Raw genomic sequence first — 576,716 nt, 5'->3', positions numbered from 1 at the left:
TCTAATATGTCAGAGGAGAGAAAATTTATGTTCCCAAGTCTCCCTCGGTATCTTTTTAGGTATGCCGCCAACCCCCAGCCTCCCTCCTTTTCTTCCTGTAGCAAAATAGAGAACGGATGCACTGTGCACACATCAAGATCTGCCAGTCATACCCCGTTAATATCAGGAACTGAGTTTATTGCTTTCTGTTGCTTTAATCACTGTGAGAGATCCAATCACAGCAATGAAATTCCAAAATGTTATGAAAACAGAACTGCACTGTCACGAGTGTCACGTCCTCCTTGGAGATCTGGAGTTAGAAAATCACTGCGTATTGTGAATCGCAGGTTTTCCATTTAGCCTGTGTGTTTTGTGTTCCACATTAAATGGATTTTGTTTCCTTTAGTGCTGAAGAGGTTAATGACCCTTTCTATACTGGTTTGAAACATGCATCTCCATCTCACAGCTGCTCCTAAATTGGCCATTTCCTCTCTCTATAAAATCTGGCCAGACCTTCTCTACCTCGCCAGTGAACGGGCTCTTCCTGGTTACCTGGAGTTGTGCGGAGTTGGAGATTGTTTGTTGCTTCTGGAGATTGTTGCATGCTGTTTTGGGGTGTATGCTTTCCTCATTATTAGTGTTGAGCGATACCGTCCAATATTTGAAAGTATCGGTATCGGATTGTATCGGCCGATATCCGAAAAATATTGGATATCGCCGATACCGATACCCGATACCAATACAAGTCAATGGGACACAAATATCAGAATGTATCCTTGATGGATCCCGGGGTCTGAAGGAGAGGAAACTCTCCCTCAGGCCCGGGGATCCATATTTATGTGTAAAATAAAGAATAAAAATAAAAAATAGGGATATACTCACCCTCGGACGCGCCCTGGTTCTAACCGCTGCAACTGGCAGCCCCCGTTCCTAAGAATGAGCGGGTGAAGGACCTTCGATGACGTCGCGGCTTGTGATTGCTCATGTGACCGCTCACGCGACCAATCACAAGCTGCGACGTCATCGCAGGTCCTTTACCCGCTCATTCTTAGGAACGGGGGCTGCCGGTTACACCGCTAAGGTCCAGGGTCCGCTGGAGGGGTGAGTATACCCATATTTTTTATTTTTATTCTTTATTTTACACATGAATATTCATCCCGATCCCGATTCCCGATATCGCAAAAATATCGGAACTCAGGATCGGAATTCCGATACCGCAAATATCGGCCGATACCCGATACTTGGAATGCTCAACACTACTCATTATCCTATTCCCATTTGGTTTGTACACTCCTACCCTTTCCTATATACCTCTCTACCTTTGGTAAGTGTTTTGTATGTTAGTTGCTTTTGTTATCCCTGTTTGTCTTACGTGTTTATACACTAGCATTTCTGTCCTAGGCCTCCTAGGGGAGGCGGAGGGGACAGCATAGGGTATAACAGGTGAACAGTAAGGCTGGTGGCCCAAAACCTTCGCACCTCCAGAGGTCCTTTGGGTGAAGGAACAGTTGGGGCCTCAGCCCTAGGTATAGTGCAGGGCCACTTTCCGTAATCACGTACAGTCACAGCATGACAAGCATTTGAGCCATGTATGCCTCTTCTCCCCTTGTTGTTGTTCTGGGAGAGAAGAGAGATACACTATGCCCAAGTGCTGTCCCGTCAGTAAAAGTGAAATATCAGCTCCAGATCAATAAATCCTCACCCTGTGCTCCCTAATCTCTTAGCCCCCCAGATCACCCCCTCTTTCTCCTCACCCTGTGCTCCCTAATCTCCTAATCACCCCCTCTTTCATCCCCTAATCAGATGAAATGTTTTTCTTTTTGTTATTAATTTTTATTGGTCACTATTTTTAATTCCTTTAGTTCACTAATGTCTGATTGCTTGTCTGCTTTTTTTACATTTTTTTTTCAAAAGTTAAAATAATAAAAATTACTAGTGTGTTAGATTAATTTTACATATTTTTTTTTATTGTTATTAGCAGGCATAGAATATTAAATTGGTGTGTAGATTGCTCACTGTGGAGTAATGTACATTCTGCCTTGCTGCGGCTGTTTCAATAGCGAGACAGAATGTGTTTCTGAAAAAAATGTCTTCAGCCAGTAATGACTCCTCTTCCTTCATGGGATCCCACAGCCCTATGGTATCACAGTCAGTCTTCACTGCTGAAACGTCAGAGGCACAGCCATGTTCCACAGTTCCCCCTCCAATGTAGTATCCCAACAATTTAAACTATTTATTCTCACTGCAGATTCCCCAGTTTTAGAAAATCCTGGAATAAAAGGGACTAAAGTTGATGTAATCAATTTTACACCTTTGACTTTTTTTTCAGATTTGTCACTCATAAAAACTTTCATAAAGTAATTAATTGTCCAACAAACAAATTTATATGCCAGAGATTATATTTCCCCAAAAATTCACAGCCTTCCCTGTTATGACCTGGTGGTCAGGACAATAATGGACCTGGTGGTTAAGAGCACACGGAATGACCTGATAGTTACTGATAATAAAGGACGAGCTCTGGGACATGGGAACTCTGCTGACCGCAATCCCTAATCCTATCACACACACTAGAAATAGCCGTGGATTGCTCCTAACGCTCCCTATGCAACTCGGCACAGCCTAAGGAACTAGCTAGCCCTGAAGATAGAAAAATAAAGCCTACCTTGCCTCAGAGAAATTCCCCAAAGGAAAAGGCAGCCCCCCACATATAATGACTGTGAATAAAGATGAAAATACAAACACAGAGATGAAATAGATTTAGCAAAGTGAGGCCCGACTTACTGAACAGACTGAGGATAGGAAAGGTTGCTTTGCGGTCAGCACAAAAACCAACAAAAAGACCACACAGAGGGCGCAAAAAGACCCTCCGCACCGACTCATGGTGCGGAGGCGCTCCCTCTGCGTCCCAGAGCTTCCAGCAAGCAAGACAACAAAAAAAAATAGCAAGCTGGACAGAAAAATAGTAAACCATAGAAAAACAAGCAGGAACTTAGCTTCTGCTGGGAAGACAGGTCACAAGAACGATCCAGGAGTGAACTACACCAATACTGGAACATTGACAGGTGGCATGGAGCAAAGATCTAAGTGGAGTTAAATAGAGCAGCCAGCTAACGAATTTACCTCGTCACCTGTGGAAGGAAATTCAGAAACACCCACCAGAGGAAGTCCATGGACAGAAGCAGCCGAAGTAACATTCATGACCACAGGAGGGAGCCCGACAACAGAATTCACAACAGTACCCCCCCTTGAGGAGGGGTCACCGAACCCTCACCAGTGCCCCCAGGCCGACCAGGATGAGCCAAATGAAAGGCACGAACCAGATCGGCAGCATGAACATCAGAGGCAAAAACCCAGGAATTATCTTCCTGACCATAACCCTTCCACTTGACCAGGTACTGGAGTTTCCGTCTCGAAATACGAGAATCCAAAATCTTCTCCACCACATACTCCAACTCCCCCTCAACCAACACCGGGGCAGGAGGATCAACGGATGGAACCACAGGTGCCACGTATCTCCGCAATAACGACCTATGGAACACATTATGGATGGCAAAAGAAGCAGGAAGGGCCAAACAAAATGACACAGGATTGATAACCTCAGAAATCTTATACGGACCAATGAAACGAGGCTTAAACTTAGGAGAGGAAACCTTCATAGGAACATAACGAGACGACAACCAAACCAAATCCCCAACACGAAGTCGGGGACCCACACAGCGCCGGCGGTTAGCGAAACATTGAGCCTTCTCCTGGGACAATGTCAAATTGTCCACCACATGAGTCCAAATCTGCTGCAACCTATCCACCACAGTATCTACACCAGGACAGTCCGAAGACTCAACCTGCCCTGAAGAGAAACGAGGATGGAAACCAGAATTGCAGAAAAACGGCGAAACCAAAGTAGCCGAGCTGGCCCGATTATTAAGGGCGAACTCAGCCAACGGCAAAAAGGACACCCAATCATCCTGATCAGCAGAAACAAAGCATCTCAGATATGTTTCCAAAGTTTGATTAGTTCGTTCGGTTTGGCCATTTGTCTGAGGATGGAAAGCCCATCAATCCCCATCCTAGCACAAAAGGATCGCCAAAACCTCGAAACAAACTGGGAACCTCTGTCAGAAACGATGTTCTCCGGGATACCATGTAAACGAACCACATGCTGGAAAAATAATGGCACCAAATCAGAGGAGGAAGGCAATTTAGACAAAGGTACCAAATGGACCATCTTAGAAAAGCGATCACAAACCACCCAAATAACCGACATCTTTTGAGAGACGGGGAGATCCGAAATAAAATCCATAGAAATATGCGTCCAGGGCCTCTTCGGGACCGGCAAGGGCAAAAGCAACCCACTGGCATGAGAACAGCAGGGCTTAGCCCGAGCACAAGTCCCACAGGACTGCACAAAAGAACGCACATCCCGTGACAAAGACGGCCACCAAAAGGATCTAGCCACCAAATCTCTGGTACCAAAGATTCCAGGATGCCCAGCCAACACTGAACAATGAATCTCAGAGATAACTCTACTAGCCCATCTATCAGGGACAAACAGTTTCTCCGCTGGGCAACGGTCAGGTCTATCAGCCTGAAATTTTTGCAGCACCCGCCGCAAATCAGGGGAGATGGCAGACAAAATTACCCCCTCTTTGAGAATACCTGCCGGCTCAGGAACACCCGGAGAGTCAGGCACAAAACTCCTTGACAGGGCATCAGCCTTCACATTCTTAGAGCCCGGAAGGTACGAAACCACAAAATCAAAACGGGAGAAAAATGACGACCATCGAGCCTGTCTCGGATTCAACCATTTGGCAGACTCAAGATAAGTCAAATTCTTGTGATCTGTCAAGACCACCACGCGATGCTTGGCTCCTTCAAGCCAATGACGCCACTCCTCGAATGCCCACTTCATGGCCAACAACTCTCGATTACCAACATCATAATTACGCTCAGCAGGCGAAAACTTTCTAGGAAAGAAAGCACATGGCTTCATCACCAAGCCATCAGAACTTCTTTGCGACAAAACAGCCCCTGCTCCAATCTCAGAAGCATCAACCTCAACCTGAAACGGGAGCGAAACATCTGGCTGGCACAACACAGGGGCAGAAGAAAAACGACGCTTCAACTCCTGAAAAGCCTCTACAGCTGCAGAAGAGCACCCTTCTTGGTCAAATCAGTCAACGGTTTAGCAACACTAGAAAAATTAGCGATGAAGCGCCGATAAAAATTAGCAAAGCCCAGGAACTTTTGCAGGCTCTTCACAGATGTCGGCTGAGTCCAATCGTAAATGGCCTGGACTTTAACAGGGTCCATCTCGATAGTAGAAGGGGAAAAAATGAACCCCAAAAATGAAACCTTCTGAACTCCAAAGAGACACTTTGACCCCTTCACAAACAAGGAATTCGCACGAAGGACCTGGAACACCATTCTGACCTGCTTCACATGAGACTCCCAATCATCCGAAAAGACCAAAATATCATCCAAATACACAATCAGGAATTTATCCAGGTACTCTCGGAAGATGTCATGCATAAAGGACTGAAATACTGATGGAGCATTGGAAAGCCCGAATGGCATAACCAGGTACTCAAAATGGCCCTTGGGCGTATTAAATGCTGTTTTCCATTCATCGCCTTGTTTAATACGCACAAGATTATACGCCCCTCGAAGATCTATCTTGGTGAACCAACTAGCCCCTTTAATACGAGCAAACAAATCAGACAGCAACGGCAAAGGATACTGAAATTTGACTGTAATTTTATTAAGAAGGCGGTAATCAATACAAGGTCTCAAAGAACCATCCTTCTTGGCCACAAAAAAGAACCCTGCTCCTAACGGTGATGACGACGGGCGAATATGGCCTTTCTCCAAGGATTCCTTTATATAACTCCGCATAGCGGCGTGTTCCGGCACAGATAAATTAAACAATCGGCCCTTAGGAAACTTACTACCAGGAATCAAATTAATTGCACAATCGCAATCCCTATGAGGAGGTAGGGCACTGGCTTTGGGCTCATCAAATACATCCCGATAATCCGAAAAAAACTCTGGAACTTCAGAAGGAGTGGAAGACGAAATAGACAAAAATGGAACATCACCATGTACCCCCTGGCAAACCCAGCTGGACACAGACATAGATTTCCAGTCCAATACTGGATTATGAACCTGTAGCCATGGCAACCCCAAAACGACCACATCATGCAGATTATGCAACACCAGAAAGCGGATATCCTCCTGATGTGCAGGAGCCATGCACATGGTCAATTGGGTCCAGTACTGAGGCTTATTCTTGGCCAAAGGCGTAGCATCAATTCCTCTCAATGGAATAGGATACTGCAAGGGCTCCAAGAAAAAACCACAGCGCCTAGCATACTCCAAGTCCATCAAATTCAGGGCAGCGCCTGAATCCACAAATACCATAACAGAATAGGATGACAAAGAGCAAATCAGAGTAACGGACAATAGAAATTTAGACTGTACCATACCAATGGTGGCAGACCTAGCGAACCGCTTAGTGCGCTTAGGACAATCGGAGATAGCATGAGTGGAATCACCACAGTAAAAACACAGCCCATTCCGACGTCTGTGTTCTTGCCGTTCAGCTCTGGTCAAAGTCCTATCACATTGCATAGGCTCAGGCCAATGCTCAGATAGTACCGCCAAATGGTGCACAGCTTTACGCTCACGCAAGCGTCGATCGATCTGAATGGCCAAAGACATAGACTCATTCAGACCAGCAGGCATGGGAAATCCCACCATGACATCCTTAAGGGCTTCAGAGAGACCCTTTCTGAAGATTGCTGCCAGGGCACATTCATTCCACTGAGTGAGCACAGACCACTTTCTAAACTTCTGACAATATTTCTCCGCTTCATCCTGACCCTGACACAGAGCCAGCAAGATTTTCTCTGCCTGATCCACTGAATTAGGTTAGTCATAAAGCAATCCAAGCGCCAGGAAAAACGCATCAACATCACGCAATGCCGGATCTCCTGGCGCAAGGGAAAATGCCCAGTCTTGAGGGTCACCACGTAACAAAGAAATAATGATCTTTACTTGTTGAACAGGGTCACCTGAGGAGCGAGGTTTCAAGGCAAGAAACAATTTACAATTATTTTTGAAATTCAAGAACTTAGATCTATCACCAAAAAACAAATCAGGAATTGGAATCCTAGGCTCTGACATCGGATTCTGAACCACAAAATCTTGAATGTTTTGTACCCTTGTAGTGAGATTATCCATCCAAGAGGACAGACCTTGAATGTCCATGTTTACACCTGTGTCCTGAACCACCCAGAGGTAAAGGGGAAAAGAGAGACAAAACACACTGCAAAGAAAAAAAAATGGTCTCAGAACTTCTCTTATCCCTCTATTGAGATGCATTAGTACTTTGGGCCACCTGTACTGTTATGACCGGGTGGTCAGGACAATAATGGACCTGGTGGTTAAGAGCACACGGAATGACCTGATAGTTACTGATAATAAAGGACGAGCTCTGGGACGTGGGAACTCTGCTGACCGCAATCCCTAATCCTATCACACACACTAGAAATAGCCGTGGATTGCGCCTAACGCTCCCTATGCAACTCGGCACAGCCTAAGGAACTAGCTTGCCCTGAAGATAGAAAAATAAAGCCTACCTTGCCTCAGAGAAATTCCCCAATGGAAAAGGCAGCCCCCCACATATAATGACTGTGAATAAAGATGAAAATACAAACACAGAGATGAAATAGATTTAGCAAAGTGAGGCCCGATTTACTGAACAGACTGAGGATAGAAAAGGTTGCTTTGCGGTCAGCACAAAAACCTACAAAAAGTCCACGCAGAGGGCGCAAAAAGACCCTCCGCACCGACTCACGGTGCGGAGGCGCTCCCTCTGCATCCCAGAGCTTCCAGCAAGCAAGACAACAATAAAAAATAGCAAGCTGGACAGAAAAATAGCAAACCATAGAAAAACAAGCAGGAACTTAGCTTCTGCTGGGAAGACAGGTCACAAGAACGATCCAGGAGTGAACTACACCAATACTGGAACATTGACAGGTGGCATGGAGCAAAGATCTAAGTGGAGTTAAATAGAGCAGCCAGCTAACGAATTAACCTCGTCACCTGTGGAAGGAAACTCAGAAACACCCACCAGAGGAAGTCCATGGACAGAACCAGCCGAAGTACCATTCATGACCACAGGAGGGAGCCCGACAACAGAATTCACAACACTTCCCTTCCTGTTCATCGGTCCCAAAAAGTGTCTCTGGAATGCAAAAAAAATTGGGGGAATACTTTTAACATGGGTTAAGTAAAAAAAAAACACTCACCGCTCCTACTGGGCAACAGAATCTGTCCACAATACACCTGTATTTGCAGCTGTCATATCCCGATCCCGTTATGAAGCCTTTCATTTTAATGACAATTCCAAAGACCCCTCCCAAGAAATGACGGCAACTATTATTGCTTTACTAAATTGAGACCCTTCATTTTCGTATTAAAACATTTATTTTTAAATTTGTATACCCCAGAGCAAAATGCAGCAGTTGACAAGTCCCTGATGAGCTTCAAGGGCTGACCTTTTCTTATGTCATACTTTCACAGAAATACATTACATAGTAACATAGTAACATAGTAACATAGTTAGTAAGGCCGAAAAAAGACATTTGTCCATCCAGTTCAGCCTATATTCCATCATAATAAATCCCCAGATCTACGTCCTTCTACAGAACCTAATAATTGTATGAAACAATATTGTTCTGCTCCAGGAAGACATCCAGGCCTCTCTTGAACCCCTCGACTGAGTTCGCCATCACCACCTCCTCAGGCAAGCAATTCCAGATTCTCACTGCCCTAACAGTAAAGAATCCTCTTCTATGTTGGTGGAAAAACCTTCTCTCCTCCAGACGCAAAGAATGCCCCCTTGTGCCCGTCACCTTCCTTGGTATAAACAGAGTAACATAGTAACATAGTTAGTAAGGCCGAAAAAAGACATTTGTCCATCCAGTTCAGCCTATATTCCATCATAATAAATCCCCAGATCTACGTCCTTCTACAGAACCTAATAATTGTATGAAACAATATTGTTCTGCTCCAGGAAGACATCCAGGCCTCTCTTGAACCCCTCGACTGAGTTCGCCATCACCACCTCCTCAGGCAAGCAATTCCAGATTCTCACTGCCCTAACAGTAAAGAATCCTCTTCTATGTTGGTGGAAAAACCTTCTCTCCTCCAGACGCAAAGAATGCCCCCTTGTGCCCGTCACCTTCCTTGGTATAAACAGATCCTCAGCGAGATATTTGTATTGTCCCCATATATACTTATACATGGTTATTAGATCGCCCCTCAGTCGTCTTTTTTCTAGACTAAATAATCCTAATTTCGCTAATCTATCTGGGTATTGTAGTTCTCCCATCCCCTTTATTAATTTTGTTGCCCTCCTTTGTACTCTCTCTAGTTCCATTATATCCTTCCTGAGCACCGGTGCCCAAAACTGGACACAGTACTCCATGTGCGGTCTAACTAGGGATTTGTTCAGAGGCAGTATAATGCTCTCATCATGTGTATCCAGACCTCTTTTAATGCACCCCATGATCCTGTTTGCCTTGGCAGCTGCTGCCTGGCACTGGCTGCTCCAGGTAAGTTTATCATTAACTAGGATCCCCAAGTCCTTCTCCCTGTCAGATTTACCCAGTGGTTTCCCGTTCAGTGTGTAATGGTGATATTGATTCCCTCTTCCCATGTGTATAACCTTACATTTATCATTGTTAAACCTCATCTGCCACCTTTCAGCCCAAGTTTCCAACTTATCCAGATCCATCTGTAGCAGAATACTATCTTCTCTTGTATTAACTGCTTTACATAGTTTTGTATCATCTGCAAATATCGATATTTTACTGTGTAAACCTTCTACCAGATCATTAATGAATATGTTGAAGAGAACAGGTCCCAATACTGACCCCTGCGGTACCCCACTGGTCACAGCGACCCAGTTAGAGACTATACCATTTATAACCACCCTCTGCTTTCTATCACTAAGCCAGTTACTAACCCATTTACACACATTTTCCCCCAGACCAAGCATTCTCATTTTGTGTACCAACCTCTTGTGCGGCACGGTATCAAACGCTTTGGAAAAATCGAGATATACCACGTCCAATGACTCACCGTGGTCCAGTCTATAGCTTACCTCTTCATAAAAACTGATTAGATTGGTTTGACAGGAGCGATTTCTCATAAACCCATGCTGATATGGAGTTAAACAGTTATTCTCATTGAGATAATCCAGAATAACATCCCTCAGAAACCCTTCAAATATTTTACCAACAATAGAGGTTAGACTTACTGGCCTATAATTTCCAGGTTCACTTTTAGAGCCCTTTTTGAATATTGGCACCACATTTGCTATGCGCCAGTCCTGCGGAACAGACCCCGTCGCTATAGAGTCATTAAAAATAAGAAATAATGGTTTATCTATTACATTACTTAGTTCTCTTAGTACTCGTGGGTGTATGCCATCTGGACCCGGAGATTTATCTATTTTAATCTTATTTAGCCGGTTTCGCACCTCTTCTTGGGTTAGATTGGTGACTCTTAATATAGGGTTTTCATTGTTTCTTGGGATTTCACCTAGCATTTCATTTTCCACCGTGAATACCGTGGAGAAGAAGGTGTTTAATATGTTAGCTTTTTCCTCGTCATCTACAACCATTCTTTCCTCACTATTTTTTAAGGGGCCTACATTTTCAGTTTTTATTCTTTTACTATTGATATAGTTGAAGAACAGTTTGGGATTAGTTTTACTCTCCTTAGCAATGTGCTTCTCTGTTTCCTTTTTGGCAGCTTTAATTAGTTTTTTAGATAAAGTATTTTTCTCCCTATAGTTTTTTAGAGCTTCAATGGTGCCATCCTGCTTTAGTAGTGCAAATGCTTTCTTTTTACTGTTAATTGCCTGTCTTACTTCTTTGTTTAGCCACATTGGGTTTTTCCTATTTCTAGTCCTTTTATTCCCACAAGGTATAAACCGCTTACACTGCCTATTTAGGATGTTCTTAAACATTTCCCATTTATTATCTGTATTCTCATTTCTGAGGATATTGTCCCAGTCTACCAGATTAAGGGCATCTCTAAGCTGTTCAAACTTTGCCTTCCTAAAGTTCAATGTTTTTGTGACTCCCTGACAAGTCCCCCTAGTGAAACACAGGTGAAACTGCACAATATTGTGGTCGCTATTTCCTAAATGCCCAACCACCTGCAGATTTGTTATTCTGTCAGGTCTATTAGATAGTATTAGGTCTAAAAGTGCTGCTCCTCTGGTTGGATTCTGCACCAATTGTGAAAGATAATTTTTCTTGGTTATTAGCAGAAACCTGTTGCCTTTATGGGTTTCACAGGTTTCTGTTTCCCAGTTAATATCCGGGTAGTTAAAGTCCCCCATAACCAGGACCTCATTATGGGTTGCAGCTTCATCTATCTGCTTTAGAAGTAGACTTTCCATGCTTTCTGTTATATTTGGGGGTTTGTAACAGACCCCAATGAGAATTTTGTTACCATTTTTCCCTCCATGAATTTCAACCCATATGGACTCGACATCCTCATTCCCTTCGCTAATATCCTCCCTTAAAGTGGACTTTAGACAAGACTTTACATAGAGACAAACCCCTCCTCCTCTCCGATTTTTACGATCCTTTCTAAACAGACTGTAACCCTGTAAGTTAACTGCCCAGTCATAGCTTTCATCTAACCATGTCTCGGTTATTCCCACTATGTCAAAGTTACCTGTAGATATTTCTGCTTCTAGTTCTTCCATCTTGTTTGTCAGGCTTCTGGCGTTTGCGAGCATGCAGTTTAGAGGATTTTGTTTTGTTCCAATCTCCTCACTGTGGATTCTTTTAGAAATGTTCTTACCTCCCTTCTGAGTATGTTTTCCTGGGTCGTCTTACAATCAGTTTTACTTATGCTTTTGTAACATTATTATTATTATTATTTATTTATATAGCACCATTAATTCCATGGTGCTGTACATGAGAAAGGGGTTACGTACAGGGTTATAGATATCATTTATAGTAAACAAGTTTACAGTGACAGTCCTTGCAGACTTACATTCTATCTAACATCATTAAATGTAGTGTCTTGTGATAACTTAACCAATAACGCGATTTGTTGAGATGTTCTCTCATTGCAGTCTGTTTATTTCTCCTTCATCCCCAAATAGGCCTCCCTTGACCCATCCTCTCTGTCTAGCTATCACCCCATATCACATCTCCCCTGTGCCTCAAAATTACTGGAACAACATGTCCATTTTTAACTCTCACCTCTCCTCACGCTCTCTCTTTGACAATCTGAATTCCGACTGCACCTTTCTACTGAAACTGCCCCGTCTAAAGTCACCAGTAACCTACCAATTGCCAAATCCAAGCGACACTACTCTGTACTCCTCCTGGGACCTGTCATCTGCCTTTGACACAGTGGACTATTCCCTCCTACTACAGATTCTCTCATCTCTTGTCATCACAGACTTGGATCTCCTCATACCTAACAGACCGGACCTTCAATGTCTCCCACTCACACACCACCTCCTCATCTCACCCCCTTTCTGTCGGTGCTCCACAAGGTGCAGTTCTAGGACCCCGGCTCTTCACCATATACACCTTTGGCCTGGGACAGCTCATAGAGTGTCACCTTTCAGTGTCACCTCTATGCTGATGCCACACAGATCTATCTCTATGGACCTGATATCACCTCCTTTACTAACCAGAATCTCACAATGTCTGTCTGCTATTTCATTTTTCTTTTCTGCTAGATTTCTAAAACTTAACATCGATTAAACAGAATTTATCATCTTTCCACCGTCTCACTCAACCTCTCCAACAGACCTATCCATCAAGGACAATGGCTGCCAACTTCCCCTGTCCCACAAGCTCGCTGCCTTGGTGTAACCCTTGACTCTGATCACTCCTTCAAACCACACATCCAAGTCCTTTCCACTTCCTGCTGACTTCATCTCAGAAATATCTTGCTCATCCACACATTCCACAACCAAGAATCTGTAAAAACACTAGTGCATCTCCTGCCTCGACCACTGCAACCTCCTGCTTTGTGGCATCTACACTAACACTCTTGCACCCCTGCAATCTAACCTAAACTCCCCTGTCCGACAAATCCACTTAATCCCCCACTATTCCTCAGTCTCTCCTCTCTGTCAATCTCTTCACTGGCTCCCCATTGCCCAGAGATTCTAGTTCAAAACTCTAACCTTGGCATACAACGCAGTCCACAACCTGTCTCCCCCATATATCTGTGACCTAGAGAATTCCACTTTAAAAGGTTGGAGGACTTTTCCTAAAATCTCTAACGAAAGCTTTCACAAGCTAAGAGAATTGAGCGACCTCTTGGTAGAACTCCAAGTTGCCAAGAACAATGGACATCTGCTAGGCCTCATATCCCTAAAAACAGCGGGGGTATTAAATCCATAGTGCAGAAGCTACCTAACAATTTGCAAGACAAATATGTCAAGCGGGGTTCAGATTACAAACAATGACACAAAGTGCTGTTCCCTTCATTCTGCCTCTTCACAGACTTCTTGCGCCAGGTGGCAGTTACCATGACAGTGACCCACTAGGATACCTGTTATGCACCAGGTTCTGCACCTCGTTTTTTGGCTCCTTCACACTTTGGCAGAGATCCCGCCCTGTGTCGTGGGATCATTAACCCGTGCACACTGCACTTCGAACTCCTGGCTTAGCAGTTCATCTCAGACCAAGTCAAAGTGGCCTTCACTTCATCATGTCCCATCTATCTGGTGAGGCCCTAGCATGGCTCTATCCTCTATGGGAGAGAGGGGATACTTTGGTGTTGAACCTACAGTTCTTCTTGGAAACCTTCCGTCGTAAGGTCTTCGAGGAGCCTGGCTACATTTCTTCTGCAGCTTCTTCTCTAGTCTGATTATGCCAAGGTAACCTTTCCTTGGGCCAGTATGTGGTCCGGTTTCGTACATTGTCCTCCGAACACATGTGGAATAATGAGGCTCTGGTGGCAACTTTCTGGGAGGGCCTCTCTGTGTAAATCGAGGATGAACTGGCTGGTCGGGAGATACCCACCTCTCTGGATGACCTGGTGTTCCTGGCAACCCGGATCAATATCAGGTTACAGGAGTGAACCAAAGAGGTGAACCCAAAAGGAGATTGGTGCTCTTGGCTCCCAACTTTCAACGGCCAACCATTAAGCAAGTTCCAGCTGCAACATCTTTCCTTGAACCCATGCAGATTGATTAGGTGAAGCTATTTAAGCATCGCCAGAAGGTTCATCATGCTGAAGGAACAAGCTTCTATTGTGGTAGCTCAGAACACTTTATCTGATCTTGTCCCGAGAGACCGGGAAACGCCAGTGCCTAGGGTCTGTAGGAGAGGTTACTTTGGGAAAGACTTCCTCCTCTCTATCGTTGACCCTGACTGTATTGTTCTCCTGCGGCAAAAGGTCTTTTGTTGAATTGGCCCACCTGGACTCCGGTTCCTTGGGTAATTTCATTCAACAGGTTGTGGTTGAGCAGTATAAAATCCCAATCCTACATCTTCCTGATCTGCTATTTCTTCGGTGGATGGAAAGCCTCTCCCTGAAACTGTCCAGTTCATCATGGAGCCCGTGGAACTTCAGGTGGGAATGCTACATCCCCTCTATGTGCTGTCTGTTCTATATTATCCTCTGCTTCTAGGTCTCCCATGGCTGCAAGACACGAGCCAGTTCTGGACTGGAAGTCTGGAGAAGTACTCTATTGGGGCTCAGGTTGTCACTAGAGTTGCCTTGCATCCATTCATCCTGTCCAGTCTCCTACTTCTCCTGCTAATGTGCCTGACCTGCCTGCGGCATATTGGATGTAGGCGGATATCCTTGACAAAATGAAAGAACCAGAAACACATGGGCTACTTGCGCATTAAACAAGTCTGTAGGAACCTGTTCACACACCACCAAGAAACTTGAAGACACAAAAGAGCACAGTGAGGTCAAAAATACTCTGTTGTAAAAAAAATCACAGTAATAAGCAAGTGCTAGTCAAAAGATGGAAAAAACAAGGTATTTAGTTGATACGTTTTTTTGCAAAAAAATGTATACTAAGCTGCTCCACCAATCGTCAAGGTATAGTAACATAGTAACATAGTAACATAGTTAGTAAGGCCGAAAAAAGACATTTGTCCATCCAGTTCAGCCTATATTCCATCATAATAAATCCCCAGATCTACGTCCTTCTACAGAACCTAATTGTATGATACAATATTGTTCTGCTCCAGGAAGACATCCAGGCCTCTCTTGAACCCCCCGACTGAGTTCGCCATCACCACCTCCTCAGGCAAGCAATTCCAGATTCTCACTGCCCTAACAGTAAAGAATCCTCTTCTATGTTGGTGGAAAAACCTTCTCTCCTCCAGACGCAAAGAATGCCCCCTTGTGCCCGTCACCTTCCTTGGTATAAACAGATCAGATTGGTATACCCATATAGAACAATACTAACTAATAGGGTTGAGCGACTTTTACTTTTTTAAGGTCAAGTCGGGTTTCGCGAAACCCGACTTTCTCAAAAGTAGAGTTGAGTGAAATCGGCTGATTATCGCGAAAAGTCTGGGTCGGGGATCGACCGAAACACGAAACCCAATGCAAGTCAATGGGAAATATGTCATCCGTAAGGCATCCGTACTGCGAGATTTTCTCGCAGGCTTGCAAAACCGACATACGAACATACGATGGATATATATATATATATATATATATATATATATATATTTATATTTACTTCAGCGCAATATTGCAGAAAAGCCGGTAATTCAATTGCCGGCTTTTCATTTCTCCTTCCTAAACCCAACATGATATGAGACATGGTTTACATACAGTAAACCATGTCATATTCCCATTTTTTTTGCATATTACACACTAATAATGTTAGTAGTGTGTATGTGCAAAATTTGGGCGCTGTAGCTATTAAATTTAAGGGTTAAATCTCGGAAAAAATTGGCGTGGGCTCCCGCGCAATTTTCTCCGCCAGAGTGGTAAAGCCAGTGACTGAGGGCAGATATTAATAGCCTAGAGAGGGTCCACGGTTATTGGCCCCCCTGGCTAAAAACATCTGCCCCCAGCCACCCCAGAAAAGGCACATCTGGAAGATGCGCCTATTCTGGCACTTGGCCACTTTCTTCCCACTCCCGTTCATTCAGTGGCCAGTGTCAGGCAGCTGCTACAAAGGCAAATAAAATAATGGGATGCATTAAAAGAGGCATAGATACTCATGAGGAGAACATAATTTTATCTCTATACAAGTCCCTAGTTCGACCACACTTAGAATACTGTGCACAGTTCTGGTCTCCGGTGTATAAGAAAGACATAGCTCAATTGGAGCGAGTTCAGAGAAGAGCGACCAAGGTTATTAGAGGACTGGGGGGTCTGCAATACCAAGATAGGTTATTACACTTAAGGCTATTTAGTTTGGAAAAACGAAGACTAAGGGGTGATCTTATTTTAATGTATAAATATATGAGGGGACAGTACAAAGACCTTTCTGATGATCTTTTTAATCATAGACTTGAAACAAGGACAAGGGGGCATCCTCTGCATTTGGAGGAAAAAAGGTTTAAGCATAATAACAGACGCGGATTCTTTACTGTAAGAGCAGTGAGACTATGGAACTCTCTGCCGTATTATGTTGTAATGAGTGATTCATTACTTAAATTTAAGAGGGGATTGGATATCTTTTTGGAAAAGTATAATGTTACAGGGTATATACACTAGATTCCTTGATAGGGCGTTGATCCAGGGAACTAGTCTGATTGCCGTATGTTGAGTCGGGAAGGAATTTTTTTCCCCAATGTGGAGCTTACTCTTTGCCACATGGGTTTTTTTTGCTTTCCTCTGGATCAACATGTTAGGGCATGTTAGGTTAAGCTATGGGTTGAACTAGATGGACTTATAGTCTTCCTTCAACCTTAATAACTATGTAACTATGTAACTATGTGGACATGCTGGATGGAACAGCTTGGACAAAATGAGGCTGAGACCTTGCTACCTCATAGGCCGTATGACTGCTCAATTGACGTGATTCAGATTTTCCAAGGAGAAGAATGGAAGATGGCCTTTAACACCCCACGATGGCCTTTACACATATTGCGTTATGCCGTTTGGACACTGTGATGCCCCAGCCATCTTCCAAGAAGTGGTAAATGGCATGTTGAGGTACCTACTCTACATGTGTGTTTTAGTATACCTAGATGACATGTTGGTATTCTCTCCCGATCTGCCAACACACACAAGAGGGACATTCGCCAGGTTCTGCTAAGGTTAAGAACTAACCATCTGTATATCAAATATGAAAAATGTATCTTCAAAAAGACTTACCTTCCATTTCGTGGTTACATCGTTTCCGAGACCAGTCTGAAGATGGATCTTGAGAAGGTATCCACCATCCTGAAGCTGCTCTGTCCAGACAGTCTTAATGCGATCCAAGCGGTTTCTCGGGTTTGCGAATTATCACCAATTTATTCCACATTTTTCCTCCCGGACTGCTCCTATTTCTTCTCTAATCCGCAAAGGGGCCAATCCAAAGGAATGGACTACAAAAGCGGAAGACTTCCTTTGTATCCCCCAAGCAAGCATTCTCCTCGGCCCCAGTGCTGCACTGTCCAAACCATAACAAGCCATTTTTCTTGAAGGTGGATGTATCTTTCTCAGTGGCTGGTGCCGTTCTTATTCAGAAGTCTTCATTCAGTCGCATGGGGTCCTTCTCTAAGCTCTTCTATGCAGTTACTCTATTGGCATCTAGAGAGCTGCTCACGATCAAGCTGGCTCTGGAGGAGTGGCGATACTTGGTGGAAGAAGCGTTGCACCCTGTGGTTATATAAACTGACCACAAGAATCTTGCACAGCGGCTTAACCCACGACAAGTCAGGTGTTGTTTTTCAACTTCTTTCTCCATTTTTGACTTGCTGATAAAAACATCAAGGCGTACGCGCTCTCCGGGTCATTCCAGGCCACATCATCGAGCCCTTCAAAATAATCACGGCTGTTCCGCTGAACTTGTCTTGTCTTCCCTTCGGTAAGACCTATGTGGCTAAACCTAATAGGAAGTTCTCTGGAGTCTTTCATTTAAGGTAGCAGGCCATGCCGGACAGAAGAAGACAGCTCTCCTTATCTCTCGACACTATTGGTGGCCGACACTGCACAAAGATACTGCAAATTTCGTCTCTGCCTGTCCCTCGTGTGCCCAAAATAAGACTCTGAAACAGCTTATGACTGGTTGGTTGCTTCTCTTGCCCATGCCATCTGCCTGCCGGCAGCATATGCAGTATCCATGGATTTTATCACGGATCTGCCAGTATCGGCTGCGAGTACTGTCAGTTGATGGTTGTGGATCGCTTCTCCTGCATTCTGGTCTTCCATCTGTGCAAGTAGTAGCAAAATCATTTATTCTACATATTTTTTGACTTCCTGGCCTACCACTTCACATAGTCTCCAATAGAGGTGTTCAGTTTACCTCTCGTTTCTTGAGGGCCACCTGTAAGCTACTTGATATTACTTTGGATTTCTCATCAACCTACCATCCACAGTCCAAACACCAATTGGAACAAGTCAATCAAATCTTAAGTAATTTCCTCTGGCACTTAGTCAATGCTCACCACAGTGACTGGGCTGAACTCCTGCCTTGTGCTGAATTCTCATACAATAACCACGTGAGCGAGTCTTCTGTGAAATCTCTATTTTTGTGGTCTACGGTCAAAACCCCAAAGTCCCGTTTCCTTTGGCTATCACCTCTATTATTCCTGCTGCTGATTTCCTCGTCAGGAACTTTTCAGAAATTGGGGAGAACACCAAGGTATCTTAGTAAGATCCTCAGAGCGGATGAAAAGAGACGCAGACAAGAGACATCTGGATTTGCCTCTGTTTCTTCCAGGAGATAAGGTCTGGCTTTCATTTAAGTATGTCCGTCTCAAGATACATTCTTATAAATTGGGTCCTCGCTTGGGTCCCTTTGAGGTGTTGAAGCAAATGAATCCAGTAGCCTACAAACTCATACTCCCGGCCTGTTTGCGAATCCCCAATTCTTTCCATGTGTCTCTTCTCAAACCAATTCTTTCTTCGAGGTTCCTGGTACGATTCCAACTCCTGTCAGCCCTGGGGACGTTCTCGAGGTAGAGAACATTCTGGCCACCAAGAGGGTAAGAGGAAAAACTTCACAGAGGTCTTGCGAGCAACATCCATGCCCCTTTTCTCCTGGAGATATTTCTGGCAGGCTTGAAAAAGAGGGGGCGCAAGGGGAGGCACAGCAGCATTGGCGTCTCTATCTAAGCCCCTCTCCCCTGCAGAGACTCAAGCGTACTCACCGCCACTGCCCAGTTCTACTCTGTCTACTCCTTTTGGGTTTGTCGCTGCCTGGGGACGTTGCACCGCACACAGATCCCTGGGCACAGTGCTTAGGGCACTTCCCCTTCATTCCCCCAAAAGTGTCCCAAGCAAATAGCTGGAATACACTTACTATTTAAGACACCTCCTCCAACATGGAGGTGCCTATGCAATGTTGTGAGTTTGTTTCCTAATACTCTTGTGGGTTCTCAGGCCCCAGTGCTCGTATCCCTGTATGATGCATCTGCCAGTGCTTATCTCTACGTCTGCCGGTCCCGTTGCACCTGACAGTGCTTATCTCTAGATCAGCCGGTCCAGTTGCACTTGCTACTGTTCATCTCTCCGTAAGCTGGTCCCATCTGTATCGGTGGTAATTGTTTTCTTAGGCTATGTGCACACGTTGCGGATTTACTGCAGATCCGCAGCGTTTTTTTTCCACGCAGAAACGTTGCAGATCCGCAAAGTGATTTACAGTAAAATGGAAATCAATAGGAAAAAAAAAATGCTGTGCTAATGGTGTGGAAAATTCTGCATGGAAAATGCAGCAGATTGAAAGAAGGAGCATGTCACTTCTTTTGTGCGGATCTGCAGCGATTCTGCACTCTTCCATTATAGAAATCCGCAGGGGTAAAAAACGCATGAAATCCGCACAAAATGCACAGCAAATCCACAACAAAAACGCACAAAATCCGCATAAAAAAAAACGCATCAAATCTGCACCTGCGTTTTCTGCCAGGAGATGCGGATTTTGTGCAGGAAATTCTGCACCCCAATCTGCCACGTGTGCACATAGTCTTACTCCGCCTGCCTGCATCTTTTGGACATTCCGTCAGGCCGCCCCAACTACCCGTTCAGCTGCCATCTACCCAAGGTCAGTCCTGAAGTAGCACCTGGACCACCTCCTTTGTCTCTTCTCGGCTCTCGGTATCATATGATGCTGCATATCCATGGTCAGCTTGGGTGAGTCTCTTAGTCATTCCCCTCCAGGTCCTGTGTGGGCTTCACCATCCAAACAATTACACACACAGACAGCACACGGAAGACAAGTGAGAAAAAAATTGTCCCACTTTTCTGGAAAAGAATAGGTCCAATTTTTTTATATGCTAGTGTGAGCGTACCCCAATAAGGAGGCGGTTTCATATTTATACACTATGCGCTTACTGCATGGTACTAGCTGAAACTCCATTACCAGACAATACTTGTAGAATTCTGTAGGTGATTGGTTGTTTTGAGCACCTAGCGGTTCCTACCTTGGCGGACAGGAGCCTATTATGGTGTATCATGTCACTTGACACGACCATCCCTTATATAGGGATTGATGGGGCTAAACATACATTGTACGACTAGTCCCTTTAAAAGATAAACCTGTCATTCTAGCCCTGCTGATGTTCTTTCATCTCTGGAAGGAACTAAAGTTTGCACGTCTGCATAAAACCTGGTGGAATCAAAATACTCAGTATCTCAAAAGATAAATACATTAGAGGGTATAATTTACAAAAAAAGACTTTTATGGGGGTTTTCTGTTGTTCTTAAGCCACACGGCATCTACAAATATGACAATCTATTCCAAACCGAGCCAAATTTGTGTTCCAAAATTCAAATCGTGTTCCGTTTCTTCCGAGCCCTGCGAATTGTTCAAAGAGAACTTTTTGACTACATGTGGGGTATTGCTGCACTCAAAAGAAAGTAGGTAACAAATCGTGAGGTCCACATTCTCATGTTACCTCTTGTAAAAGTGATACATTTGCGGCTAAAACAATATTTTCATGAAAAAAATGACATTTTTCAATATGATGACCTAATGTTATCAGATTCTCTGTAGCACCAATGGGTTAAAAAAAAGCTTATTATAAAATACAGGACAAAAACATGGTCAGGTTCTTTCAGAATAAAAAGTGAATGCTTTCATAAATATTTCTTTGGGACAGGCATCTGTGTTTCTCTTTTTGCCATAAATTATGCGACTGTTCATACAGTAAGATCATGAGAATAGTCTATAGATTTTTCTTTCCTTGATTCAAGTAACATTCATTTGTCTCCATCTAGTGTTCAAATTAACAAAGCGCAGACAGACATGGGAATTTATTTGATCTCAGGGGCAACTATCAATTAATTCTTGCTTTTTGTCTCGTTTTATCCTTGCTTGCTAAATATTCATCCTACTATTTCTGCATTTTTGAAGCCTATTTTATATAAGTTTTTTTTTTCATTTGCACCACGGACAGAATTTAGGATTTTCAGCTGTGTCCACCTATTTCATAATTTGTGATTTTTAAAAAGGTAATACAATTTTGTTGCAAAAGTATTATAGTATCCCTAGAGTAATTTTATCTACGCCAGAAACTTTGGTGCACTTTTTGCAACATTTTGGAAAAAATGAAAAAAAAATTAGGAAAAAATAAAGGCGATTTTTTTTTCAGTTTGCGCAAAACTCATGAACCGCAAGAATTTGATGCTAAAAAAAAATGTATGCAAATACCGCAAGACAAAAAAGAAAAAAATAATATTTTTTTAATTTTTTTTTTAGTTTACTTGACTTCTGGGTATGGGGTGGACCCTTATTTATTAGCACATGACCCAAACTACATAGCATAATAAAATAAAATACACAACATGTTATTTTGGTGTAAAAAAAAAAAGGAAAAAAGGCCATAGCTTTTATTTAAAATCACATGAGTATAGAAAGAGTAAGGTGAAATAATGGGCAAGTATATTCGGAGATTCAGAGATACAAAGAGATCCCCGAGCTGCTTACCATAACGCAATCGGCAGGCAGCAATTCAGGGGCGGCATGCTCTGACCTGCCACAGTAGCAAAGCTCAAGGGCCCCAATGACCCTACAATAGAGCTTCGTTAGCCGCCCCTGGATGACGTTACCATTATCACGTCCTTCAGGCTGGCCACCAAAGCTCAGCCTATTCACCCCTCATTGTGTAACAGTTTCTATTAAAATGGCTCCCCATCCGCAATATCACAGCTGTGACGATAATATACCCATAATATACCCATTTGATTTGATTCAAAGCACCACTCCAGTGTTTTTTTTTTATTGCACCGCTGGAGTGGTGATTTAAATGTAATTCCCCTGCCCCCTTTTCCAGCTTCGCTCTAGTTTGTCTCTAGCGAAAAGTAACTTGTCAGCACGTTCCAGTGTTTCATGGCGTGTGCCGTATGTCACTTTTCAATACATCTCTATGACAGCTACGTTCTGGCTCTCATAGACTTGCATTGAGCTCTTGTGATGGCGCCGCGGGATTGGAGTGGTGTCGGTAAAAAGGTGAAGCCACCGGAAGGTGAGTATAAGAACGGGAGCAGGGGGGCTTCCATTTAAAGCGCCACTCCAGCACTGAAAAGACTGCTTGAGTGGTTCTTTAAATCATCTTCCATTTTGACTTTTTATTTTTATTATTTATCTCATTTTATTTTTTTAAATGAAAGCAAGCTAAAATCTATAAAAAAGCACTAAACCCCCAATTTACAATGAGTCATCCTGAGATTGTTTTTTTGAGACATATTGTACTTTATGATAGTGGTAAAACTTGCTCAATATGACTTGCGCTTATTTGTAAAAAAGAAAAAGGAAATTTGGAGAAAATGTAGCAATTTTAAAAAATTTAATTTTTATGCCCATTAACCAGAGAGTTATGTCACAAAAAATAGTTAATAAATAACGTTTTCCACATGCCTACTTTACATCAGTACAAGTTTTTTTTTGTTAGGAAGTTAAAAGGGTTAGAAGTTAACCAGCAATTTCTCATTTTTTGAACAAAATTATTTTTTTAGGGACCACATTACATTTGAAGGGACTTTGAGGGGTCTATATGACAGAAAATACCCAAAAGTGACACCATTCTAAAATCTGCACTCATCAAGGTGCTGAAAATCACATTCAAGGAGTTTATTAACCCTTCAGGTGCTTCACAGGAATTTTTAGAATGCGGAAGGAAAAAGTGAACATTTAACTTTTTTCAGAAAAATTTCAATTTAGACCCCAATTCTTTTATTTTCACAAGGTTAACAGGAAAAAATGGACCTAAAAATTTTGATGCTCAATTTTTTCTGAGCATACCGATACCCTATTTGTGAGGGAAAACTACTGTTTGGGCGCATAACAGGGCTCAGAAGGGAAAGAGCACTATTTGACTTTTTGCTAAATTTGCTGGGATAATTAGCAGGTGCGATGTTGAATTTGGAGAGCCCCTGGTGTACCTAAAAAGTTGAAATCCCCAAGTGACACCATTTTGGAAACTAGACCCCTCAGGAAACTTATCTAGATGTGTATTGAGCACCTTTGATCCCCCAGGTGCTTCACAGAAAAATTTTGCATTTTCACAAGGGTAACAGGAGAAATTGCACCGTAGAATTTGTTGTGCAATTTCTCCTGAGTACTGTTGTGAATTCTGTTGTCGGGCTCCCTCTTGTGGTCATGAATGGTACTTCGGCTGGTTCTGTCCATGGACTTCCTCTGGTGGGTGTTTCTGAGTTTTCTTCCACAGGTGATGAGGTTAATTCGTTAGCTGGCTGCTCTGTTTAACTCCACTTAGATCTTTGCTCCATGCCACCTGTCAATGTTCCAGTATTGGTCTAGTTCACTCCTGGATCGTTCTTGTGACCTGTCTTCCCAGCAGAAGCTAAGTTCCTGCTTGTATTTCTTTGGTTAGCTATTTTTCTGTCCAGCTTGCTATTTTTATTGTTGTCTTGCTTGCTGGAAGCTCTGGGACGCAGAGGGAGCGCCTCCGCACCGTGAGTCGGTGCGGAGGGTCTTTTTGCGCCCTCTGCGTGGTCTTTTTGTAGGTTTTTGTGCTGACCGCAAAGCAACCTTTCCTATCCTCAGTCTGTTCAGTAAGTCGGGCCTCACTTTGCTAAATCTATTTCATCTCTGTGTTTGTATTTTCATCTTTACTTACAGTCATTATATGTGGGGGGCTGCCTTTTCCTTTGGGGAATTTCTCTGAGGCAAGGTAGGCTTTATTTTTCTATCTTCAGGGCTAGCTAGTTCCTTAGGCTGTGCCGAGTTGCATAGGGAGCGTTAGGAGCAATCCACGGCTATTTCTAGTGTGTGTGATAGGATTAGGGATTGCGGTCAGCAGAGTTCCCACGTCCCAGAGCTCGTCCTTAATTATCAGTAACTATCTGGTCATTCCGTGTGCTCTTAACCACCAGGTCCATTATTGTCCTGACCACCAGGTCATAACAGTACAGGTGGCCCAAAGTACTAATGCATCTCAATAGAGGGATAAGAGAAGTTCTGAGACCATTTTTTTTTCTTTGCAGTGTGTTTTGTCTCTCTTTTCCCCTTTACCTCTGGGTGGTTCAGGACACAGGTGTAAACATGGACATTCAAGGTCTGTCCTCTTGGATGGATAATCTCACTACAAGGGTACAAAACATTCAAGATTTTGTGGTTCAGAATCCGATGTCAGAGCCTAGGATTCCAATTCCTGATTTGTTTTTTGGTGATAGATCTAAGTTCTTGAATTTCAAAAATAATTGTAAATTGTTTCTTGCCTTGAAACCTCGCTCCTTAGGTGACCCTGTTCAACAAGTAAAGATCATTATTTCTTTGTTACGTGGTGACCCTCAAGACTGGGCATTTTCCCTTGCGCCAGGAGATCCGGCATTGCGTGATGTTGATGCGTTTTTCCTGGCGCTTGGATTGCTTTATGACGAACCTAATTCAGTGGATCAGGTAGAGAAAATCTTGCTGGCTCTGTGTCAGGGTCAGGATGAAGCGGAGATATATTGTCAGAAGTTTAGAAAGTGGTCTGTGCTCACTCAGTGGAATGAATGGGCCCTGGCAGCAATCCTCAGAAAGGGTCTCTCTGAAGCCCTTAAGGATGTCATGGTGGGATTTCCCATGCCTGCTGGTCTGAATGAGTCTATGTCTTTGGCCATTCAGATCGATCGACGCTTGCGTGAGCGTAAAGCTGTGCACCATTTGGCGGTACTATCTGAGCATGGGCCTGAGCCTATGCAATGTGATAGGACTTTGACCAGAGCTGAACGGCAAGAACACAGACATCGGAATGGGCTATGTTTTTACTGTGGTGATTCCACTCATGTTATCTCCGATTGTCCTAAGCGCACTAAGCGGTTCGCTAGGTCTGCCACCATTGGTACGGTACAGTCTAAATTTCTACTGTCCGTTACTCTGATTTGCTCTTTGTCATCCTATTCTGTTATGGCATTTGTGGACTCAGGCGCTGCCCTGAATTTGATGGACTTGGAGTATGCTAGGCGCTGTGGTTTTTTCTTGGAGCCCTTGCAGTATCCTATTCCATTGAGAGGAATTGATGCTACGCCTTTGGCCAAGAATAAGCCTCAGTACTGGACCCAATTGACCATGTGCATGGCTCCTGCACATCAGGAGGATATCCGCTTTCTGGTGTTGCATAATCTGCATGATGTGGTCGTTTTGGGGTTGCCATGGCTACAGGTTCATAATCCAGTATTGGACTGGAAATCTATGTCTGTGTCCAGCTGGGGTTGCCAGGGGGTACATGGTGATGTTCCATTTTTGTCTATTTCGTCTTCCACTCCTTCTGAAGTTCCAGAGTTTTTGTCGGATTATCGGGATGTATTTGATGAGCCCAAAGCCAGTGCCCTACCTCCTCATAGGGATTGCGATTGTGCAATTAATTTGATTCCTGGTAGTAAGTTTCCTAAGGGCCGATTGTTCAATTTATCTGTGCCCGAACACGCCGCTATGCATAGTTATATAAAGGAATCCTTGGAGAAAGGCCATATTCGCCCGTCGTCATCACCGTTAGGAGCAGGGTTCTTTTTTGTGGCCAAGAAGGATGGTTCTTTGAGACCTTGTATTGATTACTGCCTTCTTAATAAAATTACAGTCAAATTTCAGTATCCTTTGCCGTTGCTGTCTGATTTGTTTGCTCGTATTAAAGGGGCTAGTTGGTTCACCAAGATAGATCTTCGAGGGGCGTATAATCTTGTGCGTATTAAACAAGGCGATGAATGGAAAACAGCATTTAATATGCCCGAGGGCCATTTTGAGTACCTGGTTATGCCATTCGAGCTTTCCAAAGCTCCATCAGTATTTCAGTCCTTTATGCATGACATCTTCCGAGAGTACCTGGATAAATTCCTGATTGTGTATTTGGATGATATTTTGGTCTTTTCGGATGATTGGGAGTCTCATGTGAAGCAGGTCAGAATGGTGTTCCAGGTCCTTCGTGCGAATTCCTTGTTTGTGAAGGGGTCAAAGTGTCTCTTTGGAGTTCAGAAGGTTTCATTTTTGGGGTTCATTTTTTCCCCTTCTACTATCGAGATGGACCCTGTTAAAGTCCAGGCCATTTACGATTGGACTCAGCCGACATCTGTGAAGAGCCTACAAAAGTTCCTGGGCTTTGCTAATTTTTATCGGCGCTTCATCGCTAATTTTTCTAGTGTTGCTAAACCGTTGACTGATTTGACCAAGAAGGGTGCTCTTCTGCAGCTGTAGAGGCTTTTCAGGAGTTGAAGCGTCGTTTTTCTTCTGCCCCTGTGTTGTGCCAGCCAGATGTTTCGCTCCCGTTTCAGGTTGAGGTTGATGCTTCTGAGATTGGAGCAGGGGCTGTTTTGTCGCAACGAAGTTCTGATGGCTCGGTGATGAAGCCATGTGCTTTCTTTTCTAGAAAGTTTTCGCCTGCTGAGCGTAATTATGATGTTCGTAATCGAGAGTTGTTGGCCATGAAGTGGGCATTCGAGGAGTGGCGTCATTGGCTTGAAGGAGCCAAGCATCGCGTGGTGGTCTTGACAGATCACAAGAATTTGACTTATCTTGAGTCTGCCAAACGGTTGAATCCGAGACAGGCTCGATGGTCGTTATTTTTCTCCTGTTTTGATTTTGTGGTTTCGTACCTTCCGGGCTCTAAGAATGTGAAGGCTGATGCCCTGTCAAGGAGTTTTGTGCCTGACTCTCCGGGTGTTCCTGAGCCAGCGGGTATTCTCAAAGAGGGGCTAATTTTGTCTGCCATCTCCCCTGATTTGCGGCGGGTGCAGCAAAAATTTCAGGCTGATAGACCTGACCGTTGCCCAGCGGAGAAACGGTTTGTCCCTGATAGATGGACTAGTAGAGTTATCTCTGAGATTCATTGTTCAGTGTTGGCTGGGCATCCTGGAATCTTTGGTACCAGAGATTTGGTGGCTAGATCCTTTTAGTGGCCGTCTTTGTCACGGGATGTGCGTTCTTTTGTGCAGTCCTGTGGGACTTGTGCTCGGGCTAAGCCCTGCTGTTCTCGTGCCAGTGGGTTGCTTTTGCCCTTGCCGGTCCCGAAGAGGCCCTGGACGCATATTTCTATGGATTTTATTTCGGATCTCCCCGTCTCTCAAAAGATGTCGGTCATTTGGGTGGTTTATGATCGCTTTTCTAAGATGGTCCATTTGGTACCTTTGTCTAAATTGCCTTCCTCCTCTGATTTGGTGCCATTATTTTTCCAGCATGTGGTTCGTTTACATGGTATCCTGGAGAACATCGTTTCTGACAGAGGTTCCCAGTTTGTTTCGAGGTTTTGGCGATCCTTTTGTGCTAGGATGGGCATTGATTTGTCTTTTTCCTCGGCTTTCCATCCTCAGACAAATGGCCAAACCGAACGAACTAATCAAACTTTGGAAACATATCTGAGATGCTTTGCTTCTGCTGATCAGGATGATCGGGTGTCCTTTTTGCCGTTGGCTGAGTTCGCCCTTAATAATCGGGCCAGCTCGGCTACTTTGGTTTCGCCGTTTTTCTGCAATTCTGGTTTCCATCCTCGTTTCTCTTCAGGGCAGGTTGAGTCTTCAGACTGTCCTGGTGTAGATACTGTAGTGGATAGGTTGCAGCAGATTTGGACTCATGTGGTGGACAATTTGACATTGTCCCAGGAGAAGGCTCAACGTTTCGCTAACCGCCGGCGCTGTGTGGGTCCCCGACTTCGTGTTGGGGATTTGGTTTGGTTGTTGTCTCGTTATGTTCCTATGAAGGTTTCCTCTCCTAAGTTTAAGCCTCGTTTCATTGGTCCGTATAAGATTTCTGAGGTTATCAATCCTGTGTCATTTCGTTTGGCCCTTCCTGCTTTTTTGCCATCCATAATGTGTTCCATAGGTCGTTATTGCGGAGATACGTGGCGCCTGTGGTTCCATCTGTTGATCCTCCTGCCCCGGTGTTGGCTGAGGGGGAGTTGGAGTATGTGGTGGAGAAGATTTTGGATTCTCGTATTTCGAGACGGAAACTCCAGTACCTGGTCAAGTGGAAGGGTTATGGTCAGGAAGATAATTCCTGGGTTTTTGCCTCTGATGTTCATGCTGCCGATCTGGTTCGTGCCTTTCATTTGGCTCATCCTGGTCGGCCTGGGGGCTCTGGTGAGGGTTCGGTGACCCCTCCTCAAGGGGGGGGTACTGTTGTGAATTCTGTTGTCGGGCTCCCTCCTGTGGTCATGAATGGTACTTCGGCTGGTTCTGTCCATGGACTTCCTCTGGTGGGTGTTTCTGAATTTCCTTCCACAGGTGACGAGGTTAATTCGTTAGCTGGCTGCTCTATTTAACTCCACTTAGATCTTTGCTCCATGCCACCTGTCAATGTTCCAGTATTGGTCTAGTTCACTCCTGGATCGTTCTTGTGACCTGTCTTCCCAGCAGAAGCTAAGTTCCTGCTTGTATTTTCTTTGGTTTGCTATTTTTCTGTCCAGCTTGCTATTTTTATTGTTGTCTTGCTTGCTGGAAGCTCTGGGACGCAGAGGGAGCGCCTCCGCACCGTGAGTCGGTGCGGAGGGTCTTTTTGCGCCCTCTGCGTGGTCTTTTTGTAGGTTTTTGTGCTGACCGCAAAGCAACCTTTCCTATCCTCAGTCTGTTCAGTAAGTCTGGCCTCACTTTGCTAAATCTATTTCATCTCTGTTTTTGTATTTTCATCTTTACTCACAGTCATTATATGTGGGGGGCTGCCTTTGCCTTTGGGGAATTTCTCTGAGGCAAGGTAGGCTTTATTTTTCTATCTTCAGGGCTAGCTAGTTCCTTAGGCTGTGCCGAGTTGCATAGGGAGCGTTAGGAGCAATCCACGGCTATTTCTAGTGTGTGTGATAGGATTAGGGATTGCGGTCAGCAGAGTTCCCACGTCCCAGAGCTCGTCCTTAATTATCAGTAACTATCTGGTCATTCCATGTGATCTTAACCACCAGGTCCATTATTGTCCTGACCACCAGGTCATAACAGAGTACACCGATACTCACTATGTATAGGAAAACTAATGATTGGGTGCACAGTAGGGCTTAGAAGAGAAGGAGCGCCATTTGACTTTTTTTTAATGCAAAATTTGCTGACTTGACTTTGACTTTGTCAAAAGTTGGGTCGGGTAAAATCGGCCGATTATTGAGAAAAGTCGGGGGCTGACTGAAACACGAAACCCAGTGCAAGTCAATGGGGAATCAAAGTCGGCAGTGAGTGGAGGACAGGAAAACACCATTTTAACCCCAGAAACATTAAATCTTATTACTTAAGCTTGTCAATCTTAATTTACTTTATAATAATAGTTAGGCATTGAAAACTGGGGGTCATTTGGCTAAAGTTGTGGGGGGGTAGCAGACAGTGGTAGTAGGCGCAAACTGGTCTAAATGGAGGCCAGGGCCCCTGTATATTTTAAATATCATCTATCATTTCATCAAATTTGTATTGGCAGCACCATTGAAGGATTTAACAGCACAGATTACACAGTGGTGGAGCAGGGAGAGGTAAGTATTGCAAGTGGTAGAGCACTGTTCGAGCTGGGGGGAACACTCTCTCGTGGGCGGTGGTACTGGCACAGGGCCCCTCATATTACCACGGTGTGTCTGACATTGGTTGTGCACCACCACCATCAGAGACACTTCATTTTACTATGAGGGACCCTGTGCCAGTGCCGTTGCCCAAGAGTGGGCACACCCACCTGTCCAGGCAAACGGCACTCGCACGGGTGCTTGCGCCAGGTGGTGACCACGGCCCTGTGGGGGGAGTCAGCCCATTTAGGGAGGTATAAAAATGGCCTATGTTGGACATTCAGCAGCTGCAAATGAAGGAATTGGAGAAGTCAGTAAGAGGAGGCCAAAAGTAAGACATTTTTCCAGCAAGCTACGTGTCAGCAGGGGAAGGTGGGGCAAAATAATTTGAAATCCATGATTGGTTCATTTTAATGAAGGTTAGATCATCCGGCTTTAAAGCTGTTTTCCTACTTCCAGATAAAGGAGCCTTCGAGGCCTTGTGTAGCCAGACGATGACGCTGGCTCAACACCTCCAGCCTTAGGTGCTATTGTGCTTTTGCCACTACCACCAGATGCACCACCACCACCATCAGTACCAGCTGGCAACCACCGCCCAAGGGCTCTTCCACCAGACTTCCTCATTTTTTGGTAAATCTAACCAAAATAACAACCATTATATGGTACTGTAAAACAAGGTAGAAGGTGTATATAAACTTGTTGAGAATGTAAATCTCCCTTTTTTGGGGGGGAGACTGAACCAAAACTCAGGCCCAGTGTATAAAACCACCCAATGTAAGTGGCAGAAAGTGGCTGGCTGATATACGACAAACTAACAGCACAGAAGTATATCCACTTTGTGAGAATTTGAGTCTCACTTTTTTGGGGGGAGACTGAACCAAAACTCAGGCCCAGTTTATATAACAACGCAATATAAGTGGCAGAAAGTGGCTGGAAGATATGTGAAAAAATACAAGGACTGTAGTACAATTTCAATCTCCCTACAATTATCTCAGGAAAAGTATGGCAGCAATAAAAAGGACTGCAGCACACAAAAGTGTGGACAAATAAACAAGATAACTGTGCAGAAAGGAGCAACAGGATTTTTGCTTTTAAAAAAGCAGTTGGTTTGCACAGCAGCATGCTAACAGCAGTGCAGCTATCAGGGAGCCTTATAAGGCAGCCTAATAAGCTACAGAGCTGATGCACAAAAATATAGCCTCCACTGTCCCTGCAAACAAATGGTGGTGTTGGACAGTGGAAATCGCTACAGCACAAGCAGTTTCAGGGCTTAATCTTCCCTCCCTAACTATATCCCTTCTTCTGATGAAGCTGCGGCAACCTCTCCCTATGCTACGATCGGCAGAAGTAAGATGGCGGTTGGCGTGCATGCCCCTTTATAGCCCCTGTGACGCCGCAGAAAGCAAGCCAATCACTGTAATGCCCTTCTCTAAGATGGTGGGGACCGAGACCTATGTCATCACGCTGCCTACACTCTGCGTCCTCCTTCATTGGCTGAAAAATGGCGCTGAAAGCGTCAGACGAAACACGACTTTTGCGCGCAGATTGCCGACCTCATGGCCGATCCCACACTAGGGTCGGGTTTCATGAAACCCGACTTTGCCGAAAGTCGGCGATTTTTGAATTTGTCCGATCCGTTTCGCTCAACCCTAGTGGTGAGCACCTTGAACCCCCAGGTGCTTCACAGAAGGTCAAAGACACAGTGGTCAAAAACTACTTTTGAGGCACACTACAAAGCTCAAAAGAGAAGAAGGGCCATATTGGAGTTCAGATTTTGCTGGACTGGTTTGAGGGTGCCATGTCAGATTGGAAGAACCCCTGAGGTGCCAGAACAGCAGAATCCCTATAAGAGACACCATTTTACAAACTACACCTCTCAATGAATTAATCTAGGGGTGCAGTGATCATATTGACACCACAGGTGGGTCACAGAATTTTATACCATTGGCAGTGAAGAAAAAAATAATTACATTTTTACCACACAAATTTTTTTTTGGCCCCAGATTTTACATTTTCACATTGAGAAATTGGTAGAATGACACCAAAATGTGTTCCACAATTTCTGCTGAATGTAGAAATACCCCATATGTGGCTGTACTGTACTGCTTAGGCATACGGCGAGATTTGGGAGGGACAGAGCGCTATTTGCCTCCTGGAGTGCAGATTTTCCTAGAATAGTTTGCGGACTCCATATACAGAGCCTCTAAGTGCTAGAAGAGCAGAATCTCTCTTATGTGACCCCATTTTGGAAATTCTACCCCTTTGGGATTTTATCTACAGGTGTAGTGATGATTTTGACTCCATGGGTGTTTTCCAGAAACAGTCTGCAGTGGATGTTGGTGAGTGAAAATTGCAAACTGCCGTTGTAGAGACCGTTACCTTGCAGTGACCAGTACGTTATAGTGACCAGTACGTTATACCCAGCTCATAATTCTGGTGACTTGCACTCATAAATTAAGTGGGCTCTCATCGCAGCAGAAATACTAAACATGTGGACGCTAAATGTGGTTTAGGCACACTGTGGGGCTCAAGGGGGGAGGGCATTTGGATTTAGAAGTACAGAATTTGCTGAATTTCTTTTGGGGTGATGAGGAACCATTTCACTTTTCCAGAGCCTTTGTGCTACCAGTAATGTATATATTTCCATTGACAGATGACAGACCAGAGAGGGACTTTTTTTGTGGATTGAGTTGAAGCTTTCATTGAGCGCATTTTGCATAACATTTGGGAACCCCACTAATAAGCCATTCACTATAATGAGGTAGCAGATTTACCCCTTTTCAGCAATGTCCTTTTTCTCAGAAGTGCACCAAACTGTGGCAGACCGCGTTTTTATGCATGCCTAAAAAGACGGACACCATTGGATCATGGGCCAGATGGCGTCCACAGTGTCTCCATCTGCTTCGTTATAGCGAATATTCCACCAGGAGTTCACTCTGAATTTTAGAGATTTATATGGAAACCCCGGTATAGGCGCTCACTACAGAGCGCAGGTTAAATGTGAGCCAAGCCTTACTGCGATCTTTGGGAGGCAGAATGAACAAATCAACAGCAGGTGAAGAATTGGTTTTATTTATTTTTTACATTGTTCCTCATATGGTATATATGATTAGGCGATTTTATTCTTCAGGTTGATGCGATTCCAGCGATACAAGATTTATACGGTTTTCTTATGTTTGGCTACTGTCACACACTAAAAGACGCTTTTTTTTGCAAACACTGGCTCTTGCATTGCCATATTTTGAGAGCTAAAATTTTTCCAGATTTCAGCTGACAGATTCTTGTGAAGGCTTGTTTTTTGTGGGACGAGTTGACGTTTTTATTGGTACCATTTTTGGACGCGTTACATTTTTTTATTGCTTTCTATTCCGATTTTTGGGAGTCAGAATGAACGAAAGACAGCAGTTCAGGAATTGTTTTTTTTATATGCCTTTCCACATATGGTCAAATTGATGAGGCAGCTTTATTCTTCGGATCAGCACGATTACAGCGATACCATATGTATGTGTATATATATATACACTGCTCAAAAAAATAAAGGGAACACTTAAAAAACAGTAACTGTATAACACTTAAATAACTGTGCCCGACGTCCACAGATGGGGGTTATGCTCACAGCCCAACACCGTGCAGGATGCTTGGCATTTGCCACAGAACACCAGGATTGGTAAATTCGCCACTAGCACCCTGTGCTCTTCACCGATGAAAGCAGATTTACACTGAGCACATGTGACAGATGTGACAGAGTCTGGAGACGCCGTGGAGAGCGATCTGCTGCCTCCAACATCCTTCAGAATGACCGGTTTGGCAGTGGGTCAGTAATGGTGTGGGGTGGCATTTCTTTGGAGGGCCGCACAGCCCTCCATGTGCTTGCCAGAGGTAGCCTGACTGCCATTAGGTACCGAGATGAGATCCTCAGACCCCTTTGTGAGACCATATGCTGGTGCGGTTGGCCCTGGGTTCCTCCTAATGCAGAACAATGCCAGACCTCATGTGGCTGGAGCATGTCAGCAGTTCCTGCAAGATGAAGGCATTGAAGCTATGGACCGGCCCGCCCGTTCCCCAGACCTGAATCCGATTGAGCACATCTGGGACATCATGTCTCGCTCCATCCACCAACGTCACGTTGCACCACAGACTGTTTAGGAGTTGGCAGATGCTTTAGTCCAGATCTGGGAGGAGATCCCTCAGGAGACCATCCGCCACCTCATCAGGAGCATGCCCAAGTGTTGTACAGTAGGGAGGTCATACAGGCACATGGAGGCCACACACAATACTGAGCATCTTTTCCTTGTCATGGGGCATTTCCACTGAAGTTGGATCAGCCTGTAATTTGATTTTCCTCTTTGATTTTGAGTATCATTCCAAATCCAGACCTCCATGGGATATTCATTTTGATTTACATTGATAAGTGTTATGTTTTATTGTTCTGAACACATTCCACTATGCAATGAATAAAAATTTGCAACTGGAATATTTCATTCAGAGATCTCTAGGATGTGGTATTTTAGTGTTCCCTTTATTTTTTTGAGCATTGTATATATAATGTTTTATGTTTTGTTGCTTTTACACAATAAAAACTATTTTATAGAAAAAATTATTATTCTAGCATTGCTGAGAGCTATAACTTTTCTATCTTTCAGCTGATGGAGCTGTACGGCAGCTTGTTTCTTGCAGGACAAGATGATGTTTTCATCGGTACCATTTCTATTTACATTCATCTTTTTGATTGCGTTTTATTCCAGTTTTTGTTCGGCATTATGATGAGATGATAAATCATTGTTATTTGCGTCGGGTTTTTTCTTTTTTTTTACGGTGTTCACTAAAGGGGTTAACTAGTAGCGCAGTTTTGTAGGTCGAGTCATTCTGGACGCAAAGATAACAAATTTGTACTTTTTTTATTATAAAGATACTTATTTATGGGCACATTATATATATGTATATATATTATTATTTAGCAATTTATATTATTTTTGCAGTATGATCGCTTGTAAAGCATAGCAAAGCAGAAGCTTTTCTACGCTTTACAAACTGTCAGCGCTGCACTGGCAGAGAAACTTGCTATGCCATGCTCTGAGCATGGTGTTATCAAGTTTGTTAGCTCTGGTGATCCGGATGTCGTCATGACGACATCAGGTCACCATGGCTACGATCAAACCCTTGCGATGACATCGCGGGGTGCAGATAGGAGAGCAGAGGGGGCTCCCTCCCTCTTATTGCCTTGCTAAATACTGCGATCGATATTGATCGCAGTATTTAGGGAGTTTAAGTGCGGGCACTGCTCCTGCACTTAGTGCCGGGTGTCAGCTGTCAGTTTCAGCTAACACTCGTCGGCAATCTCATGCACGCAGCCACTGTGCTCGCAAAATCACCTTGATATATTAATACGTCCTAAGTCGGTAAGTACCAGGTTACCTGGACATATGGAGATGTCTATGGTTGTACAGGCGATAATGCCAAAAATGCCAATTAACCATTTTTTTTAATTATATGATAACATGAACACAGGAAGGTTACAGATAAAGGATGCAATGATACATAAAGTTAACCTAAACAGGGCAAACAGTCAAGTAGTGTATGAAATTTACAATTGCACAGTAAAACAAGGAAAAGGAGGTGCATGGACGAGGAATTTTTCTGCCATCTCTTCTTGTAGAAAAAAAGGAAGAGACCGTGAGAGAGGAAGTTATATTTTTTCATAAACTCCTCCCTTCCAACAGAAATAAAAGACAGGCACACAACTGGAGCCCTATTACTAAACGGGGAACACGCAGCCTAAGGCTGGTTTCACATTTGCGTTTTTTGCCGCGGCGTTTTAGAGCAAAAAAAGCATGCTTTTTTTCCCTATACTTAACATTAAAAACGCATGCGTTTTTTTGCATGCGTTTTGCCGCCGCATGCGTCTTTTCTATGCATGCGTTGTGTTGCAGAAATGCAACATGTAGTAATTTCTAGCGGCGTTTTTAAGCACATGAGTTTGCATGTGTTTTTAAACGCATGCGTTTTAATAGAAAAACACAAGAATACACACTGATAAGCCAACCCCAACCCCTAACCCTTACCCTAACCCTAAGGGATCCTAACCCTAACCCTAAGGTTAGGGTTAGGATCCCTTAGGGTTATGGTTAGGGTTAGGGTTAGGATCCCTTAGGGTTAGGGTTAGGATCCCTTAGTGTTAGGGATAGGGTTAGGATCCCTTAGGGTTAGGGTTAGGATCCCTAGGGTTACTAGGGATCCTAACCCTAACCCTAACCCTAGCTATTTCTGTTTAACCCCTTTACCCCCAAGGGTGGTTTGCACGTTAATGACCGGGCCAATTTTTACAATTCTGACCACTGTCCCTTTATGAGGTTATAACTCTGGAACGCTTCAATGGATCCTGGTGATTCTGACATTGTTTTCTCGTGACATATTGTACTTCATGACAATGGTAAAAATTATTTGATAGTACCTGCGTTTATTTGTGAAAAAAACGGAAATTTGGCGAAAATTATGAAAATTTCGCAATTTTCCAACTTTGAATTTTTATGCAATTAAATCACAGAGATATGTCACACAAAATACTTAATAAATAACATTTCCCACATGTCTACTTTACATCAGCACAATTTTGGAAACAAAATTTTTTTTTGTTAGGGAGTTATAAGGGTTAAAAGTTGACCAGCAATTTCTCATTTCTACAACACCATTTTATTTTAGGGACCACATCTCATTTGAAGTCATTTTGAGGGGTCTATATGATAGAAAATACCCAAGTGTGACACCATTCTAAAAACTATACCCCTCAAGGTGCTCAAAACCATATTCAAGAAGTTTATTAACCCTTCTGGTGCTTCACAGGAATTTTTTGAATGTTTAAATAAAAATGAACATTTAACTTTTTTTCACAAAAAATTTAATTCAGCTCCAATTTGTTTTATTTTACCAAGGGTAACAGGAGAAAATGGACCCCAAACATTGTTGTACAATTTGTCCTGAGTATGCCAATACCCCACATGTGGGGGTAAACCACTGTTTGGGCGCATGGCAGAGCTCGGAAGCGAAGGAGTGCCATTTGACTTTCAATGCAAAATTGACTGGAATTGAGATGGGACGCCATGTTTCGTTTGGAGAGCCCCTGATGTGGCTAAACATTGAAACCCCCCACAAGTGACACCATTTTGGAAAGTAGACCCCCTAAGGAACTTATCTAGAGGTGTGGTGAGCACTTTGACCCAACAAGTGCTTCACAGAAGTTTATAATGTAGAACCGTAAAAATAAAAAATCATATTTTTTCACAAAAATTATCTTTTCGCCCCCAATTTTTTATTTTCCCAAGGGTAAGAGAAGAAATTGGACCCCAAAAGTTGTTGTACAATTTGTCCTGAGTACGCTGATAGCCCATATGTGGGGGTAAACCACTGTTTGGGCGGATGGGAGAGCTCGGAAGGGAAGGAGCGCCGTTTGACTTTTCAATGCAAAATTGACAGGAATTGAGATGGGACCTCATGTTGCGTTTGAAGAGCCACTGATGTGCCTAAACATTGAAACCCCCCACAAGTGACACCATTTTGGAAAGTAGACCCCCTAAGGAACTTATCTAGAGGTGTGGTGAGCACTTTGACCCACCAAGTGCTTCACAGAAGTTTATAATGTAGAACCGTAAAAATAAAAAATCATATTTTTTCACAAAAATTATCTTTTTGCCCCCAATTTTTTATTTTTCCAAGGGTAAGAGAAGAAATTGGACCCCAAAAGTTGTTGTACAATTTGTCCTGAGTATGCTGATACCCCATATGTGGGGGTAAACCACTGTTTGGGTGGATGGGAGAGCTCGGAAGGGAAGGAGCGCCGTTTGACTTTTCAAAGCAAAATTGACAGGAATTGAGATGGGACGCCATGTTGCGTTTGAAGAGCCACTGATGTGCCTAAACATTGAAACCCCCCACAAATGACACCATTTTGGAAAGTAGACCCCCTAAGGAACTTATCTAGAGGTGTGGTGAGCACTTTGACCCACCAAGTGCTTCACAGAAGTTTATAATGCAGAGCCGTAAAAATAAAACAAAATTTTTTTCCCACAAAAATTATTTTTTTAGCCCCCAGTTTTGTATTTTCCTGAGGGTAACAGGAGAAATTGGACCCCAAAATTTGTTGCCCAATTTGTCCTGAGTGTGATGATACACCATATGTGGGGGGAACCACTGTTTGGGCACATGGGAGGGCTCAGAAGGGAAGGAGTGCCATTTGAATGCAGACTTAGATGGAATGGTCTGCAGGTGTCACATTGCGTTTGCAGAGCCCCTAATGTACCTAAACAGTAGAAACCCCCCACAAGTGACACCATTTTGGAAAGTAGACCCCCTTAGGAACTTATCTAGATGTGTGCTGAGTGCTTTGACCCACCAAGGGCTTCACAGAAGTTTATAATGGAGAGCCGTAAAAATAAAACAAAAATTTTTTCCCACAAAAATTATTTTTTAGCCCCCAGTTTTGTATTTTCCCGAGGGTAACAGGAGAAATTCGACCTCACAATTTGTTGTCCAATTTGTCCTGAGTGCGCTGATACCCCATATGTGGGGGGGAACCACTGTTTGGGCGCATGGGAGGGCTCGGAAGGGAAGGAGCTCCATTTGGAATGAGGACTTAGATGGAATGGTCTGCAGGTGTCACATTGCATTTGCAGAGCCCCTAATGTACCTAAACAGTAGAAACCTCCCACAAGTGACACCATTTTGGAAACTAGACCCCCTAAGGAACTCATCTAGATGTGTTGTGATAGCTTTGAACCCCCAAGTGTTTCACTACAGTTTGTAACGCAGAGCCGTGAAAATTAAAAAAAAAAATCTTTCCCCCCAAAATTAATTTTTAGCCCCCAGTTTTGTATTTTCCCGAGGGTAAGAGGAGAAATTCGACCCCAAAAGTTGTTGTCCAATTTGTCCTGAGTACGCTGATACCCTGTATGTTGGGGGAAACCACCGTTTGAGCGCATGGCAGAGCTCGGAAGGGAAGGAGCGCCATTTGGAATGCAGACTTAGATGGAATGGTCTGCAGACGTCACATTGCGTTTGCAGAACCCCTAATGTACCTAAACAGTAGAAACCCCCCACAAGTGACCCCATATTGGAAACTAGACCCCCCAGGGAACTAATCTAGATGTGTTGTGAGAACTTTGAACCCCCAAGTGTTTCACTACAGTTTATAACGCAGAGCCGTGAAAATAAAAAATCTTTTTTTTTCCCACTAAAAATATGTTTTAGCCCCGAGTTTTGTATTTTCCCAAGGGTAACAGGAGAAATTGGACCCCAAAAGTTGTTGTCCTATTTGTCCTGAGTACGCTGATACCCCATATGTTGGGGTAAACCCCTGTTTGGGCACACAGGAGAGCTCGGAAGGGAAGAAGCACTGTTTTACTTTTTCAATGCAGAATTGGCTGGAATTGAGATCGGACGCCATGTCGCGTTTGGAGAGCCCCTGATGTGCCTAAACAGTGGAAACCCCCCAATTATAACTGAAACCCTAATCCAAACACATCCCTAACCCTAATCCCAACAGTAACCCTAACCACACCTCTAACCCTGACACACCCCTAACCCTAATCCCAACCCTATTCCCAACCGTAAATGTAATCTAAACCCTAACTGTAACTTTAGACCCAACCAAAACTGTAGCCCTAGCCCTAACCCTAGCCCTAACCCTAATCCTAACCCTAGCCCTAACCCTAACCCTAACCCTAGCCCTAGCCCTAACCCTAGCCCTAACCCTAGCCCTAACCCTAGCCCTAACCCTAACCCTAGCCCTAACCCTAACCCTAACCCTAACCCTAGCCCTAACCCTAGCCCTAACCCTAGCCCTAGCCCTAACCCTAGCCCTAACTCTAACCCTAGCCCTAATGGGAAAATGGAAATAAATACATTTTTTAAATTTTTCCCTAACTAAGGGGGTGATGAAGGGGGGTTTGATTTACTTTTATAGCGGGTTTTTTAGCGGATTTTTATGATTGGCAGCCGTCACACACTGAAAGACGCTTTTTATTGCAAAAAATATTTTTTGCGTTACCACATTTTGAGAGCTATAATTTTTCTATATTTTGGTCCACAGAGTCATGTGAGGTCTTGTTTTTTGCGGGACGAGTTGATGTTTTTATTGGTAACATTTTCGGGCACGTGACATTTTTTGATCGCTTTTTATTCCGATTTTCGTGAGGCAGAATGACCAAAAACCAGCTATTCATGAATTTCTTTTGGGGGAGGCGTTTATACCGTTCCGCGTTTGGTAAAATTGATGAAGCAGTTTTATTCTTCGGGTCAGTACGATTACAGTGATACCTCATTTATATCATTTTTTTATGTTTTGGCGCTTTTATACGATAAAAACTATTTTATAGAAAAAATAATTATTTTTGCATCACTTTATTCTCAGGACTATAACTTTTTTTATTTTTTTGCTGATGATGCTGTATGGCGGCTCGTTTTTTGCGGGACAATATGACGCTTTCAGCAGTACCATGGTTATTTATATCTGTCTTTTTGATCGCGTGTTATTCCACTTTTTGTTCGGCGGTATGATAATAAAGCGTTGTTTTTTGCCTCGTTTTTTTTTTTTTTTTTCTTACGGTGTTTACTGAAGGGGTTAACTAGTGGGCCAGTTTTATAGGTCGGGCCGTTACGGACGCGGCGATACTAAATATGTGTACTTTTATTGGTTTTTTTTTTTTTTTTAGATAAAGAAATGTATTTATGGGAATAATATATATATTTTTTTTCATTATTTTGGAATATTTTTTTTTATTTTTTTTACACATTTGAAATTTTTTTTTTTTACTTTTTTACTTTGTCCCAGGGGGGGACATCACAGATCAGTGATCTGACAGTTTGCACAGCACTCTGTCAGATCACTGATCTGACATGCAGCGCTGCAGCCTTCACAGTGCCTGCTCTGAGCAGGCTCTGTGAAGCCACCTCCCTCCCTGCAGGACCCGGATCCGCGGCCATCTTGGATCCGGGGCTGGAGGGAGCAGGGAGGGAGGTGAGACCCTCGCAGCAACGCGATCACATCGCGTTGCTGCGGGGGGCTCAGGGAAGCCCGCAGGGAGCCCCCTCCCTGCGCGGTGCTTCCCTGTACCGCCGGCACATCGCGATCATCTTTGATCGCGGTGTGCCGGGGGTTAATGTGCCGGGGGCGGTCCGTGACCGCTCCTGGCACATAGTGCCGGATGTCAGCTGCGATAAACAGCTGACACCCGGCCGCGATCGGCGGCGCTCCCCCCGTGAGCGCTGCCGATCGCATATGACGTACTATTGCGTCCTTGGGAAGTAAAGCCCACCCCACATGGACGCAATAGTACGTCTAATGGCAGAAAGGGGTTAAAGTGGGTTTACTTGTTGATTTTGATGATTGGCAGCTGTCCCACACTTCTCATCATGCGTTTTAAAAACGCAAACGCTGGAAAAAACGCATGTAAACGCGTCAAAACGCCACGTTTGTGTTAAAACATGCAAAAACGCATGTGTCTAAAAAAACGCGGCGTTTTAACGCGTTTACATGCATTTTTTCACCACATGCGTTTGCGTTTAAATTGCTGCGTTTTTAAATGCAAATGTGAAACCAGCCTAATATAATCAATATAAAGCTAGATAAAAATTCCAGGAGTTGAGCGTTCACCCCTTACTACAGTCATGTGTCTCCTTCGCTTAGTACTCTAAGGAATTCAATTATTCTGTTCGACATTACGGCCATGGATTTGGGTAGCGATATGTTTTAGACTAATTCATCATTTGTCTCTTTTTCAAATATAGCTACATTTTTGTGCAACAACATAACAAGAAAAAGGGGAACAGCACAGAAATACTTATCTTCGGGTGCAGGGCCCCCAGACAACCAGTCCACCGCTCATCCAAGTTTCATAAAAATTCAAAAAAGGCAGCACTCCATTGTTCCAATATAAAAGCGTGCAGGGTTTAATTTACCCACATGTTCAGGCAACGTTTCAGCTCACAATGAGCCTTTCTCCTGGAGAAAGGCTCATTATGAGCTGAAACGTTGCCTGAACATGTGGGTAAATTAAACCCTGCACGCTTTTATATTGGAACAATGGAGTGCTGCCTCTTTTTTTGAATTTTTACATTTTTGTGCAGTTATATATACTCAAGTAAACTAGTGTAGTACAAAATATGTTGTATTTAATTTTTTTATTGCAAAGTTGATTTCTGCAGTTTAAACAGTAAAAATTTAGAATGAGCAGACAACCCCAATGCCTTTTGTAAGGGGGATAAGTTAGAATAAAAAGCTTATTGAAAAGATTATACAACTTTTTACTCTAAGGTTAAGTTTCCACAGTGAGTTTTTGGTGGGTTTTAGAAAGTGGATGGGATTTATAGAAATCTCCTGCGCTTTTTTTTTTATACAGCGTAAACTAACCTGTGATGCATGTTCGAAATCCGCAACATGTCAATTTCTCTTGAGGGTCCGCTGAGTTATCTCTGCAGATTTTACACATAACATTGCATTAGATGTGGAGAATCCGGTGGTAAGAAATGCACGAAATCCAGTCATGACTGTATCAAATACTAAAGAGTATCAAAAACAAAGCAGCTTTATTTAAAGCATGACGCACCAACAAGACAAAAACCTTTTTAAATGTGAGATTTATGTTGCAGCAAAACAGTCACCTCTCTGAACAGTTTGCGTACAAGATGCGTCAGAACACTATGATTAATAAATACATGAACTCCAATATTGCTGTAAACGTTAAAACCGTAAGGTACTTAGTGTTTTTTGATCAAAGAGTGCAAAAGCCATACAACCACGTCAAGGTGACCATTTAATGGATGGTACCTAACCACTAGGTGTCCTACCTCTCCATGTGCAAAACAGACTTATGTGAATGTGGAGTGAAAAAGAAACCAGATGTAGATCGCAATAAAAACCTTGTGTGGGAAAGATGGTTGGTAAAGTTGCTAAGCTCTGGAGGGGGCCATACCCCTTAATATATAGAATAACAAAAAGAAAGAGTAGGACATGCATGCCATTTAGTATTAATGTACAGGTGCGCAAATGTACTATGTGGCAAAATATTGAAAAATGCTAACTAAATACCTTGTGGTTAACGTTTACAGAAATATTGGAGTTCATGCATTCATTAATCGGAGTGTGCAGATACATCGTGTATGTATACTGTATGTTTGTAAATTGTCCACCATGTATGTGTGCACATGTACATTAATACTAAAAGGTGTGTTGGCCCTATTTTTTCTTTTTTAGGCTAAGTTCACACTAATAAGCATTTTTTTTAATGCAAATGTTCAGCTGCGTTTTACAGTACTAGCAAGGTCTATGAGATATCAGAAATCTCATTCTGCTTGCTTTTTTGTCATCACAATCTTGTGCTTTGCGTGATTTTTTGCACAATCGAGCATGTCATTTTTTCAGTGTTTTTCACCCATTGAAATGAATGGGTGGTTAAAAAACACTCAAAAAAGCTCCAAAAACGCCGCTATCAGGTATTGCTGTGGGTTTTTTTGTGCCGAAACCTGATTCTATAGAATAGGACTTTTTGCTTTTCAACACAAGACTTTATCAGCATGTACAAGAGACAAATCTAGCATGCCAAAACCGCACCAAAAAATGCACAAAAAATGCAAGAAAAACCAAATTTTTTTTCTGCAGCTTCTATCCTGCCAAGAGATCAGTTTTTTCTGCAGAAAAAAGCCTAGTATGAACTTGCCCATATAGTACCTGCCTGAACCGTGTCTCATTAGCTCGGTTTGGTGCTGCCCAAAAAATTATCTCCAACAGACTAAGAAATTGGCAACCCCCTTGGATGCCTTATGACCGTTATTGAACAGAAGGGCAGCTTATCACTCACTGATATATAGTATATATATATATATATATATATATATATATATATATATATATATATATATAGTACAGACCAAAAGTTTGGACACACCTTCTCATTTAAAGATTTTTCTGTATTTTCATGACTATGAAAATTGTACATTCACACTGAAGGCATCAAAACTATGAGTTAACACATGTGGAATTATATACTTAACAAAAAAGTGTGAAACAACTGAAAATATGTCTTATATTCTAGGTTCTTCAAAGTAGCCACCTTTTGCTTTGATGACTGCTTTGCACACTTTTGGCATTCTCTTGATGAGCTTCAAGAGGTAGTCACCGGGAATGGTCTTCCAACAATCTTGAAGGAGTTCCCAGAGATGCTTAGCACTTGTTGGCCCTTTTGCCTTCACTCTGCGGTGCAGCTCACCCCAAACCATCTTGATTGGGTTCAGGTCTGGAGATTGTGGAGGCCAGGTCATCTGGCGTAGCAGCCCATCACTCTCTTTCTTGGTCAATTAGCCCTTACACAGCCTGGAGGTGTGTTTGGGGTCATTGTCCTGTTGAAAAATAAATGATGGTCCAACTAAACGCAAACCGGATAGAATAGCATGTCGCTGCAAGATGCTGTGGTAGCCATGCTGGTTCAGAATGCCTTCAATTTTGAATAAATCCTCAACAGTGTCACCAGCAAAGCACCCCCACACCATCACACCTCCTCCTCCATGCTTCACGGTGGGAAGCAGTGGTTTCCTAGCAGCTATTTTACCATGAAGGCCTGCTGCACAAAGTCTCCTCTTAACAGTTGTTGTAGAGATGTGTATGCTGCTAGAACTCTGTGTGGCATTGACCTGGTCCCTAATCTGAGCTGCTGTTGACCTGCGATTTCTGAGGCTGGTGACTCGGATAAACTTATCCTCAGAAGCAGAGGTGACTCTTGGTCTTCGTTTCCTGGGGTGGTCATCATGTGAGCCAGTTTCTTTTTAGCGCTTGTTGGTTTTTGCCACTGCACTTGGGGACACTTTCAAAGTTTTCCCAATTTTTTGGAGTGACTGACCTTCATTTCTTAAAGTAATGATGGCCACTCGTTTTTCTTTACTTAGCTGTTTTTTTCTTGCCATAATACAAATTCTAACAGTCTATTCTGTAGGACTATCAGCTGTGTATCCACCAGACTTCTGCACAACACAACTGATGGTCCCAACCCCTTTTATAAGGCAAGAAATCCCACTTATTAAACCTGACAGGGCACACCTGTGAATTGAAAACCATTCCCGGTGACTACCTCTTGAAGCTCATCAAGAGAATGCCAAGAGTGTGCAAAGCAGTCATCAAATCAAAAGGTGGCTACTTTGAAGAAACTTGAATATAAGACTTATTTTCAGTTGTTTCTCACTTATTTGTTAAGTATATAATTCCACGTGTGTTACTTCATAGTTTTGATGCCTTCAGTGTGAATGTACAATTTTCATAGTCATGAAAATACAGAAAAATCTTTAAATGAGAAAGTGTGTCCAAACCTTTGGTCTTTACTGTATATATATATAATATGTATATATAATATGTATTTTTGTACAATTTGAGTTTGGGTGTTATTCTCACTTTAACAGATGAAAATAAACAATTGAGATGGAAAATGTAAAATTTCTCAATACGTTACATGTTAATTCTGCACACTAATAGTTGCCCAATAATTCTGTGCACAAAAATATTCTCCTAGAAAAACAAAACGTTACTTTTACTTTCTTAAATATACAGGTTTCACGTTTATTACCTTTTGAATTGTCCGACAGCTCAGTAGTTGTTCAATAATAAAATTTTCCATTAAAAATAGAAATTGCCCAATAATTGTGCACACGGTATGTATTTACCGCATTCTTTTTAGTCTAAGTTATGTCAGAACTAATAGTTGATTATTGAAAGGAAACAAAAAGGAGCGTATCACGCCTGCTTCAAATAAAACCATGGGGGGCTCAAACCGGTGGGTGCTATGTACATATACACAGTAATTAATTGTAATTAAATGTAAGGCATAACAATTCAAAATATATAGAATAGATTGATTTTGAAATTCATACCCCTTGGATACTTGGTGTCAAGTTTTAATATTTAGGCCGGGGTCACATTTGCGTGAGCGATGCGAGAAACTCACGCGAGTCTCTCGTGGATCGCCCCCCCCCCCAAGCGCAGTGGGGTGCTCGGTACCGGGTCCTTCGGTTCACAGGGGGATGTCACGGTGGCTGACCCCGTCCGTGGCCCTGGGACGTCCGTATAAAAGGGTAAGGTCTTTAAGGGGAATGTTTGTGACGCCACCTGTGCTATTTGGTCAGGGTGACCGACGCTGCTTTGAGGGGTCCGCTGGGGTGATGCTATGGCAGCTAGATGGTATACCTTCCCAAAGATGAAGTATGTCCCCTGGGCTTCCCGGTGTATAGATGGTGAAAGATGAATGGCGCAGTGAGGAACGAGGACACAAGGTTGCAGTCTCTTTACCTTTACTGAAGACTTCAGCATCCACAGTCCAGGGCACCAGATCACAGGGCAGGCAGAGTTCGGCCGGTTTGGAGGCAAGTCCAGAGTCCCCTTATCCAGGTGGAAATCAGTAGCCTTCCCTTGGTGGTGTAGTCCCTTACTGCCTATGGCTTCACATAAGGGTCTCACAGATGCGATATTTCGCTCTCTCTGTGCCCTATATAGGACAGGACAAAACCCGTATGACTGGTGTCTTGAGCCTGTTTATAGGGTCTCTTAGATGACCCGGCTCTGTAGATGTCACCGTGCCTCCTGGGTGTAGGTGCAGACAGGTAACCTGCAATTAGCTGTCCTGCCTGTCTCTGAGATAAGCGAAAACAATACTTACAAGGACAGTCAGCATGGCAATATGAGTATATAGATAATAAAGGATATAATTATCAAGCATAGCAGATAGCCAGCTGCATAGTAGGACTACTCAATATGGACTGGTCGCTGAACAATGCACTGAAGAAAACACATGGCAAACAAGCCAAGAAAGACGACCAAAACAGTCCTATGTACGTATAAAAGTGAAAATACTTTATTGATAAATAGTAATAAGGACAAAACAGCCATCAGGTCAAGAGATGGCATGCAATATGGAGCGCCCCCAGACACAGGGCCACGAGTTCTCGGTACCGGGCCTCTCTGGTTCGGTTCTGATGCTGTCACGGTGGCTAGACCCAGTCCGCGACCCTGCTAAGGGGCGTCCAATAAAAGGGGATAGGAGTCTGTCAAGGTTTTGTGACGCCACCTGTGGTGTTCGGTCAGGGTGACCGACGCTGCTGTGGAGTCCGCTGGGGTGATGGAATGGCAGCTAGATGGTATACCTTCCCACAGGTGAAGTATGTCCCCAGGGCTTCCCAGTAAGGTGGATGGTGATGGTGTGAGGTGCAGGCAATAACGAGGACACAAGGTTGCAGTCTCTTTACCTCTTTACTGAAGACTTCAGGATCCTCAATCCAGAGCACGCTTAACAGGGCTATCTGAGACCCGCCGGTCCGATGGGCACGTCCAGAATTCCCTTTGCAGGTGGAAATCGTTGCCTACCAATAGCGCCTGTGTGTTATAGTGCTACCCTGCTGAGCATTCGGAATAGTCCTCACAACTTCTGTTCTCGTTCGTTCGTTCTTTCTAATTTGTTCCAGATGCTTCTAGTTCAACATCCCCCAGGTATGTTATGGCTAGGACGCACCCGTATGACGGGAAGGCCTGGAGTTCTTCCGGGACCCTAGAGACGCCCCTCTCCCACAGTTGCCCCCTATGTCTTCGTAGGTGTTTAGGTCAGACAGCCAACCTATAATTAACTGTCCTGCGGAGTTTGAAGTAAAGCGTAGAGTCAGTTACTCCCTCGGTGTTCCGGCCACCGGTTACGCGCCTCAGTAGGATGTTGCCTCGGTCTCACGGCACGACTCCTTTGTGCTGATCTCGTTTCTCACAGTTCCACAATATCCTTCGCTTCGTGTCTCTTTCTTAGGATACCGCCGCAGGGTGTGCAGGCGCGGTTCCGTAACGTTCTATTCTGGTCGCTAGGTGCCTGCCAGGTTCCCACGCCTGATAGGGACCCCCCTGTGTCTTCTCCCTGCAACACCCCCTGCCACGGGATGTTGCCCAGTCAGCTTCTGACTAACTTCCTATCCAAAGCCTAGTTTTACCAGTGTGAGGAGTGGCCCAATAAATAAAGCCCTCTGCTCCCCCTAGTGGAAGTGTAATGTGTGCTGGTGATACCTGGTCAGTAGAATTCCTTCAGTGCCATCAGATGTACCATCACTCCCCTTAGTGGCAGAGTGTCATACTGCAACAACCAGATCTCTGGGGCGCTGCACAATACATGAAACCAAAATGACAAAGGTAAAAACCAACAGGTGTGCACACATGCTGGAACCACTCAACATAAAATACTAATACAAATAAATCTCCCCGTCAAAGTATGGCGGTGTAGGAGGAAGTGCCTGAAGAGGTATGTATCACAGCTCACAAAGTAGATGGTGCTCTGAAAGTCAGAGCAACATATATCAACAATGAAAATAAATAGCATGCATAATGAAAACTTATGCCTTATTGTGAGCGGCACCAGTGTAGGGGTTCCTGGGATGTGTGCACACACCCCAACGCACGTTTTGGATGTTATCATTCCTCAGGGGGCATAGTGAATAGTGTCCCTGGCTGGTTTAAATAGTAATGGGCGGCGGAAATACACATCCTCCAAAAACCGGAAGTGGCTAGGTTGCCACAATGACCATGATGCCTCTCATAAAACGAAGAAATAATAAACAATCAAAATAAATAAGGCAAATCAATATGCCGCGCTCCCCACACTGGACCACGGACTGAGGGATAAACACGGAAAACCGTGCATCCCACCGAAAGCGGTGCGGTGGGTTGGAACGCCAAAAATGGGGGGCGGAGCTAAGCCGCACATGCACAGATGGGCGTGAAGATAGAAAAACGCCATAATTAAAGCTGGCAATGAACAGAAGCAATGACCGGCGGAAATACACTTCACACGCACCGGAAATAGAGCAGCCACCGCAAGAATAGTGTAATACTGGGCAATAATAAAAAATTTTCGACGAACACTACGGCGCACACCGCGCACTTCACCACAGGCTGGGGGAATGACACGGGGCCCCGTGTATTCCACAGCCGGGTGAGCGACAGGCAGGAGCGCCGAAAGGTGGGGGGGCGGAGAAAAAACCGTGCATGCGCAGATCAGCGCAAAGGCAAAGAAGCACCATGGTCAGTACTGGCAACAGAGGGGGCAAATTTAAAAACAATCACTGTGCAAAAAACACACACAGGAGTGTGATAGAATGCAGAGATATACATTAAGAGAGAGTATTAAACCACAAAACACAACGGCATGAAGTATATAATTAAATATATGAAATACATTAATAAATATAATAGTTGCTATAGAATGGAATATAAGTAGTACATGGAGTTTATACAAATTTAACAAACAGCATGTGCTAATCAGAAAACAATATACCGTATAAATAAATAAATGTCATCGTATCCAATGAGTAGGAATAACAAAATATAAGTAATGTCAATTTACATTAAATAAAGATCAGCACTATCACTGGCATAGATCACACTAAAATTAGGTGTCTATAGATGATCATAGTCCATATTAGTATATAATATATAATAGTGATTAATTATACTGATTGAAGACGAAAAGAACATCATTCCGAACGTCCATATGGATTCTTTATCTTCGAAGTTAATATAAATTCACTCCTATGTTGCAGGAAGATGGAAAGACGGACCAAGCCACATGCCGTACGAACAGGGACACCAGAGCAAATCACATAACGCAGGTAGACATATGAAAAGCAACAACTATATCTAAAATCAATAAAAAGAACAATGATTAAAATCAAATACCTAAGCAAAATGGAATACAGAGATGAAAAAACGCGCAGAAAATGGTGATCACAGAAATGGGGCGAAGCTGAGGCTCTCATTCAGGCCGCGTGGGTGGACAGTATCAAACGTCCAAATCCACCTTGATTCCAATTGTGATAATCGTTGGGAAATCCTTCCACCACGAATACCAGGATCAATAGAGTCAATGCCTTTGACTCGTAGACCACTACTAACACAGTCGTGAAAGATCTTAAAATGTCTCGGTATGGTTTTTAATAATGTTAGATCCTCTTGCTCCTTGGCCGCCTGTATACCTCGCACATGCTCCCTGACCCGAACTTTTCATTGCCATGTTGTTAGTCCGACATAGATCAGGGGGCATGGGCAGACTGCAAAATAAACTACATTTTTAGTAGTACAGGTGATGAACTTTTTGATTATAAAATTCTTCTGACCAGAAGAATCACAGAATACATCACTCCGATCGACACGCAACACAGTGTCCGCATGGAGTGCAGCCATGTCGGACCTTGTAATTATCAAGAAAGGTACATGTAGATGTCACAAAGGATTTTTGCCCATCTAAACATAATCTGAGGTTGGTCAGGTATAAGTTTTGCAATTTTGGCGTCTGCCAAAAGGATAGGCCAAGATTTCCTAAGGGAGGAGCGAATCTGTTCAGACTGTGTATTAAAATTAGTTATGAATCTAACGAGGTTGGAATCTTGCGCTTTGACCCTCTGATCATATAAAAGGCTATTTCTACCCGACCACTTTGCCCTATGATACGCCCTTTTGATGGTACGATTACTGTAGCCACGTTCACAAAATCGTTCTTTTAATTTCTCCGCCTCAAGCTCAAAGACTGCCTGTGTGGAGCAGATGCGGTGGAGGTGGAGGAATTGGCCTACAGGTACCGAGCGTATCATATGTTGAGGATGGGAAGAGGTGGCATGTAGAAGGCTGTTTGTGGCCGTTGGCTTCCTATGAATATTCGTACAAATACTTCCATTTTCCTCTCTTTAAAGCCACATCCAAAAAGTCTATCTCGTACGAGTGATAATTAAAGGTAAGACATATGTTAAGATTATTCTCATTTAATTCGCCTATCCACTCCTGTAGCTCCAAAACAGAGCCCTGCCAGACCAGGAAGACGTCGTCGATGTACCGCGCCCAAGAAAGAACACGGCACACCGACAACGACCACTGGTCTGACTGGAAGAGGTCCCTCTCCTACAGCCCCAGGAACAGGTTAGCATAGGAGGGCGCAAAGGCCACCCCCATGGCTGTCCCCTGGAGCTGTAGGAAGAAGGACCCCTTAAAAACAAAAAAATTATGGGTGAGAGTAAATTCAAGGAGCTGGAGTACAAGGGATCTAAACAAGGAGGAGTAGTCTCTGAAATAAGGCGCAGAGGTCCTTACTCCCTCGGTATTCCGACTACCCGGATTTTGCGCCTCAGAAGGAGACATGTTATGATCCGGTGACCTTGGAGCCGCATGGAACTTTCTCTGGAGTTGGTGTAAACTGTACTGACAGCAAATCCTGAACTTAACACCGCAACTAGAAGTAGCCGTGGGGTGTGCCTAACAAATCCTAGACACCTCGACACAGCCGGAGGACTAAATATCCCTATAGATGGAAATAGGAATTCTACCTTGCCTCAGAGCAGAACCCCAAAGAATAGGCAGCCCCCCACAAATATTGACTGTGAGTAGTAGAGGAAAAGACACACGAAGGCTGGAAACAGGATTTAGCAAAAGAGGCCACTCTAGCTAAAATAGGAAAGGATAGGACAGAATACTAAGCGGTCAGTATTAAAATCCTTCCAAAAATATCCACAGCAGAAAATTCAAAAAACTCCACCATCTAACTAAAGATGTGGAGTGTATATCTGCAACTCCAGAGAATCCAACAAGACTGAGAAAACACTGACACAGTCTAAGCTCGACAAGAGAAAACAAATGAATAGCACAGAATTATTAAGCACACAGCATGTGTGCCACAGAAACAAAAACCAGACACTTATCTTTGCTGAATTGGCAGCAAGGCAAGAGGAACCAGACAAAGATCCAAAACCTCCCAGAACCATGGACAACTGGCAAGGACTAATGAATCCTGCACACCTAAATACCCCAGTCAGAACTGCAATCAGCAGAAACACCTGACCAGGACTGCAACTCAGGGACAACTGCATTACCACCTACAACCACTGGAGGGAACCCAAAAGCAGAATTCACAACAGAGACAGCTTGAGCGGGGCTGGTCCTCTTCTGGTATCCTCTCCTTTGCTTTGACTTCCTTCATGCTCACTGCAATACAATTCTGCCTTTCAATGTCTCTTCCCAGGAGCTGCAGCTCTGAGGGCATGCACAGCTCCTTTTACCTTCCATCCTCCTCAGACTCTGGTCTGGAACTATCTAACTTTCCCTACAGGCTACCAGTTATATATCTACGTATATGGGGAGTGACCTAATAAATAGGGTCAGGAGCTCCCCCTGGTGGCCTGGAGTGTGAAATATGTTGCATGTTTGTGATACCTGGATGCAGTTATCCTTCTTTGCCTCCAAATGTAGCATCACTCTCCCTGAGAGGAAAGCAATACCACTGCAACGACCAGGACCCTGGCCGCACTCGCATCAATACCTGGCACTGCCACCGTTCAGCTGCATGTATTTCTATGCAGCCGCCCGCTCCAGTCCTGAGTGCCGGCGGCAGTGCCGGGTACTGATGCGAGAGACTTGCACGAGTTTCCCTCATTGCACACACAAGTGTGACCCTGGCCTTATAGGGCTTCCCACACCATAAGGCATTTCCGCCAGCTACCTCCCCTAATAGGGTAAGGCAGTTTTTCTATCCCAGAGAATTTAAAGTGCATCATATTGCCTTTATGTGGGGTAACAAAATGCAAACTGCACAAGTGTAGAATCCATTTTTTTTTTTAAATATGTTAACAAGATGTTCAGAAACATGTTATTTAATTTCTAGTGGTACCGCCCATATAAATTAACTCATTAATTCAGCGATTGTCACCTTGAAAATAAGAAAAACATTTAGTTACTTGCAGTCCTCATTGGCCCCAATCTCCTCCATCTCATGTCCTGATTCTGCTCTGAAGCATTACAATGAAACCCTGCAAAGTGCCCTGGATGAAGCTGCTCCTCCTATACATAAAACAACTCGGCACAGACGGCAACAACCGTGGCACACGCTGCAAACACGTTTCCTGCAGCGGTGCTCCAGGTGCGCAGAACGTCTGTGGAGAAAATCTAATCTACCCGAAGATTTCATCCATTATAAGTTCATGCTAAAGACATACAATTCTGCCCTTCACCTCTCCAAACAAACCTACTTCAACACCCTCATCACCTCCCTGTCCAATAACCCTAAACGTCTCTTTGACACGTTCCAGTCCCTACTCAACCCAAGAGCGCAGGCCCCAACCACGGATCTCCGTGCTGACAATCTGGCCAATTACTTCAAAGAAAAAATTGACCATATTCGACAGGAAATCATCTCCCAATCTCTTCATACCATGCACTGTCCTCCCTCCCCCACTGCATCTAGTTCACTCTCTGACTTTGAACCAGTTACAGAAGAAGAAGTAAGCAGGCTCCTTGCATCTTCTCGCCCGACCACTTGCACCAGTGACCCCATTCCGTCACATTTCCTCCAGTCCCTTTCCCCGGCTGTCACCTCTCACCTAACAAAAATATTCAACCTTTCCCTCACTTCCGGTATTTTTCCCTCCTCATTTAAGCATGCCATCATACATCCATTACTTAAAAAACCATCCCTCGACCAAAACTGTGCCGCTAATTATAGACCTGTCTCTAATCTTCCCTTCATCTCTAAACTCCTCGAACGCCTGGTCCACTCCCGTCTTACCCGCTATCTCTCAGATAACTCTCTTCTCGACCCTCTTCAATCTGGTTTCCGCTCTTTACACTCTACTGAAACTGCCCTCACTAAAGTCTCTAATGACCTACTAACAGCTAAATCTAATGGTCACTACTCCATGCTAATTCTCTTGGATCTCTCTGCAGCATTTGATACTGTGGATCATCAGCTCCTCCTCACTATGCTCCGCTCCATCGGCCTCAAGGACACCGTTCTCTCCTGGTTCTCCTCCTATCTCTCTGACCGATCCTTCACTGTATGTTTCGCTGGTTCCTCCTCCTCTCACCTTCCCCTTACTGTTGGGGTTCCTCAAGGATCAGTCCTAGGCCCCCTCCTCTTCTCTTTGTATACTGCCCCTATTGGACAAACAATCAGTAGATTTGGCTTCCAGTACCATCTCTATGCTGACGACACCCAACTATACACTTCTTCTCCTGATCTCACGCCTGCCTTATTAGAAAACACCAGTGATTGTCTTACCGCTGTCTCTAGCATCATGTCCTCCCTCTATCTGAAACTAAACCTGTCAAAAACTGAACTCCTCGTGTTTTCTCCCTCTACTAACCTACCTTTGCCTGACATTGCCATCTCCGTTTGCGGTTCCACCATTACTCCAAAGCAACATGCCCGCTGCCTTGGGGTCATCCTTGATTCTGACCTTTCATTCACCCCCCACATCCGATCACTGGCTCGCTCTTCTTACCTGCATCTCAAAAACATTTCTAGAATTCGCCCTTTTCTTACTTTCGACTCTGCAAAAACTCTTACTGTTTCACTTATTCATTCTCGTCTGGACTATTGTAACTCTCTACTAATCGGCCTCCCTCTTACCAAACTCTCCCCGCTCCAATCTGTCCTGAATGCTGCTGCCAGGATCATATTCCTCACCAACCGTTACACCAATGCCTCTACCTTGTGCCAGTCATTACACTGGTTACCCATCCACTCAAGAATCCAGTACAAAACTACTACCCTCATCCACAAAGCACTCCATGGCTCAGCACCACCCTACATCTCCTCTCTGGTCTCAGTCTACCACCCTACCCGTGCCCTCCGCTCCGCTGATGACCTCAGGTTAGCATCCTCAATAATCAGAACCTCCCACTCCCGTCTCCAAGACTTTACACGTGCTGCGCCGATTCTTTGGAATGCACTACCTAGGATAATACGATTAATCCCCAATCCCCACAGTTTTAAGCGTGCCCTAAAAACTCATTTGTTCAGACTGGCCTACCGCCTCAATGCATTAACCTAACGATCCCTGTGTGGCCTATATTAAAAAAAAAAAAAAAAAAAAAAAAAAAAATTAATTAACTGGTTCATGCAGCTTTACATGAACACCCAAGCCTCACACTATGGCTGGTCCGAATAACTATAGCAATTGTTACCATCCACCTCTCGTGTCTCCCCTTTTCCTCATAGTTTGTAAGCTTACGAGCAGGGCCCTCACTCCTCTTGGTATCTGTTTTGAACTGTATTTCTGTTATGCTGTAATGTCTATTGTATGTACAAGTCCCCTCTATAATTTGTAAAGCGCTGCGGAATATGTTGGCGCTATATAAATAAAAATTATTATTATTATTATTATTATGCACAGCAAAGACGAACATATTGCATCGACTTCCCACACATTAAACCGTTTCACCACCTTGCGATTTTCCATTATTGCTTTTTCATTTTTTGCTCTCTTCTTCTGAAAGTCATAACCTTTTTTTAATTTTCTCATTAATGTAGCAGTACGAGAGCTTGGTTTTTCCGGGGCCAGTTGTATTTTTTGAATTGCACCATTGGTTTTACCATACAGTATATTCGAAAATGGGGGGAAAAAAATCCAAGTGTGCTGAAATTGCAAAAAAAGGGCAATTCCACAATTGTTTTTTTTGTGTTTTTCATTTACCATGTTCTATTAATGCTAAAACTGATGTGCCATTATGATTCTGCAGATCATGACAAGTTTGCAGATACCAAACACGTATAGGTTCTATTTTATTTAAGTGGTGAAAAAAAATTAAAAATTAAAAATAATTTTTTGCGCATCGAGCTGATGATTTATTGATACCATTTTGGGGTAGATAAAATGTTTTGATTGCCCATTATTGCAGTTTCTTGCAATGTTGTGGTGACCAAAAAAATGTAATTCTGGCGTTTTGATTTTTCTTGTTACACCATTTACCAATCGGATTAAGTTACTTTATATATTTATAGATTGGACATTTCTGAAAGCAGCAATACCAAATGTGCATTTTTTAATTATTATTTTATTTTGAATGGGGCAAAAGGGAATGATTTGGACTTTTAGATTTGAAAATATATATACAAATTGTCTCTTCAGAGAGGAAGAGGACTAGAACTCTAGTGCCACCTATTGGAAGTAGCAATCCTAACAGTCAATGTCGACCCTTTAACAAGCCTTGTCACATGACTTAGGATAAAAGCCAAACCAGAATCTCAATTTGCAGACACTGTGCTTCTGTTAGGATTGCTACTTCCAATAGGTGGCACTAGAGTTCTATTCCTCTTCGTCTCTGAAGAGACAATTTGCATATTTCCCAGAGGAACATTGCGGCTTTAAGTCTCCTCACCTCGACATGCTTAACATGTCACTCTCCGCAAGGAGAAACAATAAAATATATACAGTGGGGCAAAAAAGTATTTAGTCAGTCAGCAATAGTGCAAGTTCCACCACTTAAAAAGATGAGAGGCGTCTGTAATTTACATCATAGGTAGACCTCAACTATGGGAGACAAACTGAGAAAAAAAAATCCAGAAAATCACATTGTCTGTTTTTTTAACATTTTATTTGCATATTATGGTGGAAAATAAGTATTTGGTCAGAAACAAAATTTCATCTCAATACTTTGTAATATATCCTTTGTTGGCAATGACAGAGGTCAAACGTTTTCTATAAGTCTTCACAAGGTTGCCACACACTGTTGTTGGTATGTTGGCCCATTCCTCCATGCAGATCTCCTCTAGAGCAGTGATGTTTTTGGCTTTTCGCTTGGCAACACGGACTTTCAACTCCCTCCAAAGGTTTTCTATAGGGTTAGGGCTAGGCCACTCCAGGACCTTGAAATGCTTCTTACGAAGCCACTCCTTCGTTGCCCTGGTGGTGTGCTTTGGATCATTGTCATGTTCAAAGACCCAGCCACATTTCATCTTCAATACCCTTGCTGATGGAAGGAGGTTTGCACTCAAAATCTCACGATACATGGCCCCATTCATTCTTTCATGTACCCGGATCAGTCGTCCTGGCCCCTTTGCAGAGAAACAGCCCCAAATCATGATGTTTCCACCACCATGCTTTACAGTAGGTATGGTGTTTGATGGATGCAACTCAGTATTCTTTTTCCTCCAAACACGACAAGTTGTGTTTCTACCATACAGTTCCAGTTTGGTTTCATCAGACCATAGGACATTCTCCCAAAACTCCTCTGGATCATCCAAATGCTCTCTAGCAAACTTCAGATGGGCCCGGACATGTACTGGCTTAAGCAGTGGGACACGTCTGGCACTGCAGGATCTGAGTCCATGGTGGCGTAGTGTGTTACTTATGGTAGGCCTTGTTACATTGGTCCCAGCTCTCTGCAGTTCATTCACTAGGTCCCCCCGCGTGTTTCTGGGATTTTTGCTCACCGTTCTTGTGATCATTCTGACCCCACGGGGTGGGATTTTGCGTGGAGCCCCAGATCGAGGGAGATTATCAGTGGTCTTGTATGTCTTCCATTTTCTAATTATTGCTCCCACTGTTGATTTCTTCACTCCAAGCTGGTTGGCTATTGCAGATTCAGTCTTCCCAGCCTGGTGCAGGGCAACAATTTTGTTTCTGGTGTCCTTTGACAGCTCTTTGGTCTTCACCATAGTGGAGTTTGGAGTCAGACTGTTTGAGGGTGTGCACAGGTGTCTTTTTATACTGATAACAAGTTTAAACAGGTGCCATTACTACAGGTAATGAGTGGAGGAAAGAGGAGACTCTTAAATAAGAAGTTACAGGTCTGTGAGAGCCAGAAATCTTGATTGTTTGTTTCTGACCAAATACTTATTTTCCACCATAATATGCAAAAAAAATGATAAAAAAACAGACAATGTGATTTTCTGGATTTTTTGTTTTCTCAGTTTGTCTCTTATAGTTGAGGTCTACCTATGATGTAAATTACAGACGCCTCTCATCTTTTTAAGTGGTGGAACTTGCACTATTGCTGACTGACTAAATACTTTTTTGCCCCACTGTATATATATATATATACCTGGCAGGGCTTCAGCCAAAAGTGGGGTGCTACTGTTGAAGTAGTCGGCCCTGGAAGTCCCAAAGTTGCAGTTGTTCTAATACTTGATGAGCCAGTGCAAGGGTGAGACTCTGTCATTTGCACCATCTTGTGTATTTGATGGGATTGTACTATATGTTATTGACTGTTGGTGATCCAATAACGTATTACCGTAGTGCGTTACCCTCACGCTGTGTTGTCTGAGTAGTATTCTGCCCACAGGGAAGAAATACGGGCATTCAGTGGGATGACCCTGGTCCATTCGGTCTTTCTAATTCATTGATGCAATATGGTACTCCCAAAGAATCAGGATTATAACTTCCGTAAAAAAAATATTTTAACTGTTAAATTACGAGAAAATTTTTTCACGTCCTGTATGGTGTGAACAGAGTGTTCCAGAGTTATGGCCTCATAAAGGGACAGTGGTCAGAATTGTAAAAATTGGCCAGGTCATTAACGTGCAAACCACCCTTGGGGGTTAAGGGGTTAAACACCTGTGCCCCTGCAGGGGATTACTAACTAGAAAATCCAGTGCAAAAATATCATTAACCCATACAAAGAAACATGCACATAAAGGATCGAATTTGATCATAAAAAAATGCGGTGTGTTCAGGCACAGATAAATTAAATAAACGACCTTTAGGGAATTTACTACCAGGAATCAAATTGATAGCACAATCACAATCCCTATGCGGAGGTAGGGCATCGGACTTGGGCTCTTCAAATACATCCTGATAATCAGACAAGAACTCTGGGACCTCAGAAGGAGTGGATGACGAAATAGACAAAAATGGAAAATCACCATGTACCCCCTGACAACCCCAGCTGGATACCGACATAGAGTTCCAATCCAATACTGGATTATGGGTTTGTAGCCATGGCAACCCCAACACGACCACATCATGCAGATTATGCAGCACCAGAAAGCGAATAACTTCCTGATGTGCAGGAGCCATGCACATGGTCAGCTGGGCCCAGTACTGAGGTTTATTCTTGGCCAAAGGTGTAGCATCAATTCCTCTCAACGGAATAGGACACCGCAAAGGCTCCAAGAAAAAGCCACAACGCTTAGCATAATCCAAATCCATCAGATTCAGGGCAGCGCCTGAATCCACAAACGCCATGACAGAATACGATGACAAAGAGCTTATCAAGGTAATGGACAGAAGGAATTTGGACTGTACAGTACCAATGACGGCAGACCTATCGAACCGCTTAGTGCGCTTAGGACAATCAGAAATAGCATGAGTGGAATCACCACAGTAGAAACACAGCCCATTCAGACGTCTGTGTTCTTGCCGTTCAACTCTGGTCATAGTCCTATCGCACTGCATAGGCTCAGGTTTAATCTCAGACAATACCGCCAGATGGTGCACAGATTTACGCTCGCGCAAGCGACGACCGATCTGAATGGCCAAAGACATAGACTCATTCAAACCAGCAGTCATAGGAAAACCCACCATGACATCCTTAAGAGCCTCAGAGAGACCCTTTCTGAACAAAGCTGCCAGCGCAGATTCATTCCACAGAGTGAGTACTGACCACTTCCTAAATTTCTGACAATATACTTCTATATCATCCTGACCCTGGCACAAAGCCAGCAAATTTTTCTCAGCCTGATCCACTGAATTAGGCTCATCGTACAGCAATCCGAGCGCCAGGAAAAACGCATCGACACCACTCAATGCAGGGTCTCCTGGCGCAAGAGAAAATGCCCAGTCCTGAGGGTCGCCGCGCAAAAAAGAAATAATAATCAAAACCTGTTGAACTGAATTACCAGAAGAATGAGGTTTCAAGGCCAGAAATAGCTTACAATTATTTTTGAAGCTCAGAAACTTAGTTCTATCACCAAAAAACAAATCAGGAATAGGAATTCTTGGTTCTAGCATAGATTTCTGATCAATTGTATCTTGAATCTTTTGTACATTTATAACGAGATTATCCATTGAAGAGCACAGAGCCTGAATATCCATGTCCACAGCTGTGTCCTGAAGCACCCTAATGTCTAGGGGAAAAAAAAGACTGAACACAGAGCTGAGAAAAAAAAAATGATGTCAGAACTTCTTTTTTCCCTCTATTGAGAATCATTGGTTTGGCTCCTTGTACTGTTGTGTAGGCAATCCAGTAACACAGTGTGCAGTAATCAGGGCACATACAGTGATCTGACAATAACCCAAAAACAATAGAACGAGCTCTGAGACGTGGAATCTCTGTAGACCGCAATACCTGAACCTATCCTAACACAACTAAAGGCGGCTGTGGATTGCGCCTGTCACTACCTATGCAACTCGGCACAGCCTGAGGAGCTGACTAGCCTGAAGATAGAAATACAAGCCTGACTTGCCTCAGAGAAATACCCCAAAGGAAAAGGCAGCCCCCCACATATAATGACTGTTAGCAAGATGAAAAGACAAAACATAGGGATGAAATAGATTCAGCAAAGTGAGGCCCGATATTCTAGACAGAGCGAGTATAGCAAAGAGAACTATGCAGTCTACAAAAAACCCTAAAGCAAAAACCACGCAAAGGGGGCAAAAAGACCCACCGTGCTGAACTAACGGCACGGCGGTACACCCTTTGCGTCCCAGAGCTTCCAGCAAAAACGAATAGACAAGCTGGACAGAAAAAACAGCAACAAAAGCAAAGAAGCACTTATCTAAGCAGAGCAGCAGGCCACAGGAAAGATCCAGGAGCTCAGATCCAACACTGGAACATAGACAAGGAGCAAGGAAGACAGAATCAGGTGGAGTTAAATAACAAGGCAGCCAACGAGCTCACCAGAACACCTGAGGGAGGAAGCCCAGAGGCTGCAGTACCACTTGTGACCACAGGAGTGAATTCAGCCACAGAATTCACAACATCCCAGATCCAATGAGATTCCTTTTGAGCCAGGAGATGGCCAGCATTCCCACCACGAAGATCTACACGAACACAATCAATACCCTTAACTCGAAAGCTAGTGGGGTCACACGAATGATACCGTTTAAAGTGCCTTGGTATACTGTTAAGTATATCAATGTTATCCTCCTCTTTGGCCGCTAGTATATTTCTTATATGTTCCCTTACTCTCACTTTCAAGGCTCGTGTTGTTAAACCAATGCAGATCTTTGTACAGGAGTAAGAGGCATAGTAGACTACCGCTGATGTTGAACAGGTAATAGTGTGTGTGATTTTAAACACCTGACCATCCGTTGAGATAAATTCTTTTGATGTCTCGGTATTGGGGCAAGCCACATATTTCCCACATGGCTTGCATCCCCAAATTGATTGTGGGCTTGATTGTCCAGTACAGAAAGGTGGGAGTGGGGTTTTGGGTGTATAATAGCTCCTCACTAGAATATTCCCCAAATTTGGTGATCGTCTAGCTGTAATTGAGGGTTCGGGGGATAAATATTGTTGAAGTATTGGATCTGCCAGAAGTATGGGCTAATGTTTCTTCACAATTTGACATAACTTATTCCGTTGTGAGTTATACGTAGTCAACAATCTTACCTGATTCTTTTGTTCCTTTATTCCCAGAAGAATATAGTAATTGGTGGTGATCCGTATGTTTTGCCCTATTGTATGCTTTCTTGATATACCTTTTACTGTATCCTCTCTCCAAGAACCGGACCTTCATTTCCATTGCTCTGTTTTCAAAGTCCACCATATTTGAACAGATTCTTCTGATACGTAGAAATTGGCCCATAGGAACAGCATTCACCACATGTGGGGAATGTGAGGACCCGGCATGGAGAACTGAATTCACTGCCGTGTCCTTTCAGAAGGTATCAGAAGCAAGAGACCATCATGGCCCCTCTTGACCAAGACATCCAAAAATTCAGTCTGTTGGTAACTGAAATTATGAGATAAATGTATGTTAAGATAATTTTTGCTGAGATCCTGAAAAAAAGAGTCAAGTTCATTTGGAGTACCCTGCCAGATCAGGAAAATGTTGTCGATGTAGCGGGTCCAAAATATTGCCCGCTCCATCGACACACCCAGATCTGACGAGAACAGGTCCCTCTCCAACAGCCCCAGGAACAGGTTTGCATAAGAGGGCGCACAAGCCACCGCCATGGCTGTCCCCTGGAGCTGTAGGTAGAAGGATCCGTTAAAGAGAAAAAAAATTATGAGTGAGTAAAAATTGCAAACCATTTGAAAAGTCTGTCATGGTCAAGAAATGTGAGACTGCCCTCAAGCCATCACCAATATTAAGTGATACAATTATTATTAATATAATTAATATGGGGAAGCCAGAGCAAAAAAACAAAATGATGTTAGCTCGCTCACTGATTCTTCAACAGTGTGGCAATGGTGTTGGGGAAGGTTCATTTTTTTCTTTTTGCAAATCGAATCTCAAAATGTTCAAATTCACGTGAAATTGCAGATTTCAGGAATTTTACTCAATTTGTTCAGGCGGAATAAAAAAGGAATGGCACCCCACAAAGTTCTAAGAAAAGATGATCTAGTATTGGTAAATAAAGATCTATGATATATTTTATATATATATATAAGTTATCATGACAAGTAGTGGGGATTACTTTAGATAGTTAGAAGTTCGCAGGACTCGTGTTGTGGACATGGACTACTAACGTGATCGCTAAACTGCTCGTCATCAAGTATCTATAAAAGTTAGATTTCCATAGAACTTTTTTGTATGGGACATTTCATTTTCATTCTCATTTTGTTCCCAAACCATATGAAAGGCAAGGAGATCAGACACTTTATCATCATCACTTTCCTAAATATATCACCCACGAGATTCAGATCTCATGTCATTAATGACCGAAGGCTACAGCAAATGCAATGGAGATAAATCTTTAATCTAGACATTGCTGAGCGGCCATTAGGAAATTCAAGGTTCTTTAAAATTAATATGTCAAAGGAAAAGAGTTGTAAAACGTAATTGCATTAATGAAGAGTGTTTTCCATACATGATTGATTACATTAATTGGAAAAATCTATACATAAGTAATGCAGGAGGGATACGCAAATGTCCTAGGAAACCTTGTACTAATGACTTGTCACTGGTCCCAACTAATTGGGTTTCTTTACGGAACCATTGTACTGTAATAAATATCCTTAACAACCCACTGAAGAGGTTTATAGTCATACTTGCCTTCACGCTGTGTGAACAATGCCCAAAAGTGTAGGTCTTTAGGGATGTTAAAAAAGTGAGACAATAGGAAGAGCATTAAAGATATTACTGTTATTAAACCCCTATTAATTAGATGTATAAATATTCATACCTTTCAAGGCCATATTTGTTCCCCTTAATTCTTAGCTAAGGCAGTAACCCCTTCAGAACCCAACCATTTTTTCCCCCCACATTCGTTTTTCCCTTTCCTTCTTCTAAGAGCCTTAACCTTTTAATTTCTCCATCGACGTAGTATGATCGCTTGTTTTTTCTTGCAGGACGAGTTGTAGTTTTGAATTATTCCATTCACTATACCATACATTGAAAACATTGAAAAAAATTCCGAGTGAGGAAAAAATTTTGTTCATTTTTACGGTGTTCACTGCGTGATAAAAATGATCCGGCAAAATGATTCTTCACATCAGGATGATTATGGTGATTCTAGTCTTTTTATCTTTTGTTTTATATTTTAGTGGTTAAAAGAAATTCTGAAGTTTGCATCGCCTTTTTAGGAGATCCGTAACTTTTTTATCTTTTCATCAATTAACTTTTTGCAGCCTTTTTAATTGCAAATTTTTAGCTGCGTTTTACAGTACCTGCAAAGTCTGTGATATTTCAGAAATCTCACATTGGTTTTATTTTCCTGGCTGATTTGGATAACTGCTACATTTTTGAAAACTGCATCATGTCACTTCTTTCAGCGTTTTTGCAGATTTTTTTCACCCAGAGGAAACAATGGCTAAGTGCAAAAACACAGTAAAAATCCAGGTATCAGTTTTTGCTGCGTTTTGGTGCAAAAATCTAAGGAAGGTAAAACTTTTTATTTTTGTTCACTAACCTTTATCAACATGCACAAGAGACAACAAAAATGCAGCTAAAACAGCGAAACCTGTTTTTTGTATGCAGCTTCTTTACTGTTAAGAGAGCAGGTGTTGCTTGTGGAAAAAAACGCAGCAATAACGCAACGTGTGGACATAGATATATTGGTATCATTATCAGGTACATACAATGTTTTAGCAGCTCTGTCTTACCTTTTTTTTTTGAAAGGTGCAATGATAAAAAAGCAATTGTGGCATCTTTGATTTTTTTTAATTTCTTCATACAGCTTATCAATTATATGAGTTAGTTAAAGAGGTCTTTTCACCAATTTTTTCAAATTGGACTGGACACCAGATGTAACAGTGGTTGCAGAATGGAATAAAACATTTTTTTTTTAATTTGTCCTCTCTGTTGCGGAAATATTATCATATCAAATTATCATATTAACATATCAAAGTATCATAAGCAGGCAGCAATATAGCAAAAAAAAAAGAACATTCCCCCACAAAAGCTTAGGTTTCTCAATATGCGAGATATAAAGACACAGCTCTGATTTCCAGATCTAACATCCTGCATGATTAGAAAGCGCAGTTGACTAACACCTCTTGGATAATGTTCCTATTCAGGGAGGTTTAGCACACCTGAGTTTACCTGTATCATATTACAAACCCCTCTATCGGCTCTCCTCATCTTCAAGCAGTGTAAGCTCTGCTGCGGCCCACAGTGTGAGTATATTTGGCCCGGGTCCCTCGCCTGGTATCACACTTTCTGAATGCCGAAAAAAGTTTAAAGCAATAATGGAGGAGGGAATATCAGCTGATGTTTCTTCCACCATCATTCTCCCTCTGCATCTGACATCTCCAAACAGTGGGCCTGAAGACGTCATTACAAAGCATCTGCTGTGCCGAGCAATGCAGAGGATAAGAAGATGTGATGCAGAGACCAAAGTGGCGACAGAATGAAGAGATGTGAGAATGTATTTATTTATTTTTTATGTGGGGCCTTTATACTGTAGGGATCACTATTTGGGGCTGTTATACTGTATGGAGCATTGTAACACTGGTGGGTGTGGACTGCGCCACGGGCTGGGCTTACGCTCGAGGGGTGTGACTAGGCGACTACCTGGTGTTCACTAGAGTCTCTGGTGGTGAGGTTAGGCTTGGCTGAAGGTAGTCGCCAGGTACCACTCAAGGGCAGTCCCTCAGACAGCAGCAGCTGAGGTGTGCAGTACAGAGGGGCAAAGACAAAACGTGGTTAGAAGGTCTGAGGTCAGGGCAGGCAGCACCCGATCAGTAGATATAACCGAGGTCAGGGGTAGAGAGGTAAAGCAGGATGAGAAAACAAGGGAAAGGATGGTACAAAATGTTGCGTCCCCTAGACTTTGGAACCTTGGGCAACTGCCCCTGTACCTTCCCACCCACAGTACACATACACACACCATGCCATTATACTTTTTCTTCAATTTTTTGTTTAAAGGACAGGTATGATTTAAAGTTTGAAACGTACGTTTCGAGGAAGCAAGTGTGCGAAACGTGCGTTGGGGTTTCTCTTCCCACACTCAGGTACAGGATGACTCTCTATATCTCCTCTGCATTACTATGTGAATACAGTGCCCATTATGTTAGGTAGCTTTACTCTATTGTGTCTGCACTTGGCTCAATGTGTGTGCATTATTACACTATATAGCTCTCTCCACTTGGGTTATAACATAGCCAATATATATTTGCACAGTTACTGATGGGTCATACCAATTTTGATTTACTGCACTTTGGCACTATGCATTTTTTATATTTTTATGGGATAATCAGAGTCCTGACCAACTGGGTAGTATTGTACATTGTATTTGTCATATACATAAATTAAGCTTCATGTGTACTGTATTTTTTGGTTACACCTATTATATATTCCTCTAGTGGTCATTATTTTAGTATAATACCCTGTTTCTTGCCTGCGGTACTAGGTTGTTGTCTGTATCTCCCCTAAATTGTGTCATTACATTAACTAATATTTTTATGTTGGTTTTTAACATTTGTGTACAATAAAATTTATATTCTATTTATATTGCTTTTGGGCCTAGTTGTCTTTCGGTTCTTGCATAAAAAAGTGGGTATAGAGGAACCTCAGCAGAGGACCATGGTGTTATTGAAAATATATCACTATACAAAGACCTGCACTGATATTACAGCCATATGGTGACCATATAGGGGTAGATACTGGTCTTGCAGAATATGTAAGAGATTACAGTACAGATATAGAAGGTGACTTATAGCTGACGTTCTTTTCAATGGAGTCTTCACTTTTCATGTCTTTTCCATTTGGTCCAGACCGTCATGACCATTTCTCTAGCCATAACGTATCTGCAGAGATTACAACAAAGACATATTTAACTTTTCACATTTTCAGCCCGGTACCCATCTATTCCCAACCTGCACATACTCTTTATCCTGCTGATACCACAATGCTGAGTAGCTGCTGTTTTATTTTTCCCTGTTACTGGACCTGCTGTGTGGCACAAAATCAGTGCTCCTCCTTAGTGCTTAGCATAATAATGCCCAACACTGTACCATTACAAAGCAAAATGCCCACTTAGTGCCCTTTAGATGGTAAAATTGTCCTTTAGAAAATATTAAAATTAGTTTACAAGGTCACCATGGATAGGCCAGGCTGCGCCCTATAAAGGTAAAATGTGCAATAAAGTTTTTAATAATATTAGAAGGTATTGGTTTATATTTTGACCAAAAACACAAGCTCGCAACCCACGTCAAGGGTCCTCACCGTCTTGCCAATCCTTACACTACAATAAAAAGCACAACAACAAAAATAAACAGAACTTTAACCCCTTAGCGACCGCCGATACGCCTTTTAACGGCGGCCGCTAAGGGTACTTAAACCACAGCGCCGTTAGTTAACGGCGCTGTGGAAAATGTGAATAGCGCCCCCCTGAGGCCGATTTTCTCCGGGGTCTCGGCTGCCGGGGGTAGCCGAGACCCCAGAGAACATGATTCGGGGGGGTTTTAACCCACCCCGCATTTGCGATCGCCGGTAATTAACCGTTTACCGGCGATCGCAAAAAAAAACAAAACGCGATCTCTTTTTAATTTCTCTGTCCTCCGATGTGATCGCACATCGGAGGACAGAGAAAAGGGGTCCCAGGTGGCCCCCCAATACTCACCTAACTCCCCCGATGCTCCTCGTGGCTCCCGGTGGGAGCCGCCATCTAAAAAATGGCGGGCGCAGTGCGCCCACCGGCCGGCCCCGCGAGAATCTTTGGGGTCTCGGCTGCCGGGGGTAGCCGAGACCCCAAAGAGCATGATCGGGGTCGGTTTTACCGACCCCTGTTTTGCGATCGCCGGTAATTAACTGTTTACCGGCGACCGCAAAAAAAAAAAAAAAAAAATGTAAAGTGTAATTCTCTGTCCTCTGATGTGATCGCACATCAGAGGACAGAGAAATAGGGGGATTCGGGGACCCTACAATACTCAACTGTGTCCCTGGATCCTCTTGCTGCTCCTCCTGGCCGCCGGCAGAAGAAAATGGCGGGCGCATGCGCAGTGCGCCCGCCATCTGTCTCCATCTGCCGGCCGGCAGGAGAACAGCAGTTGGGGCTAAAATTAAGGTTGGGGTTAGGGGTAGGGTTAGGGGTAGGGTTAGGGGTAGGGTTAGGGCTAGGGTTAGGGCTAGGGTTGGGGCTAAATTTAGGGTTAGGGTTGGGGCTTAATTTAGGGTTAGGGTTGGGGCTAAATTTAGGGTTAGGCTTCTTTCACACTTACGTCGGTACGGGGCCGTCGCAATGCATCGGCCCGACATACCGACGCACGTTGTGAAAATTGTGCACAACGTGGGCAGCAGCTGTAGTTTTTCAACACATCCGCTGCCCAATCTATGTCCTGGGGAGGAGGGGGCGGAGTTACGGCCACGCATGCGCGGTCAGAAATGGCGGATGCGGCGTACAAAAAAACGTTTCGTTGAACGTTTTTTTGTGCCGACGGTCCGCCAAAACACAACTGATCCAGTGCACGACGGACGCGACGTGTGGCCATCCGTCACGATCCGTCGGCAATACAAGTCTATGGGCAAAAAACGCATCCTGCGGGCACATTTGCAGGATCCGTTTCTTGTCCAAAACGACGGATTGCGACGGATGCCAAACGACGCAAGTGTGAAAGTAGCCTTAGGGCTAGGGTTAGGGTTGGGGCTAAAGTTAGGGCTAGGTGTTAGGACTGGCGGAACGCACCAAGAGAGATGATATAGATGCGTTCGCAGTCCGGGGTCCACCGTGCAGGTGAAACCTGCTGCTAGGAAATGACAGACAATATGGCGGTATTCAAAAGTATACACGCGTGGGTTAAACCTCACCCAGCGTGAAGAAAGCGATCCTGTTGCGTCACAGGACCGCGGTACCGCACATAGAGCGCGAGCAAGTGGTCAGCGAACTAAACCCCAACAGGGATTGTAGTCCGATTAGACCCTTGCTGGCACTACACCGCTACTGGGTGTGAAAGGAAAAATATAATTAAGGCACCGAAGTGCGAACTGTGCCGTGCTGGCAGGCACCACTAAGCACCCAGACGTGGGTCAGGAAGCGCACACTGGCGCATGGCACCGCACTGGCGGTCACAGCAGTAGACGCTGACACGTGTGTGACACGTTGAGTGATAAGTCGGGCGCTAGATAGCAGCCATACTCCATACGCGAACAATCATACAATAGGGTAGGGGTATTTAAAGAACGACTTGCACTCACAACAAACACACGTATTAAATTGTACACTAGCGCATGGCCGTGCGGTCATGCACAGTTTATATAGTTGCAGGACAGGAAGCGGCCACAGATACTTTGCCCTTCCAAGACCTGCCAAGAGGACCAATAGAATGCGCTGCAGAGTCTGAGCACATGACCCTCGATCTCCAACGGGAGATCTTGCCCTGGGCATGCTCAGTGTGCGCAGACAAGGACTTAGTCCCAGAGAAGTCCACTCGCTGCTGACCAGTATAGGCGTTACAGGCAGAAGCTGGAGAAGCAGCAGTAACTCTTCTCACAGAGTCAGACTGAGCGAGACGCTGGGATCGACGTCCCTGCTGAGCAGGCTCCACTGCGGCTGGAGGAGAATGGGAGACCGCAGCAGAGATGGATCGAGATTCCCCCTGTGCAGCAGAGGAAACTCGACTCCTAAACTTCTAATAGTAAATGCATATAATAGGGAAAAGGTATAAATCATAAGGAAAATGCCCTAACATTTAAAATATATACTTTATTATTAAAACCAAGGCCAACTGCCATGTATACAAGAAAACCAACACAAAGAAAAAAAAGAAAAAACCAAAAAAGTGCTCAAAACAACAAAAAAACTAATGGGGGAAAAAAGGCTAGATTGCCCTAGCTACGGCACCTATATACGTTCCTGCCTAGCTGCGGAGGTTGGCACCCTAGGGGGGAGCGTAATGGCGCCCCCGCTCCACGTTGGCTGTCCCTATATGCCCTGATAAACACTGCCACCGCTAGTGAGCACCTCTACCCACAGACTAAAGGATCCTCTAGCACTAGACAGAGGACTACCTATGCTAGGGAAAATCTAGAACCCCAAGGATAAAAACATTGTATGAACACATAGGCGTATGTGAATTAGGGAAACAGATATCACCGCCCTTTAGGGGATCACTTATGTATCAACCTCTATGATCTAGATATTACCTTGATGCGTGTCCCAAACAGTGGGGCAAGGGTCAAAATGTATGCAGACCAGAACAATGCACAACATTGATTAGATACATATATCATAAAGTGCAATGCAGGACAAATCTAGCACATTGATTAGATCCCCTGCAAGAACCAATCTGGTCCTGATATCAAAAAGATCGGCCTACCATCGGATATGACACAGAGTATCTTTGCATCAGGCCTCCTGAGGAGCCCATTTGGGCGAAACGCGTAGAGGCGCGCTATATATTTATGGCGTATAGGGCACCACCGCTGACAGATTGGGAGATGAGTATACCTATGTATCCCATGTATTTTGGCACTTATGAATTGTGATCTTTTTGATATCAGGACCAGATTGGTTCTTGCAGGGGATCTAATCAATGTGCTAGATTTGTCCTGCATTGCACTTTATGATATATGTATCTAATCAATGTTGTGCATTGTTCTGGTCTGCATACATTTTGACCCTTGCCCCACTGTTTGGGACACGCATCAAGGTAATATCTAGATCATAGAGGTTGATACATAAGTGATCCCCTAAAGGGCGGTGATATCTGTTTCCCTAATTCACATACGCCTATGTGTTCATACAATGTTTTTATCCTTGGGGTTCTAGATTTTCCCTAGCATAGGTAGTCCTCTGTCTAGTGCTAGAGGATCCTTTAGTCTGTGGGTAGAGGTGCTCACTAGCGGTGGCAGTGTTTATCAGGGCATATAGGGACAGCCAACGTGGAGCGGGGGCGCCATTACGCTCCCCCCTAGGGTGCCAACCTCCGCAGCTAGGCAGGAACGTATATAGGTGCCGTAGCTAGGGCAATCTAGCCTTTTTTCCCCCATTAGTTTTTTTGTTGTTTTGAGCACTTTTTTGGTTTTTTCTTTTTTTTTTGTGTTGGTTTTCTTGTATACATGGCAGTTGGGCTTGGTTTTAATAATAAAGTATATATTTTAAATGTTAGGGCATTTTCCTTATGATTGAAACTCGACTCCTAACATTACCCCCCCTCCTAGGGCCCCCCCCTCCTTGGGCCTCGCTACGTTCGAAGGCAGCAATGAGCTGTGGGGCCCAAATGTTTTCAGCAGGCTCCCATGACCTGTTCTCTGGACCATAACCCTTCCAATCCACCAGATAGAACTTTTTGCCGCGTACCACCTTACACCCCAAAATAGCGTTCACCTCGTAATCGTCCGTAGATGAACCCGATGTCCCGGCAGATGACTCGGAAAACCGGGACATGTATACGGGTTTCAAGAGGGACCCATGAAAGGTTGCGGTGATACCCAAGCGTGGAGGAAGAGCCAGGCGGTAGACCACAGGATTAACCTGTTCGAGAACCTTGAAGGGACACAAGTAGCGAGGCGCAAACTTAGTGGACTCAACTCGCAGCCTGATGTTACGGGCGGAGAGCCACACCAAGTCGCCAGGAGCAAAGGTCGGAGCGGGGCGCCGATGAACATCGGCGGAGGACCTCATTCTCTCCTTGGAAGCCCGAATGGCATCCTGAGTGCGATCCCAAATGTCCCGTGCCTCCACAGCCCAGTCTGCCACCCTGGAATCGGCGGAAGACACGGGCATGGGCACAGGTACCCGCGGATGCTGACCATAGTTAAGGAGGATGCTGTCCAGTGGAGTCAGCTACAGCATTGTTAAGAGCAAACTCCGCCCACGGTAGCAAAGATGCCCAGTCATCTTGTTTAGCAGAGACAAAATGTCGCAGATATGTGACCAAGGTCTGGTTGGCTCTCTCCACCAACCCATTCGTCTCGGGATGATATGCCGAAGAGAGATTCAACTCGATACTGAGAAGGCGACAAAGCTCTCTCCAGAACCGAGACGCAAACTGGGGACCCCGGTCACTGACAATTTTGTCTGGCATACCGTGAAGACGGAAGATGTGTTTAACAAACAATGCTGCCAAGGCCCGTGCAGAAGGTAGCCGGGGAAGCGGCACCAAATGCACCATTTTAGAAAAATGGTCGGTGATAACCCAAATGACAGTACAGCCACGTGACTTGGGCAAACCCACCACAAAGTCCATCCCGACCATCTCCCAGGGCCTGTCTGCCACCGGCAGAGGGTATAACAACCCAGCTGGCCGTTGACGGAGAGACTTATTTTTGGCACAAGAGACACATGCCCGAACGTAGTCTCCAATGTCACGAACCATATGTGGCCACCAATACGTTCTCGCCAACAACTCAGATGTCCTCTTTGCCCCAAAGTGTCCACCCACTCTGGACGAATGAGCCCACGAGAGAACCTCCGGACGCAAATTGATGGGGACAAAAGTCTTGCCCGGAGGCACAGACTCAAGCGAAACCGGAGCTACGGTTCTCAGACTCTCTGAAGGGACAATGAGCCGAGGCTCGTCCTCCTCCTCCACAGTTGACACCAGGGAGCGAGAGAGAGCGTCAGCACGAATGTTCTTCTCCCCGGCGAGATAATGCAGAGTGAAGTGGAACCGGGAGAAAAACAAGGACCATCTGGCCTGACGAGAATTCAGCCGCTGGGCTGTCTGTAAATAGACCAAATTCTTGTGGTCCGTGAAGACTTGGAATGGGAACCGAGCACCCTCCAAGAGATGTCTCCATTCCGAAAAGGCCAACTTCATTGCCAGCAACTCCCTATCCCCGATGGAGTAATTTCTCTCCGCTGGTGAGAAGGTTTTTGAGAAGAAGAAGCATGGATGCTTCCGACCTTGAGCATCCTTTTGATAGAGGACTGCTCCTGCACCAACGGAAGAGGCATCCACCTCCATTAGGAATGACTTATCCACATTGGGACGATGTAAGATGGGAGCGCTAGCAAAGTGGGACTTAATAGAAGTGAAGGCCTTGGAGACCTCTTCGGACCACGATTTAGGATTCGCTCCCTTCTTGGTGAGGGATACCAAGGGAGCTACCAGAGTTGAGAAGTGGGGGATGAACTGACGATAGTAATTTATGAACCCCATAAAGCGCTGCACCGCTTTCAGAGAATGGGGTTCCTGCCAGTCCATCACTGCCTGTAGTTTGGCAGGATCCATAGCCAATCCCTGGGCCGAGATGATGTAGCCCAGGAAAGGTAAAGACTCCTGCTCAAACATACACTTCTCCAATTTGGCATAGAGGAAGTTTACCCGTAGGAGGTCGAAGACTTTGCAAACATCTCTCCGGTGGGAGTCAATATCTGGAGAGTAGATAAGAATATCATCCAGATAGACTACGACCGAGGTGGAAAGCATATCCCGGAAGATATCATTCACAAAGTCTTGGAAAACGGCTGGGGCATTACAGAGCCCGAAGGGCATCACCAGATATTCATAGTGCCCATCCCTGGTGTTAAAGGCCGTCTTCCATTCGTCCCCCTCACGGATGCGAATCAGGTTGTAAGCACCCCGCAAATCTAATTTAGTAAATACCCTTGCTCCCCGAAGTCTATCGAATAACTCAGATATCAAGGGCAAAGGATACTTATTCTTAACGGTGATGGCGTTAAGACCCCTGTAGTCTATGCATGGGCGCAATTCCCCATTCTTCTTCTGCACGAAGAAGAACCCTGCCCCAGCAGGTGACACTGACTTCCTAATGAATCCTCTTGCCAGATTTTCCTGGATGTACTGTGACATTGCCTCCGTCTCCGGGAGAGATAGCGGATAAACTCGACCCCGGGGAGGCTCAGCACCAGGCAAGAGATCAATAGGACAGTCATAGGGGCGATGAGGCGGAAGGACCTCCGCCGCCTTTTTGGAGAACACGTCTGCATAAGACCAATACTGCTTGGGGAGAGAGGATAGATCTGCGGGTACCTCAGTAGTAGCAACCTGAACGCACTCCCTCTGACACTTACCCCAACAAGATTCACCCCAACCCAGAATTCTGCCTGAGGACCACTCGATATGAGGAGAGTGGTACCGTAGCCAAGGTATTCCCAACAGGACCTCATCAATTCCTTCCGGAATGACGAGCAGAGAAATTCTCCTGATGAGATGGCGACATGGACAGAGTAAAAGGGGTGGTCTGGTGTGTTATCTGTGAGGGCAATGTCGACCCATTCACCACTCGCACCGTTACTGGTTGAGCAAGCATAACCAGGGGTATTGCGTGACGTTGGGCAAAGGCAGAAGACATAAAATTGCCCTCCGCCCCAGAATCCACGCAGAGCTCAACCGAGTGGGAGAATGAGCCAATAGTAATTGTCCCCTTAAAGGACAACTTAGAGGCAAACGTCGCCGTGTCTAGTGTACCTCCACCTACTACCACTAGACGCTGACGTTTCCTCGACCGCTGAGGACATCTGGTGGCTAGATGTCCTGACTGCTGTCAAACATGACAGACCCTGAGTGCACAAGCGGCCCGGGACTTAGATCCTGCTTGTGACACTTCCCTGGCCTCATGTGACTCAGGAACCAGGACCGGAAATTCCAGAGGTTTGGCGAAAGTAGGAGCCAGCCGAAACCTCTGCCTACACTGGGCTCGCTCTAACCTCCGCTCGTTAAAACGGAGGTCAATTCGAGTGGAGACAGTTATTAACTCCTCCAGTGTGGCAGGAATCTCCCTAGTGGCCAGAGCGTCCTTAACGTGGTCAGCCAAGCCCCTCCAAAATATGGGGATAAGAGCTTTATCCGACCAATCCAGCTCAGATGCTAAGGTGCGAAATTGGACGGCAAAATGACTGACCAAGGACTCACCCTGAGTTAATGCCAGCAATTGGAGCGCAGTATCATGGGTGACTTGAGGTCCTAAAAAGACCTGTTTCAGAGCGCTCAGAAACAGCGGAGCACTCTGCACCACATGATCGCCACGCTCCCACAGCGGCGTAGCCCATTCCAACGCCCTGTCCGACAATAGAGACAGAATAAATCCCACCTTAGCCCGCTCTGTGGGAAAACGTGTAGCCAGGAGCTCGAGGTGAATAGAGCACTGACTCACAAATCCCCTACAAAACTTGCTATCACCAGAAAATTTTTCTGGCAGCGGGAGGCGAGATAATGTCGGAACAGGGGTGGCAATGGACATAGTAGCTGCAGCCACGCTGGCAGCCTGTACAGCTACTGCAGTAACATCCACAGCTGAGGTCGCGCTCTCGAGAGCCGCCAACCTACCCTCCAGCTGCTGGATATGCCGCAGAGATTGCTGTTTGTCTGTCATCACTAGCCAGACCCTGGCGCTAGTGTAATGTTAGGACTGGCGGAACGCACCAAGAGAGATGATATAGATGCGTTCGCAGTCCGGGGTCCACCGTGCAGGTGAAACCTGCTGCTAGGAAATGACAGACAATATGGCGGTATTCAAAAGTATACACGCGTGGGTTAAACCTCACCCAGCGTGAAGAAAGCGATCCTGTTGCGTCACAGGACCGCGGTACCGCACATAGAGCGCGAGCAAGTGGTCAGCGAACTAAACCCCAACAGGGATTGTAGTCCGATTAGACCCTTGCTGGCACTACACCGCTACTGGGTGTGAAAGGAAAAATATAATTAAGGCACCGAAGTGCGAACTGTGCCGTGCTGGCAGGCACCACTAAGCACCCAGACGTGGGTCAGGAAGCGCACACTGGCGCGTGGCACCGCACTGGCGGTCACAGCAGTAGACGCTGACACGTGTGTGACACGTTGAGTGATAAGTCGGGCGCTAGATAGCAGCCATACTCCATACGCGAACAATCATACAATAGGGTAGGGGTATTTAAAGAACGACTTGCACTCACAACAAACACACGTATTAAATTGTACACTAGCGCATGGCCGTGCGGTCATGCACAGTTTATATAGTTGCAGGACAGGAAGCGGCCACAGATACTTTGCCCTTCCAAGACCTGCCAAGAGGACCAATAGAATGTGCTGCAGAGTCTGAGCACATGACCCTCGATCTCCAACGGGAGATCTTGCCCTGGGCATGCTCAGTGTGCGCAGACAAGGACTTAGTCCCAGAGAAGTCCACTCGCTGCTGACCAGTATAGGCGTTACAGGCAGAAGCTGGAGAAGCAGCAGTAACTCTTCTCACAGAGTCAGACTGAGCGAGACGCTGGGATCGACGTCCCTGCTGAGCAGGCTCCACTGCGGCTGGAGGAGAATGGGAGACCGCAGCGGAGACGGATCGAGATTCCCCCTGTGCAGCAGAGGAAACTCGACTCCTAACACTAGGGTTGGGGCTAAAGTTAGGGTTAGAGCTGGGATTAGGGTTAGGGTTTGGATTAGGGTTGGCATTAGGGTTAGGTTTGGGATTAGGGTTAAGGTTAGGGTTGTGATTAGGGGTGTATTGGGATTAGGGTTAGGTTTGAGGTTAGTGTTGAGATTAGGATTAGGGGTGTGTTGGATTTAGGGTTTTGATTAGGGTTATGGTTAGGGTTGACATTAGGGTTGTTTTGGGGTAAGGGTTGGGATTATTGTTAGGGTTAGTGATTAGGATTATGGATCAGGTTGGTATTAGGGTTAGGGGTGTGTTGGGGTTAGGGTTGGAGCTAGAATTGGGGAGTTTCCACTGTTTAGGTACATCAGGGGGTCTCCAAACACGACAGCCAATTTTGCGCTCAAAAAGTCAAATGGTGCTCCCTCCCTTCTGAGCTCTGCCGTGCGCCCAAACAGCGGGTTACCCCCACATATGAGGCATCAGCGTACTCGGGATAAATTGGACAACAACTTCTGGGGTCCAATTTCTCTTGTTACCCTTGTGAAAATAAAAACTTGGAGGCTACAATATCTTTTTTGTGAAAAAAAAAAAAAAATTATTTTCACGACTCATCTAGATAAGTTCCTTGGGGGGTCTAGTTTCCAAAATGGGGTCACTTGTGGGGGGTTACTACAGTTTAGGTACATCAGGGGCTCTGCAATTGCAACATAATGCCCACAGACCATTCTATCAAAGTCTGCATTCCAAAAAGGCGCTCCTTACCTTCCGAGCTCTGCCGTGCGCCCAAACAGTGGTTTACCCCCACATATGGCGCATCAGCGTACTCGGGATAAATTGGACAACAACTATTGCAGTCCAATTTCTCCTGTTACCCTTGTGAAAATAAAAACTTGGGGGCTACAATATCTTTTTTGTGGAAAAAAAAAATATTTTTTATTTTCACGACTCTGCATTCTAAACTTCTGTGAAGCACTTGGGCATTCAAAGTTCTCACCACACATCTAGATAAGTTCCTTGGGGGGTCTAGTTTCCAAAATGGGGTCACTTGTGGAGGGTTTCTACTGGTTAGGTACATCAGGGGCTCTGCAAACGCAACATAATACCCGCAGACCATTCTATCAAAGTCTGCATTCTAAAACGGCGCTCCTTCCTTTCGAGCTCTGCAGTGCGCCCAAACAGTGGTTTACCCCCACATATGGGGTACCAGCATACTCAGGACAAATTTGACAACAACTTTTGGGGTCCAATTTCTCTTGTTACCCTTGTGAAAATAAAAACTTGGGGGCTAAAAAATCTTTTTTGTGGAAAAAAAAATATTTTTTATTTTCACGGCTCTGCATTATAAACTTCTGTGAAGCACTTGGGCATTCAAGGTTCTCACCACACATCTAGATAAGTTCCATGGGGGGTCTAGTTTCCAAAATGCGGTCACTTGTGGGGGATTTCTACTGTTTAGGCACATCAGGGGCTCTCCAAACGCGACATGGCGTCCGATCTCAATTCCAGCCAATTCTACATTGAAAAAGTAAAGCGGCACGCTTTCTCTTCCAAGCTCTGCGGTGCGCCCAAACAGTGGTTTACCCCCACATATTGGGTATCGACATACTCAGGAGAAATTGCACAACAACTTTAGTGGTCTAATTTCTCCTGTTACCCTTGTGAAAATAAAAATTTGTGGGCAAAAAGATCATTTTTGTAGAAAAAATGTGATTTTTTTTGTTCACGGCTCTACATTATAAACTTCTGTGAAGCACATGGGGGTTCAAAGTGCTCACCACACATCTAGATATGTTCCTTAAAGGGTCTAGTTTCCAAAATGGGGTCACTTGTGGGGGGTTTCCACTGTTTAGGCACATCAGAGGCTCTCCAAACGCGACATGGCGTCCAATCTCAATTCCAGCCAATTCTACATTGAAAAAGTAAAACGGCGCTCCTTCACTTCCAAGCTCTGCGGTGCGCCCAAACAGTGGTTTACCCCCACATATGGGGTATTGACGTATTCAGGAGAAATTGCATAACAAAATTTATGGTTACATTTCTGTTTTTACACTTGTGAAAATAAAAAAAATGGTTCTGAATTAAGATGTTTGCAAAAAAAAGTTAAATGTTCATTTTTTCCTTCCACATTGTTTCAGTTCCTGTGAAGCACGTAAAGGGTTAATAAACTTCTTGAATGTGATTTTGAGAACCTTGAGGGGTGTAGTTTTTAGAATGGTGTCACACTTGGTTATTTTCTATCATATAGACCCCTCAAAATGACTTCAAATGTGATGTGGTCCCTAAAAAAAAATGGTGTTGTAAAAATGAGAAATTGCTGGTCAACTTTTAACCCTTATAACTCCCTAACAAAAAAAAATTTTGTTTCCAAAATTGTGCTGATGTAAAGTCGACATGTGGGAAATGTTATTTATTAACTATTTTTTGTGACATATCTCTCTGATTTAAGGGCATAAAAATACAAAGTTTGAAAATTGCAAAATTTTAAAAATTTTCGCCATATTTCCGTTTTTTTCATAAATAATCGCAAGTAACATCGAAGAAATGTTACCACTAACATGAAGTACAATATGTCACGAAAAAACAATCTCAGAATCAGCGGGATCCGTTGAAGTGTTCCAGAGTTATAACCTCATAAAGTGACAGTGGTCAGAATTGCAAAAATTGGCCTGGTCATTAAGTACCAAATTGGCTCTGTCACTAAGGGGTTAAAAATTCCCCAAATAATCTAATTAAGGTAATGGTATTTACCAGCCAATGTCACACAGGAAAATGCACAGACATGATGTAGCAGACTCCCTTATTAGACGTAACACAGGTGCAATATACTGATGAAACAACCGCTTCTAATACATGGAGGGGGTGATTGCCTAGTATTAGATTTGCACACAGTAATCCCCACAATGTATGATGGCCCCCACAGTAAGCCCTCAAAGTAATCCCCACACTGTTTGAGAGCCCTTTAGTTGTCCACATAATGTATGAGGACTGCTACAGTAGCTCCTACACTGTATGAGGGCCCTCACATTAGCCAGCACACTTTATAAGGGCCCCCAACAGTAACACCCAAATTGTATAAAGGCTCCCACACATTATGAGAGTTTCCATAGTAACTACCACACATTGTGCATATTCACTTAACCCTGGATCCCGGTGAATCCCCCGGAAGACAGGGGCAAGGTTTGGGTGCACCATCGCGGTGATGTCATCACGCTGGGGCATGCACAGGAGGTCAGAGTTCTGGCTCTCCGACATCACCACATGTAATTTCTGTACATGAGGTTTCACAGTAGCTAAAAAAGTAGATCAAGTGCCAGGACTGTCTCCTATAAAGGATTCAGCCACGGGATTGGTTCAACACCAGTGCAGAGATTGCTCCTGAAAGCAGCAGGCAGGCGTCAGTGCATCTGCACGCTCAGTGAGGTGAAGGCTTTCAGAGAGTGTCAAGAAAGGTAGCAAAGAAGACACTTCTCTACAAAAAAAAATATCAAGGACAGACTGACACTCTGTGTGAAGCACTGGAATTGGACTCTAGAAGAATGGGGTAACGTTATTTTCTCTGGTAAAGCCCCCTTTAGAGTGCTTAGGACAACTAGAAGAAAGGTGAGCGCTACCATGAATCCAGTGTCATGCTAACAGTAGAGCATCCTGCCTAAGAACACTGCCATGAATAAAGAATAGTGTCTAAACATCCTTCAACAGCACCTTCTCCCAACCATCCATGAGCAATTTGGTGATGAACAATGTTTTTTCCAGCATGACAGAGCACCATGTCACAAAGTAAAAGTGATAATAAAGTGGATCAGTCAACAAGACAATGAAATTTTGAGTCCATGACCAAGAAAGTCTCCAGGTCTCCAAACCATTGAGAGCCTGTGGTCAATTGTGAAAGAAGATGGACAAGCAAAAACACAGAACTTGTGACACAATCCAAGCACCGATTAGGTAAAAATGGGTTGTGATCAGTCAGGATTTGGCCCAGAAGCTGATATCCAGCCGTCAGGGCGAATCCCAGAAGTCTAGAAAAATAAGGGACAACGCTGGAAATATTGAGTCTTTGCATAAATGTGATGCATGTGTCAATAAAACTTATGACATTTTCATAATTGTTCTTCAGTAACGGTAGAAACATCTGACTACGAGATCTAAAGGCTCTGAAATACCAAACATAGTGAACAAAAAAATTGTGTCTATCTCAAAACCTTTGGATATGACTGTACAACTTTTATAGCTTTTTCAGGAAGGAGCTGGAGAAAAATGAAATTGGGTTCTAGTATTTCACTATGGCCAAATCCAAGCCTATGAAAAGATTAGAGAGTAAGCATTGGAAAAACATTCACGTTAAAAGTATTCTAGATTTATACACATTTTTAAAAAACTTTTTGCTCAAGAAAAACCCATAATACTATGTTTTTGTGTTTCTACTTGAAAAAAACCTGTAACATTGTTATTTCTCAGTCAACGAAGGTAAATGTGTAAAATCTTGTTATTTTACTGGTGGACCTATGGTTTTAACGTGTTACTATTTTGAGGTACATATTATACTGTAGATTGGGATGGACAAAAAAAATGGCATTGATTTTACTTTTTATAGCATTTACTATGGCAACAAACATAAAAAATAATGTCATAATTCTGAAGAACAGGTTTTTTAAGACTTGATACTAGTTGCCTTGAAATAGTTGTCTGAAACCAGATGTTTTGTAAAAAGTCCAAAATATGCAACAGCATTTACCTCAGCCCCGTAGAATGTATATGCGTTCTTATTTCTCCCAACCACTCTGATTATTGGAACGTTCATTGTTTGTAAACTTTGAGCTTCGCAGAGAGCCGTGCAATCTTGTGATATTTCGAAACCATGTCTTAGAGGAAGCAGAGAATGGATACAGGCAGGAAGCCTCAGATTAAAAGCCGGTAGAAGCTCGGTTCACATGGTCACATTGATGCAGGAAGAAAGTGGTTTCAAGAGCACTTCTACATGACACAGGCTTATAGAGCTGATCCCAATTTGTCATGTAGCTTTTAGATACTTTATTGTGATAATCCAATGAGCGAAGATGAATCAGTAGGTTGCCTGCGTTCCTTGTAAAACTACATCTTACTCATCATGAAATTGTAATGTCGGCGCATACTGTAGCCATAAGTGTCGAAGGGCTAGAAACATAGACTGGAACTCTATGACCTACAGGCTTTAAAGTCACAAGAATGGAGAGGAGTTCAGATACAATGCGTAATGGCCAAATCCAGCAGCAGCCTGTTACAAGTTTGGAAAGGAACCTCTGCTAATACCTTCACCTGCATTCGATGACATTTTGGTCAAGCTGTTAACACGGCTACTGCCAAAAAGAGTGCAATACCTGTCTGTAAGTTGTCAGATGCACAGTTTACAGATCTGTGGTGCTATACATAGAGTCTGCAGTCACATAGAGAGAGGTTTTGGTCCAGGAAACCTCTGTAAGGCCATGTTCACATGAGCGTATGTAAGATCATCCATTTTACATCCAGAATAAAATGACAAATTTGCATCCACATTGTGATCCATATGCAATCCGTATGCCATCAGTGGTTCCATATGCAATCCGTATGCCATCAGTGGTTCCAAATGCAATCCGTATGCCATTAGTGGCTCCATATGCAATCTGTATGCCATCAGTGGTTCCATATGCAATCAGTATGCCATCAGTGGTTCCATATGCAATCTGTATGCCATCAGTGGTTCCATATGCAATCCGTATGCCATCAGTGGTTCCATATGCAATCTGTATGCCATCAGTGGTTCCATATGCAATCCGTATGCCATCAGTGGTTCCATATGCAATCTGTATGCCATCAGTGGTTCCATATGCAATCTGTATGCCATCAGTGGTTCCTTTTTTTATGACCATATGCAATCCGCATGTCCATTTTGTCCATCTGTACGGCATCCATTTTTTACATGCATTTATAAATAAATAATGGTCAAATGTAGTTTTCCATCTTTGTAAATGTAATGGGATATAGAGGTGGATTCTTCTCTGCGCCGCTCATAAACTTAAAGTTATTGTGTTATCTGTTTTATGTCTGCTGACATCAAGCCCAGGGCTTAGCAATGGGAGAGGTGTATATCAAACACCCGCATTACAAACCCCATAGTAAAAAGTAATAAAGACACAAGCAGATAAAAGTCCTTTAATTGAAAAAAAAAAAACACTCCCTGACAATTCCTCTAATTTACCCATTTATTAACCTAAATCCACCACGATCCCCAACTCTGCTGCATATAGGGAATGGAGCTCCATTCAAAAAACACAGCTCCATACAGTAGAGTAGCAATAACTTCCGGGTGTCACGCTGCACTCAGGGAGACCCAGCTGCTGTGCACTGAGGTGATGTCGGTAAGGTTATCTCAGTTCCCAGACGCCTATTGTCACAAGGACAGTGCCACTGTGAACAGAAATAACCTTAATGAGTTCACCGTTCACAGCGTGAGAAATTTCTCACGCTGCGAGCACTGAGTTCAGTAAAATTACCGTAGTTCAATGGCTATAAACTGCGATAACCTTGCTGATGTCAGCGCTCGTCGCAGCAGCCAATTTCACACGCTACAGTCAGTGAATTCCGGACACCGTGGTGAGCGGTTGCATAACTGATGTCACAGCTCAGGACTGTAGCTGGATGATGCAGCATCGGGGAACGTGGTGAAACCTCATCATTATGGATTAACTGCGGACAGGTGAGGATTACTTAGATTTTTTAATTTTCTCTTAATAAATGGGTAAAAGAGGGGATTTGTTGGAGAGTCTTTTGTTCAATTAAATTACTTTTCTCTGTGTGTGTCTTTATTACTTTTGAGTATGGGGTTAGTAATGTGTCTGATCGACATCTCTTCATTACTAACCACTTGGGCTTGATGTCAGCTGACATCAACCACAAAACTATTACCACGCTTGCCAAAGCACCAGAGCAAGTGGGAAGAGATGGGCAAAGCTCCATAATCGGTGCATCTAATGGATGTTCCTTTTCTGGTGCAGCTACAGGTTGCTATTTTTAGGTTGGGGAGGGCCAAATATCCATTGGCCTTCCCAGCCTGAGAATACCAGCCCCCAACTGTCTGCTTTAGCTTAACTGGTTATCAAAAATGTGAGGGACTACAAGCCGTTTTTTTTTTTAATTATTTATCTTATTTATTTATCTTCTATTTTTTATAACAACTAGCCAAGGTAAGCCAGGCCGCTGAGGGCTGCAGCCCACAGCTGTCTATTTTACCAGTCATGAAAAATAGAGGAGACCCCATGTCTTTTAAAAAAAAAAAAATTTTTCCATGGTTCGCCGGCCAATCACAGCCATGCCAATAATTTACATGGGTGTAAGGTTCTCAGTCTCTTTGCCATATCCGCTGTTATTTTCTGTAATCGAAACCTAGTTTTTTCCGTTGGCAATTTTGCTTTCTGTCCTGCTGCAGCTACCTTGCCCTCAGTCAGTATGGAGTTTCTATGTTTCCGCCCTGTTCTCTGCCATTGGCCTTTTATAAGCAGCCTCAGCTGTTCAATCAGTGCTTCTGATTCATGTTTGCAGTCAGCCTGTGACCTGCTCCTGGAAGTCTTGGACATAGTATTTCAGCCATCTCCTACTGTGGATCTTTGGGACAAGTGTGGACACTGGAAGCCGGCTGCTTGCCAATCAACATTTGCAAGGGAAGTAATAGAGAGAGACTCTGACCCTGTTTCTGTGATTTATGCTGAACTTAAAGGCAACAGGTTTCTGCTAATAACCAAGAAAAATTATCTTTCACAATTGGTGCAGAATCCAACCAGAGGAGCAGCACTTTTAGACCTAATACTATCTAATAGACCTGACAGAATAACAAATCTGCAGGTGGTTGGGCATTTAGGAAATAGCGACCACAATATTGTGCAGTTTCACCTGTCTTTCACTAGGGGGACTTGTCAGGGAGTCACAAAAACATTGAACTTTAGGAAGGCAAAGTTTGAACAGCTTAGAGATGCCCTTAATCTGGTAGACTGGGACAATATCCTCAGAAATGAGAATACAGATAATAAATGGGAAATGTTTAAGAACATCCTAAATAGGCAGTGTAAGCGGTTTATACCTTGTGGGAATAAAAGGACTAGAAATAGGAAAAACCCAATGTGGCTAAACAAAGAAGTAAGACAGGCAATTAACAGTAAAAAGAAAGCATTTGCACTACTAAAGCAGGATGGCACCATTGAAGCTCTAAAAAACTATAGGGAGAAAAATACTTTATCTAAAAAACTAATTAAAGCTGCCAAAAAGGAAACAGAGAAGCACATTGCTAAGGAGAGTAAAACTAATCCCAAACTGTTCTTCAACTATATCAATAGTAAAAGAATAAAAACTGAAAATGAAGGCCCCTTAAAAAATAGTGAGGAAAGAATGGTTGTAGATGACGAGGAAAAAGCTAACATATTAAACACCTTCTTCTCCACGGTATTCACGGTGGAAAATGAAATGCTAGGTGAAATCCCAAGAAACAATGAAAACCCTATATTAAGGGTCACCAATCTAACCCAAGAAGAGGTGCGAAACCGGCTAAATAAGATTAAAATAGATAAATCTCCGGGTCCGGATGGCATACACCCACGAGTACTAAGAGAACTAAGTAATGTAATAGATAAACCATTATTTCTTATTTTTAGTGACTCTATAGCGACAGGGTCTGTTCCGCAGGACTGGCGCATAGCAAATGTGGTGCCAATATTCAAAAAGGGCTCTAAAAGTGAACCTGGAAATTATAGGCCAGTAAGTCTAACCTCTATTGTTGGTAAAATATTTGAAGGGTTTCTGAGGGATGTTATTCTGGATTATCTCAATGAGAATAACTGTTTAACTCCATATCAGCATGGGTTTATGAGAAATCGCTCCTGTCAAACCAATCTAATCAGTTTTTATGAAGAGGTAAGCTATAGACTGGACCATGGTGAGTCATTGGACGTGGTATATCTCGATTTTTCCAAAGCGTTTGATACCGTGCCGCACAAGAGGTTGGTACACAAAATGAGAATGCTTGGTCTGGGGGAAAATGTGTGTAAATGGGTTAGTAACTGGCTTAGTGATAGAAAGCAGAGGGTGGTTATAAATGGTATAGTCTCTAACTGGGTCGCTGTGACCAGTGGGGTACCGCAGGGGTCAGTATTGGGACCTGTTCTCTTCAACATATTCATTAATGATCTGGTAGAAGGTTTACACAGTAAAATATCGATATTTGCAGATGATACAAAACTATGTAAAGCAGTTAATACAAGAGAAGATAGTATTCTGCTACAGATGGATCTGGATAAGTTGGAAACTTGGGCTGAAAGGTGGCAGATGAGGTTTAACAATGATAAATGTAAGGTTATACACATGGGAAGAGGGAATCAATATCACCATTACACACTGAACGGGAAACCACTGGGTAAATCTGACAGGGAGAAGGACTTGGGGATCCTAGTTAATGATAAACTTACCTGGAGCAGCCAGTGCCAGGCAGCAGCTGCCAAGGCAAACAGGATCATGGGGTGCATTAAAAGAGGTCTGGATACACATGATGAGAGCATTATACTGCCTCTGTACAAATCCCTAGTTAGACCGCACATGGAGTACTGTGTCCAGTTTTGGGCACCGGTGCTCAGGAAGGATATAATGGAACTAGAGAGAGTACAAAGGAGGGCAACAAAATTAATAAAGGGGATGGGAGAACTACAATACCCAGATAGATTAGCGAAATTAGGATTATTTAGTCTAGAAAAAAGACGACTGAGGGGCGATCTAATAACCATGTATAAGTATATAAGGGGACAATACAAATATCTCGCTGAGGATCTGTTTATACCAAGGAAGGTGACTGGCACAAGGGGGCATTCTTTGCGTCTGGAGGAGAGAAGGTTTTTCCACCAACATAGAAGAGGATTCTTTACTGTTAGGGCAGTGAGAATCTGGAATTGCTTGCCTGAGGAGGTGGTGATGGCGAACTCAGTCGAGGGGTTCAAGAGAGGCCTGGATGTCTTCCTGGAGCAGAACAATATTGTATCATACAATTATTAGGTTCTGTAGAAGGACGTAGATCTGGGGATTTATTATGATGGAATATAGGCTGAACTGGATGGACAAAAGTCTTTTTTCGGCCTTACTAACTATGTTACTATGTTACTATGTTACTTCATGATTGATGTCCTGTGACGATTTATCCTTAGTAAGGGGAGGATACTTAATTCTTTCATGTAAATGACAGGTATAAACACAATTTTAGTTTCATGTATGTTAAAAAGACACAGACAGGAAACCACAGCTGTGAGAAGAAGCCGCATGATGAAGAAATGTCAGTGACTACTCGAGATAAGAGCATTGAAAGCTTATGCACAGAAATGACAGTCACTCATTGTAAGTCTAATAGGAAAAGCTTTGTGAAGCCAATGCTTAATTCTTACTGCTCTAATACTACATTACGGCATGTAGTATGCTCCAGAGCTGCAATCACAATTCTTCATTTGGTATTGGATACAGAAGACAGAGTGGTTATCCAAGACACCCGTAACACACCAGCTGAGCTCCTATCTTGTTATTTGTGGTGTGATGACTGCACTTCTCAGTATGTAACTCATTAGAAGATCATAAATGCAGATTCGGCCGGGCAGTGTGTGTACAGAGTTTTTTTGAGGAGGCTTGTCCCCATGTGACCCTAGGTCACAGGACCCCAACCTTTCTGACCTTGAGAGCCACATTCAGCTCTGAGAGAGGGACGCGCACCACATTCAGCAATGAAAGAGGGTTGTGAGCCACATTCAGCTCTGAGAGAGGGTTACGAGCCACATTCAGTTATAAAAGAGGGTTGCAAGCCACATTCAGCTCAGAGAGAGGGTCGCCAGCCATATTCAGCTCTGAGAGAGGGTCGCGAGCCACATTCAGCTCTGAGTCTGAGAGAGGGACACGAGCAACATTCAGCTCTGAGAGAGGGTCACAAGCCACATTCAGCTATGAAACAGGCTACTGAGCCACATTCAGCAATGAAAGGGTTGCAAGCCACATTCAGCTCTGATAGAGAGACCCGAGCCACATTCAGCGCTGGGAGAGAGACGCAACCACATACAGCAATGAAAGAGGGTTGCGAGCCAAATTCAGCTCTGAGAGAGGGTCACAAGCCACATTCAGCTATGAAAGAGGGTAGCGAGCCACATTCAGCAATGAAAGTGGGTCGCGAGCCAAATTCGGCTCTGAGAGAGGGTCACAAGCCACATTCAGTTATGAAAGAGGGTAGCGAGCCACATTCAACAATGAAAGAGGGTTTCGAGCCATACTCAGCTCCAACAGAGGGTTACGAGCCACATTCAGCTCTGAGAGAGGGTTACGAGCCACATTCAGTTATAAAAGAGGGTTGCGAGCCACATTCAGCTCTGAGAGGGGGTCGCGACCCACATCCTGCTCTGAGAGAGGGTTACAAGCCACATTCAGCTCTGAGAGAGGGTCACAAGCCACATTCAGCTATGAAAGAGGGTAGCGAGCCACATTCAGCAATGAAAGAGAGTAGCGAGCCACATACAGCAATGAAAGAGGGTTGCGAGCCAAATTCAGCTCTGAGAGAAGGTCACAAGCCACATTCAGTTATGAAAGAGGGTATTGAGCCACATTCTGCAATGAAAGAGGGTTGCGAGCCACATTCAGCTCTGAGAGAGGGTTACGAGCCACATTCAGCTCTGAGAGAGGGACGCGAGCCACATTGTTATGAAAGAGGGTTGCGAGCCACATTCAGCTCTGAGAGGGGGTCGCGACCCACATCCAGCTCTGAGAGAGGGTTACAAGCCACATTCATCTCTGAGGGACGCGAGCAACATTCAGCTCTGAGAGAGAGATGCGAGCCACATTCAGCAATGAAAGAGGGTCGCGAGCCACATTGTGGCTCGTAACCCTCTCTGAGCTGATTCAGTTATGAAAGAGGGTCGTGAGCCACATTCAGCTCTGAAAGAGGGTCGCGAGCCACATTCAGCTATGAAAGAGGGTTGCGAGCCTCATCCAGCTCTGAGAGAGGAGCGAGCAACATTCAGCTCCAGCCCCACTCACAGTGACACCCAGAGCCCCCTATTACGTGAAAGCTTTTCCACTAAAATCACACCAAGGCAGTATGCCAAGATCCAGGGTTTTCTATATTATATATATATATCTATATATATATATAGATATATATATATCTATATATATATAATTGTCTAAGGGTTTTTCCATCTTTCTGTCTGTCTGTCCAGGAAATCCCGCGTCTCTGATTGGTCGAGGCCGCCAGGCCTCCACCAATCAGCGACGGGCACAGCGACGATGATGTCATAAAGGACGTAGACATCCCGCGTCTCTGATTCAGCGACGGGCACAGTATCGACGTAGATGTCATAATGGTTGCCATGGCGACGATGATGTCATAAAGGTTGCCTTGACCAATCAGCGACAGGCACAGTCTGCCGCGAATTCTGGAATCATCATTGTCCATATACTACGGCCTGGCGGCCTCGACCAATCAGCAATGGGCACAGCGACGATGATGTCATAAAGGACGTAGAAATCCCACGTTTCTGATTCAGCGACGGGCACAGTATCGACGTAGATGTCATAATAGTTGCCATGGCGACGATGATGTCATAAAGGTTGCCTTGACCAATCAGCGACAGGCACAGTCTGCCGCGAATTCTGGAATCATCATTGTCCATATACTACGGCCTGGCGGCCTCGACCAATCAGCAATGGGCACAGCGACGATGATGTCATAAAGGACGTAGAAATCCCACGTTTCTGATTCAGCGACGGGCACAGTATCGACGTAGATGTCATAATGGTTGCCATGGCGACGATGATGTCATAAAGGTTGCCTTGACCAATCAGCGACAGGCACAGTCTGCCGCGAATTCTGGAATCATCATTGTCCATATACTACGGCCTGGCGGCCTCGACCAATCAGCAATGGGCACAGCGACGATGATGTCATAAAGGACGTAGAAATCCCACGTTTCTGATTCAGCGACGGGCACAGTATCGACGTAGATGTCATAATGGTTGCCATGGCGACGATGATGTCATAAAGGTTGCCTTGACCAATCAGCGACAGGCACAGTCTGCCGCGAATTCTGGAATCATCATTGTCCATATACTACGGCCTGGCGGCCTCGACCAATCAGCAATGGGCACAGCGACGATGATGTCATAAAGGACGTAGAAATCCCACGTTTCTGATTCAGCGAAGGGCACAGTATCGACGTAGATGTCATAATGGTTGCCATGGCGATGATGATGTCATAAAGGTTGCCTCGACCAATCAGCGACGGGCACAGTCTGCCGCGAATTCTGGAATCATCATTGTCCATATACTACGGGGACATGCATATTCTAGAATACCCTATGCGTTAGAATCGGGCCATAATCTAGTCTATATATATAATTGTCTAAGGGTTTTTCCGTCTGTCTGTCTGTTCTGGAAATCCCATGTCCCTGATTGGTCGATGCCGCCAGGCCTTGACCAATCAGCGACGGGCACAGTATCGACGTAGAAATCCTGTGTCTCTGATTGGTCGAGGCCGCCAGGCCTCAACCAATCAGCAACGGGCACAGTGACGATGATGTCATAAAGGACATAGAAATCCCACGTTTCTGATTCAGCGACGGGCACAGTATCGACTTGGATGTCATAATGGTTGCCATGGCGACGATGATGTCATAAAGGTTGCCTCGATCAATCAGTGACGGACACAGTCTGCCGCGAATTCTGGAATCATCATTGTCCATATACTACGGGGACATGCGTATTCTAGAATACCCGATGCATTCGAATCGGGCCACAATCTAGTATATATATACATTCAGAGCTGCTCTTCTATGCAAGGCTACACACAAAACTCACCATCTAGAGATCTGCTCTCAATAGCTGTTTGCTTGGGCTAATGCAACAAGCTGGCAGACAGTCGCCAATCACACATCATGGGCCCGCGAGACACATTTGGCTCTTGAGCTGCAGGTTGGGGACCCCTGTCCTAGATTGACAGGTCTCTATACCCTATAGTGGGAAAAACCTGTTCAAGGGAGTAGGGTGGGAAACAGCTGTCAAACAGCTACCTATTGAGCTAGTCATCCTTGCCCCATCATCCCTGGCAGGCCTTTAAGAGTATTTTTCTCTGAAATTCTGTAGCGTTTTAGCATGAAGTGCACATGTCTGCAGTAATGAAGCAGTCTCTGATTCGTGCCAAAGGTGGTTCAGGCAGAGTGAATCGTCTGACAACTTTAACTCTAAAAGTAATACAACTCTACTATTATTGAGGTGGAAAAATCACAGTAGTTACAGTATCTAATTGCAACTTGTAAAACTTTAAGATCAGTTCACATTTTCCAGATTTGATAAAGGATTTCGGTGCAGATTACACGTCTAATTGAACATAAAATCTATTAACCTTCTACATCCAATGCAGTTGATTGGGGTATTTCACACCTCAATCTTACGCTTTAGTAACAATTTTTTGCCTGCGAGAAGAATAAACAATTAATCATGCTCCTTCTCCTCGCACATCTGTAACAGAAATCTGTCAGCCATAGATTTCATGCAGGATTCGGTGCCATAAATTAGTACATACCTCCTTTTTCTGTACTAAACTTGACTATCTTTCCCGTATTCATCTGCCTTAGATCTTTATTCCTTCACAGGATTTCCCAAATCACCATCTAGTGCCCTTTGATCCCACTTATTTTGCTTTTTTTTATTCCCCCCAACAAAGATTTACTCCAATACAGAATGTCTCCAATTCAATTTTCTCATACAATTAATCATTATTTCTAAGTTCTTGTCTTCTGGAAGGAAGAAATGGATAACTGATTACAAAATGACATTACCATGTTCTGTCTACCTGAAGCGCTAATAATAATAATCTTTATTTTTATATAGCGCTAACATATTCCGCAGCGCTTTACAGTTTGCACACATTATCATCACTGTCCCCGATGGGGCTCACAATCTAGAATCCCTATCAGTATGTCTTTGGAATGTGGGAGGAAACCGGAGTACCCGGAGGAAACCCACGCAAACACGGAGAGAACATACAAACTCTTTGCAGATGTTGTCCTGGGTGGGATTAGAACCCAGGACCCCAGCGCTGCAAGGCTGCTGTGCTATCCACTGCGCCACCATCTTACAAGGCGCTAACATCTATTTCCTCGTTCCATTCTGTTTCACAATAACTTCATAGAAACAATGGGGGAATTCATCACGAGGGCAATTTTTGAAGTCACTTTTGCTTGTTTGTTTCCTTTTGTGCGACTTTGTAAAATGTCACAATTCCTAAAGCTGCCCTAAATCTTTTTTGTATACCTAACCATGCTCAGATTACACACACTTTTTAGTGGTGCAAAATAGCAAAAACTCACACATTTTTGTGCAAAAACTGTGACAAAATTTGCAACTTATTTTTACAATTAAAACAGGAGCAAAACACTCAACAAAAGCTGAAGTCTTTAAGTTTTTCGAGGTGAAGCCCTTCATGAAAACTGTCTTTTACGTGAAGTGGCTCCGCAGCCCTTATTTATTCCCTGTATTTTCCACTATAGTGGTGAGCGGCTTCCTATTGGAAGTCCCCTGAAAAATGAATATGCTATTTCTTTTAACAGCTTCACGGTTTCTGAAGCGATGAAAAAAAGTAACATTTGCACAGTAGTATTGTTTTTACATTGCTGTGCACTACGTTCATTTTTAGTAGTGACTTTGCGGTGCTTTTTCAGGTGGATTCCAGGCAGAATCTCCCTGAAAAAGACATTGTATGCAGATAGCCTAATCGATAAAGGGAATTTGTTAGCGGTGTAAGATTGCTCTTACTGAGTGTATTGGGGACACTCACTTGGCACGGGATTCAAGCACACGGGCACAGTTTTTTCAAACAAAAACAGTCCATTTGGTTTATTAAGGTATCATAAAGCGCATCGTAAGCCAAGTTGCATATCACTGACTAACATGTAGTCCATTCTCTAACATAGTAAGATATGGTTAACTCATTATCTTCACATTAACAGGTTGCAGCAACTAATCATGCTGGTCCTCTTCTGACCAGTTGCCGTGGGTTACCACACAGTTCATATCACAACACAAGCACCAACAGTCTATGGTACCTTACAGGAGCTCCTGCTCCACCTGCTGACTCCTTGTCAGTCCTCTGGGAAAGCTGCCCACGGGGATCACCAACTTGCCTGGGCGGCACACATTAGTTAGTCCAGACTCACCGAAGTTCGGTAGCTTCCCCAATACAGATTATCCAAGTCCACAGTTTTACTGAGCGCTGCTCAGGGATCCGGTCCTACTCCCAGGACCTCCAAACACACCAGCATGTGGCCTGTCCAGATGCTCTTCAGGATGTTAGTCCAACACCCCAGGCCATCAGGTCTGAAGCCCCACCATGTGCTCTTCAGGAAGCCTCCTCCCAGGTCTTCCAACACAGGCTTCAAACAGGAAACTCACAGCGACCTGTGACCCACACCCTGGTCACATCATATACCTCTAACCACTCCCCTGGGTGGGAGTGTGGATGTGTGGCTTGTTTGTCCCGCCCATCTCACATAACTAGCCCTGCCAACCTCCATTATAAACATACAAAATACTTCTGGGACCTATAGTCCCACAACACCACATCGCTTCAGGCTGGCAGCGCAGAGTCTCCTCCTCTGCGACACACATATCGGCCATTCACCACAATGCCGGACTTTGTCACATAATCACATCCATGCATGCAACTGTCATGCACTCTCGCAGCCTCAATACGCCTCCGTGCGTATACTGGGGAGACCATGCAGCGCCCCCTACCTGTTACAGGGGTCATTGCATCACATACCCCCCCCTCTGTTCAAACTTGTGGGGTTGAACATTTGTCTTAACCCAGGGGCCTCGAGACCGGGTACCCACGTCACCTTGGCCCACTAGTTGAGAGGGCCCACTTAGTCAGGTTTGGGCATCACAGTCAATCTGGAGTCGCATTCCCCTTGCACCCATATGGCCTGTCTGGACTGACTCTTTGTCAACACGTCCGCTACCAGGTCTCCCACCTAGGCCACTCAACACTGAGGAGTCACTGCCGCTAACTCTTCCTTCAGGCTGGGTACTTCCACCCCTTTGTTTGTCCACATTTCGGGTCAAAAGTAGCCGCCATCTTCTTCGCCTTTCTGGCAGCTGTTTATCAACTTGCAGTCTGTCAAGTCTCAGCTGCTCTACCTCCCTTAGGTATGCCATGTGATATTTCAGGAGCATGCGGATATTCTCAAGACTCTCTCTGGATCCGACAACATGCAATGGAACCATCCCATCTTCACCCTTGACCTGGACCTCGTCATCAGCCGGTATCCTCAGTCTCTTCACACCGGATTTATCCACCATCTCCTGCATCACTTTCCCAAGTCTCCCAATGACTTTCGTCACCAGAACTTTGGGTACTTGGACTGTATCTTCCACTAAGCCCAGCCGACTTTGAGCTTTCCTTTCACGCTCCAAACGTCGAACGGCTTCATTATTCTTCAAAATGATCCTCTGTTTTGTACGGAGGCAGTGTGGGTGCATATCCCTCAGGACAGCCACCCGCTTCTGTTATGAAAGGCAATTCAGTACTACAATGGACATAGCGGTCAGAGCACATACAGTGATCTGACAATAACCCAAAATCATAGAACGAGCTCTGAGACGTGGGAACTCTGCAGACCGCAATCCCTAATCCTCTCCAAACAACACTAGAGGCAGCCGTGGATTGCGCCTAACTCTGCCTATGCAACTCGGCACAGCCTGAGAAACTAACTGGCCTGAAGATAGAAAATAAGCCTACCTTGCCTCAGAGAAATACCCCAAAGGAAAAGGCAGCCCCCCACATATAATGACTGTGAGTTAAGATGAAAAGACAAACGTAGAGATGAAATAGATTCAGCAAAGTGAGGCCCGACTTTCTTAACAGATCGGGGATAGAAAAGGTAACTTTGCGGTCTACACAAAACCCTAAAGAAAACCACGCAAAGGGGGCAAAAAGACCCTCCGTACCGAACTAACGGCACGGAGGTACACCCTTTGCGTCCCAGAGCTTCCAGCAACAAATAAGACAAGCTGGACAGAAAAAATAGCAAACAAATAGCAAAGAAGAACTTAGCTATGCAGAGCAGCAGGCCACAGGAATGATCCAGGGAAAAGCAAGTCCAACACTGGAACATTGACAGGAAGCCAGGATCAAAGCATTAGGTGGAGTTAAGTAGAGAAGCACCTAACGACCTCACCAGATCACCTGAGGGAGGAAACTCAGAAGCCGCAGTACCACTTCCCTCCACCAACAGAAGCTCACAGAGAGAATCAGCCGAAGTACCACTTGTGACCACAGGAGGGAGCTCTGCCACAGAATTCACAACACGCTTCACTGTGACTTCCTTAGTCAACAGTATGACCAACTGCTGAGTCTCAGGTGCCCAGTGCACACTACACGTCTCTATTGCCTTTCTAAAGGCCTCATGCACACCCTTACTGGCGCACACTTCTTGCATGTCTTCGGGTACTTCTATTATGCTCTTGAAAAGCGGGGTCTCATCTTCTTCACGGACATCTGCCACGATCGGGTGACTGTCTTGTTCCGCTTTTAGCACAAACTCTTTCTCAGACTTTTCTTCTGCTTGAGCCTTCGCCAAGTTGCATTGGCAACTCCTCTGCCAAACAGCGACGCTCCTCCTCTCTCTGGAGAAGCTCCTGCTGATGCTTCTCTTGGGACATTCTGAGCATTCTGACCTTATTCATGGTTTGACATGCTGACAGGTGACGTCTGAGCTCAAAAACCTTCCTCTCCAGCTCGTCCACTCTGTGCACAACCGCTTGTCTCAGAACTCCTTCTTGTTCGACCGACTCTTTAAGCAGCTCTATCTCGCTTCTCCCATCCTCTGGACTGGTGGAGCATCCATCACTTGAGGAGGTATTTACTTCAGGCACCACTTCTTTGGTGGCCTCCTCCACTTCTGCACCCTCAGACTCTGCACTGTCAGCATCAGCCCTCTCTTGGGTCTCAGCAGTGACATCTTTAGGTTTGACCCTTTTCCCTGGGACATTAAAGAACTTCAGATACTCTAAGTCCTCAGTACCAGGGTTTCTGGAGCCTTCCCCACCTTCCGTCAAATCTTCAGAAGATGCAACTGGTTCAGCCCCTTTGCCTTTTTTTTGTCTCCGGCGACGGGAGGAAGTCTTGCCATTTGTACCTGAGTCAGCCTTACTACACTCTTTCCCACTGGCGTCATCATCTGAATGGGAGTCACCACCACAGTCTGTCTCACACCCCACAGCATGGTGAACCCTCAAGTCACTCTTTAACCGGGTGTCAGCTTCACAGGCTTTATTAACCATGTCCCTTAAAGTCATCTTGGGGTACACATCAGGTGACATGTCCGTAAGTTGGGCAGACGCTCCTTCCCCATTGGTCAACCCGTCGCCTGACCCATCAACTTTGGGAGATATGAATGCTTTAAGGTATGCAACCCCACCAGCTGAGAGCCCTCCATTCTCCCGTTGCAAAGAAGCTCCCTTCTCCCACAAGTCTGTGAACAACCTAGAGTCCCGACCAATTATCACTGGGCAGGGTAAGGTTTAAACTATTGCATCATGGATTGCACTGTCCCTGGCCGTCTTGAGGACCACTCTGGCCACTGGATAGTCCTTAGTGGGCCCATGAATGCAGGTTACACTGACTCTCCTATCAGGCACTTCAAAACCCTCGGGTGCAACCCTCACTAGAGTCACGGGGCTCCTAGAATCGACCAGTCCGCACATTTCCATCTCATGCATCCGCAGTGCACCCCCCCGTAAACTTTCACCAGGTGGATAGTTCACACAGCATACCGGACACACATAGCTTAGAGGCCCTGGGCACCAATTTGTCTGCGGTACCTCTTTGGTACGCTCCGCCCCCTTTTGGGAAACCACCATTTCCTGAGATTCCACCTCTTTTTGGGCTACTGCTCTTTGGGTTACCGCCCCTTTTTGGGACTCCGCCCCCTTTTGGGCAACCATCCCTGTTTGGGTCACTGCCCACTTTTATGGACACTGTTATGATCCGGTGACCTTGGAGCCGCATGGAACTTTCTCTGAACTTATCACCGTACCTAGAAGTAGCCGTGGGGGTGTGCCTAACAAATCCTAGACACCTCGACACAGCCGGAGGACTAAATACCCCTATAGATGAAAATAGGAATACTACCTTGCCTCTGAGCAGAACCCCAAAGGATAGGCAGCCTCCCACAAATATTGACTGTGAGTAGTAGAGGAAAAAGACACACACATGCAGGAAACAGGATTTAGCAAAAGAGGCCACTCTAGCTAAAATAGGAAAGGATAGGATAGAATACTAAGCGGTCAGTATTAAAACCCTTCCAAAAATATCCACAGCAGAAAATACAAAAAACTCCACCATCTAACTAAAGATGTGGAGCGTATATCTGCAACTCCAGAGAATCCAGCAAGACAGAGAAAACACTGACTCAATCTAAGCTGGACAAGAGAAAACAAATGAATAGCACAGAATTATTAAGCACACAGCATGTGTGCCACCGACACAAAAACCAGACACTTATCTTTGCGGAAATGGCAGCAAGGCTGGAGGAACCAGACAAAGATCCAAAACCTCCCAGAACCATGGACAACTGGCAAGGACTAATGAATCCTGCACATCTAAATATCCCAGTCAGAACTGCAATCAGCAGAAACACCTAGCCAGGACTGCGACTCAGGGACAACTGCATTCCCACCTACAACCATTGGAGGGAACCCAAAAGCAGAATTCACAACACAACAGGTTATAAGGTCAGATCGCTGATCTTTGCAGAGCACTGTGTCAGATCAGAGATCTGACGTGCACTGCTCCTGGCTTACCAGTGCTTGCTTTGAGCAGGCGCTTAGTAAACCACCTCCCTGCAGGACCCGGATGCACCCCCGTGGCCATTTTGGATCCGGGACCTGCAGAGAGAAGAAGGTAGGTGACCCTCGGAGCAACGCGATCACATCGCGTTGCTCCGAGGGAGTCAGGGGAGCCCCCTCCCTGCGCGATGCTTCCCTATACTGCCAGAACACTGCGATCATGTTTGATCGCAGGGTGCCGGGGGTTAATGTGCCGGGGGCCATCTGTGACCACTCCTGGCACATAGTGCCGGATGTCAGCTGCGATAGTCAAATGGGATTAAGGGTTTAAAGGGCCCGCGTCCCTAAAAACCGCACTTTTTTTTCCCTTCTTCTCCACCTCTTCCTCTCCTTCCCACAGCCAAGGGCCCACCAGAGATTTCCCCGATACCCCGCCAGGTCAGTCCGACTCTGCCAGAAATTATGGACCAGTTTGCATATTTTAAAATACTTGAAGAGGTCATGTTGCCTTACGCTGAAGAGGATATGCCCTTGAAATGGGGATTTCAACAAGACAACGACTCTAAGCACACCAGCAAATGAGCAAAATCTTGGTTCCAGACCAACGAAATTGAGGTTATGGAGTGGCCAGCCCAATCCCCGAACCTTACTCCGATAGAACACTTGTGGGGTGACATTAAAATGCCGTTTCTGAGGCAAAGCCAACAAATGCCAAAACATTGTGGGATTTAGTCAAAACATCCTGGGCAGGAATAACAGTTGACAGTGGCCAGAAGTTTGTTGACTCTATGCAACATAGATGTGAAGCATTTCTAAAAAAAAACTGTAAGTATACAACTAAATATTAGGTTAGTGGTTCACAGGAATGCTAAATCCCCCGAAAATAGTACATATTGTGAATTTGTAAAGACAAAAAGTAGACACTGCTATTTTTTTTAGAATAGCCCAATGTTCATTTTTTATCATTTTAGTTAAAAATGATATACATTTCTCTTCATGTTTTGAATTAGCATCAGTGTGCAATCTTCCCATGCATGGAAATAAAAACTAGCATAAAGATTTTGTGACTAAATCATGTTTTTGAACACACTGCTATTATGTTGAACACTACTGTATATGGTCCAATAAGGCATTCGAGCTTTGGATTCAACATGCATGTCTCATAATTTAAGGATCCTGGATGCTACTATACACAATGATAGGATTTGGCAAACAATAAAACATGGGAAACAGCGTAGTATTCAGCATTCTGCTCATAGGTTCCAGCCTGCAATATAAGTATGGTGCTCAACAAAGTATGAAAGCATAGCATTTTGAAAGCAACTTCACTTATAAAGTCAAGCCTGCAACACACATATGGTATATAAAGCATAGGATACAGTCTGCAATGCAAATTTAGGATCTAGTATGGAATTCATTGGGGTGAGTGGTCGCCCCTGGAACCGGACTGAATCAGAGATATCATCATGGGTAATTAACCCTCGATTTCATTGATGTTTTACTTGTCTCTAAAACAGCGCTGCACTATAATAAAAGCTTTCTGTCATGCATATGGTTCAATTAGCATTCTGCCATTAAGCTTTAGTCACACTAAATGACTTACCAACGATCACGACCAGCGATACGACCTGGCCGTGATCGTTGGTAAGTCGTTGTGTGGTCGCTGGGGAGCTGTCACACAGACAGCTCTCTCCAGCGACCAACGATCAGGGGAACGACTTCGGCATCGTTGAAACTGTCTTCAACGATGCCGAAGTCCCCGGGTAACCAGGGTAAACATCAAGTTACTAAGTGCAGGGCCGCGCTTAGTAACCCGATATTTACCCTGGTTACCATTGTAAAAGTAAAAAAAAAAAACACTACATACTCACATTCTGATGTCTGTCACGTCCCCTGCCGGCGTCCACAGGGTTAAAACTGCTTTCGGCAGGAGCGCAGCATTTCTCTTCATCCAAACAAAGCGAGTTCAGTTAATGCCAAAGACCTCAATTTTTGTCCCATCTGACCACAGCACCTACTCCCAATCACTCACAGGATTTTAAACCTTTATGGTGTAATGTGTTACCAATGGTTTTCTTGGTGACTGTGGTCCCAGCTGCCTTGAGATCATTAACAAGTTTCCCCCGTGTAGTTTTAGGCTGATCTCTCACCTTCCTGATGATGAAGGATACCCCACGAGGTGAGATTTTGCATGGTGCCCCAGATCGATGTCGATTGACAGTCATTTTGTATTTCTTCCACTTTCTTACTATTGCACCAACAGTTGCCTCCTTCTCACTCAACGTCTTACTTATGGTTTTGTAGCCCATTCCAGCTTTGCGCAGGTCTATGATCTTGTCCCTGAAATCCTTATAAAGCTCTTTGGTCTTGCCCATTTTGTAGAGGTTAGCGTCTGACTGATTAATTGAGTCTGTGGACAGGAGTCTTTTATAAAGGCAGCTGTCTTTAATGCAGGTCACGAGTTGATTAGAAGCGTCTAACTGGTCTGTAGGAGCCGGAAGTGTTAATGGTTGGTAGAGGATCAAATACTTTTTTCTCACTGCAAAATGCAAATAAATTTATATATTTAATACAATGTGATTTTTGGGATTTTATTTTTTATATTCTATTTCTCAATGTTAAAATCAACCTACCCTTAAAATTATTGACTGTTCATGTTTTTGCCAGTGGGCAAGCTTACAAAATCAGCAAGGGATCAAATACTTATTTCCACGACTGTAGTATATACAGTACTATTACATGGTATTCAGGCATAGGGTTTAGCAGGTATGGCACGTGTAGAATCCAGCCTGCTACACACATATAGTATATACAGTAGTATCATGTAAAGCAGGTAAACGGATGCAGTAACGCAGAGGCACAGAGCAAGAGTTAACAAGAGTGCGGTTTAATAAACAATAATGAACTCCTCGCAGGGAGATAACAGAAAGGGGAAACAGGTAAAACAGTGTAATAATAGTTCAACGTAACAGTCTTTTTTATCAAATTTAACTTATCGTGACTCCGCTGTCCTTGAGTCGCTTGCAGTCTGATGGAAGATGGAATGTTGGCGGAGGCCGACACTGCGCCTTCAGGCTTCCCCGCCCAACACACAGTCTCGCTTCTGGCGGCAGCGAGTAGTCAACGGTTTTACCCGCTGAGCCTCTAGTCCATTAAACTGCAGAGCCGAAGTGTGAAGCTCTGCACAAGTCTCTACTCAGCGTCTGCTCCCCTGCACTCTCACCGATAAATGAATGCATGCACTACGAGGTTTCACTTGGTGCTCATCCCTCGGAATCCCCGCTGGCACCTGGATACCGCACCACGCTGCTTCACTCGGCACCCGTCTCTCTGTATCCCCTCTGGTACCTGAATACCCGCACCGTGCTGCTTCACTCAGCGCCCGTCTCTCTGTATCCCCGCTGGTACCTGGATACCCGCACCACGCTGCTTCACTCAGTGCCCGTCTCTCTGTATCCCCGCTGGTACCTGGATACCGCACCGTGCTGCTTCACTCGGCACCCGTCTCTCTGTATCCCCTCTGGTACCTGAATACCCGCACCGTGCTGCTTCACTCGGCGCCCGTCTCTCTGTATCCCCGCTGGTACCTGAATACCCGCACCGTGCTGCTTCACTCAGCGCCCGTCTCTCTGTATCCCCTCTGGTACCTGAATACCCGCACCGTGCTGCTTCACTCAGCGCCCGTCTCTCTGTATCCCCTCTGGTACCTGAATACCCGCACCGTGCTGCTTCACTCAGCGCCCGTCTCTCTGTATCCCCTCTGGTACCTGAATACCCGCACCGTGCTGCTTCACTCAGCGCTCGTCTCTCTGTATCCCCGCTGGTACCTGAATACCCGCACCACGCTGCTTCACTCAGTGCCCGTCTCTCTGTATCCCCGCTGGTACCTGGATACCCGCACCACGCTGCTTCACTCGGCGCCCGTCTCTCTGTATCCCCGCTGGTACCTGGATACCCGCACCACGCTGCTTCACTCGGCGCCCGTCTCTCTGTATCCCCTCTGGTACCTGAATACCCGCACCGTGCTGCTTTACTCAGCTCCCGTCTGTCTGTATCCCCGCTGGTACCTGAATACCCGCACCACGCTGCTTCACTCAGCGCCCATCTCTCTGTATCCCCTTTGGTACCTGAATACCCGCACCGTGCTGCTTCACTCAGCGCCCGTCTCTCTGTATCCCCGCTGGTACCTGAATACCCGCACCACGCTGCTTCACTCAGTGCCCGTCTCTCTGTATCCCCGCTGGTACCTGAATACCCGCACCACGCTGCTTCACTCGGCACCCGTCTCTCTGTATCCCCTTTGGTACCTGAATACCCGCACCGTGCTGCTTCACTCAGCGCCCGTCTCTCTGTATCCCCGCTGGTACCTGAATACCCGCACCGTGCTGCTTCACTCAGCGCCCGTCTCTCTGTATCCCCGCTGGTACCTGAATACCCGCACCGTACTGCTTCACTCAGCGCCCGTCTCTCTGTCTCCTCGCTGGTAACTGAATACCCGCACCACGCTGTTATGTTTGTTAATGACAGGTGTTATGAAGGCAATCCAGAAACACAGTGTGCTTAGCGATCAGAGCGCACACAGTGATCTGACAAATACCCAAAAATACAAGAACGAGCTCTGAGACGTGGAAACTCTGTAGACTGCACACCTGATCCTATCCTAAACACAACTAAAAGCGGCTGTGGATTGCGCCTAACAACTACCTAGGCAACTCGGCACAGCCTAAGAAACTAGCTAGCCTGAAGATAGAAAAATAGGCCTGACTTGCCCCCAGAGAAATTCCCCAAAGGAAAAGGCAGCCCCCCACATATAATGACTGTGAGTAAGATGAAAAGACAAAACGTAGGGATGAAATAGATTCAGCAAAGTGGGGCCCGATATTCTAGGACAGAGCGAGGACAGTAAAGCGAACTTTGCAGTCTACAAAAAACCCTAAAGCAAAACCACGCAAAGGGGGCAAAAAAAACCCCACCGTGCCGAACTAACGGCACGGCGGTACACCCTTTGCGTCTCAGAGCTTCCAGCAAAACAAAAGACAAGCTGGACAGAAAAAAAGCAACAAAAAAACAAAAAGCACTTAGCTATACAGAGCAGCAGGTCACAGGAACAATCAGGAGAAGCTCAGATCCAACACTGAAACATTGACAAGGAGCAAGGATAGCAGCATCAGGCGGAGTTAAGTAATGAAGCAGTTAACGAGCTCACCAGAACACCTGAGGGAGGAAGCTCAGAAGCTGCAGTACCACTTGTGACCACAGGAGTGAATTCAGCCACAGAATTCACAACACCACGCTGCTTCACTCAGTGCACGTCTCTCTGTATCCCCGCTGGTAACTGAATACCCGCACCACGCTGCTTCACTCAGTGCCCGTCTCTCTGTATCCCCGCTGGTACCTGAATACCCGCACCGTGCTGCTTCACTCAGTGCCCGTCTCTCTGGATCCCCGCTGGTACCTGAATACCTGCACCGTGCTGCTTCACTCGGCGCCCGTCTCTCTGTATCCCCTCTGGTACCTGAATACCCGCACCGTGCTGCTTTACTCAGCTCCCGTCTGTCTGTATCCCCGCTGGTACCTGAATACCCGCACCACGCTGCTTCACTCAGCGCCCATCTCTCTGTATCTCCGCTGGTACCTGAATACCCGCACCGTACTGCTTCACTCAGCGCCCGTCTCTCTGTATCCTCGCTGGTAACTGAATACCCGCACCACGCTGCTTCACTCAGCGCCCGTCTCTCTGTATCCCCTCTGGTAACTGAATACCCGCACCGTGCTGCTTCACTCAGCGCCCGTCTCTCTGTATCCCCGCTGGTACCTGAATACCCGCACCGTGCTGCTTCACTCAGCGCCCGTCTCTCTGTATCCCCGCTGGTACCTGAATACCCGCACCGTGCTGCTTCACTCAGCGCCCGTCTCTCTGTATCCTCGCTGGTAACTGAATACCCGCACCACGCTGCTTCACTCAGCGCCCGTCTCTCTGTATCCCCTCTGGTAACTGAATACCTGCACCGTGCTGCTTCACTCAGTGCACGTCTCTCTGTATCCCCGCTGGTAACTGAATACCCGCACCACGCTGCTTCACTCAGTGCCCGTCTCTCTGTATCCCCGCTGGTACCTGAATACCCGCACCGTGCTGCTTCACTCAGTGCCCGTCTCTCTGGATCCCCGCTGGTACCTGAATACCTGCACCGTGCTACTTCACTCGGCGCCCGTCTCTCTGTATCCCCTCTGGTACCTGAATACCCGCACCGTGCTGCTTTACTCAGCTCCCGTCTGTCTGTATCCCCGCTGGTACCTGAATACCCGCACCACGCTGCTTCACTCAGCGCCCATCTCTCTGTATCCCCTTTGGTACCTGAATACCCGCACCGTGCTGCTTCACTCAGCGCCCGTCTCTCTGTATCCCCGCTGGTACCTGAATACCCGTACCACGCTGCTTCACTCAGTGCCCGTCTCTCTGTATCCCCGCTGGTACCTGAATACCCGCACCACGCTGCTTCACTCGGCACCCGTCTCTCTGTATCCCCTTTGGTACCTGAATACCCGCACCGTGCTGCTTCACTCAGCGCCCGTCTCTCTGTATCCCCGCTGGTACCTGAATACCCGCACCGTGCTGCTTCACTCAGCGCCCGTCTCTCTGTATCCCCGCTGGTACCTGAATACCCGCACCGTACTGCTTCACTCAGCGCCCGTCTCTCTGTCTCCTCGCTGGTAACTGAATACCCGCACCACGCTGTTATGTTTGTTAATGACAGGTGTTATGAAGGCAATCCAGAAACACAGTGTGCTTAGCGATCAGAGCGCACACAGTGATCTGACAAATACCCAAAAATACAAGAACGAGCTCTGAGACGTGGAAACTCTGTAGACTGCACACCTGATCCTATCCTAAACACAACTAAAAGCGGCTGTGGATTGCGCCTAACAACTACCTAGGCAACTCGGCACAGCCTAAGAAACTAGCTAGCCTGAAGATAGAAAAATAGGCCTGACTTGCCCCCAGAGAAATTCCCCAAAGGAAAAGGCAGCCCCCCACATATAATGACTGTGAGTAAGATGAAAAGACAAAACGTAGGGATGAAATAGATTCAGCAAAGTGGGGCCCGATTTTCTAGGACAGAGCGAGGACAGTAAAGCGAACTTTGCAGTCTACAAAAAACCCTAAAGCAAAACCACGCAAAGGGGGCAAAAAAAACCCCACCGTGCCGAACTAACGGCACGGCGGTACACCCTTTGCGTCTCAGAGCTTCCAGCAAAACAAAAGACAAGCTGGACAGAAAAAAAGCAACAAAAAAACAAAAAGCACTTAGCTATACAGAGCAGCAGGTCACAGGAACAATCAGGAGAAGCTCAGATCCAACACTGAAACATTGACAAGGAGCAAGGATAGCAGCATCAGGCGGAGTTAAGTAATGAAGCAGTTAACGAGCTCACCAGAACACCTGAGGGAGGAAGCTCAGAAGCTGCAGTACCACTTGTGACCACAGGAGTGAATTCAGCCACAGAATTCACAACACCACGCTGCTTCACTCAGTGCACGTCTCTCTGTATCCCCGCTGGTAACTGAATACCCGCACCACGCTGCTTCACTCAGTGCCCGTCTCTCTGTATCCCCGCTGGTACCTGAATACCCGCACCGTGCTGCTTCACTCAGTGCCCGTCTCTCTGGATCCCCGCTGGTACCTGAATACCTGCACCGTGCTGCTTCACTCGGCGCCCGTCTCTCTGTATCCCCTCTGGTACCTGAATACCCGCACCGTGCTGCTTTACTCAGCTCCCGTCTGTCTGTATCCCCGCTGGTACCTGAATACCCGCACCACGCTGCTTCACTCAGCGCCCATCTCTCTGTATCTCCGCTGGTACCTGAATACCCGCACCGTACTGCTTCACTCAGCGCCCGTCTCTCTGTATCCTCGCTGGTAACTGAATACCCGCACCACGCTGCTTCACTCAGCGCCCGTCTCTCTGTATCCCCTCTGGTAACTGAATACCCGCACCGTGCTGCTTCACTCAGCGCCCGTCTCTCTGTATCCCCGCTGGTACCTGAATACCCGCACCGTGCTGCTTCACTCAGCGCCCGTCTCTCTGTATCCCCGCTGGTACCTGAATACCCGCACCGTGCTGCTTCACTCAGCGCCCGTCTCTCTGTATCCTCGCTGGTAACTGAATACCCGCACCACGCTGCTTCACTCAGCGCCCGTCTCTCTGTATCCCCTCTGGTAACTGAATACCTGCACCGTGCTGCTTCACTCAGTGCACGTCTCTCTGTATCCCCGCTGGTAACTGAATACCCGCACCACGCTGCTTCACTCAGTGCCCGTCTCTCTGTATCCCCGCTGGTACCTGAATACCCGCACCGTGCTGCTTCACTCAGTGCCCGTCTCTCTGGATCCCCGCTGGTACCTGAATACCTGCACCGTGCTGCTTCACTCGGCGCCCGTCTCTCTGTATCCCCTCTGGTACCTGAATACCCGCACCGTGCTGCTTTACTCAGCTCCCGTCTGTCTGTATCCCCGCTGGTACCTGAATACCCGCACCACGCTGCTTCACTCAGCGCCCATCTCTCTGTATCCCCTTTGGTACCTGAATACCCGCACCGTGCTGCTTCACTCAGCGCCCGTCTCTCTGTATCCCCGCTGGTACCTGAATACCCGCACCACGCTGCTTCACTCAGTGCCCGTCTCTCTGTATCCCCGCTAGTACCTGAATACCCGCACCACGCTGCTTCACTCGGCACCCGTCTCTCTGTATCCCCTTTGGTACCTGAATACCCGCACCGTGCTGCTTCACTCAGCGCCCGTCTCTCTGTATCCCCGCTGGTACCTGAATACCCGCACCGTGCTGCTTCACTCAGCGCCCGTCTCTCTGTATCCCCGCTGGTACCTGAATACCCGCACCGTACTGCTTCACTCAGCGCCCGTCTCTCTGTCTCCTCGCTGGTAACTGAATACCCGCACCACGCTGTTATGTTTGTTAATGACAGGTGTTATGAAGGCAATCCAGAAACACAGTGTGCTTAGCGATCAGAGCGCACACAGTGATCTGACAAATACCCAAAAATACAAGAACGAGCTCTGAGACGTGGAAACTCTGTAGACTGCACACCTGATCCTATCCTAAACACAACTAAAAGCGGCTGTGGATTGCGCCTAACAACTACCTAGGCAACTCGGCACAGCCTAAGAAACTAGCTAGCCTGAAGATAGAAAAATAGGCCTGACTTGCCCCCAGAGAAATTCCCCAAAGGAAAAGGCAGCCCCCCACATATAATGACTGTGAGTAAGATGAAAAGACAAAACGTAGGGATGAAATAGATTCAGCAAAGTGGGGCCCGATATTCTAGGACAGAGCGAGGACAGTAAAGCGAACTTTGCAGTCTACAAAAAACCCTAAAGCAAAACCACGCAAAGGGGGCAAAAAAAACCCCACCGTGCCGAACTAACGGCACGGCGGTACACCCTTTGCGTCTCAGAGCTTCCAGCAAAACAAAAGACAAGCTGGACAGAAAAAAAGCAACAAAAAAACAAAAAGCACTTAGCTATACAGAGCAGCAGGTCACAGGAACAATCAGGAGAAGCTCAGATCCAACACTGAAACATTGACAAGGAGCAAGGATAGCAGCATCAGGCGGAGTTAAGTAATGAAGCAGTTAACGAGCTCACCAGAACACCTGAGGGAGGAAGCTCAGAAGCTGCAGTACCACTTGTGACCACAGGAGTGAATTCAGCCACAGAATTCACAACACCACGCTGCTTCACTCAGCGCCCGTCTCTCTGTATCCCCGCTGGTACCTGAATACCCGCACCGTGCTGCTTCACTCAGCGCCCGTCTCTCTGTATCCCCGCTGGTACCTGAATACCCGCACCGTGCTGCTTCACTCAGCGCCCGTCTCTCTGTATCCTCGCTGGTAACTGAATACCCGCACCTCGCTGCTTCACTCAGTGCACGTCTCTCTGTATCCCCGCTGGTAACTGAATACCCGCACCACGCTGCTTCACTCAGTGCCCGTCTCTCTGTATCCCCGCTGGTACCTGAATACCCGCACCGTGCTGCTTCACTCAGCGCCCGTCTCTCTGTATCCCCGCTGGTACCTGAATACCCGCACCGTACTGCTTCACTCAGCGCCCGTCTCTCTGTATCCTCGCTGGTAACTGAATACCCGCACCACGCTGCTTCACTCAGCGCCCGTCTCTCTGTATCCCCTCTGGTAACTGAATACCCGCACCGTGCTGCTTCACTCAGCGCCCGTCTCTCTGTATCCCCGCTGGTACCTGAATACCCGCACCGTGCTGCTTCACTCAGCGCCCGTCTCTCTGTATCCCCGCTGGTACCTGAATACCCGCACCGTGCTGCTTCACTCAGCGCCCGTCTCTCTGTATCCTCGCTGGTAACTGAATACCCGCACCACGCTGCTTCACTCAGCGCCCGTCTCTCTGTATCCCCTCTGGTAACTGAATACCTGCACCGTGCTGCTTCACTCAGTGCACGTCTCTCTGTATCCCCGCTGGTAACTGAATACCCGCACCACGCTGCTTCACTCAGTGCCCGTCTCTCTGTATCCCCGCTGGTACCTGAATACCCGCACCGTGCTGCTTCACTCAGTGCCCGTCTCTCTGGATCCCCGCTGGTACCTGAATACCTGCACCATGCTGCTTCACTCGGCACTCGTCTCTCTGTATCCTCTCTGGTACCTGAATACCCGCACCGTACTGCTTCACTCAGCGCCCGTCTCTCTGTATCCCCGCTGGTACCTGAATACCCGCACCACGCTGCTTCACTCAGCGCCCATCTCTCTGTATCCCCGCTGGTACCTGAATACCCGCACCACGCTGCTTCACTCAGCGCCCGTCTCTCTGTATCCCCGCTGGTACCTGGATACTTGCACCACGCTGCTTCACTCGGCACCCCTCTCTCTGTATCCCCGCTGGTACCTTGATACCCACACCATGCTGCTTCACTCGGCACCCGTCTCTCTGTATCCCCGCTGGTACCTGGATACTTGCACCACGCTGCTTCACTCGGCACCCCTCTCTCTGTATCCCCACTGGTACCTGGATACCCGCACCGCCACGCTGCTTCACTCGGCACCCGTCTCTCTGTATCCCCGCTGGTACCTGGATACCCGCACCATGCTGCTTCACTCGGCACTCGTCTCTCTGTATCCCCGCTGGTACCTGAATACCCGCACCGTGCTGCTTCACTCGGCACTCGTCTCTCTGTATCCCCGCTGGTACCTGAATACCCGCACCGTGCTGCTTCACTCAGCGCCCGTCTCTCTGTATCCTCGCTGGTAACTGAATACCCGCACCACGCTGCTTCACTCAGCGCCCGTCTCTCTGTATCCCCTCTGGTAACTGAATACCTGCACCGTGCTGCTTCACTCAGTGCACGTCTCTCTGTATCCCCGCTGGTAACTGAATACCCGCACCACGCTGCTTCACTCAGTGCCCGTCTCTCTGTATCCTCGCTGGTACCTGAATACCCGCACCGTGTTGCTTCACTCAGTGCCCGTCTCTCTGGATCCCCGCTGGTACCTGAATACCTGCACCGTGCTGCTTCACTCGGCACTCGTCTCTCTGTATCCCCGCTGGTACCTGTATACTTGCACCACGCTGCTTCACTCGGCACCCCTCTCTCTGTATCCCCGCTGGTACCTTGATACCCACACCATGCTGCTTCACTCGGCACCCGTCTCTCTGTATCCCCGCTGGTACCTGGATACTTGCACCACGCTGCTTCACTCGGCACCCCTCTCTCTGTATCCCCGCTGGTACCTGGATACCCGCACCGCCACGCTGCTTCACTCGGCACCCGTCTCTCTGTATCCCCGCTGGTACCTGGATACCCACACCATGCTGCTTCACTCGGCACTCGTCTCTCTGTATCCCCGCTGGTACCTGGATACCCACACCATGCTGCTTCACTCGGCACTCGTCTCTCTGTATCCCCGCTGGTACCTGGATACCCACACCATGCTGCTTCACTCGGCACCCGTCTCTCTGTATCCCCGCTGGTACCTGGATACCCACACCGTGCTGCTTCACTCGGCACTCGTCTCTCTGTATCCCCGTTGGTACCTGGATACTTGCACCACGCTGCTTCACTCGGCACCCCTCTCTCTGTATCCCCGCTGGTACCTGGATACCCGCACCGCCACGCTGCTTCACTCGGCACCCGTCTCTCTGTATCCCCGCTGGTACCTGGATACCCGCACCGTGCTGCTTCACTCGGCACCCATCTCTCTGTATCCCCACTGGTACCTGGAAACCTGCACCGTGCTGCTTCACTCAGCGCCCATCTCTCTGTATCCCCTCTGGTACCTGGATACTCGCACCACGCTGCTTCACTCAGCGCCCGTCTCTCTGTATCCTCGCTGGTAACTGAATACCCGCACCGTGCTGTTTCACTCAGCGCCCGTCTCTCTGTATCTCCTCTGGTACCTGAATACCCGCACCACGCTGCTTCACTCGGCACCCCTCTCTCTGTATCCCCGCTGGTACCTGGATACCCGCACCACGTTGCTTCTCTCGGCACCCGTCTCTCTGTATCCCTGCTGGTACCTGGGTACCCGCACCACGCTGCTTCACTTGGCGCCCATCTCTCTGTATCCCCGCTAGTACCTGAATACCAGCACCACGCTGCTTCACTCGGCACCCGTCTCTCTGTATCCCCGCTGGTGCCTGGATACACGCACCACGCTGCTTCACTCGGCGCCCATCTCTCTGTATCCCTGCTGGTACCTGGATACCCGCACCACGCTGCTTCACTCGGCACCCCTCTCTCTGTATCCCCGCTGGTACCTGGATACCCGCACCACGCTGCTTCACTCGGCACCCATCTCTCTGTATCCACGCTGGTACCTGGATACCCGCACCGTACTGCTTCACTTGGCACCCGTCTCTCTGTATCCCCGCTAGTACCTGAATACCCGCACCACGCTGCTTCACTCGGCACCCGTCTCTCTGTATCCCCGCTTGTACCTGAATATCCGCACCGTGCTGCTACACTCGGCACCTGTCTTTCTGTATCCCCGCTGGTACCTGGATACTCGCACCACGCTGCTTCACTCGGCACCCGTCTCTCTGTATCCCCGCTGGTACCTGGATACCCGCACCACGCTGCTTCATTTGGCACCCATCTCTCTGTATCCCCGCTGGTACCTGGATACCCGCACCACGCTGCTTCATTTGGCACCCATCTCTCTGTATCCCCGCTGGTACCTGGATACCCGCACCACGCTGCTTCATTTGGCACCCATCTCTCTGTATCCCCACTGGTACCTGGATACCCGCACCACGCTGCTTCATTTGGCACCCATCTCTCTGTATCCCCACTGGTACCTGGATACCCGCACCACGCTGCTTCATTTGGCACCCATCTCTCTGTATCCCCACTGGTAACTAAATACCAGCACCGTGCTGCTTCACTCGGCACCAGTCTGTCTGTGCACCCACTGGTACCCGGGAGTCCTCATTGAACCTGTCCCGGGTCTCTGCTTCATGCTTCAGTGCCCTCCGCAGTGCGCTGCCGGTCCCTGCTCTCTCTTATCTCCGGCGGGAACCCTCTCTCCTCTCCTCGCTTACCACACCCCCTTCTCTCCAGGTCATGGGATCTGTTCTTCTCCCCTTTTCTTTCCCCCTGCAGCACTGGACGCGGCCTCGGCAGTTCCCGACCCGGAGTCTCACAGGTGCCCACAGCCCGGTCTTCCTCCTTACAATTATATGGTATTCAGGCATAGGGTTTTGTTACTTTCACACATCAGGTTTTTGCCGTCAGGCTCAATCCGGTGAATTTTGAAATAAACGGATCTGGCAAACGTTGCCGCCAGATCTGTTTTTTCTTATAGACTTGTATTAGCGACGGATGGCCTCATGGTTCATCCGTTTTTTGCCGGATCCGTCGAAAATTGTCAGTCCGGCGGCCGGAGAGAATGCACAGGGGAACTTTTTTTCGTCCGTCAAAATATCGGACAGCGACGGATCCGGCGCCAACCGGCTTATGCTCTAATGGATGCCTGTGGCGCTGGATTCCGGTTTTTGAAACAGAGCATTCTCTCTCTCTCCCCAGAAACATAGGATCAAATTTTCCGGATATCAGCTAGTCGCATCAGTTTTTCACTATTTGCAAAGGATCCACTTTTTTTGAAAATGCGCCGAATTGAGGCCATGTTCACACAGTGCGTTTTTTACCGCGGAACCGCGGCGGTTTTGCCGCTGCGGTTCCGCAGCTGTTTTCCATGCAGGGTACAGTACACTGTACCCTATGGAAAACAGGACACACTGTGCACATGGTCCGGAAATTGTAAAAAAAAAGCCGCGCTGAATAGCTCCCGGAAAAAAGAAGGAGCATGTCAATTCTTCTTCCTGAACCGCAGCGGTTCTGCACCCATAGACCTCCATTGTGAGGTCAAAATCGCAGTAAAACCCGCAGATCAAAAATATATCTGCGGGTTTTACTGCGATTTGATGTGCAGAACCGCTGCAGCAGGAAGTGCGGGGGAGCGGGCGGAAGTGCGTGGGCGGAGTGTGGCTGCCCCCCCGTGCTCCGATCCCGCCCCCCCGTGCTCCGATGCCCCCCCCCCGTGCTCCGATGCCCCCCCCCAGTGCTCCGATGCCCCCCCCCCCGTGCCCTAATCTCCCCCCCTTATACTTACCCGGCGTCCCGGTGTCCGTCCGGCCGTCTTCTCCCTGGGCGCCGCCATCTTGCAAAATGGCGGGCGCATGCGCAGTGCGCCCGCCGAATCTGCCGGCCGGCAGATTCGCTCTAAAGTGCATTTTGATCACTGAGATATAACCTATCTCAGTGATCAAAATAAAAAAATAGTAAATGACACCCCCCCCCACTTTGTCACCCCCATTGGTAGGGACAATAAAAAAATTAAGAATTTTTTTTTTTTTTTTCACTAAGGTTAGAATAGGGTTAGGGTTAGGGGTAGGGTTAGGGGTAGGGTTAGGGGTAGGGTTAGGGGTAGGGTTAGGGTTAGGGTTAGGGGTAGGGTTAGGGTTAGGGTTAGGGGTAGGGTTAGGGGTAGGGTTAGGGTTAGGGGTAGGGTTAGGGGTAGGGTTAGGGGTAGGGGTAGGGTTAGGGGTAGGGTTAGGGGTAGGGGTAGGGTTAGGGTTAGGGTTAGGGGTAGGGTTAGGGGTAGGGTTAGGGGTAGGGGTAGGGGTAGGGTTAGGGGTAGGGTTAGGGTATTTTCAGCCATTTTAGCCCTAAAAAGCTTCCTAGGAAACACACAGTAAAAAAAGGATAAAAAAACGCATCAAAAAACGCATCAAAAAACGCATCAAAAACGCATCAAAAAAGGACAAAAAAAGGACCTGCGTTTTCTGCCAAGAGCTGCAGTTTTTTAAAAAAACTGTCCTGAAAAAAAAAGGATGGAAATCCTGAACGTGTGAACATACCCTGAGCCTGACGGCAAAAACCTGATGTGTGAAAGTAGCTTTTAGCAGGTATGGCATGTGTAGGATCCAGCCTGCTACATACATATAGTATATACAGTAGTATTACATGGTATTCAGCCTATAGGTTTCCACCTGCACAATATAAGCACAAATTATTCAGGCACAGGATCCAGTCTGCATCACCAGATTAGTTTCCAGCTGGCAGGATAGAATTTGGGATGCAACACAAGCCCTGGACCAAGCAAGTTACTAGGAGCCCAGGCACACACACACACACACACACACACACACACACACACACACACACACACACACACACACACACACACACACACACAATCCATCCATCCATCCATCCATCCATCCATCCATCCATCCATCCATCCATCCATCCATCCATCCATCCTTCCTTCCATCCATCCATCCATCCATCCATCCATCCATCCATCCATCCCTTCCTTTCCAGTATTGCATTAGGCCACAGTCTACATACAGGATTCAGATGAAGCTGCTGTGACCCAGGACTGAGCTGGCAGGCTGTGTGCACCCTCCATATTCCCACACACCGCTCATCTGTGTGCCTGCCCCACATTGTGGGTGTGCCTCAGTGGGAGGCAGTGTCTGTGCTTCCCAGGGCTCTGTGTGTACGGTGGGGAGCTCAGTGTCTGCAGCCTCTCCCCTCCTCTCTGCCTCTCTCTACCTCTCTCTCTTCCTCTCTCTCTCCTCCAGTGTCTGCTCCTCTCACTCTCTCCCTCTCCCTGTGAGCAGCTGATTATTGTTATTATTCACTCCCTCTCTGTATTGCACTGACAAGCGGGGGAGGATTTCAGCAACTCAGTCTATTGTCGGGAGGGGAAATTGCAATAAAACAGCAGCAGCAGCAGAAGAAGCAGAACCAGCAGCAGCAGCAGCAGCAGACACCTCTTCATCCTTTTCCTCCTCCTCCAGCAACAGCAACATCTCGGAGAAGCTCGGGCTGACACCTGACACACAAAGGCTGCTTTATTTCTCATCATTCTTCTATTATTACACACTGAACTGGGGGAAAATAAAGCTGCTTTCCCAGGGATTTATTTCATGGGGATGTGTTCAAGGCAAGAGAGGATTCAGAAGGATATTGACATTGTCATTCAAAAGTGCAAGGCGGAGAAGGACTGCCTGTTTTCGGGTGAGTTATTGCATGTTAACCCATAGTGCCCCCCATTGCAACCTCCCATGGTAACCCATAGTGCCCCCCATTGCAACCTCCCATGGTAACCCATAGTGCCCCCCATTGCAGCCTCCCATGGTAACCCATAGTGCCCCCCATTGCAACCTCCCATGGTAACCCATAGTGCCCCCCATTGCAGCCTCCCATGGTAACCCATAGTGCCCCCTATTGCAGCCTCCCATGGTAACCCATAGTGCCCCCCATTGCAGCCTCCTATGGTAACCCATAGTGCCCCCCATTGCAACCTCCCATGGTAACCCATAGTGCCCCCCATTGCAGCCTCCCATGGTAACCCATAGTGCCCCCATTGCAACCTCCCATGGTAACCCATAGTGCCCCCCATTGCAGCCTCCTATGGTAACCCATAGTGCCTCCATTGCAACCTCCCATGGTAACCCATAGTGCCCCCATTGCAGCCTCCCATGGTAACCCATAGTGCCCCCCATTGCAGCCTCCCATGGTAACCCATAGTGCCTCCATTGCAGCCTCCCATGGTAACCCATAGTGCCCCCCATTGCAACCTCCCATGGTAACCCATAGTGCCCCCCATTGCAGCCTCCCATGGTAACCCATAGTGCCTCCATTGCAACCTCCCATGGTAACCCATAGTGACCCCCATTGCAACTTCCCATGGTAACCCATAGTGCCTCCATTGCAACCTCCCATGGTAACCCATAGTGCCCCCCATTGCAGCCTCCCATGGTAACCCATAGTGCCCCCCATTGCAGCCTCCCATGGTAACCCATAGTGCCCCCCATTGCAGCCTCCCATGGTTACCCATAGTGCCCCCCATTGCAGCCTCCCATGGTAACCCATAGTGCCCCCCATTGCAGCCTCCCATGGTAACCCATAGTGCCTCCATTGCAACCTCCCATCAACATCAACTGATGTTTTGTGCAAATGGAGCTGCACACATTGCAATTCAATTCAGCCCTATGACCATGCTGATAAAAAAGGAGATGGTGCTTCCAAATTGACCACCCTGCATTCAGATGGCTTTAGTGCTTTTTTGCTTTTCCATTCCATCCATCCATCCATTGCTATTTGGTTGCATCCATTGACAGCTGAAATCTGTTGCCATAGCACCAGTGCACTTGTTGAAATGGGGTTTCCTGCATGTAGGGGGTCTGCAGGCTGCTGGGAATACAAGACTTCATGGCGCTTTTTTTGTTCTATTCCCTCAGATTTCAGATATTCGGACAATACTTTCACCTTTACCTTCCTAGGAGGCTCCAAAAGGTATTGTTTTATTTCATTTCCTTAATGACAAAGCCTCATGTTATGCATTTGCCAGTGTTTCCATGACACCACCTCTTCTCAGGTTGCTGGCAACAGACATGTAAATTGTTATAACCAGTGAAATGTACAGCAGAAGCAGGAGATGAAGCCTGAGAGCAGGGAGGATGTGGAGGAGCAGGGAGGATGTGGAGGAGCAAGGAGGATGTTGAGGAGCAGGGAGGATGAGGAGGAGCAGGGGAGTATGTGGAGGAGCAGGAGGAGGATGTGGAGGAGCAAGGGAGTAGGTGGAGGAGCAGGGGAGTATGTGGAAGAGCAGGAGGATGTGGATCATCAGGGAGGATGTGGAGGAGCAGGGAGGATGTGGAGGAGCAGGGTATGATGTGGAGGAACAGAGGATGTGGAGGAGCAGGGTACAATGTGGAGGAGCAGGAGGATGTGGAAGAACAGGGAGGATGTGGAGGAGCAGGGTACGATGTGGAGGAGCAGGGAGGATGTGGAGGAGCAGGGAGGATGTGGAGGAGCAGGGAGGATGTGGAGGAACAGAGGATGTGGAGGAGCAGGGTACAATGTGGAGGAGCAGGAGGATGTGGAGGAACAGGGAGAATGTGGAGGAGCAGGGTACGATGTGGAGGAGCAGGGAGGATGTGGAGGAGCAGTGAGGATGTGGAGGAGCAGGGTACGATGTGGAGGAGCAGGGTACGATGTGGAGGAGCAGGGAGGATGTGGAGGAGCAAGGAGGATGTGGAGGTGCAGGGAGGATGTGGAGGAGCAGGAGGATGTGCAGGAGCAGGGAGGATGTGGAGGAGCAAGGAAGATGTGGAGGAGCAGGAGGATGTGGAGGAGCAGGGAGGATATGGAGGAGCAGGGTACGATGTGGAGGAGCAGGAGGATGTGGAGGAGCAGGGTACGATGTGGAGGAGCAGGGTACGATGTGGAGGAGTAGGTGGATGTGGAGGAGCAGAGTACGATGTGGAGGAGCAGGGAGGATGTGGAGGAGCAGGGTACGATGTGGAGGAGCAGGGAGGATGTGGAGGAGCAGGGAATGATGTGGAGGAGCAGGAGGATGTGGAGGAGCAGGGGAGTATGTGGAAGAGCAGGAGGATGTGGATCATCAGGGAGGATGTGGAGGAGCAGGGAGGATGTGAAGGAGCAGGGTACGATGTGGAGGAACAGGGAGGATGTGGAGGAGCAGGGTACGATGTGGAGGAACAGGGAGGATGTGGAGGAGCAGGGGGGATATGGAGGAGCAGGGTACGATGTGGAGGAGCAGGGAGGATGTGGAGGAGCAAGGAGGATGTGGAGGTGCAAGGAGGATGTGGAGGAGCAGGAGGATGTGGAGGAGCAGGGAGGATGTGGAGGAGCAAGGAAGATGTGGAGGAGCAGGAGGATGTGGAGGAGCAGGGTACGATGTGGAGGAGCAGGGAGGATGTGGAGGAGCAGGGTACGATGTGGAGGAGCAGGAGGATGTGGAGGAGCAGGGTACGATGTGGAGGAGCAGGGTACGATGTGGAGGAGTAGGTGGATGTGGAGGAGCAGAGTACGATGTGGAGGAGCAGGGAGGATGTGGAGGAGCAGGGTACGATGTGGAGGAGCAGGGAGGATGTGGAGGAGCAGGGAATGATGTGGAGGAGCAGGAGGATGTGGAGGAGCAGGGGAGTATGTGGAAGAGCAGGAGGATGTGGATCATCAGGGAGGATGTGGAGGAGCAGGGAGGATGTGAAGGAGCAGGGTACGATGTGGAGGAACAGGGAGGATGTGGAGGAGCAGGGTACGATGTGGAGGAACAGGGAGGATGTGGAGGAGCAGGGGGGATATGGAGGAGCAGGGTACGATGTGGAGGAGCAGGGAGGATGTGGAGGAGCAAGGAGGATGTGGAGGTGCAAGGAGGATGTGGAGGAGCAGGAGGATGTGGAGGAGCAGGGAGGATGTGGAGGAGCAAGGAAGATGTGGAGGAGCAGGAGGATGTGGAGGAGCAGGGTACGATGTGGAGGAGCAGGGAGGATGTGGAGGAGCAGGGTACGATGTGGAGGAGCAGGAGGATGTGGAGGAGCAGGGTACGATGTGGAGGAGCAGGAGGATGTGGAGGAGCAGGGTACGATGTGGAGGAGCAGGGAGGATGTGGAAGAGCAGGGAGGATGTGGAGGAGCAGAGTACGATGTGGAGGAGCAGGGAACGATGTGGAGGAGCAGGAGGATGTGGAGGAGCAGGGAGGATGTGGAGGAGCAGGGAGGATGTGGAGGAGCAGAGTACGATGTGGAGGAGCAGGGAACGATGTGGAGGAGCAGGAGGATGTGGAGGAGCAGGGTGCAATGTGGAGGAGCAGGGAGGATGTGGAGGTGCAGGGAGGATGTGGAGGAGCAAGGAGGATGTGGAGGAGCAAGGAGGATGTGGAGGAGCAAGGAGAATGTGGAGGAGCAGGAGGATGTGGAGGAGGAAGGAGGAGGTGGAGGAGCAAGGAGGAGGTGGAGGAGCAAGGAGGAGGTGGAGGAGCAGGAGGATGTGGAGGAGCAGGAGGATGTGGAGGAGCAGGGAGGATGCGGAGGAGCAGGAGGATGTGGAGGAGCAGGGAGGATATGGAGGAGCAGGAGGATGTGGAGGAGCAGGGAGGATGTGGAGGAGCAAGGAGGATGTGGAGGAGCAGGAGGATGTGGACAGTGTTGTTACATTTTGAAATAAATATTGTAGAATGAAACATTGTATCAGTTCTGTGACTTCCTGCTGCAGATGATAGTGACTGTAGGTGAGTAAGAGCCTATGTAATCTGCCTAATATCATCCCCATTAGTCCTAATATTTATAGCAATATCCCTGTGTTATTGCATTAACCAATATCTGCCATGTTTGTTAAAGCAAAGCCCACAAGTTGCCACCATAATACATTGAGTCATTCCACAAATGCAATTTCTGCATGACAGGTCATAGAAATCAGTGGTGGATCTGGCTCCGCTGTACAGCCACTACCACTACTATTGATAATGTAGCTAAAACAAGGGCCCAATGTGAGCTGTGCGTCCAGCAGACATTTGGTTGCACAAGTCATTATGTAACCTTTAGATGAGATATATAGAATGCAGAAAGGTATAAGCTGCAATTAGGGGATTCCTACTATATTCTCAATGATGTTTCTTACTTTGTGGGTAGACGGTCTATCTAACATCTTATTGGATTAGTGCTTTTGAGGTCCAGGATAACATTTCTTATTAGGGTCATAATTAGAACTCAAAGGGCCCATCACAAAAGGAGATGGGGAATATAAGGATAATAACGTAGATGATAGAACCAGCATTATAATGGTGTTCTAAAAGTAAATAATAGAAATAAAAATAAAATAGTCCTAGATAGCAGAAAGATACCAACTTGCTATTTACTGCATTATTTTTGGACCTGCGTGCGCCTCCTCCACACCTGGAGCCTTAGCATCTGTTATGGCTGCTACAGTTATATGCTTTCTGTATCCCAGCACAGCTGCCAATTACTCAGGTTTGAGTGGAGGATTGGAAAGTAATGTGTTGTGTGTGAATATATTTATTATGCTTTGCTTATATAGCAGCATCTTATTCTGCAGCGCTGTACAGACATCGTTATCACTGTCCCCATTTGGGCTCACAATATAAATTCCTATCAGTATGTCTTTGGAGTGTGGGATGAAAACGGAGAACCCGGAGGAAACTCGCCGAACACGGGGAGAACATACAAACTCCTTACAGATGTTGTCCTTGGTGGGGTTTGAACCCCAAATAGTTGGCAGCAATGTTGTGATATAGATGTTGCAGCCATAACAGTTTCTAAGCTTCCAGGTGTGGAGGAGACCGACTGAGGTGCAACGTATGGAGCCCGACTGTCTCCATTGCTATGCTGCCCGCTCCTCCGTCAGTCTCTACTTCCTGCTGCAGCGATATCGTCACAATACAGGGACACGTGGCTGCCAATTACTAGCTATAGTGGTCACCTGTAAACAATAATATCAGAGCTTGCGATTTGTCCCTTTTGATGCTGAACAATAGAATTGTAATTTAGCAAATCCTGGCCTATAGTTTCACTAGTGACTTACGGATTGTGCGACTACCTGTTCAGTGCCTACTGCGATGTCGTTGTGATACAGTGTAATGGCATCGGAGTGATTTGTTCAGATGAGGGAGATTTTTGTTCAGACAGTTCAACAATATTTTCATTCATCTGAATTGTGTTTTCCTGAAATCCATACTCTGATTATAATCAATACTGTTCAAAATCATGGAATGGATGTTTAGCAGTGGAAATCTGTGAATACTGTGTATGGGAATTTGCAACTAAGTAGGATTATTATTGCAGTCATCTATGTCCATATCAGTGAAGCTTTCATGTATTCTGTGGTGTATAATGTGCAAAGCAATGCAAAGAGTAAGAGAGAACAGTGAACTCACAAATTTTGGCCAGCATGGGCACATGACCAGGGCTCTGGAGTCGGTAAGTCAAACCTCCGACTCTTCAATTTCCCTGACTTCCGACTCCACAGCACTGCCTCACTACTGATCATGTACATAAAGTGCAGCACTGGCTCACTACTCAGCATGTAAATAAAGTGCAGCACTGCCTCACTACTGAGCATGTACATAAAGTGCAGCACTGCCTCACTACTGAGCAGGTACATAAAGTGCAGCACTGGCTCACTATTGAGCATGCACATAAAGTGCAGCACTGGTCACTGCTGAGCATGTACATAAAGTGCAGCACTGGCTCACTATTGAGCATCCACATAAAGTGCAGCACTGGCTCACTATTGAGCGTCCACATAATGTGCAGCACTGGTCACTGCTGAGCATGTACATAAAGTGCAGCACTGGCTCACTACTGATCATGTACATAAAGTGCAGCACTGCCTCACTATTGAGCATGTACATAAAGTGCAGCACTGGCTCACTACTGATCATGTACATAAAGTGCAGCACTGCCTCACTACTGAGCATGTACATAAAGTGCAGCACTGGCTCACTACTGAGCATGTACATAAAGTGCAGCACTGGCTAACTACTAAGCATGTCCATAAACTGCAGCACTGCCTCACGACTGAGCATGTGCATAAAGTGCAGCACTGGCTTCTGAGCATGTACATAAAGTGCAGCACTGGCTCACTACTGAGCATGTACATAAAGTGCAGCACTGACTCACTACTGAGCATGTACATAAAGTGCAGCACTGGCTCACTACTGAGCATGTACATAAAGTGCAGCACTGGCTCACTACTGAGCATGTACATAAAGTGCAGCACTGGCTCACTACTGAGCATGTACATAAAGTGCAGCACTGGCTCACTACTGAGCATGTACATAAAGTGCAGCACTGCCTCACTACTGAGCATGTACATAAAGTGCAGCACTAGCTTACTTCTGAGCATGTACATAAAGTGCAGCACTGGCTCACTACTGACTATGTACATAAAGTGCAGCACTTGCTCACTACTGACTATGTACATAAAGTGCAGCACTTGCTCACTACTAACCATGTACATAAAGTACAGCACTGCCTCACTACTGAGTTTGTACGTAAAGTGCAGCTCTGGATCACTACTGAGCATGTACATAAAGTGCAGAACTGGTCATTACTGAGCATGTACATAAAGTGCAGCACTGGCTCACTACTGAGCATGTACATAAAGTGCAGTACAGATTCATTTAAACTAAAAGCTGAGATCCTTAGATCAGGAACAGAACAGACATTTCTAGGATATTTCATAACTTTCGCAAATGTTTATGAAAAAATTTACAGGACTGGGTCCATTTTATACAGACTCCACCAAAATGAACACCAACTCCAACTCCACTATTCCAGCTCCACAGCCCTGTGTCACGACTGTGAAGTACAGAACACTGGAGTGGGAGCATTGAGATTACAATAGTGTTCATTTATGTTGTCATTAGAAAGAAATGTAATTTTCTCTTTAAAATGTACACGCACACACACAAACATGCAATATGCAATACGCATACATAGACAAGAAACTCACAAAGCTGCATAGATTCATATTCACACACAATAAATACACACTCAATATACAGAGCATGGCGGTGCCCTAGAGAATTGCTTCTCCTGCTACCACAACATGCCCACGCTCTGCCATTGCTAGGGTGTGGGAGGTATGGAATGGGCAGAAGACAATAGAGTTTATAACAAATCCTTGTATTTTTTTGGATATGGTGATTGTACCTCCTGGTGCTCTCTTCTTCATGGCTGAGATGTGTAACATAGCTGACATACACAGGTTAATAGTGCTGGCTCGTTGGGTGTCATTAGTGTGAAACATTTACAGTTGGACTAAGAGGGGAATATTCACTCATTCCCGTCTGCTACATGTCATCTAAATACAATAGAATAAATATAAAATATTTTATTCCCTATGAATTCTTTACCCCCTAATTGTTTTAGGAGTTCTATTGGGGAAACATTTACCAAGACGTTCAAAGCATTGCTGTCTCGTAACGAGGACGTATATCTCCGATATTTTACAATATGTCTGTAATGTCAAGGGTTGTCTGCTGCTGGAATAAGACATTTATTGTTTGTTAGATGTAAAACTATAAAATAACAACCCTAAACTTCCCAGATCGCTGAGTTTCCGCCTGTGTGATGTGGTCACCAAAATTTCCCTTCTTCTGCATTACGACACAGGCGAAGAGCTTCACCTCCCTCTGTTCGTCCGCACGTGAACGGTGATGTGAGGACAGGGGCGGCTGACTCAGTTTATTAGAGAAATATTACAATTTGTGGTTGATTTTAATAACTAAATGAAAAGATGATATTGGTAACCAACTAACAAATAGCGAGCTTTCCAGACGACTTAGGTCTCTTCATCAGGCGTAGTAAATTTTAGTATTTTTCTACCTACTGCCTAACAAGGTGCAAACATTATATTTCTCCCGGATCAAGCCAAACTTTCTTCTTTGTCTCCAAATCAGGTGAAGGGGCCTGGTAGAAGAATGCGGCACTCACCCAGGTTGCGAAGTGAATATCTTTAATCTGTCTTAAAACCATGTACAGACATTGCATAAAAGACAAGCGGAGACGACGAGGGTGCGGGGAGAGTGAGCTGAACGACGGCCGTTTCGCACAATTAGTGCTTCCACGGGTCCATGTGCGAAACGGCCGTCGTCCAGCTCACTCTCCCCGCACCCTCGTCATCTCCACTTGTCTTTTATGCAAAGTCTGTACATGGATTTAAGACAGATTAAAGATATTCACTTCACAACCTGGGTGAGTGCCGCATTCTTGTACTTTCTTGTGAAAAGTAACACTGTGGTGGGTGCGACCATTATCGCTGGATGCATGGTGCCGTAATATGTTGGTTGCACCCACCACAGCTCTAGACACCATTGTGATGAAGGTCTGGATTCAAGGTCGGAACTTGAATATATTCTTGAATAATTTTCTGGATATATTGGATTGCATGAATAAATATTTTATTTCTTTACGTCTTTGTATTGAGTTCCGAGCTTTTATCTACCGAACCATAGAATCGATCATCAATGTCAGATCAATGGGGGGTCTGAGAGCCTACCCTCCTGTAGAGCTGCCATTACCAAGTACTGCAGATAACGTTCTATTGAAGTAAATGGGAGCTAAGCTGCAGTACACTGTGTGCAGAGCTCGGGGGTCCCAGCGTGCCCTGCCAGCAGCTAATCATGTGGTCGGCAATCAGACCCTCACCAATCTGATGTTGACCTATCGCGTGGACAGGTGATCAGTATCAAAGTCTTGGACATCCCCTTCAATAACACAGTCTGGACTTTACATTAATGAGGTTTAACCACTGGAAAAACCCCTCTGCTGTCAGTACCGAGCCATTCTAGCCTGGGGATGAACGGTGGAGTCACTGGAGGACACAATCAGTAGAGGGCCCCTGTGGAAGGACGGTATAGGGGCCTTTTACAGCCCAATCGCTCATCAATATGCACAATTCCACCTGCTTTGAAGGGGCAGATTGTCCCTTTTAACTCTTGGGTGGTGGCACAGGTTGCATGAATGATGTATCTGCCTTGAGTGGAGTCTTGTATGACAATTTGGCCGCAAGGGACACAGCCTAATAGTGGTCAATAAATGGGGCTGCTGTGCAGTGCCTGCGCTGGTATAGCGCCAAAAATATCCAAAGAGCCATAGTGTTTGATCAAACACCGTGTTCCCTGGCTTCTCTGAACAGGTGAAGTTATGCAGATCGATAAATTATAAGAATATGCTAGAGATCGGCCATCATTACATTATATGTTCCTGGAAAACCCCTGTAAACCACAAACAGGCTGCAGTACCCTCAGAAAACACGACACTATAGTACATTATCTTCTTATACAAGTTGTAGTAAGAAATTATATTAGTTGTTTTTTTGCCATCTTTACAATTACTTTTTGGGATGCATTACATTACTGGGTAATTGCTAAATAAGCGTATGTGTGTGTGTTGTGTTTATGCATGTGTGTGTTGTGTATGTATGTGTGTTGTGTGTGTTTTGTGATTGTGTGTGTGTGTGTTGTACGTGTGTTGTGTATGTGTGTTGCATTTGTGTATGCTGTGTGTTGTATGTGTGTGTTGTGTGTTTTGTGTATGTATATGTGTGTGTTGTATGAATGTTGTGTGTGTTTTGTGTATGTGTGTTGTTTTGTGTGTGTTGTATGTGTGTGGTATGTGTGTTATCTGTGTAGTCTGTGTTGTATAGTGTGTTGTGTGTGCGTTGTGTATGTTTTGTGTATGTATGTGTGTTGTAGGTATGTGTGTTATGTGTGTTGTGTGTGTGTGTTTTGTGATTGTGTGTGTGCTGTATGTGTGTTATGTATGTGTCTTGTATTTGTGTATGCTGTGTGTTGTATAGTGTGTTGCGTGTTGTGCTGTATGTGTGTGTTGTGTGTGTTTTGTGTATGTATGTGTGTTGTAGGTGTGTGTGTTATGTGTGTGTTGTATTTGTGTGGTATGTGTGGTATCTGTGTAGTCTGTGTTGTATAGTGTGTTGTGTGTTGTGCTGTATGTGTGTGTTGTGTATGTTTTGTGTATGTATGTGTGTTGTAGGTGTGTGTGTTATGTGTGTGTTGTGTGTTTGCTGGTTTGGATTGTGAGGGTTTCATGGCACCGCAGACGATATTGTTGCCTTACATTTGTTTTGTAAGTGGTAATAATTTAGCAAGTGAGGCAGCTCTTCCTGATTTGTAGTTATTGCCGTTCATTTTCAGAAGATTACATTTATAGAAACATCTGTGGTGCTTTATATGCAGAAAAGACGGGAAGTATCGGAGTAATCCTGCTTCTGATATATACAGATTTGTCTGCTGTGTTCTATTAGGGAAGGTCAGAGTCTTGTACCATATTGATATCCTCTCATCATTCATCATATATCAAGTTTGGGATTGGGCAAACTGTGGACATCATGGGCAATGGTGCCCCCTTTTAGTTATTATAGATTATACAGCCATAAACCTTTACCTGCACAAATTTTATTATCAATTAATGTAATCATAGATTTAAAGGGAATCTGTCACTAGGTTTTTGATCTCAATCAATGACGAAGGTGTCGAGATCCTGATTCCAGTGATTTGTTACTTACTGGACTGCTTTCTACAGTTTTGATAAAACCACTGTTTTCTCTGCTGCATATATAGCAGTTCTCTGAATGCTGACTTCTGTATAATCTGCCCACACCACTGATTGGCTGCTTACTGAATACACTGTGCATAGGCAGAAAGCTGCCAATCAGTGGTGGGTGTGCGGGTGGACTATCTGGCAGCAGACCAAGAAGACTTCTAATGGTAATCTTTTCTAAAAACTAATGATAATTTTCTAAAAACTACACTACTACGAAGAAATCGAAGAGTTCTTGGGAAAACATCCTTATAAACAGTGAGCACCATCCGATGAACAGCAATGCGATGGGGGAGGGAGCGGAGGAAGGGTGGAGCAGGGAGATACCAGGCAGGATGGCAGCAGTAAACCCTTAAATGGAATCTTTTGCCTGGATTTTGCTACCCTATATGAGAGCAGCTCAGTATAGGGGCAGAGACCCTAATTCCAGTGATATGCAATTTACTAGTGTGCTTGATGTCATTTTGATACCACCACTGATTTATCTGCTGCAAATCTACCAGTTCTCTGAACGCTGAGCTCTGTATAACTGCACCCCCACCCCTGATTGACTGCTTTCTGCCTATCCACAGTGTACACATAAAGCAGCCAATCAGTGGTATACAGAGCTCATGAAAATGGAGGGTTATCTGGCAGCAGGTTTACTAGTCCTCTAGGGATAATCTCCAGCTTGTAAAACAGTGATTTTATCAAAAGTAGACTAAACAGCCTAGTAAGTGACACATATCTGGAATCTCGGCCCCTACATTGTGGTGCTCCAAACGAGGTAGCAAAAAGCTGGTGACAGATTCCCTTATATTTTCTAGGCTGCTCCGGTATGCAGTGTCTGTCTGTGAGACATCAGGCGTGAAGTCTCGGTGAATATTGTTATTAAACTGCATGTCGTTTGTGTAGAGGGGAAGTGAAGGCTTTATTATTCTTGTTTGTTTTCCTCCTTGTTTTCTTTCACTATTAATTTCAGATTTATAAAGCATTTACTGTAAACTGGCTGCCACCGGTTCCTGGAATTCATGACATCATTAGGGAAGCTCGGCTTTGTGACCGGCGTCTCTAGTGGAGGAAAGCACCAGAATATGGGTGTGCACCCATTGACTGGCAAAGTCGTATGTCTGAAGCCATGAAACTATTTCTGCGTGCCGCTGATTGTCGGCTGTACCTTGGCACCTGTGATCAGTGATGGCAGAATTGATATGCCAGGTTTGAGATTTATAGTTAATCAAAGAGGAGAATCAATGGTTAATAGAATAATTATGGTTTAGCTATTAAAGAAGCCCTCCTCTTCCTCCTCCTATTCTTCCTCCTCCTCCTCTTCCTCCTCCTCTTCCTCCTCTTCTTGCTCCTCCTTCTCTTCCTCCTCTTCTTCCTCCTCCTCCTCTTCCTCCTCCTCTCCCTCCTCCTCTTCCTCCTCCTCTTCTCCCTCCTCCTCTTCCTCCTCTTTCTCCTCCTTCCCCCATCAAACTTTTTATCCTCTTAATCTATTGCAATCATCATATTATATAGCACAGTGTACGTACAATTGCTCATTTTGTCCTTCTACCTAGTCAAAGGGAATCTGTCTGGTCATTTTTGGATAGTTTCCTAAAAGTATCCTGAAATATGCCTTGGGCAGCCTTTTCATGATATGTAACTATTCTCTCTGTACGTGGCCCCATGGTGTTCATGTAAGCCCTGGCCAAATTTATTGTTGAGCCCCGGCAAGTCAAGCATATGTAAATTGCAAATGAATATTCATCTCTTCCCCCGCCCATAATCCCGCCAACCCCTCCTTACGGACGTCACTATTTCTGTCAGACTGCCGTATGTCCGAGGATCGCATCGTAATCCTCGGACTGGCCATCAGCTCTCCTGACCTGAGAGTGACAGCTGCATAGAAAGGCATGCTGTCACGCTTATGTCAGGAGAACAGACGGCCAGTGCAAGGTTGGGCAAGGAACTCAGCAGTCTTACTGAAGAAGTGATGTCGGCCGGGAGGGAAGAAGAGTGGTGGGCTGGATTATGGGCGGGGGAAGGAGTGAGTATTCATTTCACATCTACATACATGCCAGCAAGTCTAGCAAACAATGAATATTCAACCATTCCCTCACGCATAATACCTGGCTGAGAATCTGGCGCCCACGCAGTGGAGTGGGTCACCGTGCTCCACTGAATATAGTGCCGATCGGTCTCACGAGAGTTGTGAAGTCTCACGAGACTTCGGCCCTTCTATCGAGGAGCACAGTGACCCACTCCACTGCGCAGGCGCCAGATTCCCAGCCCTGTAGTGTGAATGCATCATAACACACTGCGGGGCGGGATCTGAGGCCTCAGCTACACGCAGGTGTGATATCCTTACATCACCTGATGTAAGTTCCCGGGCAGCGCGCACGGCGCATGCCAGATAACTGATTGCAGCGCGCTGGTGCTGGTGACATCACGAGAAAGAGAGGAGGCGGCGTCCGGAGGCCAGAGGGGGATGATGGACGGCTGCAAGGCGAGTCAGGGGGAGAAAACACCCTCACTCAATAGAGGAATGGTGGGAAATTTATAAAACTCATTATTTCAGCGTTCCTAGGGATAATAAACATAACTTTTACTTTAATAGGCCCTGGAGGGCGGGTGACATGTTCCCTTTAAGCGCTCAGAAGAGAGCGCAGGATAAATGTGTGCCGAGCCTTATTCTGATTTTTATAAGGTGGAAAGAAGAAATAGAGAGCAGTACAAGAATAGTTCTTATTTTTCTTTTTGTGCGGCTCACCGTGTGGTATAAATGATGAGGCGGTTTTATCCTTCGGGTCGGTGCGATTACAGCGATACCAGATTGATATACAGTACAGACCAAAAGTTTGGACACACCTTCTCATTTAAAGATTTTTCTGTATTTTCATGACTATGAAAATTGTAAATTCACACTGAAGGCAGAATGCCAAGAGTGTTCAAAGCAGTCATCAAAGCAAAAGGTGGCTACTTAGAAGAACCTAGAATATAAGACATAATTTCAGTTGTTTCACACTTTTTTGTTAAGTATATAATTCCACATGTGTTCATTAATAGTTCGGATGCCATGAAAATACAGAAAATTCTTTAAATGGGAAGGTGTGTCCAAACTTTAGGTCTGTACTGTAGGTTTTTTAGGTTTTGCTGCTATCACGCAGTAAAAATGTTATTTTCTTTTATAAAAAGTAGTTTTTTTTGTCGCCATATTCTGAGAGCTGTAACTTTTTTATTTTTTGGCAACCAGAGCTGTATGAGGGTTTATTTTTTCAGGACAAGTTGCAGATTTTTTTGGTACCATTTTGAGGTTCTAAATATTTTTGATCGCTTCTTGTGAGATTTTTCAGACACAGAACACAGACACAGAGTAAAAGTGATAAGACCGACTTGTTCGTCTGGTAGGTACAATTACAGCGATACCAGATTTATATTGTTTTCTTTTATGCTTTTTCTCTTTTTAGAGACTAAAAACAATATTTTGCAAAAGTGAGTTTGTCTTTGCATCATCATATTCTGAGAACTGTAACTTTTTTTTATTTTTTTGCCGAATGAGCCATATTAGGGCTGCATTTTTGCAGGACGGTTTGGCGTTTTCATTTATATAATTTTGTTTACATATGCCTTGATGATCACTTTTTATTCACTAAGAGTCAGTATTATGAAAAAGCAACATTGTTGGCATGTTTTTTACGGCATTCGCCAAACGGAATAAATAACGTGCCAGTTTTATAGAGCGGGTCGGTCCGGATGCGGTGATACCAATGATGTGTTCATTTTTTTGTTTACATTTGTTTTATCACAAATTCTGCGTTTTGAGTGGCGAAACGGATTATAGTGATTTGTTTGAACTTTTTTTTTCTTTTTTTTAAAACTTTTTTACATATTTTATTTAACTTTTTTTCACTTTTTTACTTACTCCCACTATGGGACTTGTATAATTTTTACTTTGATCACTTGTCTCTTACAATGCTGTACTCATGTATGCTTGATGAAGAAAGGGTGATTAAGATACTCTTTGTGTTTTGGGGCTCTTTTTATGCCCAAAATAATGTCAATTGCAATAGTGAGTTATGACTGTTACATATTGGTTACATTTGGCATTTTCTAATGTCCATACACACCTTGGCTGCTATCAGTGAGATTATTAATCGCCTGAGGAATGTTCTGCCTCACTGAATGCACTTGGCAGCAATCATCAAAATCCGCTGCTGGCAGCTGCCTTTTCAATTGCTGACCACAGATGTCGCAGAAATCCTCGAAAGGAGACAAGTTCGGAGACACTGAAGGCTATGGTAGCACATTGAGGCCACACATGATTCTCGTAGTAGCATTAACCTGGTGTTGTCATGCTGGAAAAAGTCTCCTCGGATACTTTGGAGAAATGGCCGTATCACTGGTTCTATGACCAAAGCAACGCTGTACGAAGTGTAATTTTATGATAAACCAGCCCATTGCATCATAAACAATGATACGTATTCTACAAGTCAGCCATAATGATTCTATAGCATAAAAGCATATATACGAATAAAAGCACAGTCACAGCACTCTCAATAGCTCGAGAAGTAAGAGGTGTTATTAATACAAGGAGCCCGTTGGGGACTTTAAATTCATTTTGACAAAGATAGTACAAATATTTTTTTTTTTTGTAAAATAACAAGCAACTTGCTGTTGGCCATCTAGTGGTGACATTAATCAGAGAGCTAGTCCAGATCACAATAGTGATATTGGAGAGATAATTAGCGCAGTACCGGATGGAGCTCATGAATAATCAAAGGCAGAAATGATCTCCCCGCTTGTGCTGAGAACATAACTTCTCACCTGTTTCAATAGCTTAGTGCTGGCAAGGAAGTTAAGAATAATTATACCTGGTAGAACAGGCTCAACTTTAGAAAAACGACATATATCATGACAATGGAAAGGCATTTGCAAAAAAAGAAAAATTTCTTGACGTGAAATGCACTTCCTTCTGATTAGCCCAACAGTTGTTTTGTTAAACAGAGTTTTTTGGGTTTTTTTTAAGGCTACTTTCAACTACTACTTTTGTTTTTTTTTTTCAATACGTCGCAATGTGTCGTTTAGGGGAAAAAACGCATCCTGCAAAGTTGTCTGCAGGATGCGTTTTTGCCCCATAGACTAACATTAGCGACGCATTGACACACGTCGCAACCATCGTGCGACGGTTGCGCTGTGTTGTGGCGGTCCGCCGGGAGCAAAAAACATTACATGTAACGTTTTTCGCTGCCGACGGTCCACTTTTTCCGACCGTGCATGCGCGGCCGGAACTCCGCCCCCACCTCCCCGCACCTCACAATGGGGCAGCGGATGCGCTGGAAAAATGCATCCGCTGCCCCCGTTGTGCGGCGCTTTCGCTGCTTGCGTCGGTGCGCCGCAACGCCGCATAGCGACGTGCGGTGCACGACGCAAGTGTGAAAGTAGCCTAAGAGTCCTATCCTGCTCATCTTAATACAGTTATTGCTAAGCTCCACCCCTGCCTAATTCAATTAAAAAGATCATATTAGTAATCCCCTCCACCCTTGAGTAATATTTCTACAGATTTTTTTTATCAGCTCTACCTTGCCCATCTTAATATATTTGCTATCGTTGAACCCCTTTCCTGCTCATCAGAATTCAAATCTTGTTAATAAGCCCCACCCCTGACTAATTAAACCTTAAAGTTCCTATTAATAATCCCCACCGCTCTTCTAATTACAATTCCTAATGATGAGCATTTGCTTATTTTACAGTTTCTGTTGATAAGCCAAATCTTGATTAATTTCACCGTTTCCAGGTATTCAGGATTATATATCTTTTAAATGTCAGGGATGGGTTATATATCATATATATATATATATCAGTTCTATATATAAAATTGATTAGCTTGTTAAGCCTAGGGCAGGTCTTACATTTGGGGGTGTAGGATTGATCTTTTTAGCATTCTTGGAATATTGAGGTGTGTACTGAGCACTGAAGTCCTGCATTATGCAGAATCTTAACCCCACAAGTCCCTTTCCAAATGTTTTATAATGTCTTCTTATACAATATAGACATGCTGTAATAGAGGGAGACTATGCAGAGAGAAACTTCACTTGCTCTAGTCAACTGCATTACATGGTAGTCCATCCCTTTAAAGAAGCACTATGTTAGGGTGATTTCACACATATATAGTTTTTGACCATGTGCTTGTAACTAGAGTTGAGCAAATTTTTCAAAATTCAGTTCTAATTGCGATCGGCAGCGAATATTGTTTTTGCAATATTCACCAAACGCAGCCGAACGTCTTTGGAGTCAATGGGAGTAGAATTTACTTAATATGTTCGGAATCGATCTTCAAACATAAATTCAGCAAGAATAGGCTACCAATATGGTACGAATTCGCACGAACACCGATTCCGAACATATTCGCTCAACTGTACTTGTGACGAAAATGGGGGTTGACAGGAATGTCCGTATTGGAGACTTCCTAATCAAGATGGTGTGGCAAAGGAAATACAGCAGAGCACACATTTTTTTAAGTCTTGAAACTGGGCCAATATCTCTGTCCATGATTTTTTGTTACCTTTTTAGGTATTTATTAATCAGCCAAAGCTGCTACAACATGGGTCTGTCAGTAGTCGACTGGCAGCTGTAAAAATGGCTACAACAGACAGGCTTAGCAAAAGCCACTCCATTTACCAGATTCACCCTTTCAACCATGTACAGAGATGTGGACTTACACAGGGATCCCTGGGTTGGGGCCACGGAGTCAGCTGCTGGCCGATTGTACAGGCTGACAAAAATGGTAAGGTTGCCGGATATCAGAACCAGGAGGGCAGTCAAGGTAACAGGCCAATGTCTGTACCTGGAAAAAGCACAAGAACAGGAGCTGATATCTAGGGGTGTAAAGCGGACAAATAGAACTCTCTATTTGGCTGATAGCAGCGGCAAGCTGGTAATATTACTAGGGTGTGGTGCTGTCCTGTTGACCAGGATAAGAAGCTGATTACTCTATCTGGACAAGCACGCACACCCATACGACCAGACTGGAAAGCACTGCAGGTCCCATTCGAGTCTCAGTGACAGGAAAAAGCTTGTGCTGCCCAGAGTTTCTGGTCCCAATTTCTCTCCTTTCACTCGTGCCGCTAGTAGAATGAATAGCAAGGCCCTTGGTGACAGGAGCAGACATTGCAGGAGCAGGTCCCGTAGGAGATTTGTGGTTCTTTACTTTCTCTTCAATCATCTTTTGCCGGGATTAAGAAAATTTGGGAGCTAATTCTGCATCTGGAAAAGCTTGTCAGCTCAATAACTAGCTGGTGTGACCACCTTAGCCTCTTCCATCATCAAGTACATGTCACTTGAGCTTAACTCATTTGGCAAACAAGTATCACCCCGTCATACGAAAAAACACCCATTAAGAAGAATATCATTGCTCTGGGGGGTTCTTTCCGATCAACCACTCCTAAGCGGAGCTTACTCCATCACACATGACGTCAGGCACACTTGACGACTGTTCATCTTTAACCTTCGCATGGCCTCACTCATAGCGGTTGTCTACAAAGACGAAACAAAACCTTATCAACATATATATATATATATATATATATATATATATATATATATCATGGCCTTTCCTCCCTACAAAGGAGAACATTTTTTCAGCATACAGGAACAAATATTCTAAATGGGTATGGGGACTGCTTCTTCCAACCCTTCCATGCTGTCCGAGTCTAAAACAGACTGAACCTTAATAGTCAAAGGCTTAAATAAATGGCACAATACCTCCTGACGAGACTTGGCCGGTCTTATTGCATTTCCGCTGTATTGCCAACAGCAGGGAAAAGTAGAGGCCACACTGAGTTTTCTTGACATATTTTGGGTTAAAACAGCTGTCAAATAGCTCAGTAGGTAAATGTTTAGAATTTTATGTTCGCAGAGAAGTATGGTTTAGATATGTGTGCTACAAAAAATAAATGTGCTTCCAGTTTTAAGAGCGTGTAGGCCTATGTGACCTATTGGCCTACATATTCAGCATCTCTTGTTTTCGGCAGCTCATTTTCCTTCGCCTTTAACAGCCATTGTATAACCTACTTAGACCAAGAGCGCTGATGAGAGACATGTACCCACCGCACGACGCATCATGCAGACAAGTTATTTTAATAAAAATGATGTTCTGCTCCAAACGCCTCCGCTATGAATTGCCTGCACGGAACACAATCACTGTCACAAACAGGGAAATTCACTTGGTTAATATTCATTGCGGGCTTTTAATTTTTATTTTTTTACCCGTAGTAGTTGTACAATAAAGGCAATTTATGGGAACGTAAAATCGAAATAAAGGGAGAATTTGGAAGACCAAAACCTTTTCTTTCAAATTCTTCATGCCCCCACTCCTAAACTCTTCCATAAAAAAAATAGCCAGTGGGGGCAAATTATATTATCCAAGGAGGTATAAGCAGTGGTGGTATGTCACAAACACGCAGATATACTAGTGGCGCAACCCGTGCAGTCGGGCCCAGGAGATAAGGGGGTCACTTCTACCTCCAAAACTGGTGAAATTGTGCATTTTGAAGATTTATTGGACGGCAAAGGGCCCATATATTGTTCTTGCACAGGGCTCGTCTCTGTCTGTGTCAGTCCCTGTCACAAGATAGGTTACTTTCAAGAGAAATAGTGGATCAGATTACCACTCCTGGGTTTTATCTAGCATAGGAGACAATCAAAATCCTTGTAATTCTAGGTGTGCGGTGCAAAATAACATGGTCGGCTTCCCAGGGACAGGACATGCAGATAAAGCAGAGGTGGTTTCCCACGCAAGGTAAAAAGTACCGGTAAATCCTACTTTATTATATCACAATACTACACAATAGACAAAATAAAAACAAAAACATAATAGAAAAATGAAAAGCCAAAAGAAACCATCGCGTGAGAAAAGCACTCTTACTCAGGGTGAATTGCAAAATACGCTGTGTTAATAAACCCTTGATAAAAACATCACATGGGAAATAAATCTCATGCTGCACTGTGATAACTAAAGCCTAAATCATTTGACAGAACACACATGAAAAACTGAGTATGTACTGTATCTGCAAAAGGTCATTTGATTTGCTAAACTATGTGGTTTTCTTCCAACACTACGTTAAAACGTGAGGGTTTTTCTTCACTCGAAACACATTGGTTTCTTTGTTTTGAATTTTTCTATCATGCGTACTGTGGAATGATAAAGAAGAAGCTATCTTTTATCCTGAGTGATGGACTACCTCTACTTTATAGGCTACGTTCCATTGGAGTATACTTGATTTAATGGCTTGTCTGGGACTGAACAATTAATGGCCTACCTGTAAAATAGGTAATCCATGTGAGATTGGTGGAGGTCCAACCCTTGGCACCATCGGAGCACAGTAGTCCCATACCGTGCAAGTTATATCTGATCATTGGGAGTGCCAGATTTTGGACATTCACATATCTTCTATTCATGATTGATCTTTAGACTAGGTCATCAATTGTTCAGTCCCAGACAAACTTTTTAAAGCGAATGTATCACACTTAAATGGGAGATAAATATCAGTACTTGACAATGGTCTCTAAGAAATGTATTGGGCTGCTGTGCACCAATCCACCGATCTCATAGTGGGGATAGGTCATGAGTTGTTCATTCTCGGACAACCCCTACAAGCTCATTTTTTTGCAAGTGCCATGAAAAACTTAATGTGCACAGGTATCCAAGGCACCAGTCCTTTACACTATTGATTTCTTGAGTAAACAAAAATTTAGGTTACCCCAAGACAATACAACATCCTTGGACCTTGTAGACATGACATCTACTGATATGATACACTATTTTCCAAGAAATCTTGGTAGATCCCGTTTACCCTACTTTTAATGTAGTCTGTAAGGTATCCACTGGTGTTTTTGCACCAGTGGACTTCTCCCCTATACATCCTTGATGATATGATGGATTCACCATGATCCTCTATGATACATGATGATGTATGATCAATTAAGATATTTTTTTTACTCCTTGTTTGTCTTATGCTTAGTCCAACAACTTTCCATATGATATCTGTTTTCCTTTTCCTAAAATTTTCATCACCGCTCGTGTAGTAAAAAGAAAAATATAACTGAGCTGTGATAGAAATCTAATGGCTCTTTTTTAAGCCAATTGGATCAATGATCATTCATTGGGGGTCTGCTAGAAAACTTATAAATACAGATGAACTGAGAAGTAGAAAGAATAAAGAAAACATCTAAACATTAAAGAGAACCTGTCATTATTTTCATGCTGCTCGAATCCTGGAAATATGACTCTGAGCCTGAGTGCACAACCAAATATATTTTACTGTGAAACTTGCGCAATTTCAGAGAAAATCCAACCGCAGTCTATAGGGAGAGACCTGATTGGTCTGGCACGTGTCCCGACCGCCTGCTCCCAGCTCCACTACAGTTAATTGACAATTTCTCTCTATGTACTCCCATAGATCTGTTAACCTCAGTCAGGCAAGGAAAAACCATCCAGGGTCCGCAACGCTGAGTAGAAGTGGTGGCTCAACATACATAGTGCTTACAAGTTTTTTCTGTTAAGCTTGTACACTGTGATTTGAGCCTAATGGGACTGTAACACTGGTGTTTGTGGACCTACTGTGGAGAGGTGTGACTAAGTGATTATCGGGTGTTCGCTAGAGCCTCTGATGGTGAAGATAGGGTGAAGGGTGAAGATAGGGATTGTCACAAGTAGTCATCAGGCACCACTCCAAGGCATTCCTCGGATCTGCAGTGGCTGACCGGAAGGCATGGGTAGGTGGTACAGAGGCACAAGACAAGAGGCGTAGTCAGAGGTTCCAAGGCCAGGGCAGGCAGCACAGGATTAATAAATGTAGCTTGGGTCAGGGGCAGAGAAGTCAGGCAGGATGGGTAATTAACGGGAAGTGGAAACGTGTGCTACAAGGTAGGACTCAACCTTTGGGCGAGGAATGGAGGAAGGAGCTGCCTAATAAAGGCCCTGTTAGCATGGAATAGGATGGTGAACCTCATCTCTGCAGGACACAGCAGGGTTAAATTCCTCCAGAGACCAGACACTCCTCTGAGGAGTTCAGGAGGAAATAAACTCTGCAGAACGGCTTGCTACAAGGAGAAACCGCACGGTGAGTGCGGTGGCACTGAGAAGGCATGCAAATTGCCGAGGTGTCAGGGACCACCGGAGCTCTCACTTACAGTTGTGCTCAAAGGTTTACATAACCCAGCAGAATTTTTGCTTTCTTGGCCTTTTTTCAAAGAATATGAATGATAACACCAAAACTTTTTCTCCACTCATGGTTAGTGGTTGGGTGAAGTCATTTATTGTCAAACTACTGTGTTTTCTCTTTTTAAATCATAATGACAACCCAAAACATCCAAATGACCCTGAGCAAAAAAGTTTACCCCATTTCTTAATACTGTGTATTTCCCCCTTTAACACCAATGACAGCTTGAAGTCTTTTGTGGTTGTTGTGGGTGAGGCTCTATATTTTCTCAGATGGTAAAGCTGCCCACTCTTCTTGGCAAAAAGCCTCCAGTTCCTGAATATTCCTGGGCTGTCTAGCATGAACTGCACGCTTGAGATCTCCCCAGAGTGGCTCAATGATATTGAGGTCAGGAGACTGATATGGCCACTTCAGAACCTTCAGTTTGTTCTGCTCTAGCCAATAACAGGTCGATTTGCCCTTGTGTTTTGGATCCTTTTCATGTTGGAACCTTCAAGTATCATGTGCAGCTTCCAGGCTGATGAATGCAAATTGCCTTCCGTGTTTGCTGATAACATGCTGCATTCATCTTTCCTTCAACTTTGACCAAGTTTCCTATGCCTTGTAGCTCACACATCCCAAAAACATCAGCGATCCACCTCCATGCTTTACAGTAGGAATGGTGTTCCTTTCATCATATGCCTTGTTGACCTCTCTCCAAATGTAACGTTTATGGTTGTGGCCAAAAAGTTCAATTTTGGTCTCATCACTCCAAATAACCTTGTTCCACAAGCTTTGAGGCTTGTCTCTGTTCTGTATTGCGTATTGTAGGCGAGATACTTTGTGGCATTTGTGCAGTAATGGCTTTCTTCTGGCGACTCGACCATGCAGCCCACTTTTCTTCAAGTGCCTCTTTATTGTGCATCTTGAAACATCCACACCGTTAGTTTTCAGAGAGTCCTGTATTTCAGCTGATGTTTTTTTGTGGGTTTTTCTTTGCATCCCGAACAATTTTACTGGCAGTTGTGGATGACATTTTTGTTGGTCTATCTCCCCGTGGCTTTGTTTTTACAGAGCCCCTGATTTTCCATTTGTTAATCACAGTTTGAACGCTGCTGACTGGCATTATCAATTCCTTAGATAGCTTTTTGTGTCCCTTTCCTGTTTTATACAGTTCAACTACCTTTTCCCGCAGATCCATTGACAATTCTTTTGCTTTCCCTATGACTCACAATCCAGAAACGTCAGTGGCTGGATGAAGGATGCAAAAGTATTTCTGGATCCCAGAAACTCACTCAGCTTTTATGCACACACACCGATTACAAGCAAACAGGTCACAGGTGAGGATGTTACCTTTAAGGTACCTTCACACATAACGATATCGTTAACGATATCGTTGCTTTTTGTGACGTAGCAACGATATCGTTAAGGAAATCGTTCTGTGTGACAGCGACCAACGATCAGGCCCCTGCTGGGAGATCGTTGGTCGCTGAGGAAAGTCCAGAACTTTATTTCGTCGCTGGACTCCCTGCAGACATCGCTGGATCTGCGTGTGTGACACCGATCCAGCGATGTCTTCACTGGTAACCAGGGTAAACATCGGGTTACTAAGCGCAGGGCCGCGCTTAGTAACCCGATGTTTACCCTGGTTACCAGCGTAAAAGTAAAAAAAACAAACACTACATACTTACCTACCGCTGTCTGTCCCCGGCGCTCAGCTTCTCTGCACTCCTCCTGCACTGACTGTGAGCGTCGGTCAGCCGGAAAGACGAGCGGTGACGTCACCGCTCTGCTTTCCGGCCGCTGTGCTCACAGCCAGTGCAGGAGGAGTGCAGAGAAGCTGAGCGCCGGGGACAGACAGCGGTAGGTAAGTATGTAGTGTTTGTTTTTTTTACTTTTACGCTGGTAACCAGGGTAAACATCGGGTTACTAAGCGCGGCCCTGCGCTTAGTAACCCGATGTTTACCCTGGTTACCCGGTGACCTCGGGATCGTTGGTTGCTGGAGAGCTGTCTGTGTGACAGCTCTCCAGCGACCAAACAGCGACGCTGCAGCGATCAACATCGTTGTCGGTATCGCTGCAGCGTCGCTGAGTGTGAAGGTACCTTTAGTAGCCATTCGATCCCATTTGTGTCTACTTCTGTGGATGTTATCAGGCCAAAATCACCAGGGTGTGTGAACTTTTGATCAGGGTCATTTGGATGTTTTGGGCTGTCATTATCATTTAAAAGGAGAAAACACAGTGGTTTGACAATAAATGGCTTCACCCAACCACTAGCCATGAGTGGAGAAAAAGTTTTGGTGTTATCATTCATATTCTCTGAAAAAAATGGCCTAGAAAGCAAAAACTCTGCCGGGGTATGTAGACTTTTGAGCACAACTGTATCTCCTAATCTCAGCACGCTTCATCGCAGTGCTTACAAGCTAGACAGCAGCTGTGGTCGGTCTCCTAGGCACCACAATGTAAACAATCAAGAAAGAGTTGCTGCTTCAAGAATGGTTGTAAGTTTTAATAAAATAGTAAATTGCTAAAGTGATTGTTTATAGAAGCACTATTCTACAGCACTCATATGAAGATGGGAATAACCATTTAAATATATATATATATATATATATATATATATACAGTGTGGCAAAAAAGTATTTAGTCAGTCAGCAATAGTGCAAGTTCCACCACTTAAAAAGATGAGAGGCGTCTGTAATTTACATCATAGGTAGACCTCAACTATGGGAGACAAACTGAGAAAAAAAAATCCAGAAAATCACATTGTCTGTTTTTTTAACATTTTATTTGCATATTATGGTGGAAAATAAGTATTTGGTCAGAAACAAAATTTCATCTCAATACTTTGTAATATATCCTTTGTTAGCAATGACAGAGGTCAAACGTTTTCTGTAAGTCTTCACAAGGTTGCCACATACTGTTGTTGGTATGTTGGCCCATTCCTCCATGCAGATCTCCTCAAGAGCAGTGATGTTTTTGGCTTTTTGCTTGGCAACACGGACTTTCAACTCCCTCCAAAGGGAGGGAGATCTGGAGACTGGCTAGGCCACTCCAGGACCTTGAAATGCTTCTTACGAAGCCACTCCTTCGTTGCCTTGGCGGTGTGCTTTGGATCATTGTCATGTTGAAAGACCCAGCCACGTTTCATCTTCAATGCCCTTGCTGATGGAAGGAGGTTTGCACTCAAAATCTCACGATACATGGTCCCATTCATTCTTTCATGTACCCGGATCAGTCGTCCTGGCCCCTTTGCAGAGAAACAGCCCCAAAGCATGATGTTTCCACCACCATGCTTTACAGTAGGTATGGTGTTTGATGGATGCAACTCAGTATTCTTTTTCCTCCAAACACGACAAGTTGTGTTTCTACCAAACAGTTCCAGTTTGGTTTCATCAGACCATATGACATTCTCCCAAAACTCCTCTGGATCATCCAAATGCTCTCTAGCAAACTTCAGACGGGCCCGGACATGTACTGGCTTAAGCAGTGGGACATGTCTGGCACTGCAGGATCTGAGTCCATGGTGGCGTAGTGTGTTACTTATGGTAGGCCTTGTTACATTGGTCCCCGCTCTCTGCAGTTCATTCACTAGGTCCCCCCGCGTGGTTCTGGGATTTTTGCTCACCATTCTTGTGATCATTCTGACCCCACGGGGTGGGATTTTGCGTGGAGCCCCAGATCGAGGGAGATTATCAGTGGTCTTATATGTCTTCCATTTTCTAATTATTGCTCCCACTGTTGATTTCTTCACTCCAAGCTGGTTGGCTATTGCAGATTCAGTCTTCCCAGCCTGGTGCAGGGCTACAATTTTGTTTCTGGTGTCCCTTGACAGCTCTTTGGTCTTCACCATAGTAAAGTTTGGAGTCAGACTGTTTGAGGGTGTGCACAGGTGTCTTTTTATACTGATAACAAGTTTAAACAGGTGCCATTACTACAGGTAATGAGTGGAGAAAAGAGGAGACTCTTAAAGAAGAAGTTACAGGTCTGTGAGAGCCAGAAATCTTGATTGTTTGTTTCTGACCAAATACTTATTTTCCACCATAATATGCAAAAAAAATGATTAAAAAAACAGAATGTGATTTTCTGGATTTTTTTTTCTCAGTTTGTCTCCCATAGTTGAGGTCTACCTATGATGTAAATTACAGACGCCTCTCATCTTTTTAAGTGGTGGAACTTGCACTATTGCTGACTGACTAAATACTTTTTTGCCCCACTGTATATATATATATATATATATATATATATATACTAGCTATTTAACCCGTTCTACGCCCGGGTGGCGAGCATTTATATTGGTATATGGTCTCCATCCTGGTATGTGCTGCTCCATCCTGCGTCCCCATCCTGTCATGCGCTGCTCCATCCTGCGTCCCCATCCTGTCATGTGCTGCTCCATCCTGCGTCCCCATCCTGTCATGCGCTGCTCCATCCTGCGTCCCCATCCTGTCATGCGCTGCTCCATCCTGCGTCCCCATCCTGTCATGCGCTGCTCCCATCCTGCGTCCCCATCCTGTCATGCGCTGCTCCCATCCTGCGTCCCCATCCTGTGATGCGCTGCTCCCATCCTGTGATGCGCTGCTCCCATCCTGCGTCCCCATCCTGTCATGTGCTGCTCCATCCTGCGTCCCCATCCTGTCATGCGCTGCTCCATCCTGCGTCCCCATCCTGTCATGTGCTGCTCCATCCTGCGCCTCCATTCTGTCATGTGCTGCTCCCATCCTGCATCCCCATCCTGTCATGCGCTGCTCCATCCTGCGTCCCCATCCTGTCATGCGCTGCTCCCATCCTGTGTCCCCATCCTGTCATGTGCTGCTCCATCCTGCGCCTCCATTCTGTCATGTGCTGCTCCCATCCTGCGTCCCCATCCTGTCATGCGCTGCTCCATCCTGCGTCCCCATCCTTATGTGCTGCTCCATCCTGCGTCCCCATCCTTATGTGCTGCTCCATCCTGCGTCCCCATCCTTATGTGCTGCTGCATCCTGCGTCCCCATCCTTATGTGCTTCTGCATCCTGCGTCCCCATCCTTATGTGCTGCTGCATCCTGCGTCCCCATCCTTATGTGCTGCTCCATCCTGCGTCCCCATCCTTATGTGCTGCTCCATCCTGCGTCCCCATCCTCATGTGCTGCTCCATCCTGCGTCCCCATCCTTATGTGCTGCTCCATCCTGCGTCCCCATCCTTATGTGCTGCTGCATCCTGCATCCCCATCCTTATGTGCTGCTCCATCCTGCGTCCCCATCCTTATGTGCTGCTACATCCTGCGTCCCCATCCTTATGTGCTGCTCCATCCTGCGTCCCCATCCTTATGTGCTGCTCCATCCTGCGTCCCCATCCTTATGTGCTGCTGCATCCTGCGTCCCCATCCTTATGTGCTGCTCCATCCTGCGTCCCCATCCTTATGTGCTGCTCCATCCTGCGTCCCCATCCTTATGTGCTGCTGCATCCTGCGTCCCCATCCTTATGTGCTGCTGCATCCTGCGTCCCCATCCTTATGTGCTGCTCCATCCTGCGTCCCCATCCTTATGTGCTGCTCCATCCTGCGTCCCCATCCTTATGTGCTGCTCCATCCTGCGTCCCCATCCTTATGTACTGCTCCATCCTGCGTCTCCATCCTTATGTGCTGCTCCATCCTGCGTCTCCATCCTTATGTGCTGCTGCATCCTGCATCCCCATCCTTATGTGCTGCTCCATCCTGCGTCCCCATCCTTATGTGCTGCTGCATCCTGCGTCCCCATCCTTATGTGCTGCTCCATCCTGCGTCCCCATCCTTATGTGCTGCTACATCCTGCTTCCCCATCCTTATGTGCTGCTCCATCCTGCGTCCCCATCCTTATGTGCTGCTCCATCCTGCGTCCCCATCCTTATGTGCTGCTCCATCCTGCGTCCCCATCCTTATGTGCTGCTCCATCCTGCGTCCCCATAGTGCCTCTGACCCGCTCGGCGCCGAGTGCTGGGGGGCCTGAGCAGGCGGGGACACCGGCACGCTGTGGGGGTCAGGTGCCGGTATCGCCGCCAGTTCAGGGTCCCCAGCACTTACTATATTCACCTGTCCTGCGTTCCATCGCTGAGCGCCGCCATCTTCCCGGTCTCCTGGCCGTGACTGTTCAGTCAGAGGGCGGCGCCGGCGCGCATTAATGCGCGTCATCGCGCCCTCTGAACTGAAGGTTACAGGCCGAAGACCGGGAAGATGGCGGCGCTCAGCGATGGAACGCAGGACAGGTGAATATGGCCGATACTTACCCTCCTGGCGGTCCCTGCTTCTCTGTTGGAGATCGCGGTGTGCGTTCAGTGTGAACGCATACCGCGATCTCCTGGGAGCGTCACTCTGTGAGGCCCAGACTGCGCCGGCGCTTGCGCCTGCGCAGTCTATAGAGGCTTCGGACAGAGTGACGCTCCCAGCGTTATATTATAGAGATAGATAGATATATATATATATATATATATATATATATATATATATATATATATATATATATAATAGAAAAAATTGGAACAGCATCCAGAAAATACCTTCAATCGTAGTGCAAAGCTCTTCCAGCCAGTAATCCAAATGGCCCCAAACAATACAAGAAAAAAAGAAAAGCAGCACAAAAAGTAATATAATGTGGACTTTATTGCCTGAACGGCGTGGCCACGTTTCGGATATCAAGCTTGAGAAAGGATTTGATATCCGAAACGTTGCCACGCCGTTCAGGCAATAAAGTCCACATTTTTTTACTTTTTGTGCTGCTTTTCTTTTTTTCTTGTATATATATACATATATATATATATATATATATATATATATATATAAAACATTCATCTCTAAGGTTATGTGGACATGTTGTGTTTTTGCTTCAGAAAAATCTGCTACAAATACAAGTGTTGGCAGGAAAAATGTTACATAAAATATGTGCGTTTTTGTGAGCATTTTTGCTACATCTTTACATGTGTTACCATGAATGTCTTCCAGATTTCCTGAAAACTGATAGACCGTAACTAATATGTCGCTGAATAGACATTTTACCATCATGGTAAAAGAAGAATTTTCAGAATTGTTTTTTTTTTGTACCAAATACTAGATGCCTTAAATTTTCAGACCCTCATTTCTTAATGGAATCCCTGGAATAATCTCCTCCAAGGTGTGACCCTCCAAATATTGGAACGATACAAGTCTTAGCAATGCCCAGAGAGATAGTCTGACAATGACTAGAGAGCCACAATACAGAGATCACTGGTCTGGGCCCAACCCCGGCATTAGATTTTGATTATTCCCATTTTACCAAGTTAAACTTTTCTATTCCTCTTGATGATTTTGGCTTCCGATTAAAAACAATCATTAAATACTGAGAATTTCCGCTACGGCAGAGACTCTGTGTTTTATTGGTTCCCATTCCGGTGGCGGTGACTATAAATAATAGTGAAGTATGTACCCGAATACATTCTTTTGGCTGTTTATGGATGTAATCATTTTAGGATACAGAAGAATTGCTATAGAGACTACTAACATTTACCTTTATCGTCTCAATGAAGGATCCTTCTCCTGGTGAGAGTAGCTGTCCTGTTTTTTTTTTTGTTTTTTTTACAGTGAAACTTTTTATTGTGATCTGTATTGAAATACAATGTAAAAACTAAAGCATAACATAAAAGGGATAAAATATAAGGACCATCGGAAAATTGATGTTTTGTCGAGTTCTGAATTGTCTGTGTTACATGGCCATTTACTTTTCTAAGTGGAAATATTCTTATAGACATTTGTGGGGCTGGGCGCGAAGGGCATGTGCCCACGGCGTTTTCCAAGGCTCCAGACTGGCACATTTGCACTTTCAATAGTATCTTCTTCTTGGTCCTGAGTAGGAGAGCTTTTTTGGGGGTGACGTAAGAACTATTACTTAGAATCTAAGCCAATCAGATAATTCCTATTCTGTTCCAACTATTCTTTCACTACACTAATTTTTAAAGGCAAGTTAAAGCAGAGAGACTGCAGCTGCATCCCCCTCCTCCCCAACTCCTCACTGTCAGGTATTTACTGAACCACACAAACAGATTTTCTGTGGAGACCATGCTTTCAGGCTGCTGATAACTGAGGAAAATTACATAATTGAGATACATTTTAGTTCTTCTTAACTCAGACTATATCATTTTGGTATATAAGGGGAGAGGATAGGTAAAGATTAGGCTAAATTCCCCCCAATCCACATCCCTATTTATACAAAAAAACGGCACTAACATTTGAAGGAGTCCTGTCACTGGATTTTTTTTTTTCATTTTAATTGAGTACATCTTCTAATTTCTGCTGCTAATGACTCTGGAACAGTTTTTCTTTTTCTTCTGTCGACCTCCGTTCCAAAGTATGGTCTCCTAGTAATAGAGATGCAAATTTCCTGTTCAGCCACAAAACGTCTCTGGGGGTGTTTGCTTTGTCTCTTCTGACACTGGCCAATCAAAAGACGGCCATGCCCACAAAGAAGTTCTGTGGTATACGCCCAGTTGGCTAAAGAGAAAGTTTGTATGTTTATTACCAGGGGTCATAACTTTGGAATGAAGGCAGACAGAAGAAAAAGAAAAACTGTTCCCGAGTCAGGGGAGCAGTGCCAAGTGGCTGAGATACATCCAGTGAAAGGTCGACATTAAGTGGATACTTTGAGTCTTGAGGCCAATATTTGTCCCTGTATATTATTGCATGTATATATGTATATGCTATAGTGCCCCCTGTGTGTACAACCCTGGTTTTTCTTGCAACATTTTCATAGGGTTCACCAGCTGTGATATACTGCAGCATTGGCAAGCTCCACTTCATGTGTTGGCAGTGAGGATGATTCAGCACATTGTCACTAGTTGGAGGGGCTTGCTGGAGACAGTGTAAGGGCCTTAAAGGGAATGTCCACTTTATTTTTAAAAAATGTGTAGGGGACATGATTTTGTGGCAATAAGTATTACAGGTTTTCCTCCTGCATTTGTTGTTCTGTCATTTTGGGGTCTTTTCCACAGGACTGACGCATAGCGAATGTGGTACCCATATTCAAAAAGGGCTCTAAAAGTGAACCTGGAAATTATAGGCCAGTAAGTCTAACCTCTATTGTTGGTAAAATATTTGAAGGGTTTCTGAGGGATGTTATTCTGGATTATCTCAATGAGAAAAACTGTTTAACTCCATATCAGCATGGGTTTATGAGGAATCGCTCCTGTCAAACCAATCTAATCAGTTTTTATGAAGAGGTAAGCTATAGGCTGGACCACGGTGAGTCATTGGACGTGGTATATCTCGATTTTTCCAAAGCGTTTGCTACCGTGCCGCACAAGAGGTTGGTACACAAAATGAGAATGCTTGGTCTGGGGGAACATGTGTGTAAATGGGTTAGTAACTGGCTTAGTGATAGAAAGCAGAGGGTGGTTATAAATGGTATAGTCTCTAACTGGGTCGCTGTGACCAGTGGGGTACCGCAGGGGTCAGTATTGGGACCTGTTCTCTTCAACATATTCATTAATGATCTGGTAGAAGGTTTACACAGTAAAATATCGATATTTGCAGATGATACAAAACTATGTAAAGCAGTTAATACAAGATAAGATAGTATTCTGCTACAGATGGATCTGGATAAGTTGGAAACTTGGGCCAAAAGGTGGCAGATGAGGTTTAATAATGATAAATGTAAGGTTATACACATAGGAAGAAGGAATCAATATCACCATTACACACTGAACGGGAAACCACTGGGTAAATCTGACATGGAGAAGGGCTTGGGGATCCTAGTTAATGATAAACTTACCTGGAGCAGCCAGTGCCAGTCAGCGGCTGTCAATGCAAATAGGATCATGGGGTGCAATAAAAGAGGTCTGGATACACATGATGAGAGCATTATACTGCCTCTGTACAAATCCCTGGTTAGACCGCACATGGGAGTACTGTGTACAGTTTTGGGCACCAGTGCTCAGGAAGGATATAATGGAACTAGAGCAAAGTACAAAGGAGGGCAACAAAATTAATAAAGAGGATGGAGGAACTACAATACCCAGAGAGATAGCAATATTAGGATTATTTAGTCTAGAAAAAAGACGACTGAGGGGCGATCTCATAACCATGTATAAGTATATAAGGGGACAATAAAAATATCTCTCCCAGGATCTGTTTATACCAAGGAAGGTGACGGTCACAATGGGGCGTTCTCTGCATCTGGTTGAGAGAAGGTTTTTCCACAAAAATGGAAGAGGATTCTTTACTGTTAGGGCAGTGAGAATCTGGAATTCCTTGCCTGAGGAGGTGGTGATGGCGAACTCAGTCGAGGGGTTCAAGAGAGGCCTCGATGTCTTCCTGGAGCGTAACAATATTGTATATTACAGTTATTAGGTTCTTTAGAAGGACGTAGATCTGGGGATTTATTCTGACAGAATATAGACTGAACTGGAAGGACAAAGGTCCTTTTTTTGCTTACTATTACTATGTTACATTTTTCACAGACTCCACAGTTCTCAGGGCTGTAGAGTCAGTATTCATTTTGGTGGAGTCGGAATAAAATGGACTGACTCCGTCTCCTAAAATATATAGTACATTGGGTACAGTAGTTCAGCACACAGTGTGCTGTACATTTTTTCATAAGAATTTGGGAAATATATGAAATGTCCTATAAATGTCTGTTCTATTACTGATTTATGTGTCTCTGCTTTTAGTCTAGATGAATCTGTGCTGCGCTTTATGTACATGCTCATTAGTGACCAGTGCTGCACTTTATGTACATGCTCAGTAGTGAGCCAGTGCTGGACTTTACGTACATGCTCATTAGTGACCAGTGCTGAAATTTATGTACATGCTCAGTAGTGACCAGTGCTGCACTTTATGTACATTGTTGTGAATTCCGCTCTTGGGCTCCCTGCGGTGGTTGTAAGTGGCACTTTTGTGAGTTCTGCTCTTGGGCTACCTCTTGTGGTTTCTAGTGGTATGGCTGCTCCTTGGAGTGAGCTGTCATCAGCTGCCTCCACTTATCGTCTTTTCTGCTCGGCTATTTAGGCCTGGCTCTTTCTTCAGCCAGTGCCACTTGTAAATGGTTCCTCTTTGGATTCACATCTCTTTGGAGTTCCCTGCTATCCTGACCAGTTCAGCAAAGCTAAGTTTTTGCTTGCTCTTTTCTGTCCATAGATTGTGGACTTATCCATTATGTGCTTTCTATGTTTGTCCAGCTTATCAGTGTGAAATTATTCTGTCTTGCTGGAAGCTCTGGGAGGCAGATTTGCCCTCCACACCTTTAGTCAGGTGTGGAGATTTTTTTGTAAACTCTGCGTGGATTTTTGTAGTGTTTTATACTGACCGCACAGTATTCCATCCTGTCCTATCTATTTAGCTAGACTGGCCTCCTGTGCTCATCCTGGTTTCATTCTGTGTATGTCTTTTCCCTCTCCACTCACAGTCATTATTTGTGGGGGGCTAATCTATCCTTTGGGGATTTTTCTCTGAGGCAAGATAGCTTTCCTGCTTCTTTCTTTAGGGGTAGTTAGCTCTTAGGCTGTGACGAGATGCCTAGGGAGAGTTAGGAGCATTCCATGGCTACTTCTAGTGTTGTGTTGAGCTTAGGGACTGCGGTCAGTACAGTTACCACTTCCTTCAGAGCTCGTTCCATGTTGCTCCTAGACCACCGAATCGTAACAGTACAAGTGGCCAAAAATGAATTAAATGCATCTCAAAAGAAGGAAAAGAAAGTTCTGAACCATTTTTTTTCTGTGCTCTGGTTTGTCTTTTTTTTCCTCTTGATATCTGGGTGGTTCAGGATATATGCTTTGGCATGGATGTTCAGGGTTTTTTTTCTCGTGTGGATCAACTTGCTGCAAGAGTACAGAGTATCCAGGACTATGTTGTCCAGACTCCGGCTTTAGAGCCTAGAATTCCTACTCCTGATTTGTTTTTTGGGGACAGATCCAAGTTTTTGAACTTTAAAAATAACTGCAAATTGTTTTTTGCTTTGAAACCCCGTTCTTCTGGTGATCCCATTCAGCAAGTAAAAATCATCATATCCTTGCTGCGTGGTGACCCTCAAGACTGGGCTTTTCCTCTTGAAACAGGGGATCCGGCATTATTGAATGTAGATGCATTTTTTCAAGTGCTCGGATTATTGTATAACGAACCTAATTGTGTGGATCATGCAGAAAAAACCCTGTTGGCCTTGTGTCAAGGTCAGGAAGCGGCAGAGTTATACTGCCAGAAATTTAGAAAATGGTCTGTGCTCACTAAATGGAATGAAGAGGCTCTAGGTGCTATTTTCAGAAAAGGTCTTTGTGAAACCCTTAAAGATGTTATGGTGGGCTTTCCTACGCCTGTCGGTTTGAGCGAATCTATGTCTCTAGCCATTCAGATTGAACGGCGTCTGCGGGAGCGCAAAGCTGTGCACTATATGGCAGTATCCTCTGAGCAAAGTCCTGAACCTATGCAATGTGATAGGATTTTGACTAGAATAGAACGGCAGGAATTCAGACGTCAGAATGGCCGGTGTTTTTACTGTGGTGATTCGGCTCATGTTATCTCTGATTGCCCTAAGCGTACTAAGAGAGTCCCTAGGTCTGTTACCATCAGGAAGATTGCCGTTTTCTGGTGTTGCATAACCTACATGATGTTGTTGTACTGGGATTTCCATGGTTACAGGAACATAATCCGGTGCTGGATTGGAAAACTATGTCGGTGACTAGTTGGGGTTGTCGAGGAGTACATAGTGACGTTCCTTTGATGTCAATTTCCTTTTCCCCCTCTTCTGAGGTCCCTGAGTTTTTGTCGGATTTCCAGGATGTATTTGATGAGCCCAAGTCCAGTTCTGTCATGATTCCAATGGCAGGGAATCACAAAAGGACAAGCACCAACGAGCTCTAGGGTGATGGAACCTGAGCTGACCGCGACCCTAAACCTGAACACACAAATAACAATAGCCGGGGAACGTGCCTACGTTGATCCTAGACGTCTCGCACCAGCCGAAGATCTAACTTCCCCTATTAGAAGAAACACAGACCTCTCTTGCCTCCAGAGAAATACCCCACAGAAATAGCAGCCCCCCACATATAATGACGGTGAAATGAGAGGAAGGCACATACACAGTATGAAAACAGATTCAGCAAAATGAGGCCCGCTAAAACTAGATAGCAGAGGATACAAAAGTAAACTGCGCGGTCAGCAAAAAACCCTTCAAAAAACCATCCTGCAATTACTTGAACTCATGTTCCAACTCATGGAACATGAGGAGCAATTACAGCCCACTAGAGCAACCAGCAGCAAAGAAACAATTATATGCAAGCTGGACAAGACAAAAATAAAGCAAAACGTGGAACAAGAAAATCAAAAACTTAGCTTGTCCTGAAGATTACTGAAGCCAGAAGCTGAGGTAACAAAACACTCTGATAACCTTGATAGCCGGCGGGGAAATGACAAGAAAGCCCGGTTAAATAGGAAACTCCCAAATCCTAATAGAACAGGTGGACACCAGAGACAGCAGAACACAAATCACCCAGTACCATCAGTAACCACCAGAGGGAGCCCAAAAACAGAGGTCACAACAGTACCCCCCTCTTGAGGAGGGGTCACCGAACCCTCACGAGAACCACCAGGGCGACCAGGATGAGCCCTATGAAAAGCGCGGACCAAATCATCAGCATGAACATCAGAGGCAACCACCCAAGAATTATCCTCCTGACCATAACCCTTCCACTTGACCAAATATTGGAGTTTCCGTCTGGAAACACGAGAATCCAAGATCTTCTCCACAACATAATCCAATTCTCCCTCCACCAGCACCGGAGCAGTGGGCTCAAGCGAAGGAACAACAGGTACCTCATACCTCCGCAACAACGACCGATGGAACACATTATGAATAGCAAACGATGCCGGGAGATCCAAACGAAATGACACAGGGTTAAGAATTTCCAAGATCCTATAAGGACCGATGAACCGAAGCTTGAACTTAGGAGAAGAGACCTTCATAGGACAAAACGAGAAGACAACCACACCAAGTCCCCAACACGAAGTCGAGGACCCACGCGGCGACGGCGATTAGCAAACTGCTGAGCCTTCTCCTGGGACAACTTCAAATTGTCCACCACATGACTCCAAATCCGATGCAACCCATCCACCACCATGTCCACTCCAGGACAATCAGAAGGCTCCACCTGACCAGAGGAAAAACGAGGATGAAACCCCGAATTACAAAAGAAAGGAGAAACCAAGGTAGCAGAACTAGCCCGATTATTAAGGGCAAACTCGGCCAGCGGCAAAAAAGGTAACCCAGTCATCCTGATCAGCAGAAACAAAACACCTCAAATAAGTTTCCAAGGTCTGATTAGTTCGCTCCGTCTGGCCATTCGTCTGAGGATGGAATGCAGACGAAAAGGACAAATCAATGCCCATCTTAGCACAGAGCGTCCGCCAAAATCTAGACACAAACTGGGATCCCCTGTCAGAAACGATGTTCTCCGGAATCCCATGCAAACGAACCACGTTCTGGAAAAACAGAGGGACCAACTCAGAGGAGGAAGGCAACTTAGGCAAGGGTACAAGATGAACCATTTTAGAAAAGCGGTCACACACAACCCAGATGACAGACATTTTTTGAGAGACAGGGAGATCCGAAATAAAGTCCATGGAAATGTGCGTTCAAGGCCTCTTCGGGATAGGCAAAGGTGACAACAATCCACTGGCTCGAGAACAGCAAGGCTTAGCCCGAGCACAAACCTCACAAGACTGCACAAAAGAAAGCACATCCCTCGACAAGGAAGGCCACCAAAAAGACCTGGCCACCAAGTCTCTAGTACCAAATATTCCAGGATGACCTGCCAACGCAGAAGAATGGACCTCGGAGATGACTCTACTGGTCCAACTATCCGGAACAAACAGTCTCTCAGGCGGACAACGATCAGGTTTACCCGCCTGAAACTCCTGCAAAGCACGTCGCAAGTCTGGGAAGACGGCCGACAAAATCACCCCATCCCTAAGGATACCAGTGGGCTCAGAATTTCCAGGGGAGTCAGGCACAAAACTCCTAGAAAGAGCATCCGCCTTCACATTCTTTGAACCTGGCAGGTATGAAACCACAAAATTGAAACGAGAGAAAAACAGTGACCAACGAGCCTGTCTAGGATTCAGACGCCTGGCAGACTCAAGGTAAATCAGATTTTTGTGATCAGTCAAGACCACCACACGATGTCTAGCACCCTCCAGCCAATGACGCCACTCCTCAAATGCCCACTTCATGGCCAAAAGTTCCCGATTACCCACATCATAATTCTGCTCAGCGGGCGAAAATTTTCTAGAAAAGAACGCACATGGCTTCATCACCGAGCAATCGGAGCTTCTCTGTGACAAAACCGCCCCCGCTCCAATCTCGGAAGCATCAACCTCAACTTGGAAAGGAAGCGAAACATCAGGCTGACGCAACACAGGAGCAGAAGAAAACCGGCGTTTAAGTTCCTGAAAGGCCTCCACAGCCGCAGGAGACCAATCAGCAACATCAGCACCCTTCTTAGTCAAATCCGTCAAAGGTTTAACAACACTAGAAAAATTAGTTATAAAACGACGATAGAAATTAGCAAAGCCCAAGAACTTCTGCAGACTCTTAAGAGATGCAAGCTGCGTCCAGTCACAAATAGCCCGAACCTTGACGGGATCCATCTCAATAGTAGAAGGGGAAAAAATATACCCCAAGAAAGAAATCTTCTGGACTCCAAAGAGACACTTTGAGCCCTTTACAAACAAGGAATTAGCCCGCGGGACCTGAAACACCTTCCTGACCTGCTGAACATGAGACTCCCAGTCATCAGAAAAAACCAAAATATCATCCAAATACACAATCATAAATTTATCCAGATATTCACGGAAAATATCGTGCATAAAGGACTGGAAGACTGAAGGAGCATTAGAAAGTCCGAAAGGCATTACCAAATACTCAAAATGGCCCTCAGGCGTATTAAATGCGGTTTTCCACTCATCACCTTGCTTTATTCGTATAAGATTATACGCACCCCGAAGATCAATCTTAGTGAACCATTTAGCCCCCTTAATGCGAGCAAACAAATCAGTCAACAAAGGCAAAGGATACTGATATTTTACGGTAATCTTATTCAAAAGACGATAATCTATACAAGGCCTCAAGGACCCATCTTTTTTGGCCACGAAAAAAAAACCTGCTCCCAAAAGGGACTAAGATGGACGGATATGTCCCTTTTCCAAGGACTCCTTAAAATAATCCCGCATAGCAGTATGCTCTGGCACTGACAGATTGAACAAACGACCTTTAGGAAATTTACTACCAGGAATTAAATCTATAGCACAATCGCAATTCCTGTGAGGAGGAAGCGAACTGAGCTTAGGCTCCTCAAAAACATCCCGATAATCAGACAAAAATACAGGAACCTCAGAAGGAGTAGATGAAGCGATAGAAATCGGAGGTGCATCATCATGAACCCCCTGACATCTCCAGCTTAACACAGACATTGTTTTCCAGTCAAGGACTGGATTATGAGTTTGTAACCATGGCAGACCAAGTACTAGAACATCATGTAAATTATACAATACCAGGAAGCGAATCACCTCCTGATGAACGGGAGTCATACGCATGGTCACTTGTGTCCAGTACTGAGGTTTATTCATAGCTAAAGGTGTAGAGTCAATTCCCTTCAAAGGAATAGGGACTTCCAGAGGCTCAAGACTAAACCCACATCGCTTGGCAAATGACCAATCCATAAGACTCAGGGCAGCGCCTGAATCTACATAGGCATCGACGGAAATGGATGATAATGAGCAAATCAGAGTCACAGACAGAATGAACTTAGACTGTAACGTACTAATGGCAACAGACTTATCAACCTTTTTTGTGCGTTTAGAGCATGCTGATATAACATGAGCTGAATCACCACAATAAAAGCACAACCCATTTTTCCGCCTATAGTTTTGCCGTTCACTTCTAGACTGAACTCTATCACATTGCATTGTCTCAAGTGCCTGTTCAGAAGACACCGCCAAATGGTGCACAGGTTTGCGCTCCCGTAAACGCCGATCAATCTGAATAGCCATAGTCATAGACTCATTCAGACCCGTAGGCGCAGGGAACCCCACCATAACATCTTTAATGGCCTCAGAATGGCCATCTCTGAACTTTGCAGCCAGGGCGCACTCATTCCACTGAGTAAGCACTGACCATTTCCGAAATTTTTGACAATATATTTCTGCTTCATCTTGCCCCTGAGAGAGAGCTAATAAAGTTTTTTCAGCCTGAATCTCCTGGTTAGGTTCCTCATAGAGCAAACCCAATGCCAGAAAAAACACATCCATATTAAGCAACGCAGGATCCCCTGGTGCCAATGCAAATGCCCAATTTTGAGGGTCACCCCGCAGGAAAGATATAATAATCTTAACCTGCTGAGCAGGGTCTCCAGAAGAGCGAGATTTCAAAGAAAGGAACAGCTTGCAATTGTTCCTAAAATTCAGAAAACTAGATCTATCTCCAGCAAAGAACTCTGGAATAGGAATTCTAGGTTCAGACATAGGAGCATGTACAACAAAATCTTGTATATTTTGAACCTTAGCAGCAAGATTATTCAAGCTGGAAGCTAAACTCTGGACGTCCATGATAAACAGCTAAGGTCAGAGCCATTCAAGGATTAAGAGGAGGAAAAAAAAAAAAAAATCAGCCAGGCAGCAATTAAGGCTAGGCAGCAACCTCAGAGGAGAGAAAAAAAAAAAAAAACTTCCTCAGACTACTTTTCCTCCTACTTCAGCCCAAACATTTTGGCCGGCTATACTGTCATGATTCCAATGGCAGGGAATCACAAAAGGACAAGCACCAACGAGCTCTAGGGTGATGGAACCTGAGCTGACCGCGACCCTAAACCTGAACACACAAATAACAATAGCCGGGGAACGTGCCTACGTTGATCCTAGACGTCTTGCACCAGCCGAAGATCTAACTTCCCCTATTAGAAGAAACACAGACCTCTCTTGCCTCCAGAGAAATACCCCACAGAAATAGCAGCCCCCCACATATAATGACGGTGAAATGAGAGGAAGGCACATACACAGTATGAAAACAGATTCAGCAAAATGAGGCCCGCTAAAACTAGATAGCAGAGGATACAAAAGTAAACTGCGCGGTCAGCAAAAAACCCTTCAAAAAACCATCCTGCAATTACTTGAACTCATGTTCCAACTCATGGAACATGAGGAGCAATTACAGCCCACTAGAGCAACCAGCAGCAAAGAAACAATTATATGCAAGCTGGACAAGACAAAAATAAAGCAAAACGTGGAACAAGAAAATCAAAAACTTAGCTTGTCCTGAAGATTACTGAAGCCAGAAGCTGAGGTAACAAAACACTCTGATAACCTTGATAGCCGGCGGGGAAATGACAAGAAAGCCCGGTTAAATAGGAAACTCCCAAATCCTAATAGAACAGGTGGACACCAGAGACAGCAGAACACAAATCACCCAGTACCATCAGTAACCACCAGAGGGAGCCCAAAAACAGAACTCACAACACAGTTCCCTTCCTCCGCACAGGGACTGTGATTGTGCTATTAACTTGATTCCTGGTTGCAAGTTCCCTAAGGGCCGACATTTCAATCTGTCTGTGCCAGAGCATGCCGCCATGCGGAGTTATGTTAAGGAGTCTTTGGAGAAGGGGCATATTCGGCCCTCTTCGTCCACATTGGGAGCGGGTTTCTTTTTTGTTGCTAAGAAGGATGGCTCCTTGAGACCCTGTATTGATTATCGTCTTCTTAATAAGATCACGGTCAAATTCCAATACCCCTTGCCTTTGCTTACTGATTTGTTTGCTCAGATTAAGGGGGCTAGTTGGTTTACTAAGATTGGCCTCCGAGGGGCATATAATCTTGTTCGTATTAAAAAGGGTGACGAATGGAAAACTGCATTTAATACGCCCGAAGGCCATTTTGAATACCTTGTGATGCCATTTGGGCTCTCTAATGCTCCATCTGTGTTCCAGTCTTTCATGCATGATATTTTCCGCAATTATCTTGATAAATTCATGGTCGTATATTTGGATGATATTTTTATTTTTTTTGATGATTGGGAGTCTCATGTGAAGCAGGTCAGGATGGTGTTCCAGATGCTTCGTGATAATGCTTTGTTTGTGAAGGGGTCTAAGTGCCTATTCGGAGTTCAGAAGGTCTCTTTTTGGGATTTTATTTTTTCTACCTCGTCTATAGAAATGGATCCTGTTAAGGTCTGAGCTATTCATGACTGGATCCAACCCACATCTGTGAAGGGTCTTCAAAAATTTTTGGGCTTTGCTAATTTCTATCGCCGTTTCATTGCCAACTTTTCGAGTGTGGTTAAGCCCCTTACTGATTTGACGAAGAAAGGCTCTGATGTGACAAATTGGTCCTCTGAGGCTGTTGAGGCCTTTCAGGAGCTTAAACGCCGATTTACTTCTGCCCCTGTGTTGCGTCAGCCGGATGTTTCTCTTCCTTTTCAGGTTGAGGTCGACGCTTCTGAGATTGGGGCAGGGGCCGTTTTGTCTCAGAGGGAGTCTGATGGTTCTTTGATGAAACCGTGTGCTTTTTTTTCCAGAAAGTTTTCGCCTGCAGAACGCAATTATGATGTCGGCAATCGGGAGTTGTTGGCTATGAAGTGGGCGTTTGAGGAGTGGCGACATTGGCTTGAGGGAGCTAAACCCCATGTTGTGGTCCTGACCGATCATAAGAATCTGATTTACCTCGAGTCGGCCAAGCGGCTGAATCCTAGACAGGCTCGATGGTCCCTGTTTTTCTCCCGTTTTGATTTTGTGGTCTCGTATCTTCCGGGATCTAAGAATGTTAAGGCTGATGCCCTCTCTAGGAGTTTTTCGCCTGATTCTCCTGGAGTCCTTGAGCCGGTTGGCATTCTTAAGGAGGGGGTGATTCTTTCTGCTATCTCCCCTGATTTGCGGCGGGTGCTTCAGGAATTTCAGGCTGATAGGCCTGACCGCTGTCCAGTGGGGAAGCTGTTTGTTCCTGATAGATGGACAAGTAAGGTAATTTCTGAGGTTCATTGTTCAGTGTTGGCTGGTCAACCTGGGATTTTTGGTACCAGAGATTTGGTTGCTAGGTCCTTTTGGTGGCCTTCCTTGTCGCGCTATGTGCGTGCTTTTGTGCAGTCCTGTGGGACTTGCGCCCGGGCCAAGCCTTGCTGTTCCCACGCTAGTGGGTTGCTTTTGCCTTTGCCGATCCCTGAGAGGCCCTGGACGCATATTTCCATGGATTTTATTTAGAATCTTCCTGTTTCCCAGAAGATGTCTGTTATCTGGGTTGTTTGTGACCGGTTCTCTAAAATGGTCCATCTGGTACCTTTGCCTAAGTTGCCTTCCTCCTCAGATCTGGTTCCATTATTTTTTCAGCATGTGGTTCGTTTGCATGGCATTCCGGAGAATATTGTGTCTGACAGAGGTTCTCAGTTTGTCTCTAGATTTTGGCGGGCCTTTTGTGCTAGGATGGGCATTGATTTGTCTTTTTCTTCGGCGTTTCATCCTCAGACTAATGGCCAAACTGAGTGAACTAATCAGACCTTGGAGACCTATTTGAGATGCTTTGTGTCTGCTGATCAGGATGATTGGGTGTCTTTCTTGCCGTTGGCCGAGTTTGCCCTTAATAATCGGGCTAGTTTGGCTACTTTGGTTTCACCTTTCTTTTGTAATTTTGGTTTTCATCCTCGTTTTTCTTCTGGGCAGGTTGAGCCTTCTGATTGTCATGGTATTGATTCTGTGGTGGACAGGCTGCAGCAGATTTGGACTCATGTGGTGGACAATTTGACGTTGTCTCAGGAAAGGGCTCAACGTTTTGCCAACCGCCGTCGGTGTGTTGGTCCCCGGCTTCGTGTGGGGGATTTGGTTTGGTTGTCTTCTCGTCATGTTCCTATGAAGGTTTCTTCTCCTAAGTTTAAGCCTCGGTTTATTGGTCCTTATAAAATTTCTGAAATTATTAATCCGGTGTCTTTTCGTTTGGCTCTTCCAGCCTCTTTTGCCATTCATAATGTTTTCCATAGATCTTTGTTGCGGAGATATGTGGTGCCCGTTGTTTCTTCGGTTGACCCTCCTGCCCCGGTGTTGGTTGAGGGAGAGTTGGAATATGAGGTTGAGAAGATTTTGGATTCTCGTTTTTCGAGGCGGAGGCTTCAGTATCTTGTCAAGTGGAAGGGTTATGGCCAGGAGGATAATTCTTGGGTTGTTGCCTCCGATGTCCATGCCACCGATTTGGTTCGTGCTTTTCACTTGGCTCGTCCTGATCGGCCTGGGGGCTCTGGTGAGGGTTCGGTGACCCCTCCTCAAGGAGGGGGTACTGTTGTGAATTCCGCTCTTGGGCTCCCTCCGGTGGTTGTAAGTGGCACTTTTGTGAGTTCTGCTCTTGGGCTCCCTCTTGTGGTTTCTAGTGGTATGGCTGCTCCTTGGAGTGAGCTGTCATCAGCTGCCTCCACTTATCGTCTCTTCTGCTCGGCTATTTAGGCCTGGCTCTTTCTTCAGCCAGTGCCACTTGTAAATGGTTCCTGGTTGGATTCACATCTCTTTGGAGTTCTCTGTTATCCTGACCAGTTCAGCAAAGCTAAGTTTTTGCTTGCTCTTTTCTGTCCATAGATTGTGGACTTATCCATTCTGTGCTTTCTTTGTTTGTCCAGCTTATCAGTGTGAAATTATTCTGTCTTGCTGGAAGCTCTGGGAGGCAGATTTGCCCTCCACACCTTTAGTCAGGTGTGGAGATTTTTTTGTAAACTCTGCGTGGATTTTTGTAGTGTTTTATACTGACCGCACAGTATTCCATCCTGTCCTATCTATTTAGCTAGACTGGCCTCTTGTGCTCATCCTGGTTTCATTCTGTGTATGTCTTTTCCCTCTCCACTCACAGTCATTATTTGTGGGGGGCTAATCTATCCTTTGGGGATTTTTCTCTGAGGCAAGATAGCTTTCCTGCTTCTTTCTTTAGGGGTAGTTAGCTCTCAGGCTGTGACGAGATGCCTAGGGAGAGTTAGGAGCATTCCACGGCTACTTCTAGTGTTGTGTTGAGCTTAGGGACTGCGGTCAGTACAGTTACCACTTCCTTCAGAGCTCGTTCCATGTTGCTCCTAGACCACCGTATCATAACAGTACATGCTCAGTAGTGAGGCAGTGCTGCACTTTATGCACATGCTCAGTAGTGAGGGACTGCTGCAATTTATGTACATGCTCTGTAGTGAGGCATTGCTACCCTTTATGTACATGCTCAGTAGTGACCAGTGCTGCACTTTATGTACATGCTCAGTAATGACTAGTGCTGCATTTTATGTACATGCTCAGTAGTGAGGCAGGGCTTTATTTTATATACATGCTCAATAGAGAGCCAGTGCTGCACTTTATGTACATGCTCAGTAGTGACTAGTGCTGCACTTTATGTACATGCTCAGTAGTGAGGCAGGGCTTTATTTTATATACATGCTCGGTAGTGAGGCAGTGCTGCACTTTATGTTCATGCTCAGTAGTGAGGCAGTGCTGCACTTTATGTTCATGCTCAGTGCTCAGTAGTGATGCAGTGCTGCGCTTTATGTACATGCTCAGTAGTGACCAGTGCTGCATTTTATGTACATGCTCAGTAGTGACCAGTGCTGCATTTTATGTACATGATCAGTAGTGAGCCAGTGCTGCACTTTATGTACATGCTCATTAGTGACCAGTGCTGCTCTTTATGTACATGATCAGTAGTGAGGCAGCGCTGCACTTTATGTACATGCTCAGTAGTGACCAGTGCTGGATTTTATGTACATGCTCAGTAGTGACCAGTGCTGCATTTTATGTACATGATCAGTAGTGAGGCAGCGCTGCACTTTATGTACATGCTCAGTAGTGACCAGTGCTGCATTTTATGTACATGCTCAGTAGTGACCAGTGCTGCATTTTTTGTACATGCTCAGTAGTGAGGCAGTGCTGCACTTTATGTACATGCTCATTAGTGACCAGTGCTGCTCTTTATGTACATGATCAGTAGTGAGGCAGTGCTGCACTTTATGTACATGCTCAGTAGTGAGGCAGTGCTGCACTTTATGTACGTGCTCAGTAGTGAGGCAGTGCTGCACTTTATGTACATGCTCAGTAGTGAGCCAGTGCTACACTTTATGTACATGCTCAGTAGTGAGGCAGTGCTGTGAAGTCAGAGATGAGAGTCAAGGAAATTGAGTCAGAGTCGGAAGTTTGGCTTACTGACTCCAGAGCCCTGGTTCTCCTGTCTACAAAATGGCAGCTGATAGAGGAACAGGTGAACAGTTCTGTCCAATAGTCTCCTCTAATTGAAAACCACTGCACATGAGAACGCAGTTTTTATTTGTAGGAGGCTGATGGACAGGTCAGGTCACCTGCTCCGCCATAAACTGTCATTTTGAAAACAGTAATGCTGTGCAGTCTGTGAGGTGTGCTGACTACCAGGCAGCATATAACAAAGAAAACGAAAAGCAGGATTTTATCAGGGTTATTTATCGTGCCACAGACATGCAGACCTGTACCTGGACAGTGACTGTAGAACATGCTGATCAGCTTGTCCAAGGGGATCCAGCGTGGTCGCCTCTGCTGGTTGCTAGGAAACCGTCCAATCTCATTTGCTTGCAGAGTGTATTTATTAGAGAGTCCCTAATGAGTATTTACAATAGGAAGCTCCGGTTTTCACTGCTCGACTGCTGCATTTTCCTACCGCAGAGGCTAGAAGGTTGATGTTCAATGTGTGATCATTCTGATTCACACACGGCCATACTGACCGCTCTTTAGGGTCTAATGCATTGTGACAATTAACACTAGGTGACCTTTTACTGGTGTTTTACTGGCTTTTTCTTTTGTTTTGCCATTGATTTACATAGCTACTTTTTATCAACTGTTGGCAGCAGATTAATCTCTGTACTGTCCAGCCATTCCACAGTGTATATGTATATATATATATATATATATATATATATATATATATATATATTTATTTATTCAGGAACAAAGATAACACAGCTTACATCTGGTTCTTTATTTTTATTAATGTATTATTGGAAGTATAACACTGTTGCTGGAGACAGAATCTCATGCACCATTATACTGTAGTAAATAGTATTTTTTGCAATATATTCAATAATAAGCATTATTCCAGCACCACCATTCAACAACTACTTATCCTGTTAGTCCCATAGTGGTTCTGCATTCTTCAAATATGGCTCTTGGAAGTGGCTTTGTCATAACATCATCTATCATCTGGTCACTCTCGCATTAACAGAATCAATTAGACCACGTTCTATCAAATAAAATGAGAATAATGGGGATAGGGGAAAATATGTGTAAGTGGGTTGAGAGCTGGCTCAGGGATAGGAAACAAAGGGTGGTTATTAATGGAGCACACTCGGACTGGGTAGCGGTTAGCAGTGGGGTACCACAGGGGTCAGTATTGGGCCCTCTTCTTTTTAACATATTTATTAATGACCTTGTAGGGGGCATTCAGAGTAGAATTTCAATATTTGCAGATGACACTAAACTCTGCAGGGTAATCAATACAGAGGAGGACAATTTTATATTACAGGATGATTTATGTAAACTAGAAGCTTGGGCTGATAAATGGCAAATGAGCTTTAATGGGGATAAATGTAAGGTCATGCACTTGGGTAGAAGTAATAAAATGTATAATTATGTGCTTAATTCTAAAACTCTGGGCAAAACCGTCAATGAAAAAGACCTGGGTGTATGGGTGGATGACAAACTCACATTTAGTGGCCAGTGTCAGGCAGCTGCTACAAAGGCAAATAAAATAATGGGATGCATTAAAAGAGGCATAGATGCTCATGAGGAGAACATAATTTTACCTCTATACAAGTCACTAGTTCGACCACACTTAGAATACTGTGCACAGTTCTGGTCTCCGGTGTATAAGAAAGACATAGCTGAACTAGAGCGGGTGCAGAGAAGAGCGACCAAGGTTATTAGAGGACTGGGGGGTCTGCAATACCAAGATAGGTTATTACACTTGGGGCTATTTAGTTTGGAAAAACGAAGGCTAAGGGGTGATCTTATTTTAATGTATAAATATATGAGGGGACAGTACAAAGACCTTTCTTATGATCTTATTAATCATAGACCTGAGACAGGGACAAGGGGGCATCCTCTACGTCTGGAGGAAAGAAGGTTTAGGCATAATAACAGACGCGGATTCTTTACTGTAAGAGCAGTGAGACTATGGAACTCTCTGTCGTATGATGTTGTAATGAGTGATTCGTTACTTAAATTTAAGAGGGGACTGGATGCGTTTCTTGAAAAGTATAATGTTACAGGGTATGTATACTAGATTCCTTGATAGACACATCCCACAATGGACAAAAATATGATGGATCTCACACACATACTAGTAGTATAGTGTTAGGGAAAGTACCCGTGCTAGAAATCCTTCAAACAAATCTCGGACACTCCAAAATATATAGAAAACCCAAAAAGAAACACATGGAGTACATGTCCCAAAATGTAAAAATATACGTTTTTATTATAACAATATCTAAAAACATAAGGTCAAAACACTCATAACATATACAGAGCATACAATAGGGGAACTGAGAATAGCACTGAAAATATTAAAAAGACGGAAGACACCAGTACGTCGCTGATACGGCTTTATAATATCAATGCCATAAAGTGCAAAATTTCAGGTAAGAAAACCACCATACCCAAACATCTATTTGTAAAAAACTACACCTCCCCGAGTGGGGTGGCGCTAACCGCAAAGCGGCCTATATCATATTTAAAGGCAATTCAATGGTTCTTACCCATAAGGTCAAATTCCGGTCTACAGGGGTCACCGCCGCAGCCCCAACGCGCGTTTCGCGTTGGCTTCGTCAGGGGGCAGTCAGATTGCTTGATAGGGCGTTGATCCAGGGAACTAGTCTGATTGCTGTATGTGGAGTCGGGAAGGAATTTTTTTCCCCAATGTGGAGCTTACTCTTTGCCACATGGGTTTTTTTTGCCTTCCTCTGGATCAACATGTTAGGGCATGTTAGGTTAGGCTATGGGTTGAACTAGATGGACTTAAAGTCTTCATTCAACCTTAATAACTATGTTACTATGTAAATCACGCAGATGATGATGTTTAACGTCACTTTGTTTGGTTCGCATATTAGTCTTCTCACTGCATACAAGTTTAATGCATGCTTGGTGGTCTTCATAAATCACTGTCAGTTGAGTAGATGACTTATCAAGATCACCTAACAATTGGTTTCACAAAATGACCTCTTGACTTTCATGAGCTGCAGACATATGCTCTGCGTCTATAGATGACAAAGCTACAGATACCTGTTTTCTGCTAGACCAAGAAATTGAACATTCTCCAAGCTTGAACAAATAGCCACTTGTCCATGTATGATCACTTAAAGGGATGATGCCAGCAAAAAAATTTTTTTCCAGCAATTGAAAAAATGTAAAGAATTAATGTTTACATTTTCTTAAAAAAATATTATCATCTACTATATAATTGTCTAAGGGTCACTTTCGTCTGTCTGTCTTTCTATCTGTCTGTCACGGATATTCATTGGTCGCAGCCTCTGTCTGCATGGAAATCCAAGTCGCTGATTGGTCGTGGTAAAAGGCCCACGACCATTGCCACGACCAATCAGCGACGAGTACAGTCCAGCGGCAAAATGGCCGCTCCTTCCTCCCCGCAGTCAGTGCCCGCTCCATACTCCCCTCCAGTCAACCCTCACACAGGGTTAATGGCAGCGTTAATGGACCGCGTTATGCCTCGGTGTAACGCACTCCATTAACGCAGCTATTAACCCTGTGTGACCAACTTTTTACTATTGATGCTGCGTATGCGTATTGTAAAACGATCTAATAATAAAAATAATAATAATAAAAAAAGTTATTACTATGATTATTATAATTTATTGTTATAGCGCCATTTATTCCATGGCGCTTTACATGTGAGGAGTGGTATACATAATAAAAGCAAGTACAATAATCTTAAACAATACAAGTCATAACTGGTACAGGAGGAGAGAGGACCCTGCCCGCGAGGGCTCACAATCTACAAGGGATGGGTGAGAATACAGTAGGCGAAGGTAGAGCTGGTCATGCAGCGGTTTGGGCGATCGGTGGTTACTGCAGGTTGTAGGCTTGTCGGAAGAGGTGGGTCTTCAGGTTCTATTTGAAGGTTTTGATGGTAGGTGAGAGTCTGATATGTTGGGGTAGAGGGTTCCAGAGTAGGGGTGATACGCAAGAGAAATCTTGTATACGATTGTGGGAAGAGGAGATAAGAGGGGAGTAGAGAAGGAGATCTTGTGAGGATCGGAGGTTGCGTGTAGGTAAGTACCGGGAGACGACGTCATAAATGTATGGAGGAAACAGGTTGTGGATGGCTTTGTACGTCATGGTAAGGGTTTTTGTTATGATGCGGTGGTCTAGGAGCAACATGGGACGAGCTCTGAAGGAAGTGGTAACTGTACTGACCGCAGTCCCTAAGCTCAACACAACACTAGAAGTAGCCGTGGAATGCTCCTAACTCTCCCTAGGCATCTCGTCACAGCCTAAGAGCTAACTACCCCTAAGACAGAAGCAGGAAAACTGTCTTGCCTCAGAGAAAATCCCCAAAGGATAGATTAGCCCCCACAAATAATGACTGTGAGTGGAGAGGGAAAAGACATACACAGAATGAAACCAGGATGAGCACAGGAGGCAAGTCTAGCTTGATAGATAGGACAGGATGGAATACTGTGCGGTCAGTATAAAACACTACAAAAATCTACGCAGAGTTTACAAAAAAAATCTCCACACCTGATTAAAGGTGTGGAGGGTAAATCTGCTTCCCAGAGCTTCCAGCAAGACAGAATTAATTCATACTGATAACGCTGGACAAACATAGAAAGCACTGAACGGATAAGTCCACAATCTGTGAACAGAAAAGCGCAAGCAAAAACTTAGCTTTGCAGAACTGGTCAGGATAACAGGGAAATCCAAAGAGATGTGAATCCAACCAGGAACCATTTACAAGTGGCACTGGCTGAAGAAAGAGCCAGACTTAAATAGCCGAGCAGAAGAGACGATAAGTGGAGGCAGCTGATGACAGCTAACTCCAAGGAGCAGCAATACCACTTGAAACCACAAGAGGGAGCCCAAGAGCAGAACTCACAAAAGTGCCACTTACAACCACCGGAGGGAGCCCAAGAGCGGAATTCACAACAGGTTTTGTAGTGAAGTCTCTGGGCAATGGGGAGCCAGTGAAGGGATTGACAGAGGGGAGAGGCCGGGGAATAGCGGGGGGACAGGTGGACTAGTTGGGCAGCAAAGTTTAGAATAGATTGGAGGGGTGCGAGAGTGTTCAAGGGGAGACCACAGAGCAGGAGGTTGCAGTAGTCAAGGCGAGAGATGATGAGGGCATGGACTAGGGTTTTTGCAGATTCTTGGTTGAGGAATGAATGGATTCGTGAAATATTTTTGAGTTGAAGTCAGCAGGAAGTGGAAAGGGCTTGGATATGTGGTTTGAAGGAGAGATCAGTGTCAAGGATTACCCCGAGGCAGCGAGCTTGTGGGACTGGGGAGAGTGGGCAGCCATTTACTGTAATGGATAGGTTCGTTGGGGGGTCGCGTGAGATGGGGGAAAGATGATGAATTCTGTTTTGTCCATGTTAAGTTTGAGAAATACAGCGGAGAAGAAGGATGAAATAGTGGACAGACATTGAGGGATTCTGATTAGTAGGGAGGTGATATCTGGTCCAGAGATGTATATCTGTGTGTCATCAGCATAGAGGTGATACTGAAATCCATGAGATTCTATGAGCTGGCTCAGGCCAAAGGTGTAGATGGAGAAGAGCAGGGGCCCAAGGACTGAACCTTGTGGGACTCTGACAGATAGGGGGCGAGGTGAGGAGGTGGTGTGTGAGTGGGAGACGCTGAATGTCCGGTCTGTTAGGTGTGATGAGATCCAGGATAGGGCCAAGTCTGTGATGCCAAGGGATGAGAAAGTCTGTAATAATAGGGAATGGTCCACTGTGTCAAAGGCAGCCGACAGGTCGAGGAGGAGGAGGACAGAGTAGTGTCGCTTGCTCTTGGCGGTTAAGAGGTCATTGGTGAACTTAGTTAGGGCAGTTTCAGTGGAATGGTGTGACCGGAAGCCAGATTGGTAAACCTATAGGGAGGGCAATCAAAATAAATACTCCGCCATAATATATATATATATAAGAAAACCAATAAAAGATGGACACATGAGCTAAAATGAACAATTTTATTGAAGACAAAAATCTAAAAGGGTATATAAATACAAAAATACAGACAACAATAAAGCAGATGCAATGAAGAAAGAATGGCAACACTAGTGCCACGCACAGACAAAATAGTCAGGTAAGCCATACAAAGGGTACATATGTGTATATGCCTATAAAAGACCAAAATAAGTGAGCTGGTTACTCCACATGCTAACATTGAATAATAGTGCCAATAGCTAGTAGGGCATAGGAGCAGCCACACCAACAATAGAAGGCTCCATGGCGTCACACGTCAATTAGGAGGTTCAAGGTATGAACGTACAAGCAAATAATTTAATACAATCCTAGTACTTGGGATGAAGACTGTGGTGAGGTTTGGGATGAGGTGGGATGGGAGTGGGTCAAGTGCAGAGGTGGTGAGATGAGATCTTGAGAGTAGAGTGGAGAGTTGATCTTCTGTAATGGGGAGAAGTTGGTTTTGGAGGCGGAGGGCTGGGAAGTCGGGAGGAAGGGCTCTGGGGGTTGTTGACCAAAACTGTCTCTGATGCTATCAATCTTCTGCTTGAAAAATGAGGCAAAGTCTTCAGCGGAGATAAGTGGGGAGGGAGGAGGTGCTGGGGGACAGAGGAGAGAATTGAAGGTGTTGAATACCTGTTTAGGGTTGTGTGATAGGGAGGATATGAGAGATGAGAAGTAGGTTTGTTTAGCTGTGGCGAGTGTGGTCTTGAAAGTAGTGAGGGACTGTTTGAATGCGATGAAGTGCTTGTTGGAGTGGGATCTTTTCCATCTGCGCTCAGCAGCCCTGGAAGCTCGCCTCAGTTCTTTGGTCAGGCTGGTGTGCCAGGACTGTCTGTTGATTTTGCGAGCTTTGGTATGTGTAAGTGGGGCAGCAGATTCCAAAGCTATAGCTATTGTGGTGTTATATAGAGCGGCAGCGTCATCCGCATTGTGTATGGAACTTATGTCTGTGAGAGGGAGGAGGGACTCAGAGAATGAATGAAGGTCAAGATGTTTAAGATTTCTGCGAGGGTGTGAAAGTTTGTGGGGTGGGGATTGTAGACATGGAGTGGAGAGAGATGAGAATGTGAGAAGGTTGTGGTCAGAGAGTGGAAGAGGTGAGTTAGAGAGGTTAGATAGTTAGCAGAGGCGGGTGAAGATGAGGTCCAGTGTGTGACCATCTTTGTGAGTAGCTGCAGAAGACCATTGAGTGAGGCCGAAAGAGGAAGTGAGAGATAGAAGTTTAGTGGCAGCTGAGAGGGAAGTGTTAATGGGGATGTTGAAGTCGCCCATGATGATAGTGGGGATGTCCGCAGAAAGGAAATGAAGTAGCCAGGTGGTGAAGTGGTCAAAGAAGGTGCAGTCAGGGAATGGCAGGTGAGGCAGCTGACTAGAAGGGTCTCATTTTTATTGTTACTCTATGGCTACATTTCCCCCCAGCCTACTTCCCAGCATCACCCCGTACTGCGCCTGTCACCTCGCATTCACACATCGCCAGGACAGGATCTGTGGCGTGCTGTCCTCGGCAGTGCAAGCGGCAGGTTCCGGTGCCAAGGATGCTATGTGAGAAGGACCTTCCATGACATCACGGTCATGTAACCGCAACGTCATCACAGGTCCTGCGCTCATACCAACCCTGGGACCGGAAGCTGCTGCGTGCACCGCCAGGACTACAAGGGGACTTCGGAAGGTGAGTATAAGTTTATTTTTTTATTTTAAGTCTTTTTTAACCATGCATATAGTGCCCACATTGCTATATACTACGTGGGCTGTTACATACTGCGTGGGCTGCGTTATATACTACATGGCTGCTATGTACTACGTGGGCAGTGTTATATACTATGTGGGCAATGTTATATACTGTGTGGGCTGCATTATATACTACATGGCTGCTATATACTATGTGGGCAGTGTTATATACTATGTGGGCTGCGTTATATACTACATGGCTGCTATATACTATGTGGGCAGTGTTATATACTATGTGGGCAATGTTATATACTGCGTGGGCTGCATTATATTATTCTCCCCTGACGAAGCCTGGTTCGCCGGGCGATACGCGTGGGGCATCACGTCACCAGGTGGTATTTATATGGGAGGTTTCTCCCGCTTATGCTCTGTGTCTCAGGGATACTATTTTGTACAAGTGACCTATTAGTTTGCTTTTTGGCTCATTGCTGTCTATTGTTTTTTGGACAGTTTTCTGTGCCTGTTACCGCTTGCTTACTTGGTGCCGTGTTTGCGGCCTTGCTAGCCATTTTTGCACTATCCTATTGCCAGTATATTTTTGCGCAACACCCCATGAGCCACTAGGTCTTTCTTGGGTTACCTTATTACACTGAGTCATTACTTATGTTTCCTGTGTGTTCTTGATGGTGTTTCTATGTTTTTAATCATGTTTTTATTGTTCATGTTGTGTGTCTTTGATCTGTTAATAAAATCAGCCTATGCTATCGTTTACATTTATTCATTTGATGGTGTGCATTTTTTTACAGTATTGCTTTCTCTTTTGGCTATTTAGTTTAGTGTCTTATTGCTGTTTTGCACCCTCAGGACTTTTCTATATGATATATAGCAGTGCGCCTAAGTGCTTTTGTTTTTTTGGCTGCATTATATACGACATGGCTGCTATATACCACGTGGGCAGTGTTATATACTGTGTGGGCTGCTTTATATACTACATGGCTGCTATGTACTATGTGGGCAGTGTTATATACTACTAGATTGTGGCCCGATTCTAACGCATCGGGTATTCTAAAATATGCATGTCCCCGTAGTATATGGGCAATGATGATTCCAGAATTCGCGGCAGACTGTGCCCGTCGCTGATAGGTCGAGGCAACCTTTATGACATCATCGTCACCATGGCAATGATTATGACATCTACGTCGATACTGTGCCCGTCGCTGATTGGTCGAGGCGAATTCGCGGCAGAGTGTGCCCGTCGCTGATTGTACGAGGCGACCTTTATGACATCATCGTCGCCATGCTGTGCCCGCGGGATTTCCAGGACAGACAGACAGACAGTAAAACCCTTAGACAATTATATATATAGATGTGGGCAATGTTATATACTGCGTGGGCTGCATTATATACGACATGGCTGCTATATACTATGTGGACAGTGTTATATACTGTGTGGGCTGCGTTATATACTACATAGCTGCTATATACTACTTGGGCAGTGTTATATACTATGTGGGCAGTGTTATATACTGTGTGGGCTGTGTTATATACTACATGACTGCTATATACTACGTGAGCAGTGTTATATACTATGTGGGCAGTGTTATATATTGTGTGGGCTGCGTTTATATACTGCATGGCTACTATATACTACGTGGCCAGTGTTATATACTATGTGGGCAATGTTATATACTGCGTGGGCTGTGTGATATTATGTTTGGGCTGTGTTATATACTGCGTGGCCACTCTTATATACTGTGTGGCCTGTATTAACACATTGGGTATTCAAGAATTTGTCGTGGCCTGTGCTATATACTACTATGTAGTTGCTATATACATACATATTCTAGAATACCCTATGCGTTAGAATCGGGCCACCATCTAGTTTGTTTATAATTTAGTAAAATATGAAAAATAATTTTAAAAGGTTTGGCATTTCCACTTTTAAACTCTAGGGGGAGCAGCTACTGAAATTTGACAAAAACCTAGTGTACAACTAGCTCACATTACTGCACTGCAGTAATTATGGGCGGAGTCTGCTGACGTGTGTGATGTCTCCTCTCCTCCCCTTCTGGGTGTTTGCTAAGTGATAAGAGAGGATGACATTTAGGAACCCAGTGAGCAGCCATTTTGTTGGTGACTGCAGTTATACTGACAAGTAAACAGTCACCGAGGATGGCAGGCAACAAGGATTCTGGAAGATATATGGTGGAGGGAGCAGGGTGACAGCAGCACTCAGGTCTGGGGTAATAGAGGGGGAAGTTAGGTGCAGTCAGGGAATGGCAGGTGAGGCAGCTGACTAGAAGGGTCTCATTTTTATTGTTACTATATGGCTACATTTCCCCCCAGCCTGCTTCCCAGCATCACCCCGTACTGCGCCTGTCACCTCGCATTCACACATCGCCAGGACAGGATCTGTGAAGGGAAATGGGGTCTTTGCAGAGCACTTCCTTTACTGGGATCTTTCTGCATGTTGGGGAGACTTGATAGCTAATGTAACCATCTCCTATTCCCTCTGAATTCAAATGCTGTACATTAGCCAAGATCACATTCTCTGACTTACTTTGGGTAAGGTTAGAGAAGAAGCTTCTGTCAGTCATATGACTAGTTGAAACAGATTATATACAGCATGCATACGTTAATGTAATTGCATTAACAGTAAACGCAGCTGCCATCTGCCATCTTAACTTGGGTCCGCTGCACCTTGGTTAGTGCAATTGTTTGGAGGCCTTGGACAGGTAAGCATCTCTGCCTGTGTACTGGTGCTTTTTTGTGTATTTGCACGTACCTTCTCTTATCGGCAGTATCTTTACCTTGAATTTCCATGATTGGTAGTTCTGGTTAGTCAGATTTGGCACAGTGAACTTCACAGAATTGCTGCTGGCAGCAATATTTGCTTCTTCTTAGTACACTGTTGTTCTCTCTCCTCTGGGCTGTTCTCTGGGTCTTTGGGTTTCTGGACTCATAACCTGTTGGCAGCAGATTAATCTTTGTACTGTCCAGCCGTTCAACAGTGAATATATATTTATTCAGGAACAAAGATAACACAGCTTACAACTGGTATTTCTTATAGCTTAGGATCTTAGCACCTTGTCTGTCAGCTTGCAAAGTAAAGCAAAATGAATGTGCTCCACCTACACACACAGTGAACAGGAACTTCCTCCTTTTTTAACAGTAAATTATTAGCAATGTAACACCATTGCTGGAGACACAAACTCATGCAGTATTAAACAGTAGTTGCGCATTTTTCACCTGACAATATTGCAACAAGTGGCACATTTGATTCTGTTATGCCATGTTTAGTATTTGGTCAGTATTTTACATCAGTGCTTGTAAGTCAAAACCGGGAGTGGAACAATCAGAAGAGAAGTGTAATAGAAACATATGCACCACTTCTGTATTTATCACCCACTCATGGTTTTGGCCTACAAATACTGATGGAAAATTTTGGCCAAATACTGAACTTGGCCTTTGGCTGTATTTTAATAGCTTTTGTGTCCCTATACTCCTCCAATGCTGCAGACGTAAGCAAGAAACTTCAGCACTGAAATAATGATGGAGACAATAAGTGAATATTTTATTTTGATTGGGCAAGAAACGGTCCAACATTTCGACCGACAATGGTCTTTATCAAATACATTTGTACTGTAGAGGAGTCGGGTATGATGTAGATGCTGCTCATACCTGGCTCCTCTACAATACAAAGGCCCTTCATAAAATGCAGTTGTCGGTCGAAACGTTGAATCTTTTTTTGCCGGATCAACATAAAATTGCATCAAGATCTTCTTTCTCCATTATCATTTTGGTGCTGAGGTCATTGACTTATATTAGGTTAGTACTGCGGCCCTCAAGCACATATACTTCAGGAGCAATAGTGCCGGTCTTTCCTCCAGAAATATGCCAACAGTCCAAACTGTCTATGTTCAGAAGTGCACCGCCTTCTGGGCAAACAGAAAGCTGGGAGGCAGGGGAGCCATGCACTCAAAAAGAAAGAGGAGGAAATCACTTTTAAGTATAAAAGTGTATAATTTAGAGCATATTTTAGCTGTAGCACCCTTTAATGTGCTACTGTACTTTAACATTTTTCGAGATTTTGATGAACATGAGTCATGAAAAAATTGTCACAAAGACAAATGATAAAACAAGGTGCTTTGACACCTAAGGCAAAAATTCCACCGTTTTAAATTATGCACACATTATTATGCTGTAATTTTGTGGGCTTATGTAACATAGCACGGTGTTCTTAACCTAAACTTGGCCTTGAAAATTACTTTATTTTCTGCCGCAGAATTTTCTATGTTTATATATATATATATATATATATATATATATACATATATATATATATATATATATATATATATAAATTAGAAAATCATCAAAAAGTTAGTTTATTTCAGTTCTTCAATACAAAAAGTGAAACTCTAATATTATATAGAGTCGTTACACACAGAGTGATCTATTTCAAGTGTTTATTTCTGTTAATGTTGATGATTATGACTTACAGCCAATGAAAACCCAAAAGTCATTATCTCAGTAAGTTAGAATACTTTATAACACCAGCTTGAAAAATGATTTTAAAATCCGAAATGTTGGCCTACTGAAATGTATGTTCAGTAAATGCGCTCAATACTTGGTCGGGGCTCCTTTGGCATCAATTACTGCATCACTGCGGCGTGGCATGGAGGCGATCAGCCTGTGGCACTGCTGAGGTGTTATGGAAGCCCAGGTTGCTTTGATAGCAGCATTCAGCTCATCTGCATTGTTGGGTCTGGTGTCTCTCACGTTCCTCTTGACAATACTCCATAGATTCTCTATGAGGATAAGGTCAGGCGAGTTTCCTGGCCAATCAAGCACAGTGATACTGTTGTTTTTAAACCAGATATTGGTAGCCCTTGCACTCCTGTAATAAACCAAAATAAAAAAAAACAGCAAAATCCCTCACCTATGCGTAATCCATGTCTGGGGAAAAAACAGTTTTCAACCTGGATCGTGCCAAGATGCAACCGTCCAGGCTGAGAGCCACTGGATGAATGAGCTGCTGCAAGAGCAGATTCAGTGACCGGCGGTGACGTCATTGAGGTTACCTCTGGTCATTGAGGCTGCGATCCCAGCTGGGCTGAACTGTGGTAACCTAGGTGAGATCCCCTATAGCACCGTATTAAAAATTTCGACGTTGAGACCCCTATATTCTTGATAATCAGCCTTGATGAATCTGATAGCTGAGGGTTACAGCCCCCAGCTGTGAGTTTTGACTGACTGGTTATCAAAAATACAAGGGAACCCATGCCGATTTTTTTAAAATATTTATTTACAGCGCAAGAGACAGCTAATGAATACACCCATCAGCCGCTCCTGCTCTCGCTGTTATTAGCGGCAGCAGGTGTTGGATGATGGGAGCAGTAGTCCCATCATCTGACACCAGTGACTGGAGGTAAAGTGTATACCTCCAATCACAGTGTTCGGCATTGACGCCAAACTTTACTGTTCGGGTTCACCCATCTCTAGTGATTACACTAAATATTTTGCACAGAATAATGACACTTTCTATATATGTGTGGATCTGTCTCTGCAGAACATCGGGGTAAATCTACTAACAAAATGCATTGTATTGTTTTCAATAGAGAATCGTATTGACGTTTATTCGACGTATAATTTATATAACTCACTTATGGCGGTTCTCAGAAAGTCTCGGCTTTCTGCCCCAGACTCCGTTCGAGCCGTAAATCACTAACAGACCTCTCTTATTGGATCGTTCACACAACCGGATTTTCGATCCAAGTGTTGTGCGTGGAAAGCGGCCCTGCAGATGACTGATTGTTTTCGCTGGCCGAATCTGCGAGTGAAAATACCAGAGGAACGCATTAGTTTCGTCCGTAAATCAAGTCTATGGGTGCAATAAAAAATGGGATGTCATATGGAGCCAAAAGTATCAAATTAAATTTAAATGGAAAAATTACAATTATGTAACATAGGAAATAGTAAATGGTCCTATAAATGATTGATAATATATTGATGTATGAATAAGGCCAGCAGTGATAGTGCCACAGCCTTGCTCATTTTTATCTTTTAGCAAAGATTTTTTTCTTTTAACCCTTTTCTTACATTGGGTATAAAAGTACGCCCATGCCGGACTCCCTGTTTGGTGCAGGCTCCGTCGCTGAGCCTGCACCTTTCTGTTCACATGACAGCTCTTCCATACAGCTGATATGTGCCTGCAATAGCAACAGGTGGAATCACGGTTCACCCGCGGCTGTTAAGTAGTTAAATGCCACAGTCAATCTTACCTGAAGTTCATTGCTAATCCTGCCCATTGGTGGGGTAACGGGTCACTCATGGGTGGGCATGACAACCGGAGGTCGGCAGCAGACCTCTATGGTTGTTAGTGCCAGATTGCTATGAGCGCCACCCTGTGGTCGATGCTCATAGCAAGTGAGCATTTCTGCTACACACAGGCGATCTGGTTATGGCAGCTTCTAGTCTCCCACGGAAACTATTGAAACATGCAAAAAGTAAAAAAAGTTTTTACAAATATTTTAAAAAATTAAATAAAGTTCATATCACCCCCTGTTCGCCCCATTGAAAATAAAACAATTAAAAAAAAAAATCAAATATACACATATTTGGTATCACCACATTCAGAATCGCCTGATCTATCAATATATAAAAAAGAGTTAACCTGATCGCTAAATGGCGTAATGAGAAAAAAATTAAAACCGCCAGAATTACATTTTTTTGATCGTTGCTACATTGCAATAAAATGCGATAATGGGCAATCATAACATTCTATCTACACCAAAATGGTATTAATAAAAACGCCAGCTCGGCGAGCAAAAAAATAAGCCCTCACCCAACCCCATTTCACAAAAAATTTAGACGCTACAGGTCTTGGAAAATGGCGTGATTTCTTTTTTAACAAATTTGGTATTTTTTTTCACTATTTAAATAAAAACGAACCTAGACATGTTTGGTGTCTATGAACTCGTAATGACCTGGAGAATCATAATGGCAGGTCAGTTTTAGCATTTAGTGAACATGATAAAAAAATAAATCAAACAAAAAACAATTGTGGAATTGTACTTTTTTGCAATTTCACTGTACTTGGAATTTTTTCCCTGCTTTCCAGTATATGATATGTTAAAACCAATAGTGTTGTTGAAAAGTACAACTCGTCCTGCAAAAAAACAAGCCCTCACATGGCCATATTGACCTATAAATAAAAAAGTCCTGGCTCTGGGAAGAAGGGGAGTAAAAAAACAGAAATTCAAAAACTGAAATACCCCTGGTCGTTAAGGGGTTAATCCATGTGATTTTCTGGTCACAGTGTTAATTAGATTGGTGCCATCTTCATGGCACCTTAACCCCTTTCTGCCATCTGACAGTACTATCCCGTCGAGGTGACCTGGGACTTAATTCCCAGGGATGGGATAGTAGGTCATGGGTGACCAGCCGCACTCACGGCCGAGTGTCAGCTGATTATTACAGCTGACATCCGGCACTATGTGCCAGGAGTGGTCATGGACCGCTCCCGGCACATTAAACCCCAGAACACTGTGATCAAACATGATCACAGCGTTCCGGCGGCATAGGGAAGCATCGCATAAGGAGGAGGCTCCCTGCGTGCTTCCCTGAGACCCTCGGAACAACGCAATGTGATCGCATTGTTCTGAGAGTCTCCTGTGTCCTCCTCCATGCAGTCCCCAGATCCAAGATGGCTGCGGGGGTCCTTCCGGGTCCTGCAGGGAGGTGGCCTGCTAGCGCCTTCTGAGAGCAGGAACTGGCAAGCCTCCTGCACTGCCTGTCAGATCGCTGATCTGACACAGTGCTTTGCAAAGTGTCAGATCAGCGATCTGACACTATATAATGACGTCCCACCCTGGGACAAGGTAAAAAAGTAAAAAAAAATGTTTAACGTGTAAAAAAAATAATAATTCCTAAATAAAGAAAAAAAATCTATATATTGTTACAATAAATACATTTCTTTATGTAAATAAAAAAAACAATAAAAGCACACATATTTAGTATCATCGCGTCCGTAATGACCCGACCTATAAAACTGTCCCTCTAGTGAACACCGTAAAAAAAAAAAAAAAAAAATCGAGGCAAAAAAACAATACTTTATCATCATATCCCCGAACATAAAGTGCAATATCACGCGATCAAAAAGACGTATATAAATAGACATGAAACTGCTGAAAACGTCATCTTGTCCTGCAAAAAAACGAGCCGCCATACAGCATCATCAGCGAAAAAATAAAAAAGTTACAACCTCAGAATAAAGTGATGCAAAAATTATTTTTTTTTGCTGTAAAATAGTTTTTATTGTATAAAAGCGCCAAAGCATAAAAATATTATATAAATGAGTTATCGCTGTAATCGTACTGACTCAAAGAATAAAACTGCTTTATCATTCTTACCAAACGCGGAACGGTATAAATGCCCCTCCCCCAAAAGAAATTCATGAATTGCTGGTTTTTGTTCATTCTGCCTAACAAAAATCAGAATAAAAAGCAATCAAAAAATGTCATGTGCCCATAAATGGTACCAATACAAAAAAATGTTAACTCGTCCCGCAGAAGACAAGACCTCATATGACTCTGTGAACCAAAATTATAGCTCTCAAAATTTGGTAACACAAAAACTATTTTTTGCAATAAAAAGTGTTTTTTAGTGTGTGACAGCTGCCAAACATAAAACCCCCCCTATAAATAGTAAATCAAACCCCCCTTTATCACCGCCTTAGTTATGGAAAAATAATAAAATTAAAAAAAAGTATTTATTTCTATTTTCCCATTAGGGTTAGAGCTACAGTTAAGGTTTGGGCTAAAATTAGGGTTAGGGTTTGGATTACATTTATGGTTGGGATTAGGTTTGGGATTAGGGTTAGGGGTGTGGTTCGGGTTATGGTTGGGATTAGGGTTAGGGATGTGTTGGAGTTAGGGGTGTGGTTAGGGTTGGGATGAGGGTTAAGGGTGTGTTGGGGTTAGGGGTGTGGTTAGGGTTGGGATTAGGGTTAGGGGCATGTTCAGGTTAGGGGTGAGGTTATGGTTAGGGTTGTGATTAGGGTTAGGGGTGTGTTTGGATTAGGGTTTCAGTTATAATTGGAGGGTTTTCACTGTTTAAGCACATCAGGGGCTCTTCAAATGTGAAATGGCGTCCGATCTCAATTCCAGCCAATTCTGCGTTGAAAAAGTAAAACAGTGCTCCTTTACTTCCGAGCTCTCCCGGGTGCCCAAACAGGGATTTACCCCAACATATGGGGTATCATCGTACTCAGGACAAATTGGACAACAAATTTTGGGGTCCAATTTTTCTTGTTACCCTTAAGAAAATAAAAATTTGGGGGATAAAAAAATCATTTATGTGTGAAAAAAAATATTTTTTATTTTCACGGCTCTGCATTATAAAGTGTAGTGAACACTTGGGGGTTTAAAGTTCTCACGACATATCTAGATAAGTTCCTTAGGGGGTCTAGTTTCCAATATGGGGTCACTTGTGGGGGGTTTCTACTGTTTAGGTACATCAGGGGCTCTGCAAACACAACGTGACGCCTGCAGACCATTCCATTTAAGTTTGCATTCCAATCGGCGCTCCTTCCCTTCCGAGCTCTGACATGCACCGAAACGGTGGTTCTCCCCCACATATAGGGTATCAGCGTACTCAGGAAAAATTGGACAACAACTTTTGTGGTCCATGTTCTCATGTTACCCTTTAAAAAATACAAAACTGGGGTCTAAAAAATAATTTTTATGGAAAAAAAAAGATTTTTTATTTTCACAGATTTGCATTATAAACTGTAGTGAAACACTTGGGGGCTCAAAGTTCTCACAACATATCTAGATAAGTTCCTTCAGGAGTCTACTTTCCAAAATGGTGTCACTTGTGGGGGGTTTCCACTGTTTAGGCACATCAGGGGCTCTCCAAATGCGACTTGGCGTCCTATCTCAATTTCAGTAAATTTTGCATTGAAAAGTCAAACTGCGCTCCTTCCCTTCCCAGCTTTGTTATGCGCCCAAACAGTAGTTTACCCCCACATATGGGGTATCAGCATACTCAGGACAAATTGCACAACAACTTTTGGCGTCCAATTTCTCCTGTTACCCTTGTGAAAATAAAAAATTGGGAGCGAAAATATCATTTTTGTGAAAAAATGATTTTTTATTTTTACGGCTGTATATTATAAACTTCTTGAAAGCACTTGGGGGTTCAAAGTGCTCACCACACATCTAGATAAGTTCCTTAGGGAGTCTACTTTCCAAAATGGTGTCACTTGTGGGGGGGTTTCACTGTTTAAGCAAATCAGGAGCTCTCCAAACGTGACATGGCTTTCTAGCTCAATTCCAGTCAATTTTGCATTGAAAAATCAAACGGCGCTCCTTCCCTTCCGAGCTCTATTATGCGCCACATATGGGGAACCAGCGTACTCAGGACAAATTGCTCAACAACTTTTTAGGTCCAATTTCTTCTGTTACCCTTGGAAAAATAAAACAAATTGGATCTGAAATAAATATTTTGTGAAAAAAGTTATATGTTAATTTTTTTTTTAAATATTCCAAAAATTCCTGTGAAACACCTGAAGGTTTAATAACCTTCTTGAATGTGATTTTGAGCACCCTGAGGGGTGCAGTTTTTACAATGCTGTCACACTTGGGTATTTTCTATCATATAGACCCCTCAAAGTGACTTCAAATGTGATGTGGTCCCTAAAAAAAATGGTGTTGTAAAAATGAGAAATTGCTGGTCAACTTTTAACCCTTATAACTTCCTAACTTACTAAGTATTTTGTGTGACATACAGTACAGACCAAAAGTTTGGACACACCTTCTCATTTAAAGATTTTTCTATATATTCATGACTATGAAAATTGTACGTTCACACTGAAGGCATCAAAACTATGAATTAACACATGTGGAATTATATACTTAATAAAAAAGTGCGAAACAACTGAAATTATGTCTTATATTTTAGGTTCTTCAAAGTAGCCACCTTTTGCTTTGATGACTGCTTTGCACACTCTTGGCATTCTCTTGATGAGCTTCAAGAGGTAGTCACTGGGAATGGTTTTCACTTCACAGGTGTGCCCTGTCAGGTTTAATAAGTGGGATTTCTTGCCTTATAAATGATGTTGGGACCATCAGTTGTGTTGTGCAGAAGTCTGGTGGATACACAGCTGATAGTCCTACTGAATAGACTGTTAGAATTTGTATTATGGCAAGAAAAAAGCAGCTGGTTTCACATTTGCATTTTTTGCCGCTGCGTTTGTAACGCATATAAACGCATGCGTCGTGTTTTCCTATATTTAACATTAAAAATGCATGCATTTTTTTTGTACGCGTTTGGCCGCGTTTGACGACGCATGCGTCGTTTCGATGCTTGCGTCTTGGCGTGGAAATGCAACATGTAGTAATTTCTAGAGGCGTTTTTTTGCCGCAAAAAACACGCATGCGTTCGATTGCGTCAAAAAAACGTATTGCTGTCTATGTAAATGCATGAGTTTTTTAGCACATGCGTTTGGTTGCGTTTTTGAACGCATGTGTTTCAATAGAGAAAAACAAATCTAGACACTGATAAGCCACCCCCCACCATCAAGGTGATAAAGGGATCCAAAGCCTAACCATAACCCTAGCCCTAATCCTAAAGGTACCTTCACACTAAGCGACGCTGCAGCGATACCGACAACGATGTCGATCGCTGCAGCGTCGCTGTTTGGTCGCTGGAGAGCTGTCACACAGACAGTTCTCCAGCGACCAACGATGCCGGTAACCAGGGTAAACATCGGGTTACTAAGCGCAGGGCCGCGCTTAGTAACCCGATGTTTACCCTGGTTACCAGCGTAAAAGTTAAAAAAAACAAACACTATATACTTACCTTCCGCTGTCTGTCCTCGGCGCTGTGCTTCTCTGCACTGACTGTGAGCACAGCGGCCGGAAAGCAGAGCGGTGACGTCACCGCTGTGCTTTCCGGCTGGCCGGCGCTCACAGCCAGTGCAGAGAAGCACAGCGCCGGGGACAGACAGCGGAAGGTAAGTATGTAGTGTTTGTTTTTTTTTAACTTTTATGCTGGTAACCAGGGTAAACATCGGGTTACTAAGCGCAGCCCTGCGCTTAGTAACCCGATGTTTACCCTGGTTACCAGTGAAGACATCGCTGAATTGGCGTCACACACGCCGATTCAGCGATGTCTGCAGGGAGTCCAGCGACAAAATAAAGTGCTGGACTTTCTGCAGCGACCAACGACATCACAGCAGGATCCTGATCGCTGCTGTGTGTCAATCTGAACGATATCGCTAGCCAGGACGCTGCAACGTCACGGATCACTAGCGATATCGTTCAGTGTGACGGTACCTTAACCCTAAGCCACCATCAAGGTGATAAAGGGATCCAAACCCTAACCCTAGCCCTAAACCTAACCCTAAGCCATCATCAAGGTGATAAATGGATCCAAACCCTAACCCTAGCCCTAACCCTATCCCTAAGCCACCATCAAGGTGATAAAGGGATCCAAACCCTAGCCCTAACCCTAGCCCTAACCCTAGCCCTAACCCTAGCCCTAACCCTAATGGCAAAATGGAAATAAATACATTTTTGTTAATATTTTAATTTTTCCCTAACTAAGGAGTTGATGAAGGGGGTTTGATTTCTATTTATAGGGGGTTTTCTAGTGGATTTGTATGATTGGCAGCTGTCACACACTGAAAGACGCTTTTTATTCCAAAAAATATTTTTTGCGTTACCACATTTTGAGAGCTACAATTTTTCCATATTTTGGTCCACGGAGTCATGTGAGGTATTGTTTTTTGCGGGATGAGTTGACATTTTTATTGGTAACATTTTCGGGCACGTGACATTTTTGATTGCTTTTTATTCCGATTTTTGTGAAGCAGAATGACCAAAAACCAGCTATTCATGAATTTCTTTTGGGGGGCCATTTATACCGTTCCGCATTTTGTCATAATACACGCCCTCTGTCCCATTGGCGGTGTCTGGATCTTGATTTTTCTCTTGTGAAATTTCTCATCATGCGTATGAAAAGCGCAAACGCAGGAAAAAACGCATGTAAACGCGTACAAATGCGGCGTTTTTTTAACCGCATGCGACAACGCATGCGTCTAAAAAATGCAGCGTTTGTACGCGTTTACATGCGTTTTTTTACCACTTGCGGATGCGTTTTAAACGCTGCGGATTTAAACGCAAATGTGAAACTAGCCTAAGTAAAGAAAAACGAGTGCTCATCATTATTTTAAGAAATGAAGGTCAGTCAGTCCAAAAAATTGGGCAAACTTTGAAAGTGTCTCCAAGTGCAGTGGCAAAAACCATCAAGGACTACAAAGAAACTGGCACACATAAGGACCGCCCCAGGAAAGGAAGACCAAGAGTCACCTCTGCTTTCGAGGATAAGTTTATCTGAGTCACCAGCCTCAGAAATCACAGATTAACAGCAGCTCAGATTAGAGACCAGGTCAATGCCACACAGAGTTCTAGCAGCAGACACATCTCTACAATAACTGTTAAGAGGAGACTTTGCGCAGCAGGCCTTCATGGTAAAATAGCTGCTAGGAAACCACAGCTAAGGACAGGCAACAAGCAGAAGAGACTTGTTTGGGCTAAAGAACACAAGGAATGGACATTAGACCAGTGGAAATCTGTGCTTTGGTCTGATGAGTCCAAATTTGAGATCTTTAGTTCTGACCACCGTGTCTTTGTGCGACGCAGAAAAGGTGAACAGATGGACTCTACATGCCTGGTTCCCACCGTGAAGCATGGAGGAGGAGGTGTGATGGTGCTTTGCTGGTGACACTGTTGGGGATTTATTCAAAATTGAAGGCATACTGAACCAGCATGGCTACCACAGCATCTTGCAGCGGCATGCTATTCCATCCGGTTTGCGTTTAGTTGGACCATCATTTATTTTTCAACAGGACAATGACCCCAAACACACCTCCACGCTGTGTAAGGGCTATTTGACCAAGAAGGAGAGTGATGGGGTGCTACGCCAGCACAGGCATGACCTGGCCTCCACAGTCACCAGACCTGAACCCAATCGAGATGGTTTGAGGTGAGCTGGACCGCAGAGTGAAGGCAAAAGGGCCAACAAGCGCTAAGCATCTCTAGGAACTCCTTCAAGATTGTTGGAAGACCATTCCCGGTGACTACCTCTTGAAGATCATCAAGAGAATGCCAAGAGTGTGCAAAGCAGTCATTAAAGCAAAAGGTCGCTACTTTGAAGAACCTAAAATATAAGACATACCGTATATACTCGAGTATAAGCCGAGATTTTCAGCCCACTTTTTTGGGCTGAAAGTCCCCCTCTCGGCTTATACTCGAGTCATATACTTACCTGCTCCTGTTGCGGTCCCTGCAGTCCCTGGCTTCCCCGGGGAGCAGGTAAATATATGGGGAGCGCAGCGCTGCGCTATATTTACCTGCTCCTCGCTCCGGTGCGGCTCCGTCTGCAGCGTCCTCTAGCAGTGACGCTCAGGTTAGAGGGCGCGGTGACGTAGTCAGTGCGCGCCCTCTGCTGAGCGTCAGTGCTGGAGACGGAGCCGCACGAGGAGCAGGTAAATATTGAAAGTGCCGGCGTCCTGAGCAAGAGAGGTGAGTATGTGATTTTTTTTTTTTTATTGCAGCACCAGCAGCATTCTATATGGCACAGCTTTATAAGGAGCATCTATGGGGCCATAAAGAACGGTGCAGAGCATTCTATATGGCACAGCTTTATAAGGAGCATCTATGGGGCCATAATCAACGGTGCAGAGCAATAGATATATGGGGCACAGCTTTCTATGGAGCATCTATGGGGCCATAATCAACGGTGCAGAGCAATATTTATATGGCACAGCTTTCTATGGAGAATCTATGGGGCCATAATGAACGGTATAGAGCATTGTATATAGCACAGCTTTATGTGGAGCATCTATGGGGCCATAATGAATGGTGCAGAGCATTCTATATAGCACAGTTGTATATGGAGCATCTATGGAGCAATAATGAACGGTATGGAGCATCTATTTTTATTTTTGAAATTTACCAGTAGCTGCTGCATTTCCTACCCTAGGCTTATACTCGAGTCAATAAGTTTTCCCAGTTTTTTGTGGCAAAATTAGGGGGGTCGGCTTATACTCGGGTCGGCTTATACTCGAGTATATACGGTAATTTCAGTTGTTTCGCACTTTTTTATTAAGTATATAATTCCACATGTGTTAATTCATAGTTTTGATGCCTTCAGTGTGAACATACAATTTTCATAGTCATGAAAATGCAGAAAAATCTTTAAATGAGAAGGTGTGTCCAAACTTTTGATCTGTACTGTATCTCTGTGATTTAAGGGCATGAAAATTCAAAGTTGGAAAATTGCAAAACTTTTCAAAATTTTCGCCAAATTTATGTTTTTTTTTTCACAAATAAATGCAAGTAATGTCAAGGAAATTTTGCCACTAACATGTAGTACAATATGTCACGAGAAAACATTGTCGGAATCACCGGGATCCATGCTCAGCGTTCCAGAGTTATAACCTCATCATGGCACACTGGTCAGAATTGCAAAAATTGGCTCGGTCATTAACATGCAAACCACCCTTGGGGGTTAAGGGGTTAATATTGCCCTAATAGTCCATGGTGAAGTGAACACAGAATATACCAGTGCCCGTCTCATTCTGCAGCAGTCACGCCATACGAGTGATGATCACTCATCCATCTGCTCCATGCATCATAAAAACACAGCAATACATTCACACGGCTGAAGCTTGGTCTAAACGCGCTGCTCTAGGAAGGACAATGGGAAAGAAATACTGCAGCAATGAACCAGGTTTGTGAGCGGTGGCGGTGTCAGGATGCTAAACATCATTGAGCTGCAGAGTTTGGGGGATTTTTATTTTATTTTACTACTGCAAAAATCTAAAAATTTGTAAGAAGAAAATTATGCCTTGCCATGTCTGATGCTAAATGATGGATATACTGTCCACTTCTAGTACCATATGAGGTGATCATATGGCAGCACTTCATATGGGACTATACTATGGTTCCGCAGAACAGAGCCATATACAGTTCATACATTGTAAGCCTATGAGCAGGGCCCTCATGCTTCTTGGTATCTGTTGTTTATGTGATTATTGTTATGCTGTAATGTCTTTATTCCTCCCGCAGCGTTCAGGTTTCAGTCACGAGGGTGGCGCCGGCGCAGGTTCATTTACCGCTCTGAGTATACAGATCGGCCGCTGTAACCGTACCCCCGGCCCTGAATGACAGCCGACGCCAATGTAGACCCAGCGTCAGTCATGACCGGGCGCGCAGTTACAGCCGCTGCTATGTATTCTCAATTCGATGACTGAACCCGCGTCGGTGTCACCCCCCTGACTGAAACCAGAATGCTTTCGGGAGGAAAAAAGTAAATTTTCTCCCCGCAGCGTTTGGCTCCGGGCAGCATAATAACGCTATTAACATGCAGATTAACCATATATCTGCATTTTTTTTTTTCTGGTGACGGGTTCCTTTTAAAATTAAAGGGAACCTGTGTCGTAGCTGTTTTCGCTCTGACCCAGAGTCAGACAGCCAGATCAGGCCAAATTGTGGAATTACGCCCTTAATTGACAAGCGCTTGGAGAAAAAGGGAACCGCACACACATTTTGTGAGCAAGTCACTTGTATCTGATATACTCAAACACAAAGCAATATTTTATGCCATTTACAACAAATGTAACTCACGTAGCCTTCACCGTTACCCAGGGTCATACTTTATTTACCATGTTCCCAGAACATGTTGTGGCTGACTATTGAGAACATAAATGATAAGAAGTATAGTGTCCTTGAAGAGGAGACTACCAGACTACTGCATCATGAGAACAAATTCTAACTATTCTAGCAATTAAAGGCAACAGGCAAATTAAAGGCAAAAGATTAACCCTTCTATATCACCTGTCAGACCCCCCATGCCCTCCAACCCAGCAGTGTTCACCTATGTATGATTAAACTCCTTGCCTAACCTGCCCTGTATAACATCATTCAGGTAAATAAATACTAAAAAAAAACATGGTAACACAAACCCCCAAAAACATCCCAAATAACTCACACATGACAACCAGATTAGTTTGGAATAAAATGGCCGTGGCGTTTATTTTGAGTTACTTTCACATTTTTATTATACTCCATTTAAATAATAAAAACCTTTAAACTTAATAACTGTAAATGATACCACAATGACAAATCCACCCGGAAGACCGGGCGATTTTCCACAAACAAACGTCACAATAGAAATATTTAATAACCATATAACAAGGGAGGGAGGGAGGGGTCTTCAAATTTCTTCAGGTGACTGACAGCAACCGTTGAAACAGCTGCTTTTTATACCAAAATATTCGTCCCGCACTTTTTATAACCACCAATCAGGGAACAGATAAAGTGCGGGAAACACCACCAGCTGGAACCAGAATTAACCTGCTCATGCATAGCACAGCTTACTGTTAATATTAACCCTTCATAAACCACTGAATTCCAAAGTACTTGTTTAACATGCCATATCATAAAAACTCATACTAGTGTTCTGGGTGCTGTGTTATCATGCGACCCCCCTACCCCCCTTTTATTAAGGGTGGGGCGTTCATTCTCCTACTCTCTTCACATATTTCATGTTCATTCCTCAGGCACAGGTAACAGTACACCTGTTTATATGGGATATGTGTTCATTCTCCTATTCTCTATATATATTTCATGTTCATTCCCCACCTATCAGGCTCAGGGAATATAATATACACCTGTTTATATGGGATCTATATTGATTTCCTATTTGTCTACATATAATTCATATAAAGTTCCAAGACGTATAAGAAATCTATAACACCTCTCCATCTCTTTGAACCTATAAGTTATTATGTTCATTCTTTTTATTTATTCCTTTTCTTCATTCTTTTTAGTACATCCCTTTAAAATGCCTCTGTTTCCTATGCTAATGAGGGATTTGACTAGCTGAAGGGGTGTCAGTTTCCCCAGACTAGTCGGCCCTGTTTCCATGTTGTCACGCCTCTGTGGGCATGTTAACATAATTTTGCACAAGTCGGCCTCATTGCCAACTCATAGTAACGTAGTTCGCAAGGCCGAAAAAAGGCATTTGTCCATCCAGTTCACCCTATATTCTGTCAGAATAAATCCCCAGATCTACGTCCTTCTAAAGATCCTAATAACTGTAAAATACAATATTGTTACGCTCCAGGAAGACATCCAGGCCTCTCTTGAACCCCTCGACTGAGTTTGCCCTCACCACCTCCTCAGGCAAGGAATTCCATATTCTCACTGCTCTAACAGCAAAGAATCCTCTTCTATGTTGGTGGAAAAACCTTCTCTCCTCCAGACGCAAAGAATGCCCCCTTGTGACCGTCACCTTCCTTGGTATAAACAGATCCTCAGCGAGATATTTGTATTGTCCCCTTATATACTTATACATGGTTATTAGATTGCTCCTCAGTCATCTTTTTTCTAGACTAAATAATCTTAATTTTGCTAATCTATCTGGGTATTGTAGTTCCCCCATCCCCTCTATTAATTTTGCTGCCCTCCTTTGTTCTCGCTCTAGTTCCATTATATCTTTCCTGAGCACCGGTGCCCAAAACTGGACACAGTACTCCATGTGCGGTCTAACCAGGGTTTTGTACAGAGGCAGTATAATGCTCTCATCATGTGTATCCAGACCTTAATGCACCCCATGATCCTGTTTGCCTTGGCAGCCGCTGCCTGGCACTGGCTGCTCCAGGTAAGTTTATCATTAACTAGGATCCCCAAATCCTTCTCCATGTCAGATTTACCCAGTGGTTTCCCGTTCAGTGTGTAATGGTGATATTGATTCCTTCTTCCCATGTGTATAACCTTACATTTATCATTATTAAACCGCATTGGTGGTCTGGGGTCTGCACCTCTATCGGCAGAATTGCCATCCTCCTGCCTTGATTTATGTGGATGGCGCGTCCTACATCAACTAAAAGGTCTCTGCGAATCCTGCTCCTTGACGTGCTGTAACATGCATGCGCCATTAACACAGTGTGGGGGCTCTTTCCTTAACCCCATTGGCACCCCAAAATCATGATTGTGTGGTCCTGATGTTTGCCATGGCATATACAGCCATATATCGGCCTTAAAGTCTGCCAGCTATGGCGGTCTGTTCAGAATTTGGCAACATATAGGTGGTAAAAATACAATATTTGTTTTCTGCCATGCCACTTTGCATTAATTCCTGAAAAGCACCTGAAGGGTTAATGAACAAACTGATGGCAGTGTTGAATATAGTCAGGGGCGCTGTTTTTAAATTGGTATCACTTTTGGAAGTTTCCCAATATATTGGCCCCTCACAGTCACTTCCAAACTGAATAGGTCCCGAAAAAAATAAGTTTTGTAAAATTCCTTGAAAACATGCAAAAATTACTGCTATAATTTTTAAAGCTTCTAACATTCTAACAAAATAAAAGAATATTTTACAAATGGTGCTGATGTGAAGCCGACATGTGGGAAAGGTTATTTGTTGTTTTTAAGTGGTATGCCTGTCTCGATTATAAGGGATAATCAATAATAATCAAAACAGATCAATCCAAATTTACCATTATGGTAAAAAAATAACTGTTAACTTCTTTAAGACTTAAAAAAATAAGAATCCCGCTATTCCTAGTAGGCAATGGAGTTGTAGTTACACATGCACACAGCTGCTCCATTCACACCCGACTTTGAGACCCCCATTATCATGAACGGTGTGGATACCAGTGATCGGACCCCTGTGATCATACATGTATCCCCTAGGTTGTCGTAGGTGTTAGGGCTCATGGAGACATCCAGGGATCTCTGTACGATCATGGACCCGAATGCACGGACTGGCCATGGGTCCCACGACTGGAGCATGATGGCTTTATATATTTTAATGAGACTCACGCTAGGGTCATGAGACCCGTGGCCAATCCAAGATCCATGGACGTCTGCATGAGCCCTTAAATAGAGTCGAGCAAAAAGATTTGCCAGATCCTGGTTTAGTGACCACGTCGGGATCCCTGTAAACTGCCTGCTAGAACTTGTTCTGAACAGTGGGCCTGGAGGTACATCCTCTTTGCAGAGTGAAGCGTGCCTAACTTCTCTCCTGCCCTACCAATCAGAAGTGATGACAGCCCTGGAATACCAACATGACCACTGGACCAGGGCCCAGCGAACCTCCTAGTACCTGCCAGGATCCGTAGCGGCTCTTCTGACAAGTAGATCTGGTCATGCTACAATGAAGACTTTGCAGCGAGTCTAAGAGGTTCCGGTGATCCAGGCAGGTCGGAGGACGTTCACAGGGCTTTGATCCATCTGCCACTGAATCAGGGTGCTGAAAATGTTTTTTTGCTCAACTAGTTTAAACATATTTAGTTGGAAAGCCCCTTTAAATAAACCTTGCGATGTCCGTTTGTTTCAGAATTCACTTAGTAAGTGCTTACTGAAAGCAAACACTTTGCTAGAACCATCCACGCAGGGATCTGAATGGCACAAAGTAAAATTCATACCTTTAAGTGTGTTACATACTGTGCCGGGACCCGGCCGCTGCAGGATTCCAACCTTTTATCTTCCGCTGTTTCTTAGCTGAAGGTGAGTTATTAGTTGCACTTGAGAAAGTTTACAGTTCTCGAATGTGTTCATCTGCAAACGTGTCCTGATCGGATATAATAAAATTAACGGATGATGAACAGTCCACAGAGCAGGCGTTGAATGGCAAACAGGAATGATGCAGGCCACTGGCAAAACTACCTTTGTAAAAACACACCTCAGGGACATAATTAAGAGCGGGAATTGCTTCAGAAGAAAGCGGCTTTTTGATCTTTCTTCCAGTATGTTGCTCTGCAATTCCCGTTGGAAATCTTCCATCCATATGATTTGTTTCATACCCAAAGCCATTTCTAATTAGTCATTCTTAAAAGGGCACATTAAAAAGGTAATAAAATATTTGTTTTTGCTAATGTGCGAAGAAAAATAAATACAGGAGCAAATGATAATTTATATATAAAAAAACCATACGTACACGCTTTTTAATTGGCTTTCTGCGAAAATTAACATGAAGATTAGGGCCAATTTTTTGTGCTTTAAACTGTCCCAGTAGACAAGGTATTTCAGGTTTATGGGGCTTACTGATGCCTGCTTAGATCTAGGCACATTCAGATAATCGTATTACGGTTACATACAAGTTGTACAGATGAGAGTTGGTGCAAATCAATTCCCAGGACCCATTGGTAATCAGGGGTTGCAGGACAGAAGCCCGGAGAACTGCCTGCAACATGACTTCTCTTCTTTTGATTAGCCAGCCTGGAACGATGCGGTCATGGTGCAACAATGGCATTACGCCAGGCTGGATAATTATACCTGTATTGTGTCCTGGAGGTACTGTATGTCTTCTCCCCCGGTGTCAACCGCTTCCGAGACGTCAATCATCCCCCTGTGTCCTCCGAGTGCCGCCTCCTCTCTTTGTCATGACGCCCCAGATCCCGCCCAACAGTGTGTTATGATGTATTCACACTGCGGGGCTGGGAATCTGGCGCATGCGCAGTGGAGCAGGTCACCGTTCTCCATTGAAGATAGTTCTGATCTCTCGCGAGATTTGTGAAGTTCCGCGAGACTTCAGCACTATCTTCAATGAAGCACGGTGACCCGCTCCACTGCGCAGGAGCCAAATTCCCAGCCCTGCAGTGTGAATACATCATAACACACTGTGGGGCGGGATCTGGGGCCTCCGCTACACGAAGGCGCCGGTGACGTTACAACAAAGAAAGGAGGCGGCACCAGGAGGACACAGGGGGATGATTGACGTCTCGGAGGCCGTTGACACTGAGGGAGAAGACATACCTCCAGGACACAATACAGGTATGGCACGAAATTTATAAAAGCAATTATTTCACCATTCCTAGGGATACTAAACATAAGAGCCACCTTCACAGAATGCAGCCTTAGTGCTGCTGAAGGTGGCTCTTTTACTTAAAAACACCCTGGGGGGTGACAGGTTTCCTTTAATAGAAGGGTGACATTTATCTCATTATAACAAGCAGGTTCACAATGAAAGGTATCGACTCTATACAGTGATATCACAGTCCACCTCCTCTCATTCCTTGCACAATGACCTCTGCACACATCACAGAGCATGCCTAGAAAACTCTTTTATAAAAATCATTGAATCAGAGCCAGTCTGTTGCCGCCTATGCGGCTGCTGTAAAGCATACGTCTCTAAATCCTGTTAACAGCAGCTCAGGCAATATGGCCGCTCCATAACCATATGCCGATGCATGAAAAAATATACTTTTCATCAAGAATGAACTAAGAATGCTAGAAACCAATGCTTTCTGTTATGATCTGGTGGCCTAGGAGCAGCATTAGACGGACTCTGGAGAAGGTGGCCCCTGTACTGACCGCAAACCCTGAACCTAGCAGCGCAACAAGCTTGAGAAAGGTCCACACTTTGGACTGAAACGTCGCACATGGGCCAATAAAATACTCTTATTTTTTCTACTGGAGTGCTGCCTTCATCTTTCTGGACAATAAATATATATATATATATATATATATATATATATATATATATATATATATATACACCTAAACTATGTGTAGACATTTATTTTATCTATACTATTCTAACCTGTCAGTGTGATTTTACTGTACGCCGCATTGAATTACCGGCTTTTCTATAGGACACCGGTGTGTATTTCTCGCAAGGCAGACATGTGGTCCGTGTGTAATCTGTATTTTTCTCGCCCCCATAGGCTTGCATCGGTGTATTTTTGTAGGAATGCGCTGACAAACGCAGCATGCTGCAAATTTCTCAGCTCGTTAAATACGGCCGAGAAATATACGGCTGATGGAAGCTGCCCCATAGAGAAACATTGGTCCGAGTGCAATGCATTGTTTTTGCACCTCTCCCTCATCCGTAATTCTCTCTAGTGTGACCCCGGCCTTATGGAGGAATGGACTGGTTATGTAAAGATATTGCTGAACTTGTCTTTGAAAGAGCTACATGCGCATATAAATAGTTTGGGGGGATGAATGCTTCTGACAGATTCCCTTTATGCTGTAGTCTCAAAAGTGATCTTAAGAGGCATAGCAATGCAATATTTTTTTTACAGCTGTATACTTTACGCTTAGAATGTTTTATCACTTTGGATAATGTTTTCATTTTTGTTTAATATTTCCATAGTTTTCCTTTTTAGAATAGGAGATGTCTTTATACAGAAGGATTTTCTGTTTTTACCATCAGTGTTTTTCACGGATGGATAAATAAATATAGAACAAATCTTCTCCTATACTTTGCAATGCCAGGGGTGTAACTACAACAGGTGCAGGGGTTGCAATCGCACCTGGGCCCTGGAGCCTAGGGGGCACTAAAAGTCCCTTTGGCCCTTTAGAAAAAGACTATTGCTATTAAAGATTTAAAATATTTGGGGGCCCCATTGGAGTTTTCGCATTGGGGCCCATGAGTTTCAAGTTACGTCACTGTGCAATGCTAGACATGGATGGCACATGGGTGGAACACTGATGCAATCCGTGTGATCTGTGTTTTTCACAGACTAATCGATTTGTATTGTCCCATTTCATTCGTGAGACTGTAAAAAAAAACAAAAAAAACAGACATGCCTCCATGAGTTCTGCACGGACACACGGTGCATGAAAAAAATCGAACATGTGAATATCACCATAGATTATAAGGGGAACATGTTCTATCCGTGAAAAAATAGTATACAATACTACGTGTAAGGCCGGGGTCACACTTGCAAGTGCAATGCGATAAACTCGCACGAGTCTCTCACATCAATACCCGGCACTCGGGACCGGTGAGTTCAGCTGCATAGAAATACATGCAGTCGCACGCTCCGGTCCCGAGTGCCAGCGACAGTGCCGGGTATTGATGCGAGAGACTCATGCGAGTTTATCGCATTGCACTTGCAAGTGTGACCCCGGCCTAACACAGGTGTTTGAATAAGACCCTAGTCATTATTCTCTCTGGTTTTGGGAGTCCAGTCCCTCACAGATTAGCAGACTTTTCTGTGTAAGGTCACGTTCACACGTTCAGTATTTGGTCAGTATTTTACCTCAGTATTTGTAAGCCAAAACCAGGAGTAGGAGATAAATGCAGTAGTGGTGACGTATTTCTATTAAACTTTTCCTCTGATTGTTCCTCTCCTGGTTTTGGCTTACACATACTGAGGTAAAATACTGACCAAATACTGAACGTGTGAACGTGGCCTTAGTTGGAGGCAGTGGTTTAGATCAATAACTTACATTTCATCCTTAATCTTTTCCCATAAACCTATATATCAGTCTCTTCTGCTCGTCCTACTGTGTTACATGCTCCCGGCAGATTCGCGTTGAGATAAGGTTCAGCTTTGGTGACCTTTGACTTACACAGCAAACTGAAGAAAGACATAATCAGCAAATCCTTCACATTTATATTATATCCAACATTCATGCTTTATCATCAAGAACAATTCCGGTAGTAGAGGAGAGCAGGGAGGAAATATTCCCATGTGCCATTAGCAGAATGTAGGAAATTGTATGCAATGGAGAGAGCAGATGAGCTGTCAAAATGTGCTGATGGCATCTCAATAATCTCTTTCCTCTTCAATGGACAGATTATAGCAGTTTTCCCAATCTGTGGCACTCCAACTACAAGTCAGAACATTCCCTGACAGTCTGCGGCTCTGGCGCTCTGTAATTGAAGGTTTATGGCCACAGGACTATAGAAAGAGACATCTGCCGTCATCATTTCTGGGCCCGACCAATGTCCAGATTAGTGATGATCATGTATACAATCAGAAAATAAAAACAGACTTAAAAGAATATTTTTAGAGCTGATAAATAAATTCTACATGTCACAGTCTTTTTTTCTTTTTGGAGGTTTGCGATTGTTTTTTTATAAAAATGATATAATAATGTATTTTATTGTTCAACTATATTATGAAAAGAAATCTGAATACACATCTTTAAGACACAGACTCCTACTATATTTGTGGTGATTTTTTTCTTTCCACCTTTTATAGGCTCTTAAAAAAGGCACAAATAAGTTTTCTTTCTTAATAATTTTGAACCTATAATTTTTCTCATAATTTTTCTCATGGTAGTGAGTCCATATAAAATCAAAGCACGCAATAGGGGAATCTGTATTGTGTCGCTTCTGGTGATAGTTAAGAAGTATATTCAATGGGAAAAATAATAAAAGAAGAATTGTAAATTCGGAAGCAAACATATAGATTCATCGTGTTTACAGATCCTTTTTTTCTCTTGGGATAAAAATGGTTTGAGGACATAATTGCAGACTCTGTTTTCTACAGCGTAGTATTCTCCAGATATCCAGATTTCACTGTTAGTTGTGAGGATTGGTAATGAGGACAAACAAAAAGACTATAAAAGTGGTCAACGAGGAATAAAGATTCCGTTTTGTAATAGTAAAATTAAATTAATGGCCATGACCAATTTTACTATTTTGTTATGACTTGAGGTCACCATCTTTTTATAGTCAAGTCTCATGGTTAGTGATAAGGAGCCTGGACAGCGCCTGGACATCAGTGCCCTGATACCGTACAGCTTATGGAGCATCAAGAATTTATTTTCATGTGCCAAATTCAGCCCATTAATATACGACGGATGCGACGTGTGGCCATACGTCGCAATGCGTCGCTAATGCAAGTCTATGGAGAAAAAATGCATCCTACGGGCAACTTTGCAGGATGCGTTTCTTCTCCAAAACAACGCATTGCGACGTTGGCCAAACGACGGAAGTGTGAAAGAGGCCTTAGCTAAATACATTATTAAACACTTATCTTAGACATGATAACATTGGTTTGCTTACTTTGAAAATCCATGTGAGAATGGTTGTGTGTCAAATCATCAAATTAAAATAAATCCAGTCCCATCTCTGGGACCCCGACTAGAAATGAGCAAAGCAAATTTGTGCAAAACTCAAAAAATCATAATAAAACAGAATTTGTGCAAATCCAATTTTTTTTGTAAACTTCAAGGCGAATTTTATTCACCTCAAATTAATTCAAACTGTGGTTCCCAGAGGTGGGACTGATTTTATTTTAGTTTGAGGATTTTACAGCCATTTCGACATAGATATTTAAAGTAAGTACATCACTCTTATCAGGTCTGAGAGATCTATACATCAATAATGTACGCTGTGTTTATTAAGTTTATTACCGTAAGGTCCCAACCAGTTGGTGGCAGATTATTGAGATAGGTGATGGCCATTTAGGCCTAGCGGTAAGAATTTTGCAGCTAAATGGATATTCTAATGCAAATCTATTGCAGTGAAAAAGCTATATGTGCATTTTCCTTTTTGCTTGTGACAGAATTTAGAAAGAGCACGGTCAAATCCAACTGAAGTAGTGAACTTACTGTGGGAATAGACAAGTCTAAGAAATTATACAAAACCTCTTTTTGCAGATTCTTACTGTAGCTGCTGAATCTTCGCTTTTCTACAGCAATTCCCAGTACTCTGCACATAATCCTTCCCCATTGTATACGGTTTATGGCAGCCAGGTGTATGGAGCAATTCATTACTCGCGACATATCTGTACTAAAATAATGCCATACATCTACCTTTGTCACACTACGTGGTTCACCCATGTCTGAGCCACTGGAGAATTGGTTTTATTTTAAGGTTTGAGAAAAATAAAATTAATGTTCACGTTCAGTGTGTGCATAGAGCCAGTATTCAAATGAATAAAATCTGTAAATCTTACTATACAGTAGCGTCATCATATTCCTCAGCGAACTAGAGAAGCAACAGAAAATTAAAAGTAAATAAAACAATTGGACAATGAGAAGAAATTAGAAATGTCTATGTTTGCAAGAGCTATCAATCTGAATCTAGATTAGCACGCTCAATGCTAAAATATGAGGCTAGTCTCCTGGACAAAAGTAGCAGCATATACCAATTGTGTCACAGTAGACTAGAGCGAGAGGCCCAATGGGTCTGTAGTGTGAAGTTTCTCCAAGAGACCAACCCTTTGTGATGACTTAGGAAATATAAAAAAAAGTGCAATGAACCTGTCACCTAGCTAGCTTTAAAGTGCAGAGTGATGCACTACATACAGAGCTCCTGTATATAACGTCACTGGTGATCACTGTATTGCCTGTACACTAACACTACATACAGAACTCCTGTATATAACGTCACTGGTGATCACTGTATTACCTGAACACTGACACAATATACAGAGCTCCTGTGTATAATGTCACTGGTAATCCCTGTAATACCTACACACTAAATACAGAGCTTCTACGTATACCACTGGCGGTCATTGTATTACCTGTATGCTATATACAGAGCTCCTGTATATAACGTCACTGGTGATCACTGTATTACCTGTACACTATACTCTATATACAGAGCTCAGGTGTATGTCACTGGTGATCCCTGTATTACCTATACACTGTATACTATATACAGAGCTCTTGTGTATAATGTTACTGGTGATCACTATATTACCTGTACACTGACACTGTATAATCTTTTATTTTATATTTTTTCTATAGCGCTAACATATTCCGCAGCGCTTTACAGTTTGCACACATTATCATTGCTGTCCCCAATGGGGCTCACAATCTAAATTCCCTATCAGTATGTCTTTGGAATGTGGGAGGAAACCGGAGGACCATGAGGTAATCCACGCAAACACGGGGAGAACATACAACCTCCTTGCAGATGTTGTCCTTGGTGGGATTTGAACCCAAGACTCCAGCGCTGCAAGGCTGCAATGCTAACCACTGAGCCACCGTGCTGCCCATATGTATGCAGTGTGTTATGACGCGGTGGTTTAGGAGCAACATGGAACGAGCTCTGAAGGAAGTGGTAACTGTACTGACCGCAGTCCCTAAGCTCAACACAACACTAGAAGCAGCCGTGGAATGCTCCTAACTCTCCCTATGCATCTCGTCACAACCTAAGAGCTAACTACCCCTAAAGACATAAGCAGGAAAACTATCTTGCCTCAGAGAAAATCCCCAAAGGATAGATTAGCCTCCCACAAATAATGACTGTGAGTGGAGAGGGAAAAGACATACACAGAATGAAACCAGGATGAGCACAGGAGGCCAGTCTAGCTTGATAGATAGGACAGGATGGAATACTGTGCGGTCAGTATAAAACACTACAAAAATCCACGCAGAGTTTACAAAAAATCTCCACACCTGACTAAAGGTGTGGAGGGTAAATCTGCTTCCCAGAGCTTCCAGCAAGACAGAATTAATTCATACTGATAAGCTGGACAAACGTAGAAAGCACTGAACGGATAAGTCCACAATCTGTGAACAGAACAGAGCAAGTAAGAAAGAACTTAGCTTTGCTGAACTGGTCAGGAAAACAGGGAAATCCAAAGAGATGTGAATCCAACCAGAAACCATAAACAAGTGGCACTGGCTGAAGGAACAGCCAGACCTAAATAGCCGAGCAGAAGAGAAGATAAGTGGAGGCAGCTGATGACAGCTAACTCCAAGGAGCAGCCATACCACTTGAAACCACAAGAGGGAGCCCAAGAGCAGAACTCACAAAAGTGCCACTTACAACCACCGGAGGGAGCCCAAGAGCGGAATTCACAACAACAGTGCTCCTGTGTATAATGTCACTGGTGATCACTGTATTACTTGTACACTATACACTATATACAGAGCTCCTGTGTATTTCACCAGTGATCACTGTATTACTTGCACACTAAACACAGAGCTCCTGTGTATGATGTCACTGGTGATCATTGTATTACCTATACACTTTTTACAGAGCTCCTGAGCATAATGTCATGAATAGTAATATTAGTTTTATTAGTATTGTGGGTTTTATTCATGATCAGTATTGTAGTATTATTCGGTCACTATGTGGTAATAATATGTGGTCTGATCATAGTGTGGCGGTATTTCTTCCTTGCATATGGTATTATTGGTCTTAGTGTAGTGGATTGTGCTGCATATGGCTGTCACTTGTTCTCTCTGATATCAATCAGGAGAAGCTACTTTATTTCCATTAAATATTAAATACTTGGAAGATTGACCCCTCCCTGACTTTTGACTATTACACAGTTGCAAGGTGTTCTCCGGTGATAACTAGTAATCAACTATCCAAAGGATAAGATATAACTTATTGATTGGTTTGGGTCCGACTGCTGGGACCCGCACAGATCGGCAGAATGTGAAACTTTTATCTCTATTAGAATGGAGCGTCATGTTCGACTCGACCACTGATCCATTCATTCCCTAAGTGGCTGCCAGGCGCTGTGTTTTGCTTTTTCTGGAAGCCCCAAAGAGCATAATTGGAGCAGTAGTCAGACATCCCTCCTGCCAATAAATTTGAAAATGGAGATAAAAGTTCCCCATTCTTCAGATCGGTGCAGTTTCCAATAGTCGGATTGAACCGATCAATAAGTTATCATCTATCCTGTGAATTCTGTGGATTGTTGATAACTTGTTTTCACCAAAAAACCTCTTTAATGCAAACGACCATAATTGTACATCCCTGTAATGGTGGCGACAGTAGATGTGCAGGAGCCGCCTATGTTTTACAGTCGGTGCTCCACTGTAATGGAGATAACTGCTAAGAGATATTTGCAGATAGCTGTAGTCAAATCCTCCTGTGGGCTCAAGGCACCCAAGTCCGACCCTGGCTATGAACTACTATAATGTGACAAAAGCCTTCTTCAATAAATCCTCCCGTTCATTTTTTTATATTTGTTTTTACTAAAATCTGTGAATACATGTGTGCACTGTAGTGCAGTGTGTTAATATACTCACCTGCCACCGTCTTCTCCTGTATCCAGCGCTACTCCAGTCCTCTTCTGAGTAACGTCACCGCTCTTCAGACTATCTGGCTCAGTCTGTGTGTGAACCAGACCTCTCTTTTACAATGTAAGCCTATGGAGCCTCGTTCTAAACCTCGTTCTGACGCTCCAAAGACTTACATTGAATAAGCTACTTCAGGGTTACACAGGGTGCTTCAGGGTATGACGCAGAGAGTCTGCAGAGTGGTGACGTCACTCAGAAGAGGACCTGAACGGCATCAGATACTAGAGAAGGGGGCAGTAGGTGAGTATCCTTCTATATTATTTCAAAACACTCTTTTTTTTGGTGATTACTTTGTATCTCCGTTCATACTGCATCCACACACACACAAATGATACACCATTTGAAAGGTAAACTTGCCCCCTTCAGAAAGAAAATGCCCAAACAAACCACACATACACGATGTGATAAAAAAAATACACTTTAACCCCTATCTGACCTTGGACGGGATAGTACGTCCAAGGTCAGATCCCCTGCTTCGATGCAGGACTCCGCGGTGAGCCCGCATCAAAGCCGGGACATGTCAGCTGTTTTGAACAGCTGACATGTGCCCGTAATAGGCGCGGGCAGAATCGCGATCTGCCCGCACATATTAACTAGTTAAATGCCGCTGTCAAACGCAGACAGCGGCATTTAACTACTGCTTCCGGCCAGGCGGCCGGAAATGACATCATCGCCGACCCCCGTCACATGATCGGGGGTCGGCGATGCGTCAGGATGGTAACCATAGAGGTCCTAGAGACCTCTATGGTTACTGATCACCGGTGGCTGTGAGCGCCACCCTGTGGTCGGCGCTCACAGCACACCTCCATTTCTGCTACATAACAGCGATCAGCAGATCGCTGCTATGTAGCAGAGGCGATCGTGCTGTGCCTGCTTCTAGCCTCCCATGGAGGCTATTGAAGCATGGCAAAAGTAAAAAAAAAAAGTTGAAAAAAATGTTAAAAAAATAAAAAAAATATAAAAGTTTAAATCACCCCCCTTTCGCCCCAATCAAAATAAATCAATAAAAAAAATATAAAATCTACACATATTTGGTATCGCCGCGCTCAGAATCGCCCGATCTATCAACTAAAAACAAGCATTAACCTGATCGCTAAACGGCGTAGCAGGCAAAAAATTAAAAACGCCAGAATTACGTTTTTTTTGGTCGCCGCAACATTGCATTAAAATGCAATAACGGGCGATCAAAAGAACGTATCTGCACCGAAATGCTATCATTAAAAACATCATCTCGGCACGCAAAAAATAAGCCCTCAACCGACCCCAGATAACGAAAAATGGAGACGCTACGGGTATCGGAAAATGGCGCCATTTTTTTTTTTTTTTTTAGCAAAGTTTGGAATTTTTTTTCACCACTTAGATAAAAAATAACCTAGTCATGTTAGGTGTCTATGAACTCGTACTGACCTGGAAAATTATAATGGCAGGTCAGTTTTAGCATTTAGTGAACTTAGCAAAAAAGCCAAACAAAAAACAAGTGTTGGATTGCACTTTTTTTGCAATTTCACCGCACTTGCAATTTTTTTCCCGTTTTCTAGTACACGACATGCTAAAGCCAATGATGTCGTTCAAAAGTACAACTCGTCCCGCAAAAAATAAGCCCTCACATGGCCAAATTGACGGAAAAATAAAAAAGTTATGGCTCTGGGAAGGAGGGGAGTGAAAAATGAACACGGAAAAACGAAAAATCCCAAGGTCATGAAGGGGTTAAACATTAATTTTCATAAAACTGCAGTAAGGAAAAATGACCTGCAGGTGGCACTACACTACCCCAAAGCATACTACCACAAAACTGAAACAAAGGGGCTTTCCAGCTTGCTGAACTCCTTGTCCAGCCGATTTCAGGCAGGTACATGTTTGCTACATATGTGGAAGTAGAATAATAGTAAAACTTTACCTGTTTAAGACTTCAGCTTTAAAACTGAAGATATAAATGAATGCAGCCCAAAAGGGACTGGAGAGGTTCTGAACCATCAGATTTTCCGTATTATTGGACAATCATTGAAAAGTCTATCTTCCTTCTAAGGTTGCAGCTTATTGGTGACGTGACTGAACTACGTGGCACTGTGACTGATAGAACATGTTCAGTAAATGTGACTGAAATACGTGGCACTGTGACTGACAGAATTTGCTCAGTAAACATGAGTGAACTATGTGGCGACCAATCAGCGATGCGGGATTTCCGTTACAGGCAAACAGACAGAATTAGACGATTATATACAGTAGTAGATTAGCAGCCCTACGAGCGGGGGCACCATTGTGCAGGTGTAGGTGCCAACCTCCACAGCAAGGAAGGGAGAAGACAGTTCCAATATTAGGATATATGTTTAAATTTTCCTAAATCTGCCATAATTGAGTGACAAGTTACTTTGGCCACTATTAATACTTGTGTTTATTTTTTACCTTGGTTTCACTGATGTTATTAACTGTACTAATAAAAGTGATGTCTTAATATAATTATAATTACTTGAAACTAGGGGTAAGCCGGTGATGCACATGGTTTTACATAGTAACATAGTTAGTAAGGCCGAAAAAAGACATTTGTCCATCCAGTTCAGCCTATATTCCATCATAATAAATCCCCAGATCTACGTCCTTCTACAGAACCTAATAATTGTATGATACAATATTGTTCTGCTCCAGGAAGACATCCAGGCCTCTCTTGAACCCCTCGACTGAGTTCGCCATCACCACCTCCTCAGGCAAGCAATTCCAGATTCTCACTGCCCTAACAGTAAAGAATCCTCTTCTATGTTGGTGGAAAAACCTTCTCTCCTCCAGACGCAAAGAATGCCCCCTTGTGCCCGTCACCTTCCTTGGTATAAACAGATCCTCAGCGAGATATTTGTATTGTCCCCTTATATACTTTTACATGGTTATTAGATCGCCCCTCAGTCGTCTTTTTTCTAGACTAAATAATCCTAATTTCGCTAATCTATCTGGGTATTGTAGTTCTCCCATCCCCTTTATTAATTTTGTTGCCCTCCTTTGTACTCTCTCTAGTTCCATTATATCCTTCCTGAGCACCGGTGCCCAAAACTGGACACAGTACTCCATGTGCGGTCTAACTAGGGATTTGTACAGAGGCAGTATAATGCTCTCATCATGTGTATCCAGACCTCTTTTAATGCACCCCATGATCCTGTTTGCCCTGGCAGCTGCTGCCTGGCACTGGCTGCTCCAGGTAAGTTTATCATTAACTAGGATCCCCAAGTCCTTCTCCCTGTCAGATTTACCCAGTGGTTTCCCGTTCAGTGTGTAATGGTGATATTGATTCCCTCTTCCCATGTGTATAACCTTACATTTATCATTGTTAAACCTCATCTGCCACCTTTCAGCCCAAGTTTCCAACTTATCCAGATCCATCTGTAGCAGAATACTATCTTCTCTTGTATTAACTGCTTTACATAGTTTTGTATCATCTGCAAATATCGATATTTTACTGTGTAAACCTTCTACCAGATCATTAATGAATATGTTGAAGAGAACAGGTCCCAATACTGACCCCTGCGGTACCCCACTGGTCACAGCGACCCAGTTAGAGACTATACCATTTATAACCACCCTCTGCTTTCTATCACTAAGCCAGTTACTAACCCATTTACACACATTTTCCCCCAGACCAAGCATTCTCATTTTGTGTACCAACCTCTTGTGCGGCACGGTATCAAACGCTTTGGAAAAATCGAGATATACCACGTCCAATGACTCACCGTGGTCCAGCCTATAGCTTACCTCTTCATAAAAACTGATTAGATTGGTTTGACAGGAGCGATTTCTCATAAACCCATGCTGATATGGAGTTAAACAGTTATTCTCATTGAGATAATCCAGAATAACATCCCTCAGAAACCCTTCAAATATTTTACCAACAATAGAGGTTAGACTTACTGGCCTATAATTTCCAGGTTCACTTTTAGAGCCCTTTTTGAATATTGGCACCACATTTGCTATGCGCCAATCCTGCGGAACAGACCCTGTCGCTATAGAGTCACTAAAAATAAGAAATAATGGTTTATCTATTACATTACTTAGTTCTCTTAGTACTCGTGGGTGTATGCCATCCGGACCCGGAGATTTATCTATTTTAATCTTATTTAGCCGGTTTCGCACCTCTTCTTGGGTTAGATTGGTGACCCTTAATATAGGGTTTTCATTGTTTCTTGGGATTTCACCTAGCATTTCATTTTCCACCGTGAATACCGTGGAGAAGAAGGTGTTTAATATGTTAGCTTTTTCCTCGTCATCTACAACCATTCTTTCCTCACTATTTTTTAAGGGGCCTACATTTTCAGTTTTTATTCTTTTACTATTGATATAGTTGAAGAACAGTTTGGGATTAGTTTTACTCTCCTTAGCAATGTGCTTCTCTGTTTCCTTTTTGGCAGCTTTAATTAGTTTTTTAGATAAAGTATTTTTCTCCCTATAGTTTTTTAGAGCTTCAATGGTGCCATCCTGCTTTAGTAGTGCAAATGCTTTCTTTTTACTGTTAATTGCCTGTCTTACTTCTTTGTTTAGCCACATTGGGTTTTTCCTATTTCTAGTCCTTTTATTCCCACAAGGTATAAACCGCTTACACTGCCTATTTAGGATGTTCTTAAACATTTCCCATTTATTATCTGTATTCTTATTTCTGAGGATATTGTCCTAGTCTACCAGATTAAGGGCATCTCTAAGCTGGTCAAACTTTGCCTTCCTAAAGTTCAATGTTTTTGTGACTCCCTGACAAGTCCCCCTAGTGAAAGACAGGTGAAACTGTACAATATTGTGGTCACTATTTCCTAGATGCCCAACCATCTGCAGATTTGTTATTCTGTCAGGTCTATTCGATAGTATTAGGTCTAAAAGTGCTGCTCCTCTGGTTGGATTCTGCACCAATTGTGAAAGATAATTTTTCTTGGTTATTAGCAGAAACCTGTTGCCTTTATGGGTTTCACAGGTTTCTGTTTCCCAGTTAATATCCGGGTAGTTAAAGTCCCCCATAACCAGGACCTCATTATGGGTTGCAGCTTCATCTATCTGCTTTAGAAGTAGACTTTCCATGCTTTCTGTTATATTTGGGGGTTTGTAACAGACCCCAATGAGAATTTTGTTACCATTTTTCCCTCCATGAATTTCAACCCATATGGACTCGACATCCTCATTCCCTTCGCTAATATCCTCCCTTAAAGTGGACTTTAGACAAGACTTTACATAGAGACAAACCCCTCCTCCTCTCCGATTTTTACGATCCTTTCTAAACAGACTGTAACCCTGTAAGTTAACTGCCCAGTCATAGCTTTCATCTTATGCCATTTAATTGGTAGTCGATGAGAACTAAGGCAGCGATGGCAAAGCTAACCGTATAGATGGAGTTAGTGTGTTAGCGTCTTATTTATGGATGTATTTATGTAATACTAGATGGTGACCCGATTCTAACACATCAGGTATTCTAGAATATGTATGTATGTATGTATATACAGTAGCAGCCACATAGTATGTAGCACAGGCCATGTAGAAAACAGTATATAACACAGCCCATGCAGTATATAACATTGCCGACGCAGTATATAACATTACCCACATAGTATATAACACTGCCCACCTAGTATATAGCAGCCACGTAGTATATAACACTGCCCATGTAGTATATAGCAGCCACACAGTATATAACACTGCCCACATAGTATATAGCACAGCCCACGCAGTATATAGCACAGCCCACGCAGTATATAACACAGGCAACGCAGTATGTAACACTATATAGCAGAGCCACGTAGTATATTGCCCAGCCACGTAGTATATAACACAGCCACGTAGTATGTAGCACAGCCACGTAGTATATAACACAGCCACGTAGTATATAACACAGCCACATAGTATATTGCCCAGCCACGTAGTATATAGCACAGCCCACATAGTATATTGGCTAGCCACGTAGTATATTGCCCAGCCACGTAGTATATTGCACAGACACGTAGTATATTGCCCAGCCATGTACTATATTGCCCAGCCACATAGTATATTGCCCAGCCACATAGTATATTGCCCAACCACGTAGTATATAGCACAGACACGTAGTATATTGCCCAGCCACATAGTATATAGCACAGACACGTAGTATATAGCGCAGACATGTAGTATATAGCACAGACACATAGTATATAGCACAGACACGTAGTATATAGCACAGACACATAGTATATAGCACAGACACATAGTATATTGCCCAGCCACATAGTATATTGCACAGCTACGTAATATATTGCACAGCCACTTAGTATATAGCACAGCCACGTAGTATATAGCACAGAGATGTAGTATATAACACAGCCCATGCAGTATATAACATAGGTCACGTAGTATATATACCACAGCCACGTAGTCTATAGCACAGCCCATATAGTATATAGCACAGAGAAGTAGTATATAACAGCCCACGCAGTATCTAACACAGCCCACTGTTGTGAATTCTGTTATCGAACTCCCTCCTGTGGTCATGAATGGTACTTCGGCGAGTTCTGTCCATAGACTCCCTCTGGTGGCTGTGAGTGGAGCTGCTGCTTCTGAGGTTCCTTCCACAGGTGACGTAGTTTATTCTTTGGCTGGCTGCTCTATTTAACTCCACTTAGATCGTTACTCCATGCCAATGTTCTTGTACTGGTTCAGTTCGCTCTTGGATCTTTCTGGTGACCTGTTTACTCCAGCAGAAGCTAAGTCCCTGCTAGTTAATTATTTGTTCATTGTTTCCTTGTCCAGCTATCTATCATGATTTTGCCTTGCTAGCTGGAAGCTCTGGGATGCAGAGTGGCACCTCCGCACCGTGAGTCGGTGCGGAGGTCTTTTTGCACACTCTGCGTGTTTTTTTCGTAGTTTTTTGTGCTGACCGCAAAGATACCTTTCCTATCCTCTGTCTGTTTAGTAAGTCTGGCCTCCCTTTGCTGAAACCTTTTTCATTTCTGTGTTTGTGACTTTCATCTTAACTCACAGTCAATATATGTGGGGGGCTGCCTTTTCCTTTGGGGAATTTCTCTGAGGCAAGGTAGGCTTTATTTTCTATCTCTAAGGCTAGTTATCTCTTAGGCTGTGAAGAGGCGTCTAGGCAGAGTTAGGTACGCTCCACGGCTATTTCTAGTTGTGTGATAGGATTAGGGGTTGCGGTCAGCAGAGCTCCCACTTCCCAGAGCTTGTCCTGTATGAGTTCCGGGTGCTTCTAACCACCAGGTCCATAACAGCTAACGTAGTATATATCAATGTGGGCACCATATCCCTGTTAAAAAAATAATGAAAATAAAAAATAGTTATATACTCACCCTCCGGCAGCCCCCGGATCCATCCCAGGCGTTTACCGATGCTCCTCGCGACGCTCTGGTCCCAAGAGTGCATTGCGGTCTCACGAGATGATGATGTAGTGGTCTCACGAGACCACTACGTCATCATCTCACAAGACCGCAATGCATGGACCAGTCATTGGAGCGTCGTGAGGAGCGGGAAAGTCCTCGGCTTGATCCGGGGGCCCACGGAAGGTGAGTATATAATGATTTCTTATTTTTTTATTATTTTTAACATTAGATCTTTTTACTATTGATGCTGCATAGGCAGCATCAATAGTAAAAAGTTGGTCACATAGGGTTAATAGCAGCATTAACGGAGTGCATTACCCGCGGCATAACGCGACCCGTTAACGCTGCCATTAACCCTGTGTGAACGCTGACTGGGGGGAGTATGGAGCGGGCACTGACGGCTGGGAAGTAGGAAGGAACTAATTCTCGGCTGGACTGTGCCCTGACGGCCGCGATCAATCAGCGACGCGGGATTGCCGGGACAGACAGAAAGACAGACAGACAGACGGAAGTGACCCTTAGACAATTATATAGTAGATTTGTGGTGAAATATTTGAGGATGGGAGTTTCGTGGAGGTCGAATTTGGAAACGTAAGGATATTGGAGGAAGACTCGAGAGGGAGAGGCAAAAACCAATTCAAAATGAAGGATGAATTGGGAGGAAAAATAGAAAAAAATGAAAATTTATATAACATTTTTAAAAAATTGTTCAAAATATAATTAGTAAATCAGTATCAATCATAATGTCTGTGTCATTTCACTTCTATTAATTTGTAAAGATGATTACTTGGTTTACCAAGGATAGAGATGTTTGGGCCCTCATAACATCTGGGGGCTAAAAATTGCAAAAATAATCACCTTTTTTGAAATTACGGAGAATTGGAGTTTGAGGGTTGAAGGATTTGAAGAAAAAGGGCTTCTAAATGGGGATTTTGGGATGAAAACAAATTAATAGTAAAAATCAAAGTCAGGTGGAGAGCGGGGGGAAAACGCAACCGAGTATGTGAATAGTACATTTTTTTCAGGCGGGTCTGCTCTGAATTCCAGCAAAAAAAAGTGGCCAGAAAACACTCAAAAGAATTAACGCATGCATTTTTATGTTAAAACGACTTGCTATGCATATGTTCAGCCTCTTGGATGTCTCTTAAATGCTTCAGGTTTTTAAAGACGTCAAGCCATTAATTGAAATGATCAGATTTCTATGCTTTGAAGATGCTCTATACAATGCAAGTCCAGGCTCGGAATTTGCCCTGTGTCCTCTTGGGCATTTTGCCAGCATTCGCTTGAAAAACTGCAAGCATTTTTTTCAATGTTGAAATAAGAAAAATCACTGGAAAATGCTATTAAAACCCTGGGAAAAACCCTAAGAAATAAACTTGCCGCAGGTCAAAGACATCAGAGAAGTGCTCAGGAAACGACAAAAAAAAAATGAAAAAAGATTCTTCATGAAATAAATATTGTCTTATTCATGAAAAACTCAGCTGAAAAAATACTCATGGTCACTTACCCTTATAAATCCTAGAAGCCTATAAAAGTGTGAAAAATGTCTTAACTCAGGAGTTGAAAATGTAATTGAATTACAAGTTATACACGCTATTGATGTTGTTTGGGGAAAAAAGCCTGGAGGTGACAAACGACTGAAAGAAAACAGGTTGTGCTTTTGTCGTTAATTGGTTGCTCTAAATCTTCTGGACATATTTTTAGATCAACGATTTTTCAGTAACTGAGATCAAGTGGCATGGTATTATCTCAGAATTATCATGGCAAGTTACTATCTAAACAATCCATGCAATATCTCCAAGCTTCAAAATTTTTGACAAGACTGTAACCAGTTGATGTTTCTCAACATTTTTAACTCTGCATCGGTAATTTGTATGTTCCTTTTCACCAGATAGCATTCTGAGTAGTACAGAAATGGAAAATGGACAACCTTATAACTTTGTCTTCTTGAGCAATTGTGCAAGATCTGTCTTGTAACTAAAGATTCTTTACAGTTATAAAAGAGCTTGCACAGAAAGGATGGACAGTTCTTCAATTACTCCAACAACATTGTTTAAATATTCAGTTGACTCAAGGCATTTATAAAGGCGAGCGCATTTTGCCCACACTCTTTCCATCCTTCTTACAGTACATCTTGAGAAGCCTCTATAAAATGTCTGCATGAGTCAGGGTAGTAACTGTACAACACAGAGTGTTTTGTCCTAAAGCTGCTTGATGCCTATTCATTGTCTAAAATACAACCAACTTTTGTCAACTGAAAAATATTTAGAATTGAGAGTCCTCAGTGGTTGATATCGTTTAATGGCTAACTGAAAAGATGGTAACAAATTGCAAGCTTTCGAGACTACACAGGTCTCTTCATCAGGCATAGACTAATAGAAATTCTGAAGAATCACATATTTATGCACAACACAGCACAGAAATAATGCCATAGATAAGACAGGTGACATGAAGCAGAACTACCATTATAAACAGTTATGTCCATCAATATTGGAGCAGTTCAAAGATAAGGAGTGTGAATGTTTTCTTGTCCTTTGATTGGGGTCTGGTTCTGTTATGATGACCCCACATGGTCTGAGAAGAAAATTCCTTAGTTCCTTAGTTGATGTAAAAAGACATAAATCCGTACGACACATTCATTCCTGCACTGAGTGTGTCAAAGGTCATCATTAGCTTATATTCCCATACTGTTCTGTCTCTTTGAGACTTGAAGTTACCTTTTAATACAAGTAATCTCATGTCCATGATGCTATGATTGGGGAGACAAAAGTGTATTGCCACAGATAGATCCATTCTTTTTTCTCTTATTGTATGGCGATGAGAATTAATTCTTGTTCTAAGCTTTTGCCCTGTCTCCCCACATATAGACCCGCAGTTGGACATTTAGTACATATAATTAAGTACACCACATTAGAAGTGACGCAGCTGAAAGTACCTTGGATCTTGTAGTCCTGATGTGAATTGGGGATCTTTATCTTGTCCGTGGTCATTATAAATGGACAGGTTTTACTTTTTTTTTGAGTGCAAGGAAAGGTTCCTGAAGCTGTTGGAGAAGACAGCGAGCTTCCGACAATGATGCTTTTTAGGTTTGGGGGCTGCCTAAAACACAGTAGTGGGGGGTCTGGAAAAATGGATTGTAATAGGGCATCTTTTTGTAGTAAAGGTTGTAATTTCCGTGCAGCTCCCCTTAGCATCTGCAGATTTGGATTGTAGGTGACTACTAGAGGCACCTGATTATTTTCTTCTATAGCTTTGTAGTGCAGCAGGTGATTCCTTGATATTCTGATGGCTCTTGTAACCTGGTTTTCAATTGTTCTTGGATGGTAGCCCTGATTCAAAAAGGTCTTTCTGAGGCGACCAAGGTGTTCATCCTTATCCATGGGGTTGGAACATATAGGATTGTATCTGATGGCTTGGCTGTAAACAATTGATTTTTTATGTGTTTTGGATTACATTACAAAGCTAAAGAAGAAAATAACCGGTGCCTCTAGTAGTCACCTACAATTCAAATGGAGATGCTAAGGGGAGCTGCACGGAAATTACAACCTTTACTACAAAAAGATGCCGATTACAATCCATTCACTGGCTAAAACAGTGCCAAGATAGATATCTTTCTTTTGTCAACTGAACACTCAAAGAAGTTGCAGTTGTTTTTAGATTTTTTTTTGTTTTTTTGGATGGTTGACTTTACATTGGTTTGTGAAAGTATTTACTCCCCTTGTTTCATGTTTCGCTACCTCACAATCTGGAATTTCATTGTTTTTTTTAGGTGTGCATCAGTTCCTTTAAAAGAACATGCCTACAACTGTGAACTTTTGTTTTTCTTTTTATTGAGAAGCAACCAAAAAATAGGGCAAAGTAACTGAAAACTTCAGTGTGCATAACTATTCACCACCCAAAAGTCAGTACTTTGTAGAGCCTCCTTTTGCGGTAATTAGAGCTGCAAGTTGCTGTGGATAAATCTCTGAGCTTTCCACATCTCGCCACTGAGATTTTGCACATTCCTCAGGGATAAACTGCTCCAGCTCCTTCAAGTTGGATTGTTTCCTCAGGTAAGCAGTAATCTTCAAGCCTGACCACAGATTCTCAATTGGATTAAAGATCTGGGCTTTGACTAGGCCACTCCAAAACATTTACATGTTTGCCCTTAAACCTCTCGAGTGCTGCTTTAGCGGTATGCATTGGGTCATTGTCTTGTTGGAAGGTGAAACTCCATCCCAGTCTCAAATCACTGACAGGCTGAAACAGGTTTTGCTCTAGAATATCCCTGCATTTTGCACTATCCATCTTCCCCTTGGCTTGGACCATTTTCTCTGTCCTTGCTGCCGAAAAACATTCCCACAACATGATGTTGCCACCACCACTTTTCACTGTGGAGATGGTGTTTTTAGGGTGTTGAGCTGTGTTGGTTTGGCGACAGACATACCCAGTCGATGCTTTTCGACTGCACTAGGCAATCTTACTCATGACATGATACTCAAAATGAACCTTACAATTTGTGTGTGTAAGTAAAGGCTTCTTTCTGCCCACTCTTCTATAAAGGCCACCTCTATAGAGTTTACGGCTGATTTTGGTAGTAGGGACAGATACTTTAGTCTTAGCTCGAGAACTCTGCAGCTTCTTCAGGGTTACCTTTGGTCTCTGTGCTGACTCTCTGATTGTTGCCCTCCTTGCCCGGGCTGAGAGTTTTGGTGGGCTGCACTCTCTTTGTAGGTTTGTTGTGGTAGAATGTTCTTTCCATTTGATGATAATGGATCTGATGGTGCTCCAGGGGATCCTCAGAGATTGGGATTTTTTTTATAACTCAATTCTGACTTGTACTTCTCAACAACTTTATCCCTGGCTTGTTTGGAGATCTCTTTGGTCTTTGTTCAAGCATTAGGTTGTTTGGGCACACTCGTTACTTGGTTGAGTGTCGAGGGTGCTTGAGTGCAATGCTCAAGTCCCTTTTCTGCATGTTTCGTGCCTGTTAAAAATGCTGGGATTGCCTGCAACACAGTAATGCAGTAGCCATGTTAGTTACTGCATTAGTGTGATTGGCTGGCAGCATCGCATCATCAAATCTTTCTAAGACTCGGAGACCCATTGCCCAGCCCACATATCTCTAAAACAGAGGATAAAATGAATATTCACTGCTTCCCCGGCCCATCTCTCGGCAGCCAGTGATGATCAGCGAAGCAGTGACTATTCATTAAGCATTTACTTCTGCTTAATTGGCAGATGAGTTATTTGAAATCAAGTAAAAACACACAAGTGCATTATAAAAACACTCCCCGACAATTCCCCTCATGTAGCTATTTATTAGAAAGTAAAGGTCTCGCGCAGGTCTGACTTAGTCCATGACAACACGATCACCACTTCGACATCCGCAGCATATGAAGCCTCGTTCACAGAACAAAGCTTGATATGCTGTAGCAGCTGCTGCCAGTTCTCACCCTGAAGGTAATGCGATTGTTGGCCGCTGTGACATCAGGAAGGTTACCACCCATCACAGATGCTGTGAGACAGTGTGGGAAGCATCGCCTGTGATCGGTGGTAACCTTACCTCACCGCCGGTCACAGAAACTTCTGGCTGTCGCAGAGCGCAGCAAGATCTGGCAGAGTGAGCTGTTGTGACAGACTGGGAAGCTGGGGGCTCTGTATGCTGGAATTTTGGACGAACCTCATTATGGGACATTGATGTGGATTAGGGTGGATCCTTTGGACTATGGGTAAAATAAATTGGTGAAAGAGGGTGTCTGTTTTTTTTTGTTGTTAAAATAAAGGACTTTTCTGTGTGTGTTTATTGATTTTTACTTTCAGGATTAGTAATGGAGGTGTCTGATTACTAACGCCATGGCTTGGTGTCAGCTCCAGCTGCTGACATCAACCCATAATTCTATTACCCCTATTGCCGCTGCACCAGGGCAATCGGAAAGAGCTGGGATGGGGCACCAGAATTGGAGTGTCTAATATGATGTGCCAATTCTGGGGTGGCTGAGGGCTGGTATTTTTAGGCTGGGAAGGGGCCAATAACCATAGTCCATCCCAGCTTGATAATATCAGCCCGCAGCTTTGTTCTTTGGATTACCGGGTTATTAAAAATAGGGGTGGCCCCATGCCAGTTTTTTTATTTAATTATTTATTCATAGAAAGCTGCCAGATATTTGCCGGCTATTTTTTTTATCTCTATCTATCTATTATCTATCTATCCATCCCTATTTGTTAAAGCCTTTTTTTCCTATTAAACGGCATTCATTGCTGCTCAAAAACACAGGTAAAAACACAACAAAACATGGTAAAAATGCAACAAGTGCACACAGCCATTCTTCCCTCTACCCATGAAATGTTGCCCGTGCCATTGATTACAACACAACTCCAAAGCATTATTAATCCACCCCCATGCTTATTGGTTGGAGAGATGTTCTTTTCCTGAAATTCTGTGCCCTTTTTCCTCTATACATACTTTTGATTATTGTGGACAAATACGGTAGTTCTATTTTAACCTCTTCAGTCCACAGGACTTGTTTCCGAAATACATCACGCTGTTTAGATGTTCTTTTGAATACTTCTTACTTTTAATTTTATGGAGGTGTTTTCTTCTGATGACTCTTCCATGATGGCCATATTTGTGTAGGTGTCTCTGAACAGAAGAACAATGTACTACAACTCTAAAGTCTACTAAAGTTCTTTTGCAGTCAAGCTGTTAATGTTCAGTGCTGATGAGTTACATTTACCTTAATCTGACATATTTGCATTTTAGTTCCTGCTTTGATAGTGTATTACTAAGTTTTCCAGATTACTACTATGAGTACTACTTCTTTTCATTATGAATTCTTTTATTATAACTTATTTTTGGTTTTCCAATTATCTACTATATAATTGTCTAAGGGTCACTTCCGTCTGTCTGTCTGTTTTTCTGTCTGTCCCGGAAATCCTGTGTCGCTGATTGTTCGCGGCCGTCAGCGACAGGCACAGTCCGGCCGAGAATTAGTCCCTCCCTACTCCCTAGCCGTCAGTGCCTGCTCCATACTCCCCCCCAGTCAGCGCTCACACAGGGTTAATGGCAGCGTTAACGGACCGCGTTATGCCACAGGTAACGCACTCCATTAACGCTGCTATTAACCCTATGTGACCAACTTTTTACTATTGATTCTGCCTATGCGGCATCAATAGTATAAAGATCTAATGTTAAAAATAATAAAAAATCATTATATACTAACCTTCGGTGGGCCCCCGGATCCAGCCAAGGCCTTTCCCGCTCCCCGCGACGCTCCGATGACCGGTCCATGCATTGCGGTCTCGCGAGATGATGACGTAGCAGTCTCATGACTCATGCACTCTTGGGACCGGAGCGTCGCGAGGAGCATCGGTAAACACCTCGCCTGGATCTGGGGGGCTGACGGAGGGTGAGTATATAACTATTTTTTTATTTTAATTCTTTTTTTAACAGGGATATGGTGCCCACATTGCTATATACTACGTGGGCTGTGTTAGATACTGTGTGGGCTGTATTATATACTACATCTCTGTGCTATATACTATATGGGCTGTGCTATATACTACGTGGATGTGCTATATACTAAGTGGCTGTGCAATATATTACGTGGCTGTGCAATATACTACATGGCTGGGCAATATACTACGTGTCTGTGCTATGTGAACCTTCACGGGCAGGGTCCTCTCTCCTCCTGTACCAGTTATGACTTGTATTGTTTAAGATTATTGTACTTGTTTTTATTATGTATACCCCTCCTTACATGTAAAGCGCCATGGAATAAATGGCGCTATAACAATAAATAATAATAATATACTACGTGTCTGTGCCATATACTATATACTATGTGGCTGGGCAATATACTATGTGGCTGTGCAATATACTACGTGTCTGTGCTACATACTACGTGTCTGTGCTATATACTACGTGTCTGTGCTATATACTACGTGTCTGTGCTATATACTACGTGTCTGTGCTATATACTACATGTCTGTGCTATATACTACATGTCTGTGCAATATACTACGTGGCTGGGCAATATACTACGTGGCTGGGCAATATACTACGTGGCTGGGCAATATAGTATGTGGCTGGGTGATATACTACGTGGCTGGCCAATATACTACGTGGGTTGTGCTATATACTACGTGGCTGGGCAATAAACTATATGGCTGTGTTATATACTACGTGCTGTGTTATATACTAAGTGGCTGTGTTATATACTACGTGGCTGTGTTATATACTATGTGGCTGGGCAATATACTACGTGGGCTGTGCTATATAGTGTTATATACTGTGTGGGCTGTGCTATATACTACGTGGGCTGTGCTATATACTGCGTGGGCAATGTTATATACTGCGTGGGCTGTGTTATATACTGTTTGCTACGTGGCCTGTGCTATATACTATGTGGCTGCTATATACATACATACATACATATTCTAGAATACCCAATGCATTAGAATCGGGCCACCATCTAGTACTGTATATGCACCTAGATCAATGCAAGTCACATAAAAATTACTGATTAAATTCAGTTAAACTAGGTCAAAAACTATGCAATCAACTCATGCAAAAAAGACTGACGTCTGTGCAGTTAATGTAAATTGTCAGTTAACCTGAATCCAAAACAATGAAAATTGCACCAAAAAAATTATTAATGTGTATCAGAGTAAATGAAGTTAATTTGTACACAAAATGGCACAATTTTACACAAAAATGACTGATTTATGTGATTAATATAAATATGTTAACTATTCTTTTCCCATTCTCCTCCAAACTCCTTCCTGCATCTTAATATTTAGTAATATTTAGATTTTTAAAAAATAAAGTAGCAAACAGTGCCAAGTTGTAATCCGAAGATTGCTTGTGTCCCTCCATCAATCTCTGGCTGCGAGTAAACTCATATAAAGCAAGTGACATAAAGCTAAAATGGGTAAACTAGAATTTTGTATGGGGCAGGGCATAGTTTCCGTGCATAGCGCATAATTATATTTTCTTTCTTTCTAGCATTGCCTTTGCGAAAAAGTGGTTCAAGCTCCAAAAACCAAAAATTAGTTGTAAATATTTCTTGGGTGCAATTTGTTTATATTGTGGTTTTAACTGGATGGCAAAAAGGAATCCGCTTTTTTTTTCTCTTGACACTTGGCTGCTCTTGTCCATGGATTTTGTTAAGTTTTATAGCTCAACCCAATGCAAGTCAAGGGGCTGAGCTACAATATCGCACATAGATCATGGACAAGGGTGAAGGTTTTTTTTGGAAAAAAGGAAACAAAAAAGCGAAGTTTTTCATTTATGTTGGACAACTCCTTTTATTCTCTACTTACTGTCCTTTCTATGTACGGTATTCTGCAGGCAGTTTCAGTTCAGTTTGCCTATCATCCATGTTTTGCTTCTGCTTGTCCTATTTATCTTTCTGTTTGATATGCAATCATTAATGTCGGTACAGGAAGATCACTTTGCTGTACAATACATTGCCACTCTGTACTGCACTAGTATTTTACTGTTAAACACCTATCCTGGGTATCCTCGGCTCTGCTTCCTTCCCTAGTCCGTTGCCCTCTGTTGTGCTCCACATTGTATTTTTCAAGTTGCTTGACGTGGATCAATTACATCATCTTTCTAAACCTATTTGAAGTCCATTAACACACGCCTGTGTCTTGGGATTAACTACTGAGGACTGCTAGTCGTATGTTAGGTTTGCTCCACCATTTGTGCTGTTTCGAGCTGCTGTTTAGTTCTCGAGTTTACACTCATCCCTGCTTTGTTCAGCCGCTTTGCTGATGTGGGATTCCTGGAGATCCTTTACAATCCTCGCTGCCCACATTCCTTTTTGCTCTCTGCATCAATGCCTGAGGTCCCTGACTGTGTCCACACAGACCTTGTGCTAAGAGGATCCACCTCACCTAATGAATCGGGACTTTTAGAGATGTTGTCCCTTCTGACGTATTCCTGACATAATGGTATGATATGCCACAAATGTCCAATAAATGCTGGTCACCATCTTGAAAATGGGTCCCTGCACCTGCTGTCAAAAATAGATAGGTGGCCCTGTATTGGCTTCCATGGAAACCCTTGGATCCTGCTCACGAGATAGATCCAGATCTCCTTCCGGGGACCTGTATCCTTCACATATTTATGTGCTTACAATATTCAGCATGAACATCTATCCAAAAAAAAAGCTACAAAAACCTGAATCCATGAAGCTTAACGGTAAAATATTAAAGACTTGAGATAAAAAGCGAGATATAAGAATGTTCTGTGCTACCTGTGCACCGAAAGCCGTTTGGCAGATCCATCGTATAACAGAATTGGACTTTATTAACCATTTAGTTGAATGAAATGAAGACGGATATAGGCGATAATGTCACGTGACCGGTGACCAATTATAATGACTTTTCTGTAATTCCCATGACAAAGCAATGATCTGGGAGCTGAGGGAACGAGGCTCTGAGCGGTGCTTCAGGATGGTGTTTTGCGTGCTTGTTTTCTTCACTTCTCATTAATCATCAGCTGACAGGACCGGCTTTCGTGAGCGTAGGCAAAGCTACAGTGTTTTACTTTTGTACCAGCGCATTTCACAAGTGGGCTCGACTTCCTCCTCGTACAGCTCGGTGTTATTCTGAGAAAACAAGTGTTAATTACTAATTAAAATATTCTGCTGTGGTATTTTTAATTGGCTGTATGCAGATAAGAGTGAGATCACTGCAGTGACACCTATAAGGCTAAATATAAATGTCGGACTGCAAAGGGAAGCCATCATTTTCTTCTTCTCCACCGAGTCTTTAATTATTATTAAAATGCAGTTTCTAAGAGCAAATCTACAGTGCTGTCCCGTTGCTAGGTGGGTGACAATTCATGGTAGCAGCCATATTGAATAGTTGCCAACAGTTCCAAGTTTGCCAGGAGAGTCGTGGATTTTGGTAAACAATCCCAGCTTCCTATACTTCCATAGTTATATAGGATGAAAAAATGACCATGGAGTTATACATTTTCTATCACTAGATTACTTATAACCCAAAATGCCATTTACTGTAAGAAAAGCACCCAGCCGTTATTAAATGCTGATATAGTATCTGCCATTACTACCCAATGTGGTCGGGCATTGCACTGTCTCATTGCTTTAACTGTTGTAATGTGGCGTGGGGCAGTAGCCGTGGGCAAGGTACTCGTCTCTTACACTCCGACACATTACATGAAGGTGGGGGTCCTGGCTCGATGTACTGTGCTGTGGCGGTGCTATGACTTTGCAGGCCTTGTGTAATCGGTGACTTTGATTTGCCAGGCCTAGGTCTTGGACAGCTCAATGAGAGAGACCACCAATCAAAAATAAACTTTTTACTCAACGATAACTGCTAAGCCATTATATACAGGCGATAGCAGGCGCATATCTTCATGAACGTTTCTTTCACAATATAGACCATATTTTGCACACATATTCCTTCCTCTTTATTCTCTTGTCCTCTATCTTCACCTGTTCTCTTCACTTCACCACGCCCTAGCTCAGTACTACAGTCCAGTTGGTAAAAGTCCTATGCTAAACCTGCATTTCTGCATCCTTTTACCCTTAGGGAAGCTACTTTGTCACTATGGCCATTACTTATCTCTTCCCTTCTCTGACACTCTAGAACTCCTGTTCGCCTTACGTGCTATGTCCCTTTTAGGCCCGTTACCTCTGAGTAATAACCCCTAAGCCATACTACTAGGCATCCTGATCCAGGACCAGTCTCAGATCACTCTATTCCTTTAGTCACTTCTCTTGTACTTATCCACACAGGATCTTGCCATCCTCTGACTCCGTTTCTTTTCTTGGTAGGGCCCATGTAATGCCGCACTGGTCGCAGTAGACCTTACGTCTTTCTTTACTCACACTGGGTCCTTTCTAACGTTCTAACAGGAACTGTCTCTTGTCCATGCAGCTTAGCCCTTCCTACTGCTAGTCCCAAACATTAATTCTAGCTGTCCCTGTCAACTACCTGTTGCTGGGCACAGCCTAGTCACCAGCAACACAGATCACTACACATACAAACATCATCAACACATATCCCAATTCATATTACACAATATAACATTACACACATTCTTCAAGGGGCAACATGGACAATTTGTCCGTCTTCTTACATTGTAAACAACCTTGTCCAATTTAGCTGTCGGAATCACCATTCTTCCAATCATAGTCAGTTCTCCCTGGCCTGGTATTTTGCATGGCATATGTCATGCGCCAGTCCTTTTTATTGTCGACACATGAACTGTCATGATCCCAATGGCAGGGGATCACAAAAAGGACAAGCACAGATACAAGCAAGCTCTAGGGCGATGGAACCTGAGCTGACCGCGACCCTGAACCTAACACACAAATAAAAGTAGCCGGGGAACGTGCCTACGATGATCCTAGACGTCTCGCTCCAGCCGAAGATCTAACTTCCCCTATCAGAAGAAACACAGACCTCTCTTGCCTCCAGAGAAATACCCCACAGCAAATAGCAGCCCCCCACATATAATGACGGTGAAATGAGAGGAAAGCACATACGTAGTATGAAAACAGTTTCAGCAAAATGAGGCCCGCTAAAGCTAGATAGCAGAGGATACAAAAGTGAACTGCGCGGTCAGCGAAAAACCCTTCAAAAAACCACCCTGAAATTACTTGAACTCATGTGCCAACTCATGGTACATGAAAAGCAATTTCAGCCCACTAGAGCAACCAGCAGCAGAAAATCACATATCTGCAGGCTGGACTAAAAACCAAATTAAGCAAAACACAAAACAGGAAAATCCAAACTTAGCTTGTCCAGAAGGTTCTAGGAGCAGGGAGCAGAGGTAACAAGACACACTGGATACATTGATAACCGGCGAGGAAATGCCAGCAAAGCCAGGTTAAATAGGAAACTCCCATATGCTGATGGAACAGGTGGAACCCAGAAACCCAGGAAAGACAAGTCACCCAGTACCATCAGTAACCACCAGAGGGAGCCCAAAAACAGAACTCACAACAGTACCCCCCCCTTGAGGAGGGGTCACCGAACCCTCACGAGAACCACCAGGGCGACCAGGATGAGCCCTATGAAAAGCGCGAACCAAATCATCAGCATGAACATCCGAGGCAACCACCCAAGAATTATCCTCCTGACCATAACCCTTCCACTTGACCAAATACTGGAGTTTCCGTCTGGAAACACGAGAATCCAAGATCTTCTCCACAACATACTCCAATTCTCCCTCCACCAGCACTGGAGCAGGAGGCTCAAGAGAAGGAACAACAGGTACCTCATACTTCCGCAACAACGACCGATGAAACACATTATGAATAGCAAACGATGCCGGGAGATCCAAACGAAACGACACAGGGTTAAGAATTTCCAAGATCCTATAGGGACCGATGAACCGAGGCTTGAACTTAGGAGAAGAGACCTTCATAGGAACAAAACGAGGAGACAACCACACCAAGTCACCAACAAGAAGTCGAGGACCCACGCGGCGACGGCGAATAGCAAACTGCTGAGCCTTCTCCTGGGACAACTTCAAATTGTCCACCACATGACTCCAAATCCGATGCAACCTATCCACCACCATGTCCACTCCAGGACAATCAGAAGGTTCCACCTGACCAGAGGAAAAACGAGGATGAAACCCCGAATTACAAAAGAAAGGAGAAACCAAGGTAGCAGAACTAGCCCGATTATTATTATTATTATAAGCGCAAACTCGGCCAGCGGCAAAAAGGTAACCCAGTCATCCTGATCAGCAGAAACAAAACACCTTAAATAAGTTTCCAAGGTCTGATTAGTTCGTTCAGTCTGGCCATTCGTCTGAGGATGGAATGCAGACGAAAAGGACAAATCAATGCCCATCTTAGCACAGAAAGTCCGCCAAAATCTAGACACAAACTGGGATCCCCTGTCAGAAACGATGTTCTCAGGAATCCCATGCAAACGAACCACATTCTGAAAAAACAGAGGGACCAACTCAGAGGAGGAAGGCAACTTAGGCAAGGGTACCAGATGAACCATTTTAGAAAAGCGATCACACACAACCCAGATGACGGACATTTTTTGAGACACAGGGAGATCCGAAATAAAGTCCATGGAAATGTGCGTCCAAGGCCTCTTCGGGATAGGCAAAGGTGACAACAATCCACTGGCCCGAGAACAGCAAGGCTTAGCCCGAGCACAAACCTCACAAGACTGCACAAAAGAACGCACATCCCTCGACAAGGAAGGCCACCAAAAAGACCTGGCCACCAAGTCTCTAGTACCAAATATTCCAGGATGACCTGCCAACGCAGAAGAATGGACCTCGGAGATGACTCTACTGGTCCAATTATCCGGAACAAACAGTCTCTCAGGCGGACAACGATCAGGTTTAGCCACCTGAAACTCCTGCAAAGCACGTCGCAAGTCTGGGGAGACAGCAGACAAAATCACCCCATCCCTAAGGATACCAGAGGGCTCAGAATTTCCAAGGGAGTCAGGCACAAAACTCCTAGAAAGAGCATCCGCCTTCACATTCTTTGAACCTGGCAGGTATGAAACCACAAAATTGAAACGAGAGAAAAACAGTGACCAACGAGCCTGTCTAGGATTCAGACGCCTGGCAGACTCAAGGTAAATCAAATTTTTGTGATCAGTCAAGACCACCACACGATGTCTAGCACCCTCTAGCCAATGACGCCACTCCTCAAATGCCCACTTCATGGCCAAAAGTTCCCGATTACCAACATCATAATTCCGCTCAGCCGGCGAAAACTTTCTAGAAAAAAACGCGCATGGCTTCATCACTGAGCCATCGGAGCTTCTCTGTGACAAAACCGCCCCCGCTCCAATCTCGGAAGCATCAACCTCAACCTGAAAAGGGAGCGAAACATCTGGCTGACGCAACACAGGAGCAGAAGAAAACCGGCGCTTAAGTTCCTGAAAGGCCTCCACAGCCGCAGGAGACCAATTAGCAACATCAGCACCCTTCTTAGTCAAATCCGTCAAAGGCTTAACAACACTAGAAAAATTAGTTATAAAACGACGATAGAAATTAGCAAAGCCCAAGAACTTCTGTAGACTCTTAAGAGATGTAGGCTGCGTCCAGTCACAAATAGCCTGAACCTTGACGGGATCCATCTCAATAGTAGAAGGGGGAAAAATATACCCCAAGAAAGAAATCTTCTGAACTCCAAAGAGACACTTTGAGCCTTTTACAAACAAGGAATTGGCCCGCAGGACCTGAAACACCTTCCTGACCTGCTGAACATGAGACTCCCAGTCATCAGAAAAAACCAAAATATCATCCAAATACACAATCATAAATTTATCCAGATATTCACGGAAAATATCGTGCATAAAGGACTGGAAGACTGAAGGAGCATTAGAAAGTCCAAAAGGCATTACCAAATACTCAAAATGGCCCTCAGGCGTATTAAATGCGGTTTTCCACTCATCACCTTGCTTTATTCGTATAAGATTATACGCACCCCGAAGATCAATCTTAGTGAACCATTTAGCCCCCTTAATGCGAGCAAACAAATCAGTCAACAATGGCAAAGGATACTGATATTTTACGGTAATCTTATTCAAAAGACGATAATCTATACAAGGCCTCAAGGAACTATCTTTCTTGGCCACGAAAAAAAAACCTGCTCCCAAAGGGGACAAAGATGGACGGATATGTCCCTTTTCCAAGGACTCCTTAACATAATCCCGCATAGCAGTATGCTCTGGCACTGACAGATTGAACAAACGACCTTTAGGAAATTTACTGCCCGGAATTAAATTTATAGCACAATCGCAATCCCTGTGAGGAGGAAGCGAACTGAGCTTAGGCTCCTCAAAAACATCCCGATAGTCAGACAAAAACACAGGAATCTCAGAAGGAATAGATGAAGCGATAGAAATCGGAGGTGCATCATCATGAACCCCCTGACAACCCCAGCTTAACACAGACACTGATTTCCAGTCAAAGACTGGATTATGAGTTTGTAACCATGGCAGACCAAGTACTAGAACATCATGCAAATTATACAGTACCAGGAAGCGAATCACCTCCTGATGAACGGGAGTCATACGCATGGTCACTTGTGTCCAGTACTGAGGTTTATTCATAGCCAAAGGTGTAGAGTCAATTCCCTTCAAAGGAATAGGGACTTCCAGAGGCTCCAGACTAAACCCACAGCGATTGGCAAATGACCAATCCATAAGACTCAGGGCAGCGCCTGAATCCACATAGGCATCGACGGAAATGGATGATAATGAACAAATCAGAGTCACAGACAGAATGAACTTAGACTGTAAAGTACTAATGGCAACAGACTTATCAACCTTTTTTGTGCGTTTAGAGCATGCTGATATAACATGAGCTGAATCACCACAATAAAAGCACAACCCTTTTTTCCGCCTATACTTTTGCCGTTCACTTCTGGACTGAATTCTATCACATTGCATTATCTCAGGTGACGGTTCAGACGACACCGCCAAATGATGCACAGGTTTGCGCTCCCGTAAACGCCGATCAATCTGAACAGCCATAGTCATAGACTCATTCAGACCAGCAGGCGCAGGGAACCCCACCATAACATCTTTAATGGCCTCAGAAAGGCCATCTCTAAACTTTGCAGCCAGAGCGCACTCATTCCACTGAGTAAGTACCGACCACCTCCGAAATTTTTGACAATAAATTTCTGCTTCATCTTGCCCCTGAGAGAGGGCCAACAAAGCTTTTTCAGCCTGAATCTCTTGGTTAGGTTCCTCATAGAGCAAACCCAATGCCAGAAAAAACGCATCTGCATTAAGCAACGCAGGGTCCCCTGGTGCCAATGCAAATGCCCAATCCTGAGGGTCACCCCGCAGGAAAGATATAATTATCTTGACTTGCTGAGCAGGGTCTCCAGAGGAGCGAGATTTCAAAGAAAGAAACAACTTGCAATTGTTCCTAAAATTCAGAAAACGAGATCTATCTCCAGAAAAAAACTCTGGGACAGGAATTCTAGGTTCAGACATAGGAGCATGTACAACAAAATCCTGTATATTTTGAACCTTAGTGGCAAGATTATTCAGCCTGGAAGCCAAACTCTGGACGTCCATGATAAACAGCTGAGATCAGAGCCATTCAAAGATTAAGAGGAGGAGGAAGTAGCCAGGCTGCAATAAGGCTAGGCAGCAAACTCTGAGGGGGAAAAAAAAAAAACAAAAAAAAAAAAAAACTTCCTCAGACTACTTATCCTCCTACTTCAGCCAATACAATTAACACTTTGTGGGCCGGTTATACTGTCATGATCCCAATGGCAGGGGATCACAAAAAGGACAAGCACAGATACAAACAAGCTCTAGGGCGATGGAACCTGAGCTGACCGCGACCCTGAACCTAACACACAAATAAAAGTAGCCGGGGAACGTGCCTACGATGATCCTAGACGTCTCGCTCCAGCCGAAGATCTAACTTCCCCTATCAGAAGAAACACAGACCTCTCTTGCCTCCAGAGAAATACCCCACAGCAAATAGCAGCCCCCCACATATAATGACGGTGAAATGAGAGGAAAGCACATACGTAGTATGAAAACAGTTTCAGCAAAGTGAGGCCCGCTAAAGCTAGATAGCAGAGGATACAAAAGTGAACTGCGCGGTCAGCGAAAAACCCTTCAAAAAACCATCCTGAAATTACTTGAACTCATGTGCCAACTCATGGTACATGAAAAGCAATTTCAGCCCACTAGAGCAACCAGCAGCAGAGAATCACATATCTGCAGGCTGGACTAAAAACCAAATTAAGCAAAACACAAAACAGGAAAATCCAAACTTAGCTTGTCCAGAAGGTTCTAGGAGCAGGGAGCAGAGGTAACAAGACACACTGGATACATTGATAACCGGCGAGGAAATGCCAGCAAAGCCAGGTTAAATAGGAAACTCCCATATGCTGATGGAACAGGTGGAACCCAGAAACCCAGGAAAGACAAGTCACCCAGTACCATCAGTAACCACCAGAGGGAGCCCAAAAACAGAACTCACAACAATGAACATGTTTATATAAATGAGATCTTCTCTGAAATATCTTTTTCTAAACTAAACAAGCCCAACATTTCCAACCTCATCATATGGGAGACCTTCCATCCTAGGTAATAATCTAGTTGTCTGCCTTTGAACTAATTTTAACTTGCCAATATTTTTTTTTTAAATGTGGAGCCCAAAACTGGATTCCATATTCTAGATGTGGTCTTACAAGTGATTTATAGAGGGACAACAATACATTGGTATTTTATCTCTTTACACCCTAAAATATTGTTTGCTCTTACCGCAGCTGCTTGACATTAAGTACTGCTGATATACTTGTAACCAGAATATTCAAATGCTTCTGTTCTGTAGTCCCGAGTATACTTCCATTTAATTACTCTACATTAAACTTCATTTGCCATGTGGTTGCCCATGTAGTTCTAATCAGTCCCTGGGGCTGATGTTATTATAGTGTCTCTGGTGGTACCTGTTTGGTTTTGCGGTCTTTATTTATTTTGGTAATCTGTATTAATCTTGACTTAAAAGGGGTTGTCTGGTGAATAGAAGTCATTATCACCTATTCATGAATAGGTCATAACTTATGGTTCCGAAGGGTTCTGACTAGTGATGAGCCAGTGTGCTCTTTACTCAGGTTTCTCCGAGCATGCTCGAGTTGTGTCCGAGTATTTCGGCATGCTCGGAGATTTAGTTTATGTCGACGCAGCTGCATGATTTGTGGCTCCTTGACAGCTTGAATATATGTGGGGATTGCCTAAAAAACAAAGACCACCCGAGCATGCTCGGAGAAACTCGAGTAACGAGCACACTCGCTCTTCACTAGTTCTGACCTCTAGGACCCCCAATGATCACCAGAATGGGTTACTTATATTACAATGGATTAGTAGTGTGCATGCTCCATTCATTATGTATGGACTGAGGTGGAGTGCTGCGCTTGGCTTTTCCAGTAGCCCCATGTCGAGCGAATGGATTGGCGTTTGTGCATGTGTACTGCTCCTCCGTTCTAACAGAAATAAAAGCAGACTGTTCTGGTAATCCGTGGGGGTCCCAGTGATTGGACCCCCGATGATCTATAAATTATCACTCATCCTGTAGATCGGTGATAACTTCCTTTCACCAGATCACCCTGATAGTCACTAGTATCGTATTCGTAACGCACCTATGCAATTTGCAGGACGTAGCGGCTCATTCCCTTTGAGGCAGCCATATTACACACATTGTGTATGAACTATTGGTTGGCACCTCAGCCATTTTCTTAAAGAATGCCATATCTGTATGTCGTGCTCTCTATTTTTTTTTAGGAGATGTTCCGGTTCTGTGTTTATTTTGGAGTCTCTTAGCACCCCCTGCCTTGTTTCCAAATGGTTTGCAACCTTCGACAGGTTGTTTGGAGATCTCAAATATACGGAATCTGGGCTGATGACTTTGGGGTGAGATAAAGGTGGTCATATGAACTAATTGTAATTAAAATGCTTTTGGTTGGGTGCATGTCCTACATAAGGAGCAGTGCATCTCCCCGATATCACTCATCAAAAGTCGGCAAGTTTTCTTATTAAACTTAGACTTCAGCTACAGATGTCTTTTCTGACTTTAATCCACCGCTTTCACTTTCTTGGAAGCTCCTTTTCATTCTAGCATTTTCACATGAGAGAGATTTTAGTAAAATATCATTCATTTTCTTCCACTGAATCTTTCTATAATGCGGTCACTGTGACCATAAAGATGATGTACTTCACACATTTATCCGGCACCTTAAACTGCACAATATTAAGCGTTTCCTTCAGCCCTGAAAACTGATTAAAACGCGACTAACAGTCATCTCGACTTTCATCTGCCTTCAGGCTCAATGTTTGGTGCACAACGGCTTTGTTTTTTGTTTTTCGTGTTTTCTTCTCCTTCTAATATATGTAGCGCTTAAAACCTCAAGAAAAGGCGTTTAGGGGCACTCAGTGAAAACTTTCCAAATTGCACTCTTTAGTAGTCATTTCTGAGATCTGTTTTTCGAGAACGCATACAATATGGCTTTACATAAAGTACCGTAAAAAAGGGGTTTACAACCGCTAGGAATACCTGATGATCAGGATTAGGACATTGAGCGCAGTGGTGGAGATTGACTCCCATGTAAGTTTATGTTCACACGAGCGCATAAAAAAAAGTTCAGAATTTCAGCCACAAAACTCTTGATGAATTTTTTTCTCACTTGTCATCTGCGTGCTGTCTTTATACTATTCATTTTTTTTTACAGTAAAAGTCGTTAAGACAATTTACAGTTTCCTATCTTACAGAACTACAATGTATCCGTAAAAATCTGATGGCTCGAATAGCATATAATTTTTTTTTGCACATCCATAAACTTGAATCTGATTTTCAAAAATACATTTGGTTGGTGAAAATCGCTCATCTCTACTGCCCCATTGAATAACATTGATCTGAGTGTTTGAACAGCAAAAATATGATTGTTTGCCTGAGCCCTAAGACATATCACCTTGCTGTAACAGTGAGCGATCACAGAATAATACAGTATATATCATGGTAGAATACAATGTTCTTTAACCTTTTAGTGATAGATACTATGTACAAAATGGGCAGCTAATAATCGTCTATCATGTAAATTTTTGTCTTAGTGATATCACGTGTTAGGCCGGCGTCACACTTAGCATAGGGAAATACGGTCCATTTTTTACAGGCGTAATACACAGAAAAGTTCCTGAACAGTGATCCGTATTCAACGCGAGGATGCGATTTTTTCTCAGAAAATTATCCATGTGTCATTCGTATGGCGAGATTTTCTCGCCGGCTTGTAAAATGGACATAGAATGGATCCATGGCTCAAATAGTCGTGAAAACATATATACAGTCTGTAACGGGGTCTACTGTGCTGTAGTACCTCTTTCAGCACCCCCCGTGTTTCAGGAGGTCCACTTTGCTTTTGCTGGATTCTGAATGAAGGGCGCTGGCTGGAATTCCTTGATTACATGGGAGCATATAAAAGCTGACTGCTACTCCACGTATTTCCAGTCTAAAAGAACCCACTTTATTCACAGCAAACAGAATATATAACACAGATACACAGGGCAGGCCAATAGAAAAAAACATGCCAGACATACATTACAATAGCCGCAGGGGGCCGGAGCCTGCTGGTATTTACTGTGGGAATTACAAAGGTGGGGGAGGTCAGAAGGAGAATATCTTGTCCCCTGTGCCCAGGGATGCAGTCTGTGGACTGATGCATTTCACATGGAACCTATTATACATAATATATATAGCATAACATATTCTTGGTGCTGGGGTTCTGTAACACAGTCTATATATATATATATATATATATATATGTCAGTGAGACACATACAGTACAGACCAAAAGTTTGGACACACCTTCTCATTTAAAGATTTTTCTGTATTTTCATGACCATGAAAATTGTACATTCACACTGAAGGCATCAGAACTATGAATTAACACATGTGGAATTATATACTTAACAAAAAAGTGGCTACTTTGAAGAACCTAGAATATAAGACATAATTTCAGTTGTTTCACACTTTTTTGTTAAGTATATAATTCCACATGTGTTAATTCATAGTTTTGATGCCTTCAGTGTGAATGTACAATTTGCATAGTCACGAAAATACAGAAAAATCTTTAAATGAGAAGGTGTGTCCAAACTTTTGGTTTGTACTGTATATATATATATATATATCTATAATATTAGGTTGGGAGCGTCACTCTGTCCGAAGCCTTTATAGACTGCGCAAGCGCCGGCGCATTCTGGACCCCACAGAGTGACGCTCCCAGGAGATCGCGGTATGCGTAAACACTGAACGCACACTGCGATCTCCACCGGAGAGTCAGGGACACGCCAGGAGGATAAGTATATTCACCTGTCCCCCGTTCCAGCGCTGCGTGCGGCTCCATCTCCCGGGTCCTCTGCTGTGACGTTCCCAGTTCAGAGGGCGCGATGACGCGCTTAATGCGCGCCGGCGCCGCCCCCTGACTGAACATTCACAGCCAGAGGAGCCGGAAGATGGCGGCGCGCAGCGCTGAAACGGGACAGACAGGTGAATATAGCAAGTGCTGGGGGGCCTGAGCTAGCGGTACTCCGGCACCTGACCCCCACAGCGCGTCGGTGTCCCCGCCTGCTCAGGCCCCCAGCACTCGGCGCCCAGCGACGATAGGTGAGTATGGTATTTTTTTTTTCTATATATGGCAGCAGCATACGGGGCATATATAATGGGGCATATAATACAATGGTGGCGCAGGATGGGAGCAGCACATGACAGAACGGGCGCAGGATGGCAGCAGCACATGACAGAACGGGGGCGCAAGATGGGAGCAGCACATGACAGAATGGGCGCAGGATGGCAGCAGCACATGACAGAACGGGCGCAGGATGGCAGCAGCACATGACAGAACGGGCGCAGGATGGCAGCAGCACATGACAGAACGGGCGCAGGATGGCAGCAGCACATGACAGAACGGGGCGCAGGATGGGAGCAGCACATGACAGAATAGGGCAGCACATGACAGAACGGGGGTGCAGGATGGCAGCAGCACATGACAGAACGGGGGCGCAGGATGGGAGCAGCACATGACAGAACGGGCGCAGGATGGCAGCAGCACATGACAGAACGGGCGCAGGATGGTAGCAGCACATGACAGAATGGGATCAGGATGGGAGCAGCACATGACAGAACAGGGGCGCAGGATGGGAGCAGCACATGACAGAACGGGGGCGCAGGATGGGAGCAGCACATGACAGAAAGGGGGCGCAGGATGGGAGCAGCACATGACAGAACGGGCGCAGGATGGGAGCAGCACATGACAGAACAGGGGTGCAGGATGGGAGCAGCACATGAAAGAAAGGGGGCACAGGATGGGAGCAGCACATGACAGGATGGGAGCAGCAAATGACAGAATGGAGGCGCAGGATGGGTGCAGCACATGTCACAATGGGGGCGCAGGATGGGAGCAGCACATGACAGAATGGGGGCGCAGGATGGGTGCAACACATGACAGAATGGGGGCGCAAGATGGGTGCAGAACATGTCAGAATGGGGGCGCAGGATGGGTGCAGAACATGTCACAATGGGGGCGCAGGATGGGAGCAGCACATGACAGAATGGGGGCGCAGGATGGGTGCAACACATGACAGAATGGGGGTGCAAGATGGGTGCAGAACATGTCAGAATGGAGGCGCAGGATGGGTGAAGAACATGTCAGAATGGGGGCGCAGGATGGAGCAGCACATGACAGGATGGGGGCGCAGGATGGAAGCAGCACATGACAGAATGGGGGCGCAGGATGGGTGCAACACATGAGAGAATGGGGGCGCAAGATGGGTGCAACACATGGCAGGATGGGGGCGCAGGATGGGTGCAACACATGACAGGATGGGGGCGCAGGATGGGTGCAGCACATGACAGGATGGGGACGCAGGATGGAGCAGCACATGTCAGAATGGGGGCGCAGGATGGGTGCAGAACATGTCACAATGGGGGCGCAGGATGGGAGCAGCACATGACAGAATGGGGGCGCAGGATGGGTGCAACACATGACAGAATGGGGGTGCAAGATGGGTGCAGAACATGTCAGAATGGAGGCGCAGGATGGGTGAAGAACATGTCAGAATGGGGGCGCAGGATGGAGCAGCACATGACAGGATGGGGGCGCAGGATGGAAGCAGCACATGACAGAATGGGGGCGCAGGATGGGTGCAACACATGAGAGAATGGGGGCGCAAGATGGGTGCAACACATGACAGGATGGGGGCGCAGGATGGGTGCAACACATGACAGGATGGGGGCGCAGGATGGGTGCAGCACATGACAGGATGGGGACGCAGGATGGAGCAGCACATGTCAGAATGGGGGTGCAGGGTGGGAGCAGCACATGTCAGAATGGGGGCGCAGGATGGGAGTAGCACATGTCAGGATGGGGACGCAGGATGGGTGCAGCACATGTCAGGATGGGGACGCAGGATGGAGCAGCTCATGACAGGATGGGGACGCAGGATGGAGCAGCAAATACCAGGATGGAGACCATATACCAATATAGATGCTAGCCACCCGGGCGTAGAACGGGTTCAATAGCTAGTATATATATATGTATATATATATATACTGTATATATATCTATAATATAACGCTTGGAGCGTCACTCTGTCCGAAGCCTTTATAGACTGCGCAGGCGCGACGCTCCTAGAGTTACATTACAGCCGGAAGGCGCGGACTGCCGGGAGCAGGGGGTCGGGAGCAGGGGACACCGTGCACATATTTGTGCCCTGATTACGCTGTGGCACTTCATGCCACAGCAATTTGTTACTTACACCATTCCTTTCCGTCGGCATTTTCTTCGTCCTCCTGTTGCCGGAATCGGCGCCTGCGCAGTCCGCGCTTTCTGGTGCCATTTTCTTGAACACACACTGCAGTGTGTCTTCAAGAAAATGGCGCCGGAATGCGCGGACTGCGCAGGCGCCGATTCCGGCAGCAGGAGGACGAAGAAAATGCCGGCGGAAAGGAATCAGGTGGCGCAAGTAACAAATTGCTGTGGCATGAAGCTGTGGCACTTCATGCCACAGCTATTTGTTACTTATGTCACCTGATTCCTTTCCGCCACCATTTTCTTGGTCCTGCTCCCGGAATCGGCGCCTGCGCAGTCCGTGCTTTCCGGCCCCATTTTCTTGAACACACACTGCAGTGTGTCTTCAAGAAAATGGCGCCGGAAGCGCGGACTGCGCAGGCGCCGATTCCGGCAGCAGGAGGACCACGAAAATGGCGGCGGAACGGAATCAGGTAGCATGTGCACAGGATCCCGCCCTCATTACGCTGTGGCACTTCATGCCACAGCGATTTCTTACTTTTAGGCCCCCTGACTCCGGGCCATGAATTTCTCCCTGCTCCTGCAATCGGCGCATGCGCAGTCCGCGCTTTCCGGCGCCATTTTGTTGGAAACCTCAGTGTGTCCCGGAGTCAGGGGGCCTAAAAGTAAGAAATCGCTGTGGCATGAAGTGCCACAGCGTAATGAGGGCGGGATCCTGTGCACACACTACCTGATTCCGTTCCGCCGCCATTTTCATGGTCCTCCTGCTGCCGGATCCCGGCAGCAGGAGGACCAAGAAAATGGCGGCGGAACGGAATCAGGTAGCGTGTGCACAGGATCCGCACATGACAGGATGGGGACGCAGGATGGAGCAGCACATGACAGAATGGGGACGCAGGATGGAGCAGCACATGACAGGATGGGGACGCAGGATGGAGCAGCACATGACAGGATGGGGACGCAGGATGGAGCAGCACATGACAGGATGGGGACGTAGGATGGAGCAGCACATGACAGGATGGGGACGCAGGATGGAGCAGCACATGACAGGATGGGGACGCAGGATGGAGCAGCACATGACAGGATGGGGGCCCATGATGGAGCAGCACATGACAGGATGGGGACGCAGGATGGAGCAGCACATGACAGGATGGGGGCGCATGATGGAGCAGCACATGACAGGATGGGGACGCAGGATGGAGCAGCACATGACAGGATGGGGACGCAGGATGGAGCAGCTCATGACAGGATGGGGACGCAGGATGGGAGCAGCACATGACAGGATGGGGACGCAGGATGGGAGCAGCACATGACAGGATGGGGGCGCAGGATGGAGCAGCTCATGACAGGATGGGGACGCAGGATGGGAGCAGCACATGACAGGATGGGGATGCAGGATGGAGCAGCACATGACAGGATGGGGACGCAGGATGGAGCAGCTCATGGCAAGATGGGGATGCAGGATGGAGCAGCACATGAGAGGATGGGGGCACAGGATGGAGCAGCTCATGACAGGATGGGGACGCAGGATGGAGCAGCACATACCAGGATGGAGACCATATACCAATGTAAATGCTCGCCATCCGGGCGTAGAACGGGTTCAATAGCTAGTATATTTATATTTAATACAGAGCAGGATAGCAGAAAAGCCGGTAATTCAATTGGCGGCTTTTGCTATGTCCTTATCAAACCCTACAGCATATGAGACATGGTTTACATACAGTAAACCATTTCATATCCCTTATTTTTTACATATTCCTCACTAATAATGTTCAAAGTGTCTGTGTGCAAAATTTGGGATCTCTAGGTGTTAAAATAAAGGGTTAAATCACAGAAAAAACTGTTGTGGGCTCCCACCGACTTTTCTCCGGCAGAGTGGTAAAGCCAGTGACTGAGGGCAGATATTAATAGCCTGGAGAGGGACCATGGTTATTGGCCCCCCCTGGCTAAAAACATCTGCCCCCAGCCACCCAAGAAAAGGCACATCTATAAGATGCGCCTATTCTGGCACTTAACTTCTCTCTTCCCACTCCCCTGTAGTGGTGGGATATGGGGTAATAAGGGGTTAATGTCACCTTGCTAATGTAAGGTGACATTAAGCCTGGTTAATAATGGAGAGATGTCAATAAGACACCTATCCATTATTAATCCAATGTTAATAAAAGGTTAAAAAACACACAGATTAGGAAAAAAGTATTTTAATGAAATAAATACACATGGTGTTGTGATAGCTTTATTATACGCTCAATCCAAATGATGAACTTTGTCTTGTGAATAAAGTTAAAATGAAAAAAACAACAATATCCCATACCTGTCCGCTGCACAGTCATGTCCCACGATATAAATCCATATGAAGGGGTTAAATAATTTTACAACTAGCAGCCTGCTAATGCAGCCGCCCCTGGCTGTAAAAACTGGGGAATGTAGCTACTTAGACTTGCGGTGCTGTGCCCCCTGCTGGCATAACCTCATATGAACTCTAGCGTGAGAATTTTTCAGAATATTTTATATACTATACTATTTGTACACATTTATTTTAGCTATTCTTTTCTAACCTGTCAGTGTGGTTTTACGGTACACCGCTCTGAATTGCCGGCTTTTCTATAGAACACAGATGCATATGTCTCGCAAGTCATACTGCTGGTCTGTGTGTAATCCGTATTTTTCTCTCCCCCATAGACTTGCATTGGCATTTTTTTTTCTGCGCAATACGCTGACAAGTGCAGCATGCTGCGATTTTCTCAGCCCGTAAAATACGGCCGAGAAATATACGGCAGATAGGAGCTGCCCCATAGAGAATCATTGGTCCGTGTGCAATGCGTTGTTTTTGCGCCTCTCATACTTCCGTATTCCTCTCTAGTGTGACCCCGGCCTTAATATGATGATTGCAATATATTAAGAGGCTAAAATCTTTGGTGGGAGCAGGAGGAAGAGGAGGGCTTCTTTACTACTATCTTGGTAACCGTAAGAATAAGTTTACGGGGCGTTTTTGCTGCATTTTTTAAATGCATTTTTTAGGTTAATTTTCAGCTGCATTTGACAGAACCAGCTATGTCTATCAGATTTCAGAAATCTCATGCACACAGGTTTGTTTTTGTTATCAGTATTTTGTGCTTTACTTGTTTTTTTGGACGTAGAACATGTCACTTCTTTCAGCGTTTTTCACACATTGAATTGAGTGGCAAAAAAACCGCACCAAAACTGCACTGCAAAAACCACAGCAAAACCTGCGTTTTTGGAGCAGCTTCTTTCCTGCCAAGCATTCAGGTTCTGCTGCAGAAAAAAAATGCCCTGTGTGTACTTAGCCATTGGTACGAAGTACAACGAAATGTTATAGAAAATAAGGAGGGGGTGTGAATAAATAATTGTATCTGGGGTTCTCCTAGAATCTTCTGAAACATATCAATGTGCTAAAAGTACACGAGTTCTACGAACGTCAATGCTTAGACATTATATATATAATATAACCTAAAATGATATATGTTACTAAGAAATAAATGAAGATACTAATTTGTGAATCATAAATGGTGAACCTCGTCCTTCTTGGACTCATCAGCGGGGTCGGCACAAGCCCATCAGCTCTTGGTATGACATAGCAGTAATGAGTAGCGGTCGTTTTCTGGTCTGTCTTTGCAAAGTAATAGTAATTTTATTTGTTTCCTCCGTTCCCAATTGTAATGTGCTGCGGAATATGTTGACAGAGTAGAAAGAGCAGATAATCACAGAGACTGCACATTGGCGGCAAGTGCTACGTTCTGTAAAAAATAGGCCTGTCAGATCTTATATGCAAAGGGATCTATCCAGCGTTGTAAAACTCCGGCCCTGCGCGATGGATTCCCACAGATTTTTTTATTTTCTTTTGTTTTTCTTCTTTTTATTTCACCCTGAATATGTTTCCATTGCGCTTCAGCCAAGGGTCTCCTAAGCTGGAAATGTCCTCATCCGATGCATAGATCACCTTCACGGAGCATGGGTTACATCATTTATCTGAATAATGTATTATTACTGATATTAGATCATAGGAGCAAGTTCATTTTTTAATTTGCAGAATTGAATCATAAGCAAAATTACCACCAGAGTCTGTCACCTTATTAGAGTATATAATTCACAGGGTTATAATTGTGGCTTTTTCATATCAGAGACTCATCAAAGCTTTGAGGCCACATTTGGCGTTTTCATTTGGATTAGCCCCGCTGAAATGTGTAGGACCGGGGAAAGGGCTAGGGCGTAACAACACCCCCACTGAATTTAGCGGTGTCGTTTTCACTAAGAGGTGAGAATTAATTAAGTGTGCACCTCTTAATCCATGTACTCTGTCAAGACCGGTCTTCTGGTCTAACGAGGGCTTCCGTGCCACCGGTCTTGGTGGAGCGGTCTCTATGTGCCTGAAATTCGTATGAACTCTTTGTGCTTGGGCAGATTTCCTCTAATTATTTTGGTTTTCTCTCTCCAATATCGTATTGATTAGATGACTTACTATAAAATTGACCCTGGCGTGTGTAATATAGGAAGAGAAGAGTGTGGGGCCCATTGGGGACTAGACACCATCTTTATTTATTCAAGAGGCAGCATAAAGGCTAAATCTTCTCCTTGTAGAAAGCGCCAATTGACGTAAGGAAACTAATAGGCCATGCAATGCTTTAATTATCCAAAATTGTTTTCAATAACAGTATCTCATTACACATGGATTATAACTAGGATATTCTACTGAAGTTCAATCAGTACAGGTCAGGCTGCTGGTCGCCCATCGATCACCAGAATAGAGCAGCAGTGCTAGGAATCAGCTCAATCTCTTTACCTCTTAATGTCTTCTCCAGTCTTTTTTTTAATAAGCTACTTGCATAGCCATTAATAATATGCCAACTATGTAGGGTCACAGTGGTCAAACCATTGTCATATGGACATTGATTAATTATTCTAGTGACAGCCCATCAATGTCTCTAGTGAGATAGTCCCTTCAATATGCAAATAGCCTACTATTGGTGGTAGCAAGCAATCCCCCAAAAAAGTCAATATGACCCACTAAGGGCCTTGCTTGATATTCTAGGCATATGAGAAGGGCCTTAGACTTCTCGATATTGACTTTTAGGATTGCTACTTCCAATATATATCACTAGACTTCCACTTCTATTTCTTCCTCCCTTATTTCTCTCACCATTCCATCATTTTGCCATTTATCTCATGTAGCATATAGTTTTTATAATTAATGGAGCATATTTATCAATACTGCCTAATTCTTAGACCATACAAACTTAGACAATCTTAAAGGGGTTGTCCACTACTAGGATGACCCCTTATCATTCTCCATGTTTGGCCCCTTTAAAATAAAAAAGCTCATACTGACCTCCCGTGCCAGCGCCTTTCCAGTATTCCCGTGGCTCATGTGAGGTTGATATAACCCGTGAGCCCAGCACCCAATCAGCGCTGGTCACGGTCTCTGCCTTCGGACATACAAGTGATCAACAAGAAGTCAGGGCTGACTGGTAATTACTTGTACGTCTGAAGGCAGGGACAGTGACAAACGCTGATTGGGCGCAGGGCTCACGGGTTATAACAACCTCACATGAGCCCCTGGAACCCGAGTGCTGACAGCACTGGAACGGCACCGACATAGGAGGGGAGTTTAAGTTTTTCAGTGTAAGGAGAGAACAAGCAAGAAGAGGCCATCATCACCCTTGCAGGTCACTTGCAGGGATGGACTTTGCTTGCTGAGTTTTCTCCTTACAGTGCGTCCTGACAGTGCCAGTGCACTCTCTTGCTGGATCATCACTTCTGATCAGTGTCAACACGGGAGCGTACTGTCACTGTGAACATTGCACTCTGACAAGAGCCTACTGAGCATATGTCGGAATTGACAACATAGTGAGGAATAGATGTGGACTTTTTAATTAGGGTATATTAGAAAAGAGATTAGAATATGACATTAAATAGACAGACATTTAGTATTAAAATAAATGTTAGTTTTGGACCACCCCTTTATCCTCGAGAAATCACTTACAAATGCCGGCTGATAGGATTATCACTTTTTTTTAAAACTTTATGTCCATTCATACTTGTGGCTCCTAGTGCTGATACTGGAGAATCCTGACAGCACGCCCACTGCGCACTGTAATTCATAAGTCTGCAGACTTGACCCCCCAAGCCTGGACAATCCCTTTAAGGGGATGCATCCATTTTATCAGCATTTTACCATCATTATAGGTGATGAAACTACAGTGGAGCTTAAAAGTTTGTGAACCCTTCATAAGTTTCCATATTTCTACATTGATTTAATCCAGATTTTCTCTGGTATGGCATGTGCAAATCAATGTTTGTCTACAGGTTTTGTGTGAAAGGACAGATCTATTTTTTCCAGACACCACCAATTTTTTCTACTGACTTGCGGCATTGCAGCTCTGCTTCATTAAGGATTAAGCTTCATTTTATTGGGATCCTAAAAATCATTATATAGGTTTCTATGGCTCTTAACTGATTGGGAATGATTGCTAATTTAGCGCCTCTCTGACCCCTGTGGTGCCAAAAAAAAGAGGACTAAAAATACTGTACTGTGATAGGAACCATGAAAAGATCTAATGGAGCGGATGTCTTTTGGCATCATTCTGAGTCCTATAGAATGGGATTCGGGGCCATATTCATTGGCATCTATGGACATTGGGACTTTAAGTAAATTTTCTAAGAAGTGTAAGATAACACAAACAATAAAAATCTATGAAATATCGAGCGAAAAGGAGAATCCAATATTGTAGAAACTTTTCTCAACAAATATTGTTTGTTTCCTAAAGTGCTCCTGGCACAGCAAGTCCCCGGCACAAGATAAAACATAACCCAATTTTCTGCTTGAGGCACAAGGCAATAAACTGACTTGCCAAAGCAGGGGCTGCCCATAAGATACAGGAGGAGACCGTTCGAGCCAGCCACAAATCTATTTGATTGATAGCACTAATAAAGCAAACACATGCAAAGCATACGCCAGATTCTGGCAGATTATCATTCGTGTTAACGCTTGTGCATTCACACACTGGATCTGTCATTTCTATATTTTGGAGTTTTGCATAGCGTACATTGTCTTGTCTGTGTTCTGCAAATGATTCTTTGAAGGAACATGCCAAACAAAAATGATAATACCTTTAAAGTATACTTCTAGTGATCTGCTTAAAGGGAAAATGTCAGCAGGTTTTTGCTATGTAATCTGAGGACAGCGTGAGGTAGGTAGGGGCTGAGACACTGATTTCAGTGATGTGACACTTATTAGGCTGTGTGGTGTAGTTTCAATAAAAAAAAAGTGTTTTATCAGCATTAGATTATCACTGCTGGACTAGATGCCCTTGTGCATCCTGGTCTAACCACGCCCCCAAGTGCTCATTAGCAGCAGAGAGCCTGGTGTGGGCGGAGCTTGCTTTCTGAGCTCTGCATCTTGCTGCATCTAAAAACTCTGATTGCATTACAACAGCAGCACCCAGTCGACTAAGTGATATATCGCTGGAATCAGGGTCTCTTTCTCTACATTATGCTGCTCTCAGATAAGGTGGTAAAAACTGGTGACAAATTCCCTTTAAAACCTGTGTAAATTCAAGTTCTTAATCTACAGTAAAAAGATGAGTGCTCTGTAACATTTGGTATCTACAACACATTAATTTTCACGCTGCATGCTCCATTCACTTTAATATTGAGTAGAGTAGGAGGAAACTTAAATTACTGCAGCCCTTTACTTCCTCCTTGCTGATTTCAACTGCAGAAAAGATGGTTAAGATAACTTGAAAATCTAGTTCACAAAGGGAATTACCGTATTTTTCGGACTATAAGACGCACCGGACCATAAGACGCACCCCAAATTTGGGGTGAAAATTGCAGAAAAAAAGATTTTTTATAAGATGGGGGTCCGTCTTATTGTCCGAATTTACAGTATCTTACCTGAGGGATGGCGGTGGCAGAGCAGGGTCACAGGAGGCAAGGTGTCGGCAGAGGTGGGGTGATGCTGGGATGAGGAGGTGCTGGGATGAGAAGGTGCTGGGATGAGGAGGTGCTGGGATGAGAAGGTGCTGGGATCAGGAGGTGCTGGGATGAGAAGGTGCTGGGATCAGGAGGTGCTGGGATCAGGAGGTGCTGGGATCAGGAGGTGCTGGGATCAGGAGGTCCTGGGATCAGGAGGTGCTGGGATCAGGAGGTGCTGGGATGAGAAGGTGCTGGGATCAGGAGGTGCTGGGATCAGGAGGTGCTGGGATCAGGAGGTGCTGGGATCAGGAGGTGCTGGGATCAGGAGGTGCAGTGAGAGGTATGGCGTGAGAGGGGTCCCTGGCTTACCATGCAGGCTTACTAGTTAAACTAGAAGAAGAGGGGACGGGAAGAAAAACATTAGACTCGAACAAAGACGACCCAGGAAAACATACTCAGAAGGGAGGTAAGAACATTTCTAAAACAATCCACAGTGAGGAGATTGGAACAAAACAAAATCCTCTAAACTGCATGCTCGCAAACGCCAGAAGCCTGACAAACAAGATGGAAGAACTAGAAGCAGAAATATCTACAGGTAACTTTGACATAGTGGGAATAACCGAGACATGGTTAGATGAAAGCTATGACTGGGCAGTTAACTTACAGGGTTACAGTCTGTTTAGAAAGGATCGTAAAAATCGGAGAGGAGGAGGGGTTTGTCTCTATGTAAAGTCTTGTCTAAAGTCCACTTTAAGGGAGGATATTAGCGAAGGGAATGAGGATGTCGAGTCCATATGGGTTGAAATTCATGGAGGGAAAAATGGTAACAAAATTCTCATTGGGGTCTGTTACAAACCCCCAAATATAACAGAAAGCATGGAAAGTCTACTTCTAAAGCAGATAGATGAAGCTGCAACCCATAATGAGGTCCTGGTTATGGGGGACTTTAACTACCCGGATATTAACTGGGAAACAGAAACCTGTGAAACCCATAAAGGCAACAGGTTTCTGCTAATAACCAAGAAAAATTATCTTTCACAATTGGTGCAGAATCCAACCAGAGGAGCAGCACTTTTAGACCTAATACTATCTAATAGACCTGACAGAATAACAAATCTGCAGGTGGTTGGGCATTTAGGAAATAGCGACCACAATATTGTGCAGTTTCACCTGTCTTTCACTAGGGGGACTTGTCAGGGAGTCACAAAAACATTGAACTTTAGGAAGGCAAAGTTTGAACAGCTTAGAGATGCCCTTAATCTGGTAGACTGGGACAATATCCTCAAAAATGAGAATACAGATAATAAATGGGAAATGTTTAAGAACATCCTAAATAGGCAGTGTAAGCGGTTTATACCTTGTGGGAATAAAAGGACTAGAAATAGGAAAAACCCAATGTGGCTAAACAAAGAAGTAAGACAGGCAATTAACAGTAAAAAGAAAGCATTTGCACTACTAAAGCAGGATGGCACCATTGAAGCTCTAAAAAACTATAGGGAGAAAAATACTTTATCTAAAAAACTAATTAAAGCTGCCAAAAAGGAAACAGAGAAGCACATTGCTAAGGAGAGTAAAACTAATCCCAAACTGTTCTTCAACTATATCAATAGTAAAAGAATAAAAACTGAAAATGTAGGCCCCTTAAAAAAATAGTGAGGAAAGAATGGTTGTAGATGACGAGGAAAAAGCTAACATATTAAACACCTTCTTCTCCACGGTATTCACGGTGGAAAATGAAATGCTAGATGAAATCCCAAGAAACAATGAAAACCCTATATTAAGGGTCACCAATCTAACCCAAGAAGAGGTGCGAAACCGGCTAAATAAGATTAAAATAGATAAATCTCCGGGTCCGGATGGCATACACCCACGAGTACTAAGAGAACTAAGTAATGTAATAGATAAACCATTATTTCTTATTTTTAGTGACTCTATAGCGACAGGGTCTGTTCCGCAGGACTGGCGCATAGCAAATGTGGTGCCAATATTCAAAAAGGGCTCTAAAAGTGAACCTGGAAATTATAGGCCAGTAAGTCTAACCTCTATTGTTGGTAAAATATTTGAAGGGTTTCTGAGGGATGTTATTCTGGATTATCTCAATGAGAATAACTGTTTAACTCCATATCAGCATGGGTTTATGAGAAATCGCTCCTGTCAAACCAATCTAATCAGTTTTTATGAAGAGGTAAGCTATAGACTGGACCACGGTGAGTCATTGGACGTGGTATATCTCGATTTTTCCAAAGCGTTTGATACCGTGCCGCACAAGAGGTTGGTACACAAAATGAGAATGCTTGGTCTGGGGGAAAATGTGTGTAAATGGGTTAGTAACTGGCTTAGTGATAGAAAGCAGAGGGTGGTTATAAATGGTATAGTCTCTAACTGGGTCGCTGTGACCAGTGGGGTACCGCAGGGGTCAGTATTGGGACCTGTTCTCTTCAACATATTCATTAATGATCTGGTAGAAGGTTTACACAGTAAAATATCGATATTTGCAGATGATACAAAACTATGTAAAGCAGTTAATACAAGAGAAGATAGTATTCTGCTACAGATGGATCTGGATAAGTTGGAAACTTGGGCTGAAAGGTGGCAGATGAGGTTTAACAATGATAAATGTAAGGTTATACACATGGGAAGAGGGAATCAATATCACCATTACACACTGAACGGGAAACCACTGGGTAAATCTGACAGGGAGAAGGACTTGGGGATCCTAGTTAATGATAAACTTACCTGGAGCAGCCAGTGCCAGGCAGCAGCTGCCAAGGCAAACAGGATCATGGGGTGCATTAAAAGAGGTCTGGATACACATGATGAGAGCATTATACTGCCTCTGTACAAATCCCTAGTTAGACCGCACATGGAGTACTTTGTCCAGTTTTGGGCACCGGTGCTCAGGAAGGATATAATGGAACTAGAGAGAGTACAAAGGAGGGCAACAAAATTAATAAAGGGGATGGGAGAACTACAATACCCAGATAGATTAGCGAAATTAGGATTATTTAGTCTAGAAAAAAGACGACTGAGGGGCGATCTAATAACCATGTATAAGTATATAAGGGGACAATACAAATATCTCGCTGAGGATCTGTTTATACCAAGGAAGGTGACGGGCACAAGGGGGCATTCTTTGCGTCTGGAGGAGAGAAGGTTTTTCCACCAACATAGAAGAGGATTCTTTACTGTTAGGGCAGTGAGAATCTGGAATTGCTTGCCTGAGGAGGTGGTGATGGCGAACTCAGTCGAGGGGTTCAAGAGAGGCCTGGATGTCTTCCTGGAGCAGAACAATATTGTATCATACAATTATTAGGTTCTGTAGAAGGACGTAGATCTGGGTATTTATTATGATGGAATATAGGCTGAACTGGATGGACAAATGTCTTTTTTCGGCCTTACTAACTATGTTACTATGTTACCTTGGTGGCAGAGGTGCGGTGGCAGAGGTCCGGTGGCAGAGGTGCGGTGGCGGGGGTGTGGCGGCAGAGGAGGCGCAGTAAGCGGGGTCCCTTTCCCCGGTATGGTGATGCAGCAGGCCCGGTATGCAGCAGAGCCGGGTGAATCCTCTTGTTATCGGTGGGCGCGGCCATCTTCCTGAGGCCGCGCGTGTGCAGATGAAGCGCTCTGCTCCCAGGGCTTCAGGAAAATGGCCGCGGGAGGCCGCGCGTGCGCAGATGGAGATCGCGGCGGCCATTTTCCTGAAGCCCCGGGAAGCAGAGCGCTCCATCTGCGCACGCGCGGCCTCCGGAAAATGGCCGCCACCACCGATAACAAGAGGATTCACCCGGCTCTGCTGCATACTGGGCCTGCTGCATCACCATACCGGGGAAAAGGACCCCGCTTACTGCTCCTCCTCTGCCGCCACACCCCCGCCACCGCACATCTGCCACCGCACCTCTGCCGCCACGGTAAGACTGCATTGCGACTATTAGACGCACCCCCCATTTCCCCCCCTTTTTTGGGGGGGAAAAAGTGCGTCTTTTAGTCCGAAAAATACGGTATATGCTCCAATTATTTTATTTCATAGCAAGTCTTGTGTTCATTCCACTGGCGGCCACAGACAGAAAAGGGCCCCTGTGCAAGAGCAATACATGGGCCCTTTGCAGCCCAAGATCTCCTAAAAATGCAAAATTGCACCTGCTTTGGAGGTATAAATGGGCCCCCTCACCTCCTGGGCCCTTCTGCGGCTGCGCAGGTTGCACCAATGATACTAATAATCGGCTAACCCTGCCACGGATCCGAGTGAGGATTAGCTCTATTCAGTATGGCTGATCTGTGTCCTGGAAATCCCTCAAGCTTTTTTTTGTCCAGAATCTGAAAAAATAACTTGCGTGCTACTTGTCTTAAATATATTTTGCCAAAAAAAGACCATGAACAGCGTCTCCAAAAATCATATATTTGATCTAAAGCCGCTAGGCAAAACTATATAAAACTGAACATGAGGTTCTCAGTTTAACATTCTGATCAGACAGTATGAAACCCACTGCCACGTCATGGCAAACCTCGAAGTGGGTCCCACCACCCTAGCGGAGCAGACCCGCCACCGACCTAGCGGATCAGACCCGCCACCGACCTAGCGGATCAGACCCGCCACTACCTCCGTCACAGCGGCAATGCACTGGCAGGGCAGACCGCGCCGCTCTACCAGCACAAAACCACAGCAACAATGGCCACCGCACAGCACCAGCACCAAATGAAAGGAGTCCCCATCACCCCCACTGAGCAGAGCCACACCGACTACCGCCATATCAGCAGTACAGCAACAGGGCAGATGGCCTGGTGCCCCACAGCACCAATGCTGCAAGGCAGAGTCCCCATGACTCCAGACCGCGCCGTCCCACCAGTACAAAACCACAGCAACAATGGCCACCACACAGCACCAGCACCAAATGAAAGGAGTCCCCATCGCCCCCACTGAGCAGAGCCGCGCCGACTACCACCATATCAGCAGTACAGCAACAGGTCAGACAACCTGGTGCCCCACAGCACCCATGCTGGAAGGCAGAGTCCCCATGACTCCAGACCGCGGCGTCCCACAAGTACAAAACCACAGAGTCCGCTTGGATCCTGGATCAAAATCAGCAATGTTAGTCTATGGGTCCTTGAAAAAAATCTGAGTGTGGTCCAATTTTCACATCCTGAGAAAAACTGGTGCCACTCTGATCAAAACCTGATCAAAGTCTGATCAGAATAATCAGACCGTTTTTCTCGGATTGGTTAAAAATGGCTATGTGACCCTAGCCTTAGATAAAATTAAGAGCAGCATACAGAACTGCTCTTGGCACTTGGAACTAAGGGGCACATTGAGTTTAAAGGGGTGTCATGTATTTCTTTTGTGTTTCATTTTTAATTTCTGAGACGTAACTTAATAATAATATTGAATGGCTAAAGTTTAATCTAGCACTTCATGATGCAGCCCCCTGAGGAATCTCAAGAGAAACGTGCGTCGGGGCTGCAGTCCCATGAGTAAGACATTACCATTTTTTGTTGCAGAGGATAGCATTTGCAAATCTATATGTAGGTACATACTTATTATCTTCCTGTTTAATTTTTTGCATGGACTAGACATTTTTTAATCCTTATTGATTAGATCAGATTATCTGTATGGATTTAAAGGGAACCTGTCACCCCGTTTTTTGAGATTGAGATATAAATACTGTTAAATAGGGCCTGTGCTGTGCGTTACTATGGTGTATGTAGTGTACCCTGATTCCCCATGTATGCCGAGAAATACATTACCAAAGTCGGCGTTTTCGCCTGTCAATCAGGCTGGTCTGGTCAGGTGGGCGTGTTCACAGCGTTCTTTTCTTCCCCAGGTTTCCGTTGGTGGCGTAGTGGTGTGCGCATGTCCAAGGTCCGGATTCCCTGTGCCCACGTGAAGACACAGCGCGCGATCTGCGCTGTCATTCCTTTCATCGGTGCGGGCGGCCATCTTCCTGGGGCCGCGCGTGCGCAGATGTAGTGCTCTGCTGCACGGGGCTTCAGGAAAATGGCCGCGGGATGCCGCGCGTGCGCAGAAGAGATCGCGGCGGCCATTTTCCCAAAGCCGAGTTTGCATCTCGGCTTTGGGAAAATGGCCGCCGCGATCTCTTCTGCGCACGCGCGGCATCCCGCGGCCATTTTCCTGAAGCCCCGTGCAGCAGAGCACTACATCTGCGCACGCGCGGCCCCAGGAAGATGGCCGCCCGCACCGATGAAAGGAATGACAGCGCAGATCGCGCGCTGTGTCTTCACGTGGGCACAGGGAATCCGGACCTTGGACATGCGCACACCACTACGCCACCAACGGAAACCTGGGGAAGAAAAGAACGCTGTGAACACGCCCACCTGACCAGACCAGCCTGATTGACAGGCGAAAACGCCGACTTTGGTAATGTATTTCTCGGCATACATGGGGAATCAGGGTACACTACATACACTATAGTAACGCACAGCACAGGCCCTATTTAACAGTATTTATATCTCAATCTCAAAAAACGGGGTGACAGGTTCCCTTTAATGCTATGGCACTTTAGTATAGGCTTAGCACTGGCACTTTATTCTATCTCACTATATGCAACTTGAGCTACTCTGCCCTCTGTATTATTTATGTGTGGAATACATGCTATAAATATCCGAGTCTATTGCTATAAAAAGTTAATTTATTTCAGTTCTTCAATACAAAAAGTGAAACTCATATATTATATGGAGTCATTACAAACAGAGTGATCTATTTCAAGTGTTTATTTCTGGTAATGTTGATGATTATAGCTTACAGCCAGTGAAAACCCAAAAGTCATTATCTCAGTAAATTAGAATACTTTATAACATCAACTTGAAAACATGATTTTAACATCCAAAATGTTTGCCTACTGAAATGTATGTTCAGTAAATGCACTCAGTATTTGGTCGGTGCTCCTTTTGCATCAATTACTGCATCAATGCGGAGTCGCATGGAGGCGATCAGCCTGTGGCACTGCTGAGGTGTTATGGAAGCCCAGGTTGCTTTGATAGCAGCCTTCAGCTCGTCTGCATTGTTGGATCTGATGTCTCTCATCTTCCTCTTGACAATAGACTCTCCATGGGGTTAAGGTCAGGTGAGTTTGCTGGCCAATCAATCACAGTAATACTGTTTGTTTTTAAACCAGGTATTGGTACATTTGGCAGTGTGGACAGGTGACAAGTCCTGCTGGAGAATGAAATTTCCATCTCCATCAAGATTGTCAGCAGAGAGAAGTATGAAGTGCTCTAAAATTTCCTGGTAGACGGCTGCGTTGACTTTGGTCATGATAAAACATAATGGACCTACACCAGCAGATGATTTGGTTCCCCAAACCATCACTGATTGTGGAAACTTCACACTAGACCTCAAGCAGCTTGGATTGTGGCCTCTCCACTCTTCCTCCAGACTTTGGGTCCTTGATTTCCAAATGAAATGCAAAATTTACTTTCATCTGAGATCACCTTGTCCACTTGTTGCGTTTCCGTGCAGTCGCCACACACCTCAAATCGCCACTTGCGGACGCATCCGCATACAACGCATGTCCCTGCATACCCAATGTTACAGATAGGTACGCACGATCCATACAGAAGTAGTTGGAGTGGAGGCGGAGCTTCAGGGAGGAAGAAGGGTGGATGCACACAGCCACCCGCAGCCCTCCTGAACGCAAATGTGAAACCAGCCTTAGAGACCTTTTTTAACACTTAGGAGGCCTTTGCAGGTGTATTTTGCTCATTTATTCTAATTTACTGAGATAATGACTTTTGGGTTCTCATTGGCGGTAAGCCATAATCATCAACATTAACAGAAATAAACACTTGAAATACATGACTCTATAATGACTTTATATACTATATGAGTTTCTCTTTTTGTATTGAAGAACTGAAATAAATTCACTTTTTAATTATGTTCTAATTTAGCGAGAAGCACTTGTACATATTGGTGGACTTTGGACTCCATGTTCTTGTAGGACATTCCATGTTGAGAGTGCCCATGTTGATTATTTAAGTAGACCTTTAGGCACGTGGCCCTTTTATACTATTTGAATATGATGTTTTTTGTTCAGGTGATATTGCTTCAATGACGTTAAAACTGCAGCGACGCCTTACGACATAGTATGTAATCTTTGACAATGAGGTTCCATTGTGACTAGTGACGAATTGCGGCACCAATGCAATATTTGCAAAAAAACAAACCTTTTGGATTTTTCGCCACAAGTGACACACAACTTTGCCATTGTAGACTGTGACCTGCAATTTAGTTTTTAAAGTTCTCAACCAAAACCTATCTCTAACATAGTCACATACACGTCTCAAATCATGTTTTTTGGCTCCTTGATTGGTTTGAGTTTTGTAGTTGTGTAGCTCTTACTCTGCTCACTAAGAAATGTATCAGGGAAATCTGCAATTTCAAGCGATAAGAGGGGGCTACTCATCAAATAAACACAATGAATAGCCAATATTTCAAGTTGATATTTATTTTGGACAGGCTCCGGTGCTTATAAATATTTCTTTTTGCCATTTCCTTAGGCTACGTTCACATTAGCGTCGGCGACGCAACGCATGCAAAAACGCAGCTTTTTGTAACGCATGCGTTCATTTTTTCATGATTTTTGGTGCAGAAAAAACTGCATCATGCAGCGTTTTCTGTTGCGCCAAAAAAACGCATGCGTCACAAAATGCAAGACAACGCATGCCCATGCGCCCCCCATGTTAAATATAGGGGCGCATGGCGCATGCGTCGCCACAGCTGCGCCCGTCATAGCCTTGCAAAACGCTAATGTGAACGTAGCCTAACTAATACAGATAGACAGGTGGTCCTTCTTTACGGATAGCAGCACTTAGCTAGAATCGGCTAGCATGGCTTACTTTCAGCATTGCTTACTAAGCATTGAAGTCTATCCCTACTGTAAGGCTCCATCTGTTGTAGCTGCACGGTGAGAGTGGGTTGTCTGGGATTAGATAAAAGGCTTTGTTTTTATTCCCCAATACAGAGCCATTCCTGATGATGGCTTTTTTCTGGAATTGCCATTTTGCTCCAGACATAACATACGTACATGACTGGCAGGCCATTTTTATGCTAATTCAGGATGAAAAGGGTTTATCCAAAATAACAATCTTCCACTAATGTTGATAATGTGATACATAAATTGTGTGTTCATCAGTATAATAAAACAATAATGTCTTGCTTATTTGGATGGCGTAATTGATACATTTTATGAATCCGTTGTAGATTCGTCTGCGCTCAGGACAGCGCACACATACTGCAGTCACGCTGTCCTATTATTGGCATGAACACTGTAAGGTGTTATATACACTCTGTCCTCTACATCGAAAAGTCATGAAATTCTAAAAATCACAAGATCGATGGACGTGTTAATGTTATGGAATTGTAGCATTTTTTTTTTTTTTAATGAAAGCATCTTGATTTATTCAGCATCACGTAAGAACGCTGCTCAAAAAAATCCCTGCAGTTACAGCCTTGGCTGCTATGAATGAGGTAATTAAAGGGGTTGTCCACTACTAGGACGATCCCTTCTTGAACTAAATGTTTGTCCCCGATAAAATAAAAAAACCTCTCGTGCTGGTGCCGTTACAGTGGTGGCAGCACTCGCGGTCCTGGAGGTCTCATGCGGTGTTGTGACACATGGTGCCTGGTGCCCAATCAGCACTGGAGTCACCGTCCACGTCTTGATATGGATTAAACATAAAGAGGAAGTCCGGGATGCGGCTGATCTCTGACTTCCTCTTCTCTTCAATCCGTATGAAGGAGGACACAGTGACGCCAGTGCTGATTGGGTGCTGGGCACCATGTGTCACAACACCGCATGAGACCTCCGGGAACGCGAGTGCTGACACCGCTGGAATGGCACCTTCATGGGAGGGGAGAATATTTTTTTATTTTAATGGGGCCAACTATTTAGTTCTAGAAGGGGTTGTCCTAGTAGTTTAATATATGTCTGAGGAATTTTGTGCTGCACTGAATGCACTTGGTCACAAAAACATTAAAGGGACACTGTCACCTGAATTTGGAGGGAACAATCTTCTGCCATGGAGGCGGGGTTTTTGGGTGTTTGATTCACCCTTTCCTTACCCGCTGGCTGCATGCTGGCTACAATATTTGATTGAAGTTCATTCTCTGTCCTCCGTAGTACATGCCTGCACAAGGCAATCTTGCCTTGCGCAGGCGTGTACTATGGAGGACAGAGAATGAACTTCAATCCAATATTGCAGCCAGCATGCAGCCAGCGGGTAAGGAAAGGGTGAATCAAACACCCAAAAACCCCGCCTCCATGGCAGAAGATTGTTCCCTCCAAATTCAGGTGACAGTGTCCCTTTAAGATCCTCTGCTGGCAGCTTTCATTGCAGTTGTCAACAGATGTGCTCTATGGTAGATAAATCCGGAGATGCTGCAGGCCTTGATAGTCTGTTTAGGCCAAGTAGGCTGCTCACAGTAACACAAGCAACAGATAACTTGGCGGTATCGTCTTAAGAATTGACTCTTGGGACACTTTGTAGTAGATGGCCATGCCACTGGTTCCATCACCAAATCAACTACTCTCCTCCACACTTATTCGTTCCTCACACAACCGCCTCCAAGATTTCTCCCGAATATCCCCCATCCTCTGGAATTCCATGCCTCAACACGTCCGACTATCCACCACCCTCGGCTCCTTCAGACGGAACTTGAAAACCTATCTCTTCAAGAAAGCCTACAGCCTGCAATAACCATTCTGCCGCCTCACCATCGCCAGAGCCGCCGCCTCGCCCCTACCTTCTGTCTCTTCCCCACTATCCCATATAATGTAAGTCCGCAAGGACAGGATCCTCTTCCCTCTGTACCAGTCTGTCACTGTAAACCTGCTTACTGTAATCGATATCTATAACCCTGTATGTAACTCCTTTCTCATGTACAGCACCATGGAATTAATGGTGCTATATAAATTAATAATAATAATAATAATAATAATATAACACCAAGCTGTTAGTAACCAGCAATAAAGCATAGAGGGGTCCAACTATTGGCACCCTGTCACCCCACACTATAATCTTGGTGTGACAATTCTTTGACGTCACAAGTTAGCAATTGCAAAGGAAGCTGTCAGCGGTGAATCTTGATGATTTTCACAAGAGCATTATGCGTGAGAGAACATTCCTCAGACCTCAGACAACCAATAATAACTTCATGGATAGCAGCCAAAGCGCGTAAAGCACATGTACAGTATTTCTGTACACTACGCTCATATGCAATAATGAATAAATCGGGATGTTTGGAAAATTTTTCTTGCACTTTTTCATCATTTACATATCATTACCATGCCTATCCATCCTGTTATTTCCTTAATTCCACAACTTTTCCTTTTTGGTACTAAAATTTGAGCAGTATATATTTTGCAAAAAAAAACAAAAACACGTAACTGTCTAACAGCACAAAACGTAATTTATGAAAATCTACATTTTCTTTAGTGCTTGCTGTTTTGCGCAACTTAGCAAGTTCTTTTCTCAGTGCCCTATAAATGCCACTACAACTGAGAAACATCCTACATAATAGTTGATGACACACATAGAAAAGTATCGGGCCTGGTCTACCACAAGATCAGAAATGATGATTATTTTGAAGTTCACTTATTCCTTTTCATTTCAGGTAAGGTTTGATATGTGTCTAGGAACTATTTATATGGGCAATGTGTATCACTTTGCCAGCACTGTATGTACTTATCTTGGCACTGTAGGATACTAGCTTGTCACTGTGTCATTTTCTGAGCAACATACAGTATGTTCCATTTCTATTACTTTACTATAATTTTTCTATAGCAAATATAAAGGAATTTAGATTGATAGATTAACACATACTGTACATATAGTCGTAATCAACATTATTGACCCCCTTGAGTGTTTATTATAAGAAAGCCAGAATCTTCAGAAATTACTAGATGTGAACCAAGTTTGTATCAAAATATTTTATTTGGTTGTCAAAATACTTTAGACAAGGACGTTAATCTGTCGCCATACATGCAGTGATTAAAAAAAAAATAAATAAGGAAGGAAAATAGGATAAAACATGGACAGGATTATTGTCACACTTCCTATTTACTTGGCTGCACAACATTTGGCAACAATGACAGCCTTCGGGCGCTTCTTGCACCTGTTTACTGCTTGCTTCTTCCACTGCAATTCTCTCAAGCTCTTCATCGTTCCTTTCCCCAATAGCAGATTTCTTCTCTCTCCAAAGATTTGCTATTGGATTGAGATCAATTCATTGCTGATCAGTTTAAATATTCAAGACCTCCAGCCCTGGAAGCAGCCAAGAAGCCTCAAAAAGTGATGGATCCTCCACCATGTTTCACTGTATGTACTGTTCTTTGTAGGCTTCATTTTGTCTATAAATGTAATATTGGCATGCACTGCCAAAGAACTCAAGTATGATTTAATCTGTCCATATAACGATTTTCCAGGAGGATTGTGGATTGTGTGGGATTTTTTTTTTATTTGACCCTTGGACTGGTGGCAATAATGTTTGATCCCTGCCTGTAGGAAAATAATTACCAGCCACCATCTTCAGCTCTTACTGGCACTGCTACAGTCACACTCCACTATCTTGTTATCGCAGCTCTTGAATGACCTGAAGTCAGAGCTGACAGTAACAAACTTTCAATGCAAATTTATGACAGCCTCATTCTGGCTCTCATAGCCGTACATAGAGAAGTGACTTCCGGTCCTCCCAGTAAACACTAGAGTGTTCCGGATAGTCACAACTACGCAGAACAGGACCAGAGTTGCGCCAAGAATAGCAGAAGACAGCAGCTGGCTAATATTCTACCACAGGAAGAGAAAATAGATTAGTGATACTACTCACTAAGTGGCGTGCACCTCTTAATTATTATTATTTATATAGCACCATTAATTCCATGGTGCTGTACATGAGAAATGAGGTTACATACAGAGTTATAGATATCATTTACAGTAAACAAATTTACAATGACAGACTGGTACAGAGGGGAGAGGACCTTGTCCTTACATTCTACGGGATAATGGGGAAGAGACAGAAGGTTGGGGGTGCGGCAACTCTGGTGGTGGTGAGGCGGCAGCTCGGGTTTTGGTGAGGCGGCAGCTCGGGTGTTGGTGAGGCGACAGCTCGGGTGGTTGGTGAGGAGGCAGCTCGGGCGGTTGGTGAGGCGGCGACTCGGGTGGTTGGTAAGATGGCAGAATGGTTATTGCAGGCTGTAGGCTTTCTTGAAGAGATGGGTTTTCAGGTTCTGTCTGAAGGAGCCGAGGGTGGTGGATAGTCGGACGTGTTGAGGCATGGAATTCCAGAGGATGGGGGATATTCGGGAGAAATCTTGGAGGCAGTTGTGTGAGGAACGAATAAGTGTGGAGGAGAGTAGGAGGTCTTGGGAGGATCGGAGATTACGTGAGGGAAGATATTGGGAGATTAGTTCAGAGATATAGGGAGGGGACAGGTTGTGGATGGCTTTGTAGATCAGTGTTAGTTTGAACTGGATTCGTTGGGAAATTGGGAGCCAGTGTAGGGATTTGCAGAGGGGAGAAACAGGGGAGTAGCGAGGAGAGAGGTGGATTAGCCGGGCAGCAGAGTTGAGCACAGACTGGAGTGGTGCAAGAGAGTTAGCAGGGAGGCCACAGAGGAGGGTGTTGCAGTAGTCGAGGCGGGAGATGATGAGGGCATGCACAAGAGTTTTAGTAGATTGTGGGCTGAGGAAGGAACGGATTCTGGCAATATTTTTGAGTTGGAGGCAACAGGAGGTGGCAAGAGTTTGGTCGTGCGGTTTGAAGGACAGGGCAGAGTCGAGAGTTACCCCAAGGCAGCGGATTTCGGGTGTGGGAGAGAGCGTGATGCCATTTACCATAATAGATAGATCAGGTAGGGGGATACATGAGATGGGGTAGAGATGATGAGTTCGGTTTTGTCTATATTGAGTTTTAGGAAGCGAGAGGTGAAGAAGGAGGATATGGCTGACAGACACTCTGGGATTCTGGACAGCAGAGAGGTGACATCTAGGCCAGAGAGGTAGGTCTGAGTGTCGTCCGCATACAGGTGGTACTGGAAGCCATGGGACTTTATGAGTTGTCCTAGGCCAAGGGTATAGATGGAAAAAAGTAGGGGCCCTAGGACAGAGCCTTGAGGGACTCCACCTCCTAATGAATTTGGCGCATCATATTCCTGCATGCCTCTCATTAAGGCTGGTGTAAGAAATGCCAGTCTTAATGAATTGGGGACTGTGGATATATGGGGGGGTCAGCGGGTACCATGCATTCTGCAAAAGCAGCGCGCTGATCTGGCATCAATCGAACATCCCTTCAACAGATATTTGCTACTCATAAATGGCACCCTTACAAAATCCAGTTGCTGCAGCATCTCCACGAGGATGACCCGGATGGCACGCTGAATTTGCAGAATGGGCAAAACAAAATTTGAACAGGACACTCAGTTTACACAGAACATTATGTTCAGTGATGACTTGAGGCAAACTTTTTTAGGTGGGCCATTTATATGGATACACCTAAATAACATAGGAATGGTGACAGTTTTCTTGCATAGGGTGTCTTGCATTGAAATCTGCTGCAATGACCCGGGTACTGCGTTCACCAGACATCAACACAATTTCTATCCGCTCCTCACGTGTTAACCTCTGTGACATGGCAATGGCTGTAAACAAAGAGAAACTTGTAAATAAGTTATGAAAGAATAAAGTTACGTTAAAACCAAACACACCATTGTTTTTCTTGTGAAATTCTCGATAAGTTTGACATGTCACCTGACCCTCATCCCATTGGAAAAAAAAAAAGTTGGATCCAAAACGGACAACTTTAAAATGTCCACCATGGTCACCACCCATCTTGAAAACTTTTTCCACCTCCCATATACTAATGTGCCACAAACAGGAAGTTGATATCACCAACCATTCCCATTTTATTTAGGTATATCCACATACATGGCCCACTCTGTACGTATTTATTTACAGGTATACTTTGTAACATTAACTAATAAAAGTTGAGTTTTCCTTTTCCATATATTTTGGTCCTTGGACTTTTCTTGCTTTATTGGATTTTTAGTTGGAAGCTAAAAATGGTCAAAATCGCCTTTTCAGACAACCTTCATCTTATTTTTAAAGCCAGCTTTAGCCAAATAAATGTAAGAAACAGTCTGAATAATGTTACAAACAGTCGAAGGGTGGGATTCTTGAGTTCTTGAGTTTGATGTCACGCTGAATACCAGTTAGAATGGGTGGAGTACCACGGACAGTCGTCAGTACGAGCCCTATTATATGTTTGTAGATACATGGACAGATCACTTTTCTCTCCTTTAAGTACTATGATAACACCTCATAGTTGTTTAGTTTCTCCCTTTTCCTACAAAAACCTCCAGCTTTAATAGATGTAGTTTTAATAATACATAATAATGTACTTTACCTCCAGAATCCAATGTACCGTATAATGCATTTTACGCGGACCAGACTCGCATTCACTAATGAGGCAGCGCTGTGTAGCATGCAAAATCTTATGGAGACAAATCAAACAAATGTCAGCTGGAATAAGTAGCTCAGATGTTGAGAACATACTCCACAAAGCTTTTGGTATACAGGATTTAGACGAGAAACAGAAGAGCAGTGTCTACATTATGCATATACCATATTGTAATGAGCTTCAGATAAATATTGTAATACTTATCAATATGTATAAACTGAAGTACAAATTTACAACTCATTTGGTGGATATTGTCATCATGAAGACATAGCCTAGGGGTATTTTCCAACATGAAAAAAATTTTAATCTCTGCACAAGTTCTTAAGTCTCTCTTTCTTGTCAAGATACAGACTCTGTGTGTAGTCCAAGGTGATGTATATAGCCTACTGTTTCATAGACCAAAATAGAAGAAAAGCAGTTATGCATTTTATAGAGTTGATGATGAGTTTTGTTTAGTGAAGTCTTGACATTAAGGCCATATTCAGTATTTGGTCAGTATTTTACATCAGTATTTGTAAGCCAAAACCAGGAGTGGGTGAAAAATACAGAAGTGGTGACGAGTTTCTATTATACTTTTCCTCTGATTGTTCCACTCCCGGTTTTGGCTTACAAATACAGTACTGATGTAAAATACTCACCAAATACTGTTTGTGGCCTAAAAGTCCTAGTATGCCCTCTACGGTGTCTATTCTTAAGGAATCTAATGATCATGAAGGATGAACCCATCAGCCAGAAGATACTCTACACCCTTGGTGTCAGCGGTGACTCATTCTGTCCTACAGATGGGTTGGCCTTTTATAAATCCTGCCTACATTGTACAGTCAGAAACAAGTTTTTTTCATGTTGTTTTCCAGCTCTAAAGTATGAACTATCATGAGAGGTTTCAGAGATCCCCCACTGACGTACCCCGACCTTGCTGATTTACTGTCCAGGAGCTGCAGGTGTTAGGCTAATATGGGTGGTCCAAACCATTCTCATTTAGGCTTGTCTTGAGGTTGCTAGACAAGGTGTCAATAGGGTAGTGGCTTCAGTGGCAGTAGATATTTACAAGGAAACTGGTAGCAATTTTTTACACGTGGAAGCAGTGGTATCCCTGTGTAGATGCTTGTCTCAATAGTAATTATTCTTTTTTTGCAGACATCTAATGTGCACGTTATGAGAAATTTAGCTTAGGAGCCATAAGCAAATCAGGTTGGAAGTGCACTAGGAATGTGTCCTAGTGCATTGACATGCCCCCTGTGTTTCTTCAAAATGGCTTCTGTTCTAGACCATGACAGGTCATATCTTAAGGTTCTTTCATACTGCGTTCTGGCACCCAAGTCTGACTGAGTGTCCACCTCCATCAGGACATTTTGCGAGGTCTTCAGACGTTAGCCCCAACGGGTCCTCCGAACAGGTGCCAGAAGGCTGTGTGAAAGCACTCTTATGCCACGGTCACACTATCGAGTGCAAAGCGAGAAACTCGCACGAATCTCTCACATCAATACCCACTCAGTACCGGAGTGTGCAGCTGCATGTACTGTATTTCTATGCAGCTGAATGCTCCGGTCCAGAGTGCCGGTGGCTGTGCCGGGTATTGAGGCAAGAGACTCATGGAAGTTTTTCGCATTGCACTCGCTAGTGTGACCCTAGCCTTACTTGAATCCTATCAAAGCCAGGTTTTCGTTTTTGCTTTCAATTTTTTTTTTCCAAGACTTAAAGATTCCCACAAATTGTAATTTTAAGAAAGTATTTTTCACCCAAGACTACTATTAAACCTGGTCTTTTCAGATACTTTAAGCTTTGCATAGTCTTGCTTCTTATCTACAACAGACCAGTAAATCCGCAACAAATCCAGAGTAAAATTCGTAGGTGTAACATGCCGATTTTGTAAAGAATTTTGCTGATGATTTGACTGTGGATTTCACCCTTGACCAAACAGTGAAAGTAGCAGCAAAATCCAGAACACATCTACTGTAGATGGAGATTTGGGTAAAATCCAAGTTAATTCTTTTTACAGGATGTGTGTGAGATTTTGGTAAATTCCTACATACTTGCATTGTACTGTATTTTGATGTGAACATGACCTAAACCCGGCCCCGGTTTACACAATTCCTAATAAACTAGAGAAACCTGGGCATAAAAACCTGTAGTATCGCTAGTAGGAATTTGTCATTGGTTGACACATGATATATTTGCCTTATCACACACAAAGATCCCAGAGATTAAGTAGAGGATACCAGGGCTTCAGTCTCAGTAATCTCATTAGAGGATGTAAAGGCTCTCGGCCAAAGAAAACTACTCAAGTAGAACCAAGGAGATACAGCAAATGGTAATTCAATGTGAAATATCATCTGTTCTGTCAGGGTAGAGCACATTTTATGTATGTCTTCATTAATAATAATGTTTACTGTAAATTGTCCTGAATTTGTCCCAAACATTCAGGTAATGACTAATATCTAATAACCACATATAATGTAGTGCTTTACCTACTCATCTTTGAAGGCCTGTTCTCACATTTCATCATGACCCTGAATATGTTTGTGGTGCACTTGGTGGTTGGCACAACGTTATGGAGATCCATTGCTGGGTTGTTCACAACAGGGCTGGTTCCAGCTTTGCTGGGCAAAAACGTAAGAGGTGCCCCGACCCCAGTGCAATCTAAACCTGCAGTGAATAAACACATTTTGCGTTGGGTTTTGATTTTATGGTATCAACGCACGGTAAAAAAGACCCATGAACACGATTCTCCAGGTCAGTATGATTACAGAAAAACCAAGCTTGCATAGATTAATAATTTTATTTATTTATTTTTCATTTTAGTGGTGGGAAAAAAAAATCAGAGCTTTGTAAAAAACAAACTAAAAACACACTTGTAGAGTTGAGCGACCTTGACCTTTTTAGAGTCGAGCCGGGTTTCGCAAAACCCGACTATCTCAAAAGTCGGGTCGAGTGAAATCGGCCGATTATGACGTAAAGTCGGGATCGACCGAAACACGAAACCCAATGCAAGTCAATGGGGCAGCATAGTCGGCAGTGAGTGGGGGCCAGGAAAACACCTAGAGTGCCCATTTTAATGTCAAAACCATCCAGTCTTCTTAATGAAGCTTGTCAAGCGTAATTTACCTTATAATAATTGGAAGGCATTTGAAATTGGGGGTCATTTGGCTAAAGTTGTGTGGGGTAGGGCTGGTTCAAGTAATTAGTGGGCCCAGGAAATCTGGACCACGTCACGGCAGTGGAGCAGGGAGAGGTAAGTATTTCAACTTTGCAAGTGCTGTGATCCTGAGCAAGCAGGGGGGGCCCACTTGTTGGCATTGGCACTGGCACAGGGCCCCTCAAAGTACAGCGGTGTGTTTGCACGGCGGGGGCGCCTCCCACCGGCAGCAACACTTTTGCGTACTATGAGAGGCCCTGTGCCAGTGACGTCGCCAACTAGTATTCCTCCCCCCACCTGATGAAGGAACCTGCACTTTCATCTGCACCTTCCTCTTTGTCCCCGTGTAAGGTGGTATGGTATGCGGGAAGAGCAACCTGACTTTCAGCAGGGTCACAATGTTGTTGTGTAGCATGCACGGGGAATGTTGCGTTATGGGTCAATGTACCAGCAGACTCATCTATCGCTGGCTGGGCAATGGGCACGATGAAGTGGAAACACAGATATAGGCCCAAAGAATAAAGTGGGCTAAATGCAGTTCAAAATTGGTAACACAGGAATAACCAGGGGGCATTGCAGTGGAGGACAACTGGAATGAGAGGCTGACACAGAGAGTAGGGCCAAATCAGTAAGTAGTCGAAATGCAGTTCAAAATTGGCAACCGTAGTAAACAGGCGGCACAGCTTTGTTCAGTGGAGGAGAACAGCAAGGAGTGGCAGACACCGATAGTAGGCCCCAACCCAACTAGTAGGCCAAATGCAGTCTAACATTAACAACTACTTAACGAGAGCCTGAAAATGGAATTTCAGGACAGGAAACCAGGAGAACAGCAAGGAGTGGCAGACACCGATAGTAGGCCCCAAACCAACTAGTACGCCAAATGCAGTTGTTCCATTTAACCACAATTTAATGAGAGCCTGAAGATAGAAGCTCAGGAAAGGCAACCTGGGGAACACCTTGGAGTGCAACACACCATCTCTCTCCACCCCATACCCATTTTGTAGGCCTAATGCAGTGTACTTTTCTACAACTACTAAACGAGAGTCGGAAGACCGAAGCAATGGCAAGGAAACCTGGGGAACACCTTGGAGTGTAACACACCATCTCTCTCCACCCCATACCCAATTTGTAGGCCTAATGCAGTGTAGTTTCCAAGAACTACTAAACGAGAGCCGGAAGATCGAAGCTCAGGAAAGGCAACCTGGGGAACACCTTGGAGTGTAACACACCCTCTCTCTACACCCCATACCCAATTTGAAGGCCTAATGCAGTGTAGTTTCCAAGAACTACTAAACGAGAGCCGGAAGATCGAAGCTCAGGAAAGGCAATCTGGGGAACACCTTGGAGTGTAACACACCCTCTCGCTACACCCCATACCCAATTTGAAGGCCTAATGCAGCGTAGTTTCCAACAACTACTAAACGAGAGCCGGAAGATCGAAGCTCAGGAAAGGCAACCTGGGGAACACCTTGGAGTGTAACAAACCCTCTCTCTACACCCCATACCCAATTTGTAGGCCTAATGCAGCGTAGTTTCCGACAACTACTAAACGAGAGCATGAAGATCGAAGCTCAGGAAAGGCAACCTGGGGAACATCTTGGAGTGTAACACACCCTCTCTCTACACCCCATACCAAATTTGAAGGCCTAATGCAGTGTAGTTTCCAAGAACTACTAAACGAGAGCCGGAAGATCGAAGCTCAGGAAAGGCAACCTGGGGAACACCTTGGAGTGGAACACACCATCTCTCTACACCCCATACCCAATTTGAAGGCCTAATGCAGCGTAGTTTCCAACAACTACTAAACGAGAGCCGGAAGATCGAAGCTCAGGAAAGGCAACCTGGGGAACACCTTGGAGTGTAACACAACGTCTCTCTACACCACGGAAGGGCTGATTCTTAGGAAGGAAGGCTGTTGGAAATAAGCATTGCGCGTCCGAGGGTGATTATATTCTTATTAGGTATATACTCACCCTCGGACGCGCCCTGCTTCTTTATTTGGAATGAATGTTTATTTGCAATGTGGTGTTGACTTTCTCTATTATTTTGGTAATTAATGATTTTATTATTTTCATTGTTTTGCATCTTCTCGGCAATAATATAAAGAAGACGCGACAGGACAACACTCGGTGGATGCCATATGTGTGTTTTCAATTTAAAAAACCTTTCAGTTAACTACTTGCAGGAGAAAGTAATTGTAGCTGGTGGCCATTTTTAGTACTGTACCAGATTTTAGTTGTGTGTTTGTTTTTAATGTTAAAATGTCTGCATTTGATATCTCACCAGTATTTTCTTTTTTATAAGCAAAATACTTTTTTTTTTATTTTATGATGTTGGTTCAAGGGGTACACGGGCAGCAGTAGACAGGTCAGTGGAGGCCTAGTGGAAGGAGGGACCGCAGACAGGCTTCGAAGCCCTAACATAATAAATTGGGCTGCCTGTAGGCAATTTAAAATTGGTTCCAGGGGAACACGGGCAGCAGTAGACAGGTCAGTGGAGGCCTAGAGGAAGGAGGGACCGCAGATGCGCCAATGTTTCCCCCATACCAAATTTGTAGGCCTAATGCAGTGTAGTTTCCAACAACTACTAAACGAGAGCCGGAATATCGAAGCTCAGGAAAGGCAACCTGGGGAACACCTTGGAGTGTAACACACCCTTTCTCTACACCCCATACCCAATTTGAAGGCCTAATGCAGTGTAGTTTCCAAGAACTACTAAACGAGAGCCGGAAGATCGAAGCTCAGGAAAGGCAACCTGGGGAACACCTTGGAGTGTAACACACCCTCTCTCTACACGCCATACCCAATTTGAAGGCCTAATGCAGCGTAGTTTCCAACAACTACTAAACGAGAGCCGGAAGATCGAAGCTCAGGAAAGGCAACCTGGGGAACACCTTGGAGTGTAACACAACGTCTCTCTACACCACGGAAGGGCTGATTCTTAGGAAGGAAGGCTGTTGGAAATAAGCATTGCGCGTCCGAGGGTGATTATATTCTTATTAGGTATATACTCACCCTCGGACGCGCCCTGCTTCTTTATTTGGAATGAATGTTTATTTGCAATGTGGTGTTGACTTTCTCTATTATTTTGGTAATTAATGATTTTATTATTTTCATTGTTTTGCATCTTCTCGGCAATAATATAAAGAAGACGCGACAGGACAACACTCGGTGGATGCCATATGTGTGTTTTCAATTTAAAAAACCTTTCAGTTAACTACTTGCAGGAGAAAGTAATTGTAGCTGGTGGCCATTTTTAGTACTGTACCAGATTTTAGTTGTGTGTTTGTTTTTAATGTTAAAATGTCTGCATTTGATATCTCACCAGTATTTTCTTTTTTATAAGCAAAATACTTTTTTTTTTATTTTATGATGTTGGTTCAAGGGGTACACGGGCAGCAGTAGACAGGTCAGTGGAGGCCTAGTGGAAGGAGGGACCGCAGACAGGCTTCGAAGCCCTAACATAATAAATTGGGCTGCCTGTAGGCAATTTAAAATTGGTTCCAGGGGAACACGGGCAGCAGTAGACAGGTCAGTGGAGGCCTAGAGGAAGGAGGGACCGCAGATGCGCCAATGTTTCCCCCATACCAAATTTGTAGGCCTAATGCAGTGTAGTTTCCAACAACTACTAAACGAGAGCCGGAATATCGAAGCTCAGGAAAGGCAACCTGGGGAACACCTTGGAGTGTAACACACCCTCTCTCTACACCCCATACCCAATTTGAAGGCCTAATGCAGTGTAGTTTCCAAGAACTACTAAACGAGAGCCGGAAGATCGAAGCTCAGGAAAGGCAACCTGGGGAACACCTTGGAGTGTAACACACCCTCTCTCTACACCCCATACCCAATTTGAAGGCCTAATGCAGCGTAGTTTCCAACAACTACTAAACGAGAGCCGGAAGATCGAAGCTCAGGAAAGGCAACCTGGGGAACACCTTGGAGTGTAACACAACGTCTCTCTACACCACGGAAGGGCTGATTCTTAGGAAGGAAGGCTGTTGGAAATAAGCATTGCGCGTCCGAGGGTGATTATATTCTTATTAGGTATATACTCACCCTCGGACGCGCCCTGCTTCTTTATTTGGAATGAATGTTTATTTGCAATGTGGTGTTGACTTTCTCTATTATTTTGGTAATTAATGATTTTATTATTTTCATTGTTTTGCATCTTCTCGGCAATAATATAAAGAAGACGCGACAGGACAACACTCGGTGGATGCCATATGTGTGTTTTCAATTTAAAAAACCTTTCAGTTAACTACTTGCAGGAGAAAGTAATTGTAGCTGGTGGCCATTTTTAGTACTGTACCAGATTTTAGTTGTGTGTTTGTTTTTAATGTTAAAATGTCTGCATTTGATATCTCTCCAGTATTTTCTTTTTTGTAAGCAAAATACTTATTTTTATATTTTCTGATGTTGGTTCCAGGGGTACACGGGCAGCAGTGCCCTGGTCAGTGTAGTAGTAGTTGAAAGAATGGACCGCAGACAGGCATCGAAGGCCTAAAATAAAAAAATTGGGCTGGCTGTAGGCAATTTTAAATTGGTTCCAGGGGTACACGGGCAGCAGTGGTGTGGTCAGTGGAGGCCTAGTGGAAGGAGTGACCGCAGACAGGCATCGAAGGCCTAAAATAATAACACATGGCTGTAGGCAATTTTAAATTGGTTCCAGGGGTACACGGGCAGCAGTGGTGTGGTCAGTGGAGGCCTAGTGGAAGGAGTGACCGCAGACAGGCATCGAAGGCCTAAAATAATAACACATGGCTGTAGGCAATTTTAAATTGGTTCCAGGGGTACACGGGCAGCAGTGGTGTGGTCAGTGGAGGCCTAGTGGAAGGAGTGACCGCAGACAGGCATCGAAGGCCTAAAATAATAACACATGGCTGTAGGCAATTTTAAATTGGTTCCAGGGGTACACGGGCAGCAGTGGTGTGGTCAGTGGAGGCCTAGTGGAAGGAGTGACCGCAGACAGGCATCGAAGGCCTAAAATAATAACACATGGCTGTAGGCAATTTTAAATTGGTTCCAGGGGTACACGGGCAGCAGTGGTGTGGTCAGTGGAGGCCTAGTGGAAGGAGTCACCGCAGACAGGCATCGAAGGCCTAAAATAATAACACATGGCTGTAGGCAATTTTAAATTGGTCCAGGGGTACACGGGCAGCAGTGGTGTGGTCAGTGGAGGCCTAGTGGAAGGAGTGACCGCAGACAGGCATCGAAGGCCTAAAATAATAACACATGGCTGTAGGCAATTTTAAATTGGTTCCAGGGGTACACGGGCAGCAGTGCCCTGGTCAGTGTAGTAGTAGTTGAAAGAATGGACCGCAGACAGGCATCGAAGGCCTAAAATAAAAAAATTGGGCTGGCTGTAGGCAATTTTAAATTGGTTCCAGGGGTACACGGGCAGCAGTGGTGTGGTCAGTGGAGGCCTAGTGGAAGGAGTGACCGCAGACAGGCATCGAAGGCCTAAAATAATAACACATGGCTGTAGGCAATTTTAAATTGGTTCCAGGGGTACACGGGCAGCAGTGACCTGGTCAGTGTAGTAGTAGTTGAAAGAATGGACCGCAGACAGGCATCGAAGGCCTAAAATAAAAAAATTGGGCTGGCTGTAGGCAATTTTAAATTGGTTCCAGGGGTACACGGGCAGCAGTGGTGTGGTCAGTGGAGGCCTAGTGGAAGGAGTGACCGCAGACAGGCATCGAAGGCCTAAAATAATAACACATGGCTGTAGGCAATTTTAAATTGGTTCCAGGGGTACACGGGCAGCAGTGCCCTGGTCAGTGTAGTAGTAGTTGAAAGAATGGACCGCAGACAGGCATCGAAGGCCTGAAATAAAAAAATTGGGCTGGCTGTAGGCAATTTTAAATTGGTTCCAGGGGTACACGGGCAGCAGTGGTGTGGTCAGTGGAGGCCTAGTGGAAGGAGTGACCGCAGACAGGCATCGAAGGCCTAAAATAATAACACATGGCTGTAGGCAATTTTAAATTGGTTCCAGGGGTACACGGGCAGCAGTGACCTGGTCAGTGTAGTAGTAGTTGAAAGAATGGACCGCAGACAGGCATCGAAGGCCTAAAATAAAAAAATTGGACTGGCTGTAGGCAATTTTAAATTGGTTCCAGGGGTACACGGGCAGCAGTGGTGTGGTCAGTGGAGGCCTAGTGGAAGGAGTCACCGCAGACAGGCATCGAAGGCCTAAAATAATAACACATGGCTGTAGGCAATTTTAAATTGGTTCCAGGGGTACACGGGCAGCAGTGCCCTGGTCAGTGTAGTAGTAGTTGAAAGAATGGACCGCAGACAGGCATCGAAGGCCTAAAATAAAAAAATTGGGCTGGCTGTAGGCAATTTTAAATTGGTTCCAGGGGTACACGGGCAGCAGTGGTGTGGTCAGTGGAGGCCTAGTGGAAGGAGTGACCGCAGACAGGCATCGAAGGCCTAAAATAATAACACATGGCTGTAGGCAATTTTAAATTGGTTCCAGGGGTACACGGGCAGCAGTGGTGTGGTCAGTGGAGGCCTAGTGGAAGGAGTGACCGCAGACAGGCATCGAAGGCCTAAAATAATCACACATGGCTGTAGGCAATTTTAAATTGGTTCCAGGGGTACACGGGCAGCAGTGACCTGGTCAGTGTAGTAGTAGTTGAAAGAATGGACCGCAGACAGGCATCGAAGGCCTAAAATAAAAAAATTGGGCTGGCTGTAGGCAATTTTAAATTGGTTCCAGGGGTACACGGGCAGCAGTGGTGTGGTCAGTGGAGGCCTAGTGGAAGGAGTGACCGCAGACAGGCATCGAAGGCCTAAAATAATAACACATGGCTGTAGGCAATTTTAAATTGGTTCCAGGGGTACACGGGCAGCAGTGGTGTGGTCAGTGGAGGCCTAGTGGAAGGAGTGACCGCAGACAGGCATCGAAGGCCTAAAATAATAACACATGGCTGTAGGCAATTTTAAATTGGTTCCAGGGGTACACGGGCAGCAGTGCCCTGGTCAGTGTAGTAGTAGTTGAAAGAATGGACCGCAGACAGGCATCGAAGGCCTAAAATAAAAAAATTGGGCTGGCTGTAGGCAATTTTAAATTGGTTCCAGGGGTACACGGGCAGCAGTGGTGTGGTCAGTGGAGGCCTAGTGGAAGGAGTGACCGCAGACAGGCATCGAAGGCCTAAAATAATAACACATGGCTGTAGGCAATTTTAAATTGGTTCCAGGGGTACACGGGCAGCAGTGGTGTGGTCAGTGGAGGCCTAGTGGAAGGAGTGACCGCAGACAGGCATCGAAGGCCTAAAATAATAACACATGGCTGTAGGCAATTTTAAATTGGTTCCAGGGGTACACGGGCAGCAGTGACCTGGTCAGTGTAGTAGTAGTTGAAAGAATGGACCGCAGACAGGCATCGAAGGCCTAACATAACAAAAATGTCAATACAATGGTATTGTCAGTGGCAGGCATTGAAGGATGTCAGCGCATAGACTAAACATTGGTGGAGCTGTGAGATAATTTTGCAAGTGGTAGAGCACTGTTTGAGCTGGGGTGGGGGGAAACTGTCTTGTGGCCGGCGGTACAGGCCCAGGGCCCCTCATATTACAACGGTGTGTCTGACGTTGGGTGCGCACCACCACCGCCAGAGACACTTTATTGTACTAGGAGGGACCCAGTGGCAGTGCCGTCGACCAAAAGCGGGCTCACCCACCTCTTCAGACAAACTACACTCTCACGGGTGCTGTCGCCAAGTGTCGATACCACGGCCCCGTGTGGGGAGTTTGGCCATTTAGTGAGGTGTAAACATGTCGTATGCTGGACAATCAGGTGCTGAAAATTACGAGATTGGAAAAGGCATTCAGAATAGTCCACAGGCAACACCTTTTCATAGGAAAGCTAGGTGTCAGCCGGGCAAGGTGGGGCAAAAGATTTCGAAATCCAGTTGTGGTTCATTTTAATGAAGGTTAGATCATCTACATTTTGGGTAGCCAGACGAGTCCTTTTTTCTGTTAGTATTGAACCTGCAGCACTGAATACTCTTTCTGATAGGACACTAGCTGCCGGGCAAGCAAGCTCCTGCAATGCATATTCTGCCAATTCTGGCCAGGTGTCTAATTTTGATGCCCAGTAATCAAATGGGAATGACGGTTGAGGGAGAACATCGATAAGGGATGAAAAATAGTTTGTAACCATACTGGACAAATGTTGTCTCCTGTCACTTTGAATTGATGCTGCAGTACCTGTCCTGTCTGCGGTCATAGCAAAATCACTCCACAACCTGGTCAGAAAACCCCTCTGGTCAACGCCACTTCTGATTTCTGCCCCTCTAACTCCTCTGGTCTGCTGGCCCCTGCAGCTCGTGTGAGAACGATCACGGGCGCTGTGTGCAGGGAATGCCAGAAGCAAACGGTCAACAAGAGTTGATTGTTTGGTTGCTAATATTAGTTCCAAGTTCTCATGTGGCATTATATTTTGCAATTTGCCTTTATAGCGAGGATCAAGGAGGCAGGCCAACCAGTAATCGTCATCATTCATCATTTTAGTTATGCGTGTGTCCCTTTTGAGGATACGTAAGGCATAATCCGCCATGTGGGCCAAAGTTCCAGTTCTCAAATCTGCGGTTGTGCTTGGTTGAGGGGCAGTTTCAGGCAAATCCATGTCACTTGTGTCCCTCAAAAAACCAGAACCCGGCCTTGCCGCGCCACCAATTTCCAGTGGCCCCGGAAAAGCTTCCTCATTAAAAATATAATCATCCCCATCATCCTCCTCGTCCTCCTCCTCCTCTTCGCCCGCTACCTCATCCTGTACACTGCCCTGGCCAGACAATGGCTGACTGTCATCAAGGCTTTCCTCTTCCTCAGCTGCAGACGCCTGATCCTTTATGTGCGTCAAACTTTGCATCAGCAGACGCATTAGGGGGATGCTCATGCTTATTATGGCGTTGTCTGCACTAACCAGCCGTGTGCATTCCTCAAAACACTGAAGGACTTGACACATGTCTGGAATCTTCGACCACTGCACACCTGACAACTCCATGTCTGCCATCCTACTGCCTGCCCGTGTATGTGTATCCTCCCACAAAAACATAACAGCCCGCCTCTGTTCACACAGTCTCTGAAGCATGTGCAGTGTTGAGTTCCACCTTGTTGCAACGTCTATGATTAGGCGATGCTGGGGAAGGTTCAAAGAACGCTGATAGGTCTGCATACGGCTGGAGTGTACGGGCGAACGGCGGATATGTGAGCAAAGTCCACGCACTTTGAGGAGCAGGTCGGATAACCCCGGATAACTTTTCAGGAAGCACTGCACCACCAGGTTTAAGGTGTGAGCCAGGCAAGGAATGTGTTTCAGTTGGGAAAGGGAGATGGCAGCCATGAAATTCCTTCCGTTATCACTCACTACCTTGCCTGCCTCAAGATCTACAGTGCCCAGCCACGACTGCGTTTCTTTCTGCAAGAACTCGGACAGAACTTCCGCGGTGTGTCTGTTGTCGCCCAAACACTTCATAGCCAATACAGCCTGCTGACGTTTGCCAGTAGCTGCCCCATAATGGGAGACCTGGTGTGCAACAGTGGCAGCTGCGGATGGAGTGGTTGTGCGACTGCGGTCTATGGACGAGCTCTCGCTTCTGCAGGAGGACGAAGAGGAGGAGGAGGGGGTGCGAACGGCTACAGCCAATTGTTTCCTAGACCGTAGGCTAGGCAGAACTGTCCCAAACTTGCTGTCCCCTGTGGACCCTGCATCCACCACATTTAACCAGTGTGCCGTGATGGACACGTAACGTCCCTGGCCATGCCTACTGGTCCATGCATCTGTTGTCAGGTGCACCTTTGTGCTCACAGATTGCCTGAGTGCATGGACGATGCGCTCTTTAACATGCTGGTGGAGGGCTGGGATGGCTTTTCTGGAAAAAAAGTGTCGACTGGGTAGCTCGTAGCGTGGTACAGCGTAGTCCATCAGGGCTTTGAAAGCTTTGCTTTCAACTAACCGGTAGGGCATCATCTCTAACGAGATTAGTCTAGCTATGTGTGCGTTCAAACCCTGTGTACGCGGATGCGAGGCTAAGTACTTCCTTTTTCTAACCATAGTCTCATGTAGGGTGAGCTGGACTGGAGAGCTGGAGATCGTGGAACTAGCGGGGGTGCCGGTGGACATGGCAGACTGAGAGACGGTGGGAGATGGTATTGTTGCCACCGGTGCCCTAGATGCAGTGTTTCCTACTACGAAACTGGTGATTCCCTGACCCTGACAGCTTTGGCCTGGCAAAGAAACCTGCACAGATACTGCAGGTGGTGCGGAAAATGGTGGCCCTACACTGCCGGAAGGGATGTTGCGTTGCTGACTAGCTTCATTGGCCGAGGGTGCTACAACCTTAAGGGACGTTTGGTAGTTAGTCCAGGCTTGCAAATGCATGGTGGTTAAATGTCTATGCATGCAACTTGTATTGAGACTTTTCAGATTCGGTCCTCTGCTTAAGGTAGTTGAACATTTTTGACAGATGACTTTGCGCTGATCAATTGGATGTTGTTTAAAAAAATGCCAGACTGCACTCTTTCTAGCATCGGATACCTTTTCAGGCATTGCAGACTGAGCTTTAACCGGATGGTCACGCTGTCCTCCAACAGGTTTTATCTTTGCCACGCGTTTTGGGCAAGATACGGGCCCGGCAGATGGAACCTGTTCCGATGTTGATGCCTGCTGCGGCCCCTCCTCCTCCGCTTCAGAACTGCTGCCGCCTGCACCCTGTTCCCCCAATGGCTGCCAATCGGGGTCAAGAACTGGGTCATCTATTACCTCTTCTTGTAGCTCGTGTGCAACTTCGTCTGTGTCACCGTGGCGGTCGGTGGTATAGCGTTCGTGATGGGGCAACATAGTCTCATCAGGGTCTGATTCTTGATCAGCACCCTGCGATGGCAATGTTGTGGTCTGAGTCAAAGGACCAGGATAGTAGTCTGGCTGTGCCTGTGCATCAGTGCACTCCATGTCAGATTCAACTTGTAATAGGCATGGACTGTTAACTGCTTCACTTTCTAAGCCAGGGACGGTATGTGTAAAGAGCTCCATGGAGTAACCCGTTGTGTCGCCTGCTGCATTCTTCTCTGTTGTTGTTTTTGCTGAAGAGGACAAGGAAGCGACTTGTCCCTGACCGTGAACATCCACTAACGACGCGCTGCTTTGACATTTACCAGTTTCACGAGAGGAGGCAAAAGAGCTAGAGGCTGAGTCAGCAAGATAAGCCAAAACTTGCTCTTGCTGCTCCGGCTTTAAAAGCGGTTTTCCTACTCCCAGAAAAGGGATCGTTCGAGGCCTTGTGTAGCCAGACGACGAACCTGGCTCCACAGCTCCAGACTTAGGTGCAATATTTTTTTCCCCACGACCAGCTGATGCTCCACCACTACCACTACCCTCATTACCAGCTGACAATGAACGCCCCCGGCCACGACCTCTTCCACCAGACTTCCTCATTGTTTTAAAAACGTTACCAAACGAACGGTATTTGTTGCTGTCACACAACTTACACGGTGAGCTATAACTTCAGTATGATTTAGCTACCCCTTTACAGGTGGGTGAGACCACAACGAAAATCAGCCACAATGTTACACACTCTGTTGTTGTTGGCAACAAATGAGATGGCACACACGCAGGACTGTCACTGAAGCGCAAATGTAAATATTTATCTCCCACTGATTTGTGTTTGTTTTTTTTAAAAGGGAGACTTCAGAAAAAAAAAAAATTAAAAAAAAAATATTTTTTACAGAAGAATTTATAAAACAAATAAAATGAAATGATTGTTTCAGGGAGAATTTAGGAAAAAAAAAAAAAAAAAGGCTTTGTAGGGCCCACTGAGTGAGAGAGGACGCACACAGGAGTCAGGAGTGGCACACAAGCCCAGAGGCCAATATTAATCTCCCACCGATTGATTTAGTTATTTTTTTTGGTAGATTTTGGAACCCAAATCAAGCAAAAAAATTAATAGGCTTTCTATGGCCCACAATTGGGGAGAGAGAGAGAGATGGCACACCCAGGAGTCAAGACTGGCACACAAGCAGAAGGGGCAATATGAATCTCCCACAGATTTTTTTTTTTTTTTTTTTTCCAGGGAGACTTGCGAGAAAAAAAAATACCAAAAAAATGATTTTTTTCAGGAATAATTTAGAAACCAAAGAAAATAAAATGATTGTTTCAGGGAGAATTTAGAAAACAAATAAAACAAAAAATAGGCTTTCTAGGGCCCACTGAGTGACAGATGACGCACACAGGAGTCAGGAGTGGCACACAAGCCCAGAGGCCAATATTAATCTCCCACTGATTGATTTAGTGATTTTTTTCAGGTAGATTTTGGAACCCAAATCAAGCAAAAAAAATAATAGGCTTTCTATGGCCAACAATTGGGGAGAGAGAGAGAGATGGCACACCCAGGAGTCAAGACTGGCACACAAGCAGAAGGGCCAATATGAATCTCCCACAGATTTTTTTTTTTTTTTTTTTTTTTTCAGGGAGACTTGAGAGAAAAAAAAATACAAAAAAAATGATTTTTTTCAGGAATAATTTAGAAACCAAAGAAAATAAAATGATTGTTTCAGGGAGAATTTAGAAAACAAATAAAACAAAAAATAGGCTTTCTAGGGCCCACTGAGTGACAGATGACGCACACAGGAGTCAGGAGTGGCACACAAGCCCAGAGGCCAATATTAATCTCCCACTGATTGATTTAGTGATTTTTTTCAGGTAGATTTTGGAACCCAAATCAAGCAATAAAAATAATAGGCTTTCTATGGCCAACAATTGGGGAGAGAGAGAGAGATGGCACACCCAGGAGTCAAGACTGGCACACAAGCAGAAGGGGCAATATGAATCTCCCACAGATTTATTTTTTTTTTTTTTTTTTCAGGGAGACTTGAGAGAAAAAAAAATACCAAAAAAATGATTTTTTTCAGGAATAATTTAGAAACCAAAGAAAATAAAATGATTGTTTCAGGGAGAATTTAGAAAACAAAACAAAAAATAGGCTTTCTAGGGCCCACTGAGTGACAGATGACGCACACAGGAGTCAGGAGTGGCACACAAGCCCAGAGGCCAATATTAATCTCCCACTGATTGATTTAGTGATTTTTTTTGGTAGATTTTGGAACCCAAATCAAGCAAAAAAATTAATAGGCTTTCTATGGCCCACAATTGGGGAGAGAGAGAGAGATGGCACACCCAGGAGTCAAGACTGGCACACAAGCAGAAGGGGCAATATGAATCTCCCACAGATTTTTTTTTTTTTTTTTTTTTTTTCAGGGAGACTTGAGAGGAAAAAAAATACAAAAAAAATGATTTTTTTCAGGAATAATTTAGAAACCAAAGAAAATAAAATGATTGTTTCAGGGAGAATTTAGAAAACAAATAAAACAAAAATAGGCTTTCTAGGGCCCACTGAGTGACAGATGACGCACACAGGAGTCAGGAGTGGCACACAAGCCCAGAGGCCAATATTAATCTCCCACTGATTGATTTAGTGATTTTTTTCAGGTAGATTTTGGAACCCAAATCAAGCAAAAAAATTAATAGGCTTTCTATGGCCCACTATTTGTGAGAGAGATGGCACGCTCAGGACTGGCACACAAGCCTAGATGCCAATATTAATCTCCCATTTTTTTTTTTTCCAGGGAAAATTTATAAACCCAATAAAAAAAATAATAATAAATAGGCTTTCTATGGCCCACTATCTGAGAGAGAGAGAGGGCACGCTTAGGACTGGCACACAAGCCCAAAGCCCAATATTAATCTCCCACTGATTGATTTAATGATTTTTTCAGGTAGAATTTAGAACCCAAATCAAGCAAAAAAATTAATAGGCTTTCTATGGCCCACTGAGTGAGAGATGGCACACACAGGAGTAAGGAGTGGCACACAAGCCCTGAGGCCAATATTTTTCTCCCACTGATTGATTGATTGATTTTTTCAGGTAGAATTAGGAACCCAAATCAAGCAAAAAAATAAATAGGCTTTCTATGGCCCACTATTTGTGAGAGAGATGGCACGCTCAGGACTGGCACACAAGCCCAGAGGCCAATATTAATCTCCCACTTTTTTTTTTTTTCCAGGGAAAATTTATAAACCCAATAAAATAATAAAAAAATAGGCTTTCTATGGCCCACTGAGTGACAGATGACGCACACAGGAGTCAGGAGTGGCACACAAGCCCAGAGGCCAATTTTAATCTCCCACTGATTGATTTAGTGATTTTTTTTGGTAGATTTTGGAACCCAAATCAAGCAAAAAAATTAATAGACTTTCTATGGCCCACAATTGGGGAGAGAGAGAGAGAGATGGCACACCCAGGAGTCAAGACTGGCACACAAGCAGAAGAGGCAATATGAATCTCCCACAGATTTTTTTTTTTTTTTTTTTTTTTTTTCAGGGAGACTTGAGAGAAAAAAAAATACCAAAAAAATGATTTTTTTTCAGGAATAATTTAGAAACCAAAGAAAATAAAATGATTGTTTCAGGGAGAATTTAGAAAACAAATAAAACAAAAAATAGGCTTTCTAGGGCCCACTGAGTGACAGATGACGCACACAGGAGTCAGGAGTGGCACACAAGCCCAGAGGCCAATATTAATCTCCCACTGATTGATTTAGTGATTTTTTTCAGGTAGATTTTGGAACCCAAATCAAGCAAAAAAATTAATAGGCTTTCTATGGCCAACAATTGGGGAGAGAGAGAGAGATGGCACACCCAGGAGTCAAGACTGGCACACAAGCAGAAGGGCCAATATGAATCTCCCACAGATTTATTTATTTTTTTTTTTTTCAGGGAGACTTGAGAGAAAAAAAAAATACCAAAAAAATGATTTTTTTCAGGAATAATTTAGAAACCAAAGAAAATAAAATGATTGTTTCAGGGAGAATTTAGAAAACAAATAAAACAAAAAATAGGCTTTCTAGGGCCCACTGAGTGACAGATGACGCACACAGGAGTCAGGAGTGGCACACAAGCCCAGAGGCCAATATTAATCTCCCACTGATTGATTTAGTGATTTTTTTTGGTAGATTTTGGAACCCAAATCAAGCAAAAAAATTAATAGGCTTTCTATGGCCCACAATTGGGGAGAGAGAGAGAGATGGCACACCCAGGAGTCAAGACTGGCACACAAGCAGAAGGGGCAATATGAATCTCCCACAGATTTTTTTTTTTTTTTTTTCAGGGAGACTTGAGAGGAAAAAAAATACAAAAAAAATGATTTTTTTCAGGAATAATTTAGAAACCAAAGAAAATAAAATGATTGTTTCAGGGAGAATTTAGAAAACAAATAAAACAAAAAATAGGCTTTCTAGGGCCCACTGAGTGACAGATGACGCACACAGGAGTCAGGAGTGGCACACAAGCCCAGAGGCCAATATTAATCTCCCACTGATTGATTTAGTGATTTTTTTCAGGTAGATTTTGGAACCCAAATCAAGCAAAAAAATTAATAGGCTTTCTATGGCCCACTATTTGTGAGAGAGATGGCACGCTCAGGACTGGCACACAAGCCCAGAGGCCAATATTAATCTCCCATTTTTTTTTTTTCCAGGGAAAATTTATAAACCCAATAAAAAAAATAATAATAAATAGGCTTTCTATGGCCCACTATTTGAGAGAGAGAGATGGCACGCTTAGGACTGGCACACAAGCCCAAAGCCCAATATTAATCTCCCACTGATTGATTTAATGATTTTTTCAGGTAGAATTTAGAACCCAAATCAAGCAAAAAAATTAATAGGCTTTCTATGGCCCACTGAGTGAGAGATGGCACACACAGGAGTAAGGAGTGGCACACAAGCCCTGAGGCCAATATTTTTCTCCCACTGATTGATTGATTGATTTTTTCAGGTAGAATTAGGAACCCAAATCAAGCAAAAAAATAAATAGGCTTTCTATGGCCCACTATTTGTGAGAGAGATGGCACGCTCAGGACTGGCACACAAGCCCAGAGGCCAATATTAATCTCCCACTTTTTTTTTTTTCCAGGGAAAATTTATAAACCCAATAAAATAATAAAAAAATAGGCTTTCTATGGCCCACTATCTGAGAGAGAGAGAGATGGCACGCTTAGGACTGGCACACAAGCCCAAAGGCCAATATTAATCTCCCACTGATTGATTTATTGATTTTTTCAGGTAGAATTTAGAACCCAAATCAAGCAAAAAAATTAACAGGCTTTCTATGGCCCACTGAGTGAGAGATGGCACACACAGGAGTAAGGAGTGGCACACAAGCCCTGAGGCCAATATTTTTCTCCCACTGATTGATGTTGTGATTTTTTCTGGTAGATTTTGGAACCCAAATCAAGCAAAAAAATAAATAGGCTTTCTATGGCCCACTGAGTGAGAGATGACACAGACAGAGATGGCACTCTAGCAGAAATGTCAATCTTAATCTCCCACAAAAAAAAAAAAAAAAAGGAACTGTCCTTCAATTACTATCTCCCTGCAGTAATCTCAGCCAAGTATGGCAGGCAGCAATAAGGAGTGGACTGATGCACAAATTAAATAAAAAGTGTGGACAAACAAACAAGATAGCTGTGCAGAAAGGAAGGAACAAGAGGATTTGTGCTTTGAAAAAAGCAGTTGGTTTGCACAGCGGCGTACACACAGCAATGCAGCTATCAGGGAGCCTTCTAGGGCAGCCCAATGAGCTACAGCGCTGAGGAAAAAAAAAAAAAAAAAGGAGCTTCCACTGTCCCTGCACACCGAAGGTGGTGTTGGGCAGTGGAAATCGCTACAGCACAAGCGGTTTTGTGGTTAATGGACCCTGCCTAACGCTATCCCTGCTTCTGACGAAGCGGCAGCAACCTCTCCCTAAGCTCAGATCAGCAGCAGTAACATGGCGGTCGGCGGGAACTCCCCTTTATAGCCCCTGTGACGCCGTAGACAGCAAGCCAATCACTGCAATACCCTTCTCTAAGATGGTGGGGACCAGGACCTATGTCATCACGCTGCCCACACTCTGCGTTTACCTTCATTGGCTGAGAAATGGCGCTTTTCGCGTCATTGAAACGCGACTTTGGCGCGAAAGTCGCGTACCGCATGGCCGACCACGCACAGGGGTCGGATCGGGTTTCATGAAACTCGACTTCGCCAAAAGTCGGCGACTTTTGAAAATGTTCGACCCGTTTCGCTCAACCCTACACACTTGTCCTGTGTCGCTATTTTTCAATACCTGTAACGTTATTATTTCTTCGTTAATAAAGCCGCTTGATACCAGTTTTGGTACATACGACGTTTAGATCGCTTTTTATAGCATTTTATACGGAGGTGACCAAAAACAGGAATTCTGGTGTTTTGATTTCTTCTCTTTTACCTTACCAGGTAATTACTTTTATTACTTGGTAGACCTTACTATAATGGATGCAGTGATTATAAATATGTATTTAATCTTTCTATTTTTTACAAAGGAAAAATTGGGTGATTCACAGTTTTATAATTTTTTTGTGCGTTTTATTTTTATTCCTCTTAGGAGACTTGAATGTGTGATTGTATGACATATGCTACAGTATTGCAGAGCAATGACAGTCTACTATGAAGCTCAGCCAGTGGCCGAGCTTCAAAGGAGAGCCATGCTTACGTTACAGGGGCCAATAGGAGCTGGGGAGCACATGAATGATTGACAGTGGCATCCAAATGATTACCAGCAGCGGTGTTTCTAAATTTTCCTTACACACTGGGGATTGTCTGCTCTAAATAACCAGCTAGTGAAATAAATAGCATCTACAGTGATTTCCATTGTCTGCTTGGCAATACACCAAATGTGATGGTGATTGTGCCCTCCAAAAGTCAGGAAAATAAAAAATCTGAGAGTCTGTTTACATCTCATTTTTCCATTGTATACGGTGTATGTGCATGCACTCAGCATATGCCAAATAGAGACGGGGTGACCTTTTAGCATATAAAGGGTAATAATGGCATCAGCATTCCTTTTTTTGTGAGAGGACGGGATATTCTGCTATGCTGTCCTAGACAGAGGGACAAGGTAAAAATAAATTGTACCAAGTGGTATACATTATTTACAGTGAATATAATGTGACATGTATAATGGCAAACTCCGCCTACGGCAGTGAATATGTATGTATATATATATATATATATATATATATATATATATATATATATATATATATATATATATATATATATTATGTTCACTGCTGTAGGCAGAGTTTACTGTGGCACATGCCACATTATATTCACTGTAAATAATGTATATACACATATACAATATATATACACACATATATACAGCTCTGGCAAAAATTAAGGGACCACCACATCAAAACCCTGTCATGGGTAGCCCAATCTCCAGACCTGAACCCCATTGAAAACCTCTGGGATGTAATCAAGAGGATGATGGATAGTCACAAGCCATCAAATAAAGAAAAACTGCTTACATTTTTGCGCCAGAAGCAGTGTGATAGACTGGTGGAAAGAATGAAGACACATGAAAGCTGTGATTAAAAATCATGGTTATTCCACATAATATTGATTTCTGAACTCTTCCTGAGTTAGTATTGTTGTCTCTAAATGATTCTGAACTTGTTTTCTTTGCATTATTTGAGGTCTGAAAGCGCTGTTTGTTTGTTTGTTTTTTATTTTGACCATTTCTTCTTTTCAGAAAAAAAAAATACAAAATGTATTGCTTGGGAATTCGGAGACATGTTGTCAGAAGTTTATAGACTAAAAGAACAATTTACATTTTACTCAAAAATATACCTATAAAGAGAAAAATCAGACAAACTGAACATTTTGCAGCGGTCTCTTAATTTTTATCAGTGCTGTATATTACATTTTAAAACAATAGAGCAGATTAACAAAAAGAATTTGTTACAAATGAAAAACAGTCTGAAGACCCCCAAAACTAAACAACAAAAATGTTCAAATGCAATAATGAATCGGGCCCAAAACGCATTTACAAACTGCACAATAAAATGCATATGTGATTCCGGCCTTACAGCTGATGGCTGACTTTCATGACCATATGAATTCTCCATGTAAATGTTTTAATGCAAATTGGTTCCATTTATTGACATAGATGAAACCCAGAATTTTTTTTTATTCCCTTTTTTGATTTCGTAAATATATGAGATGACAATTTATCGTTTTTTGAAAGCAAACTTGGTTATCCTTTCCCGCACACTCCCGGGCTGATCTGGGGACAAGAATTAATAGTTTTTAGTCATTTAGATCCTGTGTTTCTACAATATCTATTATGTGCAGACTTTATGTTGCTGCTGATAAATTAGAATGCGCCAGTGCTTTGTTTCCTGCTGCGAATAGAAAGACTTTCAGTAGCGGGGTAAAATAGAGTTTCCACTTCCCGATATTTTTTTTACAAAGTGAATTGATGTTTTAGATGTATTTGTTGTCGGAACAGATTGATGCCGCTTTAATATATTGAATCGCTGCTCTCTGTGAGATCGAGATTGTAAATGAGAAGTGTAAGTCAGCCTAAATATCTGTTTTACTTCAGTTACTAGAGGCTGGGATACAGCCGAGAATGATAACATAGCGTTGGAGGGAAGATTTGGTGTCGAATATAAGGATATGTTTATAGGGTGAAAACCTACTGTTTACCATACCGCAAGGGTGAAGAAGACCAGGTTCTCACAGTAAAGGGAGGCCATTGGACATGTAGACATATGGTTTGCCAATTATACAGTACATTACGTGAGAAGGGCGAAAGATAACCCCATCCACTGGGATGTATCAGACAGTTTATCAAATATACTCTACCCCAAATATGGAAAAGAGAACCCCAAATTATATAAAGTGCGGGTAGCTCATGCAAAATGTAGACCTATGACTTAATGAATATGTCGCAAGGATGGAAATGGAAACCCAGCTCAGTCTTTCTTCAAACCTATCGATATCACTAAGGGGAATCCCTTAATGGAGACATTAGAGGTAATCTGTATCTTTTTGTTTTTCTTTTTTCTGTGGGGCTAAGAACTTACCTCCCGACTCAGGAGGTGATTCCCTTGCTTCCTTTGACCGCTTTGTCAACAGAGCAGCTGTATCTCATCCAATCTGATCTGTGAACAGGGTATCACTGCCAATGTCATGATGATTGATAGCTGGCTCCCCGCAGCTAGGCAGCTGGGAGCTGGCTGTAAAACAGCATGACTTTGGCAGTGGCGCTTAGTCAATAGAGCTGAAGAGACAGAACTGCTGATGTGATGTCACAGGAAGCAGCAGAATCACTGGCAGAAGTGGTTTGTGACTGCTCTGAGCTGGGAGAGATCATCACAGGACAGAACTAGTTAGTGGAGCGCCCCCAGACACAGGGCCACAGGTTACTCAGTACTGGTCCTTTCTGTCTCAGTTCTGGGGTTGTCACGGTGGCTGGACCCGGTCCGTGACCCTGCTAAGGGGCGTCCAATAAAAGGGGTGATGATAGTTTGTCAAGGTTTTGTGACGCCACCTGTGGTATTCGGTCAGGGTGACCGACGCTGCTTGGGGTCTGCTGGGGTGATGTGATGGCAGCTAGATGGTATACCTTCCCACAGGTGAAGTATGTCCCCAGAGCTTCCCAGTAAGGTGGATGGTGATGGTGTGAGGTGCAGACAATAACGAGGACACAGGGTTGCAGTCTCTTTACCTTTTACTGAAGACTTCAGGATCCACAATCCAGAGCACGGTTAACAGGGCTGTCTGAGACCGGCCGGTCCGAAGGCACATCCAGAGTTCCCTTTGCAGGTGGAAATCGTTGCCTACCACTAGCACCTGTGTGTTGTAGTGCTTCCCTGCTGAGCATTCGGGATAGTCCTCACAACTTCTATTCTCGTTCTTTCTAATTTGTTCCAGTTCTTTCTAGTTCTCCGTCCCCCAGGTGTGTTATGGCTAGGACGCACCCGTTTGACGGGAAGGCTCGGAGTTCTTCCGGGACCCTAGAGATGCCTCTCTCCACGCGTTGCCCCCTATGTCTGCTTAGGTGATGTAAGGTTGACAGCCAACCTATAATTAACTGTCCTGCGGAGTTTGAAGTAAGTCATAGAGTCAGTTACTTCCTCGGTATTCCGGCCACCGGCTATGCGCCTCAGTAGGATGTTGCCGTTCTCCGGGCATGACTCCTACTGGCTCGCCTTTGTGCTTGATCTCGTTTCTCACTTTGCACAATATCCTTCGCTTCGTGTCTCTTTCTTAGGATACCGCCGCGGGTGGTGCAGGCGCGGTTCCGTAACGTTCTGTTCTGGTTGCTAGGTACCTGCCAGGTTCTCACGCCTGACAGGGACCCCCCTGAATCTTCCCCGCAACACCCCCTGCCACGGGATGTTGCCTGGACAAAACCCAGTCAGCTTCTGACTAACTTCCTATCCAACCCCTAGTTTTACCAGTGTGAGGAGTGGCCTAATAAATTAAACCCTTTGCTCCCCCTAGTGGCCGGAGTGTGAAGTGTAATGTGTGCTGGTGATACCTGGTCAGATGAACTCCTTTAGTGTCATCAGACGTACCATCACTCCCCTTAGCGGCAGAGCGACATTACTGCAACGACCAGGTCTCTGGGGCGCTGCATTAGCAACTACCTGCCAGTAAGTTCTTGGCTCCATAGGCGAAAAAAAAAAGTCCCAGATAACCCCTTCATCCATGATTCTATGGGTATGGTGCTGAAATCATCATCATGTAGGCTTAATGAGTGTTCCTTAAAAGAACTAAGGAGTTAAGATCACCAGGCGAGGTGGATCCTTTAAGCCTTAGGTTCGGGTGGGCACACAGACACCAAGCACTGATGCAGCAAGCAGGCAGGCACGTTGTCTGCGAAGACTTGGCAACACATTGGCGACACAAGAAAATTAGAAGCAGCAGAACGAATGAAGTGGAACCCAGCAGGTGTGAATGCAAACACAAAAAGTATTAATGGTGGAGCACACCCAACATAGGACTAGAGGCTCAATCCCAAGACACAGGTACGTGTCTAAATGGGCCTTAAATAGCTCTAAGGAGATGATGTCATTAATTGACTCGGGGCAACTTGCAAAACCCAAAGTGGAGCACAGCAAAGGGCAACAGATGCAGGGGAAGGAAACGGAGCCTTTGATACTTGGGACAGATGTGTAACATAAGGATTGATTTGCACAATTTGTTTGACTCAATGCAGGGACATATTAAAATTGCATTTATAATTGGTATCAAGAAGGACCAAGGCTGTTGTGCCATTGTAGTACAGCCCATTACTTGTTTTTAGTATAAGCAGGATTATGCAGCTGCATTCACACAGCATGTCTCTGCCCTAAATCTAACAGCTAATGTGTAGTGTTGGCCCGATCAGGCTGTCTTTTTATATTTTCATATCCTCTTATAAAACCTCATGTCTTTCAGAAACAACCTTATCCAATTGCAGAGTATTGTGTAAATCTGCCTCATATCCCATGACAAACAACAACAAACAATGCTGCCAGATAATAATCCAGGACTATACAAACACAGAAGAAAGATGTCTCAAAAAATGTTTCAGAGCAGAATTTTATGTCTCTGAAACTATATGTTTCTGCTGTGCCTAGGACTCCACTGCCCTGATCTAGATTCCAGACTCCACTACAATAATCGTCTGGTAGGTCCTGGTCCCATCTCTGGGAATGTACCTATTGGCACAACGAGGGTTCAGTGAGCACCATCTGCTGTCTGGCAATGGCCTCTGTCTTCATAGAGCCACCTGAATAGGTTTATGATGAGTACGGCATATTCTGCAGACCCCCTGACCGTGACAAGACTAGAACGCAAAGTCTAAGTGTCTCATGGTTTTCAACTGTTAGACTCATCAAGAATTTGTGGACTTTACTGCAGGAGAATTCCAAGAAAGGGATTGGGCAAGTAGCACAGATACAATGATAATGTTGCCAGGAACAGACTCCAAAGGTCATTACTAGAATAATAATAAAGAGAGGCAGAAGGAAAACCCAAGAGCAAGGTATCAGAACTAGTAGTCGAATAAGGTAAAAATCAGGTGCATGGTCAGGAACAAGACCAAGATCAGGATAGGGATCATACACAGTAGTCAGTAATTAGAACCAGGGAAGGAATAGACCTCAAACACCAGGCAAATCATGTCACTTCCCCTTTAGATATGCCACCAACCATCAAATCATCTTCAGGCATCTGTTGTCTTTCAATCCAATGCCAGTATACAACCAGAGTATGGACAGTATGATCTGGAGCAGGAGAACAAGAAACATCTATTTTCCTCCTTATAGATAATTTCCCAACCCGGTATTTATAGCATATACTATAAGAGCTAAGAAAGGGAATATCCCTTTAATTTACTCCTGAATCTTTCAATTCTTGGCTGAGGGGACAGGGTTTCCTTCATGTGGTGTCCTGTTGTAGGCAGAGGAATTGGAAGTGCTGCAGCCAGTTGCTCTACAGCCAGAGACAAGACTGCTCTGAGGTTTGAGTGAAAGATCTGGGAAAATGGACGATCAGGGACAGAAAAAAAATTTCCATGAGTTTTGCAAATTATTTATTGGAATATGAGATTGGACATAATCAAAGAGAGGAGGAGAATATTTATTTTTCTGATTTTTCTACATTTATTAGTCCTTTTACAAATAAGAATAGAACAAAAAAATGTTGCCATCTGTGCATTACTTTTCTAAGGGTACGTGCACACGTTGCAGATTTCCTGCGGATCCGCAGCGTTTTTTTGCGGTGCAGAAACGCTGCAGATCCGCAAGTGATTTACAGTACAATGTAAATCAATGAGAAAAAAACCCCTCTGTGCTGATGGTGCAAAAAATTCCATAGGGAAACGCTGCGGATTAAAAGAAGTAGCATGTCACTTCTTTTTTGCAGATCTGCAGTGTTTTTGTACCCATTCCATTATAGAAATCCGCAGGGGTAAAAAAACGCAGTAAATCCGCAAAAATTCTGCAGCAAATCCGCAACAAAAGCGCACAAAATCCGCGACAAATCTGCAGGTGCGTTTTCTGCCAAGAGATGCAGAATCCGCACCAGAAATTCCTAAGCCTAATCCGCAACGTGGGCACATAGCCTAAGAGTTCTCTGCACTTAGGCTCTTTCCAATGGATGTTTGTTTTGAGGATCATGTTCTTGTAAGTTGTGGAAAGAGAGTGGTTACATTAATGTCGGCTATTGTGCTTGGACGGATTCCCAACCACTGGGATCTTGGCTGATGATGATGCCGATAGCAGCAAGTGTGGACATGACATGTTTTATAGTTTCAGCTCGTCCATCTCTGCTTCACAAGTCTTTTTACTTTAGTATGAAAGAGGAAAATGTGTGACGAGAAAATCACTATCAAACCGTTATCTATTGTTTAAGTAGCAAATTCTAAGCAACTTGAGCCTGATTAGTTTTCTGACCAAATGTCCACATAAAAGCAGATTGAAAATCTTCTACTTTGGTCCAATTTGTGGATTTAACACCGGGGCAGTGAAAAAAATGAACAGCACATGCACGGCAAAAGTGTACCGTCTGTCTGCTTTTTATTGACTGGTTGGATAACATTAGAAAACCTACATCCATTTTTTATTTATTTTTATTTTTTTTAACATACCAAAAAATGGAGCACGGATGACACAAGCCCACATACAGATCAAAAATGGATGAAACATAGATACAGCACAGTGATTGAAAATGGTCTGTTTTTCTATGTTGAGGATGACACCGAGTCTGCAAGGACTGAACCTTGTCAGCAAGAGAACCTGTCGTGTGGAAAAACAATATTAACCTGCAGATATGGGGTTAATCTGTAGGGTGAACATGGTTCTGAAACTGTCCAGTGCCCGCAATGAAAGCTTGGCTGCCAAGAGGAAATTTGAATTCCTACAAGCGATCTGTGGCTTTCAGTCGTGGCGCCGCAAGCGGTGCGGTTTCAGTCACCACTCAATAAATAATGAGTGATGGCTTAAACCATGCCCCTTGCATTGACTGACAGCCAGTTCAGCAGTGTATCAGTACAGAGACGACTGTCAGTCAGCGGCGGGGTATGGTTGCAACTGCAGCTCACTATGTACTGAGTGGTGACCTCTATGACTGAAAGCCCGAAGCTGCCAGGAAGAATAAAGTTAATTCACTCCTGGTAGTCATGCTTTCGGTGTGATGGCTGCACAGATTCAGAGCACTATTAATCTGGAGATTAACACCATGTCTGCAGGTAAATAGCATTTTTACAACAGATTTCCTTTAAAGGGTTATCCGCCAATGGACAACCCCCTTTTAAAACAAGCAAAAAAAAAACACATACCCACCTCCCGGATTGGCAGGTTCTAGCGATGTCAACGCTTTGTCTCCAGGCGGTCATGCGATGATAGGTCACGTGAGATCTTCAGTCTATCAAGGGCTGATGATGGGCTGCAGCCTTCACAGTTCTGTCCGATGAATGTGTTCTGCATTGACACAGCACCAACATTGCTGGAATGGCGGCGGTGCAGGAGGGGTATTTGTGTTTCTTTTATTTTATCAGGGAGCTTTAGCTAGTGGATAATCCCTTTTATTGTGAATTTTTACCTTTTGATCACCATGTTATTATTTGGTTCAACACTCTCTGCTGAATTATGAATAGCAGTCAGCAATCCATGTTTACTGATTTCTGATTTTTCTGCCCAGGCTCCAAATCACTTAAAAGCTTTCTATATACTAAGTGTGCACACAAAGATTTGAAGTGCCGCTTAGTGGCTGCTGCAAGTAGCAAGTTGTTTTAAATCATACCTGTTCTTTCAGATAAAAGCTGTAAGTCATCTGTCTCAGCATATCTGCTGCTATAGACTGATTAATCTTGACAACAGGCAGTGGACAGCAAATTAGACAGAAGTGAGACAGTGGTTACCATCTGGTATGTAGGGCACCTTGTTACGGATTTTGTTTCGCGACCCAGAAGCCCTAAATTACAACTTTCTGAACTCTCAATGTGTTTTAGAACTCAGCTCAGTTTTGAATCCTATTTGAACACTTTGTCCCCGATTCATCATTACCTTTGCGCCTGGTTTTTGCACTTTTATTTTTGCACCCAGTACATCATTCTTTTTGTGTCTTTTTTTTAAGTCTTTTTCATACGTACTCACCTGTTTTTATTTGTTTTCCGCTTTTTGGGCAGAGTCTAGCAATTGTGACCTTTTAAAAAGTTCCAAAACTTGGTGCAATTTCCCTGTAGTCCTTTGCTTGATGTATTTTCAAGTACATATTTAGGTGTAATTTTTGAAACTTTCGGGGCGAAAAGATGCAAAAGCTGTTCAAGACAGTAAAAAAAGGACATTTTTGACTTTGCGTCAAATTCATGAATCGTTTGAGCCATTTTAATGAATTTGGCGCCAAAAAACAGTAATTAATACCAAATGACAAAAATGGAAAGTGATTTTAAAAAAATACACAAATGATGAATCGGGGACGTTGATTCTAAGTTTGCCTGTTGAGCTTATATGAGTTTCTTCTCTGTCTTTTCCCACATTGAGCGGCACAAATGATAAAATATCTAATGTCTTGCAAACCTTTTATAAGAATGACTATGCAGCACCATTAGGCTAATGCACCACTCTTCTTCTGTGCCTCTGATGTAATAATTGACTATCAATAGTCCAGTAATTAAATGTCTATGAACAGTTAAATAAAAAGAGAGAAATGACTTTGTACTGCTGCTCATGTTCATCTTTATTAGGAAGAATAAACTTTGTTTCAAAAGGGAAATGAAAGTCCATTAGGAGGGAAAGAAGATTATATTTTTATCCTTTAAGATCGTCTACAGGAATGAACAATAAAGACAATAATGAGGACTTCTTAGCCAATAGTACATAGTCTAAATGCAGTAAAGTTCTTTAAATTAACCTGTCACCTTGAGTATGTAGTCCTATCTGTCAGCGGCATGGTGTAGAGCAGGGGTGTCAAACTGCATTCCTCGAGGGCTGCAAACAGGTCATGTTTTCAGGATTTCCTTGTACTGCACAGGTGATAATTTAATCACCTACACAAATAATGAGTTGGTGATTAAATTATCACCTGTGCAGTACAAGGAAATCCTGAAAACATGACCTGTTTGCAGCCCTCGAGGAATGCAGTTTGACACCCCTGGTGTAGAGCAGGAGGTGCTGAGCAGATTGATATTTCAGTATATCTGTTTTATTCAGGCAAATTACTGCTTACTTAGACTTAGGAGTCCAGTGGGTGGTCCTACTTTGTGATTAAAGGGAATCTGTCAGTAAGATTAACCCTCCTAAGCCGTATATATGGGCATGTAGATCAAAGGAAGCTGAATAAGATGATATCTTTATATCTACAATCAGATGTCTTATTCCAGAGAAATCCATGTTTTTCTTGTATGTAAATTAGCTGTTAAGATCTATGGGCCGGAGATAGATCTTCCTGAGAATCTGTCTCCAGAGATTATTTTAAATGAAAGGGAGCATTACCTGTTGTGAATTCTGTTATCGAACTCCCTCCTGTGGTCATGAATGGTACTTCGGCGAGTTCTGTCCATGGACTCCCTCTGGTGGCTGTGAGTGGAGCTGCTGCTTCTGAGGTTCCTTCCACAGGTGACGTAGTTTATTCTTTGGCTGGCTGCTCTATTTAACTCCACTTAGATCGTTACTCCATGCCAGCTGTCAATGTTCTTGTACTGGTTCAGTTCGCTCTTGGATCTTTCTGGTGACCTGTCTACTCCAGCAGAAGCTAAGTCCCTGCTAGTTAGTTATTTGTTCATTGTTTCCTTGTCCAGCTAGCTTTCATGATTTTGCCTTGCTAGCTGGAAGCTCTGGGATGCAGAGTGGCACCTCCGCACCGTGAGTCGGTGCGGAGGTCTTTTTGCACACTCTGCGTGGTTTTTTTGTAGTTTTTTTGTGCTGACCGCAAAGATACCTTTCCTATCCTCTGCCTGTTTAGTAAGTCTGGCCTCCCTTTGCTGAAACCTGTTTCATTTCTGTGTTTGTGACTTTCATCTTTACTCACAGTCAATATATGTGGGGGGCTGCCTTTTCCTTTGGGGAATTTCTCTGAGGCAAGGTAGGCTTTATTTTCTATCTCTAGGGCTAGTTAGCTCTTAGGCTGTGAAGAGGCGTCTAGGTAGAGTTAGGTACGCTCCACGGCTATTTCTAGTTGTGTGATAGGATTAGGGGTTGCGGTCAGCAGAGCTCCCACTTCCCAGAGCTTGTCCTGTGTGAGTTTAACCATCAGGTCATTCCGGGTGCTCCTAACCACCAGGTCCATAACAGTTACCAGTGTGAGACATGTTGTGATTGACAGTTTGCTCTCCTGATCTACATGTCTCACACTAATAATGCCCCCTTTCATTTAAAATAATCTTTGAAGTCAGATTCTCAGGGAGATCTTTGTCCGGTCCATAGATCTTAACAGCTCATTTACATATAAGTAAAACATGCATTTCTCTGGAATAAGACATCAGATCATCACAGATAACAAGTTATCATGTTATTCAGCTTCCTATTGTCACAACACAGCTGTCTCCTTCCCTGTCCCAAACACCTGGGGGCACCCTAGCTCGCCCTACTCCCCGGAATACTTCTGAAGGTGTAGATGCCTCCACCCTTGCCTTATCTCCTGAGTTAGCCCTTTGTCTGTTCTATTCCCCCACCCAGGGAAGAGGGGCGCTACTGTTCACCATAGTACACCAACCCGACAAACAAGTAAACACAAACAAGGGTTAACAGGAAACCCCAGGCATACAAAATATTCACTCACATATAACAGTGGAATGCATCGGGGCATGGAGGTAGGGAAATAAACCAAAATAATAAAGGATAGGGAATTAACACACAAACAAACCAAGCAATAATTACAGATAACTCCTCCAACTCTCCTCATATGAACTTCTCTCCCTCCGTTAGCCATGCAGCAAATGCTAGCTTTGACAAGGATTTGTAACAGAGTCCAGATTATAAAGGGGAAAAGAATGGCTAACCGAGCTCAGCTGTGAGCACAGGGATTTCCAACATGGACGATTAACCCCTGTTCTGGCAGAAGAAATAAACACATTTAAAATGAAGGAGAAGTGCTTCTCCTTAGTGCCGGAGTAGAAGCAATCAGACACTGCGGTCTTCAGCTTCACACTGTCACGATAACCCGGTGACACGTATGACCTTGCCTATATGACCTGGGTGACACCTATGCTCATATAGACAACTTAGAGTTGATCCCATTAACAGGTTCCCTTTAAAAGCTTTCTCTTCGTGCACAGTTATACAAGGAAGGCTGTCAATCTCTGTTTAGGATCGCATACTTGACTCCTTAATGTAAAATAAGAAATGCAAATTGCCTCTTCTGAGAAAAAGAGGACTTAAACTCTATAGCGCCACCTGTTGGAAGTAGCGATCCTACAAGTCACAATCAACTCTTTAACGAGTCGTGCAATATGACTTAGGATAAAAGCCAAATCAGTATCTCAATTCACAGACACGGTGTTTCGGGCTGTTGGCCCTCGTCAGTGCGAAGCATGAGAACTAATTTGGCTAGGTGAGAGGCTCTGGACTGGGGTCTAAGGGGTATCGTTTCTCCTTATGGAGAGTGACATACCATCTCTGGCTTGTCAAGGTAAGGAGGCGTATTCGCCGTGCAATGCTCCTCTGGGAAATATAATATGCAAATTGCCTCTTCTGAGAAAAAGAAGACTTAAATCCAATTGTCCAATTGTCACGGATCCCTTCTCCGTGGTGTCACTTGTTTGTCATGTGCCTGCTCTCACACGTGACTTGGGGTTGTGCCTGCAAGGGTTAATCTATCTCCCAACTCTCCGTCCAGCATTTAACCTCTATCCTATGCTGTAATAGGAGCATAAATCACACACCGACCCAGGCCACACACCCGCTCATACACGCTGCCACCACTCATCGAATACACGGGCGATGAGTCCCAGAAATAACTAATAAAAATATGTTTATCACTCATAAAGCTCGCACACCTCTAGGCTATGGATTCTTTAGAACATTCAAGGTTCAACTTATTAAAGTTTTATACTTTAATAGCAAAAGGTTCAATGCTTACAATAAGAAAAGGGTATAAAAATATGATAATAAAAAGACATACAACTTATGCAAACAATTTCAAAATAAACAGGATAAACTTACAGAAATCATCTAACTGGTAGTCTGCTTCTGCTCCCTGAGGGGGTAGGGGGGTGAATATAGATTGGATCACACCAGCTTCTCAGGCTGCCCTCACATGTGTTGCAGCTGTGTAAAATAAGAAGAAATTGACTTGAATAAACTAGATATACAGATTTTTTTCTTAAATGACAATCTGCTGAGTTCCTCCTATTCTACAATATTGCTGGGAGATCGGACTGCAAAAGGTTCTCTATTTTGTCATTGAGGAACCTTACATTAATATTATCTGTCCAGAAAACACCTTGTTTGCTGTAGTAAAACTTCACAGTAGAAATGTAGAGATGTAGAGTGCAGTACACATGTCGGAGAAGCCACAATGGAGCCCCTGCCTCAGAAGAGCACGGGATATTAGGGATCTGGGATCTATGTTAAATAATTTGCATTCACCCCAAGAACTTCAATTTACACTCATTAGAGTTTCTATATTATGCAAGCTACAGTATACATTAAGGATGTTACCAATGTATTCAATGAGTGGTATGGCTGTCATAGAGAAGGGTCCTCTGTTTAGTACCACATTTATTACCATAGTTGTTGCTTTGTGGCAAAGTATGGCTCCACATCATATCATATCTATATATATAATTGTCTAAGGGTTTTTCCGTCTGTCTGTCTGTCTTTCTGTCTGTCTGTCTTTCTGTCTGTCTGTCTTTCTGTCTGTCCTGGAAATCCCGGCACTCTGATTGGTCGAGGCCGCAAGGCCTCGACCAATCAGAGACCGGCACAGCATCGACGTAGAAATCCCGCGTCTCTGATTGGTCGAGGCCGGCAGGCCTCGACCAATCAGCAACGGGCACAGCGACGATGATGTCATAAAGGACGTAGACATCTCAAGTTTCTGATTCAGCGACGGGCACAGTATCGACGTAGATGTCATAATGGTTGCCATGGCGACGATGATGTCATAAAGGTTGCCTCGACCAATCAGCGACAGGCACAGTGTGCCGCGAATTCTGGAATCATCATTGTCCATATACTACGGGGACATGCATATTCTAGAATACCCGATGCGTTAGAATCGGGCTACAATCTAGTATTATATAATATTCCATGGAAATACTTTTATGCCCACAAATGACAAAAGTATTCTAGGAGTGATTCCTTTAGGCCGGGGTCACCCTTGCGAGTGTGATGCGAGAAACTCGCATCAATACCCGGAAGGTCCTATGTGCCAGCGGCAGCATCGGGTATTGATGCGAGAGACTCGCATCACACTCCCAAGGGTGACCCTGGCCCTAGAAGAATTGTGTTTGCAGGTTTCCGAGCACAGAGGCTCCTTCTTCTGGCAGCTTTATGAATGAATTACTGAGACAAGAGCACAACATTTAAAGTGAACCTGTCAGCGGGATTGTGTACAGTGTTAGGTTGGCTCCATTATGCTGATTACAATGATACCTTGGTTGATGAAATCCATCTTGTGGTTGTTGTTTAATCCTTATTTTCAGTGTTGATGTAATGATATGCCCGTGCTGTGGGGCGGCCTGTGGGGTCTTCATGTGGTGCTCTGATTAGGTAATCACCATTATGGCTTCTGACAGGTCACTGATCCAGTTTTGCATAATGAATATATGTATTGCCAAAAAAAATCACTGGCAGCAGGTAGGCCCCGGCGGCATGATCGCGTGTGTAATGTGCAGTTAATTCTTTTATTTGATACTATAAATAAATTCATTAAAAAACTGTGTCTGAAAAAAAAAATTGTCTCCACCAAGATGTTGCCGCCAGCGCCTGCGCAGTAGTAGGTATCGGTGATTGCCAATAGCTATTGCTGCGCAGACGCCAGCAGCGCCGTCTTGATGGAGACAATTTTTTTTTCTCTAGCAAGATGGCACTGCTAGAATCACCGATAGCTGCTATTGGTGCTGCAGGTGATTTTGTTTTTTCTCAATATATATATATAATATTAATTATGTAAACTAGGGGGCAGGTCAGTGAGGGATCAGTGACCCGTCATAAAGCCATACTGATGAATACCTAACAGAGCACCATAACCCCCCCCCCCCCCCCCACAGGCCGCCCCGGGGCACAAGCAGATTATTAACTCAATACTGAAAATAAAGTTTAAACAACAACCACAAGATGGATTTCATCAACCAAGGTATCATTACTGCCATAGATAGTACGTCCAATGTCAGTACCCCCGCTTTGATGCGAGCTCCGGCGGTGAGCCTGCATCAAAGCCAGGACATGTCAGCTGTTTTGAACATCTGAGATGTGCCTGCAATAGACGCGGGTGGAATCGCGTTCCTTCCGCGCCTAATAATAATCTTTATTTTTATATAGCGCTAACATATTCTGCAGCGCTTTACAGGTTGCACACATTATCATCGCTGTCCCCTGTTGGGGCTCACAATCTAAATTCCCTATCAGTATGTCTTTGGAATATGGGAGGAGACCGGAGAATCCGGAGGAAACCCACGCAAACATGGAGAGACATGAGGAGGTCAGCGGTGCCTCAGCATGACAACCAGAGGTCTCCTGGAGACCTCTATGGTTGTTGATGCAGGATTACTATGAGCGCCACCCTGTAATTCTGCTACATAGAGGTGATCCGAGCATCGCCTCTAAGTAGCAGAGCCGATCCAGTTGTGCCAGCTTCTAGCCTCCCATGGAGACTATTGAAGCATGGCAAAACTTAAAGATAAATAGATTAGATTTCGCCCCATTCAAAATAAAATAAAATAATAATAATAATAATAAAAAATCAAACATACACATATTTGGTATCGCCGCATTCAGAATCGCCCGATCTATCACATAAAAGAAGGATTAACCTAATTGTTAACAGCGTAGCTGGAAAAAAAATCAAAAAGGCATAATTGCGATTTGTGTTCGCCGCGACATTGCATTAAAATGCAATAACGGGCGATCAAAAGAACATATCTGCACAAAAGTGGTATCATTAAAAACGTCAGCTCGGCGCACAGAAAATAAGCCCTCTCCAACCCGAGATCATGAATAATGGAGACGCTACGGGTATCGGAAAATTGCGCTTTTTTTTTTCTTAGCAAATATTTGAATTTGTTTTCACCGCTTACATAAAAAAGAACCTAGACATGTTTGGTGTCTATGAACTCGTAATGACCTAGATAATCATAATGACAGGTCAGTTTTATCATTTAGTGAACCTAGTAAAAAAGCCAAACAAAAAACAAGTGTGGGATTGCACCTTTTTTGCAATTTCACCGCACTTGGAATCTTTTTCCCGTTTTCTAGTACAATACATGGTAAAACCAATGATGTCGTTCAAAAGTTCAACTCGTCCCACAAAAATTAGCCCTCACATGGCCATATTGACTGAAAAATAAAAAAGTGCTAGCTCTGGGAAAGAGGGGAGCGAAAAACGAAAATGCAAAACCGAAAAAAGCTTCGGGGGTTAAGAGATAAATCGGTATAACGGCCTCAATCTGACACTGTTTGTAGGTTACTGTGCACAATCTTGCTGACAGGTTCCCTTTAAGGGATATTACAAAATGTTGTGACTTTGTCTCAGTAATTTTTTGTAAACCTGCCTGAAGATGGAGCCTCTGTGCTCTGGAAGCTGCAAACATAATTCTTCTGGTCAGGCAGTACAGGCATTAACTCCTAGAATACTTTTGTCATTTGTGGGCATGAATGTATTTACATCGATTTTTCTGGCTTACACGCTACCACAATACAATATTTTATTGTACATCATGACGTTCCATTTAAATTCTTAGAAGTGCCAAATAATGCCACAATTTGCATCCAGTCACTAATTATAATAGCTGATGACTGGTGGGTTCAGCTTTCAAATCTTAACAATGTCAGCAGGTCCTCATTCAACATTTTGTTTCCCCAAATGTTGCAACTCCAACACAAGTTAAATGTTAATACGCCATCCGAAGAAAGAGTCAAAGGGAATCTGTCAGCAAATTTTTGCTTTGCAATCTGAGAACACCATGAGGTAGGGGCCGAGATACTGATTCCAGTCATGTGTCATTTATTAGGCTGCGTGCTGTTGTTTCAACGCTATCAGTGATTTTTAAGCAGGGGATTATCACTCACTGACTAGCTGCCTCGTGCCTCCTGGTCCAAACACAACCCCACCACTGATTGGCAGCTTTCTGTTCACATTGCATATTGACAGTAAGCTGCTAATCGGTGGTATGGGAGGGGTTAGCTTTCTGAGCACACAAACAAGTGATACATCACTGGAATTAGGGTCTCTTTCTTTACATTATGGTTCTCATAGCTCATATTTGACTTCAGCTTTGCAGGTTTGATAACTAAAATAATTTTTAGATCTTAAATTGTGACTGTGTTAAAGGGATACTGTCACCTGAATTTGGAGGGAACAATCTTTAGCTATAGGGGCGGGGTTTTTGGGTGTTTGATTCACCCTTTCCTTACCCGCTGGCTGCATGCTGGCTGCAATATGGGATTGAAGTTCATTCTCTGTCCTCCATAGTACACGCCTGCACAAGGCAAGATTGCCTTGTGCATGCATGTACTACGGAGGACAGAGAATGAACTTCATTCCAATATTGCAGCCAGCATGCAGCCAGCGGGTAAGGAAAGGGTGAATCAAACACCCGAATACCCCGCCCCTATGGCTAAAGATTGTTCCCTGCAAATTCAGGTGACAGAGTCCCTTTAACCCCACAGCGCCTTACACATATCACTGTCTACATTGGGGCGGGGCTCACAATCTAGATGTCCTATCAGTATGTCTCTGTAGTGTGAGAGTAAACCGGAGTACCCGGAGGAAACCCACGCAAACACGGGGAGAACATTCAAACTCCATGCAGATTTTGTCATTGGTGGCATTTGAACCCAGGACACCGGCGCTGCAAAGCTACATGTCTTTTTTGACTGTGCTCATGAAACAAATGTAGTATATTGCCCAGCCACGTAGTATATTGCCCAGTCACGTAGTATATTGCTCAGCCACGTAGTATATTGCCCAGTCACGTAGTATATTGCCCAGCCACGTAGTATATTGCCCAGCCACGTAGTATATTGCCCAACCACGTAGTATATTGCCCAGCGATGTAGTATATTGCCCAGCCACGTAGTATATTGCCCAGTCACGTAGTATATTGCTCAGCCACGTAGTATATTGCCCAGTCACGTAGTATATTGCCCAGCCACGTAGTATATTGCCCAGCCACGTAGTATATTGCCCAACCACGTAGTATATTGCCCAGCGATGTAGTATATTGCCCAGCCACGTAGTATATTGCACAGCCACGTAGTATATTTCCCAGCCACATAGTATATTGCCCAGTCACGTAGTATATTGCACAGCGCACGTAGTATATTTCCCAGTCACATAGTATATTGCCCAGCCACATAGTATATTGCCCAACCACGTATTATATTGCCCAGCCACGTAGTATATTGCCCAGTCACGTAGTATATTGCCCAGCCACGTAGTATATTGCACAGCCACGTAGTATACTTCCCAGCCACATAGTATATTGCCCAGCCACATAGTATATTGCCCAGCTACGTAGTATATTGCCCAGTCACGTAGTATATTGCCCAGCCACGTAGTATATTGCCCAGCCACATAGTATATTGCCCAACCATGTATTATATTGCCCAGCCACGTTGTATATTGCCCAGTCACGTAGTATATTGCACAGTCACGTAGTATATTGCCCAGCTATGTAGTATATTGCCCAGCCACGTAGTATATTGCCCAACCACATAGTATATTGCCCAGCTACATAGTATATTGCCCAGCCACGTAGTATACAGCACAGAGCCACGTAGTATGTTGCCCATCCACGTAGTATATTGCCCAGTCACGTAGTATATTGCCGAGTCACATAGTATATTGCCCAGCCACATAATATATTGCCCAACCACGTAGTATATTGCCCAGCCACGTAGTATATTGCCCAGCCATGTAGTATATTGCCCAACTACGTAGTATATTGCCCAGCTACATAGTATATTGCCCAGCCACGTAGTATACAGCACAGAGCCACGTAGTATGTTGCCCAGCCACTTAGTATATTGCCCAGTCACGTAGTATATTGCCCAGCCACGTAGTATACAGCACAGAGCCACGTAGTATATTACCCAGCCACGTAGTATTTTGCCCAGTCACGTAGTATATTGCCCAGCGACGTAGTATATTGCCCAGCCACGTAGTATACAGCACAGAGCCACGTAGTATATTGCCCAGCCACGTAGTATATTGCCCAGTCACGTAGTATATTGCCCAGCGACCTAGTATATTGCCCAGCCACATAGTATATTGCCCAGCGATGTAGTATATTGCCCAGCCACGTAGTATATTGTCCAGCCACGTAGTATATTGCCCAGCTATGTAGTATATTGCCCAGCCACGTAGTATACAGCACAGAGCCACGTAGTATGTTGCCCAGCCACGTAGTATATTGCCCAGTCACGTAGTATATTGCCCAGCCACGTAGTATACAGCACAGAGCCACGTAGTATGTTACCCAGCCACATAGTATTTTGCCCAGTCACATAGTATATTGAACAGCGATGTAGTATATTGCCCAGCCACGTAGTATACAGCACAGAGCCACGTAGTATATTGCCCAGCCACGTAGTATATTGCCCAGTCACGTAGTATATTGCCCAGCGACCTAGTATATTGCCCAGCCACGTAGTATATTGCCCAGCGACATAGTATATTGCCCAGCCACGTAGTATATTGCCCAGTCATGTAGTATATTGCCCAGTTACATAGTATATTGCCCAACCACGTAGTATATTGCCCAGCCACGTAGTATATTGCCCAGTCACGTAGTATATTGCCCAGCCACGTAGTATATTGCCCAGCTACGTAGTATATTGCCCAGCCACATAGTATATTGTCCAGCCACGTAGTATTTTGCCCAACCACGTAGTATATTGCCCAGCTACATAGTATATTGCCCAGCCACGTAGTATACAGCACAGAGCCACGTAGTATATTGCCCAGCCATGTAGTATATTGCCCAGCCACTTAGTATATTGCCCAACCACGTAGTATATTGCCCAGCTACGTAGTATATTGCCCAGCCACGTAGTATACAGCACAGAGCCATGTAGTATGTTGCCCAGCCACGTAGTATATTGCCCAGCCACGTAGTATACAGCACAGAGCCACGTAGTATATTGCCCAATCACGTAGTATATTGCCCAGCGACGTAGTATATTGCCCAGCCACGTAGTATACAGCACAGAGCCACATAGTATATTGTCCAGCCACGTAGTATATTGCCCAGTCACGTAGTATATTGCCCAGCCACGTAGTATATTGCCCAGCGACATAGTATATTGCCCAGCCACGTAGTATACAGCACAGAGCCACGTAGTATATTGCCCAGCCACGTAGTATATTGCCCAGCGACGTAGTATATTGCCCAGTCACGTAGTATATTGCCCAGCTACGTAGTATATTGACCAGCCACGTAGTATACAGCACAGAGCCACGTAGCATATTGCCCAGCGATGTAGTATACAGCACAGCCAAGTAGTATACTGCCCAGTAACGTAGTATATTGGCCAGTCGCGTAGTATATTGCCCAGACACGTATGTAACAGGTTAAAAATGAGTTAAAATAAAAAATAAACATATAATCAACTTCCGAGGGAGCCGTTGTAGTCCTGTCGCTAGTGTGCGGTGCACGCGGCAGCTTCCGGTCCCAGGGTTGGATGAGGGCAGGACCTGTGATGACGTGGCAGTCACATGACCATGACGTCATGGAAGGTCCTTCTCGCATACGCATCATCAATAGTGAAAAGTTGGTCACACAGGGTTAATAGCTGTGTTAATGGAGTGCGTTACACCGCGGTCCATTAACGCTAGCATTAACCCTGTGTGAGGGCTGACTGGAGGGGAGTATGGAGCGGGCACTGACTGCGGGGAGGAAGGAGCGGCCATTTTTCCGCCAGACTGTGCCGCTCGTTGATTGGTCGTGGCCGTTTTGCCGCGACCAATCAGCGACTTGGATTTCTATGACAGACAGAGGCCACGACCAATGAATATCCGTGTCAGAAAGACAGACAGACAGACAGGCAGACGGAAGTGACCCTTAGACAATTATATAGTAGATATATATATATATATATATATATATATATATATTTATACAGTTGTGCTCAAAAGTTTACATATCCTGGCAGAATCTTTGCTTTCTTGGCCTTTGTTCAGAGAATATGAATAATAAAACCAAAACTTTTTCTCCATTCATGGTTAGTGGTTGAGTGAAGCCATTTATTGGCAAACTACTGTGTTTTCTCTTTTTAAATCATAATGACAACCCAAAACATCCAAATGACCCTGATCAAAAGCTCACATACCCTGGTGATTTTGGCCTGATAACATGCACAGAAGTTAACACAAATGGGTTTGAATGGCTACTAAAGGTAACATCCTCACCTGTGACCTGTTTGCTTGTAATCAGTGTGCGTGCCTAAAAGCTGAGTGAGTTTCTGGGACTCTTGCATCTTTCATCCAGCCGCTGACGTTTCTGGATTGTGAGTCATGGGGAAAGCAAAAGAATTGTCAATGGATCTACGGAAAAAGGTAGTTGAACTGTATAAAAGAGGAAAGGGATACAAAAAGTTATCCAAGGAATTGATAATGCCGTGTCAACTGTGATTGACAAATGGAAAATCAGGGGCTGTGTAAAAACAAAACCACGGTCAGGCAGACCAACAAAAATGTCGTCCACAACTGCCAGGAAAATTGTTCGGGATGCAAAGATAAACCCACAAATAACATTAGCTGAAATACAGGACTCTCTGAAAACTAGCTGTGTGGCTGTTTCATGAAGCATAATAAGGAGGCATTTGCAGAAAAATGAGCTGCATGGTTGAGTCACCAGAAGAAAGCAATTACTGCGCCACAAATTATGATTCCTACGATACGCAAAACACCAGAGGCAAGACTCAAAACTTCTGGAACAAGGTAATTTGGAGCGATGAGACAAAAATTGAACTCTTTGGTCACAAATATAAAGGTTACATTTGGAGAGAGGTCGACAAGGCCTATGATGAAAGGAACACCATTCCTACTGTAAAGCACGGAGGTGGATCTCTGATGTTTTGGGGATGTGTGAGCTACAAAGGCACAGGAAACTTGGTCAAAGTTGAAAGAAAGATGAATGCAGCATGTTATCAGCAAATACTGGAGGCAAATTTGCACTCATCAGTCCGTAAACTGCGCATGAGACGTACCTGGACGTACCAACATGACAATAATTCAAAGCACAAGGCCAAGTCGACCTGTCATTGGCTACAGCAGAACAAACTGAAGGTTCTGGAGTGGTCATCTCAGTCTCCTGACCTCAATATCATTGAGCCACTCTGGGGAGATCTCAAGCGTGTAGTTCATGCTAGACAGCCCAGGAATTTACAGGAACTGGAGGCTTTCTGCCAAAAAGAGTAGGCAGCCTTACCATCTGAGAAAATAAAGAACCTCATGCACAACTACCACAAAATATTTCAAGTTGTCATTGATGTTAGAGGAGGCAACAATGCTATCGGCAATCCAAAATCTGACATGCCCTATCGACATTTTCCCCGGCAATCCTTCAGCTGGTACACCCACACATATTAGTCTGTCAATGTAACACTACCGTCATTACCGAATACAAATTTTACCCGTGAATTGAGGAATTTGAAAATGATCGATTAGTTTTGGAGGAGAAAGAAGCAGATTTATCTGATAAGATGTATAATAAAGTTTCTTATTTTCATGTGTACTATTGGTTTGTGAAATAAAAATTACACTGTAGCGAGGGTATGGACACTATACCATGAAATGCCATGAATGATATCCTCTTTATTGAGCTTTGGTAGTTATAGATTTGTTTCGCGACTCGCGAGTCAAAAAGGAGAACAAACAATATGTAAATATCTTTATACACACACCTTTATAATTTTACATATATACATAGATTGTTTTTTTTCTTGCAATTCTGCTGTCGTCCCTTTTTTTTATCAACTGATAAGCATTGTGTCCTACAGAAGGCGCGAGGTTACAACTTTTCTCCTGTTATGTATTCTATGTCTTCAGAACACATTTTGTATATTGCTTTTTATTACATTTTATTTAATTAAATTTGATCCCCAAAACAGGCGACAAAACCAAGCACAGATCCATTCTGGTCCAAAGTGAATTTTTCGTGCAACCTGTAATGTCTCTTAAATATATGTAATGTACCGTAATATTAAGGACTATACATGAGTGAACGTGCTGGGATAAGGTGTTATCCGAGCATACTGGGTGTGCTTGAAAAGCATGTTCGAGTCCCCGCAGCTGCATGTCTCACATGCAGGGATTGGCTGTTACATAATCCCTCCACGTGTTGGGGCTTTCGAACCGCCGGGATACATGCAGCTGCGGGGACTCGGACATATTTTTCGAAGACTTTTAATGAAAAGGATGAACACAGGACTTATAACCTCAGCTCATGGAATGACGGCTTATACATCAGCTCTAGCAGGGCCGGCTCCAGGTTTTCATGGGCCCTGGGCGAAAGAGTCCCGGTGTGCCCCTTTAACACATACCACAATTCATAATGCACCTATACGGCAGAGAAATATAGGTATAGTGCAATGCCAAAGATTTCACTTACTTCTTACATTACATGAGTGATATCTATTGTGCATTTTACATTAGCTCAGAAACCGGACAGTATAGTCCTCTATACAGAATAATGAGCCCCATATATTGCTCCAAACAGAATAATGAGCCCCATATATTGCCCCATACAGTATAATGGCCCCATATAGTGCTCCATACAGTATAATTGGCACCATATAGTCCTTTATACAGAATAATGAGCCCCATATATTGCTCCAAACAGAATAAGGAGCCCAATATTATGCTTCATACAGAATAATGAGCCTCATATAATGCTCCATACAGTATAATGGGCACCACAGAGTGCTTCATACAGAATGAGCTGCATATATTGCTCCATACAGAATTGACCCCATATAATGCTCCATACAGTATAGTGAGCCACATATAATTCTCCATACAGTATATGATGGGCCCCATCTATTGCTCCATATATAATGGGCCTCATATAATGCCCCATACAGTATATGATCAGCCCCATACAGTATACTGAGTCCCAAATATAGCTCCATACAGAATGGGCCCCATATAATACTCCTTACAGAATGGGTCCCATATAATGCTCCAAAAATAATTGGCCCCATAAGATGCTCCATGTATAATGGGCCCCATATAATGCTCCATATATAATTGGCCATATGAAATGCTCCATATATAATTAGTCCCATAAGATGCTTCATATATTATTGGCCCCATATACTGCTCCATATGTAATTGGCCCCATATACAGCTCCATTTTGAATTGGCCCCTTAAGATGCTCCATATTAAATTTGCCCCATATAATGCTCCCTATAGAATTGCCTTCATAAGATGCTCCCTATATTATTGGCCCCATAAGATACTCCATATAGAATTAGCCCCATATAATGCTCCATATATGGACCCCTTCTGATGGTCCCCATATATTGCTCCAAATATTAAAAAACAAAAATGAAATGCTCACCTCTCGTTGCTTGACGCTGCTCTGCTCTGGACTCCTCACCGTCGGCGTCTTCCTGCTCTCTGTACTGCGACTGCTCAGGCAGAGGGCGCGCACTGGTGACGTCATCGCGCCCTCTGACCTGAACGTCACAGTCAGAGGATGGAAGACGCTGCAGCGCTGGAACCGGGAGAGGTAAGTATCGCAAGTGCCGGGGCCCGGAGCAGGCGGAGGGACCACTCGCGGGGGCCGGCACTATAGCGCGCCAGTGTCCCCGACTGCGAGTGGGCCCCCTGCCTGCTCAGGGCCCCGGCACTTGCCCGGGTGCGCCGGGTGCTGACGCCGGCCCTGAGCTCTAGTTCAATCACATCATTCAATCAATACATAATATCATGAAGAGCCGTCTACCAATAAATCAGATTATCCTTTAATCCCTTAATGTGTTTTTTTAATTTTTTCTTAAGCTCAAACCATTTTTATACCGTATGTAATGTATGTAACAGTCAAGGAAAAAAACTGTAAAAATGATTATGCAATAATAAAACGTATAATATTATCAACAATAATACTTATTTCTCTCTTTTTTTACAGTGTCGCTTATTCTGTGAATGTCTCTGAGGATTACCCAGGTAAAGTCATTGTTTTGTATCCTAAATCCTACCTCCAGAACGCCATTATGTTGTTTGTTTCCAGCACATCAGCGATGTCATAGATCCTGTGCCATGTTTGCTCCATACGGAATACTGGAAATTAAATGCAGGAAGTCACGTAGGGGTTGTCAGAGGGCAAATTCTGACTTCTAGGCCACCGTAGTCAAGTTATATGACCCCTATTAAAAAGAAAATTGTATAATTTTTCATGCCTTAAAGGGAACCAATATTAAAATGCGGTTTGATCGTCAGGTTATAAAGAAGCCAAACATATTATTATAGAGTTCTAGTAAAAAAAATCAGCATAACAAGGCTTCTTTCACACTAGCGTCGGAATCTCCCCGTCGCAATGCGTCGGGGAGAGATTCCGACGCTAGCGTTTAACGCATTGCACAATGGAGGCAGCGGATGCATATCTCCGGCGCATCCGCTGTCCCATTGTAAGGTGTGGGGAGGTGGGGGCGGAGTTCCGGCCGCTCATGCGCGGTCGGAAAAAGCGGTCCGTCAAGAGCAAAAAACGTTACATGTAGGGTTTTTTGCTCCCGACGGTCCGCCAAAGCACGACACATCCGTCGCTCGACGGATGCGACGTGTGGCAATCCGTCGCAAATGCGTTGTCAATACAAGTCTATGGGGAAAAAACGCATCCTGCAAGCACTTTTGCGGGATGCGTTTTTTCTGCAAAACGACGCATTGTGACGGATTGCAGAAGACGCTAGTGTGAAAGTAGCCTGAGTCATTTATTTATATGAACGGGGTTCTCCAGTTTCAAAACCCCCCGTTTTTTTAGGGAAAAAGAAAACCTAGTCTCACCCTTCCCAGGTCCAGCATCAAGTCTCTGCAGCGGCTGCTATTGTCTGCAGTATTAATGTCACATCGATGTCGCTGATGCCAGTTATTGGCTGCAGTGCTGTCAATGTGGAATCAACATTGCAGACAATAACTGACACCAGAATCAGCGGCGGAGACTCAGCTCTGGACCTGGGGATGGTGAGTAAAGAAAGATTGAGAAAGGTTTTTCTGAAACGGGAAAATCTCTTTAGTCTCTGCCTGTGCTGGGATTAGGGGGCAGTGGGTGATACTATTTAGTGATTGACCACGGTCTTTGTATACAATGAATAATGTCAATCACTAATAAGACTACAAGGCCAAGAATGCTGAGATTTACATCAATTTATTGCAAGTTATATATGACAATATACTTACCGTAACTTCCCCTGCCAGACTGATCATAGAGCCCCGGGGCTATAAATTCCAGTAATTAGCTGTAATCTGCATTGAAATCTAACAGTAAGGCTATGTGCAGAAATCGCATAAAATTTCTGCATCTCTTGGCAGGAAAAACGCAGCTGCAAAAATCTGCTTTTTGGGTGCGTTTTTGATTAATAATTTTCTGCTCCAAATCTGCAAGTCAAAAATAAGCAACATGTCCATGACATTTAAGGTTTCTCATTCACTTTGCTGGCATCATCATTGCTTCAGTTTTTTCTACAAAATCTGCAGCCAAAAATGCACCAAATCTGCAACATGTGCGCGGGCCCGAAATGTTCGCTTTTTATTCCCTCTGTAGCACCATATAGGGGATATAAAGAATTATACAGGATCCATTAATATCAGTTTCTGTCCATACAAGGCATAGACATGGAAGGTTCTCCGTAGAACAAGAGACTCCGTAGGCAGCTGCCTTCTGTTCTGCCCGATTTATGGAGTGTGCCAAAAAACTGAGGTTATTGGAATAATTATATGAGAACCTAACTGTTACACAAGTACGGTAGATATTATATTCTATTACTTTCCGGAAATACTGAAAAGTTAAATTGTATAAACCGCTTTTTTATTTCCTATATAAGTGCAGTAAAAGGTAATGTGCCAGGGGATTGCATGATCTGCAGCTTTCAGATACCAAAAAGCTTCTGAGAATTCAGCGTCCCACCGGCTTATCAAGTAGACGCCATTAGAGGAGACGCTGAAACACAGCATACAGCAGGCCGCAGTTTGTTGGCGGGCTCCCCAGGGATTTTGATTTCTTTGCGGTGACTCTTTTCAGTGTGCAGCAAAATGTCATCCGCTAATGAAGCCACTCTAGAGCAATGGCCGCCCTCGCCTCCTGCCCATACCCTGCCTTATTTACTGCTGTGCCCACGTTATACCGCATACGTTACCCTGGATCATTTCTGATCCTTTGTTGACTTTTTGTGTTTGCCCAAATTATCACAATTGTAACATCATCCTATGGAACCAATAATAAAGGGACACACCAGCATTTTTGTTATTGCCCCTTTCTTTACTCATCAGTAATTTGAGCCTTAAAATACAAAATACTTACCCATCACTATCTTCCAGCATTTCTAGCAATGCTCCGGTCCTTCCCTTCGTCATGGAACCACGTTGTGACCAGCTAGCTCACACAATGTCTTCTGTAGATCAGAAGTCACTTTCTCAGTGAGACTACAAGACTCTGACCAAGGCTCTCGTAGACTTCCATTAGGAAAGGAACTAACCGTCTGCTGTGTGTGCTGGAAAGTCACACACTGTACACACATTGCTGATGGCAATGGCAAAAAATGCCAGCGTCAGCCTTTAAAGCAGGGGTGGGGAACCTCCAGCCCGCTAACATTAACCCCCAAGGGCACGGCACTTGTATGATGACGTCATCTGGGGGAGCGAGGTTAGTGCAAAATTCACTCCTGTCCTGGACGAGGAGCTGCTGTGATGCCAGAGACGCCAGAGCGATCTCTGTGCAGGCTGCTCTGCGTCTTCCCAGGGATCTCTGTGCTGGGAGCTCTGTGCCGGTCTGCTGGTGATCTGTGCCCCCCGTGATCTTTGTTCCCCCCCAGTTATGTGCCCTCATGTGATCTCTGTGCCCCCTATGATCTCTGTCCTCTCCAGCTATGTGCCCCTGTGTGACCTCTGTGCCCCCAGCTATGCCCCCCGTGATCTTCATGCCACCCCCCTGTGATCTCTGTGCCTCCCTAAGATGAATGTCCCCCCCAGTGCTGTATATCGCCCCTCCCCCAGTGCTGTATACCCTCCCAGGGCTGTATGTGCCCCCAAGTGATGTGAATATTCCCCAGTGTTGCATTTACCCCAAAAGTGCTCTATATCCCCTGAGTACTGTATATCCTCCCAGTGCTGTATATCCCCCACCTGTGCTGTATATAGTCCCCAGTGCTGTATATAGCCGCCAGTGATGTATATGACCCCACCGGTGATGTATATTCCCCCCAGGGACATATATACCCCCAGTGCTGTCTGTGCTTCCTATTGATGTATTGTATGTATCCCCTTAGTGATGGCTATTCCCCCCAGTCTCCCTGGTGATGAATATGTCACAGCATCTCCTGTGATGTTTATGTCCCCCCAGCCCCTCCTGTAATTTATATGACCCCAGAGTCTCTTGTGATTCATATACAGCAGTCTCAATGTTTCCTATGTTATGTTTGTACAGCAGTCCCAGTGTCTCCTATGTGATGTATATACAGCAGTCCCAGTGTCTCCTGTGTGATGTATATCAGTCACTGTGACTCCTATGTGATGTATATACAGCAGTTTCAATGTTTCATATGTTTTGTATGTACAGCAGTCTCAGCATCTCCTGTGTGATGTATATACAGCTGTCTGAGCATCCTCTTTGTGATATAGATACAGCAGTCTCAGCATCTCCTATGTGATGTATATACAGCAGTCCCAGTGTTTCCTATGATGTATAAACATAAGTCACAGTGTCTCCTATGTGGTGTATATACAGCTGTCTCAGCATCTCCTATGTGATGTATATACAATAGTCCCAGCATCTCCTATGTGATGTATATGATTTACAAAACTTATTATGACAAAAAGTTGGCTGCTCTCCTGGCTGACATAACCCAGGAAAAGCAGCTGTGAGAAGCAACATGATTAGTATCATCTAACATCACAGCTTCACTAAAGAGAAGCAGCTCCAGCTGTCACATTAAGGGTGAGTTACCGTAATTAATTGTTTGACTAAATATACCGGGGTAATTTTCAAGGTGATCATTTTTTTGTGGCCCCTGAATGATGGTAGAAATTTCTAAATTGCCCCAGGCCGGAAACAGGTTCCCCACTCCTGCTTTAACCCCTTAGCGACCGCCGATACGCCTTTTAACGGCGGCCGCTAAGGGTACTTAAACCACAGCGCCGTAACGGCGCTGTGGAAAAAGTAAATAGCGCCCCCCAGAGGCCGATTTTCTCCGGGGTCTCGGCTGCCGGGGGTAGCCGAGACCCCAGAGAACATGATTCGGGGGTTTTTAACCCACCCCGCATTTGCGATCGCCGGTAATTAACCGTTTACCGGCGATCGCAAAAAAAAAAAAACGCGATCTCTTTTTAATTTCTCTGTCCTCCGATGTGATCGCACATCGGAGGACAGAGAAAAGGGGTCCCAGGTGGCCCCCCAATACTCACCTAGCTCCCCCGATGCTCCTCGTGTCTCCCGGTGGGCGCCGCCATCTTCAAAATGGCGGGCGCATGCGCAGTGCGCCCGCCGGCCGGCACCGGGAGAATCTTTGGGGTCTCGGCTGCCGGGGGTAGCCGAGACCCCAAAGAGCATGATCGGGGTCGGTTTTACCGACCCCTGTTTTGCGATCGCCGGTAATTAACTGTTTACCGGCGACCGCAAAAAAAAAAAAAAAAAAAAAGTAAAGTGTAATTCTCTGTCCTCTGATGTGATCGCACATCAGAGGACAGAGAAATAGGGGGATTCGGGGACCCTACAATACTCACCTGTGTCCCTGGATCCTCTTGCTGCTCCTCCTGGCCGCCGGCAGAAGAAAATAGCGGGCGCATGCCCAGTGCGCCCGCCATCTGTCTCCATCTGCCGGCCGGCAGGAGAACAGCAGTTGGGGCTAAAATTAGGGGTAGGGTTAGGGTTAGGGGTAGGGTTAGGGGTAGGGTTAGGTTAGGGTTAGGGGTAGGGGTAGGGTTAGGGTTGGGGTAGGGTTAGGGCTAGGGTTAGGGCTAGGGTTGGGGCTAAATTTAGGGTTAGGTTTGGGGCTACATTTAGGGTTAGGGTTGGGGCTAAATTCAGGGTTAGGGTTCTTTCACACTTACGTCGGTACGGGGCCGTCACAATGCGTCGGCCCGACATACCGACGCACGTTGTGAAAATTGTGCACAACGTGGGCAGCAGCTGTAGTTTTTCAACGCATCCGCTGCCCAATCTATGTCCTGGGGAGGAGGGGGCGGAGTTACGGCCACGCATGCGCGGTCAGAAATGGCGGATGCGACGTACAAAAAAAAGTTTCATTGAACGTTTTTTGTGCCGACGCTCCGCCAAAACACAACTGATCCAGTGCACGACGGACGCGACGTGTGGCCATCCGTCACGATCCGTCGGCAATACAAGTCTATGGGCAAAAAACGCATCCTGCGGGCACATTTGCAGGATCCGTTTCTTGTCCAAAACGACGGATTGCGACGGAATGCCAAACGACGCAAGTGTGAAAGTAGCCTTAGGGCTAGGGTTAGGGTTGGGGCTAAAGTTAGGGCTAGGGTTTGGGCTAAAGTTAGGGTTAGAGCTGGGATTAGGGTTAGGGTTTGGATTAGGGTTGGTATTAGGGTTAGGGTTGGCATTAGGGTTACGCTTGGGATTAGGGTTAGGTTTGGGATTAGGGTTAAGGTTAGGGTTGTGATTAGGGGTGTATTGGGATTAGGGTTAGGTTTGAGGTTAGGGTTGAGATTAGGATTAGGGGTGTGTTGGATTTAGGGTTTTGATTAGGGTTATGGTTAGGGTTGACATTAGGGTTGTTTTGGGGTAAGGGTTGTGATTATGGTTAGGGTTAGTGATTAGGATTATGGATCAGGTTGGGATTAGGGTTAGGGGTGTGTTGGGGTTGGAGCTAGAAATGGGGGTTTCCACTGTTTAGGTACATCAGGGGGTCTCCAAACACGACAGCCAATTTTGCGCTCAAAAAGTCAAATAGTGCTCCCTCCCTTCTGAGCTCTGCCGTGCGCCCAAACAGTGGGTTACCCCCACATATGGGGCATCAGCGTACTCGGGATAAATTGGTCAACAACTTCTGGGGTCGAATTTCTCTTGTTACCCTTGTGAAAATAAAAACTTGGGGGCTACAATATCTTTTTTGTGGAAAAAAAAAATATTTTTTATTTTCACGACTCTGCATTCTAAACTTCTGTGAAGCACTTGGGCATTCAAAGTTCTCACCACACATCTAGATAAGTTCCTTGGGGGGTCTAGTTTCCAAAATGGGGTCACATGTGGGGGGTTACTACAGTTTAGGTATATCAGGGGCTCTGCAATCGCAACATAATGCCCACAGACCATTCTATCAAAGTCTGCATTCCAAAAAGGCGCTCCTTCCCTTCCGAGCTCTGCCGTGCGCCCAAACAGTGGTTTACCCCCACATATGGCGCATCAGCGTACTCGGGATAAATTGGACAACAACTATTGCAGTCCAATTTCTCCTGTTACCCTTGTGAAAATAAAAACTTGGGGGCTACAATATCTTTTTGTGGAAAAAAAAATATTTTTTATTTTCACGACTCTGCATTCTAAACTTCTGTGAAGCACTTGGGCATTCAAAGTTCTCACCACACATCTAGATAAGTTCCTTGGGGGGGTCTAGTTTCCAAAATGGGGTCACTTGTGGGGGGTTACTACAGTTTAGGTATATCAGGGGCTCTGCAATCGCAACATAATACCCACAGACCATTCTATTAAAGTCTGCATTCCAAAAAGGCGCTCCTTCCCTTCCGAGCTCTGCCGTGCGCCCAAACAGTGGTTTACCCCCACATATGGGGTACCAGCATACTCAGGACAAATTGGACAACAACTTTTGGTGTCCAATTTCTCTTGTTACCCTTGTGAAAATAAAAACTTGGGGGCTAAAAAATCTTTTTTGTGGAAAAAAAAAATATTTTTTATTTTCACGGCTCTGCATTATAAACTTCTGTGAAGCACTTGGGCATTCAAGGTTCTCACCACACATCTAGATAAGTTCCATGGGGGGTCTAGTTTCCAAAATGGGGTCACTTGTGGGGGATTTCTACTGTTTAGGCACATCAGGGGCTCTCCAAACGCGACATGGCGTCCGGTCTCAATTCCAGCAAATTCTACATTGAAAAAGTAAAACGGCACTCGTTCTCTTCCAAGCTCTGCGGTGCGCCCTAACAGTGGCTTACCCCCACATATTGGGTATCAGCGTACTCAGGAGAAATTGCACAACAACTTTTGTGGTCTAATTTCTCCTGTTACCCTTGTGAAAATAAAAATTTGTGGGCAAAAAATCATTTTTGTAGAAAAAATGCGATTTTTTTTTTCACGGCTCTACATTATAAACTTCTGTGAAGCACATGGGGGTTCAAAGTGCTCACCACACATCTAGATATGTTCCTTAAGGGGTCTAGTTTCCAAAATGGGGTCACTTGTGGGGGGTTTCCACTGTTTAGGCACATCAGAGGCTCTCCAAACGCGACATGGCGTCCAATCTCAATTCCAGCCAATTCTACATTGAAAAAGTAAAACGGCGCTCCTTCACTTCCAAGCTCTGCGGTGCGCCCAAACAGTGGTTTACCCTCACATATGGGGTATCGACGTATTCAGGAGAAATCGCACAACAACTTTTGTGGTCTAATTTCTCCTGTTACCCTTGTGAAAATAAGAATTTGTGGGCGAAAAGATCATTTTTGTGTAAACAAAAGCGATTTTTTATTTTCACGGCTCTACGTTATAAACTTCTGTGAAGCACATGGGGGTTCAAAGTGCTCACCACACATCTAGATATGTTCCTTAAGGGGTCTAGTTTCCAAAATGGTGTCACTTGTGGGGAGTTTCCACTGTTAAGGCACATCAGGGGCTCTCTAAACGTGACATGGCGTCCGATCTCAATTCCAGCCAATTCTGCATTGAAAATGTCAAACGGCGCTCCTTCACTTCTAAGTTCTGCGGTGCGCCCAAAAAGTGGTTTACCCCCATATATGGGGTATTGGCGTATTCAGGAGAAATTGCATAACAAAATTTATGGTTACATTTCTGTTTTTACACTTGCGAAAATAAAAAAAATGGTTCTGAATTAAGATGTTTGCAAAAAAAAAGTTAAATGTTTATTTTTTCCTTCCACATTGTTTCAGTTCCTGTGAAGCACGTAAAGGGTTAATAAACTTCTTGAATGTGGTTTTGAGAACCTTGAGGGGTGTAGTTTTTAGAATGGTGTCACACTTCATTATTTTCTATCATATAGACCCCTCAAAATGACTTCAAGTGTGATGTGGTCCCTAAAAAAAAATGGTGTTGTAAAAATGAGAAATTGCTGGTCAACTTTTAACCCTTATAACTCCCTAACAAAAAAAAATGTTGTTTCCAAAATTGTGCTGATGTAAAGTAGACATGTGGGAAATGTTATTTATTAACTATTTTTCGTGACATATCTCTCTGATTTAAGGGCATAAAAATACAAAGTTTGAAAATTGCAAAATTTTAAACATTTTCGCCATATTTCCATTTTTTTCATAAATAATCGCAAGTAATATCGAAGAAATGTTACCACTAACATGAAGTACAATATGTCACGAAAAAACAATCTCAGAATCAGCGGGATCCGTTGAAGCGTTCCAGAGTTATAACCTCATAAAGTGACAGTGGTCAGAATTGCAAAAATTGGCCTGGTCATTAAGTACCAAATTGGCTCTGTCACTAAGGGGTTAAAGGGATAAAGAGGTCCAGGGAACAGGGAAAGATATTAGCTGGATGGCTCCTTTCAAGTTCTCGACATGCATCATCGCTTACCTATCTGCAAATAAAGGGAGTCCTGTCAAACATGAAGAAGCCTCCCATTGGACTCTTCCATTCTTAATAACATCTGCGTTCATAAAATATCGATGTTTAAGTCCTAGTACTGCCAGGGTAATTGTCCAAAACCTGATTCGTAATCGTCACTTTTATTTATATTTCATAAATCAAAGGTAGAGATGAAAGTAAGCAACCTTGTAGTTCATCTTATCAGACAAATCTGTTTTTTTCTCCTCCTGGACTTTTCCTTCTCAAAATTCTCATGTAACGGTGCCCAAGGTAGTAGCTGTATTCGAGTGTTGTGTCCGACACCTCAGCACGTTACAGACAATTGTGGGTCCTGGCTGGGTGTTAGTGTTGTGAGGGCCTTGTGCCGATGGCTGGGCAGGACCATGAGTTCCACAGATTAATAAATGAGACTTCCGTTCAAACATGGGGACTGTACTCAACTTGATAAGGGTTATGTACAAGGGATAACGAGTAAACAGTCTTAAGCACTTTTCATTCACAGCAAGAAGCCTTTTCACTGACATTGTTTCCTTCCACTGTAGTCTACTCCAGGGTCGGTAGAGCACACTGTTTTGCCCTACTTCGTCACGGCCTAGTTTGTCTCCATAGTCCTGTTCAGTGAGTTTCTCTACACTCGCTCAGCGGCTCTGCGTCCTATCATTATGATGTCCTGGATCTACCGCTCGGGACCCTCACTAGTCCCACAGTCTCATCCTCTTTAAGTCCATAACTTCTGCGTTTGTAATGCCCAAGGCTTCTCATGGCTATCATCCTATCCAAGGACCACTTTAAGGTTGAAGGCCACTCTGTTTCTTCTATCAGTTTCCAGTCGCACTACCTCATTGTCCATTTGTTTCCTTTGCTGTAATTCATCCAAACGGCAGCACTGCACACTTGTTACTTCCTCAGACTCTAACTCCTATCTGACTAACTTCTAGAAGCAGGTTCCTTTCCCTAGCACTAAGCCCTCCCACTGTAGGCTGGTCCTAACATCAATTCTCCTTCTGACCCTGCAGTCTGTTGCTGGGGAGACATTCCCTTTCATCCACATTCTATGCAAACACTACATTAGAATTTATTATTATTATAGTGCCAATTATTCCATGGCACTTTACATGTGAACTTATGTCCTTAGTCTTAACATATGTCTTTCATGCATCACATCACTATATATTATAATACCTCACATTACCAACATTACCTATAACACTGCTATGCACTATGGATTACATTATACTATCAAAACTTATCACACTCTAAATATATATCACAATATATGTACAGTAAAAGACATGTAACACTTATTCACATAAAACGATTGGAGTCTTCAGGGATAGGAATGCAACAGTCATTGTCCACACTTCTTACAATTCCCGGGTAAAATCTGTCTTCAGTAAGATTTTTATATTACTGAGTGTGACAGTCACTGGCAAAGGACTGGAGGGGAGATATGTTTCACTGAGGCTGCTAGCTTCAGTGATATGAAACCTAGAAGTTTGCTCCAGCACACTAAGTGCAAAGAGGGGTTAATTGGCCATGTTAAGGGTTAGGCTTTTTAGTGAACAGCTGAAGAGTCGGTGGGAGGCTGTTCACCATATCTCCTCCGCAAGGTGGTGTTTAGAAGTTAAATAGACAGCCTTCTGAGTCATTTGGGGTGTCTGGAGCCAGCAGCTCCAGAAAAGTGTTAAACCGTACTGAACCTTGTTGTTATATCCTGAATGGATGGATTCCTGCAGCGACAGAAACAGTACACCTTTTTGCTTTGCTCTCCTGGTTTGCCCAGAGGGCTTTGTTTATTTCTCACTTTGCTCTAGTTTATGCCACATGTATACAATAAACCAGTAGAAGATTTAAAGAGACAGTGTACCTGTGTCTATCTCTTTGTGCAGCAGAGTGAGCCGATCTACCACATGAATTAGAATCATATAAAAAAACAGCTACAACCTCCTATGTAAATGGAAGGAGGAGGAGGGAGAAGTTTTGTCTCTGGCTCCTCCCTGCCCCTCTCTTTTACTATAGAATCTTGTCAGTAGCAGCCACCATCTCCTATCTCAGTAATGGGAAAGTCTGTCTTCACTGAATTCAGATTTTACCAGGGAATTGAGAATTGTGAGAAGGAAAGATCAGTCCTGAAAGAGAAAGAAGCAGATTTGTTTGATTAGATCTACTACAAAGTTGCTTATAGGCTTTTGAACAGTATTAACAATGATAATAATAACCTACAAAGTTGGAATGAATATATTTATAAATATTTCAAACATGGTGCAGGAGGATAAGCAGTTTTCTGTAGAATCCAAATATATATTTCATAACCACAGATGGAAAATTAATTGTAAAAAATTGGCAAGTCCTTGCTAGACTGTACCCTGCCGTGTGAACTCAGCCTCCAAAACTTTTCAGAGCTCACTTTTCGCCATTGTATCTGTACAGTTCCTTGTCAAATCTTGGCTAATGGATATGGTTCCCAGAAATGCCAAACAATAAAATCTTGGTCCGAGAAGGGCCAGAGCTTTAATGAAATGAGTAATGACCCCTTCCATAAAGACTGAGAAGAATTAAAGGGAAGAAGCATTTCTGTTGTCACATCTTCTGATTGGCACTGGGCCCCGATTCAGCTTGTTTAGATGATTTGTTGGTACCATCTAGGGTACTTGTGTAAATGAATTGTTGACAGGCTGCCTTTAAAAGATACTTCAGTGTCTGCAAAAAAATTTGTGTGAGTCACAAATAATTCTTTAACCCCTTTACCCCCTAGGGTGGTTTGCACGTTAATGACCAGGCCAATTTTTACAATTCTGACCACTGTCCCTTTATGAGGTTATAACTCCGAAACGCTTCAACGGATCCTGGTGATTCTGACATTGTTTTCTCGTGACATATTGTACTTCATGATAGTGGTAAAATTTCTTTGATAGTACCTGCGTTTATTTGTGAAAAAAACGGAAATTTGGCGAAAATTTTGAAAATTTCGCAATTTTCAAACTTTGAATTTTTATGCAATTAAATCACAGAGATATGTCATACAAAATACTTAATAAGTAACATTTCCCACATGTCTCCTTTACATCAGCATAATTTTGGAACCAATTTTTTTTTTTGTTAGGGAGTTATAAGGGTTAAAAGTTGACCAGCAATTTCTCATTTTTACAACACCATTTTTTTTTAGGGACCACGTCTCATTTGAAGTCATTTTGAGGGGTCTATATGATAGAAAATGCCCAAGTGTGACACCATTCTAAAAACTGCACCCCTCAAGGTGCTCAAAACCACATTCAAGAAGTTTATTAACCCTTCAGGTGTTTAATAGGAATTTTTGGAATGTTTAAATAAAAATGAACATTTAACTTTTTTACACAAAAAATTTACTTCAGCTCCAATTTGTTTTATTTTACCAAGGGTAACAGGAGAAATTGGACCCAAAAAGTTGTTGTCCAATTTGTCCTGAGTACGCTGATACCCCATATGTGGCAGTAAACCACTGTTTGGGCGCATGGGAGAGCTCGGAAGGGAAGGAGCGCTATTTGACTTTTCAATGCAAAATTGACAGGAATTGAGATGGGACGCCATGTTGCGTTTGGAGAGCCACTGATGTGCCTAAACATTGAAACCCCCCACAAGTGACACCATTTTGGAAAGTAGACCCCCTAAGGAACTTATCTGGATGTGTGGTGAGCACTTTGACCCACCAAGTGCTTCACAGAAGTTTATAATGCAGAACCGTAAAAATAAAAAATCATATTTTTTCACAAAAATTATATTTTTGCCCCCAATTTTTTATTTTTCCAAGGGTAAGAGAAGAAATTGGACCTCAAAAGTTGTTGTCCAATTTGTCCTGAGTACGCTGATACCCCATATGTGGCAGTAAACCACTGTTTGGGCGCATGGGAGAGCTCGGAAAGGAAGGAGCGCAGTTTGACTTTTCAATGCAAAATTGACAGAAATTGAGATGGGACGCCATGTTGCGTTTGGAGAGCCACTGATGTGCCTAAACATTGAAACCCCCCACAAGTGACACCATTTTGGAAAGTAGACCCCCTAAGGAACTTACCTAGAGGTGTGGTGAGCACTTTGACCCACCAAGTGCTTCACAGAAGTTTATAATGCAGAACCGTAAAAATAAAAAATCATATTTTTTCACAAAAATTATATTTTTGCCCCCAATTTTTTATTTTTCCAAGGGTAAGAGAAGAAATTGGACCTCAAAAGATGTTGTCCAATTTGTCCCGAGTACGCTGATACCCCATATGTGGCAGTAAACCACTGTTTGGGCGCATGGGAGAGCTCGGAAGGGAAGGAGCGCCGTTTGACTTTTCAATGCAAAATTGACAGGAATTGAGATGGGACGCCATGTTGCGTTTGGAGAGCCACTGATGTGCCTAAACATTGAAACCCCCCACAAGTGACACCATTTTGGAAAGTAGACCCCCTAAGGAACTTATCTGGATGTGTGGTGAGCACTTTGACCCACCAAGGGCTTCACAGAAGTTTATAATGCAGAGCCATAAAAATAAAACAAAATTTTTTTCCCACAAAAATTATTTTTTAGCCCCCAGTTTTGTATTTTCCCTAGGGTAACAGGAGAAATTGGACCCCAAGAGTTGTTGTCCAATTTGTCCTGAGTACGCTGATACCCCATATGTGGGGGGGAACCACCGTTTGGGCGCATGGGAGGGTTCGGAAGGGAAGGAGCGCCATTTGGAATGCAGACTTAGATGGAATGGTCTGCAGGCGTCACATTGCGTTTGCAGAGCCCCTAATGTACCTAAACAGTAGAAACCCCCCACAAGTGACACCATTTTGGAAAGTAGACCCCCTAAGGAACTCATCTTGATGTGTTGTGAGAGCTTTGAACCCCCAAGTATTTCACTACAGTTTATAACGCAGAGCCATGCAAATAAAAAATATTTTTTTTTCCACAAAAATTATATTTCAGCCCCCAGTTTTGTATTTTTCCAAGGTTAGCAGGAGAAATTGGACCCTAAATGTTGTTGTCCAATTTGTCCTGAGTACGCTGATACCCGATATGTGGGGGGGGGAACCACCGTTTGGGCGCATGGGAGGGCTCGGAAGGGAAGGAGCATCATTTGGAATGCAGACTTAGATGGATTGGTCTGCAGGCGTCACATTGCGTTTGCAGAGCCCCTAATGTACCTAAACAGTAGAAACCCCCCACAAGTGACCCCATATTGGAAACTAGACCCCTCAATGAACTTATCTAGATGTGTTGTGAGAACTTTGAACCCCCAAGTGTTTCACTACAGTTTATAACGCAGAGCCGTGAAAATAAAAAATCTTTTTGTTTTCCCACAAAAATTATTTTTTAGCCCCCAGTTTTGTATTTTCCCAAGGGTAACAGGAGAAATTGGTCCACAAAAGTTGTTGTCCAATTTGTCCTGAGTACGCTGATACCCCATATGTTGGGGTAAACCCCTGTTTGGGCACACAGGAGAGCTCGGAAGGGAAGGAGCACTGTTTTACTTTTTCAACGCAGAATTGGCTGGAATTGAGATCGGACGCCATGTCGTGTTTGGAGAGCCCCTGATGTGCCGAAACAGTGGAAACCTCCCAATTATAACTGAAACCCTAATCTAAACACACCCCTAACCCTAATTCCAACGGTAACCCTAACCACACCTCTAACCCTGACACACCCCTAACCCTAATCCCAACCCTATTCCCAACTGTAAATGTAATCTAAACCCTAACCGTAACTTTAGCCCCAACCCTAACTGTAGCCCCAACCCTAACCCTAACCCTAGCCCTAACCCTAGCCCTAACCCTAGCCCTAACCCTAACCCTAGCCCTAACCCTAGCCCTAACCCTAGCCCTAACCCTAACCCTAGCCCTAACCCTAGCCCTAACCCTAGCCCTAGCCCTAACCCTAGCCCTAACCCTAGCCCTAACCCTAACCCTAGCCCTAGCCCTAACCCTAGCCCTAACCCTAGCCCTAGCCTTAACCCTAGCCCTAACCCTAGCCCTAACCCTAGCCCTAGCCCTAACCCTAGCCCTAACCCTAGCCCTAATGGGAAAATGGAAATAAATACATTTTTTTTTATTTTTCCCTAACTAAGGGGGTGGTGAAGGGGGGTTTGATTTACTTTTATAGCGAGTTTTTTAGCGGATTTTTATGATTGGCAGCCGTCACACACTGAAAGACCCTTTTTATTGCAAAAAATATTTTTTGCAATACCACATTTTGAGAGCTATAATTTTTCCATATTTTGGTCCACAGAGTCATGTGAGGTCTTGTTTTTTGCGGGACGAGTTGACGTTTTTATTGAAAACATTTTTGGGCACGTGACATTTTTTTATCGCTTTTTATTCCGATTTTTGTGAGGAAGAATGACCAAAAGCCAGCTATTCATGAATTTCTATTGGGGGAGGCGTTTATACCGTTCCGCGTTTGGTAAAATTGATAAGTCAGTTTTATTCTTCGGGTCAGTACGATTACAGCGATACCTCATTTATATCATTTTTTTATGGTTTGGTGCTTTTATACGATAAAAACTATTTTACAGAAAAAATAATTATTTTTGCATCGCTTTATTCTCAGGACTATAACTTTTTTATTTTTTTGCTGATGATGCTGTATGGCGGCTCTTTTTTTGCGGGACAATGACGCTTTCAGCGGTACCATAGTTATTTATATCTGTCCTTTTGATCGCGTGTTATTCCACTTTTTGTTCGGCGGTATGATAATAAAGCGTTGTTTTTTGCCTCGTTTTTTTTTTTTTTTTCTTACGGTGTTTACTGAAGGGGTTAACTAGTGGGACAGTTTTATAGGTCGGGTCGTTACGGACGCGGCGATACTAAATATGTGTACTTTTATTGTTTTTTTTTTTTTATTTAGATGAAGAAATGTATTTATGGGAATAATATTTTTTTTTTTTTTCATTATTTTGGAATATTTTTTTTTATTTTTTTTACACATTTGGAAAATTTTTTTTTTACTTTTTTACTTTGTCCCAGGGGGTGACATCACAGATCAGTGATCTGACAGTTTGCACAGCACTCTGTCAGATCACTGATCTGACATGCAGCGCTGCAGCCTTCACAGTGCCTGCTCTAAGCAGGCTCTGTGAAGCCACCTCCCTCCCTGCAGGACCCGGATCCGCGGCCATCTTGGATCCGGGCCTGGAGCAGGGAGGGAGGGAGGTGAGACCCTCGCAGCAACGCGATCACATTGCGTTGCTGCGGGGGGCTCAGGGAAGCCCGCAGGGAGCCCCCTCCCTGCGCGGTGCTTCCCTGCACCGCCGGCACATCGCGATCATCTTTGATCGCGGTGTGCCAGGGGTTAATGTGCCGGGGGCGGTCCGTGACCGCTCCTGGCACATAGTGCCGGATGTCAGCTGCGATAAGCAGCTGACACCCGGCCGCGATCGGCCGCGCTCCCCCCGTGAGCGCGGCCGATCGGCTATGACGTACTATCCCGTCCAGGGTCAGATAAGCCCAGGGCACCTCGACGGGATAGTACGTCTAAGGTCACAGAGGGGTTAATAACATGTGAGCCACAGATACACCGTAACAATGTGCCAGCATATACAGCCACATAATAATGTGCCAGCATATACACCCATATAATAATGTGCCAGCATGTATGTAGGATGTTAGAAGGTGCGTATGATGCAGTGACACACAGGAGGCAGAGCAAGGGTTAACCGGTTCTTTATATATAAAACAGTGATGGTACAAGCAGGGGGGTAAAAGATATGAACTTGAGGATGGGGGAAAGTCAAATGCAGAAGAAAATAACAGGTTAGCTTATCAGTCTCTGTGCACTGGAGGAAGGTGGCTGGAAGATCCCTCGGCAGGGTCGGAGCATAGTAAAGTGAAGAGTTCGAGTGGGGGCATCTTCTGTTCCTTCAGGCTGGACTTCATAGACAGGTCCCTCTGGACTTACTCTTCTCTTCACCCAATATGGGTCTTTCTCCCAATGATTTTCCAGCTTGTCTCGAGGGCGCTTCTCCCGCACTAAGACACGGTCTCCAACTCGAAACTCTGTTGCTCCGGATGGGGTCTTCTCTGCATGTACTAGCTCCTGTAATCTGGTGTGGACCAACCGTTGTAAGGTCTGTAGGCGGTGTCAATGTCTCCAAACCCAGGCGGACACCCCTGTTCGTGGGTAGTCCTCTTCTGGGTCCAATGCAAACTCGGTGATTCCTTTTCCTTCTGGGCCGAACAGAAGAGAGTAAGGTGTGTATCCCGTGATTCGATGTACTTGACTATTATATACCCACACCAGTTCAGAAACATACTCTGGCCACCGGGCCTTCTGATAGTTCTCTAGAGTTCTTAACATCTGAATCAGTGTATGGTTAAATCGTTCACAGGCAGCATTACCTTGAGGATGGTACGGTGTGGTGCGGGACTTGTCAATCCAGTACAGGCGGTGCAATTCATCCATTACTCTTCCCAAGAAACAAGCTACTTGATCGGAGTGAATTCTCTTCGAACACCCATAGGGTTGGATGAAGTTCTTACATATTGCGTACGCAACGGACTCTGCAGTCTGATCCCGGGTCGGAGTCACCATGGCAAATTTTGTAAAGTGATCCACCATTACCAGGCAATGTTCATATGTTCATGGGCTGGGCCGATGGTTAGATATTCTATTGTCAAGAGTTCATTGTAGCCATTGGAAGGTTTTTTTTTAACCAAAGTGTTCTCCTTGCTCGTGTGCAGCGACAGCAATTTCAGACAATGACGTTGTTGGAACGAGGACTTGCCAGGTTACATTCGGCTCAGTCCGCAGTTGTGTTTTCCGATATAGTAAGCCGTTCTTCATCCATAGTTGTTCCCACTGTCGTAGGATCTGCAACACCTCCGGAGACAAAGTACCTCTTTCTGTTGAGCTGGGAAGTCTCTGAGAAGCCTCACATCATCTTAACAAAGCCAGTTAGCCATCTTCCTGTTGAAGCTGAACCGACTCATCTCGAGTTCGTCCCAGTATGCTGTCTTGGACTGAGGAATGTATCTGTCCCTGCGTTGCGTTGCCACCACCGTCCTGGTGGACCTCCGGAATCTAAGGACCTCGTCATCTTCTAGCTCTTCGTCTCTGTCCCGCTCAGGTCTGTACTCTTCCTCCTGGACATCGCATTGGCGTGGGTATTTTCAGCCCCCCTATTGTAGGCAATCTTATAGCAGAATTTCACCATTCTGGCTACCCATTGCTGTTCCAGGGTTCCCAGTCTCACATTCTCCAGGTGCGCAAGCATGTTGTTATCAGTGCGCACCAACATTTCGGAGCCAGACAAATATTCCACGAATCTCTCCCACATAGCCCACACCAACGCCAGCAGCTCCAACTTGAAAGAACTGTAATTGTCCGGATTGCATTCGGAATCAAGAAGGGACCGACTTGCATAAGCGATCACCCTCTCTCTTCTGTCTTGTATCTGTGACAACACAGCCCCAAGTCCCAGCAGACTCCCGTCGGTGTGGAGACTGAACGGTTGCGAGAAATCCGCGTAAGCCAGGATAGGAGCTTCATTGAGAGCCTTTTTGAGATCTTGAAAGGCCCCTTCTTGGAACTTCTTCCAGCAGATCTTCCAGTTCTTGACACCCCGGGTTACCATTTTCAACAGCTCCTGTAAGGGCTTTGCCCATCGAGCGAAATTCTTCACAAACCACCTTTTATAACCGGTCAGTCCCAGGAACGTCCGCACATCCTTCACAGTCTCTGGAGTGGGCCAGTCTTGAATCACGGCATCCTTCTCTCTGGAGGGCTCTACCCCTTTGGCAGAATCGACATGGCCCAAGTATTCAATTTGCTTGCGGAACAAATGACACTTCTGGGGCTTTACTTTTAGTCCGTGTCTCTGAAGGCGGGCCAACACTTGTTCTAGGTGTTGCAGATGTTCCTCGAATGAAGCCGCAAAGACTATAATGTCATCCAGGTAGATGAGCATCAATTCAAAGTTCAAGTCCCCTAGGCACCTCTCCATGAGACGTTGAAAATTTCTTGGAGCGTTGGCTAAGCCGAACGGCATACGATTGAACTCGTACAGACCCATGGGAAGAATGAAGGCAGTCTTTGCTCTATCTTGTTCAGACATGAAAACTTAGCTTTCCCCAGAGCAGACAAGGACTCCTCAATCCGGGGTAACGGGTACGAGTCCCTCACAGTACAGGTGTTGAGTTTTCGGAAATCCACACAAAAACGCAAGGTGCCGTCTTTCTTCAATACTACAATTGGGGCAGCTCACGGACTCTAGCTCTTCCTAAACGCGCCAGCCTGCAACATCTGATTCAGCATGCTCTTCATTTCTTGGTATAATTGTGGGGGAATTTGCCTGTAACACTCTCTTATAGGCGCAGAGCTCCCAGTTGGTATATCGTGCGGAATGGCCGTGGTGCAGCCAAAATCATCCTCGTGGAGGGCAAAAACTTCTTTATACCTTCCCAACAGAGCCTCTACCTGTTGTACCTGGATGTGTGTGAGTTCGGCCAGCTTGGCCCATATTCGTTCAAGTATGCGTCGGCCCTCCTTGATGTAATGAGGTTCTGGCATGGAGATGGAGTTTCCTGACACAGTCCAGAGGTCTCCAGGTTGTACCTCCAGTTGTACTGTTTGGGGGGCATTATTTCCTCAGGTTGGTTCATTATTTTGGCCACCACACTTCTAGAAACAACAGTAATGTCCTGGTCTCCTAAGTTAATGCACCACATCGGAACAGTCCCTTCCCGTACAATGGCTAATGTATGCGCCACTAGGAACCTCGTGGGTAATTGTTCAGAAGAGGATGATTCGATTTGGACCTCAACCCCCTCCAAGGGGGACACAAGCACGAACGGGCAGAGAGAGTACTGTTTGTCCTGGTGGAAGAACAATTTTGGTAGAGGCTGGGACAATTACTTTTCCTAACACCTCCTTCAGCACATTCATTCCCAAGGTGACAGCGGGTCCATAATTCACTTCACTGTGTCAGCACCATGCCTTTCTGTCCCAGGTCTTTCCCACAGACAGACACTTGCATCCATACCTCCCCTGCAACCGGGATGGGTAGCTGGTTGGCCGCCATAAACTTTATCTCAGAGCCACATTTGGGCCGCATGCCGGTAGTAGGTCTCTGGCATCGTTGTCACCTGGAAGCCCGTGTCCACCAGGCATCGCACTGACCGTCCATCTATTTCTGCCCATATCAGGGGGCATGTTGACACTAAACTTGCAGGACTTACACTACTCTTCCTCGCCTGTTCTGGTTCCGGGCAGCGTCCCCCCGGCTCGGAGCCCTCTAGTTTAATGTGCGGTGAGACGTCACTCTTCCTCGGCGAGTGCACTCCGGTGCAATGTGTCCACTCTCTCCGCAGTTGTAACAAGTGATGAGCCTCGGACGGTGAAACATTCTGGAGTAATGGCGGGGCTCCAGGCCTTCCCTGCTCTCTGGGAAATTACTGGTAGCCTCAATTTTCCTCTTTATGTCAGGCAGTTCTACTTTCACACTCAGAAGTTCTCTCCTCAGTTCTTCCACACATTGGGGTTCAGCAATGGCATTTACAGACACCCCCACGCTCTGGACCTTCCCCACCGGAACTGTTACCCCCCTGCTCCTGTTCACGCATACATGCCTCACTCCCTACTTCAGGGAAAGTCATCAGGTGGTTCACCTGTACACATTCTCACTAGGCTTGTTTTGTCAGCACGTCTCTCAAACCAGTCACTAGGAGGTCTCGTAACATTATGTCTGTGGGTCCTACGCCCCTGCCATCTTTTCTAATTATCGCAGTGCGTAAGTCTTGCAATGCATTCATATATTGGGTTACGGTCTCCCCCTCCTTCCGCATTCTACTAAAGAGACATGTTCTCAGTTCCCCTACATCTGTGGGGTCTCTGTGAGTCTCCAACAAGATTTGCAATACCTTGTTAAAGGTATCCTGGTCCTGGGGGGTCCGTAACATTACTGAATCCCTGGCCTCTCCGTCCAGTGCCATATTGGCCACCTCAGCCTCCAGCGCAGGGGTCATGGGGTGCATCCTCATCATTCCTCTAAGGCATTCAGTCCAGCTCCACAACATAGTGTTGCTTCCTGTGAATTTGGGCAAATTGCTCAGCATGGCCCCCAGGGAAAGGCTAGTCCTGGGGCCACCCCCAACTGCTTGGTCTGCCACCTGCATGCTTTTGGACTGCATCCTGCCAACTACGCCAAGTGTAGAATGTTAGCTGGTGCGTAGGATGCAGTGACACACATGAGGCAGAGCAAGGGTTAACAGGTTCTTTGTATATAAAACATATACAAGCAGAGGGGTAAAGGATGTGAACTTGAGGATGGGGGAAAGTCAAATGCAGAAGAAAATAAGAGGATAACTTATCAGTCTCTGTGCGATGTAGGAAGGTGGCCAGAAGAACCCTCGCCAGCGCCGCAGGTGGCGCGAGATGTCTCTGACCCGGTCCCACAGAAGGGCGATGCACTGTCTCCATACGAATCCTCCGGGTCCTCCGGCATGTGATCTCCTGGTCGGGCACACGGTGGGGTAGAGATGAAGGTAGGCGGCACAGTAGAAGAAGCAGAAAGTTTAGTAGATAAGGCCGCAGTAGAAGCACACAGTTCAGCGGACACAGCCACAGCCATGGGCCGGTTCGTAGCAGGCACCGCAAGGATGGGACTAAGTGGTGCCTCCGCGGTGGTCAGCGGAGCCAAGGTATGCACTCTATCCTGGTTACTACCTGGTGCAGATGTCTCTCGGGGCCGAGAGTAGAATGTGTCGGCAACTTGCTAGCCGGGAATACAGGCGCAACTAGTCCGTTGAGAGGGAATCAACCGTATCACTGCTCACAAGCTTGTTCCCCGCCAAGTGTCCCGTCTTCCCGCTCAGACAGCTATTTATGTTGTATATGACAAAACCTGGCACTCAACTTAATGTCTGAAGAGATATTTTATTGATCAGCAACAAAACGTTTCGGTCCCAAACAAAATGGACCTTCATCAGTCACTGAAGATATAAGTCTGTAGTCAGTAGTAAGATGACCCTCCTGGTCTTTCAGTACCGTAGTGTCCAGAAAGCTTACCGAATTGGTATCATGGGTGATGGTAAACCCTATTCCTGGCCAAGCTTCATTTAGGAACGTAAAAAATCTTTCCAGGGATTCCAACGTGCCCCCCCATATGCAAAAAATGTCATCTATATAACGCGTCCAGTATAGGACATGTGTAATAAAAAGATGGTGTCTATAGATAACGGACTCCTCGAAGTGTGCCATATAGGCATTAGCGTAGGGGGGCGCTACGTTGGAACCCATGGCAGTCCCACGTACCTGTAGAAAAAACTGATCCTGGAAGAGAAAGTGGTTATTAACCCCTTCCCGACCTGTGACACAGCGTATGCGTCATGAAAGTCGGTGCCAATCCGACCTGTGACGCATATGCTGTGTCACAGAAAGATCGCATCCCTGCAGATCGGGTGAAAGGGTTAACTCCCATTTCACCCGATCTGCAGGGACAGGGGGAGTGGTAGTTTAGCCCAGGGGGGGTGGCTTCACCCCCTCGTGGCTACGATCGCTCTGATTGGCTGTTGAAAGTGAAACTGCCAATCAGAGCGATTTGTAATATTTCACCTAAAAAAATGGTGAAATATTACAATCCAGCCATGGCCGATGCTGCAATATCATCGGCCATGGCTGGAAATACTAATGTGCCCCCACCCCACCCCACCGATCGCCCCCCCAGCCCCCCGATCTGTGGCCCGCTCCCCTCCGTCCTGTGCTCCGCTCCCCCGTCCTCCTGTCCGCTCCCCCCGTGCTCCAATCACACCCCCCCGTGCTCCAATCAAACCCCCCCGCACTCCGATCCCCCCCCGTGCTCCGATCCACCCCCCCTGCACACCGATCCACCCCCCCTGCACACCGATCCACCCGCCCGCACACCGATCACTCTCCCCCATGCTCCGATCCCTCCCCCCCGTGCTCCGACGCCCCCCCGTGCCCTGATCTCCCCCCCCCTGTGCCCTGATCTCCCCCCTTATACTTACTGATCCTGGCGGGGTCCGTCCGTCTTCTTCCCCGGGCGCCGCCATGTTCCAAAATGGCGGGCGCATGCGCAGTGCGCCCGCCGAATCTGCCGGCCGGCAGATTCGTTCCAATGTGAATTTTGATCACTGTGATATAATCTATCACAGTGGTCAAAATAAAAAAACAGTAAATGACCCCCCCCATTTGTCCCCCATAGATAGGGACAATAATAAAATAAAGAATTTTTTTTTTTTTCACTAAGGTTGGAGTTAGAACTAGGGTTAGGGGTAGGGTTAGGGGTAGGGTTAGGGGTAGGGTTAGGGTTAGGGTTAGGGTTAGGGGTAGGGTTAGGGGTAGGGGTAGGGTTAGGGGTAGGGGTAGGGTTAGGGGTAGGGTTAGGGGTAGGGTTAGGGTTTCGGTATGTGCACACGTATTCTGGTCCTCTGCGGATTTTTCCGCAGCGGATTTGATAAATCCGCAGTGCTAAACCGCTGCGGATTTATGGCAGATTTACCGCGGTTTTTCTGCGCATTTCACTGCGGTTTTACAACTGCGATTTTCTATTGGAGCAGTTGTAAAACCGCTGTGGCATCCGCAGAAAGAAGTGACATGCGGCGGAATGTAAACCGCTGCGTTTCCGTGCAGTTTTTCCGCAGCATGTGTACAGCGATTTTTGTTTCCCATAGGTTTACATTGAACTGTAAACTCATGGGAAACTGCTGCGGATCCGCAGCGTTTTCCGAAGCGTGTGCACATACCTTTAGAATTAGGCTATGTGCACACGGTGCGGATTTGGCTGCGGATCCGCAGCGGATTGGCCGCTGCGGATCCGCAGCAGTGTTCCATCAGGTTTACAGTACCATGTAAACCTATGGAAAACCAAATCCGCTGTGCCCATGGTGCGGAAAATACCGCACGGAAACGCTGCGTTGTATTTTCCGCAGCATGTCAATTCTTTGTGCGGATTCCGCAGCGTTTTACACCTATTCCTCAATAGGAATCCGCAGGTGAAATCCGCAGTAAATCCGCAGGTAAAACGCAGTGCCTTTTACCCGCGGATTTTTCAAAAATGGTGCGGAAAAATCTCACATGAATCCGCAACGTGGGTACATAGCCTTAGGGTTAGGGTTGGGTTGGAATTAGGGTTGTGGTTAGGGTTAGGGGTGTGTTGGGGTTAGGGTTGTGGTTAGGGGTGTGTTGCGGTTAGGGTTGTGGTTAGGGTTACGGCTACAGTTGGGATAAGGGTTAGGGGTGTGTTGGCGTTAGAATTGAGGGGTTTCCACTGTTTAGGCACATCAGGGGGTCTCCAAACGCAACATGGCGCCACCATTGATTCCAGCCAATCTTTTATTCAAAAAGTCAAATGGTGCTCCTTCCCTTCCGAGCCCCGACGTGTGCCCAAACAGTGGTTTACCCCCACATATGGGGTATCAGTGTACTCAGGACAAACTGGGCAACAATTACTGGGGTCCAATTTCTCCTGTTACCCTTGAGAAAATAAAAAATTGCTTGCTAAAACATCATTTTTGAGGAAAGAAAAATGATTTTTTATTTTCACGGCTCTGCGTTGTAAACGTCTGTGAAGCACTTGGGGGTTCAAAGTGCTCACCACATATCTAGATAAGTTCCTTGGGGGGTCTAGTTTCCAAAATGGGGTCACTTGTGGGGGGTTTCTACTGTTTAGGCACACCAGGGGCTCTGCAAACGCAACGTGACGCCCGCAGACCATTCCATCAAAGTCTGCATTTCAAAACGTCACTACTTGACTTCCGAGCCCCGACATGTGCCCAAACAGTGGTTTACCCCCACATATGGGGTATCAGCGTACTCAGGACAAACTGGGCAACAATTACTGGGGTCCAATTTCTCCTGTTACCCTTGAGAAAATAAAAAATTGCTTGCTAAAACATCATTTTTGAGGAAAGAAAAATGATTTTTTATTTTCACGGCTCTGCGTTGTAAACGTCTGTGAAGCACTTGGGGGTTCAAAGTGCTCACCACATATCTAGATAAGTTCCTTGGGGGGTCTAGTTTCCAAAATGGGGTCACTTGTGGGGGGTTTCTACTGTTTAGGCACACCAGGGGCTCTGCAAACGCAACGTGACGCCCGCAGACCATTCCATCAAAGTCTGCATTTCAAAAGTCACTACTTCCCTTCTGAGCCCCGACGTGTGCCCAAACAGTGGTTTACCCCCACATATGGGGTATCAGCGTACTCAGGAGAAACTGGACAACAACTTTTGGGGTCCAATTTCTCCTGTAACCCTTGGGAAAATAAAAAATTCTGGGCTAAAAAATTATTTTTGAGGAAAGAAAACGTATTTATTATTTTCACTGCTCTGTGTTATAAACTTCTGTGAAGCACTTGGGGGTTCAAAGTGCTCACCTCACATCTAGATAAGTTCCTTTCGGGGTCTAGTTTCTAAAATGGGGTCACTTGTGGGGGGTTTCTACTGTTTAGCCACATCAGGGGCTCTGCAAACGCAACGTAACGCCCGCAGAGCATTCCATCAAAGTCTGCATTTCAAAATGTCACTACTTGACTTCCGAGCCCCGACATGTGCCCAAACTGTGGTTTACCCCCACATATGGGGTATCAGCGTACTCAGGAGAAACTGTACAACAACTTTTGGGGTCAAATTTCTCCTGTTACCCTTGGGAAAATAATAAATTGCAGGCTAAAAAATCATTTTAGAGAAAATAAAATTTTTATTTTATTTTCATGGCTCTGCGTTATAAACTTCTGTGAAGCACTTGGAAGTTCAAAGTCCTCACCACACATCTAGATTAGTTCCTTTGGGGGTCTAGTTTCCAAAATGGGGTCATATGTGGGGGATCTCCAATGTTTAGGCACACAGGGGCTCTCCAAACGTGACATGGTGTCCGCTAATGATTGGAGCTAATTTTCCATTTAAAAAGCCAATTGGCGTGCCTTCCCTTCCGAGCCCTGCCGTGCGCCCAAACAGTGGTTTACCCCCACATATGGGGTATCAGCGTACTCAGGACAAACTGGACAACAACATTTGCGGTCCAATTTCTCCTATTACCCTTGGCAAAATAGGAAATTCCAGGCTAAAAATCATTTTTGAGGAAAGAAAAATTATTTTTTATTTTCATGGCTCTGCATTATAAACTTCTGTGAAGCACCTGGGGGTTTAAAGTGCTCAATATGCATCTAGATAAGTTCCTTGGGGGGTCTAGTTTCCAAAATGGGGTCACTTGTGGGGGAGCTCCAATGCATAGGCACACAGGGGCTCTCTAAACGCGACATGGTGTCCGCCAACAATTGGAGCTAATTTTCCATTCAAAAAGTCAAATGGCGCGCCTTCCCTTCCGAGCCCTGCCGTGTGCCCAAACAGTGGTTTACCCCCACATATGAGGTATCGGCGTACTCGGGAGAAATTGCCCAACAAATTTTAGGATTCATTTTATCCTATTGCCCATGTGAAAATGAAAAACTGAGGCGAAAAGAATTTTTTTGTGAAAAAAAAAGTATTTTTTCATTTTTACAGATCAATTTGTGAAGCACCTGAGGGTTTAAAGTGCTCAATATGCATCTAGATAAGTTCCTTGGGGGGTCTAGTTTCCAAAATGGGGTCATTTGTGGGGGAGCTCCAATGTTTAGGCACACGGGGGCTCTCCAAACACGACATGGTGTCCGCTAACGATGGAGATAATTTTTCATTCAAAAAGTCAAATGGCGCTCCTTCCCTTCCGAACCTTACCATGTGCCCAAACAGTGGTTTACCCCCACATGTGAGGTATCGGTGTACTCATGAGAAATTGCCCAACAAATTTTAGGATCCATTTTATCCTGTTGCCCATGTGAAAATGAAAAAAATTGAGGCTAAAAGAATTTTTTTGTGAAAAAAAAGTACTTTTTCATTTTTACGGATCAATTTGTGAAGCCCCCGGGGGTTCAAAGTTCTCACTATGCATCTAGATAAGTTCCTTGGGGCGTCTAGTTTCCAAAATGGGGTCACGTGTGGGGGAGCTCCAATTTTTAGGCACACGGGGGCTCTCCAAACGTGACATGGTGTCCGCTAAAGAGTGGAGCCAATTTTTCATTCAAAAAGTCAAATGGCGCTCCTTCCCTTCCAAGCCCTGCCGTGCGCCCAAACAGTGGATTACCCCCACATATGAGGTATCAGCGTACTCAGGACAAATTGGACAACAACTTTCGTGGTTCAGTTTCTCCTTGTACCATTGGGAAAATAAAAAAAATGTTGCTAAAAGATAATTTTTGTGACTAAAAAGTTAAATGTTAATTTTTTCCTTCCATGTTGCTTCTGCTGCTGTGAAGCACCTGAAGGGTTAAAAAACTTCTTGAATGTGGTTTTGAGCACCTTGAGGGGTGCAATTTTTAGAATGGTGTCACTTTTGGGTATTTTCAGCCATATAGACCCCTCAAACTGACTTCAAATGTGAGGTGGTCCCTAAAAAAAATGGTTTTGTAAATTTCGTTGTAAAAATGAGAAATCGCTGGTCAAATTTTAACTCTTATAACTTCCTAGCAAAAAAAAATTTTGTTTCCAAAATTGTGCTGGTGTAAAGTAGACATGTGGGAAATGTTATTTATTAACTATTTTGTGTCACATAACTCTCTGGTTTAACAGAATAAAAATTCAAAATGTGAAAATTGCGAAATTTTCAAAATTTTCGCCAAATTTCCGTTTTTATCACAAATAAACGCAGAATTTATTGACCTAAATTTACCACTAACATGAAGCCCAATATGTCACGAAAAAACAATCTCAGAACCGCTAGGATCCGTTGAAGCGTTCCTGAGTTATTACCTCATAAAGGGACACTGGTCAGAATTGCAAAAAACGGCCAGGTCATTAAGGTCAAAATAGGCTGGGTCATGAAGGGGTTAAATAGTATCAAAGAGAGAAGGTCTATACACAGGTTTATCTGTTCAGAACCCAGGCCGGCAGATGTAAGTAGATAGTGAACTGAGTTGATGCCCTCTATGTGGGGGATTGAAGTATATAGGTCCTTCACATCCATAGTGACTAAAATAGTCTGTGGAGATATGGTGCCCATATTGTGTATTTTGTTGAGGAATGCCCCAGTATCCAAGAGAAAAGATGGAGTATTCTGAATAAGGGGCGTGAGAATTTTTTCAAGATAGATTGATAAAGGGGATAATATAGATTCGGTAGAGGCCACTATTGGTCTGCCGGGCGGATTTTGCATACTCTTGTGGACCTTGGGCAAAATATAAAAAACCGGTATGACCGGGTTTCTTTTTGTCAGGAAATCAGTGGTTTTGTGGTCAAGGATCCCTAGACTAGAGTATTTATGCAATACTGTCTCTATCTTAGTTTGGATGTCGCTAGTGGGGTCTCTATCCAATTTAATATAAACTGACTCGTCTTGTAATTGTCGCATAACCTCCGATAAGTACATAGACTTATCCATGACAACCAGGGCACCCCCTTTATCTGCCGGTTTGATTATCAGATTGTCATCTTCTCTGAGGGATCTAAGGGCTTGTCTTTCAACAGGAGGTAGGTTAGAAGGGAAGAAAAGTCTCCCTTTCTCTATGTCATCACGTATGCCCACAAACGATTTCTGTATAAAGCCGATAAACGTCTCTACGGCATGTGAGCCTAGTGGTGGACGAAAATGGCTTTTACTCCTCAGTCCTAGCTGAGTAACCGATAATGGATTATTAGGAGTCCCTACGTCAGGAGGGGGAATTGGTGTGGTGGAAAAATATGCTTTGAGTCTCAGGAGGCAGAAAAAGCGCTGTAGGTCCATCTCTAACTGAAAAGTCTGGCATCTATATGAGGGGCAGAAAGAGAGCCCCTTTTGCAATACATTGAGTTCTGCAATGCCTAAGGATCTGGAAGAAATGTTAATTACCAAAGAGCCCCTACCATGGAGCGAGTTACTCGCATCGTGTCCTTGTCGTCGTTTCTGCTGCCGCCCCCGCCTCGTTTTCTTTGAGGGAACCGGCGCCTTTGTCCTAAAAAAGGAGCCTGGCTGGTGGAAGGTGGATCCCGTTCCATATCGGATCCAGACGTTGAGAAATCTGTTGACGATCTTGGATTTCGTGAAGGTGGACGTCTTGTAGATGAGCTGTTGAGCCATCGATAAACTTGATTTTGTTCGTAATCGATGGTATCCCTGGTATACTTGCTCCGTTTACGATTTTCAGTGTCTCTTTTGTGTTGATCCACCCATGTCTGGATCTGGGCTTTAAGCGCGTTGAGCTCTTCGGTTGTTCCGGCTGAGGTTAGTTGTGTTTCAATGTTGCGGATTTCAGCTGCGTTCGCCTCAATCTTCTTGTGTAGAAACTCCACCGTAAGGGTCATCAGGTCAAAAGAACATTTGTTTAGAATTTGTATATACTTAAGCGCAATAATCAGAATTATCATGAAAAAGTGTGGGACGTAAGGCTACCCTCAGACCCCTAGGAATACGCTTGACTCTAAGGTATTCAGACAGGGTGGCGCAGTGGAGCTCAATGCTGACCTGGTGTCGAAGTGCCTTTTCTAGGTCTCGACCACGTGTCTCATGCGGTGGACTTTTAAGAAAATCACATGGAAGAGTAGATTGTGCCAAAATACTGGAGGATTCCTCCGTGTTATACGAGAACGTATCGGATGATGTAGCCATCTATGGCGTGCCACCAAGTAGAGGAAATATAACTAAAGTATATGACTTGGTGCACAGCTTGAGGGTAGGAGGTGCTCAGGTAGGTTCCAACACCATAACCATATATGACAAAACCTGGCACTCAACTTAATGTCTGAAGAGATATTTTATTGATCAGCAACAAAACGTTTCGGTCCCAAACAAAATGGACCTTCATCAGTCACTGAAGATATAAATAATATACAGGATAATGAAAAAACAAAAAACAGGAAGAAAAATAAAGTATATACATAAAAAGACATCTAACAGATGGCAAATTGTAAATAGTATATCGATGCAATCACCTAATGGAACCGTCCAAATAGAGGCACAATACCACTATATTGAATAAGTGGATAGACAGGTTAAGGAAGGTGGTAACATACCGTGCTATTTGGCGTGTGTTATATAAAGGATGTGCTCCTATAAATGGGCAAGTATCTGTAATAGGAAGGAGATAATGAGGGTGACGGATAAGGAGATAAGTAGTGTGGAACCTAATAGTACCTACCCCAGGGGGGTGTAAACAGCGTACCGTCTAGCTGTAATGGCAATGTCCTGTCTGGGTATAGAAACGCTGGAGTTACCAAGAAAATACTAAAACCTGGTACCCTAAGTATGAAGAACAAAGAACGCTAAGTGTGAAAATCTTACCCTGTGGAGGTAGCCATGAAGACGCGGTGTCCACCGCTAGTCCAGACTGTGTACTGGGAGAACGCCGGGGCTAATGTGCGGTCACAGCGGTAAATACACCGCTGACCGGAAGTGGGCGTGTCCAGCGCGCACTCACACACGAGGATTACTACGTCACCACAGCAATGGTGGTGCGTTCCAGAAGGCAAACCCGTGCGTCTCACGCTGCGGGGTGTGTCAGGCCTGTGTGGGAGGAGTGTGTACTCCACTAGTGTGACGTAGCCCATATGGTAATGTGTAGCCAGGGGGCTTCCAGTATGAGTCACACTGGGGGTTGTCCCAGAATAGGGAAGATAAATACATCTGTCTAATGTGACAAGAAAGAAGGCTTTTATACTCTTGGGGAAACCATTAAAGTGTTATATCTGTGTATACTGAGAGCACATGTTGACAATAGCACGGTGAGACATGAGAAAGTTATGGACCAATGTAGGTTAGATGGAAAGGTCTCATGCAGATAAGGTAACACTACGGCTAGTAAGTTGTGATGATTAGGGATACGTGGATACGAGGACCTAGGTCAGAACACATCTATGTCGCAGATTTAGTAGAGCCAAATACGTGAGAGACCGTGACTAGAGGTAAAGAGGCATTCGCTTAAGTTGTAGTCGTGCTGGTGATAAAGGGTGAGCCGTCACTTAGAGAAAGTGCCACATAGGAGGATTTTCGATCCCAGAGTTAATACAGGCGGTTCTAAAATGAGCCAAATAGCACGGTATGTTACCACCTTCTTTAACCTGTCTATCCACATATTCAATATAGTAGTATTGTGCCTCTATTTGGACGGTTCCATTAGGTGATTGCATCGATATACTATTTACAATTTGCCATCTGTTAGATGTCTTTTTATGTATATACTTTATTTTTCTTCCTGTTTTTTGTTTTTTCATTATCCTGTATATTATTTATATCTTCAGTGACTGATGAAGGTCCATTTTGTTTGGGACCGAAACGTTTTGTTGCTGATCAATAAAATATCTCTTCAGACATTAAGTTGAGTGCCAGGTTTTGTCATATATGGTTATGGTGTCATATACTTTAGCTATTTATGTTGGTCCCACCCACATCAGTCAGGTGTCCTGAACTGCTCTGGTCAGAAATCTTTCCCCTGAAGCAATGGTGACAGCCCCGACAGTTCCGGCCTGGACACGCAAGAGAAACCGTTACCTTGGCTCTCCGCCCTACATATACACCCACATAATAATGTGCCAGCATTCACACCCACATAGTGATGTGCCCACACATATACCCTCAGCTGGGTATTAAAAGTAAGGGGGACCTCACAAATTATTTTTCTTTTATTAGCTAAATACATGTACATTAAAATGCACTGCACTAATTATATATCACACTAACATCTTTATTACTATGCATAGGCGTCATCATCGTCACTTACTCTCGCTGCCATCAGTGAGACTAGGATTACTCTGATGAGAGTAATACTGAGCCGATGCCTAACCAGTAGTAACCTTTTCACAGCTGCTGGCTCACACCCTGTCCTCTGTGTGATAGCACGTGAACCGCAGAGCTATTACTGGCGGTAAAGTCAGTAAGGTTATAGCCGATCAGAGCCGATGTTTCCCGCAATGTAACATAGATGACAGCATGGGAACCTCCAGATGTTCAGGCCCCCCACTTACTTGAATGGGTTCCAGGTCTGGGATCAAGTACTCAGGTACTGCTGTGGTAACTTTTTTATAAAGTTTGGCCGAACACAACAGACCCGAACATCCACAGGTCCGCCCATCCCTAGTCACTTATTAGGCTGTGTGCTTTTTAATATAATAGGTGTTTTATCAGCAGGAGATTATCACTGCCCAGACTACAGCTCATGTGACTCCTGGCATGACCACCTCCTCATCAATGATTAGCACCTTACTGCCAATATACAATGTACATTGAAATCTGTCGTGTGAACCTGGGCAGCTTTCTGAGCTCTTCTACATCTACAGCAATGAAACACTGATTGTATCACAACTGTTGCATTTAGTAAACTAAGTGATACATCACTGGAATCAGGAGGTTTTTGCTACCTCATCTGAGAGCAGTGTAATGTAGGGACAGACATCCTGACAGGCTCCCGTTGATAACTTTAAAGGGAACCTGTCACCCCCCCCCCCCAGGTGTTTGTAACTAAAAGAGCCACCTTGTCAGAATGCAGCATTACTGCTGCACAAGGTGGCTCTTTTAGTTATGCTTCCTGCACACGCTGAAATAAACGCTTATAAAATGTGCCCCCTCATACCGTGAAATCGTCCCGAGGGCAGGTCTTTCCTCCCTAATCAGACGCAGCACAGCCATCACGGGCCTGTCATTAACGTCCCTGGCGCCTGTGCTGTAAGTACTTATTCCGGGCATGCGCAGTTGCGCTGCCCTTCGAACTTACAGCGCAGGCACTGGGGACGATAATGCAGCAAGAGGAGGCGGCGCCCGGCGCGCACAGGCCCGGAGTGACGGCTGTGCTGGGTCTGATTAGGGGGGAAAGTCCTGCCCCCGGGATGATTTCACGGTATGAGGGGGCACATTTTAGAAGCGTTTATTTCAGCGTGTGCAGGGAGCATAACTAAAAGAGCCACCTTGTCAGAATGCAGCATTAGTGCTGCACAAGGTGGCTCTTTAAGTTACAAACGCCTGAGGGGGTGACAGGTTCCCTTTAAAATCACAGCATGTTAGTGACAAGTGTATTAATAAAGACATTTGTTTTTATGCAGTGTGTAATGCTAATGCCGGTGCCCCTGCATGGTTCCCCTTCCCCTCCAAGCAGGGACACCGGCATACTCACTGTACCGGCCACGAGGTGTGGTCCCGCTGTGCTCCCTACTTACTGTGTCTGTGCATTCTGCACTTCCCGGTGGTGCGTATAGTGGGTGCACTCCACTGTTCTTAAAGGGGCAGCACGCACATGGTAAAATGTCCCCAGCCAATAGCTGGGAGGCATCTGAGTATAAAAGGCACCTTCCCCATTAGGGAGGTCCCTGAGCAGCCCCTATAGTTTCCTTGTAGTTGCCAGTGTGTGCAACTTTATGTTGCCAAGACGTCCGTGTACTAATATCCTGAAGTTAGAACCCGGACCCCTCTGTGTGTGACCAGTGCTTGAACATGAACCCTTGGTCCTTGTGTGGCCTGTGCTTGAATCTGCTCCCCTGGTCCATGTGTGGCCAGTGCCTGAATCAGTTCCTAAGACCTGTGTGTCTAAACATGCACTTTGTGTATTTGGATGGTTATAACGGTCTCCGAATCCAGCCCTGTTTGTGACTCTGTGTCAGTATCCATCCTGCCCGAGCAGTAGTCTGAACAGAGCCCAGTCCGTGTCTGCGTGCGTGACCCAGCCGCTATTCCGGGGACTACCTAGGAGTGGTACATGGTGGCTACCTGCAGCTCAAGTGTGACTCCACCATCAGGAGCTCCAGTGAACACTTGGTAGACCCTTAGCTATGCCCCTCCTTGGCAAGCCCGGGCCCGTGGCACAGTGGGTCCACAAACCACGTGCTTCACCTGTGTAGGTGTCACAGTGCTGGAGTTTTGAAAGGCTTTTTAAACCATTTCTACTAGGCTCCAACATTTTTCTCCAGCCCATGTCCATAATCTGTATGAGTTGCAAAAAATTTGTCAAAAACACATAATAGATGTAAAACTTAAAACATTTTTTTTTTTTTAGGCAGGTCCATGTTAGATATTTCTGCCCCCATGGGCTTGCTATCTTTGAGCTTACTTAAATCTTGCTATAGATCTGCTTAGATGTTCATATCTTGCACATTACAGTATTGATTGCAAAACATTGAATTACTTTTGTAGTAAAGTAAGGTGAATAAATTATAAAATGCGGCTTCTGTATGGAGTGCCAATAAACGGGAGCAGCTCAATCAATAGATGTCTTCCAGGAACAAATAATACATGGATGGATATCTGGGAAGGTGACTGCCTTAGATTAATGTATCGTTTATGTTGCGATGTTACAGCTATGATACGGTAACATTTGTAAGAACCCAGATGTGATGATCCTGTACATGCACATACAGAGCTTTCTACACATTTATACAGGGCTTAATGTAGACAAATACAGTGATTATTATTATTATTATTAGGGATTAGCAAGAGCTAAAATGTTTGGATGCTCATTAGTCGAACTAAGCAGTTCCTAATATTCGCATGCTCGTTAGTAATGAGTATAATAGAAGTCCATGGGAAATCCAAGCATTTTTCTGGCAGACCCTACAAAGCGGTCTGGGCGGCAGTGAAAATTTTGAAATGGTTGGAAAAGGTGCTGAATTGAGGGAGAACAGTATGGGGAAGACCCCTGGAAGCATCTGACTCCCAAAATGCTGCTGAGAACAATGGTGTCACACTTTTACTCCACTTTAAAGACCATCAATACAACATTCAAGATCAATGAGAAAATGAAGTTTACAGGAAAAAAAGTTAAGACACATTATTTCCTGTATAATGACTTGCATATAAGGCAATATTTAAAAAGGATTTTTTTTAAAACAACTTGAGTAAACCAAATTTGAATCTTGTATTAAACATTGGAAATGTCAGCCTAATTTATAAAGAAAGCAAGAATGCCAAAATTGTGATGGAAGAGGGACTCAGATACACCCTGTATTAGATATAAAGGAGGGCCTCATACCATTTTGTTCAAATTGTCATGTAGTTGTTCTTCTAGACTCATAAAAGCTATGCATTAAGTGCAAAACCTTCCCAAAATTACAAGCAGGGTCATCCATACACCATTGAAGGAACCAACTGCAGTACCTACGTCAAATATTGTGAACAAAGTGTAGTTGTTGTACTCCTACACTCACAAAGGGTCTGCACACACTGCAAAGTCATGAAAAAATTATAAGCAGGGTCATCTATAGACCTTTGAAGTCAACAGCTGGAAGGTCTCATTTAAATATTAAGAAAATGTAGTTGATGTGCTCTTAGATTCATAAAGGCTCTGAACAAAGCGCTAAGTCTTGAAAAAATAAGGAGGGTCATTCAGTCATCCATAGACTGTCAAAGGCAACAACTGTCAGGCCTCATTCAAATATTGAAGATTAAAATCACTTTATGTGCTTGTGTCATCTGGTGGTGTTTAAAAGTTGTCCAAATGTAATGTGAGGGTCATGGGAAAGGCAGCGATGCATAAAGTCATGTGCCATGGTCCCTACAGCCAACACTTCCCTGTTTCCACCATGATGACTACTCTCCATGACCTCCTCAGCCAATCAACGTAGGATAGAAGCTTGTGTGGGTTCCAGCCTCTTTTCCGCTATCAGCTCCTGTTCCTGCTCCTCCTACTCCTCAGCCTTCACGCCCTCATTGTTACCCAATCCACACCGAGCAGTTGAGATGAGGCTGGTCTGAGTAGTATCTCCCTGTCTCATGTCCTCCTCCGTCTCCATCTGATCCGAATGCAAAGCTTCAACTTTAATTGTCAGCAGTGACTGTTTGATAATGTGTGCAAACTGTAAAGCGCTGCGGAATATGTTAGCGCTATATAAAAATAAAGATTATTATTATTATTATTATTATTTAAAGGGAACCTGTCACCCCGTTTTTTGAGATTGAGCTATAAATACTGTTAAATAGGGCCTGCGCTGTGTGTTCCTATAGTGTATGTAGTGTACCCCGATTCCCCTTGTATGCTGAGAAATAACTTACCAAAGTCGCCGTTTTCGCCTGTCAATCAGGCTGGTCAGGTCGGGAGGGCGTGGTGACATCGCTGGTTCTTCCTCAGCTTTACGTTGGTGGCGTAGTGGCGTAGTGGTGAAGACACAGCGCGCGATCTGCGCTGTCATCCCTTTCGTCGGTGGGGGCGGCCATCTTCCTGGGGCCGCGCGTGCGCAGATCGAGTGCTCTGCTGCACGGGGCTTCAGGAAAATGGCCGCGGGATGCCGCGCGTGCGCATTAGAGATCGCGGCGGCCATTTTCCCAAAGCCGAGTTTGCATCTCGGCTTTGGGAAAATGGCCGCCGCGATCTCTAATGCGCACGCGCGGCATCCCGCGGCCATTTTCCTGAAGCCCCGTGCAGCAGAGCACTCGATCTGCGCACGCGCGGCCCCAGGAAGATGGCCGCCCCCACCGACGAAAGGGATGACAGCGCAGATCGCGCGCTGTGTCTTCACCACTACGCCACTACGCCACCAACGTAAAGCTGAGGAAGAACCAGCGATGTCACCACGCCCTCCCGACCTGACCAGCCTGATTGACAGGCGAAAACGGCGACTTTGGTAAGTTATTTCTCAGCATACATGGAGAATCGGGGTACACTACATACACTATAGGAACACACAGCGCAGGCCCTATTTAACAGTATTTATAGCTCAATCTCAAAAAACGGGGTGACAGGTTCCCTTTAAGTATGCACAGAAGCGGGATTATTGTGCTGATGGTGGCGTCATCACCGCTCACCATCTTTGTGGAGTTCTCAGAGTTTTGAATAACTGCACAAATATCAGACATTCATGCCGACTCTTCAGTTTTTATGTGTGGAGGCTGATAAGAATACCAATGGGAGTGTTGGAGTTGGTATTCCACAACTTGCCTCTGCTGCTCACAAACCTGGAGTGTGTAGTTCCAGGGTGTTGTCACATCGCACACCAGTTGGTGAGCTGGCACTTGCATGCACTGCTGCAGTACTGCCAGGGCTTTGCCAGCTTTACCTGACTTGCGGAAATGGCTGCTGATGCAGCGTTCCTTGACCAGAAGCTCTTGCAAATATGGGTAGGTTTTCATAAACTGCTGAGCTACCAAGGTGAGCATATGAGCCAAGCATGGTATGTGTGTGAGCTTGCCAAGCTTCACAGCCGCCAACAGGTTAAGGCCATTAATCACACACAACCATGCTTGGTTGTAGGTTCAGTGGCGAGAGCCACAGATCTGTCTGGTCTGTTATTCATTTCAATAACTGTGCCATGGTGTGTGGTTTGTTTCTTAGACATATTAGCTCCAACAGAGCCTGTTGTCGCTTCACTGAGGCAATGCTGCATAGCCCCAAGCTGATGTTTGCTCTGAGATTGCTCTGAGATCCTGTCCTGGTATGTGGCCCCCCTGTCCTGTTCTGGTATGTGTGGCTCCCCCTGTTGTATGCATGGCTCCCCCGGTGCTGCATTGCTCAGCCCCCCGGTGCCGCATTGCTTTGCTCCCCCGGTCCCACATTGCCCAGCTCTCCCGCTCCTGCATTACTCAGCTCCCCCGGTCCGCATTGCTCAGCTGCCCCGGTCCCGTATTTCTCAGCTACCCAGGTTCCGCATTCCTCAGCTCCCCCGGTCCGCATGTTTCGGCTACTCCGTCCCCCATGGCTCAGTTCCCCCGTGACGTGGTTGTATACATGGCTCACATTGCCCTCCCTCCCCGTCACACTCACCCTCCTCGCACCTGCATCTCCGTTGTCTTGGCGCCTGTGCCTCTCCTCTGCTCAGCAGTCACGTGGCACCGCTCATAAGGGTAATGAATATGCGCTTCACGCCTATGGAAGTGAAGACGGATCCATATTCATTACCTTAATGAGCAGTACCACGTGACCGCTCAGCATAGGAGAGGAGAGCCGCCGGCGCCAAGAATACAGAGATGCAGCGATGGAGGGTAAGTATGATCTCTTCAATTAGCCGGCGGCTGCAGCTGTCACTTTGCCACAGCCACCGGCTCCTGTCACCCACTGCTCCACCGCCCCCCTTCCCCCGCAGGCTTTTTGGACTATGACTCGTGTATAAGCCGAAGGGGGCATTTTCAGCGCAAAAAATTGTGCTGAAAAACTTGGCTTATACACGAGTATATAAGGTAATTTCATGCTATCCCTATGTGTTCTTTCTTGAGTATCGTGTTGGGTATCCTTTAGCATTGCTGCATCTCCTTGGCAGTAATTCCACAAGACTTCTCAGGTTCCCTGTGGTTATAACATGGTACCAGGAGCTGATAACAGCTGCAATCAATGCTTGTTTGCTGCTCGGTCGCTTTCTAAAAACCTCTCGATTTAATCTTGACCACAGATTTTCAATAAGGTTCAGATCAGGACTGTTTCCTAGCCATGAAAGCACAGAAATTTGTTTGCTTTCAAACCTCTTTAGACATTGCCTTGCAGTGGGACATGGTGCTCCATCCTGTTGAAAGTAATTTCGGTCTCTTCCTGGCCAAGGTCATGGTGATGGGATGAGCTTTGGTTCAAGGACATCATGAATATATTTCCCTCAAGGACCTGTATTCTCCCAATTCCATGCCAGGACATACAGCCCCATATCATAACACTCTCAGGATGTTTCATTGTAGCTGTAATACTCTCTGGAACACAGTCTTCCTTTGGCCTTCTCCAAACATAATGCACTCCGTCACTACCAAAAATTGATATTCTCGTTTCATCGCTCCAGATTACTTTCTTCCAATCTTCAGTTCTACAGCTAAGATGTTCTTTGACCCAGGAAATTCTCTTACGTCTCTGATTTAGGAATGGCTTTTTCCTTGGTGCTTGTGCTTTCAAATCGGCATCAAGTAATCGGCGACGTACTGTTCTATCCAACACCGAAATTCCTCCATCGTGTAAGAACTGGTTGAGTTCTTTGGCTGGTGCTCTTCTGTATGCGAGGCTAACCTAACAATTCTTCTGTCTGTTTTTGGAGTTGTTGCTTTTCTTCTTTCTCTTCCACTTTTAGTTTTAATGATCCACCTAACAGTAAAATGTGAACAACAGCTTTTGCATTCCAGTAGCAGTGACTCCATCAAACATCTTCCTAGCAAATTCCCTGAAACTGTATCCCTCCTTTCTCAAAACAATAGCCGTAGCTCTCTTTTTTTGGAGACCAATCAGACCTCTTTGTGGCTGGCATGATTAAAATCTAAAAAAAAACAATAATTTGTAGTAGTTTGTGAGCTCAAAATAGACATTTATAATTACGATATTCAGTTAAAAAAATTAAATTTAAATATTAATAAAATACAAGAAATACAAATTCTCAATAGTTTGTAAAGAAATGAAAGCCTGTAGGACCTATACTTAAAGGATAATATCAGGTTATAATATAAGGTAGTACACGTCTTAATTATGTAGTAGGGGTTGCGGTAGCCCCCCTCATAGAATATAAAGTAGCCCTCATATAGAATATAACGTAGCCCCTCATCGCAAATAATGCAGTTCCCCATAGAATATAATGTAGCCCCCCCCCATAGAATATAATGCAACCAGCCTCAGAGTATAATGCAGCCCCCCCATAGGGTATAATGTAGCCCCCTTAGAGTATAGGGCAACCCCCTCATAAGGTATAATGCAGCCCCCCATAGAATATAATGTACCCCCCTCATAGGGTATAATGCAGCCCCCTTTAAATAATATAACACAGCCCCCCACAGAATAGAATGTAGCCCCCTCAGAGTATAATGCAGCCCCCTCATAAGGTATAATGCAGCCCCTTCATGGAATATAATGCAGCCCTCCACAGAATATAATGTAGCCCCTTCATAGGGTATCATGCTGCCAGCCCCCCATAGGGTGTCATGCTACCCCCTCATAAGGTATCATGCTGCCCACCTTCATAGGGTATCATGCTGCCCCCATAGGGTATTATGCTGCCCCATAGGGTATTATACTGCCCCCCTCATAGGGTATCACGCAGCTCCCCCATAGCATATCATGCAGCTCCCCCATAGAGTATCATGCAGCTCACCCTCCCATAGGGTATCATGCAGCTCACCCCCCACGGGGTATCATGCAGCTCACCCCCCATAGGGCATCATGCAGCTCCCCCTCATAGGGTAACATTCAGCTCACCCTCCCCATAGGGTATCATGCAGCTCACCCCCCTTCCATAGGATATCATGCAGCTCATTCCCCCAATAGGGTATCATAGAGCTCACTCCCCCCATAGGGTATCACTCACCCCATAGGGCATCATGCAGCTCACCCTCCCCATAGGGTATCATGCAGCTCACCCCCCCTTCCATATGGTATCATGCGCTTACCCTTCCCCCATAGGGTATCATGTATCATGCAGCTCAACCCCCCATAGGGCATCATGCAGCTCACCCCCATAGGGTATCATGCAGCTCACCCTCCCCATAGGGTATCATGCAGCCCACCCCCCTTCATCCTTCATAGGGTATCATGCAGCTCACCGTTCCCCCATAGGGCATCATGCAGCTTACCCCCCCCATACAACCAGGACTCACTGATATTAAACAAAACAAACCACAATACTCACCTCTCCTCCTCCTCGCTCCCACGGCGGCGGCTCTGCTCCGATGTCAGGAGCTGCGCTGCCATTGGCCTCGCACACAGCAGGTACGCAATGAAGTGACGTCATCGCGCACCCGTTGTGTGTCAGCGGCGAGGGGAATGATGGGAGAGGGAGCGTCATCTGACGCTCCCTCTTCCATTAGACTGCGGCGCGCAGTGGGGGGGGGCAGCGCTGATGCCGGGTCTCCCTGGCTTATGGCTCCATAGTGGCCGCGTGGGCTGGGGGGCCCCTAGGGGTGTAGGGGCACTGATAGTGGGCAGTGTTAGCTGCAACATGCGGCAAATACTGCCCGCTATTAAAATGAAATCAATTCACTCTTCTCCACGCCCATGGGGTGTGGGGAAGCGTGAATATTCATTTCACTTTAACAGTGGGGAGAGTCTTAGGCTTCCTGCCACCCGCTGCTGCTCCACTGGCATCGGGGGCCCCATAGCAGCTGTGTGGTGTGCCGCTATTAGCGACACCCCACTGGCTGGGGGCCCCTGGAGCAGCGGGGGCCCTGTATGCCAGCAGATGTCAGGGCCTGGGCCCACCAGAGAATCCTCTGGTTCTCCGGTGGCCCAGTATGACCCTGCACATACACAGCTCTGCGGATTACACTTACCTCAGCAGGTATCTTACATCCATGTTTTTCATGAGTAGTTTAGGATCAGGTGTAAAGTTGTCTTCTTATTGCATCCTCCATCTTTCATGTTCCTTACAGGCATGTGACCTATGACAACATGGAAAGCCCTACAGCTGATTAGGATCTCGCATCTTCTGCAGCTCTGTTCTGTTTTATGCTTTTTCAGGATCTGTAGCTTGGGGTGCTCGAAGGCCGCATTCACACCTTCAGTATTTGGTCAGTATTTTACCTCAGTATTTATAAGCCAAAACCAGGAGAGGAACAATCAGAGGAAAAGTATAATAGAAACACGTCACCACTTCTGTATATTTTTCACCCCCTCACGGTTTTGGCTTACAAATACTGAGCTAAAAAACTCATTAAATACTCAACATTTGCCCGTGACCCCAGCTGTTTAGCTTAGCTTCCTCTCCCGCCATAGATCAGTGACGGGCAAGGAGAGAGAGACTTGTAAGGCTGCACAGTTCTCTTAGTGATGGGAAGGACACGTCGTGTAGTGATGCTAGTGCAAAGCAGCCTCTGGACTTTCATTAGGCCTACATCTTCGCCCCCCACTCTGCGGTCCTGTGCCCCTATGGTAGCCACTCTATCTGCTTCAGCTAGACTTTCACCCCTGGTACATACTGTGCTTTGCTGTTGTTATTGCACAGGTGTAATTGAAGCAACTGAAGGGAATTTATTGTGACTCACGACCCTCACTTTAATCATTTCGACGTGAAAGCAATCAGAATTCATCTAAAATGACAGCATTAGCGATGATTTAAAAAAAAAAAGAAATCCCTCTAATCGACCGGTATTGAAGTTCACAATGATGGTACCTAGTAGATGACTTTTTTCTTTATCAGTATTATAGGTGTAAATTAAAAAATGCTAAAGAAGCATCAATTAGTCCACTGTGAAAAAAATAATTCAATTGTAAAATGGCAAAAAAGCTATCCTCCAGTAGGATAAAAAAAACATTCTGATCACTATTAGGGATTACCGGACTCATGTACGTTTGGGTTGTACAAAGTTCAGTTCGGGTACCAGAACCATACCCAAACTTGAACCAGAACCCAATCTCCATTGAAAACAATGGAGACCCGAATAGGAAAATTCTCTCTTCCCCGGAACACCGAACATTAAAACGGACTTCCGGGAGAAGTTCATGTTTGGAGTTTAGTATTGGAGACTAACTTTGAAGTTCCAATTTTTCGGCCTATTATCCCACAGCGAGTCTCTCCCATACACAGCAATGCACATTTGGCCGAGGGCTCCGGTGTTTGCTGTTAGGCTACGTTCAGACTAGCGTTGTGCGCCGCTGCGTCGGCGACGCAACGCACAGCGCACGCAAAGACGCAGCAAAACGCACGCAAAAACGCTGCGTTTTGCGACGCGTGCTTCGTTTTTTGCCGAAAATCGGACGCAAGAAAAATGCAACTTGTTGCGTTTTCTTGGTCCGACGCTTGCGGCAAAAAAGATGCATGCGTCGCAAAACGCAACAAACAAAAACGCATGCGTCCCCCATGTTAAACATAGGGGCGCATGACGCGTGCGTCGCCGCTGCGTCGCCCGACGCTAACCCGATGCACACTAGCACAACGCTAATCTGAACGTAGCCTTAGACAGCCATTACCACTCATGTTTGGCACGCACAGTAGATGCACACGGCTCTGCTGCCTGAACACTCCATATGCATATACAACACTGCTGGATAATACACATAAGGTGGTTTTTAATCAACGTTAAACCCCATAAGCAGCCTTTAAACTTGATTCGGGTTCTGGCCACAGCTCAGGCCCAGTGCATGAACATTCGGCTTGTATTTCTTTATGGAGTTTTGCGTGGTTACTGAACCTCTTGTTATCCTTTTTTTTGTTGATCACAAGAGTGCAGTTGGAGCATCCATTTTTAATACTTTGGTGCTGTGTAGGACTTTTATCCTACTTACATAGGTTGTAAAAAGACCCAGTTCCATCAAGTTCAACCTTTCTCCACCAGTTATACGTTCTCTGTTGCTAGATTATTTATAACCCACAATGCTATTTGTTAGGAGAAATGCATTAAGCCCTTTTTTTTAAATGTTATAGTATCTCCCATGGGTGTGAAATAAGGTGAATATTAATTCCTCTTAAGTAGCGGCACACCTGCCTGCGGGCAGCTGCAGGAGGGCTCCGGCTGTGCACACTAGTAAAGAGCTATGAACACTAACTGCTCTCCGCACACACAGTCCTGGCATGCAGAGCAGTGAGCATTCTGCCAGCTGCCCTTTGGCTTGCAAGCAGCGCATGACGTCCCTGCCATGCCCTATTTACAAGCATAAAGCAGCTGCTAGCATCGGAAAAAGATGCTGCGAGGAAGCGCCGGGAAGGTAAGTGTAATTTTTTTTTGTATGTTTTCTGATGGGTCCATGCATACCAGGATGTGGGTGGGAGCCAATCACATAAGCATAAGGATGGGGCCATGCATAATAGAACTGGGATGGGGGCCAATCATACCAGTCTGCTAATAAAGTGAAATGAATATTCATTGCCCTCCACGCCCATGGGTGTGGAATTCAGTGAATATTAATTTCTCTTTAGCAGCGGGCACAGGAGTTAAGCTGGTTTCAGACTTGCATTCAGCAGGGCTGCGGATGAAAGCCTTCTTCCTCTGTTAAGCCCCGTCCACTGTCGCGCCTCTTCCTTCAGCGCCACCTACGTCTGTATGCGTCCTGCGTACCCTATCTTTAACATTGGGTATGCAGGTCATGCGGATGTATACGGATGCCTCTGCATGCGTTGTTTTGATGCTGTGCTGACCGGCGTCGAACGCAACATGTTGCATTTTGTTGCGGTGGGTGCAGCTTCAAAAAGACACATGCGGAGGCATCCGCATAAATCCGCATGGCCTGCGTACCCATTGTTAAAGATAGGATACACAGGACGCATGGAGATGTAGGCGGATCTGAAGGAAGTGGGTGGGGCTTAACGAAGGAAGAAGGCTGCCGTCCGCAACCATGCCGAACGCTAGTGTGAAACTAGCCTTAGCCACAGCAGCCGGCTCCTGCCTCTGTGACCCGCTGCTCTGCCGCTGCCGCTCCCCCACCACAGCCAGAGTCAGTACATCTGGACTATAAGACACATCCCCCATTTTCCTCCACATTTTTGAGGAAAAAAGTGCGTCTTATAGTCCAAAAAATACGGTACTATTTAAAATGTGGAGCCCAAAACTGTATCCTATATTTTATATGTGGCCTCACAAGTGATTGGCTTCTTCTCTTGGTCTCTAAGTCAGTGGAAACAAATAATTAATATATGATCTTTTGCAATGTGCTGTATCTGTAAAACTATTGTTAATATAAAGTACAAGCCCTACAAAAAGTTTATTTCTTGTACCTTTTATGTGATTTTTCATCTCCTTCTGCACCTCTGTGAATTCAACTTCACAGAACTGAATGCTGGTTTCCTAAAGCTACATTTCCCAGCAGCAGACTACTTCTTCTCAGTGCTTCATGACATAGGGTATACGTGAGTTCCGTGACCTGGAAAAAATTACCCCAACCCCCTTAAACAGATCTCTTAACAATCTAAAGAATAAACTTCTAACGTACTCAAAACAGCAGACGGAGACATATGTTGGATTTAATTGGCCACAGCAGCCATTTTATTAAATAAAAGATAACAGAACTTTTATGACAACCCAGAATAGGAGGGGCGGTCCTCGAAGCCCCAAAGTTATAAAAAACTCAGTATCCCAAAAACTCCACAATGTTCAGCCCAGGATGAGTCTTACCCCCAGCCGTAAAGCACCAGCTCAGGGATAGATAACAACCAATCCTGGTCCACCGAACCCACCCCCATGCCAGGGGTCCATAAATCCACCTCACGCGGAATAACCGTACCGCGCCTTGTTAAATTCTCTCATGGGGTGTCCAGGACCTCTCAAGATCCCCACCCCATTGAACCACGATTTACCATTTCCACCGACTTCGAGGACCTCCACCCCCGCCAACTGCCGTGACAATACCCTGACAGCATTCACATAACAAAATAAATACATTTAGACGCCTCTTAAAACAATACTCCAAAAGCCCACATATGCCGACTTCACCCCCCCATTACCCTAACCAAAAAAGGGAGGGTGGGCGGGAGATTCCTCACTTGTCACGCAGGCACCTAAAATGGATGCCTGCGTGAGGAGCGTGCCCCTTTTTATGTGCCCCCTCCCCACAGTCCCCTAGTTCCACCCCTTATTTTCAAAAAATGCCCCTAAAGCCACCCCTCAAGTTCCCAGTTAACCCCTTACCACCGTATCCCTTCTAACTGCTCCAGCTCCCCAGGTCCCACGTAACCCCGTCATGGCGGCCTCCCTTTACGTGCCGTGGGCCCCCACAGTACGGCCTTTCTTGACATAGGGTATACGTGAGTTCCGTGACCTGGAAAAAATTACCCCAACCCCCTTAAACAGATCTCTTAACAATCTAAAGAATAAACTTCTAACGTACTCAAAACAGCAGACGGAGACATATGTTGGATTTAATTGGCCACAGCAGCCATTTTATTAAATAAAAGATAACAGAACTTTTATGACAACCCAGAATAGGAGGGGCGGTCCTCGAAGCCCCAAAGTTATAAAAAACTCAGTATCCCAAAAACTCCACAATGTTCAGCCCAGGATGAGTCTTACCCCCAGCCGTAAAGCACCAGCTCAGGGATAGATAACAACCAATCCTGGTCCACCGAACCCACCCCCATGCCAGGGGTCCATAAATCCACCTCACGCGGAATAACCGTACCGCGCCTTGTTAAATTCTCTCATGGGGTGTCCAGGACCTCTCAAGATCCCCACCCCATTGAACCACGATTTACCATTTCCACCGACTTCGAGGACCTCCACCCCCGCCACGAACACGATTGGCCTGACACCTTAGCCATTCATGTCCCTCCACACCTTCAAGCTTAATTCAATGCCACTACGGATAGCCAAACACCACATATCATTACCCACCGCGTTCAGGTGCACGCCATCAGCTCTCCAGTAAGCTCCTTGACCCGATTCCAAGTCCACATGTCTCACGGCCAACGCGCCATTCCTCACCATAAACCGAGATATGGCCCTGTTTATTTTAATCCGGGCCCTGTTCACCCCCTCGTGTGATCTAGCACCTCTCCATCTTTTACGGGGAATGATGTCGGACCACACCAACAACACTTTTGGAAACATGACCCAGAACCTCAGGATATCGAATTTGATATCCTTAATCAGCTCCCTACAAGACCGTTTAGCCAAATCATTCCCCCCTAAATGTATCACCACGATCTCCGGCACTCTATCCAGTCTAACAAAACGATGAAATTCAGGTAACCATTCCTTCCACACCATCCCCCTTTTACCGATCCATCGTAAAGTCACTGTCTCTCGAGAAAGACCCAACTGACGACCGTCCGGACGAACCGCAGCACGCAACGCAGCCCATACAACATACGAATGCCCCATGATCCAGACGAGCATCGGATCAGGCCCTGCAACACAGAAAGAAAGGCAACAAACAATTAACTTAACACAGCTTCTAACTCACAATAGGTTTGGGCGAACATACGACTGGAATCTTGAAGATTCCCACCTCCCAATTCTCCGAACCACATCCTCACCAAGGCCCCACCTAGCGGCCTCAGTCGCTGCCCCGATCCTGAAGGAGTGACCACTATATTGTGTTGCAGGTAAGCCCGCTGCCGCCAAACATTTCCTAAAAACAGAAATAAACTGAAAACGGGACAAGAAAGACCCATTTTCGTGCACCAAGAATGGCTCGTCTAACACCCCGCCCTTTGCCATGTACTTCTTCACGGATGCCACCGGGCACACCGGGGATCCTTCAACATTGAACAACACCACTTTGCACCCTTTCCCATACACGTCCGTTTTGGAAGCCTTCATAAACACTACCACCTTATTCCCTTCGACATCCACGTTTTCTCTTAACAAAATACCTTTTTTACTAACGGACGGGCTAACCAACTCACCTAACCGAAATGCCCCAAAGAAGGCCAAAGAAAAGGCTGCACGGAACAGAACCACTTCCCATTCAGAAAAACACACCTCTTGCAACTTCCGCTCAATGGCTGAGAGCACCTCATAAGATACGGGTCGGCGACCGTCCGAAGCCTTCCAGCCTTTCTTCCAACCCCGAACAACTTGCCGAACCAAGAAGGATTTCGTTATATCCTTACCCCCCCTCCATTTAAGGTTGAAGGCTAGCCCCGCCAGAAACTTATTCAAACGTGTCACAGACCAACCTGCCTCCCAATGATGACCTAAGAACAACAACAAACCATACTCCTCCTCCATATCCTGGTCCATACTTGACATCCAGGATTCCCACAAGCTCCAAGCCTGATTATAATGAGACCAAGATGAATCCGCGAGCAATTTGGTAAATAACTCTGTTACGGCCCTCGTGGCAGGTTCCACAACTCCACTGGACAATCCCGGCCCGCGCTCTCCGCCTGTGGTGCCAAATCCCGGAAAAGCTGCCACTGAAATTGAGAAAGAGCAACAACTATTGGATCAGGCGCTGACAAGCTAACTTCAGATACAATCCATAAGTTAAACTTAAGACCCAGGAAAACCAAGTGCTGCAAGACCTTCACTACTGCAGGCGTAGCCGCTGACAACGAGTTTACCGCCGTCACCGTTCCAACATGCTCACAATGAAAAGAAATCTTCAAATTCCTCAATTTGTTACCCCACAGGGCCAACGCAACTACCCTGGGGAACAAATGCAACAGTAGCCGGTTTTTTTTTAACCCCTCCTCCTTCCATTCTTCCGGCCAAGCCGCTGCTGACCAGCTACCATGAAAGAAAAGACCAAAGCCACTCATTTCAACGACATGCACCAAAATGCCCAAGGAGGTAGCATCTGCCACCGGCTGAATCCACAGAGATCTGCCATTGTACTCGTCCAGAAAATCCGCCCACATCTTCAAATCGTCCCGAAACTCTTTCTTTATCCTGATGAAATGCAAAGGGGACTTTACCCCTACTGTTGCCAAGGATAGGCGGCGGCAGAACGCTCGACCCATCGGCATGATCCTACATGCAAAGTTCAGTTTCCTTAACAACGATTGCAAACTGCGCAAATTTATCTTCTTCAAACCAATCGTATTAACCACATCTTGGCGCAACGCGGTAACCTTGTCTGCAGGTAGCCTACATTCCATTGCTACCGTGTCGATTTCAATGCCTAGGAAGCTCAACACTGTCACCGGACCAACTGTTTTATCCTCCGCCAAAGGCACCCCGAAGTTTTTTGTCACACTCTCCATTGTATGCAACAAAATCGAACAATCTGCTGATTCCGCTGGCCCTATAAACAGAAAGTCATCCAGATAGTGCGAACATGAGCGTATCCCAGACACATCTTTCACCACCCATTCTAGGAACGTGCTGAAGGCCTCAAAGTAAGCACATGAAATCGAGCAACCCATGGGAAGACAACGATCAACAAAGAAGCCGCCATCCCAAAAACAACCCAATAAATGCAAACTGTCAGGATGAACTGGCAACAAACGAAAGGCCGCTTCGATGTCGGTCTTAGCCAGCTTAGCCCCCTTTCCACATGCTCTAACCCACTCCATCGCTGAATCGAATGATAAGTACGACACCGAACTCAACTCGGGATCAATACCATCATTAACCGAAGATCCCTTCGGAAATGACAGGTGATGGATTAACCTAAATTTATTAGGTTCTTTCTTAGGGACCACGCCAAGAGGTGACACCCTCAGATTTGCAATCGGAGGGGCGACAAACGGGCCTGCCATTCTTCCCAGAGCAACTTCCTTATTCAACTTCTCCGACACGACCTCCGGGAATTGTAACGCCGATTTCAAATTTTTTCTTTTTAAACTAACATCCTGCTCAACATAAGGGATTTTGAAACCCTCCTTAAAACCGTCGCGCAATGAAACTGCAGCTGACCTATCAGGGTATCTACTTAGAAAGGCCTCCATCACGACCCACTGCACCGGAGTCACCCCTTTTGTCAGCTGAATCTACAACTTTTTGCCTGTTACCCCTGAAACATTTTGAAGCGCTATGCACCCCCCGCAGGTTGAACACTCGTGCCTATATTTACACTTGCTCCCGAATCTGCATATGCCATCATTGAAGGCGAAACACAGTCCCTTCTGCAAAGCCGCCGAGTGTCCTGACTGCCCTGAACTCCCGGCGCCCCCGTGAAAAGGCTGGCTAGTCTGACCTAAACGGGACGGGACCATAACTCTCATCCACAACGCTATGTCCTTGTGATCCCACCTGATACTTGGCCTAAAAGCCTTACGCTGACGAAACTGTTCGTCATAGCGTAACCAACCCTGTCCCCCATAGGTCCTGTAAGCCTCCCCTATGGCATCTAAGTAACAAAATAATGCCGAGCAATTTTCCGGGGCCTTCTCCCCGATTACGCTAGCCATAATAGCGAAAGCTTGCAGCCAATTTGAAAATGATCTGGGAATCAGCCTATATCTCCGTTTCTCCTCATCTTCTTTTTTAGAGTCCTCCCTTCTAGGTCTATCCAAATTAAATCTCTCTAGGGGTAAAAGAGAAAATATTTCTATGTACTCCCCTTTCCAGATTTTTTCCCTAACCTCTTGTTTTAAATGTGCCCCTAACGGGCCCTCGAAGCAGACATAGACCTCCCCCCTAGCCGCATCGTCTAGTTGCGGTACATCCTCCTTTTCCTTATCCTGCAAAGCTCCCTCACCTGGTGCATCAATTCCTGACCCAGGCCCTGGTGCTGTTCCGTCCTTCTCCCTTGATGAGCTCCCCGTGTCTGCCGCAGGACCCGCACTGCTGGATGTACCCGTAACTTCAGACAACTGTCTAGACCCCTCAAACGACCCCGTATTTCCCAACCAAGCAGCTGACGGCAAAGACCCCCTGCTAAGACCGGACCCCCACAAGCCCGCTAGCTCCCCTAAACCTCTAAGGATTAAACCCATACCCCCGCTAGCAACTCCCTAAGTAATGTCACTATTCCTAGCTTCAGGGGAAACTATGCCTGGCAAATTAAAGATAGCTGCCTGGGTGCTGTGAGCCCAGCAGCCGAAGATCCAGCTCCCAGCCGAAGGTGTCCTGCATCCCGACCGGCTTGATCCGCGATGTTGCCCGCCGAACTCCTGGCGGCCGTATCCGTGTCCTGGCGACTCGGTGATGCCGTCGACTGCCCTGGTGCTGCGGAAAGGGAAAAGGCCGAGCCAGCATCCTGCCGCCCAATGGAAGATGTGCGGCTCCTTGCCACGGATACGTCCCCGGCACTGCGTACCGAAGCGACGGAATGTCGCCTGCCGGAATCCGGAAAATTTCCGCCACCACCAGCAGAGGACGCAGATCCAGGAAAGTTCCGGCCATCACCAGCAGAGGGCGCAGATCCAGGAAAATCCCGGCCATCACCAGCAGAGGGCGCAGCTGCAGGAAAATCCCGGCCAACACCAGCAGAGGGCGCAGAACTTGCAATATCCAGGCCACCACCAGCAGAGGGCGCTGCTGCGTTGAAGACTCCAGAGCTGTGCACTGCAGAAGGCCGCACGCTGATGCCAGGGCCAGCCGACTGCCGCCCGCATAATCCTCGGCGCTGAGGGGCCACCGCACCTGACCCCCGTCTCCTCGGCTGTCGCTGCCTCCCACGCTGAGCGGCGCCAGCGGGCATGCTGGCGGCCGCCGTACCGGCTCCTACTCCTGCCGCCCCACGTCGCCCGGACACTGAAGGAGGGGAGGAAGGATCCACCCCCCGTTGTAGGCCCCGCCGCACTGGAGGATTCCTCCCGGCGCCGCGCTGTGAGGTGGAGGGAACAGCGCTGCTTACCGGAGGGTCCGCAGAGGGGCTCCTATTTCGGCGCCGGGCCCTGGGGATGATGTCCGGGCTTAGGCGCGCCGGAGGCCTAGTCCTCCGCGGCCGGCGCCCGTCCTGCGGTGCCTGCGATGGTGCTCCCGATGTCCCCAGGAGAAGGCTGTTAACGGATGCATTCAGCCAATCTGTCCCCTGGGAGCTGGCTGCCGTCCGGAGACGCTGGAGGATCGTTCCAACGTCCATTCTGGTAAGTGTGACAGAGATTCCTCACTTGTCACGCAGGCACCTAAATTGGATGCCTGCGTGAGGAGCGTGCCCCTTTTTATGTGCCCCCTCCCCACAGTCCCCTAGTTCCACCCCTTATTTTCAAAAAATGCCCCTAAAGCCACCCCTCAAGTTCCCAGTTAACCCCTTACCACCGTATCCCTTCTAACTGCTCCAGCTCCCCAGGTCCCACGTAACCCCGTCATGGCGGCCTCCCTTTACGTGCCGTGGGCCCCCAGTACGGCCTTTCTGGACGGTCCCTCCCTTTGATCTCTTTTTTTCTTCCTGATAAAGATGTATTGATCACATCATGGGCAACTTTTATTTATATGGATGAGGTGCTCACTGATAGTTTTGAATGTAGTGACTGTAATCAACAATTTGACCTATATTCCTATATAAACTCCGCATTTCATTTGTAGTTCATGTGGATCTTCAGAGCAAGGTCATATTCTCCTGCATGCAGAGCTGAGCATAAAATAATAATAATTAATAATAATTTTTATTTATATAGCGCCAACATATTCCGTAGCACTTTACAATTAAGCGGATACATGTACAAACAATACATTCAGTACAAATTAAGACAATTTAAACAATGACATTAGGAGTGAGGTCCCTGCTCGCAAGCTTACAATCTACAAGGAAATGGGGGGACACAATAGGTGAAAAGTGATTGTTATTTCAGGTCTGGCAATTATAATAAATAGGGATTTTCATACAAAGCTGCATGATCCGGTCATCAGCCCGTGTGTTTAATTGCAATAGTCAAGTATCAAGTGCAGTTATCAGGTGTATGGAGGGTGTGGCGACAGATGAGTAGTAGGGTGCAGATTCAGAGTAATATTTGGACGGAGGGAACAGGGCAAAGTTGGTTTACTGAGTAGTTAATGTGGTAGGCTTGTTTGAAGAGATGGGTTTTCAAAGCACGCTTGAATAGGTCGGGGCTAGGTATCAGTCTGATCGTCTGGGGAAGTGAATTCCAGAGAGCTGGCGCAGCACGAGAGAAGTCTTGGAGACGGAGGTGCGAGGTTCGGATTATGGGGGATGTTAGTCTTAGGTCATTTGTAGAACGGAGGGCACGTGTAGGGCGATAGACAGAGATGAGAGAGGAGATATAAGGCGGTGCAGAACTGTGGAGAGCTTTGTGGGTGAGAGAGTTTATACTGGACCCTGTAGCGAATGGGTAGCCAGTGTAATGACTGACACAAGATGGAGGCATTGGTGAAGCAGCTGGACAGAAATATGACTCTGGCTGCAGCATTCAAGATGGATTGGAGAAGAAAGTTTGGTAAGAGGGAGACCGATCAGAAGGGAGTTGCAGTAGTCCAGATGGGAGTAATAAGAGCGACAGTAAGAGTTTTAGCAGTTTCAACGGTGAGAAAGGTCGGATTCTGGAGATGTTTTAAAGATGCAGGTGACAAGAGCGAGTGAATGATCGGATATAGGGAGTAAAGGAAAGTTCGGTGTTGAATATGACCCCAAGACAGCGGGCATGCTGCTTGGGTGTTATGGTTGAACCCTCCAGGGTAATTTCGATGTTGGGTAGAGTGAGGTTAATAGAAGGGAGAAACACAAGAAGTTCCGTTTTGGAGAGATTTAGTTTCAGGTAGAGGGAGGACATGATGTTAGAGACAGCAGACAGACATTCTTTGGTATTTTGCATTAGGGTAGGGGTGATGTCGGGGGATGAAGTGTATAATTGGGTGTTATCAGCATAGAGATGATACTGGAACCCAAATCTGCTGATTGTTTGTCCAATAGGGGCCGTGTAAAGAGAGAAGAAGAGGGGGCATAGAAATGAGCCTTGCGGAAGCCCGATAGTAAGGGGACGAGTAGAGGAAGAGGAGCCGGCAAAAGATTCAGTGAAGGAGCGGTCAGAGAGGTAGGAGGAGAACCAGGAGAGGGCTGTGTCCTTGAGGCCTATAGAGTGGAGCATAGTGAGGAGAAGCCGGTGATCCACAGTGTCAAATGCGGCAGAGAGATCCAGGAAAATCAGTAAAGGGCAATGACCTTTGGATATAGCTGTTATTAGATCATTAGAGACTTTAGTGAGGGCAGTTTCAGTGGAGTGTAAAGAGCGGAAACCAGATTGTAAGGGGTCAAGAAGAGAGTTATCCGAGAGATAGCGGATTAGACAGGAGTGGACCAAGCGTTCCAGGAGTTTATAGATGAAGGAAAGGTTGGAGACAGGTCTGTAGTTTGCAGTGCAGTTCTGGTCCAGTGATGGCTTTTTAAGTAAAGGGGTTATGATAGCATGTTTAAATGAGGAGGGAAAGATACCTGAAGAAAGAGAGAGGTTAAATATTTTAGTCAGGTGAGTGGTGACCCCTGGTGAGAGAGACTGCAGGAGATGTGAAGGAATGGGGTCACTGTTGCAGGTTGTAGGCCGAGCAGAAGCGAGGAGCTTGGAAACTTATTCTTCTGAAACAGGCTCAAAGATATCTAGTGAGCTTGAGGTGCGGCAGGGAAAGGGATCCAGGCACTGAGTAGATTGCGCTGAGATATTCTGATGGATGTGGTTGATTTTTTTCTAAGAAATAAGTGGCCAGATCCTCACCGCTGAGGTTGGTGATGGGAGCCTGTACTTTAGGTTTCAGGAGGGAGTTTAAGGTTTCAAAAAGTTGTTTTGGGTTGTTAGATAGTGAGGTGATGTGGTGAAGTAGGATTGTTTGGCCAGATAAAGGGCAGAGTTATAGGTTTTGAGGATGAACTTATAGTGGATGAAGTCTTCTGCTGAGAGAGATTTTCTCCACTGCCGCTCTGCACACCTTGAGCAATGCTAAAGAAAGCGTGTTTGCATAGTGTGCCAGGGCTGCCGTTGTCTGTGTTGGGTCTTTCTGCGTGTAGAAGGTGCTGCTTCATCCAGGGCATTCTTCAGTGTATTATTGATGTGTGACAATGCTAAGTCTGGACAGGAGAGGGAGGAGATGGGGGCTAGAGATGTGTGGAGATTGTCCACAAGCTGCTGGGTAGTAATCGTACATGTATTCCAATAAGTGTGGTAAGTGGGGGTGTCCCGGGTGAGGAGACAATTCTTGACAGAGAAGGAAAGAAGGTTGTGGTCCGAGAGCGGGAGAGGGGAGTTAGTAAAGTCGTGCAGCGAGTCGGGACAGGAGAAAACAAGGTACAGATTATTCCCGTCCTTATGCGTAGGAGAATTAGTAAACTGTGAGAGACCGAATGAAGAAGTTAGAGAAAGAAGATGAGAGGCAGATTGGGAGAGGGGATCATTGATGGGGATGTTAAAGTCTCCCATGATGAGGGTGGGGATGTCACAGGATAGAAAGTGAGTAAGCCAGGTGGCAAAGTGGTCTAGAAACTGGTGTGAGGAGCCTGGAGGGCGATAAACAACCGCCACTCGCAAGGAGATGGGCTTATAGAGTCTGACGGCGTGGACTTCAAAGGAAGGTAATGTAAGTGAGGGAACCGGGGGGATGACCTGGAAAGCACATTGTGATGAAAGGAGCAAACCAACACCTCCACCCTGTCTGTTCTCAGGTCTGGTAATATGTGAAAATTTCTGCCCACCAAACGAGAGTGCAGCAGCGGCGGTGGTGTCTGAATGCTGGATCCAGGTTTCTGTAATAGCCAGAAGGTTAAGGGAATTAGAGAGGAAAAGATCGTGAATGTAAGTTAGTTTGTTACACACAGACCGTGCATTCCAGAGAGCACAGTGGAAAGCGATATGAGAAGGCATGCACTGAATGTTAATAAGATTAGCAGGGTTTCTATATGTAGCTGGAGGAGAGTAATGTATGCTGGTGGAGGGAGGTCCAGGGTTTGGGGAGATGTCACCTGCAACTAGTAGAAGGTGAAAAAACAGAAAGAGCAGGTGATGGGATGATTTGTATGAACGTTTTGAGTGCTGCATGGCGGTAGTGGCTGGTTTGGAGTGGGTAAGAAATGTCAGTAGAGCACCTCAGAGTTATACATGGGAGAGGGGAGAAGGGAGGGGTGGATATAGAGAGAGTGCCCAGAATGTGTTAAAGGGCGGGCGAGTTGTGAGAAAGCAGAAGTAAAAACAAATAAGAAGCAGATTGTTATGATCAATGCATAATGTAGTATGACTGACCAAGAATCATGATTGTTTGAAAAACTTATGCACCTTACCTGTCTCCTGCCCTATCCAACTGCCATTTTCTAATAGCTGAGCTGTGCTACAACTTGGCTGTCAAGGCAATGAAGATACTGTGTGAGTATCTGGGGGATGTTTAATTAGACAGGGGTCATATCTTTTCCTTTCTTTCTAACTATACGGGGTCGTTAAGTGCAAATGCAGATGGTATCTTTGGGATCTTCAGCACAGCTTAGCTGGGCTGTGCTTACAACCCAACAGTCAGATGTTTTATTACACAGGTTCATCGGAATAACGTTGACTGACAGCATCAGAACTACTGGAGTACGAATCCAGTGGCAAAGGAGGATACAGAGAGCCCTAGAGAGTCATCATAGGGGTGGTGATAGTGGCAAATCAGTTCAGGCTTAAAATACTGTGCATTATGATTAATTCTGTTTGTACAGAATGTAGAGATCACATTATGATTTAGTGAATAACCCCTTTAAATATGTACAGCTCTGGCAAAAATTAAGGGAACACCACATCAAAACCCTGTCATGGGCAGCCCAATCTCCAGACCTGAACCCCATTGAAAACCTATGGAATGTAATCAAGAGGATGATGGATAGTCACAAGCCATCAAATAAAGGACTGCTTAAATTTTTGTGCCAGAAGCAGTGTGATAGACTGGTGGAAAGCATGCCAAGATGCATGAAAGCTGTGATAAAAATCATGGTTATGCCACTAAATATTGATTTCTGAACTCTTCCCGAGTTAAAACATTAGTATTGTTGTTTCTAAATGATTATGAACTTGTTTTCTTTGCATTATTTGAGATCTGAAAGCGCAGTTTGTTTTATTATTTTGACCATTTCTCCTTTTCAGAAAAAAATACAAAATGTTGTCAGAACTTTATAAAATAAATGAGCAATTTACATTTTACTGAAAAATATGCATATAATGAGAAAAATCAGACAAACTGAACATTTTGCAGTGGTCTCTTAATTTTTGCCAGAGCTGTATATAAGTAATGCAAATTAGATGTTTGTTTGTTTTCAAATAATCCTTATGTGTGAAAATAATAGTGTAGTTTCCAGGCAGTTTTCAGTAGCTCCAAGGTTAAAACCGAGAAAAAAAATATATGTATGTATGTTTTTATTGTTTACAGGCTTTTTATTTCTTATAACGTAATATTTTATAGATTTTGCTTATTGATGCCTTGCAGATAACACGTATGTATCCAGTTCAGAGAATGATGAAGATGTGTTAGTTACCACAGAACCCATCCCAGTCATTTTCCACAGGATAACAGGTAAGACATGTGGATTTGTCATTTTTAGTGAATCTCTGAATCTTAATTTCTAGATCCATTTTGATCAATGGTAAGTGGTAGGGTTAAAACTGTAATCACTGACGGAGATCACTTCACATTTGGCCAGTAGCACAATGGGTGACACTCATCAAAATTGGTGCAAGAAAACATGCATTTGCCCATAACTGCAAACTACGTAACAACCTTGGCCATAGTCCCGATATATGATGGATGTGGTGCAAAGACCACCTTGTGCCACCGGTGTCATACAGATGGTGCCAAGCAAAGAGGGAGGGAGCTGGTTAAAGCTGCTCCGCGACGAGGTGGGGAGATGGTTAGAGCTTCTCAGCGGAGAGGCATGGAGATGGTTAAAGCATCTCTGCAGCTGTGCAATATATCCAGTAGAGTTGATCAAAACAATTTTAGGACCCTGGTCAGTATTGTGTGGCTATCGCACCAGAGCCCTGCTAACCTCCTCGTACATGCCGGCATCCCTAACACCTGTGTGAATTGTGCCGCAATGATGACGTTGCACCTGACTTATCAGATGAGGAAGGAGGAGGTTCAAAGGACTCGGGTGCGACGTTCAAAAAACTACAGACTTTCCAATGGACTAAGAATAAAACAAAAAAAAAATTACCCGTATATACTCGAGTATAAGCCGACCCGAGTATAAGCCGACCCCCCTAATTTTGCCACCAAAAACTGGGAAAACTTAATGACTCGAGTATAAGCCTAGGGTGGGAAATGCAGCAGCTACCGGTAAATGTCAAAAGTAAAAATAGATACGAATAAAAGTAAAATTAATTGAGACATCAGTAGGTTAAGTGTTTTTGAGTATCCATATTGAATCAGGACCCTCATATAATGCTCCATAAAGTTTATGATGGCCCCATAAGATGCTCCATATTAAGGCCATGTTCACACCATACTTTTTTTCATGCGGAATCGCCGCGATTTTCCCGCTGCGGGTCCGCAGCTGTTTTCCATGCAGGGTACATTACAATGTACCCTATGGAAAACAGGAACTGCTGTGCCCACATTGCGGAAAATCGCGAAAAAAGCCGCGCTGAATAGCCGCGATAAAAAAGAAGTACCATGTAACTTCTTTTTGCGGAACTGCAGCGGTTCTGCACCCATAGACCTCCATTGTGAGGTCAAACCCGCAGTAAAACCCGCAGATGAAAAATATATCTGCGGGTTTTCTGCGGTTTGTGGTGCAGAACCGCTGCAGTGTGGCTGCCCCCCGTGCCCCAATCCCACCCCCCCATGCTCCGATGCCACCCCCCCGTGCTCCGACGCCCCCCCGTGCCCTCATCTCCCCCCCTTATACTTACCCGGCCTCCCGGTGTCCGTCCGGCTGTCTTCTCCCTGGGCGCCGCCATCTTGCAAAATGGCGGGCGCATGCGCAGTGCGCCCGCCGAATCTGCCGGCCGGCAGATTCGTTCCAAAGTGCATTTTAATCACTGAGATATAACCTATCTCAGTGATCAAAAAAAAAAAAATAGTAAATGACCCTCCCCCCCCTTTGTCACCCCCATAGGTAGGGACAATAAAAAAATTAAGAATTTTTTTTTTCCACTAAGGTTAGAATAGGGTTAGGGTTAGGGGTAGGGGTAGGGTTAGGGGTAGGGGTAAGGATAGGGGTAGGGTTAGGGGTAGGGGTAGGGTTAGGGGTAGGGTTAGGGTATTTTCAGCCATTTTAACCCTAAAAAACTTCCTAGAAAACACACAGACTCTGCATAGAAAACTGCATAAAAAAACGCATCAAAAAACGCATCAAAAAACGCACCAAAAAAGCACCAAAAAAAGGACCTGTGTTTTCTGCCAAGAGCTGCGGTTTTTAGTCCTGAAAAAAAAGGAGGGAAATTAGGAACGTGTGAACATAGCCTTAAATATGCCCCATATAATCTTGCATAAAGGTTAATAATGGCCCCATAAGATGCTCCATTGACATATTTGCCCAATATAATGCTGCACAAACGTTAATTATTGCCCCATAAGATGCTCCATAAAGATATTTTCCCCATATAATTCTGCACATACGTTGATTATGGTCCCATAGATGCTCCATACAGACACTTGCCCCATTTGCTGTTGCTGCGATGAAAAAAAATAAATCACATACTCACCTCTCCGTCGCTCAGGCCCCCGGCACTTTCAATATTCACCTGACTTCGTTCCGGCGCCGCTCCATCTTCCAATATTCCTCCTATGGGAGGTGGAGCCACATATTCATTACTGTAATGAGCGGTACCATGTGACCGCTCAGTACAGGAAGAAGCTGCGGCGCCGGGAGAACCAGGGACCTGCAGGGACCGCTCCAGGAGCAGGTGAGTTTATTAGACCGCCCCCGCTCCACCTCCTCTGCCGACCCCAGGGTATGACTCGAGTAAAAAAATGGGCTGAAAATCTCGTCTTATACTCGAGTATATACAGTAAACATCTCCCCTGAATCTCCTAAGCAATATGTGCAAAAACAAACAAACCATGAACAATAGATTTATAGTGATCATTGCACAAAGCAAATATAAACCTAAGTTTGAGCTGATGGCTATAATAATCTTATGACTATAACAGCAATAGACCTAATGTATTTGACCTCCACGTTAGCAGTAGAACTGAACAACTTTGGCAGAAGAACATTATGATATTTTCTGAGCGGTAATGAACCAGATACAACAGTGGCAAGTTGTCCTTTGGTCAATTCTTATTCTTAAGATATATTTTCTTTTTCTTTCCCTCTACATTTTTCTTTTTTTTTATAAAATTTTAAAGGAACGCTTTCAGTAGGAACAACCCTTCGAAGCTGAAGAAAAGAATAACTTGATATCTGCGATCTGATGTCTTACTCCCAGGAAATCCATATTTTTCTTATATGTAAATGAACTTTTAATATCTATTGACCAGACATACAGTGATATATAAAACCAATAGAAACCTTATATCCAAATGTAAAAAAAAAACCCAGGGAAGGAAGAAAAGAACTACAATAAACACCAAAAAGGAATAACCATTCCCAAGATGGGTTAAAATACATTTTTATTAAACAATTTCATAAATACATAATAATAATCATATAAATAATCCAATAGATATAACACAAAAGGGAATCCATTAAAACTGGAACAGGAATAAAAATGGGACACCTGGAAATAGCAAAGCAGTATGCAAACAACACCACAATACTGCTATAAATGATCTGCTTCCAAAGAGGTATAGTGTGTCTATATATATCAAATGTCAATATAGTTATAAATAAGGTGCAAGTGCCATAAGTATAATAGAACAAACAATTAAGACAAGATACCCCAAGATATCCCTTTAGATAGCAGAGACACAAGTGAAGCACAATGTCACATGATTCAGACCAAAGGTCCTATAGATGCTGTCAAAACACAAGTAATACACGACAAAGAGTAAAATAAAGCAATGCATATTTACCTCAAAATATAGGTGTCCAGGTGCCCACCACACCCGACGCACATTTCGCTCTGGGAGCAGTAAATCCGCAAAAAATCCACATAAAAAATGCATCAAATCCGCACCTGCGTTTATTGCCAAGAGATGCAGAATCCACACAAAAAATTCCAGAGGTAAATCCGCAACGTGTGCACATACCCAAAGAGTTCTGCCTCCTACAGACCAGTTAGATGCTCCTAATCAGCTCGTTACCTGCATTAAAGGCAGCTGTCTTACATAGTCACCTTTATAAAATCATTATCATCAGTTAGACAGCCGCGGTTCCCACGCTGTCAAATGACAGCATGAGCCCGCAGCTGTAATCGGAGGTATAAATTTTGCCTCCAGTCACTGGCGTCGGCAAATTGGACTACTGCTCCTATCAGCAGGGCCGTATTTGCAACTAGGCACTTGAGGGCACATGCCTAGGGCGGCAGGATGCGGGGGGCGGCACCTGAGCAAGGCAAGGTGTTTTTTTTTTTTTTTTTTTTTTTTATAGTCCGGGTCCTCCCGCCCACCTCAGTCTTCTGACTGCTGCGGGGGTCTCAGATACAGCGCCGTCACGTGTACTGCAAAGGGATCCGGAAGCGGAAACAAGTCACAGTGCAAGCGCTACCCCCTCCTCGCTGAGGCGCCAAGTTCAGTTCCCGCCTGATAGTCTTGTGTCAACCCGCCCACCCACTTGTCTTCCGGCTACTGTGGGGGTCTCGGATCCCACCAGGGGCAGGCTGGGCCGGGGCGCAGGGTGCAGATGCCCCTGGGATGGTCCCCCAGCTTCTGGCTGCTTGCTGGGTTAAAGGCCGGGTGTAGGCAGCCGCATCCCTGCACTGCAGACATGCCCACACTGTGTGCAGTCAGTGTCTGCTGAACTCACCTGACTGGAAGGAGGAGATCCAGAGCGGCACAGCGCCCCCAATCCAGATCGCAGCTGGCTGGGGCGGTCCGGGGATCTGACAGGTAAGTGGAGAACACTGGGCCAGAGCGAGACCTTGGCTTGAAGTGAGGCGCTCATGCCGGCTGGCGGCACACTGCTGCGGGGTTTGTTGTGAATTCTGTGGCTGAATTCACTCCTGTGGTCACAAGTGGTACTGCAGCTTCTGAGCTTCCTCCCTCAGGTGTTCTGGTGAGCTCGTTAACTGCTTCATTACTTAACTCCGCCTGATGCTGCTATCCTTGCTCCTTGTCAATGTTTCAGTGTTGGATCTGAGCTTCTCCTGATTGTTCCTGTGACCTGCTGCTCTGTATAGCTAAGTGCTTTTTGTTTTTTTTGTTGCTTTTTTTCTGTCCAGCTTGTCTTTTGTTTTGCTGGAAGCTCTGAGACGCAAAGGGTGTACCGCCGTGCCGTTAGTTCGGCACGGTGGGTTTTTTTTTTTGCCCCCTTTGCGTGGTTTTGCTTTAGGGTTTTTTGTAGACTGCAAAGTTCGCTTTACTGTCCTCGCTCTGTCCTAGAATATCGGGCCCCACTTTGCTGAATCTATTTCATCCCTACGTTTTGTCTTTTCATCTTACTCACAGTCATTATATGTGGGGGGCTGCCTTTTCCTTTGGGGAATTTCTCTGGGGCAAGTCAGGCCTATTTTTCTATCTTCAGGCTAGCTAGTTTCTTAGGCTGTGCCGAGTTGCCTAGGTAGTTGTTAGGCGCAATCCACAGCCGCTTTTAGTTGTGTTTAGGATAGGATCAGGTGTGCAGTCTACAGAGTTTCCACGTCTCAGAGCTCGTTCTTGTATTTTTGGGTATTTGTCAGATCACTGTGTGCGCTCTGATCGCTAAGCACACTGTGTTTCTGGATTGCCTTCATAACACCTGTCATTAGCAAACATAACAGTACAAGGAGACTAACTAATGATTCTCAATAGAGGGAAAGAAAAAGTTCTGACATCATTTTTTTTTTTTTTCTGCTCTGTGTTCACTTTTTTTTTTTTCCCCTAGACATTTGGGTGATTCTGGACACAGGTGTGGACATGGATATTCAGGGTCTGTGCTCTTCAATGGATAATCTCGTTATAAATGTACAAAAAATTCAAGATACTATTGATCAGAAATCTATGTTAGAACCAAGAATTCCTATTCCTGATTTGTTTTTTGGAGATAGAACTAAGTTTCTAAGTTTCAAAAATAATTGTAAGCTATTTCTGGCCTTGAAACCTCATTCTTCTGGTAATCCTATTCAACAGGTTTTGATTATTATTTCTTTTTTGCGCGGCGACCCTCAAGACTGGGCATTTTCTCTTGCGCCAGGAGACCCTGCATTGAGTAGTGTCGATGCGTTTTTCCTGGCGCTCGGATTGCTGTACGATGAGCCTAATTCAGTGGATCAGGCTGAGAAAAATTTGCTGGCTTTGTGCCAGGGTCAGGATGATATAGAAGTATATTGTCAGAAATTTAGGAAATGGTCAGTACTCACTCAGTGGAATGAATCTGCGCTGGCAGCTTTGTTCAGAAAGGGTCTCTCTGAGGCTCTTAAGGATGTCATGGTGAGATTTCCTATGCCTGCTGGTTTGAATGAGTCTTTGTCTTTGGCCATTCAGATCGGTCGACGCTTGCGCGAGCGTAAATCTGTGCACCATTTGGCGGTACTGCCTGAGGTTAAACCTGAGCCTATGCAGTGCGATAGGACTATGACTAGAGTTGAACGGCAGGAATACAGACGTCTGAATGGTCTGTGTTTCTACTGTGGTGATTCCACTCATGCTATTTCTGATTGTCCTAAGCGCACTAAGCGGTCCGCTAGGTCTGCCGTCATTGGTACTGTACAGTCCAAATTCCTTCTGTCCATTACCTTGATATGCTCTTTGTCGTCGTTTTCTGTCATGGCGTTTGTGGATTCGGGTGCTGCCCTGAATCTGATGGATTTGGATTATGCTAAACGTTGTGGGTTTTTCTTGGTGTCCTATTCCATTGAGAGGAATTGATGCTACACCTTTGGCCAAGAATAAACCTCAATACTGGGCCCAGCTGACCATGTGCATGGCTCCTGCACATCAGGAAGTTATTCGCTTTCTGGTGTTGCATAATCTGCATGATGTGGTCGTGTTGGGGTTGCCATGGCTACAAACCCATAATCCAGTATTGGATTGGAATTCCATGTCGGTATCCAGCTGGGGTTGTCAGGGGGTACATGGTGATGTTCCATTTTTGTCGATTTCGTCATCCACCCCTTCTGAGGTCCCAGAGTTCTTGTCTGATTATCAGGATGTATTTGAAGAGCCCAAGTCCGATGCTCTACCTCCGCATAGGGATTGTGATTGTGCTATCAATTTGATTCCTGGTAGTAAATTCCCTAAAGGTCGATTATTTAATTTATCCGTGCCCGAACACGCCGCTATGCGCAGTTATGTGAAGGAATCCCTGGAGAAGGGACATATTCGCCCATCGTCATCACCACTGGGAGCAGGGTTCTTCTTTGTAGCCAAGAAGGATGGTTCGCTGAGACCGTGTATTGATTACCGCCTTCTTAATAAGATCACTGTTAAATTTCAGTATCCCTTGCCATTGTTATCTGACTTGTTTGCTCGGATTAAGGGGGCTAGTTGGTTCACTAAGATAGATCTTCGTGGTGCGTATAATCTGGTGAGAATCAGGCAAGGAGATGAATGGAAAACTGCATTCAATACGCCCGAGGGTCATTTTGAGTATCTAGTGATGCCGTTCGGACTTGCCAATGCTCCATCTGTGTTTCAGTCTTTTATGCATGACATCTTCCGTGAGTATCTGGATAAATTCCTGATTGTTTACTTGGATGACATTTTGATCTTCTCAGATGATTGGGAGTCTCATGTGAAGCAGGTCAGAATGGTTTTTCAGGTCCTGCGTGCTAACTCTTTGTTTGTGAAGGGATCAAAGTGTCTCTTCGGTGTGCAGAAAGTTTCATTTTTGGGGTTCATCTTTACCCCTTCTACTATCGAGATGGATCCAGTTAAGGTCCAAGCCATCCAGGATTGGATTCAGCCGACATCTCTGAAAAGTCTGCAAAAGTTCCTGGGCTTTGCTAATTTTTATCGTCGCTTCATCTGTAATTTTTCTAGCATTGCCAAACCATTGACCGATTTGACCAAGAAGGGTGCTGATTTGGTTAATTGGTCTTCTGCTGCTGTGGAAGCTTTTCAGGAGTTGAAGCGTCGTTTTTGTTCTGCCCCTGTGTTGTGTCAGCCAGATGTTTCTCTTCCGTTCCAGGTCGAGGTTGATGCTTCTGAGATTGGAGCAGGGGCGGTTTTGTCACAGAGAGGTTCTGATTGCTCAGTGATGAAACCATGTGCTTTCTTTTCCAGGAAGTTTTCGCCCGCTGAGCGTAATTATGATGTGGGCAATCGAGAGTTGCTGGCCATGAAGTGGGCATTCGAGGAGTGGCGTCATTGGCCTGAAGGAGCTAAGCATCGCGTGGTGGTATTGACTGATCATAAGAACTTGACTTATCTCGAGTCTGCCAAGCGCTTGAATCCTAGACAGGCCCGTTGGTCGTTATTTTTTGCCCGCTTCGACTTTGTGATTTCGTACCTTCCGGGCTCTAAAAATGTGAAGGCGGATGCTCTGTCTAGGAGTTTTGTGCCCGACTCTCCGGGTTTATCTGAGCCAGCGGGTATCCTCAAGGAAGGAGTCATAGTGTCTGCCATCTCCCCTGATTTGCGGCGGGTGCTGCAAAAATTTCAGGCGAATAAACCTGATCGTTGTCCAGCAGAGAAACTGTTCGTCCCTGATAGGTGGACTAATAAACTTATCTCTGAACTTCATTGTTCGGTGTTGGCTGGTCATCCTGGAATCTTTGGTACCAGAGAGTTAGTGGCTAGATCCTTCTGGTGGCCATCTCTGTCACGGGATGTACGTACTTTTGTGCAGTCCTGTGGGATTTGTGCTAGGGCTAAGCCCTGCTGTTCTCGTGCCAGTGGGTTGCTTTTGCCCTTGCCGGTCCCAAAGAGGCCTTGGACACATATTTCGATGGATTTCATTTCTGACCTTCCCGTTTCTCAAAAGATGTCAGTCATTTGGGTGGTCTGTGATCGCTTTTCTAAAATGGTCCATCTGGTGCCCTTGGCTAAATTGCCTTCCTCCTCTGATTTGGTACCTTTGTTCTTTCAGCATGTGGTTCGGTTGCATGGCATTCCTGAGAATATTGTTTCTGACAGAGGTTCCCAGTTTGTTTCAAGGTTTTGGCGAGCCTTTTGTGGTAGGATGGGCATTGACCTATCCTTTTCCTCGGCTTTCCATCCTCAGACTAATGGCCAGACCGAACGAACCAATCAGACCTTGGAAACATATCTGAGATGTTTTGTTTCTGCAGACCAGGATGATTGGGTGTCCTTTTTGCCGTTGGCTGAGTTCGCCCTTAATAATCGGGCCAGCTCGGCTACCTTGGTTTCTCCATTTTTTTGCAATTCTGGGTTCCATCCTCGTTTCTCTTCAGGACAGGTTGAGTCTTCGGACTGTCCTGGTGTGGATTCTGTGGTGGATAGGTTGCAGCAGATCTGGACTCAGGTAGTGGACAATTTGATCTTGTCCCAGGAGAAAGCTCAACTTTTCGCTAATCGCAGACGCCGTGTGGGTCCCCGACTTCGTGTTGGGGATCTGGTTTGGTTATCTTCTCGTCATATTCCTATGAAGGTTTCCTCTCCTAAATTTAAACCTCGTTTTATTGGTCCGTATAGGATTTCTGAGGTTCTCAATCCTGTGTCTTTTCGTTTGACCCTCCCAGACTCCTTTTCCATACATAATGTATTCCATAGGTCGTTGTTGCGGAGATACGTGGCACCTATGGTTCCATCTGTTGAGCCTCCTGCCCCGGTTTTGGTGGAGGGGGAATTGGAGTATATTGTGGAGAAGATTTTGGATTCTCGTGTTTCTAGACGGAAACTCCAGTATCTGGTTAAATGGAAGGGTTATGCTCAGGAAGATAATTCCTGGGTTTTTGCCTCTGATGTTCATGCTTCCGATCTTGTTCGTGCCTTTCATGCGGCTCATCCTGGTCGGCCTGGGGGCTCTGTTGAGGGTTCGGTAACCCCTCCTCAAGGGGGGGGGGTACTGTTGTGAATTCTGTGGCTGAATTCACTCCTGTGGTCACAAGTGGTACTGCAGCTTCTGAGCTTCCTCCCTCAGGTGTTCTGGTGAGCTCGTTAACTGCTTCATTACTTAACTCCGCCTGATGCTGCTATCCTTGCTCCTTGTCAATGTTTCAGTGTTGGATCTGAGCTTCTCCTGATTGTTCCTGTGACCTGCTGCTCTGTATAGCTAAGTGCTTTTTGTTTTTTTTTGTTGCTTTTTTTCTGTCCAGCTTGTCTTTTGTTTTGCTGGAAGCTCTGAGACGCAAAGGGTGTACCGCCGTGCCGTTAGTTCGGCACGGTGGGTTTTTTTTTTTGCCCCCTTTGCGTGGTTTTGCTTTAGGGTTTTTTGTAGACTGCAAAGTTCGCTTTACTGTCCTCGCTCTGTCCTAGAATATCGGGCCCCACTTTGCTGAATCTATTTCATCCCTACGTTTTGTCTTTTCATCTTACTCACAGTCATTATATGTGGGGGGCTGCCTTTTCCTTTGGGGAATTTCTCTGGGGCAAGTCAGGCCTATTTTTCTATCTTCAGGCTAGCTAGTTTCTTAGGCTGTGCCGAGTTGCCTAGGTAGTTGTTAGGCGCAATCCACAGCCGCTTTTAGTTGTGTTTAGGATAGGATCAGGTGTGCAGTCTACAGAGTTTCCACGTCTCAGAGCTCGTTCTTGTATTTTTGGGTATTTGTCAGATCACTGTGTGCGCTCTGATCGCTAAGCACACTGTGTTTCTGGATTGCCTTCATAACACCTGTCATTAGCAAACATAACAGGGGTTATCCTGCTGAGGCCGGGAGGAGCGGCCGCTCTGCTCTACTGCTCACTGGAGACTGCTGGGCGCCGGTGGCACTAACTTGTGCAGTCTATGTACAGTATGTGTGTGCATACTGTGCCCCTCTGTGCAGTTTGTGTGTGTGTGTGTGCATACTGTGCCCCCCTGTGCAGTGTATGTATATGTGCATACTGTGCCCCCCTGTGCAGTGTATGTATGTGAGTGCATACTGTGCCCCCCTGTGCAGTGTATGTATGTGCAGCGCCCCAGAGACCTGGTCATTGCAGTATGACGCTCTGCCACTAAGGGGAGTGATGGTACGTCTGATGGCACTGAAGGAGTTCTCCTGACCAGGTATCACCAGAACACTTTACACTTCACACTCTGGCCACTAGGGGGAGCAAAAGGCTTTATTTATTGGGCCACTCCTCACACTGGTAAAACTTGGGGTCGGGGAGGAAGTTAGTCAGAAGCTGACTGGGTTGGATTTAGGCAACATCCCGTGGCAGGGGGTGTTGCAGGGAGAAGACACAGGGGGGTCCCTGTCAGGCGTGGGAACGTGGCAGGTGCCTAGCGAACAGAACAGAACGTAACGGAACCGCGCCTGCACACCCCGCGGCGGTATCCTAAGAGAGAGACACGAAAGGAAGGATATTGTGGAACAGTGTAAACGAGATCAAGCACAAAGGAGAGCCGGTAGGAGTCGTGCCGTGAGACCGAGGCAACATCCTACTGAGGCGCGTAGCCGGTGACCGGAACACCGCGGGAGTAACTGACTCTAGGCCTTACTTCGAACTCCGCAGGACAGTTAATTATAGGTTGTCTGTCTCACCTAAATACCTACGAAGACATAGGGTGCAACAGTGGGAGAGGGGCGTCTCTAGGGTCCCGGAAGAGCTCCAGGCCTTCCCGTCATACGGGTGCGTCCTAGCCATAACATACCTGGGGGACGTTGAACTAGAAAGATCTGGAACCAAAGAAAGAGAGAGCTGTAGAGAACGAACGAACGAGAACAGCAGTTGTGAGGACTATTCCGAATGCACAGCAGGGTAGGACTACAACACACAGGCGCTAGAGGTGGGCAACGATTTCCATCTGCGAGGGAAACTCTGGAAGTGCCCATCGGACCGGCCGGTCTCAGACAGCCCTGTTAAACGTGCTCTGGATTGCGGATCCTGAAGTCTTCAGTAAAGAGGTAAAGAGACTGCAACCCTGTGTCCTCGTTATTGCCTGCACCTCACACCATCACCCTCCACCTTACTGGGAAGCCCTGGGGACATACTTCACCTGTGGGAAGGTACTCCATCCAGCTGCCATTCCATCACCCCAGCGGACCCCACAGCAGCGTCGGTCACCCTGACCGAACACCACAGGTGGCGTCATGAACCCCTGACAGACTGTACCGCCTTTATTGGACGCCCCTTAGCAGGGTCGCGGACTGTGTCTAGCCACCGTGACAGCCTCAGAACCGAACCAGAGAGGCCCGGTACCGAGAACTCGTGGCCCTGTGTCTGGGGGCGCTCCATATGTGTGTGCATACTGTGCCCCCCTGTGCAGTGTATGTATGTGTGTGCATACTGTTCCCCCCTGTGCAGTGTATGTACAGTATGTGTGTACATACTGTGCCCCCTGTGCAGTGTGTGCATGCTGTGCCCCCTGTGCAGTGTATGTATGTGTGTGCATACTGTGCCCCCTGTGCAGTGTATGTGTGTGTGCATACTGTGCCCCCTGTGCAGTGTGTGCATACTGTGCCCCCTGTGCAGTGTATGTATGTGTGTGCATACTGTGCCCCCCCTGTGCAGTGTATGTATGTGTGTGCATACTGTGCCCCCCTGTGCAGTGTATGTATGTGTGTGCATACTGTGCCCCCCTGTGCAGTGTATGTATGTGTGTGCATACTGTGCCCCCTGTGCAGTGTATGTATGTGTGTGAATACTGTGCCCCCTGTGCAGTGTATATGTGTGTGCATACTGTGCCCCCTGTGCAGTGTATGTGTGTGTGTGTGCATACTGTGCCCCTCTGTGCAGTGTGTGAGTGTGTGTGTGCATACTGTGCCCCCCTGTTCAGTGTGTCTGTGTGCATACTGTGCCCCCTGTGCAGTGTGTGTGTGTGCATACTGTGCCCCCCTGTGCAGTGTGTGTGTGCATACTGTGCCCCCCTGTTCAGTGTGTGTGTGTGCATACTGTGCCCCCTGTGCAGTGTGTGTGTGCATACTGTGCCCCCCTGTGCAGTGTGTGTGTGCATACTGTGCCCCCTGTGCAGTGTGTGTGTGTGTGTGTGTGTGCATACTGTGCCCCCCTGTTCAGTGTGTGTGTGTGTGCATACTGTGCCCCCTGTGCAGTGTGTGTGTGTGTGCATACTGTGCCCCCCTGTGCAGTGTGTGTGTGTGCATACTGTGCCCCCTGTGCAGTGTGTGTGTGTGTGTGCATACTGTGCCCCCCTGTACAGTGTGTGCATACTGTGCCCCCTGTGCAGTGTGTGTGTGCATACTGTGCCCCCCTGTTCAGTGTGTGTGTGTGTGCATACTGTGCCCCCTGTGCAGTGTATGTGTGTGCATACTGTGCCCCCTGTGCAGTGTGTGTGTGCATACTGTGCCCCCCTGTGCAGTGTGTGTGCATACTGTGCCCCCTGTGCAGTGTGTGTGCATACTGTGCCCCCTTGTGCAGTGTGTGTGTGCATACTGTGCCCCCCTGTGCAGTGTGTGTGTGTGTGCATACTGTGCCCCCTGTGCAGTGTGTGTGTGTGTGTGCATACTGTGCCCCCCTGTGCAGTGTGTGTGTGTGTGTGTGTGCATACTGTGCCCCCCTGTGCAGTGTGTGTGTGTGTGTGTGTGCATACTGTGCCCCCTGTGCAGTGTATGTATGTGTGCATACTGTGCCCCCTGTGTAGTGTATGTATGTGTGCATACTGTGCCCCCCTGTGCAGTGTGTGTGTGTGCATACTGTGCCCCCTGTGCAGTGTGTGCATACTGTGCCCCCTGTGCAGTGTGTGTGTGCATACTGTGCCCCCCTGTGCAGTGTGTGTGTGCATACTGTGCCCCCTGTGCAGTGTGTGTGCATACTGTGCCCTCCTGTGCAGTGTGTGTGCATACTGTGCCCCCCTGTGCGGTGTGTGTGTGCATACTGTGCCCCCCTGTGCAGTGTGTGTGTGTGCATACTGTGCCCCCCTGTGCAGTGTGTGTGTGTGCATACTGTGCCCCCCTGTGCAGTGTGTGTGTGTGCATACTGTGCCCCCCTGTGCAGTGTGTGTGTGTGCATACTGTGCCCCCCTGTGCAGTGTGTGTGTGTGCATACTGTGCCCCCTGTGCAGTGTATGTATGTGTGTGCATACTGTGCCCCCTTTGCAGTGTATGTATGTGTGTGCATACTGTGCCCCCTGTGCAGTGTATGTATGTGTGCATACTCTGCCCCCCTGTGCAATGTGTGTGTGTATACTGTGCCCCCTGTGCAGTGTATGTATGTGTGCATACTGTGCCCCCTGTGCAATGTGTGTGTGTGTATACTCTGCCCCCCCTGTGCAGTGTATGTGTGTGTGTGTGTGCATACTGTGCCCCCTGTGCAGTGTATGTATATGTGCATACTGTGCCCCCCTGTGCAGTGTATGTATGTGTGCATACTGTGCCCCCCTGTGCAGTGTATGTATGTGTGCATACTGTGCCCCCTGTGCAGTGTATGTATGTGTGTGCATACTGTGCCCCCTGTGCAGTGTATGTATGTGTGTGCATACTGTGCCCCCCTGTGCAGTGTATGTATGTGTGTATACTGTGCCCCCCTGTGCAGTGTATGTATGTGTGTGTGTGTGTGCATACTGTGCCCCCTGTGCAGTGTATGTATGTGTGTGCATACTGTGCCCCCCTGTGCAGTGTATGTATGTGTGTATACTGTGCCCCCCTGTGCAGTGTATGTATGTGTGTGTGTGCATACTGTGCCCCCTGTGCAGTGTATGTATGTGTGCATACTGTGCCCCCCTGTGCAGTGTGTGTGTGTGCATACTGTGCCCCCTGTGCAGTGTGTGCATACTGTGCCCCCTGTGCAGTGTGTGTGTGCATACTGTGCCCCCCTGTGCAGTGTGTGTGTGCATACTGTGCCCCCTGTGCAGTGTGTGTGCATACTGTGCCCTCCTGTGCAGTGTGTGTGCATACTGTGCCCCCCTGTGCGGTGTGTGTGTGCATACTGTGCCCCCCTGTGCAGTGTGTGTGTGTGCATACTGTGCCCCCCTGTGCAGTGTGTGTGTGTGTGCATACTGTGCCCCCCTGTGCAGTGTGTGTGTGTGTGCATACTGTGCCCCCCTGTGCAGTGTGTGTGTGTGCATACTGTGCCCCCTGTGCAGTGTATGTATGTGTGTGCATACTGTGCCCCCTTTGCAGTGTATGTATGTGTGTGCATACTGTGCCCCCTGTGCAGTGTATGTATGTGTGCATACTCTGCCCCCCTGTGCAATGTGTGTGTGTGTATACTGTGCCCCCTGTGCAGTGTATGTATGTGTGCATACTGTGCCCCCTGTGCAATGTGTGTGTGTGTGTGTATACTCTGCCCCCCCTGTGCAGTGTATGTGTGTGTGTGTATACTCTGCCCCCCCTGTGCAGTGTATGTGTGTGTGTGTGTGTGCATACTGTGCCCCCTGTGCAGTGTATGTATATGTGCATACTGTGCCCCCCTGTGCAGTGTATGTATGTGTGCATACTGTGCCCCCCTGTGCAGTGTATGTATGTGTGCATACTGTGCCCCCTGTGCAGTGTATGTATGTGTGTGCATACTGTGCCCCCTGTGCAGTGTATGTATGTGTGTGCATACTGTGCCCCCCTGTGCAGTGTATGTATGTGTGTGCATACTGTGCCCCCTGTGCAGTGTATGTATGTGTGTGTGTGTGTGCATACTGTGCCCCCTGTGCAGTGTATGTATGTGTGTGCATACTGTGCCCCCCTGTGCAGTGTATGTATGTGTGTATACTGTGCCCCCCTGTGCAGTGTATGTATGTGTGTGTGTGTGCATACTGTGCCCCCTGTGCAGTGTATGTATGTGTGCATACTGTGCCCCCCCCCCCCGTGCAGTGTGTGTGTGCATACACATGTCCCTGCCCTGTAATAGCGTCCCCCCGTCCAGTAATAGCGGTCTCCTGTCCTGTAAACAGGATCACAGGAGGCCGAGTCCCTTACTCCTGAAGTCTGCAGTGGCAGAAGTGGGACAATGCAGCGGGCCCTGAATGGGAGGAGGGGGGGTCCCAGCGGTGCAATGCTGCGGGCCCGCTGTTGGCGGTAAGAGCTAAGTGGAGTGCATTGCTTTCCTGCCGGCCATATTTCTGAATCTGTGGGCCACTGAAGGCAGAGATTGGGATCTTGGTCCAGATGCGATCTCAGTCTGCACCTGCGCCGCCTGTGGCGGCCGTCTTCCTGAATCCCTACATAGGGAAAGCAATGCACTTACGCCATAGCCTGGAGCCCTCATTATCGTAGGAATATGTCAGGTAATTGTTTTTCTAAAGCTGTATAGTGTAGTTTTAGGTCAGGGAGGGATGGTTGGGGATGAGCAAGGAAGGTGCAGGGACAGGTAGTGATGGCTACTTGCGAACATGTGCGGCACTTGAGGTTTTGCACTTGCGGTGAGACAAAAAAAATACTGCTAGCAGTGTTCTTTCCATTGCTGCAAGTACCGCATTTTCCGGATCGCGGCAAAACCGCAAGTGCCGCACATCTCCGCAAGTCCCATAGGGAATGAATGAGGCCGAACGCAGGGTTGCCGTAAGTGATCTGTTATGTGGCAGATGCAGAAAAACTGCTGGATCTTCCGCGAATGGCAAAAATCCCTGATGTGAAAGTAGCCTAAGTCACTGCCGACCGGGTCTGCATTAGTCATACTCACAATGACTCTTTTTTTCACATTTTTTCGCTATAAAAACGCTTTAAAAACGCAAAAAAACAGCATACATCATGCATCTCATCATTTAGAATGAATTCTGCAATTTTTGTGCACATGATGCGTTTTTTTCCGCAAAAAAAAACGCATTGCCGTAAAAAACGCAGCATGTTCATTAATTTTGTGGATTTCCCACTATATAATGCATTGGGAAATGTCCGTAAAAATCCGCAAAAAAAATGCACCAAAAACTCGCAAAATACGCATGTCGATTTCTTGCAGAAAATTTCAGGTTTTTCTCAGGAAATTTCTGCAAGAAGTCCTGAACGTGTGCACATAGCCTAAATACGGCCCTGCCTATCGGCCTACGTCTGTTGCTGCTAATAACAGCGAGAGCAGGAGCAGCTGATATGAGTATTCATCAGCCTGCGCTCTAAATAAATAATTTTAAAAAACAGTTTGGGTTCCCGTGTATTTAACTGACAGCTGGGGGCTGCAGCATTAGCAAGGCTGCTTATCGAGAAGAGAGGGGTCCCCAGGCTGTTTGTTTTAACCCCTTAGCGACCGCCGATACGCCTTTTAACGGCGGCCGCTAAGGGTACTTAAACCACAGCGCCGTTAATTAACGGCGCTGTGGAAAAAGTAAATAGCGCCCCCCAGAGGCCGATTTTCTCCGGGGTCTCGGCTGCCGGGGGTAGCCGAGACCCCAGAGAACATGATTTGGGGGGTTTTTAACCCACCCCGCATTTGCTATCGCCGGTAATTAACCGTTTACCGGCGATCGCAAAAAAAAAAAAAAACGCGATCTCTTTTTAATTTCTCTGTCCTCCAATGTGATCGCACATCGGAGGACAGAGAAAAGGGGTCCCAGGTGGCCCCCCAATACTCACCTAGCTCCCCCGATGCTCCTCGTGGCTCCCGGTGGGCGCCGCCATCTTCAAAATGGCGGGCGCATGCGCAGTGTGCCCGCCGGCCGGCCCCGCGAGAGTCTTTGGGGTCTCGGCTGCCGGGGGTAGCCGAGACCCCAAAGAGCATGATCGGGGTCGGTTTTACCGACCCCTGTTTTGCGATCGCCGGTAATTAACTGTTTACCGGCGACCGCAAAAAAAAAAAAAAAAGTAAAGTGTAATTCTCTGTCCTGTGATGTGATCGCACATCAGAGGACAGAGAAATAGGGGGATTCGGGGACCCTACAATACTCACCTGTGTCCCTGGATCCTCTTGCTGCTCCTCCTGGCCGCCGGCAGAAGAAAATGGCGGGCGCATGCGCAGTGCGCCCGCCATCTGTCTCCATCTGCCGGCCGGCAGGAGAACAGCAGTTGGGGCTAAAATTAGGGTTAGGGTTAGGGTTAGGGGTAGGGTTAGGGGTAGGGTTAGGGGAAGGGTTAGGGGTAGGGTTAGGGTTAGAGGTAGGGTTAGGGGTAGGGTTAGGGGTAGAGGTAGGGTTAGGGGTAGGGGTAGGGGTAGGGTTAGGGTTAGGGCTAGGGTTAGGGCTAGGGTTAGGGCTAGGGTTGGGGCTAAATTTAGGGTTAGGGTTGAGGCTAAATTTAGGGTTAGGGTTGGGGCTAAATTTAGGGTTAGGCTTCTTTCACACTTACGTCGGTACGGGGCCGTCGCAATGCGTCGGCCCGACATACCGACGCACGTTGTGAAAATTGTGCACAACGTGGGCAGCAGCTGTAGTTTTTCAACGCATCCGCTGCCCAATCTATGTCCTGGGGAGGAGGGGGCGGAGTTACGGCCACGCATGCGCGGTCAGAAATGGCGGATGCGACGTACAAAAAAACGTTTCATTGAACTTTTTTTGTGCCGACGGTCCGCCAAAACACAACTGATCCAGTGCACGACGGACGCGACGTGTGGCCATCCGTCACGATCCGTCGGCAATACAAGTCTATGGGCAAAAAACGCATCCTGCGGGCACATTTGCAGGATCCGTTTCTTGTCCAAAATGACGGATTGCGACGGAATGCCAAACGACGCAAGTGTGAAAGTAGCCTTAGGGCTATGGTTAGGGTTGGGGCTAAAGTTAGGGCTAGGGTTGGGGCTAAAGTTAGGGTTAGAGCTGGGATTAGGGTTAGGGTTTGGATTAGGGTTGGTATTAGGGTTAGGGTTGGCATTAGTGTTACGCTTGGGATTAGGGTTAGGTTTGGGATTAGGGTTAAGGTTAGGGTTGTGATTAGGGGTGTATTGGGATTAGGGTTAGGTTTGAGGTTAGGGTTGAGATTAGGATTAGGGGTGTGTTGGATTTAGGGTTTTGATTAGGGTTGACATTAGGGTTGTTTTGGGGTAAGGGTTGTGATTATGGTTAGGGTTAGTGATTAGGATTATGGATCAGGTTGGCATTAGGGTTAGGGGTGTGTTGGGGTTAGGGTTGGAGCTAGAATTGGGGGGTTTCCACTGTTTAGGTACATCAGGGGGTCTCCAAACACAACAGCCAATTTTGCGCTCAAAAAGTCAAATGGTGCTCCCTCCCTTCTGAGCTCTGCCGTGCGCCCAAACAGTGGGTTACCCCCACATATGGGGCATCAGCGTACTCGGGATAAATTGGACAACAACTTCTGGGGTCCAATTTCTCTTGCTACCCTTGTAAAAATAAAAACTTGGGGGCTACAATATCTTTTTTGTGAAAAAAAAAATATTTTTTATTTTCACGACTCTGCATTCTAAACTTCAGTGAAGCACTTGGGCATTCAAAGTTCTCACCACACATCTAGATAAGTTCCTTGGGGGGTTTAGTTTCCAAAATGGGGTCACTTGTGGGGGGTTACTACAGTTTAGGTACATCAGGGGCTCTGCAATCGCAACATAATGCCCACAGACCATTCTATCAAAGTCTGCATTCCAAAAAGGCGCTCCTTCCCTTCCGAGCTCTGCCGTACGCCCAAACAGTGGTTTACCCCCACATATGGGGCATCAGCGTACTCGGGATAAGTTGGACAACAACTTCTGGGGTCCAATTTCTCTTGTTACCCTTGTGAAAATAAAAACTTGGGGGCTACAATATCTTTTTTGTGAAAAAAAAATATTTTTTATTTTCACGACTCTGCATTCTAAACTTCTGTGAAGCACTTGGGCATTCAAAGTTCTCACCACACATCTAGATAAGTTCCTTGGGGGGTCTAGTTTCCAAAATGGGGTCACTTGTGGGGGGTTACTACAGTTTAGGTACATCAGGGGCTCTGCAATCGCAACATAATGCCCACAGACCATTCTATCAAAGTCTGCATTCCAAAAAGGCGCTCCTTCCCTTCCGAGCTCTGCTGTGCGCCCAAACAGTGGTTTACCCCCAAATATGGGGTACCAGCATACTCAGAACAAATTGGACAACAACTTTTGGGGTCCAATTTCTCTTGTTACCCTTGTGAAAATAAAATCTTGGGGGCTAAAAAATCTTTTTTGTGGGAAAAAAAATATTTTTTATTTTCACGGCTCTGCATTATAAACTTCTGTGAAGCACTTGGGCATTCAAGGTTCTCACCACACATCTAGATAAGTTCCATGGGGGGTCTAGTTTCCAAAATGGGGTCACTTGTGGGGGATTTCTACTGTTTAGGCACATCAGGGGCTCTCCAAACGCGACATGGCGTCCGATCTCAATTCCAGCCAATTCTACATTGAAAAAGTAAAACGGCACTCTTTCTCTTCCAAGCTCTGCGGTGCGCCCAAACAGTGGTTTACCCCCACATATTGGGTATCAGCGTACTCAGGAGAAATTGCACAACAACTTTTGTGGTCTAATTTCTCCTGTTACCCTTGTGAAAATAAAAATTTGTGGGCAAAAATATCATTTTTGTAGAAAAAATGCGATTTTTTTTTTCACGGCTCTACATTATAAACTTTTGTGAAGCACATGGGGGTTCAAAGTGCTCACCACACATCTAGATATGTTCCTTAAGGGGTCTAGTTTCCAAAATGGGGTCACTTGTGGGGGGTTTCCGTTGTTTAGGCACATCAGGGGCTCTCCAAACGCGACATGGCGTCCGATCTCAATTCCAGCCAATTCTGCATTGAAAAAGTAAAACGGCGCTCCTTCACTTCCAAGCTCTGCGGTGCGCCCAAACAGTGGTTTACCCCCACATATGGGGTATCGACGTATTCAGGAGAAATCGCACAACAACTTTTGTGGTCTAATTTCTCCTGTTACCCTTGTGAAAATAAGAATTTGTGGGCGAAAAGATCATTTTTGTGTAAACAAAAGTGATTTTTTATTTTCACGGCTCTACGTTATAAACTTCTGTGAAGCACTTGGGGGTTCAAAGTGCTCACCACACATCTAGATAAGTTCCTTAAGGGGTCTAGTTTCTGTTTAGGCACATCAGGGGCTCTCTAAACGCGACATGGCGTCCGATCTCAATTCCAGCCAATTCTGCATTGAAAAAGTCAAACGGCGCTCCTTCACTTCTAAGTTCTGCGGTGCGCCCAAAAAGTGGTTTACCCCCACATATAGGGTATTGGCGTATTCAGGAGAAATTGCATAACAAAATTTATGGTTACATTTCTGTTTTTACACTTGTGAAAATAAAAAAAATGGTTCTGAATTAAGATGTTTGCAAAAAAAAGTTAAATGTTCATTTTTTCCTTCCACATTGTTTCAGTTCCTGTGAAGCACCTGAAGGGTAAATAAACTTCTTGAATGTGGTTTTGAGAACCTTGAGGGGTGCAGTTTTTAGAATGGTGTCACACTTCATTATTTTCTATCATATAGACCCCTCAAAATGACTTCAAATGTGATGTGGTCCCTAAAAAAAATGGTGTTGTAAAAATGAGAAATTGCTGGTCAACTTTTAACCCTTATAACTCCCTAACAAAAAAAAATTTTGTTTCCAAAATTGTGCTGATGTAAAGTAGACATGTGGGAAATGTTATTTATTAACTATTTTTCGTGACATATCTCTCTGATTTAAGGGCATAAAAATACAAAGTTTGAAAATTGCAAAATTTTAAAAATTTTCGCCATATTTCCGTTTTTTTCATAAATAATCGCAAGTAATATCGAAGAAATGTTACCAATAACATGAAGTACAATATGTCACGAAAAAACAATCTCAGAATCAGCGGGATCCGTTGAAGCGTTCTAGAGTTATAACCTCATAAAGTGACAGTGGTCAGAATTGCAAAAATTGGCTCAGTCATTAAGTACCAAATTGGCTCTGTCACTAAGGGGTTAAATTATTTAAAAATAAAATTTTAATAAACAAAATGGGATCCTCCCTTTTTCCTAAAGTGCAGCCAAACGGAAAGCGGAAAACAAGGCCCCGATTCACCATTCCTGCTTCTCCACTTTTCTGGAGTAATTCGCATCTTCACACCTTCAGTATTTGGTCAGTATTTTACCTCAGTATGTGTAAGCCAAAACCAGGAGTGGAACAATCAGAGGAAACGTATAATAGAAACACGTCACCACTTCTGCATTTTCTGATTTTCAGCTCATTCATTTCAATGAGAATTGTAAAAGGGCTTATCCTCAAAACACAAGTTAGGATAGGGGGATAACTTGTGTCCCTTGGAGGTCTAACAGCTAGGTCTCAGGAATCCCCAAAATGGGTCTTTGTAGCCAAGTCTTGAATGTAGTGTAAGTGCACAGGCGGGGTGATCCAATACTGGAACACCCTTATGATTGGATTATCTTCAAAGAACCCAAGGGAGTGCGCAAAGTGGAGAACCCCTTTAATGACCTTTAAGACCGTAAAAAAAAAAAACATGACTGGTGAGGCTGTGACCTAACATTGTGAGGATTTAGGGTAAGGGATAATCTGCTGATCACTGAAGACTTCTAGGACCCCCAGCCATCCTGAGCATAAGGTTCTGCAGCCGCATCTGAAATGGAGTGGAGGTGCGAGATCTTGTACTGTGTTGTATTTATTTTGGGATTGTAGGAGAAATCGGAGTGCTGGACTTGGCAGTGCCATTAACAAGGAGCGTAGCCGACGCCAAACATGTGCACTTCCGCTGTATTCATGATGGGGCTGCAGAGCCTGCAACTGGGTTTCAGAGCCCTGATCTCAGGTTGACTTAGGGTCCCAGTGGTCAGACCCCTAGAAATCAACAAATTATCACCTATCCTGTAAATAACGAATTATAGTACATGTTTGTTTTGTTTTTTGTATTTTTTTTGAGGAAGGGAATAAAGTTTTAAAGGGAGTCTGGCAGCTTGTTTTCGTTGCATAATTTGGTCGCAGAAGAAATTCCTGAAAGTAGATTATATGGTATAATTCAAGTTTTATCTACACAGAATATGAGCTCCATGTATCAGCCTCTTAATGCAGCATAACAGGAAGTCTAAAGGACCTTTTACAAGAGAGATAGTGAAACCAAAGTACAACAAGTATATGCATTACATTCAACTAAGTATATAACAGTAACAACATCACTATCTACTGTCAGAAAAGTGTAAACTCCTCCTGCACACAAATATGTCTGTGTCTGTTGCATATCTGCCAACAGTTTTTGCTATATAATCTGAGAGAAGCAGGATGTAGGGGCTGAGACCCTGATTCCAGCAATATGTAGCAGTGCTCAAATCCTGAGCTCTGTATAACCCCGGCCACAACACTGGTTGGCAGCTTACCTGTGCATAAGAAGAAAATCTAATCCGTTTTGGGGACAGAAGTTGACTAGGAGGCTCGGGACACTCTGTCCTGCAGTGATAATCTCCTGCTGATAAAATACTGATTGTATTGAAATAGCAAAACACAACCTAATTATTGACGCATTGCTGGAATCAGATTCTCCCATACATTATGCTGCTCTCACAATGCAGAGCAAAAACCTGTGGACAGATATCTCCTGAATGACGTTCTTCGTCATCTGTATTATCCTTGAACTATATGGTGTAGGGTACGGGTATGCAGAACTGCCATAATCGTAAATACAAGAAAACCGACAGCAGAATGGCAAGTGCTGAACATGTTTGTGTTACAGAGCGCCAAGTCCGTACTTAATGGTCGGCCGTTTGAAATCTTAGAACTTTAACCCGAGGCTATTGGTTAGAAACGTATTTGGAAGGGTCCATTACTCTGTAATAGCCTCTATGGGCAGCCGACGTCCAGATAAATCCGCGGCTGCTGTCAGGCAGTAAAGGCATACTTCAATTATTGCATGGCACTGAAAAATACAGATCAGTGCCTAATATATCAAGATAAAGATAGTTTGGAGCCGTCCCAAATAAAACCGGTTGGCTGCGACATTTCCATCATAGACCGGCGGGGGAGAATTATCGTTCATTAGAAATACAAGGGTCTTCTTCCTCGTAAAAGCCATCGGAGCAGAATTTGTCTCTCTTGTGACCGAAGTGACTTTGACAACTGCTGCTCCTATCGTTCCACAGAGCATGCTGGGAGTTGTGATTTCACAGCAACTTTCCATGAGCTCGGTATATATAAACATCCAAGAGGAGGTCTCTCACAGCGGACCCTCCTTCCAGGATTTAGAGTGTAGAGTTACCGCAAAGACATCGAAAATGGCATGGGATGGTAATGCCCACTATTGAAGAGAATGCTCTGACTTCTGGGATTTCCAATAGATATGATGATACTCTGCCAAGTGACATTTATGCTATATGTGTCTATGCACGTCCACCCAGTGGTCGAGATGTGAATTATAGCATGTCAAAGATTTTTGCTAGGCTGTGTCCTGCTATTGGGTTGTGTTTGTATTTTGAGAGATTTTAGTGGTTAAAGGGAATTTGTGTTAACTCATCTGAGAGCAGAATAATGTAGGGGCAGATACCCTGATTCCATGGATGTGTCACATACTGGGCTGCTTGTTATAGGTTTGATAAAACGACTGTTTGATCTGATGCAGATTTAGCAGTTCTCTGAATGCTGAGCTCTGTATGACCCCGCCCACAACACTGATTGGCCGCTCTCTTCCTATGCACAGTGTACACAAAAAGCTTCTCCAATCGGTGGTGTGGGCGGGGTTATACACAGCTCATGAATATGGAGGACTACATGGCAGTAGGGTTACCAGTCCTCTACTAATAATCTCCTGCTAATAAAGCAATGATTTTATATCAATACCACAGGAAGTAGCCCAGTAAGTGATACATCTCTAAAATCAGGATCTCTGTCTCTACATCATGCTGCTCTTCAATTAGGTGACATGAACCTGGATTTTAGCCAAATTCTTGGAGTGCAAGGGGTGGAAACATCTGTAGTATTAGTACAATAAGTCATAGTTAACTTTATATTCTTATATATTGGGTAACACGACTAAACACCTGCTGGGACTTTTCATAGTAAAACAGGTCACAAAGCTCTCCCAAGTGCCCCATTTATATATTCCCCATTAACGTGAGCACTCCGTAAACTGTGACTTTAATGTCCGACATTCATCATTCGTGTTGGCTGATCACAGCTAAAAAATGTTATAGTTCTTTACACGGACCACTAATTTTGATGCCACGTAAAATATACAGAAACTAGATTTAAATCCACACATTCGCATAAGCCCGATCATAAACCATCAATCATTTGTTATTGCCATACATTCAGCCATGAAATGTGCACATGCAGCAGCCAAAGTTGTTGATTTGTGTAAGGAATTATACTATCGCACAAAAGATACAAAGCCGCTTCTGTCATAAACGGGAGCAGTAACAAACTCCGAGATTGGAGGCATAGGAGCAAAAACGCACTAATAATTATAGAAAAAGAGACACAGATCCATATTTTAGATTTATATATTTAAAGGAACACTGCAGCAATTTTTTTTTATTGCTCCCCCCTCCATGAGCCATCAATAATGTGTTACAGAGTGTTCATTATAATGTTCCCCATTGCTGTCTTCTACTGTTTCCAGCGCTGCTGCGCTCCTCTCCTGCATCATGTCACCACAGCTCTCACTTGCCGACTCACGCCTCTTCCTTTCCTAAAGCCTTTAAATGTCTTCTTTCTTAGTCGCATAGACTTACATTGAGGAAGTGATTTCTGGTCCAGGCAGAAGACGTTGGGTCGTCCGGCTGGTCAAGGTTGTAGTTCCATGATGCAGTAGATCGGTGTAGCGCTAGAAACGGCAGAAGAAGGTGATGGGTAATTAATCACCTCTTATGCACACATTATTGAGGAGGGAGCAATAAAAACTACTGGAGTCCTCCTTTAAAGTGTAATTATCATTTCAAGATAAGATTAATTATGTGCAGAGCCGCCATCAAGATTTCGAGACCCTACAGTATACCTTCAAACAAAAGGGGGGTCCCTATTACTGATTTTAGAAGTGGTACATATCGCTGGAATCAGGGTCTCAGCCCCTACATCCTGCTTCTCTCAGATTATATAGCAAAAACTGTTGGCAGATATGCAACAGACACAGACATATTTGTGTGCCGGAGGAGTTTAAACTTTTCTGACAGTAGATGGTGATGTTGTTACTGTTATATACATAGTTGAATGTAATGCATATACTTGTACTTTGGTTTCACTTTCTCTCTGGTAAAAGGTCCTTTAGACTTCCTGTTATGCTGTATTAAGAAGCTGATGCATGGATCTCATGTTCTGTGTAGATAAAACTTGAATTATACCATATAATCTACTTTCAGGAATTTCTTCTGCGACCAAATTATGCAACGAAAACAAGCTGCCAGACTCCCTTTAAATCTTTATTCCCTTCCTCAAAAAAAATACAAAAAACAAAACAAACATGTACTATAATTCGTTATCTACAGGATAGGTGATTTTTATGATCCGGTGACCTTGGAGCCGCATGAATAACTTTCATTGGAGTAGGTGGTAACTGTACTGACCGCAAATCCTGATCTGACACCGCAACTAGAAGTAGCCGTGGGGTGTACCTAACAAGCCCTAGACACCTCGTCACAGCCGGAGAACTAAATACCCCTATAGATGGAAATAGGAATACTATCTTGCCTCAGAGCAGAACCCCAAAGGATAGGCAGCCCCCCACGAATATTGACTGTGGGTAGGAGAGGAAAGACACACGTAGGCAGAAAACAGGATTTAGCAAAAGAGGCCACTCTAGCTAAAATAGGAAAGGATAGGACAGAGTTCTGTGCGGTCAGTATTAAAACCCTTCCAAAAATATCCACAGCAGATTATACAAAAAATTCCTCCATCTAACTAAAGACGTGGAACGTATATCTGCCACTCCAGAGAATCCTACACACAGAGCAGAAATACAATCAAAAATCCAGCACACAGCATGTGTGCCATACAAAAAAAAACACACTTATCTTTGCTGAATTGGCAGCTAAGCAGGAGAAACACCTCCCAAGAACCATTGACAACTGGAAAGGACTAATGAATCCTGCAAACCTAAATACCCCAGTCAGAATTGCAATCAGCAGAAACACCTGACCATGACTGCAGCCCTGGGACAACTGCATTACCACCTACAACCACCGGAGGGAGCCCAAAAGCAGAATTCACAACAGGTGATAACTTGTTGATTTCTAGTGGTCTGACCACTGGGACCCTAAGTCAGCCTGAGATTAGGGCTCTGAAAGTGGCAAAATACCAATGGGCTTAAAGCAACAATGATGAAGATCCCTTTATATATTTGTCTTTGTTACCATTTCATGATGGTAATAACCTACGAGCACTTTTGTCTCCTATTAGTATCTACAATTCAGGAGAAATTAGCATAAATTATAGGGTAAAGTAATTGTCATCTTACTCCAGCTTGTATTCAACACCCGCCTTAGGCCATGTTCCCGTGTGTGTTATTTCCTCTGCTTTTTTTTGTCTGAGGGGGATGGGGGGGTCTACACAAAAATTTGCAATAATCTATTCTGATTATTTTATGTTTATTCTTTGCTTCGCTTTCCCCCAATCTTATATGTACTTTTGGTGCAGATTTGAAGCATCTTTTTTTGGTGTTTTTTTTTCTACGTTTTTTTTTTGTGTGTGCAGAAACGCTGGGATTCTGTGCTTAAAAATGCAATTACGCTTTTTTTTTTTTTGTTACATGTATTTTTTTTTCTGCTTTCCTTAGAAGCCTGCCTATCAATTTATGCTGTGAGTTTTCACAGCGGATTTAACCTCTGAAATGCGAAGGCTGAAACTTTCTGTAAATCAACAGCGTTTTTGCGATCCCACGATTTGGTGTAGATTCTTATTCCGCGCGTCTTGCTGATGTGAACTTACCTGTCATTTCCATTGATGTTCGCACCTGCTGGCTTATTTCCACGGAGACTATTGTCCTTCAGGAGGATGGAGCAGGGACAGAAATGTGCTGCTAAACTTTTCATTTTATTTTTTTATATGTTGGAGCCCTTAAAACATGCTATAAGTTTCTGAAAACATTGTGTCGGGGCCCTGATCGCCTGCCCAGTTGTATATTATGGACCCATAGACAATCCACTCAGCCTGTACACTGCTTTGTGCACGATCATGCAGGAGCTCAGCAATTCTGCAGTGTTTTCAGCGAATCAATGAGGACCCTAGATCCCGAACATCTACAATTTAAAGGGATCCAAAAAGAAAAAAAATGTGTTGCAGATTAAATATGATTTGTACTTTTTTTTTATTGGGGCAGGTGGGAAACAGTAGGTAACAGTGGCTTTTATGTGCAGAAGGGAGAAAATGATAATTAAAAATAAATTTAAAAAATGCCTGTGTTGGTCTATGTATGGTGGGAGGAAATATTAGTTGACAAAAGAAAAATAGAAAAAACGTATAAGTTCCTGAAGCTGCTGCCTGTACTATAGTCTGAAAGCAGCTTCAAGAGGTCACCTCAAACTCCTTCACATATTGCATGGAGATCTGAGGGATCCGAACACTTCTGTCTCTATAGTGTAGGTGTTCAGAAGCAGCAGCATGGGGGACATTACACAGCAGTACTAAGCTATGTAACTGTGAATCCAGCTCTGGAGAGATAACAGTAAATTAACCTGTGCCTCTCCCTGCTTTATTGGGCAGGTGTAATCTGATACCTCAGTGAGTTGGCAGTCTTTTTTTTTTGTTTTAAAAAAGATGGATTTTAGCTGTTTTTCAGCGTGACCTCTGGCTTCAGGAGGAGGTAGATGGGAAAAGAGGTTTCTCATAAGTGGAGAAATAAGCATACTTATGTCCTAACATATAAAAGACAGCTCCTTATATTCGCTCATACAATTGGTTTACACGAAGTTTGTTGAAACAACAGTAACCATTTAAAAGTATAATAGGTTGATAAAGACTCCAGCCATTGGGTAATACCCCCAAATCAGAAGCCACTATCATACAATATCGAAATGAAACTGAAAAGAAATGGATACAGGGCAGCGTGGTGGCTCAGTGGTTAGCATTGCAGCGCTGGGGTCCTGGGTTCAAATCCCACCAAGGCCAACAGCTGTTCTCCCAGTGATTGTGTGGGTTTCCTCTGGTTTCCTTCCACGCTCCTAAGACACACTGAAAGGGTTTTAGATTGTGAACCCCAATGGGGACAGTGCCGATAATGTCTGGAAAATGCTGTGGAATTAATGGGCTATATACCTTACTTTTAGACTATAAGACACACACTTATTTTCCTACCTAATTTTGTAGAAAATGAGAGTGCGTCTTATAGTCCGAATGTAGCTTACTTGGGGGGAGCAGCAGCAGAGCAGGGTCACAGGATGCCGGCTTGTCACTGCAGAAGTGGGGCGATGCTGTGGGCCTTGTGATGGGAGGAAGGGGCTGTCCCAGCGGTGCAACGTAGAAGACATTGATCTCATGGCGGGGGGCTTTAGGAAAATGTAGCGCAGAGAACTTAATCTGCGGATGCGCTGCCTTCGGCACCATTTTCCTGAAGCCCGCTACTGTGAAATCAGTGTGCTTTGCACCGCCGGCACAACCCCCTCCTCCCAGCCCAGGGCCCGCCATAGCGTCCCACTCCTGCCACCGCCGGCTACCTGTAGCGGCGACCCTGCCTCCTATGACCCCGCTCCACCGCAGCCAACCCCCTGTAAGCTAAATATATTTGAGATAACCTCCATTTTCACATTAAAAATTCTTTCTTTTCCTATTTTCCTCCTTTAAATTTGGGATGTGTCTTATGGTCCGGTGCGTCTTATAGTCCGAAAAATACGGTAAGTGAGTAAAATAAATGAGTCAGACAGGATTCTAAAATGCAAGCCAGTACGACCATGTGCCCAATATGCCAGATTTAACAGCCAAAGGTAAAATGTCTGACAACCTTTAGGGATTTTAAAATATCGTTAGAGGAATCAAATACTGGAAGGCATGTGAGAAAGAATGGAAACAAGAAGAATCGGAAAATCGAAGTGAAAGCCAGTATTTGAGAATTTGGTGCTGGCATGACAGCCAGGTAAAAATAAAATTAAATGGCCACTAGAATTGATGCTGTAGGAATGAAACTGTATCATTAATCAACTGAGAGGTGAGATTCTATTATGAACCCGGAGGGATCAGGTGTACATCGGGCTGAAAATCATAGAGATTGTACCTGCACCAGTAAAGTGGAGGTTGATTACTGGCTGTAATCTCTCCAGAAAAGAGGAGCTGTCACCAGATAAAAACTTATTAGTTTTTGTTCCCATTTTATTCTTGCTTCTCCCCTGAGAATGACGTTTTTTGTTGTTCTAAAATTCACCATACGGTTCCAGAGATATGGGCCTTTTTATGTGGTGCTTTATTTTCATGGTCTTTACTAAGAAGGCGGGGCTCACAGGGTAATATTGCAAAGCAGCCTAAAGACACGCCTCTAGAGAATCTGGCGGGCCACGCCCTCTTTAGAATGACCATAAAAATCAGTACTAAATAAAAAGGCTCATATCTCTAGAACCTTAAGGTGGATTAAAGAAAAACAAAAAACAACATGCTCAGGGGAGCATCAGGAGTAGAATACAAACCTAAACTGGCCACTCTTGACATGGCGACAGGTCCTCCTTTAAGAGGTCCTTCTATAAGAAATCTGTGTCATGCTGCCCTTCTATTATTGCTAATGAAAATCAATAAGAAATTCATAAAGTGCCTTTAAAATTCCTAAACACAAAGACATAAAACCCCAAATGCTTTATCACTATCCATTCAGTGCTGACGTGTGGGTGTCTCCTTCTTGATATGGGAACTGATGACACCCAGTTGTCAATTGATTCATTAACTTCCAGTTGGACTAACTGTGGAATGGCACAATATATTTCTAGGGGGTATCACATGAGCAGAAAAAGTTTGCAGATACGTTGAATGTTAGAATATGATCCCATTACCAACGTCTGGGGGGGAACATTTTGTGGGTGCAAATACTACATACATTTTTTTTTATATATTTTATATCTGTAGATTATAAATTGACTTTGACCTTTTTGAAAGTGTAAGAGCCAGTGTGATCTAATAACGCCAGTGTCATCAATGATTATAAGAATGGCTCCTGGCCATCCCCTGCCCCGTCACCTGGGTGCTTTGAAGTCCATTTTATTTCCTACAGATGAAGGTCTCACTATCAGTCCGTCCTTAAAACAGCATTAAGTCTGAATTGTCTGCGATCAATCACAATGAAAAACACAGTTGAAGTCATGGTATATATATATATTTTTTTTTTTAACTTGCTCCACTGGGCTGAAGTAATCCGGCAATTTATTACTCTCCGTGTGCTGTCACTATGAAGCACCGAAAAGCGTTCATATTCCTTTCTAATGTCCCCGGCACACCTTGAAATTGATTTCATCGTGGGCCGTTAATACAGGATTTGGATCCCTCTTTTCAAGAGACGGCAAGTCCCAAAACCTACACGAAACGCTGTGTACCTGAAAAGAAATGGGCACCCAGAGCAATGTATTATTATTTTTTTTTTTACTTAAAAGCAGTTATTTTGGCGTAAAAACAACTTTGGTTTCCTTACAAATGATGCCCTGTTTGGCTTTACTTACTTGCGTATTGCAAGTGCAAATGAATGCGACTCGCAAGGCGCTAAGATGGTGAAACGCAAGGAACAAAAATTTGGATTTTTTGTGACTTGCTTTTTCCCGGCTAGGATAACCTCGCAGTTCACCTGTACTATGCTGGGACGTAGTCGAACCTTACAGCAATCTTTGATCCGTGTCCTGTGCACCTACTATTGGGAAATGAGTGTTCTGGACTTCGGGGACCTCAAATGTCTCTGTTGCATTGGACTCAAAAACTCGGTGTGTTTTCGTGAATTGTCAGTGTGTGGGAATCTGCGATCCGGACGTGTCGTCGTTCTGTTCCTCTAGATGCCGGCGTGTAGTCGTGCTCGGATTTTATATTTTAGTGTCCTCGATTGTTTCCTGTGATAAATCGTATCCGGCGATGTGGAGGAACATGGCTGCACCCGTTGTGCTAAATCCCTTCTTATTTTGTCTTGTAGAGCTGAGGAAATCCAATGACATTACCAGCTGCTTGTCCATAAAGTCTAAATTACAGAAAGAAAATGGCGAGGTAACGTACAGGAGCGATCTTCTCTGTAAATTATTGCAGTTTTGTAACAATGTTCTAAGTCTACCTTGTTTACCTTTTGAGTCTTAAAAGGGTTACCCAGGTCACTTTTTTAATCTATGAGCTTAAAAACTAAGAGGCAAGTAGTTGCTTACTATCTCCCTATCCCATCCGACGGCAGCACCGACCTGTCATTGACCCCCTCAAATTCAACTGCTCCACGCCAACAGAGCAGCTCCTTTTCTTCCAGGCTGCTCTCTTGAAGGGAAGTGACTGCCCATGTCATTCTGATTTACCACTGGCTTTCCGCAGTTAGGCAGTGGGGAGCTGGCAGTCAATTAGCATTGTGCTGGCAGTCACGCCTTGTCAACAGAGCAGAGTGGAAGAGAAGCTGCTCTGTCGATATGACATCAGTAGAAGTCGCGGGAATTGCCGACCGGAGCAGTCTGTGACCGCTCCGTGATCGGCACTGGGAAGAACAAGCAGGCGGTTAGAAACTACCTCTCTGTTAGTTCTTAGGACCATTGTAAAAAAACAAGTCTTGGATAAACCTTTAAGTAAGTGGGGAAAAGTAAGAAATTTTGGATTAACTTCTAGTAGAAGTATAAGATGGTAGATGTGCAATATGTTGTGTAAAGAGGTTTTGGAGATCAGCTGAGTCCAATGATGTGTTAGCCTGGGTTTGTGCTGCGTTATTATTATTATTATTATTATTTATTATTATAGCGCCATTTATTCCATGGCGCTTTACATGTGAGGAGGGGTATACATAATAAAACAAGTACAATAATCTTGAACAATACAAGTCACAACTGGTACAGGAGGAGGGAGGACCCTGCCCGCGAGGGCTCACAATCTACAAGGGATGGGTGAGAATACAGTAGGTGAGGGTAGAGCTGGCCGTGCAGCGGTTTGGTCAATCGGTGGTTACTGCAGGTTGTAGGCTTGTCGGAAGAGGTGGGTCTTCAGGTTCTTTTTGAAGGTTTCGATGGTAGGCGAGAGTCTGATATGTTGTGGTAGAGAATTCCAGAGTAGGGGTGATACGCGAGAGAAATCTTGTATGCGATTGTGGGAAGAGGAGATAATAGGGGAGTAGAGAAGGAGATCTTGTGAGGATCGGAGGTTGCGTGTAGGAAAGTACCGGGAGACGAGGTCACAGATGTATGGAGGAGACAGGTTGTGGATGGCTTTGTATGTCATGGTTTGGCTTTTGTACTGGAGTCTCTGGGTGATGGGGAGCCAGTGCAGGGATTGACAGAGGGGAGAGGCCGGGGAATAGCGGGGGGACAGGTGGATTAGTCGGGCAGCAGAGTTTAGAATAGATTGGAGGGGTGCAAGAGTGTTAGAGGGGAGGCCACAGAGCAGGAGGTTACAGTAGTCAAGGTGGGAGATGATGAGGGCATGGACTAGGGTCTTTGCAGATTCTTGGTTTAGGAATGTGCGGATCCGTGAAATATTTTTGAGTTGGAGGCGGCAGGAAGTGGAAAGGGTTTGGATATGTGGTTTAAAGGAGAGATCAGTGTCAAGGATTACCCCAAGACAGCGAGCTTGTGGGACTGGGGAGAGTGGGCAGCCGTTTACTGTAATGGATAGGTTCGTTGGTGAGGTCGTGTGAGATGGGGGAAAGATGATGAATTCTGTTTTGTCCATGTTAAGTTTTAGAAATCTAGTGGAGAAGAAGGATGAAATAGCAGACAGACATTGAGGGATTCTGGTTAGTAGGGAGGTGATATCTGGTCCAGAGATGTAGATCTGTGTGTCGTCAGCATAGAGATGATACTGAAAGCCGTGAGATTCTATGAGCTGTCCCAGGCCAAAGGTGTAAATGGAGAAGAGCAGGGGTCCTAGAACTGAACCTTGCGGGACTCCGACAGATAGGGGGCGAGGTGAGGAGGTGGTGTGTGAATGGGAGACGCTGAATGTACAGTCAGTAAGGTATGATGAGATCCAGGATAGGGCCAATTCTGTGATTCCAAGGGATGAGAGGGTCTGCAGCAGCAGGGAATGGTCCACTGTGTCAAAGGCAGAGGACAGGTCCAGGAGGAGGAGGACAGAGTAGTGTCGCTTGCTCTTGGCGGTTAATAGATCATTGGTGACCTTAGTTAGGGCAGTTTCAGTGGAGTGGTGTGACCAGAAGCCTGATTGAAAGCGGTCGAAGAAGGAGCAGGAAGATAGATGGGAGGACAGTTCAAGATGGACATGTTGTTCCAGTAGTTTTGAGGCAAAGGGGAGAAGTGATATAGGGCGATAGCTAGATACAGAGGATGGGTCAAGAGAGGGCTTTTTGAGGATAGGTGTGATTGAGGTATGTTTAAAGCTTGAGGGGAAAATGCCAGTTGTTAGTGATAGGTTGAAGAGATGGTTAAATAAATAAGGCAGCACACTGCAGCGCTAGAACATACAAACTTGAAATACTTGAAATTTGAACTGCATTACTGCACTAGAAATATGAAAAATGAGAGCGTTTAGCGCATAAAAATGGCCAATTTTATGTGTACCTGGTAGCCACTTTACGGCATCTCTCTTATACCAGGTCCTACGCTTGCCTTACCTCGCTGAGAATAAACGTCTACATCTGAATGGGTACATGTGAAACCTCTTCCTAGACTAAAATTCTCTCTCTCTATGGAGGGGTATTGGACCTGCTGTAATTAAAACACCTGTGGCTAGAAGGCGGAGTGCACGATCAGAAGGCTAGAGAATACGTTTCAAAAACCTGACCTGCACATCCAAACATAGACTAAGTGTGAACAGGTGCTGAACCTAGAGTCGCCAACTCGTACGAGTTGGCGACTCTAGGTTCAGCACCTGTTCACACTTAGTCTATGTTTGGTTGTGCAGGTCAGGTTTTTGAAAAGGTTGAAGAGATGGGTTAGGGTTGGGATGAAGACTGTGGTGAGGTTTGGGATGAAGTGGGATGGGAGTGGGTCAAGTGCACAGGTGGTGAGATGCGATCTTGAGAGTAGAGTGGAGAGTCCGTCTTCTGTAATGGTGGAGTAGTTGGTTTTGGAGGTGGAGGGCTGGGTAGTTGGGAGGAAGGGAAGTTGTTTACTAAAACTGTCTCTGATGTTCTCAATTTTCTGCTTGAAAAATGAGGCAAAGTCTTCAGCTGAGATGAGTGGAGAGGGAGGAGGTGCTGGGGGACGGAGGAGAGAGTTGAAGGTGTTGAATAACTGGGGTTGTGAGACAGGGAGGATATGAGAGATGAGAAGTAGGTTTGTTTTGCTGTGGCGAGCGTGGTTTTGAAAGTAGTGAGGGACTGTTTGAATGCGATGAAGTGCTCGATGGAGTGGGATCTTTTCCATCTGCGCTCAGCAGCTCTGGAAGCTCGCCTCAGTTCTTTGGTCATGCTGGTGTGCCAGGGTTGTCTGTTGATTTTGCGAGCTTTGGTATGTGTGAGAGGGGCAAGAGATTCCAAAGCTGCAGCTATTGTGGTGTTATATAGAGCGGCAGCATCATCCGCATTGTGTAGGGAGCTTATGTCTGTGAGAGGGAGGAGGGATTCAGAGAGTGAGTGAAGATCAAGGTGTTTAAGATTTCTGCGAGAGTTTGTGGGGTGGGGGTTGTAGACAAGGAGTGGAAAGGGAAGAGAATGTAAGTAGGTTGTGGTCAGAAAGAGGAAGAGGTGAGTTTGAGAGGTTAGATAGGGAGCAGAGGCAGGTGAAAATGAGGTCCAGTGTGTGACCATCTTTGTGGGTGGCTGTAGAAGACCATTGAGTGAGGCCAAATGAGGAAGTGAGGGATAGAAGTTTAGTGGCAGCTGAGAGGGAAGTGTCAATGGGGATGTTGAAGTCGCCCATGATGATAGTGGGGATGTCAGCGGCGAAGAAATGGAGTAGCCAGGTGGTGAAGTGGTCAAAGAAGGTGGTGGCTGGCCCTGAGAGGCGGTAAATGACAGCCAGTTGGAGGTTGGAGGGGGAGTAGATGCGCACAGAGTGCACCTCAAAGGAAGGGAAGGTAACAGAGGGTGGCAGTGGGATTGGGGTGATGGAGCAGTTATCTGACAGGAGAAAACCAACTCCTCCGCCATGCTTGCTGCTGGGGCGGGGTGTGTGAGAAAGGTGGAAGCCACCGTAAGAGAGTGCCGCAGGGGAGGCTGTGTCAGAAGGGGTGAGCCAGGTTTCAGTGATGCCGAGGAAGGAGAGTTTGTTATTGATAAAGAGGTCATGGATAAATGACAGTTTATTGCAGACAGAGCGTGTGTTCCATAGTGCTCCAGATAGGGAAATTGGGGGAGTGGGGGCTGGATGAATGGGTATGAGGTTACTGTGGTTGCGAGGACGTGTAGAGGATCGTGGCAGGGGATTAGAAATGAGTGTGGGGATGTGATGAGGAGGGCCAGGATTTGGGGATATGTCGCCAGCAATGAGGAGCAGCAGACTGAGCGTTAGAAGGTGTGAGCTGGATAGGTCATGATGTGGCCGTGTGTGCCTGGCGAGAAAGGATTGTATGTGGAGGAATAGTTCTGTGGAGGAGGTGAGATGACTGGGGAGGATGGAGGGAGAAATGACTAGTTCCTTACTGGGTGGAGGGACTACAGGAGATAGGAAGAAATAAAGTAGTATGGGGGTGAATGTGAAAAGAAACCGAAACATTATAGTGGTTTTCTATTCCTTTACCTTCCAGTCAATTCCAGTCCAATTCTAGTCTAATTCATAGCAATTAAAAAACTGCAATTTAAAAATGCAATTTCTAAGATGGTCAGACACGGCTGTGTCCATCTGGAAAGCTCCTCATCTTTGTTGTACCTACAGGATATTCTCCCGATAGAAGCCAGACCACTGTCCTCTGGGCCTTCGCCAGGATTGTATGTGGATTGGGTTATGTTTTTTCAGCTACAGTCATGGCCAAAAGTATTGACACCCCTGGAACTCTGTCAGATAATACTCAGTTCCTTCCTGAAAATGATTGCAATCACAAATTATTTGGTATTATTATCTTCATTTAATTTGTCTTAATTGAAAAAACACAAAAGAGAATGAAGCAAAAGGCAAAACATTGATCATTTCACACAAAACTCCCAAAATGGGCCAGAAAAAAGTATTGGCACCCTCAGCCTAATAATTGGTTGCACAACCTTTAGCCAAAATAAATGCGACCAACAGCTTCCGGTAACCATCAATGAGTTTCTTACAATGCTCTGCTGGAATTTTAGACCATTCTTCTTTGGCAAACTTCTCCAGGTCCCTGATATTTGAAGGGTGCCTTCTCCAAACTGCCATTTTTAGATCTCTCCACAGGTGTTCTATGGGATTTAGGTCTGGACTCATTGCTGGCCACCTTAGACGTCTCCAGTGCTTTCTCTCAAACCATTTTCTAGTGCTTTTTGAAGTGTGTTTTGGGTCATTGTCCTGCTGGAAGACCCATGACCTCTGAGGGAGACCCAGCTTTCTCACACTGGGCCCTACATTATGCTGCAAAATTTGTTGGTAGTCTTCAGACTTCATAATGCCATGCACAAGGTCAAGCAGTCCAGTGCCAGAGGCAGCAAAGCAACCCCAAAACATCAGGGAACCTCCGCCATGTTTGGCCGTAGGGACCATGTTCTTTTCTTTGAATGCCTCTTTTTTTCTCCTGTAAACTCTATGTTGATGCCTTTGCCCAAATAGCTCTACTTTTGTCTCATCTGACGAGAGAACATTCTTCCAAAACGTTTTAGGCTTTTTCAGGTAAATTTTGGCAAACTCCAGCCTGGCTTTTTTATGTCTCGGGGTAAGAAGTGGGGTCTTCCTGGGTCTCCTACCATACAGTCCCTTTTCATTCAGATGCCGACGGATAGTACTGGTTGACACTGTTGTACCCTTGGACTGCAGGGCAGCTTGAACTTGTTTGGATGTTAGTCGAGGTTCTTTATCCAACATCCGCACAATATTGCGTTGAAATCTCTTTTCAATTTTTCTTTTCCGTCCACATCTAGGGAGGTTAGCCACAGTGCCATGGGCTTTAAACTTCTTGATGACACTGCGCACGGTAGACACAGGAACATTCAGGTTTTTGGAGATGGACTTGTAGCCTTGAGATTGCTCATGCTTCCTCACAATTTGGTTTCTCAAGTCCTCAGACAGTTCTTTGGTCTTCTTTCTTTTCTCCATGCTCAATGTGGTACACACAAGGACACAGGACAGAGGTTGAGTCAACTTTAATCCATGCCAACTGGCTGCAAGTGTGATTTAGTTATTGCCAACACCTGTTAGGGGCCACAGGTAAGTTACAGGTGCTGTTAATTACACAAATTAGAGAAGCATCACATGATTTTTCGAACAGTGTCAATACTTTTGTCCACCCCCTTTTTTATGTTTGGTGTGGAATTATATCCAATTTGGCTTTAGGACAATTCTTTTTGTGTTTTTTCATTTACGACAAATTAAATGAAGATAATAATACCAAAGAATTTGTGATTGCAATCATTTTCAGGAAGAAACTGAGTATTATCTGACAGAATTGCAGGGGTGTCAATACTTTTGGCCATGACTGTATGTGAAATGGTACTGTAAATCCCTTGAGGTATAGCTCGGCTTTACACTGCTTAAAGGGATCCCTCAAATGGCTTGAGACACAAATATAAAATAGTTATGACACTTGGAAGACAGGGAGAAAAAATTGAGAATGCAAAAAAAATGGCTTTGGTGGGAATGGATTAATTAACCCCCTTCCCACATTACGATGTGGGCAGGGGTCTGCAGGTATGGAGGGTGCTCAGGAGCAGTGCATGTGGTAGATCACTGCTGCTCAGATCATTGCTGTTAACCATTTAGATGCTGCTGTCAAGCTGTGACAGGGGCTTATAATTGAAACAGTTGCTGGTGTTCACTCTGATAAAATGCACAGCTACTATCAGCTCCCTTAGACATGATTGCGGAGCACCAATAGGTTACCATGGCAGCCGGGGCACACTGTAGGCATCGTGGCACTCCCGTGAAGCTCAGCCATGGGAGTACCTTGATTTTTCCTGTATACTTTACAGCAATACTGTGGTGTAGCAGGATGCAGTACAAGCAATCAAATGATCACAGGTTCAACTCTGTAAGGGGATTCAAAACTAATATCCAATATTAGAAAAATAATAATAATAAAATTAAGAAAAAAAAATAAACATTTGGCTTTGCCGCGTCCAGAAAAGTTAAATTTATCAAAATCTAAAAATAGTAAATCTATATGGTGATCTGTATAGAAAAAAATTGACTGCAAAATAGCTTCTTCTTTTTTTTGGGAGGGGGGGGGGGGTCATCACACCTCTTATAAAAAAATAAATAAAATAAAAGGTGCAATCGAAATGTACCCCAAATTGGTATCAATAAAAATGTTGTCTCACCACGTGAAAATTAACCCTCACTCAGCTACATCAAGGGATAATTAAAAACTTTATAAGTCTGGGAAAGTGGCGAGACAAAGAAAAATATAATATTTTACCACATTTTTTTCATTGCTTAACTAGAAAAAAAATGATGCAAATTCTAAACCACCGTATTTGTACTAGAGAAGTCACCGGGGACCTGCCTGTGCTACCAGCCTCCGGTACGGCCGGGTTTCCCCCAGCTTTTATACTATGTTAACGCCACAGTCTGTCACAGCTGAACATATAAGGCTGACATAATGCAGCCAGTGTCAGATACATGCTGCCTGTAGGTCGGGCAGAGAATATCAGCTCACAGGTTCCCTTTAAGATGTGAGATCGCTGGCCTAGTATGTATCCTCTGGGGTAGCAGCATTAAGCAGAGGAGGGGACAACGAATAGAGATGGATAATGCAAACTTTTTTGCACATCTCATCACTGAATCACCCTGGCGCATGCACAATGTTAGCAAACCCAATCTGGAAGCGATACAGGACTGATCCTCAGCATGGAAATACAGGATCAGCATTACCAAGCTGTTAAAGGAAATATGTCAGCAGTTTTTGACATGTAATCTGAGAGCAGCATGATGCAGGGGCAGAGAGCCTGATTCCAGCAATGTATCACTTACTGGACTGCTTGTTGCAGTTTTGTTACAACCCATGTTTTCTCTGCTGCAGGTCTCGCAGTGGTTGGAATGCTGAGCCCTGTATAGCCCCGCCCCCTCCACTGATTGGCAGCTTTCTGTGTACACTGCATATTGTAAGCAAGCTGCCAATCAGTGATGGGGGCGGGGCTACACAGATTAGATGGACTGGCTTGCATGTGAGTCCTAGTCCACTAGTGATAATCTGCTGCTGATAAAACACTGATTATACTGCCTAGTTAGTGACTCATCACTGGAATCGGGCTTTTTCTTGCCCTACTGCTTTAAGATTAAATAGCAAAAACCTGCTGACGGATTCCTTTTAATGAATCACATATATATTCGTTTATATGCTTCTTGCATGTATCCACAGAAGTAATGCTCATGCTACTGGTCTACAGGAATTCCTGTAAAGTTATCATTACTATTTATCTATATGAAGGGCTGTGAATGATTAACCCTTCGTCTGCCACGACAGAGCAAATATTCTGTTGGTTTACAAAGCCCTGACTGGTTTCTGTAGTCATCGTTTGTATTCCTGGTCTTTCCCTCCAGAAATAATGGAGTAATAATTTGGACATCACATATCGGTCTAACCGGGAGTTAAGCCATTTGCTTCCTGCATGGGAAGGTCACGACTTCATTCATTTTAATATTTTATTTGAGTGAAATTGAAATCTTCTTGCACAAGGTGAAGGCTGCATAGTAAATGATGCTGTGCGGATGAATGACTACTCTAATTTCTCAGACTGGACCACTCCATCATTGGTTACAGGTCCCATTATGTCACTGATAAAGATTGACTTCAAAAAGAATTTGTTTTATTCGTTTTCTTGGCATTTGACAGATTATAATTGTGTTTTGCATCTTTATATCAGTCAGTTTCCAGAGTCCTTCACATTACCCCAAAGGTGGATTTAAGGTCTTTATATAAGTTTTTATAAAACCTTTACACCGTCACCACCAGGGGGAGCTGAGAAGCCAGTGGCTTACTGTATGCACTGGGCTCATAGGCTCCCCCTAGTGGTGAAAGTCTGATAACTATAAAGAGATATTAGACATAGCACATTTTCCCATTCAGTTTATGATGTTTTTATTCCCTTAAGGACTACTAATTCACCTTCTTAAGGTATCCGTCAAAGGATATTATTCCAGTATTCTAGATTGTGAAGTACGGGAGTCTGTTCCATCATGGAGGAGGTGCTCTAAATCAGGGGTCCCCAACTCCAGTCCTCAAGGCCCACCAACAGGTCATGTTTTCAGGATTTCCTTTGCATTGCACAGGTGATGCAATTATTACCTGGGCAAGACTAAGGAAATCCTGAAAACATGACATGTTGGTGGGCCTTGAGGACTGGAGTTGGGGACCCCTACTCTAAATAACAGCTGAGCTCCTGGTCCAACATTCAAGATCGGAGGAGCCTCTAATCCTGTCCATTTAACCCTTTCATTGTTGCTGACCAGCTGAAGGAGGACTTTTGTCCAGTCACTGGCTTTCCTAGTGGTGGGATCAAGAACTAAAGGATCTGTGTGTAGTTGGTATTGGGAACCTCAGACCGCACCAAGGGAAGATGATTGCTGATATTGACGATCATTTTGTCTGTCTGAGCTCCAGAAAAGCAAATCTCCAGGCTAACTCCACCTTCCAGCCACTGAGTGACAGCTCCCTCCTCACACATTATTGTCGATCAGCGGATGTAGGGTGGGACTAGCCCACCGATCCTGTGTAGGAAGACGCCGCCCTCGGCTTCGGCTAATAAACTTTGATTTTATGAACCCTATGGTGCCAGAGAAAGCGCCAACTCTGCCTCCTGGAACAGAGGAAAACAAATGTCTTTTCTCCTTTTTCCTTCTAGGAATCACGACACAGTAGCGCAGTGGAAGAAGACTCGGAAGGAGATAACGATTCTGAAGAGTTTTACTATGGAGGGCAGGTGAAGCTTTTATGATCTGCACATACGCACCTTACTCGTTCTCTCCCACGGTCAATGGTGTCTCTGTGATGACTTGTCAGACAGAGGCCTTTCCCTGCCACCTGCACAGCCGCAGGGGTGTTCTTGTACGGATGTGTCCATTATTACCTTTCCCGAAATTTTGTTAACCTCTTCATGACGGAGCCCTTTTTCATTTTTGCGTTTCTGTTTTTCGCTCCCCTTCTTCCCAGAGCCCTAACTTTTTTTTATTTTTCCGTCACTATGGCCATGTGAGGGCTTGTTTTTTCTGGGACGAGTTGTACTTTTGAACTCCACCATTGGTTTTACCATATCATGTACTCGAAAATGGGAAAAAAATTCCAAGTGTGGTGAAATTGCAAAAAAAGTGCATTTCCAAAACTGTTTTTTTTTTTTTACCATGTGCACCAAATGCTAAACCTGACCAGCCATTATGATTCTCCAGGACATTACGAGTTCATAGACATCAAACATGTCTAGGTTCTTTTTTTATTTAAGTAGTGAAAACAAAAATCCAAAAGTAGTTAAAAACAAACATTGCGCAATTTTCCAATACTCGTAGCGTCTCCATTTTTCGTGATCTGGGGTCGGGTGAGGGCTTATTTTTTGTGTGCTTAGCTGATGTTTTTAGTGATACCACTTTGGTGTAGATACAATCTTTTGATCGCCCGTTATTGCATTTTAATTTAATGTTCTGGGACCAAAAAAAACGTAATTCTGGGGTTTTGACTTTTTTTTTCGTTACGCCGTTTATCAATCTGATAAAAAAATTTGTTTTGATTGATCGGGCGATTCTGTACCCGACAATATCAAATATGTGTAGGTTTGATTTTTCTTAGTTTTATTTTGAATGGGGCAAAAAGGGGGGTGATTTTAACTTTTATATATTTTTTTAAAGCTTTCTTTTTTTTTTACAATTTGCATGCTTCAGTAGTCTCCATGGGAGACTTGAAGCTGCACTTGTCTGATCGGCTCTAGTACACACAGATGATGATCAGATCGCCTGTGTGTTGCAGAAATGCTCACTTGTTATGAGCGCCGACCACCGGGCAGCGCTCATAGCATTCCGGCTATGACAACCATAGAGGTCTGCTGGAGACCTCTGGTTGTCATGACAACCCATCGGTGACCCACGATTACATGACACGGGTCACCGATAGGCGGGATTCCCGGCACACTTGCAGGAAGCACGAGTTAAATGCTGCTGTCAGAGATTGACAGCGGCATTTAACAGGTTAACAGCTGCAGGTTGATCGTGATTCCATCAGCGGCTATTAAAGGCATATGTCAGCTGTTCAGAACAGCTGACATTTGCCGGGAAAGATGTGGGCTCAGCGCCAGAGCCCACATCAAAGGGGGAGACACGACATGCGCCGTACATGTACGGCGCATATCATGAAGGGGTTTTAAAGGGAACCTGTTACCACTTTGTTGGCTTATACGCCATGCCCATCACCTATAAGATCATAAGAATGAGACTTCTGCTACCCCTTTATATCCTCCGACGTGCCCCTTCATACCTCACAAAAAGTATTTTAGACTTGTCTCACGCTGTATATGAAAATTGCGCAGTCCGGTCCGATGGGTGTCTCCTCATTGTGATCAGTGCCACCCCGATCCCTTCAAATGCCGCTTCTTATAAGTGCATGTAAGTGGATGATGTCTCTCCATCATCCATGTAGTCCTGCGCCAGCTCATTGGAACCACTGGTTGTTCAACAGGGTACAGTGAGGCGCGCCTGCGCAGCTCTCCCATTCCATTGCGGAGGCGCAAGACTTTGGGTACTACGTGGATGACGATGAGAAGTCATGCACTACAAGAGGCGGCGTTTGAAGGGACCGTGGCGGCACTGGTCACAATATGGAGACACCTATTGGAGCAGACTGGACCACACAATTTACATACAGAGCGGGACAAGTATAAAATACTTTTTTTGCGCTATCCAGGGGCATGTCTGAGTATATAAAAGGTTTGCAGGAACCCCATTCTTTGGATCTTAAAGGTGATGGGTAGGGTTTATAAGCCAAAAAACTGGTGATAGGCATCCTTTAAAGGGAACCTGTCACCCCCAAAATCAAAAGTGAGCTAAGCCCACTGGCATCAGGGGCTTGTCTACAGCATTCTGTAATGTTGTAGATAAGCCCCGATGTTTCCTGAAAAATGAGAAAAAGAGGTTAGATTATACTCACCCAGGGGCGGTCCCGTTCCGGTTTTGGTCTGATGGGCATCGCGGTCTGGTCCGGGGTCTCCCATCTTCTTACAATGACGTCGTCTTCTTGTCTTCATGCTGCGGCTCCGGCGCAGACGTACTTTGTCTGCCCTGTTGAGGGCAGAGCAAAGTACTGCATTGCGCAGGTGCTGAGAAAGGTCAGAGAGGCCCAGCACCTGCGCACCTGAGCATGGCGGCTCAGCCTGGTGGCAGTATGACGAGGAGTTCCACAGGCGTCTGGCCCTACATCCCGATCTAGGCTGGGGAGTTAAAGCGACAGACGTGTGGTTGCGACTGATGCTGTCGCAGATGCAGCCCCCCTATTCAGCTATGACTACTAATTTCTCCGCATTGGCAGGTTAAAACTCAGCGGTCGTATGAAAACTCGGGGCCTGCTGGCTATTTAGCGATGGAAACTGCCATTTACACGCACTATGGAAATTCAGGCACGACTGCTCAGCTTGCGGGGGGGGGGGGGGGGACACCCAGTTTCAAGGTGCACTCGGAAGTCATACAGAGCACCTACATGGCAGAACCCCAGTGAGCGGAACCGCGATTGGTCCCTGGCTAGACCTTTACCCCAATAAAAAAAGCGGCAAAGCAACTACAATCTGGCTTTACAGACGGGTTTTTTATCCCTTTCAAGATTACGAGAACGCCAACCCTATCTGATAACCTAAAATCCGCTCGTGAATTCCCCGAAATTCTAAGACAAAAAATACAAATGGAGGTTGAACTAGGTAGAATAGTAGGCCCCTTTCAGCCTGCAAAAATATCAAAATATTGCCATTAGGCATTATTCCAAAAAAGGAACCCGATAAATATCGTCTAATCCATCATCTGTCACACCCAAAGGGCGAATCGGTTAACGACGATATCTCCCCAGAAGAAGCTTCTGTCACATACGCATCTTTCGATAAGGCAGTAGAATTAGTCCGGGCAGCTTGACCTGGTGCTCCGTTTGCTAAATCCGACATTGAATCGTCATTCCGTTTACTACCTGTGCACACTCGCGCATTAAAAGCAGATCTGCTAGTATGGCAGACGTTCCGGCAGTCGTGCAATGGACATACATGTGTCATGGCTAGAGAGACCGCAAGCAAGGACCTAGGGCTGGCAATAGGGTGGAGCAAAAAAGAGGATTTTGCAGCAATCTACAAAAACAATGGTGCAAAAATAATTGGCCGGAGCTATGGGCAACATCAAACTGGGGGCGCGATTCAGTACTAAGGGAAATGTTCTCAATAGTGGCAGTTGTTGAGATAGATTAGTGCCCAGTTTCCCCCTCGCACCACTCCCTTTGGTGATGCACTAATTGGCATGCCCCAGCCGGCCAATGGTTCTTAAAGGGGAAGGTTCCTACGGCCACACCTACAGGGGTTAAATCCAGGTGTCTGGGCCAGTAACTTCCTCTTTTTCCCCAGTGAACACCTGGAAGCTTTTGTCCCACCCTCCCTCCCTTATAGTGGTTAATGGGGGTGAATGGCCATACTAACTGGCGGATAGATGTAAACTATATTATAAGAAGAAAAAAAATGTGTGTATATATAACCATTGTTAACTTTACTAAGTCAGAGCGGAAGAAGCGGAGGAGGGCAAAGGTTCGTAACCGCTCGTTGGGCCAACTCGCCTGTCGATCGTGGACAGGAGCTCGGCGCGTGCCGCCCATTACGAAATGTAGTTGCCTTTCTCTGCTGATGTAATTAATAAACTGTGACTGACCTGTTCAACCCACTTAGGACTGTCCGTGTTTAATTACAGGATTGGAGAGAGGGTAGAAGGCACTGGTTACGACACACAGGTCTCCAAAGTCTGCACGTAAACCTAGTAATCCAAGTATGCGTTTCGATCAATGGTTAACTTAGTCATAGCAATGATCGAGAGCACTAAAGCGTGAAACATGTTAGTGAATCATGGCTTTTATAGCTTGAGGTCGAAAAAAGTTCTATTCAATTGACAAGAGAGTTGGATATTTTTGAAATTCTGGAGAGGAAATAGTGAACTTGTTGCCAGATCATCTCTAATATGCATTCAATGGCATAACTAGAGTTCTATGGGCCCAGGTCTAAAATTTGAATTGGGGCCACGACTAGTAACATAGTAACATAGTAACATAGTAACATAGTAAGGCCGAAAAAAGACATTTGTCCATCCAGTTCAGCCTATATTCCATCATAATAAATCCCCAGATCTACGTCCTTCTACAGAACCTAATAATTGTATGATACAATATTGTTCTGCTCCAGGAAGACATCCAGGCCTCTCTTGAACCCCTCGACTGAGTTCGCCATCACCACCTCCTCAGGCAAGCAATTCCAGATTCTCACTGCCCTAACAGTAAAGAATCCTCTTCTATGTTGGTGGAAAAACCTTCTCTCCTCCAGACGCAAAGAATGCCCCCTTGTGCCCGTCACCTTCCTTGGTATAAACAGATCCTCAGCGAGATATTTGTATTGTCCCCTTATATACTTATACATGGTTATTAGATCGCCCCTCAGTCGTCTTTTTTCTAGACTAAATAATCCTAATTTCGCTAATCTATCTGGGTATTGTAGTTCTCCCATCCCCTTTATTAATTTTGTTGCCCTCCTTTGTACTCTCTCTAGTTCCATTATATCCTTCCTGAGCACCGGTGCCCAAAACTGGACACAGTACTCCATGTGCGGTCTAACTAGGGATTTGTACAGAGGCAGTATAATGCTCTCATCATGTGTATCCAGACCTCTTTTAATGCACCCCATGATTCTGTTTGCCTTGGCAGCTGCTGCCTGGCACTGGCTGCTCCAGGTAAGTTTATCATTAACTAGGATCCCCAAGTCCTTCTCCCTGTCAGATTTACCCAGTGGTTTCCCGTTCAGTGTGTAATGGTGATATTGATTCCCTCTTCCCATGTGTATAACCTTACATTTATCATTGTTAAACCTCATCTGCCACCTTTCAGCCCAAGTTTCCAACTTATCCAGATCCATCTGTAGCAGAATACTATCTTCTCTTGTATTAACTGCTTTACATAGTTTTGTATCATCTGCAAATATCGATATTTTACTGTGTAAACCTTCTACCAGATCATTAATGAATATGTTGAAGAGAACAGGTCCCAATACTGACCCCTGCGGTACCCCACTGGTCACAGCGACCCAGTTAGAGACTATACCATTTATAACCACCCTCTGCTTTCTATCACTAAGCCAGTTACTAACCCATTTACACACATTTTCCCCCAGACCAAGCATTCTCATTTTGTGTACCAACCTCTTGTGCGGCACGGTATCAAACGCTTTGGAAAAATCGAGATATACCACGTCCAATGACTCACCGTGGTCCAGTCTATAGCTTACCTCTTCATAAAAACTGATTAGATTGGTTTGACAGGAGCGATTTCTCATAAACCCATGCTGATATGGAGTTAAACAGTTATTCTCATTGAGATAATCCAGAATAACATCCCTCAGAAACCCTTCAAATATTTTACCAACAATAGAGGTTAGACTTACTGGCCTATAATTTCCAGGTTCACTTTTAGAGCCCTTTTTGAATATTGGCACCACATTTGCTATGCGCCAGTCCTGCGGAACAGACCCTGTCGCTATAGAGTCACTAAAAATAAGAAATAATGGTTTATCTATTACATTACTTAGTTCTCTTAGTACTCGTGGGTGTATGCCATCCGGACCCGGAGATTTATCTATTTTAATCTTATTTAGCCGGTTTCGCACCTCTTCTTGGGTTAGATTGGTGACCCTTAATATAGGGTTTTCATTGTTTCTTGGGATTTCACCTAGCATTTCATTTTCCACCGTGAATACCGTGGAGAAGAAGGTGTTTAATATGTTAGCTTTTTCCTCGTCATCTACAACCATTCTTTCCTCACTATTTTTTAAGGGGCCTACATTTTCAGTTTTTATTCTTTTACTATTGATATAGTTGAAGAACAGTTTGGGATTAGTTTTACTCTCCTTAGCAATGTGCTTCTCTGTTTCCTTTTTGGCAGCTTTAATTAGTTTTTTAGATAAAGTATTTTTCTCCCTATAGTTTTTTAGAGCTTCAATGGTGCCATCCTGCTTTAGTAGTGCAAATGCTTTCTTTTTACTGTTAATTGCCTGTCTTACTTCTTTGTTTAGCCACATTGGGTTTTTCCTATTTCTAGTCCTTTTATTCCCACAAGGTATAAACCGCTTACACTGCCTATTTAGGATGTTCTTAAACATTTCCCATTTATTATCTGTTTTCTCATTTCTGAGGATATTGTCCCAGTCTACCAGATTAAGGGCATCTCTAAGCTGTTCAAACTTTGCCTTCCTAAAGTTCAATCTGACTAGAATATTGGTCAGATCTAAGGACCCCTGTAATAAGGTCATCCCTGCTGGCCCCTATCCCATAATATTGTCCCGCATCCTGGGCACCATCATATAGCAAAGTCCCCCGTCTTGTATTTATAGCTCCCTTCCTGGGCCTAATCCTGTAATGATGTGCTTTGTTATGGCACCTATCTTGTTTGCAATGTCCCCTGTCCTGTAATAACATGGTCCTGTAGTAATGTCTCTTATCCTCTAATACTGTCCACCATACTTGGCCACTTCCTGTAATAATGTCCCCTGTTATGGCTGGCAATCAGGCAACACAGCGTGCAGTAATCAGCGCACATACAGAGATCTGGCAATAACCAAAAACAATAGGACGAGCTCTGAGACGTGGAATCTCTGTAGACTGCAGTACCTGATCTATCCTCACACAACTATAAGCAGCAGTGGATTGCGCCTAACAACTACCTATGCAACTCGGCACTGCCTGAGGAGCTGACTAGCCTGAAGATAGAAATACAAGCCTGACTTACCTCAGAGAAATACCCCAAAGGAATAGGCAGCCCCCCACATATAATGACTGTTAGCAAGATGAAAAGACAAACGTAGGAATGAAATAGATTCAGCAAAGTGAGGCCCGATATTCTAGACAGAGCGAGGATAGCAAAGAGAACTATGCAGTCTACAAAAAACCCTAAAACGAAAACCACGCAAAGGGGCAAAAAGACCCACCGTGCCGAACTAACAGCACGGCGGTGCACCCCTCTGCTTCTCAGAGCTTCCAGCAAAAGACAATAGCAAGCTGGACAGAAAAAAACAGAAAACAAACTAGAAGCACTTTACTAGCAGAGCAGCAGGCCCAAGGAAAGATGCAGTAGCTCAGATCCAACACTGGAACATTGACAAGGAGCAAGGAAGACAGACTCAGGTGGAGCTAAATAGCAAGGCAGCCAACGAGCTCACCAAAACACCTGAGGGAGGAAGCCCAGAGACTGCAATACCACTTGTGACCACAGAAGTGAACTCAGCCACAGAATTCACAACAGTCCCCCATCCTTGGCCACTGACAATGTGCTGTGCTGGCACAGATATATAGATGATATTTTCTTTTTATGGGATGGGACGGTGCAGCAGCTCGGGGAGTTTATGGAGACACTGAATCAGAATTCTTTGAACATACAGTTAGGGCCAGAAATATTTGGACAGTGACACAAGTTTTGTTATTTTAGCTGTTTACAAAAACATGTTCAGAAATACAATTATATATATAATATGGGCTGAAAGTGCACACTCCCAGCTGCAATATGATAGTTTCCACATCCAAATCGGAGAAAGGGTTTAGGAATCATAGCTCTGTAATGCATAGCATCCTCTTTTTCAAGGGACCAAAAGTAATTGGACAATGGACTCTAAGGGCTGCAATTAACTCTGAAGGCGTCTCCCTCGTTAACCTGTAATCAATGAAGTAGTTAAAAGGTCAGGGGTGGATTCCAGGTGTGTGGTTTTGCATTTGGAAGCTGTTGCTGTGAGCAGACAACATGCGGTCAAAGGAACTCTCAATTGAGGTGAAGCAGAACATCCTGAGGCTGAAAAAAAAGAAAAAATCCATCAGAGAGATAGCAGACATGCTTGGAGTAGCAAAATCAACAGTTGGGTACATTCTGAGAAAAAAGGAATTGACTGGTGAGCTTGGGAACTCAAAAAGGCCTGGGCGTCCACGGATGACAACAGTGGTGGATGATCGCCGCATACTTAATTTGGTGAAGAAGAACCCGTTCACAACATCAACTGAAGTCCAGAACACTCTCAGTGAAGTAGGTGTATCTGTCTCTAAGTCAACAGTAAAGAGAAGACTCCATGACAGTAAATACAAAGGGTTCACATCTAGATGCAAACCATTCATCAATACCAAAAATAGACAGGCCAGAGTTAAATTTGCAGAAAAACACCTCAAGAAGCCAGCTCAGTTCTGGAAAAGTATTCTATGGACAGATGAGACAAAGATCAACCTGTACCAGAATGATGGGAAGAAAAAAGTTTGGAGAAGAAAGGGAACGGCACATGATCCAAGGCCCACCACATCCTCTGTAAAACATGGTGGAGGCAACGTGATGGCATGGGCATGCATGGCTTTCAATGGCACTGGGTCACTTGTGTTTATTGATGACATAAGAGCAGACAAGAGTAGCCGGATGAATTCTGAAGTGTACCGGGATATACTTTCAGCCCAGTTTCAGCCAAATGCTGCAAAGTTGATTGGACGGCGCTTCATAGTACAGATGGACAATGACCCCAAGCATACATCCAAAGCTACCCAGAAGTTCATGAGTGCCAAAAAGTGGAACATTCTGCAATTGCCAAGTCAATCTCCAGATCTAAACCCAATTGAGCATGCATTTCACTTGCTCAAATCCAGACTTAAGACGGAAAGACCCACAAACAAGCAAGACCTGAAGGCTGCGGCTGTAAAGGCCTGGCAAAGCATTAAGAAGGAGGAAACCCAGCGTTTGGTGATGTCCATGGGTTCCAGACTTAAGGCAGTGATTGCCTCCAAAGGATTTGCAACAAAATATTGAAAATAAAAATATTTTGTTTGGGTTATGTTTATTTGTCCAATTACTTTTGACCTCCTAAAATGTGGAGTGTTTGTAAAGAAATGTGTACAATTCCTACATTTTCTATCAGATATTTTTGTTCAACCCTTCAAATTAAACGTTACAATCTGCACTTGAATTCTGTTGTAGAGGTTTCATTTCAAATCCAATGTGGTGGCATGCAGAGCCCAACTCGCGAAAATTGTGTCACTGTCCAAATATTTCTGGCCCTAACTGTATTTCTGACCTATAATTATGATGTCAAGAGGGTCAACTTTCTGGATGTCAGTTTTGAATTGGACCCAAATAGGTCCATCCAGACGGATGTATACCATAAACCGACATCTGTGAATTCTTTGATTCATGCGTCCTCAACTCACATCCCTTCTACCATTAGGGCCGTCCCGGTCGGACAGTTGAGGATGAGGCGGATTTGTTCATCTGATGTGAAATTTGAAGCACAGGCCTCCGATCTTAAGTCCAGATTTGCTGCACGCGGCTACTCTAACCGGTGCATCAAACAGAGATATCGCAGAGCACGGGCGACTCTACATGGCGATCTCCTCAAAGGCACCAGAGCTCGAACAGGTACCATCGAAAATGGACCCATTCGGTTCATATCAACATTCAATCACGAATGGGAGGATATGCGGCAGATCCTTTTTAAACATTGGTCAATTTTGAATGCCGAGCCCTCCCTGGGAACATATTTGGGTGATTACCCTCTGATATCTGCAAGAAGGTCTAAAAACTTGAAAGACCTTCTTGTAAGCAGTCATTATGTGCCCACCGTGAAGCGCCCATTCGGCTCTAAAGGCCCGACGACAGGGTCTATACCATGCGGTCACTGTCTTGCCTGCGCAAATGTCCTGCGCTGCTCCACCTTTTGCTCTTCTGATGGTAAAAAAACCTTTGATATAAGACATCGGATTTCCTGTAGTAACACAAACGTGATCTACTATGCTACATGTGGGTGTTCCAAAATTTATGTGGGACTCACATCAAGGGAACTTAGAGTAAGGGTGTGGGAGCATGTGCGGGACATTTGTGCGGCCAAGACAGCGACCGATGTGACCCTCCTCAAAACTATCCCCCGTCACTTTAGACAACATCACAATAGTGAACCGTCATCATTCAAAGTGAGGGGGATAGACGTAATCCATCTCGGTATAAGAGGGGGGGATTATAAGAAAATTCTGGTGCAGGTTGAAGCCAAATGGATCACAATACTGGATACTCTGACCCCTAGGGGTCTGAACGAGTCCCTGTCCTTTTCTTCATTTCTGGGATCCTGATTACTGTATATTTTGCTGTTTTTTGTTCCTGTCATATGCCCATTGACTCCTGCTTAGGGTGTTTTATTTTTATTGTTTTTAATCTCTGTTTTATTTTTTGTGTTAATTTTTTTACATTTATGACCTTGCAGTGGGACTAAAAATCTGTGGCCTTCTTCTTTTCTCACCTGAGTTGGACTTGGGGCACAGCCTTATATCATCTGCGTCACTGAAACAACTGTTCCGGAGAATGTAACAGAGGACGCTAATTGAAACTGGTGGAGAGAGAACCGTCTCTTGACTGACTGAAACTTGAGGGCTGTATAATGTGTAATTTGTGATATACTCGTTCTGCCACTGTGCTATTTATGCTTTTGTACACACCCTCCATGTCATTATTCAGGTTTTCTATCTTAATCCTAACCACCGACATTTCCGGTACAATGTAGCAGTTGCTACACGCACCATTGGTGACGCAGTGGCTGTGCGCATGCGCGCCGAGGCCCGAGATCCCTGCTATGTGACAGCGCGTCTCTATGCCTTGCTCGCACGCCCGGGGATTTCCTCTGCTCCCCGCGCGTGCGCAGTAATGCGTGACGCTCCGTTGCACTTCCAGGACCTGCGGCACACGGTGCGCATGCGCCGTCTTTTAACCACTCAGATTGGCCCACAATGGACATGTGATGCACTCTTTGACCTTAAAAGGTCCTACTCGTATTGGTCATGCACTTCCCTTGAGAAAGCGGTCTATTAAGGACGCGAAACGCGCGTTTCGGGGGCTTTTTTCTATACCTGGCCCAGGACCCCCCAACTTCTGCCCGCGGTAAGTGTCTGCCGGCCCCTTATGCTACTATACTTGTTCTACTTCTGGTTACTGCACATGTAGGGCTTTTTTTCGGCTAAGGCAAACTTACCTGTGCCATATCTTTATGCACATGCACTTGATGACAGGATGGATTGTTAGGCACTGAGGGGCAAAGGCTGTTGGTGGTTCCTGGTAACCCTGGTGTTGTGTCTGCACATGTATCACTTTATTTGCTCTATTTTTGTAAATTTGTGTGAATTATACGCTATGTGAATTTTCAATAAACTTTGGATTTTTACCCTTTAATACGTAGAAAACTCTTGTTCCTCCTTGTAAGCATGTCTTTCTGAGTGAGTATACTTTCCTTGTTGAATGGGCTAACTGTAGCCCTGAATGTTGACAGAACTATGTCAAAGAGGTTTTTGTGGCTACTTGGCCACTTCCTGAAGTAATATCCCTCATCCTGTAATAATGTCCCCGATTCTTGGTCCCTTCCTGTAGTAGTGTCCCATATCCTGTAATAATGTCCCCTATCCTTGGTCACTTCCTGTAGTAATGTCCCCCATCCTTGGCTACGTCCTGCAGTAATGTTCCACATCCTTGACCCCTTCCTGTAGTAGTGTCCCCCATCCTTGGCCACTTCCTGTACTAATGTCATCCTATCCTTTAATAATATCCTAAGTCCTTGGCCCCTTCCTGTAGTAGTGTTCCCTATCCTGTAATAATGTCCCCCATCCAAGGTCCCTTCCTGTAGTAGTGTCCCCATCCTGTAATAATGTTCCCCATCCTTGGTCCCTTCCTGTAGTAGTGTCCCCATCCTGTAATAATGTCCCCTATCCTTGGTCACTTCCTGCAGTAATGTCCCCCATCCTGTAATAATATCCCCAGTCCTTGGCCCCTTCCAGTAGTAGCGTCCCCTCATCCTGTAATAATGGCTACAGACCCATCAATGTCAGCTGCTGGTCTCTATGGTGGTACAGGAAGCTAGTGGATCTCTGAACCATAATACATTTCAGCTGAAAACAGGCCTATTATTGTCAGGCCCGGTCGCACTCTCTGCGACTACAATCACTACACCCCTGCGTGCGCTCATTAGGATTTGTTTCATGTATCTAAAGATACAGAAAAATATCAATAGAAATAGAAAAAAAAAACAGAGACCTACGAGATATGACGCCTAAAACTTCTCTTCCTTATTAAAGTGGATAGGGTACGCCATAATACCCACCACCATCTACATGCGGCCTGCGCGAGCATAAGGCCCTCACTGCACAAGTCCACACACCCAGCCAAGAGCCACACTTTCATGTAGGGCGTAAAAGGAGTGCAGTGCCTCACCCGCAGCTACCGGCCCACTACACTGGCATCAGCCATGAAAAAAATGCGCTTAGTTTTTGTTTTTGTCCACGGATTTTGTAACTGATTTACTTTAAAGTCCACAGCACAAACCCGCATGTGAACATAACTCTAAAGGTAGGGTGCATCGTCCCTGCAGGTGAGGTCATTCCTAAAGCAAAAATCCAAGAGGCCTCCTGGCTCAAAAGTAGGTGTCTATTATCCTCAAGTAGTTGTTTTAACCTTTTCAATGCCACAGAGTAGTGTCTCCTGGGCGGCATTGGATTCTATTCTTACGGTAACTGTACTAGCCAATATATTCCCCCCAAATGTGGTCCGTTCAGCATACACGTGTTGGAACCTAAGTATTGAGTTGACTTTTTTTGTGAAATTGCAGTCGATGTGTACGGTAATTTTATATTGTAGGTCTGCCCATGGATTTAGGTTCCTGCTTTGGCGCTACCTTGGAAGCGTCCCTGTCGCGCACTGTCAGGAATGGATAGGTAGCCGCACGTGCGCCTCCTTGTCCGTTCGTTTCTATTGGAGCGTTGTAAATTGCTGAGGGCACTTACTTGGTCATTTTTGGAACTCGTGTAGGAATGAACTGGTGGAGCCGCGGCCTCCTGTCCCTTCCTGCCATTTTTTAAATTAAGACACAAGGTTATACGGTTCCGTCTACATTATTTTTGTTTGGATTGTTTGGAAATTCCGCATCACCACAGAATCGGTTCCCTTTCTAACGACTAATCTCCCACGCAAATGTGAGGATCCTTCTGCATCTTGCATCAAGGAACATCGAGTTCCCCCATTTGTTTAATGAGGGCAGTAATTAAATCTCGACTTCCGTATGGAACATTTATGGCTCTTGGCTTTGAATTAGAGATGTGAGATGAATTCGCACGTCTCGGAAATACTTGTGTAAACACCTCCAGAACGTTTTAATGTCTTCTATGTGTGACTGAATATTTTATTAGCATACTTTATATTTTATTTATTCTCTATAACCCACCACTATATAACTTAACTGGCTTCTATTAAATTGCGGAGCTCTCCTGTGCAGTAGATTATTCAGTTTTACATGCGATTTTCATTTTTCTTTTTTTTTTTTTCTACAGAGCGCATATTTAATGTATATATTCCTAAACTGACGACTTAAGCTGGGTTCAATGTGTTTTATCATGCAAAGTATTTGTGAAACGGCTTTAATGCATTCTTAACTCACTATAAAATGAAATCCCTTACAGACCCACTTGAAACGTATGCATTATATATAAAGGTGTATAAACTACCTAGGACTGTGTGGGCCTATTAATTATTGAGATGGGGAATTTATTTTACAGAAGAGCAGATCATATTCCATGTACCATGATTATAAAAAGTTTTGCAGGTGCTCTGTTATTCTTACAGTGACTCCGTCACCGGGTTTTTGCCATGTCGTCTGAAAACAGCATGCTGTAGGTGTTAAAACACAGATTTCAGTGATGCCTCTCTTAACAAGCTCAGTGATTTTGTTCATTTGCAAGGTGCTTATCATTCCTGGACACAGCAGCAGTGGCTGGTAGTCTGACTCCGCCCCTTCTGTGATAAGCAGCTCACTGGGTATAGACATTGTTTATGCAGAGCCTGGTGTGGGCGGGGTTAGCTTCTTCAGCTCTGCTGCATTGCTAAATCTAAAAGCTCTGCTTGTGTCAGAACAACTGCTCCCAGTAAAGTAAGGGACACATCTTCGGATTCAGCTTCTCCTTGCCTACATCATTCTGCTCTCATTCTGCTGACAGATTCCCTTTAAATGGCATCTATCACCAGGTTTTTGACACCTAATCTGAGAGCAGAATAAAGCAGACAGAGTCCCTTAATCCAGAATTGCATCATTTACTGCTGCCATGTATTCCTCCATATTTATAAGTTCTTTATAACCCCACCTTCAATCCTGATTGGCTATTTTCTGCCTATGCACAGTGTACACAGAAAGCTGCCAATCAATGGTATGGGTGGGGTTATATAGAGCTTAGCTTTCAGAGAACTGGTAGCATCAGAAAAAAACAGCAATTTTATCAAAACTGCACTAAGAAACCTAGTAAGTGATACATCCCTGGAATCAGGATCTCTGCCCCTATTTCATGCTGCTCTCAGCTGGGGTAAGAAAAACATGGTGACAGATTCCTTCTAACCGTATTTTTAATGAACATACATTATTCGTAGAGATGATTGAAAAGATTCACAGGACCCTTGTCCAGCGGCCACATCAGTAGTCTGTGGCTGTTGACCAGAGACCTGAAAACCTCCTCCATCCAGACCGCGTTGCCGGTGCCTCTTATGATTGGTTGGCTCGGCATGTTCCCATCATTGCGGCTTGACAAATGCATGACGTTGTTTCAGGCCTACAGGGATGCTGGGAAGTCAGAGGATGTTTGTAGGAATCTGGTTGGCAGCCACAGGCTAGAAACATGTTTGACCACAGTCCTGCGAATCTTTTTGATCACCTCTAATGTTTCTTGAATATAGGTAGTGAAATGAAATAAGATTTATTTTCGGGAAATACCATTAACATTTTATCATTTTCAGATATAGAAAATCCCTTAAGTAATAGACCTTCCCTCCAAATTGACCCCAATCTGTCACTCTTTAATGTATAACAGTGCCAGACATTGTGCATTCATAACAGTAGCATCCACAATGCCCCATAACAGTGGCTGTGACAGGGCCTCCATAGTAGTATCATTTACAGAGCTGACAAAACACTGACAGCTTAAAGTGACCCTCAAAAATGTGCCCCTTTTAAAATGTCAGCCCTAGTGGATCTGTCAGCAAGTTTTTGCTATGTAAGAAAGCATCATTATGTAGGGACTGATTCCAGCGATATGTTACTTTCTAGGCTGCTTGCTGTCATTTTGATATCAATTTTCTTTGCTGATTGTCATGATTAAAAATATCCTAATGCTTGGAGTATACAACTCTAAGGCTACTTTCACACTAGCGTCGTGCACTGCATGTCGCTATGCGTCGTTTAGGAGAAAAAACGCATCCTGTAAAATTGCTTGCAGGATGCGTTTTTTCTCCATTGACTAACATTAGTGACGCATTGCGACGCTTTGCCACACGTCGTGCGACGGTTGCGTTGTGTTGTGGCAGACCGTCAGCAGCAAAAAAAGTTACATGTAACGTTTTTTGCTGCGTTGTGTCCGCCATTTCCGACCGCGCATGCGCGGCCGGAACTCCGCCCCCTGCCTCCCAGCAACTCACAATGGGGAAGCGGATGCGCTGGAAAAATGCATCCGCTGCCCCCGTTGTGCGGCGCTTGCACAGTATGCGTCGGTACGTCGGGCCGACGCAGCGCGACGGCCCCATACCGACGCTAGTGTGAAAGTAGCCTAATGCAGATGTACAATATATATTGAAAAAAACATTGAATGACTGAATTCAGTCATTCAGAATTTCATGATCTATAAGTGTTTGGATTGCTGAGCCCCACACTGCTTTTTTTCTCGCACCCATTAACTTACATTGGCGAGTCTCGTCCGAGAATCACAGCAAATCGCAGCATCCTGTGATTTCTTTCTCAGTCCGATTTCGGCTGGGAAAAAACTCGCAAATGAGATGTCACCCACTGAATAACATTGGTCCGAGTGCAATCCGATTTTTTATCAGATTGCACTCGTCCGTTTTTCTCGCAAGTGAGTATGAGTCCAAAAGAGAAAAACCAGACAAACTGAACATTTTGCAGTGGTCTCTTAATTTTTGCCAGAGCTGTATTTGCACATATATAAATAACGTTAAAGAGGTCTTTATAGTAAGGAGAAAAGGCCTTTTCTGTAAGAGACACTTCAAAAACTGTTCCAAGTTGGTGATTACTAAAGAACTGGAACAACATTGCCATTTTATGGATTTATGTATAGAAAGTGTTAATTCCTCACCATTCATTACACCGATGCCTCTACCTTGTGCCAGTCATTACACTGGTTATCCATCCACTCCAGAATCCAGTACAACATTATTACCCTCACCCACAAAGCACTCCATGGCTCAGCACCACCCTACATCTCCTCTCTGGTCTCAGCCTACCACCCTACCCGTGCCCTCCGCTCCGCTAATGATCTGAGGATAACATCCTCAATAATCAGAACCTCCCACTCCCGTCTCCGAGACTTTTCACATGCTGCGCCAATTCTCTGGAATGCACTACCCAGGTTAATATGATTGTCAGTCCTACAATATGCAGTAATGTCCCATGGTAATGCTGCAGCAAGCCCTGCGTATGTGAGGACATGCCGGGACTTGTAATTTTGCAACAACAGGAGAGGTGCAGCTTGTAGACCATTGTCCTAGACATTAGCAGCACTGAAAATGGAAAAGTTATAATGTACAATGTTAAGACATATTTATAGCAACTACATGTTGCTCTTTGAAAACACCAAAAATCACAAGACTACAAAATTCCCCAAACATATCTGGGAATTTCCAGCCAGTTTATTGTCTCTGGATTATACAAGTTCATAAACAAGATTTCCACCCTATGATAAATCTCCGGTATGTAATGCAGTGCTAAGTGTCTATCTCTAAAAAAATGTGTCCGGTATTGCAGCTCAACCTCATTGATGTCTGGTGCAATAACACATATAACCTGTGGACTAGAGAGGCGCTGTTTGGCTAAAATCAGACTCTATAGTGTCATTTCATATAAACGAAGACTTGAGATTATAGATAACATTTGTTTTCTGCTATGTTTTGATCCATAATATGATCAAGTGTTACCGGGGAAGCCTAGAATGTGATCTATGTATCTTGAATTTTTTTTTTAATGTTTTGCATTCTTTTGGATTTTGGGTGTTCTTTTTACTTCAGAAACAAATTTTAGACTTGATTCAAGGTTTTTTTTAAGTCACTGTTCCTTTTTTTATCTTGTAGTAGTCATCAAAATTGCGCACATAGTTCATTAAATTTGCGCAAGTCCAAAATGGTCAAACATGCCATATAGGGGACACATCTAGCATGTGGAAGAAGGTGCTATGATCAGACGAAACTTTTTGGAGCTAAATGCAAAACACTATGTGTGGCAGAAAACTAACACTGCATATTACCCTGAAAATGCCATCCCCACCGTCATACATGGTGGTGGCAGCATCATGCTGTGGAGATGCTTTTCTTCAGCAGGGTCAAGAAAGCTGCTGTGAGTTTTTGGGAAGATGGATGGAGCTACATACAAGGACTATCCTGGAGGAAAACCTGCTAGAGGCTGCAAAAGATCCGAGAAAGGGGCATAGGTTCACCTTCCAGAAGGACAATTACCCTAAACATACTGCCAGAGCTGGAATGATTTAGGTCAAAGCATATTCATGTGTGTGAATGGCCCAGTCACAATCCCATTGACAATCTGTGGTGAGACTTGAATATTGCTGCCTCCATCCAGGCAAAATAGAAGAATTAGCAAAAATGTCAGCCTCTAGATGTGGAAAGCTGGTAGAGAGATACCTCAAAATACTTGCAGCACTCATTTCAAAAGATGGTCCTACAAAGTGTTGACTGTTCTTGCCTGAGCAGAAGCAGGATGAAGACACTACTCATAGAAGGGAAGAAAAGGTACCCATAACTGTGCTAGTGCAGAGCGCAGGTGGGGGATTACCGCACCGCAACTGCACTTCAGAGGGCAATATGAATCGCATAGGAGAGGGGTGTTATTGTAATTAAGTCAGGAGGCAGAGATGTCTTCCAGGCACCGCATGCCCCAGAAACTGGAAGAAATCATTAACATAAAACATCAAAAGTGCATTTCTCAACATCTATAAGGCATACAGGGAAGACGAGTTTAAACTGTATGCCCATAATAATATCTTAAAAGCATCCCAGGGGTGACAGATTCCCTTTAAGGGAATTGACCAAAAAAGGTCTTAAAGGGTTCCAACGAATTTCTCCCACATTTGTGAGGGTTCTCCAAGGAACCTTAGGAGCGCTCTCCAAAAACAATAATCAAACACTGCGTATGACAAATATTATTCCAAGAAATATGTCTATTTTCAGCAGTAGGTCCATTACGTGGTGTATAATGTCCATACAGCATCAAGGGGGAAAACGCCTCCTGCCCTCCTGATCTTACACTAGGAAGTAAAGGACAATCATAAATCCATGGGCAAGAAAACACCAACATAAATTCTTGAACATTTGGAAGATGAAACATAGACAAGAATGGGAACGGACTCCACATAAAACACCACGTAAGCCAAAGATGCATAAATATATTACCATACATAGGGTGGAGATTTTTGTCCCAGGGAAAATGTAGTAGAGTAAATGTGTAATGGAATAATATTAAACCAATATCTGGGGAAATAAGAAATACCTGTAGAAGTATATTTAACAAAGGTAACATTGGATGGAAAGTGGGGGAGAATAAACTGTATAGACACTGTATAGAAAGGATACCTACTGTACGTAAGGTTGGTCCAATAGCATTTACTAGGTAGAGGCTAAAGGCAGAGTTGCTAGAAAATTGAGTGGCATGGATTAATTATGAGGAGCCATGTTTATCAAAGAGTTAGAAAAAAAGTAATAGTGTAAGTGGAAGAAATAATATTCATGACTGTGATGAGGGAGCAGCCGCCATCTTGGATATGGGGCATAATGAGCACTCCTGGCTCCCACCTTTTCCCTACTTGAATGAAGACCCTTTAGTATGGTAATGGGCTGAGACCAGTGTACCAGGCAGATGGCACGTCAAAGCTTGAATGAGGAAGCCATGCCAGCAGGGGGCATGGAGGTGCCTGGGGGCTCAATTAAAGCACACATGTCAGATGGCTACAGGAGGACACGTCTATTGTCTTCCCAGCCGGACCGTCTACAACATGAAATTATGAATTACAGATGCATCGTCCGAGGTACAGGCTCATAAAAAAAATATTGCACATGTGACAGTGCAACTCCCAGATCAGTGAGAGTTCTGGAACCTGAGATATAGAGATCAGCCTCCCACAGCGATCGAATGGGTCCAGGTTTGATCCCTGTACGACCGGCAGAACAAACCACATGCACTGGTACCGCCCGTGTACTGATCCAATCATCCTGAGAGAAGTTATTCCATTTATTAGGTATTGGGAATAGATTCTGCAGGGAAGCTGAAGGGTGGAGATTGTTAGCCCACCCAGGTACAGGGGGGGGGGGACACAGAAGGATTAAGAGCTGAGGACACATGGCGAGTCAGACACAGAAGAAGATGATGATGAAATAAGGAACAGGGCATATGCCAGAGGGGAGCAAGCACATCCTTTTTGGGGGCTGCCCTGCAACTAGAAGTCTTGTACCTGTGGAACGCAGAGCTCCCCGGCCTCCACAAGCGACCTTCAACCTGGTAAATTGACCTCCAGCTTTATACCGCTAAGCCTTGTACTATTATTGTTATATTTTACTCTGACTGTAACTCTTGGTATATTTTTACTGCATATTTTTTGTAATTATCTAGTGCGCCCTTAAGGCAATTAAACCATAAATTAATTTTGGGCTGATCCTTTTATTCTGATTGCGAATCTTAGAATACCCAGCGTGGGTAACAGGGCAGTCTTCCCGGCGGCCGTTTGCTCTAGGTGCAGTTCCCTTATTGACCTGAGAGACAAAGAGCGCATCGGAGAGCTGTTCCTGTGTAGTTACGTCACGGATTGGTGACGTGGGAGGAACCAGTTTTCTTCACAACTTCTATAGGCAATTAATAATGGGAAAGTCTTACAACATAAACTTAACTCACTCTAAGGAGGATCTGTCACCAGATCAAAAGTAGGCAGATTTTGCTCTCAATTTATTCCTATTACTCAGTCGTAAGTAATATTATTTTTGTCCTTCTAAGATCCACCATACAGTTCCAGAGATATGGGCCTTTTTATTTGGTGCTACTTTTATAGTCTTTAGCAAAGGGGCATGTTAACAGTATAATTATGCAGAACAGCCTAAAAACACACCCCTCTGATGTCTGTGAGCCACGTCCCTTTAGTAAAAAAAATGTAAAATATTTGCATTAAATAAAAGGGGCCATATCTCTGAAACCGTATGTCAGATTTTAAAAAAGACAAAAAACGTGTTACTTAGGGGAGCAGCAAGAATAAAATAGGGGTAAAAAACTGACCACTTGTGTCCTTGTGACACATCCTCTTTAAGGCTAGAAGTGGCTTGGACTTTGTCCACTTCCCGATGTGACATGCAAACCAATTTTTTTTTACAAATCTGTGAATTGTTTTTCTTCACCAAAATAAAAAAAAAAATCTCTACAATTTTGATATCGCCATAATCATACTAATCTGGAATTTCATCTTGGGTCATTTTTATCATACAGTGAATAATGTTAAAAACAAACCCCGCAAAACAATGTTGGAACTGGGTTTTTTTTTTTTTGCACCATCTCACTGCATTGTTTTATATTTTTTTTTACTATTTTCGAGGACATTATATGGTAAAATAAAAGATGCAATTCAAAGCTGAAGTGTGTCCTGCAAAAAAAGAAGCTTTCATATGTCGTAACTTGGAAAAAGAGGAGAAAAGAACGTAAACGACGGCGGTAAGGGGCTACGCGCTTGAAGGTTCCTAACATGAATTCTTCTTTTTTTGTGCAGGTGAGTTACGATGGAGAACTTCACAAGCACCCGCAGTTGGAAGCTGACCTTGCAGCAGTGAGAGAAATCTATGGACCCAGCGCTGTATCTCTCAGGTAAACACAATATAGTATGTGGATAGTTGCCACCATTGGTGGACACCACTACACGTTGACAACCGTTGGCTGCCATGATGCTGGAGCTATACTTTTTTTTATTCCAAGAGTTACCTGCTGTTATGGGATAATATGAAACTTATTCATTCATTTTAAGGCATAACTATTTTACTTAAAGGGATTTCCAGTCAAAAATATCCCCAAAAATATCTTTAAAGGGGTTTTACACTTTTAACTGCGAATCATTGACCTCAGCAGCTGGTGCCATCCATACCGGGCTTTGTTATTTTACCCGATTCAAGCATTTGGGGTCTACTGTGTTGAAGGTGGAAAACTCCTTTAACACCTTCATAACATCCTCCAAACATGGACCGCTCAAGTTGGGAGTGAGTATTTGAGGTGGGTTCAAAAGCTGAACACACTGCCAGGAACTGCCTCAAAGGGTTCTTATAGACATATATGATCATCGGTCCCATCTCGGACCACCATGCACAGGCTGGTCATGCTTCCCCTGACCCCGAGAGTTAGCGCCTCATTGAAATATATGAAACTGTCACATTTAGTTCTGGGAAAGCACGGCCAGTTCGTGCATTGCAGTCCGAGATGGGACTGATGATCACAGAAGTCGGAAAGAGCTGTCAATGTGTCACTTGTCAATTAAAGAGCGAGGACTGGGGGTGCCGTTTCACTTAGGATATGTTCCCACGGTCAGTAACCGGCAGCGCTTTGGACGCAGCACATGTCCGCACCATCCAAAGCGCTGCCGGCTTTTGAACGCAGGTGATTCCACCTGTGTTCATTGAACCGTGCAGAATCACCGCGTAAAATACATTGTACAGTGACATTTATCTTCCGGAGACTGAGAGTCTCCGCAAGATAAATAGACATGCTGCAGTCTGGAAAGACGCGCCGCATGTCCGTTTCCGCAGGGAAGCCAGAGGCGTCCGTGCACGCATAGTGCAGATGGAATTTCATGGAATCCCATCCACTATGCTGTAACATCTGGACGCTGCGGGTTGGATGCTGTGGATGTACGCAGCGTCCAAACCACAGCGTTTTCTGACCGTGGGAACATATCCTTACCCTTCAAACCGCTACAATGCAATTACAGGGTGCCGATGGGTTACTATGGCAGCCAGGGTCTGTTGAAGACTCCCAGTGTCTGCTATTCTGGTGCTTTGTTAAAACCTTCCGTGGGGTTGGGCTTCAAAGGAGACCATGATTTTTGCCATATAAAGCAATACTAAATTATTGCTGTATGTTTTATAAGCCATCAGACAAACACAGTTCACATTACCGAGGTGGATTAAGAAATAATGTAAAAAGTAGAAAAAAACACTTAAAATGTATTAATATACAAATTCAAGTTATCACCGTCTTCCACCATTAAAAAAAGATATTCAATTCTATTAAAAATTTATATATTTGGTATCACTAAATGCATAAAAGTCAGATATATAAAAATATAAGATTAATTAGCTTAAAGGATAAACACTGTAAACAGAAAACATTAGAAACTTTAAAAATGAGGGTTTTTTGGGTCCCTTCAGCGCTGTCAAAAACCTGTAATAAAAAGAAAAAAAAATTGCATAAACGTCAGCTCGCCCCTCAAAAAACAAGCTACATTTGCTGAAAAATAAAAAAACGTACAGATTCTGAAATATAGTGATACGAATCCCAAAATGTTTATTACAAATTGCCAATTTTTTTTCACCACTAAAATTGTTAAAAAAAAATAAACTAGTTTGGTATCGCTGTATTTGTACTGACCTGAAAACAAAAAAAATAAGATCCAAAAACTAATTGGATAAAATAACAAATATCGGAATTGCGGGTTTGTTTTTGCATTTTCACCTCACTTGGAATTTTCTTCCTGTTTTCCAGTAGAATGTATACTAAAATTAATGGTGTCTAAAAGTTCAACTTGTCCCGCAAAAAAACAATGTCAATGATGGAAAATTTAAAAAGTTATGGCTCTTGGAAGAAGGGAAGAAAAAAAAACGGAAACACAAAAATGGAAATAGGCTGAGTTGGGAAGGGGCTAACATAGTTTCCTCGTTTTTAAGGTTGAAGGTAGAAATTAGTCCATCGTGTTCCACTTATAAGCTGAGATGTATAATCCATTTTTTGCATACTAATGTAGGGGTCTTGTTGCTCTCTCCTTCAGTTCAGCAGTGTGTGACTTTTGATATAAGGACAACAAGGGTTTTGGCTGCTTACATTAAAGGTACCGTCACACTTAGCGACGCTGCAGCGATACCGACAACGATCCGGATCGCTGCAGCGTCGCTGTTTGGTCGCTGGAGAGCTGTCATACAGACCGCTCTCCAGCGACCAATGATGCCGGTAACCAGGGTAAACATCGGGTAACTAAGCGCAGGGCCGCGCTTAGTAACCCGATGTTTACCCTGGTTACCATCCTAAAAGTAAAAAAAACAAACACTACATACTTACCTACAGCCGTCTGTCCTCCAGCGCTGTGCTCTGCACTCCTCCTGTACTGTCTTTTGAGCACAGCGGCCGGAAAGCAGAGCGGTGACGTCACCGCTCTGCTTTCCGGCTGACCGACGCTCACAGCCAGTACAGGAGGAGTGCAGAGCACAGCGCTGGAGGACAGACGGCTGTAGGTAAGTATGTAGTGTTTGTTTTTTTTACTTTTAGGATGGTAACCAGGGTAAACATCGAGTTACTAAGCGCGGCCCTGCGCTTAGTAACCCAATGTTTACCCTGGTTACCAGTGAAGACATCGCTGAATCAGTGTCACACACGCCGATCCAGCGATGTCCACGGGAGATCCAGCGACGAAATAAAGTTCTGAACTTTCTTCCCCGACCAGCGACAGCACAGCAGGGGCCTGATCGCTGCTGCCTGTCACACTGGACGATATCGCTAGCGAGGACGCTGCAACGTCACGGATCGCTAGCGATATCGTCTAGTGTGACGGTACCTTAAGGGTATGTGCCAGGAACTGTTGCAGGTTGGACGCTGCGTATTTATGCAGCATCAAACCTGCAGCGACCAGATGTTACAGCATAGTGGATGGGATTTCTTGAAATCCCATGTCCAATATGCACCACAGATGACTGCAGATCACCCGTGGAGACGAACATGTGGTGCGTCTTTCCAGACTGCAGCATGTCAATTTCACTTGCGGAGACGCTACTCTCTGCAACAGAAATTTCACCCATAGAATATATTGGACGTGGTGAATCCGTACGGTTCACTGATCACATGCGGATTCACCAACTTCCAAGGTGCTGTTAGTTCCGGATCGTGGGCGCCCGGCCTAAGAACTAAGCAAGTCCACTTACAAAATCTGGTTACACTTCGGTGGTGACAGAGAAGGGGGGAGCAGCTTAGCTACTCAGTCAAATAGACCCCTTGTATCCTTACCTTCTAATTCTTTACATGGGGTGAGCTGTAATACCAGTCACAGACTGGCAAAAGGGGGACACTGTTTCTGGGAGAAAAGATCATCTTTATTGAAAATGCTTCAGTATTCATTTCCTTTTACCCTATTGTTCCTTTGTTGCAATGTATACCATGTAACTTTGTGATTATTGTTGAGCAAAAAAGATTTTGAGTCCCCATTACATCAACATTTTGCCGTGACGCAGCAGGTATGAGGTTGTGCTAGTCCTGTTAATCAGAAGTGGCGCTGATTGGTAGGGGATGCCGGCGGGTGGGAGAAGGTCCCCAGGGTTCTGGTCCGCCAGGCATGGAGCACTTACGTAGGATCCTGTAAATCCTTCTTCACTTCCCTAGTTGTGAAATCTGCTTTTATTATTATACTGCCATCATATAACATCATGTACGTTTCTATTTCAGGGAATATGGAGCAATTGATGATGTGGATATTGATTTACATATAGATGTTAGCTTCCTGGATGTAAGTACGAAGATCTGTAAGAATTTGGGTTTTATGACTGTTATTAGATTTTTATTTATTTATTAATTTTTATTGTAAGAGAAGCAATCAGTAAATAAACTAATAAAAAGTTTACTTCCATATATGCATGATTTCACATCAGCAATATTCACAACGTATCAAACTGGATGAGAAACATGTATGTTCAAAAAGTGACACGTCCCACTATAACAAGACATTGCCCCCGATTCATCAAAGGTTTTACGGTAGAATTCTGGGCATAAAAAGCTTTGAAAACTGGCAAAATTTTAGCTCCGTGCGAGGTTACTCATAAATTTTTTTTTGCAATTTTGATGCTTTCACACCATTTTCGCCCACCTATGACAAAGTTGGTGAGATGGAGCGTGGTGACCCCTTACTTGTCACATTCATGACGAGCGGCGGCGGGTCAAACAGCACAAATTTTGCTCCTTAACTTCCAGTTCCGCGTTTCTCACAGTTTGATTGCTTTTCCCTTTTTATGACGTTTTCCAATCGGATTAATTCATTTGATATTTTTATAGATTGGATTTTTATGGACTCGACAATTCCAAATGCGTTTATTTTTGTCTTTATTACCAGTATGGTAATAAATGAGGTGATTTGAGATTTTTGTTTTCAATTTTTAAAAGCATTATGTCACGCACGCGCCCAGACTGGTTGGCGCGGGCATACGGGGGTGTGGCCCCACCGGACCACAGACCAAACTTCCCTGGAAGGGGCGTAACTAAGTAGCTTCCTAGGTGTTCGCTGGAGCCTCTGATGGTGAGGTCAGACTTGTGCAATAGGAAGCTACCAGGTGCCACTCCAGGGTGATGTCTGGCTGTGGCTGCTGATCCCACTAAGGTCATGTTTTCAGGATTTCCTTTGCATTGCACAGGTGATGCAATTATTACCTGGGCAAGACTAAGGAAATCCTGAAAACATGACATGTTGGTGGGCCTTGAGGACTGGAGTTGGGGACCCCTGCACTAAGGAACGGAGCGGGCACGGCTGGCACTCTGGCTGACAGGCGGGCACGGCTGGGACACAGGCAGGCAGACGGGTACAACAGAGACACTGGCTGGCTCTCTGGTAGGCAGGCGGGTACGGCTGGAACATAGGAAGAACCGGTAGGGACCGGTCTGCAGGCAGGTATGTGAAACAGGTTGGAACCTGTTCAGACAGGAGGACTAAGCAACAAGTAGAGAAAGACCGCAAGAGAGGATGCAGAGCGAAAGCACAAGAGCTAGAACCAAGAACAGAAACGTAGGAGGCTGAGTACGAGTAGAAGGTGGAACTAAGAGAAGAGAAGGAGAAGGCAGAGCCAAGGACGGAGCCGCTGGAGGCGGAGCCAAGAGCGGAGATGCTGGAGGCGGAGCCAAGAGCGGAGACGCTGGAGGCAGAGCCAAGAGCGGAGACGCTGGAGGCGGAGCCAAGAGCGAAGACGCTTGAGGCGGAGCCAAGAGCGGAGACGCTGGAGGCAGAGCCAAGAGCAGAGACGCTGGAGGCGGAGCCAAGAGCGGAGACGCTGGAGGCAGAGCTAAGAGCGGAGACGCTGGAGGCGGAACCAAGAGCACAGACGCTGGAGGTAACGCCAAGAGCGGAGACGCTGGAGGCGGAGCCAAGAGCAGAGACGGAGCCAAGTGCAGAAACACAGGAGGCGGAGCCAGATAGAACCGCAAAGAGCAGAGCCAGATAGAACCGCAAAGAGCGGAGCCACAGAGCAAAGCCAGAGAGTGCGAAGCAAGGACTGAGTGCAGAGCCGCAAGAGTGCGGAGTGTAAGCAGACTGAGAACACAAGGAAAGACAAAGCAGGGAAGGAAGCCACAGACAAGGAGACCGAGAAAAGACAAAGTACAGACAAGGCAATAGAACAAGACACAGGGACAAAGACACAGGGACCAGGATATTCTGCCTCCTGGAGGGCGGACTACAAGAACAAGGCAATAGCACAGAGAAAAGCCTCCAGAGAGGGAGTAACTCAGAGCAAGGCCAGGCAAACTCAGCAGCTAAACACTAACTGAGCTAACACATTGCACAGGCCCAGACCACAGGGTGGAGCTGCACTATATACAGGAGGCCTCTTGGTAATTGGTCAGGAACTGATTAGACAGATGCACCTGATTCCTATAAGAACCAGAGAGTTCAGGCGCCGCCCCCCTATACACATAGCCATGAGGCATGCACAGAGCAGAGACACAGAACATGGAGCTGGCATTAAAGAGAAAGCACATCATGGCCTGGAGCAGTGGGTAAGATTGTGTGAGAGATGTGAGGCCATGCCGTGATGCCAGCAGAGTTGTTACACATTATTTACTTACTTTATTTTTAGACCTCTTATTGACTCAACCAAAGAACCAAAAACAACAAGGACCCCTAAAATATAACTTTTATTAATTAAAGCTAAAATCTGTTTGTTCCAAATTTGGCAAACATTGGTGTATAAATACATAACAATATGAACACAAGGAGAGAACGCCGATAAGGACTAACAGACCCTCTCAGGTGCCCTACTGCTGGTCCCTACCTGACAGCGGAGGTTGGCACCCTAAGTTTCAGCGGTAGGCGCCCCCGCTCCTCGACGGCTGGCCCTGATAGCCCTATACAAACTCTGTGTTCCCTAAAAAGACGTAGAAAAAAGTACCAGTGTATTCAATACTCATTCGGATGTACAAGACTGATTTATTTCTGCAACAAATCTGCATCGTTTTATTATAGCCTTTAAGATATTGTCTATTGACTGAAGCCATTAGTCGTGATGTTTTTTCTTCTCCATCCATCAGGAAGAAATTGCTGTAGCATGGGACGTGATCCGCACAGAACCGATTGTAGTCCGCCTGCATTGTTCTCTAACACAGTATTTAAATGGCCCAGGTAAGTGGTTGTATTTGTTATTAAGACTTAGGGTCCGATTCATCAAAGACATTCTGCCAGAATTCTGGTGTAAATCACTTTGAAAAGTCACCAAATTTTTGCACAATGCGGAGTTGCACAAAAATGTTGACATTTTTGCCATTTTCACTCTAGTTTCACCGTTGGCTGAAACTGCGGCATGTCACTACAACTCACCTACTTCATGATGAGCTGTGGCGTTCCTTATGCCAGAGAGCCTACTCCAGTCTGTGACTGGAGTAAGACTTGTGACGCAGCTCACAGAGGTACACGCAAGTCTACTGATTTATTAAGAGTGACTAGCGTCCATAGAATAGATAAAGCAACAATACAAATGTAGCATTAAAGGAGTTTTCCAGGATTGGGATGAAAGTCTGCAGTTACTCTATGGGACTAATGACTTATGAATCTTTACAGCACACGCATCGCACGCTGCCAGGATTCTCCAGTGTCGGAGGCAAGAGAAGATGGTCACATGGCCACACAGCATGTGATTTGCATACTTCCTGCCACATTCAGACTAGTTGTAGGCAACCTCTCTCAATACAAGTGAATTGAGCTAAGCTGAGCACGTCTAGTAGGTATGCATGTGACGCGCCCACAGGGCAGTGGGATTCTCGGTACCGGGTCTGGTCGCAAAGGGGGATGTCACGGTGGCTGCAACCCGGTCCGTGGCCCTGGGCATCAACGTTAAAGGGGGATAAATGTTCAAAGTTTGTTGTGACGCTGCCTGTGGAGTTCGGTCAATAGGGGGACCAATGCTGCATTAGAGGGGTCCCCTGGTGGATGTTGCGGCAGCCCAGATGTTACACTGCCCACAGGTGAAGCGGGGTCCCCAGGGGTCCTATGGTGTGTGGTGTAGATGGTTAGGCCGGTGAATAAATGGAGGAGACAGGTTGTAAGTCTTTATCTGGTTTACTTGTGGTTGACAAGCCACAGTCCAGGGCACCAGCAACAGGTGAATTAGAAGTCCGGGTATTCCAGAGACAAGTGGAATCCCCTTGGCAGGTGAGGTAGGAGCCTTCCACTATGCGCTTACTGTCTCTGAGGTCCCTGCTGCCACTAAGTGTCCTAAGCAAAGTCCTTATTAGTTCTCCTGTCCAGGGACAGCTTGAGCCGTGCCTACTGGGGTCCTTTCATGGTGACTCCAGGCTCCTAGGTGCCACTGTGCCACAGGTAAATATGGGCAAAGTCCATGTAATTCAATGCCCTCCGGTTCTGCTCTGTGTCTTATAGTCCACAAAAGCCTCGGGCTCCTGGTTCCCGGCTACTGCGCTCTGACTCCCTGGAGACCTTCCTAGTCCCCTCCTGGAGTCCTGTGCTCCGTTCCTGTCTGTCCACACACACAGACTGTCTGCACTAACTGAACTAACTCCGCCTCCAAACCAGGATCTTTATCCAGGGAAGCTGCCCTAAAACACGGTTTTGAGCTCCCCCTCCTGGCCTGGATATGGAAGGTGTTGTGTGTGTGATAACCTACCAAAGGGAATCTTACTTGTCTCCAGACATAGCACTCGCTCCCCGAGAGGAAGGCAGCACTTCTGTGGTACCTGAACTCCTGGGGTACCACACATATGACATCCTCTATGAAAATCATATACTTGTGGTCTCGTGACCGCCCCCTCTCTCCCGTGGCATAGGAGAATCCTGACTGCGTGCAATGCCCGCGCTGTGAGGATTAACTAGTCTGCAGTAGAAAAACACTAATAGTTCAGAAAAACAGAACCTAATATTTGGTACAGAAACCTTTGTTTGCAATTACAGAGGTCGGACGTTTCCTGTAGTTCTTGACCAAGTTTGCACATCCTATAGTACTACTACTTCCATACAAGAAGAGGGAAGATGTGAAACCTCCTTCTTCTGTTCCCTTGGTCAGAAACCCGAAACCCACAGTAAAACGCGTTGTCCAACTCTTATTTCTTTCTCGACTGATTTCATATAGCACAAAGCAACATTTTTTACTTCAGTTACAAGTTTCGCCACCTCTTTGACGTCCAGTTAGACTTCATTGTAGACCTGAGTGGGATCTACCACCCCACAGACCAACACCCGTGTGACTCTTAGGGCATCTCTCTGACTGACATGTCAGAAAATCCTAAAATCGGGATATAATGGAAAACTAAAATAGTTCTTCATACAGGAAAGAACATGCAGTCTTCTCTCAGCCCAGAATAACCTCATCAAGTTCTTTATCTTAGCAATTTCCATTTCCAGCTCCACGGAAATCATTATTTTATACAACCTTATGAAACCTATCATGAACGACATTCTGTACTTCTAATTCTTACTATAGAAATTAAAGGGAACCTGTCACCCCCAAAATCGAAGGTGAGCTAAGCTCACCAGCATCAGGGGCTTATCTACAGCATTCTGGAATGCCCCCGATAAGCCCTCAATTTATCCTGAAAGATGAGAAAAAGAGGTTTGATTATACTCACCCAGGGGTGGTCCCAGTCCGGTTCTGGTCTGATGGGCATTGCGGTCTGGTCTGGGGCCTCCCATCTTCTTACGATGACGTCCTCTTCTTGTATTCACTCTGCGGCTCTGGCGCAGGCGTACTTTATCTGTCCTGTTGAGGGCAGAGCAAAGTACTGCAGTGCGCAGGCGCGGCGTTTCTCTGACCTTTCCCGGCGCCTGCGCACTGCAGTATTTTGCTCTGTCCTCAACAGGGCAGACAAAGTGCGCCGGAGCTGCAGCATGAATACAATAAGAGGACGTCATCGTAAGAGAAATGGGAGGCACCGGACCGGACCTGAGACACCCATCAGACCAGAACCGGACTGGGACCACCCCTGGGTGAGTATAATCTAACCTCTTTTTCTCATCTTTCAAGATAAATTGGGGGCTTATCTACAACATTCCAGAATGCTGTAGATAAGCCCCTGATGCTGGTGGGCTTAGCTCACCTTCGATTTTGGGGGTGACAGGTTCCCTTTAATGTATTTATGAAATAAAACTGAATGTATTACACCACAGTAATGCTTCCATATTGAATACTTGTGTTGAAAGTCTGCAGTTACAATGTGACTCCATATTCCATAACGGGCACATTGACGGGACTGGCCAACTTGCAAATACATAGGTTATTAAGAAAACTTTAACAAAAGTCAAATTGTTTCCCGGGAATACAAGTTCATTTTCTAGAGGTTAGACTGCAGGATAGTAATGGACGCTCATGGTCTAGCAGAACACAACCCCACTTGGAAATGACTCTGGTGCCGGTCACTACAGTCTACTCCATTTTGTGGCATAAATTCACCAATAACCTATTAGACCAATGATCCATGTATAGATAGACATGCACTATGTGTACAATTGTAACGAAGTGCAATTGAAGGTGAAAATATACAAAATATGTATAAATATAGACTCATGTCACATAATATGTCCCCTGCAGAGTATTTGAGAGGCTGTCTTTTTTAGAAAGCTTATTTTCACATACACTAATAGAGGAATCTATATTTTCCTACGTGCAGCTGACGTTAGCATTCCTGCCATAATAGGGGAGTTATAACTGCATCTCATCGTTATCTGGACTCGCCCAGCTTCCCGGACTTACACTAACTTTTCTGTACAGTCTATAAGTGCAAATGTTCCCTGACTGCAGAGATGATCGGGCAAAGGATTGAAAGATTGTTTGCAACATTGATTATATATGAAGAAGGCAAGCTAGAGTTTACTAACGCAATATAACTAGTATTTTCCGGCGTATAAGACGACTGGGCGTATAAGACGACCCCCAACTTTTCCAGTCAAAATATAAAATCTTCTCAAAAGTCGGGGGTTGTCTTATATGCCGGGTGTCGTCTTATAGGGTGGGTGCGGAGAAATCTGCGGTTGAAGTATACAGTGGGGGGGAGTGGTCCCGATGACGAGGTGAGGGAGCGCCTCACCAGGAAGGTGTAAGTGAAGCAAACTGTCAGTGTCTGGGATGCCAGGGGTATGCAAAAAAGAGAAAGCGCGATGCTTTGCCTAGAAAAACTCCTCTTTCACTCATCTGGCTCGCCCTTGTATCCTATTATCTCCTTCTCTGCCTCTGCTTCACTTACACCTTCCCGGTGAGGCGCCCCCTCACCTCGTCATTGGGACCGCTCCCCCCACAAAATGCGGTGACCGCAGATTACTGCGCATCTGCCCTATAAGACTACACCTGGTGTATAAGACGACACCCGACTTTTGAGAAGATTTTCAGGGGTTAAAAAGTAGTCTTATACACCAGAAAATACAGTATATTCAAAATGAGAGGTGTCAGTACAAAAAAAATTGATCTCTTTGTTCTCTATTCGAAGGGTCAAGCTATGACTCTCTTCAGTCATACTTTCCTTGAGTATTGTGTACAGAATCTCCAGAGATGCACCTTCAACCTATCTCACCTGCCTCTACTTGTAATAGCTGGCAGGGAGAAACCTATCACAAGCAGGAGGCAAGGTGGACAGGCTGAAGCCGTGTCACATAGTAGACTCCGCTCCTCTACAAAACCAGAGACTTCATGAGAAAAGTAAGTCGTGTCAGGGGATCATATAAGAGTTCAAAAGCTTTAATAATAGCTTAAAGTAATGCACTTTATAGACAGTGAAATTGATTCTTTGAATTTGTAGATATCATACCGTTAATGGAATACATCACAATACATATTTGCTAACACCATTAAAGGGTATCTTTAATATCTCTATTTAGTATTGAGCTAATCTAACCAATTACCGTATTAGAATGAAAGGGCTCACAGTGCTAAGAGATTTTAGTACCCCAAAGCCACTGTATGATATTGTGTTCACTAGTAATTATAATGGAGCTCTCAAGTTCAATACTATATGGAAAACTTCATGCTATGAGCGAAACGTAGGCATCCACAGCAGCAAGAAATTTGTAACATTTGTGCGTTTAATGTAATGTATTGTAAGGATCCATCAGAATATACTGGCATATCTTGTTTTATTTTTAAAGAGTAACTAAACTTTTTTCTTTCAGGGTGCAATCAGACGGCAGCGTAACACAGGCGACGATCACATTGCAACGCCCGTACTGGCCGGCGGCTCTGCTGACACTAGTTTGACAGCATGTATTTCTATGTAGCTGTCACGCTGGGGTCAGGAGAGCCGTCGGCCAGTCCGTGCACTGCAAAGCGATCGTCGTCCATGTTATACTGCCTTCTGACTGAGCCCTTATTTTAATTATATTATGTTCCAGGTATTGCAAAGTTATACATTTTTGTAATTTACTTAATAAACTTAAGTACATGGGCAGCACTGTGGCTCAGTGGTTAGCACTGCAGTATTAAAGCGTTAGGGTACTGGGTACAAATCCCTGCAAGGAGTTTGTATGTTCTCCCCATGTTTGCGTGGGTTTCATCCAAATACTTTGGTTTCTTCCCACATTCCAAATACAATCTGATAGGGAATCTAAATTGTGAGCCCCAATGGGGACAGTGATGATAATGTCTGTAAAGCGCTGTGGAATATGTGTGCTACAGTGTTGTTCCAATACCTAGTTCACGCTCCTTTTAGAAGCTGCTTTTAACTACTGCTGGTTTGGTAAAGATCTATTTGCGGTGTTAAAAAAAAATCCTTAACTCAAGAAGATAATTCATGTATCCTGTACACACACACACACACACACACACACACACACACACACACACACTAACTCACTCACTGTTAAAATATGGAGTATGTATCTCTGGTGGGCAGCATTTGGAAGGAGCTTCTAAAGGAGCACGATCTGGGTACTGAAACTGGGTACTGCACCACAGTGTTTGGGATAGAAGAAAGCAAAATAAGCTATGGAAATACATTGCAAAAATTCCTAATCTTACAATGCTTGGAGTGTATTCAACCAACAAAAAAATGTAGTTGCTCTCAAATATTGTTTCTCTAAAGCTGGGTAATATGAAATGTTGTGACGTTTGTAGTCTGGTAATATCTTTTGTTTTCCAGTGCCAACAGTGGATGTATTTCAGATTTCTACAAAAGAGAAATTTGGTTTAGGACACCAGTTGAAAAAGTAAGTTTACTAGAGAGCGACTGAGTCATGAAAGTCTCAGTGTCTTTCCAAAGGCTTTTTAGAAACTAAGGGTAAATTGATTATGTGTGATTAATGGGTGCTAACAATAAGCAATTCATTCATGCTCAATGTCTTTGGTTCTATAAGGGAATTAATCAACAAGTTTTTGCTATGTAATCTGAAAATAGGACCTGAGACTCTGATTCCAGAGATGTATCACTTACTAGACTGCTAGGTGCACTTTTGATAAAATCTGCTGTTGATGTATCAGTGATCAGAATGCTGCGCCCTATATTACCCTGCCTACAACCCTGATTGGCAGCTTCCTGTAATCACTGCCAATCAGTGGTGGGGGCGGGGTAACAGATTAACTGGACTGGCTTGCACGTGAGACCTAGTCCTCTAGTGATAATTTCCTGCTGATAAAACACAGATTGTATTGAAACTACTCCAAGCAGCCCAATAAGTGACACATCCTTGGAATCAAACTCTCTGCCCACACATTATGCTGCTTTTCAGATTAAATAGCAAAAAAACCTGGCGTTAAATTCCCTTTACCTTTCTTGGTCAGTTAATATTGATTTAAGCAAATCAGAAAATTGGTGCCCTCATTTGTAAATCTAATTATTGGAGGCAGCGGTTTATCTAGGGTAAGAGGCTGCAGGTTGCTGTCATATCTGTGCTATATGTTTGACAGCACTTCCTTCCACGTTACAGGGCAATAATCGCATATAGGGTAACATAGTACAGTAATTGGGGGCTTAATGACATCAGGACCCAGGAGAAATGGTTTATTCTTGTAGTTGGAGGAATCCAATAAGACCTTACAGTGGTTTTGCAAAGCTGAGCATCAGCAGAACAAGAGCCCTCCGTGGATTGTAGAAGGAGCCATTTAACAAGTAATGCTAAAAATTTCCTACTGACGTAACTTGTTTTCTATCAAATCCCCTACGGTGAATTATTATTGGCTCATAAGGGGTTTTACTGACTCCTCTGTGATATGTCTGCTGGTAGATGAGCAGAGAATGTCACATCATATTGTACCATATGACTGGAGGAAGCGGTTACAATTATTATTTATTGCAGCATCAAAATGGTTAATCACTGACTGTTCATTCCACGCAATTAAAGGGGTTTTCTCATCCGTCGGAGTCATTTCATACAGGCTCACAATAACAACAATAAACTTTTTATCATATTTAGATTTTACAATTCAGCATTATTAATGATGAGTAAATCTTTAAAGTAATAACCTGTAGGAAGCAACAGAATGGCAGCAGAGGCTTGAATAAGTAAATAATGGTATTTTTGTAGAGATGAGTAAAACAATACTAAACAAATCAATTTCACCCCAAAAATTCAGAATTGGCTGAATCCAAAATTGTGGGCTTTCTATACGACCTGATTCTGCAAAGTAGCAACCATTTTGCTGGATTTTGTTGTGCTGAAAACAAATTTAAAATAATAGCAATCATAAAAGAGAAAACAAAACTTTATACTCACCTTTCCTCACTTCTTGATATGCTGCTTCCGCCATCACAGCTCCACAGTTCTCAGTTGATTTTTCACGCTAGAATGGAGGAAGAACAGAAGGCCAGAAAAACGGAAAACTAGCTCGGTGGACTGGGAGCCGCATTGGTGGTGGAGGTGGCGTAAAAACACGTAAGGAATGGTGAATAATAAAGTATCTTTTTAAATCTTAAGCCCTTCCTCATGACAATTAGTACAGTTTTGATACAAGCTGAGTTTATTCGGACCAAATTAAATCTGTAGCGCTAATGTGAGCGTATCTGCCAGGCTAATGTGAGCGAATCTGCCTGCCTAATATGAGCGAGTCTGCCAGCCTAATGTGAGCGAATCTGCCTGCCTAATATGAGCGAGTCTGCCAGGCTAATGTGAGCGAATCTGCCTGCCTAATATGAGCGAGTCTGCCAGCCTAATGTGAGCAAATCTGTCAGGCTAAAGTGAGCGAATCTGTCAGGCTAAAGTGAGCGAATCTGCCAGGCTAAAGTGAGCGAATATGCCTGCCTAATATGAGCGAGTCTGCCAGCCTAATGTGAGCGAATCTGCCAGGCTAATGTGAGCAAATCTGCCAGCCTAATGTGAGCGAAACTGCCAGCCTAATGTGAGTGGATCTGCTAGCCTAATGTGAGCGAATGTGCCCTCCTAATGTGAGTGAATCTGCCCTCCTAATGTGAGCGAATCTGCCCTCCTAATGTGAGTGAATCTGCCAGCCTAATGTGAGCGAATCTGCTAGCCTAATGTGAGCGAATATGCCTTCCTAATGTGAGTGAATCTGCCAGCCTAATGTGAGTGAAAACCTGCCTAATGTGAGCGAATCTGCCTGCCTAATGTGAGCGAATCTGGCAGCCTAATGTGAACGACTCTGCCCACCTAATGTGAGCGAATCTGCCCTCCTAATGTGAGTGAATCTGCCCTCCTAATGTGAGCGAATCTGCCCTCCTAATGTGAGTGAATCTGCCAGCCTAATGTGAGCGAATCTGGCAGCCTAATATGAGCAAATCTGCCCTCCTAATGTGAGCGAATCTGCTAGCCTAATGTGAGCGAATATGCCTTCCTAATGTGAGTGAATCTGCCAGCCTAATGTGAGTGAATACCTGCCTAATGTGAGCGAATCTGCCTGCCTAATGTGAGAGAATCTGGCAGCCTAATGTGAGCGACTCTGCCCACCTAATGTGAGCGAATCTGCCAGCCTAAAGTGAGTGAATCTGCCAGGCTAATGTGAGTGAATCTGCCAGCCTAATGTGAGTGAATCTGCCCATCTAATTTGAGCGAATCTGCCAGGCTAATGTGAGTGAATCTGCCAGGCTAATGTGAGTGAATCTGCCTGCCTAGTATGAGCGAGTTTGCCAGCCTAATGTGAGCGAATCTGCCTGCCTAATATGAGCGAGTCTGCCAGCCTAATGTGAGCGAATCTGCCTGCTTAATATGAGCGAGTCTGCCAGGCTAATGTGAGCGAATCTGCCTGCCTAATATGAGCGAGTCTGCCAGCCTAATGTGAGCGAATCTGTCAGACTAAAGTGAGCGAATCTGTCAGGCTAAAGTGAGCGAATCTGCCAGGCTAAAGTGAGCGAATCTGCCTGCCTAATATGAGCGAGTCTGCCAGCCTAATGTGAGCGAATCAGCCAGGCTAATGTGAGCAAATCTGCCAGCCTAATGTGAGCGAAACTGCCAGCCTAATGTGAGTGGATCAGCTAGCCTAATGTGAGCGAATCTGCCCTCCTAATGTGAGTGAATCTGCCCTCCTAATGTGAGCGAATCTGCCCTCCTAATGTGAGTGAATTTGCCAGCCTAATGTGAGCGAATCTGCTAGCCTAATGTGAGCGAATATGCCTTCCTAATGTGAGTGAATCTGCCAGCCTAATGTGAGTGAATACCTGCCTAATGTGAGCGAATCTGCCTGCCTAATGTGAGCGAATCTGGCAGCCTAATGTGAGCGACTCTGCCCACCTAATGTGAGCGAATCTGCCCTCCTAATGTGAGCGAATCTGCCCTCCTAATGTGAATGAATCTGCCAGCCTAATGTGAGCGAATCTGCTAGCCTAATATGAGCAAATCTGCCGTCCTAATGTGAGCGAATCTGCTAGCCTAATGTGAGCGAATATGCCTTCCTAATGTGAGTGAATCTGCCAGCCTAATGTGAGTGAATACCTGCCTAATGTGAGCGAATCTGCCTGCCTAATGTGAGAGAATCTGGCAGCCTAATGTGAGCGACTCTGCCCACCTAATGTGAGCGAATCTGCCAGCCTAAAGTGAGTAAATCTGCCAGGCTAATGTGAGTGAATTTGCCAGCCTAATGTGAGTGAATCTGCCCATCTAATTTGAGCGAATCTGCCAGGCTAATGTGAGTGAATCTGCCAGGCTAATGTGAGTGAATCTGCCTGCCTAATATGAGCGAGTCTGCCAGCCTAATGTGAGCGAATCTGCCTGCCTAATATGAGCGAGTCTGCCAGCCTAATGTGAGCGAATCTGCCTGCCTAATATGAGCGAGTCTGCCAGGCTAATGTGAGCGAATCTGCCTGCCTAATATGAGCGAGTCTGCCAGCCTAATGTGAGCGAATCTGTCAGGCTAAAGTGAGCGAATCTGTCAGGCTAAAGTGAGCGAATCTGCCAGGCTAATGTGAGTGAATCTGCCAGGCTAATGTGAGTGAATCTTCCAGGCTAATGTGAGCGAATCTGCCAGGCTAATGTGAGTGAATCTGCCAGGCTAATGTGAGTGAATCTTCCAGGCTAATGTGAGCGAATATGCCTTCCTAATGTGAGCGAATCTGCCAGGCTAATGTGAGTGAATCTGCCAGGCTAATGTGAGTGAATCTGCCAGGCTAATGTGAGTGAATCTGCCAGGCTAATGTGAGTGAATCTGCCAGGCTAATGTGAGTGAATCTGCCAGCCTAATTTGAGCGAATCTGCCAGGCTAATGTGATTGAATATGCCAGGAGGATGTGAGTGCATCTGCCAGTATAATGTGAGCGAATCTGCCAGTCTAATGTGAGCGAATCTGCCCAAATTGAATTTTGGATGATCCACTGTTATCTGTTTATTATATTTTTTTTTAAAGGAACAAACTTGGCCTAGACAAGCCTTTGCCTTGTCTGCAGTATGCATAATTATATTTGTTGTCAAAAAAGCCAATTTAGAAAGAATCTCAGATTCAAATTTTAGCGATCATAGACTTAAGACTGGCACATATTGTGATCTGCTGATTGCTAGTCACATTGTGCAGCGCCAGCTTGAGACCTTCTTGATTGGCTGCCATGGTCACATGTCAAATTTGTGGCGCTGCGCTACATAATGGCTGATCCTGGTGACAGTCATTGTGGGAATGGTGCTGAATTTTAAAGGTAAATATATTAAGTTTATTGGTAAATATTGTGATCCTGAAATAGCCCAATATAGGGGGTCAGAAAGTGCCTGTAAAGCTTATGTTCCCACAATGAGTTTTTTACGCTTTCGTAAAGTGCAGCTTTACAGTTCTAGTAAAGTGTATGGGATTTATAGAAATCTCATGGCCACTGTTTTTTTCAAATCCGCAACATTTCAGTTTCTTCTGCCGGGGTATGTTCTTTATGTGTGTATTTTCCCCATAGAATTGCATATGATTTGAAAAATATGCACATGGGTTTGTAATGCATTTCTGCTGTAAACGAGAGTTGAAAACACAATATAATAATTTGGTTCGTGTAAGAGCTTATATTAAAACCCCATCAGGCTGGTTATACTTGTATTCTAATGTATAGCGACAACCGTCAGCTTTTTTATTGTTATTATTGAACATAATTGGAATGTTCTGCTTTCATATCAATGTTGCTAAAACCCAATAAAAATATTCAAAGTAAAAAAAAAAGAAAAAATACAAGTAACCTAATTTATCTAATAGGTGCAGAAAATCTAAAACATCAAAAACACCAAATAGTCATTGCGGGAACGTAGCCCTAAGAGAACTGCAGGCTCGGATCTCACTTGTATAAAATAACCCCCTTATATCCACGTTCACATGTGCAGTATTTTGCATCAGTATTTGTAGGCCACAACCAGGAGTGGAACAATTAGAGGAAAAGTATAATAGAAACACGTCACCACTTCTGGATTTATCACCCACTCCTGGTTTTGGCTTACTAATACTGAGGTCAAATACTGAACGGGTAAACCAGAACTTCTCAAGGGTTTTTCCTGCAAGACCATAGCAACACTGCTGGTCAAAGTCTAGTCAAATACTAAAAAATATTTATTTGTCTACTAAGTCAGTATAAAAAAAGCAAAAAAAAATACCCTCCAAAGTCTGCAGTAAGAGTGTGGTATGCATCAGTGAAAACAGCCTTTCCATCAGGGCTGCGTTCAGACCTGGGGGGCTGGTGCTCAGACCTGGGGGGGCTGCACCCTTTAAGTAGCACAGGTATAAACTGTGTTCTCGTCTATCTGTTAAAGTTTTATTAACCAGGGACCCAAACCCTAAGGAACTCCGACTTTATACAGCAAGTGATGTTCTGTTCAGTCGTCACGTTTGTTCAGCGCTCCGTCTAGTCGGAGTCCTCCAGGGCGTCAGTCTCGGGAGAGCAGAGCGCGTTAATCTTCCGCAGCGGGGGTGAGTGCGGTGAAGTCTATGGAGGGCTCCGCCACGGGCCCTGCGGCTGAAGCTGAGAAGTTGGTTGTTTTAGTAAGAAGACTTTGCCTGGGGTTCTCCCGCTAAGTAAAAGGCTTGCATGCATGGCACGGAGAGGACTGTCTTTAATCAGATGCTGCTTTTGATGTGTGCACAGGATCATGCAGACGTTCGTGACGCAGCAATGGAAACAGAGCAAAGAAAAATCAAACTGTTCGCACAAGAAGATATCGGACAAGAAGGTGAAGTCTCCTCTGCACATTTTTTCTACGTTGCGCAGGTAATGTCACCTTGGATGCTGTCATATAGTGGGTCAGTATATCTGATTGTCGCAGGTGCTCACCGCTGACTGTTTCCTGTCCGATCTGCTCTTATAAAAACGCTTTATATTGTAATAGAAAAGTCCGATCTCAATAACAGGGCTTTGTGCAGCCATGAGCTAAAATCTGGCTGCACGAGTGCGGCTCCCTCCATTCACTTCTGTAGGAATTGTGAAGAGTGCTCGGATGACTACCATGGAAGTGCAGAGCGCAGAGCCTGACCCGCTACCAATATGGCAATATGGGCAGCTGGTCGCACAGGACTAAAATCATGGCTGTCCGCAGCACATCTCCCCGTGTAAAAACAACTGCATGGCGACCAGACCATCTAATTAACAATCCTATGGTCTCCATAGACTTTCCTTTAGGCGGTGTAACGGGCCTTAAAGGGAATCTGTTACCAGGGATTTGCTACCTCATCTGAGAGCAGCATAATATAGGACAAGAGAGCCTGATTCCAGCAATGTGTCACTTAGTTTACTGAGTGCAAGAGTTTATGTAAAACTACAGTTTTCTCTGCTGTACATATCGCAGAGCTCTGAAAGCTGCCCCCACCCACACCACAGATTTCTATGTACACTGTATATTGACAGTAATCTGATTATTAGAGGAGGGTGTGTGGCTGGACTAGGAGGCATGCGGAAGCACACAGCCTAATAAGTGATATATCACTGAAATCAGTGTCTCAACCACTACCTCGTGCTGACCTAAAATGACATAGTAGATAGATTCCCTTTAAACCTGTGTTGATCAACTTTTTATATCGCCAATCAGCACTCAATATGGCAATAAATCTGTGTAGATCCACCATTAGAAAGGTATTTACTCTGAACAAACTGAAAATGGAGTGTGATCTAATCAGATATAACCAAAATTACCGAGTAGTTCATTGACATAGTAAGATAGATAGATGGATGGATAGATACTAGATAGATAGATGATAGATAGATACTGTAGATAGATAGAAAGATAGATAGAAAGATAATAGATAGATAATAGATTGATAGATATATAGATAATAGATAGATAGATAGATAATAGATAGATAAATGATAGATAGATAGATAGATAGATAGATAGATAGATAGATAGATAGATATTGGATAGATGGATTTTAGATACATAATAGATGTTAGATATATATCATGATAGATAATAGCTAAATATTAGAAATATATTGATACTGGATACATATTACACAGGTAATAGATATTACATAAATAAAAATATATAAAGACATTAGACATAGATACTGATAGATAAATATTTGATTTATAGATAGGTAGATAAAGTAGTACATAGAAAGATAGATATATCTCTGGGATAGATAGGTAGAAAGGCAGATATTAGATATTTTACACATATATTAAATAGACATTATAATAGATATTATATATAGGCACAAATATAGATAAATAGATAGATAGATATATGATAGATAATAAATAGATGGATGATAGATAATAGATAGATAATAGATAGCTGATAGATATTAGATAGATAGATAGATAGATAGATAGATAGATACATCTACTATATAATTGTCTAAGGGTCACTTCCGTTTGTCCTTCTGTCTGTCACGGTTATTCATTTGCTGATTGGTCTCGCCAGCTGCCTGTCATGGCTGCCGCGACCAATCAGCGACGGGCACAGTCTGGAAGAAAATGGCCGCTCCTTACTCCCCGCAGTCAGTGCCTGTCGCCCGCATACTCCCCTCCGGTCACCGCTAACATAGGGTTAATGCCGGCGGTAACGGACCGGCCTATGCGGCATCAATAGTAAAAAAAAGTAATGTTAAAAATAAAAAAACAAAAAACCTGCTATTCTCACCGTCCGTTGTCCACTGAGCCGCTCGCGCCTGCCGCCATCTTCCTTTCCCAGCGGTGCATTGCGAAATTACCCAGAAGACCTAGCAGTCTCGTGAGACCGCTAAGTCATCTGGGTAATTTCGCAATGCATCCTGGGAACGCAAGATGGTGGCAGCCGCGCGCCCATCGGCACAGCGCCGTTGGATCCCAGGAGGCGGAGAGACAGGACGCTGAGGAGCAGCGACGAGAATGGTGAGTATGTTACAACTACAAGGGGCCCTCGGATAGTTAGGTGAGTATGTTTATTTTTTAACCTGTGACATACGTGGCTGGGTAATATACTACGTGACTGGGCAATATACTACGTGACTGGGCAATATACTACGTCGCTGGGCAATATACTACGTGGCTGTGTGCTGTATACTACGTGGCTGGGCAATATACTACGTAACTGGGCAATATACTACGTGGCTGGGCAATATACTACGTGGCTGGGCAATATACTACATGACTGGGCAATATACTTCGTGGCTGGGCAATATACTACGTCGCTGGGCAATATACTACGTGGCTGTGTGCTGTATACTACGTGGCTGGGCAATATACTACGTAACTGGGCAATATACTACGTGGCTGGGCAATATACTACGTGGCTGGGCAATATACTACATGACTGGGCAATATACTTCGTGGCTGGGCAATATACTACGTGGACTTGCATATTCTAGAATACACGATGCGTTAGAATCAGGACACCATCTAGTAGATACATAAATACATAGATAAATAATACATAGAGAGATAAATAATAGAGATAGATGATAGATAATTATAGATAGACTAGATGGTGGCCCGATTCTAACGCATCGGGTATTCTAGAATATGCATGTCCACGTAGTATATTTCCCAGCCACATATTATATTCCCCAGCCACGTAGTATATTGCCCAGCCACGTAGTATATTGCCCAGTTACGTAGTATATTGCCCAGTCACGTAGTATATTGCCCAGCCACGTAGTATATTGCCTAGCCACGTAGTATATTGCCCAGTCACATAGTTTATTGCCCAGCCACGTAGTATATTGCTCAGTCACGTAGTATATTGCCCAGCCACGTAGTATATTGCCAAGTCACGTAGTATATTGCACAGCCCACGTAGTATATTGCCCAGCCACGTAGTATATTGCCCAGTCACGTAGTATATTGCCCAGTCATGTAGTATATTGCCCAACCACGTAGTATATTGCCCAGCCGCGTAGTATATTGCCCAGCCACGTAGTATATTGCCCAGCCACATAGTATATTGCCCAGTCACGTAGTATATTGCCCAGTCACGTAGTATATTGCCCAGCCACGTAGTATATTGCCCAGTCACGTAGTATATGCCCAGTCACGTAGTATATTGCCCAGTCACGTAGTATATGCCCAGTCACGTAGTATATTGCCCAGTCACGTAGTATATGCCCAGTCACGTAGTATATTGCCCAGCCATGTAGTATATTGCCCAACCACGTAGTATATTGCTCAGTCACGTAGTATATTGCCCAGTCACGTAGTATATTGCCCAGCCACGTAGTATATTGCCCAGCCACGTAGTATATTGCCCAGCCATGTAGTATATTGCGCAGTCACGTAGTATATTGCCCAGTCACGTAGTATATTGCCCTGCCACGTAGTATATTGCCCAGCCACGTAGTATATTGCCCAGCCACGTAGTATATTGCCCAGCCACGTAGTATATTGCTCAGCCATGTAGTATATTGCTCAGCCATGTAGTATATTGCTCAGCCACGTAGTATATTGCCCAGCCACGTAGTATATTGCCAAGTCACGTAGTATATTGCACAGCCCACATAGTATATTGCCCAGCCACGTAGTATGTTGCCCAGCCACGTAGTATATTGCCCAGTCACGTAGTATATTGCCCAGGCACGTAGTATATTGCCCAGTGACGTAGTATATTGCCCAGTGACGTAGTATATTGCCCAGTGACATAGTATATTGCCCAGTGACATAGTATATTGCCCAGTGACGTAGTATATTGCCCAGTGACGTAGTATATTGCCCAGTGACGTAGTATATTGCCCAGTGACGTAGTATATTGCCCAGTGACATAGTATATTGCCCAGTGACGTAGTATACAGCACAGAGCCATGTAGTATATTGCACAGCGACGTAGTATACAGCACAGAGCCACGTACTATATTGCCCAGTCACGTAGTATATTGCCCAGTCACGTAGTATATTGCCCAGCTATGTAGTATATTGCCAAGCCACGTATGTCACAGGTTAAAAAATTAACATATACTCACATTCCGAGGGCCCCTTGTAGTTCGGTCACATGACCGTGACGTCATGGCAGGTCCTTCTCCCATACCATCCTTGGCACCGGAACCTGCCGGTTGCATGGAGCGGTCACCAGAGCGTCGCGAAAGGTGAGTATATAATGATTTTATTTATTTTTTTAAATCATTTTTAACATTAGATATTTTTACTTTTGACGCTGCATAGGCAGCATGAATTGTAAAAACTTGGTCACACAGGGTTTATAGCGGTGGTATTGGAATAAGTTACCCGCAGCATAACGCGGTCCGTTATCGCTGGCATTAACCCTGTGTGAGCGGTGACTGCGGGGAGTATAGAGCGGGCACCGGGCGCTGGCTGCAGGGGAGGGACTAATCGGACTGTGGCCGTCGCTGATTGGTCGCGGCAGCCATGACAGGCAGCTGGCGAGACAAATCAGCAACTTGGATTCCATGACAGACAGAGGCCGCGACCAATGAATATCCGTGACAGACAGAAGGACAGACAGAAAGACGGAAGCGACCCTTAGACATTTATATAGTAGATGATAGATAATAGATAGATGATAGATAATAAATAGATAGATGATAGATAATAGATAGACAGATAGATAGATACTAGATAGATAGATAATAGATAGATAATAGATAGATTAGTAGATAGATAGATAGATAGATAGATTAATAGATGGTAGATAGATAGATAGATAATAGATAGATAGATAGATAGATAATAGATAGATAGATTAATAGATAGATAGATGATAATAGATAGATAGATAGATAGATAGATAGATAGATAATAGATAGATAGATAGATAGATAATAGATAGATAGATAGATAATAGATAGATAGATAGATTAATAGATAGATAGATGATAATAGATAGATAATAGATAGATAGATAGATAGATAGATAGATAGATAGATAGATAGATAGATAGATAGATAATAGATAGATAGATAGATAGATCTAATATATAATTGCCTAGAATACTACTTCCTGCAATTTGTGCCAACTTCCTGTCCGGAGCTAATGTCCGGAGCTAATGTCCGGAGCAAATGTCCGGAGATAAGTGACGTCAACAGTGTCCAGTGTCTGATTGGTTGCCGCCTGCTGCGAGCGACCAATCAGAAACGTGCCGTACTGTGACACACTCCGCCCGCCATTTTGGTGTGATTTTTGAATTTTTACCTCACAGCAAGTTTCTACTGCGTGGAGGCGGGCCCAGTGACGTTGCTCTTCAAGCTCCTGCCGAATTTAGTCAAAAAAATGATAATACCATTTACCAAAACTATATATATTTAGTTGTGAAGTGGTTCAGTGACATTTTCACACCAATTTTGAACTTTTGTTTGGTGTTTTCTCCATATACTGCCTATTATTTTTGTTCTTTCTTACTATTATTTATTAATTGTATTATTCTTACATTTGAATAAATAAAGTATATATGGATTCTAGACTCCCGATTCTTTAGAATCGGGCTGCCATCTAGTAGATAGATAGATAGATAGATAGATAGATGATAGATAGATGATAGATAATAGATAGATAGATATAGATAGATAATAGATAGATAGATAGATAGGTTAATAGCTAGATAGATGATAATAGATAGATAGATAGATAGATAATAGATGATAGATAATAGATGATAGATAATAGATGATAGATAATAGATGATAGATAATAGATGATAGATAATAGATAGATAATAGATAGATAGATATTAGATAGATAGAAGCCTAATGTAAAAGACAAGACGCAGAATAATTATGGGCGATGAGAAGCAATTTCTAAAAGAATAAAAAGTAATACTAGCACATTTTTCTCACTTGTCCGTTTTCTGTTCTTGTGACTTTGATATTATTAATAACGCGCACTATCAGATACCACAGACCCTGTGAGCAGCTGTTGGTGTTGGATTCGGTCCCTCACAGGTGCTGGTTATTGCTTTGGTATAATAATATAATATATAATAATAATAATATATAAGAGATGTGTTTGTGACTCCTCTCCTTTACCTCTGAAGGTCGCCCAGTTACCCCCCTCCTGGATGTGGTAAAAGTAAAGTAAAACTAAAGTCGGAAGCAGATGGCATCTCTAAGACCCACAAGCTGCTGAGGAGGACTTGTTCTAGCACGGTGAAGGCTGAAGACATGTGTAACGCAAAATCCCACAGGAACTTTGGCCGCTCACTTTCCAGTGATCCTCGGGCTGAGCAACCAATGGGCTTAAAACCACACAAACTTTTGAGTCGCCAATGCTCCACCGCCATTAAGCAGGAGGATTGCATTTCACTGAAGCAGCATAAACTCTTAACCCGTTCTTGTTCTGGGGACCCCAGATGTGAGCACAACAGCACCTTGAAGCCCCATAAACTTTTAAGCAGGTCTTATTCTAGTAATCTTCGTATGGAAGAATTAGATGGACTCAAGAACCACAAACTACTCAGCAAGTCTTATTCCAGTGCCCCCAAATCATCAAAAATGGACCTCTTGAAAGAACCTATCGCAGAGGGCAGGCGGCTCTCTCTTACCTCAGGGCTGATTGGTATATTAACGCCAGCTGCATCTTCACAACCTGCTGTGGGTACATCGCCATTGTTTGTGACATAAGGGAATACTGCTAGGCTTTACCTACAGGCTTTTCTCCTGACCTTCCATCACTATTTAGCATTTATTTTCATATATTATAGCTTGGGCCAGATCCTCGGATCCACCAACGATCTCTCGAACCAAGGGGCAGAAGCACTCACCTTATTCTTGAGAGCGAGCAAATTGGTGCATAGACTTTCTATAGTGATCTGCTCATCATCAAGGCATAAGTTGAGCGCTTTTGTCCCTTGGTTTGGGTGATGGTTTGGGGTCCCAACACCCAGACCACAAACCACAATCCAGCACAAAAAAATAAACTGAGCGTAGCGCACTATAGAGGTACAGTGTCTATAAAAAGTCAACATTTCCCTATTAAAATGCCAGGTTTTTGTCACGTAAAGATATTGTAACAAGAAGAATAATTTCAGAACTCTTCCCACCTTTAATGGCACCTATAATCTGTACATATCCATTAAACAATACAGAGAATTTTTTTGGGTGGAAAAAGAAATATAAAGAGCTAAAATAATGTGGTTGCATAAATATGCACACCCTTCCACTTATAATTTGTGGAAGTACTGTTTGAATTTATGACAGCATTCAGTCTTTTAGGATCAGAGCCTATCAGCATGGCACATCCAGAATTGGCAATTTTTGCCCAATATTCTTTGCAGTAGCTCCAAATCTGTTGGATTGCAAGGGCATCTCCTGTGTACAGCGCCCTCTTCAGGTCACCCACAGATTTTCAATTGGATTCAGGTCTAGGCTCTGGCTGGGCCATGCAAAAACTTTGATTTTTTTTTTCTAGCGAAGCCATTCTTTTGTTGATTTGGAGGTGTGCTTGGCATTGTTGTCATACACTGTAAAAGTAATCTATAACTTTTTAGCAGAAGCCTGAAAGGTTTTTTTTCAAACTTGACTGACATTTAGAACCGTTCATAATCCCCTCCACCTTCACTACAGGTCCAGATCCAGCTGCCAAAAATCTGCCCTAAGGCATCATAATGCTGCTTCTACCATGCTTCACTGTGGGTATGTTTTTTTTTGTCGATGCACAGTGTTGGCTTTGAAAAAAAACATTCCTTTTTGAATTATGGCCAAAAAGTTCAACCTTGGTCTTATAAGACCATAGTATTTTTTTCCCCATGCTTCTGGCACATTTGATGTAGGTTACATAAAAACATAGCCAGTTTAGGTCTTTTTTTTGTAAGAAAAGTCTTCCGTTTTGACATCCCACCTCACAGGCCAGACATATGAAGGATATTGTTGTCATATGCCGAACACACAGAAAGTACTTTCCAAAAAATCCTGCAGCTCCTTTAATATTGCTGTGGGCCTATTGGTAGCTTCTTGGACCTATTTATTTCTTGTGTTTTCATTAATTTGTGAGGGACGTCCAGTTCTAGTCACTGTTGTGCCAAATTTAAGCCATTTCTTGATGACTGTCTGCACAGTGTCTATGATACATCTAATAGCTTGGAATTTTTTTGCTTCTGACTGATAACATATAACTATGAGATCCCTTTGCTATGTTGTAAGCTGTTTATGGACCACTAGATGGTGGCCCGATTCTAACGCATCGGGTATTCTAGAATATGCATGTCCACGTAGTATATTGCACAGCCCACATAGTATATTGCCCAGCTATGCAGTATATTGCCCAGCTACGTAGTATATTGCCCAGCCACGTAGTATATTGCCCAGCCACGTAGTATATTGCCCAGCCACGTAGTATATTTCCCAGCCACGTAGCATATTGCCCAGTCACGTAGTATATTGCCCAGCCACGTAGTATATTGCCCAGCCACGTAGTATATTGCCCAGCCACGTAGCATATTGCCCAGTCACGTAGTATATTGCCCAGCTACGTAGTATATTGCCCAGCCACGTAGTATATTGCCCAGTCACGTAGTATATTGCCCAGCCACGTAGTATATTGCCCAGTAATGTAGTATATTGCCCAGCCACGTAGTATATTGCCCAGCCACGTAGTATATTGCCCAGTCACGTAGTATATTGCCCAGCCACGTAGTATATTGCCCAGTCACGTAGTATATTGCCGAGCTACGTAGTATATTGCACAGCGATGTAGTATACAGCACAGAGCCACGTAGTATACAGCACAGACACGTAGTATATTGCCTAGCCACGTAGTATATTGCACAGCTGCATAGTATATTGCCCAGTCACATAGTATATTGCCCAGTCACGTAGTATACAGCACAGAGCCTTGTAGTATATTGCCCAGTCACGTAGTATATTGCCCAGTCACGTAGTATACAGCACAGAGCCTTGTAGTATATTGCCCAGCCACGTAGTATATTGCCCAGTCACATAGTATATTGCCCAGCGACGTAGTATATTGCCCAGACACGTAGTATATTGCCCAGCTACGTAGTATATTGCCCAGCCACGTAGTATATTGCCCAGTCACATAGTATATTGCCCAGCCACGTAGTATATTGCCCAGTCACGTAGTATATTGCCCAGCTATGTAGTATATTGCCCAGCCACGTAGTATATTGCCCAGCCATGTAGTATATTGCCCAGCTACGTAGTATATTGCCCAGCCACGTAGTATATTGCCCAGTCACGTAGTATATTGCCCAGCTATGTAGTATATTGCCCAGCCACGTAGTATATTGCCCAGCCACGTAGTATATTGCCCAGCCACGTAGTATATTGCCCAGCCACGTAGTATATTGCCCAGCTACGTAGTATATTGCGCAGCCACGTAGTATATTCCCCAGCTATGTAGTATATTGCCCAGCCACGTAGTATATTGCCCAGCCACGTAGTATATTGCCCAGCCACGTAGCATATTGCCCAGTCACGTAGTATATTGCCCAGCCACGTAGTATATTGCCCAGCCACGTAGTATATTGCCCAGCCACGTAGCATATTGCCCAGTCACGTAGTATATTGCCCAGCTACGTAGTATATTGCCCAGCCACGTAGTATATTGCCCAGTCACGTAGTATATTGCCCAGCCACGTAGTATATTGCCCAGTAATGTAGTATATTGCCCAGCCACGTAGTATATTGCCCAGCCACGTAGTATATTGCCCAGTCACGTAGTATATTGCCCAGCCACGTAGTATATTGCCCAGTCACGTAGTATATTGCCGAGCTACGTAGTATATTGCACAGCGATGTAGTATACAGCACAGAGCCACGTAGTATACAGCACAGACACGTAGTATATTGCCTAGCCACGTAGTATATTGCACAGCTGCATAGTATATTGCCCAGTCACATAGTATATTGCCCAGTCACGTAGTATACAGCACAGAGCCTTGTAGTATATTGCCCAGTCACGTAGTATATTGCCCAGTCACGTAGTATACAGCACAGAGCCTTGTAGTATATTGCCCAGCCACGTAGTATATTGCCCAGTCACATAGTATATTGCCCAGCGACGTAGTATATTGCCCAGACACGTAGTATATTGCCCAGCTACGTAGTATATTGCCCAGCCACGTAGTATATTGCCCAGTCACATAGTATATTGCCCAGCCACGTAGTATATTGCCCAGTCACGTAGTATATTGCCCAGCTATGTAGTATATTGCCCAGCCACGTAGTATATTGCCCAGCCACGTAGTATATTGCCCAGCTACGTAGTATATTGCCCAGCCACGTAGTATATTGCCCAGTCATGTAGTATATTGCCCAGCTATGTAGTATATTGCCCAGCCACGTAGTATATTGCCCAGCCACGTAGTATATTGCCCAGCCACGTAGTATATTGCCCAGCCACGTAGTATATTGCCCAGCTACGTAGTATATTGCGCAGCCACGTAGTATATTCCCCAGCTATGTAGTATATTGCCCAGCCACGTAGTATATTGCCCAGACACGTAGTATATTGCCCAGCTACGTAGTATATTGCCCAGCCATGTAGTATATTGCCCAGTCACGTAGTATATTGCCCAGTCATGTAGTATATTGCCCAGCCACGTAGTATATTGCCCAGTCACGTAGTATATTGCCCAGCCATGTAGTATATTGCCCAGACACGTAGTATATTGCCCAGCTACGTAGTATATTGCGCAGCTACGTAGTATATTCCCCAGCTATGTAGTATATTGCCCAGCCACGTAGTATATTGCCCAGTCACGTAGTATATTGCCCAGCCACGTAGTATATTGCCCAGTCACGTAGTATATTGCCCAGCCATGTAGTATATTGCCCAGACACGTAGTATATTGCCCAGCTACGTAGTATATTGCGCAGCTACGTAGTATATTCCCCAGCTATGTAGTATATTGCCCAGCCACGTAGTATATTGCCCAGCCACGTGGTATATTGCCCAGTCACGTAGTATATTGCCCAGCCACGTAGTATATTGCCCAGTCACGTAGTATATTGCCCAGCCATGTAGTATATTGCCCAGACACGTAGTATATTGCCCAGCTACGTAGTATATTGCGCAGCTACGTAGTATATTCCCCAGCTATGTAGTATATTGCCCAGCCACGTAGTATATTGCCCAGCCACGTAGTATATTGCCCAGCCACGTAGTATATTGCCCAGCCACGTAGCATATTGCCCAGTCACGTAGTATATTGCCCAGCCACGTAGTATATTGCCCAGCCACGTAGTATATTGCCCAGCCACGTAGCATATTGCCCAGTCACGTAGTATATTGCCCAGCTACGTAGTATATTGCCCAGCTACGTAGTATATTGCGCAGCTACGTAGTATATTCCCCAGCTATGTAGTATATTGCCCAGCCACGTAGTATATTGCCCAGCCACGTGGTATATTGCCCAGCCACGTGGTATATTGCCCAGCTATGTAGTATATTCCCCACCTCTGTCCTAAGATGATTCCAGTGGAGTCATTGTTCCATTTTGCCTGATCTAACAGGAAACCCAATAGATAATCATGGAACGACCCCTTTAGTTATTTATTCAGCACAAAACTTAGGACATGAAAATGACTCAAGATTCAGATGAATTCATCTATGGTTTCCAAAGATGATGCAATGTGTTTATGGGCTAACCCCTTTATGGTAATCACACAAACAACTTATACCACCTGTCCACAGAATAAACATTCTATCACTGGGGGTCTGGCTGATGATACCCCACTGATTATGTCAATGGACATCTCCCCTGTGTGAATGAAGGCTTACTGAGTATGTGTAACCACTACACTGTTAAAGGGAATCTGGGTGACATATCACTGGAATCAGGATCTCTGTCTCTACATTATGCTGCTCTCAGAATTGGTGGCAAAAACCTGCTGACAGATTCCCTTTAACTCTTATAGACAAGTAAGGGAGATTTAATTGAGTAATGATTGCACATGCTCAGTAAAGCTTCAGTCACACAGTGGACTTTGGGGATAAGTGAGGCGGTCCACCAATGAACCTGTAGATAAGTGATATAAGTTGCATATGGGATAATCCCTTTAATAGAGTGAGCGCTGACCAAAGATGTCGTGAATGGATCTATCTGTGGTGACTATATTTTGTCTGCAATATTTTACTGTTCCTCTCACTCTTTATGGTTGGAATTTGTGTGTGTGATTGTGCCGGTTCCCTTTGGCTTCTTTATCTGGTTTTCCTACATACCGTAGTTATTTAAGTCTGGAATTTTACAGTTTTAACTAAATCTGCCAATTTCAGCATACCTCTTTGACAGCGCAACCTTTGATTCAACCTGCCCCCTACTTCTCACTAGGATACTATGAACAAGTGTGCACAGTTTGAAGAGCGAGTGACTGCAGGATCGGAGCACACAGCGGTTGTCTGTTACCATAGACACACATAGGTTGGCACCAGACCTGTACACAGAGCAATGAGAATCATTCGCATACGATTATTGCTTCATTGTTATTGTTTATGCGTTTGTAAAATAGAAAAGTTAGACGGTTTGGTCTGGGAGTTGACTCCTGACCTTCCTGCCTTCACTGAAAAAAATGTAAAATCCTCAGTGTACAGTGTGCACACAGAGTGACCGCAGACTTAGCATTTTAAACTGGACAACCCCTGTAATGTTTTCTGTAATCATAAAAGTCTGCTATTTACTTACCCAAAAAAGAAAAATTGCAAACCGTGTTATAACTTTTTCTTTTTTGTGCACAGAGGTAGCAAAGTTTAATTTGACAAATGAAATATTTTGATAGCTTGTCACTGAAGGTTATCTCCGCTAAGAGGATTTAGGTAATGTGAGGTTGCACAGGCCGCTGACCCATGTCAGATTACACTCTTTAATGCCCGGATATCTCAGTGCTGCATTATCTGCGTTAAGATAAGCCTTGCTCCATCTGTACTTATGTGTTGGTCAGTGCACGGCTACTGCATATTGAAGGGCAGCTGGCACTGTGACATCCTGATCTATTGTACCCACATGTATGGCAGAAAGGCATATTTTTTGGTTAATGTTTAGGTTTTTAAATCTAAAAACAATCCTATTGCATACACTGAGTGTGCACCATAGGTGTGAATATAGCTCAAGCTGTTGTGGTTTTATGTGTCACTAGAATAGTGAGTGCAGCTCTGGAGTATAATATGTGACACAAGTCAAGATCATTCCAGTATAAAGTACTCCACAATATATACACATTGATTCCATCCACCAGCAGAATAGTGAGTGCAGCTCTGGAGTATAACGAAGTATGCAACTGTGGATAAGTGCAAGTTAAAGGGAATCTGTCACCTCCTTTTTCGTATATAAACTTCAGCCACCGCCATTAGGGGCTTATCTACAACATTCTGTAATGCTGTACATAAGCCCCCAATGTATCCTGAGAGATAAGAAAAACAAGTTAGATTATACTCACGCCGCTCCGTTGCAGGCGTACTTTATCTGCCTTGTTGAGGGCAGAGCAAAGTACTGCATTGTGGGAAAGGTGAGAGAGGCCCAGCGCCTGCGCACTGCAGTACTTTGCTCTGCCCTCAACAGGGCAGATAAAGTACGCCTGCGCCGGAGCCGCAGCATGAAGACAAGAAGAGGACGTCATCACATGAAGATGGGAGGCCCCGGACCGCGACGCTCCATCGGACCGGACCACAGCGGGACCGCCCCTGGGTGAGTATAATATAACCTGTTTTTTTTTTATCTTTCAGGTTACATTGGGGGCTTATCTACAGCATTACAGAATTCTGAAGATAAGCCCCTGATGGCGTTGGCCTTAGCTTATATACGAAAAAGTAGGTGACAGATTCCCTTTAATATTACACCATTAAAAAAACACTCATGAAATTAAACCACCACCAATCCACAACTTTTTTGATAGTCAGCAGTTGTTCACTAGCATGTTTAGGCAGGTAGACCGTATTTCCCATGCGCATGGATGATCAGTAGCACAGTTTACACAGCACAGTTTACACAGCACGATGTGCTGACGAAAATAATCGTTTTTAAGTCTATCATTTTTTCAGGTATTCAGTAGCCTGTTTACACTGTCTGATTATTGGGAAACAAGCGTTCCTAGGAATGCTGTTAAACAATGATCCCCTGGATTAAACCCAGCTTTGCTAAACATTTTATGTAGAGTTTGTTTTGAGATTACCCGCAAAGAATCCTGAAGTGATTTGAAAATGCTATAGGAAATATATATTGAAATTTAAAAAAATGCTTTCCCATCAGATTGGGCTCAAATTCTTATACACAAATGGGTGTGAATTGTATCATTTTTAATGTGAGTGGTTTCTATGGTTGTGAATCAAGTGTTCTGTCCAGAGATTGAGTCTAGCTGATGAAGAAATGGAAACTATATTTTCAAAACATCTCGATTTATTCAGTACCGAGTTATGAACACCGCATACAGAAATCCCCGCACATACAGCCGTGACGGATATCAATGAAGTTATAGTATGAGGATTGTTCTGCCGCACTGAATGCACTTGGGCAAATCATCAAGATCCGCTGCTGCTGGTATGGTATTTCCGAGGGTGGCACTCATACTCAATACTGAATAAATCGAGATGTTTTTACATTTTTTTTAATAAATTACACATCATTGATCTTGAAAAGTGTGTGTGTGTGTGGTGTGTGTGTGTGTGTATATATATATATATATATATATATATATATATATACACATGGACCCCTCAACATCCTATATAGAAAAAATATATCCTAGATAGACATAGCCTCCCTCTATTAGGGTATATGGATATCCTCTGCTCAAGACCCCCATGTTCTACCCAGAGCGGACAGATTTGTTTCCTGTAGAAATAGAAGGTTTTGTTCACGCGTCAGTTATGTCACAATTTTTTTTAACAATTTTCTTAACCTGTTACTTGCCAAATTAGCAATTTTCATTTTTTTTTTTAATGACAGATTTTTAATGATTTGGGTCCTAATGAATCAGAAACATAATTTGCAAAAATTTTTCAAGTACTGATGTTTCAGAAAAGGGCGTCCTAATATTCAATTAAAAATGACAATGACACGATTTCCTATTTTGTAAACATTCATTTTACAAACACAACACAAAAAAATTGGACCTAATTATAAAAATTATAAAATCTTAGTTGCTAGAGGCTAAAGATTAGGCGTCCCAAAAAAAGGACATTGGTAGATAATGGGTTAAATCAGGGTAAAACCCCCATCATTTGGGTCATCAATTCTGGAAAATCCCATCCTTGCAATGTTGGAATGAACCTCAGCTATAAATGAAGGCACAGATTAATATTGAAATGAATAGTTTTGTTTCAGTCTGAAAAACGTAATATCTATGCCTATTATCCATCTTGTATTGCAGCCAACCAATGGTGCAAAAAGTGTTCCAGCGCGGGGGCATGGATTTCTTGTGCAGGTATGTTCAGTATCATGTATTCAATCCGGTACAATATTCTGTTATTCAATGAACCTAACTATACAACAAAACGCATGAGGTGTAACAGGGCACCAAAAAACTGAATACGTTATATGAACCACAAAAGGAGGATTCAGTATAAGGTGCCAATAAAAATCAGATTATAATCCTATATGTGCTCACTGAAAGTAATATTGTGAAGCCTGAAGTACCATGTACTAATATGGGATATACTGCTCCCCTACAGGAATCCGGTGATAGAGAGTTATATCAAAGCACTTACATGTATAAGGAGTCTGTGTATGGCGTCCCCCGCTGCCCCGACGCACGTTTTGCTTTCTTCGTCAGGAGACTTGTTCCAATATCAGACAGACAACATACGCAGGAAACAAGATAATTCCTCCCACTTTATTTTATTGGAATTTTAAAGCGATATTCCCAAAATCCAAAGTCATCTCTCTCCATAAAATATAAGCTAAAATACTGATTTCTGAAGATTCTCCATCAATCCTGAGAATGGGGCTCTGGAATAGAGTGGAGGTGCACATGCTTAGCTTCCGCTCTATTCATTGTCCATAGGACTGTTGGAGAAAGCCGCGTATAGTGCTCGATATCCCCAGTAGATCTGTAGATAGTGAATGGAGTGTAGGGCACCTCTGCTTCATTCACGATGGGGCTTTACAGTGTAAGATTCTCAGGATCGCTGGGGTCCCAGCAGTTGGAATCCACCAATACATTTTCACCACCCTATTAATGGGATAACTTTCTATTATGGGAATGCCCCTTTAAAGCTAATTTCACGTGTCAAGGATTTGCGTATAGTAAATCTGATGAATATTTTGCTAGTGGATCTGCAGACAAAATTTGAGGTTTTGAAGTGCTCAATATTCATGAACTGCGGTTCCACACCCCCAACTATCGCTGATTGACAACGGACCTATCCCAGTCTTCCATATTGATCACAATGTTTAAGACTTTGGGACTTAGATACTTAGTAGTTATCCAGATTGTTGATTGATGAGTCTGTATCACTGTAATGAGGACCATATAATCTTAATTGTTCCATACTAAGCAAAGCACAGCTACTACAAATTGTGGGGATCTTGACCGGTATGTTTGGTAGTGACTGTGCCAGATATGGGACTAAGCTTCAGCAACAGGCCGGGCCACCACAAAATGTATGGATCCGTGTCGGAGACAAATAAGGGGACATTCCATCACTGAGTACTACTGAGCTGCAATATCTGGAACAGCCACTAAAAATTGTATAAATTTGGGCCACTAGAAAATTACGGCACTAGAAAATGTAAGGAAGTGTGCCTGGTAAACAGTATAGGAGATGTGGCACAAGGCCCTTGTTGATGTTGATAGTCTATTGTTGGGCTAGGCTCTCCATATCAGTAACTCAGAAAACTGAGCCACCTTACATTAGTGTTATAGTGACGGCCCATTCTGTCCCAAAACTCAGGAAGTGTCAGCATGGTGTGACTGTTCTAGCGAAGAGTGTGAAGTATGGAACATTTCACAATTGTATGTGGAAGGAAATCTGTTACTAGCCCCTTAAATCAGTCACCCCAACCCACTACCAGATCTAAGGTTGATAGAATAATTTATGGGAAATAGCCCATCAGTATCAAAATGCCAAAAAATCAGTTTCAATTAGACACATTATGATAATACAATGATGACTCTGCTCATCCTGTCCCAATCTATACAGTAAAGCTGACGTGAGTTTTTTATCTGTAGATAATTGCAAAGTATAAAACATATATGTATAATGACTATCCATTTTTTATTATTTATAACCTCTAATTTCATATTTGTGAATTCTTATTTGTTGTCACCATCATCTCCTTTTTGATCTTTTAGACAATAGAGTTTGCTGAGCAGAGAATACCTGTGCTAAACGAGTACTGTGTGGTTTGTGATGAACCTCATGTATTTCAAAATGGACCAATGCTGAGGGTGAGTGCTCTTTACATTATGGATATACTACACATTGCATGCAGCCTAGTGTTTAGTATTTAGCTCAGTCATTTGTCTGCAATAGCTGTTTTGGGGGAAACTGGGTGTAGGGCTTAAGAGGCCAAATGCCCATGGACTTTTCCACATTTTTTCACGTTACACCCAGAAACTTTAAGATATTTTATTGAGATTTTGTGTGATATACCAACACAAAGTAGCAAGTCATTGTGATGTGTAAAAGAAATAATACATTGCTTTGTAAATATTTTAGAAATAGAAATCTTAAAATTGTGAGCGCATTTGTATTCAGGACCCTGTAATTTGATGCCCCAAAATAAAATCCTGAGTGACTAATTACCTGCAGATGTCAAATAATTAGTAAATTGAGTCCACCTTTGTGTAATTTATTCTCAGTATATCTGCAGCTGTTCTGTGAAGGCCTCAGAGATTTGTTTGAGAACATTAGGGACGAAATAACATCATGAAAACCAAGGAACACACCAGACAGGTCAGAGATAAAGTTGTGGAGAAGAGTAAAGCAGAGTAAGGTTATACAAAACAGCCCAAGCTATAAACATCTTATGGAGCACTGTTCAGTCATTCATCCAAAATTGGAAGAGTATAGCACAACTGCAAACATCCCAAGCAGGGAGAGTACTAATCCTTATTGAAAATATGACAAAGTATGTGATTGACAAGGGAGGTGGATTCATAACTGACTCCGTGATCGTACTCAAAGAGTGGTAATAAATGGTTGCACATCCAATTGTAAGATTGGGGTACCACTAGGCTCTGTCCTGGCTCCAGTGTTGTTCAATATTTTTATAAATGATCTAGATAAGGGAACTGAAGGTAAACTGATCAAATTTGCAGATGACGCAAAGCTAGGAGGGATAGCCAACACTAGAGAAGATCGAGAAAGGATTCAGAAGGATCTAGATAAGGTTGAAAAATGGGTATCGACTAATAGAATGGTAGTTAACAGGGAGAAATGCAAGATTCTACATCTGGGCAAGAAAAATGAAAATTATATCTACAGAATGGGAGGAATATAACTAAGCAACAGCACGTGTGAAAAATACTTTGGTATACTAATAGATTACAGACTGCACATGAGTAAACAGTGTGATGCAGCAGCAAAAAAAAAGGCAAACACAGTTCTAGGATGTATTAAGAGAAACATAGAGTCTAGATCATGTGAAGTAATTATCCCCCTTTATTCCTGCTTGGTTAGGCCGCATCTTTAATACTGTGCCCAGTTCTGGGCACCACATTTTAAAAAAGACATTGAAAAACTGGATCAAGTTCAGAGAAGAGCTACCAGGATGGTGAGCGGACTACAAAGTATGTCCTACGAAGAACGGTTAAAGGATCTGGGAATGTTTAGCTTTGCAAAAAGGAAGGTTAAGAGTTAATATCTGTCTACAAATATCTGAAGGGCTGTCACAGTGTAGAGGGATTATCATTATTCTCATTTGCATGTGGAAACATGAGAAGTAATGGAATGAAACTGAAAGGGAGAAGATACAGATTAGATGTTAGAAAAAACTTTTTGACCGTGAGGGTGATAAATAAATTGAACAGGCTTCCACGAGAGGTGGTGAGTTCTCCTTCAATGGAAATCTTCATACAGAGGCTGGACAGACATCTGTCAGAGATGGTTTAGTGACTCCTGCATTGAGCAGGTGGTTGAACATGATGACCCTTTAGGTCCCTTCCAACTGTAACATTTTATCTATATATATAATCGTCTAGGGGGCACTTGCGTCTGTTTGTCTGTCTGTTACGGAAATCCCGTGCCACTGATTGGTCGCGGCTGGCAGGCCGCGACCAATCAGCGACGGGCACAATCCAGCTGCGAATTCTCCCCTTCCTACTCTCTGTCAGTGCCCCCTCCAGTCAGCGCTCAAACAGGGTTAACGGCTGCGTTACACCGTGTTATGCCTCGGTGTAACGCAGTCCATTAACGCTGCTATTAAAGGGAAGGTGCCACCAGTTTTCTTGTATTTTGTTTTTTTGTGAAATTAAGCTTAAAATAGTAATTAAAATGTATTAATGCAATGTTTGCACTGTTTGCAAACATTTCTATATGAAAAATATTATATATTTTTCTACAAATATACATATTTACCACTAGGGGGAGCATTTTCCGTTTTAGACCTCAAGCAGCTATAGTAAGATTTAGCAGCTCTGCCCCAGGGATATTAGACCACCCAAAAGGGGAGGGAAATGGTGATGTCAGCAGTTACTGCTCCAACAGTAAGAATGAAGAGCAGTATCACAGGGCAGCACCATTTTGTGTGTGACTGCCCTGTGACCTGCTGTCACCAGCAGTTACTGCATCAGAGGCACAGCTTGTTTACAGAGGAGAAGAACACAGTGGACTCAGCAGCATTTTTTGTGAATAACATTCTTGCCATCCCCCTTCCCCCACCTTAATCCCTGTCCTGTCAGCTGCCCTGCTCTCTCTCTCCAGGTGTCACCTCCCTCTCTGCAGGCTGTGAGTGCAGCTTACTGGAGATCACAGGGACTGTGTGTGAGGGGGAGGGGGAGACACAGCAGGAGAAGCACACAGGGCAGCTTGTGAGGAGCAGAGAATGTGTGCCTGCCTGGAGTACAGAGGAGCAGTGAGGGCTTCTTCTGTCCTGCGATAGAGAGTAAGTGGAGCTCGGCAGATAGCACAGGGCTATAATAAAATGGCAGCCAGTCACACCTACAGCAGTGAATTGTGCAGCCCACAGAGGCGTGCCCGGCTCACTGCTAATGCTGCTGCAATGTTACAGATAGGGTCCGTGCTGGTCTATTATCTCCTATGTCCATGGGGTGCCGTAATATGACACTGATAGGGTCCTCCTACTGCTGCAAAACCAAGATGTCAGCCCCCAGTGCATTCTTTAAACTCATATACCACATGAAATCTGTTTCACATGCATTTCAAACTTGCTTATAGCAGCATGTTATGCTACATTACAGTGATTTATTAATGACCTACAAACGCGGTACCTTCCCTTTAACCCTGTGTGACCAACTTTTTACTATTGATGCTGCCTATCAATAAAAAAAATCAAGCATACACATATTTGGTATCGCTGCGTTCAGAATCGCCCGATCTATCAATATAAAAAAAGAATTAACCTGGTTGCTACACGGCGTATCAAGAAAAAAAGTCAAAACGCCAGAATTACGTTTTTTTGGTCATGGCAACATTGAATTAAAATGCAATAATGGGCGATCAAAAGAACTTATCTGCACCAATATGGCACAAACAAGTCATCACCCGACCCCAGATCACAAAAAATGGAGACGCTGTGGGTATCAGAAAGCGGCGCAATTTCATTTTTTAACAAACGGAATTTTTTTTCACCACTTAGATAAAATAGAACCTAGACATGTTTGGTGTCTGTGAACTAGTAATGACCTGGAGAATCATAATGGCAGGTCAGTTTTAGCATTTAGTGAACATAGTAAAAAAGCAGAACAAAAAAAACAATTGTGGAATTGCACTTTTTTTGCAATTTCACCACACTTGGAATTTTTTTCCCGTTTTCCAGTATACGATATGGTAAAACCATTGGTGTTGTTCAAAAGTACAACTCGTCCTGCAAAAAAACAAGAACTCACATTTCCATATTGAAAAAAAATAAAAAAAAGTTATGGCTCTGGGAAGAAGGGGAGCAAAAAACGAAAACGCAAAAACGAAAATACCTCCTGGGGTTAAGGGATTAAGTTTGTGGGTGTAACGTGAAAAAATGTTGAAAAGTTCACGGGGTACGAATACTTTTTCATGGCATTGTAGGCAACTATGTTATATATTGCCAAGTCCTCCAAACACTCTTTTTTTTTTTTTTCTGTGGCTCACGGCTCTGGTATACGGGGGTCCTAAGTAGGAGACCCTGCTTTATGTCCATATTCTGTACTGGGATATATAGAGCAAGGTTGTCTTGACATGTAATAGTTAGCATAAAAGTACCATATACATTATATGTGGCGCAGTTTTATCTTTTGAGACAGATACTCTGCAACAAAACCGAGGACCACTTAACTCCTCAGATGCCACAACCACCAGCAACTGTGGCATTTAATTGGTTGGAGAAAGATAACCCCTTTCCTTTCTCTACCACCTGTTACCACAGTTGCTATTGACTATGGCACCCAGGGGGTAAATAATCCCTCTATCACCCTGATGTGATTGCTGGAGCCAATGAATTGCTTTTAGTGCCGGTCACTGTAACACTTGCAGCACAGCAGCATTGATCAAGTCTTCTACTGGGATGAAAATATTAAAGTAAAAAATGCTTTATTAAGTAATAAATAAATGTGGGCCAAACAAGTCAGAAGGCCAAACCTCCAACTCCTCAATTCCCATGACTCCGACTCCAACTTCGACTCCACAACTCAGACTCCGACTCCCTCATACATGGCTCATGTTTAAGTTTAAGTGATAAATTTACTGTAGTAAACTGATAACATCAGACTTTTAATCTTTATTATGATACAATAATCAAGCCATTTAGATAGAACATGAAATATATTTATTGGAATACAACTTTAGAATAAAAAAAGTTTGTATATTTCCCAAATTCTTATGAAAAAAATATTCCCTACAAACTGCATTGAACTACTGTGCCCAATTTATTAAATATTTTTGTAGTCGGAGTCGGTCCATTTTATACCGACTCCGACTCCACCAAAATGAACTCCGTCTCCGACTCCACCAAAATGGGCTCCGTCTCCGACTCCACTAAAATGGGCTCCGTCTCCGACTCCACAGCCCTCCATAAAAGACACGTACAGCATACAGATGGCATCTATGTTGCCATGCTTGTGCTATCCGTATTTAACATTGCTAAGGAAAGAAGAAGCTTTGCCATTTATTTCTTTGTCCATCCATGAAAAACACTGATGACACACTGATGGTAAAAATGACACATGGCCGTACACTGATGACACACGGACCATACACTGATGACACACGGACCATACACTGATGATGCACAGACCATACACTGATGGCACACTAATCCAAAACACTGATGACACTCGGACCGTACACTGATGACACACAGACCGTATACCGATGACACACGGACCGTACACTAATGACACATGGACCGTATACCGATGACACACAGATCATACACTGATGACACACGGACCGTATACCGATGACACACGGACCGTACACTAATGACACACGAACCATACACTGATGGCACACTAATCCAAAACATTGATGACACACTGACTATACACTGATGACACACAGGCCGTACACTAATGACACACGGACCATATACTGATGATACACGGACCATACACTGATGACACACGGACCATACACTGATGATATACGGACCATACACTGATGACACACTAATTCAAAACACTGATGACACACGGACCGTATACTGATGACACACGGACCATACACTGGTGATACACGGACCATACACTGATGGCACACTAATCCAAAATACTGATGACACACTGACCGTACACTGATGACACACGGACCGTATGCTGATGACACACAAACCATACACTGATGATACACGGACCATGCACTGATGATGCACAGACCATACACTGATGGCACACTAATCCAAAACACTGATGACACTCGGACCGTATACCGATGACACACAGACCATACACTGATGACACATGGACCGTATACTGATGACACACAGATCATACACTGATGACACACGGACCGTATACCGATGACACACGGACCATACACTGATGACACACGGACCATATACCGATGATACACGGACCGTATACCGATGACACACAGACCGTACACTAATGACACACAGACCATACACTGATGGCACACTAATCCAAAACACTGACACACAGACCGTATACTGATGACACACAGACCGTACACTAATGACACACGGACCATGCAGTGATGACACATGGACCATGCACTGCTGACACACGGACCATACACTTATGACACACGGACCATACACTGATGGCACACTAATCCAAAACACTGATGACACACTGACCGTACACTGATGACACACGGACCGTATACCGATGACACACAGACCATACACTAATGACACACGGACCATACACTGATGATACACGGACCATACACTGATGGCACACTAATCCAAAACACTGATGACACACTGACCGTACACTGATGACACACGGACCATATACCGATGACACACAGACCATACACTGATGACACACGGACCATACACTGGTGATACACAGACCATACACTGATGCACACTAATCCAAAACACTGATGACACACTGACCGTACACTGATGACACACGGACCATGCACTGATGACACACAGACCATACACTGATGATGATCGAACCATACACTGATGGCACACTAATCCAAAATACTGATGACACACGGACCTTTACACTGATTACACGCGGACCGTATACCGATGACATACAGACCATACACTGATGATACACGGACCATACACTGATGGCACACTAATCCAAAACACTGATGACACACGGACCATACACTGGTGATACACGGACCATACACTGATGGCACACTAATTCAAAACACTGATGACACACTGACCGTACACTGATGACACACGGACCATGCACTGATGACACACAGACCATACACTGATGATGACCGAACCATACACTGATGGCACACTAATCCAAAATACTGATGACACACGGACCGTACACTGATTACACGCGGACCGTATACCGATGACATACAGACCATACACTGATGATACACGGACCATACACTGATGGCACACTAATCCAAAACACTGATGACACACTGACTGTACACTGATGATACACGGACCATACACTGATGGCACACTAATCCAAAACACTGATGACACACGGACCATACACTGGTGATACACGGACCATACACTGATGACACACTAATTCAAAACACTGATGACACACTGACCGTACACTGATGACACACGGACCAAGCACTGATGACACACTGATCCAAAACACTGATGACACACTGATGGTAAAAATGACACATGGACCATACACTGATAACACAGACCATACACTGATGATACACAGACTGTACACTGATGACACACGGACCGTACACTGATGACACACGGACCGTACACTGATGACACACTGACCGTACACTCAGGGCTGCCACTAGAAATTTCAGGGCCCCATACTGGCAAAATTTTCGGGGCCCCCTTGAGACTCTGCCCAGGCTCCACCCAGCCCCGCCTCCACCCTAGCTCCGCCTCCACCTCGCAAACTTTCCACAGCCCCTCCACCCTTTCTTTGAAACACTCCACTTCTGCACCACGTCCTCACCAATCACACATTAACACCATATCACACACACACAGCCATCAGCTTTTGTTTTGATCAAAAGATATTTAAGCCTGCCACCACGACAAGGTAGACTCTATTGGCAGGGCCCTACTCTACTCTAACCTATTAAACAGTTAACTTTTTTTTTTTTTTGGCTATATTTTAATTATCTGTGTGACAGCTCTCCAGCGACCAAACAGCGACGCTGCAGCGATCGGCATCGTTGCCTAGATCGCTGCAGCGTCGCTAAATGTGACAGTACCTTTAGGTGAACCAAAACTTATAAGTTACTGGATGATCCTGAGCTGCTGCCTGATGTTATAATTGGGCATTTGGTTTTGCAGCAGGTCAGGATCATCCAGTAGCTTATACATTGCTGTTGGGGAGGAGGAAGTTAAGGGGGAAGGTATGACTGTATCATACAATCACATACTGATATGGTGAACAAACGAATACATGGACTTGTTATTTACTCACACAGCTGGAGTTGCCGCCGCGCTCACCACCCAGTCAAGAATAATGGTCCTCTAAAGGTACCGTCACACTAGACGATATCGCTAGCGATCCGTGACGTTGCAGCGTCCTCGCTAGCGATATCGTCCAGTGTGACAGGCAGCAGCGATCAGGCCCCTGCTGGGAGATCGCTGGTCGGGGAAGAAAGTCCAGAACTTTATTTCGTCGCTGGACTCCCCGCAGACATCGCTGAATCGGTGTGTGTGACACCGATTCAGCGATGTCTTCACTGGTAACCAGGGTAAACATCGGGTAACTAAGCGCAGGGCCGCGCTTAGTAACCCGATGTTTACCCTGGTTACCAGCGTAAAAAAACAAACAGTACATACTTACATTCAGCTGTCTGTCCCTTGCCGTCTGTTTGCTGCACTGACTGCTGGCCGCAAAGTGAAAGTGAAAGCACAGCACAGCGGTGAGTCACACAGCGGTGACTCACCGCTGTGGCTGTGCTCTGCTTTCACTTTACGGCCAGCAGTCAGTGCAGCAAACAGACGGCAAGGGACAGACAGCTGAATGTAAGTATGTACTGTTTGTTTTTTTTACGATGGTAACCAGGGTAAACATCGGGTTACTTAGCGCGGCCCTGCGCTTAGTTACCCGATGTTTACCCTGGTTACCGGGGACCTCGGGATCGTTGGTCGCTGGAGAGCGGTCTGTGTGACAGCTCTCCAGCGACCAAACAGCGACGCTGCAGCGATCCGGATCGTTGTCGGTATCGCTGCAGCGTCGCTTAGTGTGACGGTACCTTTAGCCTGCCCACCTCTGCCACCTCAGCCTGCAAAACAAATAAATAAATAACTGGAAGGTGTATATTATTGCATATATAATCACTGGTTATACACTACCAAAAATTAACTATAAATTACATTAGAGCCATGAAGATAAAAAAAATCTTATTTTTTCAAATGATTTTTGCCCCAATTTTTTTGGGTAACCAAGGATAACAGGAGAAATTTGACCCCAAAAGTTGTTGTGCAATTTGTCCTGAGTACACTGACACCCCATATGCCGGAGTAAACCCCTGTTTGGGTGCATGGCAGAGCTTGGAAGGGAAGGAACGCTGTTAGACTTTAACGCAGAATTGACTGGAATTGAGATCGGACGCCATGTCGTGTTTGGAGAGCCCCTGATGTGCTTAAATAATGGAAACCCCCAATTCTAACTCCAACCCTAACCCCAACACACCCCTAACCATGATAGCCCCAACAACAACTATAGCCCAACCCCAACTATAGCCCCAACTCTTATCCTAATGGGAACGTGGAAATAAATACATTTTTCTTATTTTATTATTTTTCCCTAATTAAGTGGGTGATAAAGGGGGGTGTGATTTACTATGTTTAGTGGGTTTTTATGTTTGTCAGCTGTCACATGCTAAAAGCTCTTTTTTTCCCCAAAAAAATTGTTTTTGCGTCTCCACATTTTGAAAGCTAGAATTTTTCCATATTTTGGCCCACGGAGTCATGTAAGGTTTTTTTTTGGCGGGACAAGTCGATGTTTTTATTGGTACCATTTTGGGCACATTACATTTTTTGATCGCTTTTTATTCCAATTTTTGGGAGGCAGAATGAACAAAAAACAGCTATTCATGAATTTCTTTTGGGTGGGGCGTTTATACCGTTCCACGTGTGGTAAAATTGATAAAGAAGTTGTATTCTTTGGGTCAGTACGGTTACATCAATACCTCATTTATATCATTTTTATGTTTTGGCGCTTTTAAACAATAATAATTATTTTTGCATCGCTTTATTCAGAGTGACTGTCACACAGCCGTGACACCTGCAGCTGCGGCGCCAAACATGTGATCATCGGGAGCGCTCCCGTTATCTGGGTTACTGCTGTAGCTTAATTGGTAAGCGCTACAGCTTGCCGAATAAGCAAGGTCACGAACAAATTTGCTCTACTCTACTTATGACATAGCTTCTGACTTCCAGCCAGTCAGAACCTGCACTTACAAGGTGGCACCGAAATACCAGAGTGGCGCTGAAAATTTATGTAGATGTCGGACGGTGAGTATGAGAGGGAACTTCGGTTTAATGGGGCTGTCAGCATAGAGTGACTGTTCAAAAAAAGGCATTCCATTCAGCTTCACAGCGGAGCCAATCATTTACGTTCACCTTGCCACCTTCATGTTTTCCCTCTATGTTCATCCGCTCTCCTTCACTAGACAGTTCTGGCTTCATATCAACGGAGAAGGTTGGAGATCGAGGGAAACCAAGCAGGTGGGAAGATGTACTTAAATGATTGCCCACCGGGAAGCACCAAGTACCTTGACTTAGGTGAACCAAAACTTATAAGTTACTGGATGATCCTGAGCTGCTGCTTGATGTTATAATTGGGCATTTGGTTTTGCAGCAGGTCAGGATCATCCAGTAGCTTATACATTGCTGTTGGGGAGGAGGGAGGTAAGGGGGAAGGTATGACTGTATCATACAATCACATACTGATATGGTGAACAAACGAATACATGGACTTACTCACACAGCTGGAGTTGCCGCCGCACTCACCACCCAGTCAAGAATAATGGTCCTCTCAGCCTGCCCACCTCAGCCTACAAAACAAATATGTTTGAATCCATGCAGCAAACAAACCCCCCCACCCCCGGGCCCCGTTTGAATACGTGCAGGCAGCAAGCAAACCCCCCCACCCCACGGCCCTGTTTGAATCCGTGCACGGTGCGGTGCAGGCAGCAAGCAAACCCCCCCACCCCCCAGGCCCTGTTTGAATCCGTGCACGGTGCAGGCTGAGGCAGCAACCCCCCCACCCCACCCCCGGGCCCTGTTTGAATCCGTGCACGGTGCGGTGCAGGCAGCAACCCCCCCACCCCACCCCCGGGCCCTGTTTGAATCCGTGCACGGTGCGGTGCAGGCAGCAAACCCCCCCACCCCCCGGGCCCTGTTTTAATCCGTGCACGGTGCGGTGCAGGCAGCAAACCCCCCACCCCAGGGCCCTGTTTGAATCCGTGCACAGTGCAGGCTGAGGCAGCAAACCCCCACCCCACCCCACCCCGGGCCCTGTTTGAATCCGTGCACGGTGCGGTGCAGGCAGCAAACCCCCCCACCCCCGGGCCCTGTTTGAATCCATGCACGGTGCAGGCTGAGGCAGCAAACCCCCCCACCCCACGGCCCTGTTTGAATCCGTGCACGGTGCGGTGCGGGCAGCAAACCCCCCCGGGCCCTGTTTTAATCCGTGCACGGTGCGGTGCAGGCAGCAAACCCCCGCACCCCAGGGCCCTGTTTGAATCCGTGCACGGTGCAGGCAGCAAACCCCCCCACCCCCGGGCCCTGTTTTAATCCATGCACGGTGCGGTGCAGGCAGGAAACCCCCCCACCCCCGGGCCCTGTTTGAATCCGTGCACGGTGCAGGCTGAGGCAGCAAACCCCCCCACCCCCGGGCCCTGTTTGAATCCGTGCACGGTGCGGTGCGGGCAGCAAACCCCCCCATTCCCCCCCGGGCCCTGTTTTAATCCGTGCACGGTGCGGTGCGGTGCAGGCAGCAAACCCCCCCACCCCAGGGCCCTGTTTGAATCCGTGCACGGTGCAGGCAGCAAACCCCCCCACCCCCGGGCCCTGTTTTAATCCGTGCACGGTGCGGTGCAGGCAGCAAACCCCCCCACCCCCGGGCCCTGTTTTAATCCGTGCATGGTGCGGTGCAGGCAGCAAACCCCCCCGGGCCCTGTTTTAATCCGTGCGCGGTGCGGTGCGGGCAGCAAACCCCACCCCCCGGGCCCTGTTTTAATCCGTGCGCGGTGCGGGCAGCAAACTCCCCCACGCCACCCCCCGGACCCTGTTTTAATCCGTGCGCGGTGCGGGCAGCAAACCACCCCACCCCTGGGCCCTGTTTTAATCCGTGCGCGGTGCGGGCAGCAAACCACCCCACCCCCCGGGCCCTGTTTTAATCCGTGCGCGGTGCGGGCAGCAAACCCCCCCACCCCCCCGGGCCCTGTTTTAATCTATGCGCGGTGCGGGCAGCAAACCACCCCACCCCCCCGCCCGGGCCCTGTTTTAATCCGTGCGCGGTGCGAGCAGCAAACCACCCCACCCCCCCGGGCCCTGTTTTAATCCGTGCACGGTGCGGGCAGCAAACGACCCCACCCCACCCCCCCGGGCCCTGTTTTAATCCATGCGCGGTGCGGGCAGCAAATCCCCCCACCCCACCCCCCTGGGCCCTGTTTTAATCCGTGCACAGTGCGGGCAGCAAACCACCCCACCCCATCCCTGGGCCCCAGGTCCGGACGGACGGTACTCACCCCTGCTCGCCTGCCGCCTCCACTTGCTCGTCGGTCTGCAGAGCAGCTGCAGCAGGCAGCCTGCACGTATGGACCTGGCTGCCAGTGTCTCCCCCCCCGTCGCCTCGTCCGGTCCGTCGTCGTCCGGTGACCATGGTCCCCGCTGCCGTCTGCTCCTCCGCTGGGTTCCTCGTGGTCCGACTCCGGTGGTCCCCTCCCCCGCTGCCGTCTGCCTCTTATCCTCCACCGTCTGGTGTCCCCCGCTGTCGCCGGCGCCTGCCTCTTCTCCTCCGCCGGGTCCCTCGTCGTTCGGTGGACCTCCCCCGCTGCCTCTTCTGCTCCCTCCGCCGTCCGCAGGTGCAGCCACGTGGTGGCACACCGCCGCACGCTGCTCTGCTCCGGTCCCGGAATGAGGAAGTGAAGCAGGGCAGCGTGTGACGTCACGAACTTGCGGCGGGCCCATGATGCACCCCGGCCTTAAAGCTACAGGGGTCATTTATGCAGGCACAGCACAGTGGCAGCCGCAGCCTCAATAAAAATGTCAGGGGGGCCCGAGCAGAGCGCGGACCGGACCGGCTGCCAGCGTGCTCGCTCGGGCCCCCCTTTTTGCTCCTCATCACCGGGCCCCATACGGCAGTGATGCCTGTAATGCCCTGATGGCGGCCCTGCGTACACTGATGATACACAGACTGTACACTGATGACACACTGACCGTACACTGATGACACATTGATTCCAAAACACTGATGACGCCAGTATCATACTTTCAGGTATGTGTTTAAATACAGGCGTGTGAATGAGGCTTACATCGCCAGTCCGTTCCTCCATTAAGGAGAAATCATTATTTAAATTGATTTGCTAATGAGCCTGAAAGACTATGGTAGATCTAAAGCCTCTGTCACTCCAGCTCTATTCCCCACCCAGCGCCACTTCCTCCTGCGTGCCTGACTATCTATGCCGTGTGACTTCGGGCAGGAGGAGGAGGTGCTGAACAGGTAATAGACCTGGAGTGCGAAATGCTTCAGATCTACCATAGTCCTTTAGCCTCATTTGCATATCAATTCCAATTCCGATTTCTCAGTAATGGAGAAACCGACTAGCTATGTAAAGGTATCGCTGGACTTGTCCTTTTTTCAAATCATTTTAGTTTGGGGTGTTTAATCCTATTGACTGATTCCCTTTAATAAAAGTTTTACAATATTTCAAAATTGAGCTATTAAGAACTACAACTTATCCCTCACAAAAAAGCCATAAAACTACAGTGGAAAAAAAACAAAACAAAACAAAGTAAAATGTAATTTGCGGTGCACATAAAGGGTTAAGTTTATTTCACGACAAAGAAAGCATGAATGAGCAGTAGAGATGGCTCTGACGATAGATTATTGGCTTCGTCTGATGCATTATTCATATGTTAAAACCAAAAACACATGGGCTACTTGCAAAATGAACAAGTCTGTAGGAACCTGTTCACACCACCAAAGAACTTGAAGACACAAAAGCGCACAGAGAGGTCAAAAAATACTCTGTTGTAAAAAAAAGTCACAGTAAATAAGCAAGTGCTAGTCAAAAAATGAAAAAATACAGGGTATTTAGTTAATACGTTTTTTTGCAAAAAAAGTATGTTAAGCTGCTCCACCAATCGCCAAGGTATACCCATAATAGAGCAGTCCTGTCTAATGTATATAATCACTATCTGATGTATTTAAAAACCTGCTCATCTGTATAGTACCTGTGTACTATTAACTGATTCCCTTTAATAAAAGTTTTACAACATTTCAAAATTGAGCTATTAAGAACTACAACTTATCCCTCACAAAAAAGCCATAAAACTACAGTGAAAAAAACAAAACAAAGTAAAATGTAATTTGTGGTGCACATAAAGGGTTAAGCTTATTTCACGACAAAGAAAGCAATGAATGAGCAGTAGAGATGGCTCTGACGATAGATTATCGGCTTCGTCTGATGCATTATTCATATGTTGTAGCCTTTTATTATGGGATGATAGGTTTGTGCCAGCTGATAATTAGTTAATTAGCGTGATGGCTGCTCCTCCTGTCTTGGTGTTTGAATGTAGAAACCTTCATTTATTTCCCGGCTTGTAAACAAGTCTTCTGTTCCTGTTGTATCACTGTTTGATGTAATTACGTCCGCGGTCAGAAAGTATCAGCGCGCGCCAACAATATTTAGATGCCAAGCACAGCACGAGACGGAGACTTCAGGCCTTTCATGTGAGGCCTTGTATGACGGTCCGAATCTGGAGGAGAGGACAATCCTAGAGAATCTCTTCCTAGATTTCTCTATTTTGCTCTTCCTTTGTTACTTCTCCTGGAAATGTAGAAGTCTATTGACAACTAGTTATGACTATTCCTTTTACCCACTAGGGTGTGACGCTATATACTCTGACAACGTCTGCACCGACTGGACTACTTTAGGCCTCGTGCAGTCGGGCGGCAGCTATCCGAGGTTTTGACCGCCACCCGTACCCATGTTATTCTATGGGGCTCTGCACATGTCTGATTTGTCTCCAAGAATCAAATGGCTCTCGCCCATTATAGTCTATGGGCCAGAGAAAAAAAATCAGACTGCACTCTGATGACATCCGAGTGCTCGTCTGATTATCACGGCCTGACATAATAGAGAAGGTGGAGAAACTTTTTTTTCTTTCTTTCCACCTTCAAGAAAATCAGGTGCCGCTCTGATCAAACTAATTCTAAGTCCATAATCAGACTGATTTTCTAGGACGAGAGTAAACAGTTTTGTGCCCTACCCTTGGGCTACAGTATAAAAAATCGTTCTGAGGCCGGGATCACACATACGCGAGATACGGCCGAGTCTCGCAGGTGAAAACCCAGCTCTGGCACCGGCACTCCGGAGCGGAGCGTGCGGCTCCATGTATTGCTGTGCGGCTGCACGCTCCGCTCTGGAGTGCCGTCGCCAGAGCTCGGTTTTCACCTGCGAGACTCGGCCGTATCTCACGTATGTGTGATCCCGGCCTGACTTGCATCCAGAAAAGTGGGACGATTTGTTTCTCAGAGCATACTGTGAGGCGAAGATAAAGAACAACATTTCTGCATCTTCTCCATTGTATTAGTCCGTGGAAATCTGATGTCATCTGAGTGCAGTCCGATATTTTCCACGCACTTGCAGACTTGAATGAGGGAGTGTGATCCGATTTCAAGGTGAAAGCGCCGCAGATTCTGTCAGTGAATAAAATCTATCATCTGCATTACCCCATAGTATAACCAGTGCTGTCTGATAAAACATCGGAGAACATTTGTCTGATGAATATGCTTGCGTGAGCGAGCCCTATATGTGAACATCGGATGCCGTACTGAGGCTCCGCATTCAATTCAATATTTTTTCTCGCACCCATAGACTTGAATGCGTGAGTCTCATCCAATCTGAGGAAAATCGTGCACGCTGACCAAAAATATGGATGTGTGCACAAGCCCTTAGCATGAGTAAGAACCCCAGCAGAATACAACCCCCGTTCATCATCGCCTTTGCTCCTGGAATCGCTAAACTCCACACACAAAGTGGAAAAAGAAAACCGGACAATCACAATATAGCAAACTTCAAAAAAGGCACAAATAGAATAATGGAATGGGTGCAAACAAAAAAAAAACACAAAACGCACAAAACCAGACGTAAAGGCAATGATGAATCGGGGCCTGCATTTATCCACTGCAATTTTTAACGCAGAAAATCTTCTGCACTTCACTGTCTGAAATTAGCTGATGTGATTTCACAAAACTCCTGGCCCAAAGCAGCGCTATATCAGATCCCAGACTTCCATGCTTCTTCCGGGCGCCGCTGCCCCTCGTATTAGGGTTTCAGCTTCTCCAACTATTGAGACACCGCTGATGACATGGAAGACAAATATTCTAAAAGTCTCCCTTGTTTTATGTCTTGCATACTAAAAACAAATCCAACTTTACCAAACACTTTGTGTTACAATTCCTGAGATTTCCATCTTTCTCAGACATTATCCACCATTTTCCTAGATTCATATATATGGGCCGGGAAGGAAATAAAAAATAATACGGTATAATCTCTACTATATAATCGTCTAATTCTGTCTGTTTGTCTGTAACAGAAATCCTGCGTCGCTGATTGGTCGCGCCAGCCGCCCATGACCAATCAGCAGCAGGCGCAGTCCGGCTGCGAATTGGCACAGGATTTGAACCACGCTTTGCTGATTGGTAGCGCCCGGCCGGCGGCGAATTGGCACGGGACTTAAACACCGCTTCGCTGATTGGTAGCGCCCAGCCGGCGGTGAATTGGCACAGGATTTGAACCACACTTCACTGATTGGTAGCGCCCGGCCGGCCACGACCAATCAGCGATATTGGTGCGCAATTTAAACCCCGCTTCGCGGATTGGTCGTGCCCGGCCAACCACGACCAATCAGCGATATTGGTGCAGAATTTAACCCCCACTCACAGCGCGACGTAGTTCACTCACGTTTACTGAACAAGTTCTGTCAGTCACAGTGCCACATAGTTCACTCACGTTTACTGAACAAATTCTGTCAGTCACAGTGTGATGTAGTTCACTCACGTTTACTGAACAAGTTCTGTCAGTCACAGTGCCATGTAGTTCACTCACGATTACTGAACAAGTTCTGTCAGTCACAGTGCCACATAGTTCAGTCACGTTTACTGAATAAGTTCTGTCAGTCACAGTGTGATGTAGTTCACTCACGTTTACTGAACAAGTTCTGTCAGTCACAGTGCCACGTAGTTCACTCACGATTACTGAACAAGTTCTGTCAGTCACAGTGCCACATAGTTCAGTCATGTTTACTGAATAAGTTCTGTCAGTCACAGTGTGATGTAGTTCACTCACGTTTACTGAACAAGTTCTGTCAGTCACAGTGCCACGTAGTTCAGTCACGTTTACTGAACAAGTTCTGTCAGTCACAGTGCCACGTAGTTCAGTCACGTTTACTGAACAAGTTCTGTCAGTCACAGTGCCACATAGTTCAGTCACGTTTACTGAATAAGTTCTGTCAGTCACAGTGTGATGTAGTTCACTCACGTTTACTGAACAAGTTCTGTCAGTCACAGTGCCACGTAGTTCACTCACGTTTACTGAACAAGTTCTGTCAGTCACAGTGCCAGATAGTTCACTCACATTTACTGAACAAGTTCTGTCAGTCATAGTGCCACGTAGTTCAGTCACGTTTACTGAACAAGTTCTGTCAGTCACAGTGCCACGTAGTTCAGTCACGTTTACTGAACAAGTTCTGTCAGTCACAGTGCCACGTAGTTCAGTCACGCTTACTGAACAAGTTCTGTCAGTCACAGTGCCACGTAATTCAGTCACGTTTACTGAACAAGTTCTGTCAGTGTTGTGAATTCTGCTTTTGGGCTCCCTCCGGTGGTTGTAGAGGGTAATGCAGTTGTGCCTGGACTGCAGGATTGGACAGGTATATCTGCTAATTGCAAAGCTGACTGGGGTATATAGCTTTGCAGGACTCTTTAGTCCCTGCCAGTTGTCCATTGTTCCTTTGGAAGTGTTGGTCCTGCCTGGCCTCTCCTGCTTGCTGCCATTTCAGCAAAGTTAAGTGTTTGCTTCATTTTGTTTTAGACACACTGCTGTGTGTTTATTTTCTGTGCTATCTTGTTTCTATTTTGTTCCTGCTTGACTGTGCCTGATGTTTTTCTCAGTCTTGTTGGATTCCCTGGAGTCGCAGATATACTCTCCACATCTTTAGTTAGGTGGTGGAGTTTTTGTATTTTTCTACTGTGGATATTTTGTAGTGTTTTATGCTGACCGCATAGTATCCTGTACTTTCCTTTCCTTTCTAGGTAGAAGTGGCCTCCTTTGCTTATCCCTGTTTTCAGTCTGCGTGTGTCTTTTCCTCTCCTACTCACAGTCATTATTTGTGGGGGGCTGTCTATCCTTTGGGGGTCTGCTCTGAGGCAAGAGAGTTTTCCTATTTCCATCTTTAGGGATATTTAGTTCTCCGGCTGTGTCGAGGTGTCTAGGTCTGGTTAGGCACACCCCACGGCTACTTCTAGTTGCGGTGATAGGATCAGGGTTTGCGGTCAGTATAGTTACCACTGCTCCAGCGAAGGTCATTTCATGCTGCTCCAAGGCCACCTGATCATAACAGTCAGTCACAGTGCCACGTAGTTCAGTCACGTATACTGAACAAGTTCTGTCAGTCACAGTGCCACGTAGTTCAGTCACGTTTACTGAACAAGATCATTGCATTATTCTTAAATCTTCATAAATAAACTACATACATATTCTAGAATACCCGATGCATTAGAATCGGGCCACCATCTAGTAATAATATATTCGCCTTGCCCCTCCTCACCTGTCCTTGCTTCTTCAGCCCTCTGCCTTCATAGGGTTGAGACCGAGTCAGTGCTGTAAGCGAGGGGACCACCGGCAGAGTGAAGTGAGTGGAGGACCAGCAGGGACAAGTGAGGGGCACGGCGAGTTTGATATTTTTTTTTACCCCCTTCCAGATCCATCCAATAGTACACTTTGGGGACAAGAGAGCCCAGCACAGAATACATGGCATTTTTAATGACAATAGTGGCGCATTAGATTTGCATCCAATAAATTCAGTGTAAATTTCAGACAAATTCCCAAATTCGATGTTTTGCCAGATTCTCTCATTTGTAATCCTGATATTAGAAATCAATGTAATGTACCAATATTCCCTCCTTTTGGGAAATGTGCACCAATGACTGCCTACAGATCTGACCAGCACAATGCATATTAGAAAGTTGCAGAACTTTCCATTTTACAATGATTGAACTGTGATTGTCTACCCTGGTATCTGTGATTTCCATGGATATCATTCATACCCGGGGCTGCCACCAGGAATTTCAGGGCCCCATAATGGCAACATTTTCAGGCCACCTTGAGACACCGTCCAGGTTCCACCCCAGCTGCGCCTCCACTCCTCGAACATTCCACAGTCCCACCACCCACTCTTGGAAAAACAGTTCCCATTGTACACCATATCACATACTGTAAATAGCCATGAGCTTTAGTTTTGGCCAAAAGATTTTTTAAGCCGCCACCACGACAAGGTAGTCTCTTTTGACCGAACCCTATTCTACTCTAACCAATTAAACATTTCTTAGAACACCCAATACTTTTTTAGGTATATTTGTATTTATTTTTATTTAAGGGAATGTGTCACATACATTTTTTAAAATGATCAATAATCCCACATACAAGGGACAAATACCATCACACCATGACCGGACCATATATTAACACCACATAGTGAACAAATAATACCACATACAAGGCACAAATACCTCCACACCACAACCAGACCACATATTACCACCACATAGTGATAGAAAAATGCCACATACATGGAACAAATACTGTCACACCATGACCAGACCATATATTGCCACCACATCGTGACCAAATAATTCCACATACAAGGAACAAATACTGCCACACCATGACCAGACCACATATTACCACTGCATAGTGACAAAATAATGCCACATACATGGAACAAATACCTCCACACCATAGCCACAGCACATATTATCACAACATAGTGACCAAATAATATCACATACCATATCCATGAAAAAATTGAAAATGTCATCCAAGTGCGGTCAGATTTTCATGGACTGTTAGAATGAAGAAACTCATTTTTTATTTCTTCACGTGCGAAAAAAATGGGTGACATTCGGACCGCACTCTGATCAGAACAGTCAGTATGTTTTTCACAAATATGGAGAAATCGAACGTGCCTAATAACAATCCCTTATGCCCAATACCCATCATCTAGGTGTCGATAATATCAGCCGCCAGATGACTACATGCAGCGGAAGTGGTTGATTTTTTTCTTTTTAAAACTTCATAAACTAGTTTTTTTCTGCACAGGCAATGGAAATTAACCCTTCTTTTCCCATTTCCTCCAGTGGTTCTCTGTTTTTTTTAAATACTGAGTAATTGGTATATCTTTGATGCTGTGGATTTTCTGCAGCGTTTCTGCAGCAAATAGATAATTTAGGCTTTTTTTAAATTTTGTGATTTTTTTATAGACTGTTTTATTGTACTTTTTCTGCTGCTTTGTTTTTTGTCTCTTTTTGGTACATAATGTTTTCAATAAAACTGCTTTGTTTTGGAAGCTTCTTGTGGACTGAGTTTTCTGGTTTTGATAAAACTTCATCAATGAAATCTCGTGCAGATTTAATGTTCTTTAATATGTACTAAAAATGCATATTCCTTTTTTACCCACTGATTATCCGCATCTCATTTAAGTATATGGGGAAAATCTGCGAATGAAACACATATTTGCTTCAAGAGAAATTGATATTCTGTGCACTACAGATCAGTTCCCTCAGCATTAAAAAAAAATAGAGTGGGCATGAGATTTATATATATCCCATACATTTTGCTGGAACTGTAATATGTTGCGTTTTTTGTGCAAGAAAAAATATGCAGCAGAAAAAAATGCACCATTATGGAAAATTAGCAAAAAAAAATAATAAAAAAAAATGCTCACATATTGCTGTTGTAATAGCAGCATTAATTGACCATTTTATTAACATAGATAGAGCTCTTTAATTAAATTAGCATTATAATCATCAGATTATTTATTTCTTTTACAGCATAATTATTGTAATATAATAATTGTATATTAATTTAATATATAGAATTAAATATATTATATATACAGTATATATATTTCATTATATTATAAAATAATATATTACATTATATATGTGTGTGTATAATAAAGTAGTATAATAGTATATGACAATATAATAATTATATATATATATATATATATATATAAAATAATTATATAATATCATTTTATAATATATTACATTGTTATATATAATATAAATATATACATAACCTAATAATATATTATGATATATAGAATATATATTAGTTATAAATCATTATAATTGTATTAAATATAATAGTATAGCAATATTATAAGTATATATATATATATATATATATATATATATAATTTAAAGTGTATAAATGTTAAAGTATATATATATATAAATATATATATATATATATATATATATATATATATATATATATATATATATATATATATATATATATACATACAGTACAGACCAAAAGTTTGGACACACCTTCTCATTTAAAGATTTTTCTGTATTTTCATGACTATGAAAATTGTACATTCACACTGAAGGCATCAAAACTATGAATTCACATGTGGAATTATATACTTAACAAAAAAGTGTGAAACAACTGAAATTATGTCTTATATTCTAGTTTCTTCAAAGTAGCCACCTTTTGCTTTGATGACTGCTTTGCACACTCTTGGCATTCTCTTGCTGAGCATCAAGAGGTAGTAACCGGGAATGGTCTTCCAACAATCTTGAAGGAGGTCCCAGAGATGCTTAGCACTTGTTGGCCCTTTTGCCTTCACTCTGCGGTCCAGCTCACCCCAAACCATCTCGGTTGGGTTCAGGTCTGGTGAGTGTGGAGGCCAGGTCATCTGGCGTAGCACCCCATCACTCTCATGCTTGGTCAAATAGCCCTTACACAGCCTGGAGGTGTGTTTGGGGTCATTGTCCTGTTGAAAAATAAATGATGATCCAACTAAACGCAAACCGGATGGAATAGCATGCCGCTGCAAGATGCTGTGGTAGCCATGCTGGTTCAGTATGCCTTCAATTTTGAATAAATCCCCAACAGTGTCACCAGCAAAGCACCCCCACACCATCTCACCTCCTCCTCCATGCTTCACGGTGGGAACCAGGCATGTAGAGTCCATCCGTTCACCTTTTCTGCATCGCACAAAGACACGGTGGTTGGAACCAAAGATCTCAAATTTGGACTCATCAGACCAAAGCACAGATTTCCTCTGGTCTAATGTCCATTCCTTGTGTTCTTTAGCCCAAACAAGTCTCTTCTGCTTGTTGCCTGTCCTTAGCAGTGGTTTCCTAGCAGCTATTTTACCATGAAGGCCTGCTGCACAAAGTCTCCTCTTAACAGTTGTTGTAGAGATGTGTCTGCTGCTAGAACTCTGTGCGGCATTGACCTGGTCTCTAATCTGAGCTGCTGCTAACCTGCGATTTCTGAGGCTGGTGACTCGGACAAACAGAGCAGAAGAAACGTGCGGCACTCACCCTTTTATGCTGTGGAATTCATGTTCTTTATTTGGAAAATTGCAATAGTAGCATAAAATACTCAGATAAACTTATCCTCAGAAGCAGAGGTGACTCTCAGTCTTCCTTTCCTGGGGCGGTCCTCATGTGAGCCAGTTTCTTTGTAGCTCTTGATGGTTTTTGCCACTGCACTTGGGGACATTTTCAAAGTTTTCCCAGTTTTTCGGACTGACTGACCTTCATTTCTTTAAGTAATGATGGCCACTCGTTTTTCTTTACTTAGCTGCTTTTTTCTTGCCATAATACAAACTCTAACCGTCTATTCAGTAGGACTATCAGCTGTGTATCCACCAGACTTCTGCTCAACACAACTGATGGTCTCAACCCCATTTATAAGGCAAGAAATCCCACTTATTAAACCTGACAGGGCACACCTGTGAAGTGAAAACCATTCCCGGTGACTACCTCTTGAAGCTCATCAAGAGAATGCCAAGAGTGTGCGAAGCAGTCATCAAAGCAAAAGGTGGCTACTTTGAAGAACCTAGAATATAAGACATATTTTCAGTTGTTTCACACTTTTTTGTTAAGTATATAATTCCACAAGTGCTAATTCATAGTTTTGATGCCTTCAGTGTGAATGTACAATTTTCATAGTCAAGAAAATACAGAAAAATCTTTAAATGAGAAGGTGTGTCCAAACTTTTGGTCTATACTGTATATTATAAAACAAAAAATGTATAAATATATATCATATACATTAATTAGATATAATCTAAATATTAAACTGCGTTTACTAGTGTAGCCAAATTATTCCACTTTGTCATAACATTTCCTTTTAGGATGCAAAGACTGATACCCCCTAATGCCCAAAGCCGTGAGTTCTGATTATGTAATGAAATTAGGCCACGCTTCCCACTGGAAGCAATGAAGCAAAGCCCATTGTGCGCTGCTTTACTGTACATCAACTTATTTGACATCTCATTTCACAACTGCTGAGCAATGTAGAAGCGTATCATGAATTAATACATGAAGAGAGCCTGCAGGAGCCATTTAACTACCGCCGCGTGGGCGATTTGTCTTGTCATAAGGGTGCCACCTGGTGGTCAAATGTCATCACTGCATATCTTCTGTTAACTTTGTATTTTACATTATCGTTCTATTGAAAGTGTACAGAAGCTCCATTTTTACCGACTCCTATAAAATAGATTAACCAATAATAATGTAATAAAAACTCAGCTATTTGCTAATTTTAGCTGATATTTGTTCATTTTCTTCTTTTGACAGCCTACTGTTTGTGAAAGAGAGCTTTGTGTATTCGCTTTTCAGACACTGGGTGTAATGAATGAAGCTGCAGATGAAATTGCAACCGGTGCTCAGGTATAAAGAATAACGTTACAGGCAATCCAGATTGATGAAGACTTTCCCATGTTATCAATTTTGCACTGTTAATATTGAGCATTATGGTAATTGATATCATTATGTTGTAGTCAAGCTAGTTTGCATTTCAGGTGCTAGAATAGGTCGGGGTTTTTTCCATCCTTTGTGGATATAGTATTCGTATATCTAATGGATCCATCACAACAGCACAGAGTTTATCAGCACAGTCAGCTTCTTTGATTTCATTTCCATCATTTATTTTAGCTATTAAAAGTTGCGCATTTTGGCTTTTTTAGTCCATCATCTTCACTTGTCGCCCTCTTTTGTATAAACCGGAAAAAAATGTGCAACTTTTTAAAGCTAGAAAACTTGGGTAAAAGAAATGAAAAATCAGGTAACGGAAAGATATGTGACCTGCGACATTAGAAAGTGGTGCAGATTATTACAGAAATCTATCCCAGATCCGAGCCGCGTAGACTTTTAGACTGTAGCCCGTAGGCAGCTCGAAGATGATATTTCTCTCGCGGACTTTCTCCGAGACTGTCGTAAAATAAGTTAGTCTTGATAAATTGACCCTTCTGTGTTATTCCCCCTTCTGTCGAGCTTTATACAAGTGATGCATGCTACAATAACTGATAGGTCATTTTTTTCCCCATGTTCCGCTTTCAGGTTGTAGATCTCCTCGTGTCAATGTGTCGTTCTGCTTTGGAATCTCCGAGGAAAGTTGTCATATTTGAGCCATATCCTTCAGTGGTAGACCCCAATGATCCTCAGACCCTGGCCTTTAATCCACGAGTATGTATTTTTCCTTTTTTACTTTTTAGTTGTTTGCGGACTAGCACAAAAACTACTGGGTTAGTCTAGTTCCTTATCCTGGCTGAACGGGACAACACTGGGTCACGTGGCCAAAGATGGCTTTATGCCGCTGCTGTGTTGTAGTATAATGCAAGGGAATGGCGTAGAATGGCGACCCTTAGGATTCCAGGTCACAAAAAATCCAACTGGTTTTGGTATTTTGCAATTTGTTTTTTGTGATTGCTCTAATGCATTCACTTACATTATGTCGCGATATAGCAGTGGCATACAACGATCTTTTACCCGGAGATCTGTGCCTCAGCCGCCATCTAACCCCAGTTCCACAACATTTAGCTCTTTTGATTCCTCACTTGGCTAAGTGCTCCTGTGTTCTCTGAGCGTCACTTCTAGACTCCTCTGACAGTGGCTCATCTCCAAGGAGAGCAAAAGGATTGAACTGTGAAATTCAGCAGATCAGAAGCTTCTCTCCCCTGATATCATCGGGGGAGGGTTGGGAGGTCCCCATAGACATTAGACTGTCAGCCAATCCCACCAATGTTGGCAGGTACTGCTGGATCCCTGCAGTGCAGGGGGATTCATAAGCCTTCATTTACACAGAGTGATGGCAGACTTATCATTTTGGACCGGACAACCCCTTTAAGGATACATTTACATGGTCTGTAAAAATGCTAATTTTATCAGCCAGTGCCACCAATCATCTAATGAGTGAGCAAAACACCCTCATCCATCTGGTGAAATTATGTTTAAGCTTCCTTAAAAATAATCGCTCTCGGCAGCACATGTGCACAGGACAAGTGCCGCCGAGTACAATTATACTCTATACGCACAGAACGATTAAAAACTAGAATGTCTTACTGGATCTACAATGAGCCTCATGTCCATGGGAGAGCCTCCACAGATCTGTACTATGGAGCCACAAGCCCTCTGTGTGCCAACAATTGGGGCGATGACACGACATCCTATACATACTTGCTTATTCAAAATTCTAGACACTTAAGCTTCAGTCCCCAGGATTAAAGATGAGAAAATAAAGTGTTAAAAAAATCAAGCTTAGATTAAAAAATGTTTGTACTTCAACTTGACATGAATTTAGCAGCCGGTCCCCATTTAGCTGTCTTCCCTTGAGGGTCAGGAAGGGGTTAAAATAATAAAATATATTCTAGCCACCTGTCCTAGACCCCCATCTGCCCTTATTAGTGATGAGCGAGTATACTCGTTGCTCGGGTTTTCCCGAGCACGCTCGGGTGGTCTTCGAGTATTTGTGACTGCTCGGAGACTTGATTTTCGTTGCAAAAATCAAGTCTTCCAACCGGGTGTGGTAATATCAAAGCACTTCCAACCGGGTGTGGTAATATCAAAGCACTTCCAACCGGGTGTGGTAATATCAAAGTGAAAAATTTTATTAAGCCATGGTGCAGCAACGTTTCGACCAAAAATGTGGTCTTTTTCAAGCATTGAAGTTTGATTTTCGTTGCCTCAGCTGAATGATTTACAGCTACTAGACAGCTTGAATACATGTGGGGATTCCCTAGCAACCAGGCGACCCCCACATGTACTCAGGCTGGATAACAGCCGTAAATTATGCAGCTGAGTCAACAAAAACTAAATCTCCGAGCACTTACAAATCACTAGTCCTTGTACCACTTCTACCACTGTAGCTCTCCAGTCACTGATGTGCGTCGTCCCCCATGTCCGTATGAGGCCACAGCACTGAGAGAACCAAAAGCTGATGTAGGGGTCCGGGAGTGCACGTGAAGGCACACAACACATGAATATAATATATTTTAGTATTTTTTAATGCCTTTCCCTCTGAGATCTCGGGGCATAATAGACATCTTTTCATGGCCGTCAAGACATCTGGATCTTCTCTGCCCAAGACCGTGCGGGAATGTCCTCCAAACACTGGGAACCCACAAGTGCCCACTCTGAGCATGGTCTTGTTAAACACCTTGGGCTTGATACATCAAAGCTTTCACTCAAGAAATCAAGAGTAAGAGCTTTGAAATGTCACGAAACTTAGGCGCAACTCAAAGTGTCGCCTACATTTGTTGTCTTCATGTCAGTTTCTCTTAGCTCTGCCGAAATGGACAAGGGTGCTGCGGTGTGACGCCACAGCTCATTTAATTCATGACGAACTGTGGCGTTCCCTACCCCACAAATCTCACGCCTGTCACCGGTCTTGGTGAATCTTGCCTATTATGGTCTAGCTTCCCTATTTGTTGACCACGATGACTATACGACATTCGGTAGGTAATAGGTAATGCCCAAACAGGTTCCAAGAAGGAACCAAAGGTAGTGTACGTTTTCTTTGACTTTGGGTGCGAATGAAAAAGAAAACAATTAGGCCGAATTCTTATAACTGTGTTTGTTACCCATAGCAACCAATCAGAGTTCAGCTTTCAGTTTTCAAGAGCAGATTATGAAATGAAAGCTGTGCTGTGATTGATCGCTATGGAGTTTTTACTATTTGTTGTTTATTCCCCCCCCCCTTTTTTAACATTAAATGGTGGAAAATAAATCATCGAATAAGTAATTTTTTTTCTGTAGATTTTCACATTACTGTCTGTAGATTTCCTGACATCTCTTTGTTTTCCTAATAGAAAAAGAACTACGACCGAGTAATGAAAGCATTAGACAGTATCACTTCCATCAGAGAGATGACGCAGGTGAGCACATTTATTTTTATATTGTAATGAGGTTTATTTCATCTTATTACATAATAACGTAGATGAGGCACATCTGATAAATATAGCCGGGGTAATGGTTGTCTGGAAGCCGCGTGCGGTCTCCATCGAAATAAATTGAATGATATTATAAGTCAGACGACAGTGAGGATCGTCCGGCGCTACGCTTTACTGACGTGATGAAATACATGCAAACACAAAGTTATCAGCACAGCATTGCTGAAGTTAAAGTCTCCTCACCTTGGCATGTCAGACATGACATGTCACTCCCCGCAAGGAGAATCGTCACCCCTTGGATCCTGGTCAGACGCTTGTCACACAGCCAAATCCAGATCTCACACTTTGCACTGATGAGGGGCAGTACCCCGAAACACCGTGTCTGCAACTTGAGAATCTGGTTTTGGCTTTTATTCTAAGTCATGTAACAAGGCTCGTTAAAGGGTCGATATTGATTTCTAGGATTGCTACTTTCTATAGGTGGCACAAGAGATCTAGTCCTCTCCTTCTCTGAAAAGACAATTTGCATATTTCCCACAGGAGCATTACAGCTTTAAGTCTCCTCATCTCGGCATGCTTAACATGTCACTCTCCGCAAGGAGAAACATTACTTCTTGGATATCGGTCAGACGCCTCTCACACAGCCAAACCAGATCTCACACTTTGCACTGATGAGGGGCAGAATTCCGAAACACCGTGTCTGCAAACTGAGATTCTGTTTTTGGCTTTTATTCTAAGTCATGTAACAAGGCTCGTTAAGGGGTCGATATTGACTTCTACTATTGCTACTTTCTATAGATGGCACTAGAGTTCTAGTCCTCTTCCTCTCTGAAGCGACAATTTGCATATTTCCCACAGGAGCATAAGTCTCCTCATCTCAGCATGCTTAACATGTCACTCTCCGCAAGGTGAAACAATACTTCTTGGATCCCGGTTAGACGCGTCTGTCTCAGCCAAACCAGATCTCACACTTTGCACTAATGAGGGGCAGAATCCCGAAACACCGTGTCTGGAAACTGAGATTCTGTTTTTTTGCTTTTATTCTAAGTCATGTAACAAGGCTCGTTAAGGGGTCGATATTGACTTCTACTATTGCTACTTTCTATAGATGGCACTAGAGTTCTAGTCCTCTTCCTCTCTGAAGCGACAATTTGCATATTTCCCACAGGAGCATAAGTCTCCTCATCTCAGCATGCTTAACATGTCACTCTCCGCAAGGTGAAACAATACTTCTTGGATCCCGGTTAGACGCGTCTGTCTCAGCCAAACCAGATCTCACACTTTGCACTAATGAGGGGCAGAATCCCGAAACACCGTGTCTGCAAACTGAGATTCTGGTTTTGGCTTTTATTCTAAGTCAGGCGAAAAGGCTCATTAAAGGGTCGATATTGACTTTTTAGGATCCATACTTGGTGACGATAGAGTTGTAGCCCTTTTCCTCTCTGAAGAGACAATTTGCATTGCTGAAGTTGGAAGACGAAATACAAATGTCGATGAACGGAAAAAGGCCAGTCCAGCAGCCTTACTGTGGAATCCCAAAAAATCATAAGGAAAAAATAATAAAAAATGATAAATAAATGAAAAACATATTGGATCATTTAAAAATATCACTTATGAGAAACAAAATACATGGAAATAAAGGGGAGTGGACAAAACCGTACGCGTTTTAGACATAAGCATGCGAGTGATACATCGCTGTAATTAGGGTCCCAGCCCCCACATCATGCTACTCTCAGATTACCCAGGGACAGATCCCCTTTAAATATACATGCACAGTTGCACATCAATTTTCCATGCTGATGTGACCACCATGAATCCTAATATTTGTGTAGCTGTTTTATGGTATTTAGTGCATTGTTATACTGTACAATTATTTATGGCACTGTTATTGCTCCCTGTACGCTGCTTTTCTATAAGCACCGTATGGCAGTATTTACCTGTGTGGCATTGCACAGTATTGTATATGATTACTGCATTGGGTGGTAGTAGCCGGACAGTCTCGCTTTTTTATTGGAAGTGTTGGCGAGTCTTGTCCTTATGCGACCCCGGCATATCGCTTTGTAGTACAGTCACTCTCCCACCGCCAATGATTCTCATGTCAGTCCTTCATGGGGCTTGACGTTGCATTGATTAACTCATTATGCCCTAAATCTACATGGAGTATACTGCAATATCCCCGGTAATATTGCGATTTTCTTGTTTTAGGCACCTTACTTGGAAATCAAGAAGCAGATGGATAAGCAGGATCCCTTAGCCCATCCATTGCTGCAATGGTTTGTGATGTTAATTCTAAAGCAGTCGATGTCGCTTCCTGACAAATACATTATCTCCCAAATCTAATCTGCTGCCGCGGTATTGGGAACTAAGAACCGAATCCTCAGCGGAAGGGACCGAAATGACAAATAACGCAGGAACTAATGCAGAAAGCACCAGAAGGAATCCATCACCATATGGCGGCAGGACGATAAAATATACCGTCCTGTAAATACACAGAAGGCTAGATACTGGAAAATAAGTCCCGGGAAATCAAATTAACGGAATTATCCATTGTTAGCAAATGAAGAGTCCTCTGTGTATAATACAAATCCAGCACTGTTCTGTAGGATGTCTAGGATTGCTGCTTGCAGTCATTGAATGAGAACCTTTATGCACTCGGAATATATTTTGATCCTGTTCATATGATATACATACAGGTGTATGGCTTGTTACGGTTGCAGTATTTCTTCATAACTCATACCATAGTTTTGGTCTGAGTTCTATCCTTCAAAAGATCTGATCGGATTTTTAACTCTCCACATCTGAGAAAAACGAATCCCACTTTGATTAGAGTGTGATTAGCATTAATCGGACTGTATTTCTCGGATGGAGGACATGCGGTTGTCTGCACCCGCCCTTCCAATAAATTATACAAGTGACTGAGCAACGCAAGAGCGGACAGATTTCTGTATTCTGAAAGTAAACAATGGATGTTCCAATTTACTGATTGCAAGCTGAGATCTTGATACATAATTCCAGTGATTAAGCTTTGAAGGTGTAATCCCAACGACATATGTTTCCTATATGCAGAATAGGGGGGTCCGACCAATCAGAAGCTTCACTATCATGAGTGCAATGGTCCTGTGTCTCCCATGTGAATGAAGTGGCAATGTGCATGGATCACCACTCCCTCCATTCACTGTCTATACTCTTATGTACCACCCCTCCAAAAGACAGATAAAGGTGAATGGAGTGGTGGTCCTACATGATCCATTCACATAGGGGACACAAAAACACCATTCTCTGAATCGGGAAAAGTTCAAGTGGTCAAACTCCCCTCAATCATGCATTTCTAAATGTTGTTCTTGGGACACTCCTTTTAATTTTAAAGTCACCATCCAAAATTCATATATGTTTAGGATTATACGAAGATAAGGTGCAGTCCCAAAAGTAAACATAAACTTGGGCCCCTATCCTAATGAGGACCATTAGATTTCAGCACATCAGACCTGTTACACAGCTTTTCTAGGCTCTTAAATGGTAAATTCATGCATAAAAGATCCCCTATTACAAGTCCAAGCCATGCCTACGTGGCATTAATATTAATCTAATGCTAGGTGCAGACTGCATTTGTGCCCACTGTCGGACGCATATGCTCAGGAGGTGTGCACCTGACCAGGGCTGTGGAGTCAGTAAGTCACACCTACAACTCCACAACTTCGACTCCACGACTCTGATCCATGACTACCGACATCACTACTCTATGACTCCCAACTCCAACTCCACAGTACTGCCTCACTACTGAGCATGTACATAAAGCGCAGCACTGCCTCACTACTGAGCATGTACATAAAGTGCAGCACTGCCTCACTACTGAGCATGTACATGCTCAGTAGTGAGGCAGTGCTGCGCTTTATGTACATGCTCAGTAGTGAGGCAGTGCTGCACTTTATGTACATGCTCAGTAGTGAGCCAGTGCTGCACTTTATGCACATGCTCAGTAGTGAGCCAGTGCTGCTCTTTATGTACATGCTCAGTAGTGAGGCAGGGCTGCATTTTACGTACATGCTCAGTAGTGAGGCAGGGCTGCACTTTATGTACACGCTCAGTAGTGAGGCAGTGCTGCACTTTATGTACACGCTCAGTAGTGAGCCAGCGCTGCACTTTATGTACATGCTCAGTAGTGAGGCAGTGCTGCACTTTATGTACACGCTCAGTAGTGAGCCAGCGCTGCACTTTATGTACATGCTCAGTAGTGAGGCAGGGCTGCATTTTATGTACATGCTCAGTAGTGAGGCAGGGCTGCACTTTATGTACACGCTCAGTAGTGAGGCAGTGCTGCACTTTATGTACATGCTCAGCAGTGAGGCAGTGCTGCACTTTATGTACATGCTCAGTAGTGAGCCAGTGCTGCATTTTATGTACATGCTCAATAGTGAGGCAGTGCTGCACTTTATGTACATGCTCATTAGTGACCAGTGCTGCACTTTATGCACATGCTCAGTAGTGAGGCAGTGCTGCACTTTATGTACATGCTCAGCAGTGAGGCAGTGCTGCACTTTATGTACATGCTCATAAGTGACCAGTGCTGCACTTTATGTACATACTCAGTAGTGAGGCAGTGCTGCACTTCATGTACATGCTCAGTAGTGACCAGTGCTGCTCTTTATGTACATGCTCAGTAGTGACCAGTGCTGCTCTTTATGTACATGCTCAGTAGTGACCGATTCATCTCAACTAAAAGCTGAGATCCTTAGATCAGGAACCAAACAGACATTTATAAGACTTTTATAACTTTCCCAAAATCTTTTGAAAACATTTACAGCACATCCTGCACTGAACTACTGAACCCAATTAATTATATACTTTAGGAGTCGGTTCTTTTTTGCCGACTCCGGCTCCACCAAAATGGACACCGACTCCACGACTCAGACTCCACAGCCCTGCGCCTGATAGTGGTCACAATCACAATGGATACCTAGTCATCCATCCACCCAATGATAAAAATAATGTATACCGTATTGTATATGTTTCTTTGCAGTGTTATTCTATATAGGAAGCACAGCAACCAGATGGAGGCCAAACTAACAACCTTTTGGCCTCTGTTTAGTGAATGGGGGTCTATGACAACGCTACAGTTATACCAGGAGCAGATACAAACAGAAGAGGACTAATCAATGACTGTATATGGACCCTTTAGAGTCCAGTATCTCTTCATAATGCACAATTCCAAATGCTGTGCAGGTGGTAGTGGTCCCTTTTACCTTTCGGGCTCCTGTGTGGCTGTACAGGTTGCAGCATTGATACATCCTCCCTGAGTTACATTATGTTACAGCTCCCAATGTATATGTGCTTTTAATCTAATATATATATAAATATGGCAAATTGACATGTTCCTTCTGCATCACTGTTGTCACGATCCATTTCTGGATTTGTAGCAGCTCTGGTTCCACTATGTTTTAAATATAGCTTTTTTCATTTCAGGCCAGCAGGGGTTAATGTCAATTACCCCTGCTGGCAGCCTGCTGCAACTGCAGAGTTGCTAGGTCAGCTGATGTGAGTGGTGACTACTCCCACCATGCTTTAAATGGTTGCCTGATGCATCAACTGACTGTTGGTGATAGACTTTCTCTATGGAGACTAGCCTTGGAGTTGCAGCACCCTTATGTCAGCTACTTCTGGAGTTTGGAGTCCTGTTTCTGTGTCATCTGCGGTGTGGAGCTTAGCAGTGGAGTCTGGAAGCTAAGTGTTGTGTTTTTACCTTGTCTGTCTCGTGTTTGTCGCCACCCCCTGTGTTGCACCATCTGCAGTGGTGAGGCTGGCTCCCTTGCCAGCTAGTGCACTATTCTGGGGAGTGCGCGGTGACAGCGAGTGACGAGGTTCGTGATGGTGGCTGGGGAAAGGACCCGCTTAGGGCGTTAGGGGAGTGCAAGGACAAGCTCAGGTTGGAGCTCTGGAGGTTTCCCATCCATCATTCCCTATCGTTAGGGCCTTCCTCTCCCCTGTACCATCCCATTGTGTGTGTGTCGTGCTATCCGCTGACCAACCCCCTGGTGGGATCGTGACAACTGTAGGCTAATGCTTCCCAATCTGGGACCAGAGGCTACACAGGGAGCAGAGGTAACAATGACCCTGGAGCCTGAGGGTTCCCCATGACCCTTCTAACGTAAGAGGACACCAGTATTATTAGTAGCAATTCATAGACATGAGCCCTGATACAGATTTTGCATTGGGGCCGAGAAAATTCGCTTTACTTATTGCTCTCATCACAGTTTTTATGTTTGATGTCGAGCTGTCGTGTTTGTCACTGTAACTGGGGCTTTTTCCTTTCCGCTTTGTTACCTCACACATTAAGATATCTTCTGTAAAGGCAATAAGAGAAGTGGCTGAAAAAGGATATTTGCAGACTGCCATTCGCTCCACAATTACCATGTAAATCACTAACGCGCACTGAGCTTTAGAAACGAAGTGTCGGAGAACATCTGCTTATTCTTTGCTTATTTTTTTGCAGGGTTATTTCAAGTAATAGGTCTCATATAGTGAAACTGCCAGTAAACAGGGTAAGTGAGCTTTCTTATATAAGCAATGAAGTCATATGGCTTGATTATACGGTGCATTGCTTTATGTTTTTAATGCTTTATGTTGTATTTTTGTGTTAATTTTCTTTCTCAGCATGTATTGCATTGTATGACAGTACTTACCGTTCAAATATTGTACACTATAGATCAGTTTTACAGCCGAATGCACCATACGTTTCCTAATGACCGTCTAGGTTTCAAGCCAATCTGTCAGTAAAATAAAACCCCTCCTCTTCCTAATCTGCATATATGGATCATTTAAAGGTAAATCTATTAACACTTTTATATCTGCTATCGATTGCTGCACGCCCAAGAAATCAGTGTTTTTAGTCATGTGCAAAATAAGTCAGTAAGTGCTCTGGGCATGACAGAGCACTTCCCAAGTCTCTGCCTCCCCAAGTTGTGTCCCTGCCCAGCATCAGCCACTTTGGCTTGATTGTTAGCCTACTGTCTGATTTCCTTGCTTGGCACCTGACGTCAAGCAGACAGTGAGCTGTCAATCATCTTAAAGAGGCTAGTGCTAGGTGAGGGAACATCACCTTGGGAAGTGCTCTGTCATGCCAAAAGCACTTGACCCCTTCACCCCCGGAGCTTTTTTCGTTTTCGTTTTTCGCTCCCCTCCTTCCTAGAGCCATAACTTTTTTATTTTTCCGTCAATGTGGCCATGTGAGGGCTGATTTTTTGCGGGACGAGTTGTACTTTTGAACAACATCATTGGTTTTACCATGCCGTGTAACAGAAAACGGGAAAAAAATTCCAAGTGTGATGAAATTGCAAAAAAAGTGCAATATCACACTTGTTTTTTGTTTGGCTTTTTTTGCTAGGTTCACCAAATGCTAAAACTGACCTGCCATTATGATTCTCCAGGTCATTACGAGTTCATAGACACCAAACATGTCTAGGTTATTTTTTATCTAAGTGGTGAAAAAAAATTCCAAAGTTTGCTAAAAAAAAAAAAAAAAAAAAAAAATTGCGCGATTTTCTGATACCCGTAGTGTCTCCAATTTTCGTGATCTGGGGTCAGGTGAGGGCTTATTTTTTGCATGCCGAGCTGACGTTTTTAATGATACCATTTTGGTGCAGATACGTTCTTTTGATCGCCCGTTATTGCGTTTTAATGCAATGTTGCGGCGACCAAAAAAACGTAATTTTGGCGTTTTGATTTTTTTTTTCGCTATGCCATTTAGCGATCAGGTTAATCCTTTGTTTTTATTGATAGATCGGGCGATTCTGAACGCGGCGATACCAAATATGTGTATTTTTGATTTTTTTTTATTGTTCTATTTTGATTGGGGCGAAAGGGGGGTGATTTGAACTTTTATATATTTTTTTATTTTTTTTATATTTTTAAACACTTTTTTTTTTAAATTTTGGCATGCTGGCATGCACTACACGATTTCCTCTGCTACATAGAGGTGAAGTACAGATCACCTCTATGTAGCAGAAAGGCAGGTGTACTTTGAACGCCGACCACAAGGTGGCGCTCAAAGCAATCGGCCATCAACAACCATAGAGGTCTTAAGGAGACCTCTGGTTGTTATGGCAATGCACCGCTGACCCCTGATCATGTGACGGGGGCCAGCGGCGCGAGCAACCCAGGCCGGGAGCGCTAGTTAAATGCCGCTGTCAGCGCTTGAAGGCGGCATTTAACTAGTTAATGGGTGCGAGCGGATCGCGATTCCGCTCGCGCTCATTGCGCGCACATGTCAGCTGTACAAAACAGCTGACATGTCGCGGCTTTGAGGTGGGCTCACCGCCGGAGCCCACCTCAAAGCGGGGGATCTGCCAGCTGACGTACTATTCCGTCAGCTGGCAGAAAGAGGTTAAGATCTTATTTCCATATGACTTAAAATACTAATTACTCAGGAATGCAGCAATAGATAGAAGATTTAAAGGCGTTGATGAATTTAGAATTTAATTCTCAAGACCTGCATGCCCATATTGTATGTCCAGTTTGGAGAGAGTTCATCTTACTGACAGATTCCCTTTAATACTTTTTTTTTAATACTTTTTTCCTGTGTCCCAGTGGGATTGCTCTTATGTCCTTGCTGGCCTAGTTAGCTAAATGGGGAACTGTGTACTGGTAATTTAAAAACATTTTTACATGTTTGCAGTGCTGAGTTGAAGGGCAGTACTTATCCCTGGGGTCCCAGTGGCCCCTTGGTCAGCTCTACTGACAGGAATTAACATATGTGAAAAGTCACATGTTTTATTTCAATTATAGTGATTGCTAAAATTCATGACAATGAGATTAAACTTCATTCTTACATGTGGGTCCTGGCTGTGTTAAGTCATAGCCAAAAGTGTTGACACCCTTGAAATTGTTCCACAAAATGAAGTATTTCTCCCATAATATTATTGCAGTTACACATATTTTTGTTATACACATTAGAACAACACACACACATAAATAAAAAAAAAAATTGGACATCATTTTTCACAAAAAAAATTGGGCCTGACAAAATTGTTGGCACTTTTCCAAAATTGTGGGTAAACAACTTTGCTTGAAGCATGTGATGCTCATTCAAACTCACCTGTGGTAAGTAACAGGTGTTGGCATTATGAAAATCACACCTGCAATCCGATAAATAGGGGTGAAGTTGGCTCAATCTTTGCATTGTGTGTCTGTGTGTTCCATACTAAGCATGGGGAATGAAAGGAGGAGAATAGAGCTGCCTGAGGACTTGAGAATAGTGATGAGCGAATATACTCGTTACTCGAGATTTCTCGAGCACGCTCGGGGGTCCACCGAGTATTTTTTAGTGCTCGGAGATTTAGTTTTTATTGCCGCAGCTGAATGATTTGCATCTGTTAGCCAGTATAAGTACATGTGGGGGTTGCCTGGTTGCTAGGGAATCCCCACATGTAATTATGCTGGCTAACAGATGCAAATCATTCAGCTGCGGCAATAAAAACTAAATCTCCGAGCACTAAAAATACTCGGAGGACACCCGAGCGTGCTCGAGAAATCTTGAGTAACGAGTATATTCGCTCATCACTACTTGAGAACCTAAATTGTGAAAAATATCAACAATCTCAAGGTTACAAGTCTTTCTCCAGAAACCTTGATGTTCCTTTGTCCTTGGTACGAAACACAATCAAGAAGTTAACAACCCATGGCACTGCAGCTAATCTATGTGGATGTGGAAGGCAGAGAGAAATTGATGAAAGGTTGCAACCCAGGATAGTCTGGATGGTGGATAAGCAGCCCCTATCAAGTTCCAAAGAAATTCAAGCTGTCCTGCAGGCTCAGGATACATCACTGTCAGCGTGAACAATCTGTCGACATTTGAATTACATGAAGCTCTATGGCAGCAGACCCAGGATGACCCCACTGCTGACACAGAGACATAAAACAGCTAGACTGAAGTCTGCCAAAATGTATGTGAATAAGCCAAAATTCTTCTGGGAAAGCGTCTTGTGGACAGATGAGACCAAGGTAGAGCATTTTGGTAAAGCACATCATTCTACTTGGAGATGGTGGAGGTTCAAAGATGTTTTGGGGTTGTTTTGCTGCCTCTGGCATTGTGTGTCTTGACTGTGTGCAAGGCATCATGAAAGCTGAAGATTACCAAAGGATTTTGGGTTGCAATGTAGTGTTCAGTGTCAGAAAGCTGGGTTTGTGTCCTAGGTCATCCAGCAGGACAATGACCCCAAATATACTTTAAAAAGCACCCAAAAATGTATGGAAACAAAATGCTGGAGGGTTCTGATGTGGCCAGCAATGAGTCCGGATCTAAATCCCATTGAACACTTGTGGAGAGATCGTAAAATTGCTGCTGGGACAAGGCGCCTTCAAATATGTGAAAAAGAAGCATTGCATCTCGAAGTCTAAAATACGGTGCGTTGTTAAAGGATTGAGAAACAGGGAATAATGATTGAAGCCAGAAAAAAATACTCATGCTGCACAGCTGAATTTGGGTGGGAATGTGCTGTGGTTTATAACTCTATGTTCTTGCTGATAAGCAGGGGCGGAACTACAGTAGGTGCAAGTGTTGCATTTGCACCCGGGCCCTGGAGCCTAAGGGGCCTCATAATATATGTTGGCCCTTATGAAAAGGTCAATATTATTAGAGACTTGCAATAATTAGGGGCCCCGTTGGAGCTTTTGCATTGGGACCCATGAGCTTCAGGTTACTCCACTGCTGGTAGGGTATTAGTGTGTGCAGGAGTTTTCCCACTTGCAGTGAAGAAACAATGTTAATTTGCATCAAAGTCATCTCTGCCGACAAATCACATCCCATTCATGTAATGGGGTTTCTGCAAGCCCATTCACAAATAATGGAATATTTTCTTGGCTCAACAAAAATCTGCTTACAAAAAAATCACATGTTTCCGTACAGAAAAACCAAAGTCTAACCCTATGTTGGGGTGAAGGTGCTAATCCTCGTGCCTCCACAGCAGGTCACACTGCACATTGGGGGCAGAAGTCTGAGTGCCAGCGTCAAATTCCTGCCAGCAGATCCTCTAGTAAATATGTGTCAGATTAAACCCGATATGTGACCATAACCTTTTGGTCTAGTAAGCTATTTGCTGGATCACTGACAGTCCTATTATAGAGAGTTATCCTGTGTGATTAACCTACATGTTTGTGTTCTGTCTCTACAGTGCTGTGCTCATTTTATGATATTTTATGTTTTGCAGCAACTGAAATTTATGCACACCCCTCACCAGTTCCTACTACTCAGCAGTCCACCAGCCAAAGAAGCGAATTTCAGAGCTGCTAAAAAACTTTTCGGAAGCACATTTGCATTTCAGTGAGTTCTAGTATTTTCTGCTGATTAATGGTGACATGGAGTGAATAAATCATAGAGGTTATCAGAGCAAAGATAAAATGGCACGTTTAGAAATTTGCCTTGCCTACTAATCACATTGGAAGATGGCATGTATTAAGCCTGACCCGTCAATGGTCTCCTGACGTGTCGATGGTCTCCTGATGTGTCGATGGTCTCCTGACCCGTCAATGGTCTCCAGACGTGTCGATGGTCTCCTGGCTTGTCGATGGTCTCCTGACCCGTCAATGGTCTCCGGACGTGTCGATGGTCTCCTGACATGTCGATGGTCTCCTGACCCATCAATGGTCTCCTGACGCGTTGATGGTCTCCTGACCCATCAATGGTCTCCTGACGCGTCGATGGTCTCCTGACCAGTCATTGGTCTCCTGATGTGTCGTTAGTTTCCTGACCCGTCGATGGTCTCCTGACCTGTTGATGATCTCTTGACACATCGATAGGGTCCTGACGTGTCAATGGTCTCCTGATGCGTCGATGGTCTCTTGATGGGTCGATGGTTTCCTAACACATCAATGGTCTCCTGACCCATGCATAATATTATATATTCTCATAGACATAAATGAGGCTGTTCAGGCTGTTCTAGACTTTGTGGTCCATACGAGGACAATGTGACACAGACGTTATTGTCAGTTTACAAACCAACTTAGGTTCTTTAGGTCCTTATAGCACTATCAAAATCTTCCAGCAGGGGTCACTGTGATTTAGTTAGTAATGGGGGTCTATACCAAAATATGACTTTTGGATCCCACCGCAGGATCTATTGCAGAGACCCTTGGCTACATGTTCTATTTATAATACTTGGTAAGGCACCAGGGTCCCGACGTTGTAGGCTGTTTTGCGAAAACGAAAACTCCTAGTATGCTTTGACATCTGGAGGTTTTCATTAAATGCTGTGAGTTGTAGTTCCACAGCAGGTTGGGGACTACTGGTCTACAATAATTCATACAACATCTGCAAATATAACCCGTGCCATGTTTTCTGTTACAGTGGCTCGCACATTGAAAATTGGCACTCTATTCTGAGGAACGGATTAGTAGTTGCTTCCAATACAAGACTGCAGGTAACGTCACATATTTTAGAAATGCTTATAAATGAGGGCAAATGCATCAGTTGCCTATTTTCTGGAAATTTCCATAAAAATTTGCGGGTGAGAAATTGGCAGTGTTATACAGCACCCTCTAAATAGATGGGATTTTAAAACACCACTCCAGTGGTTTTTTATTTAAGTGCTGGAGTGGTGATACTCATCCAAGTTTCCACACCCTAGTCTGATACTCACCAGTCGCCATCTTCACCTCTTCCTAGTGCCTCTCCGGTCCCAGGCCGCCATCTTGTGACCGCAACTTCTGACCGACCCAAAGTCAGAGGTGACGATCACAAGTCATACACTATTGTTTTTTTATATGCTGTTGATCCTTTTTTTATATTACTTTTTCAAGCGATTAAAAACTATCATGCAAATAGTTAAAATGTTCCAACTTTGAAACAAAATTACATTGAGTCCATAAAACGATTACTTTTAATTAAACTTCAAATTAGTGACACCTGAAGAAGTAAAAACAAGTGAATTTTGACATTTAATAAGATTTTTATGACTTGGACAGCGCATAGGTCAGACACAATAATCTTCAGATTTGGTTTTATTTTCTTAAATCATTTTACTGCATCCACCCACAAGAACTGCTCAAATCGATGACCGTGTGACCCCGGGGCGTCTGCAGATAATATCTATAGATTTTTTGTTTGTTCTTTGTAAATGTATCTGAGCACCTGCCATTTATGTAGTTGTGAACAATTATTGAATTATGGGGTAAACCATTTATGTGATGCTAATCTCTTCTGATATTGATTTAGCTTCACGGTGCCATGTACGGAAGTGGAATATATCTAAGTCCATTAGCAAGCATATCATTCGGCTACTCAGGTAAGTGGCAGATTTCCTCTCTTTGTTGTTTGTTTATATTATACTAGATGGCAGCCCGATTCTAAAGAATCGGGAGTCTAGAATCCATATATACTTTATTTATTCAAATGTAAGAATAATACAATTAATAAATAATAGTAAGAAAGAACAAAAATAATAGGCAGTATATGGAGAAAACACCAAACAAAAGTTCAAAATTGGTGTGAAAATGTCACTGAACCACTTCACAACTAAATATATATAGTTTTGGTAAATGGTATTATCATTTTTTTGACGAAATTCGGCAGGAGCTTGAAGAGCAACGTCACTGGGCCCGCCTCCACGCAGTAGAAACTTGCTGTGAGGTAAAAATTCAAAAATCACACCAAAATGGCGGGCGGAGTGTGTCACAGTACGGCACGTTTCTGATTGGTCGCTCGCAGCAGGCGGCAACCAATCAGACACTGGACACTGTTGACGTCACTTATCTCCGGACATTAGCTCCGCACATTAGCTCCGGACATTAGCTCCGGACATTAGCTCCGGACATTAGCTCCGCACATTAGCTCCGGACATTAGCTCCGGACAAAGCCACGGAAGTTGGCAGAAATTGCAGGAAGTAGTATTCTAGGCAATTATATATTAGATATTGTTCAGTGGTTATTCATGCATGGACAGTCATGTGGACGGACTTAGGTGACATACGGTAGGCATTTGGATCACTAGGCAGAATTAAAGTAAACTTCTCCCCACAATTGGTTAACCTATTGGTGGCATTTTTGATGCATTTTTGGGAAACATAAGAAATGTATAAGTAAATGCAAAAGAAGGAAATATAAAAGGAACCTGCCATGATTTTTCTGCCCCTAAAGTCGAGGCAAATACTCCTTGCTTTACTACACATGTGCAAGATGCCATTGAAGCTAGCTTTTAATGTTGTATCCCGGTGATTGGGTCACCAGTTGAGCCACGACTGCGTGACTCTTCATGACTCTTCATTAGAGATGAGTAAATTTGTAACTTCTTAACTGATCAAATAGGAATTGCAAGAATCACCAGAATCCAAATATTTTGGGATTCAATAGGCAGGAATCCAAAAAAATCCAGAGAATTTGGTTGGATTCTTTTGGGGACCAGAAAGGGGATAAAAAAACACACAGGCCAAAACAACCAATGTATTTATGGTACCTTTCTCACCTGTTCTTATGCAAACTTGCAGCTCCCCTGTCTTTCATCGCTCAACTCACTCAATTTCAGGGTGGAGGCCAGTCTGATCATATGCCTCAAATTGGTCTCAGTGCCGGAGTCTTTTTTTAATTTTTTAGCCTCTTTTATCCATTGGAGCTGCTGACTTAAAGATGACCTTTCACCACTCTTTTTTTTATGTCAAACTGGACATATACAGGTCCTTCTAAAAAAATTAGCATATAGTGTTAAATTTCATTATTTACCATAATGTAATGATTACAATTAAACTTTCATATATTATAGATTCATTATCCACCAACTGAAATTTGTCAGGTCTTTTATTGTTTTAATACTGATGATTTTGGCATACAACTCCTGATAACCCAAAAAACCTGTCTCAATAAATTAGCATATTTCACCCATCCAATCAAATAAAAGTGTTTTTTAATAACAAACAAAAAAACCAACAAATAATAATGTTCAGTTATGCACTCAATACTTGGTTGGGAATCCTTTGGCAGAAATGACTGCTTCAATGCGGCGTGGCATGGAGGCAATCAGCCTGTGACACTGCTGAGATGTTATGGAGGCCCAGGATGCTTCAATAGCGGCCTTAAGCTCATCCAGAGTGTTGGGTCTTGCGTCTCTCAACTTTCTCTTCACAATATCCCACAGATTCTCTATGGGGTTCAGGTCAGGAGAGTTGGCAGGCCAATTGAGCACAGTAATACCATGGTCAGTAAACCATTTACCAGTGGTTTTGGCACTGTGAGCAGGTGCCAGGTCGTGCTGAAAAATGAAATCTTCATCTCCATAAAGCATTTCAGCCGATGGAAGCATGAAGTGCTCCAAAATCTCCTGATAGCTAGCTGCATTGACCCTGCCCTTGATGAAACACAGTGGACCAACACCAGCAGCTGACATGGCACCCCACACCATCACTGACTGTGGGTACTTGACACTGGACTTCAGGCATTTTGGCATTTCCTTCTCCCCAGTCTTCCTCCAGACTCTGGCACCTTGATTTCCGAATGACATGCAAAATTTGCTTTCATCAGAAAAAAGTACTTGGGACCACTTAGCAACAGTCCAGTGCTGCTTCTCTGTAGCCCAGGTCAGGCGCCTCTGCCGCTGTTTATGGTTCAAAAGTGGCTTTACCTGGGGAATGCGGCACCTGTAGCCCATTTCCTGCACACGCCTGTGCACGGTGGCTCTGGATGTTTCCACACCAGACTCAGTCCACTGCTTCCTCAGGTTCCCCAAGGTCTGGAATCGGTCCTTCTCCACAATCTTCCTCAGGATCCGGTCTCCTCTTCTCGTTGTACAGCGTTTTCTGCCACATTGTTTCCTTCCAACAGACTTACCATTGAGGTGCCTTGATACAGCACTCTGGGAACAGCCTATTTGTTGAGAAATTTCTTTCTGGGTCTTACCCTCTTGCTTGAGGGTGTCAATGATGGCCTTCTTGACATCTGTCAGGTCGCTAGTCTTACCCATGATGGGGGTTTTGAGTAATGAACCAGGCAGGGAGTTTATAAAAGCCTCAGGTATCTTTTGCATGTGTTTAGAGTTAATTAGTTGATTCAGAAGATTAGGGTAATAGGTCGTTTTGAGAACCTTTTCTTGATATGCTAATTTATTGAGACAGGTTTTTTGGGTTATCAGGAGTTGTATGCCAAAATCATCAGTATTAAAACAATAAAAGACCTGACAAATTTCAGTTGGTGGATAGTGAATCTATAATATATGAAAGTTTAATTGTAATCATTACATTATGGTAAATAATGAAATTTAACACTATATGCTAATTTTTTGAGAAGGACCTGTAATGTGCTAGTGACTGCAAATCAGAATTTTTATTGTGCCTCTCTGTTGCAGTGATATTAGCAATCAAAGTGTTTGGCATCAAACAAGTTAACTTTTGTTAAGTTCAGTTGGGTGTTATTAGATAGATTTCACTGGGGGCGTGTGTTTCTTCACCCTGTATGAGTTGTCCAATCGTAGGCAGCAACATAGCAGAAAAAGGACACCCCCCCCCACAATAGTTTAGGTTTGTCAGTGTGTGAGATGTAAGGATACTGCCCTGATCTACTTAGTCTAACCTTCTGCATAATTAAAAAGTGTGAGGAGATTTGTCCATAGTTGACTTAAACATTTTAGATAAGGTCCATGTGCAGAGAGGGGCAGATTCACACAAATTTTGGAGTAGATTCGATTTGGTCTGAATAAATTCAGTAGAAGAGAGGAAGAATAGTGATAATTTAATACCTTAATAAATCATTATGATTAAACAGTGGCGGAAATAAGTATTTGATCCCTTGCTGATTTTGTAAGTTTGCCCACTGACAAAGACAAGAACAGTCTATAATTTTAAGGGTAGGTTAATTTTAACATTGAGAGATAGAATATCAAAAATAGAATCCAGAAAATCACATTGCATAAATTATATAAATTCATTTGCATTTTGCAGTGAGAAATAAGTATTTGATACACTACCAACCATGAAGAGTTCTGGCTCCTACAAACCAGTTAGACGCTTCTAATATTCGTAACCTGCATTAAAGATGGCTGTCTTACATAGTCACCTTTATAAAAGACTCCTGTCCTCTACAACATGGGAAAGACCAAAGAGCTTTATAAGGATGTCAGGGACAAAATCATAGACCTGCACAAAGCTGGAATGGGCTACAAAACCATAAGTAAGAAGCTGGGTGAGAAAGAGACAACTGTTGGTGCAATAGTAAGAAAATGGAAGAAATACAAAATGACTGTCAATCGACATCGATCTGGGGCACCATGCAAAATCTCACCTCGTGGGGTATCATTGATCACGAGGAAGGTGAGAGATTAGCCTGAAACTACACGGGGGGAACTTGTTAATGATCTCAAGGCAGCTGGGACCACAGTCATCAAGATAACCATTGGTAACACATTACGCTGTAAAGGTTTAAACTCCTGCAGTGCCCGCAAGGTCCCCCTGCTCAAGAAGGCACATGTGCAGACCCGTCTGAAGTTTGCTAATGAACACCTGGATGATTCTGTGAGTGATTGGGAGAAGGTGCAGTGGTCAGATGAGACAAAAATTGAGGTCTTTGGAATTAACCAAAAGAACACTGTACCCACTGTCAAGAATGGAGGTGGAAACATTATGTTAAGGACACAGGACTACTTGACCACATCAATGGGAGAATGGATGGAGCCATGTACCGTAAAATCCTGAGTGACTACCTCCTTCCCTCACTTTAGGCCGGAACTGTTGTCCGTGACCAGCTCTCAGAGATCACTGCGAGTCACTCGTTGGTGACGTGACAAGGTGCAACATTGAGTGAACTCTTAGACCTGGAAGACCTGGAATTAAGTAAACAGGCCTGAAGATCATGCTTGCGACAGGGCAACGAAAAGGTGGCTCTGAGGACCAGATGGTGCGCAGCGAGCTTTGGGAATGGCAGACATTTTGCTAAATCCATGCAAAGTGAATTCACAAAAATCTGTATTTTCAAAAATGTGGATTTTTTTTGCAGATTCACATAGAATTCATTTCCACCCGAATATATTCACTGATCTCTACAAGGAACTTTTCCTATCATGAAAAATAGAGTAGAAAAATCAGAATAGAACTGACTGTAAGAGAAGCAATGAGAATCCTTTTGGATAAAGATTTTTATCAACCACTAAATTCCAATCCTTTAAGTGTATCCACCAAGAGTTATGTATTTATTACAGATGCTTACAAGTAAAGATAAGAAAAAGAGAAAAACAATGATTCGTTAATAAAGAAATTTGCCAAAGATCAGATTGCACCTCCAATCCCCCTGGGCACCCTATACACATTTTGGCCTTAATTTGAAGCACAAGTTCCCATTATTGGGGTGGAAACATGCCCTGCAAGCAACTTAAGAAAGCCTTACTATACTAGAATCCTTTGTTCTAAAAAAAAGAGAGAAATGAGACAAGCGTCCATAGGCTGACACTGTGTGGAAAAATGTCACACTTTTCTGTCTCGAACCAAGCCATTATTCAAATCAAACTACAGAATCCTTTGTTCAAATCCAACCAGTTGTGTGCTGTAATATTTATGTTTCCTTTGTAGTCTTGTGATCTCTAGCCCAGACCAATGAAATCATTTCCTTTTCCTATTTTAAGTATTTTTAAACCCTGCTGTTTGTTACTATAATATAATGTAATAAAGGCATTGGTCCAGTGCTGAAACACGTAGCCTGTTTCTTCCTGAATAAACCTGGGACCACTGTTCGGCCTATCTTTTTAAGTCACTGGCACCATTGGAAAGCCTTTTTTGTTTTATTTTTATAGGGAACCTGTCAGGTCCGATATTGCTATTAATCTGCAGATATAGGGTTAACTTTCAAGTTAATAGCGTTATGAAAGTGCCTGGGCCGCTGTACTGAAAGTGCGTCTCCTGAGAGAAAAGGAACTTTATTTTTTTAAGGAGCCGCTGGCTTTCAGTCATGCAGAGAGCGGCAGTTGTAAGCAGATCCTGACACTGACTGACAGCATATCTGTACTGATGCACTGCTGAGCCAGCTCTCAGTCAATGCCGGGGTGTGTTTACGGTCCTTACTTTCATATCTAGGCTCGTGCATGACTGAAAGCCAGCGGCTCCTTAAAGAAATAAAGTTAATTTTCTCTAGGGAGCTGCGCTTTCAGTACTGTACCTACATAACACTGTTAAATTGAAGACTACTGCTAGTTCTGCAGGTGTTAGCTGGATCAGGAGGTTATTACAGTTGTATTTAATTTAGGCAGTTGCCTAATTTATGACCAGAAAAATGGCGTAGCATCCTGTGTTTTTTAAAACAGACACCATAGCAGAAACCAAGCAGGCCTCATTAAAGTCAATAAACAAAATTGCAAAATTCAAGTGTAAACACAGCCTAAGGCCTCTTTCACACTTCCGTCTTCTGCTGTGCGTCGTTGTGCAGTAAAATGACGTATCGACGGACGTCACGCAAATAGTGAAAAATGTGTGTGATGCATCTGGTGTAAAGATGGATGCGTCGTTTGTGTTGTTGCAACAATTTGAATGGAGAAATTCCGGGATTCAAATGTCCGGGGAAGAGAGAGAGAGAGAAATCCAGGATTCAAATGTCCGGGGAAGAGAGAGAGAGAGAAATCCAGGATTCAAATGTCCGGGGAAGAGAGAGAGAGAGAAATCCAGGATTCAAATGTCCGGGGAAGAGAGAGAGAGAGAAATCCAGGATTCAAATGTCCGGGGAAGAGAGAGAGAGAGAAATCCAGGATTCAAATGTCCGGGGAAGAGAGAGAGAGATCCGGGATTCAAATATCCGGGGAAGAGAGAGAGAGAGATCCGGGATTCAAATGTCCGGGGAAGAGAGAGAGAGAGAGAGAGATCTGGGATTCAAATGTCCGGGGAAGAGAGAGAGAGATCCGGGATTCAAATGTCCGGGGAAGAGAGAGAGATCCGGGATTCAAATGTCCGGGGAAGAGAGAGAGATCCGGGATTCAAATGTCCGGGGAAGAGAGAGAGAGAGATCCGGGATTCAAATGTCCAGGGAAGAGAGAGAGATCCAGGATTCAAATGTCCGGGGAAAAGAGAGAGAGAGAGATCCGGGATTCAAATGTCCGGGGAAGAGAGAGAGATCCGGGATTCAAATGTCCGGGGAAGAGAGAGAGATCCGGGATTCAAATGTCCGGGGAAGAGAGAGAGAGATCCGGGATTCAAATGTCCAGGGAAGAGAGAGAGATCCGGGATTCAAATATCCGGGGAAGAGAGAGAGATCCGGGATTCAAATGTCCGGGGAAGAGAGAGAGAGAGATCCGGGATTCAAATGTCCAGGGAAGAGAGAGATGCGGGATTCAAATGTCCGGGGAAGAGAGAGAGTGCAGAACGTTTTCTCTCCACGACGGACTGCTATTTTCCGACGGATCCAGTGCACGACGGATGAAACTGATGGCCATCCGTCACAATCCGTCGCTAATACAAGTCTATGGGAAAATGCAATTTTTTAGCAGGATCCTGCATTTTCAAAAATCGACGGGTTGCGAACTTGCGATGTGACACAAAAGACGGAAGTGTGAAAGTAGCCTAAGTGACCGGCACTATCAGTAAATGTCCATAGAGATCTACAGGCACATGTCATACATTTATGAGAGGTAATCAATATGGTCATACATATTTGTCCTTACATAATTTTGTAACAAATAATTTTAATATTTCCTACACAGGGATGAACAAGAAGCAACAGAAAGTATCAGCCAAGGACGATCCCCCAAGCAACAAAAGCAGTAGTACATCACAGGTATCATTTTCTAGCCTTCCCAATATGGCCTATCCATTCTTATCCGTAACTTTCAATATTCAGATCAATTTATCATGCCAACGTTTTGTCTTATATTTATTTGGTTGGATAAAAGTGATGGTCATGGCAGGATCAACTGTTGGACTCAATTATAATGTGGAAGAAAACTAATGTTGGGTTGGCCAAGATTGTGATGGTGGAGGCCCCTGGGCAGTTTCCCTATTTATGCTATTTATTATCCAACCCTGGCAATGGCCACAGCTGCCGTTTTGCCCTATTCCTCTGCCCCCCAAAATAACAGAAAATTGATGACCTAAAGTCTGTGCCTGCTTTGTTTTATCTGTTTTGGGTTTCAAATGGGTTCCATTTTAAAAGGATATTCAAATTTTAATAAATTACTGCATAGAAAAGGGATATGCCATGAAAGCCTTAAAGTTGGAGATGCCTCCACTGGGAAGACTCAGGAGAATAGGCCCTTTTGTGGCAGAAAGTGCAGCACATGATTATGATACTTTGAAATATTTTCCTGTATACTTAGCAATAAGATATTTTTATTTCTTTTATTAATATATTTCTTGCATTTTAGTCACAGAAAAAAGGACAACAATCCCAATTTTTGCAAAGTCGTAACTTGAAATGTATAGCCTTATGCGAAGGTAAGAAATGTATAGTTTGGATTGTTTTATCTTTGCTTTTTGTATAAATCAGGTTTATTGAAGCAAATAAACAATACAAACAATGGTACAGTGCTGAAACAATTATTAAACTCAACGGGGTACAACCCGTAGATCGTTCAAATAAAGAAAGTCTCAGCAAATATTAAATGTAGTTGGCCACTGCCAACGATAACACTTTCAAGTTAGCAATGATACTCTTCATAGTTGAAACATATAAACAGCATCAAAGGCAATCAAGCATTACTAGATATATTTAATCGTTTATATTAGTATAGAATGTCACTAGATGTAAGAAGTAAGCGGAAGTAGAAAGAATTAAAGAAACGGAAATAGGAGGAAAGAAAGACGAGAAAAAGAAAGGAAAAAAAGGAAAAAAAAAAAAAAAAAAGGGGGGGGAAGGAAAGCGGGTGAAGGTAAGAGGGTACGCTAAGTATGAGGAATGCGGCACCCCTCCCGGGCCGACCACAGGCCCCATGTAGTGGAGAGAAGAACATTGAGTCACCAACATTGGCTTTAGGCCACGACAGCAGGCCAGAGGATAGGGGCAACAACCATTACGCGAACGCTCCCATATCGGCTCCAGATATGAATTAGGACCTGGACAACCATATGTCCAACTCCGGGGTCTCCCTGAATACAATCCATGAAGCCCAAGTGTTAAAAAATTTCGCCAAATCCCCCATGGATTCACTTATCAATTGTTCCATTCTGTAAATGTTGTTTAGCTCCGCAACAAAATCGGAGCCTGAGGGGTAACGATCCTGCTTCCAGTATCTAGGAATCAAATTCCTGGCAGCCGTAAGAAAATGTCTGAGAAGACTCCTCTTAAAACCAGATATCGACATGTCACAGAGAGACAAGAGGGCTAGTTCCACTGTGGGTTGTATTTTGCGAAAGGATAATTTGTTATGGAGATCGAAAACTAGCGTCCAGAATTTCTTTATGGGTGGACATTCCCACCAGATATGGACATAAGTCCCTTTTTCTGATGTGCATCTCCAACAGATATCCGGTATCACCGGGAACATAGCGTGAACCTGGCAGGGGCATCTATACCACCTCGACAGAACCTTGTAACTCCTCTCCTGTGACACAGCCGACAGCGAAGTCCTAAAGGTGAACAGAAAAATCTTATCTCTTTCCTCTTGGGACAATGAAATCCCCAAGTCACTCTCCCATCTTGAAAAAAACGTTGGGAAGTCATGTGTTGGGGTCTGACTCTCCTGGAAAAGATGATATAAGAGGGACACCTTACGAGACGGGGGCTCCTCAGCGAGACAAATTTTCTCGAAAGGAGTTAACAACCCCATGGACTTATTAAGTTTAAATGCTGTGCCTATGAAGCTCTTTAGTTGTTCGTAAAAGAACCAAGAGCCCTCAGGAGGTTCCCCCCCCTGGTATATTTCGTGTAGGGACTTAATACCTGTCTGATTTATGAAGTCAAATATAATGGGTCTTGAAGCTCTGTTTTTACTCAGGAAATTTTCCCTACGGAGACCTGCGGGGAAGTGAGGATTGTCGTAAATTGGGGTTAGTGGACCCGGGGCTGTAGAGGTTATAGTATTTCTGCCACTCTGTCGTACAAGTAGAAGCATGTTCCTAGTCATGAATGGAAGGTTCGACCTCAACCCCCCCACTCCCGTGTTCCATAGTATCGTCTAAGGATCCCCGCCAACGAGATCACCCTCCAGGCCCACCCATTTCTTGTTGTTACTGCTGTGGTATAGGTCTAAAATGCAAGTACCTAATGAGGCATGACTATATACTAGGAAGTCTGGTAGGCCAATTCCCCCCCTCTTCTTGGACCTGCTTAATACAAAATGTGATATTCTTGAACTAGCATGAGACCAGACCAATCGGATGACCGCTTTCTTGAGTCGCGAGAAGAAGGACGCGGGAAGATATAACGGGATTGTCTGGAAATAATATAAAAGGCGAGGCAATAAGTCCATTTTAATTACATTAACTCTACCAAACCAAGACAGTTGAAGTTTATGCCACTTCTCTAAGTCCAGCTCCGCTTTTTGCAACGCCTTTTTAAAGTTTGCATCGTACAAACCAGATGTTTTGGCTGTTATTCTGATCCCCAGACATGGAAGTGAATCGAAGCGCCAACCAAACGGGAAAGAGGCTCGCAGCCCACTCACCTCAGATGGTGGTAGGGATATGTTTAAGGCCATGGATTTATGGGAATTAATTTTGAAATTGCTTAGGTGACCGAATTTCGATAATTCTAAAATGATATTGGGTATGCTAGTTATGGGGGAGGTAACATATAAGAGGATATCATCGGCAAAAAGCGCCAACTTGTGTTCCTCTGATCTTAATTTAACTCCTCTTATGGAGGGGTTATTGCGTATGGCGGTGGCCAGGTATTCCATTGACAGGATATATAGGAGAGGGGAGAGCGGGCACCCCTGCCTCGTACCATTCCGTATCTCGAACGTGTCTGAAAGGGTGCCATTCACCTTCACCTGGGCGTTAGGGGAGGTATATAAGGCCTTTATTCTATGCATCATATTTTCTCCCAGACCAATCCCCGCCAGGACCCGGAACAAAAACTCCCAGTGTACCCTGTCGAAGGCCTTCTCAGCATCGATCGACAGGATACACATGGGATCACCCCCCTCCCGTCCCGCCCCGTCTATTAAAGAGATGGTCCTAATGGTATTATCATGCGCCTCCCTGCCTGGGACAAAACCAACCTGGTCTTGGTTAATCACGTTTGGAAGGAGAGGGCTCAATCTATTTGCAATCATCTTCGCGTAGATTTTAATGTCTAAATTTATAAGAGATATTGGACGATAATTATTACGTAACGAGGGGTCTTTATCTGGTTTTGGTGTGACCGTGATATGAGCAGCCAAAGCCTGAGGTGGAAAGGAACCACCCGAGGAGACCGAATTACACACTTCAAGAAAAATCGGGCTCAATAATGAGGAGAATGATTTATAAAAACTGGCTGAGTACCCGTCTGGACCTGGACTTTTCCCTTGTTTCAGGCCTTTGATAGTCTCTAAAACCTCCTCCAGTGTAAACTCACTCTCTAGGCCCAGAATCTCGTCCTCCGGTAGAAGGGGTGTATTGTTTTGCTGTAAATACGTATTAATTTTGTTATGGAGAGCGGATGTGGACAGATCTTTGTAGTGGCCATCTATGTTGTATAAGTCTTTGTAGTAATCACTGAAGCTCGAGATGATATCTCTAGTATTATGTAACTTTTCCCCTTTCCCATTTTTAATAGAGGGAATAAATGTATTTGGGCCACGTGGGTTAATGTATCTAGCCAAGATCTTGCCGCTTTTGTTTCCATATTGGTAGAAGCGATTTCGGAGCCTTTCCCTGAGGTAGCGTGACTTTTGGTCCAGTAAGGTGAGCAACTTTTGTCTGGTTGTGGACAAGTGTGCGAATGTAACCTCATTGAGATCTCTTTTGTGTTGCGTTTCTAATTTATGAATTTGGTCTGAGAGTTTAATTATTTCTGCGACCCTCTCCCTCTTCAAGCGTGCGCCATGTGAAATAAGAACTCCCCGTATCACGCTTTTCAGGGCCTCCCATTTCATAGGAGAAGATGTGGTGTCCCCCCCATGGTCCGCTACAAAATTGGATATCGTCTTTTCCACATCGGTTTTGCATTGGGCATCCTGGAGCAAGTTCTCATTCAGGCGCCACGAGAAGCCCGGTTTTGTATTAGAATGGAACAGAATTGAAAGAAATATCGGGGCATGGTCCGACCACAAAATCGAACCCACCTCTGCTTCCACTGGGAGATCCAGCAGGTTGTGTGAGATAAAAAAGTAATCAATTCTGCTGTAGGTGTTATGCACTTGTGAGAAAAAACTGTAGTCCTTTGTACCCGGGTGAAGTACCCTCCATATGTCAACTAGTCTCATGTCGCGCATTTGTTTCCTAATCCGAGCAATAGAAGAAAGCGAGTATGAAGTCTTACCCGAAGAGACGTCTACCGCCGGATTCATGGGAATGTTGAAATCGCCCCCCAGTATCACAGGAGAGGAGCCAGCAAATTCCCCGAGGCGCCTCCCACACTCCGCACTGAAGCTCTGCTGACCTTGATTTCGGAAAATAGACATTAGCCAAGACCAATTGACGTGCATCACAGGAAATTTTTAAAAACACATATCTACCATCTGGGTCTATAGAGGAACTCAGCACTTCCGGCACAAAGTTTTTATGGAAAGCTATCGAGACCCCCTTAGATTTGGCATGCGGATTGGAACTGTGGTACCATTTGGGGTAGTATTTTGAAACGCAGAGGGGGACAGCCCCAGTTTTAAAATGCGTCTCCTGGAGCATCAGGACCGAAACCTGCTGTTTATGACTTGTGTATAGGACCTGTCTCCTTTTTTCAGGAATATTTAGCCCCTTTACATTAAAGGAGCAAAACTTTAATTTACCCATAATCTGAATGCGCCACTGTGCTGCAAATTTTTATTGATCCGCCCGGAAGGAGTACCCGCATTATCTTTGCTTTTTATTTCTATTTTAAGAAATAGTCTTTCTAGGATTTGGACATAGCTGAAGGCGTACTTACAATCTATTATAGCTCCTTAGCAATACATCCAAATTTCATACATTGTGCCACAAAACCTCACTTGGCCATGCTGAATGTCTAAGAAGACTCATATTTGACACACTAAGAAACCAGTTTGAGGGTTTAAGCTGCCCCCCTTTATTTAAAATCTGTGGGCAAGATCCGCAAAGATAATTTTGGATAGCCTTGGATGCAAAATTTTATGTAGCACTTAAATTCATTCTGAAGGAGGTCACCAATTCAGTGACCAGACCTTCCTGGATGATTAAACTGCATGGTTTACATCACTGATAGAAGAGAAACTCCTATCACAGTTATTGATGATGATTGCATGGCCCCAGTTATTATGTAGAAGATGAAAGACAAGACAGTCGGCATTCCAGCGCTCTGTGGTACTCGCGGAAAGAGAAATGACCCCAACTCTGTTTAAAGTAAGAGGTTCGGCACTCACGTATATAAAAAGGGCAGCGTGTTATAGACAGACAGGACAGACAGGAGGCTGAATGAAAGGATGAAAAAAAATGCTGGATTGCTACTAAGGCTATGTGCACACGTTGCGGATTAGGCTTAGGAATTTCTGGTGCGGATTCTGCCTCTCCTGGCAGAAAACACACCGGCGGATTTGTCGCGTTTTTTGTGCGGTTCCGCAGCATTTTTTGTGCGTTTTTGCTACAGTTTTCTTGCGGATTTGCTGTGTTTTTTACCCCTGCGGTTTTCTATAATGGAATGGGTACAAAAACGCTGCAGATTCACAAAAAAGAAGTGACATGCTACTTCTTTTAAACTGCAGCGTTTTCGCAGCAGATTTTCCGCAAAGTGTGCACAGCATTTTTTTTTCTCATTGATTTACATAGTACTGTAAATCAATTGCGGATCTGCAGCGTTTCTGCACCTCAAAAAACGCTGCGGATCCGCAGGGAATCCGCAACTTGTGCACATACCCTCACTGTAACAACTAGCGCCAGGCAGCTGCTGTCAAGTCAAATCGTTTTATGGGATGCTCCAAAAAAGGAAGGGATGCACATAGTTTTCCTACTTTGCACATCACCAGTAAGTCCACACTTATATTGCATACCCTATTGGGAATGTCCAATAAAGTAATAAAGGGGATAGGAGGATTGCAAAAATGATTCAATTTATATAAAGAGTTATTTACTTTGGAGAAAAGTTCTATGAGGGTTGACCCAAAACTATATTAAAGCTCTGTAGAGAAATTTGTCAAGGGACCAATTCAGAGTTAAGAAGGTTTCTACTCTAACATAGATGGGGATTACTAGTTTTCCCATTGAGACTGTTGAGACCCACAAAACCATGTTTTCCCCAGGGTGTCCCATGTAATAAACAGCAATACACATATTTAACAATTTTACTTTTAATGAAGTTCAGTCACAGTGATAGGGGCGTGCACAGCATGCGAATATCAGAAATCACCAATAAAGCCCCATTGGCTATAAGAACTGATACAAATCGATTTTGCCCAACCGGACTCGCGGCACAAGTCCGACTTCCTACATATCAAAACTCTCATATAATAACAACTTGACCACCGCTGTGACTTAACAAAATAAGGGAGGGAGAGTGGGATAACGCAGCCCCCGGTTCCCACAGTTGTGAGGAGAGAGACAGGAAGAGGATGGGACAACATTTTTAAAGGGGGCACAAAGGGAGGAGGAAAAGGAGGAAGTTGGCCCCAATGACAAAAGGAAGGGAGGGGATACAGATGATGCAAAGAACATTGGGACACAAAATGTAACCCCTTGTAAATGGGGCACACCAGTCAGGGGGCATCCGATGAATGACTGAAGTGTCCCTCAGGTCATGGGTGTCTGTACTGTACTTCCGCATATGGAATCTTTTTTCAAGCAAATTCCATGCAAATCCAGCTAAAAATATATATATAGTGGCATGTTTACCCAGATCAGACACTGTCTATGCAATTTGCTTAGCGGGCCACCTACTCCATTTGAATGAGTAGGGGAAAACAAATCTGTGTGCTTCCGTGACACCCATCATGGTGGAGTTTGCTACATCTGTATGTACAGAGGATTTCTCCATTACAGCTCTGTATATGACTGAACTGGTGGCGTGCTCCCAGTAGTGCAGCCTCAGGATAAAGGCCTTTAACTTCTAGCATAATCAATATCTCTACAAAAGGAATTAGGTATTATTTCCCACCTCGCAGAAATGAATAGATTACGCATATCAAAATGGGCACTGAGCGATCCTATTCTTCCGCTCTCCTGGACGGATGCGTCTCTACTTCACTCGGTAGCATACAAGAATCTTTCTGAATTCTCTATACAAGTCGTGTTCTTTACGTCGTATTCACCATCAGAGATCTATTCTGCTTTATTTCAGTGATTACTTCACCAGAATTGCACAAACATGGGGAGATCTGGGTTGTTCCCAATACGGATCATGTCTGTACAAGGTTCTTTTTTGTGTAAGTATCAAACATTGATTTTTTATATACTTTTTATATACTTTTGGTCATGTTTTTTTTACCCACCTTTTATTCTTTTACCCACCTTTTATTCTTTCGGGCAACGCATATTACTATTTGGAGCCATGAAAACATTTCCAGTGGATGTAAGAACACACGCAGTGACACATGTATTAGTTCTGTCTAAGGCCGGAGTCACACTACAGCGAGATACGGCCGAGTCTCGCAGGTTAAAACCCAGCTCTGGCACCGGCACTCCGGAGCGGAGCGTGCGGCCGCAAAGCAATACATGGAGCCGCACGCTCCGCTCCGGAGTGCCGGTGCCAGAGCTTGGTTTTAACCTGCGAGACTAGGCCGTATCTCGCTGTAGTGTGATCCCGGCCTAAAGCTTAGACTAGTCAGCCGTAGGATACGCCCGATTTATCACAAATGGTTCATGCTATTTGATAAATTCGAGCTATTATTAAACTTTCAAGTCTAAGTTTCCACCACCTATTATTTGGCTTACTTTGTGTCGGAAATGTGAACCTCACTTTTAGCCCAACTTTTGGGTGTCATTTGTCAGACCAAACCCAATTTTTCTCAAAGCCATACCCCTTTTCATTAAGGTCCCTTTTTGGCAAGGCTCAAAAAGGGCTTAAAGCACATAATAAATATGCTGCAATTCATGAAAGACAGTTTCTTTGACAAAAATTGTACCAGAATTCAGGCGCATTTAGCTTGATAATTCTCCCAAGTTTTTTTGTTTTTTAGCTTTCTTTGCTTTTATCAAATTTCCCAGAAAACTGCAGAAACGCCTTTGATAGTTTTTTTTTTAATACATTATTTACAGTACAGTTTCACTACTAAATAGTCTGGTCACAAAGACATTTGCCATGATAGTTACCAGGGGGCTATGCTATAAGTTTGGGTCCTTAAAGTGAACCTGTCAAGTGTCCTGACTATTTCCGAATGCTATTGTAGCATTATACGTGCAGATTTTTTTTCATCCATAAAGCTGGAGTGTTTTGAAAAATAAACTTTTAATCTGTCGCGTTGCATATGCTAATAAGTCAGGATTAGTCCTGCAAGGCATCTCTTCCCCTGGACTAGTCCTGCCTCGAACATTCTAATCATGGCTTTTTTGGGTGCAATTTTTTGACAGCTGGCATACAATCTTGTTATGGTAGGATCGTTATGCAGACTGTCACTCACGCTCAAGTAAGCATGATTAGAGGATCCGAGGTAGGACTAGTCTGGGGCACTGCTGGACTAGTCCTGCCTCATTAGCATATGGAATGTTGCAAATTAAAAGCTGTTATTTAAATACTGCAGCATTAGTAAGCACAACATAAAAAGCAAAAAATAAGACACACATAGTAGTAAAAAAAAGTATGGCCCCGATACATATACATCAGCACTATTATCATTTTAATAGTCTCATAGTTTTGAAGACTGAAGGTAAACATGAGTTTATCGAGTTCAACCTATAGCCTAACATGTTCATCCAGAGTAAGGCAGATACCCCATGAGACCCCTTATTAGGGGAACATTGCCTTCCTGACTCCATATCCCATCTGACCTCCTTGCCCTCGGTATTTATTTGTTTTTGCATATTGCTCCTACTTTACCATTTTTTTTGTATGCGCTCATAATGCCATGGATGAATATATATTTGGTTTAGTTTATATATGATAAATTTTGTATAATTTAGATTTATTAATTTGCTGACTGATTTGTTACTATTATTGCATGCTCAAAATGTTTCACTTCAGTAGTTGAGCATACGTAGCCCCTGTATTAAAGGGAATCTGTTAATATATTTGTGCTATGCAATCTGAGAATAGCATGATGTAGGGACAGAAAGCCTGATTCCAGGGATGTGTCAATTGTCATTTATTAGGCTGTTTGCTGTAGTTTCTATACAATCAGTGTTTTATCAGCAAGAGATTATCACTGCAGGACTACATGTTGCCTATCAGGCAGTCAGGCTAATCTGTGGAACCCCACCCCTGATTGGCTGCTTGCTGACAATGCACTTTGTACACAGGGAGCTGCCAATCAGTGTTGTGGGTGGAGTTGTACAGATCTCAGCATTGAGAAAACTGTTATATCTGTAGCAGAGAAAACAGGAGTTTTATCAAAACTGCAGCAAGCAGCCCAGTAACTGATACAACTCTGAATCAGGCTCTCTTGCCCAATATTTGTTTACTAGCTATTGAACCCGTTCTACGCCCAGGTGGCGAGCATTTATATTGGTATATGGTCTCCATCCTGTCATGTGCTGCTCCATCCTGCGTCCCCATCCTGTCATGTGCTGCTCCATCCTGCGTCCCCATCCTGTCATGTGCTGCTCCATCCTGCGTCCCCATCCTGTCATGTGCTGCTCCATCCTGCGTCCCCATCCTGTCATGTGCTGCTCCATCTGCGTCCCCATCCTGTCATGTGCTGCTCCATCCTGCGTCCCCATCCTGTCATGAGCTGCTCCATCCTGCGTCCCCATCCTTTCATGAGCTGCACCCATCCAACGCCCCCGTTCTGTCACGTGCTGCACCCATCCTGCGCCCCCATTCTGACGTGCTGCTCCCATCCTGCGCCTCCATTCTGACATGTGCTGCACCCATCCTGCGCCCCATCCTGTCGTGCTGCTCCCATCCTGCGCCCCCGTTCTGTCATGTGCTGCACCCATCCTGCGCCCCCGTTCTGTCATGTGCTGCTCCCATCCTGCGCCCCCGTTCTGTCATGTGCTGCCCTATTTTGTCATGTGCTGCTCCCATCCTGCGCCCCAGTTCTGTCATGTGCTGCTCCCATCCTGCGCCCCCGTTCTGTCATGTGCTGCACCCATCCTGCGCCCCCGTTCTGTCATGTGCTGCTCCCATCCTGCGCCCCCGTTCTGTCATGTGCTGCCCTATTTTGTCATGTGCTGCTCCCATCCTGCGCCCCCGTTATGTCATGTGCTGCTCCCATCCTGCGCCCCCGTTCTGTCATGTGCTGCTCCCATCCTGCGCCACCGTTCTGTCATGTGCTGCTCCCTTCCTCCGCCACTGTTCTGTAATTTGCTGCTCCCATCCATATGCCCCATACACTGCTCCATAAAGTTTTATGGCCCCCATAAGATGCTCCATAGTATATGCCTCATATGCTGCTGCATTATGGTTGATGGCCCCTATAAGATGCTCCATAGTATATGCCTCATATGCTGCTCCATAAAGGTTGATGGCCCCCATAAGATGCTCCATAGTAAATGCCCCGTACACTGCTCCATAAAGGTTGATGGCCCCCATAAGATGCTCCATAGTAAATGCCCCGTACACTGCTCCATAAAGGTTTATGGCCCCCATAACATGCTCCATAGTATTATATGCCCCGTATGCTGCTGCGATATATAAAAAAAAACATAATAACATACTCACCTATCATCGCTGGGCGCCGAGTGCTGGGGGGCCTGAGCAGGCGGGGACACCGGCGCGCTGTGGGGGTCAGGTGCCGGAGTCGCCGCTAGCTCAGGCCCCCGACACTTGCTATAGTCACCTGGCCCTGATCCAGCGCTGCGTGCCGCTTCTTCCGGGTCCTCTGGCTGTGACTGTTCAGTCAGAGGACGGCGCGCATTAAGCGTGTCATCGCGCCCTCTGAACTGTGAATGTCACAGGCAGAGGACCCGGAACACGGAGCCGCACGCAGCGCTGGAACGGGACAGGTGAATATAGCTTATACTTACCCTCCTGGCGTGTCCCTGCTTCTCCGTTGGAGATCGCGATGTGCGTTCAGTGTTTACGCATACCGCGATCTGGGACCGTCACTCTGTGGGGTCCAGACTGCGCCGGCGCTTGCACTTGCGCAGTCTATAAAAGCTTCAGACAGAGTGACGCTCCCAGCGTTATATTATAGATTATGCTTTGGTTGAAGCACCAATAATTTTACAGCGCTTTACAGACATCATCGCTGTCCCCATTGGGGCTCACAATCTAAATTCTGTATCAGTGTGTCTCTGGAGATTGGGAGGAAACCGGAAAACACGGGAAGAACATAGAAATTACCTGCAGATCTGCAGATGTTGTCCTTGGGGGATTTGAACCCAGGACCCCAGTATTACAAGGCAGCAGTGCAAACTACTGAGCCAATGTGCCTATGTTCTGCTGCTTTAAGATTCCATAGCAAAAACCTGCTGATAGATTCTATTTAAGAGACTATTATTGGAACATGTAGCTAGGTGGGAGAACAATATGGACTCTACTGGAGAGTATATTTCATATTCATGAACCAGAGGATTACTGAAACATCTGGATGAGCTTTGCAAGATAGTAATGGCCGGAGCTGGAGCCGCCCCTCCCCCCGCGGCGTAAGGGTAGGCCCATCATGACCATGGGATGGAGGGAGGGGTTAATGTTCAAGAGGTGGGGACAGAGGGAACTGTGAGTTTAACCAGGCAGTGGGGGGTGTAGCCTGGTCAGTTCCCGCTCTCTAGGCAACAAGTGGACACCTACCATGGCCACTGTGGACGGAATCCTGGAGAGCCTGAGGGCCGCAGCAGCAGCGCACCCTCCAGGCTGGCTAGAGCAGCAGGTGGCAGGAATTATCGGGAGCGGAGGGTCGGCGGCGACAGCAGCAGTGACGGCGGCGGCGTCTCCGGTGAGGCGCGCGCGTCGGACCAGGCCTCCGGATCGCCTGTCGCCGGACTCAGCTCCCCGGGCCATTCGTCGGCGCAGGAGCCCCTCCAGGGACCCTCCAGGCCGGGCGCCTTTAAATAGCAGCGCCAGCAGGCCCCGGCCTGGGAGGAATCCTACTGCCAGGCGGGGTCCGGCGGCGGCTGCAAGGCCTTCACCTCGCGGCAATGTGGGGGCGGAGCCAGCGCGAGCCGGTCAGCGTCTGAGGCCTAATACATCGGGGGGCCGCGGCGGTGATGCTCCTGCCGCGCGGCCTGCCTCTGCCTCACCTGCAGCAGGACGAGGGAGAGGAGCGGTGGCGGGTGGCCCTGCAGGTGCGGGGCTGGCCCCGGTCGCCACAGCAGGGTTTCCCCCTGCAGCTGGATCGATGGACACAGCGGCGGCCTCATCCAGTGGTGATGGGGGCTCGGCCGTTTGGGCGGCAGATCAGCGCCAGACAGCAGGGACGATACAGGCAGCGCTTCCTTCACCTCGGGGAGCGTCATCACAGCAAGATGCGACGCAGACCCCCCCTGTGGCAGTTGCCTCCGGACGCGATAGATCTCCACGGACAGCGGCGGCTGGATCCTGGGACCCCGGCTGGGGGGATCACAGCTCCCTCGCAGCCTGGTGAGTGTTTGTCTATGTCTTTGCTACCTGTACAGTGTTTGCCTTCTCCTGTGCGTGTGGGGGCACAGGTGGGTTCAGTGACGGGTTTTGGGGTAAGTGTCGTTGACGGGTCTGATGTGGGGGGTGTCGGGGCGGTGTTAGTGAATGTGAGGGATTTGTTGGTGTGGTTGGAGAGGGGAATGAGTGATCAACGGCATTTGGCGGCGTTGATGAGGTCGCAGAGGGTCATAGGTTTGAATGAAGTGGCGTCGGGCCCCTGGGCGCCGGTTTCGGTACAGACGGAAAAAGAGAAGGAGTGTCGAGTCCATTTAGATGATAGGGCTCATGGGGAGGTCTATGTATGTTTTGAGGGCTTTTTGGGGGCGCATCTTAAGAAGGAGGTAAAAGAAAAGATCATGAAGGATGAGTATGTGGAAATTTTTCGCTGCTCCCGTTAGAGAAATTTAACTTGGACAAAGGGAAGAAGGAGGATAGCAAGAAGGAGGAGGAGGAGAAACGGAGGTGGCGTTTGATTCCTCAGACTTTCATAAATTGGCTGCAGGCGTTTGCTATTTTGGCGAGTGTAATTGGGGAAAAGGCGCCAGAGAATCGTTCGGGCCTGTTTTGCTACTCTATTGGAGAAGCGCATAGGGTTTATGGTGGGCAGTCTTGGTTGAGGTACGACGAGCAATTCCGGCAGAGGAAGGCTATATGTCCAACTCTTCGCTGGGATCAGAAGGATATCGGGCTTTGGCTGCGTGTGATGGCGCAGTACAAGTTTGGCCATTCCTTTCAGGGGGGGGCCGGTAGTTCCTGTCAGAGTACTCAATCCAGTTCGGCGGGAGCGGCAGGACAGTCCAGTCAGGCAGGGGGTCACAAAGCGGGCTTGTGTTGGCAGTTCAACGACGGGCAATGTAAGTTCGGGGTTAGCTGCAAATTCAAGCACTTGTGTTCACACTGCAGTGGCTCTTCCCATGGGGCCTCAAAATGCTTTAAAAAAGCTAAGTCCAAGTCAGGGTCTGGGAATTCTCAAGGGGGTGATGCCAGTGAAAAAGCTGGAAAAGATGGCCCCCTTTCTAAATAGATACCCCCGGAAGGAGGCGGCGGGGGTGCTACATCAAGGCTTTAGGGATGGTTTTGTTATTCCGGCCCCTATGTTTGTGGTTCCTCGGATGCTTAAAAATTTGAGGTCGGCGGTGTTACATGGGGAGGTGGTGTCGGAGAAGTTGCAGAAGGAGGTCGCGTTGGGAAGGATGGCGGGCCCCTTTTTGTCTCCTCCGTTTGAGGATCTGGTGGTTTCACCTCTAGGTGTGGTTCCTAAGAAGGAAACAGGTAAATTCCGTCTGATACACCACTTGTCTTACCCGCGTGGGTTGTCTGTTAACGACGGTATTGCGCCTGTGCTTTGCTCGGTGGTTTCCGCGTCATTTGATGAAGCTGTTGCTTGGGTTTGCAAGTTCGGTCGTGGAGCCCTGTTGGCCAAAACGGATATTGAAGCGGCGTTCAGGCTGTTGCCGGTTCATCCTGATAGTGTTAAGCTTTTGGGTTGTTTTTGGGAGGGGGGGGTTTTCGTAGAAAGGTGTCTACCTATGGGTTGTTCCCTATCATGCGCTTTGTTTGAGATGTTTAGTTCATTTTTGGAGTGGGCGGTCAAGGATGTTTCCGATTGTGATTCGGTGATACACTATCTGGACGATTTCCTATGTGTGGGCCCGGCTGGGTCGGATCGTTGTTCTTGCCTCTTACGGGCTGTTGAATGGGTGTGTGAACGTTTTGGGGTTCCCTTGGCCCCCGGGAAGACGGAAGGGCCGTGTACGTGCTTGAGTTTTTTGGGGATGGTCATTGATACGGTCGGATGGGAGTTCAGGCTTCCCGCCGACAAGATTGAAGGGTTGAGGGAAGATTTGGCCCGGGCGCGGCGTGTAAAGAAATTGACTTTGCGAGAATTGCAGTCGTTGCTGGGAAAACTCAACTTCGCGTGTCGGGTGATGCCGATGGGGAGAGTTTTTTCCAGGAGGTTGGCGAGTGCTACGGCCGGAGTCCGTGCACCGCACCACTTCATTCGTTTGTCAGCGGAGCTGAAAGAAGATTTGGCGGTTTGGAGTTCCTTTTTGGGATCCTACAATTGTCGTTCCTTGTTTATGGAGGAGGCGGTCGACAACGATTCTTTGGATTTGTTTACGGACGCGGCGGGGGGCAGTGGATTCGGGGCTTACTTCAAGGGGCAATGGTGTGCTGCACCCTGGCCGGCGGAGTGGGTTTCTTCAGGGCTGGTCCGTAACATTGCTATATTGGAAATTTTTCCGATCCTGGTGGCGGTTCATTTGTGGAAGCAGCAATTTCGCAACAGGCACATTCGCTTTAACTGTGACAACATGGGGGTGGTGTGTGCGGTGAATGGACTTACTGCTTCATCCCCGCCTGTGGTTCGGGTTCTCAGGCGATTGGTCCTATCTTGTTTGGAGTTGAATTCGCAGGTCACTGTGATGCATGTGCCTGGGGCGAGGAATTCAATAGCTGATTCTCTTTCTCGTTTCCAGTTCGAGCGTTTCCGGTCTTTGGCTCCGGAGGCAGAAACCATCGGTTTGGATTGCCCAGCGGACCTTTGGCTCGTGGCATCGGGGACGCTGAAGATCTGATAAGGTCGTCGTTGGCCCCTAAAACATGGGAGGCTTATCAGATGGTTTGATCTTCTTGGGAAGGGGTCTTGGCATCCTGCCCGGGTGGAGTTAATGCTGATGATCAGGTGGGGATTTTGTTGTCTTGGATTAGCCGTGGTTTTGATGAAGGTTGGTCGTGGGCGAAGGTATCACGCTGGCTTGCTGCTTTGGTGTTTGGTTTCAAATTGAGGGGGCAGTGTGATTTGTCTAAAGCTTTCCTGGTGAGGCAAGCGGTAAAAGGTTTCCGGAGACAATATGGTAGGTTGGATTCCCGGCGCCCCGTGTCTTTCGCGATGTTGGAGCGATTGGGTGAGATTTTGGGGGTCTGTTGTGGGTCACTGTTTGAACAACGTCTTTTCAGTTTGGCTTTCTCGTTGGCATATTTTGGTGCAATGAGAATTAGTGAACTGGTGTCTCCTAATAAGTATACAGCTGGGGGAGTTTTGGCAAGGGATGTTCTCTTGTCCGAAGGGCGTGTGGAGTTCTGGCTGCATCGATCCAAGACGGATCAGGTGGGGCGCGGTAGGAAAATTGAGCTGGGTGCGGTAGTTGGTTCACTGATGTGCCCAGTTAGTTGTTTGAAAGGTTTTTGGGGGCTAGGCCCTCGCAGGGAGGGATCTTTACTTTGTCATGAGGACGGTTCTGTTTTGTCAAGATATCAGTTTCAGACGATTTTCAAGAGAGCGCTTGATGTATTGGGGTTGGATGATTCGCGTTTTACTCCTCATTCCTTTCGGATTGGGACAGCTACGGATGCGGCTGCGGCAAGTTTGGATGCGGAGGCTATCAAGCGTATTGGGAGATGGAAATCGAATAGATATCGCAGTTATGTTAGGTGTTAAGTGGGGGTGTGTGTTTTCGTCCTGGAGAGGTTCGTTTTGATAAATGGCGGTTTTTAGGTGGTGGATTGACCTTTGTGTTTGTATTTTTTAGGTTCCTTACCGTTTTTGGTGTGGATTTTCGGCCATTCCTATGTTCATTGGGGAGCCCGGCGCGCTGACGTACAGTCGGAGGGTAGACAACTCGGTTTCGATCGGTCGGTAGGAGTGGTCCGGTGGATTGGTTTTAGAGGTTTGGCCTGGAACAGGGTGCTGAAGGAGATAAATGCTGCGGTAGTTTTGGACAGGTCACCGGATATTTTGGTGCTACACGTGGGAGGTAATGATTTGGGTATGCGCCCATTTAGAGAACTAATTAAGGACATCAAGCAGGACTTGTTGCGGTTGTGGCGGTTATATCCGGGGATATCGGTGGTCTGGTCAGAGATTGTACCACGAAAACGGTGGAGGAATATGCTGTCCTTGGAAAAACTTAAGAAGGCCAGGATCAAGGTCAACAGAGCGGTGTCCGCGTTTGTGGCCAGGAATGGTGGAGTAGCCGTAAGGCATTTTGAGTTGGAAAAAGGTGACGGGGCGTTCTGGCTGGCAGACGGTGTGCATCTGAATGCCGTTGGGATTGATTTTTGGGCGCTTGGGCTGCACGAAGGTGTGGAGAAGGCCATAGCGTTTCGGAGTGGTGGGGTCTCGGGTCTTTAAGGTGTCAAAGTCCCTCGTTGTGGTGGCTGGGGGGAGTCCTTGGAGTTGATGGAAATTGGGTTGGGGGGATTCATTGGCTTATGGCTCCCCGGTATTTTGTGTTAAAACTGGTTTTGGATCTGGTGACTTGGGGGGTTCCGGCGGGGGTGGTCGGTTCCCCGGGAATTGTAACGTGAACAGGGAACCCGCTGGGGTTTTGGTGCTCCTGAGCCAGGCGGTATCGGCTGGGAGTAATTTGGTTTTGGTAACGTTCACGTTGTGCTGTGTGTTTGATCACCAGATCCATGGGAGCTCCAAGGACCCCTCCTAGTTTAAAAGTTATTGGATGTTATAATTTATTATGTTTGTTTGTATTTAAATAAAAAGGCTGCTGTGGCCGACATTATTCCAAAAGAATCTGTAGTTTGAGTCTTTATTTAGGGGTAAGAGGGCATGGGTTATGGGGGGGGGTTATTAAAAGGGAAGGGTTGTGCTGTTTATTTACCCCAACTGCTCAACATTACCAGGGTCAAGTAATGGCCGGAGCTGGAGCCGCCCCTCCCCCTGCGGCGTAAGGGTAGGCCCATCATGACCATGGGATGGAGGGAGGGGTTAATGTTCAAGAGGTGGGGACAGGGGGAACTGTGAGTTTAACCAGGCAGTGGGGGGTGTGGCCTGGTCAGTTCCCGCTCTCTGGGCAACAAGTGTCCCGCCCTCCCGCCCTAATTGTTTTGGTTTAAATGGGTGTTTTTTCTTTACCTTTAGGGTGGTTTTTAGGTAACATGGGTCATTGTGGCCGTGGTGGCTGGGGGGAGTCCTTGGAGTTGATGGAAATTGGGTTGGGGGGATTCATTGGCTTATGGCTCCCCGGTATTTTGTGTTAAAACTGGTTTTGGATCTGGTGACTTGGGGGGTTCCGGCGGGGGTGGTCGGTTCCCCGGGAATTGTAACGTGAACAGGGAACCCGCTGGGGTTTTGGTGCTCCTAAGCCAGGCGGTATCGGCTGGGAGTAATTTGGTTTTGGTAACGTTCACGTTGTGCTGTGTGTTTGATCACCAGATCCATGGGAGCTCCAAGGACCCCTCCTAGTTTAAAAGTTATTGGATGTTATAATTTATTATGTTTGTTTGTATTTAAATAAAAAGGCTGCTGTGGCCGACATTATTCCAAAAGAATATGTAGTTTGAGTCTTTATTTAGGGGTAAGAGGGCATGGGTTATGGGGGGGGGGTTATTAAAAGGGAAGGGTTGTGCTGTTTATTTACCCCAACTGCTCGACATTACCAGGGTCAGGGATCTGTAGTCTGTTACTGACATGTACTGCAGAATCTGAATTAAATCAACTTCAAAATCCACAACTGATCTGCAGTAGCTTTCAATGCAGATTAACTCCTCTCCAATGAAGTGCGTGAAATCCACAATGCAAATCTTCAGAAAGAATTGACCTTTTGTAGATTTAAAACCCTGTACTGCATGTGAATTTCCACACAGAAAATTTGCTCTGTGTGTCAATCTGAAAACATGCTGGATTACAAAAGTTAAGTTTCCCATTGAAATGATTGGGGGTTCTGTTTAGTGATGGGCGAATCCCTGGATGTTCAGGTCCAGCCGATTCAGCCGAACAGTTAAAAAAAATTCTGCTTGGGTACCAGGACAGTACCCGAACCTGAGCCTGTACCCCATTTACATGAAATGGGGACCCGAATATCCAGTGTTTGCACTGCTTTCCTGTGCATGACAATGCGGCAAACACTGCCTCTGATCAGCGGTAAGATTATTACTCAGATGACAGCATAAACCAGTAGCTGTGACCGGAAGTATAAAGTTTACCTCTGGTCACAGGCATCAGCTGATGGGACTACTACCCCCATCAGCCTACACATGCTGTCACTGATCACAACGAGAGCAGTCGTTGGCTGATGGGAGTATTCATCAGCCACTGTGTGCGCTATAAATGAATAAAAATGATGTGGGTTTCCCTGTATTTTTTTATAACCAGCCAGGCAAATCTGACAGCTGTGGGCTGTAACCCTCGGCTGTCAGCTTTATCATGGCTGGTTATCAAGAACAGGTGGGTCCCCTCACTGTTTTTTAAAATGATTTAAATAAATAATTTAAAAAAAACAACATGTGTTTTCCTCCCATTTTTGTCAACCAGTCAAGCTAAAGCAGATATCTGAGGGCTGGTATTTTCAGGCTGGTAAGGGGCTATGGATATTATCCCCCTGCAGCACAAAAATAGCAGCCCACAGCTTCCCCAGAAAAGGCAAATCTACTAGATGCCCCAATTCTGGCACTTTGCCCAGCTCTTCCCTCTTGCCATGTGACGGTGGCAAGCAAGGTTAATATTTTTTGGGGTTGATGTCACCTTTGTATTGTTCGGTGACCATTGTAAATAAACACAGAGCAAGAATAAAGTCCTTTGTTTGAAATAAAAAAAAAACACACTTTTACTTTTTTATTTAAAAATAACAAACACAGTTATACTCACCTAACGCCCGCCGAACCCGAACAGTAACACAGACTTCCTGGCGAAGTCCGTGTTCGGGGTCTGTACCCAAACAGTGGGTGTTCAGTACAGACCCCGAGCTTTACTGGTCAAGTTCACCGATCTCCAGTTCTGTTGTATGTCTGAGCTTCATCTCCCCAACATTTGCTTTATTATGTTTCAATATATGGTAAAAACTATATTGTCAAAATCTAACGACAAGATATACAGCGTGACATTAAATGTGGCTGGGATTGAGTATCAGTAACGAAGGAATAACCATGAGGCCGAAGAGTAGTAGTAAATCACTCCCCTGCACAGTGCGGTATGCCTACACATGGAGGTGATTTATTAATATTAAAGACTGAAGTCCGGAGCTGTGTGCTGTTCATTTCATTATAAACCTGTCTTATGCTAAGAATGATGTGTTGTTTGCCCAATCTACCAAAGCAAGCATTCATTGCCTCAATGATTATTTTTCCTACATCTGGGGACAGTAATTCTGTTGTAACCTTTGGAGGACGATAGGGGATCAAGTGAAAAGCACAAGGAGATAATATTTTAGCTATATATCATTAAAAGTTCACAAACTATCAAAAAATCCCTGCCCGGCAGTCGTAGATGTGAAATTTTTTTGCTTTGGTGTAGACAGGCTTGTACATAATCTGCATATTCTGAGTCCTTCACTAAATACTCATTTTCTCTTTCCATACATCCTAAAGAACCGTACTGTATGCTCAAATCAGATATGTCCCTCAGATACATATAGGAGATACCCCCTTCTCTGATTCTGTTTTATGGAAGCATTTAGGCTATGTGCGCACATTGGATATTTGCTTGCAGAAATTTCTGTAAGGTTTCAGCATCTCTTGGCAGAAAAATGTAGCTGAAAATACCCGTGTTTTTTATGTATTTTTAATGCGTTTTGCATATGTTTTTTCATGCATTTTTGTAAATCCATAAATAAAGATATATTATTTAAAAAAAAATGTGATGTAATTTTCTTGTTCAAACTCTTCAGCCAGATACTCTCGTTAACCCCTTTACCCCCAGGGGTGGTTTGCACGTTAATGACCGGGCCAATTTTTACAATTCTGACCACTGTCCCTTTATGAGGTTATAACTCTAGAACGCTTCAACGGATCCCAGTGATTCTCACATTGTTTTCTCGTGACATATTGTACTTCATGACAGTGGTAAAAATTCTTTGATAGTACCTGCGTTTATTTGTGAAAAAAATGGAAATTTGGGGAAAATTATGAAAATTTCGCAATTTTCCAACTTTGAATTTTTATGCAATTAAATCATAGAGATATGTCACACAAAATACTTAATAAGTAATATTTCCCACATGTCTACTTTACATCAGCACAATTTTGGAACCAAAATTTTTTTTTGTTAGGGAGTTATAAGGGTTAAAAGTTGACCAGCAATTTCTCATTTTTACAACACCATTTTTTTTAGGGACCACATCTCATTTGAAGTCATTTTGAAGGGTCTATATGATAGCAAATACCCGAGTGTGACACCATTCTAAAAACTGCACCCCTCATGGTGCTCAAAACCATATTCACGAAGTTTATTAACCCTTCAGGTGTTTCACAGGAATTTTTGGAATGTTTAAATAAAAATGAACATTTAACTTTTTTTCACAAAAAATTTACTTCAGCTCCAATTTGTTTTATTTTACCAAGGGTAACAGGAGAAAATGGACCCCAAAAGTTGTTGTGCAATTTGTCCTGAGTACACCGATACCCCATATGTGGGGGTAAACCACTGTTTGGGCGCATGACAGAGCTCAGAAGCGAAGGAGCACCATTTGACTTTTCAATGCAAAATTGACTGGAATCGAGATGGGACACCATGTTGCGTTTGGAGAGCCCCTGATGTGCCTAAACATTGAAACCCCCCACAAGTGACACCATTTTGGAAAGTAGACCCCCTAAGGAACTTATCTAGAGGTGTGGTGAGCACTTTGACCCACCAAGTGCTTCACAGAAGTTTATAATGCAGAACCGTAAAAATAAAAAATCATATTTGTTCACAAAAATTATCTTTTCGCCCCCAATTTTTTATTTTCCCAAGGGTAAGAGAAGAAATTGGACCCCAAAAGTTGTTGTACAATTTGTCCTGAGTACGCTGATACCCCATATGTGGGGGTATACCACTGTTTGGGCGCATGGGAGAGCTCGGAAGGGAAGGAGCGCCATTTGACTTTTCAATGCAAAATTGACAGGAATTGAGATGGGACGCCATGTTGCGTTTAGAGAGCCAGTGATGTGCCTAAACATTGCAACCCCCCACAAGCGACACCATTTTGGAAAGTAGACCCCCTAAGGAACTTATCTAGATGTGTTTTGAGCGCTTTGACCCACCAAGGGCTTCACAGAAGTTTATAATGCAGAGCCGTAAAAATAAAACAAAAATTTTTTCCCACAAAAATTATTTTTTTAGCCCCCAGTTTTGTATTTTCCCGAGGATAACAGGAGAAATTGGACCCCAAAATTTGTCCAGAGTGCGATTATACACAATATGTGGGGGGAACCACTGTTTGGGCGCATGGGAGGGCTCAGAAGGGAAGGAGCTCCATTTGGAATGCAGACTTAGATGGAATGGTCTGCAGGTGTCACATTGCGTTTGCAGAGCCCCTAACAGCGTTGGACTGGAGCACCTTGGGCCCACCAGAGAAAATCATTCTTGGGGCCCACTATGTAGCTACATAGAAATAGATACAAGACCACCAATTGTGCGGTAAAAAGCGCTAATATCAGGGTATAATATAAGGTAGTTCACGTCTTAATAATGTAGCAAGGGTTGGGGTTGCCCCCTCACAGAATATAATGTAGCCCCCTCATAAAATATAATGCAGTCCCCTCTCATAGAATATAATTCAGCACCCCACAAAATATAATGCAACCCTCTCAGGTATGACGCAGTCCCCACCATAGAATATAATGTAGCACCCCATAGGGTATAATGCAGCCCCCCCCCCATATAGTGTAATGCCACCCACCACAGAATATAATGTAGTCCCCTGAGAGAATGCAGTTCCACCACAGAATATAATGCAGCCCCCCCATAGAGTATACTGTAGCCCCCTCATATAGTATGATGTAGCCCCCATAATATTATGTTGTCCCCTGAGAGAATAATGCAGCCCCACCACAGAATATAATGCAGCCCCCCATAGAGTATACTGTAACCCCTCATATAGTATGATGTAGCCCCCCATAATATAATGTAGTACCTTGAGTATAATGCAGTCCCCCCACAGAATATAATGTAGCCCCCCAGGGCCGTATTTAGAGTTTCTGCTGCCCTAGGCACTTTTAGTGCTGCCTCCCCTTTGGTGAGTATGACACTATCGGCAGTGACTTTAGCAAGAATCGCTGATGTGAAAGTCGCCTTTTGCAGCAGATCGGGCAGTTTTTCTGCATCTGCCGCATAACGGATCACTTATGGCAACAGTGCGTTCGGCCTCATTCATTCCCTATGGGATTTGCGGCACTTGCCGTGATCTGGCAAATGTGGTACCATACCTCCCAACTTTTGAAGGGAAATAGGTATTAAGTTTGTGGCGCGCGTAGTGCGCCGCGGCAAATTTTAGGTCACGCCTCTGACCAGACCCATTTCTCAACTAGTCACACCCATATCCACGTCCCAACCACTCAATACTGTATAACGGCCACCACACATGATGCTCCATACTGTATAATGGCCACACATGATGCTCCATACTGTATAATAACCGCACATGATGCTCCATACTGTATAATGACCGCACATGATGCTCCATACTGTATAACGGCCACACATGATGCTCCATAGTGTATAATGGCCACACATGATGCTCAATACTGTATAATGGCCACACATGATGCTCCATACTGTATAATGGCCACACATGATGCTCCATACTGTATAATGGCCACACATGATGCTCAATACTGTATAATGGCCACACATGATGCTGCATACTGTATAATGACTGCACATGATGCTCCATACTGTATAACGGCCACACATGATGCTCCATACTGTATAATGGTCCCACATGATGCTCCATACTGTATAACGGCCACACATGATGCTCCATGCTGTATAACGGCCACACATGATGCTCCATAGTGTATAATGGCCACACATGATGCTCAATACTGTATAATGACCCCCCCTCCTGTATGCATGGCTCATCTCGCTCCTATCCCATATACATAGCTCATATTACCCCCTCCTGTATGCATAACTCATATCTCCCCATGTATGCATGGCTCATATCCCCCCCCCCCCATTGCATGGCTCATATCCCCCCCTGTATGCATGGCTTATATTCCCCCCTGTATGAATGGCTCATAGTCCGCCCCTGTATGCATGGCTCATATCCCCCCCCCCCTGTATGCATGGCTCATATTCCGCCCCTGTATGCATGGCTCATAGTCCGCCCTGTATGCATGGCTCATAGTCCCCCCTGCATGGCTCATATTCCCCCCTACATGGCTCATAGTCCCCACTGCATGGCTCATATTCCCCCCTGTATGCATGGCTCATATTCCCCCCTGTATGCATGGCTCATATTCCCCCCCTGTATGCATGGCTCATATTCCCCCCCTGTATGCATGGCTCATATTCCCCCCGGTATGCATGGCTCATATTCCCCCCTGTATGCATGGCTCATATTCCCCCCTGCATGGCTCATATTCCCCCCTGCATGGCTCATATTCCCCCCTGCATGACTCATATTCCCCCCTGCATGGCTCATATTCCCTCCTGCATGGCTCATATTCCCCCCTGCATGGCTCATATTCCCCCCTGCATGGCTCATATTCCCCCCTGCATGGCTCATATTCCCCCCTGCATGGCTCATATTCCCTCCTGCATGGCTCATATTCCCCCCTGCATGGCTCATATTCCCCCCTGCATGGCTCATATTCCCCCCTGCATGTCTTATATTCCCCCCTGCATGGCGGCTTATCTCTCCGCACCTGCACCCGCTCCTGCTCGGCGCGCCAGCTTATGTCCTCCTTCATCCCCCCGTCCCCCCATCCCTCATACTCACCTGTCCCACTGCACGGCCGTGCCGACATCCCTCGCGCTCTGTCCCGACTCCAGGCGGCGGCGCCGACGCAGCACCTTCTTCCTGCTTGAGCGGTCATGTGACACCGTTCATTAAGATCATGAATATGCGCATATTCATGATCTTAATGAGCGGTGTCACGTGACAGCTCGTTCAGGACGAGCTGCAGTGCAGACGCCGAGACCATCGCTGGAGCAGGGTGAGTATTCAAGGCGGGCGGCGGCGGGGGAGGGGGCCCTGGAGCGGGGGGAGGCCTTGCCAGCAGGTGTCAGTGCCAGGGCCCACCGGAGGATCCTCCGGTTCCCCGATGGGCCAGTCTGAGCCTGGCCCCTAATGTACCTAAACAGTAGAAACCCCCCACAAGTGACACCATTTTGGAAACTAGACACCCTAAGGAACTCATCTAGATGTGTTTTCAGAGCTTTGAACCCCCAAGTGTTTCACTACAGTTTGTAACGCAGAGCCGTGAAAATAATAAAAAAAAACTTTCCCCAAAAAATTATTTTTTAGCCCCCAGTTTTGTATTTTCCCGAGGGTGAGAGGAGAAATTCGACCCCAAAAGTTGTTGTCCAATTTGTCCTGAGTACGCTGGTACCCCATATGTGGGGGGAACCAACGTTTGGGCGCATGGGAGGGCTCAGAAGGGAAGGAGTGCCATTTGGAATGCAGACTTAGATGGAATAGTCTACAGGCGTCACATTGCGTTTGCAAAGCCCCTAATGTACCTAAACAGTAGAAACACCCCACAAGTGACCCCATATTGGAAACTAGACCACCCAGGGAATTTATCTAGATGTGTTGTGAGAACTTTGAACCCCCAAGTGTTTCACTACAGTTTATAACGCAGAGCCGTGAAAATAAAAAATCTTTTTTTTTCCCACAAAAATTATTTTTTAGCCCCCAGTTTTGTATTTTCCCAAAGGTAACAGGAGAAATTGGACCCCAAAAGTTATTGTCCTATTTGTCCTGAGTACGCTGATACCCCATATGTTGGGGTAAACCCCTGTTTGGGCACACGGGAGAGCTCGGAAGGGAAGGAGCACTGTTTTACTTTTTCAATGCAGAATTGGCTGGAATTGAGATCGGACGCCATGTCGTGTTTGGAGAGCCCCTGATGTGCCTAAACAGTGGAAACCCCCCAATTATAACTGAAACCCTAATCCAAACACACCCCTAACCCTAATTCCAACACTAGCCCTAACCACACCTCTAACCCTGACACACCCCTAACCCTAATCCCAACCCTATTCCCAACTGTAAATGTAATCTAAACCCTAACCCTAACTGTAGCCCCAACCCTAACTGTAGCCCCAACCCTAACTGTAGCCCTAACCCTAGCCCTAACCCTAGCCCTAACCCTAGCCCTATCCCTAACCCTAGCCCTAACCCTAGCCCTAACCCTGGCCCTAGCCCTAATGGGAAAATGGAAATAAATACATTTTTTTAATTTTTTCCTAACTCAGGGGGTGATGAAGGGGGGTTTGATTTACTTTTATAGCGGGTTTTTTAGTGGATTTTTATGATTGGCAGCCGTCACACACTGAAAGACGCTTTTTATTGCAAAAAATATTTTTTGCGTTACCACATTTTGAGAGCTATAATTTTTCCATATTTTGGTCCACAGAGTCATGTGAGGTCTTGTTTTTTGCGGAACGAGTTGACGTTTTTATTGGTATCATTTTCAGGCACGTGACATTTTTTGATCGCTTTTTATTCCGATTTTTGTGAGGAAGAATGACCAAAAACCAGCTATTCATGAATTTCTTTTGGGGGAGGCGTTTATACCGTTCCGCGTTTGGTAAAATTGATAAAGCAGTTTTATTCTTCGGGTCAGTACGATTACAGCGTCACCTCATTTATATCATTTTTTATGTTTTGGCACCTTTATACAATAAAAACTATTTTACAGAAAAAATAATTATTTTTGCATCGTTTTATTCTCAGGACTATAACTTTTTTATTTTTTTGCTGATGATGCTGTATGGTGGCTCTTTTGTTGCGGGACTAGATGATGTTTTCAGCGGTACCATGGTTATTTATATCTGTTGTTTTGATCGCGTGTTATTCCACTTTTTGTTCGGCTGTATGATAATAAAGCGTTGTTTTTTGCCTGGTTTTTTTATTTTTTTTCTTACGGTGTTTACTGAAGGGGTTAACTAGTGGGCCAGTTTTATGGGTTGGGTCGTTACGGACGCGGCGATACTAAATATGTGTACTTTTATTGTTTTTTTTATTATTTAGACGAAGAAATGTATTTATGGGAATAATTTTTTTTTTTTTCATTATTTAGGAATTTTTTTTTTATTTTTTTTTTTTACACATTTCAAATTTTTTTTTTTACTTTTTTATTTTGTCCCAGGGGGGGACATCACAGATCAATGATCTGACAGTTTGCATAGCACTCTGTCAGATCACTGATCTGACTTACAGTTCTGCAGGCTTCACAGTGCCTGCTCTGAGCAGGCTCTGTGAAGCCACCTCCCTCCCTGCAGGACCCGGATCCGCGGCCATCTTGGATCCAGGGCTGGAGCAGGCAGGGAGGGAGGTAAGACCCTCGCAGCAACGCGATCACATCGCGTTGCTGCGGGGGGCTCAGGGAAGCCCGCAGGGAGCCCCCTCCCTGCGGGAAGCTTCCCTATACCGCCGGCACATCGCGATCATCTTTGATCACGGTGTGCCAGGGGTTAATGTGCCGGGGGCGGTCCGTGACCGCTCCTGGCACATAGTGCCGGATGTCAGCTGCGATAAACAGCTGACACCCGGCCGCGATCGGCGGCGCTCCCCCGTGATCGCTGCCGATCACATATGACGTACTATCCCGTCGGTGGTTATAGGGGCCCACCCCACCTCGACGGGATAGTACGTCTAATGTCAGAAAGGGGTTAATATTAAATAAAGACACACACACACAGTCACCAGTCTATGTAGGAGCATTAACATAATTAACCTATACATGCTGTAACAAAACAGCAACTGTCAAAAATCTGCGTGAAATGCAATATCTGTTTATTTTTCAAAAAAAAAAATTGCGTACGCTCCCGCATAATTTTTATAACCAGCAGAGGGAAAGGTGACGGCTGATGTTAAAGGGAACCTGTCACCCCGAAATTCGCGGGTGAGGTAAGCCCACCGGCATCAGGGGCTTATCTACAGCATTCTGTAATGCTGTAGATAAGCCCCCGATGTTACCTGAAAAAGGAGAAAAAGACGTTAGATTATACTCACCCAGGGGTGAGGGTCAAACGGGCGTCTCCGGTCCGCTGCGGCGCCTCCCATCTTCATTACAAGACGTCCTCTTCTGATCTTCAGCCACGGCTCCGGTGCAGGCGTACTTTGCTCTGCCCTGTTGAGGGCAGACAAAGTACTGCAGTGCGCAGGCGCCGGGCCTCTGACCTTTCCGGCGCCTGCGCACTGCAGTACTATCCTCTGCCCTCAACAGGGCAGAGCAAAGTACGCCTGCGCCGGAGCCGTGACTGAAGATCAGAAGAGGACGTCTTGTAATGAAGATGGGAGGCGCCGCAGCGGACCGGAGATGCCCATCCGACCTGACCAGCAGCGGGACCGCCCCTGGGTGAGTATAATATAACGTCTTTTTCTCTTCTTTCAGGTAACATCGGGGGCTTATCTACAGCATTACAGAATGCTGTAGATAAGCCCCTGATGCCGGTGGGCTTACCTCACCCGCGATTTTCGGGGTAACAGGTTCCCTTTAATATTCTGGGAAGGAGCTAATAGCCAAAGGTTCCCAGGCTATTAATATCAGCTCACATCTGTTTGCTTAGCCTTTACTGGCTAGTTTACAAGGGAACCCCAGAAAAAAATTGAAATGGGGTCCCCCTATAAAATCGAACCAGCAAAGGCTAGGCAGGTCGCTGTGGCCTGATATTAATAGCCTGGGATGGGGCCATGGATATTGGCCCCCCAGGCTAAAAACATCAGCTCTCAGCTGCCCCTTGTAGATGCGCCAATTCTGGCACCTAGCCTCGTTCTTCCCACTTGTCCTGTAGCGGTGGCATGTGGGGGTTCATATTTGTGGGGTTGATGTTACCTTTGTATTGTCAGGTGACATTAAGCCCACAGGTTAGTAATGGAGAGGCGTCTATAAGACACCTACCCATTAATAATCCTATAGTACATGGTAAATAAAGACACAGCCCGAATAAAGTCCTTTATTTGAAATAAGCACACAGACTCCTTTATGGAATCTAAATTTACCGTGCTTACTGAATGCCTATTCCCCAACACCCACGTCTCCTGCAAACAATAAAAAAATAATAAAACAACATATAATACTATCCTATCCGACATAGTCCATTTAATATCGAGTGTCCCTTGGTGATCTCGCTGTACAACAGTCACATTTGGAGATGTGACCGCTCTACCCGGCCTCCAGCGATACACTGACAGGAGGTAATCGCTCCCGAAGTGTATCACTGAGCTGTCATGAGAGTTCACCGGAGTTCATCAGCTCCGGTGCTCTTACTTATGGCACTACCGCTGTGTGAGAACTTTCTCACGCAGCGGTGCCGTAAGTGAGAGCATTAGAGCTGATCAGCTATTAACTCCTGTCAGTGTATCGCCGGCGGCCAGGTGAGGTTGACATGGGACACTCGGTATTTAATGGGCTATGGTGGAAAGGTAAGTATATGTTAGTTTATTATTTTTGATTGTTTGCAGGAGACACGGGCATCGGGGATTAGGTGTTCAGTGCATGGGCAGCACGGCGGCTCAGTGGATAGCACTGCAGCCTTGCAGCGCTGGAGTCCTGGGTTCTAATCCCACATTTGACAACAACTGCAAGGAGTTTGTATGTTCTCCCCATGGTTGCGTGGGTTTCCTCCAGGCACTCTGGTTTCCTCCCACATTCCAAAGACATACTGATAGGGAATTTAGATTGTGAGCCCCATCGGGGACAGTGATGATAATGTGTGCAAAACTGTAAAGCGCTGCGGAATATGTTAGCGCTATATAAAAATAAAGATTATTATTATTATGTATATTGTATGTGAATATGTATGTAATTATGTAAATGTTCTGATTTACAATTGAACACAGGCGCCGGATGATGAGATTATTCTCCCATCATCGCCTCATGCTGTATCTGTTAAATGAGACAAAAGACGTAGCCTTATGGAAGTAGTAGTCCCATCAGACATCGCTTAATAGGCTGTTCGTCACATGAGTACACACACACAGACACATGCACATATTCTCCGCCCCCACACAGAGACATACACACTTATTCTCCGCCCACACACTTATTCTCCACCCACACACTCTTCCTCCTTCTGACTTCATTTACTTCTGACAATACGCAGTGTTTTTGGCAGAAAATCTTCAGACAATAAGCAGCAAATATGCAAACCTTTTTACATCTGCGTTTTTGCTGCAGATTTGACTGACTCAATTGAAGTCAATGAGTCAAAAACGCTGCAGAAACGCAAAAAAAAAATTGAGATGCTGCAGAAAATAAAACGCTGCAAATACGGACTGAATTTTACTGATCATGTGCACAGCACTTCAGGATTGTCATTGATTTACCTTGCTTTAGTATTTCATTGAGATTTTGGAGCAATTATGCGCATAAAAAAAGCCGCGAAAATGAATCAAAAACGCATTGTGTTCACATAGCCTTTGACTGCAGCAGCATCCCCCTCCTCTCTCCATTTCCATTTCTTTTTCATACTGTATTACTTTATTCACATTTTTTAAACTAAGAACATTACTGAATGTGTACAGACTTACACTGTGTATGATATTAAGTCATTACAGGTTGCTGGAGGGAAGGAGAATGCGACTTTCCCAATTAAATGGAGTCTGTTAGCAAAGAATGACTGTTCAAACCAAGTACAGGCACTTGGTGCATCACGGCAAGGCCACCATCTTACCTGCTTGTTTTCTATCTATCTCCACCCCTCTCTGATATGCAATATAACTTAGGATAGGGGTCAAATCAGTATCTCAATTCGCAGACACGGTGTTTTGGGACGTTGACCCTCGTCAGTGCGAAGTCATATTGCAAGAATCTTTAAAAGGTTGATTGTGTCTTGTAGGATCGCTACTTCCAACAGGTGGCGCTATAGAGTTCAAGTTCTCTTTTTCTCTGAAGAGGCAATTTGCATATAAAATTTCCCAGAGGAGCATTGCACGGCGAATAAGCCTCCTTACCTTGACAAGCCAGCGCTGGTATGTCACTCTCCACCAGGTATACTTTAACCCCTTCCCGACCTGTGACGCCACGTAGGCTTCATGACAGTCGGTGCCAATCCGACCTGTGACACATATGTAGCGTCATGGAGGGATCGCGTCCCTGCAGATCGGGTGAAAGGGTTAACTCCAATTTCACCCGATCTGCAGGGACAGGGGGAGTGGTACTTCAGCCCAGGGGGGTGGCTTCGCCCCCTCCTGGCTACGATCGCTCTGATTGGCTGTTTCACTTTCAACAGCCAATCAGAGCAATTTGTAATATTTCACCTATGAAAAGTGGTAAAATATTACAAACCAGCCATGGTCGATGCTGCAATAACATCGTCCATGGCTGGAAACCCTGATCTGCCCCCCGACACCGCCACCGATCTCCTCCCCAGTCCTCCTTTCTGTCCCGTACTGTGGTCCGCTCCTGTCCTCTCCCCCCATCCTCCTGTCTGCCTCTCCCTGCTCCGATCCACCCCCCCATGCTCCGATCCACCCCCCCACCGTGCTCCGATCCCACCCCCTCATAGTTACCGAGCCTCCCGGTGTCCATCCGTCTTCTCCATGGGCACCGCCATCTTCCAAAATGGTGAGCGCATGCACAGTGTGCCTGCCCAATCTGCCGGCCGGCAGATGCGTTCCAGGTACATTTTGATCATTGTGATTTGGCTGCGGATCCGCAGCGGATTGGCCGCTGCGTATTCGTAGCAGTTTTCCATCAAGTTTACAGTACCATGTAAACCTATGGAAAACCAAATCCGCTGTGCACATGGTGCGGAAAATACCGCATGGAAAAGCTGCGTTGTATTTTCCGCAGCATGTCAATTCTTTGTGCGGATTTCGCAGCGTTTTACACCTGTCCCTCAATAGGAATCCGCAGGTGAAATCTGCACAAAAAACACTGGCAATCCGCGGTAAATCCGCAGGTAAAACGCAGTTACCTGGGGATTTTTCAAAAATGGTGCGGAAAAATTTCACACGAATCCGCAACGTGGGCACATAGCCTTAGGGTTAGGGTTGGAATTAGGGCTAGGATTGGAAATAGGGTTAAAATTAGGCTTGTGGTTAGGGTTAGGGTTATGGTTAGGGTTAGGGGTGTGTTGGGTTAGGCTTGGGATTAGGGTTAGGATTAGGGTTAGGGGTGTGTTGGGGTTAGGGTTGGAGTTAGAATTGAGGGGTTTCCACTGTTTAGGCACATCAGGGGTCTCCAAACGCAACATGGCGCCACCATTGGTTCCAGCCAATCTTGCGTTCAAGAAGTCAAATGGTGCTCCCTCCCTTCCGAGCCCCGATGTGCGCCCAAACAATGGTTTACCCCAACATATGGGGTATCAGCATACTATTGGGGTCCAATTTCTCCTGTTACCCTTGCGAAAATAAAAAAATAGCTTGCTAAAACATAATTTTTGAGGAATGAAAAATTATTTTTTATTTTCATGGCTCTGCGTTGTAAACTTCTGTGAAGCACTTAGGGGTTCAAAGTGCTCACCACATATCTAGATAAGTTCCTTTGGGGGTCTAGTTTCCAAAATGGGGTCACTTGTGGGGTTTCTACTGTTTAGGCACACTATGGCTGGTCCGAACAACTAAAGCAATTGTTACCATCCACCTCTCGTGTCTCCCCTTTTCCTTATAGATTGTAAGCTGCGAGCAGGGCTCTCATTCCTCTTGGTATCTGTTTTGATCTATGTGTTTATTGTTATGCTGTAAGGACTATTGTATGTACAAGTCCCCTCTAAATGTAAAGTGCTGCGGAATATGCCGGCGCTATAGAAATAAAATTATTATTATTATTATTATTAACTTTCTTAAGGGGGAAGCATGCTTTAAAAGCCGCTTGGATAGCTATTCAAAAAGGCCAGCCCCTGGCGTTTTTTTTGTACTCGCTGGCAATGACTGACAGGTCTCCCCCTATACAAGCACACCGGAAAGACCTTACGGTACTACTACTTGAGGTAGTGGGCAGGGTCCCCTTGACTAATCACCCCTGGCTTTTACTGCCAAAGATTTCAGATTTTCAGCCTCTTTTGCACATCAATTCAAAAGTTGATTTCTTAATAATGGAGGAACAGACCAGCCATGGAAAGGTATTGCTGAACTTGTCCTTGAAAGAGCTACATGCGCAGATAAATAGTTTTTGGGGCTGAAAGGATGCCCTTAATTTGGTTCAGTATATTTATCAGAAAATACTGAAGATACATAATGATTGATAACTTTTTTTCTACCATTTACCATTTTTAATGTTTTTTTCAGGAAAATACTGAAATAATAGAATACTTTGAATATCCAAGCTGTGCTTCAATTTTTTTCTTTAATTGCTCACTGATTGATTTGCTTTAACCCCTTAATTCCATTTGACGTACTATCCCCTCAAGGTGACCTGGGACTTAATTCCCAGGGTCGGGATAGTACGTCATAGCAATCGGAAGCGCAGCCGATCGCGGCCGGGTGTCAGCTGACTATCGCAGCTGACATCCAGAATTATGTGCCAGGAGTGGTCACGGACCGCCCTGGCAAATTAACCCCCGACACACTGCGATCAAACATGATCGCAGCGTTCCGGGGGCATAGGGAAGCATCGTGCAGGGAGGGGGCTCCCGGCGAGCTTCCCTGAGACCCTCGGTACAAGGCGATGTGCTCACCTTGTACCGAGCGTCTCCTCCTTGCAGGCCCCGGATCCAAAATGGCCACGGGGCTGCATCCGGGTCCTGCAGGGAGGTGGCTTACAAGCGCCTGCTCAGAGCAAGCGATGGGAAGCCTCCCTGCTGTGCCTGTGTGATCGCTGATCTGACACAGTGCACAGCAAAGTGTCAGATCAGCGATCTGTCACGTTACTGTGATACCCCCCCTCCCCCAAGGCAAAGTAAAAAAGTAAAAAAAAAATATTTACATGTGTAAAAAAAAAAATTCCTAAATAAATAAATAAAAACATAAAATATATATATATATATTGTTCCAATAAATACATTCCTTTATCTAAACAAAAAAAAAACAATAAAAGTACACACATTTAGCATCGCTGCGTCCATAATGACCCGACCTATAAAACTGTCTCACTAGTTAACCCCTTCAGTGAACACCATAAAAAAAAAGAGAGGCAAAAAACAACACTTTATTATCATACTGCCAAACAAAAAGTGGAATAGCACGTGATCAAAAAGACGAATATAAATAATCATGGTACCGCTGAAAACGTCATCTTGTCCCGCAAAATATGAGCCACCATACAGCATCATCAGTGAAAAAGTTATAGTCCTCAGAGTAAAGCGATGCAAAAATAATTATTTTTTCTATAAAATAGTTTTTATCGTATAAAAGCGCCAAAACATAAAAAAGATATAAATGAGGTATCGCTGTAATCGTACTGACCCAAAGAATAAAACTGCTTTATCCATTTTACCAAAGGCGGAACGGTATAAACGCCTCCCCCAAAGAAATTCATGAATAGCTGTTTTTTGGTCATTCTGCCTCACAAAAATCGGAATAAAAAGCGATCAAAAAATGTTATGTGCCCGAAAATGTTACCAATAAAAACGTCAACTCGTCTCGAAAAAACAAGTCCTCACATGACTCTGTGGACCAAAATATGGAAAAATTATAGCTCTCAAAATGTGGTAACGCAAAAAAATATTTTTTGCAATAAAAACCGTCTTTTAGTGTGTGACGGCTGCCAGTCATGAAAATCCGCTAAAAGAACGCTATAAAAGTAAACCCCCCTTAGTTAGGGAAAAATAAAAAATTAAAAAATGTATTTATTTCCATTTTCCATTAGGGTTAGGGCTAGGCTTAGGGCTAGGGTTAGGGCTAGGGTTAGGGTTAGGGCTAGGGTTGGGGCTAGGGTTAGGGAAAATAAAAATGTGGGGGCTAAAAAAACATTTTTGGAGGAAAAAATGATTTTTTATTTTCACGGCTCTGCGTTATAAACTGTAGTGAAATACTTGGGGGTTTAAAGTTCTCACAACACATCTTGATAAGTTCCTTGGGGGGTCTATGTTCCAATATGGGGTCACTTGTGGGGGGTTTCTACTGTTTAGGTACATCAGGGGCTCTGCAAATGCAACATGATGCCTGCAGACCAATCCATCTAAGTCTGCATTCCAAATGGCGCTCCTTTTCTTCCGAGCTCTGCCATGCGCCCAAACGGTGGTCCCCCCACATATGGGATATCAGCATACTCAGGACAAATTGGACAACAACTTCTGGGGTCAAATTTCTCCTGTTACCCTGGGGAAAATACAAAACTGGGGGCTTAAAAATAATTTTTGTGGAAAAAAAAAAAAGAATTTTTATTTTCACAGCTCTGCGTCATAAACTGTAGTGAAACACTTGGGGGTTCAAAGCTCTCACAACACATCTAGATAAGATCCTTAAGGGGGTCTACTTTCCAAAATGGTGTCACTTGTGGGGGGTTTCCATGTTTAGGCACATCAGGGGCTCCCCACACAACATGGCGTCCCATTTCAATTCCAGCCAATTTTGCATTGAAAAGTCAAACGGCACTCCTTCCCTTCCGAGCTCTGCCATGCGCCCAAACAGTGATTTACCCCCACATATGGGGTATCAGCGTACTCAGGACAAATTGCACAACAACTTTTGGAGTACAATTTCTTCTGGTAACCGTGGGAAAATAAAAAATGGGGGGTGAAAATTCATTTTTGTGAAAAAATATTTTTTATTTTTACGGCTCTACATTATAAACTTCTGTGAAGCACTTGATAGGTCAAAGTGCTCACCACACATCTAGATAAGTTCCTTTGGGGGTCTACTTTCCAAAATGGTGTCACTTGTGGGGGTTTCAATGTTTAGGCACATTAGAGGCTCTCCAAACACAACATGGCGTCCCATCTCAATTCCAGCCAATTTTGCATTGAAAAGTCAAATGGCGCTCCTTCCCTTCCGAACTCTGCCATGCGCCCAAACAGTGGTTTACCCCAACATATGGGGTATCGGGTACTCAGGACAAATTGTACAACAACTTTTGGGGTCAATTTTCTCCTGTTACCCTTGGTAAAATAAAACAAATTGGAGCTGAAGTAAATGTTTTGTGAAAAAAAATTAAATGTTCATTTTTTTTAACCCCTTCATGCCGCGGCCCTTTTTCATTTTTGTGTTTTCGTTTTTCACTCCCCTCCTTCCCAGAGCCATAACTTTTTTTATTTTTCCGTCAATATGGCCATGTGAGGACTTGTTTTTTGCGTGCCGAGCTGATGTTTTTAATGATACCACATTTGTGTAGATATGTTTTTTTTGATTGCCCGTTATTGCATTTGAATGCAGTGTCGCAGCGCCAAAAAACAAAAAAACGTCATTCTGGCGTTTCAAATTTTTTTCTCGCTACGCTGTTTAGCGATCAGGTTAATGCTTTTTTTACTGATAGATTGGGCGATTCTGAACGCGGCGATACCAAATATGTGCAGGTTTGATTTTTTTTTATTGTTATATTTTGGATGGGACGAAAGGGGGGTGATTTAAACTCTCATATTTTTTATTTTTTTTCATATTTTTAAAAACATTTTTTTTACTTTTGCCATGCTTTAATAGCCTCCATGGGAGGCTAGAAGCTGGCCCCACTCGATCGGCTCAGCTACATAGCAGCGAACATCAGATCGCTGCTATGTAGCTGAATTGCAGGTGTGCTATGAGCGCCGACCACAGGGGGGCGCTCACAGCAGGCCGGCATCAGTAACCATAGAGGTCTCAAGGACCTCTATGGTTACCATCCTGACACATCGCCAACCCTCGATCGTGTGACGGGGATTGGCGATGCGCTCATTTCCGGCCGCATGGCCGTTAAATGCCGCTGTCAGCGTTTGACAGCGGCATTTAACAGGTTAATAGCTGGGGTGAATCGCGATTTCACCTGCCGCCATTGCGCGCACATGTCAGCTGTAGAAAACAGCTGACATGTCGCGACTTTGATGTGGGCTCACCGCCGGAGCCCACATCAAAGGGGGAGACACCACATGCGAAGTAATAGTACTGCTCATGTCCTGTGAAGCACCATAAGAGTTAATAAACTTCTTGAATGTGGTTTTGAGCACCTTGATGGGTGCAGTTTTTAGAATGGTGTCACACTCGGGTATTTTCTTTCATATAGACCCCTCAAAATAGCTTCAAATGTGATGTGGTCCCTAAAAAAAAAAGGTGGGGGCTAAAAAAACATTTTTGGAGGAAAAAATGATTTTTTATTTTCACGGCTCTGCGTTATAAACTGTAGTGAAATACTTGGGGGTTTAAAGTTCTCACAACACATCTTGATAAGTTCCTTGGGGGGTCTAGGTTCCAATATGGGGTTCACTTGTGGGGGGTTTCTACTGTTTAGGTACATCAGGGGCTCTGCAAATGCAACATGATGCCTGCAGACCAATCCATCTAAGTCTGCATTCCAAATGGCGCTCCTTTTCTTCCGAGCTCTGCCATGCGCCCAAACGGTGGTCCCCCCACATATGGGGTATCAGCATACTCAGGACAAATTGGACAACAACTTCTGGTGTCAAATTTCTCCTGTTACCCTGGGGAAAATACAAAACTGGGGGCTTAAAAATAATTTTTGTGGAAAAAAAAAAAGAATTTTTATTTTCACAGCTCTGCGTCATAAACTGTAGTGAAACACTTGGGGGTTCAAAGCTCTCACAACACATCTAGATAAGATCCTTAAGGGGGTCTACTTTCCAAAATGGTGTCACTTGTGGGGGGTTTCCATGTTTAGGCACATCAGGGGCTCCCCAACACAACATGGCGTCCCATTTCAATTCCAGCCAATTTTGCATTGAAAAGTCAAACGGCACTCCTTCCCTTCCGAGCTCTGCCATGCGCCCAAACAGTGATTTACCCCCACATATGGGGTATCAGCGTACTCAGGACAAATTGCACAACAACTTTTGGAGTACAATTTCTTCTGGTAACCGTGGGAAAATAAAAAATGGGGGGTGAAAATTCATTTTTGTGAAAAAATATTTTTTATTTTTACGGCTCTACATTATAAACTTCTGTGAAGCACTTGATAGGTCAAAGTGCTCACCACACATCTAGATAAGTTCCTTTGGGGGTCTACTTTCCAAAATGGTGTCACTTGTGGGGGTTTCAATGTTTAGGCACATTAGAGGCTCTCCAAACACAACATGGCGTCCCATCTCAATTCCAGCCAATTTTGCTTTGAAAAGTCAAATGGCGCTCCTTCCCTTCCAAACTCTGCCATGCGCCCAAACAGTGGTTTACCCCAACATATGGGGTATCGGGTACTCAGGACAAATTGTACAACAACTTTTGGGGTCAATTTTCTCCTGTTACCCTTGGTAAAATAAAACAAATTGGAGCTGAAGTAAATGTTTTGTGTAAAAAAATTAAATGTTCATTTTTTTTAACCCCTTCATGCCGCGGCCCTTTTTCATTTTTGTGTTTTCGTTTTTCGCTCCCCTTCTTCCCAGAGCCATAACTTTTTTATTTTTCCATCAATATGGCCATGTGAGGGCTTGTTTTTTGCGTGCCGAGCTGATGTTTTTAATGATACCACATTTGTGTAGATATGTTTTTTTGATTGCCCGTTATAGCATTTGAATGCAGTGTCGCGGCGCCAAAAAAAAAAACGTCATTCTGGCGTTTCAAATTTTTTTCTCGCTATGCTGTTTAGCGATCAGGTTAATGCTTTTTTTACTGATAGATCGGGCGATTCTGTGAAGCACCAGAAGAGTTAATAAACTTCTTGAATGTGGTTTTGAGCACCTTGATGGGTGCAGTTTTTAGAATGGTGTCACACTCGGCTATTTTCTTTCATATAGACCTCTCAAAATAGCTTCAAATGTGATGTGGTCTCTAAAAAAAAAAAGGTGTTGTAAATATGAGAAATTGCTGATCAAATTTTAACCCTTATAACTCCCTAACAAAAAAAAAAATTGTTTCCAAAGTTGTGCTGATGTAAAGTAGACATGTGGGAAATGTTACTTATTAAGTATTTTGTGCGACATATCTCTGTGATTTAAGGGCATAAATATTCAAAGTTGGAAAATTGAGAAATTTTCAAAATTTTCACCAAATTTCCGCTTTTTTCACAAATAAACACAGGTAATAGCAAATAAATTTTACAGCTATCATGAAGTACAATATGTCTCAAGAAAACAGTGTCAGAATCACCGGGATCCGTTGAAGCGTTCCAGAGTTATATCATCATAAAGGGACAGTGGTCAGAATTGTAAAAATTGGCCCGGTCATTAACGTGCAAATAACCTTGGGGCTTAAGGGGTTAAAATAATCAGTTACAGAATGCAGTTTTTTTGTTGAATGCAAGACAGTGAAATCTACTATATAATTGTCTAAGGGTCACTTCCGTCTGTCTGTCTGTAACGGAAATGCCAAGTCGCTGATTGGTCGCGGCAAAACAGCCACGACCAATCAGCAATGAGCACAGTCCGGCGGCAAAATGGCTGCTCCTTACTCCCCGCAGTCAGTGCCCACAGTCCATACTCCCCTCCAGTCAGCGCTCACACAGGGTTAATGGCAGCGTTAACGGACCGAGTTATGCCGCGGTGAAACGCACTCCGTTAACGCTGCTATTAACCCTGTGTGACCAACTTTTTACTATTGATTTCGCCTATGCAGCATCAATAGTAAAAAGATCTAATGTTAAAAAAAAAAAAAAAAAATAGTTATATACTCACCGTCCGTCGGCTCCTCGGATCCAGAACAGGCCTTTCCCGCTCCTTGCGACACTCCAATGACCGATCCATGCATTGCGATCTCGCGAGATGATGACGTAGCAGTCTTGTGAGACCGCTACTTCATCATCTCGTGAGACCGCAATGCACTCTTGGGACCGGAGCGCATGAGGAGCATCGGTAAACGCTTCGCCTGGATCCTGGGTCCAACGGAAGTTGAGTATGTTACTATTTTTTATTTTAATTCTTATTTTAACAGGATATGATGCCCACATTGCTATATACTACGTGGGCCGTGCAATATACTACGTGGGCTGTGCAGTATACTATGTGGGCTGTGCAATATACTATGTGCGCTGTGCAATTTATTACGTGGGCTGTGCAATATACTACGTGGGCTGTGCAATATACTGTGTGGGCTTTGCAATATACTACGTAAGCTGTGCAATATACTACGTAGGCTGTGCAATATACTACTTGGGTTGTGCAATATACAATGTGGGCTGTGCAATATACTATGTGGGCTGTGCAAAATACTACGTGGCTGTGCTATATACTACGTAGCTGTGCAATATACTACGTGGCTGTGCTATATACTACGTGGGCTGTGCTATATACTACGTGGGCTGTGTTATACACTACGTGGGCTGTTATATACTACGTGGGCTGTGTTATACACTACATGGGCTTCATTAAACACCTTCTTCTCCACGGTATTCACGGTGGAAAATGAAATGCTAGGTGAAATCCCAAGAAACAATGAAAACCCTATATTAAGGGTCACCAATCTAACCCAAGAAGAGGTGCGAAACCGGCTAAATAAGATTAAAATAGATAAATCTCCGGGTCCGGATGGCATACACCCACGAGTACTAAGAGAACTAAGTAATGTAATAGATAAACCATTATTTCTTATTTTTAGGGACTCTATAGCGACAGGGTCTGTTCCGCAGGACTGGCGCATAGCAAATGTGGTGCCAATAAGTCTAACCTCTATTGTTGGTAAAATATTTGAAGGGTTTCTGAGGGATGTTATTCTGGATTATCTCAATGAGAATAACTGTTTAACTCCATATCAGCATGGGTTTATGAGAAATCGCTCCTGTCAAACCAATCTAATCAGTTTTTATGAAGAGGTAAGCTATAGGCTGGACCACGGTGAGTCATTGGACGTGGTATATCTCGATTTTTCCAAAGCGTTTGATACCGTGCCGCACAAGAGGTTGGTACACAAACTGAGAATGCTTGGTCTGGGGGAAAATGTGTGTAAATGGGTTAGTAACTGGCTTAGTGATAGAAAGCAGAGGGTGGTTATAAATGGTATAGTCTCTAACTGGGTCGCTGTGACCAGTGGGGTACCGCAGGGGTCAGTATTGGGACCTGTTCTCTTCAACATATTCATTAATGATCTGGTAGAAGGTTTACACAGTAAAATATCGATATTTGCAGATGATACAAAACTATGTAAAGCAGTTAATACAAGAGAAGATAGTATTCTGCTACAGATGGATCTGGATACGTTGGAAACTTGGGCTGAAAGGTGGCAGATGAGGTTTAACAATGATAAATGTAAGGTTATACACATGGGAAGAAGGAATCAATATCACCATTACACACTGAATGGGAAACCACTGGATAAATCTGACAGGGAGAAGGACTTGGGGATCCTAGTTAATGATAAACTTACCTGGAGCAGCCAGTGCCAGGCAGCAGCTGCCAAGGCAAACAGGATCATGGGGTGCATTAAAAGAGGTCTGGATACACATGATGAGAGCATTATACTGCCTCTGTACAAATCCCTAGTTAGACCGCACATGGAGTACTGTGTCCAGTTTTGGGCACCGGTGCTCAGGAAGGATATAATGGAACTAGAGTGAGTACAAAGGAGGGCAACAAAATTAATAAAGGGGATGGGAGAACTACAATACCCAGATAGATTAGCGAAATTAGGATTATTTAGTCTAGAAAAAAGACGACTGAGGGGCGATCTAATAACCATGTATAAGTATATAAGGGGACAATACAAATATCTCGCTGAGGATCTGTTTATACCAAGGAAGGTGACGGGCACAAGGGGGCATTCTTTGCGTCTGGAGGAGAGAAGGTTTTTCCACCAACATAGAAGAGGATTCTTTACTGTTAGGGCAGTGAGAATCTGGAATTGCTTGCCTGAGGAGGTGGTGATGGCGAACTCAGTCGAGGGGTTCAAGAGAGGCCTGGATGTCTTCCTGGAGCAGAACAATATTGTATCATACAATTATTAGGTTCTGTAGAAGGACGTAGATCTGGGGATTTATTATGATGGAATATAGGCTGAACTGGATGGACAAATGTCTTTTTTCGGCCTTACTAACTATGTTACTATGTTACTATGGGCTGTGTTATATACTGCGTGCGTGGGCTGTTATATACTACGTGAGCTGTGCTATATGCTACGTGGGCTGTTATAAACTACGTGGGCTGTGCTATATACTACGTGGCTGTGCTATATACTCAGTGGGCTGTGTTATATACTACGTGGCTGTGCTATATACTCTGGGCTGTGCTATATACTACGTGGGCTGTGCTATATACTACGTGGGCTGTGTTATACACTACGTGGGTTGTTATATACTACGTGGCTGTGCTATATACTACGTGGGCTGTGTTATACACTACGTGGGCTGTTATATACTACGTGGGCTGTGTTATACACTACATGGGCTGTGTTATATATTGCGTGCGTGGGCTGTTATATACTACGTGAGCTGTGCTATATGCTACGTGGGCTGTTATAAACTACGTGGGCTGTGCTATATACTACGTGGCTGTGCTATATACTCAGTGGGCTGTGTTATAAACTACGTGGCTGTGCTATATACTCCGTGGGCTGTGCTATATACTACGTAGCTGTGCAATATACTACGTGGCTGTGCAATATACTTCGTGGCGGGCTGTGTTATATATTACGTGGCTTTGCTATATACTACGTGGCCAGCCGCGAACAATCAGCGACAGGCGCAGTCCGGCCGCGAATTGACGCGGGATTTGAACCATGCTTCGCTAGTGTATTCAATGTATTATTGTAAAATCTTCATAAATAAACTACACACATATTCTAGAATACCCGATGCATTAGAATCGGGCTACCATCTAGTCATTATAGTAACCATCCATGGCCAAACAAAAGTCAACCAAAGGAAGGTTTCTTTGCGAAACAAAAAAATGTCAATGCTGAAGAAGATAAGGTAAAATAAATAATAATAATAATAATCTTTATATAGCGCCAACATATTCCGCAGCGCTTTACAGTTTAGCAGGATTCAAACATCCAGATTTAATGCAGTTTTCAAAAAGTTTTTGAGCATAAGATAGAGAAAGAACAAATATGAAGAAAAGAATGATACTTCTCAGTGTGGTTGTTGTGTTTTGCTCCAAAGAATGGACAATCAGAAGTGCTGAGGAAGATAGTGGACCTCTTCTTTAACAGAGACTGTTCCTGTCACTGGGTTGCCACGACAGAGAAAAGCCATAAGACCACGCCATCTGATTTCTTCTACTCCTGCACTGACTAGATGCACTTCTTCATATTAAATGGTGCATGTTTCTTCTAGCAGTGCAGAGTTTAATCTGCTCAGCTGAGAGCTCCTGGAAGCTTTCTTGCCTTAAGGTTCTCTGCTGTTCACTGCTGGCCACTCCCCTATCCTATAAAAACTGGACTCTGGCAATCAAAGAGTTAGCTTAATGCTGCTTGGTTCAGGTGTTGTTGGTGTGTTGTTTGTCTGTTCCTAGGTTTTGGTTGTGTGCAAATCCTTTCCTTTCCCATACTTAAGCAAAATAAATGTATTTAAAGTGATGTAATTGACTTGCTAAGACTTAAAAGGATTTTCTTTATAGTCTTATTATTTATTGCTTTCTTTTTTTTCTCTCCAGCTATGAGGATGGTCAAGTGGGAGACACAAGCATCAACACACAGGAACCAAGTAGCTATAAAGAAATCCTTCGAGTTATAGGCAACCAAACTGCTACTGGTTAAATACATATTTCATGGAATGTGGGGCGTCATCAGTATCAAAGCTGGACTTTGTGCTGAAGAACAATGGGGATGTCTTTAATACGCCTCTTATTGTTATTATTATTATTATTATTATAAAAGCTCCTTTTATTTCTGCTTTTTAATGTTTGACCTGATTATACTTATTGATTCAAATGGATTATTTAGTATTGAAATTAATATATTATGGTGTCTACATGACGGCCAGGCTTATATCCAAGAGATTCACTGGAGAAGATTTGTAATCATTAGTACAAATTATGTTACAAGCTACGACTTTCTACTTTCATGACTATGGTTTTATCTTGCAATAAATGAAACCACCAAGTGTTTTATGGATTTTATGCTGAAGATAATTGGAATATAAAATCCTTATTGTAATGTAGGCTGTGCTTATCTGGAGGTTAGTCCCGAATAATCACCAATGGTATTATATATAGCATTTTTATTTCTCTGGCTACATATGGTATAGTAATAAAAAAAAAGTCATGTTTTATTCTGACAAAACATTTGTTAAAGTATAGCTTAGGTTTTTTTTACAGGATAAACAGGGCAAAAGGAAGACATTTTATAAACTTAAAGTACTGGATGTCCATATTTTTTACCTTTTTTGTTTTTGCGATATCTGGTATCGAATGCTGTAGTTATGGGACTGGATGGTAAATTACAGAATAATGTCAGGTACAAAGGGATCTTTTTGGTGCCTGAGGTGCCTTTCTCTTGACTGTCTCTAGGGGTCCTAAAGTTTGAGTTCTTAGCCAGGCATACCTTTCATTTACCCCTTTAATACCTTTTACATGTGAAGGTTTCTGGTAATTTCAAGAATGCAGCAAAAAAACTTCTGCCAGCATCCAGTCCTCCATGGCAGCCGGACCAAGGAAGTCTTCACTTCTGCTTCCAGCATCCTCAGTTTGGCATCCTGACATGTGTTGTACCATGACTTCGCAATGCCACGGGGCCTAGTGAATGCCAGAGGTGCCGAGGAAGCCGGACTAAGGATATTGGCCACAAAAGTGAACACTTTCCAGGACTGACAGCCATGGAGACCAGATTTGAGAACAAATTGCACTCGAGAAACAAGAATCCACAGGTCTAAAGGCTCTAAGCTTGTTAATCTGTTGGTGGATCCAACATGTAACTTCGGAACCAGTTTCTGGTAGGGGTCCAAAAATAATTCAAAAGGGCATCAACCTTAAAAACCTTTTTGCACCAGCAGGGTATGAACATGTGGCATTATAATGAAGTTTTAAAATGGACCAATTTAGTACTGTTTTTATTATGATAGGACTGCCATCACACATATGCACACTGTGAAACATAGTCATTGGTAATTGAAAGATATAATTTGCTTGTCAACAAGCCATTGTTCAAGATGCCAGGAGGTGAAGATGAAACAGCAGAACATCTGGACTCCTAAAATAGCACCTCTAGAGGCGAAATTGAGTATTACACTCTACTCACTGAAATTAATGAGTTATGAGCTAGTCTGTGATACATAAATATTCTGGGTCCTTCATCAACAGAGAAGCCCTTTTTAGTTTCTCTTCACTTGAGCTAATTGATGATGGTCGTAAAGGGTTTTTCCATGAAAGACATTGCTCCTCCTCCTCTCATAACTGAAAATGCCCAAATTAGATATTTACAAATTGTGTTTCTAAACCAGGCAGACAACTCCTTTAGTTTGCATGATTAGACCAATATGTTGCAGTAGAAGTCAAAATTTGGGAGAAGAATACATAAGTCGAGAGGGTTCTCCAGTCTGCCATCATGTAGGTGCACTGATGGACTTACAACGAATAAGTTTTATGGTCAAGATTGTTGAAGGGAACCAGTCACCAGGGATTACAACCCAACCAACATACTATCCTTGATGAAAACAGGTTTCCAGAACCCTGGTCCAGAGACCATGTTGGTAGTCCATGACCACCAGACCACAGCACTGCTAATCTCCTATGATCTGCGCCATCCCCAGCACCATCTGATTAATAGGCACCCTCAAGGTCATGGGTGGGCGCACCACAACATATTGACATTCCAAGCACTACTGATCAGAAACTTACTACAACAAGTCTATCCTTTGTCAATGAAGAGTAGCTTTTGATGACTAGTCAAATTTGCCATGCAAATACTTTGTGATTAGGGGGTAATTTTTTTCCAGCTGGGATAAGGAAAGTAATAAGCTAGGCAATTCTCCTTGGGAAAAAATATGCAAATTTCTCCCCAGAAAGAAAGCTGCTACTGTAATGCCAGCTCTCAGAAGTAGCCCCCCATTATTCAAAGTCCAACTCTTTAATTGGCACTGCCACATTGCTAAGGATATTTAATCAAATCAAGAGTTTTTCTCAATAGGAAAAGATACAATGTACAGGGAGCTATAGAGTACTGTGTCTGACTTCTTGCCCCTCATCAGTGCAATGGAGAGTGCTGGTTAATAGTGTAAGAGGCCTTTGATGGCAGTCTTCTGTGTTATATTTCTCCTTATAGACACTACCAGTTAAGTAAGGAGACTTTATAGGCCTGGCTTGATGCACTCTGGGAAAATGGTAGGAAAATTAGGTCTCCCCGAGGCAAAATAAACTGTCTCTTTGCAAAACTATGAATGTTCAAATAGTCTAATTACTAGATGAATAAGTCAGCGTTCACAAGTGTCAGTTTGATGCAGTTTTAGAGATCAAAGCCATGAGTGGATAAAAATGAGAATCATAAACCTTTGCTATGCCCAGCAGACATTGGCTTCTAAAAATACATAAAAAGCATGTGGGCAAGTGCTTGAACTTTATTGCTGAATTAGGGTATCCAAAACATTGACAGCCACCTGTCGACAGTAGTTACAGTTTACGTATTCTTCTTTACTTATATTACAGTAGGTAAAAAATACAGAGAAAATAAAAAATGTTACTTAAATAGGCAAGAGTCTGACAGCAGCTATCTCCTGCCTATATATTAACCAGGTACTGATGGGTCCAATATAAGGCTCTGTTCACTTGTAGAGTAAATGCTGTATTTTTTCTCTACTGTTTTTTATCTACATTGTCTGCACCAAAATATGTAATTATAATGTTCTCTGATTATTGCATTTTTGCTGTTTATTCCCCCACTTTGAGGAATTTTCTGGTGCAGATTTGAAGCATAATTTTTAATCATTTTTTTAGTGCAGAAAAGCTTTGATTCTGCACTTAAAAACACAGCTACATTTATCACATGCATTTTCAGGCTCCCTATAGAAGCCCGTGGGAAGAAATGCACCAAAAACTGCACAGTTCAAAGTCATCTTTATTCACATAATGGGCAGCAGTTTTCAGGAAATCACATCCACTTTACTTGGACAGATAACCGCAACATAAAAATAATGCAGCATTTACACTATGTGAGATCAGGGCTTTAGGCTTTTGGTGCTACTTATGGTTTAATATGAACATGTTAACTGGTTCCAGGTGTAGTATTATAAAATGCAATACTATAAAATGCAATAGTGTTTGATTTAAAAAAAAGTCTGGTTCTAACATATTTACTATCTGTATGATAGGTCATCCATATCAGATCAATCTGACATCTGGCACCCCCACTGATCAACTGTAGTGATGAGCAGACGTACTGGGATAAGGGCATGCTTGGGTGCTAACCCAGTGTCTTTGGCGTGTTTGAAAAGTATGTTCGAGTCCCCGTGGCTGCATGTCTCACGGCTGTTCGACATCAGCAACACATACAGCCGTGGGGATTCGAACATATTTTTCAAACACGCCAAAGACACTCGGTTAGCACATGAGCATGCTCAGATAACACCTTATCCAAGCACGTACACTCATTAATCAGCTGTTATCTGCTCCGGAGGATATAAACAATGTACGAAGCCAGAACAGCACTGATCCATATGTTTAGTGCCTGCACCCTGCGTACAGCAGCTTTTTTCCTATTTAGGGGGATTAAAAATAAGCTACAGTGCCGGGAGTGGCCACTAAGAAATGTATGGAGTTGTGCTGTTCTGGTTCTATGTATTGGTTCTGGTTCTGTGTCGGAGCAGATAACAGCAGTGAGGGTGCTGGGTGACTCATCAATATATTAGTCAAAGAACAAATTCCTTTAAGAGAATGTAGTACCTTTACTTACAGTCCTCTGTAAAATCAAATCAAATATTGTAGTGTTCAAACTAATTTGTGCCAAATCACAGCAACAAACCCGTGTCTAGTGTATCCTATAAATCTATAGCTATTCCAGTTGTCAAGCCAACATGTCAAGATCTTTCCAACTCTAAGCAATTGTTAACTCTAATCCACCCTAGCCATTTTTTTCAATAATTTGGGGTCTTTCCTGACTTGAAAATCAGCATTTTATGTTACCTTTCATTTCATGCATTGAGAGGTGTTCACACCATACAGTGATATATAACAACACCATCAGTTACATATTATTATAGCACAAACTATAATTTGGTTATGAAAGGGGTAGAATGATCTGAAACACCGATAATGAATCAGATTATACTGCTCCACTGCTGTCAGCACCACTGTTGTCTGTAGGATGTGTCTGGTATTGGTAGGTGGGGGCCCTCTTACAAATTTTCAATTAGGCCCCGGGGGCTGGATTCATTGGAGGACCACTGCAGTTAACCAAGTACCGTTGCTCCTTAGTTTTGTTGAATGGCGTCCTCCTGATCTCACATTACAAGGGTTGTCCACTACACTGGCCCATACTGGTCTTAAAAGTAAAGAAAACCACATCAACATTAACGGAACCCTTGCTGCTCCTCTGTTCTGCCAGTGTCCCCCGTTGGTCTCTTGGTTTCCTTTTCTGTCGGTTGACAACTAATTGGCTGCAAAGATCATGCTCCTTTTGAGTGGGAAGTCAGTCTCCTAGCTTGGACAGAATATGACCACTGAAAGGCTGCAGTAGTCACCTGATGTGCCCCTTTAGAAGAGGAAGTCAGGAGACCGGCGGCGTACACTGGTAATAAGTGATAGGTGTTCAGTTGGAGAATATGTTTTTTTTTTTATAAATTGTTAGTCCACTATTGGCTCATTTTTAAAGAAGTAAAAAGAAGAGGACAACCCCTTTGATCACTTATCTAGAAAAATAATCAGGAAAAAGAAGCAATCTGACCCTCTGATGTCATCAGAAAATAGAGACTACCATAAAGTCCAACAAACGCTGTCGACAACCTGGAGTTACTGGCCATAGCTGTGCTCTTATGAACTAAACTGCAGGTTCATTTTCTACATAACTTTTAAAACTACACTTCCATTTTAGCAAATAGTATAACTAATTAATAATTCTGCTAATTATGTTAAGACTTTGAGTGTGAAAACCAATCTGCCGGCAACTACTGAAAGCATTGCTCTTCCATTAATACGAACGCTGTAGGGAACTCCTGAAAAGAGTTTTTACTCTAGTTTTGGAATCGTTTTCTAAAACCTCCTTTCCATTTAGCCTAATACAAACAGCACAATTTTATCAATGTAGAAAATGCTTTACAATCTGCTATTGTAAAGGGCTACTTAATACGAATGCAATTCATAGAGAAGTCAACAACACCAGGCAATCGGCAAAAGCAAAAAGGGAAGAAAATGACTTCCTATCCAAAGGCAGTACCATGCTGTGTGCGTGCCACCAGTAGATTCAGTCCATCAGGAGCTTCTAGTAGATTTAAAGAGGTTGTCCCCTACTTTAGAATTGATGACTTTTCCTTAGGAACGGTCATCAATGTCTGATCGGTTGGGGTCTGGTTAGTAGTTACCGGAGGCGAGAAGTACTCACTTGCGAAGCTGCTCCGTCTTCTGGTACTTGCCGAGGCTTAGTACTACACCTCCGCCTCCTATTCAAATCAATAGGAGGCGGATGTACAGTACCCAAGTGAGTACTGGTGGCCGCCGACACCTATAACAGCTGCCGACCCAACAGACATTGATGACCTATCCCAAGTATAGGTCATCAATGCTAACGAAGTGGACAACCTCTTTAAGGTGGTTCTCCCTCCCCTTTCTTCCTCTTCTTGACAAAAAATGTAAAGGGGTTATTCAAAAGTATAAATCCTAGCTCATTTCTTCAAAAACAGCACCATAACTAGTTACATGTAGTATTGCATCTCCGTTTCATTTACTGCTGTGCAGCTAACCTGCAGTATTTGACTTTGTGCAGCCATACTGCTGTTTTTGGAAAAAAATAAGCCTTTTTTTGTTTCAAAATAATTATATATATTTTTCTAATTCTATACTTGTACCGTGTAAGTAAAATCTAGGAAGTTGTGTGATAATTTATTTTTTTTGTGATTTAGTTTTACAAAACCACTTAAATTGGTAGAAGATTGGAAAATGAATAATTCAAAGTGAAATAAAAAATTAAATTTAAAAAAAGGTTGCCTGGTGATAAAGTAAAAAAAAAAAAATCAGTTTAGCTGAAAGACTAACGTACTCTCTCCAGTCCTAATAGCCATGTCTAACAGTCTGCTCTAAAGGATTTTATTGCAACCTGTTTACTTATTCCAAACTTTTTGATACTTGTATTTTTCTGACTCTTTACTGATACTGTACAATAGCACTTTTAATTTTCTAGTCATTGGTACGATAAGTGTTTCTGTTGAATAAAGCTAAGCTTCGACATTTCCTTTTAAAGTTGTAAAAAATGATGAACTCTGTGCTGATGGTCAAATGTAATACATTTATATTCCTTTTTTTTTGTACTATAAATTGTATGCTCTTCTCCTTGCTTGATAAATGCAGGGAAGGAGGATGAACGGGGAATAAAATGGAATATTTCAAAAAAATGACTTACGTTGACTCTTTGGTTATTCTCTCTGTCTAATTGTTTATGGGCAGGTTTGTATTTAAACTTTAAGGAAGGGGGCATGTACGGAAAAAAAGTAGGACTGGTGCACCAGGAATAGTCATTTATGAGAAGCAATAAAAAGATATTGTTTAAAGGTATTATACACTTTTTCTAATTCTCTTTTGTTAACAGGTTACCCGAAAAATAAACTAATCATATGGTAATCCCAATGGTTATCAGCTATAATCGGCATGGAAAACCTGATGCAAGTGTTTAATTCTTTATTATAACACCAATAAATTAGAGCCACAGTGCAATCATACTATAAAAAATTAACTTTTAATGAGAATTATTAAAAACAACAGTGTATTTAACAATATAGAGGTCCAAAAAGAAGATCAAATACTAAGCGAGAGGCAATATGAGAAAAACACTCCCAATGTGTAATAAGTCCAAAACGTTGTTGAATACAAATATATATGACCAACCAGTATACAAGACGAAGTGCTAATGCATCGTATAACTCATCACAATTTATATACTGAAGTACAGAGTCAGTGGTGTAACTAGAGTCCGATTGACCCCAGTGCAAGATTTGGACATGGGACCCCACATGTTGGTCAGATGTATGGGCCCTTGTAGCCTTCTAAATCCTATAAGAAGATACAAGTTACACGTCCTCCCCCATTCCTGGTATATATGTCCCCCATCCCAGGCTCATCCTGGTATATATATACAGGCGCTTCTCAAAAAATGAGAATGTCCTCTGTTATGAAGGCAATCCAGTAACACAGTGTGCCAGTAATCAGAGCACATACAGTGATCTGACAAAAACCCAAAAACAATAGAACGAGCTCTGAGACGTGGAATCTCTGTGGACCGCAATACCTGAACCTATCCTACACACAACTAAAGGCAGCTGTGGATTGCGCCTGACACTACCTATGCAACTCGGCACAGCCTGAGGAACTGACTAGCCTGAAGATAGAAATACAAGCCTGACTTGCGTCAGAGAAATACCCCAAAGGAAAAGGCAGCCCCCCACATATAATGACTGTTAGCAAGATGAAAAGACAAAACGTAGGGATGAAATAGATTCAGCAAAGTGAGGCCCGATATTCTAGATAGAGCGAGGATAGCAATGAGAACTTTGCAGTCTACAAAAAACCCTAAAGCAAAAAACCACGCAAAGGGGCAAAAAGACCCACCGTGCCGAACTAACGGCATGGCGGTACACCCTTTGCGTCTCAGAGCGTCCAGCAAAAACGAATAGACAAGCTGGACAGAAAAAACAGCAACAAAAGCAAAGAAGCACTTATCTAAGCAGAGCAGCAGGCCACAGGAAAGATCCAGAAGCTCAGATCCAACACTGGAACATTGACAAGGAGCAAGGAAGACAGAATCAGGTGGAGTTAAATAACAAGGCAGCCAACGAGCTCACCAGAACACCTGAGGGAGGAAGCCCAGAAGCTGCAGTACCACTTGTGACCACAGGAGTGAATTCAGCCACAGAATTCACAACAGTACCCCCCCCTTGAGGAGGGGTCACCGAACCCTCACCAGAGCCCCCAGGCCGACCAGGATGAGCCACATGAAAGGCACGAACAAGATCGGGAGCATGGACATCACAGGCAAAAACCCAGGAATTATCTTCCTGAGCATAACCCTTCCATTTAACCAGATACTGGAGTTTCCGTCTAGAGACACGAGAATCCAAAATTTTCTCCACAATATACTCCAATTCCCCCTCCACCAAAACAGGGGCAGGAGGCTCAACAGATGGAACCATAGGTGCCACGTATCTCCGCAACAACGACATATGGAATACATTATGTATGGAAAAGGAGTCCGGGAGGGTCAGACGAAAGGACACAGGATTGAGAATCTCAGAAATCCTATACGGACCAATAAAACGAGGTTTAAATTTAAGAGAGGAAACCTTCATAGGAATATGACGAGAAGATAACCAAACCAGATCCCCAACACGAAGTCGGGGACCCACACGGCGTCTGCGATTAGCGAAAAGTTGAGCCTTCTCCTGGGACAAGGTCAAATTGTCCACTACCTGAGTCCAGATCTGCTGCAACCTGTCCACCACAGTATCCACACCAGGACAGTCCGAAGACTCAACCTGTCCTGAAGAGAAACGAGGATGGAACCCAGAATTGCAGAAAAATGGAGAGACCAAGGTAGCCGAGCTGGCCCGATTATTAAGGGCGAACTCAGCCAACGGCAAAATGGACACCCAATCATCCTGGTCTGCAGAAACAAAACATCTCAGATATGTTTCCAAGGTCTGATTGGTTCGTTCGGTCTGGCCATTAGTCTGAGGATGGAAGCCGAGGAAAAAGATAGGTCAATGCCCATCCTACCACAAAAGGCTCGCCAGAACCTTGAAACAAACTGGGAACCTCTGTCAGAAACAATATTCTCAGGAATGCCATGCAAACGAACCACATGCTGGAAGAACACAGGCACCAAATCAGAGGAGGAAGGCAATTTAACCAAGGGCACCAGATGGACCATTTTAGAAAAGCGATCACAGACCACCCAAATGACTGACATCTTTTGAGAAACGGGAAGGTCAGAAATGAAATCCATCGAAATATTTGTCCAAGGCCTCTTCGGGACCGGCAAGGGCAAAAGCAACCCACTGGCACGTGAACAGCAGGGCTTAGCCCTAGCACAAATCCCACAGGACTGCACAAAAGTACGTACATCCCGTGACAGAGATGGCCACCAGAAGGATCTAGCCACTAACTCTCTGGTACCAAAGATTCCTGGATGACCAGCCAACACCGAACAATGAAGTTCAGAGATAACTTTACTAGTCACCTATCAGGGACGAACAGTTTCTCGGCCGGACAACGATCAGGTTTATTAGCCTGAAATTTTTGCAACACTCACCGCAAATCAGGGGAGATGGCAGACACAATGACTCCTTCCTTGAGGATACTCGCCGGCTCAGATAAACCCGGAGAGTCGGGCACAAAACTCCTAGACAGAGCATCCGCCTTCACATTTTTAGAGCCCGGAAGGTACAAAATCACAAAATCGAAGCGAGCAAAAAATAACGACCAACGGGCCTGTCTAGGATTCAAGCGCTTGGCAGACTCGAGATAAGTAAGGTTCTTATGATCAGTCAATACCACCACGCGATGCTTAGCTCCTTCAAGCCAATGACGCCACTCCTCGAATGCCCACTTCATGGCCAGCAACTCTCGGTTGCCCACATCATAATTACGCTCAGCAGCAGAAAACTTCCTGGAAAAGAACGCACATGGTTTCAACACTGGGCAACCAGAACCTCTCTGTGACAAAACCGCCCCTGCTCCAATCTCAGAAGCATCAACCTCGACCTGGAACGGAAGAGAAACATCTGGTTGACACAACACAGGGGCAGAACAAAAACGACGCTTCAATTCCTGAAAAGCTTCCACAGCAGCAGAAGACCAATTAACCAAATCAGCACCCTTCTTGGTCAAATCGGTCAATGGTTTGGCAATGCTAGAAAAATTACAGATGAAGCGACGATAAAAATTAGCAAAGCCCAGGAACTTTTGCAGACTTTTCAGAGATGTCAGCTGAGTCCAATCCTGGATGGCTTGGACCTTAACCGGATCCATCTCGATAGTAGAAGGGGAAAAGATGAACCCCAAAAATGAAACTTTCTGCACACCGAAGAGACACTTAGATCCCTTCACGAACAAAGAATTAGCACGCAGGACCTGGAAAACCATTCTGACCTGCTTCACATGAGACTCCCAATCATCTGAGAAGATCAAAATGTCATCCAAGTAAACAATCAGGAATTTATCCAGATACTCACGGAAGATGTCATGCATAAAAGACTGAAAAACAGATGGAGCATTGGCAAGTCCGAACGGCATCACTAGATACTCAAAATGACCCTCGGGCGTATTAAATGCCGTTTTCCATTCATCTCCTTGCCTGATTCTCACCAGATTATACGCACCACGAAGATCTATCTTAGTGAACCAACTAGCCCCCTTAATCCGAGCAAACAAGTCAGATAACAATGGCAAGGGATACTGAAACTTAACAGTGATCTTATTAAGAAGGCGGTAATCAATACACGGTCTCAGCGAACCATCCTTCTTGGCTACAAAAAAGAACCCTGCTCCCAGTGGTGATGACGATGGGCGAATATGTCCCTTCTCCAGGGATTCCTTCACATAACTGCGCATAGCGGTGTGTTCAGGCACGGATAAATTAAATAAACGACCTTTAGGGAATTTACTACCAGGAATCAAATTGATAGCACAATCACAATCCCTATGCGGAGGTAGGGCATCGGACTTGGGCTCTTCAAATACATCCTGATAATCAGACAAGAACTCTGGGACCTCAGAAGGAGTGGATGACGAAATAGACAAAAATGGAACATCACCATGTACCCCCTGACAACCCCAGCTGGATACCGACATAGAGTTCCAATCCAATACTGGATTATGGGTTTGTAGCCATGGCAACCCCAACACGACCACATCATGCAGATTATGTAGCACCAGAAAGCGAATAACTTCCTGATGTGCAGGAGCCATGCACATGGTCAGCTGGGCCCAGTACTGAGGTTTATTCTTGGCCAAAGGTGTAGCATCAATTCCTCTCAACGGAATAGGACACCGCAAAGGCTCCAAGAAAAACCCACGTTTAGCATAATCCAAATCCATCAGATTCAGGGCAGCGCCTGAATCCACAAACGCCATGACAGAATACGATGACAAAGAGCATATCAAGGTAATGGACAGAAGGAATTTGGATTGTACAGTACCAATGACGGCAGACCTATCGAACCGCTTAGTGCGCTTAGGACAATCAGAAATAGCATGAGTGGAATCACCACAGTAGAAACACAGACCATTCAGACGTCTGTGTTCTTGCCGTTCAACTCTGGTCATAGTTCTATCGCACTGCATAGGCTCAGGTTTAATCTCAGACAATACCGCCAGATGGTGCACAGATTTATGCTCGCGCAAGCGACGACCGATCTGAATGGCCAAAGACATAGACTCATTCAAACCAGCAGTCATAGGAAAACCCACCATGACATCCTTAAGAGCCTCAGAGAGACCCTTTCTGAACAAAGCTGCCAGCGCAGATTCATTCCACAGAGTGAGTACTGACCACTTCCTAAATTTCTGACAATATACTTCTATATCATCCTGACCCTGGCACAAAGCCAGCAAATTTTTCTCAGCCTGATCCACTGAATTAGGCTCATCGTACAGCAATCCGAGCGCCAGGAAAAACACATCGACACCACTCAATGCAGGGTCTCCTGGCGCAAGAGAAAATGCCCAGTCCTGAGGGTCGCCGCGCAAAAAAGAAATAATAATCAAAACCTGTTGAACTGAATTACCAGAAGAATGAGGTTTCAAGGCCAGAAATAGCTTACAATTATTTTTGAAGCTCAGAAACTTAGTTCTATCACCAAAAAACAAATCAGGAATAGGAATTCTTGGTTCTAGCATAGATTTCTGATCAATTGTATCTTGAATCTTTTGTACATTTATAACGAGATTATCCATTGAAGAGCACAGAGCCTGAATATCCATGTCCACAGCTGTGTCCTGAAGCACCCTAATGTCTAGGGGAAAAAAAAGACTGAACACAGAGCTGAGAAAAAAAAATGATGTCAGAACTTCTTTTTTCCCTCTATTGAGAATCATTAGTTTTGGCTCCTTGTACTGTTATGAAGGCAATCCAGTAACACAGTGTGCCAGTAATCAGAGCACATACAGTGATCTGACAAAAACCCAAAAACAATAGAACGAGCTCTGAGACGTGGAATCTCTGTAGACCGCAATACCTGAACCTATCCTACACACAACTAAAGGCAGCTGTGGATTGCGCCTGACACTACCTATGCAACTCGGCACAGCCTGAGGAACTGACAAGCCTGAAGATAGAAATACAAGCCTGACTTGCCTCAGAGAAATACCCCAAAGGAAAAGGCAGCCCCCCACATATAATGACTGTTAGCAAGATGAAAAGACAAAACGTAGGGATGAAATAGATTCAGCAAAGTGAGGCCCGATATTCTAGATAGAGCGAGGATAGCAAAGAGAACTTTGCAGTCTACAAAAAACCCTAAAGCAAAAAACCACGCAAAGGGGCAAAAAGACCCACCGTGCCGAACTAACGGCACGGCGGTACACCCTTTGCGTCTCAGAGCGTCCAGCAAAAACGAATAGACAAGCTGGACAGAAAAAACAGCAACAAAAGCAAAGAAGCACTTATCTAAGCAGAGCAGCAGGCCACAGGAAAGATCCAGAAGCTCAGATCCAACACTGGAACATTGACAAGGAGCAAGGAAGACAGAATCAGGTGGAGTTAAATAACAAGGCAGCCAACGAGCTCACCAGAACACCTGAGGGAGGAAGCCCAGAAGCTGCAGTACCACTTGTGACCACAGGAGTGAATTCAGCCACAGAATTCACAACAGTCCTCAAAAAGTTAGTTTATTTCAGTTCTTCAATACAAAAAGTGAAACTTTAATATTTTATATAGTCATTACACACAGAGTGATCTATTTCAAGTGTTTATTTCTGTTAATGTTGATAATTATGGCTTACAGCCAATGAAAACCCAAAAGTCATTATCTAGGCAAATTAGAATAATTAACAAAAAATACCTGCAAATGTTTCCAAAGCATTTAAAAAGGTCCCTTAGTCTGTTTCAGTAGGTTCCACAATCATGGGAAAGACTGCTGACTTGACAGATGTCCAGAAGGCAGTCACTGACATACTCCACAAGGAGGGTAAGCCACAAAAGATCATTGCTAAAGAAGCTGGTTGTTCAGAGTGCTGTATACAAGCATATTAATGGAAAGTTGAGTGGAAGAAAAAAGTGTAGTAGAAAAAGGTGCACAAGAAATCATCAACATTAACAGAAATAAACACTTGAAATAGATCACTCTGTAATGACTCTATATACTATAGGAGTTTCACTTTTTGTATTGAAGAATTGAAAATAAATTACATTTTTGATGATATTCTATTTTTTTGCGAATCACCCTTACAACAGCTTAATATGTAAAGTTATCTAAAAATTAGGGTATAAAATATTTGAGTTTGTTGTATTGACCATGGATTGTCTCTGTTAAGCATTGTATACAGGATGTAGTTGTCAGCTTTTATTTTAACCCCTTCATGACCCAGCCTATTTTGACCTTAAAGACCTTGCTGTTTTTTGCAATTCTGACCAGTGTCGCTTTATGAGGTAATAACTCAGGAACGCTTCAACGGATCCTAGCGGTTCTGAGATTGTTTTTTCGTGACATATTGGGCTTCATGTTAGTGGTAAATTTAGGTCAATAAATTCTGCGTTTATTTGTGAGAAAAACGGAAATTTGCCGAAAATTTTGAAAATTTTGCAATTTTCACATTTTGAATTTTTATTCTGTTAAACCAGAGAGATATGTGACACAAAATAGTTAATAAATAACATTTCCCACATGTTTACTTTACATCAGCACAATTTTGGAAACAAAAATTTTTTTTGCTAGGAAGTTATAAGGGTTAAAATTTGACCAGCGATTTCTCATTTTTACAACGAAATTTACAAAACCATTTTTTTAAGGACCACCTCACATTTGAAGTCAGTTTGAGGGGTCTATATGGCTGAAAATACCCAAAAGTGACACCATTCTAAAAGCTGCACCCCTCAAGGTACTCAAAACCACATTCAAGAAGTTCATTAACCCTTCAAGTGCTTCACAGCAGCAGAAGCAACATGGAAGGAAAAAATGAACATTTAACTTTTTAGTCACAAAAATGATCTTTTAGCAACAATTTCTTTTATTTTCCCAATGGTAAAAGGAGAAACTGAACCACGAAAGTTGTTGTCCAATTTGTCTTGAGTACGCTGATACCTCATATGTGGGGGTAAACCACTGTTTGGGCGCACGGCAGGGCTCGGAAGGGAAGGCATGCCATTTGGCTTTTTAAATGGAAAATTAGCTCCAATCATTAGCGGACGCCATGTCACTTTTGGAGAGCCCCTGTGTGCCTAAACATTGGAGATCCCCCAGAAATGACCCCATTTTGGAAACTAGTCCACCAAAGGAACTAATCTAGATGTGTGGTGAGGACTTTGAACCCCCAAGTGCTTCACAGAAGTTTATAACGCAGAGCCATGAAAATAAAAAAAAAAAATTATTTTCTCAAAAATGATCTTTTATCCTGCAATTTTTTATTTTCCCAAGGGTAACAGGAGAAATTTGACCCCAAAAGTTGTTGTCCAGTTTCTCCTGAGTACGCTGATACCCCATATGTGGGGGTAAACCACTGTTTGGGCACATGCCGGGGCTCGGAAGTGAAGTAGTGACGTTTTGAAATGCAGACTTTGATGGAATGCTCTGTGGGCGTCACGTTGCGTTTGCAGAGCCCCTGATGTGGCTTAACAGTAGAAACCCCCCACAAGTGACCCCATTTTGGAAACTAGACCCCGAAAGGAACTTATCTAGATGTGTGGTGAGCACTTTGAACCCCCAAGTGCTTCACAGAAGTTTATAATGCAGAGCCGTGAAAATAATAAATACGTTTTCTTTCCTCAAAAATAATTATTTAGCCCAGAATTTTTTAATTTTCCCAAGGGTAACAGGAGAAATTTGACCCCAATATTTGTTGTCCAGTTTCTCCTGAGTACGGTGATACCCCATATGTGGGGTAAACTATTGTTTGGGCACATGCCGGGGCTCGGAATTGAAGAAGTGACGTTTTGAAATGCAGACTTTGATGGAATGCTCTGCGGGCGTCACGTTGCGTTTGCAGAGGCCCTGATGTGGCTAAACAGAAACCCCCCACAAGTGACCCCATTTTGGAAACTAGACCCCGAAAGGAACTTATCTAGATATGTGGTGAGCACTTTGAACCCCCAAGTGCTTCACAGAAGTTTATAATGCAGAGCCGTGAAAATAATAAATACGTTTTCTTTCCTCAAAAATAATTATTTAGCCCAGAATTTTTTAATTTTCCCAAGGGTAACAGGAGAAATTTGACCCCAATATTTGTTGTCCAGTTTCTCCTGAGTACGGTGATACCCCATATGTGGGGGTAAGCTACTGTTTGGGCACATGCCGCGCTCGGAATTGAAGTAGTGACGTTTTGAAATGCAGACTTTGATGGAATGCTTTGCGGGCATCACGTTGCGTTTGCAGAGCCCCTGATGTGGCTAAACAGTAGAAACCCCCCACAAGTGACCCCATTTTAGAAACTAGACCCCCAAAGGAACTTATCTAGATATGTGGTGAGCACTTTGAACCCCCAAGTGCTTCACAGACGTTTACAACGCAGAGCCGTGAAAATAAAAAATAATTTTTCTTTCCTCAAATATGATGTTTTAGCAAGCATTTTTTTATTTTCACAAGGGTAACAGGAGAAATTGGACCCCAGAAATTGTTGCGCAGTTTATCCTGAGTATGCTGGTACCCCATATGTGGGGGTAAACCACTGTTTGGGCACACGTCGGGGCTCGGAATTGAGGGAGCACCATTTGACTTTTTGAATACGAGATTGGCTGGAATCAATGGTGGCGCCATGTTGCGTTTGGAGACCCCTGATGTGCCTAAACAGTGGTAACCCCTCAATTCTACCTCCAACACTAACCCCCCACACCACTAACTCTAATCCCAACTGTAGCCATAACCCTAATCACAACCCTAACCCCAACACACCCCTAACCACAACCCTAATTCCAACCCTAACCCTAAGGCTATGTGCCCACGTTGCGGATTCGTGTGAGATTTTTCAGCATCATTTTTGAAAAATCCGCGGGTAAAAGGCTCTGCGTTTTACCTGCGGATTTTCCGCGGATTTCCAGTGTTTTTTGTGCGGATTTCACGTGCGGATTCCTATTGAGGAACAGGTGTAAAACGCTGCGGAATCCGCACAAAGAATTGACATGCTGCGGAAAATACAATGCAGCGTTTCCGCGCGGTATTTTCCGCACCATGGGCACAGCGGATTTGGTTTCCATATGTTTACATGGTACTGTAAACCTGATGAAACACTGCTGCGAATCCGCAGCGGCCAATCTGCTGCGGATCCGCAGCCAAATCCGCACCGTGTGCACATAGCCTAATTCTAAAGGTATGTGCACACGCTGCGGAAAACGCTGCGGATCCGCAGCAGTTTCCCATGAGTTTACAGTTCAATGTAAACCTATGGGAAACAAAAATCGCTGTACACATGCTGCGGAAAAACTGCACGGAAACGCAGCGGTTTACATTCCGCAGCATGTCACTTCTTTGTGCGGATTCCGCAGCGGTTTTACAACTGCTCCAATAGAAAATCGCAGTTGTAAAACCGCAGTGAAATGCGCAGAAAAAACGCGGTAAATCCGCCATAAATCCGCAGCGGTTTAGCACCGCGGATTTATCAAATCCGCAGCGGAAAAATCCGCAGAGGACCAGAATACGTGTGCACATACCGAAACCCTAACCCTAGCCCTAACCCTAACCCTAACCCTACCCCTAACCCTAGCCCTAACCCTAGCCCTAACCCTAACCCTAACCCTAGCCCTAACCCTAACCCTACCCCTAACCCTAACCCTACCCCTAACCCTAACCCTATTCTAACATTAGTGGAAAAAAAAAAATTCTTTATTTTTTTATTGTCCCTACCTATAGGGGTGACAAAGGGAAGGGGGTCATTTATTATTTTTTTTATTTTGATCACTGAGATATAATCTATCTCAGTGATCAAAATGCACTTTGGAACGAATCTGCCGGCCGGCAGATTCGGCGGGCGCACTGCGCATGCGCCCGCCATTTTGGAAGATGGCGGCGCCCGGGAGGAAGACGGACGGACCCCGGCAGGATCGGTAAGTATGATGGGGTGGGGGTGAGCACGGGGGGGGGTGATCGGAGCATGGGGGGGTGGATCGGAGCGCGGGAGGGGTGGAACGGAGCACGGGGGGGTGCATTGGAGCATCAGGGGGTGGATCGAACTGCAGGGGGGTGGATCGAACTGCAGGGGGGGTGGATCGGAGTGCAGGGGGGGTGATTGGAGCACGGGGAGGGTGATTGGAGCACGGGGGGAGCGGAGAAGAGCACGGGGGGAGCGGAGCACAGGATGGAGGGGAGCCAGAGCAGTGTACCGGACAGATCGGCGGGCTGGGGGGGCGATCGGTGGGGTGTGGTGGGGGCACATTAGTGTTTCCAGCCATGGCCGATGATATTGCAGCATCAGCCATGGCTGGATTGTAATATTTCACCCGTTATAATAGGTGAAATATTACAAATTGCTCTGATTGGCAGTTTCACTTTCAACAGCCAATCAGAGCGATCGTAGCCACGGGGGGGTGAAGCCACCCCCCCCTGGGCTAAACTACCACTCCCCCTGTCCCTGCAGATCGGGTGAAATGGGAGTTAACCCTTTCACCCGATCTGCAGGGACGCGATCTTTCCATGACGCCACATAGGCGTCATGGGTCGGATTGGCACCGACTTTCATGACGCCTACGTGGCGTAATGGGTCGGGAAGGGGTTAATGAAGCAGAAAATAATGTAATTGTATGGATGTGAACTTTCCCTGTTCCTGCCCCTGAAGACATCAGACGCACTATGTGAATAGTCGTGCGGTTTTGTATGTTATGAAGATAAGAAAATGGATAGCACTCACCGATCCTTTTAAAATTCCTTGCTTTATTCAGACAATTAAAACATCATGGCCAGGAGAGTGGATTGGGGAGTGTGAGCCAGTGCTGACGATGGCCGTTTCGCATTAAAGAGCGCTTCCACAGGTCATTTTCTTATCTTCATGATATATTACGATGTTTTTTTCTGGAGAAGCACCCGGAATCCTGAGGTCTAGCCTGCATTTGCTGATTACACCTGTGACACAAAGATTCTGCCGCAGAGCGGTGCTGTCAACTTCTTTTCTTCAAACTGTGGTTTTATATGTTAAGTAACGTGTGTGCTATGTAATGTATTATGATATACAGTATATAAAGTGTTAGAGCATGATGTGACTATAGCTTAAGGATAAGCTTAGGACACCATAGGATATAGAAGAGGTCAGCATGCAGATAGGAAATGGTTAAGGTTTAGTCTAGTCCAGTGGGAGGGCACTAGTGCTGATGAGAAGAGGGGTACTTCCTGGTTAGAGTAGTCATGGGTGTGTTAGAGGCTGCAGGCAGTCACACATCTGGCTGCAGAAGGTCTCTGCTGTTGGCTTTGCAAATGCCTTCCTAATCCTTCTGACTCTTGGACCCAGTGGAAACCTCCCCCTGGCTCAATTTCACACACCTGGACTGGATGTTTATAGACTTCCTCTCTGCTTCTGGGAAACTCCGGTGAGATTTCCACTTTCCCCTGTTGGGGCTTGGACCTTTAGCAGTCGGCTATCTTCCTCTTTGGTGGTAATTGTATCATACAATTATTAGGTTCTGTAGAAGGACGTAGATCTGGGGATTTATTATGATGGAATATAGGCTGAACTGGATGGACAAATGTCTTTTTTCGGCCTTACTATGTTACTATGTGATTGGAGGATGTCTGTGTTACCTCTCTGAGTCTACTCAAGATAAGTGTTTCCCTTGTCCATCTATCCAAGCTGTCTTTAGTTGTAGTGGGGATTGACTAGTGCAACCCCATTCTTCCCTAAGCAGGGCTTATTGCCAGAGTCAGACAGGAATTAGGTTTCTGCTCGACGATAGGTGCAGAACATATATAGAGACTTTTAGGGCAGACAGCTTGACTTTAGATCTGCCTAGGGGTCCCCACTCCCCCGTTCCCTACTGGTGTGCTGCCTTCACCTCATCTCTTCTTGCTTCACTTAGTCTTACCACACTGTGAGTGACATTATCAACGGCCATGCATATTTTATTTGTTTTATTTGTGAGTGTTTTTTTGAGGATGTGGTTTTCCCTATTCTTCCTTGCTATGGATCCGATTGCAGGGCTGACAGAGCAGCTACACTGTCTGTCTCTGGAGGTTATTGACCTACAATACGAGGTTCAGCAGTAGCGACAGGGGCTGCAGGCCGCTGATGTTGGGGTCTGTGCAGGTAGGCCGGTCCAACCTGATCCCAAGGTTGCCCTCCCAGACAGGCTATTGCAGAGGAAGAGACACGTTTTTTTGTGTTTAAGGAAGCTTGCAAATTTTATTTTAAACTTCGTCCTCCGGAAATGAAGAGCAACGAGTTAGTATCGTGACCTCTCTACTACAGGGGCTTTCTCTTTGCCACAGGGTTAGTTTTTTCTCCAGTCTGTAGTGTCCAAGTTGAGTCGCCTTCAGCAAGGGAATGGGTAACTGATATTAAATGGAATGACCTGGTTCTCAGAAGCCAATTTCTTCAGGGCCTTACTGAAAGGTTGAAGGTTGCTTTGGCAATGTATGAAACCCCTGAGTCCTTGGAGGCCGCTATATCATTGGCTAGACGTATTGACAGACGCCTTCAAGATAGGGGGGTAAGACCACCATCTACGAAACCTCTTTTTTGGGGTGTTGCTCCTTTGCCAGGGGAGCAGTCTTGTGGTGAACCTGTTTAGGAGAGGGTGGAGGAACCCATGCAGCTAGAGGGTACCTCTGCATCGTACATTTCCCAGGAGGATCGCAAGATAAAGTGTTTTTTTATGCCTAAACAAAAGGAGACTCATTTAGGGGTTCATCGAACATCAACCTGCAGTTCCTGGTTTGTCCTGACAGCCACCAGAAGCAAAACCGAGGATATTTCTGTTTTTGTTGACAGTTGAGCTGAAGTCAGCATGGTTGATGTTGAGTTTGCCAGAACTTACAGGCTGGTTTGCTGTGCTTTAGCTAAACCAATTCCCATCTTCGCCATCAACTCAGCGCCAATTTCACAGGAAGCTCTCACTCAAATTGTACAGAATGTAATCCGTTGGTGGATTGGCAAGCCAGGGAGATCATTGAGTGGGGGCATTACTGAAATGACAACTGTTTGAATGTTTCCCTTTTCTACAGTCTCTACAGAAACCTTACCTGCATTTTTGTCTGGGTTTGAGGACATTTTCTCTGAGAGAGGGTGTTAGGATTTGCCTCCTCATCGTGAATTTGACTTTCCTATTAATCTGACCCATGAAGCTAAACTACCAATGTCCAGACTGTATAATCTTTCTGGTCCAGATAGACAAACCATGAATGATTTCACTGCGGAAAGTCTGGAGAAGGGACACATCAGATCCTCATCTTTGCCCGTGTTGGTAGGGTTCTTCTCCTGACTAATTACTTTCAACTATTAGATCCCTTTGCTGTGTTGTAAGCTGTTTACGGACCATGGCTTTTGCTGTAAAATGCAACTAAGAAAATGTCATGACAATCCTATTAAAACAGTTAAACTTTACATGGGGTTAATCAGAATAACTTTAAATGATGGCATTTGTGTACTGACTACTATGTAACATGAGTTTAAATGTGGTTGACTAATTCTGAACACAACCACATCCCTAATTATAAGAAGGTGTTCATAGTTATCCAACCACATTATTTCAATTTTGCTATTTTTATTTCCCCATTTAAAATTAGATTTTTTGTTCTGAATGGATTTGTATAGATTATGGGTGACATTTAAAAGTAGAAATTCTTTATATAAAGGTGTATTCTTCTTGGTATGATTTTTGTACATGACAAAAACTTGATATTTTTACAGGGGTATGTAAACTCTTTATATCCATTGTAAAAAAAATTGTAATGCATTGTGTGTTTTGATATCTTTCTTTTATAACCAACAATAGTTATTGCTATTGTTGCTGTTTTGTGAATTTAAACCAGAAGGGCTAGTCTTTGCTCTAACATGTTGGCTTTTACCACTGGTAATGCCCTACAAGATACAACATTGTCAAGATGCCAGACACCTATCTAACACATTATGATCCTTATCTAAGTCACAAAGACCCTCACTATATCAGGGTTCTCTCAGTGGTTACCTTGCAGCTGTAAACATAGTTACCAAGGACATGTTTAGTGCAAGCCACTCCATTTATCAGATCCAAGGGTTTGCAATGGCCTTCATCCTTTAAATCACTTAGGCTACGTTCACATTAGCGTTTCCCGACGCTGTGTCGGGAAACGCAGCGGCGACGCACGCGTCATGCGCCCCTATGTTTAACATGGGGGACGCATGCGTTTTTCGCGTTGCGTTTTCCGACACGTGCGTCGTTTTTTACGCTAGCGTCGGACGCAAGAAAATGCAACAAGTTGCATTTTTCTTGCGTCCGATTTTCGTCAAAAAACAACGCACTCATCGCAAAACGCAGCGTTTTTGCGTGCGTTTGCACGCGCTTTTGCGTGCGTCGTGCATTGCGTCGCCGACGCAGCAGCGCACAACGCTAATGTGAACGTAGCCTTATAGAGACCTGGACTTCTTCAAGGACTCCTGGCTTGGTGCCATGGAGTTGGCTGCTGGCCCATGGTGCAGGCTGCCAGGCGTGATCAGGTACCTGGGTCAGAACCAAGATAGTGATCAAGGTACAAAAACAGGAGAAATTTTCATAAACAGGCTGAGATCAAAATCAGAAGGACAGACAAGAAATGCATTCAAGAGGCAAAAAAATATTTGGAATACAAGCCAAGATCAAAACAGGAATATCATAGGCTATCAGGAGCTGGACTGAAGATGTGAACCATAAAACTACACTGTTCAAAAAATAAATGGAACACTAAAATCCCTCATCCTAGATATCACTGAATAAAATATTCCCGTTGTAAATCTTTATTCATTACATAGTGGAATGTGTTGAGAACAATAAAACCTAAAAATTATCAAATAATCAGTAAATCACAACTAATATCCCACGGAGGTCTGGAGTTGGAATGATGCTCAAAATCAAAGTGGAAAATGAAGTTACAGGCTGATCCAACTTCAGTAGAAATGCCTCAAGACAAGGAAATTATGCCCAGTAGTGTGTGTGGCCTCCATGTGCCTGTAAGATCTCCCAACAACACTTGGGCATGCTCCTGGTGAGGCGACGGATGGTCTCCTGAGGGATCTGCTCCCAGACCTGGACTAAAGCATCCGCCAACTCTTGGACAGTCTGTGGTGCAAGGTGATGTTGGTGGATGGTATGAGACATGATGTTCCAGATGTGTTCAATCGGATTCAGGTCTGGGGAATGGGTGGGCCAGTTCATAGCCTCAATGCCTTCATCTTGCAGGAACTGCTGACACACTCCAGCCACATGAGGTCTGGCATTGTCCTGCTTTAGGAGGAACCCAGGGCCAACCGCACCAGCATATGGTCACACAAGGGGTCTGAGAATCTCATCTCGTTACCTACTGGCAGTCAGGCTACCTCTGGCGAGCACATGGAGGGCTGTTCGGCCCTCTAAAGAAATGCCACCCCACACCATTACTGACCCACTGCCAAACCGGTCATGCTGAAGGATGTTGCAGGCAGCAGATCGTCCTCCACAGCGTCTCTGGACTCTGTCACATCTGTCACATGTGCTCAGTCTGAACCTGCTTTCATCTGTGAAGAGCACAGGGCGCCAGTGGCGAATTTGCCAATCCTGGTGTTCTGTGGCAAATGCCAAGCGTCCTGCACGGTGTTGGGCTGTGAGCACAACCCCCATCTGTGGACGTCGGGCATTCAGACCATCCTCATGGAGTCAGTTTCTAACTGCAACAGCATGTGAAGTTGATTGTCAATCAGTGTTGCTTCCTAAGTCAGGACAGTTTGATTTCACAGAAGTTTGATTTACTTGGAGCTATATTTGGTTGTTTAAGTTTTCCTTTTATTTTTTTGAGCAGTGTACTTTAAAATACTTTAGTGGTAATGCAATTATTTTCCCGCACTTTTACTGAATATTATCGACTTTTTCTGATTTTAAGAAAAATGCTCATGTTTCCGATCATGAATCCGAATGTGCCATATTCGTGCTGATTTTATGTTTGGCGATTGTTTTCCGAACATATGCAAAAACTGCAAAAAACTCTCACTGTCCCTCTTATTCATTCTCGTTTAGACTACTGCAACTCTCTTCTGATTGATCTCCCTCTAATCAAACTTTGTCCCCTGCAATCCATCCTGAATGCAGCAATCAGAGTTGTACTTCTTTCCAGCTGCTACACTAATTCCTCTACCATGTGCCAGCCATTGTGCAGAGTTTGCTGTGTTGCACTCCTCCTTCAGGTTAACAGTTTATGTTTATCTTCTTCTGGGTCCATGCAAGTCTCATCCTATTTTTAATGGTGAGAGGTCACTGGTAACACAGCATTGTTTTCCCTCTCCAGGTTTCAAGTGCCTAAAGAAAACTACTCGGCTGTGCTATGCGACCCTTTCCTTCTGACATGGTCCTGCTAGCCAATCCTGTGGTAACCACCACTATCTTCTCCCTTAAAGCAGCTGATTTGTTTAAAGGCCCCTTCACATTAAGCGACGCTGCAGCGATACCGACAACGATCCGGATCGCTGCAGCGTCGCTGTTTGGTCGCTGGAGAGCTGTCACACAGACCGCTCTCCAGCGACCAACGATGCCGGTAACCAGGGTAAACATCGGGTAACTAAGCGTAGGGCCGCGCTTAGTAACCCGATGTTTACCCTGGTTACCATGCTAAAAGTAAAAAAAAACAAACACTAGATACTTACCTACAGCCGTCTGTCCTCCAGCGCTGCGCTCTGCTTCTCTGCACTCCTCCTGTACTGGCTGTGAGCCGGAAAGCAGAGCGGTGACGTCACCGCTCTGCTTTCCGGCTCACAGCCAGTACAGGAGGAGTGCAGAGCACAGCGCTGGAGGACAGACGGCTGTAGGTAAGTATGTAGTGTTTGTTTTTTTTTACTTTTAGCATGGTAACCAGGGTAAACATCGGGTTACTAAGCGCGGCCCTGCGCTTAGTTACCCGATGTTTACCCTGGTTACCAGTAAAGACATCGCTGGATCGGTGTCACACACGCCGATCCAGCGATGTCTCCAGGGAGTCCAGCGACGAAATAAAGTTCTGGACTTTATTCAGCGACCAACGATCTCCCAGCAGGGGCCTGATCGTTGGTCGCCGTCACACATAACGATTTCATTAACGATATCGTTGCTACGTCACAAATAGCAACGATATCGTTAACAATATCGTTGTGTGTGAAGGTACCTTTAGTTCACACAAATCCCTTAAAGTCACAGTGTAACTCAGCTTTTGGCAGGGGCTGACCTCCCACATGCCTCTCCACTAAAGACGGTTGTCCTCAGTCTTGCTGTATAGCCCTGTGAGAAGGATAAAAGACTCTCTGCAACGACTTACACAGCCGTGGCACGTTGCCCACAATATATACAAGTGGATCAAATAAACTGATCAGCAGTGTACCTATTTGGTTTATCACCTGCATTAGACCTACTTGATCTGCAGAGGTTTTGACTGTTTTCAATGGGAGTAGTTATTGTAGGACTGTCCTCTACAGCAGAAGGTTCGGGCAGAGCCTGGGGTTCCTGTTATGATCTGGTGGCCTTGGAGCATCATGAGACGTACTCTGGAGAAGGTGGTCCCTGTACTGACCACAAACCCTGAACCTAGCAGCGCAACTAAAAGCAGCCGTGGGGGTACCTAACTCTCCCTAGACCCCTCGGCACATCCTAAGATCTAACTGCCCCTAAAGACAGAAACAGGAAACCTATCTTGCCTCAGAGAAAATCCCCAAAGGATAGAAAGCCCACCACAAATATTGACTGTGAGAGGAGAGGGAAATAACATACGCAGATATGAAATTAGATTTTAGCATAGGAGGCCATACTAGCTAAAAAGAAAGAATAGAACAGAGTACTATGCGGTCAGTGCAAAAACACTAGAAAATATCCACCGCAGAAAATACGGACCACCACATCTGACTAAAGACATGGGGGGTATATCTGCATCTCCAGAGAAATAGCTAGGCTGCAAAAAATCCTTCACAGACCAAGCTGGACAAGACAAAAACATGAAAATGCACAGAACTATAAGGTCCACTGCATGTGGACAGAAAAAACAAAGCCAGGACTTATCTTTGTAGAAAAACACAGCAAACTGGAGAGACCAGCAGGGAAGTGAATCCTTCAAGAACAATGGACAACTGGCACTGATTAAAGGATCCTGCAAAGCTATATACCCCAGTCCGTCCTGCAATTAGTAGATACACATGTCCACTCCTGCAATCCAGGCACAACTGCATTACCCTCTACAACCACCTGAGGGAGCCCAAAAGCTGAATTCACAACAGTACCCCCCCCTTGAGGAGGGGTCACCGAACCCTCACCAAAGCCCCCAGGCCGATCAGGATGAGCCCGATGAAAGGCACGAACCAAATCAACGGCATGGACATCAGAGGCAGAAACCCAAGAATTATCCTCCTGGCCATAACCCTTCCACTTGACAAGGTACTGAAGCTTCCGCCTCGAAAAACGAGAATCCAAAATCTTCTCAACAACATATTCCAACTCCCCATCGACCAATACAGGGGCCGGAGGATCAACAGAGGGAACAACGGGCTCCACATATTTCCGCAACAAAGATTTATGGAAAACATTATGAATAGCAAACGAGGCCGGAAGCGCCAGGCGAAAGGACACCGGATTAATAATCTCAGAAATCCTATAAGGACCAATAAATCGAGGCTTAAACTTAGGGGAAGAAACCTTCATAGGAACATGACGGGAAGATAACCAAACCAGATCCCCAATCCGAAGCCGGGAACCAACACACCGACGACGATTAGCAAAACGTTGAGCCTCCTCCTGAGACAGCACCAAATTGTCCACCACATAAGCCCAAATCTGCTGCAACCTGTCGACCACAGAATCCACACCAGGAAGGTCAGAAGGCTCAATCTGCCCAGAAGAAAAATGAGGATGAAAACCAAAATTACAAAAAAAAGGCGAAACCAAAGTAGCCAAACTAGCCCGATTATTAAGGGCAAATGGCCAATGGCAAAAAAGCCACCCAATCATCCTGATCAGCAGACACAAAGCATCTCAAATAGGTCTCCAAGGTCTGATTAGTTCGCTCAATCTGGCCATTTGTCTGAGGATGAAATGCAGAAGAAAAAGACAAATCAATGCCCAGCTTGGCACAAAAAGCCCGCCAAAACCAAGAAACAAACTGGGAACATCTGTTTGACACAATATTCTCTGGAATACCATGCAAACGCACCACATGCTGAAAAAACAAAGGAACCAAATCAGAAGAAGAAGGCAATTTAGGCAAAGGCACCAAATGAACCATCTTAGAAAATCGGTCACAGACAACCCAGATAACCGACATTCTTTGGGAAACAGGAAGATAGGAAATAAAATCCATAGAAATATGTGTCCAGGGCCTCTCGGGGACCGGTAATTGCAAAAGCAACCCACTAGCGCGGGAACAGCAAAGCTTAGCCCGCGCACAAATCCCACAGGACTGCACAAAAGAACGCACATCCCACGACAAAGAAGGCCACCAAAAGGACCTACTAACCAAATCTCTGGTACCAAAAATCCCAGGATGGCCAGCCAACACAGAACAATGAACCTCAGAAATCACTTTAGTAGTCCATCTATCAGGAACAAACAGTTTCCCCACAGGACAGCGGTCAGGCTTATCAGCCTGAAATTCCTGAAGAACTCGTCGCAAATCAGGGGAGATGGCAGAAAGAATCACCCCTTCCTTCAAAATGCCGACCGGCTCAAGAACCCCAGGGGAATCAGGAAAAAAACTCCTAGAGAGGGCATCCGCCTTAACATTCTTAGTACCAGGAATGTACGAGACCACAAAATCAAAACGGGAGAAAAACAGGGACCATCGAGCCTGTCTAGGATTCAGCCGTTTGGCAGACTCGGGGTAAATCAGATTCTTATGATCGGTCAGGACCATAGTACGGTGCTTGGCCCCCTCAAGCCAATGTCGCCACTCCTCAAATGCCCACTTCATAGCCAACAACTCCCGATTGCCGACATCATAATTGCGTTCTGCAGGCGAAAACTTCTGAGAAAGGAAGGCACACGGTTTTATCAAGGAACCATCAGAATTCCTCTGAGACAAAACGGCCCCTGCCCCAATCTCAGATGCGTCAACCTCAACCTGAAATGGAAGAGAAACATCTGGCTGACGCAACACAGGGGCAGAAGTAAATCAGCGTTTAAGCTCCTGAAAGGCAGAAACAGCCGCGGAGGACCAATGCGTCACATCAGCGCCTTTCTTGGTCAAATCGGTTAGAGGTTTAACCACACTGGAGAAGTTGGCAATGAAACGACGATAAAAATTAGCAAAGCCCAAGAATTTCTGAAGGCTCTTCACAGATGTGGGCTGAATCCAATCATGAATGGCCTGAACCTTAACCGGATCCATTTCTATAGATGAGGGAGAAAAAATGAAACCCAAAAAAGAAACCTTCTGCACTCCAAAGAGGCACTTTGACCCCTTCACAAACAAAGCATTATTACGGAGGATCTGAAATACCATCCTGACCTGTTTCACATGAGACTCCCAATCATTGGAAAAAATCAAAATATCATCCAAATATACAACCATGAATTTATCAAGATAACTCCGAAAGATATCATGCATGAAGGATTGGAACACAGATGGGGCATTAGAGAGTCCGAATGGCATCACAAGGTATTCAAAATGGCCTTCGGGCATATTAAATGCAGTTTTCCATTCGTCACCCTGCTTGATACGAATAAGATTATATGCCCCTCGAAGGTCAATCTTAGTAATCCAGCTAGACCCCTTAATCCTAGCAAACAAATCAGTAAGCAAAGGCAAGGGATATTGAAATTTAACCGTGATCTTATTCAAGAGGCGATAATCAATACAGGGTCTCAAGGATCCATCCTTCTTGGCAACAAAAAAGAACCCCGCTCCCACCGGTGAAGAAGATGGCCGAATAAGCCCTTTCTCCAAAGACTCCTTAATATAGCTCCGCATGGCGGCATGTTCAGGCACAGACAGGTTGAAAAGTCGACCCTTAGGGAACTTACAACCTGGAATCAAGTCAATAGCACAATCACAGTCCCTATGCGGTGGAAGGGAGCTGGACTTGGGCTCATCGAATACATCCTGAAAGTCTGACAAAAACTCAGGAACTTCAGCAGAGGGGGAAGAGGATATTGACATCAAAGGAACCTGATCATGAACCCCTGACAACCCCAACTAGTCACAGACATGGATTTCCAGTCTAACACCGGATTATGTAGCTGTAACCATGGAAAACCCAGCACAATATCATCATGCAAATTATGCAACACCAGAAAACGACAATCTTCCTGATGGGCTGGCGCCATGCACATGGTCAGCTGTGTCCAAAACTGAGGTTTATTTTTAGCCAACGGTGTAGCATCAATGCCCCTCAAAGAAATAGGGTTCTGCAAAGGCTGCAAGGGAAAACCACAACGTCTGGCAAATTCTAAGTCCATTAAGTTCAGAGCGGCGCCTGAATCCACAAATGCCATGACAGAAAATGATGATAATGAGCAGATCAAGGTCACAGATAACAGAAATTTTGGTTGTATAGTACTGATGGCAACAGAACTAGCGATTCTCTTAGTACGCTAAAGGTACCGTCACACTAGACGATTTTACAACAAGAACGACAACGATCTGTGACGTAACAGCGTCCTCGTTAGCGATATCGTTGTGTTTGACACGCAGCAGCGATCTGGATCCCGCTGTGATGTCGCTAGTCGGCGCTGAAAGTTCAGAACTTTATTTTGTCGTTCGATTGGCGTGTATCGTTGTGTTTGACACCAAAAGCAACGACGCCAGCAACGATCATAGGGGCAGTCGCAGCGTCTTGCTCTAGCCAGGTAGGCGTTGTACATTAAAAAGGAGACGCCTTTACAATACATTGCAGTGACGCCCGTAATAGATTTAAATTTTAAACGTTTTCTTGGAAAATATCAATTTACCACGATCACATAAACTTCCCATACTATGATAGCCTAGGTCCAATACATATCGCCTGATTAATACAATAAAATATGCAATTACAAAGGATAGGGGACCGCCAAGTGATAAAGTATTACCTAAAATAAAAAAAAGGATACGCTATTACAAAAGGTGACTCCCTCTGTCCTGATAAAGCCTGGGAGGTGGTGTGTACATTCCATAAAGGAGGTCTTTACAATACATAACAATTACAAAAGGAGACGCCTTTACATTACATTATAACACTAAAAAAGTGACCTCAGGACATGACTTTACAAAGGAGATGCCATTGTGTCGCAATAGTCTGTGATGTGGTGTCTACATTATAAATAAAGGGGGTCTTTATAATACATTACAATGACAAAGGGGAGGACATAATGACATTAAAAAAGGTGACGCCATAACATGACTTTACAAAAGGAGATGCCATCTGTCGCCACAGCCTACATGGGGATTACAACAGCCATTACAAAAAAAGGCTTTTACTTTATTTAATAAAAAAAAAATGGTGACGCCATAACGTTATACAATGGAGTGGGTGTGATGTCTCCCTGTGAACTGTGATAGGCCACAGCGGGATCATCTATAGGTAGGTTCTATAGCAAGGTTCCGATATAAAAAGCTTGAGTCAACTGTTCAATCACTTGTGCGTATTTCAACTACGAGCATCTTGCAATCGGTTGGAAATCCACAACTCTGCATCGTGTTCATTCTCCATCTCGTAAGCGTACTGGTTGGAAATCAAGATCTTTGCAGCGTCTTTGTTTTATAACCTCTCGTGAGCGTCTTGTTTTGAAATCTGGAATTCTGCTCCGTATTGATTTAACATCTCGTGAGCGTCGTGGTTGTAAATCGAGACCTTTACATCGTTCTCTAGCTTCTTGTGAGCGACCTGGTTGGAGATTTTGAACTCATCAGCGTTCTTATTAAATCTTTCATGGTAATTTTTTTTTTTTTTTAATCTGCCATTTTCAAGCCCCAAAATTGGTATTAATAATATAAAAAAAGCATACGAACCATTCCATCCCTAAAATGGTGGCTACCAAAAGGAAAGAGCGCACGGCCCATCCCATACAAGAGAAGGCTGCTCACATTAGGAAAGGCACAGGGGCCACAACTTTCTTGCTTGATGTTGCTTCATTTTTTTATTTTTTTTTTAGATGTCTGCCAATGAACAAGACTGTGTTCGGGCACTCATAGAGATGTACCGCTCCCTGCCCTGCTTGTGGAAGATAAAGTCGGCGGATTACAGCAACCGCTACAAAAAGAAAGATGCGTATGAGAACCTGGTGGCCATCTACAAGGAGCATCATCCCACTGAGACGGTGGATGAACACATTGTGCGTAAAAAAATCCAGGCTCTCCGCACAGTCTACAAAAAAGAGTTGAACAAGGTGGAAAAGTCGCTGAAGTCTGGGGCCGGAACTGACGACGTCTATGTGCCCAAGTTGTGGTACTATGACCTGCTGGCGTTCACTCGGGACCAGGAAATTCCTCGTCCGTGCCAGACTGTCACAAGCATATGTGCACCATCGCCTGAAGAGAACCTGCCCGAGTCTCCGGACGAGCATGTAAGTACCCCCTAGCTTCCCTTCTAGTAGCATGCCGTGTGTCTTGTAGGTTTATGAGACTGCATGGTTTCCAATAATAATGATTCACATTTTTCATGTTTAATCCCCCTGTTAATAACAGTTGTCACTTCCTGTTCTGAGAAGTATGTCCAAACAGTACTCCCCCCTCCTTTAAATGCATTTTTAATAATTTCCAAAGTCTATAACATAAAGATAAATACATTAACATATTGTGTCTTCCGCACATTTGTACGTACAGTATTGCTGCCCAATGTAGTTCAGCCCAGCTCTGAAAGCTCTGTAACCCCTGTGGTTTGCTACCTAGTTCCTCATAGCTTCCCATGAACAGGAATAGAGGTGTTGGAGAGGTGGGGCTCTAGGCTGAGTTGTTTGTATGTTATTGACTTTTAATTTTTTTTTCTTTTTGCTTGAATCGCAGGTGCCTCTTCAACAGCGGGAAAGACCAGAAGGGAACGATGTCCAGTCCCATCAGTCCTCCAGAAGCCCGTGTCTCGAGGATCAGACACGTCCACAGCGGCCATCTCGCAAAAGAAAGTCGACAGCGGGGACACCTGTGGATCTCCTGGCAATGGCTAACAACATCTTGTCCAAGCATGCGGCAACCCAGCTCTCCGCATTCCCAACCTTGGTTGAGGAACGGTTAAAAAAATTGGACGTTACCCAACGATCTCACGCGGAGCGATTGATGTTTGACGTTCTGAACGCGGCAGCCGCTGGAAAACTGAGCGACACATCTATGTTGAACATCACCGAGCGTCAGCCCAGTAGCCAGTTTTATTTGGGACCACCACAGGAGCCCATGCACAGCACTCCTGTCCGCAGACCAGGCCCACATCATTCTCAGTTCTGGACACCACCTGCACCTCCTTCTTTTGCAGACTTTTCACAAGGACCTCCTACGTCCACGGACCGGTACAGCGAGATGGGCACCTACTATCAAAATTTGTAGGGATCTTGTCTTGAAAACACTAGAGACTTCAGTTTTATAACGTCCATAATCCACTCTGCCTACTGCCCTGCAGTCATTGGCCTGACGCCCGGTAATTAATCCTTGTGCCTATGCATCATCAATAGTTTAAAAAAAACTTAATTTAAGATAAAAATTAAAAAAAAGGCTATCACACCTGCTATACTCACCCTCCGTCGCCTTTGCCACTCCCAGGACCACTCCATTGAAAGCGGCAGCTTACGGTCCCTGGGAAAGGTGGCGTAGGGTGAGTATAGCACTGCTTCAACGGGACTTCGGAAGGTGAGTATACAAATATATTTATATGTTAATAAACTCGGCCAATTTATCCCTCCCCTACTCCGTAATCCCCTATGGATCATCAACAGTGAAAATGTCATGTGAAAACAAATAAAATATATATATTTTTCAAATTTGTCTCCATACTACGTGGCTCTCTGGATGGGCAAAATACTATGTGGGTGGGCAATATGCAAAGTGGACATGCATACTGTACAATACCAAATGCATTATAATCGGGATAGATTATATATATATATATATATATATATATATATATATATATATATATATAGAACAGCACAATGCTCACCAATAGCGGGTGCCTAGCCCCCTGGATAGAATGGTCCAAGCATTTATCCAACATATATACAAAATAGGAAAAAGAAGGCAGCACTCCCAAAGTTTCATGTGAAAAAAATATGGAGATTTAATCGACCCACATCACTGCGCGACGTTTCGGCTCCCTGAGCCTTTTTCGAGCCTTGAAAAAGGTTCAGTGAGCTGAAACGTCGCGCAGTGATGTGGGTCGATTAAATCTCCATATTTTTTTCACATGAAACTTTATGAGTGCTGCCTTCTTTTTCCTATTTTGTATATATGTATGTATATATATATATATATATATATACATACACACACACACACACATCATGAAAGCGCTAGGGCAGAAGAGGTTGTTGATTCCCATGGTTCATATGTTTGATACAGAAGTAGAGTATTTTCATAGTTCAATATTTTAATTGGAATGGAATAAAAAGAACAAGACAATGTACATAAATCAATATATCGTTATGTTGACATTGTTACTTGACAAAGAAATTGGTTGGGTTCTAAAAAGAATGGTACACGAGAGCGGATGAACAAAAACAAATGTAATCCATAATAAATGGTAAAAGATATGCCTACAGTTGCGCTACAATTGTTGGTGCTGCCATGAGACAGCCCCTGGACCATTGAAAAAGTCACAGTATTTTTCCCTGCAATTTGTCGCGTCATCATTGTTCCTTCCGGATCCCAGACTTTCCAGGCCAGAAACCCTGTGCTCATCTAGACGCCATTCTCCCTGGGTTATATCCCCGTTTGCAGGGTCAACAGAGTCTACATACTGTGGAGGGCTGTATGCAGTGGCATCACGGCGGCGCAAAAAGTTGTGGAGGACGCAAGCTGGACCGTCACGTAAGTTATCCATCATTCATTTCAGGCTCCTAACTTTTGCTGTCAATATTGTCTAGTTTAATTGTGATGTCTACAGCTCTGT

At 44.5% G+C, this 576,716-nt stretch overlaps 2 protein-coding genes across 2 annotated transcripts; both read left to right on the top strand.

Moving 5' to 3' along the window:
* Positions 1 to 112,166: 112,166 nt before the first annotated feature.
* Positions 112,167 to 549,769, top strand: PARP8 (poly(ADP-ribose) polymerase family member 8). Its single transcript, XM_069748619.1, has 26 exons — positions 112,167 to 113,111; positions 114,338 to 114,392; positions 296,086 to 296,123; positions 352,400 to 352,486; positions 383,864 to 383,934; positions 393,767 to 393,844; positions 414,969 to 415,063; positions 418,892 to 418,952; positions 421,736 to 421,826; positions 427,778 to 427,844; positions 434,123 to 434,245; positions 440,431 to 440,986; positions 449,717 to 449,770; positions 451,640 to 451,735; positions 475,190 to 475,282; positions 475,952 to 476,077; positions 478,699 to 478,764; positions 480,985 to 481,052; positions 485,267 to 485,315; positions 489,978 to 490,090; positions 491,114 to 491,186; positions 491,981 to 492,050; positions 499,422 to 499,495; positions 500,082 to 500,151; positions 507,083 to 507,167; positions 542,889 to 549,769. The coding sequence occupies exons 1-26, from the start codon at positions 113,021 to 113,023 to the stop codon at positions 542,989 to 542,991; spliced, it is 2,553 nt and encodes an 850-aa protein (XP_069604720.1). The 5' UTR covers positions 112,167 to 113,020; the 3' UTR covers positions 542,992 to 549,769.
* A 23,566-nt stretch (positions 549,770 to 573,335) lies between these two features.
* Positions 573,336 to 575,589, top strand: LOC138662716 (uncharacterized). The gene is made up of 2 exons (XM_069748608.1): positions 573,336 to 574,188; positions 574,628 to 575,589. Exons 1-2 carry the CDS (start codon positions 573,778 to 573,780, stop codon positions 575,156 to 575,158), a joined length of 942 nt encoding a protein of 313 aa, XP_069604709.1. The 5' UTR covers positions 573,336 to 573,777; the 3' UTR covers positions 575,159 to 575,589.
* Positions 575,590 to 576,716: the final 1,127 nt, after the last annotated feature.

This window comes from Ranitomeya imitator, chromosome 1, assembly GCF_032444005.1.
Source record: "Ranitomeya imitator isolate aRanImi1 chromosome 1, aRanImi1.pri, whole genome shotgun sequence".
NCBI classification, from domain to species: Eukaryota; Metazoa; Chordata; class Amphibia; order Anura; family Dendrobatidae; genus Ranitomeya; species Ranitomeya imitator.
Note: the sequence above shows the minus strand (reverse complement) of the source record. Positions and strands in the feature narration are given on the sequence as shown.

What these genes read in the sequence shown, in the direction of transcription:
- LOC138662716 (XM_069748608.1), top strand. Translation starts at nt 573,778, where the DNA reads ATGTCTGCCAATGAACAAGACTGTGTTCGGGCACTCATAGAGATGTAC. An exon ending in CCGAGTCTCCGGACGAGCAT is followed by an intron (nt 574,189 to 574,627) that starts GTAAGTACCCCC and finishes CTTGAATCGCAG; the next exon opens with GTGCCTCTTCAACAGCGGGA.
- PARP8 (XM_069748619.1), top strand. Translation starts at nt 113,021, where the DNA reads ATGGGGATGTGTTCAAGGCAAGAGAGGATTCAGAAGGATATTGACATT. An exon ending in TAGATGTTAGCTTCCTGGAT is followed by an intron (nt 418,953 to 421,735) that starts GTAAGTACGAAG and finishes TCCATCCATCAG; the next exon opens with GAAGAAATTGCTGTAGCATG. An exon ending in CCATCAGAGAGATGACGCAG is followed by an intron (nt 478,765 to 480,984) that starts GTGAGCACATTT and finishes TTCTTGTTTTAG; the next exon opens with GCACCTTACTTGGAAATCAA.